The sequence below is a fragment of the Mustela lutreola genome, chromosome 15, assembly GCF_030435805.1.
Source record: "Mustela lutreola isolate mMusLut2 chromosome 15, mMusLut2.pri, whole genome shotgun sequence".
NCBI lineage: Eukaryota > Metazoa > Chordata > Mammalia > Carnivora > Mustelidae > Mustela > Mustela lutreola.
In genome coordinates, this window is record NC_081304.1 from 34,162,424 (window position 1) to 34,731,277 (window position 568,854).

Genomic DNA, 568,854 nt, shown 5'->3' on the forward strand with positions numbered 1-568,854 from the left:
ACTTTAAATGCAAAGTTTTATTCCACTAAACTCTTGTTTCCCATTAATTGGGGTAACCCCATCTTCTTTAGATTCCATAATATTTTATCTACACCCATTTTAGGCATTTTTAAACCCAACTTACAGTTATTTAACATATTATTTAACATATCTTACTGTCTGAGAATTAATAAGCTTCTTCAGATTCAGATCTATTTTTTTTAACATTTTATTTATTTATTTGACACACAGAGATCACAAGTAGGCAGAGAGGCAGGAAGAGAGAGAGGGGGAAGCAGGCACCCTGCCGAGCAGAGAACCCGATGCGGGGCTTGATTCCAGGACCCTGAGATCATGACCTGAGCTGAAGGCAGAGACTTAACCCACTAAGCCACCCAGGCACCCCCAGATCTATTTCTGATGCACTGTTGCATATTGCCTTGTCATAGCACCTATCTCAGAACGCTGCTTATAGTAAATATCAATAGGTGTTAATTGAATGAATGAGCAGATGAATGGATGTCAAAGCTAGTGGTAGAAATGGTAGGAAGATATTACCTTCCTCAATGTTACTATTAAATCCCTTACATACATGTAAGTCCTGTATGGTAGAAATAAGAGATTCTAGAATAATATTCCTATTTTATTGGCTCATTACCTCTTTTGAATTCCTGTGAACCTTTTCTTGGGGGAAGGGAACAATAAAATTGCAAACCGGTTTATATCTGGGTAGGAATAATTATCCTGTGAGATCAAAGTCCTGTCTGGAACTTTTTAGCAGGAGGAGAAGGTTCAGAGAACTGCGCTTGTCTCCTCTCTCAACATTGGCTGCTATTCTGAGAAAAATCATTTGCTTAGTAAGAAAGGAATGCTCAGCATTTTGCAAAAGCAATTTTCTCTACTTCCCTATCTTCCTTGCTGATGCTTTAATAGAGGGAATAAATGTGAAGCAGGAAGGATGTTTCTTTTCTTTCATTCTTTCTCTTTCTCTCTCTCTCTTTCTTTTTATCTCTCTCTCTCTTTCTTTCAGGGGTGAGGGAGGGGCAGAGGGAGAGAATCTTAAGCTGCCTCACACCCACCCTGGAGCCTCACGTGGGGCTTGACCTCTAGGGGCTCAATCTCACTTTTTTTTTTGTTTTTAAGATTCTATTTATTTATTTGTGAGCAAGAGAGATAGTGAGAGAGCAAGAGAGAGAGAGCATGAGCAGGGAAGAGAGAGAAGCAGGCTCCCTGGCAAGCAGGGAGCCTGATGTGGGGCTTGATCCCAGGATCCTGGGGTCATGACCTGAGCCAAAGGCAGACTCTTAACCGACTGAGCCACCCAGATGCCCCTCAATCTCTCTTTAGATAAGCCTCTCTTAATTAGCTCAGGCCTCTTCACTTCCTGCCTGGATTTCCATAATGCCCCCAACAAGTATCCTGGCATCTTACTTCTAAAAAAAAAATCTTAGCTTGGTACTATCATGTTTAAATTTCTTCAATGGTGGGGTGCCTATGGTGGGTTAAAGCCTCTGCCTTCAGCTCAGGTCATGATCCCAGGACCCTGGGATCAAGGCTCGCCCTGGGTTCTTGGCTCAGCGGGGAGTCTGCTTCCCTTCTCTCTCTGCCTGCCTGTGCATTCACTCAGCTTTTTAAAAAAAATTGAATTAAGTACAACATGAAACCATTAACATGACCTTAAGAAAATCAGTATTGTCCCCAGGCTCAAGACCATTCACTCACAGCTTAATTGGTCCTTAACTCGCAGCTTTTGTAGATGTGTGTTATCCAACACAGTAGTGACTAACCTTGTGTTGCTATTGGGCACTTGAAATGTGGCTTGTGTGAAATGAAATATACTGTAAGTAAAAATACAAACAGGGATTTTGAAAAGTTTGGTTAAAAGAAAAAAGACAAGGGGTGCCTGGGTGGCTCAGTGGGTTAAAGCCTCTGCCTTCAGCTCAGGTCATGATCCCAGGGTCCTGGTATCAAGCCCCTCATTGGGCTCTCTGCTCACTGGGGAGCCTGCTTCTTCCTCTCTCTCTTCCTGCCTCTCTGCCTACTCTCTCTCTCTGTCAAATAAATAAAATATTAAAAAAAAAAGAATAAAAAATAAAACTATCTCAATTTTTAAAAAAGATTTATTTATTTGAGAGAGAGACAGAACTCAAGAGTGTATGCAAGTAGGGGGAGGCACCCAGGGAGAGAGAGAATCCCAAGCAGACCTCGGGCTGAGCATAGAGCCCGATGGAGTGCTTGATTCCACAACCCCAAGATAATGACCTGAGTCAAAACCAAGAGTCGGGTGCTCAACCGACAGCCACCCAGGGACCCCATTTCAATAATTTTTTATATTGATTACATGTGAAATAATAATATTTCTGTTATATTGGGATAAATAAATAATTAAAATTAATTTCACCTATTTCTTTTTTATCTTTTTTAATGTGGCTACCAAAAATTTTTTAATTACTTCTTTAGCTAATGTTATATTTCCACTGGATAGCTCTGTTCTAGACCCTGTGATTTTTCAGAACAGGTGGGGAACATTAGTCCTAAGGTCAAACTTTGGTCTTTCCTGGACTATCTCTGCTTAGATAATGTAACTGTCACCCTTGCTGGAGGCCAGGCACATCCACTATCCATTCAGAACGGAGTCCTTAAAAGGGTAGAGGAGTTAAAAAACAATTTTAAATGTAGATCATTGAACAAACAAATGTAGTTTCAGAGAGTCAAAGACAACAGGTGATTATTGTCCAAGGCAATGTCTAACATTCACCTTAATGTTCCTGATTGGCTCTCCTATTTTACTTAGATGATCTCTTTTAATTGCTACAACTCTAACATTTAGGTGCTAATTTTGCACATGCATTTTACTAATGAGTAATTGGAAGTTAGGGAGTTAGCAGGCAGTGGTGTGGAGTTTTGATCTTAGTTGGTCCCACTATCCAATTGCCATATCTAGCAAGATTATGTGCTCCTTGTATATCCTATGCCTTGTCTATGCATGACTGGACACGTATACTAGATAGTAAGTAAAATGTGTATATACTATAACTTCAGCTGTGTGGGGATATATTTATGGAAATATATATTATTTATACATATAAATATATTACATATATTATATATAGTTACAGTATATATTATATATAATTTATAAATTATATGAATATATGTTATATGAATATATTCATGTAATATATATGGAAAAGTCTGGAAAGAAAAAAATCAGAATGTTAAGAGATGGTTGATTATGAATGATGACATGGGCATTTTTTTTTTTAAGATTTTATTTATTTATTTGACAGAGAGAGAGAAAAATCACAAGTAGGCAGAGAGGCAGGCAGAGAGAGAAGGGAAAGCAGGATCCCCGCTGAGCAGAGAGCCCGATGCAGGGCTCATTCCCAGGACCCTGGGATCATGACCAGAGGGGAAGTCAGAGGCTTTAGCCCACTTAGCCACCCAGGCGCCCTGACATGGGCATTTTTAAAATAATGTGCATTTAAATGTTTTTCCTCTTTACACTTTATTGCATCTTCCAAATAGAAGATACTTTTTTTGTATCTTTTTTTTTGACAATGTGTGGATACTGTTTTAATTTCCATTACTTTTAAAATTGCACAAAATAACGTTTTAAGGGAAGGTAAGTGATTACTGACATGTTCTCTGCATGCTAACATTGATCTTTTCTCCCTGTGATGTTTCCATTCCTCTCACGTTTGGTGTCCTTTTCCTCCACTTCCTTCTCCATTCTCTCAGTTTCTCTCTTTTGCTTTTTCACCTCTCTCTTTCTGTCTTGCTCCTTTCATGATCTTCTCTGAGATGTTTTCCCCCTGGGTCTTCTTCTCTTGTCTCCTATCTCTCTCTTCTTTTTGAGAAGACTGATAGTCTAAAGAAAGGTCAAATGTTACTTTGCACCTGGTAGGTTTCAGGAGATTCTAGCTGCCTCTGGAAGTCCTGAGGAAGGTGCTCAAGTTGGGGGCTGAGTAGTGGAGGGCAAGACTTCTAAAGAGGAGGGATATGTTTTAGATATAAGGTGGGGGAGGGTATTTCAGAGTGACAGAAGCAGTGGGAACAAAGGTCTGAGGATTCTATCAGGGAAAGAAAGATGAGGAGAGGGGTTCTTACCTTATGGGGTCTGAGGATTGCTGTCTCCTGGTGCTGGCTCTCAGAAAGGATATGGACTTCAACTGATTTGAGCTCCTGGATTAAATTAGTCTTGGTTGTATAACTGACTTTGATATGTGGCCTTTGGATCTGAATTGGGCTTAATAAGATTTAACTGCTTCAAAGGGCTTTGTAAGAATTCATTTTATCCTTCAAATCTGATTTCAAATGCTACCTACTTTAAGACACCTTTTCTGATTTTGGTGCTCCTCCTGCAGAGCTCTTATTGTGCCCTAGTTGATACATACCTTATTCAAGCAATTACCTCCATTGTATTTTATCTTATTCTGTTGGAAGTGTTTCCTTTATTGCCTCTCTTCAGGAATCATGAGGGACAGGCAGGTATCTTATTCATATTTGTATCCCAGGCCTACCAAAGACCAGGAACACACTCAGTTGAGCACGCAGGTGCTCAATAATGATTTTTGAAAGTATTTTAATAGCTAACATTAATAAGCACTATGGCAAGCCCTATGGATATTTGAAATGAATGAATGAAATGAATGTTTCATTCATCCCAGACACTTTAGGAGAAAAGTACTTTTATTATCCTCATTTTACAATAAGAAAACAGAGAGAATTAATTTCATTTTGGACTAAATTTTACTTTGAAACCAATGAAACAGTGGCAGAACTTTTTCTACAGGCTTTGGGCTTCAAGATTTGGGCTCTTAATCATCATGGATGAATGAATGGGTGGATGAGGAATGCTTTTCATTCCATGGCTGAAGAGCTGACCTGGAAGAGTCCATCATTTATATTACAAAGGCAATTATGATGCCAAGTTATCATAAATCCTAACTCACTAATGTTTCTAACTTTTAAAAGACCTTTACTTTTACCTCTCTCCTTTCTTCCCTTACCTCCTTACCTTCCTGCGGTCTCTCTCTCCTCTCCAAAACTCTCAGGGAAAATGTTTGAACTCATATACTGAAGTGCAATCTAGTGTTTTATAGGAAAGGGAAGTAACATTTGGTTCCCACTTCTTACCATTCGTTCATTTGCAAATTTACAAATACCCAACACCTACTGTGTGCTAGTAAGCTTTTTTTTTAAGCACTAGAGATATAGCTGTAAGCAAAACAAGCTTCTGATTCTCAGGGAGATTACACTAGTGGCACTTTACATACACTGGTTCAATTCCTCACAATAATGTTATGAGGTAAGGAAGACAGCAATGATAGATAACTCTTAGCAATGCATATCTGTGTCAGGCACTGGGCTACGTGCTTTATTTGTATTAACTCAGTTATCACAACACTCCTATGAGATGGGATTATGTTTCCCCCATTTTACAAATGAGGAAATTGTGACACAGAACTGACGCAGTCAAGGTTTGAACCCGAGCAAGTGTGGCTCTAACTCCTAGGCTTGTAACCATAAGGCTATATTGTTTCTCATCCATTTCTTTCTTAATCTCACAACTTTTAAATGTTCAAGTTCTGTCTCAGATCGTCTGACTCCCAAGCTCAGGGGTTTGCGAGTGAAAATGCCTCGGAATTTTTGCAACACTTTCTCTTCCGACGAAATCAAACTGATTTCCACGTAATTCTTCTCCGATTTCTGATGTGAACCCTCTTGCACTGTAAATTCACTGGCAAGGAGAACGGGCCTGGGACGGGGTCATCTTACACTGGCTGGGGCACCCAGCAGATGGCGCTATCTTAGTAGCCGCCAGCTGGCTGTCCGGTCCCCAGGGCTCACCGCCTCCGCCGAAAGCTTCCCGGCCCTCTCTCACTCCCCTCTCTCTCCTCCTCCCCACGGAGCCCGGGCCCACGTGACCTCAAGGCGGCCAATGGGCGAGCAGAGAGGGCGAGCTGGTCCCTGTGGCCGCCATTAAAGCGAAGGGAAAACCCGTGAATTCGGATTAAAGGGGGAAAAACACCGCCCGCTGGGCCCACAAAATGGGGGAGACTACGGCGTCTAGGCGGTGAGGCCGCAGTAGAGCAGACGTTAGGCCAGCTTGGCCCAGGGACGACACGAAGACATAGCCAGAGAATGGTCTGAGCCCGCAGACGCCGCCACCACCTCCGCCACTGAGGAGATTCTGGGCTTAAGGACATCGCCGCTGCCGGGCCGGGGGCCTGGGCTTCTCTCCCGGTTCTTGCCCTTCCTGCCCCTCTGCGGGCGCTTCTCGCCCGGGAGAACCCTCCAGGGCTTGGGCTCTGCCCTCTCGGACTCGATTTTAATTATTTATTGTGTAATTTATTTTTTTTTCTTGTGGAAGGGGCACATATCTCCTCTGTCGCCCGGAGAGGGACGAGCGTCCGCGGGCTCCGCGGCGGCCGCAGTCCGGCCCGCGGGGCAAGCGCGGCGCGGCCCTCCCGCCGGCCCTGGGCCCCGGGCGGCTAGGTGCCGGCCGGGCGGCGGGGGCTGCTCGCGGCGGCGGGGGGGTGGGTGGGGAGGGCGGGCGGCCCGGCGGCCTCCTCTTCCACCGCTCCCCCAACCACCACCCCCCCGCCCTCCCCGGTGTCTGTGTTTCTCTCTCTGGTCGGAGGCGGCGGTAATGGCGGATGGTGGGTTGTGGCGCCGGCGGCGGCTGCTGTGAGGGACGATGAGTTCCTCCTTCGTGCCGAACGGGGCCAGCCTGGAAGATTGTCACTGTAACCTCTTCTGCCTGGTGAGTGCAGGGGCCGCGGGCGGGGGCCGCGGCGAGCGGGGCGGTGGGGGAGGGGGCCGCGAGGTGCGCCCTTGGGCCGTGGGGGAGGGGGTCCGGGTCTGATCCAGATGCCGGAGTCCCTAGGCTAGGCCCAGCCCGAGCCGGCGCGGCGGCCGAGCTTCACACCAACCCGGTGAAACACGTTCGTTCACCCACCATCCTAGACTCTGGTTAAGGAGTGCAGGCTTTTTTTTTTTTTTTTTTTTCTTGTTTCCGACTCTTCCTCACCGTAGTGGTGTCTTCAACTTGTGCTCCAATCTGGCAGGACAGTCACATTTTCCTCTGTGTTTCTTGCTTAACTATTGCTTTTCTCCTAATTGACCATGTATCCCTTCTTAACACTTTCCATTATTGCCGGTTCTCCCAGTACCTTTATGCCTCACTCTGGTAATTTGGTTTCCTCCAATAAACAGGACACTGGGACTTATGTACTAAAAATCTCTTCGTTTTACATTTTCTAATGAGTCGAACTAACGGAAGATTAGTTTCTCCCTTAGATGAGTTAAGATCTCTCTCTGAAAATCAGTAGATACAATTTCATAGGTTTTCTCTTTAAACTTTGAGGACAGTTTGCCATTTTGACAATTTCTAGCCATCTTGATTTTATTAGAACATTATGTTTGTGTGAGTGAAACGGGCTAATGGAGGTTCTCAGGTTTTGCACTAACTTTTATTATTATCATTACTTTTTCGTATTTGTTTTGCTTGCATTTTTAGAGTGCTTTGAGCAGACTGTTCCTCGTTTTATTGAAAACTCTAGGGAAGCTGGATGCAGGAATGACAATTGTATAGGTTGGCCCAGTTCTGGGAACCGCTACAGTTAAGACTTTGAAAACTACCAACTGTTGCAAATATTTAGTCCTCTGTTGGACAGTAGCTTAGCTCCGTTCATGATTTAAAGTTTCAGTGACTTTCTTTTTTCATTTTTTGTGTGGTAGGAGAAATACTAAGAGAGTATGTGATAGGTAAGTGAACTGAGTGGGCGGAGCACAACTAGTTGGCAAGTGTAAACTGCCAGTCATGTATCAGCAGTTTCATTTTTGGCACCTTATGCTTTGCACCTCAAAGTTAAAGAATAATTGAATTTCTTCTCTTGAATTTCTTTCACCGTGCCAAATTGGGATTTTTTAATGCCATCTCTTAGAAAATGTTTTCTTGTATAGTGTCCATTAATCAGCATCTCTTCGGATGCAGTAAAACATAACAGTAGGTTTTACATTTGTCTTCTTAGACTCTGTCTATTTTTAGAACTTTTAAGATCAAGTTCTTTGAAAGTAGATTAGTACAAATCTGACAGTTCTTTGTGAGCACCTATTTCACTTTTCTTAAAAGGGATATGTGAAGAACTAACAATTTTTTCGGTTATAGTTCACATTTCTTTTCATTAGAGCCATCACCTCTATACACATGAAATGATGAGTTTTTTCTTTTTTTTTTTTTTTTAAGATTTTATTTATTTGACAGATCACAAGTAGTAAGAGAGGCAGGCGCAGAGAGGAGGGGAAAGCAGGCTCCCTGCAGAGCAGAGAGCCCTATATGGGGCTCCATCCCAGGACCCTGAGATCATGACCCTAGCCGAAGGCAGAGGCTTAATCCAGTGAGCCACCCAGGTGCCCCGGAATGATGAGTCTTTAAAAATTAGTTTTCTGTTACACGTTTGACACCAGGGAATAAATATGACCAGTTGGAACAGAACTTAGAGGAAATGTTTACGAAGTGCGCTGTATTAAAGTACATGTTTATATTTAATATTGTAAAGTTTCTTTTACTTATTTATTTAATTTTATTTTTTCTTTGGGACACATTTATTGCTATTCAGTGACATGTCAGTGTTAATGTTTTGGCTGTTGAATGATCAAAGAATCTTTGTCAGCTGCTTTAATATCTTAAACATATGTTGAAAAATTGTAATGTCTCAATGAAATAAGGAGCTTAAAGAGAAAGTATTATTGACTTTGAATATGCGGTAATAATCATGCTTTCTTTTCTTTAGGCTGACTTGACGGGAATTAAATGGAAAAGATATGTATGGCAAGGCCCAACTTCTGCCCCTATTCTGTTTCCGGTGACAGAGGAAGACCCCATTTTGAGCAGTTTTAGTCGCTGCCTTAAGGCAGATGTACTTGGTGTTTGGCGGCGAGATCAAAGACCTGGAAGAAGAGAATTGTGGATATTTTGGTGGGGTGAAGACCCCAATTTTGCTGACCTTATTCACCATGACTTGTCAGGTGAAAGCAACTTATCCTTTTTTTTTTTTTTAAGATTTTATTTATTTATTTGACAGAGAGAGCTCAAGTAGGGGGAGCAGCAGGCAGGGGGAGAAGTAGGTTCCCTGCCAAGCAAGGAGCCCAATGCAAAGCTTGATCCCAAGACTTTGGGATCATGACCTGAGCTGCAGGCAGGCAGAAGCTTAATGGACTGAGTCACCCAGGCGTCCCACAACTTATCATTTCTAACTAATGATCTATAGCAACATTATATACTCTTCCTAAAAATCATTTATATTACAAATTACGATTTTGTTTCTGTGAAACACTGTTAGGTGTTAAGCCATATAAAATTTTAGCTTACTGCTACATTTCACTGTGGTTGTTTTATTTTATGTAAATTTATCCATTTTATGGCAGGGTTTAGCCTTGAATAATTGTTTTTTTCACCACCCAGCTTCCTTGTGAATTTCTTGCAGACAGGGAAGGCATGTTATCTAAGAAAAATGGAATGGGAGAGCATAAAGTTCCTAACAAAGTCATTTGCAGATACCTGTAATTCACCATTTGAGTCCATTCTGCCACTGCTCGCTCTCCTATGAATATGCAGTTGTAGGAGTATCTAGAAATGTAACTTTTTCATGTGTTTTTTCAAGTTATATATTTTGTTGTTAATTGTGGTTGTATTAACATATGAAAGCATATGTTAATTTTGTTATTTTTTGAGAGTGATTCTTTTAGATATTGTTCCTTCAAAGACTGACTAAAATGAGACTAGTGCCAACTTGTTCAGCTTTTATAGGACATGGAATCATACTCTGTAAAGTTACACAGAAATAATTTTATTATGAACCTATCAGTAGGACTACTTAGGACCAAACACTACTTTAGAAAGGAGACTATCTCTTCATATAGTCAGTGAAGTTTGTGCTTGCTTTAGACTCTTAAGAGTCAATGTTAACTGAATCTCAGGATAGGAATGTAAATTATTAGTTATTTGCTACAAGGTACCATGGACTTCAGCAAGGTGTTTGGTAATGATTCTTGCTTGACAGGTAAATTTTGGATTTTTAGATAACTAAAAAAAAAGCATTCTTATTTGAAATTGAGTACTCTGAAGTTTTTGTTATTGTCCATTTGACTTATAAAACCTATTTTATTTTTGGATATAATGTAATCCAGATGACTGTTAAGACATTAAGAACACTAATGTTTCTGTAGAAATGTATGTGTTACATTTGTTTTGATAGTTCCTTTTACCTTCTAACGAACAAAGCCTTTGGTGCTAATCTTTATTTTTGAGAGTGATTATAATTCTTTTCTGATAAATGCTTTTAAGCTTTTCTGGCTTTCTGAAGATGATCTCTGCTGGAGATATTAGTCCTTCCTTCTGAATATGGTCTGAGTATGCAGTGTAGTTCTAAATATGTACCATGATGTCTTCACATATGTATGTGTATGTATATGTGTATGCACACACACACGTGTCAGGATATGAAATTTCTCTATTAAAACTTGCAGGCTTCCTTTTTCCTTCCATTGACTTTGGTATGGTGGAATTACTTTATTCTTTATTTTAAGTGGTCATAAAGACCTTAACTAAAATGTTTGGAGACTATTTTAATGTTATTGATAAATTATGCGCTATATAAACTAGTTGATAAACTGTATACTCTGAACTGTAATGCTGACTTGGGGATTTCAATATTGATAAAGTTGGCAGAGCATTTGAACAGACCATTTTCCCCCCAGATTTCATGTAATACATTTTGTAGAATCAAAGATAATTTTAGCAGATGTGTAGTATTTAGTTTTACTGTAGTAGGACTGTTCTTTTCAAAGCCTATTAAAATTAAAATGTGAACTCTCTTGATATATATTAAAACACTATGTGGATTTTCCCTCCTAAATAATGAATTAAATATGTTTTCTCCTAAAACTGGGCTACAGTTTAAAAAATTGCTTCTGTGGTTTAACTTTGCTTTTTTTTGCACAATTTTTAAAAATGGTAATACCTGTAGTTTAAAATACTGATCCTGAATGTGAATGAATATGATTTTGGAAGATTAAGTTTTAATTGTTAGATTTTGCTGAATGCCATTGAATGATAACTTTAAAAACTTAATCAGAGTGAAAGAATTGAAATAGCAAAACAAAATATATTAGGAGTAGTATATATAATCGTAATTACCATTCCAAAGCCTGTTCTATACTGTTTTAAACAATGTGTATAGTAAAACATAGTAATGTTTTAGCTTTTTTCCTCCCTAACTTGTCATTTACTTCAGAATGTTGTTACTTATATCAGACCTATTTTAAAGAATAATAAGGTCTTTTCAGATGGAGTATATTTGTCTCGCCCTTTTCTTTGCTCCAGGGATACCGTCTGCCTCCCTTTTGGGATAATTAGTTTGCCTCTGTCTCTCTAGCTAACCCCTTTTTCATTTCTTCCCATCTGTGGCACTCTGTTCCCTTCTTTTAAGCTCCCCTGAGAAGAGAGCAGCTGGACAGTAGGGGTGGCATCAGCTGCAGGAGGCAGTCCTGAGTTCCAAGTGGAGGTGTAGCACTGAGGAAAGGGGAACCGGAAGGACCCAGGTGGTAACTAAAAAGCTGGTTAATTTAGTTTAAGCTTGCTTTTTGCAGGCACAGGCAGTGCTCTTCTGTTTGGTTCAGCATCTACTGCATCTGGTTACTGAAATGTTTGTGATTATGGTATTATTTCCCTTCTTGATGAGGGAAAGAGGGAAGGCATTCTATTTTGCAAAGATTAGAATTCTGTTTTTCTTATTAACTGAAATATCCAGTAATAAAAGTACAGAATTGCTTTTGCTCAGCCCCTTTTTTTCTTTCATGTCCCCCATAGTGTATTTTAAAAAATAAACTTTTAATTTTAAAATAGTTTTAGATTTATATAGAATTTGTGAAGATAGTATAGTGAGTTCCTGTATAACCCTCACCCAGCTTCTTTTATTGTTACTACCATGTATTATGTACATTTTGCACAACTAATGAACCAATATTGATATGCTGTTATTAACTAAAGCCTGTACTTTATTTGGGTTTCCTTTATTTTTACCCAGAGTTCTTTTTCTATCCTATGTTCTCATCCAGCATACTACATTTAGTTGTGGTGTCTCCTTAGGCTATTCCAGATAGTGATATTTTCTCACACTTGCCTTGTTTTGATGATCCTTGATAGTTCTGAAGAGTCTAAACAGGTTCCGTAGTGCATTTTAAATTTTGCCTTTCTGAATATAATGTGGCACGCATTTCGGTCATTTTCATTTCAAGTGTAGGTGAGGTATAGAAATAATGTAATCTTAACCTTATTGCTAATTGGTGAAAATCTGTTAAGAGCAAACCAAATCTAATTTGATACATACTTTAAACCCCCTGTAACTTGTTTTGTAGCAATAGTAGTCAGTACTGTTTAGTAATTTGCAAAGACCTAACGATTTTTGGGTTAGAAGTTTTGTTAACTAGTGATAGCTTAACTTAAAAATCTCTTTAGGGGAGAGATTTGTTCAGAACATCCCTTGAATCCCAAAGCCAGAAATTTCTTTTCTTTCTTTTTTCTTTTTTTTTTTTTTAACTTTTTGCTTTGCTTTCTCTAAGAGAATGGTTAGTTGAATCAATATTATGTTTTGTAGAAGAAGGATTAGGGAACAGAACTCTCTGATTATAGCTTTTAAAATTTTATTTATTTATGCATATTTTTTAATTTAAAATTTGTAGCAGACCTCATTTAGTGGTTATATGATAGAGGTATAAAATCAGTGTTGGGAAAATTTTAACTTAATTCCTCTGGTCATAACTCTCTGTATAATAGATAGGACTGATTGGTTCTTTTAAGTGTAGTACTAGTTTTCATCAAAGCAAGATTGTTTTATTACCATTAATGTGTCCCTGAACGAGAAGAGTTTTCGGGTATTTTTCTTTTGTGTCTTAACCTTTTTGGAATTTTATTGCTGTCATAATTGGCTTTTAGTCCTCCCCATAAGACAAAAATAAAAACAAAAACTACTCCCTCTCATGAGGTTGCATCTTAAAAAAAAAAAAAAACAAATTATAGCAAGCTAGACTGTGATGAGACTCTTTGAGAAAACTGATACCTTGAGAACTAAAAAAAAACAGACTCAGGCAGGGCTAAAAATATTTGTTATTTTTTCTGGCTCCTGTGGTGTATATATGGGATTTTAGTAACTTGTCCAAATACTTGCATTATACCAGAATTTCATCATAATACTTTTAAACTAAATGGGCCATTGGTTGCTCTTAGAATTTAATTTTAGATTCTTTTATTGAGGATGTTAATTATAGTGGAATTTTAACCTTAAGTGGCAGCTTTAAGAGGATTGAGAAACAGATAAATAGCAGCCAAGTATAGGAATCTAGTGTCAGCCAAATTAAAAAAAAATTGTTATGTGCCCCAGCTGGCCTAAAGGGAGTTAATTCATTTCTATCTTCTGTTCCCGTAGTTTACTTGTGACCCAACTTTTTTTATTATCTAGTCTTCTAGGGACAGTTTTGCTTGTCATATTTCTTCTATGTACTGCCCATTTTGAGCAAAAACATATACCTTTTAAATTTTCAAATCAAAGATAATTATTTTATCAACATATATTCAGGGGATTTTTAAACCAGAGGTTTTCAGGTTTTGCCAGAGATCAGTGGTGCTGCCACCTTAACGCTCTGAGTAATATTTGTTGAATGAATGGCTTTGAAAGAGCAATTATTATTTAAGACAAACACTGATTTAGATATTTAAACATTTCTCTTTATTCTCTGAGGAAATTCATGGTATTTTCTATAATTTTTGAACCATTCATTATTCATTAGTATATGTTGTGTTTTAAAAGCTTGGCAGAATTATTTAGGAAAAGATACATTTTTTACTGGTTTATTACTGTGGAGATATTTAAAGATGTCAGTTCTGAGAAAAATGTTGAATATGAGTACTGGGTGTATCAGCTTTTTTGTTTTTTCATTTTTTTTTTCACTCAGAATTATTTTGTTGACCTATCACATAGTTTGTGTCATCACTATAATCTGTATCCTTAGGAAGATTTTTACGGTAATCAAATTTAGCATTTGAACTTTTGTATTGTTTGCTTCAAATATTTTGTAAAAAATTTTCAAGTAATGACGACGAAGAGTTCTGATGCTAAGAGTTCTAATGGAAAAGTACTATGAACAAAATTGAATCTATTATCTTTGGGGATACAGAGACAAGAGGAGAAAAACATTTATTTAAATGCATTAAGTAGTTAAGTAGACTTTTTCCATTAGGCTGTGGTTGATTAATTTCAAAAGAGCTAGGTAAAGATTTGCCATGTGTTCCATCTATTCTGTTCTCTGTTATAATACTGGTGTTGAAATTTAGGGACTGGTTTTAATTAGTGTAAGAGGTGCATATCACTTTGGGGTGTGTTGATTGTACCATTTCACTTTTCATATCTGAATACACATGTAGAGAAGTACTTTTGCTATGCTTATTATAACATCAGGATATTAGAAGCTTGGCTGAGGTAGGCTCTTATTTCTAGGTGACCTCCCCAGGCCCCACACACACCAAGAACAAAACAAAAAAATCTTCAGGCTTTTCGTTGAACATTATTAGGACTTATTTCCTCAGCAGTGAAATATGGAATTGTTGCTTAGTGTAATAGTTGCTTAGTTACTTGCTATAGGTGAAGATAACAGATATTTGTTGGCTTAGAAAACCCTAACAGGTGGTCCCTTCTTCGTTTTATGCATAACTCCCATTTAGTGTTAATGAAAATTGTGTTTGAGGGTATAATGTAAAATGAGGATTAAGTTAACCTAAATTTCTCTAGATAAAAGCATTAAATTCACCTGATTCCTTAGATCAATTTTAGAGCGGTGAGGGAGAAATGCTTGAATATTAGTACTGACTGAATTTTTAAATTATATTTAGTATTCTTAAACTTTCAGGTTTAGCTGAGATAGACTTTTAAAATAAAGATCTTCAGAATTTAATGTAAAAAATGTATGTAAGTTATAGTATTACAGACTTCTGTTATTCCAAAGACTTTTTTATTTACTCTTTCTGGGAAGAAGATTCATTCTCAAGTTCTGAATGAATAATTTTTACTCAAAGTTTATAGCAACTGAACAAATTTGATATGTAATGGTAACACCTCTGTGTCTTGGATATTTGTGGCTTTAAAATTTAAAACTAGTTAAAAATATTTTGGCAAAGGTTTCTTGTGTAGGACAAATGTTATAACCATTATGCTTCTCAGAAGGTAAGGAGTTTCAAGGTAAAGAGCAATAAAAATAAAGTATACTTAATAGATTACAAAGAAGTGAAGAACTGGGAGATATTCCCAGCGTAACTGGAAATTAAAAGCATGTGTATTTTTTATCATAAATCACAATTTGAGGTGAAACTCTTAATGTGACTAATTTTGAAATGACAGAATGATTAGGCTGAAAGCAGATTAAGATTTTTTTTCTTAGTAACTCACAAATATACTTATGATCTAGACCCTGAAATAATTAAAGTGAAGTCACTATGTGCCATGTCCCTTTTCTAGCCTACTGTTCTCTTTAATAAAGTGAAACTTAAGTTTTGGCTTTATATGGACATATATAAGGTTGTCTACAATATAATAGAATATAAAACCCTTTTCTCTTTAATATTAATGATTTAAAATTATTCCAGCCCTCAAATATTGTCACTTTTTGAAGTTTACATCATTTTTTTAAAAGCTTACCTTTTTGGAAAAACAATTAGTTGACTTGAAAGACTTGCCTAATTTAGGAAACAATTTCAAGAACAACATAAAATCAACATTAACCTTTGTAGTTGCACCAATTTCTAGTGCAGTTAAAGTCCACTGTCACTATGCTTTTTAGTCAGTCTACCCATTTGTTGTGTAGATTATGACTATAAACCATGTGTCCCTCTTAATACATGCTTCTGCCTTTATTCAGAAGCATCATAGTTTATTATTATTCTTTGGGCATAGTGGAGACATTTTTAGTGTTGAATTAAGAAAGATTTTATCATTTATTTTTTACTTATATTGAAAGATGACCTGTATTTATAAAATTTTATATATTTTTATTTATAAAATTTATAAAAATTTTGTAAAATGTTTATGAAGGTGTATAGGAATGATATAAATTATATTTGAAATAATAAAAGCTCAAATATCACTTGTAGCAAGATTCATTGGATGGTTTGTTAAAGATGTGAAATGGATAGAGAATAAATTTTTTTGAATTACATCTAGATTTAATTGAGCAATAACTATGTTAACGTTTTTTTGTTTAGTTGAAGTGGTTAATAGATGGGCTGGCAAAATTGAGGCTGTGTAGTTAGTAGGGTAGTTATAACTTTGTATTGAAAGTTCTATTTTTTTTTTTCTAAAGATTTTATTTATTTGAGAGAGAGAGAATGACCAGGGGGAAGGGCAGAGGGAGAAGCGGACTCTTCACTGGGCAGGGAGCCTGATGTGGGACTCCATTCCAGGACCCTGGGATTGTGACCCGAATTGAAGGTAGATGCTTAACGACTGAGCCACCCAGGTGCACCAAGACTTAAATTTTGAATACAACGTCTGGGGCGCCTGGTTGGCTCATTCGGTTAAGTGCCTGCCTTTGGCTCAGGTCATGATCCTGGTGTCCTGGGATGGAGTCCTGGGTCTGGCTTCCTGCTCAGCGGGAGACTGCTTCCCCCTTTCCCTCTGCTGCACCCCCTGTTTGTGCTCTCTCTTTATGTCAAATAAGTAAATAAAATCCTTTAAAAAATGTAAGTCTTTATATTTTAAAATTTCTTCAAGTGGGGATCCTATATTGAATAGTAATCATGGGACTCATCATTGGTTGAAATGAGACCTAAGGTGGCCAATAATGCATCCATTGTTGGGCTCTGTGCCACAAGCTTCTTTTTATTCATCACTTATTTTTATAGTTGAGTCATGGATTAGAATGCTGATGGACCTAAAATGTTTTGAGTTAATTACTAACTGGCTAGGTTTTTTTGGCAGGCTGAATGACTGGAGGAATTAGGACAAAGTAACTATCAAGTGAGCCAACTTAGAAATTGGCATCTTAGGTAGAGTACCTAATGTTTCCCAGCTTAATACAGATGTTCTTTGCATTGATACAGAAACCAAAGCAGTATGTTTGCAGTATATCATTGACTTTTTACGTGGTAGGAAAATAGTTTTCAGGTACTTTAATGGAATACATGACACTTACTCCTTATGGACACTTACTCCACTGTGTTTTGCTCCTTATGGAGTAACTTTGAAACCTGATATTTTAAAGTCTAGGGATACATTGAAGTAGTGGTAGCTCAGTATTCTGAGGTTTAGTAGGGCTTATGTAGTAGGATTTATGGATTTAAACCATAACACTTATTTAGCTCTGAGTAGATATAGTGCCACTACTTTACTTTTTGTTTCTTTCATGTCTCTTGTAGAAGAGGAAGATGGAGTGTGGGAGAATGGACTTTCCTATGAATGTCGTACTCTGCTGTTTAAAGCAGTTCACAATCTGTTGGAACGGTGTTTAATGAACCGGAACTTTGTACGCATTGGCAAATGGTTTGTAAAGCCTTATGAAAAAGATGAAAAACCTATAAATAAAAGGTAAGCTATCTTATGTAAACTCTTAACATTTTTTGGGTTTGTTAATTTTTATAGCTTTATAGAAAATGTAGACTAAAACAAGCTGTCGTATAGACATATGCAGGAGGTTAACTTCAGCAGAGTACTGTAAGTATTCAATTGTCCTTGACAGCTTCATCCTTTCTTTTAGGCATTTTAAGAATTCTCTTGAAGTGGGAATAGGCTGTGTGTCTAATGACCTAAATTTTGGTTTTGGATGATAGAAAAAATGTGGAATGAAAGCAGAGGCTTAAGCAACGAAGTGTACTTTTTTAGTAGTAGTGCAAATATATTTATAGTACTGTTAAAATTAATGCTAATACTTATTAAAGATAGTGATCTGTAGTTGTGTTTTGGATTGAGTTAACCCTCTCATTCCCAAACCTCTAATTTTGCTTTAATTAAAGTAATTTTATTTTATTTATTTATTTATTTTTTTAAAAGATTTTATTTATTTATTTGACAGAGAGAAATCACAAGTAGTCGGAGAGGCAGGCAGAGAGAGAGAGAGAGGGTAGCAGGCTCCCTGCTGAGCAGAGAGCCCGATGCGGGACTCGATCCCAGGACCCTGAGATCATGACCTGAGCTGAAGGCAGCGGCTTAACCCACTGAGCCACCCAGGCGCCCCAAATTAAAGTAATTTTAAAAATTTGTGTTTTTCTATATAAGACATATTTACTCTTGGAGTGTAATTTTCTTGAACATTGAGTTAAGCAAATTTATGACACTAATTTGTAGAAGAGTTGCAGATAGAGACACAGAAGACTTTAAGATAATTTCTTTTCCTGTGTAGTTAAAAGCTTTAGGTTGCTGGAATGCCTGGGTGGCTCAGTCGGTTAAGCTACTGCCTTTGGCTCAGGTCATGATCCCAGGGTCCTGGGATCAAGTTCCTCATGGGCTCCTTGCTGGGCAGGGAGCCTGCTTCTCTCGCTGCCTCTGCCTGCCACTCTACCTGCTTGTGTGTGCGCCCTCGCTCTCTTGCTCTCTCTCTGACAAATAAATGAAATCTTAAAAAATAAACCAAAACTTTAGATTGGTACCATTCTGTTTTATTTATTTATTTATTTATTTAAGGTTTTATTTATTTACTAATTTGGGGCGGGGGAGAGAATGTGTGAGAGGGGGGAGGGGCAGAGGGAGAAGGAGACAGAGAATCCCAGGCCAACTCCCCACCAAAAGCACAGCCTGACTCAGGGCTCTGTCCCATGACCCTGCGATCATGATTCAAGCCAGAATCAAGGATTGGATGCTCAGCCAACTGAGACACCCAGGCTCCCCAGTTCTCTTTGATTTAAATATGATACAAGATATATAGTCTCTTAGAAGATTTGTTTTTAAGCACTAGTTAAATTAGTGAGGCTTCAAGAAAGATGAAACCATAAGATGGGATGTGAGAGAAAAGGCAGTTTTTTAGTTTTCCCTGCAAGATGTGAGGATATGGAGGAAACATTTGGTTATGTTGTATCTTTTGTTTGTTTGTTTGTTTTTTAAATTTTATTTGTCAGAGATATCACAAGTAGTCAGAGAGGCAGGCAGAGAGAGAGGGGGAAGCAGGCTCCTTGCTGAGCAGAGAGGGCCTCCATCCCAGGACCCTGGATCATGACCCGAGCTGAAAGCAGAGGCTTAACCCACTGAGCCATCCAGGCATCCCTATGTTGTATCATTGTTGAGATGCCATCTTTTATGTCACTTTTTAAAGTAATTTTTTGAAAAGATTTTTGTTTGAGATAGGGAGCACATGGCGGTTGGGTAGAGGCTGGGGAGGGAGGGGCAGATGGACAGGGAGAACCAGACTCCTGTCTGAGCGGGGAGCCCAGTGTTAGATTCGATTCCAGGATCCTGGGATCATGACCTGAGCTAAAGGCAGGTGCTTAACCTGCTGAGCCACCCAGGTGTCCCCATCTTTTATGTCTTATGTACACACTGTTTTCATTGTGTATGAGTCTTTTTTCAAACTTCTCTTTTTAGTTTTAAACATTTTTTTTTTCAAATTTTATTTATTTGATAGAGAGAGACAGTGAGAGAGGGAACACAAGCAGGGGGAGTAGGAGAGGGAGAAGCAGGCTTCCCACTGAGCAGGGAGCCTGATGACCCTGGGATATGACCTGAGCTGAAGGCAGATGCTTAAAGACTGAGCCACCCAGGTGCCCCTCTTTTTAGTTTTAGTAGGATGGATGAGTAGATAAGCCTGGACAAATCAAGGCTCTTTCATTTTCTTTCTTTTTGAAAATGAACATAAATCTTTATTGTCAACAAAACTATTGTACAAGTTAGGAACGAATTCAGTTGCAAAAGAGAGAACACCTAACTACTTGGCTTATGTAAGAATTGATTTTTCTTGGTAGCAAGGAGTCTGGAGATAGGTAGCCCAATACTGGTGGGTCTGTTCAATAATGTCATCAAGGACTGATATCTCGGAATTTTCTGTGATGTATCTTTAGCCTTTAGCTTTCATCCACTTGGTCCCCAAGGAGTGTTGCCTTTCTGGATTTCACTCACGATGCAATGAGATAGGAAGAGGAAGGGAGAAAGCAAGAAAGGGTGACCCTTGGATCAGAAAATAGGTTCTTTCCTGGAGACTTTAGCTGACCTATCTTTGGCTATACCAACCAAGAGAAACAAATAATTTTTATGTGGGAGGGAGCATTGCCTCTCTGAACAAAATAAGGCTTCTGGTTTGTAAGAAGAAATAGAGAAGAGACATTAAGTAGGCAATAAGAAGAAGGGGAAATAAATGTCAGGTTGGTAATTAGCGGTATTCACCATATACATTAATACAGTTTTAAGAAGTCAAGCAGATAACTGAGATTTAAAATGATGAAAAGCTGCCATCTGAGCACCAAATACTAGATATGCTCTTCAGAGGCATTCCCTTTTAATTCTTTTAACTTAATTTACCTATTTAAAAATTTAAAAGTAGGGCTTCTGGGTGGCTCAGCTTGTTAAGTGACTGTCTTCAGCTCAGGTCATGATCCTGGAGTCCCAGGATCGAGTCCTGCATCAGGCTCCCAGCTCCATGGGGAATCCATGTCTCCCTCTGATCTTCTCTCCTCTCATGCTCTCTCTCTCTCTCTCAAATAAATAAATAGTCTTTTTTTTTTTTTTTAAGATTTTATTTATTTATTTGACAGAGAGAAATCACAAGTAGATGGAGAGGCAGGCAGAAGAGAGAGAGGGAAGCAGGCTCCCTGCTGAGCAGAGAGCCCGATGTGGGACTCGATCTCAGGACTCTGAGATCATGACCTGAGCCGAAGGCAGTGGCTTAACCCACTGAGCCACCCAGGCGCCCTCAAATAAATAAATAGTCTTAAAAAAAATAAAATTTAAAAGTAAATAACATGCTGATTCTTGAGTTTTTAATTATTTCAGTTATTTAGTATTAAACTATTGACTTTTTTTTTTTAAAGATTTTATTTATTTATTTGACAGAGAGAGATCACAAGTAGGCAGAGAGGCAGGCAGAGAGAGAGAGAGGAGGAAGCAGGCTCCCTGCTGAGCAGGGAGCCCGATGCGGGACTCGATCCCAGGGCCCTGAGATCATGACCTGAGCTGAAGGCAGCGGCTTAACCCACTGAGCCACCCAGGCGCCCTAAACTATTGACTTTATTAAAAAAGATTTTATTTATTAGAGAGAGAGAGAGAATGCAAGCAGGGGGAGAGGGATAGGGAGAGAGAGAATCTCAAGCAGACGCTGTGCTGAGTGTGGAGCCCAAGCGCGTGGAGCCCAACGTGGGCTCTGTCCCATGACCTTGACATCGTGACTTGAGCTGAAATCAAGAGTCAGACACTTAACCAGCTGAGCTACCAAGGTGCCCCTAAATGTATTGACTTTGATGGTTTAACTAGTTTACATTTCCCCCTCCATGCCAACCACTTGTATATACTCCACTTCCTTTGTTTCTTATCTTGCCAATAAGTTTATAAGAGTTGGTAAAAACAATACCTGTTGTTTATACTATGATTATGTAAATACTATTTGTAGCCAAGCCATATAGTGTATTAGAATTATGTTCCATTTCCTCTATATCTTTTTGTTTTCTTCAGTGTTAGGATTATCTTTTTTCTTTTCACTGAATTATCTGTCTCAGATGTTGGTGAACTACCACTCCACAGGGTAAATATAGCCTGCCATGTGTTTTTGTAAATAAAATCTTACTGTAACACAGCCATTTTCATTAATTTATAGATTATTTTATGCCTGCTTTCATACTACAGCAGAGTTGAATAGATGTGATAGGACAGATGGACCCATAAAGCCTAAAATCGTTAGCCTATAATATTTACTCTCTGGGTCTGCAGATGAAGTTTGTTGACCTCTGATCTAAGTACCTATTGGTGATTCCTTCCTAGAGGATCTACCAGAAAGAAAATCTCGCCTCTCTACCTTTAAGGAGTTGTGTAATCTATTGGTTTCTTTTTTCTTTTCTCTCTTCTTAATTAATATCTCTGAGCCCTTCATTCTTCTGTTCCAATTTGGACTGGTTGTTTTATGTATAGGCTTGTCTCACAGCAGTCATCTTGGGAATTCCCTTTGCCTCTCTTTGTTAGATTCCTTATTTCCTAGATCTTATAGATCTCATGTTTGCTCTTTTGGGAGGGGGGCGTCTTACTATTTTGGTAGTGCTCATCCACCAGTAGTTTCCTGAGAAGGGAATACATGACAAGTAATATTTTGGGATCCTGAATATACGAATTACCCCCTTTTCTACTCTTGAGGCTTCTGGGCACTAAAATGGCTGGAAATTCTATTTGTTGTGAGTAGCTATGAAGTGGCAGGCTTTAGTAGATTGATTGGTCAAGGACCAAGCCATTTTATTGGGTGCCTGTTGCCCAACTGTCTGTCTATATGTGTTCTTCCTCTCTTAAAGTTCATCATTTTTCCCAGAGGAGTCCTTCAGGATCCTAACTAGGGAATATAAGCTTGGTTGTCAACATTTAGGGAGCCTACTAGGTAAAGCAGGCTTGTATATTTATATTAGGGAAACACTATACTTCTATGGTATTTAGATTTTCCCTTAATTCTTCTTGTAAATACATAATTTCAGCTGTATTTGATATCTCTTAAGTGTCGAGTTCCTGTTTCATCCAATTTAAAGTAAACGTCTAACTTTTCTACTGATAGGGAATAATGTAAAGAACCTGTCTGCAGGATAGAGAAGTGGATCTAGGAGTCTGACTTAAGAACTTACTCAGGAACTTTCATTCCTTTTGCTTTGGTTGCACCATGCATCCATTTTCAGAAATCTACCAGTATCTTCACTTTTGTGCCTTTCTGGGATTTTGTGGGTTTGATTCAGTTTGCATTTTGGTTTTTTCTCCCTTTGGCTTTATCTACTAAGATAGTTATTATTTTTGCCTTTCTTATTAGCTCCCCAAATTTTGTGGCCGGTATTTGTCTGCTACCTTCACTTGTACCATTCTCTTTTTGATCTTTTGCTGTCTATCTGGAAGGTGTTTCACAGAGAAGTAGAGGTAAATGAATGTGTTCAATGTGCCATGTAAGATACTGGAAGTATCTTTATTTCTCTCCATGAAGGAAGCTTTCTTTTTTCTTTTTTCTTTTTTTTTTTTTTAAGATCTTATTTATTTATTTGACAGAGATCACAAGTAGGCAGAGAGGTAGGCATAGAGAGAGAGAGGAGGAAGCTGGCTCCCTGCTGAGCAGAGAGCAAGATGCAGGGCTCCATCTCAGGACCCTGAGATCAAGACCTGAGCCGAAAGCAGAGGCTTTAACCCACTGAGCCACCCAGGCGCCCTGAAAGAAGCTTTCTTAATGGGCTTTTACTAATAGAACATGGAACTTTTCATATTGGGGATTTCCACGAATCCAGTAGATTCTACTTGTTATTTACTTAGCGTAATTAAACACTAGTGTGTTCCTGTGGGCTGACCCATTTAGAAGGGGAACTAAATTCAAGCTGTGTTTTATTAGAGGCGTGGTACCAGAAATAGTGTATGCTCTTCTGAGTTACTCTTGGAGGATCGTTGTGCTACAAAACTGATTTTATCCAGGACAGATAAATGCTGTTCTCAAATCTTTTTTCATAGGAACTGCCCTCCTACCTCCCCTCCCTTTAGAGAAGCAAGTAGAAAAATCAAGCAGATAAGCCTCTCAACTGCCTTTTTTTTTTTTTTTTAAGATTTTATTTATTTATTTGACAGAGAGAGATCACAAGTAGGCAGAGAGTCAAGCGGAGAGAGAGAAAGAGAGAGATGAGGAAGCAGGCTCCCTGCCGAGCAGAGAGCCTGATTCTCGACTCAATCGCAGGACCCTGGGATCATGACCTGAGCCAAAGGCGGAAGCTTCAAACCACTGAGCCACCCAGGCGCCCCTCTCTCAACTGCTTTTTGTTGTTGTTGTTAAGATTTTATTTATTTATTTGACAGAAATCACAAGTAGGCAGAGAGGCAGGCAGAGAGAGAGGAGGAAGCAGGCTCCCCGCTGAGCAGAGAGCCCGATGTGGGACTCGATCCCAGGACCCTGAGATCATGACCTGAGCCGAAGGCAGCGGCTTAACCCACTGAGCCACCCAGGCGCCCCTCAACTGCTTTTAATTATGGTTTGGGACTACATACTTTTCCATTGAATTCAGTGGAATGACAATAGGCATGTAGATAATGACTGGATTATAAATTACATTTCTGTCCCATTATGAGGTGAAACCATTAAGGGCCATATATACTATTTTTGTTTACTGATCCAGTCATTTTCTGTTGAACTTGCATAAGCTTTTTTTTTTTTTTTTCTTTTTTTTTTAATTTTAAAGACAGCATATGGGAGTAAGGGAAGGGTAAGAGAGAATCTTAAGCAGGCCCTAGGAGCCTGATACAGGGCTCCATCTCACAACCCTGACTGAGATCGTGACCTGAATCCAAATGAAGAGTCAGATGCTTAATTGATTGAGCCACCCAGATGCCCCAAGAACTTGTTTAAACATTCTTTTTTTTTTAAAGATTTTATTTATTTATTTGACAGAGATCACAAGTAGGCAGAGAGAGAGGCAGAGAGAGAGAGGAGGAAGCAGGCTCCCTGCTGAGCAGAGAGCCTGACGCAGGGCTCAATCCCAGGACCCTGAGATCATGACCTGAGCCGAAGGCAGCAGCTTAACCCACTGAGCCACCCAGGCGACCCTTGTTTAAACATTCTTAAAAAGAATTAATACAGTTGTCTGGGGCAGTGGGTGATTCAGTAGTTAAGCAACCAACTCTTGATTTCAACTCAGGTCATGATCTCAAGGTTAGGAGATTGGCCGCTAAGATTCCACATTAGGCCTCCGTGCCCAGTGGGGAGTCTGAGATTCTCTCTCTCTTCCTTTGCTCCACCCCCCACTCATGGGCTCTCTTGTGCACGCTCAGTAAATAAATAAGTAAATAAATCTTAAAAAAATAAAATTGTCAAGGAAGGAAGTTGGTATTGTGAACTGGTTTCATTTGAACAAAGGAGAAAATATTTCTGACCTTTTTTTTTCTTCTTCCTTCCTTTATCCCCCTTAAATATAGATCATCATCTAATAATGTGGGTTTCAGTGTAGCTAGTTGTCTGATTAACAGTTTTCAGGAACTGAGAGGAAATGGAGTTAAATCTAGTGGTATACCTAGGTTAGATGTAAAGAACCCTTCAACTGTATAGGTAATTAACCACAGAAATTTAAGAAGTTATTACGGTAATTAACACTTAAGAAATTTAAAAGAATTGATTTTAAGTCTGCGATCTTCAGGTATTATTAGAAGAATGACCAGTGTTTTGTCTTAACAGTTTATAGATGTTTTCCTGCAATGTAGGAAACTAAATCAGCTGCAGTTGCTGTGTTTGCTAGTGAAGCCACAGGTAAATGGCTGTAATAAGTACCAATGACTTACTGTAGGTTTTAAGTATTATCTCAGTAAAAAGACATTAAAAACTTGTGATGTTTGAGTGTACATTGGGGTAAGATTATTTTGAAGAAGAACCCAAGTTTGTGCTTGGCCGGCTTTTTGTCATTTAAATTTATTATAGCAGTTTAGCTGAATGGCCAGTTAAGTTTGTTTATTTAGTAAGAGTTTTAAATGCTTATAGGAAGGTACACAGAGTAGAAAGATATTAATAAGGATTTTTTTAAGACTGCTGGTTTATGTCTTCCAGTATGAATTTACATAGGAGGTGTGTTAATTAAGTGGCAGTTGAGATTGTATAGGAAAGTTAGTAGAGGACATTTAATATATAATTTTACTCTGTTCCCTCAACTACAGATATAGCCATATAGTTAATTTCTGTGGAAAAAAATGTATTGTTCCTTTGGTAAATCTGCTTTGAGTTCTTACTCTACTGTTTAGCCTCAATTTTATTTATTTTTATTATTTTTTTAAATTTTATTTATTTATTTAACAGACAGCGATCACAAGTAGGCAGAGAGGCAGACAGAGAGAGAAAAAGGGAAGCAGGCTCCCCGCTGGGCAGAGAGCCTGATTGGGGGCTTGATCCCAGGACCCTGGGATCATGACCTGAGCTGAAGGCAGAGGCTTTAACCCACTGAGCCACCCAGGCACCCCTAGCCTCAATTTTAAAAGACAGTTTAGGATACCTGTATATCATGTATATATCTGTGTGTATAATCACATGTGTATGCAAATAGGAAAGAATAAATTTTGCTGAATATAACAAAGGAGATTGGATCAAATGTCTGGTTCTGTATTTTTTTTTTTTTTTTTTTTAAGATTTTATTTATTAGGGGTGCCTGGGTGGCTTAGTGGGTTAAAGCCTCTACCTTTGGCTCAGGTCATGATCCCAGGGTTCTGGGATCGAGCCCTGCATCGGGCTCTCTGCTGAGCAGGGAGCCTGCTTCCTCCTCTCTCTCTGCCTGCCTCTCTGCCTACTTGTGATCTCTGTCTGTCAAATAAATAAATAATCTTAAAAAAAAAAAAGATTTTATTTATTAGAGAGTGTGTGTATGTGAGAGAGAGAGAGAGAGAGAGATAATGTGTGAGAGGAGAGGAGAGAGAATCTCAAGCAGACTTGCCCTGAACGTGGAGCCCCATATGTGGCTTGATCCCATGACCCTGAGATTATGACCTGAGCCAGAATTGGGCATTGGATGCTTAACTGACTAAGCCATCCAGGTGCCTCAGGTTCTGTATGTTCTGTGCCCTTATTTTGGGTTCTGGAGTTAAGGGTTAAGTGTTAGCAAAGAGTTTGGCCCACAGGAAGAGATTTTGGTCTTGAGGGATGTGGGTGGTAAAGTTCACAGGAAGGAGAGGAGTAATTCCTAAGTATTTATAGAGTTAATTGTAACTAGAATATTAGTGCAAAATAAGGACATTTAATCCTTGCCTATTTAGTAATTTTTATTTATTTATTTAAAAGATTTTATTTATTTGACAGATCACAAGTAGGCAGAGAAGTAGGCAGAGAGAGAGGGGAAGCAGGCTCCCTGCTGAGCAGAGAGCCTGATGACCTGAGCCGAAGGCAGAGGCTTAACCCACTGAGCCACCCAAGCACCCCTATTTATTTTGTTTTTAAGCTCTTGTTTGTTTGACAGAGAAACTACAAGAGAGGGAACACAGGCAGGGGGAGAGGTAGAGGGAGAAGCAGGCTTTCCTCCAAGCAAGGAGCCCAATGGGGGGGCTCGAGTCCAGGTGCTGGGATCATGGCCTGAGCCGAAGGTGGACGCTTTAACAACTGAGTCACCCAAGCACCCTTTTTAAAAAAAATTTTTATTTTAATTTTAAAGACGCTTTAGAACTGTGCTGTTCAGGATAGTAGCCACTATTTAAATTTCGATTACTTAAAGAAATAAAATTACATTTCAGTTTCTTAGTTTCACTGTTTACATTTCAAGTTCTCCTGGACTAGTGGCTGTTGTATGGGGTAATGTAGATGTAGAGTATTTCCTTCATAGCCGAAAGTTCTTTTGGATAGTGTTACAGCAGAACCTTTACCCTTATTTTTAAAATAATACTTTAGGAACTTTACTAAAGAAGTTGGTCAAGGTTTTTTTTTTTTTTTTTTAAAGATTTTATTTATTTATCAGAGAGAGTGGGAGAGAGCGAGCACAGGCAGACAGAATGGCAGGCAGAGGCAGAGGGAGAAGTAGGCTCCCTGCTGAGCAAGGAGCCCAACGTGGGACTCGATCTCAGGACGCTGGGATCATGTCCCGAGCCGAAGGCAGCTGCCTAACCAACTGAGCCACCCAGGCGTCCCAAGGTTGTTTTTGTTTTTAAGGCACTAGATGAAAGACTATACTTAAATTTCACCCATAGAACTGTGTTTATCTTTCACTACACCTTTGGCTTTTACATAGTTCTTTTATCTCTGATATTTTAATTAAATGTGAGCAATACAAGAGCAATTTAAGTTTCCTCTAGTTACATTATGAACCATTTTTATATAGCTTTAGGATTTCCTTTGGTTGGGTCACTTAATACCTCTGAAAACTTGAACTTCTAGGGAAGCTAAGAGCAATCATTATGTTTTCTAAGGACTCATTTTCTTTCTTCTTGCCTTCTAAGGTAGCAGTGTACTGTAGAAATACAATGTGAATCACATATGTAATTTAAATCTTCTAGTAGGCACATTAAAAAAGGTAAGACAAAACCCAGCTGAGATAAATATATTTAGCTCAGTATCTAAAATATTTTAGCATGTAATTAATTATGCAAAGATATTAGTGAGATATTTTACTTTTTTTAAATAAGTTTTTTAAGTTTAGTGTATATTGTATACTTAGAGTACATCTCCATTTGGATTGCCCGCATTTTATGTGCTCAGTAGTCATATATATATTGGCTGTTGCATTAACAGCATATTCTAGGGCTTCAAGCCCAACTGAGCTTGATATAATATTTATTGGTAAAATACGTTTTCTAACCAGGGCATCTGGGTAGCTTAGTTGATTAAGTATCTGCCTTTGGCTCAGGTCATGATCTCAGGGTCCTGGGATTGAGCCCTGCTCTCCCTCTCCACCACCACTACCCTGCTTGTGCTCTCATGCGTGCGCTCTCTTTCTCTGTCAAATAAATAAATAAAATCTTAAAAAAAACAACAACGATTTTCTAACTGGTCTTCAAGTCCTCTTGGAATTGTATGCTAATATTCTAAAAGATTTTATTCATCCATTTATTTTAGTGAGTGAGAGCGTGAGTGTGCAGTCACTGGGAAGGTCAGAGGGGGAGGGGAGAGAGAGAGAATCTTAAGCAGACTCTATAACCATGAGGAGCCCAGTGTCAGGCTTTATCCTATGACCCTGAGACCACCACTGGAGCTGAAACTAAGAGTCAGATGCTCAACTGACTTGAGTCACACACGCACCCTGTATGCTAAATTTTGAGTGTGATCTAGGCTCTAAAAGATATGGGAAACCTTCACCTTGTCTCAGGGTTCCCACTATTTGCCCAGTTGGGCATAGTTGCTGTCTTTTTTTTGCCTCTCTGCAGCCTATGTTGGTTTGTTGTTAATGTCTTAACAAGATTATTATGCATCCTATTTTCTGAAACCTCAAGTGATGATATAATAATACTTATGAACCATGACATTTCTCTGATGCTTGAGTCATGAGGATTTGCATGATCAGTTGTCTACATTCTCATGCTTTCCAGAAACATTTATGAGAAAAATTAAGTGCTAAAGCTTCTTTCTTTTTTTCCTCTCTGTTAAGCTTTTCTTACTGTCATTTCTTACATCATTTTTGCCATAGACTCCTATAAAATTTGTCCTTTTGAACTATTGGTTTTAGATATGAATAATAATAGGGAAGTTTTGTTTCTGAAGGGGAGAAGGTAGTGAGAAACCTTCGCTTAAGCAGAACTGGGCAGGCTCTGTTTAGAATTAGGGCTTAACATTAACTCATTTCTTACAACTTTGTACATCCAGTTTTACAGTTGGTAAATCTAAAGCACAGAGAGGCTAAGTCATTTATCCAAGGTTATATAGCTTGCTAATAATGTTGGAGTAGGATTATAGGGCATGAAAAATGAAACAGATTTTGGACCCTGTAGACCAACTGTACCTTCTCTTCCTACATCTTTTTTTTTTTTTTAAAGATTATAATTTTTTGAGAGAGAGAAAGGGAGTATGCATGCCCACACATGACTGGGGGAAGGGGCACGGGAGGGGCAAAAAGTAGGCTTCCCCCAGAGCAGAAAGCCCAGTCTCTGACCAGGGCCTGGGATGATGACCTGAGCCAAAGGCCGATGCTTACCCAACTGAACCACTAGGTGTCCTCTGCCTACATCTTTTTAAAGTGATAGAAAGTAGTAAAACAGAATTCTTAAAAAGTTTCTTATATTGGGGAAATACAGAAATATAAAGAGTACTTGCAGAATACTTAAAGCCTGTAAGCCAGAATATCATTGCTTTTTAAGGATTCTTTACTGTGTAGTTTAATATGTTCACTCAGTGAGCAGAAGTATATCCAAAATTCACAGATGAGGTGTTCTTCTGGATTTTAATAAAGGTCTCTTATTCATGGAGATATGTTCAGAATACCTAATGGTGAAGTTAATAACTATAAATTTAAAAAATAAAAATGTTATGAGAGGTACAGAAATATAGATGAATGCAGTAGTAAAACTTGTTGGGATGTGGAATACTGTTGAGATTCAAAAATACTGTTACCTTTTTAAAAATTTTGGAGTAGAAGCCTAAGCTTTGGAATTTTAAAGAGATCTCCAGGTGATTGTGATAAAAAAGTGGTTCAGAAACTATTGAAATTAATGGGATCATATACCATTTTTCATTATGTTCAGTGGCATTAAGTATATTCACCTTGTTGTCCAGCTATCACCACTATATACAGAACCTTTTTTTATCATCCCACATTGAAAATCTGTCCATTTAAGAACTCCTTATTTTTCCTTTCTTTCAGCTGCTGGTAACCACTATTCTACCTTGTGTCTGAATTTGTTTTTTTACTTTATATAACTGGAGTTAACATAGTATTTGTCCTTTTGTGTCTGGCTTGTTTCATTTAGCATAATGTTCTAAGGTTCTCATTCTTGTTACAGTACACACCGCAATTTCAATTCTTTTTTTCATTTTTGGGGGTGGGGAGGGGCAGAGGGAGAGGGAAAGAGAATGCCAAGCAGGTTCCACACCCAGCACAGAGCCCTGGCATGGAGCCTGACACAGTACTCTCTATCTCACAACTCCAAGATCATGACCTGAGCTGAAATCAAGAGTTGGACACCTAAGCAACTGACCTATCTAGAGGACCCATAATTTCATTTCTTTTTAAGGGTGAATAATATTCCATTGTATTTTTATATCACATCTTGTTTATATATTCATTGGTCAGTAGATGATTGGGTTTTTCCATTCTTTGTTATGAATAATGCTGTTTTATATATTGATGTGCGAATTTCTTTCAGATCCCTGCTTTTTGTTCTTTCGGGAATATATCTAGAAGTGGAATTGTTGGATCATATAGTAACTCTGTGTTTGATTTTTTATTTTCTTTTTTAAGGAATTGCCATACTTCTTCATAGTAGCTGCACTATTTTACATTCCCACTAGGAGGGTTCCAGCTTTTCCACATCTTCACCAACACTTGTTTTCTAAAATGTTTTATTTAATATTAGTCAATCCTATGGGTTGAAATGGTATATCATAGTTACGATTTGCATTTCCTTACTGATCAGTGTTGAGCATCTTTTCATGTGCTTGGTGGTCATTTGTATATCTTCTTTGGAGAAATATGTGTTTAAGTCCTTTGTCCATTTTGATTCGGATGACTACAGTTTTTGTTTTGTTTTTGAGAGAGAAAATGCTCTAGCAGCGTTTGGTGATTGAGGGAGAGGGAGAGAGAATCTTAAGCAGGTTCAACACCTAACATAGAGCCTGAGACAGGGATCTCATGACACTGAGATCTTGACCTGTGCTGAAACAAAGAATCACACACTGAACCAACCAAGCCAGGCAGGGGCTCCAGGAAGACTAGGGTTTTAAGTCAGCATTGTCTTTAGTTTTATGATTTAAGACAAGGCCTGTAACTTCTTTGTGCCTTGAGTTCCCTAACAGCAAAATGGGATATCATCTTTCTGTATCTACCTAACAGAAGTACTAAAAATAAATTAGATATGGCCCCTGCTCAAGCAATATACATATTAAACCTCTGTATGCATAATTGGGTTCTTACAAAACCCCTTAGAGATATACTTTTCGCTTTACGTCAGCCGAATTTTTCTGATTTAAAAGTTATGATGGCACTTATTTGTGGAACATAAGGAATAGCATGGAGGACATTAGGAGACAGAAGGGGAAAATGAAGAGGGGAAATCAGAGTTGGAGATGTACCATGAGAGACTATGGACTTGGGGAATCAAACTAAGGGTTTTAGAGGGAGGGGGGTATGGAGAAATGGGGGGATGGGTAGGCTGGGTGAAAGGTGTTAAGGGAGGGCACGTATTGCATGGAACACTGGGTGTCATGCAAAGATTGAGTCATGGAACACTATGTAAAAAACTTATGATGTACTGTATGATGACTAACATAATAAAAAATATTAAAAAACATTTTAGTATACAGTAAAAAAAATAATAAAACAGATGTTACTATGGTCAAATACTCATCGGACATATGGAAAGGCTATATTGGACCTTCATCTTAATGGGCCACAGTGTTATATATACCAGATTATATTTATTTTCCTAAATAATATTTCCTAAATAATATTTACTAACTAATATACTTTAAAATATATTTTCCAAATTATAATCTTTTTACGAAAATTTTTAGTCACATTATTTGCTTTTTATGTCATGGCAAAAATCTATTTTGAATATCCTTTTTAATTCTCGTTTAATATTTTACATATGAAATGAAACAGTTGGAAACTGTATTTTTAAGAACTATACTTCACTGATTAAAAGCAGTAAATATGAAGATACAAGATTCAGGTTTCCTAGCCTCTTTGTCTTAAAGATAAAGAACATGAGACTGTTTTAGGTGGTTGCTTATACTTGCAAATGTTCTTGGAAATATTTGCAATTCAGATTTTAAAATCTATTCAGTTACCGAATAAGCACACAGCACTCATAATCATTTTTATAGAATACTTGATCCCTAAAACCAAGTTAAAATTTCTCTGTGTAATAGATTATTCTTACGGAGTGACTTTTTAATAAATGTTTTCTTTTGACATAAGTATTTTTAGTTAGTAATTCCCCTTTAAACTCTGAATTTTCCCCTTTATTGAGAAATATTTGTCTTCTGAAGTTTCCTACCATTATAATGGTAAGAAATACATAGTCATTCTGACCAGCTGAATATGAATTTTTCTTAACTTTTTTTCCAGAATTTACTACCTTCTTTTTGTTGTTCAGAGAAAGAAATGCTTTGAAAATTGATTTCTGCTTGTTTTATGTCAATACATAAAATGGGCTTATCCCTCCCAGAAATTAAACATTAGTGGTTTGCTAAGGCAAAAGTACTATTTAGGAATTATATATTTATATGCTCTATTACTCAACCTTAACAATTACAGAAGAACTGTGTCAGAAAAGAGGACATTCAAAAAAAGATAAGTACAAATATGACTATGCATTTCCACATAAAGTAACAAAACTTTTGCATATATGCTTGTTTACTTTAGATGCCTTCTTTGAGAAAAATCTATGGAGGCTTAGGAGTAATATTTGAAAATCCTGATGTTTCAGCTGGTACATGTATTTTTAACAAAGGGTATTAGAATCACACTCTTGATTTTTTTTTTCCCTTGAAGCTGTTATATATAGGCCATAACATCACTTTGTTGAGAAATAGTATTATTTTCTAGCCTACAGGCTGACTGTATTCTCTCTAAATTATGCTTATAAACCAGGTTTTTTTCTTAGTTCATCTCTTTTTCTTTATAGTACCTATCAAATATAACTGGTAATAATCAAATTATATTTTGACTTGATCTTTGTTCTCCAACTCTGTAAATTCATTAGGCACATTTTCTGCTTTCTAGATTATTTCAGGAAACTTTTTTTTTTGTTTTTCTTATAAAGATGTTATTTATTAGAGAGAGTATGAGCTGGGGAAGGGGCAGAAGGAGAGGGAGAAGCAGACTCCTAGCCAAGCAGGGAACCCAGTGCAGGGTTTGATCCCAGGATTCTGGGATCACGACCTGAGCCGGAGGAAGACGCTTAACCTACTGAGCCATCTAGGAGCCCCTTCAGGCAACTGTTCTATGATGTATTTCTCCATTATATAACAGGGGTCACAATATAATAATTTCCTCATCACTTTTTAGTGTCTTATGTTCCTTGCTATCAATCATCAGGTCCCCAAACCAGTGCCACATACTTAGATTTTTGTCATGGTAGATCTTTTTTTGCCATTTTCCATATTGGCCACTATTGTGTAACAAAGTCCTGCCAAAACATGGAGGCTTAACACAGCAGTTATATATTCTCATTAATGTATCTGCTGGTCAGCTGGGGGTTAGCTAATTTAGTCCACATTGTAAACTGTAGGTGAGTAAAGGTCTATTTCATATGATTCTTGTGGCAATGAAAGAAGCATTGGAAGGCAATCCAGATTGTATAAGTTTTAAGCTTCTGCTTGGCCAAAGCAAGTCACAAAGCAAGCCTGAGTCAAGGTTGGGGAAATATATTTCACCTCTAATGGGAGAAACTGCAGAGTTACACCTAAGAGCCTTAATGAAGAGAGGGTGAGCAAAACGGAATTACAAAGCTACAGTAATCAAACAGTATGGTACAAACATACAGATCAGGTAGGCCAATGGAGTAGAAAGTCCAGAAATTAGTGTGGAAGAAAATGTTTGCAAATTATATATCTGATAAGGGGTAATATCTAGCATGTGCAAATAACTACAACTCAACAACAAAGTCAAGTAGCCCAATTTAAAATTGGGTGAAAGACTTGAAAAGATTTCTTCAGCGATTATAGGGATGGTCAATAGCATATAAAAAGATGGTCAATATCACTAATCAGAGAAATGCAAGTCATATCTGTTAGGATGGCTACTATCAAAAAAAAAAAAGAAAGCTAACAAGTATTAGGATAGAGAAATTGGAACCCTTATTCATTGTTGATGGGATTGTTAAATGATACAACCACTGTGGAATACATTTATGGAGGTTCCTCAAAAAGTTAAAAATAGAACTACCATATAATCCAGCAGTCCTGCTTCTAAGAGAATTGAAAGGATCCTTTTTGTTTTCGTTTTTGAGTTTTTTTTTTTTTTTTTTTTTTTTTTTTTTAAAGATTTTATTTATTCATTTGACAGAGAGAGATCACAGGTAGGCAGAGAGGCTGGCAGAGAGAGAGAGAGAGAGGGAAGCATGACAGAGAGAGATCACAGGTAGGCAGAGAGGCTGGCAGAGAGAGAGAGAGAGAGAGGGAAGCAGGCTCCCCGCCGAGCAGAGAGCCCGATGCGGGACTCGATCCCAGGACCCTGAGATCATGACCTGAGCCGAAGGCAGCGGCTTAACCCACTGAGCCACCCAGGCGCCCCTCGTTTTTGAGTTTTTATTTAAATTCTAGTTAGTTAACATATAGTGTAATACTATTTTCAGAAGTGTACTTTAGTGTTTCATCACATTAACACTCAGTACTTATCACAAGTGCCCTCCTTAATACCCATCACCCACTTAGCCTATCCCCCTCCTCACCACCCCTACAGCAATCTTCAGTTTGTTCTCTGTAGTTAAGAGTCTGTTTTATGGTTTGCCTCTCTACCACACACCCCTTTAATATGTTCTGCTTTTTAAACTCCCCATGTGACCGAAATTGTGGGTATTTGTCTTTCCCTGACTTATTAGCATAATATACTCTAGCTCCATCCACCTCGTTGCAAAGGGCAAGATTTCATTCAGTTTTATGGCTGAGTAATAGATTCCATTGTGTATGTATATTACAACTTTATCCATTCACAGTTGATGGATTTTGGGCTCTTTTCATAATTGGCTATTATTGATAATGCTGCTGTAAACATCAGGTTGTGTGTATCCCTTTGAATCAGTTTTTGTATTTTTTTTTGTCCTTTGGCTAAATACCTAGGAGTATGTTTGCTGGGTCATAGGATAGCTGAATTTCTAACTTTTTGAGGAACCTCTATGCTGTTTTCCAGAGTGGCTGTATCAGTTTCCATTCCTACCAATAGTGTAAGAAACTTCCCCTTTCTCGGCATCCTCACCAGCACCCGTTGTTTCTTGTGTTGTTACTTTTAGCCATTCTGACTGGTGTGAGGTGGCATCCCACTGTAGTTTTGTTTCTATTTCCCTGATGTTTAGTGATGTTGAGCATCTTTTCCTGTGTCTGTTAGCCATCTAGATGTCTTCTTTGGAAAAGTTTGTTCTTGTTTGTTTTCTGCCCATTTCTTAACTGGATTGTTTGTTTTTTGGGTGTTCAGTTTGATTAGTTAAACAATGTGAAGGGGCACCTGGGTGGCTCAGTGGGTTCTGCCTTCAGCCCAGGTCATGATCTCAGGGTCCTGGGATCGAGCTGCTCGTTGGGCTCTCTGTTCGGCAGGAAGCTTGCTTCGCCCTCTCTCTCTGCCTGCCTCTCTGCCTACTTGTGATCTCTCTGTCAAATAAATAAATAAAACCTTAAAAAAAATCAATTTCATAAAAAAAATCAGTTTCAAAACAATGTGAATATACTTAACATTACTGAACAATACACTTAAAAATGATTAAGATGGTAAATTTTATGTTGTGTTTTTTACCATGGTTAAAGAAATGAGAAAGAAGGGGGTGAAGAATTGGAACCAATAACTCCCATTTTCTACCAATATTAAAGTTATAATTCTTTTTATTAAGGAATTTACAACTTGGCAGGGAAGTTCAATTAGTTAAATAAATAAGTGTGATGATAAATATTAGGGTAAACATAGAGTATTATGGGAGCACGGAGATAAAGTGTTAAAGTGGAGTGCCTGGCTGGTTTAAGCATCTAACTCTTGATTTTGGCTCTCAGAAGTTCTGAGATCAAGCCTGGGAAGGACTTCTCACTCAGTGGGGAGTCAGCTTGAAAGATTCTTTCTCCCTCTGCCCCCTCCTCACATTCCCTTGGGCTCTCCCTCTCTCTAAAATAAATAAATCTTAAAAAAAAAAAAAAAAAAGGGCGCCTGGGTGGCTCAGTGGGTTAAGCCGCTGCCTTCGGCTCAGGTCATGATCTCAGGGTCCTGAGATCGAGTCCCGCATCAGGCTCTCTGCTCAGCAGGAGCCTGCTTCCCTCTCTCTCTCTCTCTCTGCCTGCCTCTCCATCTACTTGTGATTTCTCTCTGTCAAATAAATAAATAAAATCTTAAAAAAAAAAAAAAAAAGGAGTGTTGAAGAATGCTTAAGAAGTGGGGAGGAATTTGTAGTAAACAAAAGAAGTTCTTGGACTAAGTACCTCTGCCTGGAAAGATTAGCAAGGATCAGATAACAAAGGGTCTAAAGTGCTATACTATGGAATTTTCGTTGTTTTTTGTGGGCGTTGGGCAACTGTTGATTTTGAGCCACCAGTTACATGATCAGAATTAATTTTTAAAAAGATGCCTGTCGGGGCACCTGGGTGGCTCAGTGGGTTAAAGCCTCTGCTTTCGACTCGGGTCATGATCTCCGGTCATGATCTCGGGGTCCTGGGATAGAGCCCCGCATTGGGCTCTCTGCTCAGCGGGGAGCCTGCTTCCTCCTCTCTGTGCCTGCCTCTCTGTCTACTGACGGGTAGATCTCTGTCTGTCAAATAAATAAATAGAATCTTTAAAAAAAAAAAAAAAAAGGATGCCTGTCAGCAGTGAAAAGCGAGAAGATAAATTAGAGATTTTAGTAGTTATTCAGAGCTTAAAAAGACAACTGACGAATCATGGATATTTAAGAACTAGAATCAGGAGTTTAGGGAAAAAAGAGTTGAGGATAATTCACTTTTCTAGCTTTGGACAACTATATAGATAAAGACTTGATAAGAAAAGCAATGTTTGATTAGAAAGAAGTTGCTCAGATACAGATTGTATCCTACAGTATTTAGTGTGTACCTACTATGTGTCAAGGATCTATTCTAAAATCTGTGGATACAAACTTGAATAAAGAAGACACATTCCTCCTCCAATAGAGCTTACATTCTGGGACAGCTATAAGAAAAAAGTTAATTAAAATTTTAGATTATGATTATTTAGCCCAAGGAAACCTATCCCAGAATAGGAGTTAAAGGACAGTTTAAAGTAGGGTGATTGGTAAAAACAGCATCTACAAGGTATCTGAATAAAAAACCTAATGAAAGTGAACGTAGATATGTGGAGTGTTTCAGATTGAATAACAGTAGGTATAAAGGTCTGATGTGTTTAAGGAATTGCAGAGAGGCCAGTTGAAAAGGAAAAATAATAAAAGAAGACTTACTAGTAAGAGATGAGGTTGGAGAAGAAATAGGTATCTGGGGTAGACTGATGTAATGTACCATGAGACATAAGGATAACTTTTGTATTGTTTTCCACTTAAGAATCAAAGTTTGTTATCATTATCTAGGTCTTGTTGAGACAGTCTCATAGATCCTGTACCTGGTTTTTAAATAGCACTAAACATAACAGTAATTGTGTATTTAGTATAGTGCCATGTGCTTAGTCATAAAATACTTGTTGAATAAAGGAATAATACTTGCTTTCATCTGGTGGCTTAGTATATAGTTCATTTAGATTTGAATATAATACTAAGTTTAATGCAGAGTTCGTTTGAATTGTGTACATGTTCTGCTTTAAGCATTTGGAGTTAGGTTAACCTATGTGTTTGGTACTTTTTTCCCCTTGTTTTACAGTATGGGTGCCTTACCATTGCTGGAAAGCAAAGATAAAATTGTCTTTATTTTAAATAGGTATTAGAAATGGTCTGCTTTTTGATGGACAGGTCTCAAAGTTACTAGTTAAGTCTCTATGATTATTTTAGATTTTACTTTATACCTAAGCAAATATCTGTAGGCTTTGTAATTATTCAACCAATAGCTGTTCCATTAGGATTGGTCTTTGATAAATATCAAGTTTAATATATAATTGAATAAATTTAATAAATAATTAAAATAATTTTATTTCATATTTAAAAAGTATTTGGCTTTATCATTTATGGTTCAGTAAACCTGAAAGTAAAGAATCTATTGGCTAAATGCAGGGTGGTATCTTAGATTGGATCCTGAAACCGAAAAATGGTCAAGTGGAAAATCTAGTGAAATCCAAATACGGACTGGAATTAATGTACCAGTGTTAATTACGTGTTTGACGAATGTAGCATTGTTATGTATGATGTTTAACTTCAGAGGAAACTGGGTTGGGTAGAGGATATATGGGAACTGTCTATGATACCTTTGCAACTTTTCTGTAAATTTAAAGTTATTCCAAAAATAAGTTTTTTAATTTTTATTTATTTATTTTTAAGGATTTTATGTATTTATTTGAGGGAGAGAGAGAAAGAGATCACAAATAGTCAGAGGCAGGTGGGAGCAGGCTCCCCGCTGAGCAGAGAGCCTGATGTGGGGCTTGATCCCGGAACCCTAAGATCATGACCTGAGCCGAAGGCAGAGGCTTAACCCACTGAGCCACCCAGGCGCCCCAATAAGTTTATTTAAAAAAAAAGGGCAACAAAATATGCTGGGGTGGGGAAAGATATAGCAAGCATTGATTAAGTAATTCATAATTTTTATAAAAAATTATATATGCATTTATTTGAGATGGAGAAACAGAGACTCCATGCTGAGTGGAGAGCCCCAAGCAGGGCTTAATCCCAGGATTCTGAGATCATGACCTGAACCGAAGGCAGATGTTTAACCAACACTGAGCCACCCAGGCACCCCAAGATTCATAATTTTTAAAAATTTAAAAATAATACACTTAAAGCAGTATAGAATAGTACAAATTTCGAAAACCAAAAGATCCCTGCTTGGGGCGCCTGAGTGGCTCAGTGGGTTAGGCCGCTGCCTTCAGCTCAGGTCATGATCTCAGGGTCCTGGGATCGAGTCCCGCATCAGGCTCTCTGCTCAGCAGAGAGCCTGCTTCCTCCTCTCTCTCTCTCTGCCTGCCTCTCTGCCTACTTGTGATCTCTCTCTGTCAAATAAATAAATAAAAAAAATCTTAAAAAAAAAAAAAAAAAGATCCCTGCTTAATTACTTTAGTCTCATTCCCTAGAAGTAACCAGGTTTAGTTTTCCGTCTTTGTGTTTTAACTTTTTTGCTTACTACTTCCAGTGGTTATTGCCATAATTACAGAGGTGCTTATACCTCTAGACCTTGATCTATCAACTTTAGACAATATCTACTGATTCTTTACCATGAAAGATAAGATTGGTTATTAGTGATAGTATTGTCAGTTTTTCTTTTGGTTATCTTTTTAACTTGGGAGATAGCTTAAATTTCAGTTTCTTAATATTTCTATCAACTTCAGACAATCTGTTGGCTTCCTGATATATATAGAGTGAAGAAATTCTCAGCTCTGCAGTACTCTTCACCTCTTTCTGACATTTTATTTTCCCACTTTTGTTAGCTATAGTATTACTTTTACTGTAACTTATTTTTTTGTGCCCTTGACTTGTCCAGAAATAATTCAAGAGGGCTTATAGATAGATAACAGCAGTATTTTGGCTTATTAATGGTTATGTTTTAAAGAACTGGTTCTTTAAGACAAATTATTTTTTTTCCCCTTAAGATTTTATTTATTTATTTATTTATTTATTAAAGATTTTTATTTATTTGTCAGAGACAGAGAGTGAGCGAGCACAGGCAGACAGAATGGCAGGCAGAGGCAGAGGGAGAAGCAGGCTCCCTGCCGAGCAAGGAGCCCGATGTGGGACTCACTCCCAGGACCCTGGGATCATGACCTGAGCCGAAGGCAGCTGCTTAACCAACTGAGCCACCCAGGTGTCCCAAGATTTTATTTATTTATTTGGCACAGAGAGAGACTGTGTGCACAAGCAGGGGGAGAGGCAGGCAGAGGGAAAAGGAAAAGCCGACTCCCCACTGAGCAAGGAGCCTGATAAGAGGCTTGATCCCAGGACCTTGGGATCTTGACCCAAGCCAAAGGCAGATGCTTAACCAACTGTACCACCCAAGTACCCCAGGACAAATTCTTAAAATAAATATGTGGAGAAGAAATAAGAGAAGTGGATTCTTCTTAGTGTACAGTCTTCTCTTCTGGGCCATTCGACCTGTCTATATTTTATTCTGAGGATCTTTGTACTTTCCTACTGGGAGCTTTTATATTCTCAGCCATATCTAAGTTTCCTAAGATGTTCTGCTTTGAATATAGCTTGGATTCTAGGATGCCTTCAATTGTAAGATCCTTCATTGCTTTAAAATAACTTAGTATTAGAGGTGAGAGGAGGGCAGTCCGTTAAATGCTTGACTGATTGAATGTAGCCCAATTTCAGAAATAATAAAATGAGAAAATATAGTTGCATTTAATTTTTTAATTATAAGGGAAAATAAACATAAACATTAGGTCATCCTTAATTCAGTTGCATACCTAGATTTTTTTATATATTTTGGTGGATATATTATAAGAGTATATGTGGGTATACCTAACTTGTTTACTGGTTCCTCTATTTGCAGCTTTTTCTACTATAAACAGTGCTGTGAAGAACATTTCTTAAAACTAAATCTTTGCTTATATCTGTGACTTTTTTATTTCTTTCAGATGATGAAGTAGAATTTCTCGGTTAAAGAGATGTGTATTTTTGTAGTATAACTTTTTAATAAAGAAAAGCAAGTTAACTTACATTTGGCTATTAATCATCACTAAAATAAAACTTTTTCTTCTTTATTAGTGAACACTTGTCCTGCTCTTTCACCTTTTTCTTGCATGGAGATAGCAATGTTTGTACCAGTGTGGAAATTAACCAACATCAACCAGTATACCTTCTTAGTGAAGAGCATATCACCCTTGCTCAACAGTCTAATAGCCCATTTCAAGGTAGATTATTTTACTATCTTAGATATTTGATCTCTTATTGTTTCAAAAAACTGTTACTGCAATTGGTAATTTTAAATTTTGGTATTAATGAGATTTCCCTGTTCTTTAGCCTAGCAATTATTCTGATGTAGTTTATTTTCTTTTTCCTTGTTAGAGTTTTAAGTCAATGAAATAAGCTTTTTAATACAAATATTATTTTTAAAAATTCATGTACATGAATGATAACATATTTTAAAATGCTCTTTTATATAGCACTTAGCAGATATATATTTTTATGCTTTCAAGATCATCTTTTGTGTTGAGTCATGTAAGCCATTTTTAACATTGGTACATGGGGATTTTGATATTTACATGAAATTGCTGATTGGTTTTTAGACTGACAGTATGCTCTTGTTTTAATTCTAACCCTAGTATTTGCTTTTTAAAAATTTACATGGCAGTGCATAATGAAAGTACTTAGATTTATAGACACATGCACACATACAGCTTTTCCTTACTGGAAATCAAGAGAAGTTGAAGGATATACGTAACACCCCAACTCATATTGAAATTCTAACCTTGTGAGATATTTTGGGTGAACAAAATTTTTAAGATTTTATAATAAATATTGTGCTTTATCTTCACAGTAGTGAAGTATAATAATTTTTTCTCTAAAATGACTGTTAATGTCAGTTTCCTCTTATTTTTTAGAATGCATAATTACTTGTCAAACTATTCATTGTGCTTTTACCTGTTGTACCAGTCTTTAGTTACCTACTTGATGTCTCTTTTGGGTTTCTAGTAATCTTAAGCCCATTTGGACTAAATGGCACTCTCACAGGACAAGCATTCAAGATGTCTGATTCAGCTACCAAAAAATTGATTGGTGAATGGAAACAGTTCTATCCTATCTCATCTTGCTTAAAGGAGATGTCTGAAGAAAAACAGGAAGATATGGATTGGGAAGATGATTCTTTAGCTGCAGTAGAAGTTCTTGTTGGTATGGATTCTGAGTATTAAATTTAAGGGGAAAGTATGTGACCGAACGTTGGTTAGATTTTGTTGAATTATAATTCCAATACCTTAGTGCCTTTCAGCATTAAACATTTATTTCTTTGTTTTCTCCTCACATTACATAAGGGCTGCAGTATGACTGTGGTTTGGCTCCTCATATCTTGTCATTCTATAACCTAGGTTCAGTGATTACCCACTCTCAGGGACTTGCTGTTCTTAAAGACCAGAGGAATAATAAGTACTGAGTATAACTATGTAAGTGTATTTAAAGCTTCTGTTAGGATATAATGTATGTTACATCTGCTTACATTGCATTAGACAGAACTAGTCACTTTGTCATTCGAAAGTCATTGGGGCAAGGAAGTAGATTTCACCTAGAGGTAAGCGTGCTAAAGATGGGAAGAAGATAACTGTGAATGAGTAACATTTGGAAGCCGGAAAGTTGACCACCAGTGTCGTGTAGTATTTTAACATTTGGTAAAACTTGCCTCTGATAACTTTTAGAAGGTAGAAGATACACTTAAGAACTCATGGATTTGATCTGCTTTGCCCAGGTCAGCTCTTTTCATATTGGCTCTTCTATATGGTTTTTTCATTCAGGGACCCAGATTAACAAGGTAAACTATATTTGGGACATGTGCATCTCGAGGGAAAGGACAGGAATAAGAGAGGCTGGACTAATCTTGCAAGCACATTTAAAGCTCCTGTTGGGATCTGGTGTATATCACATGCAGGTCACACAGGCAAGCCTAACAATGGAGTGAATAGGTGTTCTCCATATTAGAGAGATTGGGGAGGTGTGGGGAATGTATAATTGAGCAGATAATTAGCATTAGAATCTGCAGCAGTGTTTAATGGAATCATGACAAGGTCAGATATATGAAGATTGCCTTTTTCACATTTTTTTTTTTTTAAATAAAAAGAATACCAGTATTGAATTTTAATAAATACATTACTACCAGGGTAGTTGTGACAAAACCAGAAAAAAACCCAAACATATATTAAGCTTTCATAAAAAGACATATAAAGAAGAAAGCAGAAAATGTTCCTTAATTCTGGTGTCCCGACTACCTTTTTTAAACTTAAAAATAATTTAAAAATATACATTATAGTTTGTCAGCTTTACAAATAAAGATTTAAAAGTAATATACACTCATGGTTAGAAAATCCAAAAATGAAAAGAGAAAGCTGCTTGCTTCTCAGTCTCTCACTGAAGGTAACCATTAAAGGTATTAACAGCTTCTCGTAGTTTCTTCCAAAAAACCTTATGCCAAAAGGAGCATGTATTTATAAAAATTACATTAAGAGGGCGCCTGGGTGGCTCAGTGGGTTAAAACCTCTGCCTTAGGCTTAGGTCATGATGCCAGGGTCCTGGGATCACCTGCATCAGGCTCTTTGCTCAGCAGGGAGCCTGCTTCCCTTCCTTTCTCTCTGCCTGCCTCTTTGCCTACTTGTGATCTCTGTCTGTCAAATAAATAAATAAAAATCTTTTAAAAAAATACATAAAGTTTATTTAATTAAACAAATAAAATCATATAAACTTTTCCATTACAGTACTTTTGAGTGAAACTAATCCTACTATAGTCTCAATGGTAATTTATTTTCCTGTCCATTATTTTTTCCTTTTAGCTGGTGTCCGAATGATCTACCCAGCATGCTTTGTTCTAGTCCCTCAGTCAGACATTCCTACTCCTAGCTCTGTGGGATCCTCTCACTGTTCAGCTTCTTGCTTGGGTGTCCACCAAGTGCCTGCTTCCACAAGAGATCCTGCTATATCTTCAGTTACTCTTACACCACCTACATCTCCTGAGGAAGTCCAAACAGGTATTGTATTAATCTGTGTCATTAACACTAGTTCTAAATCTGTTGTTTTGAATATGTCAGCACTTAAAAAGTAATTTTGAAATAATTTCAGACTACGGAAGGGTTTCCATGTAAAATACAAAGAACTCCCTCATCCAGATTTCCAAACTGTTAGCATTGGTTCCATCACCCTCTCTAGATGTATACATTTATTATCATTGGTCTTTTTCTGAACCATTTGAGAACAAGCTGCAGATGCAATGCCCCATTATGCCCACTGACTCAGTGTTTTTCCCAAATTTAAGAACACTCTCCTGTATAACTACCATTTAATCCTCAAAGTCAGGAAGTCAGCATTGATAGAACACTACCACCAAGTTTACATCCCCTGTTTGGATTTTTTGCTTTCTGTATATATATTTTTTAAGATCTTATTCATTTATTTGACAGAGATCACAAGTAGGCATAGAGGCAGGCAGAGAGGATGGGGGAAGTAGGTTCCCTGCTGAGCAGAGAGCCCCATGCAGGGCTTGATCCCAGGACCCTGGGATCATGACCTGAGCTGAAGGCAGAGCCTTTAACCCACTGAGCCACCCAGGCACCCATGCTTTCTGTATTTTAAGTAAAGTAATATGCTTTTTGCTTCAAAATATATGGAGACAAATCAGATAGCTGTGGAATACACTGCATAACAAATTAACAAGAAAAAAAAAACCCAAGCCCAAACCCAAATAATGTTACTTTAAATGTACTTTTATTCTCCTATAGCCTGTTCTTTTTTGTTTATTTTCAGTTGATCCTCAGTCTGCCCAGAAGTGGGTTAAATTTTCTTCAGTGTCTGATGGCTTCAACTCTGATAGTACTAACCACCACGGTGGGAAAATACCCAGAAAATTAGCAAATCATGTGGTGGATAGAGTTTGGCAAGAATGCAATATGAACAGAGCACAGAACAAGTACGTGTTTTCATTTTCAAGTTTAAAATATTGCATGTTGGTAGTTATTTGCACATAGATATTTAAAGTATAGAGTCATTTGTATGACTTTAAAAGTCTGACTTTTGAACTTCAGTTTTAATGCTTAATTCGTGGTTATAGAAAACCTTATGATTTCTAAAGAATTTATAATTTCAAATCTTAGGAGGAAATATTCAGCTTCATCAGGTGGTCTGTCTGAAGAAGAGATACCTGATAAAATAGCATCCTGGGATTTTGTTGAAGCCACACAAAGAACAAACTGCAGCTGTTTGAGGTAGTTTTGCTTTTTTTTTTTTTTTTTTTTTTTTTTTAAATTTTTTTTCCCTGTTGATGAATATCTATATACGTGGGTATGATAGTAGCTTATGCTGTTGAAAAGTTAGGTCTCACTTCGAGCTAACTTACCTAAGCACAATTTGTGAGGATTTTTTTTTTCAAAAGAAAATTTGAGGGAAAAAAAATTCAGTGACTTGGAGCTGATTATAGAAGTATATACAAATGTGTGCCATAGTCTTTACACAGTTACCAGAGCTGAACTGTGAAGGCTTGGTTTTACAGCTAAATAAAAGAGAATTTTATACCAGAGTATATAGTATATGTAGTATCTGTAAGGTAAAAGACACATAAGTCTCTTGAGAAAAGAGTTCATACATGGCATTGTGCCTGAGAAATTTCTTCCATAGGTTCTCATAAAAAAGGTGATAGATGATATACTAGAAGAAAATTTCTGCAGTCCCCCCCCTCCCAAAGATTTTATTTAAGACAAACCATGAGAGACTGGACTCTGAGAAACGAACTGAGGGTTTTGGAGGGAAGGAGGATAGGGGGTTGGGTGAGCCTCATGGTAGGTATAAAGGAGGGCATGTATTGCATGGAGCACTGGATGTGGTACATAAAGTAATAAAGAAAAAAGTGTCAGAAAATATGGAAAAAAAAAAAACCCCATCAAGTAGTCAATAGTCAATAATTTTTTAAATAAAAAATAGCTATCTACCCTCAAAAAGAAAAAAAAAAAGATTTTATGTATGTATTAGAGAGTGAGAGAGGGAACACAAACAGAGGAAGTGGAAGAGGGAGAAGCAGGCTTTCTGCCAAGCGGGGAGCCTGATTTGAGGCTTGATCCCAGGACCCTATGATCATGACCTGAGCTGAAGGCAGACGCTTAACGACTGAGCCACCCAGGTGCCCCTTGCAATCCTTTTTATAGTAAATTTGGTATTAGGTTTTGCCCAGCAATTTCTTGTAACATCCTTTTGGGCAAAGTCTAGGGAAATGTTGAAATAAGATTCAGAAGGAACGATTCTACAAGGGATTGAAGCTGCACTGTAAAAATGCAAACTTTCTCATAGCCTATATTGGTTAAAGATTAGTAGAAGAATGGATGAACTTGGAATTTTTTGGGCAATTGTATTTCTGTATTGGAGACTTTGAGATTTGGTTATCAGAGGCATTTGGATTATATTGCCTAGATTTTATTATTTTACTCTAAAATGAAAGGTAGATCATATGCTTTTGCAGTCTTGTAAATAAATAATAGCACTGACATCCCTTATAGAACTTGTGAGCTAGTAGTTGGTTATTCTTTTGTCACAGATGTGAGCCAAAGGAGTGGAGTGCATGTAGGTTAGGGCCAAGGCTTTTTTTATATTAGCTTTGTTTGATTGAATACAGTGATAGAGAGGCACCAGGGTGGCTCAGTTAGTCGGCTATCTTTGGCTCAGGTCATGATCCCAGGGTCTGGGATTGAGCCTCTCGTTGGGCTCCCTGTTCAGCTTGGGTGGAGTAAGGGAGGTCTGTTTCTTCCTCTTTCTCTGCCTCTACCCCTGCCTGTGCACGCGCGCTTTCTCTCTCTCTCTCTCTCTCTCTCAAATAAATAAAATTCTTAAAAAAAAAAAAAAAGAAAGAAAAGAAAATTGTGACAGACTCTCAAGTGTTCTGGTTTGTTTTTGTGTAGGTTAAATGTACTTACATAGATTCTTTGCATTAGAGACTGTAATTTTTTGAAGTCTGACAACTGTGTTAAAAACTCGTCTGTTGCTGATAGATTGGAATAAAAATTTGAATAGATTAGCCCTTGTTTAATAGTTTAACACCATAGCCATTTGGACAGAGGTGACCCAAACCTAATCTTCAAATGTAGAGCTCCATGACGTTATTTGAGACCAGAGATCAGCAGCTATGATTAATTGGCCAAATTTGGCTCACTGCTTGTTTTTCTATGTCCTGTGAGCTGAGAATGACTTTTACATTTTTAAATAGTTGGAAAAAATGAAAAAAGAATATTTTGTGACATGTGAAGCTTGCATGAAATTCAAATTTTAATGTCCATAAAGATTTATTGGAACAGAGTCACATCTGTTCATTTACATGTGAACTGTGGCTGCTTTCACAGAGTTGAGTAGTAGTGGCACAGACTGCATGGTCTCAGGAGCCTAAAATATTTACCATCTGGTCCTTTGCAGAAAAAGTTTACCAGTTCCTAGTCTAAGATCAGTAGAATGCTTAAATGAAATTGGGCTTTTCTTTCCATATTGGCATTTTTATCAAGCAGCTCTTCTTTAGTTCCTAACCTAGATTTTGTTTTGTTCTTTTTGAAAGATGCAAGTTTTAAGTACATTGTTTTAAAATAGTTTTGTTTATTTTTAAGATTTTTTTTTTTTTAGTTTTAAAAGTGTTATTTTTAAGATTTTTATTAGAGGATGAGCAAGGGGGAATGGCAGAGGGGGAGAGAAGATTCCCCACTGAGCAGGGAGCCTGATGTGGGGCTCGATCCCAGGACCTTGTGATCATGACCTGAGCCAAAGGCAGACATTTAACTGACTGAGCCACTCAGGAACCCCTAAAATGGTTTTAGAGAAAGACCCTCAAAGTGCATCTTGGTAAACATAAGTTTAAGTTTAAATTCTTGGTTTCTAAGCTGAACTTTTATTTTTCAAAACTTACTGTATCTCATATTTCCAGAAATTCCTCCCAGGTATAGAGAGATTTGATATAATGAAATTTTGTATAATCTATACATGTGACTGACTTTGGTATATTTGCTTCTCTAGGAAATAACAGTGTTTCTAATCATTTACTCCCCCCCCCCCGCCGTTACTACATTTTGTACCTCTAATTCCTCCTCCACTTCCCTCAAATCAGGTTCTCTTAATTCTTAAATAAGGCTTAAAATAGATGTTGAGCCAGCAGTGTATCATCTGCTGCCATAGAACATAGGAAGTAGGGCACACATTTGATAACTTGACTGTGCTAGTCAGCCAGTTTGCTGTCAAATCTATCCTGCCTTTTCCCTGCTTTGTTCTGTGTTGCAAGGGATCACATTTCCTAGGCTCCTTTGCTTTCTACATGTGTTTGTTGTTGCTGCCACTCCCCAACTTTATTGAGATATCATTGATAAATAACATTGTGTGAGTTTAAAATGTACAACATGATTATTTGACTAGACCAGCCTGCTTTCTGGATTTGGCAATGGTAGGTGCTAATGGAAGATTGGTTGATGAGATGAGTTAAAGAAGCCAGCGTATTTCGCTACCCCTTTTTTTGAGCCAGTTCCACCAGCAGTTCTCTGTCCTATTAGTGACCCCTTCTTTTGTGGTCCAGTTTACCACTAAAGACATCCCACTGTGGTTCTAACACCATCCCAAGCTTCTTTGATCTGGTGATACTGTTTCGTTTTACTACCCTTTTAGTTCAAGAAGTCACAGAAGCTCTCTGCTGTTGGTAATCTGTGAGTTGCCTCATTTTCCTCTTTTTTTGGTAACGGATTCCCTGTAGTAGATTTCCTCTTGGTAAGACACAGGACTGGACCCTGAACAACATGTTGATTTCTCTTAGAAATCAATTTGAAGAAAAAAAATGCATAGTTATATAAGCATTTTGAATGAGTATGTAATGTATGATTTGAAGATTTAAATTATACAAATAGAGCTAAAGTTACCCTTGACTACTCTCCATCTTTTTCCAAATGCTGCTACTTTTCCATAGAATTGACTACTGGCCAATTAGATATTATATTTGCATAGTTTTTCTGTAATTCTGTGTATGTCTTTTTCCTCTCAACACAAAAATATGATATGGGTGTATTTGACAGCTTATTTTTTTTCATTTAATGTGCCTCAGATCTTTCCATTCTAGTTACTTGTAGATCTGCCATATTATTGTTAAAAACTTCTTGGTATTCCACTGAATGAAGTACCATAGTGTATATAATCATTCTGGGTTTGATGGACAAATAGGTTGTTTCCAAAAGTTTTTGTTTGTGTTTACTTTTATTTTATTTTATTTTTAAAGATTTTTTAAAATTTATTTGATAGAGATCACAGGTAGAGAGAGAGGCAGGCAGAGAGAGAGGGGGAAGCAGGCTCCCTCCCGAGCAGAGAGCCCAATGTGGGGCTCGATCCCAGGACCCTGAGATCATGACCTGAGCCGAAGGCTTTAACCACTGAGCCACCCAGGCGCCCCTGTTTGTGTTTACTTTAAAAAAAAAACAATATTTCTAGGACTGTCAATTATTTATCAGACTTTTTATGAACACTTATTCTATGATAGATGTCCTAAGCTCAGTTACAGTCATGAATATGGCACCTGCTATTATGCATCCTATACAGTAATGGGGTAGATAATTATTTAAAATAAGAATTTTTAACCTTTAGATTTTTAAGAGTGATGAGTGCTAAGAGGAAAAAAATTAGGTGGGTGATGTGATACAGAGTTGTGTGAGGAGGGCTATTAAATACTTGCAAATTCAAAAAGATCCTACCAACTTTATTCCCACTTTTTATATAAGAAGTGCTGGTTTTTGTTATGCTTTCACTGGTCTGAGAACAGTACTTAAAATTAATTTTTTGCTAGTAGAGTAAATGAAAAGCATAAAATTGTTTTAATTTGCTTTTTTCAGTTATTAATGAGATTAAATATTGCATATTTATTGAAATTAAGCTTTAGTGTGATAGAGTGTTCTTAAGAAAATTAGCACTACGCAAGCTATATAAATAGAAAGTGGTACAATAAATTTCAGATAAAATATTAAAATATTAGGAACTTTATGAGTACGAAAACAAATCTAAAGGAATCTTTCTGTTGGATTTTGCTTTAAAAACACAATTTCTTTTTTGGGGCAGTTCCCCAAATTAGTTGAGTTCTTTTATGAAATTCACTTGTTTTTTATAAAGGAGACTAGCCCTCCCCCCCCCCCCCCCCGTCGATCTATCTATTTATTTATTTAAAAAGATTTTTTTTTATTTATTTGAGAGAGAGAGACAGTGAGAGAGTGCATGAACGAGGAGAAGGTCAGAGGGAGAAGCAGACTCCCCGTGGAGCTGGAAGCCTGATGTGGGACTCGATCCCGGGACTCCGGGATCATGACCCGAGCCGAAGGCAGTTGTCCAACCAGCTGAGCCACCCAGGCATCCCTTCCCCTTAAGATTTATTTATTTTTAGACAGGGAAAGAGAGAAGAGCGGGGGGCCTGACATGAGGTTTGATCTTGGGAGCCTGAGATTATGACCTGAGCTGAAACCAAAAGTTGGAAACTCAACCGACTGAGCCACCCAGGTTCCTCTAGAGGAGACTAGCTTTAAGGAAAGTGTTCATACTGTGTATTGTGTAAGATTGATAAATCTACAGACCTGGACCCCTGAAACAAATAATACATGTTAATAATAATAAAAAAAGGAAAGTGTTCATATAGAAGAAAGGGGCTGTGATTTAATGTTACCAAAATTTTAGAGAGCCACTGCTCTTAGTATATATACCAAATTAATAGTTTCTTGTTCTTATAAAAGGGTAAATGGATCTATGGCTGTGTACTTTTCACATCCCTTATATACTTGGAAAATAACCTAACAGTTCCCCTGAGACTGTTAGAGATACTGTATTTCCTTAGTGCCTTGCATAACTTGACTAATCTTAACTTTTGGTCACATCACTCCTTTATACTCTTAAAAATTATTGAGGATCCCAAAGTGCTTTTATTTTTGTTGGTTACATCTGTTTACATCTATTTTAATGAAATTTTACTTATTTCTTTAATTTTTTTCTAAAGATTTTATTTTATTTGACAGAGAGAAAGAGAGAACAGGTAGGGGGAGCAGCAGGCAGAGGGAAAAGGAGAAGCAGGTTCCCTACTGAGCAAGGAGCTGGGTGTGGGACTTCATCCCAGGACCTGGGATCATGATCTGAGCCAGAGGCAGACGCTTAACCCGACTGAGCCACCCAGGTGCCCCATATTTTAGTTAAATTTTAAAGTTTTATTTAATTTATTAAAAATACCCCAATAAACCCAGTACATATTAACATGAATAAGAGACTTGAATAGAAATCAATTGTGGGGGGTGCCTGGGTGGCTCAGTGGGTTAAGCCGCTGCCTTCGGCTCGGGTCATGATCTCAGGGTCCTGGGATCGAGTCCCGCATCGGGCTCTCTGCTCGGCAGAGAGCCTGCTTCCTCCCCTCTCTCTCTGCCTGCCTCTCTGCCTACTTGTGATCTCTCTCTGTCAAGTAAATAAATAAAATCTTTAAAAAAAAAAAAAAGAAATCAATTGTGGGGACGCCTGGGTTGCTCAGTGTATTAGAGCCTCTGCCTTCGGCTCAGGTCATGATCTCAGGGTCCTGGGATCGAGCCCCGCATTGGGCTCTCTGCTCGGGAGGGAGCCTGCTTCCTCCTCTCTCTCTGCCTACTTGTGATCTCTGTCTGTCAAATAAATAAATAAAATCTTAAAAAGAAAAAAAAAAAGAAATCAGTTGTGTTTTCCGAAGCAAACAAAACTAAAGAGTGACATTGTTGTACAGTTCTGCATATCTCTTCAGTATTGAGCTTAATATAAGATACCCAGATTGTGATCTCCTTTCTGCAATCAGTCTTTTTTGTATGTTGTCTTAGTTGAAGTATGTGAAGAAAATCCAGCCTCACATAGCTATGCAATTGGAAGAGGGGAAGAGTTTATTTTATTTTATTTTATTATTATTATTTTTAAGATTTTTATTTATTTATTTGACAGAGAGAAATCACAAGTAGATGGAGAGGCAGAGAGAGAGAGAGGGAAGCGGGCTCCCTGCTGAGCAGAGAGCCCGATGCGGGACTCGATCCCAGGACCCTGAGATCATGACCCGAGCCGAAGGCAGCGGCCCAACCTACTGAGCCACCCAGGCGTCCTAAGTGTGTCATTTAATTTCTTCCTTTATCCCTTGCATTTCTCTAAATGGAAGTTAGTTGTAGAGCTGTGCTGTCCAGTTTTAGCTATGTTAATAACCACTAGTGGCTATTTAAAGTATTTGGGTTTAAATACACTTAAAAATTCAGTTTCTCAGTTGAACTAGTCACATATCAGATCCTCACTAGCCAAATAGAACATTTTCATTATTAAAACAGGAAGTTTTGTTGGACAGTGCTGTTCTAGAGGCTTAATGAATTCATGTTCAATTTTTAGAAATTTTTAAATTTTATTTTTATTTTTATTTTTTTAAGATTTTTTATTTGTGGGGCGCCTGGGTGGCTCAGTGGGTTAAGCTGCTGCTTTCGGCTCAGGTCATGATCTCAGAGTCCTGGGATCAAGCCCCGCATCTGGCTCTCTGCTCCGCAGGGAGCCTGCTTCCTCCTCTCTCTCTGCCTGCCTCTCTGCCTGCTTGTGATCTCCGTCTGTCAAATAAATAAATAAAATCTTTAAAAAAAAAAAAAAAAAAAAAAAAAAAAAAAAAGATTTTTTATTTGTTTATTTGACAGACAGAGATCACAGTAGACAGAGGCAGGCAGAGAGAGAGAGGGAAGCAGGCTCCCTGCTGAGCAGAAAGCCCGATATGGGACTCGATCCCAGGACCCTGAGATCATGACCTGAGCCGAAGGCAGCGGCTTAACCCACTGAGCCACCCAGGCGCCCTTAAATTTTATTTTTGAGAGAGCAAATGTGTGAGCTGTGGGTTGGGGGAGAGAGAAAGGATCTGAAGCGGGCTCCACGCCCAGCACACACACCCTGACACTGGGCTCAGTCTCAGGACCCTGAGATCTTGACCTGAGCTAAAATCAAGAGTCAGATGCTCAACCCACTGAGGCACCGAGGCACACCTCAGGCTCAAAATATTTGAGGAGAATACTTCGTAAGTAGTGCTGTGTTGTTTTGTATTGTGTCACATCAAAAGAAAAATGTCTGTTCCCTTTTTTTTTTTTAAAGATTTTATTTATTTATTTGACAGAGAGAGATCACAAGTAGGCAGAGAGTCAGGCAGCGAGAGAGGAGGAAGCAGGCTTCCCGCTGAGCAGAGAACTCGACGTGGGGCTCGATCCTAGGACTCCAGGATCATGACCCAAGCTGAAGACAGAGGCTTTAACCCACTGAGCAACCCAGGCGCCCCTGTTTGTTCACTCTTAATAATTAGTTGAGATTGAGGAGGTGATGATCAGCTTTGACCCCTCATTGTAAAGTTCACCATTTTTACTATGAATAATCTCTTTTTTCTTACTACTTTGGCTAAAACTTTCAATAGTTACTGAATAGAAATATTGAATTAATATTTTTGCTTTGTTCCCACTTGTAGGGATAAATTTTTCACTTTTATCATTAAGTATGATATTAGTTGTTTTTCATAGATGTCTTTTATCAGATTAAGTTTTAGTCTGCATTTTGAACCTTCTTATAGTGAATTATGTGTTGAATTTTGCCATTTGTTTTTCTGTACTTACAGAGATAACTATATGGTTTTCTCTTTTATTCTGTTAATATGATGAATAATACTGATTTCTGTTGAATGTTCTACCTTCTATTCCTGGGACAGCTATCATTTGGTCATGATGTATTATACTTTTATAAATTACTGGATTACTAATATTTTGTTAATGATTTACATCTATATTGTTTACATCTATATGATTTCCTTTTCTTATAATGTCTTTGATTTTTTGTTAACAGGTTAATTTGGGTTTTTAATTGTGTCTTTTTGACATAATTCTTATTTTCTTTGATAACTTTCATGCTTTTTTCCCCTTATGCATATAATTATGTCCTAGACTCTGTACAGAGGAGTGTTCAGCATGTTCCCTGAATAGAGAGGGTTCTTCAAAAAAGCACCTACAATTGCTTTTTCATACTTTTTGGTTATCTCTGACACAACAAAACAAAATCTAATGAATACTGAATGCTTTTACTTTATATTTCTCCACATATTTTGCTTAATTTCTTAGTTTAAAAAATACATTATATACATGATTGTCAGTTGAGTTTAGAAATCTCAAGGTGCACAGTATTTTTACTACACTTAAATCTTAAACTCTGAACAAAATTGCTAGGTTTTTAGGTATATAGTTTTAAGTTTTTCAGTTTCAGAATTCCTTCACATTATGAGGAAAATAAATCTTTCAGTCAGTTTCTTTTCTAGTTAGCTGATTCTTTACTTTGTAGTGGTAAGACTTGGGAGAAAGAAGGTAGGTGCCATGTGCGGTCCATCAAACTGTTGCAGTGCTATCCAGAATGATTTAACTTCATTTTTGTAGAATAAGTTTTTTGGCTGTTTGCTATAGGATTGTAGATGATGTTTGAGCTCAGCCAATCCATTGATTTATAACAGTTATTCTGAAATATCAGGTACATTCATGAATGAATGAATTTCAGATCTTTCTATACTTTTTTATCTTAAAATAACTAGAATTTTATCTCTGTGTATTCACATACTGAAATATTTAGGTTGTGCGAGGCTCCTGGGTGGTTCAGTTGGTTAAGCATCTGCCTTCAGCTCAAGTCATGATCCCAGGGTCCTGGGATCAGGCTCTGCATCGGGCTCCCTGCTTAGCAGGGAGCCTGCTTCTCCCTCTCCCTCTGCCTGCATCTCCCCCTGCTTGTGCTCTCTTGCTTTCTCTGACAAATAAATAAATAAAATCTTTAAATAAAATAAAATCTTTAGGTTATGTAAGGTAAATCATCTTTGTTATCTGATCACATAGTTATTAAATGAGAAGATAATTGACTCTGACGAATATTTCTGAAGTTCGTAGCTTCAGGTTGCTGAACAAAGTATTTTTTCCATGTAAATTCAAATCATTTACTTTTAGATTTATATGTAAGAAAACAACTACATGAATTTTCTTATAGTGTTAACTTGTTTACTTTGATGTAATAGCTATACTGTAACCATTCTTCTAACTTTTTAGGCACAAAAATCTCAAACCAAGAAATCCTGGACAACAAGGACAGGCACCGTCTTTAAGTCAGCAACAACAAGTACTTCCTAAGCACAAGACCAATGAAAAACAAGAAAAGAGTGAAAAACCACAGAAACGCCCCTTGACTCCTTTTCACCATCGTGTATCTGTTAGTGATGATGTTGGCATGGATACAGATTCAGCTAGCCAAAGACTTGTGATCTCCGCTCCAGACAGTCAAGTGAGATTTTCAAATATCCGAACTAATGATGTAGCAAAGACTCCTCAGATGCATGGCACCGAAATGGCAAATTCACCTCAGCCACCTCCACTTAGTCCTCACCCATGTGACGTGGTCGATGAAGGAGTGACTAAAACACCTTCAACTCCTCAAAGTCAGCATTTTTATCAAATGCCAACACCAGATCCCTTGGTTCCTTCTAAACCAATGGAAGATAGGATAGACAGTTTATCCCAGTCTTTCTCAGCTCAGTTCCAGGAAGCTGTAGAACCTACAGTGTATGTTGGTACAGCAGTAAACTTGGAAGAAGATGAAGCTAATATAGCCTGGAAATATTACAAGGTCCCAAAGAAAAAAGATGTAGAGTTTTTACCACCTCAGCTTCCAAGTGATAAATTCAAGGATGATCCAGTTGGACCTTTTGGACAGGAAAGTGTAACTTCAGTTACAGAGTATGTATTTTTTTAATAGTTGCTATTTATAATTTAAGGGTAGAAATGATGTAAGTTCTTGATACTAGGACTCCAGAATTGGTTTCAGGATTGGATTTATAATAATAATCCTTTAAGTATTAGTTTTGCATAACTTCTTTAGTGTGTTTTTTTCCTCAGGGAACCTCTTTATTGTGAAATATTAGTCACAAAAAAAGTGGAGAAAATAGTAGCTCTTATCTATCTACCAACTTTGCAGTTTTGCATATAATTAGAACTCCTGTGTACAATTTTTCTTCCTCCATTTTTGCTTCCAGTGTCTTAAATTTGGTATTTATATCATTTCTATAGATGTTTTTATACATGTAATTCTAGTTAGTTCATTTTAATTGCTTTATAGTATTTCTTTGTTATGAATAATACATAATTTATCTGCTTTCTTAAAGATGGACATGTTATTTTCAGTGTTTTTCCAGTTACATAGGATGTAGCAGTAAGCTTTTTTGTACATATTTCCTTAAGTATTTGTATAAGATTTCTCCAGGGAATACATTTAAATATGGAATTACTGGGCCTTGGGGTCGTTGCCAGGTTGGCTCTCCACCTATACCAGTTTACATCCTCATCAACCAGCAGAGTATGACAGTGGTATTTTCCTCAGTGTTTGGTATTATAAGACTTTTAATTTGGCTAATCTTCTATATACAGAATGGCATCTTATTGTCTTAATATGTGTTTTCCAGATTCCTAATAAGATGAAGCATCATTTAAAATGTTCACTGGACATTTAGATTTCGTCCCTTGTGAACTGTATAGTCTACTTTTCTTTCATTTTCCCCCCCAATTCTTTGCATGTTCTGGCTATTAATCTTATAGTAGTTAATATTTGTTACAGATATCTTCCTCCATTCTGTGGATTGTCTTTGTCCACTTTCTCTGTGACATACTTGGGGTGGGAAGCTTTTTTGGGTTTCCCTTTACTATGTTACCCTGATTACATTTATATTCTATTCCATAAATCTTTTGCACTTTTATCTATAAATTTTTCTAAAAGGTGCAAATCAACCAACAAAACATTATTTTCATTAAAAATGTCTGTCTTCTTACCAGAGCAAGACCAGATAGTATGCAAAGGTTATTGTCAGCAAAAGTATTTAAGGTCTTGATATTAGCTTAGAATTTTAAAATTTCAGAAGAATATGTGCAGGTATAGTGAAACTTTATTGTCTTTATTGGGCATTTGCAATGAGCTCGATCAGTTTGAATTCTTTTTTTGTCCTTCTGGGAAGTTCTTATCTCCCACCCCCCCATTCTCTATGGAACCTCTGTAATTCATATGTTGGATTTCTGTATTTTCTCTCATTACCCATGTATTTTTTTTTCCTTTGTATTCTAAGAGGATTCCTCAAATTTCTTCTAATGCTTTCTTGAAGCCTTAATATTTGTTGCCTGTTTTATTTCTAAACTTTTTAAAAAATAGCATCCCCTTATTTAATGTTCTATAATTTTTTCTTTAGAATTACTTTATTTTTCTTTTTTTAATAATTACTTCTTCATACACTTATTTTTTTCTTTTTTGAGAGAGATGTACTGAGAGGGTGGAGGGGAAAGGAAAAGAGAGAATCTGAAGCAGGTTCCTTGCCCAGCATGGAACCCAAGCCCAGTGTTTGCTCGGGGTGGGGGGGAGCTCATTCCCTCAATCCTGACATTATGACCCGAGTTGAAATCAAGAGTCAGATGCTTAACTGACTCAGCCATCTGTGCCTCTCTTCATACATTTTAGAATGAAGGAATAGGGGAGCTGATTGGCAGTCCTTACTCACTTAGTAAATAATTTAGTATATTCTTTATATTAATTCTGTATACTGCTTTATGATAACTCTGTTGGGGATGGTTCGGAGGGGAGGCCTGGTACCTAAATTCCAGAATAAGAAGATTGCAGATCTTGGGTCTTCATCAGGTAGCTTATTCATTTTTCTTAGACAAGGAACTCTTACTCTTCCATTTTTAGCTCTTATTTTTCAATTCTGTCTGGAGATACAGGTCCAAATTTTCTCTCTCTCTCTCACTCTATTTATTTATTTATTTACTTATTTTTTAAAGAGTTTGGCTCTCCTGTTGTTTATATAGGTTGCCTATAGCCCCCTCTTGCATATTCTAGGCCATGACCTTTCTCTTGCTGTGTTTCATTGATTTTGAGCTTCCCTGAGACTAAGTAAAATGTGTAGCGCATTTGTAGCCTCAGCCTATCTCATTTTCCTTACTGTTAAAGGTTTATTCTCTTTTTATATTCTTTATTTTAGTGAACAAACCTGTGCGCCTTATCTAGCTCTTTGAATCTTAAAGATACTCTGGTATTTTTTTTTTTAATTAAAATTAATCTGGATTTGAAACTTAGGGACTTCAGGATACCCTTATGATCATGGAAGAAACCTAGCTTATTAGTTAGGAGATCTCATGAAAGCAAATGATGTCTTGGACACAAATCTCAAAAGATCTGAGTACTGGAGGTATTCTAAAAGTCCTCAATTCTTGTCTGGAACTACTGATGATCTTTCTGTTCTGTACTTCTCTACATACATAGTAGAGTGATCATTTTAAGTTAAATGTTATGTTACTCATTTGCTTAAAACCTTTGAGTAGTTTTCCTTTACATTTAGAATAAAATCCAAACTTCTTCCTTATCTGAAAGATTCTGTCCAGTTCCTGCTAGTTCTTCACTCTTATTTACTAACTCTCCTATTTGCTTCTTGATTTCATGACATCAACTTTCTTGCTATTCCTCAGAACGTCAACCTCATTCCTAATGACCTTTAAAATTGTATTACAGATGGGAAGACAGTTCACCTCTTCTTATTTAGCCCTGTTGAAAAGTTACCTTCTCAGGAGGTATTTTCTTGACTATTATCTAAACTCCCCAAATCACTGCCTATCTTGTACACTGCTTTTTTTTTTTTTTTAAAGATTTTATTTATTTATCAGAGAGAGAGGGGGGGAGAGAGTGAGCACAGGCAGACAGAATGGCAGGCAGAGGGAGAAGCAGGCTCCCTGCCGAGCAAGGAGCCCGATGTGGAACTCGATCCCAGGACGCTGGGATCATGACCTGAGCCGAAGGCAGCAGCTTAATCAACTGAGCCACCCAGGCATCCCTCTTGTACACTGCTTTTTAAAAATTTTTTGTATTTTCTTTTATTTATTTTATTTTTTATTTTTTCTTTATATAGGTCATCTGAAATTACATTATGTATTTGTTAATGATCTTTTCATTAAAATGTAACCTATATGAGGGCAAGGACTCTCTGTCTTGTTTACCGCTGTATTTCTCTAGCATACACACACACATATACATGCCTAGAACAATTCTAGGTCCATAGTAGACATTCAGCAAATGTTGGGATAAATGAAACAATGGTATGGCCCTAGGGTTACTGATTTTAGAACTTGTTTTCTTTCTAGATTTTATTTTCTTATTTAATGTATATAGAATGTAGCATTGTGAATATTTTTACCTTTACAAACTTACAGGGTGAGTTTTTATGGGCACATCATATTCATAAGATCCAAGAGTCCTAGCCATAACTTTAAGTAAGTGTATTAGCTGCTTGTGTGTGTGAGTGAACATCAAGTGAAATGAAATGAAGGTCTCTTCATTTAATCTTAGAATCTGTTTAATCTTAGAATCTGTTCTGATAATATTTGACATTTTTCTCACTGAATAAGAATGAGAAGGAAGAAGCATAATGTAGAAAGGTAGCATGCAGAGTAGAATGGTGCTGGGTCATGATTATGTAAATTAAGGAAATGACCTGCTTCTGTCTGTTCCTGGTCACCATTTTTTCTACTTCATAAAAAGAAAGGAAAAGAATGAATAAAAGGTGTGTGTGTTTTTTTTTTTTCTTTTTAATTCTGTGTCTCATTTAAGTATTGTTTTGGTTTTACTAGTTACTAAATGTGTGTTGTGTCACAATTTACTTTTAGATGAATCCTTTTTATTGTTATAGTAGATTAGAATATGAAAAATACTAGGGCGCCTGGGTGGCTCAGTGGGTTAAGCTGCTGCCTTCAGCTCAGGTCATGATCTCAGGGTCCTGGGATCGAGTCCCGCATCGGACTCTCTGCTCAGCAGGAAGCCTGCTACCCTCTCTCTCTCTCTCTGCCTGCCTCTCTGCCTACTTGTGATCTCTGTCTGTCAAATAAATAAAATCTTAAAAAAAAAAATAAGAAAAATACCACAGAAAAGTAAGCCCTCAGCTTAGCTGCTTGAAACATGAACTAAAACATTTATGGAATATAATTGTTCTGTATTTGATAGGTTAGAAGTTTTTTGATTTTATTCCTTACTTTTGTAGTTTATTGTTCTATGGCTGTAGTTCTCAGCTGGGGCAATTTCTTATTTCCCCACTCATACCTTCAGGTGACATGGGTTTGCTAAATATCCTACCGTATATATAGCACAGTCCCCAACAAGAAAGCCCAGAATGTTAATAGTGTTGAAGTGCTTTAATATCATGAATCATTTTTAACAGGAATTTGAACTCTAGGATAGATTACTAAATTAGGCCAAACCTGTTTACTGATTAGTTTTACTAGGGAGATTCTCCCATACTATTTTATTATCCAGTAAAATATCTGGCATGGGCTTTAGTGTTAGCATTATGCTAAAGCAGAAGTTTCGGTTTTTTGATTTGTTTGCTTGTTTGTTTCCATATGTTAAAAGGATCTTGTTTGGGTAATTTAGTGATTCTGGTCCAGCTATTAATGCAACTTGAGATAGGAAGCCATGAGGATCATCTGTCAGATGATATTCCCTGTCATTAAAATAAGTTCTGTGAATTAATATTCTCTCAGTGGCATTTAAACAACCTTAAGTTTTTAAAAGAACCATTGCATAGCTTTAAATATAGGATCTTTTCAGGGCGCCTGGGTGCCTCAGTGGGTTAAAGCCTCTGCCTTCCGCTCAGGTCATGATCCCAGGGTTCTGGGATAGAGCCCTGCATCAGGCTCTCTGCTTAGCAGGGAGCCTGCTTCCTCCTCTCTCTCTCTGCCTGCCTCTCTGCCTACTTGTGATCTCTATCTGTCAAATAAATTTTAAAAATCTTAAAAAAAAAGATTTTTCTAGTCAGAGTAATCCATTCAGAAGTCTAGATTTTTATATAAATAAATTTTTGAATTCTTCCTAGACATTGTAAATTTCTAATCTTTTTCCATACTCTTGAGTTTTGAAAGCGTGTTTAAATATATGGCAGTTAGTTAGGGGGCTGTTGTAACTCTTATGTTCTTTCACCCTTTTTAAAAGATCATACTTCTCAAAGATATATTTTATCAGTTTGAATAAAACTGAAGTTTCTCTAATATGCAAAATGCTATGAGGCACTGTTGGAGTGTAAAATAAATTTGGTTCTGGCCCTAAATGAAATTATAATCTAATGGAAAATAAGGTTAAATTCTCTGATAGAAGTATACATAAAATATATTAGGGATGGAGAACCAGAGTAAATAATTTCATTCCATTTATGAAGATCCAGAAGCTTTATGTAGTTTGGTATGGCTAGATTATCTGTCATAGATTATCTGTCATGATGAGTCAGGAGTTGTGAAAGGTGGGGTAGGGCTATATAATGGAATAACAAAATATTGTTTATAAGCTTATATATTAATGTATTATCCTTGAGATGATAGGGGCACTGGTGGAAGCTTTTTTGAGGTAGATAAAATAACAGGTTTGGAAGATAGGATTTTAGAAATACTATCCAAGTAGCATTATTGAAAGACTGTTTAGATGAAGAAAGATGTATGAAAGGACATCAGTTTGGACATCTTGAATAGCTCAGATACAAGGTAATTGAGGGCCAAAGGAAAATTAGAAGGAGATCATTAGAGATGTATGGATTTTGTGGATGTAGAGTAGGCTGAAGAACTTTACAGCCCATTGAATAGTAAAGTAGGAGAGTAATAGAAGTGTTAAAGACCAGCCTATTTATTTTATGAGGGAAAAAGGAAAAGCAGATCTGAATGCTGCTTTCCTACTTTTTTACTTTGGACTAAATCTTAAGCTTAATTGTTATAATTTTTTTAAAGCGAAAGAAGCTGTTAATCTCTTGTTATCTTGAAGGAGAGGGATTGGGAAATTTTTATGTCTCCGTTATGCCTTTGTGTAGAATATGACGTTTAACTGTGTGCTTGTAATACATATACGTTGTAAATTTGTGAATTCAGTTTTAGGAGCCTGCTTAAAGATTCAGTCAGGCAGTTGTCAAGTGTTTCAAGCTTAGAAGAAAAACTTGTATTAACCCAGTTGGAGTAATATAGAGGCATAGAGGGGGAAGAATGTATCAGTGGAAATTTAAAAAGAAACTTTTTAAATGAAAATTGACTTTGACAGGTGTGTGTCTTTTTAGAAAGTGATTAAGGAGGAACTTGGATGTTTGTTTTATTTATGTTAAGTGAAAACTCGATTTCTGTTTGGTGTAAGTTAAGTTTTCCATTGATTGCTGTTAAAAGGTGGCATTGTGCTTCCATAATAGGTGAATAAACAAAAGAAAGCAATACTGTTGGTTTTTCTAATTAATTTTAGGTGGTGTCGGCTGAGAGTAATAGAATCCATCATTTTTAAATACCTTCCCGGTGTGCAGCAGTTGATGCCAGATTTTTCAGCAACTACTTTAAAGCAAAATTCCTTTTTATTTATTTTATTTTATTTAAAAAAAAATATTTTACTTATTTATTTGACAGAGAGAGATCACAAGCAGGCAGAGAGGCAGGCAGAGAGAAAGGGAAGCAGGCATGCTTCCCATGCGGGGCTCCAATCCTAGAACCTTGGGAACATGACCTGAGCCGAAGGCAGAGGCTTTAACCTGTTGAGCCACCCAGGTGCCCCCAAAATTCCTTTTTAAATGTCTTAGTAATTGTTCAAGGAGAAAGGTGGGGTTGCACATAGCATATCCTACATACATGATATACACATCTCTGACTATCCTCTTTTTGCTTCTAGTTATTTTTAGTTTCTCTATTAGTTAATGATAGCATCTATTTTAGAATAGTGGCTTTTAAGACCTTGTAAGTTTTAAAGATAGAGTTTTTCTGCAAAGAAACATGACAGTTTTTAATATCATTTTTCAAGGACTTAGCACTTAATTCTAGTATTATTTGTAATTGCTTAAAATGGTCTTCCATTCTGAATCTCAGAGGGAAACATTTCTAAACCCTGAGCAAGGAAGAACTATGCTTGAGCGTGTTTGTATCATGTTTTGTTTGGTAGTAAGGACACATACATCAGGGTATTTTAACCATAGCATTCATCAATAGAACTAGCTCCTATGTTGTATTAGTGATATAGCCAGTTTTTATTGTATATATTAAATGGTTTATAGAGTGTGTTATTTGACTTTTTTTTTTAAAGATTTTATTTATTTATTGAACAGAGATCACAAGTAGGCAGAGAGGCAGGCAGAGAGAGAGAGAGGGAGAGAGGAAGAAGCAGGCTCCCCGCCGAGCAGAGAGCCCGATGTGGGGCTCGATCCCAGGACCCTGGGACCATGACCTGAACCGAAGGCAGAGGCCTTAACCCACTGAGCCATTCAGGTGCCCCTGTTATTTGACTTTTAAAAGTTAGTTTTAGTTATTTTGTTTCATGGAAGTCTATGATGAAATAAACTTTTGATTTACTGTATTCTAAATCTTTTAAGTAAATCTTATTTGATAATACAATGAAGCTTTACTTATGACAGCAAGCTTGACTCAGTTTAAGGATTGATTCTGAAGATTGGAGATATTAGAAAAGGTACAATTAAAGAAAATAGGGGATTTTAAAATATTTATTGAATTCATTTATTCCTTAACATCTCCTTCTGTAGTTTATCTTCTTTTATAAATGTCAATCTTAAATATTGTCATATCTTGTCTGGAAAGAATTTTATTGAATAAAGGCTTAAAAGCATGTGCTACTCTAAGGTATGTTAAATTCTCTACAGTTGTATTTCAGGAGGGGCATGTGGGTGGTTCAGTTGAGTGTCCTGACTCTTGATTTTGGCTCAGGTCATGATCTCTCAGGTGGTGAGATCAAGCCCCTTGTCAGGCTCCATGGTCAGTGGGGAGTCTGCTGGAGATTCTGTTCATCTCCCTCTGCCCTTCCCTCTACTCATGTGCACAGGCATTCTCTCTGTCTCTCTCTCTCAAATAAATCTTACGTAATTATTTTTAGGATGGAATGTTACTGTTGTCATAGTAAAAGAAAAGACATAAAATTAATGAATAATATAAAAGTAATTTCAATTTGCTTTGGGCTTTGCAAAGCTTCCTGTTCATGGCTGTACCTAATCCTCTTCCAGCTGGTCTGTATTTAGCTTTATATTTGATTGAAACTATCTCTGTAGTTAACCATTTGGCTATATGTCACTTTCTTTTAGAAAAGGAGAGGTGTTATTCCTGTTTCACAAAAGTATGTATATACTATATAATTGGATAGTGATGAAGTGACTGACTTTAATTTGGCATCTTTTAAAAATCATAATTTTTTCTATTCTTAATTATTTTTAAATATAGAAGGATGTGTAATGTAAATAATTTATATTTTAATATTTGTTGTGACTTGGTACTCTTGATACTACTAACTACATTTAAATTCTTTGCATATCTCAATGTCTGTGATAACCGTTCAATAAAATAACAAGTTGTCTTTAGGCATTGCATTTGCTTTACTCATTTTTATTCTTCATAGAGCCCTCTGCAGTAGGATTGGTCCTTTTAATGTTACTGCACACTAATTTGACTACCTATGTAAACAGTGTGGCAGTTTTTCTGCTTCTGCTAGAGGACAACTTAATATGAAAAACAGAGTTGTGTTATTCAGCCCTTCACAGAGTAGTGGTGTCTTTCAGGTTGGTGGTGGAGAGGGGTAGGGGTATTGAGATTTTACACTTACACCCTATGAATAGTTAATTTGAATATATGTACTTAAAATCTGTCTAGCCCAACTTTGCTATATATTATCTTAGCAAACCATTTTTTTCTGCATAGTTTGCACATCAAAGAGAACATACCTTTCATTTCCTATCTTATAATGTTAAATGTAAGTTTTAAATAAGAAAATCTATGTCAAAGTAGATGGAAAAACTATTTTCACAGTATTTATGTTAAAATCTAATAGTTCTAAAAATAGTTATTTAGGGTCTAACATGGTAAGGTATAAAGCTACTCTTAAGAAATGTTCATTTATGGAACAGTACTATTCTAAAAATTGTGTTTTTTTTTTTTTTTTTTTAAGATTTTATTTATTTATTTGAGATGGAGACAGCGTAGGAGCAGAGGTAGGGGCAAAGGGAGAGGGCGAAGCAGGCTCCCCAACAAGCAGGAAGACCAACACACAGGATCATGACCTGAGCTAAAGGCAGACACTTATCAGACCGAGCCACCCAGGCACCCTGTCCTAACAATTAATTGTAAAACATATCCCTGTTGACTAGATAGCACCATGTTCTCATGGAAGAAAGTCTTTGTAGACTTGGGATTTTAGTTTTGGGGATAAATCTAGAGCATATTAGGAATAAAAATGACATGTATGATATTTGATAGAAGGTTTAGAAAATACCCAGTTACCTTTTTTATGGCTTCTCTTTCAACCTTAGTTTACAGAGTATTGAGTGCTTCTAGTGCTGGGCATTGGTGAATAGATTTAAAAATATATCCCTCTCATTCCAGGATTTTCTGAACTAGCATATGCTTTCATCATTCCCAGATCTTCGATCTCTTAGGATTTTTTCGTGTTAAATTGTTGGACAGGTAAAGTGGTAGCCGTACCACTTTCTGATGAATAAAGATGGCTTGTTTCAAAGTATAGGATTTAGGATTATTAGTGCAACCCCCAAATCTCTATCCTATATGGCTTTTAGATTTGACATATTCATTTAGGAAATACTTACTGAGTTACTTTAACATGCCAGGTGCTGTTCTAGGCATTTGGGATATTTCAGTGAATAAAGACAAGATCCTCATCATTTAGGGACTTATATTCTACTGAGAGTGACGGTCAGCTATGAACATAAGCAAGTTCAGAAGTATGTTAAGAGATAACTGCTAAGGAAAAATAGAGCAGGGCAAGGGGGTTCAGTGTTGAGGTAGTTGGGCATTTTGCAATTTTAAATAAGGACTCATACATAGGGTGACATTTAAACAAAAACTTTTAGGAAGTAAGGGAGATGGCCATGCTGATATTTCGAGAAAGGATGCTCCAAACAAAGGGAACAGTCAGCAGTGTATCAGGCCTCTTTGAGGTATATCAAGAAAGTTCTTGGAAGCAGAGTGAGAGGAAGGATAACAGAAGGAGAAGTTGAGAGAGGAAAAGAGAAAGATCATGGGAAGCTGTGGTAGGATATTATAAGGACTTTAGTTTTTATTCAGAATAAAATAGTCCTACAGGATTTTGACCATGGTCTGACTAGAAGCTTAGCTGCTGCTTTCTGGCAGCATGGGAAACTCAGCTTTACAGACAACAGAGAACATGAATTTGGGAGTCAAAAAGTGTCTTACACAAACCAAAATCAAATCATTTAGTATTCATACTCACCAAGCACCCCAGTCTTCAGAGATGGAAAAGTTCTGATGCTTTCCAGGATTCTGGTGTGCAAATCAGCTTGTTGTGGCTTCTTGACTCTTATCCTTAGATTTCAGCTTTCTCTGATCTGTCAGTTTCTACTAGTTTGTCTTTCAAGCTTCACTGTTGTTTCCTCTCTTGTTCTGTTGTTCTTTGTCATTTTATTGGATATTTATTGGAGAATATAAAGAAACATACGTTTATTACTCACCGTGTGAAACCATAACGCTGGCAATATAAAAATAAATTTTTCAACGTGGTCAGAAAAAAAAAGAACTTGTGCTGAAACTTGCTATTATAAAACCTCTTGTCTGAATTAATAATAGTTATAACTTTATTTTTGGAAAACACAGACTAGGTCTTTAAAATATTTTGTAACTATCCACTCATGCAGTGGGAAGATGATAATCACTTTCATTGTATAAATGTATAAATTGTATAAACTTGTCTCACCATATAGTCCACATTTTGAGAGTTCCTGTCTTGGAGCAGTTGCAATTTAAGAGTCCCTTTCAGTGAATGGATTTGGACACGTTAATGCATTTGAGGATTTGGGAAAAAAGTGGATTACCAAAAGAGAATATTTTGGTGAAAGAACATAGCAAGAAGAGGCTTAGATTTTAGCTTCATTTCTTTATTGCTAAATTTGAAGGTTTAATAAATCATACAACCTTTCTGTGCTCCGGTTTCTTCATTTATATAATGAAGGATTGCAGGTTAGATGGTCTCTAAATAATCCTAAAAACCTTATGATTCTTAAGTCATATTGAAATTTTTTAATGATTTTCTGAAAAATAAATACTAATTTTCTAATTTTGTTTTTTTATGCAGGTTAATGGTGCAATGTAAGAAACCTTTAAAAGTTTCTGATGAATTAGTACAGCAATATCAAATTAAAAATCAGTATCTTTCAGCAATAGCATCTGATGCAGAGCAAGAATCTAAAATCGATCCATACGCATTTGTTGAAGGAGATGAGGAATTCCTTTTTCCTGATAAGAAAGAAAGACAAAATAGTGAGAGAGAAGCTGTAAAAAAACACAAGGTGAGTAAAAGAAATCAGAGTACACCAAAGGGTCACTGATGATTTGTAACACTGCATATAGAACCACACTTCTCATTATTGTCTTTTAAAATAGAACAGATTTATCATTGTAACTTAGGAAAACTTATTTACTTTTTTTTAAAGAGATAGAGCAAGAAAGACCAGGGTGAGGGGAGGGCAGAGAGGGAGAGAGAGAGAAAATCTTTTTTTTTTTTTTTTTTTTAAGATTTTATTTATTTATTAGAGAGTAGGAACAGGGAGGGGGTGCAGAGGGAGAGGAAGATGCAAACTCCCTGCTGAGCAGGGAAGCCTGACACAGGGCTCAGTCCCAGGATCCTGAGATCATGACCTGAGCTGAAGTCAGACGTTTAACCAACTGAGCCACCCAGGCGCCCTGAAAGAGAATCTTAAGCAGGCTCCATGCCCAGTGAAGAGCCCAACATGGGGCTCAAGCTCATGACCCTGGGATCATGACCTGAGCCGAGTCAGATGAGATGTCAGAGTCAGATGCTTAACTGACTGAGCACCCATGTGCCCCAGGAAGATACTTTTTTTTTTAATAGGTGCATCAGGCATATTATACAAAATTTAAGAGCTTGTGTGGACTTTATAGCTGGTCTCTCATAATGAAAAGATTCTTACTGTTTAAGAGTTTTTGGATTAGAGAAAGCACATTAACTTCTGCGATATTGAAATCAGGGCATTTAAGTAGATAAACTATTTTGATACTGAATTAAAATATGCTATAGGTAAATTGCCAGTTTTCAAAAATACAATAAAATACACAATGCCTAGTTTATAAAATACGTGATATTTTTTAATGTGAGTTAAGAACTTATAGTAAAGTAATGTATGTTGTGTAGGATATAGAAGTATTTATTAAGTATTTATTAAAATTTTAAAAAACCAAATATTAGAGGATCTATTAAGCACAAGATCATGCTGTTAAGAATTTTGCCTTAAGGGGCGCCTGGGTGGCTCAGCGGGTTGGGCCGCTGCCTTCAGCTCGGGTCATGATCTCAGGGTCCTGAGATCGAGCCCCACATCGGGCTCTCTGCTCAGCAGGGAGCCTGCTTCCTCCTTTCTCTCTCTCTGTCTGCCTCTCTGCCTACTTGTGATCTCTCTGTGTCAAATAAATAAATAAAATCTTAAAAAAATAAATAAATAAATAAATAAAAAAAGAATTTTGCCTTAAAAACAAAATGTAGACATTAAAAGCTATAAAATTGTGAAAAGGATCCAATAATAAGTGTAATACAAAGAATTCATTTCCCAAAGTTTTTAGCCTTACTGTGTGGCCAGTACTTGAAAATTTGTCCTTTTGTGAATATGAGAACAGTAGTAGCTGGGAAGGCTATAGGTGCTGTAGAAAGAATGTGGACTTTGGAAATTGAGAGATTTATGTTGGAATCCCAGCTCCACTATATATTTACTTATCGGATATATTTATTTATCAGATATATTTCCTGGGTTATCTTTAACACTACTTTTTGCCTGTAAGTTGAGCATGGTACTTATTTATCATATAGGTTAGTTGTGGGAATTAGTATGTCTGTAGAACACCTGGCAGGTTGCTTGACATGATACGTAGTTTACTCAGTACTTGGAAGATTTTGTTATTTTAAATTACATATTTTAATCTAATATGTACTACTGTTTGCAGGGAGAAGATGGGCCATCTAGTGTAACAGTTTTATCACATGAGGAAGATGCTATGTCATTATTTAGTCCCTCTATCAAGCAAGGTAAAACTTCTATTTCCTAATAAAAATATTGCATTGCAGGATTATTACTACAAACTAATTTGATATTATTAGACTTCTGTTGTTCCTTTTTGTGTAATTCATAGGTTTCATAGAGAGCTACCTATCTTAAAATGATGGCTTTATTGTTTATTTTGTACTGGGAGAAGCAAGTTGAGGTGGTAAAAATCCTTTGTTTTCCATTGTTGGAACTTTGCTTTCTCACAAATAAAAATAGTTCTCATCTGTAAAGTGAGATTTCAGATCTGAAAACTTGGAAATTAGGCTTGACTATAATTTTATTGTCCTTTTCTCTCAAATTAGGAGAACTGTTGCTGAAATTACTAATTTAACAAATAATTTTCAAGCAGGTGTTACATGTAGGCACAGTTCTTGACTCTTTGAAAGTATCTGACTAGTTTTGTTTTGCTTGGAATAGGCATACAACAGCACGTTCTTTTATAAGTTCTATTTAACTTTTGATGAAGGCAAAAGAAGTTGTCCTTTGGTAGGTTTTTTTAGGGACAAAGTTTTGTTTTAATATTTGAAATAGCGTCAGGCTCTCAGAATAAGGAAAAAATGGTCTTTAATGAAGTAAATTCAGTTGATAATTTTGAGTAGCTTGATAGGTTAACAGTTTGGGTTCTTTGAGCTATTTACCTACCCTTGGATGTAGAGAATATATAATTGCTATCTTGTACTTTCTCACAATATGGACCATATACTGCATTCTGCATCATCTTTTGAGGTGGAGATTGCAAATCTTGGTTTTTAATAAGTATCCTAGATGATTTTTTTTACACCAAATTTCAGAATTACTGTTCTAGTGAATTTTTAGAACTGACATGCAGAGGCACTTGGAAAATGGCTTTTATATTTCTGAAAATGAGGGCTATTTCAAGTCATTTGATACTCCAAGGATGCTTCAGAAGGTTATATATCAAACTACAAGTTTGTTTTTTGTATGTGGGAATGTAAGAGGAGTTTAACTTCCATTGGTATTTGTACTTTTTTTTAAAGTAATCATATATTTTTCCCCCTGCAGATGGTGGGGGGAAAAGGGAAAAGAGAAATAAAATTCTAGAACTAAAAGGAAGCTTAACCAAAAGATAATATTTATCGAGTATTTAAAAATACTAAAGTATTTTAGCTACATCCTTTCATGTTTAGTTCTTGCCATTACTAAGGTACAGAGAGGTTAGGTAACTTGCTTAGGTTCATTCTATTAGTGTGAGTTGGGGATTCAAATTAATAATAGTCCATCTGACTCAAGAGCCAGAGCATTTAGTCATCATACTATGCTTGTTTTACATTTCAGGAAGATAGAAAAATAAGAATGTGTGTGTGTGTCTGCTATAGTTCTAAGACTGTATATCTTTTTATTTGATATATAAAATTAGAGTACTTAGCTGTGTTATGGATTACATAGCGTTTGGTGAGCTTCCTGGAGAAGTCAGTACTGTTATGTTTGCAACTTTATTTCTATAAAACATTTTTTTAGATTTCAGCAAATCACATTTTTTTACTGCATAATACTCTTACAAGTTTAAAGTTAGATGTCTAGTTTAAATTAATAATATATTTATTTGGTCAGTTGTAGAATTTTTTATTTTGTTTTTCTGATTGACATATATAGATGCTCCACGCCCTACTAGTCATGCCCGTCCTCCATCAACCAGTTTGATTTATGACTCAGACCTGGCTGTCTCTTACACTGACCTTGATAATCTCTTCAATTCTGATGAAGATGAACTAACAGTGAGTATTCTGTTAATGGTTAAGGTTATAATTTCTTTTCCTTGATCTTATATAGACATACTTTTCAGAAGTGATGTGTGACTTGAATAGTACGTTTTAGCCCTGAAAAATAGGAAATATTTTGTAATCAAATTTTATTAATTGGTTTCTTTTTTTAAACTTATATTTGAGCAAACTTGCATAGCGTCACATATAAACTGTAAAGGTTTTTTCTTAATTTTCTTATATTTGAGGGACGTGTGATTAAGCTTAATTTCTACCATATATTCTTTTTCTGCAGTCTTTAGGAAGCAGAATTATTTTCCTGTTCTTTGATCTCTCATTTGAGAAATGACCCTGGAATTGACTCATGCATAAAATAATAACATTATAATTATGTGCCTTGTCAATTTATTAAGGAATACTACTCCTTTGAATATGTTTGACATTCTAGCCATTATTATAAGACAGCTATATACTATAATAATGAAAGAGGTAGAAAAAGAAATATTTAACTTTGAACATCCATTTGCAGAGGAAGATGATTATAAAAGAAAGCTTAAAATGAGATTTGCTAGAATGTCAAGTCTCTAGCAAATTAATGAACTGAGTGCTGCATTATTATAAAAAGAATTCCATTTTCATCTGCAAAAGGTAGCTTAGAAACTTCTATATTACATTTGGTCATTCTTGTTCTATATATTATGTACTTTTAATCCTCTCTATGACACACACATACACACTACATATGTATATTTATGTATATATGTATATGCACATATATGCACATTTGGTATCTTCATTTAAGTGACCTAAGGTAGATATAGCTATACATAAACTTAAGTTCTATATCCCTGAATACTTGTGTAATTTGATGCTTTCTCTGTGTTACCATTCATGTATCATCTGTGGCTCTTGTGAGGTAAAAAGGTTGTAATTAGAACTCAGTCTATATATCTATGACAAAGTGGCTAACAAAAGGCTTGGAACCAAGATGTCAGGTCTGAAAACATTGGTGACTGATTGGAAATGGTAAAACAACTTGTTCAATGTATTAAAACTAATTTTTAGTTAGGTATCCTGTTACTTATCATATGAGATCTTTCTGAAGTTTGTGCTTTGTTTTACATGTTGTAACATTTTTTAAGGGCAAGGAAATTATTAAACAAGATAAAAGTATAAATTAGATTGCAGAGGGGTGATTTATATAGGAAACATCATTGTGTTTTATTTAAGGGGACAAATGCTTTATGGGTATCTTTTACTAAGAAGCAGTTTGGATATTATAGATCCTTATTGCAGATTACCTTTTCTTTCTTTCTTTTATTTTTTATTATTTTAATAGGCTTTAAGTGGTAGGTTATTTTTGCTTCTGTGTGTTCTGAAAGTATTGGTTCTGTGTTTTGGAGGAACTTTTCCCTCTGTTAATTTGTAGGATTATCAAATAAACAGAGAAATTAATCTCGATTCATTGATTGCCTAAAAAGTGTTCTACATCTTTAAGCATTGTTTCTAATAATTAATATTTGGCTCTGGCACAACCAGAATAATATATTTGATGAATAAGGTTGACTTTTAAGTTATATCTTAATGATTACCATCTTGAATCACATTGGCCTTAAAATTTTAGGTAAATAATGTGTTTTTGTTTTTGTTAATAGCCCGGATCTAAAAAGCCAGCAAATGGAACAGATGATAAATCAAGCAGTAAGGAATCAAAGACAGGAAATCTGGACCCATTATCTTGCATAAGTAAGCTTCCCAAATCTCCAGATAAGTTTGCAAATTTTTAATCTGAATAAAATTCCCACCCCTTTCTTTTAAACACAGATTTACTTCTTTTTAGTCTTATGTTAAAGTGTGTGTTTTATTAAATATAGGCACTGCAGATCTTCATAAAATGTATCCTACACCACCATCGTTGGAACAACATATTATGGGATTTTCCCCAATGAATATGAGTAATAAAGAATATGGTAGTATGGATATAACACCTGGAGGAACTGTTCTAGAAGGAAATAGTTCTAGTATAGGAACACAGTTCAAAATTGAGGTTGATGAAGGATTCTGTAGCCCAAAACCTTCTGAAATTAAAGTAAGTATTTTATTTTTCTAGAAAAATAATTGAATTCCTATATATTTTGTATATAGGGGAAGGGAGAGGGGGAGGCTGGGGAGGAGCAGAAGGAGAGGGAGAGAGGTTCTTAAACAGGCTCCACACTCAGCTGAAGTGGGGCTCTGTCTTGCAACCCTGAGAGAGTGACTTGGGCTGAAGTCAAAAGTCAGAGACACCCAAGCAACTGAGTCACCCAGGTGCCCTTCCAGTATTTTCTTATAGATTCAGTATATTGCTATATTAAAAAATCTGTTCATGGTGAATCCTGTTTTGTGGTTGATAGATTTAAAGACTAAATAGTGATTACACTATTAAGAATGCATTTAAGAACACTTGGGCTGCTTCCATAATTTGGCTATTGTAAATAATGGTGCTATAAACATAGGGGTGCATGAATCCCTTTGAATTAGTGTTTTGTAATTTTTAAAAAAGATTTTATTTATTTATTTGGCAGAGCACAAGCAGGGGGAGTAGCAGGCAGAGCAAGGTGAAAAATCACTGCTGAGCAGGGGGCCCAACTTGGGGCTCCATTCTAGGACTGTGGGCTGAACTAAAGGCAGCTACCTAACAAACTGAGCCACTCAGGCACTCCACGTACCTTTTGAGTAGATATCTGGTAGTGTGATTATTGAATTGTAGGATAGTTCTATTTTTAACTTATTTAGGAATCTTCACTGTTTTCCACAATGACTTCACCAGTTTGCATTGCTACCAGCAGTGCAAGAGGGTTCCTTTATCTCCATCAACACCTATTGTTTTTTTTGTGTATTTTTAAAAAAATATTTGATTTATTTGACAGCATAAGTAGAGGGGAGGAGCAGGCAGAGGGCGAGGGAGAAGTAGGCTCCCCACTAAGCAGGGAGTCCAACATGGGGGGCTTGATCCCAGGATTCTGGGAATATGACCTGAGCTGAAGACAGATGCCCAACTGACTGAGCCACTCAGGCTCTCCACTTGTGTTTTTTATTTTAACCATTCTTACAAGTGTGAGGTGATCTTACTATAGTTTGTTTGTTTAGTTTCTTTTTAAGGTAAACTCTGTGCCAAACACAGGGCTCAAACTTAAAATCCTGAGATCAAGAGTTGCATGTTCTACCACCTGAGCCAGGCAGGCACCCCTCTCATTGTAGTTTTGATTTGCATAACCCTGATGATGAGTGATGTTGAGCAGATGAATGGATAAAGGTGTATGTGTACACACACACACACACACACACACACACACGAATATTATTCAGCCATAAAAAAGAATGAAATCTTGCCAGTTTTAATGACATGGATGGAGCTAGAGAATGTCAGACAGAAAAAGACAAATGCCATATGCTTTTACTTATATGTGGAATTTAAGAAACAAAGGGGAAATGAGAAAAGAAAAAAAAAAGACAAACTAAGAAACACTTGACGATAAAGAATATTCTGATGGTTACCAGAGGGGAAGTTGGTAGGGGGATGGATGAAATAGCTGATGGGGATTAAGGAGTGCCCTTGCGATGAGCACTGGGTGACGTACGGTATTGTTCAATCACTAGTGTACACTTGAAACTAATACAGCACTGTTAATTAACTGGAATTAGAATGAACGCATTTAAGAACAGAATTATATTGGGTACCTGGCTGGCTCTGTTAGTGGAACGTATGACTCTTGGTCTCAGGGTTCTGAGTTGAAGACCTACTTTGGTCATGGAGCCTACTTTAAAAAACAAAGAATTTTATTTGTATTTTATTATTTTGCTTAAAGAGGCGGGGTAAAAGGGCTGGAGTTAGTTTTCATTTTTCCCCTGGAAGATAAGTTGCTCAAAGTCATGGTCTTTGTATTATAGGATTTTTCTTATGTCTATAAGCCTGAAAATTGTCAAGTTCTGGTGGGATGTTCCATGTTTGCACCTCTAAAAAGTCTACCAAGTCAATGTTTGCCTCCTATCAAATTGCCTGAAGAATGTATTTACCGTCAGAGTTGGACTGTGGGAAAATTAGAATTGCTTCCTTCAGGGCCTGCGGTGCCATTCATCAAAGAAGGGTATGATTTTGATTTATGTTACTGGTATAGTGTTAGGTGTGCTTACCTAGCTTTAATTTTTTTCATAGAAGTACCTGCTTTGCTAGTACTTAGAAAAAAGATACTGGTTTTTGAAAATTCTAAAAATTGTTTTTTGATCAATAAATTATAATGGTGTTACTTGCATGTGGGTTAACTGTTGGAAAACTTAAGACCATTATGCTTTGATTATTTGTCGTCATTTGGAGGGGTTGTCTTCAGAAGTACCCTTTATTTTGTTCTAAAATACTAAATTCCATTTGTTTATTTGCCATATCACACACTTTTAATATTTCAGTATTCTGGAATTGCGATGTATTATACTCGGTAACCTCTTAAAATTGCCTTTGTTCTTATTGTATGTAAACATCTCTAAAATCAGGATTTTTTTTTTAAATAGTAACATCTTAGGATCAATGAAATTTGATTATTTGTAGTATAAGAAATATAGATAGTAAATGTGGATGTCTAGGTGTGGATAAATGTAAATATATTTTACTTGCAATTTTGGAACTAGTTGGTTAGTCCACGGTCTAGTCACTAGAGTGGATATTATAACCAGAAATATGTTTTAGTTATACTTGTAGTTTTTGCACTAATTGTGTTTTCATACTTTTCAGTGTTACTGAAAAATGCTGGGACATTTTTAGTTCTGTTTCATATTGTTAATATGTTCCTTTATATATGTGTTTAATTTTCTTTTACCTCGGTGACACTAGTGATGGAAGTACTATTGATCAAGAATATGGTCCTGCTTATACACCTCAGACTCATACTTCTTTTGGGATGCCTCCTAGCAGTGCACCTCCTAGTAACAGTGGAGCAGGAATTCTTCCTTCTCCGTCTACGCCTAGGTTTCCGACTCCAAGGACTCCAAGGACTCCAAGGACTCCCCGAGCTGGTGGACCTGCTAGTGCTCAAGGTTCTGTCAAATATGAAAATTCAGACTTGTATTCACCAGCTTCTACCCCCTCCACATGCAGACCCCTTAATTCTGTTGAACCTGCAACTGTTCCCTCCATCCCTGAAGCACACAGTCTCTATGTAAACCTCATTCTTTCAGAATCAGTTATGAATTTGTTCAAAGACTGTAACTTTGATAGTTGCTGTATCTGTGTCTGCAACATGAATATCAAGGGTGCCGATGTTGGAGTTTACATTCCAGATCCAATGCAGGAAGCACAGTATAGGTGTACCTGCGGCTTCAGTGCTGTCATGAACAGAAAATTTGGAAACAATTCAGGATTATTTCTTGAAGATGAACTAGATATCATAGGACGCAACACAGAATGTGGCAAAGAAGCAGAAAAACGTTTTGAAGCTCTCAGGGCTACTTCTGCTGAACACGTTAATGGAGGACTAAAGGAATCTGAAAAATTCCCTGATGAGTTGATATTATTGCTACAAGATCAGTGCACTAATTTATTTTCACCCTTTGGAGCAGCAGACCAAGACCCTTTTCCCAGGATTGGTGTAATTAGTAATTGGGTACGTGTTGAAGAACGGGACTGTTGCAATGACTGCTACCTTGCATTGGAACATGGGCGTCAGTTCATGGATAACATGTCAGGAGGAAAAGTTGATGAAGCACTTGTGAAAAGTTCATGCTTACACCCCTGGTCCAAAAGAAATGGTAAGCATCCTAATGGAATAATTTTTCTGTTTATCTTCTTTTAGTTGCAAGACTGCTTTTCTTTCTTAGGAAAAAGTGTTAAAGGCATTTTTCCATGTAGCTAATAGAGACATTGAAATTTGGACTTAAAATTCCTCTAAGAATGACATTTTTTAGAGGGAGAGTTCCCTAGCAGTTTAGTTTGATTTCACCAATAAAAGTATGGTTATTGTAAATCTGTAATTAGCGTACTTACGTAGGAGTATAAAAGGCACTTTGCAGATGTTAATTAGCAGAAAATTGCTAGTTGTCTGCTTTATTCAACATTCTTTCACTCATTAAATATTTACTGAGCACCTGATATGTGTGCCACACAGTGTTCCTTTATAAAGTACAGCATTAAATGAAGCAAACATACTTCCTGCCCTTTTTGAGCCTGTAATTTATGAGAGAAGACATTAAAAAAAAGTAATTATATAATGTTAGATAGTAACAATTGCTTTGAAGAAAAAGGTGAAAGAAGTAGAATAAAAGAGTGTACTATTTTAAATGTATGGTTAGAGAAGATATTACGGAGGCACTTGAGCAAAAACTGCAGAAAGTAGGAAAATGGAGCTAGGTGGCTAACCAAGGGAAGAGTGTTTCAGACAGTGCAAAAACCCTGAGGGGGTATTGTGGTTAATGTGTTAAGAAGACTCTGTTGCTGGAATGAACTGAGTGATGGGAGATTGGTCAGACATGATATCTGAGAGCTGGCCAAATACCAAATGTAGGGATGTTAAGGACCATGCAAGACTTTTATTGTTTATTCTAAGACTGATGGGAAGCTATCAGGTTTTTTTTTTTTAAGATTTCATTCATTTAGGGCACCTGGGTGGCTCAGTGGGTTAAGCCGCTGCCTTCGGCTCAGGTCATGATCTCAGGGTTCTGGGATCGAGTCCCGCATCAGGCTCTCTGCTCGGCGGGGAGCCTGCTTCCCTCTGTCTCTCTCTGCCTGCCTCTCCATCTACTTGTGATTTCTTTCTGTCAAATAAATAAATAAATAAAATCTTAAAAAAAAAAAAAAAGATTTCATTCATTTATTTGACAGATAGCGATCACAAGTAGGCAGAGAGGTAGGCAGAGAGGCAGGCAGAGAGAGAGAGAGAGAGGGAAGCAGGCTCCCTGCTGAGCAGAGAGCCCGATGTGGGACTCCATCCCAGGACCCTGAGATCATGACCTGAGCCGAAGGCAGCGGCTTAATCCACTGAGCCGCCCAGGAAGCTATCAGTTTTTTTTTTTTTTTTTTTTTAAGATTTTATTTATTTATCTGACAGAGAGATCACAAGTAGGCAGAGAGGCAGGCAGAGACAGAGGAAGAAGCAGGCTCCCCGCTGAGCAGAGAGCCCAATGTGGGGCTCGATCCCAGGACTGTGGGATCATGACCTGAGCCGAAGCCAGAGGCTTAACCCGCTGAGCCACCCAGGTGCCCCAGAAGCTATCAGTTTTGAACAAAGTTCTGAAGCACCTGTTCTGAACAAAGAAATAATATGGTCTAGTTATGTTAATTTTTTTAAAAGATCACTGGCTGTTGTGTTGTGGATGGTGAAGGTAAGAATAGAAGCAGATAGAATAGTTAGGAGGCAATTGCAGTAGTCCAGGTGAAAGATGATGGTAATTTAGAGAAGATTGGAAGCAATAGAGATATGAGTAGTGGGTTCTAGGTATTTTGGGGAAATAGAACCTACAGGATTCATACAAGAAAAGATGAGGCATCACAAGCAGCTTGAGCTTGAATTGATGGTTCCATTTTTAAAAGAGGGAAACTTTGGGGAAGGAGGTCAAGTGTGCAATTAGAGATAACAGTTTTAAATTCAGAGGAGTGGTTGGGGTTGTAGAATAAAATTTTCTTGTGTAAGTTATCAGTGTTAAAACCTATGGAGCTAGATCAAACAACCAAGAGAGTGACTAGAGAGAAGTCTAAGGATGGAACTGATGTTTAGAGGTGGAGAAGAAAGGGAGGATCCAGGATAGGAAAACAAGGAGGTGGGAGGAAAACCAAGAGAGTATGGTGTCCTGGAAGCCAAGTATAGGAATTGTTTGAAGGAGAGAATGGTCTCAATGCCAAATAATGTTACACAGATACAATGTCAGATACTTGTATAGAGTTCTGAAGATCTAATGTGTTAATCCATATTAAGTGCTTAGTGCAGTGCTTGGAACATAGTACTGAACTAATATAAGCTGCTGTTAATACTAAAATAATCAATTAGATATTTTTCTTTCAGGCACAACCAACCTAACACTTTCTAAAAGATGTCTCAATATACCACTAACTTTTCTAACTTCTGGTTATTATACAGAAAAATAGCCTCCTTCAAAATGTGGTTTTGGGTAGGGATCTTTTCTAAGGTGCTATGTTCCATATAATAACTTTTTGTTGGTCCATGTGTCATTCACTAATTCGGTAATTTTTTTGACACATATGCAGAACAATGTGCTTGGTAGTCTAGGCGATATGAAGATACCTAACCCTTAAATTGCTTATGCAGTACTCAGGGAACCGAAACGATAATGCAGGGTTGAAAGAAGTAAAAACACCCTAAATACCCATTGATGGGAGAATGGATAAATGATTTTGATAGTACAGATAGAATGTTGCATAGTTCTAGACATAAATAAAACTATATAGAACAAACAGGTGAATCTTAATATTGAGAGGAAGGAGAGTGGAAACAAGTCCTAGAAGATTATATATGGCAAGTTACCTTTTTGTAAAGTTTTAAAACAAGCAAAACTAAATATTTTTTAGATGCACATGAAATTCAGGGCAGTGGTTAATTTTTAAAAGCTGAAGAAGGATGGTTAGGATAGGGAGAAGCACTAGTAAGATTGTTGTGGTGGTTTTCTAGTTCTTGGGCTGTGAGATCATAGTTGTTCATAATACTATTATGAAAGAAAATTTGTGATGTGGGAGGGCAGTACATGGACCAATGGTTACTATTTTGTTCATCATATAGTTTGATGATTCATGGAACTCCTTATACTTAAAGACCCAGTTAAAAAAGAAAACAGTATAAATAAATGCCGTAGATGTTAAAAAAAAAAAAAAAAGGGCAAGATTGTTTTCAGTGATAGGTGGTAGCTAAGAACATGTGCTGTGGAGGCAGACGGCTTGAGTTTGAAATACAGCTTTATCACTATATACTATGACATTGGCCAAGTTACTTAATCTCTCTGTGCCTCAATTTTCTTAAATTGTGTCAGTAATAATATTTACCCCAGAGAGTGTTGAAACAATCAGTGTTCAGTGCAACAGAGAGAGTGGTGCCTGGCACCAAGTAAGAACTCAAATATTAGCAAGTTGGTAATAGTAAGAGCAGAAGCAATTGCATTAGTGGTACTCTTTTTCTGTTATTTGTTTTTAAAAACCAACTCATCTTGAAAGTTCTCATCACAAGAAAAATAGTACGTAACTGTGTGCCATGATGGATGTTGACTGGACTTAGTGTGGTCATCATTTTGCAATATATACAAATACTGAGTCATTGTGCACCTGAAACTAATGTTATGCTGGTTTTATCTCGATAAAAAATGAACCAACTTATGCTAGTTGTACCTCAAAAAAAGGACCAACTTCTCTGCCAAATAGAAGACATTGAGCCTCAGCATTTTCTGTGTAACAGTAAACACTGATGTAAACAGGAAACTTTACAGCCATAAGGATAAATTTCATCGTAACAACTTGTATTAAAATAATTCAAAACAGGGTGCCTGGGTGGGCTCAGTTGGTTAAGCAACTGCCTTTGGCTCAGGTCACGGTCCCGGAGTCCTGGGGATCAAGTTCCACATCTGGCTCCCTGCTCAGCATAACATTAGTTTCAGGCTACTTCACCATGCTCCTGTCCTCTCTCACTATCTCTGTCTTGCTCTCTCCAATAAATAAATAAAATCTTAAAAAAAAAAAAACAACAATTCAAGAGGTGCCTGGGTGGCTCAGTGGGTTAAAGCATCTGCCTTTGGCTGAGGTCATGATATCAGGGTCCTGGCATTGAGCCCCGCATCTGGCTCTCTGCTCAGCGGGGAGCCTGCTTCCTCCTCTCTCTCTCTCTCTCTCTCTCTGCCTACTCCTTATCTCTCTGTCAAATAAATAGATAAAATCTTTTTAAAAAAATTTATTTATTTATTTGAGAGAGAATGAGAAAGAGAGAGAGCATGAGAGGGGAAAGGGTCAGCAGGGAGAAGCAGACTCCCCGCTGAGCAGGCAGCCCAGTGTAGGACTCAGTCCTAGTACTCTAGGATCATGACCTGAGCCTAAGGCAGTTGCTTAACCAACTGAGCCACCCAGGTGCCCAATATGGCAGTTTCTTAAAAGGAGACAGCAGTGAAGTTTGCCACATTGATTCTTTCATGAACAATTTCTCCGTAGTATGAGGTGCTGTTTGGTAGCATTTTACCCACAGTGGAACTTCTTTCAAAATTGGAGTCAATTCTTTCACATTCTCCTTCTGCTTTATCAACTAAGTTTATAGATATTTTGAATCCTTTGTGGTCATTTCAGCAATTTACAGTGTCTTCACTGGAAGTAGATTTCATCTCAGGAATAAGAAGCAACTTATCATCCATTAAAGTTTTATCATGAGATTGAAGCAATTCGGTCACATCTATTTCCAGTTCTAGTTCTTTCACTATTTCTACCACATTTCCACTGAAATCTTGAATCCCTCAAAATTATCCTTAAGGGTTACAGTCAGCTCCTTCCAAATTTCTGTTACTATTGATATTTTGACCTCTTCCCATGAATCACAAATGTTCCTAAATGGCATCTAGACTAGTGAATCACTTCCAGAAGCTTTTCAATTTACTTTGCTCAAATCCATCAAAGGAATCACTATCTATGGCAGCTACAGCTTTATGAAATGTATTTCTTAAATAGTAAGACTTGAAAGTTGAAATTGCTCCTTGATCCATGGGATGCAGAATGGGTTAGCAGGCATGAAAATAACATTAATGTCATTTTACATCACCATCAAAGCTCAGGGATGACCAATGAGCGGTCATATTTTAAGGAGATTGGTCACGTTTAGGATGGTATGGCCATTGACTGAGCAGTCATATTTTGAAAGGAATTTTTTTTTTTCTGAGCAGTAAATCTCAGCAGTGGACTTAACATATTCAGTAAATCATGTTGTAAACAGATGTGCTGTCATCTAGGCTTTGCTGTTTTATTTATAGAGTAGGGGCAGAGTAAATTTAGCATAATTCTTAAGGGCCTTAGGATTTTGAAAATGGTAAATGAGAATTGGCTTCACCATAATGTCACCAGGTGCATTAGTCCCTAACAAGAGAGATAACACGTCCTTTGAAGCTTTGGTGCTACGCATCAGCTTCTCTTTAGCTGTGAAAACCCCTGGATGATATCTTCTTCCAATAGAATGTTGTTTCAGGGGCACCTGGGTGGCTCAGTGGGTTAAAGCCTCTGCCTTCCGCTCGGGTCGTATCCCAGGGTCCTGGGATAGAGCCCCACATCGGGCTCTCTGCTCAGCAGGGAGCCTGCTTCCACCTCTCTCTCTGCCTGCCTCTCTGCCTACTTGTGATCTCTGTCTGTCAAATAAATAAATAAAATCTTTAAAAAAAAAAAAAAGAATGTTGTTTCATTTCCATTGAAAAGTCTCTTATTTAGTGTAGCTATCTTCATTAATGATTTTAGCTTAATCTTCTGGATAACTTGCTGCAGCTTCTACATCAGCACTTACTGCTTCACTTTGCACTTTGATGTTACAGAGATGTTTTCTTTGCCTAAACATCATGAGCCAGCCTCTGCTAGCTTAAGATTTTTCTTCTGCAGTTTCCTTACTTGTCTCAGCCCTCACAGAATTGAAAAAAGGTCTTGCTTTGGATTAGGTTTTGCCTTAAGAAAATGTTCCGTTCTGTCCAGACCATTAAAACGTTCTCCATATGAGCAGACAGGCTGTTTCACTTATCATTCATGTGTTCACTAGAGTTGCACTTCTAATTTTCTTTGAAAACCTATCCTTTGCATTCACAACTTGACTATTTGGTATACGGGGTCTAGCTTTCAGCCTTGTGGGCTTTTAACATACCCTCCTCACTAAGTTAATTATTTTTAGCTTTTGATTTAAAGTACAACTCTTCATTCACTTAAACACTTAGAGACCCCAGCAAGGTTTTTATTTGGTCTAATTTCAATATTGTTGTATCTTGGAGAATAAAGAGGCCCAAGGAGAGGGAGAGAGACATGGGGAATAGCCAGTTATGGAGCAGTCAGAACAGACACAGAACAACATTTATTAAGTATGCCATCTTACATGAACATGGTTCGTGGTGCCCCCCAAAATTTACAATAGTGCCATCAAAGATCACTAGTGGTTGCAGAGCATCATAACAAATATAATAATAATGAGGGACTTTGAAATACTGAATTACCAAAATGTGACACAGTGATATTAGAAAAATGTTACTAATGGACCTGCTTATTGCAGGGTTGCCACAAACTATCAGCCTGTAAAAAATAAAAAGCAGTATTTTGAAACAGAATAGAGCAAAGTATGCCTGTATTCACAGAGTTGTGTAGCCATCACCACAGTCAATTTTAGAGCATTTTCATCACCATGAAAAGAAACACCATGCCTCTCAGAGGTCACTCCCTATCCCCCCCCCCATTCCGGTCAACTACATTCTCTCCAGATAGATTTTTTTTTTAACATTTCACATTAATAGAATCATACACCATATGGTCTTTTATGATTGGCTTCTTTTAGTTAGCATTCTCAAAGTTCATCCATGTAGCATGCATTAGTACTTAATTGCTTTTTATTGGCAAATAATAATCTATTGTATTGGGTATACCACACTTTATTCATTAATCTTTTGATGGACATTTCAGTTGTTTCTGCATTTTGGCTGTTATGAAAAATGCTGGTGTGCATTTGTTTACAAGTTTTCACATGAACATATATTTTCATTACTCATGGGTAGACTTGGTGGGCTATAGAACTCTGATTTACCTTTTGAGGAATTGGCATACTGTTTTCGAAAGCAGCTGTACCATTTTATATTCCCACCAGCCATGTGTGAGGGTTCTGCTTTCTCCACATCTTCATTAACACTTGTCCTATTGTCTTTTTGATTATAGTCATCATAGTATGAAGTGTCCGCTCATTGTGGTTGATTTGCATTTCCCTAATGGCTTTTCATGTGCTTATTGTCCATTTGTCTTTTCAGAACCTTTGTCCCATTTTTTTTTTTTTTTTAAATGGGGTGTGCTTTTTTTTTTTTTTTTTTTTTTTAAAGATTTTATTTATTTATTTGACAGAGAGAAATCACAAGTAGATGGAGAGGCAGGCAGAGAGAGAGAGAGAGAGGGAAGCAGGCTCCCTGCTGAGCAGAGAGCCCGATGTGGGACTCGATCCCAGGACCCTGAGATCATGACCTGAGCCGAAGGCAGCGGCTTAACCCACTGAGCCACCCAGGCGCCCATTTGTCCCATTTTTTAATTAGACTTTTTTGTTTTCATCATTGAGTTGTAGGTATGATTTGCAAATATTTTCTCCTATTCTCTGGGTTGTCTTTTCACTTTCTTGATGGTATCCTTTAAAGCAGAAAAGTTTTTAATTTTAATCAAGTTCAGCACTCTTGTTGCTTGTGCTTTTGGTGTCATATCTTAAAAGGCTTTTCCTGGGGCGCCTGGGTGGCTCAGTGGGTTAAAGTCTCTGCCTTTGACTTGGGTCATGGTCTTGGGGTCCTGGGATCGAGCCCCACTCACTGTTTGGCGGGGGGCCTGCTTCCTCCTCTCTCTCTGCCTCTCTGCCTAATAAAAAGGGTTTTCCTAACCTTAAGGAAGTCATGACTATTTACTCCTGTGCTTTTTCTGGGAGTTTTATAGTTCTAGCACTCTTCAGGTGTATAATCCAGTCTGAATTAACTTTTGTATTAGGTGTGAGAAAGGGGTCCAGCTTTATTCTTCTGCATGTGGATATCCAGCTGTCTTAGAACCATTGTTAAAAAAATTATTTTTCCTCATTAAATTGTCTTTACACCCTGTAAAATAATAATTGACTATAAATGTGAGATTTCTCGATGTTCAGTTCTGTTCTACTGATCTATATGTCTGTGCTTCATGATGATGATTTTAAAAATATTTACAACCTTTTAATCATTGCTTTCCACCCAGTTTTCAGCTTCATAGAGACATGGTACCTGTTGCTGTATACAGTTATAATTCTTTTCCATGTCAGTCTTCCCCACAAGATAATAAGATCCTTCAAGATATGAATAAGAATTTATTTACGCAATATTCCCCACAGCTAGAACAATTCCTGGCCTGTGGGAGGTCTTCAATAAATATATTTCTAAAGAAATGAAAAAGTATTTAAGACTCTTTCTGAGTTAAAATCAAAATACAAATTCCTGAGCTAAACCCATGCCAGAATTTCTCATGGTAGCTCTGCATAAATGTCCTTAAAAAGTTCCCATGTGATTATGATAAATAACCTTACCCAACAGCAACTTTTTCTGGACTCTGTTTTATGTGAATATTCAGATATGAATACACATAATTGTATTTTTTTAAAGATTTTCTTTATTTATTTGACAGACATCACAAGTAGATAGAGAGGCAGGCAGAGAGAGAGGAGGAAGCAGGCTACCCACTGAGCAGAGAACCCAATATGGAGCTTGATCCCAGGACTCGGATTATGACGTGAGCCGAAGGCAGAGGCTTTAACCCACTGAGCCACCCAGGCGCCCCCCACATAATTGTATTTTTAAAAAAAAAATTTTTTTTATAAACATATATTTTTATCCCCAGGGGTACAGGTCTATGAATTGCCAGATTCACACACTTCACAGCACTCACCAAAGCACATACCCTCCCCAATGTCCATAACCACACCCCACTTCTCCCAACCCCCCTCCCCCCAGCAGCCCTCAGTTTGTTTTGTGAGATTAAGAGTCACTTATGGTTTGTCTCCCTCCCAATCCCATTTTGTTTCATTTATTCTTCTCCTACCCCCTTAACCCTCCATATTGCATCACACTTCCTCATATCAGGGAGATCATATGATAGTTGTCTTTCTCCGCTTGACTTATTTCGTTAAGCATGATACCCTCTAGTTCCATCCACATTGTCGCAAAAGGCAAGATTTCATTTCTTTTGATGGCTGCATGGTATTCCATTGTGTATATATACGACATCTTCTCTATCCATTCATCTGTGGATGGACATCTAGGTTCTTTACATAGTTTGGCTATTGTAGACATTGCTGCTATAAACATTTGGGTGCACGTGCTCCTTTGGACCACTACATTTGTATCTTTAGGGTAAATACCCAATAGTGCAATTGCTGGGTCATAGGGCAGTTCTATTTTCAACATTTTGAGGAACCTCCATGCTGTTTTCCAGAGTGGCTGCACCAGCTTGCATTCCCACCAACAGTGTAGGAGGGTTCCCCTTTCTCTGCATCCTTGCCAGCATGTCATTACCTGACTTGTTAATTTTAGCCATTCTGACTGGTGTGAGGTGATATCTCATTGTGGTTTTGATTTGTATTGCCCTGATGCCAAGTGATATGGAGCACTTTCTCATGTGTCTGTTGGCCATCTGGATGTCTTCTTTGCAGAAATGTCTGTTCATGTCCTCTGCCCATTTTTTGATTGGATTATTTGTTCTTTGGGTGTTGAGTTTGCTAAGTTCTTTATAGATTTTGGACACTAGTCCTTTATCTGATATGTCGTTTGCAAATATTGTCCCCCATTCTGTCAGTTGTCTTTTGATTTTGTTAACTGTTTCCTTTGCTGTGCAAAAGCTTTTGATCTTGATGAAATCCCAATAGTTCATTTTTGCCCTTGCTTCCCTTGCCTTTGGCGATGTTCCTAGGAAGATGATGCTGCGGCTGAGGTCGAAGAGGTTGCTGCCTGTGTTCTCCTCAAGGATTTTGATGGATTCCTTTCTCACATTGAGGTCCTTCATCCATTTTGAGTCTATTTTCGTATGTGGTGTAAGGAAATGGTCCAATTTCATTTTTCTGCATGTGGCTGTCCAATTTTCCCAACACCATTTATTGAAGAGGCTGTCTTTTTTCCATTGGACATTCTTTCCTGCTTTGTCGAAGATTAGTTGACTGTAGAGTTGAGGGTCTATTTCTGGGCTCTCTATTGTGTTCCATTGATCTATGTGTCTGTTTTTGTGCCAGTACCATGCTGTCTTGATGATGACAGCTTTGTAATAGAGTTTGAAGCCTGGAATTGAGATGCCACCAACTTTGGCTTTCTTTTTCAATATTCCTTTGGCTATTTGAGGTCTTTTCTGGTTCCATATAAATTTTAGGATTATTTGTTCCATTTCTTTGAAAAAGATGGATGGTACTTTGATAGGAATTGCATTAAGTGTGTAGATTGCTTTAGGTAGCATAGACATTTTCACAATATATATTCTTCCAATCTAGGAGCATGGAACATTTTTCCATTTCTTTGTGTCTTCCTCAGTTTCTTTTATGAGTACTTTAGAGTTTCACATAATTGTATTTTATACTATTTGTGTAAAATATCTTCTATAGATAGTTTTATAACTTGCTTTGATTTACCAGTCCATTTCAGATAGCTCTGTTGTTAACTTAGTGACTACATACTCTATTATGTATGAGGTAGGTTACATTTTTTTAAGAGGGAGAATGGGGGAGGGGCAAAGGAGAGGGGTAGAATTTTTTTTTTAAAGATTTTATTTACTTCTTGAGAGAGAGAGAGAGAAGGGGCAGAGGGAGAAGGAAAAACAGACTCTCCACTGAGCAGGGAGCCCACTGTGGGGCTCTGTCCCAGGACTACAAGATCATGACCTAAGCTGAAGGCAGACACTTAACCAGCTGAGCCACCCAGGTGCCTGGGAAAGATGGAATCTTAAGCGGGCTCCACCCCCCAGTGCAGAACCCAATTGTGGGGCTTGATCTCAGAGCCCTGAGATCATGACCTACATTGAAATCAAGAGTAGGATCTCAAACAACTGAGCCCTGCAGGTGACCAACCCTATAGTAGGTTATTTAAATGTAATAGTGATTAAGTAGTATAGCTAAAATTAAATCACTTAAAATTCTGTACACTATTTAGATCTAGGGAATGAAAGGCAGAAATAATAAATTAGGCAGTATTAATGAATTAAAGTTGAGTGATTTAGGGCCATCTGGGTGGCACAGTCAGTTAGCTTTCTGCCTTTCGCTCAGGTCATGATCCCAAGGTCCTGGGATTGAGTGCCTTGGTCAGATTCCCTGCTCAGCAGGGGAGTCTGCTTCTCCCTCTCCGTCTCCTGGTGGTGTGTTCTCTCTCTCTCTCTTGCTCAGTCTCTCAAATTAATAAGTAAAATCATTTTTAAAACAATTGAATGATTTGGGGCGCCTGGGTGGCTCAGTGGGTTAAGCCGCTGCCTTCGGCTCAGGTCATGATCTCAGGGTCCTGGGATCGAGTCCCGCATCGGGCTCTCTGCTTGGCGGGGAGCCTGCTTCCCTCTCTCTCTCTCTCTCTGCCTGCCTCTCCATCTGCTTGTGATTTCTCTCTGTCAAATAAATAAATAAAATCTTTAAAAAAAAAATTGAATGATTTAAGGTACAAGTGCTCAAACATGTTGAATGGTACAACTGAATGTACTGGGAGCCCGGAATAATTATATTAGTAACATATAGTGATTTTTTTCTTTTTTAAAGCCATTTGACATTTAGGAGTAGCATCTTTCATACCCATTCTGATAGTTGGTCAGAAATGCAGGTCATGGGGCGCCTGGGTGGCTCAGTGGATTAAGCCGCTGCCTTCGGCTCAGGTCATGATCTCAGGGTCCTGGGATCGAGTCCCGCATCGGGCTCTCTGCTCAGTGGGGAGCCTGCTTCCTCCTCTCTCTGTCTGCCTCTCTGCCTACTTGTGATCTCTCTCTGTCAAATAAATAAATAAAATCTTTAAAAAAAAAAAAAAAAAAAAAAAAAAAAGAAATGCAGGTCATAGTAATAAAATCTATAAATCTGGTTTATGAAGTATCTATGGATATTATAACACCTTTTCTAGCGTGAGCAAGTTTATGTTATGTACAAGTACTGTATTTCAGAATTGTTATAGTCTCTTTTACCCAAATTAAACCTTAATCAGTAATTAAAAACCAGTCTTATCTATCCGATCATTTTATCATAGTGGTGGTCAGTAAGGTGCAGTTTATAACTCACTTCAGTGTGAGGTAGAGTTCTTTCTGGGAAAATACCTACAAGCACCAAAAACAACGATAACAAATGCAAAAAAAGGAACAAATTTATTTGATTAATTTAATTGGTTATTGAGGTAATGAGTGACATTATGTCCTAGGTAAGTATCTAAAGGAACCATTTCTACAGATCATTTGAAATTGAACCTAATAGAGTTCTCTGCACAGGCAGATGCTTAATCTTGATGATTGAAGTTGAACTTTCATGTATTTTATAAATTTTATTTCTTTATGTTGGCAATAGCAATTCTTACCTTTTTTTTTTTTTTTTTTAAATGGTTGTAGATGTGAGTATGCAGTGCTCGCAGGATATACTTCGAATGCTCCTATCTCTTCAGCCAGTTCTTCAGGATGCTATTCAGAAAAAAAGAACAGTAAGGCCTTGGGGAGTTCAAGGTCCTCTCACTTGGCAACAGTTTCATAAAATGGCTGGCCGAGGCTCTTATGGTAAGTAATTTATTGTAATGTGAATTGACTGATTTTATATCAGCCCTTCATTTTGTGCCCAACTTAGAATAAGCACATTTGTCTTCCTTAAATATTTTTGTGGCATATGCTTGACTTAAGGCCAGTATGGTCAGTCTTAGCCTTCATTACTTGAACATTTCCAACATTCAACTTACTAGGTTCTCCAGCCTCTCTTTAGATAGAACAGCTTCACTTAGATCTATTTTTACAGATTAGATTGACCAGTAAGATTTTATTTGAAGAACGAATCATACCGCTAAAATTTTTTAAATGAATGAACACTACTTTCATTGTAAATAACCATTTTACAAAGTTGAATGAAGAATGGGGCAAAAAGAAGGGGATAATACTAGTGATGAAAGACCCCATTAAAAAAAAGTTTGTTGGTTTTAAGAGTAGCAAAGGAATACTCTAAATATGGTACACAGTAGAGGGGTGCCTGACTGGCTCAGCCACTGGAGCATGTGGCTCTTGATCTCAGGGTTGTGAGTTTAAGCTTCATATTGGGTATAGAGATTACTTAAATAAGAAATCTTTAAAATATATGTATATGGTACACAGATTTATGGTCATCAGTCCAGGCAAAGAACATTCAAAATACTTGAACTATCTGTTGAAGATTGTCTCTGAAAGGTGGGAGCTTTCAAAAATGTATTTGTGGAGGGGCGCCTGGATGGCTCAGTGGGTTAAAGCCTCTGTCTTCCGTTCAGGTCATGATCCCCGGGTCCTTGGATGGAGCCCCACATCCGGCTCTCTGTTCAGCAGGGAGCCTGCTTCCTCTTCTCTCTCTCTGCCTGCATCTCTGCCTGCTTGTGATCTCTGTTAAATAAATAAATAATATCTTTAAAAAAATATATATTATATATATATATATATTTGGGAGGTGCTTGGGTGGCTCAGTCAGTTAAGCATCTGCCTTCAGGTCATGTCGTGATTCCAGGGTTCTCCGATTGAGCCCTGCGATTGGGCTGCTTGCTGAGCAGGGAGCTGTTTCTCTCTCTCTCCCCTCTGCTTGTGCTCCCTCTCTCGTTCTCCCCCCCCCTGCAAAAAAAAAAAGAAAATATATATATGTAATAATAGTTTTTTTTTAAATAATAGTTTTTTGACTTTCATGTATGGTTTTAGAATGCATTAAGTACAGAGGTAGTAGATTTGCTCATATTTTCATTGTCCTTCTTTTATTAACGGGTAAATAATGATCATTAAAAGCTTGACATTTAGTGAAAAATGCAGGTTAATTATATTTTTACATTCTTTTAAAAACCAAATAGTGTACACACACACGCATGCACATGCACAGTTCTGCACCTTACTGACCAGTACATACAGAGCTATCTTTCTTTATTTTTAACGGGATCCTGTGGTATTATTTTACCAGTCTGCTGTTTATGGACATACATATTGTTTCTGTCATTGCCATCACAACTGTTTTTCTGTAATGCACAAGTTTCTGGCTTAAAGATTGTGTTATAAAGATTGTGTGTTTTGTTGTTGTTGTTTAATGTTGCCAAATTACTCTCTGTATACCAATTTAAACTCCTCCAGCAAAATGCCTGTTCTGCAAACCCTTGCTGAGTAGATGGGTGAAAATGGTGGTTTTATTATAGCTTGAGAAATAACATAGTACAGACCCTAAAAGTAGGTTTCCTGGTCTCTAATCCCATGTCTATCATTTCTTAAGTGATTCTGGACAAGTTGCTTAACTTTTTCATTCCAGTTTTCTAAAATGAGGTTAATATTAGTATCTGCCTTCTGTGGTTTTGTGGGGGTTAAATGAGTTAATATGTGTAAAGTTAGCATGTGTAAAGATCTTTCAACAGTGTCTAGCACATAGTAAATGTTATAATTTTTCACCATTAATTATTTTAAATTGCTTTCTCTTAATGAGATTGAGCAGTCTTTTATATATAAGGTATTTCTATTTCTATAAACTTAGTTCATATCCTTTACCCATTTTTCTGTTAGGTTGCTGATTATTTTCTTAGGGATTTATATGTTCCCTTTATATGGTAAGGAATTTAACTTTTTGTCATATGCATTACAGATCTTTTTTCCAATTTGTTGTTAATTATTTGGCTCTTTTATAATGTTCTTTTTTGCCAAATTTTAAAATTTATATAGTCAGATTGATCAGCTTTTAGATGGACAGGTTTTATGTTATGCATAGAAAGGCTTTCCCCAGTCCAAATTTATAAAAAATATAATTCCCCTCCCATGTTTTCTATTGTACTTCTAACTTTTCATCTGAATTAATTTTTCTTAAAATTAAATGATGGTATAGGTCATATGTTTCCTAAAGACCATTTAGCAAATTCCTAACTGTGGAAAAGTCTCAGACATTGATTGGCTTTAGATATTTTTGTCTTTGATCAAATATTTTTGCTAATGATTTCAGTAACTTTGACTTTTAAATAAAAGGAAGACATATGACTGCTTTAAAATATTTTCTTAAAATATGCTTTTCTTATTTAGGAACTGATGAGTCCCCAGAACCACTGCCAATCCCTACGTTTTTGTTGGGTTATGATTATGATTTTCTGGTGCTTTCTCCATTTGCCCTCCCTTATTGGGAGAGACTTATGCTGGAACCCTATGGATCTCAAAGAGATATAGCCTATGTTGTATTATGTCCAGAAAATGAAGCCTTGTTAAATGGAGCCAAAAGCTTTTTTAGAGACCTCACTGCAATATATGAGGTAGGTGTTTAAAAAGAGGTAGCATTCTGGGGAGGAGTCTGCTTCTCCCTCTTCCTCTGCCCCTCCCGCTGTCTCTTGAGCACGTGAGTATGCTCTTGCTCTCTCTTAAATAAATTAAAAACTTAAAAAAAAAATAAAAAGAAGTAGCATTTTAAAACCATAATTTGTATACTTACATACAAATACTGGGCAGTTCAGTTGATTGGACAGAGACATAATGATGTGAAACTAGTCATGTAGTTCTCATGCTAGCCAATTATATTCTTTACAGCATTTGACACCTGGACTGTTTGTTAGATGGGTGTACTTTGGTTACAGTAGAAATTGCTGTATTGGGGAAAAACCATTGAGGACATATATATGTCATTTCAGATTATCTTTTTTTTTTTTTAAATTTAAATAAAGGGTTGCATTATTAAGTAGCCAGGAAAGAAATTACATTTATAAAAATTCTGGACATGATTCTCTAGGAACTCAGGTGCTGACACTAGGCCTCACTTTCATAAAGTAAAGCTGTGCTTGAGTTCTCTATGAGCTATATCATTCTAAAATTATTGACTGATCTTTTAAATTTTTAGCTGATGTTATAATTTTGATGTTGTATCTATCACTGAGTGCAGTGATTACAGATTTTAAGTGCTTCAGGACATAAAGTCTTAACTTCATTATATTTTCCTTTCCCCGTAAATGCTTAAAAATCCAGTCTTTAAAATTTAATTTCTTCTACAGCCTGAGTTGTTAATTTGTGCTGGTTTAGCTCCTTATAAATATTCTACTTAATTACAAGGTATTTGCCCTGTAGATTTGGGAAATAAATATTTCCTAAAGAGTGTTACTTAGAACTACTAGTTCTGCAAAATCTCTCCAGAAAAAATTCCATAGTTAAACAGGCTTGGGGAAACATGTCTTACATTACTAAGAGATTCGCTATTCATACTGGATTATTAAAGCCTTTGAAAGGTTTTTTTTTCTTTTTTTTTTTGGTTCCTTTTTTTTCAAGCCTTTGAAAGTCTTAACAATGAAGAAATCCTCTGTCTAAGGGTGCCTAGCTGGCTCAGTTGGTGGAACTTTTGACTCTTGATCTCAGGGTTGTGAAGTCAAGCCCCACCTTGGGTGTGGAGCCTACTTTAAAAAAAAAAAAAAAGAAAGAAAAAAGAAATCCTCTGTCTAAATTTTCTTGATTTAGTATTACAAACTTATTTGATATCAGGCTTCTTGTAATAAACATCAGTGGCCCACAGAATTAGTGAGCTAACAAATACATACTATATTCATAGAACAATTTTTATTTTGTTTTGACTTGAATATATGTGCATATTTTTGCTCACTTAGATCTGAATTCTCTAAGTTTTCATTGTTCATACCACATGGTCCTTGTGCCATTATTATTTAGGTGTTGTATTTCATTGGAGATAGTTTAATTTTGAAAAAAAATTTTTAATGGATTTCTAATGTATAAAAGAAAAAGATGTACCATTTCATGTGATATTTTTATCTCAAATGTTAATTATAAATTGTAAGGCTTAGTTTAAGTAGCTTAAATGCCTGGGACACCTGTCTGACTCAGTTGGTATAGCATGCGACTCTTGATCTCGGGGTTGTGAGTTCAAGTCCCATATTGGGTATAGAGATTACTTAGAAATACAGCTTTTAAAAAATAAATAACTTAAGTGCTTATTTTATAATGCATACTCAGATACTATAATAAATTCACTAATTCTCCTTTCTGTATGTATATCTGTAGTCCTGTCGATTAGGTCAACACAGACCTATTTCTCGACTGTTGACAGATGGAATCATGAAAGTTGGATCTACTGCATCAAAGAAACTATCAGAAAAGTTGGTAGCAGAATGGTTTTCTCAGGCAGCTGATGGTAACAATGAGGCATTTTCTAAACTCAAGCTTTATGCACAAGTCTGCAGATATGACCTAGGTATTGAATTTGTATTTTTTTTAATTAAAACCAGTGGTTGCAAAATATGGCCTAGTTTATCTGCTGTTTTTGTAAATAAAATTTTATTGGAACCCAGCCCTGCTCACTTATTTACATATTCTGTGTGGCTGCTTTTGAGCTATATGATTAGAGCTGAATAGTTGAGACAGACTGTGTGACCCACAAAACCTAAAATATTTACTGTCTGACGGTTGACAGGAGAAGTTTGCTGATCATAAAATAGGGATCCCATCAGGTAAGAAGAAATTGTAGGTATAAACAATTATACTTCTGTGGGATCTGATGAATCTGTGTTTTTAATTAAGCTTATTCACTTTAAAATTTTTGATTTCTTAATGGTTTAGAGATGAAATAACTTGTAGTTACTTCTGCAACATTAAGAAACAGTTCTTTGTTGGAACTAAGAAAATGACAACTATTTAAGACTTGCTTTTAACACCCTTGAATTAACATTGAATTAAATATTGATGGACTTTAGTAGACTTAATCCAAAGAAACACAGAACCAAAATATTGACCCTCCTTAGGCATCTCTATAATATGAACCCCATGATAACATTTTTCATTTTTTATCTAGTTAGCTCTCAGTTTAGGCAATATTTATTCAAGTTGTGATTTAGGAACCTTTGAATTGTTTAATAAAAATTTGCTAGATATTATTTTCAATCATTTAATGATGTCTAGTAAATATAATTTTGTTATACTTTAATGGGACCTGTTTATTTTGTATGAAAATGCTGTTTACTTTTTCAGTTCCATTTAAAATTTGTTTCTTCAGTTTCTGGGCAAAATAAGAAGCTTGTATCTGCTACATTGTTAGCATGCAACTAAGGGAGGGTAAAAGCATTACCTAGATTATTATTCATATAGTAGAATAAGAAAAGAGCCAATCTTAATAAAGAATTAAATATCCTGCCTGTTTTTGTTATCTTTAGGTCCTTATCTTGCTTCCCAGCCTTTGGACAGCTCTCTACTTTCCCAACCAAATTTAGTTGCCCCTACAAGTCAGTCTTTGATTACTCCACCTCAGATGACAAGTACTGGAAATGCTAATACTCCATCTGCCACCCTAGCATCTGCAGCAAGTAGTACTATGACAATGACATCAGGGGTTACCATGTCTTCTTCGGTTGCCACAGCTAATTCAACTTTGACCACAACTTCAACTTCATCTTCATCATCCTCCAACTTGAATAGTGGAGTATCATCAAATAAACTACCTTCATTTCCACCCTTTGGCAGTATAAACAGTAGTGCTACAGGATCTATGTCTACACAAGCAAGTACAGTTCAGAGTGGCCAGCTAGGAGGGCAACAGTCATCAGCTCTACAAACAGCTGGGATTTCTGGAGAATCATCTTCACTTCCCACTCAGCCTCATCCAGATGTGTCTGAAAGGTACCTTTGAATATACTATTCTTTGCAAAAATGTAAATATATTATGGTTCTTTCTGTCTGAGGTAATCCTCGTGAATGAACATGGAGAGTTTTTTGATCTTATCCTTGAAAATTTTTAGTTTTTGTTTTATAATTAATTATTTTAGTTTTTGTAAAATTGATTATTTTATCTTTATAATGTAGACTCTTCATAAAGTCTTAGCATAGAATCCTAAAATCTCATCGTGGTTATTAAGACCTTGAAAACCATTTAGTTCAACTATGTTGTGATGTTTGAATATGTTCTGTGACATGACTGTTAAGTAAATTTTCCTTTGCAAATCACTACCTTGATTTAGAAGTCACTACTGAACCAGTCTGTTCAGAGCTTATTAAGAACCATACAGAGATTTGAATCTTAGCTCTGCTGTTTACTGGCTATGTGACTTTAGGAATGTTGTCTGACTTTCTGAGCATGTTATCTGTAAAATGGAAGCAGTAGGACCATAATGTACACTAAATGCTCTATACAATGTTTTCAAACACGTATGATGATTGCAGCTCTTTATTCCTTTTATGATGAAGGTATTGAGTAAGCTTCCTTTTTGATTTATAGGTTAGGTTAACATGAGCTTGTTAATATCTTTCAGCTACCCAGATGCATTTTGCTCAAAGTTAAACTTATTTATGTGAGTAAAAACAAACTATTTACCCAGATTGATGCATTCATCTTTAACATCTAAATAGATTTGGAGTTTAAGAAAATCATATCACCATCCAGGAATGAAGCTTGTGCATTATTAAAGTTATGAAGTGTGAAATGAATATGTATAGGCTATTAATGTAATAGATATTGACTAAGTCTGAAAACCTGGTTTCTTTCTGGACTAGCTCTGCCTTGTGATTTAGCAGCTGATAACCTATCTTTGTCTCAGTTTTATTACTTAAGCACTAAGCTTTCTAGTGTTTCTGGATATTCTGTGGTTTTAGAAATTCTATCCCCCTTTTTAATACAAGCCCTCTTAATGTAAGGGTATTTGTTACTTACAAATTACTTACTATTCTATTTGGAGAGAAAGAGATAACACCCCCCACCAGAAAAAGAGGGGAGGTTATTAAGAACCTGCTTTTTGATACTACCTCAGAAACTAATGGTACAACTTTTTTCCTAACTCTGTATTTCTACCTTAAATTTTAGCACAATGGATCGGGATAAAGTGGGTATCCCCACAGATGGTGATTCACATGCAATCACTTATCCACCTGCAATTGTTGTTTATATAATTGATCCTTTTACCTATGAAAATAAAGATGAGAGCACTAATTCTTCTAATGTATGGACTTTGGGGCTACTTCGATGCTTTCTGGAAATGGTCCAGACTCTTCCTCCTCATATTAAAAATACTGTTTCTGTACAGGTAAGAATGATCACTTTTGCAAATTAAATTTATATAAAACAGTTTGATGTAGACAGAAGTTTCAGAAATACTATTTAGTATCAAAGTTGGTTTTTATTTTTTTTAAAGCCAGGTTCTATTATATTTCACTTTAAGAGATATGATAATAGAATCTTAAGGGATTTTATAAAAGATAAACATAGGGGTGCCTAGGTGGCTCAGTCATTAAGTGTCTGTCTTTGGCTCAGGCCATGATCCCAGGGTCCTGGGATCAAGCCCCACATTGGGCTCCCTGCTTCTCCCTCTCCCACCGCCCTCTGCTTATGTTCCTCTCTCCTCTCTCAGTCTGTCTCTGTGTCAAATAAATAAATAAAATCTTAAAAAAAAAAAAAAAAACTTAACAATCATACCACAATAATAACGAAGATAGAAAGATTGCATTTAAGTACATTAAATATTTCTCTTGTGTAATTTTTATAAACCAGTTTTTAAATTCATAAGCTTAAATAGAAGACCAGAGCATGGATCTATATAAACTAGAGTTCTAAATAAGATAGATTGCAAGTAAAAGTAGAAATTAATGATTTTAGGGTGCTAGGGTGGGTCAGTTGGTTAAGCTTGTGACTCTTGATCTTAGCTCATGTCTTGATCTCAGGGTCATGAGTTTAAGCCCTGCATTGGTCCGGGCTGGGAAGCTCAGTTGGTTAAGTGCCTTATTCTTGATTGCAAGAGTTCAGATTATGATCTCAGGATCCTGGGATTGAGCTCCTTGTCGGGCTCTGTGCTCAGTAGGGCATCTTCCTGAGGATTCTCTCTCCCTCCGCCCTTCCTGCCACTCACACGTGCTCTTGCGCACTCTCAAAATCAACAACTCTTTTTTAAAAATAAAAAAAAGAAAAAAATTAATGATATTAACTTGCTTGCAGAGATTCTGAATTATTTCTTTACAGACGCTAGTAGGACTAATCAATGGCAATATTAATTAAGTGCCATGTAGAAATTTAAAAGGTTTTTACATAAACTGTTAGTAAAATTATTAAAAACCTATATAATAAGAAAATTCTTTAGAATATAGTTTTAATTACATTTAAATTTTATAGTAAACGTTTTTAGAGTTTTAGACCTATGATTCTTTTTATTTTTAGTTTTGGAAGTTTAACCTTTGTAATATTTGCCTATAATTCTTAGATTGTTCCTTGTCAGTACCTGTTGCAACCTGTGAAACACGAAGATAGACAAATCTATACCCAGCATTTAAAATCCCTGGCTTTTTCGGCCTTCACCCAGTGTCGGAGACCACTTCCAACATCAACCAACGTGAAAACATTGACTGGCTTTGGTCCAGGGTTAGCCATGGAAACTGCTCTTAAGAGTCCTGATGTAAGTGTGTTTTCTATGACTAGTTATTGACCTACTATACATTTTATGATTTTATACAGAACTAAGTGCAGTTCTCTGTTTAGTAGTTCTCATTTTCCAATTATCTTACAATTGGGTAGAGATAATATATCACATTTTCAATAAAATATTTTTTTATGGGGGGCGCCTGGGTGGGTGGCTCAGTGGGTTAAGCCGCTGGCTTCGGCTCGGGTCATGATCTCAGGGTCCTGGGATCGAGTCCTGTGTGGGGCTCTCTGCTCAGCGGGGAGCCTGCTTCCTCCTCTCTCTCTCTCTGCCTGCCTCTCTGACTACTTGTGATTTCTCTCTGTCAAATAAATAAATAAAATCTTTAAAAAATATATATTTTTTTATGATTGTGTAGTACCATAGTACCTTAATTTTTTATTTTACAGAGACCAGAGTGTATTCGACTTTATACACCTCCTTTTATTCTGGCTCCAGTGAAGGATAAACAGACAGAGCTAGGAGAAACATTTGGAGAAGCTGGACAGAAATACAATGTTCTTTTCGTGGGCTACTGTTTATCACATGATCAAAGATGGATTCTTGCATCTTGTACAGATCTATATGGAGAACTTTTAGAAACTTGTATCATTAACATCGATGTCCCAAATAGGTACCTCTGTTTCCTTAAGTGTATCACTGTATCATCCATTTAAAGAAATTCTCTAACACACACAATGTTTCATTTTTAATGAATAGAAAACTGTTTGGAGGGTCATGTACATTAAGTTTTGAGATTGTGGGTGTTTTTCATTTTTTGGGGTGGTGAATATATTGTATGATTAGAATTAGAAATAATTGGGAGTGATCTTTGTTACACAGACAAAAGAGATTAAAGTCTCAATTCTATGTAATGAAGTCTGAGGCAATAATTTCAGCCTAAGAAATTTTAAAGAATGGAATGAGAGAGCCCTCTTCATTTAAAAAAGAGCGTCCTATAGCATTTACTTCTCTCAAGTGCCATCTGAAGTACAGTCCCGAATTAATTGAGTTAACCTCCTTTACTAAAATTGTTGACTGAAAATGTTCCTTTTAAATGTTGGAATATTTTCTGAAAATGGTGGCCTTGTTTTTAGAATTCTTCTTAGTGGTAATTAGCTGTCATACTTATTTATGAGGGCTGTTATAGATCACAACAGGTAAACCTCATATTAACTTACAACCTATAACTTACATTAACTTATAACTTAAAATCTAATAGACATTTCTAGTAACATGTTCCAAGGGTAGTGAAACTGAAAGGCAAGTTCATGAAGTAATGTTCAATTTTGAGGTTTGGTTCCAGCCCTTATTTTTTTTTTTATTATATAAAGATCAGTTTCTTTAAGTTCAGAAGTTAATTATATGCAGAAATGTTTAATGAATATTAGGTTATAGTGGTGCTGAAGAATATATAAACATTAATTTTATTTTATTGGTTATAAAGATTTATTGACCATTTTTAATAAACCTTTAAGAAATACTTCATACCTTATTTCCTTGAAACAATTTTGATTTTTTAAAATGCTCATTAAGTGAATTTTGGAAATATTATGCTTATCTATGAAGGATGAGAAAGAGTAGAGAACGAATAAATCACCTTTCCAATACAAAAACAGTACTGATATTTTACTCAAAGTAGAAGTAAGGTAATAGTTAAAAGGTCCAACTCCACAGAGTTGTGGTGACCTGGGTTCAAATCCCAATTCTACTTACTGGGTATGTGATCTTGAGAAAATCAGGTTAGCTAGCTGAGCTTCAGCTTGCTTCTCTGTAAAACTGGTTGAATAATTTTATCTGCCTCATAGGGTTTGTTAGGCTGAAATGAGGTATTACATGTAAATTGACTGGGCATAATGATTTCTATATATTAAGTACTCAGTAAATCATAGTCACCATTACTCAGCCACAGAGTGCTTAGGTCATGTACTTGCCTAATAAAGCACATGCATGCAGAAAACACAGCAGTGTTGTTTGGTCTGAGAAGTATAGTATTTTGTTTAATATTCTTCAATTCAAAGTATAGAGCAAGGGTTGGCACACCATAGCCTGTGGGCCAAATCTGGCTAAACAAATTTAAGTATTATGTGTAGCTGCCTTCATGCTATAGAGTAGAATTTTTGTCACAACAGAATCTTGATGGCCTGGAAAGTTTACTGTATTGGCCCTTTAGGGAAAAAGTTTGCCAGTCTCTGGTGTAGAACAGTGTTTATGATGAATTTTGGTGGTTCATGGACAGTTTCTTTTTAAGTTTAGAATCTGTTTTAGTGTGTTTTATGAAAAACAAAAGTAGCATGCAAAACCTATGGTTTTATGTATATTCTTGCTTAGGACTTAAATAAAAAGTGTCAAGCATTAAAATTAAGGGGCTAGTTTTGCACCAAATTTGAGCTCTTTTAAAATGTTCTCATATGAATTTTAAAATACACAATTATCTATTTACTTACATCAGGGCTCGTCGGAAAAAAGGATCTGCTAGGAGGTTTGGTCTACAGAAGCTTTGGGAATGGTGCTTAGGACTTGTACAAATGAGTTCATTACCGTGGCGAGTTGTAATTGGCCGCTTAGGAAGGATTGGTCATGGAGAACTGAAAGGTAAAGTTGTGCTTTGTCAAATACTTCAACTTCTGTTTTATGTTAATTAATACACTATCATACTACATCTAGATATATATGTACTGAATAAAATGCAGAGGTTATAAAAACTAGTTTTTTTGTCTTAAAAGAGTAATCACATATGTCTAGGTCACAAATGGCCTAATTCCAAGTTTAAAAGGACATTTTACTATATTTTGACTTTAATACCAGTATTATTACTACTGTTCTTATTTGTCTTCCATTTTTCCTCTTTCTGCTTATTATTCAGCTCATCCCCTGTTTAACAGATACTAATTGATGTTGATACACATTAAAGTTAGGGGGATAAAGGATATTGAGTAACAGCAGCAAGAAGAGATTTTTGGCTTGATTACTCCTATTATGAGGAATTCATTAACTTTAAAAGGACTGTGTTTTAACTTTGGTTTTAGAGGGCTTAACAGTGCTGTTAATTTTGATTTTTTTTTTTTTTTAACTGTTGATACCCACAGATTGGAGCAGCTTGCTGAGTCGTCGAAACTTGCAATCTCTAAGTAAAAGGCTCAAAGACATGTGTAGAATGTGTGGTATATCTGCTGCAGACTCTCCCAGCATTCTCAGTGCTTGTTTGGTAGCAATGGAACCCCAAGGCTCTTTTGTTATTATGCCAGGTAGCTATCCTTAGTTTATGTCAGATTTATTTCTTCATGTGCTTGTGTTTCTAGTATTATGTAAAGTTGATTCTTTTTTTATTGGAAGAAAAAATAAATTATCTTTATTTTCAGATTCTGTGTCAACTGGTTCCGTATTTGGAAGAAGCACCACTCTAAACATGCAGACATCTCAGCTAAGTACCCCACAGGATACATCATGTACTCATATACTTGTGTTCCCTACTTCTGCTTCTGTGCAAGTAGCTTCAGCTACTTATACCACTGAAAATTTGGACTTAGCTTTTAATCCCAACAATGGTAGGTGAATTGTTCTTTAAAGGTTTGCAAATATAAAATAAGTCTTGATGCTTGTGGCTGATTTTAGGCTGAAGAGTGCCTCCCCAATCCTATCCTTGTCCGGTAAATGTTTCTGAAACCTATGAATGTTAACCTTAGATGACCAAAAAAGACTTTGCATATGTGATTAAGTTAAAGATTTTGAGATGGAGAGGTTATCCTGGGTTATGCAGGTGGGCACTAAATGCAATCACATGTATCCTTATAAAGGGAAGTAAAGGGAAATTTGAAGATGCACAAAAGAGGAGAAAGTCACATGATGGAAATGGAGGGAAGAAAAGTCAGAGAAATGATGCTGTGCTGCTGACTTTGAAGATGGAGGAAGGGACCATGAGCCAAGGAATGCAAGGAATGTAGTGCTAAATGCTGGAAAAGAGAAGAAAACAGATTTCCCCTGGAGCCTCCAGAAAGAACATAGGCCTTCTGGTTCCCGATTTTGACCTAATGACCAGTACTTTGATTTCAGCCCAGTAAAACTGATTTTGGACTTTTGGACCCCAGAACTGTAAGAGAATGAAGGTGTGTTGTTTTGAGTCAGTAAGTTTGTGATAACTGGTTAAAAAGACAACAGGAAACTAATACAACCATTCTTTTACCTTACTGATATTGGAACTAGTGCTGTGAATTATCTCATAAATATTTACTTATTTTAAAAGGCAACAATTGATCATAAAATGCACAGGTTTTTGTCTGTGCTGCTTGCTACCTGTGCATAGACCATAGACTTGGCAGCACATTTTATATTCCTTTCTAAATTGATTTGCCAGATTTATATAAACTGCCATAGTAGGAAATAATTGTTACAGATAAATTTACAGATTACATTTTATTAGAAGAGAAAATAAATGGTATTCCATTGTTGCTCTGAGGTACCTTAGAAAATGGCACATCTCTAAAGTCACAAGTAGGGGGCACCTGGGTGGCTCAGTCATTTGAGCGTCCCTCTCAATTTCAGCTCACATCGTGATCTCAGGATCCTGGGATCCAGCCCCATGTCAGGCTCTCTGCTCAGCACGGAGTCTGTTTGAGTTACTGTCCCTCTGCACTCCCCCCACTCTCTCTGTCAAATAAATAAATCTCAAAAAAAAAAAAAAACCTATAAGGAATATTTATTTTCTTCTTTCAGTGTGTTACACAATAACTTGAATATATTTTACATAATAATTAGACTATTGTGCATAGTTCCACTTTAAGTACATTTTCATTTCTAGCATATTACGTTTGTTTTGTATTCATTTGCTGTTGCTGCTGTAGCAAATTGATGCATACTTAGTAGCTTTAAACATCACATGTTTATTATGTTACAGTTCTGGAGATCAGAAGTTTAAAATCAGTCTTAACTGGGCTAAAGTCAGTGTGTCTGCAAGGTTGGTTCTTTCTGGAAGCTCTAAGGGAGAATCTGTTTCTCTGCCTTTGCTAACTTCTAGAGACCACCTGCACCTCTTGCTCATGGACCATTCTTCCATCCTCAGCAGCAGCAGTGTAGCATCATCACATCTCCATCACTGACTCTAACCCTACTGCCTCCCTCTTATTAGGACCCCTGTGATTACATTGGACCCACCTGGATAATCCAGAATAATCTCCCCATCTCAAGATCCTTAGCTTGATCACATCTGCAGAGTTCTTTATGGTAACATATTCACACATTCCTGGGATTAGGATGTGGACATCTTGGGGGGGAGGGCATTATTCACACTACCACATGCTTGTTTACAATGTATAATTGTTTATATGGCTCCTAAAACAGTACCTGGCACATGGTAGACATTCAGTAGATGTTAATTAAATTAACCCATTTTGGTTAAAATTCATTAATTTATTTTAACCCTCCTACGTGACCGCGGGATGTGAAAAATGGAGGATTTATTTATTTTTCTTTCTCTATGTAGATGGAGCAGATGGAATGGGTATCTTTGATTTGTTAGACACAGGAGATGATCTTGATCCTGATATCATTAATATTCTTCCTGCATCTCCAACGGGGTCTCCTGTACATTCTCCAGGATCTCATTACCCCCATGGAGGTGATGCTGGCAAGGTAACCCTGTTACAAAAGTTTAGTCTGTCATTCATTAACTTATTAATGGGTTGATACATGAGCTAAAACACTATTTTTCCCTTGGAAATTAGCAAGAAGTGAGATTAATAGTACATTCTTACACTTCTGTCATACAGATGTATTATTTTGAATTATGCATTATAAAGAGAGTCTCTCAAGGTTCTTCTGTCCCTGACTTTGTTTTCTAGACTACTTGGCTTTAGTACTACTTTTGTAATTTTCCTGCCACTTTATCGTACCTTCTAATCAGGTAGAGCATCAGGTTATCTGCAAATTAGTATATGCTGTAAGAGCTGCCCTTCATATCAGGGCTTTTTTGGAGGAACGTAATAGAGATACTGATTATCGGGGCACCTGGGTGGCTCTGTGGGTTAAGCCTCTGCCTTCGGCTCAGGTCATGATCTCGGAGTCCTGGGATCCAGCCCCACATCAGGCTCTCTGCTCAGGAGGGAACCTGCTTCTCCCTCTCTCTCTGCCTGCCTCTCTGCCTACTTGTGATCTCTAAAGAAAAAAATACTGATTTTCTCCTAAGAACAGAGGAAACACTGACCATCTTCCTTCTTTTCTCTATGTTAATTTTCAACATTTGGGAAGCAGGTTGTCTTGTCCTTCTATTTGAACTCAAAACTAATGGGGCTTCATTTGAATAACATTTTTATTTGAGTGAAATTATATATAGTGGTTATTTGATTGTTATAGAATGCACATGTTTAGAATCTGCCCTTTTATAATAAGGATCTTTCTCCAGTTTTACCTTAGATCCTTTCCTTCCCCTCTTTTTTTAAACCTGGACAGAAGTGAGATTATTATAGTGCCTGTTGTGTCAGCTGGTAAAGTATGCAACTCTTGATTTGGGGGTTTTAAATTTGAGCCCCACGTTGGGTGTAGAGATTACATAAAAATTTAAAAACCCACAAAAACTTGGGGAAAAAAATGAGATTATTGAAAAAAATATGTATATAGAATAGCACCAGTAATCTCACTACTTTAATAAAATTGTTTTTTACTTTTAGCAGATTACTTTCCTTTCACATGTATTTATATTCTAACTTTTCAGTACATATAAATTGAAGTATAATGAGCTTTTTAACGTTCTCCCGTAATTGTTTTATCATTCCCAAAATGTTGGATATTTAAGTATCTTATTTTTTTGTTACAGATAATGTTGCAGTGAACATTTCCTTGCATATCATTTTCTTCTTTTTATTTATTTCCTTAACGCAAATGCCAAGAAATACATGAACTAATCTAAAGGATATGAGCATCACTTGATAGTCATCCATCCCTTCCTGTTGCCATAGTGCTTTCCAAAACATTAGTAACTGCATTTTATAGTGTTAGATGAACAAAGCTAAATTTAATTTACCTATTGGATTGAGGTGTGGTGATCAGGAATTAGATGAGGGAATAATTAGGAAGTAAGTTAGGAATTTCATTGAACATTTTGTATTTTCAGTTGGCTGGAAAGGTTTAAACACACATACTAAACATGGGCTCAGCATCATAATACAAACTTACTAAATAGTTCGTATATTTATTTCCTCATATAACTCTTAAAACTCATTCTTTTAATATTGTTACTAATTATGATCTTCTCAGTACATAGCAATTGATTTTTTTCAATATCCTTTAGTATTTTTTTTAAGTTGATGTCATAAGATAGACTGCCATAAATCATTCTGTATATCTAGTGCCAACGTGTATCAAATGAATTAATATACTTTTAATTTTCTCTCTTTAAGGGTCAGGGTACTGATCGGCTACTTTCAACAGAATCTCATGATGAAGTAACTAATATTCTTCAGCAACCGTTGGCCCTTGGTTACTTTGTATCAACTGCCAAAGCAGGTCCATTACCTGACTGGTTCTGGTCAGCATGTCCTCAAGCACAATATCAGTGTCCCCTTTTTCTTAAGGTATTTCCATTTCTATGCCACTTCCTAAATAATGCTGATTGATGCCTTAGTTCCAAAGAAATATAGAGGTGTCTAAGGTCTTATTAAATGAATTGTGAAATATGACAAGATCACAAAGAAGTTATCTAATTATGAAACAGCTCTACTAAGTTCGAACTTTTAATTTATCTTTTCGTATTTCTGGGACCCTTGCTGTTAATATTTGCAGCTGCACATATGAAGTATAGAGCTGGGTGAACCTTATATTACTTTTAATCTAACCTTTTCATTTTCTAGGTGAGCATATTAAAGTTCAGAAAAACTTATTTGTCCAAAGTCATAAATTGGTAGTAGACCCAGAATTATAGTCTGTGTCCTTTCATGATTATACTATTATTCTTTGAATTACATCATACCGCTATTATGCCACAGTATTTTGGGGATTAAAAGATTCATAATTCTCTAAGAATATATTTGATATTAGGTCCATTTACTATCTCTTTAAAATTTCTTTCTAGCTTTGTGTAAATTGCTATGTTAAAACTATTAAGTGGTTTCCAAGTGCTAAGATTCTGAGACCCATACTGACTTATTTATCAAAACAAGGTCATTGGCAAGTGACGTAATGAGGTTGAGATACATTGTAAAGGGGTAAAATGAGATGTGAAAGCCCTATCCAGGATGTTACTTCTGTAGCTTACTACTATTCCAAAATAGGAAATTCAGATCTGATTCACTTTTTCTTACATACATGCACCAGAAGTTGACTTTTATTCCAGAAGTCATGCTAATCTCAATTCTTGTCAATTGATTTTTTACTCTTAGGGTAAAAGCTGGATACTATGCTTTATTTGGGGGATTATATTCTAGTGGGTACCTGAACGAATAGGCTTGCCCTCTCTTAAGCCTATTGCTATCTTGATACCCCTGGCCCACATACCATTGAGTCCGTGACATTTGAGTCTAAGCACTGAACTTCTGTAGCACATTCATAAAGAATACAACAGCTCTTGATCTGAATTGACTATTGATGCAGTAATATATTTAGGGAGTGTCAGCCAGGGTAATAAAAGTTTGGACATATATGACTTTTCTTTCCCTTCCAATATATATATACAGTAGTCTATACAGATCTCATTACAAGAACATATTCCCAAGAGTGTTTCTGCAAAATAGTCTTTGGTGTTTCTAAAAAACAAAGGGTTCTTTGGTCCTTTGGGAAATGTTGCACATGCTTTCTTCCCCCCTTTTGTTGTTATAATACATGTATGCACATTAAAGTCTTTGAAAAAAACAGCAGTAAATAACATTGTATACCTACTATTTCCCAAACTTACTTTAATACACAAAAAAGCAATTGTGTAACACCAGTTCATAATTCATGACCTTAGTGTTTCACAGAACAATTTTTTAGGAAACACCACTTTACAAAAAGTCCAAGGGACTATCCAGATTCTTTTCTACTCAATATTTATTTGCAGAGAGGATAGTGTAAAGTGGGCATTCACCCTCAGATACAGTGTAACAAGATTAGGACTTCTGGTCTGAATTACCAGGTAAGGCATAATTTACCGTAATTTTGTTCACCTTTTGTTTTCATACATTCCATTTTATTTCCTATACCATAGGCAATAAAATCACCTGATGTGTTTTTCTTTACTTGGAAAAATAATGGTTTGTAACCTAGATGATTAAAAATATCTTTTTTTCATAGAAATTAAATAGTAATTTCTAGTACTGACTATTCATCTAATCTGTAGTGATCTGCCATATGAGACTTCTTCTTATGACTTATAAATCAAGAGTTTATGGGCATTTAAAAAATATCTATCTTTGGTTATATTCTTGAATATATAACACAAGAATATAAATATATATATAAATATATATAATTGCTATTGTAGAGGAGAAATCACCTAAATATGAAATAGTACCTTTTACAGTATACAGATCTCTAAAAGAGTTTCTCCATCTCTCATAGTTTTTTTTTAAACACTTTATATATATTGACTCAGTAAACAAAAAATGATTCACTTTAATTGAAATTCCTTTTTTCTACTCTTCATTGTCATACTGAAATGGGTGTGACAGTTGTCACCAAGCCTCCAGTATGAAATTGCATGGGCAAAAGAAGGCATTCTATGCACTGTACTAGAGTGCTCACAATTCCACCATAGGTAGGTTTGTTTAAAATTATAGATTTGTAAGCAGTATATTTGCATATGCTTACTCCTCGTATATTTTTCAGTGCTAGATCTTCATGTCTGTGTATAGTCTAAAGTTCTAAGTAACGTGTAAACAGACTATTCAGGTTTATCAGCTTAGGGCTTCTTTAAACATTTACACATCTAGGCATGTTACACTCAGAAAATAGATGACTTTTAAAATACCTTTTAAATAAGTTTTTTAAGGATTATTATGTGGTCTCAAAAGCAGTAGAGCTTATGAAAATAAAGTAAGATTGAATATAAGTTATGCACTCAAAAATTAATTCTATAATAAGTTGGTTAATCAAGAAGAACAGCTTTATAGTGGTGCCCATTCATTACATAGGTCTAAAATGTATTTCATCAAGGACGAGACCTTGGAAAAATAAGGTAAAACCAACAACTTTTCCATTTGGCTGACTGATTTCCTGTTTTTTTAGGCCTCTTTGCACCTCCACGTGCCTTCAGTGCAATCTGATGAGCTGCTTCACAGTAAACACTCCCACCCACTTGACTCAAATCAGACTTCAGATGTCCTCAGGTATAACTCTTTTTTACCATTAAAGGTTCTCCATTGCATCTTTGAAAGAATATAATGTTGATTCTCATGTAGTTTTCTCATATTTGGCAATAATTTACAGTTTTGTACCCTTGGATCTCTAGATGAAGTACATCATTCAGAATGAGTGCTTTTCTTCCTAGCATGTGTAATCTACTTTTGAGAGTACTTTTTATGAAAATTAGTTAATCTTTAATCTCCCCTAGAACTCTTTATTCTATACCTTCCACCATTTTTTAAAGTGGCTTTGAATCTTAGATGCCATAACTGGGAACTGCTTCCAAAATCTACAGTGAAAATAAATACATGACTTATACTTTTCAGGTTTGTTTTGGAACAGTACAATGCACTCTCCTGGCTAACCTGTGACCCTGCAATCCAGGACAGACGCTCATGTCTCCCAATTCATTTTGTGGTGCTGAATCAGTTATATAACTTTATCATGAATATGCTGTGATCTTCATTCAGTGGAACTGTACAAGAAAAAAACAAGGAAAATATTTCGCTGCAAGATTAAGTTACAGTTATCTTCTCAGTGAAAGTCATCTGTGATGGGGTCTAATTCTTATTACTTCAACAAATATTGTTTTGACTTGGGGGGAGGGGCTATAACCCTGCTATTTTTCACTGACTATACTGAACTCTTTAGGATGATGACTGATCATACAAAACGTATTATAACATTTTCGTAGCAAAATTAACCTTTTTTTTCCAGTCACAGTATTTGTGAAAAGTAATGAGCCATAGTACCCAGTCATGTTAAATGAATATTAAAAGCATGGAGAGGAAACATGAGGAACAATGAATTTCAACATATGGCTTCAGAACATCAAGATGTTCTTGTATTGGATTATAGTATCTAGTATTCAAAAATGCCTGCATCTCTTATTTATTGTAAGTTTTTAAATGTATAAATTGTCTTATATTTCTTAACCTCTTTTATAAAAATTTTCCTAGAAGGTTTATACTGCCTTCTTGCTTTAAAGCAATTGGTCTAAAATATATGTAATCGTCTTAATTAAAAAGTTGCAGTAGGGTTGCTTTTAGAGTATTATTTTTTTGTAAGGGGGTGGGTGGGACGGACAGTAAATTTGTATTGTCTCGATGTACAGTTTAATGGGGATAGAGGGGGAATAATGTCCATACCATTGTGTGTGGAGGATTTACAGCTAAGCTGTAGTTGCAGAGTACATGTACAGTAATGAAGTTCACTGTGTTTATAAATTAAAAAGGTACCAGGTCTTACAGCATTTTATATATCACACCTTTACAGAATAACATGATGGCAATATACAAGTGATATTGTTGGGTGGTTTAACTTAGAATAAAATGAGAATTCTTCAGTTATATTTTGTACTATGGTTTAGGGCTATGACTAATATTTCAGGCCATTTCCAGTGAAAGAAACTTAGTTTTACAAGAAAAACATTTGCTACTGAATGCTTAAACTAATTTTGGTGTTTAATGTTACATGCTTAAATGTTTTTTTTTTTTTTTCCAGTTTTGACAGTGGCACATCTAGGCATGGGAATATTATTAATTATGAAAATTATCTTCAGGATCTGCTATAAGGTTGAAATTTAGCCCAGCTCTAGGCATTTTACAAATTATTTTAAGAACAGTCACTCTGATTGTTTGACTTTTTTTGTTTTTTTTAAATTAAAGATTGGGAATGTGTGTGAGAGTTGCATATGTATGGGTGTGTGTGTGTGTGTGTGCATCAAACTGTGGTGTAAATAGATTCTCAGTGAATTCTGGTATTCAGACTCTATTCCACTAGTTAAAGAACCATTTTCTAAACTTAACCTGTTTCTTTTGCCTTTTTTATTTATTTAATTTTCTTGGTTTGGAGATGGCAGTCCCAAACACCAGAGTCTGTACTTTTCTGTAACACAGCTCAGATTAAGGCAGGGCATATGCCAAGGAGGTTCTCACCTCCCTAAAGAAGGGACTTGAATTTTAGGGACTTTAATTCACCCCTTCCTTCAGTACAGCTTTCCCCCTTCTTGTTTGCACATGCCAAGAAAAATGCTTTTATGCAGGCTTTACCCCGTTAAAACGTTATTTCTACAGTGCTGCTCACAAGAGAGTCCAAGTTAGCCTCCTACCTGTGTTGCTGACTTGAATTCACAGTCACCAAGTCTACCTATCTTTCTTGGAAGCAGTCTAGCAAAATTCCGAATTTATACATTCACTAATTCTTCACAAAGACAAAATCAGTTGTATTTACAAAACTGTAATTCGGTATGTTTTATTTTGTTTTTACTGAAACTTGTTTTGTAAATACTATATGCTTAGCTTAAATATCACTTTCTTATGAACAGTATAACTTCTTCAAATTGTGTATATTAAAACATTAGCAAGTCTTGTTTTTTCTATAATGAACACAACTGGTGACAAAGGTTTTCAATCACTTCTTCAAAATTACAATGCAATTCCAGTGGTCAGCATTTTTGAAATTAAAATTTGAAGATCACATCTCTGCATTCATTTTTAAATTATGCTAGCACACTACAGATTATGTTGGCATGTTTTGTTCTGTACTTAAACTTGTCTGAGATTTGAGGGAAAAGATGTTTATTTGGAATTTCTATAAAAAGTATCATTTTTTATATACTTAGCTCAGTAGTGACTTTTAAAAATAAGAGCTATATTCTCAGTTGTTTAATATCACTAGCTTATAGTAACCACACCTCAGTTTGAAAACAGATTTTTAAAAATTATTCCCTGACAGTTTCTTTTATATGGAGCCATAAGGAAGAAACCCAGTATACAATTACTTCTTAACTGGGAATCAGGGAGTAGTTCCCAAATATACAGGATTTACTGATAAGAATTTTTTTTCTTCCCTTCACATACAAGTTCACATTTAAATAGAACATTATTAAATAGCCATTAGAAAAGGTCAGGAGACTTGTTTCAGAAAAAAATTAAGCCTTTTATGCAGGATGATGGATCTGACTTACTAATGTACTGTCACAGACAAGTATGGGTAGTTTTTTTGTTTGTTTAAATGGTAAAGCAAAATAATACATACTTTATACCAGTTGATCACCAACACCTTGACTTCTTTGTTACAGTGCTAATGTGTTTTTTGTGCAGTTATCCATTACCAAGCAGGGTGGAAGTTCAGTATTTTGGCATTTAAAAAGATTAGTTATATAATGTCTGCTTCCAGCCAGTGAGAAACATCTAGCCATACTTTCTTATGCAAGCCATTCAGTTATCAGGACTGTGAATTAACACTGTATGAATAAATTTCTGTACACCTTATTGTTTGGCCAGAAGGCCACCAAGTGTACTTATATGTAATCCTTAAATTTTAAAGTAGCTGTAATTTTTAAATCTTTCTAAACTTTTCTTAAACCACTAAAATTAAGCTCTTACTACTTAGTCAACTATCCTCAGCTGTATTCGTACTCAATTGTCAGTATGGCACAGATTACTGTATTAAAATATTCTTTTCGTCTTCATATTTACCTTCTGAGGTAATTTTTTAACTTAATGTGTTACTACAAAGATTTGCAGATCTTTAATCAAGCACTATGTTAATACTGTAATATCAAAATACTATGTTGCGTTATTTAAAATGTTCAAATTGAATACATTAAAAGGAAGTTTTTAAATGCTGTTGCATCATATAATTTGCTACTCATCCACTATGGCATCACATATCAGTCTATTAATACATTTAATGTTGCATGAGTAATGTTTTGGTCTGGGTTTCCTCTTAAGATTTTAGTTTGTCTAAATTAAGGAAAAATGTTTTTGACATACTTCTCCCCCCCCCCAATCAGCTAGAAATCTTAACCTTCTGGTTTTTCTTGGTGTTTTAATGGGCCCAAGAACTGTGGTTTAAATTTTCATATGTTTTCTCTTTTGTGGAGTATGAATTAAAAACTGGATTTGGGACCTAAAATACTCCTCAGGTTGATGTATTCATGAAGTTTTAAAATAGCTTTAGTTTTTCAAAGTAAACTGGATTTGTGGACCTTAAAGTTACTGAGTTTAAACTACAAATTGTAATGTCATTACTGGACATGTCAGCATCAACTCTCTCAAAATAGCTTGGTCACTTTATGAAGGGGCGTTTTAAAGTTGTTGTTTAGCAGTGACATTTAATATGGTCCAATTTTTTTTTTTTTTAATGTGACAAAAAAAAAGAATAAGGAACAAACACTATTGCTGCCGAATGCCATAACACTGAGTTGTACAAATTGTGATTGAGGAAATGAAAAGGTTTATACTTTTTAAAAAAAAAAAAAAACAACAAAACTTCAAATGGAATAAATTATTCATGAAGCCTTCATTGTGGTGTCTCATTCTGTTAAAAATATTTCCATCTTAAACTTAGTAAAAATTAATAGTACTTTTTTCATTGTAAGTGGAAAGGGATAACCTAGAAATTAATGGACTTTTAATTTCTCTATCTGAAGTATTTTATTTAAAAGGAGATTTTAACTATATCAATGATTAATATACAAGAAAATTATATGTACATACATTTTTCTTTTAGACTGATCAGTTTGGTATCAGTTTTCTAGTCTAAACAAGTTACTTTCAAATATTTAAAGCTTAGTTCAGTCCTATTTGTTCATATAAATGTTTTGAAACATAATATAGGGGTTCAGATATGAACAATCCATTAAAAATACTTTGTATAGGCACCCATTTTAAATATTTTTGTACAAACTTAAGCTGAGTAAGGACAAACCCCCAAATTATCGTGTTCATTTTGAAATAGTTTCTGCCAGCAAAAGTTTTAAAATAGGGCTTTAAAAGGAGGTGTATGTTGTTGGAACTTGTACCTTACTAAATTATTCTACATCTCACAGTTCATATTACCTGTAATTTTTTTCATGGTAGATTAAAATCCTTTATGGCTGCTGCTTGATCTAAATACTAAAAAAAGTCTTGGGGATGCCTGGGTGGCTCAGTTGGTTAAGCAACTGCCTTTGGCTCAGGTCATGATCCCAGGGTCCTAGGATCGAGCCCCACATCGGGCTCCTTGCTCAGTGTGGAGGCTGCTACTCCCTCTCCCTGCTACTCTGCCTACTTGTGCGCTCTCTCTCTCTCTCTCTCTGTGTCAAATAAATAAATAAAATAAAACAATACCAAAAGTCTTACCTATACCCTGCTTTCTTTTCACAAACCTCAAAATGGGCTTCTTTCATATGTTTTCCTCCCAGTCTCTTAGGCATATGAGTTCTTTGAAACCCCTATGGTTATTTTTGCCTTAAGGCTTTCCAACTTTCCAAATACACCCTTTATGTTCTGTAGAAGGCTCAAATGCAGAATGATTAAGGCATGCCAGAGGAAAAAAATGCGTAAAGTCTATAACAGGACTTTTAAAACATGCTTCTAGAGGCGCCTGGATGGCTCATTTGGTTGAGTCTGCCTTCAGGTCAGGTCATGATCTTGGGGTCCTGGGATCGAATCCCACAGAGATGCTTGGTGGGGATCCTGCTTCTCATTCTCACTCTCCCTCAAATGAATAAAATCCTAAGGGGAAAAAAAATGCTTTTAGCAAGATCAAGGACGGAAAAAAATGCAAAGAACATGTATTTAATACTTTTTATCTTCCTTCTAAAGGGAGAAACTAAAAACCAGCTTGAAGGGTCCTTAAGCACTAAAATGTAAAATAACTTGACTATGATGAAATTAAAATCTGAGATAGTTAACTGACCAAAAAGGACTTAAAGGTGCCAGGTCCAAGAAAGTTACATCCTTGGTACTAAAAGAATTTGTAGATAATGATTTCAGAAATGCTGTAGAAAACTGGAAGATGCCAGAGGAGTGGAAACCTACAGCTTACCCGTGTTTTAGTTTTAAAGTTAGAAACTACAGACAAATTTAGTTGAAAAAAAAGATTAGAAAACAGCATAGTTTCAGCACTCTTTGTTTAACAGACTATCTGCTGTACACTAGTCATGAGATATAAATCTTTGAACTTTAGCTCTAGTCTACTGACAAACATACTTGTGTGTGTATGTGTATATATATATATATATAATTATTACCATAGGCCTACTGTAATATAATAATGCAGTGCATATACAAGAAAGAGTAGAATAGTTGAAATCAATCTCTACATTTTATTTTGACAGCATTAGCAAACAATACAGAGATGCATATTTAGGTTATTTAATAAGGTTTCATGGTATCATTACACTGAAATCATTAATCTAAACCAGTATTCAGTACCATACTGTGCCAAAGGCGAAGAAATAAAATACAGTTCCTGCCCTCCAGGTACTTCTATTCTGGTAGGAGGGAAGAGGGGTTTTTGTTCTTGTTTTTTGTTTGGTTGTGTGTTTCGTGTTTTTAGGAGAGACAAGTTCAAACAAGACAGTGCAATATGTGATGTACTATGATGGAAGGGAGCAAAGGGTGTCTTGGGAACATTGATAAAGGGATACTTTAATGAAGAGATAGGTGGTTTGTCAAGAAAAGATTTGGAAACAAAGTGACACTTAAAGGATACATAGGTATTATATAAAGAGAATAAAGGAATTTCAGACAGAAGGAACCAGTTGAGAGGGCGGGGAGAGGGCCAGCCCATGAATACCATGAAGGATTTGGGAAACAAGCAGTTCCAACAGACTAAAACAGGTGCTTATGAGAGATAGATGAGATAGATAATGCAGGAGTCCAAGCCAGAATTAAGTCAGACCATGAAAAGCTCTTAATTTGAGTGCAACCTTAGGGAAAGTGAACTTTATCCCAAAGCAGGGAAGTGTTTTAGTAGTTGAGATGATTGATAATTAATTGAACAATCATCCAAAAAGGCTTGATTAATGGAGCTGTATCAACCTGGAGGGTTGTCTCCAATCTTGTGCTATAGAATCTTGGCTGGACCTAATTCTATTCAATATTCATGAAATTAATGAAGATATGATCTGCATAGCCAAGGCAGACAGCCAGTGTAAAAGAAGAGTCCAAAAGATCTCAAAGGAGAAAACAATAGAAGGAATCTTAACAATATAAAACAGGACACTATTGAGGATAATTTTATACCATGTTGGGACGCTTGCCTGGCTCAGTTAAGCATCTGCCTTCAGCTCAGGTTATGATCCTTGGGATCAAATTCCACATCTGGCTCCTTGCTCAGCGGGAAGCCTGCTTCCCCCTCAGCCTCCTGCTCCTCCTGCATGTGCACTCTCTCTCTCCCTGCCCCCCCACACCATGACAAATAAATAAATAAAACCTTAGGAAAGTCCTATGTTGAGAAATCTGTAACTATATGACTCCTGAGGTCATTTTATTTTGATATTCTATGATTATATTTCCAAAGAATATTGGTCTTTAAATACAGAGGTCTTCTAATTTCTTGAAGCTCATTTCCCTGGCAGTAATCTACACCTAGTATATCTGAAACATCACTGTTTTTCTTTCTGTTTCTCCTTTTCTTTCTCTCCTTAGTCTTACTGAAAAATAGTTTAAAAAAGTGGAAAAGAGTAAAGTAAGCCATTCAGAGGACAGTATTTACCTCACTTAGGAAGGAGTCGCTATTTTGACCTGAAGCATGTTTCACCATATCTAAACACCAGTAATTGTTAAGACATAATTTTATGTACCACTAAAACATAAAAAATGCTAAGTAAATTACACTACTGATTTTGAGACATCCCAATGTCAGAGGCTTATTGGTAGCTCAGTTGGTTAAGCATCTGACTCTTGATTTTGGCTCAGGCCATGATCTCAAAAGTTGTGAGATCGAGCTCCACCATGGACTTTGCATGGACATGAAGCCTGCTTAAGATTCTCCCTCTCTCCCTCTGCCACTTTGTCCCACTTGTATGTATGCTTTCTCTCTCAAATATTTTTTAAAAAGACATTCCAATTTCATAAATGTTAAAAAGTAAAAAAATGGGGCACCTGAGTAGCTCTGTCAGTTAAGTGTCTGAGTGTCTTAATTTTGGCTCAGGTCACGATCTCACACTCTTGAGATCTTGAGATCAAGCCCGACAAGGAGCTCTGAGCTCAATGCAGAGTATGCTTGAGGATTCTCTTTATACCTCTCCCCCACCCTTCCTCCCATTTTCTCTCTCTCAAAAAAATAAAAAATTAAAAAAGATAAAATCTGAAAAATTGTAACAGTTGATGAAATATATCTTTTTGTGAGTAGAAATGGTAATAAGCTCAGTACCACATTAATCTTAAAAGGGGATTATTTCCTCAAGCATTTTATATCACAAAGAGTACACCATAAGATAAGCTACTCCTTCACTAATCAAAAAGTTTGTGGTTTATAAGCACATATACGTTCTTAATCTGTCTAAATACCACAGCTGCAAAATCTTTAAAAATTTATTTTAGTATAGTTTGGGAATAAGTGTCAGAGGAAGCAGATCTAAAACTCAGAAGTTCATGAGTAGTGGTATATAGGTATCTACAACGGAATACTATGCGGCCATCAAAATATGAAATCTTGCCATTTGCAATGATGTAGATGGAACTAGAGGGTATTATGCTAAGCAAAATAAGTCAATCAGAGAAAGGCAATTATATGATCTTAATCTCAGGAAACAAACTGAAGGTTGCTGGAGGGGAGGTGGGTGGGAGGGATGGGGTGACTGGGTGATGGACATTGGAGAGGGTATGTACTATGGGGAGTGCTGTGAATTATGTAAGACTGATGATTCACAGAGCTGTACCCCTGAAGTCAATAATACATTATATGTTAATAAGAAAAAGTTCATGAGTAAATCTTTTTTCCCTAAATTCTATATGATGGTCAAAATTACTTCACTGGCAAACACTGCAATGTAGATTTGAAAGACTGACTATGTGGATGTAAATGGGGAGAGGCCTGGAGCCTGGGATGACTTCCAGGTTTCTGGCTGGAGCAATTCTGGGTAGTGGGTGATACTCACTGAGGTAAGAATTGGAAGAGAAGAATGGGATGCCTGGGTGGCTTAGTGAGTTAAGCAGTTAAGCATCTGCCTTTGGCTCAGGTCATGATTCCAAGGGTCCTGGGATTGAGTCCTGCATCATGTTCCTTGCTCAGGGAGGAGCCTGCTTCTTCCTCTGCCTCTGCCACTCCCCCTGCTTGTATGCTCTCTCTTTTTAAAAAAAAAAAAAAAAAAAAAAAAAGATTTATTTTAGAGATCACAAGTAGGCAGAGAGAGAGGGGAAGCAGGCTCCCTGCTGAGCAGAGAGCCTGATATGGGGCTCGATCCCAGGACCCTGAGATCATGACCTGAGCTGAAGGCAGAGGCTTAACCCACTGAGCCATCCAGGCACCCCCCGGACAAATCTTTAAAAAAAACTGGAAGGGAAAGAAAGGGGACTTAGTGTCAGCACTCATCACCTTTATACTCCAGCTATCTTATTTGGGCTGGGTGTGTTCTGCTCTTTTCTTCTTTTCTTTTTCTTTCTTTTTTTTTTAAAGATTTTATGTATTTATTTGAGAGAGAGAGTATGAGAAGGGGAAAGGTCAGGGGGAGAACCAGATTTCTGAGCGGGGAGCCCTATACAGAACATCTTCCCGTGATTCTGGAATCATTACCTGAGTTGAAGGAAGACGCTTAACTGACTGAGCCACCCAGGCACCCTTTTCTCCTTTTTTAAAATTCAGATTCAATTAATTAACATATAATGTATTACTAGCTTTAGAGGTAGAGGTCAGTGATTTATCAGTCTTTTTAAAAAATATGATTAGCCTTCCCTTTATATATATTATTATACTTTTTCTCATTTTTTAAAATTTAAATTCATTTAATTAACAAATAATGTATTTTTTATTTCAGAGGTAGAGGTCAGTGATTCATCAGTCTTATATATAATACCCAGTGCCCTTCTTAATGTCCATCACCCAGTTACCCAATCCCCACCACCCCCACCTCGCTGGCCAACAATGCTGTTTTCTTCCTATGATTAAGAGTCTCTTATGGTTTGTCTCCCTCTCTGATTTCTTCTTGCTTTATTTTGTCCTCTCTTCCCCTGTGATCCCCTTTTATGTCTTAAATTCTGAGTGATGATAATTGTCTTTTTCTGTTTGGCTTATTTTGCTTAGCATAATACCCTTTAGTTCCATCTACATCATTGCAAATGGTAAGATTTCACTTCTTTTTGATGGCTGAGTAGTGTTCCTGTGTGTGTGTGTGTGTGTGTTTCTATATACAGACACACTACATCTTTATCTATTCATCTGATGAATAGATGATGGACATCTGGGCTCTTTCCAGAGTTTGGCTGTTATACACATCAGGTACAGTGCCCCTTTGGATCACTACATTTATATCTTTGGGGTAAATACTCAGTAGTGCAATTGCTAGGTCATGGGATAGTTCCATTTTCAACTCTTTGGGGAATCTCCATACTGTTTTCTAGAGTGGCTGCACCAGCTTGCATTCCCACCAAAACAGTGTAAGAGTGTTCCTTTTCTCTGCATCCTTGCCAATATCTGTCGTTCCTGACCTGCTAATTTTAACCATTCTGACTGATATGAGGTGGTATCTCATTGTGGTTTTGATTTGCATTTCCCTGATGCCAAGTGATGTGGAGCTTTTATTCATGTGTCTGTTAGCCATTTGGATGTCTTCTTTGCAGAAATGTCTGTTCATGTCTTCTGCCCATTTCTTGATTGGATTGTTTGTTCTTTGGATGTTGAGTTTGATAAGTTCCCACAGATCTTGGATACTAGCTATTTCTCTATGTCATTTGTAAATATCTTCTCCAATTCTGTCAGTCATCTTTTGGTTTTGTCAACTGTTTCCTTTGCTGTGCAAAAGCTTTTGATCTTGATGAAATCCCAATAGTTCACTGGGATGAAATCCCAGTCATTCATTTTTGCTTTTGTTTCCCTTGCCTTTAGAAATGTGTCTAGCAAAAAGTTGCAGCTGAGGTCACAGAATTTGCTGCCTGTGCTCTCCTTCAGAATTTGATGGATTCCTCTTATATTTAGGTCTTTCAACCATTTTGAGTCAATTGTGTATGTTGTACGGAAATGGTCCAGTTTCATTCTTCTGTTTGTGGCTAAAAGGGTTCTATTCCTGACTGTAAGGGTGGTTCAACATCTGCAAACCAATCAATGTCATACACTACATAAATAAAGGAAGGACACGAATGATATGATCCTCTCAACAGATGCACAAAAAGCATTTGACAAAGTACAGCATCTTTCTTGATTAAAACTCTTCACAGTGTAGGGATAGAGGGAATATACCTCAATATCATAAAAGCCATCTATGAAAAGCCCACAGTGAATATCATTCTCAATGGGGAAAAATTGAGAGCTTCCCCCTTAAGGTCAGAAACATGGCAAGGACGTCCACTATCACCACTGCTGTTCAACATAGTACTCGAAGTCATAGACTCAGAAATCAGACAACAAAAAGAAAAGGTATCCGAATCGGCAAAGAAGTCAAACTCTCACTCTTTGCAGATGATATACTTCATGTGGAAAACCCCCAAATTACTAAAACTCATACAGGAATTCAGCAACGTGGCAGGATACAAAATCAATGCACAGAAATCAGCTGCATTTCTATGCACTAACAATGAAACAGAAATTAAGGAGTCAATCCCATTTACAATTGCACCAAAACCCACAAGATATCTAGGAATAAACCTAACCAAAGAGGAAAAGGATCTATACTCAGAAAACTATAGAACACTCATGAAAGAAATTGAGAAGACACAAAGAAATGGAAAAATGTTCCATGTTCATGGACTAGAAGAACAAATATTGTTAAAATGTTTATGCAACCTAGAGCAATCTATACATTCAAAGCAATCTCTCCCAAAATACCATCAACTTTTTTCCAGAGCTGGAACAAATAATCCTAAAATTTGTATGGAACTAGAAAAGACCAAAGGAGTGTTTGAAAAAGAAAACCAATACTGGTGATATCACAGTCCTAGACTTCAAGCTCTATTACAAAGCTGTAATCATCAGGACAGTATGGTATTGGCACAAAAACAGACACATAGATCAATGGAACAGAACAGAGAGCCCAGAAATGGATCCTCAACTCTATGGTCAACTAATCTTCGACAAAGCAGATAAGAATATCCAATGAAAAAAAGACAGTCTCTTCAACAAATGGTGTTGGGAAAATCAATCTGCGTTGTCTTAGACTGAAATGGATCTGCACGTTGTTTCTCCATTACTGATCACAAGATAATAAACAACCAGAGTTGGAAGAAATAGTGTAGCTACATCTATTACAATACCAACTTCTATGTTCCAAGGAGCTACTCATTCCATAACTAGAAGCCTGTACCTCCCACTCCCCCTTACCCATTTTTCCCATTCCCCAACCCCTGACCCTAAAGTACAGAACAGTGAAATTAAGATGTTTAACTTCTGACCAGGAGGGTGTGAGGTCAATAGCGGAAGCAAGCTCAGGAAAAGATTAATTTTAAATTCACCTGTAAATCCTAGGATTCTAGAACTTTGGCGCTAGGAGGGCAGAGGCAGAGATGGAGAGAAGAGTACAGTCTGATTCCATTGGTGTTCCGGTCAAAGAATAGTGGAAACAACTTTAACATTTCTTTTACATACGTTACTTCATTCAGGTGCCGCAAAAATCCTATGACGATGAAGCTGCAGCTCGGGAGGGCTTAAGGACGTAATCGAAAAGGACGCTTTAGAGAAGACACTGGAAGCACTGGACTAAATTAAATCTCCGTGTGTAGAGTGGTGTGGTTAGGCTGGGCAACAGCGGGGAGGAAGGGGTGGGGCCGCGCACGCGCACCGTCGCATCAACGCCGACGTCTCTGGGTTTCCTTTCGCAGCCAGCGGTCCTCTCAGTTCAGTACGGTGGCCGAGGGGAGCCAGACGCTGGGGATGAATGAAGGTGCTGGATGAAGGTTGAAACAGCTCCCTCCGCTTTCCCTTCCCTTCAGTCCGGATTCTTTCTTTGTGCTTGTGCGGTGTCCCCATACAGCCTATCGCACTGCCGACCCCACTGATCCCGGCGTCTGGGTTTTTGGTTCCTGGGACGACTCAGGGCACAGCTAGGGTTGGCGAATCGGGATTATCGCCTAGGCCCAACTTCGGATCGCGCTCTTGATTTCTACAGCGTCCCGCCTCTAGGGCGCGGAATCCGTGTTGGGTCCCGGGAGGTTGGAGGGCAAATCTGAAAGGTATGACAGAGCTTCCGCCTCTCAGGCCTTAGCGCGTTCCCCGGTTCTTGTCGGTCACTGGCCTCACATTTCTCTGCCAGAGCGACTGGTTGGTTCTCGTTACGCTGAGGGCGAGACCTGTGAGCATACACAGGTCTTGGTGCCTCTGCTCCCTCAGCCCGCCCTTCTTTGAAAAGGGCAGCTCCTCTTGCTTAAAAACTAAGTAACTTTTCTGCTCAGGGCTCCGTTAACCCACGATTTGGTTAGTCTGTGGGTTTTAGAGGGGATAGCTTTGGCCACCTACTCCCTGCCTTTTGGGGGTGGGGGGACGAGGGGGAGGAAGTCTTCTGATGACTAGTGAAGACAGAGAAGTGTCCAAGTGGAACTCTTTCTCCCATAGCGAATTGCATCTCCATAGCTGTTTTTCTGCCCATGCAACACAAGGGACATTAGGATAGTGTTATGATCTCCAGAACGTTGCATCTGGCATTGCTTTTGGCTAATGAGATTTAGCTTCCATTGAGTTGTGGAGGGTGGGAAAGAGAAGCCTAACAGTTCTTTCCATTTGTTGAGTAGGCGTAAGAAACTAAAGAGGTGCGGAAGAGGAACGTTCTTTAGTACTCATTTTTATTTGCATTGTGGTGCTCAGACGGTGGATGCAGTGGAGAAAGTCTTGGACTGAGATTTAACAGATGAGCGTTCAGCCTTGGATTTTGCCACTAGCTAGTCATCACTATATGCCTGTTACTTAATCTCTCTGGGCTTCATATTTCTTCTTTGCAAAATAAGTATTAGAACAGAAGATCCCTAGGGCTGGAGGAACTATTAATGTACTCCGTTTTCTTTCTCACTTTTTAGGTGGGAGTAAAAACATAGGGAGCCTTTAATTGTGCCAGAAACATAGCCAGCATGGGAACCTATTAAAGAAAGACCACATTTCTCAGGGTTTTTAAAGAGGGCCATTCATACATGCAGGAGTTATACCTACTTTCCTGTTTTTGTTATTATTATTATTTTTTAATCATTAGGATCGACAGTGATAATGGCTGAATGTACAAGTCTTCAGTTTGTCAGCCCTTTTGCTTTCGAGGCAATGCAGAAGGTGGATGTTGTTCGGTTGGCATCTTTAAGTGATCCGGAATTAAGACTTCTCCTGCCCTGCTTGGTGCGGATGGCACTCTGTGCTCCTGCTGACCAGAGCCAAAGCTGGGCTCAGGATAAAAAACTGATCCTTCGTCTTCTCTCTGGAGTGGAAGCTGTCAATTCCATTGTTGCCTTGTTGTCTGTGGATTTTCATGCTTTAGAACAGGATGCCAGCAAGGAACAGCAGCTTAGGTAATGTTGTGCTATATGATATGTGGGTTGGGATTTACTTAGATTTGTCAAAGAAGAGGGAATCAAATATTTCTTTGGAGCTTTTAGGACTTTTTATTGGATGTATTCTCCCAGAAAAGATTGAGAATCTAAACTTTGGAGAGCATTTTACCTAGTTCTTTTCTATTTATAGCTAAAATTCTAGAATCTTTTGAATTCTGTATTCTAAAATGTGTAGAGAAGTTTGGCTACATATACTGTTGCTTTCATGCTAAACTGATTAGATCATTTACTCAACGGAAGTGGGAGGGTAAGTTCCCCTAGAATAAAAGTATTTATTGGAGTCACCCAGGAGGCTTTTTGAGCTTAACATTGATTTCCCCAAATTCTGGGCATTTGTTTGGTTCTTCCCCACCCATTGTGAATCCAATATCGAGCCACTGTTGTTCATCGAAGTAGCTGTCAACTATTAGTTGGAGTCTTTATATAAGTTGTGAATCCCTGAAATAGGCAAACTAAATAGTATTTCAGAAATATTACATTCATGAAATGTATGAAAAGAATTAATACATTCTCTTGTAGATTATTTCAACTAAAGATAATTTTATATTATTTCTGTCAGTGTTCTCATGATTGTTGTTTTACACATGTGTACCTTATTAGGCATAAACTTGGAGGAGGCAGTGGTGAGAGCATCCTGGTATCACAGCTTCAGCATGGATTGACTTTGGAGTTTGAACACAGTGATTCACCTCGTCGATTGCGTCTTGTGCTTAGTGAACTGTTGGCAATTATGAACAAGGTGCATTTATTTTAATCACACATCAGAATATGCATGATTTGATGTCTACACACAGAAAGTAGAAACGGGGGATGCCTGGATGGCTCATTCGGTTAAGTGTCTGCCTTCAGCTCAGGTCATGATCCCAGAGTTCTGGGGTTGAGTTCATCATGGGGCTCCTTGCTCAGCAGGGAGCCTGTTTTTTCTCTGCCTGCCCCTCCCCCTGCTTGTCCTCTCTCTCTCTCTGACAAATAAATAAGTGAAATCTTAAAAAGAAAAAAAAGAAAGTAGAAACAGCCTAGAAAACAGCCAACTTGCATCCTCTTTCACACATATTTCTATTTGTTTTGAAAGTGTTTTCCTTTTAAAGGTTTAAAAGGATATTAAATGCCTACCTTTCTTTCTCTACTATTTTCTTTTCTTTTTTTTCTTTGTAAATATTTTATTTATTTATTTGAGAATGAGAGGGAGAGAACATGAGAGGGAGAAGGTCAGGAGGAAAAGCAGACTCCCTGCTGGGCAGGGAGCCCGATGAGGGCCTGGATCCTGAACTCCACGATCATCACCTGAGCCTAAGGCCGTCACTTAACCAACTGAGCCACCCAGGTGCCCTCTTTCTCTACCACTTTCTCTCACTTATACCGACTCTGTATTTTCTACTGTAGAGATTTTTTTCTCTATGGACGCCATACAATGACTTCTTGATACCTAGAAGGGTACATAGCTCAAGACTTCTACAAATTACTAAATTTGATAATATCCTTATAGGATATGATTTTCTTCATAAAATATTATAAAATGTACCTGAAAAATTTAAGTGATTCCTTTAGACACTGAATGAGCACTCATTATCTCACACAATAGTGAATAGGAAATATCAAAGCTGAATTGGATGTAGGATTGTTGGCTAGCCTTACTCACTAGATGGCTGAATTGCTTCTATACTACAGAAAGCTATTCAACTTTTCATGTCAGCAAAATGATAGATTACTTAGTTCATGGACCTTTGGGTAATTATGATTAATCAAAACTCTGAATTTAAATTTGTGCATGTCAGGGGACTACTATAAAAAGAGTTAAGATGGATCTTCATATTAAGATGGCTTATATATTAAGCCCAGAGTTTCAGAGGCAAAAGTTTATTTTTTTACTTATTTACTGTTATTTACTGTTAGAATTTCAAGGTCAGTTCCTTTTAATAATAACGTTTAGTTTTATAAACTGTGGACCAAACAACTCTAAATTCTGTTTCCAAAGAAAATACTGGTGATGGTGGCAGGGGTACAGTTAGTTAGTTTTAGATAGTCTTTCAGATACATTAGAAATCTTTATTTTTAAAATTTTTTTCTTAAAATTTATTTGTTTCTTTAATTCCAGTATATCTGTTACAAATCTTTTAAAAAATGTTTTTCTATTACAAACAGTTATTTCTTTCTATTCTTTTCTACTGTACTATGGGCTTAATTTCAATCAGTATTTTTCCAGCATCATTTTCTTAATATCTAATTTATAGATCTAGTAAAGTAAGAAAGGAAAAAGACGTTTCTCCTCTGGGAGGTTTCCATTATTTCAGTTCAGAACTCTTCAGGAAATGGGAAGTGTGATGAAACTACTGTAGGAGATTTTTAAACATTTAGTAGGTACTTATATTGATCTACATTTTTATTTTTTGTTTTTCCTACAGTTAATTTGCTATTGAACATACTTTATATTTGTTATACTGCTTTAAGGTTACCATTTCTTGTCTTATTTTTTTTTTTTTGAGCTATAACTTTTGTAGGTAGCATTTCTAGTTCATTTGTTTGGCTTGTCATACCTTTAATTCCAGATGTCTCCAAATATTTATATAGAAATACATTATTGAGCCCCATATTGCCGTATCTGAATATTAATTAATGTCACAGTGATTAAAATGGCTCAAATTCATCAAATATTGCATATTCTGCTGCAGTATATTAATGACATATTTAGAAACGTGGTCTGTAAACTCAATAAATAATTATAAAAGTACTAAAGGATTTAATACATTATCTGAAATTAATAGAATTCATTATTTCTTTTTTTTCTTTTTCTTTTTTAAGGTGTCTGAGTCCAGTGGAGAATTTTTTTTTAAGTCATCTGAGCTATTTGAGAGTCCAGTCTATTTGGAGGAAGCCGCAGATGTACTTTGTATTTTACAAGCAGGTACAATAATGACTGCTAAGATACATTATGTTCGTAGTTTCTTATTAAATGGTACCGTGTAACTTCTTAACTTGGAAATTGTGTTATTTTATATAAACATTTTTTTTAAAGATTTTATTTATTTATTTGACAGAAATCACAAGTAGACAGAGAGGCAGGCAGAGAGAGAGAGGGAAGCAGGTTCCCTGCTGAGCAGAGAGCCCGATGCAGGACTCGATCCCAGGACCCTGAGATCATGACCTGAGCCGAAGGCAGCGACTTAACCCACTGAGCCACCCAGGCGCCCCATAAACATTTTATATATTTAATAACAATGCACCTTAAAATGTTAAGACAAAAGTGGCTAGCAGTAGAATAGTGATTAAGTAAATTATATTATTTCCACAGTATAGCATGTTATACAGTCATTAAGTAGTGTATTTGAAGGAATTTAATAATCTGTTAGAAAATGGTCATAATCGGGACGCCTGGGTGGCTCAGTTGGTTAAGCAGCTGCCTTCGGCTCAGGTCATGATCCCAGCGTCCTAGGATCGAGTCCCACATCGGGCTCCTTGCTCAGCAGGAAGCCTGCCTCTCCCTCTGCCTCTGACTGTCATTCTATCTGCCTGTGCTCGCTCTCTCCCCCTCTCTCTCTCTGATAAATAAATAAAATCTTAAAAAAAAAATGTCATAATCTATAAGTGAAAAAAGCAAGGGGTAAATGATAAGTAGACTATAATCCCAATTATCTTTTTTTTTTTTAAAGATTTTATTTATTTATTTGACACACAGAGATCACAAGTAGTCAGAGCAGCAGACAGAGAGAAGGGGGAAGCAGGCTCCACATGATGTGGGGCTTGATCCCAGGACCCCTGAGATCATGACCTGAGCCGAAGGCAGAGACTTTAACCCACTGAGCAACCCAGGTGCCCCTATAATCCCAATTATCTTAAACTTAAGATAATACTTGTGGGGGGATTGAAATATTTCAAATTACTAACTTTGAATGATTGGATTAGAAAGATAGAGGACATAAAAAAGCCAAGATTTTCATGAAAATCCCTCTTGCCCAGCACCGTCCAGTTTAGCAGTGGCAGTGATACATGTTGGGCTTTCCAGTATAGTAGCTACTAGCCACATGTGGTTACGAATTACTTGAAATGTGGCTACCGGGACTGAACTATTTTTAATTTTATTTAATTTGGATTAATTAATTAATTAATTTTGGGGAAGGATTTTATTTTTAAGTTATCTCTACACCCAGGGTAGGGCTTGAATTTGAATTTATAACCCTGAGATCAGGAGTTTCCTGCTATATCCACTGTGCCAGCCAGGCACCCCATTAACTTAAATTTTAATAGCCACATGTGGCTGGTGGCTATCCTCCTGGACCGTTCAGCTCTAGACTATGAAAAGAAAGTACCTTAATTGCTTTCAAATCACATTTGTGAAATGCCAAAAAATGCTTATGTGTAATATGATGAAATATCACTCCTTGATAGTAACATTGACTTTGTTCTCTTGTAGAGCTCCCTTCCCTGCTTCCTATAGTGGATGTAGCTGAAGCCTTGCTACATGTTAGAAATGGTGCTTGGTTCTTATGTCTGTTGGTGGCCAATGTTCCTGATAGTTTTAATGAAGGTAAATGTAATTTTAAAATAGGCTATTGAAGAGATTTGCTTGTGTAGTTACAGGAACTGAAATTTTGAGCTAAGAAGAAATATGTATGTGCTTTTTTTTTTTTTTTTTTTTTTGAGATTTTATTTATTTATTTGACAGAGAGAGAGAGGCTTAACCCACTGAGCCACTCAGGAGCCCCTATATTTATGTGCTTTTATTTGAGATTTTCTCTTTGGAAAGTTTATTAGTGAAATATTATTGTAGAAATACTGAGTTGAGAAGATTTCAAGGTTGTTTTTAGATGACAAATTTAAGTACATTAAGTGAACAACAAAATAATTTTTTGTCACTAGTCACAGTAAAAAATACTAAAGAACTAGAAGCTGTAATTCTATGCTCATGGACCAAAGGGAAGAAGACATATTATCTGTGAAACATCCAGTGTGCAGTGCAAGTAACATGTAATTCGAAATAGCAGCCATTAAACCCTTTGTGTTTTAGCCTTATTTCTGTCAGTTTGCAGAAAAGTAGAAATTGAGAAAAATCAACTGAAATTTTCACCTCTATTTCAAATGACTACTGATTGATTGAAGATTGTTGTTTGGGTCTGTGTGGTATAAAAATAAAAACATTTATTGAGCAAGGTTGTGAATTAGGAGCCAAAGAGGAAAAAGCAGTGGATTTCTAGCTTTGTCACTCACTTTTTGTGTCATCTTGATCAAGATATGAATCATGTATAAGATGAGGTATCACTAATAACATTTCCCTTACATTTCTGAGAGATTTATTAAATATCACAAGATAAGTAAAAGTCCTTTGTAAAAACTGTGCTATTGCTGGTTTTCTGTCAACATATTTTACTAGTTACTGAGAGAGGAGTGCTGATGTCTCCAAACATAACTGTGGCTTTGTCTGTTCCTCTTTTCATTTTGTCAGTTATGCTTCATTAATTTTGAAGCTGTGATTGGGTCCATGTACATTTAGGATTATTATATCTTCATGATGAGTTGAGCCTTTTTCTTTTTCAATATGATATATGCTTCATTATCCCTGGTAATGTATCTTCTTTTGATACCCACTTAATTGAGAGAGCCATAGCAGCTTACAATTAGTATTTGCATGATATATATCCATCTTTTTGAAAAATCTCTATCTTTAAGTGGGTTTCTTGTAGACAAGTATAGGTAAATCTTGTTTTTTTGTAAAAAATTTAGTTATAGTTTCTCCTTTTTAATTGGAGAGTTTAGACTGTTTACATAGATCATTTAATGTGATTATTTTGGTAGTTAGACTTAAGTGTATCATCTTGCAGTTGTTTTCTGTTTGTTTCCTTTTTCCTTTTTCCCTTTTACTTTCTTCCTTTGGATTGAAATTTTTAGGATTCCATTTTATCTCTACTACTGTCATATTAGCTATATGTTTTTGCTTAATCTTTTTCTTCACATTTTTATTTCTCAATTTATTGTTGTCAGGTTTAAAGTATGCATCTTTGGGGGACCTGCGTGGCTTAGTCAGTTAAGCGTCTGACTTTTTTTTTAAAGACTGTTTATTTATTTGAGAGAGAGAGAGTATAAGTGGGGGGGAAGAGCAGAGGGAGAGGGACAAGCAGGCTTTGTGCTGAGTGTACACCCCAGGGCAGGTCTTGATCTCACAACCCTGAGATCATGACCTGAGATGAAATCAAGAGCTGGTCGCTCAACTGACTGAGCCACCCAGGCGCCCCAAGCTACCAACTCTTGATCTCAGAATCATGAGTTTAAGCCTTGTGTCGGGCTCCACAGAGTCTATTTAAGAAAAAACAATTAAACTACAACGATAAAAATAAAGTATACATCTTTAACTTATGGCAGTCTACTTTCAATGATTCTATACCTCTTCACATATAATGTAATATACTTCTCTATTTTCCTCTCCTGTCCTTTGTGCTACTTTAAAATTTTAGAGTGAGAGTGTGACTTGGGGGAGAAGGGGAGAGGGAGAGGGAAAGAGAGAACCCTAAGCAGGTGTCATGCTTAATAAGAAGCCTGATCTGGGGTTCAGTGTCATGACCCTGAGATCATGACCTGAGCTGAAATCAGGTCTGACGCTTTATAGACTGAGCCACCCAAGTGTCCCACTTCATTCTTTTGGGGTTCCACATTTCCATCTGATATAATTTTCCTTTAGCTTCAAATACTTTCTTTAACATGTCTTGTAGTTCAGGTTTGCTGGTAACAAATTTTTCCAGCTTTTTAAATTTATTTGTTTTTATTTTTAATATTTTATTTTCTTAAGTAATCTCTACACCCAGTGTGGGCCTCAACCTTAACCTGGAAATCAAGAGTCACACACTCTTACCTACTGAGCCAGCCAGGCGCCACTTTCTGTTTGTTTTTGTTTGTTTGTTTGTTTTAAATCTGAAAAAACAAACAAACACACAAACCTGGTTTTGTCTTCATTCTTAAAAGATATTTTTCGGGGCACCTGGGTGGCTCAGTGGTTTAAAGCCTCTGCCTTCAGCTCAGGTCATGATCTCAGGGTCCTGGGATCAAGCCCCGCATGGGGCTCTCTGCTCAGCAGGGAGCTTGCTCCCCCTTCCCCATCTCTGCCTGCCTCTCTGTCTACTTGTGATCTCTGTCTGTCAAATAAATAAATAAATAAATAAATCTTAAAAAAAAAAAAAAAGATATTTTTCACTGGGTATAAAATATTAGGGTGACATTTTCTTTTAGCTCTTTAAAGATGTCATTCTGTTGTCTGTGGTAGTTTTGATTTCTGTTCCTCTGTACATAATGTTTGGGTTTTTTTTTGCAGGCTGCTTTTATTTATTTTTCCTTTCTGGCTACTTTAAAGATTTTCTCTTTTCTACTGGTTTTCAGAAATTTGATTATGATGGGTTTTGATATGATCTTCTTTGTGTTTATCCTGCTTGAGCTTCTGTGATTATAGTTTTCATCAAATTTGAAAAAATGTCTTCAAATATATTTTTGTCTTCCATTTTCTTTTTCTTTGAGACTATAGTCAAGTAGTCAATTATATTTGACTACTTGATGTTGCCCCACAGCTCACTGTTCCTTTTTTGTCTCTTTTCATTCTGTGCTTTATTTTGACTAGTTTCTATAGCTCTGCTTTCAAATTCCCTGATCATTTTCTTCTGTAGTGTCTGTGACACATAAATGATTAATTAAAAGGCTGAAGAAATTGTTTCTAACATCTTACTCGAAAGCTTAAAGTAATAGCGGATATTAAATGTTCAGTTTGCAGGGGTCTGATTAAAAATGGAGAACGGCAAGATGAAGAAAGTCTTGGAGGAAGGCGCAGGACAGATGCCCTACGCTTCTTATGTAAAATGAATCCTTCTCAGGCCCTCAAAGTTCGAGGGATGGTGGTAGGAGATTTTATTATTTTTATGAGACAAAAGCCTTTGTATTATGATCAGGAACTTTCTCAAGGTAGTTTTAGAATCTTGTAGAAATTTGAAATTATAATTGTATATTGGTTATATTATTATAATTATTATTACCATTCTCTCTGGGTTTTTATGTTTTGGATATGTCTTCTTCTAAACTTCAGAAGCTTTAAAACATCTAAACACTTAAGTGTCCTGGCCCTTTTCCTTATGATACTCAGTTCAGTTTGTTTTCTTCACTATGTTAGGTGGAAGAATGTCACTTGCCAGGGCTTGGAGTGGCTTTGACATTGGATCACACTAAAAATGAAGCTAGTGAAGATGGAGTGAGTGACTTGGTTTGTTTTGTTAGTGGTTTGCTTCTTGGAACAAATGCGAAAGTCCGGACTTGGTTTGGAACTTTTATCCGAAATGGACAGCAGGTGAGGGTTTAAAGATCTTCTAGGCTAAGAATCAGGTTATTTTGGCAACTAATAAAAGAGGAAGAAACACTTGTAGAATGAGGTCATTAGACCAGTGATTCTCAACACTTTTAGTCTCAGGAACTCCTGACATTTTAAATCCTAGAGGGCACTAAAGAGCTTTTGTTTATGTGCTTTTATCTGTTGATATTTACCATATTACAAATGAAAACTTTGAAATATTTACTTAATTCATTTATTTTAAATTTTTTATTTTTATTTTTATTTTTTTAAAGATTTTATTTATTTATTTGACAGACAGAGATCACAAGTAGGCAGAGAGGCAGGCAGAGAGAGAGAGAGAGAGGAGGAAGCAGGCTCCCTGTGGAGCAGAGAGCCAGATGCTGGACTCGATCCTAGGACCCTGAGATCATGACCTGAGCCGAAGGCAGAGGCTTAACCCACTGAGCCACCCAGGCGCCCCTTAATTTTTTTTATTTTTAAAGATTTTATTTATTTGAGAGAGAGTGAGTGAGAAGGAGCAGGGGGAGAGGAGAGGGGTGAGAGGCAGAGGGAGAGGAGAAGTAGCCTCTCTGCTGAGCAGAGAGCCTGACATGGGGCTCAACCCCAGGACTCTGGGTTCATGACCTGTGCCAGGGGCAGATGCTTAACTAACTGAACCACCCAGGTGCCCCTACTGAATTCATTTGAAAATAACAATAATAACCGTATTAAATATGAACATATTTTTAATGAAAAATGAACATATTTTCCAAAAATTTAGCGAGAAGAGTACATTTTTGCATTTCTCTTTAATGTCTGGTTCAATAGAACCTTTGAAAAACTACATTGTATGCTTGTGAGAAAATGAGAGTTGACCTCTGGACCCTCTGGGAAAGAATTTTGGGAATCACTAGTGTTCTGGGTTAGATTCATCATCAAAATAAGTTATTATAGTCTGTAATTTTAATATGTATTTTTTATTGTAGTAAAATATACATAACATGAAATTTACCGTTTTAATCCTTTGTAAGTTTTGCCACCATCATCACTGTTCATTTTCAGAACTTTTTCATCATCTTAAAAAGAAGCCCTACCCATTAAACAATTCTCTTTCCTCCTTTCTTCCAGCCTCTGGTAACTTTTTTCTACTTTCTATCACTATGAATTTGACTGTTCTAGTTAGCTCAGATAAGTGGAATCACACAGCAGTTCTGTTACTGAGTTTGGCTTGTTTTAGTTATCATAATGTTTTCAAAGTCCATGCATGTTGTAGTATATGTTTTCAAGGTTGAATAATATTCATCGTATGTATATACCACATGTTAATTTGTTTATTCATCTATTGATGAATATATATTATATTTTGCAACAGCTTTTAAGTTACAAAATTTTTACTTTTTCAAAGAACATTTCTGGTGGAGCGGTGGTTTCTGTGTGGCTCAGTCGGCTTCGGCTTAGGTCATGATCTCAGGGTCCTGGGGTTGAGCCGACTGAGCCACCTATGTGCCCCTCAAGCTTTGCTTTTTAAGGGAAGTGAACACTGTTGTGTACTTAATATATGTCAGGTGCTGTGTTAAGCACTTTGGGATGTTCATCTTGTTTGTAAGTGTCCTTTGTGTGCAGTAAATTTCTTATTTGAACCTAATGCTATTAAAGCAGGTTTATCATATTTTAGTTAGAGACACTCTAAAAATAATTAACATTTGCCTAGTTCTTTACAGTTTAGAACTGCTTTCATATGTGTGATCTTTGTTCATTTGTCTATTTAAAAGATATTGAGTGCTTGCTGTATATCAGGCACAGTGGTAGGCCCTGCCAAGTAACGGATGACTAAAACATTATCCTTGCCTGAAGAACTGTGAGGGTGATAGTCTTCTAAACTCCTAATTACAACAGCCTTGGGAGTTAAATATTATTAATAAAATATTTACTTCCTTGTCACTAAAAAAATAGGGTTTGGGGCACGTGGCTGGATTAAAGCCTCTGCCTTTGACTCGGATCATGATTCCAGGGTCTTGGGATCGAGCCCTGCATTGGGCTCTCTGTTCGGCAGGGAGCCTGCTTTTCTTCCTCTCTCTCTGCCTGCCTCTCTGCCTACTTGTGATCTCTGTCAAATAAATAAATAAAAATCTTAAAAAAAAAAAATTTAAAAATGGGGTTCAGAGAGGTAAGCATACATAATCAATGGCAGAGCTATTGTTTAAACCCAAGGTGTTGTGTCTCTGTATCACAGATGACTATATCACAGATGACTCCTTTAGTCATTATGTATTTGCAATAACCATTTAAGTGAAATTTTACAGTTCAGATTGTCATTAATTTAGTGTTTTCTTTAAAGCCAATCCATAGTAAGGTGAGTAGAGTATTCTTCAAAGTGAATTTTGAGTTTGCTCATTTGGTTAAAACAAGATTCTGCAGTTCTGACAGCCTTTTCAAATAGGTCAGTTTTAAATGTTTAATGGGGGGAGCTTTGTTTGAGCATCCTTTTGACTTAGTAAGTGCTCCATGGTTCCTTCCTTTTGTGGTCCATATTTTTTACAGAGAAAAAGAGAGACCAGTAGTTCTGTCCTTTGGCAAATGAGAAGGCAGCTTCTTCTGGAGTTGATGGGCATTCTCCCCACAGTAAGAAGTACCCGCATTGTGGAAGAAGCTGATGTGGAGATGGAGCCCAATGTGTCTGTGTATTCGGGGCTGAAAGAAGAGCATGTTGTGAAAGCCAGTGCGCTCTTACGTCTGTACTGTGCTTTGATGGGGATCGCTGGACTCAAGTATTCAATAATTTGATATTTTATCTTTTTATCATTTTACTTTCTTGTTTCTATTCCCAAGAAAGTGAGCCAAAGGCCTTTTAACTGAGGATTTGGGTTTTCTGCTGGGCTTAGGTAGTGGGCTGGCCTATATCAAGAACAAAGTCCCAAGGCAAAAACATTCCCAGGTGGGATGTATCCATCTATTTTTGTCTGATTGTAAATAGAATTATGTGAATATGGGAGGGCCAGAGCAGTTTAAGAAAACGCGTGACTTTACCACAGCTCGACAGGACTAGAGTGAATGATCTGTGAGTGATACTTGACCAAGTCCATGCACCTAGTTGAAGTAAATCTCTCCTGTCCTTTCACAGCTGAGATCACGGATTATTTAAAATTGACATGTTGTGATTATTAAGCACAAGGTTCACTGTAGTCACTGCATTACATTCTTTTGAATAATTTCCTCAACCACTATGCATACAGTCCTCACTTTGTGTGTCTCTGATAAGTTTGAATTTCACTAACCTGGACTTGGTATTGGCTTAGTTATTAACACTACTCCCTTGGTATTGGCTTAGTTATTAACACTACTCCCTCAACAACTAATGTATCAGTTATCATGATACATTGACCAAATAATCGCATGAAGTACAAACTTTGCAAGAGCTTTTCAAGCCACAGATCATTCTATAAATAATAGATGCACCTCATTTCTTTTAAAGTTGTTGGTGACTGGTCACTGCCAATCTATTAGTCAGTTGGTGAAGAGGCAGGAAAGTGCAGAGTTGTACTGTTGCCTTATCTCAGGGATAAACCCTTGTGTCATTAACAGAAATAATTGAAAGAAGGAATTGACCAAGAAGGATGAATGTGTAGCAAAGAAACAAGGGTGGTAACACTGGAAGTGCTGTTTGAACCAAACATAAATGTAGTAGCCGATCTTAACGATGTCAGCACTGTTGCCATTTGAGAAACCCAAGATAATGTAGCTGAAGAACTTAGTGAAGGTGCCCTTGTCAACCTGATTGAGGAAAGTCATTGTGGAGAAAAGGATGAAGTCCCAGAGGAGGTGAAGCTGCCAAAAATCTTCGGATATCTGCCAAATATCTCTCAGATATTTCATGACAGAACCTAACAAAGGATAAAATATTGGAATCAGAGCCGAGCTTAGAAAGGGGGATGACAGTTCTTCAAGGCTTAAGAAAGAGGTTCACTCCACATTATAAGATATATAATGAGAAGAAGGCAAGGGCTTTTCAAACTATTCGTGACAAGTTTTTTACAAAGAAAACACTTTAATTTCCAATGTTTGTAATATTTTCAATTATAGAGCACTATATAAATATTTGCTATTTTTTTCACCTCCCTATGCATTATGACTGACAGAAAGTTTTTAATGTTTTGGCAAACTTTAAAGGTTAACTTTTAACTTTTTTTTTTTAACTTTTAACTTTTAACAGTTAACTTTCCCCATTGATTATTTCAATCACGATGCGTAGTTTCAGCTTGCGTGCTTATTTTTGTATTCTCCTGCTACTGTGCCAAGTGAGGATTGCGTGTGTTTGTGTCTGAGGAAAAGCACTGGTGGTAAGCGCAGCAGTGTTGCTTTTACCGACTGAAGATTGTAAAGGTTTTATAAATAGGAAGGTATCATTATAAAGCTCAGAATTTCTATCTGAAAAGTCCAACTCTTGGGGAATCCCCTTTTCTTCCTTCTTCTCTCAACTACGAAAAGTAAAACTTAATAATCTATCCCTTTTTTTAGACCAACTGAGGAAGAAGCTGAGCAGTTGCTGCAGTTGATGACCAGCCGTCCTCCTGCTACACCAGCTGGGGTTCGCTTTGTTTCGCTTTCCTTTTGTATGCTGCTGGCCTTTTCTACACTTGTCAGGTACCTTCCTATAAAGCTTGCTCTGTTTTCTGAAGGTCTGCTTTTGCTTATTTATGAAAATGCACATGTAGCATTAATCGGGAGCTTACTAGAAAAATGGACGGTGCTATCACCTTTTAGGAAATGGCGTGGTAGCATCTACTGGATGCCAGTTAAAGGAGTCATACTAGTTCTTCAAGATTTGGGAAAGCAAATAGCAGCCCCTGTACCCTTGCATCCTGTTTCCCCTTCCCTTGAGGCAACTTCTTTCAACTTCCTTCAGATCTTTTAGCCGATGCTTTTGGTTTTTTCACTTCCGCATTTTTAAATAACGTGTTTGATTTGCTGTATTTTTGACTTTTCAGTTTTAGGAGTAATTGTGGATTTCCTACAATGAAAGATGAGGAATTAGTTGTGTCTTTCTCGTCTCCCCGCCCCCCCACGACCCTGCGCATCTCCATATCCTTCCCATCTCCCCACTGTCCCAGTACAGTTATATTGCAAATTTGCTTTGAAAAATATATAGTTGTTCATATTGCCTCTATTGGGAGTTTAGCCATGTAACAGATGATAATTTTTCTTCTGTAAAACTTGCTTTTGTCTTAATAATTATCCCATGTTTTGTTTGTCTGTTTTTCATTTGCTCTTTGTTCTGAGTATTTAACGTTAATGCAACTTCAATATCTGCCAATCTGACCCCCCCTTCAAGATCTTCAGACTCCTTATTCTGTCAACTTTATTTTCTTAAGGAAGCTCTCCTGACTCTCTGAACTGGTTACTTCTACATCTGGTACACAGCTCTCATCCTGGAATTGCTCTTCGCTATTTTCAGGACTTGCTCTACATCTCCTTTCTTGGATCTCCTGCTTCCTGCATTTTCCATCTCTCTCTCTCTCTTTTTTAAGATTTCATTTTAATTTATTAATTTTTAAAAAAAAATATTTTATTTATTTATTTGACAGACAGAGATCACAAGTAGGTAGAGAGGCAGGCAGAGAGAGAGAGAGGAGGAAGCAGGCTCCCTGCTGAGCAGAGAGCCCGATGCGGGACTCAATCCCAGGACCCTGAGATCATGACCTGAGCCGAAGACAGTGGCTTAACCCACTGAGCCACCCAGGTGCCCTAATTTATTAGTTTTTTAAAAAGATTTTACTTACATATTTATTTGAGAGAGAGAATGAGAGTGAGACCACAAGCAGGAGGACTGTCAGAGGGAGAGGGAGAAGCAGGCTTCCTGCTGAGCAGAGAGCCTGATGTGGATTTGATTCAGGACCCTGAGACCATGACCTGAGTTGAAGGTAGAAGCTTAATCGAACAAGCCACCCAGGCACCCCAGGATTTTATTTTATTCTTTTTTGGATTTTATTTTTTAAAGTAATCTGTACACCTGATGTGGGCTTGAATTTATAATCCCAAGATCAAGAGTTGCATGCTCTACTGACTGAGCCAGCCAGGCACTGCAACATATGTCTGTTTTTTAAATTGCTTTCTCATTTTGCTTCTTTAGCATGGGTATGTGGGAGGTCAGTTATTTTGAGACTGGGTGTTTCTGAAAATGTCTTTATTCTACTTTAGCACTTGATTGACAGTTTCATAGGGTTTAGAATTTGGGGTTGGAATAAATTTCCTTTGAGAATTTTGAAAATCTTGCTGCATTGTCTTCTGACTTCTAGTGTTGCTGTTGAGAAATCTGATGACATTCTGATTCTTGGTTGTTTGTTTTGTGTTTTTTTTTTTTTGTGCAGCCTGTTTTTTGTTTTTGTTTTTGCTTTTTTTTTTTTTAATATGGAGACATGAAGGATTAACTTTTTGTTAATTTTTGTAAATTTTTGGATGGTATACCTGCTTTTATCTATTGTGGTAGATATTCAGTAAACCCTTTCAACCCGAGAACTCATGTGCTTCAGTTCTAGGAAATTTTCTTAAACTTATTTGTTGTCAGTGTTCCACATGACTTTTTTTCCTATCCCAAACCTTCTTTTATTTAGATATTGGACTTCCTGAAATGACTATCTTATTTTCCTTATCTTTGTCTTGTTCTACTTTTTAAAAAACAGCTCAGTTGAGAGACCATTTAATACCATAAAATTTGCCCATTTTAAAGTATACAATTCAACAGTTTTAAGTATATTTATAAAGTTGTACAAACATTACCACAATCTAATTTGGGAACATTTTTATCACTTTAAAACGATACTGCTTATTCTACCTTCGAAGGATTTGTTTTCAACTTCCAATCCTTTGTCATTTTTGATATCTAAGAGCTTTTTTTTTTTTGTTTTCTGGTTATTTCTTCTAAATGGTAGCTCTTGCTTCATGGTGCCAATTTCTCTGATATTAATCATAATGATTGAAGAGGTTTTATTAGTACTGTTGTTTTCTCTAAGGGTTTTTTTCCCTGCTTTTTTGGGTCTCTATTTTTCAAGTTAGAAACTTTTTTTCAGGGCTTTGATCATTCTAGATTGTTATATTTAAGAGTAGGAGGGGTGCCTGGATGGCTCAGTGTTTTGAGTGTCTGGGTTTTGATTTCTGCTCAGGTCATGATCTCAGGGTTGTGAGATGGAGCTCCTTGGGGAGCTCCCTCTCTCTTTCTCTCTCTCAAATAAATATTTTTTTTTTTTAAAGGTTTTATTTATTTATTTGTAAGAGAGAGAGAGAGTGAGAGCAAGCACAGGCAGACAGAGTGGAAGGCAGAGTCAGAGGGAGAAGCAGGCTCCCTGCGGAGCAAGGAGCCCGATGTGGGACTCAATCCCAGGATGCTGGGATCATGACCTGAGCCGAAGGCAGCCGCTTAACCAACTGAGCCACCCAGGCGTCCCTCAAATAAATATTTTTTAAAGAGTAAGAAACTAAAAAGCAAATTGAGTCTTTTTATGCATTGGAGGCTCTTTGAGAAACTATTGGGCTTATCAGATTCTTAGAGAAGACTTTTGCCTTACCTGGAGAATAAAGAAACCCATAAGCAAAGTTAAGGGTTGGGAGATCTGAGTCTGCAGTATGATCACTCACTTAATTCTACTTTTAGAATGGTGTCGCAAATATTCCTGGTTGATCCTCAGTTCAGAGACACCCTCTTTCACCATCTCCAGAGCACAAATCTCCCATCTTCTTTCTGCTGGGGGGTGGGAATTCATCTAATGTGTGGAATGGAGGAGGTGATCTGGAGGTCTGCTACCTATATAGACTGTTGATCTTTCTAGTTAAGTCAGTATTTACTCTCCCTCCCAGAACTCCCTGGAACTGTCAGTTCCTGACAGAATCTTTGGGGATTCTGTGGTGTAAAGTGGATTGGCTTTTCCCTCCTGCTAGTCTAGTATTCTGCTTTCTTGGGTCTGCTGAATTAGTTACCACTTTTCTCTATGTGCTCTTGCTTCCAGTATTTTGTGCTGTTCCTCAGCATCATCTTATGCATTTATGCATTTTTAGGAAAATCCCTTTAATGTAGTTTAGAGTTTTAGTAGGGTGTGAAAATAGGTAATAAAATGAAGTGCTCTCTTTTCTCTTTACCTGAAGTGATTGCTAAAATTGTAATCTTCATTGCATCTAGAAGGGTGGGTATTTCTATCTGTATTTTTGGATAGCAGAGTTGAAGTTCAGAAGGATCATTTAAATTTCTTGTTTGAGATCACATTACCAGTCATTAATAGAGGTAGGATTCCTTCTGAGCTCTCCCATGGCCTAAAGGCTGTTACCTTTCTACTATATAATGCTGTCTTTTATTAGTGGAATGGTTTTGGTATCGTTGAGAATGATCTTTTAAATTTTCTTAGCTTGGGATAGCAGGCTTTTTAGTTGCTTTTTGTTTTACTCATTTACACTGCAGTGAAGTAGAAGAAAATCAAAAATTATTTTCACAAGTCAAAGTTGACTTGTATCTTTCAAGATAAGTCTAGGAATTCCCTATTAAAACATTGTTGGTAAATTTTTATAATCATTTTTTATGTTTCATGAACCCGTGGCTCTTTTTCCTTTTTCTTCGAATAGTAATCACTTATTTCTCTTTAATTTTGAGTTCTGCTCAAAAATGTTTCTATAAATTAAATTTTATTTTCCTTGTTACTTCTTTAGTACTCAGTTTGAGACTTATTGATGAGTGTCTTAACTCTTATATGAAATATTAGCTGTTAATATAGTTCTTCTACCATTTTAATCCCAGAAGGTCTTTGCTTTTCTAAAAAAATAAGAGGAAGTTCACTCTCTCCAAGTTGCAGATGCAGTAATTAAGCCTTTGAAAGAGTTTGTTCACATTTATAAAAGCAAAGGGTCTTATTCTTCATCTCTGAAACCACTTCATACTTCAATGACAGTTAATGGCCATTTCAACAAGCAATTAACTTGAATTGATTATTTCAAAATAGGGAAGGAAAAAGTAATTTCTGCTAAAAATAATTCCAGAATGTTTTCTCATTCTTATGCTAGTATATCTGGTTTAAGCCAGTGACTTTCTTGTATGTTTTATATAGTACACCTGAACAGGAGCAGCTAATGGTAGTGTGGCTAAGTTGGATGATAAAAGAAGAAGCTTATTTTGAAAGGTAAGATGACTTCATTTGTTGCAGTTAGTAAGTGTTTCTTATCTTCTCTTTGGAAATTCATATTTTCTTTTTTGTTTCAACAGTACTTCTGGCGTCTCTGCTTCTTTTGGGGAGATGTTGTTATTGGTTGCTATGTACTTTCACAGCAACCAACTTAGTGCTATCATTGACTTGGTCTGTTCCACTTTGGGGATGAAGGTAATTTTCTTTTATCTTCTTTCTAAGGAAGAGAGTTCTAAGATGGGTGGTTTTTTTTTTTTTTTTTGGTAGTGTATAGTACTTTTTTTTGTTTGTTTTATAAATATACATTTTAAATTTTGTTTTATTTTATTTTCATTTTATTTCTTTCAGTGTTCCAAAATTCATTGTTTATGTACCACACTCAGTGCTCCATTCAGTACATGCCCTCCATAATGCCCACCACCAGGCTTACCCATCCCTCCACCTCCTTCCCCTCCGAAACCCTCAGTTTGTTTCTTGGAGTCCACAGTACATTTTGTTTCCATTTTGAAGTAATTTTAGTTTAATAGTTTGAAATTTTGCCAGGAGCTCTTAGAAAAAAATGTATATTATGAAAACATTTATTTACAAGAATAGAAAGTTGAGAAACCCCAAAATATAGAAAGCTTGGAGAACACAAAAGAAAGGAAGAAAATTATTTCATTGTTCAAGATATCAACTATACTACTGTTAACATTTTTCTGTCTGTTCTTTCTTTACATTGATATATATATATATATATTTTTTAAAGATTTATTTATTTATTTGACAGACAGAGATCACAAGTAGGCAGAGAGGCAGACAGAGAGAGAGGAGGAAGCAGGCTCCCTGCTGAGCAGAGAGCCTGATATGGGGCTGGATCCCAGGACCCTGGGATCCTGACCTGAGCCGAAAGCAGAGGCTTTAACCCACTGAGCCACCCAGTTGCCCCGATATATATATTTTGTAATTTAAAGAACTTAACTAATATGTGATGACATTTCCTCATATCAATAAATGTCATTTTTTTTTTTTTTTAAAGATTTTTGTTTATTTGAGAAAGCCCGAGAGAGAGAGAGTATAAGCAGGGTGAGGGGCAGAGGGAGAAACAGACTCCCCACTGAGAAGGGAGCTCAATTAAATGTTCTAATTCAATACAATGTCTCATTGACTGTATCTTGGTTCATCTTATGTACCAATCATGACTTTCTTAATGGATCCTTTCTTTTTGCCATGTAGATTTTCCAGTTTCTGAATGGTGCTTAGATGGTTATCCTTATTTACATAAATACATACAGGAGCACTCACATGTTTATCTTTAAACAGTTTTTTTTTTTTTAAGAAATTTCTACACCCAACGTGGGCCTTGAACTCAGGACCCCAAGATCAAGAGTTGCGTTCTCTACCAACTGAGCTAGGCAGGCATCCCCTTTAAACAGTTTTTGGATTAGCTCCTTAGGAATAATTCTAGCAGTCAAAATATGATGATGTTAAGGTGTTTAATGAGGATTGCCAGATTACCTTTAAGGAAGATTATACCAGTTTAACTGTTCCCATTAGTGTATGAGAGTGCTAGCTAACTGGACACTCACTACTACTGGGCATTACCATTCTTTTTTTTTTAACCATTCTTTTTAATCTTTACAATTTTGATTGATCAAAGATGGTCTCACTTATTTTGCTCTTCATCCATTACTAGTGGAACTATAGTTTTAATTATTCTGTCTTAGTTATAGTTTATAGTGGTTGCTTTTGGGGGGGTAGTTTTAAAAATCTCTGTTTTGGAGCACCTGGGTGGCACAGTGGGTAGAGCCGCTGCCTTTGGCTCAGGTCATGATCTCAGGGTCCTGGGCTCGAGTCCCGCATTGGGCTCTCTGCTCGGCAGGGAGCCTGCTTCCTCCTCTCTCTCTCTGTCTGCCTCTCCGTCTACTTGTGATCTCTATCAAATAAATAAATAAAATCTTTAAAAAAAAATAAATAAAAATCTCTGGGCTGATTTCTTTTTTTTTTTTTTTTTAAGATTTTTAATTTATTTATTTGAGAGAGAGAGAGAGAGAGCATGAGCAGGGAAAGAATAGAGGGAGAGGGAGACGTAGACTTCCTGCTGCGCAAGGAACCCAGTGTGGGGCTTGATCCCAGAAAACCGGATCATGTCTTGAGCCAAAGGCAGATACTTAACTGACTGAGCTATCTAGGTGCCCCTTGGCTGGTTCATTTCTTTTGGGCAGAAGCTTATCAATGTCCTAATTTTCCTATAGGGATTTTTATTGATTTATTTTTCCTCTTACTGATCAAATGGCATATACATGATATGCCATTATGCCTTGTATACCATGTTTCATTGATTTCAAGGCATGTATTTTATCTAGTATTGAAATGGGGCTTTATTTTATAGTTGACTTGTAATATAATATGGTAGTATTCCCTCCCCTCACTTTTTTTCTTGAAAAGTTACTTTTTTTTTCTTAAAGATTTTATTTATTTGAGAGAGAGAGTATAAGCAAGGGAAGCAGCAGACTTCCCACTGAGCAGGGACTTGTGGGGCCTGATCTCAGGAGCCTGAGATCATGACCTGAGCTGAAGGCAGCCACTTAACCAACTGAGCCACCCAGGTGCCTCTTGAAATGTTACTATTAAATCAGCATATCTGATAGTCCATAGTGTCTTTAAAGTGAGAAGTACAATATGTTGCAATTATTCTTCTCAGTCTTTTTGGCCATATGGAAATTATTTTTGTGAGTGTGTATAGAATATATAGTATTTCCTTTTTGGTTCCTACTTTGCTGTTACACTTAGAAATGTTTATCTTAAAAAAAAAGTTGGGGGGGAACCTTGGCTGGCTCAGTTGGTAGAGTATATGACTGGATCTTGGGGTGGTAAATTTGAGCCCCACTTTGGGCATAGAGATTACTTAAAAAAAATTTTTTTTTAAAGATTTTATTTATTTATTTGATAGAGACACAGTGAGAGAGGGAACACAAGCAAGGGGAGTGTGAGAGGGAGAAGCAGGCTTCCCACTGAGCAGGGAGCCCGGTATGCGGCTCGATCCCAGGACCCCAGGATCATGACCTGAACTGAAGGCAGATGCTTAATGGCTGAGCCACCCAGGCGCCCCCACAAAATTTTTTTTAATGCAAAAAAATGTTTCTCTTTCTTCAGGTTTAAAGAAATACTTACCTATATTTTCTTCTAACGTTTTTGTGGCTTCATGTTTCACATTTAAGTCTTTAGTACACTCAAGTTCATTTTGGGTATGGTATCATGTGTACGGATATATAGAGATATATATAAACATGCGTATACATGTTTATTTATTTACTCCCCAGAAAGGTAGATATTTCACCGTCATTTATTGAATAATCCACTTCTTGCCATTGACTTGAAAGGCTGATGGTAATATTTACTAAGTAATTTTGTATGTTGATTCAGTGTCTGAGGAAAAACACTCTGATGTTGGGTTTGAGAAGCCACTTTTGAAATAGAGTATTTGAACATTAATTTTACATATCACAGCCATGTTAGAGAATACATATATCAGAGAAAAGCGTGCTTCATGTATTTTTACTTGCTGTTAGAATTTTTTTGGTTGTTTTAGATTGTGATTAAGCCAAGCTCCTTGAGTAGGATGAAGACTATCTTCACACAGGAAATTTTTACTGAGCAGGTACTTCTTTTCACTTTATTCTTAGGTATTTCTTTAACTTTCTTTTACAACATTCTTTGGGGGGAAAACTTGTTTATCTCAGCTTAAGAGAATGCTATGGTCTTGTTCTATTCCATTTTAGTTTCCAATGATAGTTAATTTAATCTTCATTTTTTATTAAATTTTTTTTTCAAAGATTTTCTTTACTTATCTGAGGGAGAGAGAGAGAGAGGGCCTAAGTGTGGGGAGTGGGCAGAAGGAGAGGGACAAAGAGACTCTCTGCAGAGCAGGAAGCCAGATATGGAGGCGGGGGGGTCGGGGGTGATCCCAGGACCCTGAGATCGTGAACTGACCCCAAGACAGATCCTTAACTGATGGAGCCACTCAGGCACCTCAGTTTATCTTTTAAAATTTCTATAAAGAATCATCCCATTTACTTATTACATACAAAAGCATGCTTTAAATTTATATGTTTTGGAGATGTTGAATAAATGCTTAAGAATATGGTCTTTGGTATTGGTAGGATCTCACATGGGGTAATCATTTGGGTTTGTGAGGAGAAAAATAAAACTTGTTTAAAATTTTAGACTGTAACATTCATTTTTACATAAATTATAAGCTGGGGTCTAAATTCTTTATTTAAAAAAAAAATTTTTTTTTATTACGCTGGGCATGGAACCTATTTGGGGGCTGGAACTCATGACCTGGAGATCAAGACTTGAGCTGAGGTCAAGAGTGCTTAACTGATGCTTAACTGACAGCCACTCAGGCACCCCTGAATTCTTTATTGTTATATTTACATGTTCTTATTTTGCCTTAGCACTTTTGTCCATATGTAAACCTGAGGATATTTTATTTTTTCAGCAAAAGAGACAATTCTGAAATTGAAAACTAATTCCCAGATTAGTCAGTTTAAACTTGGGGTTACAAAAAGCATATATATTTCTGAAAAAATGAGATATTTGAGAATGCTCATAGATGCATAAGTATTGCTTCTTTTAGGATGATATTCTCATCCCTATACCAGACTTTCCTTTCTTCCCTCAATACACATACACTCCCACAAAACAGACATAAATAGTGCATAGGAGACTCAAGTTATTTTTTATGTTTTTATTTGAACTCACTGGACTTTAGGGAGGGTCTTTGAAAACAATGAGAATAACAATAAAAATCCCTGTTTATATTTATGTGATCATTTATATCATATATAGAGAATTTATGTCACATATAAAGAACTGATACTTCATAATTCACATATGTTTTTCAAACATTTTTCAATTTTTTCCCCTCACAAAAACTTTTTGAGGCAGGTGAGACTGTACTGTACCATTTTATAGGTGGGTATAAGGACTGTATTGTCCCGTTTTATAGATGTGAAAATAGGCTGGAAGATAAAGTGACTTATCTGAAGTCACTGAGCCCAGATTTTAGAATTCCAAATTTTGTGTGTTTTTACCTTACTACATTACTGTCAACATACCTATGTTTAAAAACAAATTTAAAAAATTAGAGTGTTTTACAAGTCCCTAAATGTATGCTGCCTTATCATCTAGAAATAATTAAATCTTGTAACAATTAGTTTTTCTCATTCATTTCTAGGGACCACATTTGTATTAAGTATTGACACTCTCCCTGCTAATCCTCTCTCTTACAGAATAGTTTTACATTTGCTTCTGTCATATGTATTAATACTATTTTTCCCTTTTAGGTTGTCACAGCTCATGCTGTTCGGGTCCCTGTCACCAGCAACCTGAGTGCCAACATTACTGGATTTTTGCCTATTCATTGTATTTACCAGCTTCTCAGGAGTCGTTCCTTTACCAAGCACAAAGTGTCAATAAAAGTATGATCTTAAATTTATATAACAAGCAACAACCCAAGTTTATTTATTTATTTTTTTCTAGCTCTTTTCCAGTTTATAGACTCCTACTGTGGGTTTTGTGTTTATGAAGTATGTCTAATTACTAATCATTTATATGTAGTACTAGTATAATTTCAGATTTTTTTAAAACAATATAACTCTTAAGTTATTGACAAAATGTACAGTATTACTAATCCATTTAAAATTTCGATAATATCATGTGGCTATTTCTTTAAAACTTGGTAAAAAATTGCCATTTTCTTTCTTTTTTTTTATGATTTTATTTATTTATTTGACACAGAGAGAGAAATAGCGAGAGAGGGAATATAAGCAGTGGGAGTAGGAGAGGGAGAAGCAGACTTCCTGCTATACAGGAGCCCGATATGGGGCTTGATCCCAGGACTTCTGGATCATGATCTGAGCCAAAGGCAGACGCTTAATGATTGAGCCACCCAGGCACCCAAAATGGTCATTTTCTATACTTTGGTTTTGTTCACCAAACTGAGAAAGTTCATTATCAGCCATGACCAGCATTTGTACTTTTGTCACAAGGACAGCTAACACCTAATATACATATTTGGACATATTTTCCATTAATTATAGTTGGCTATGTCAAACAGTTAAAAGGCCTTCTAAAGAGACAGATAAGTCCCAAGAAGGTAAAGAGATCTGAGCCTTTTCTAGAGGCTCTTCTATTTATAAAGAATAATCAACAATATATGTATTGATATATCACCTTTAACTATCCTTGTTTTCATGATTTAGTGGAGTTATTTTCTAGGTAGATTGTATCTTCTACTTCTTTATGTTTTTAGCACATGAAATAGATTAAGAGTCTGAACACACCCAATGTATTCACATGTCCTCTGTCCATGTGTAGTTAAATGATGGTCTCCTGTAAGTGGTTGCCAAGGCCACTTTTTTTTTTTTTTTTTAAGATTTTATTTATTTATTTGATAGACAGAGATCACAAGTAGGCAGTGAGGCAGGCAGAGAGAGAGGAGGAAGCAGGCTCCCTGCTGAGCAGAGAGCCCGATGTGGGGCTCGATTCCAGGACCCTGGGATCATGACCTGAGCTGAAGGCAGAGCCTTTAAGCCACTGAGCCACCCAGGTGGCTCCAAGGCCACTTTCTTAATCTACCTCAGGATTTGCTGTGAAGAACTATCCCTCTCCCTCAATTCCTCTGTGCTGTGGGGTCTTCTACAACACAGATAGTGCTCAAAATACAGATATAGTAGGGACTTAAAATATTTTTCTTGCTACTTAAAAACTAATACATTAAAAACCTCAAATCCAAATTCAAAACCCAAATTCCTCATTATAGATTTATCTTCCACTGGACAATAGTCTTGATTAGGATATAAAAGTAATTCATATTTTTAGATCAAAGACAGTTGTGAAACTGGGTAATTTATTTGTAGCTGCTAGAAGTTAATAGTTTCACTGATTCATAAATCATGTAAATTGTGTGTTCTTAATAAAGTTTGCTTTTTCTTATTGCCGTAAGTGATTTACTGCCTATAACCTTCTTTTTTAGGACTGGATCTATAGGCAGCTGTGTGAAACCTCTACTCCGCTTCATCCTCAATTACTTCCTCTGATTGATGTGTACATAAATTCCATACTTACTCCTGCATCTAAATCTAATCCAGAAGCCACAAATCAGCCAGTTACAGAACAGGAGATCCTCAGTATTTTCCAAGGAGTCATTGGGGTAACATAGTAGTTCTCGTACATTGATTAGCTGATTTTTCTTTTATTCTTCTGACTTGTTCCATATTTTTCCTTGGATTATTAGAGGACTTCTAGGTGGTTCCGACTTTGAAATGGAATTACATTTCTTCAGATCACTTATGAAATTACAAGTATGCTATTAGTTCCAAATAGTTTGTTGAAGAGGTACTTTCTGAGGAAATCTTCGAAAGAGCTCCATTTTAAAGTCTAAAGAGTGCCCTGGAGAGTTGTGCCTAACAAAGGAGTATGTGACACCTCAACATGGTCAATAGAGGTTTATTTAGCTTCCCAGGAATCTAAGATCTAGTTAGATTCAAATGGGAAATTTGAAGAAAATCTTTTTTCTCCATCTTTTAAGAGAGAAAAAGTAGTTGTATTTTTCACAAATGTATTCAAATGCACACTGTTTTTTTAGGAGTTATTTTCTTTCTGGTAATTCCAGGTAATATTTGAGACTTCTGTAAACCTTTTTCAGAAGCAGCTTGATGGATTCGCTGAAGTCCGTTTTATAATCGTGAAGACTGTTCGGCATGTTGCCTTTGCTCTCCCATGCCACCTTAAATTGAAACTTCAAGTTGTCTCTTTGAGTTTAATGCAAATATAGCAATGTTTCTCCTGTTTTAGCTGAGCTTGGGAACAGTAACTGAATAGTCTATTTAAAATGCTTTTACCATCAAGAAAGCACTCATGAAATTTAACAGTATCTTACGTGTTTATAATCTCACTTCCAGGCTGATAGCATCCGCCTTAACCAACGTTTTAGCATCACAGCACAGCTCTTGGTGCTTTACTATGTATTGTCTTATGAGGAAGCTCTGCTAGCAAACACAAAGACTTTAGGTAAGTTGTACTTATACATAGGGGAGTGTTTCTAGTGCTAGTTCATTTTATTTGTTTACATTTTGTTACTTTCCAAGCTGTCATGTGAGAAAATAAGGTCAAATATTCTAACAGGCTCCAGTACCATTCTGTAGTCTTTGTAGCATGGGTACTGTGTACTCTGATGCGTAAATACATGTGTAGATGGGTACATAACCACCCTTTAAGTCTCATCCCTCTTTTTAGCAGCCTAAATTAATAACTGAATTGTCTGTATTTTATTAATTTTAAGGACCTTAACTAAGTGCTGATAAATTAAGAGATGAACCTAAAGGAAATATAACGGAAAATTTATTTTTTTTGCTTGATTTCAGTCTTAGCCCTGCCTTCCTTCCATTAGGTGAAGAATAGCAATCTAATCAAAAACAGAAAAAAATAACAGAAGAGTTTCATTTTGCCATTAAAATTATCATTGAACTGGGCTTTCAAATTTAACTACTTTCTATAGTATCAGAAGATCAGATTTAACCTAGACGATTTTCAGTATAAAGCAGTGTGTTTTTCTATATTTGAAAAAAAAAATTCACTTGTTTTTTAGGGTAGTTAGTTAAAAAACAAGGTAGGAGCCACTGGGTGGCTCAGTCAGTTAAGCTTCTGCCTTCGGCTCAAGTCACGTTCTCAGGGTCCTGGGATAATGCCCCGCCTTGGGCTTCCTGCTCAGCTTTGTGCTGGGGAGTCTGCTTCTCCCTCTCCCTGTGCCCACTGCTGCTCCTCCTTGTGTGTGTGCTTTCTCCCTCTCTGACAAATAAATAAAATTAAAAAAAAATATATGATGGAGATGAGACAGAGAAAGATAGTGTTGATCGGCAGCTACCTTTACTCTGTGGGATATAAGAATCCACTGAAGGTTTTTGACCATGAGGTTTTTTTTTTTTTTTAAGTAATCGCTACACCCAATGTGGGGCTCAAACTCACAACCCTGAGAGCAAGAGTTGCATGCTCCGCAAACTGAGCCAGCCAGGCACCCCTAAGATGGACTTGATTTTTTTAAAAAGGAATTGTTGGGGCACCTGGGTGGTACAGTGGGTTGAAACCTCTGCCTTTGCCTCAGGTCATGATCCCAGGGTCCTGGGATCGAGCCCTGCATCGGGCTCTCTGCTCAGCGGGGAGCCTGCTTCCTCCTCTCTCTCTGCCTGCCTCACTGCCTACTTGTGATCTCTGTCAAATAAATAAATAAAATCTTAAAAAAAAAGAATTGTTTTCTAGTTGAAGTTAGAAGTTGTGAGAGAAAGGAGTTAAATTCATATTGCCCAGCTTCCTTTAAAAAGAGTCAGTGCGATGATATATAATTAAATTAAGACTGTTGGAGTCACGAAGCTTTAAGCCATATGGTCATGACTGAATTTAGTTTTCCTAATTAGATTTGGGAGAGTCTTGAGTTACTTATCAGGGTTTTTGTTTAATTTTGTTTTGTTTGATTTTGTGTTTTAGTGTAGGGCACTCCTGCAGATGGCTTCACTCACTTAGGACTTTTCTCCTCAATGGTTTCAATTTGGAGGCATTTTCCAGATCTTGCCCTTAGATATGTTCTTGCTCTTACTATGTATCCATTATTTCTTCATTTTTTGTGAAGCATATTCACAGATTAAGTGAGTTAGAAGTAACCTAATGTTGTTTTTGTTCCATTTAGGTCGAAGGTTAAGATTTCTATTGTTTATTACACTGTTCTTAATTTACACTTTGTATCTTTGACTGACAGCTGCCATGCAAAGAAAGCCCAAATCATACTCGTCATCTTTAATGGATCAGATTCCTATCAAATTCCTTATTCGACAGGCTCAAGGGCTGCAGCAGGAGTTGGGAGGTATTTTGTTTTTCTTGCTTTTTACTGCTAATGATTATTGTTAAAAAAATACCTTTCTGTTGGGGTGCCTGGGTGGCTCAGTGGGTTAAAGCCTCTGCCTTCGGCTCAGGTCATGATCCCAGGGTCCTGGGATAGAGCCCCATGTTGGGCTCTCTGCTCAGCAGGGAGCCTGCTTCCCTTCCTCTCTCTCTGCCTGCCTCTCTACTTACCTGTGATCTCTGTCTGTCAAATAAATAAATAAAATCTTAAAAAAAAAACAACAAAAAAAACCCTTACTGTTTACAGTGTTATGAAGTATAATATGTGCTCGGTGGTAAAAACAAAAAACAAAAAAAAGACAATTCAGGAGTGAAATTCCTCTTTACCTTCCTCACTATCTTACTACTTGCATTCCTCCTTCCCCAAAACCAAGTTTTATTTTGGTATGTAATTTTAGACATTTTTTCTATAAGTTTTACGATATGAAATTGCAGGTATCCAACCTTTTTGACCTGCAAAAATAGTTTCATATAGTTGAAGCTAATAGATAAACACATGAATAAAAAATTATTTTTTTAAACTATGAATGACATTATACCCTATCTCTTTTGAGAGTTTTTTTTTTCTCTTGGACTCTTGGAAATCTTTTATGCCAATACATGTAGATCTACCTTATTGCTTTTATTTCCTCCAAAATATTCCACATCTTGGAATTACTGTTTTTTTCTATAAAATTGTCAGATATATAGTAATATTTTTTGAAAAAAAATTGTTTTTTGATTTAACACCTCTTTTTTATAATGTTTGAATATGGGTTTCTTGTTTCTTTCTTTTTTTTTTTTTTTTTTTAAAGATTTATTTATTTGTCAGAGAGAGAGCGAGCGAGAGCGAGCACAGGCAGACACAGTGGAAGGCAGAGTCAGAGGGAGAAGCAGGCTCCCTGCGGAGCAAGGAGCCCGATGTGGGACTCGATCCCAGGACGCTGGGATCATGACCTGAGCCGAAGGCAGCTGCCCAACCAACTGAGCCACCCAGGCGTCCCTCTTGTTTGTTTCTATGAAGTTGGAGTTTTCTTTTTCTTTGTTTGTTATGGTTGATTTCAAGCAGGAACAAAGATAACCTTATTTGGTCACCTTTAACCAGATATGTGCATTTATTTACTTATATCTTTGCATAAACTAATGTTATATTTGGCAACGTTGGGTGACTAAAATTTTATTGAAGAGATTATGAAGTGTAGATTAATTTTCACTTGGTAAGCAGTCATTTTGTGACTGTTTTGAGATACTCTTAACTATATGTGTAGTTGTGCATTTAGATATTTAAATGTTTAATACTACTTTTGATTGTTGCAGCATTTTTTCAGATAGAAATATTAATTTTAATCAGTTTCTATGACAAAGGAAGTGGATACTTTCCCTACTGGGACTAAGTGGTATGATTTTATCTAAGTTGCATAATAAGGAGATAATTGGATGAAAAGAACTTTTATTACAACTAATACTTTTACTACTGCTCTTAACTCTGGTGAGGATGATAATAATAATATAGTAAAAACAATATTTATTAGGTATGTATGTACCAAACACTTAACACAGTGTATACTTCATGTATCTATTCATATATACTTCATGTATATATTCATATACTTCATATATCTAAATAGACATTTTTTATAGAATCATTTATCACTAAAAGTAATAGTCATGAATAGCCAAATTGCACTATAAGCAAAAGGTTAGAAAGAATGCTTTGATTTAGTAAAAGGAAGTTTCCCATTTCTTTTGATCTTCCTTCACTTTCTTGAAGGAAGACAAACGCACTGTCTTGTAGGTATCATCCATACTGCTTTGGTGGGCTGACATACTTAGCTGTGTCTTTCAGTCTGTTTCCTTACAGTAGAGTGGAGACAATATTGCTTACCTTGAAGGGACATTAGGGAGAAATGAAAAAATGTACATAAACTGCCCAAGATCTTTTAGGCATTCCAGGTGGGCAACTTTGATTTTACCTATCTGCAACAGTGATTCTGAAGTGGGTTGGAAAAGAGCATGTGTCATGTGTTTTTCTGTAGAAGCCTACCAGAAGTTTTGAATAAGGCCTTTCTCGGACCATATACGATCTCCCCCAAATGGACATTCTTTTCTCCCTTTTTTCTTTCCTCCCCAGTCAACTTGAACTACTGCAATGTCAAATGTTTCCTGATGGGAGACTTTTATGTTGGGATAGGGTGGAAGGAAGAAAGGCTGAGAACTTTTGATAAAACTCGTAGCTTTCAACTTTTTGTGTATCAGATCACTTGGGGATCTTTATTTAAGCAGATTCTCTGACTGAATTATGCAACAGAAATTCTCAAACAGTAGTACATGCACAAGATGTGCACATTTCTTTGGTTTGCCAAAAATGAAAGGGACAAAAGAGAGGGGAGTGAGGAGAGAAGTTTGAGTATTTGAGAGTGAAGAATCCAGTTGACTTCTTATAAATTTTCAAGGGCTACATTCTGCTTTACTACGTCTCCTTGCAACTAATTACCCACATTTATGCATTGTGGATGATTGGATCTGTGAAGAAGAAATCACGGGGACTGATGCCCTGTTAAGGCGAATGTTACTGACTAATAATGCCAAAAACCACTCTCCGAAACAACTTCAAGAAGGTACAGTAAATTGGATACTCCTTTTATCCCTCTACTAGGACAAAGAGATGTTAGGCTCCTTGAAATCTTAAAATCATGCAGAATTTTCCTGGCTGTGAAACAATGTTTGGCCCATATATTTTAAGTAATTTTTGAGTTGGGGAGGAGCAGAGGGAGAGGGACAAGCAGACTATGCACTGAGCATGGAGCCCTACTTGGTACTTGATCTCAAGAACCTGAGATCATGACCTGAGTGGAAATCAACAGTTGGACATTTTAACTGACTTATGCACCCAGGCACCTCAGGCATTTTAACCTTTTATTTCTGACGTGCTTGTGTCTTTTTTCTCATAGTTTCTATGTTAACATCAACTAAACAGGTCATGTGGTTTTAGGAAGGTCCTAAACTGCTCAGGAATAAATGCTATGGAATAGAGCAGTGTACTTGTCGTTAATGGATAATATTCAAGCACTGTCGAATAGAAATATGATACGAGCCACACTCGTATCATATTTTAAACTTTCTACAGTCACACTAAAAAAGTAAAACAGGAAAAGGTAGTTTTTTTTTAATAATTATTTTATTTAACCCAATATATCAATATATTATCATTTTATCATATATCAATATAAAAATAGTAATGAGATATTTTACTGTTTTTCCATAGAAAGTCTTTGCAATCTGGTCTACATTTTATACTCACAGTACATGTCAGTTTGCACTAGCTACATTTTTTAAGTGTTCAGTAGCCAGATGTGGTTAGTGACTATTCTATTGAAAAGTACAGTTCTTGGGGCACCTGGGTGGCTCAGTGGGTTAAAGCCTCTGCCTTCGGCTCAGGTCATGATCTCAGGTTCCTGGGATTGAGCCCTACATCGGGCTCTCTGCTCAGCAGGGAGTCTGCTTCCTCCTCACTCTCTGCTTGCCTCTCTGCCTACTTGTGATCTCTGTCTGTCAAATAAATAAATAAAATCTTTAAAAATAAAAAAAAGAAAAGTACAGTTCTAGAAATTTTTGACTATCAGCAGTGTGCTGTATACTAACATCCTGTAAAAGGGGCCATCCAGTTGGAAAATATAAAAAAAATTTGAATGTTACTACTAAAAGCTATACTTGGGTATATTTTCATGTTTCAGCCAGTTTGTAAAATTAGTCTGAATCACCAAGGAAATGACATTTGTCTTTGGGTCATTAATGTGTTTTTTAAAATGGGATTTTTATAACTTTTATCTTTATGATTATTTCTATCTTTATAATATATGTATACTTAACATGAATTTTTCTTAGCTCCTTATTTTAAGTGTAGCCAAAACTTGTGGCCAGGATTCAAAGTTTTACCCTTTTTCAGCAACAGTGTTTCCTTGATTTATGTGGTGTGTAGGAAAGTATTACCAAATTACTATTTGGTAAGCTGTATAGAATTTAGATCATGACTGCTAAGTTTTCCTTTTAGCATTTTCAGCTGTCCCAGTAAGTCACACACAAGTGATGCAGATTCTAGAACACTTGACTCTACTCTCTGCCAGTGAACTTATACCTTATGCAGAAGTATTAACATCCAATATGAACCAGCTGTTGAATTCAGGGGTTCCACGACGAATTCTTCAAACCGTCAATAAACTGTGGATGGTTCTTAATACTGTGATGCCTAGAAGGTAAGTTCAGTGTATTGTTTCCTATAATAAATAAGCATATAGCAGTGATTGTATACAATAACCTAAACTTAAATGTTGAAAAAATTGTTATCTGACAATATAAGTCCATTCTGAAGACCATTAATTTAAGAGCTATTATAATTTTAAGGAAAAGAATAAACTTTATTTTAAGAAACAGAGAAAACTTAAAGTATTTCCAATTTGAGAAAGTTTTTTAAAAATGAGTTCTCACATATAGTCATTTGTGGCTAATTGTGATTTAGATCACCATGTGTCTTGCAATCCTTAGCATGGCTTCAAATTTTACTGCACATTAAAATCACCTGGAGAGCTTTTGAAACGCCTCATCTGAGAGCTGTAACCCATGCTAATTAAATCAGAATGTTTGTTGGTAGGAGTTAGCCATTAGTTTTTTTTTTTTTTAAGGATTTCCCTAGTGATTCTAGCACACATGAAGTTTAGAGAACACTGGGTTAATTGTTTTGCCTTTAGGAAGATGTGTCTCTCCTGTTCCATATGTTGCATCAAAAACACCTGTTCTTAATAGGTGATGAGGATTAAGGAGTACACCTGTGATGGGCACAGGGTGTTGTTTATAGGTGGTGATTCACTAAATTGTACACCTGAAGCCAATATTACATAGTATATTAACTGGAATTTAAATAAAACAACAAAAAAACCCCCCTTAAACAGAAAAACAAAACAAACAAAAAACACCTAGTCTGTGCTTTAAAAAAAAAAAACCAGAATACTGGGCCGGACTTACCTGAGATTTTGATTCAATAGTTCTGGAAATATTTATGCTTTTTATTTTATTTTTCAATTTTTTAAAAAGATTTTGTTTATTTGAGAGACAGAGAGCTGCACAAGCAGGGGAGGGGGAAGGGACAGAGGGAGAGGGAGAAGCAGACTTCCCACTGAGCAGGAAGCCCAACGTGGGGCTTGATCCCAGGACCCTGGGATCATGACCTGAGCTGAGGGCAGATGCTTAACAGACTGAGCCACCCAGGTGTCCCACATTTATGCTTTTTAAATTTAATTTTATTTATATCAGATAAATAAATGCATATAACTTAAGAACTTAAATAGTATATTCCTTTCCATTTTAAGATTGTTGCTCCCCATAGATAGCCATTTTCATTTCGTTAGCCTTTTTATTCTGGCATGTATATCCCCCATCTATCTCAATAACATACTTAAAATTAGTATGATTTCTTGGCTTTACCATTTAGAAATTATCTGTGACTTTCCACTATACAAGATGAAGAGTTAGTCCTCTTACTTCTTTCCTCCCCTATGAGTCCCTCTTCCTTCAACACTCACTTTCTCCCTTCCTTCATTTTCCCTGACAGGGTAATACCAAAAGTTTTGGTTAAATCAGTATTCATTGTGCCTCTTATGACTACATCAGTGTGATTTTTATAGTTGACATATGCAGTATTCTTTGATTACAGTTTCTTTCTTATACAGTTGCCTTTCTTCATACCTCATCCACAAACCCTGACTTAACACTTCCCTTTTTCAATTACTTGGGTTTTTTGTCTTGTTTTTGTATTCTTTTTTTTTTTTTTTTTAAATCAATAACTGATTTAACCCTAAACTCCATTATTGAGAGAACGTTTACTTTATAATTGTTATAACATATCAGATAATGTAACAGTAACATTTTTTTCTTGCAAACATTCCTTTTATAGCTTTCCATTGTCATGTTTTAATTTGCGACATGCACAGTAGCCATCCTGGGATTGGTTTTGTCTCTCTTTGTTGAATTCCATGTTTTTCTCTGTGTTGGTGTAGTTCCTCATTTCAGTGAGTGGAACTCACATTCAAGTTGCTTCCTGAGAAAGGGTGTTCAGGAAACTCATTTATCATTCTGCTGAATGAATTGAGCTCCCTTGTTGCTATTAATCTAGTGATATATCAATTCCCACTCCTTTGTATGTGACCATTGTTTTTTCTCTTTTAAAATGGAGGTTTTTCCCCTTTCACTACTTTCTGGAATTTTATGATGATGTATTTTGGTGTTTTTTTTTGTTTCTTTTTTTTGTTTGTTTTTTGTTTTTTTTTTAAATTCATAATGTTGGGTTCTTGGGTCGTTTTTTAGTCTAGGGACCAATGCCTTCATTTCTAAGGACATTTATATTTTTTTCCTTCAGTGGTTTCTTTCCCTTGTTTTTTATAATTTTTTGTAATTTTGGTTTTCAGCCTCTTTTTTTTTTTTTTTTAAGATTTTATTTATTTATTTGACAGACAGATCACAAGTAGGCAGAGAGTCAGGCAGAGAGAGAGAGAGAGAGAGGAGGAAGAAGGCTCCCCATTGAGCAGAAAGCCCAATGCGGGGCTCAATCCCAGGACCCTGGAATCATGACCTGAGCCGAAGGCAGAGGCTTTAACCCACTGAGCCACCCCGGTGCCCCTTAAGCCTCTTATTTTAAAACCACTGATTTTGCAGTTTTTTCCTATTCTTTTTAAAATTTGTCTTTTGAATATACTTTGAGTATTTTCTCAATGTTATCTTCTGATCTTTCTTTTGAATTTTAAAAATGTGTTATATTCTTAATCTCTAAGAACTCTTTCTTACCTGAATATTCTTAGTTTTCTATTTTATTTTATTTTCAGTGGGCTCCATGCCCATATGGAACCCAACATGGAACTTGAATTCATGACCTTGAGATCAAGAGCCAGACACTTAACTGACTGAGCTACCCAAGTGTCCCTTGCCTTAATATTTTCGAAGGTCTCCTATTCTTGTTTCATATCTGCAATATCCTATCCTTTAAGAATATTAATTATAAGCTTTAAAATTTTCATCCCTACATTCTCTGTTTCTTTGAAGTTTCTTTCTGTTTGCATATTTTAATCTTTTTCAAACGAGAGGCTTTCCTTAAATGTCTGATGACTCTTGGCTTTCTACTCATATTTAAGAGTGGGCAAGCTCTTTGTGCCAGATGGGGCTGATGGACTCCTGGGCTTCATTGTAAGAGATCAGGTGCCCTTCTTATTGCCATATCCCTTAGTAATTCTGATGTGCAGTCAGGTTAGTAATCACTTTTAGAGTTTATGATGTCTAATCTCAAAGTGGCATCTCACATTGAGATTTTATGATGATACAGAACCGTGGCTTATTTATGGGGCCAGATACAGTTTCAAAGTGCTAAGGTGTTAATTCATACTTTTATTTTTTATGCCATGATTATTCCATTACAACTGAGAATTTTTGAAACTACTTTGTGTTTACTGTTTATCTTCATTTGTTTTAGAGACATCCAAATAAGTTAGATTACTATAGTTCTTAATTTTTTCAAGTTAATTCCCACCTGTTTAATTTTTACTGAATATATCCTTCTAAGTTGGACTGGATGGCTGCAGGTTTCAATATAATATAGTTGTTTTTGAATATGTGTTTATTTTCTCATCAGGCTGTGGGTAATGACAGTTAATGCACTTCAGCCTTCAATAAAGTTTGTACGACAACAAAAGTATACTCAGAATGACCTGATGATAGATCCTCTCATTGTCCTAAGATGTGATCAGAGGGTACACAGGTATGTGTCATTTGAGTTTCATTTTTATTCTGGAGTTGTACTTCAGAGCGTCTAAAAGAAATTGAAGAAATTCAGTTTAAACGTCTATCTTAGTGTTCTTGTGGGTGACTAGCGGTGTACTCTATGAGGTTCTTTTTTTTTTTTTTTTTTAAATTTTATTTATTCACTTGACAGACAGAGATCACAAGTAGGCAGAGAAGCAGGCAGAGAGAGGAGGAGGCAGGCTCCCTGCTGAGCAGAGAGTCTGATGCAGGGCTCGATCCCAGGACCCTGGAATCATGACCCAAGCTAAAGGCAGAGGCTTCAACCCACTGAGCCACCCAGGTGCCCCTATGAGATTCTTTTTATTTTTGTTTTGTCTATATTCAAGAACTATTCAGTTTAATATTTAACATGTGATTAGTAAAATCTAGCCTTGTTGCTAGCATTTTTGAAAAAGGCTTCTAAAATTTACTTATTATGAACTATTATATGGTTTAATGCATTATATGCATTAAAACTGAAATAAGACAAATGAAAAGTTAAATTATATGGTCATATGCAGATAAATCATTCAGTAAGTGGATGCTATTAAAAATTCAGGAAAGTGGGACCTGAGTAGTACTTTAAAGGATAGAAATGGGTTTTAGATGAACAGAGACTATAATGATGGGGGTAAGGGGTTAAGGAAGGCATTGTCGGGGGTGGGGGGAAAGGAACAGTGTGAGCAAAAGTATAGAAGCACAAATGAAAAAGGGGTAATTTGGAGGGGTAATTTGTTGAGAGGAGCACACTTTAGAATTGGAATGTCAAGTTAGGGGTCAGACTATGGAGGGCCTTGAATGTTAGGCTAAAGAGGTCATTTAGGCGGTAACTTAAGAAGAGAAACTTTGCATTAGATGGCTTAGAGGAGAAAGAAATTGGAGTTAAAGAAGACTTAACTAGGATACACACTCTGTATGTTGTCATCTGTCTTCAACCAAAGGGATGACATTCATGAAGTGACAAAATTTGAAAAATCAGCTATGTGTGGTTGGTGAGATCAAGGTCTCATGGGAAATAGGAGTCAGGAGAATGAACAGTTTAAATGACATTAAGTATCTAATAAAATAAAAATAGCAGTAAATAACACTTCCAGAAAAGAGAAACTTTTAAAACAATTTATCAGTGTTAAAAATCCATTTATGTAAGTAACCTTTCACCTGAATTGCCTCTAGTTATTCAGGAAGTTGTTAAATTTTACTGTCATAGCCTGGATTTTCTTTTACCTTGCGACCTTTTCCCCACGTTAATAGATATTCTGATATTAACTGGTTACATAGTATTCCATACAGATATGCAATGCTTAACCCAGTCCCTGTTGTTGGGCATTTGTTTATTTCTATTTTTTGTTATTATCAATAGTACTGTGGTGACTATTCTATGTACTGAGTATTTCCTTAGAGCAGATTCTTTTTTTAAATTTATTTATTGAAGTAATCTCTATGCTCAACACGGGGATTGAACTCAGGACCCCAAGATCAAGAGTGGCAACTGAGCCAACCAGGTGCCCCAGAGCAGATTCTTAAAAATGGAATTATGGGTCATGCTCATTAAGACTTATGATTCATATTTTGATTCATATTCATATTTTTATTCTGCCATGCAGAAAGGCTGAAGTGTTTGATATTGTACTTCACTACTTTGTATAATACTTTACAATTATTAAATTGGCTAGGTGAAAACTTGTCTCTAATTTTATTTATTTATTTATTTAAAAAATATTTTATTTATTTATTTGACAGAGAGAGAGATCACAAGTAGGTAGAGAGGCAGACAGAGAGAGACCGGGAAGAAGGTTCCCCGCTGAGCAGAGAGCCCGATGCGGGCCTTGATCCCAGGACCCTGAGACCATGACCTAAGCCAAAGGTAGAGGCTTAACCCATTGAGCCACCCAGGAGCCCCTTGTTTCTGATTTTAATTTGTATTATAGATTGAATATTTTAATATGCTTTTTGGCTATTGATCTCTCTTCTTTATATTTTAGTCTAGTTTTTTTTTTTTAAGATTTTATTTATTTATTTGACAGACAGAGGTCACAAATAGGCAGAGAGGCAGGCAGAGAGAGAGGAAGGGAAACAGGCTCCCCACTGAGCAGAGAGCCCAATGCGGGGCTCGATCCCAGGACCCTGAGACCATGACCTGAGCCGAAGACAGAGGCTTAACCCACTGAGCCACCCAGACAACCCTTAGTCTAGTTTTCTATTGAAATGCTTATCTTTTTTGATTTGCAAACAGTTCTTTATGAAGGAAATTGGTTCTTTATATGTATATTGCAGATTTTTCCTTTGTTCTGTTTTGCCTTTTAATTTTGTTAATTTTTTAAAATTTAGTTTTTTTACCAAGTGATCATCCACATCATTTTTAAAAATAACAATATAAAAATATGTACACATACAGAAATATATAATGTTTAGGATTTGCTTTGAACTAACCCTTTGGTGGTGATGGGAAAGTGGATGGGGGTGCAGAAGAAATGATTGACCATGTGTCAATAACTGTTGAAGGTAGATGATAATTTCTTGGAGATTCATTATCATATTTCCTTTGTCATGTATGTATGAAACTTTTCATTGTATACATTAGTAAGTGAACAAACAAGAAGATCAACAGTAAGAAAAAGGTGTACAATGTAAAGTCTTGTTCGCTCTCATGTCTACCATGTTGCTATGGCTAAACCAAAATTGTTCTTTGACTTCTTGATCAATCCCTGTTTCATCTCCAGAGGAAATACTAGTGTGTATGTAGCTTTACTTTCTATGTATTTACAAATTTATAAGTAAGAATACTACTTCTTTCAGTGGTTTAAAAAAAATAAGTATTATTACATTGTAGGCATTATTTTGTTCTTTTAAAAAAAAAAGCTGGTATTGTTCACATGTTCTCCATATTAATATGCATTGGTCTAACTTATTTGTTTTCACTGCCGCATTGTAATCCATATGTAAATTATGAGGCTTGTCCTCCAGAATCTCTGATTCAGAATTTTGGAGTGGAGCTTGAGATTTTTGGAGACATTGCCATAGTTTTTTAATAGTGACGCATATTTTTTTCACTATAAATACATAGATGTTTACTGTACTAAATTTGGGCATTTCAGAAAAACTATTGATATACTGATGAACATTTAAGCTGTTTCCATTGTTACAATGTTATAAACATACCTATACTGCCTGTTAATGCACTCATGCTAGTTCCTTCTGTGATAAACTGAGATGTGGCATTATCAGGTTATTCTAAGGGCTTGCTTTTTTTTTTTTTTTAAGATTTTATTTATTAGAGAGTGTGCGCGCACACGCAGGCACAAGTTGGGGGAGGGGCAGAGCACAATAGACTCCCTGCTGAGCGCAGAGTGCAATGGGGGCTGGAACCCAGGACCCTGAGTGACCTGAATCAAAGGCAGGTGCTTAAATGACTGAACCACCCAGTTGCTCCAGGGCTTGGCTTTTTACATTTTAGTGGTTACTAATTTATAATTTTTTTTCCTCTTTTATATTTCTTATATTTCTTCTTCTTTTTTTTTTTTTAATTTTTAAAATTTATTTGACAGACAGAGATCACAAGTAGGCAGAGAGACAGGCGTAGAGAGAGGAAGGGAAGCAGGCTCCTGGCCAAGCAGAGAGCCCGATGTGGGGCTTGATCTCTGGATCCTGGGATCATGACCTGAGCCAAAGGCAGAGGCTTTAACCCAATGAGCCACCCAGGCGCCCCTTATATATATATATATATATTTTTTTTTTAAAGATTTTATTTATTCATCAGAGAGAGAGAGAGGGAGCGAGAGCGAGCACAAGCAGACAGAGAGGCAGGCAGAGGCAGAGGGAGAAGCAGGCTCCCTGCCGAGCAAGGAGCCCGATGTGGGACTCGATCCCAGGACGCTGGGATCATGACCTGAGCCGAAGGCAGCTGCTCAACCAACTGAGCCACCCAGGCGCCCCTAGGCGCCCCTTATATTTGTTCTTATCTCACTTAATCTGTAACAACTTTTGAGGTATGAATAACTGCTCCTTTTATAGAAGAAGAAACCAAGATTTCGTAAATAACTTATCCCGGGTCAAGTGGATGAAGTACTTTTGGAATAGCAAGTTGTCTTGCTCCAAAGAAGAAACAGGAGTAGAAAGAATAAATAAATATTCTGTTCTAGTCTCCTTATTCTTTTTTTTTTTTTAAAGATTTTATTTATTTATTTGACAGAGAGAGATCACAAGTAGGCAGGGAGGCAGGCAGAGAGACAGGAGGAAGCAGGCTCCCCGCTGCGCAGAGAGCCCGATGCGGGGCTCGATCCCAGGACTCTGAGATCATGACCTGAGCTGAAGGCAGAGGATTTAACCCATTGAGCCACCCAGGCGCCCCTAGTCTCCTTATTCTTATCAATAATAGAATATTTCTTTTTTGGACAGCTGCTTTGTAGGTTCCTATTTAAGAGATTTACTCTTAATGCCATTTTTTGCAAAAAAGGAATCTTTTCTCTAGGGCATACATTATATTTGGTCTTAGCTGATAAGATGAAATAGATAATATTTAATATATATTCAATATCCGGTATAATCTTGAGAATAAGACAAACATATTAAACTTTTCTAGAGGATAGGACAAATATATTAAACTTTTCTAGAGGATAAGACAAACCTATTAAACTTTTATTTTTAGAAAAAATATTTCAGTGGAAGAGTGTTACTGTTCTTTTTAGGTTTCTCAGGTACTGCTTTTCAGGACTGATTGATCATATTCTGACTAATATAAATTTATATTCTTTCTTATGTATTTTTCTTCTTTCTGTGGTAGGTGCCCCCCACTGATGGATATTACTCTACACATGTTGAATGGATATCTTCTTGCATCCAAAGCCTACCTTAGTGCTCATCTGAAGGAAACTGCAGAACAAGATAGGCCTTCCCAGAATAATACAATAGGTTTAGTTGGGCAAACTGATGGCCCAGAAGTTACCAGAGAGGAATTGAAAAATGCTTTACTGGCTGCTCAGGTAATGAAATTTAGTCAAGGAAAGCATGAGTTTCCCTGTTAATATAATTAGTTAAATAAACAGCAGATGATTGTTGTTTATGTACAATAGTGACATATTGCACATTTCTTTCATTACAGAATGTATTATAATGCTGGTTCCTTTGCTTCTGAAGATCAGATGGACTTTATTACTAAAATTAGGAATAATCTTCATGATATTAGTTTAATAGCCATTTAAATGAGATTTATACTTTAACAAAATAAGGTTTTCGAAACCAAATGGTGGAGACAAACAGAACAAGAAATATATATGTAATAAAATGTCAGGTACTGGTAAAAAAGAGGGGAAAAAGAGGGGAATACAGAATAGGATCTTGGGAGATGTAGGAATTTAAGAGGAAAGAACAGAGGTCCTTTAGTAACTTTTGAAAAAGGCAGGAGATGTGAGAATGATTAAATGTTAAGCAATTGATGTCTTCAAAGTAGAAATGTTTTCTTAATTTGAAATGTAGCTTCTAAAATATTTTCATTGGCTATAAGGGGAATTAGAGTGATAATATATGTCCACAATCTCTTATCTATGATACAGAGATCAAAAATCTTATGAAAACTGAAGCATTTTTTTTGTAATTCAGTTGGCAGAAAGACCTGACCTGATGTGATCTCATTGTGACAAAACTTGACCTGAATTGATATGAAGCTATTTATAACCTTATCCCACTTATTGTGAATGTTGTTTTGCTGCAAAAATGTGAATATGTTTGGCTGCACTGTGTGCTCTCCTCGTCTCTGCTGGAGATGTTATATAATATCACATGAAAAAAAGAGTTCTAAAATAAATCTGGCCCTCAGAATTTCATATAAGGGATTGAAGATCATAATAGCTACCATTTATTTAATGGTTGCTATATGCTGAGTACTATTCTAAGTTCTTTATGTATATTAACTTACTTAACCTTTATAGCCAACCTATGAGGTAGGGAGTATTATCCATTTTTACAAATTAGGACACTGAGACTTAGGGAGGTTAAGTCACTTGCTCAAGGCTGCACATTGATAAGTGGCAGAGCTAGTATTCAAGCCTGGGTAGTCTGGCATCAGAGTCTACAAATAAAAACAACCCCAAACCAAACACCCTTTAACTGAAGATTGAGAATTACAAAATAAAGCTAACCTTATTTTATAATCAAGTTCGTCAAACAGTTCGACAAAGTAATTGTTTTCTTTGATTCCATGCAGTGGCTGTCTTCCAGAGATACATGTCATATATTCATTTTTTTTGTTACATTTTCCTACTAGATAAGAGTCATTATAGTTCTCCTTTAAATGTAGGTGCATCAAGTGGGTCAACCCTCAGGAAATTACTGTTCTTTGAAATGACACTCAAGCTTGTAGACTGAGCAACAACGAGTTGTACAGGGAGAATAGATGGTAAGGTAGAATTTTTCTTTGCAAAACCAGGGCTATAAAGAGCCCATCTTCAAATTAAAAGGGGGGAAAAAAGCTTTAGGAAGTGACATTTAGGCATTAATTATTAACCATCATCTTCAGAAGAATTAATTAATTAGTGAGAAAAATGTGCCAGGTGAGAAAAAGAGGGGAATACAGAATAGGATCTTGGGAGATGTAGGAATTTAAGAGGAAAGAACAGAGGTTCTGGTAGAAGTCATCTTTTGTTTAGGTCCTCTTTTTGATATCACTGAATCAGAATACTCTTCTAGTAGATGATTTTAAACTGCAGTCCATTGATCTTAGTGATATGTGATGACCCTGAAATTATGCATATATTTGTTTACTTGTTAATTTTTATACGGAGAGGGTGTGTAGTTTTCTTCAGAGCCTTAAAAGCATTCACGACCTTAACATGGTGAGAATGACTGCCCTATAGATTGCTCATATATGCTCTTAAAAGTACGTTTGTTTTTTTTTAAAGAAACAATTGTTTTACCACTTTGGTTCACGTGAAAACAAAATTCTCAAAAACTTCTTAAATTCTGTTTTATTTGCTTGCAGGATAGTGCAGCTGTCCAGATTCTCTTGGAGATTTGCTTACCTACTGAAGAAGAGAAAGCAAAGGGTGTCAATCCAGACAGCTTACTAAGAAATGTTCAAAGTGTTATTACTACCAGTGCTTCAAATAAGGGAATCGAGGAAGGAGAAGACAATTTGCTCTGTAACCTTCGAGAAGTTCAGTGCCTTATCTGTTGTCTTTTACACCAGATGTACATTGCTGATCCTAACATTGCTAAACTTGTTCACTTTCAGGTATGTTTCAAAGAATGTTGCTCATATGGTCGACATTGATTTTTGGGGGAGGTAGTGCTTTGATTACTAAATTAATGGGGATCAGTTAGAAATTGGAGATCACACAGATGATCATGGTGCTTTGCAATATGGCCCCAAATTCAGAGTTTTTATATTTCATTTCACTCTAATAAGTTCAAATAATTTATCTCTATTCTGGTGCACCAGAAAGGTGAAATGCCAGGATACATGTAGAGTACTGTAGCTTTCTGAGCAACTTTTACAGAAAGGAAGAAAAAAAATCTCTCTTTGTATTTTTATCTGCATTTGACTTATAGTTTTTTTTTCCTAACTCTTCCCCCCCCTTTCTTGTTGAGATAGGGTTATCCATGTGAACTTTTACCTCTGACCGTCGCAGGTATTCCATCTATGCACATCTGTCTGGATTTCATACCTGAGCTTATTGCACAGCCAGAACTTGAAAAACAGGTAACAAGCATTTGGAGGCTTAGGGAAAATTTTAATCTCCCTCCAGTCTTGCTGGCTATTAAACATTTAAAAAGTTTTAATACTTAAGAATTCTTCAGAAACATGGAACATTTTGATTTTGCATTGCAGATATTTGCTATCCAGTTGCTTTCTCATTTGTGTATCCAGTATGCATTGCCAAAGTCACTCAGTGTGGCTCGCTTAGCTGTGAATGTCATGGGAACTTTGCTAACAGGTGTGTAGCCAACCAACATCAATAACAAAAACTTCTAACATAAAGTAGTACGTATTTTTACTGAATTTAGTAGTACAATGTTTCTGTGCTACTAGTAGTTTAATTTATGCCATCTTTTCAATTCTTTGACGTTTTTTTAAGTAGAAATGTGATTTATAGCATAGAGGAGATGAATAGTTAGGCAAATTTTATCTTTCACTTTGTGAATAATTACATATAGATTTAGGTAAATATAATAAGCTTTCCAGGGTGGACTGGGTGGCTCAGTTGATTGAGCATCCAACTCTTGATGTTGGCTCAGGTTAGGATCTTATGGATTGAGCCTTGCACTGGGCTCTGTGCTCAGTGTAGAGTCTCCTCTGGATTCTCTCCCCCTCTACCCCTTTTCCTGTTCGCAAATGTGCATGTTCTCTCTAAATAAATAAATAAAATCTTAAGGGAAAAAAAGTTTTCCATATTTTACAAATGAAAATCAGATCTGCTTTCTGAACGTCATTAGGTTAGTAGAAGGCAAATTACAATTTATTACAAAGACTTAGAGTTCCAGAAAAATATAATCATGATGTCTAAATAAAAGATAAATATATTAGTTGTTTCCTTAAGTTCTAAAACATGCCCTAATGTTTTAATCACCATCTGTTTTGTAGAGCAAAATGGTATGAAAATAAACTACTTTAAAAGAAATGAACTATAATTCAGTCTTTTTAAATTATGACTTAATTTCATATTTTTTCTTATTGCTCCCATAATACTCTATTCATTTTTCTTTTCATTATATTCACCCCATGTTATTATTTTTAGCAGTCAAGAGCTTTAACTGCCTGAGTTCAATTGCAGCTCCACTACTAACTGGCTATGTAGCTTTGAACAAGATTCTTCTTTTTTTTTTTTTTTAAAAGATTTTATTTCTTCATTTTTATTTGAGTGACACAGAGAGAGAGAGACAGAGAATGAGTGGGAGGGAGAGGGAAGGGGAGAGGGAGAAGCAGACTCCCCACTGAGCGTGGATGCCCCCCCCCCCCGCCCACAATGTGGGGTTCAATTCCAGGACCCAGGGATCATGACCTGAGCTGAAGGCATATGCTTAACCAACTGAGCTACCCCAAGCACCCCTTTGAACAAGTTTCTTAATCTAAGGTTTAAGAGTTTTTCTCCTCTATAAATATTTTCCTCATTTATAAAACTGTGAGAATTAAATAATGCATGTAATGCACTTATCACAGTGCTTGAAAATAAGAATTTGTATGTTGAATGATTGTAAGCTTCCTAAAGGCAGGGATCAGATATATCTTAGAAAATGTAATAATCTCAGCAGAGAGTATGATGCTTAGTATATTCAATAGACCATGTATGTTGAATTTATATCTGTAAAGTAAAAAATTGTTTAACTTCTTTCCAACAGTTTTAACACAGGCTAAGCGGTATGCTTTTTTTATGCCAACTCTGCCAAGTTTGGTTTCCTTTTGTCGAGCATTTCCTCCACTGTATGAGGATATTATGTCTTTGCTGATCCAAATAGGGCAAGTCTGTGCCTCTGATGTTGCCACTCAGACAAGAGACATTGATCCAATTATTACACGTAAGTAGTAACTTATTGTCAAAGTTGTTTTAATATCGCAAACATAAAGGCCAAATTCCTTTCCAGATTCCTTGCCTTAATTTTTTTTTTCCTTATGTTTTTAGGTCTTCAACAAATAAAGGAGAAACCAAGTGGATGGTCTGGTATCTGTAAAGATTTATCTTATAAAAATGCATCTGGGGACACTGGAAGTATGGATCCTGATGTACAGCTTTGTCATTGTATTGAAAGCACAATAATTGAAATAATAAACATGAGTGTTAGTGGAATTTAACAAAAAAAACTAAAACAAAAAAATGAAGCTTTTGCTGCATACACTCAATATGAGTCTGCATCTTACAACTCTAAACTGAATTGGGAACAGTAACATCTTGGAATCATTAAAAGATTCAGTTCAACATGGGTATAGTTTAGAACTCTCTTTAAGAATTATGCTTGCTTATATTTGATTGGCAGTTCTTTGAATCTACTTTGCTGGTATGTTTATACTGTAGCAGCGGAACTTTTTTTTTTCTTTTGTTGGGAGCACATTTAAGAACCTCATTTCTAGAAAGTGAATTTGGCCTTATATTTACTTTTGCAATGAAGAAACAGTGCCATGCCTTTAATTTCTTATAAAGATGAGTCTGTGGGCAGCCCTAGTGTTTAATGTTAGCTAATAACAATGTGACAATGATGCAATGAAGAGAGGGAGAAAAAGGGAAGGGAGAATATAGGAAAAATTAGGAGTTTAAATACCCAGTAGAAACTGTTAAAACTTGCAAGACAAGTAGTAGTAATGCGAGATGGAATTTTGCTTCTCAAGAAATAGTATTGAGAAGGCTTTAAAAAAGGCAAATAGCTTTTTGTAAATGATTTCCATGGAATTACAGATGAGAATTTTAAGATTTTACACGTTTGCTTCAATTTTTACTAAAATGGAGATATGTTTAAAGAGATACTTGAATAATTTGGAATTTTAAGTTACTAATTTAGAATTGTTTACAGAAACATCTTTGTGCAAAGAAGAACCTGAAAGGAGATCTCATTTAGTTTTTTTTTTTTAAGATTTATTTTTATAATGTTTTACTGACTTACCTAATGGTCAGGGGGGGAAATGACATTGGGATCTAATTAAAGTTTAAAGCAGTGAAACACACCAGATTAAAGAGCTCTTGGTGTGCCATCAGGATTATAATTCACATCATAGTTTTAGAAGATCTCTGAGTAAGAAAAAACATACAGTGTTTGGACCTCAGGAAAAGTTAAAAATAGTGTAAAGTACCATGTTGCTGAAGGATTTGGCAGTCCTCCGTTAGTAACTTCCATTGATTAGGTAGATGCATTCAGGTAAACCATAGTCCCATTTATTTTTCTTTAATTAAGAATCCAACATAGAAGTTACTTCTCTTTGTTTTCTGAGATATACCTGAATAATACACTCCTCCCAACCCCTTCTTTTCTCTGCTTTGAAACAGACCTGTTCACCTGTAAAAGAAATTAGGTAGGCTAATAAGGAAGTGTGATTTTTAAGAAATGAAATTTGACTTTGGTCTTCTCACTAGCATATAGGCATATGTCATTTTCCTCCTTTGTAAAATAGGATTACTACTGGCCCTACCTCATAAGGGTATTATACAAGAACTAATTTGTAGCTATTTCAAATCATGAAGTACACAGTATCCTAGATGATAGGATATTTATAACTTTTATCTGATGCTTAATATTCAATGAAGTAATTTTGATGCAAAAATAAAGGCATCCATTTAAAAAGTACCATAAGAATTTTCATATTTTTAAACAAGGCAATTTTATAAGTCTTTTAAGATTAAAAACAACTGCTCCTGTTTTGTTTTATTTAGTTTTTAAACAGAGGCTTTGGAATATTTTGTGTGAGTAGGTAACCTCTAGGAAATCAGAAAAGGGTTGAAATATGTTTTCTAACTAAATGCCGTGCACATTCCTGGATCACTTTTCAAAGACTGGTCAAAACCTGCTGTGTTAAAATAACATACGCTCTTTTTCATCAGATTTGTTGATGATGTAAATAAAATGTGTAAATATATTAGTAAATGTTAATATTCATGTATTTTAAGTTAAGGTTATAAGATTTGTCACAATGTGATTTCTTTTTATTCAAGTGAAAACAGATGTGTGCAGCTATTTTGAATATTGGTTTATAAACATTCATATTCTTTATCAAATGTGCTTGTAGTTTTTTGTGTTTCATTTCACTGCTGCTAACTTGAAAGGGACATTTCAAGGGACTGGTATCCAGAACTGTTTGGCTCCAGTCTCAGCGTGTCCCTTTCCGTTATGCCACATACATCAAATGGCGATACAAGGTAAAGTCACTGGAGAGTCTTAGGAATTAAGGAGAGGAAGATCAGAATAGTTACCCTGGAGCGGTTACTTAAAAGATTAGATATTTTAAAAATTTGTAAATGCAGAATAACAATTTGCCTTTTTGAGGACTTATTTTTATAAATTATCCTTCCACTGTCTTATTAAGTTACATTTTTAGTACTTTCCCTTCATCTTTGCTTATGTACACATATCGTCACATAATGAAATTCATAGTACCCAGCTGGAATCTGCTTATTTTTTTCAATTAATTTTATATGAAATTATTTTTGCAAGTTATTTAATTTTTATAATTATGGTTTATAGCAATTTATTTTTATAATTATTTTATTGGCTTCATGATGATTGAATTCTTTTAACTATCTCCCTATTATTATACTGGGAATTTTTTTTTTCAGTATTATAATAGGCACTGATGTAAATTGAGGTATTATAAGTAAAGGGCAGAATTTATTTTCATGACTAAGTTTTGTCATTTGGCGACAGTGTAGTAAAAGTGAAAGTGAGGCACATCAGTTCCCCTCTTGCCGCTTCCTCCTGCTGCTGCAAACCTCTCTCCTAAACCAGTTCTCTCGAATTTGAGAAAATGTCTCAGGTTTTGCTTTTTTGGACACTAGTATTTTAGCCAAGTTTAGACTATACAGAACTCTTTAAAAAGAGCAGTTCAGAGAGCTCATGATTAACCTAGTTTTGAGGAAATTTAAGTATACTTCTTGAGGAAATTTAAGTATACTTCTTGGCAGAGAAGAATAAACTGGTCTCCGGAGGGACAAAGGTGGGTGAGCCTTTAAATAGAGGAAGAAGTTATCTGGTAGTAGAAGACATCGGAAGCGTTTGTCTGGTTTAATTTGGTATCTGGAAAAGCCTCGAATATTATGAGATCCTGTAAGATGGTTGTCATCGAACCTTTTCGCCTCGTTTGGCTCATTCTGGCAATTGCCGCCTCAAGCTTTTCGTTCGCCTGACTACTTACAAAGTTCTAATTTGAATTGAGTGGCGCTGATGAATGCGCGGAGAAATCCGCGAGGCTTAAAGGTGTGTCTTCTCTGTTGGTCTACAGACTTTAAGAATAGACACTTCGAGTTTCTAAGAAATCCATTAACGGGTTAAATCACCGGTGTCAAAAAGTCAGTTAAGAGCCTTAGGAATTCAGGAAAGAACTCTTTTCCTTTAAAAACACTAAGATTTGGGCGAGTCTTTCCCTCTACTGCGGTTCGCCTTCCGGTGCCGCCAGGTATCTTGGGCCCGTTCTTAATTGCGTAGGCTTCCATTGGGTGCCAGAGTTCTCGCCCCCTGACCTTGCACCAAGATTGGTTGCTGGATTTCTGGTCTTGGCAGATGATTGGTTGTCTGAGCTCGCCCGGCGATTGGATGCCAGGAGTCGAGGGGTGGGAGGCGGGAATTCTTCTAGGGGAAAACGTAGCTGAGGGGACTGATGTGGACTGGAGAGAAAAGCTGAAGCAGCCCGGACCCTGCGACCAGGCCCGGGTAGTAGCAGCCGCCTTAGCAAGAGAGAGAGGCTTGTGACCTTCTTTGCCCGCGCTCCACTGTATTTGCTTGCAGGTATCTGTTTCCCTTTCTCCCGTGAATCGGAGACCAGTCAGCGGTGCGTCAGTTTTCTTCAGGACCGGCAAGTCTGTATCCTGTGTGGGGGCGAGAGCGAAGCCGGCTGGAGCAGTGCGTGCTGCTTTCGCCCAAACTCCTTGCTGGCCGGTTGGTGTTGACTGGATCACCAGGGGCTCTGGGATCTCCACGGGCTGAGTGAGGAGGAAGGGTTGAGGACGAAAAGTTGGGGAGAAGCCAGCCTGCCCACCCCTGTTAGTATAGTCCGGGGCCTCGTGCTAACTCTTGGCGGCAGGGGGCGACGGCGGGAGGCAGGTAATTGTTTTTTGTTTGTTTGTTTGTTTTAAAGGACTTTATTTATTTGACAGAGAGAGACAGCGAGAGAGGGATCACAAGCAGGGGGAGTGGGAGAGGGAGAAGGAAACTTTCCGCGGAGCCGGGAGATCCCAGAACCCTGGGATCTTGACCAGAGCCGAAGAAAAACGCTTATCAACTGAACCACCCAGGCACCCCCAGGCAGATAATTGTGATGTGTTTTTGTTTGCTTTATTCCATTGTTATGGGGGAAGCTACCCCATTTTGAGATCCTTGTTGTTACACCTGGGGCGGGGTATGGATTATTTCGAGGTTATTTCCGAGTAACTAGCCAGCCTTGAGTTGTTGGTTCAGATTAGAGTTGGATTCCACCAAATCTCATTCTCACAGCTTCACAGTTGGATTCTTCACAGAATCCCAAAAATTAGACCTGGAAAATAATTTTCCATTTAAAATATTCCACTTAGAATAACCATAGGCTATGGTTAAGGTTATTACTGGCTTTCTAATCAGTTGCATTGCTATTTCAACAATCACTCCATCCCCACATTGAGTTTACTATTTTTTTTTTTTTTCACATTTGCCAAGTAATACCAGTGTGTATCATTTCCCCTCCTCTCTTCAGTTATTTCTTTAGGATGTGTTTCTGGGAATGAGAAATCTACGGACTCTTTTTTCAGAAAAATGCAGTCATGCACAGAAACTTATGCATGCAACATCAGATCACAGTTTCTGAATTACATCTATGTATCTTGGGTTAAGAAAAGTTGGTTTAGGGGCACTTGGGTGGCTCAGTGGGTTGAAGCTTCTGCCTTCGGCTCAGGTCATGATCTCAGGGTCCTGGGATCGAGCCCTCCATGGGGCTCTCTGCTCAGCAGGGAGCCTGCTTCCCTTCCTCTCTCTCCCTGCCTGCCTCTCTGCCTACTTGTGATCTCTGTCAAATAAATAAAATCTTAAAAAGAAAGAAAGAAAGAAAGAAAGAAAAGTTGGTTTAGAAGGAGGATTAAAGTAGATCGCTTCTGTTTTAGATATTGGAGTTTGCGCACATTATTTTTTATTCTATTATTATTTTTAGAGATTTTATTTATTTATTTATTTGAGAGAGAGAGAGAGAGAGAGAGAAAGAGAAGAGCACAAGCAGGGCGAGCTACAGGCAGAAGGAAAGGCAGGCTCCCTGCTGAGGAAGGAGCCAGACATGGGGCTCCATCCCAGGGCCCTGGGATCATGACCTGAGCTGAAGGTAGACACTTAACGGATTGAACCCCCCAAGCACCCTCTACTTTATTGATAAAGATTTTATTTATTAGACAGCGAGCACTATCGTGGGAGGGCAGGGGAGGCAGAGGAACAGGTAGACTCCCTGCTGAACAGGGAACCCATGCAGGGCTTGATCCCAGGGGTCTGAGATGTTGACCTGAGGCTAAGAGAAGCTTAAGGACTGAACCACCCAGGTGCTATAGGGTGCCTTATATACACATAATGTATAGACATTATCTTATTTAATTCTTAACTCAATGCCTGGCTAATTTTTGTGAAAACCCTATCAGGTGGGTAGTATTATATCCATTTCACAGATGCACAAATTAGTTCTGAGAGGTTAAGTGACTCACACAGAGGAATTCAAATTTAGGTTTGCTTTAGTCCAAAACTCATCTTTCCATTATACCCCACCTGACTTTTAAATAAGAATTATTGGGCACCTACTAAATGCCAAGGCATTGCTTCCCTCCTAACAGTTTTTAAGTTAGGGGTTACTACAGATATAGATCTTAATCTAGAGAAGTGAAGAGACATGATCAAGGTAACACATATGAGTTGTTTTCAGAACCTGGTCTAGAGCTTGTTCTTTCTAACTCCTACTCCACAGCTTTGGCACCCCAGGAATACAAATCCACATTTGTCAGATTTTAAGACATGCTGTCAACCATTGTGATTTATAAGGCTAGGAAATTCTTTTACTTTCCCATTTGTTTTGTTTAAACATTTATTCCAGATTTTATTTTCAGACATCTGTCCTAGTGTTGGGTATCTGGTTTTCTTTGGTATTGTTTCAGTTTTGATTTCATTTCTGTTGCAGTTAGGAATCTGAAGTAAATAGTAAAGCATGATGTCTTCAGTTTGGTCTGAATATACAATTGGTGGGGTGAAGATTACCTTTCCTTATAAAGCATACCCATCACAGCTTGCTATGATGAATTCTGTAAGTATTTTTCAATAGTTATTTTGTCTTTATTAAGATACAGGTGCTTATAATACATAAAACTACATTTGTGTTTTCAGATAGTACATGGATTGAAAATATTTGCCAGTTCATTGAAGAAGATTTAAATTTTGGAAAAATAATACTGATCACGACTAAACTGTATATATACATTGTTACAATGGAGACAAAGGAGAACATTCTGAAAAATATTCTCACCTCAGTTGGAACTTTTGTTTACTTTGCAGAATTAGTGCTTTCTACAAAATACTTGCTATATATATTACACAGAACAGTATATTTCTCACTATAATTTTTTGAGATAGTTTTCATATAGAAAATGAATACACAAACAAGTAAACCAACTTTCCAACTTTGTTAAATCTGAATATTTAAAATTTTTACCGTATTTTTTGAGTTTATACCTTGTTTGTAAGCAATATTTACTTCACATATTTTAAATGTTGCATAATGATGTACTATAACTACCTGCAGAAGTTGACTTTTTTTTGCTTAAATTGTTACGATGTAGGCCTGTTAACTGTTAATCTATTTTACTTGCTGTATAGTATTCTGTTTTATGGATATACGAGAATTTTTTTGCCCATTTTCTTTTGATATACTTTAAAGTTGTTTACATTCTATAGCAATTTAAACAATGCTGCTATGAACTTTCTTATACAGGTTTCCTTGTGTTCTTGTATGAAAAATTTGGACGATATACATAGGACTGGACTTGCTAGAGTTGGGTATCTTCCGTTTTACTAGGAATTGTTAATTTCTGTACAGAGTGGTTGTAACAATTTACACTCTCAAAAGCAGCATCCATTAAGTTTTCATCAAAGATATTCATGTGCTGTTTTCTAATTTTACAGAAATGATTAAAGCACAGATTGCTTTTTTTTTTTTTTTTTTTTTTTCATTTCTTTTTTGCTTGATATCCTTTTAAGGCCATAATAATTTTAGGGAGTGATATAAAGGAATAAAATCTAGGTTTAACTAAATACTGGTTCTTCCTTCTATTGCTGTACTCCTGGAAGTGCAGCCTTACTTCTCATTGTTGTTGTATTTATACTGTTGATGGAGAGAGATTCTAATGAAGTAAACTGTTTATTGACTTTTTTATCATTTTTGTGTCCATAGATTGTCAGAGGATTAAATAGTAAGCAACATTGTTTGTTGGAGAGCCCCACAGGAAGTGGGAAAAGCTTAGCCTTACTTTGTTCTGCTTTGGCATGGCAACAGTCTCTTAGTGGTAAGTTGTTGGTTGGTACTTCAGGTTTCTTAGACCAGAAAAAAATATTTTTTTTAATTTTATTTTATTTATTTATTTATTTATTTTTTAAAGATTTTATTTTATTTGTTTGACAGAGAGAAATCACAGGTAGGTAGAGAGACTGGCAGAGAAAGTGAGGGAAGCAGGCTCCCCGCCGAGCAGAGAGCCCGATGTGGGACTCGATCCCAGGACCCTGAGATCATGACCTGAGCCGAAGGCAGAGGCTTAACCCACTGAGCCACCTAGGCGCCCCTAAAAAAAAATATTTTAATATTTTTTTAATATTTTAAGTATTTTTTTATCCAGACTGACTCAAACCATGTTCTAGCTAGCTAATTTATTTATTTATTTATTCATTTGTTTATTTATATTTTTATTTTTGTAAAGATTTTATTTATTGACAGAGACAGACACAGTGAGAGAGGGAACACAAGCAGGGGGAGTGGAATAGGGAGAAGCAGGCTTCTGGCTGAGCAGGGAGCCTGATGCGGCACCCAGTCCCAGGACTCTGGGATCATTACTCTAGCTGAAGGCAGATGCCTAAGGACTGAGCCAGCCAGATGCTCCTAGTTAGCTAATTTAAGTACAGATTCTTTTTTTTTTTTTTTAATTTTATTTATTTATTTGAGAGGGAGAGAGAGAGATCACAAGTAGGCAGAGAGGCAGGCAGAGAGGGAGAAGCAGGCTCCCCGCCAAGCAGAGTGCCTGATGCGGGCCTGATCCTAGGACACTGAGACATGACCTGGGCCAAAGGCAGAGGCTTAACCCACTTAGCCACCCAGGTGCCCCTCCTTTTTTTTTTTTTTTTTTTTAAATTAACATATAATGTATTACTTGCTTCAGTACAAATAATGTATTGTTTGTATACAAATTGTGTATTCAATACAAATAATGTGTTATTTGATACAGTCTGTGAATCATCACACACTTCACAGTACTCACCATAACACATAACCCTCCCCAATGTCCATAACCCAGCCACCCTATTCTTCCCCCTTCACCCCCCCAGCAACCGTTAGTTTGTTTCCTGAGATTAAGAGTCTCTTATGGTTTGTCTCCCTCCTCGGTCCCATCTTATTTCATTTTTTTCCCTCCCCTCCTTTCCATGACCCACCCCCCCACCCCCGTCATCTCAAATTCCTCATATCAGAGAAATCATATGATAATTGTCTTTCTCTGATTGACTTATTTTGTTTAGCATAATACCCTCTAGTTCCATCCACGTTGTTGCAAATGGCAAGATTTCACCTTTTTGATGGCCACATAATATTCCGTTGTGTGTGTGTGTGTGTGTGTGTGTGTGTGTGTGTGTATACACATCATATCTTTATCCATTCATCTCTTTGTGGACATCTAGGTCATCTAGGTTCTTTCCATAGTTTGGCTACAGATTCTCTTTTAAGATTTTTTTTGTAAGTTGTATATCTTCCTTTTTTTTTTTTTTTTTTAAGATTTTATTTGAGAGAGATTGAGTGAGCAAGAGAGAGCACAATTAGGGGGAGTGGCAGAGAGGGAGAAGCAGAAGATCAAGATGCAGGGCTTGATCTCAGTACCTTGAGATTATAACCTGAGCTGAAGGCAGATACATAACCAACTGAGCCATCCAGTTGCCCCAAGTTACATATCTTCCAAAAGAGTTTCAACTGAGCAAAATATGTTGTTAATTCTAAAACAGTTTTGAACATAATATAGTCCTTTGATGATTCAGAGTCTACATAAGAATCTTGGAATGCTTAGTTATCATTATGAAAATGATTATGATAATTTATATGTAAAAGATGAAAGAGATGGGCCTGTCATGATGCTGTAACATACACAAATAATCCCTTTGAGTAAATCCTTTAATATATTTGCTTATTTGTCCCTTCTGTATAACATTAGACCATAAAATCTCTAAAGAAAACATTCTAGTTGATACTTTTCTACTTGTTTGGATGCCAGATAAGCAAAAGTTTATTGTAATATTGTTTTCATAAATACATTATTTTCTATTACTTTTACTTAATTTGCTAACAACAGCCTAGTAACATTTATTTTATGAAAGTCTTGCTAATATACATAATGAATCTGAAATACAGTATTGGATATATTTTGGTTATGTATTAGATGGATTTGACTTAAAGTAGTAGGAGAATTTAAAATTAAGCACAAGTATACGTAGGTATGTATTTATGTATTTTTATATATGTGTGTGTGTGTGTTTAAAAGGAAACATGCTACTGATAAGACTTAAAAAATAAAAAGTAAAAATTTTATAACTTTTGTTCATTTTGATTGTTAATGATGTTACTCTGTGGGGAAAAATGAGATAATCTGTTAATCTAAAATTTTAATGGGAGACTGAAAATAGAATTAGTAGTATATATGTAGTACAGATGGGAAAATAATGTCAATACTGTTCATAGAAAATAACTTTTCACTTTTTTTAGTATCTATGAATTATGTTTTTGTATATGTGGGCAATTGTTTCTTGGCCTTTTGGCTAAGATCTGGTGTAGTATACATGTAGGCACACAATGTAGACTGCTATTACAATTATGTAATAGCAAAAATGTATTCTGTTTAAGTATTAAAAATTACCTGTTTTATTTGAATGTTGATCTTAAAATAGATTTTGGTACATGTAGTAGAATCGATACATCAGGGGCACCTGGGTGGCTCAGTGGGTTAAGCCTCTGCCTTTGGCTCAGGTCATGATCTCAGGGTCCTGGGATGGAGTTCCACATCAGGCTCTCTGCTTAGTGGGGAGTCTGCTTCCCCCCTCTCTCTGCCTGCCTCTCTGCCTACTTGTGATCTCTCTCTGTGTGTCAAATAGATAAAATCTTAAAAAAAAAAAGAATTGATATATCATGAAACATGTTTCTATTTGAAATAGATAATATAAAATCGAAATTATGTAGGCCTTATGTATTTACATTATTTAATGTATTGAGCTTTATTTCTTCAGGGAAATAGTAGTAATTAAGAATATACTTTAGGTCTTTATTTTAATCTTCCCTGCTTAATATTTTAATAAATCTCAATATAAATACCCAGCTAGTTAATATTATTAATCTTTGACTATTATCAGATTTTTACAAATGATTAAATTGATGTTAACTTCTCTATAAGCATTTCTAGTGTAGGTATTTCTCTCTTGTTGTAATTTGATGCTGGAGACAGGGTGACCAGTTTGCCCAGATCTGCCAGGTACTTTTCCAGTTTTAGCAATGACAATCTTGTATCTTAGGAAACTTCCCAATCTTGGGCAAATTGGGTGGTTTCTCATCCTAGTTGCAGTTTTTTAAATGTTTTTTAAATGAGAACTATTACAACTTGGGTTCTTTCATTTTTTTTTTTTTTTTTTAGGGAAGCCAGTGGATGAAAGCTTAAGTAAAAAACCTGAAGTACCATCATCATGTTGTTGTGCATGCCATTCAAAGAATTTTACAAACATTGACTTGAACGAAGGAACTTCACATCATTTCAACAGTCCAAGTACACCACCTTCTGAAAGAAATGACACTTCATCAACTTATCAAGGTAGTTTATATTTTTGCCTGGCTCTGTTGGTATATGTAGTCGTCTTAATTATTGCTGTTGTGAGACTTAACTAAGATACATTTGCTTAGCATAATTGACTATGTATCTCCACCTAATTTCTCTGGAATTATTTTTAGGTAACACATATGATAGATAGCCTTGTACTATTTTATTCTTGGATTGACTTTTAATTTATGCAGACATTTTGCTAGCTTAAATTTTTGTTTTGCTAGCTTTTTTTTTCTTTTTATATACATAGTTTTTGTAATTGGAGTATAATTGACACACTGTATTAATATATTAGTTTCAGGTGTACAACATAGTGATTCAGCAAGTCTAGGTGTTATTCTGTGCCCATCACAAGTGTGTCTACCATCCATTGCCTTATGTCATTACAGTGCCATTGACTATATTCCTGTGCTGTACCTTTTATCCCTGTGACTTATTCATTCTGTAACTGGAAGCCTGTATCTTCCATTTCTCTCTGGCAACCATAGTTTGTTCTCTGTGATTATGGATCTGTTTCTGCTTTTTTTGTTGTTTATTCATTTGTTTTTTAGATTCCCCACATAAGTGAAATCATGTGGTATTTTTCTTTCATCTGTCTGGCTTATTTCATTAGCATAATACTCTCTAGGTCCGTCCATGTTGTCACAAATGCCAAATTTCATCCTTTTTTATGGCTGAGTAGAGAATCAGGTATGTTTTAAATATGATCCTTAAACAGTTCATACTAGATTTAAGATAAGTGTACTAAGAATATCACAAGATTATTAATTTTTAAAAATATTTCTTTGGCGTTGAGTATATGGAAAGGATTAACCATTCTTTATCTAAGCCAAAAACCTAGGAGACATCCTATACATCTTGTTCTTCCTTATTTCTCCATGAAAACCTCTTATCTCCATTGATAGCTCCCTAATCCAAAGTGCCATCTCGTGGTTAGAGCACGTAAAAACTTCTTTTCCTGCTTTTATGTCATCCTTTATTCACTGGCAGGAAGAAAGGAGGTTGCCATAACTGACTTAAGTCTAAAGGGCATCCACTTCTCTTTTTTGTGTTTTTTAAGATTTTATTTAAGGGCGCCTGGGTGGCTCAGTGGGTTAAAGCCTCTGCCTTCAGCTCAGGTCATGATCCCAGGGTCCTGGGATCGAGCCCTGCATTGGGCTCTCTGCTTAGCGGGGAGCCTACTTCCCCCTCTCTCTTTGCTTGCCTCTCTGCCTACTTGTGATTTCTGTCTGTCAAATAAATAAATAAAATCTTTAAAAAAAAAAAAAAAGATTTTATTTATTTATTTATCTCAAGCAAACTCCTGAGGAGAACGGAGCCCCACATAGGACACTGTCTCATAACCCTGAGATCACAACCTGAGCCGAAATCAAGAATCAGGCACTTAACCCACCACCATCTAGGTGCCGTAAATAGTATCCACTTCTAAAACAAAGGATGGAGTTATCTTCCTCTAAAACATATGACCATATATGGAGGAGGGTAGATACTTGAATTAAAATATGATTCTGTTACGAATGAGGAAGAAGTGGTTGAATACATGATGGAGAATTGACCAATAGTGTTGTCTATACTGTTTCGACCCTTAGCAGTTTTGGCTTTTCTTTCCATTCCTTAAGAGGATCATGCTTTCGCCTACCTCAGAGACTTTGCTTATGTTAGTTAGTATTTATTCTGAGGAAAGTCCCATCTTCCCTTTGTTATCCTGAATTTCCTTTAGGTCTCAGCTTAAATATCATTTCCTTGAAGGAGCCATACTGACCTTTCTGTCAGACTAGATTTGGTTTCCCTATTCTGTCTTCTCATCGTGCACCTCTCCTTCATAGCACTTGTCACAGTTTGTATTATCTGTATTTCTGTGTACATCATTTGTCAAGCTCTGCTTCCCATAGCAGACTATATTTTGAGGTCAGGGACCATGTCAGTTTGCTTATCATTGTTTTTTTTTTTTAAATTAATTTTATTAACATATAATGTATTATTTGCCCCAGGGGTAAAGGTCTGTGAATTGTGTTTACGCATTTCACAGCACTCATCATAGCACATACCCTCCCAATGTTCATAACCCAACCACCCCCTTTCTATTATCGTTGTATTTTTAGTACCTAACAGAGTGCCTGACATGTGGTAGGGGCTAGATAAATATTTGTTGTATGAATGAATGGAATTGATTTTGAGATAATTATAGAAATTCTGGTTTAGGTTTATATACAACCTGTTTTTTAAGATTTTATTTATTTATTTGAGAAAGAGTGAGCACAAGCAGGGGGAGCAGCAGAGGGAGAGGGAGAAGGAGAAGCAGGCTCCCAGCTGAGCAGGGACCCCAATGGGGTCCCGATCCCAGGGCCCTGGGATCATGACCTGAGCCAAAGTCAGATGCTTAACCTACTGAGCCACCCAGGTGCCCCTACAACCTGTATTTTTTTTTAAACAAACATTGAAATATACTTGACATAACTATATATTTCAATGGTACACTTTGGTAATTTTTGATATAGGCGTACCTCCTTTAAAGCGTCAAGGTAGTGAACATGTCCATAACTTTCAAATGCCCATTTGTTATTCCTCTTTCCCAAGCTTCCATGACTCACTTTTTCCCAACAACCACTGATTTGCTCTCCGTCATTGTAGATTGGTTTGCATTTTTAAAGTTTATTTAAATGGAATCTTAGTTTGTATGCTTACTTGTCTAGCTTTTCACTTAGCATAATTCTTTTGAAATTTGTCCATGTTGCATGTATCAACAATTTGTTCCTTTTTATTACTGAGTAATATTCTATTGTATGAACTTACTATAAATTGTTTATCCAGTCACCTGTTGATGGATATTTGAGTTGTTTCTAGTTTTAAGCTATTACGTATAAAGCTATTGTGAATATTTCTGTATAAGTCTTTGTTATAGACATGTGCTTTCATTTTTTTGAAGGTAAATACTAGAAGTGACTAGATCACTTATGTTTAACTTCGTAAGAAACTTCCAAGCTGTTTCCCAAAGTGTTTTTACCATTTTAAATTCCCACTAGCAGTGGCTGGGAGTTCTCATTTCTTTACATCCTTGTTAATACTTTGTATGGTCAGTCTTTTTTTACTATTCTAAGAGGTATGTGGTGGTATCTCATTGTGGTTTTTAATATGCATTTCCCTAATCACTTAGCACAGTTGGGGATCTTTTCAGGTGCTTATTAGCCATCTGTATCTTTGATGAAATGACTGTTCAGATCTTCTTTTTTTTTTTTTTTTTTTTTATTAAGTTTTGAGAGTTCTTTATATATTTCAAGTACAAAATTTTTTTTTAAATCAAATCTGGTTTTAGCTTTTACTTTTAGTTTGAGATATTTCAAATTAATTTTGTAGATCATGTGAGGTATAGATCCAAGTTCATTTATTTTGCATTTGGATATATAATTGTTTGGCATCATTTATTGAAAAAACTGTTTTATCCACTACCTTGTGCCTTTGTAAAAAATCAGTTGTCAATATATGCTCAATGTGACTGTGAGTTAAAGTTGCTTAGAATATTTTCTCGAAGACTCAGGTGTGGTCAGGGTTGTATTCTGATACTCTGTATTTTTAAGTAAGTTCTTTAATATGAAATAACCTAAATACAGAAAAGTGTGTGGATTTTAAGTGTATAAGCTTGATGAATTTTCACAAAGTAAACAGTCCTGTAACTACCACCTAGATAAAAAACATGGGACATAACCTACACTGTAGAGGCCCTCCCTAATTGCTGTCCTCCTTTCTGTCACCATTGATGATTTTTACCTCTTTATAGGAATGTAATTATATGTGTACTCTTGCACATTGTACTGCCTGTCTGTTTTCGCTTAACATTGTATTTCTATGATTCATTGGTGGTGTTTTTATATAGTTTTTATATATTACTAATACAGCATTATTAATTTGTTGTACAACTGTTAGATATTTGAGTGGTTTTTGTTTTTGGTTATTAATGCTGTTATGAACATTCTTGTTCACTCTAGTGCAAATGGATATTTTTTTATTAGACTTATACCTAGAAATGGAATTGCTGGTCATAGTGTGTGCTTATGTTCTGCTATAATAGATATTGCTAATAATTCCAAAGTGGTTGAACCAGTTTATTTACCCTGCTGCCCTACATCTAGCAGTATTTGGAAATTACATTTTTCAACATACCTGTTAACACTTAATATTTCCAGTTTAAAATTTTAGCTGTTGTGGTGCATCTGTGGTGTTCGCCTGAGTTTTAATTGGCATTTCTCTGGTGACTGATGAGGTTGAGCATCTCTTTATATGTTTACTGATAGTTTGAATATCCCCTTTAGTGAATTGCCTGTTATTTGTTTGCCCATTTTTCTATTGGTTTGTTTCTTTACTGATTTCTATGAGGTGTTTTTTTTTTTAAATATATTCTAGATAAAAAAAAATATATATATATTCTAGATAGATGTTATTTCTTTATAACTTTATATTTTAAAGACTTTGGTAAACTTCCTGCAGACTTCCCTGCTATAAAGAACAAGAAGATAAGCCTTTTTGTATGCATATAATGTGATTAAAAAAAAATGAATTGGGGTTAATCTTATTTGGCACATGGCAATTCAGTTTTTCTAGAACTAAATTATTGTTTTGGGTGGGCCCATACAAATTTAATGGGCCCATACAAATTCCCCCCTTGATATATTTGGGGCAGAGTTTCTCAACAATGACACTATCATATTTGAAAGGGATAGTTCTTTGTTATGGGGGCTGTCCCGTCCCCCATAACAAGCATAAGCATTGTGGGATGTTTAGCAGTGTCTCCTAGGCCTCAACCCACTAGATCTCAGTAGTATTCCCACCTTTTGTGACAACCGGGAATGTCTATTCCCAATGTCCCTTGGAGTGGGACTTGGGATGTTACAAGTGCCTAACAGTGCCCCAGTTGAGAACCAAGATCTAGATTCATTCTGTGGGTATTTTACAAGTTTGACCAAAAATTGCAGAGCTCAAAATTACAAAAATCTTTTCTAAAATATATATGGAAATACAAAGGACTAAGACATTCTTCAAGAATCAGGTCAAGGTGAGAGGAATTGATCTATGAGATATCCTGATTTTTTATATATAAAGCTATCATAATTGAAACAGTTTAGTATTAGCACAATGTTAGACCAGTGGAAAACAATAGAGAACCCAAATTCAGTTCCACATGTATCTAGAAACTTGATTTTTAAAGATTTTATTTATTTATTTGACAGAGAGATCACAAGTAAGCAGAGAGACAGGCAGGGCAGGGCCGTGGGGAGCAGGCTTCCCGCCAAGCAGGGAGCCTGCCTGATTTGGGGCTTGATCTCAGGGCCCTGAGACCATGACCTGAGACAAAGGCAGAGGCTCAACCCACTGAGCCACCCAGGTGTCCCAAAACTTGATTATTTATAGAACTACATCTAGGGGTGCCTGGGTGACTCAGTTGGTTAAGTGTCTGGCTCTTGATCCCAGCTCAGGTCTTAATCTCAGGGTTGTGTGTTTAAGCCCGACATTGGGCTCCAAGCTGGGTGTGGAGATTACTTAAAAAAAAAAAAAAAAAAAAAAGTATGTTTACAGAGCAGAGGACTAAGAGGGACTTTTTAAAATAGGCGGTACTTAGATATCCATATGAAAAAATTTACATTTGAGTCCTACTTTATGCCATAAAGAAAAATACATTCCAGGTAGATGAAAGATTTAGGTATGAAAGGCCTTTGTTTTTCCAAACAAATTTCAGGATTGTTTGTTCTAGTTCTGTGAGAAATGCTGTTGGTATTTTGATAGGGATTGCATTAAATCTATAGATTGCTCTCAAGAGTTCTGGCATTTTAACAATATTCGTTCTTCCAGCCCATGGGCATGGAATTGGAATGTCTTTCCATTTCTTTGAGTCATCTTGAATTTCTTTCATCAGCGTTTTATAGTTTTCAGGGTATAAGTCTTTCACCTCTTTGGTTAAGTTTATTCCTAGGTATTTTATTTTATTTTTTTTGGTGCTGTTGTAAATGGGATCATTAATTTCCCTTTCTGCTGCTTCATTATAAATCTGTAAGAATTTCTGTACTTTCTGTGCTTAGATTTATGTACATTGATTTTGTATGCAGCAAATTTATTGAATTCATTTATCAGCTTTAGTAATTTTTTGGTGGTCTTAAGGGTTTATATATAGTTTCTTATATAGGGTTTCTTATAGTGTTATGTCATCTGCAATTAGGGAAAGTTTTACTTCTTCCTTACCAGTTTGGATGCCTTTTATTTCTTTAGTTTGTCTAATTGCTGTGGCTAGGACTTCCAGTATTATGTTGATTAAAGTGATGAGAGTGGACATCCTTGCCTTATTCCTGAACTTAAGGGAATCCTCAGGTTTTCACCACTGAATGTAATGTTGGTTGTGGGTTTTTCATAAAAAGTCTTTATTATGTTGAGATGTGTTCCCTTAGACCTGCATTGCAGAGGGTTTTCATGAATGGATGTTGTACTTTGTCAAATGCTTTTTTTGCATCTGTTGAAATGATACGTGGCTTTTATTCTTTCTCTTATTGATGTGACATAGAACTTTCATTGTTTTGCTTCAATAGCCAAAACAATCTTGAAAAAGAAAAACAAAACTAGGGTTCTTGGATAGCTCAGTCATTAAGCATCTGCCTTTGGCTCAGGTCATGATCTCCGGGTCCTGGGATCGAGCCCCAAATTGGTCTCCCTGCTCAGGGGGAAGCCTGCTTCTCCCTCTCCCACTATCCCCTGCTTGTGTTCCCTGTTTAGCTGTGTCTCTCTGTCAAATAAATAAATAAATCTTAAAAAAAAAACCACCAAAAAAAACTAGAGGTACCACATTTCCACAATTCAAGTTACAGTACAAAGCAGTAGTAATTAAAGTAGTATGATACTAGCAAAAAATAGACACACAGATCAATAGAATAGAACAGAAAATCTAGAAATAAACCCACAGTTACATGGTCAGTCAATCTTCGTCAAAGGAGGAATGAGTATACAATGGGAAATGGAGTCTGTTCAACAAATGGTGTTAGGAAAACTGGACAGGCACATGGAAAAGAATGAAGCTGGATCACTTTCTTTCACCATATACAAAAATAAACTCAAAATGGATCAAAGACTTAAATGTAAGTCCTGAAACCATAAAAATCTTTGAAGAGCGCACAGGCAATAATTTCTGACATTGGCTATAGCAACGTTTTTCTAGATACGTCTTCTAAAGCAAGGGAAGTAAAAGCAAAAACAAATTACTGGTACTACATCAAAATAAAAAGCTTCTGTGCAGCAAAGAAAGCAACCAACAAAACTAGAAGGCAACCTACTGAATGGGAAAAGATATTTGCAAATGAAATATCTGAAAAGGGTTAGTATCCAAAATGTGTGAAGAATTGATACAACTCAACACCCCAAAAAGGAATAATCCAATTAAAAAATGGATAGACAAAATGCTCAAATATGAGCAGACATTTCTCCAAAGAAGATATACAGATGGCCAATACACGAGAACAGATGGTCAGCATCACTTATCATCAAGGAAATGCAAATTAAAACCACAATTAGATATCACTCATACCTGTTAGAATGGCTAAAATAAAAAACACAAGAAAACTAGTGTTGGTAAGGATGTGGAGATAAAGGAACTTTCTTGCATTGTTGGTTGCAAGGCAAACTGGTGCAAACACATAGAAAATATTATGGAAGTTCCTCCAAAAATTAAACATCAAACTACCCCAGGGCATGTGGGTGGCTCAGTTAGGTGTCTGACTTCAGCTCTGGTTATGATCTCGTCCTGGGAATGAGCCTCGTATTTGGCTCCCCCGCTCAGTGGGGTCTGCTTGTCCTTCTCCCTCTGCTCCCTTTCCCCCTGCTTTTGCTCTCTTTCTCTCTGTCAAATAAATAAAATCTTTAAAAACAAAGGAATAAAAAATAGAACTACCCTATAATCTAGGAATTGCACTACTGGGTATTTATCCCCCAAAATACAAAAACACTAATTCAAAGGGATACGTGCACCCTTATAATAGCCAAACTATAACAGCAACCCAAGTATCCATTGATAGATGAATAGATAAGGAAGATGTGGTATATGTGTGTGTGTATATATATACATATATATATGTGTGTGTGTGTGTAGTATCCCATCATATACATATGATGGAATATTATTCAATCATTTAAAGAATGAAATGTTGTCATTTCCAACAATATAGAACTAGAGAGTATAATATTAGACCAGTCAGAGAAAGACAAATAATGTATGATTTCACTCATTTGTGGAATTTGAGAAACAAAACAAATGACCAAGGGGAAGAAAATAGAGACAAACCAAGAAAAAGACTCTTAACTATAGAGAACAAACTAACGGTTACCAGAGGGGAAGAGGGGTGGGGGTGGGGGGGTAGGAAAATAGGATAGGGATAAAAGAGTACACTTATTATGATGAAAAAAAAAAAAGATAAAAAGAAAAAAGTCATCCGGAAGGATTCAAGCTGAAAGATAAATAGTTATTACTTCAGAGAGGAAGAATAAGAAATGAGCAAGTGGGAAGGGAGGAAGGGAAGTGGATGGCATTTTACTGTTTCTTATTTATACTTTTAATTTGCTTACATCTTTCACAGTGGGCTTACATTAGTTGATAACTTTTTAAAACTTCAAGATATTGGGTACCTGTCTGGCTCAGTAAGCAGAGCATGGAACTCTTGGTCTCAGGGTCATGAGTTTAAGCTCTGTGTTGGACATAGAGCTTACTTTAAAAAAAAAAAAAAAAAAAGTTAAAAAGGGACACCTGGCTGGGTTAGTGAGTAGAGCATGAAATTCTTAATCTCTGGGTTTGAATTCCAACCCTGTGTTTGGTGTAGGAATTATTTAAAAATAAAATCTTAAAAAAAAAAAAAGACAAATCAAAACTTAAAGGTATTGGATTATGTTGGAAACCAATTTGGAATCAATTCCATTGTTTATCTTGGGGGCACTTACTCTATTTTTCTATGTATCAGTTTCCCCAACTGTAAAATAATACTTGTTACTTCATGGGATGGTAGAAGGAGCTGATCTATGTAAAACTTTAAGCCCAGTGTCTGATACTAATAAAATGGAATTGTATAGCACCCCCCCCAAAAGACCTAGGTGTGAAAGACAAGACCATTAAGATTTTAGAATATAGTGGTGTTAATTTATTTAGAGGATTCAAGAATGTGAGTGGTGGGTGGGGGGTAGAGAGAATTCTTTTTTTAAAGTTTTTATTTATGAGAGAGATCTCTCGCCTGCCCATGAGTGGGGGGAGGGGCAGATAGAGAGGAAGAAGCAGACTCCCGCTGACCATGGAGCTGGTTGTGGGACTCTATCCCAGGACCCTGGGACCATGACCTGAGCCGAAGATAGTCGCTTAACCCACTGAACCACCCAGGCACCCCTGAGAGAGAGAATCTTGAGTGGGCACCATGCCCAGCACAGAGCCTACACAGGGCTTATCCCATGACCTTAGCCAAAATCAGGAGTCCATCACCCAGCTGACTGAGTCACCCAGGTGCCCCTAGAATAAGTGGTATTTAAACTGTGTTCCTAAGAGTCATAGGAAAAAATATGGCCTGCTGGGGGGATAGGACAATGAGTCAGGGAAGTTCTAGGTCTTTTATTCTATTTTGAAAATTTTAAGCAACATTTCTTTAAAAAATATAGTCCTCTCAGAAAAAGCTTGAAAATCAGTGCTGTGTAGCGTAGATTTACTTGTGGTTTTACAGACTCAGACTTGGTTTTTGAAAATAATATTGGACTTGCTTTTAGGGCTTTCTCCCCTAATAGTCTGTAAATCTTTTAAGGCCTGAGGCTGTTTCTTTTTCATTGTTTTCCATGGTGTCTGAAATTGTATGGACTCCATAAAATAAATGCTCGTTAAATGAATTCAAGCCCTGGGAGTGGAGGGAATGTATAGAGAAGAGCTGAGAGGAAGGAAGGTACTTATAATAACACTCACATTTAGGGAAAAGGAGAAACCAATGTATAGGAACAGTTAAGAAAAGTGTTACAGAAATTAAGGAAAAAGGAATTGTGTTTGCGGTATTTTAAGAAGATAGTGTTAAGTTTGGCTGTATTCCTAGAAGTTAGACTGATGGATTTTGGAGTCAGACAGGAGGAATCAGTTATATCCAGGCTCTGCCTCTTACTAGCTGTATCATATTGGGCATATTAACTTGACTTCTTAAAAACCTAGTGTTTACATCTATTAAGTGGGTTAATATTTGGTGATTAAGAGGTCATTGATGATCTTCAGAGTAGTGGCATTAAAGGACAGATTATAAGAGCTTGATTCTACTGTATTTTCAAGCCTAAAGAACATGTAAAAGCTTAATGGGGAAGAAACATTGAGAAACTGTAAAGAAAGATTTTTATATAAATGAAATACATATTCCTGTGAGACACTTATAGTTGTATTTTTTAAACCACATTATTGGGAGTCATTTACAAAAACATAAACCTGTTAAAGCAGAATTGGACTTTGCTATTGAAAGCCTATTTCTCAAATGTTGTATCTTTTTTAAGTAAACTCATTTGTAAAGAAATGCTTTTAAGCATGTTGAACTTTTCATGTTTTAAATATGTTAATGAAATTTTGAGAAGTCATAACATCTTGACTCATATTTTTCCTAGAAAACTGCCTAATTGTAAGTTTTTTTGTTAATTTTTATGACTTTTTCTATAAGATTCTCCTGAAAAAACTACGCTGGCTGCAAAACTATCTGCCAAGAAACAGGCATCCATAAAAAGAGATGAAAATGATGATTTTCAAGTAGAGAAGAAAAGAATTCGACCCTTAGAAACTACACAGCAGGTAAACCGTTTATTGGCAGTGAAATGATACTGTTATCACTGCACATGGGAGTCAAATATCAGTCAAGTTTTCAGTGGCACTTGCAGAATTTACTTGAATTGTATCATGGACATAAATTAAATGGTAAATTATTGTAATTTTATTTTATGTAGTTATTTATTACAAAGGAGTTTGTTATTATAGTAGGTTATTCATTATAACATGTCTTTAAAGTGAAACGGCATGGTACTTTTCTATATATGAGGAATTTGATGGTAAAATATGAACTTAATGCATGCACTGGTAATGTAGATACTTTGTACTTTTTAACTCTGTTGTTTTTACCTAATGATTGCATTTTCTTTTGCCCAAAATATCTTTTATATGAATATTTATGTTATGAATATTTTTGTTATTGATAGTTTTAATATAATGACAAGGTTTACTCTTACTTGTTGAGTTTTAATATCAATACATTATAAAATGTTTATTTCTAAAAATTACTGAAAGACCTGAATTACTAGATATTTTATAAGAAATGTGTTTTTCGGGGTGCCTGGGTGGCACAGTGGGTTAAGCCTCTGCCTTCAGCTCAGGTCATGAGCTCAGAGTCCTGGGATCGAGCCCCGCATTGGACTCTCTGCTTAGCAGGGAGCCTGCTTACCCCCCTCTCTCTGCCTGCCTCTGTGCCTACTTGTGATCTCTCTCTCTCTCTCTGTCAAATAAATAAATAAATAAATAAAATCTTAAAAAAAAAAAAAAGATGTGTTTTTCATACAGGACTACAGTATTTTGTGGCATAGAGTTCATGGCAGTGAGGTATGGAGGTAGGCTGGGACTTTGATAGACTTAGTTATAAATAAAGAGATTATTATAATTATCATATCCTTTATAGATAATTAATATTTCTAATTGAATATACTCAAAAACTGCACTCTTCTGTAGTGTATCTATTCTACATATAATCTTTATTAATTTCCATAGTTAAGCCTTGATTTTAATTTAGTTTAATTTTTTTTGTTAAAGATTTTATTTATTTATTTGACACAGAGAGAGAGATCACAAGTAGGCAGAGAGGCAGGCAGAGAGAGAGGGGGAAGCAGACTCTGTTGGAGCCTCAACAGGAAGCAGGCTTGTTGAGCAGAGAGCCCTATGTGGGGCTCCATCCCAGGACCCTGAGATCATGACCTGAGCCAAAAGCAGAGGCTTAACCCACTGAGCCACCCAGGTGCCCCAAACCTTGATTTTAGAAATAGAATGAGTTAGTTTATTTTTGGAAAAGTACTGGCTACAAATGAAGTATGAATCCGTGTATATTTTCTTCTCCAAGATGTAAACACAGAATTGGATATTGTGAGAAAGGGGTCAACATATAACATTTATTCTCTGACTTAATTGACTCTCGTTTCTTTTTTTTGGTAGGAATGGGATTATCAATAGAAATGCTCCCCCCCTTCATAATTTAAGTAAATAAGTTTTTGACAAGTAGTAAAAGGCATAAACAGTTTGGAAAAAAAAAAAAAAACAGTGGGATTTATAGAAGAAATTTAGTCAAATACAATTTGAATTATGAAATATTTAGTAAGTAATGGTAACATTAATCAAATAATTTATTTTGTCATGTAGGAAATCTTGACTATTTACATTTAAAATTTTTATTCTGAAATTTTTCAATTTATATATATTTTTAAAGAATTACTTACATGAGAGAGAGTGAGGGGGAAGGGAAAGAGAATCCCAAGCAGGCTCACATGGAGCCCCACATAGGGCTCTATCCTGCAACCCTGAGATCATGACCTAAACCAAAACCAAGAGTTGGACGGACACTCAATCAACTGAGCCCCTCCGCTGCCCTGAGTTTTTACAATTTAGAATGAAGCTTTATTTTTATTTGCTTTTACCTTCCACTTAGATATGTAATTGAACTTTGCTATAATACTACATTTGATATCCATATGGTAGGACTATCATTTTATCATATGAAAGATCATTTTATAATACTGTAGTTTTGACACATGACTAATTAAAGCCATTTTAGTTAGGATTTGAGAGTTATAAGGTGCTTATTTGTATTTTTAAAAAATTATTTGTAAATAAATAAAATCTTAAAAAAAAATTATTTGATTATTGCCAGTTAGAAATAGTCATCTTTTTTTTTAATGCTAAAAACATACCAAAAACTGTTTTGACCTTTAAAAATAACTGGCCTGCTCACATTTTTGTTACATTTAACTTCATTTTGGTTCTGTGTTTACAGATTAGAAAGCGTCATTGTTTTGAAAAGGAGGTACATCATTTGGATGCAAAAGTTGCTTCAGGCAAGACTACAAAACTCAATTCTCCATTAGGAAAGATAAATTCCTTTTCTCCACAAAATGTATGTATTTATGCCACTGTTCAGTTTAAAGAAGGAAAATGTGGAATTTGCTAAACTCATTTAAAAAAAAAGTAATCGAATAATGCAAAGTATAGTAGAAAATAATTCAGAAGTCCTCTAAGTACTATCATATCTCTACTACTAATATGTGAGGTGAGAAAAGCTATTTTCTTGGAGCCCCCATTTCCTCATTTATAAAATGAAAGAATTGGACTAGAAAATCCGAAAGGTTTTTTTCCTCTTGTATATTCTAAAGTTGTGGACTTTACTTTCCGATAATTTTTCTCATTCTCCTTAGAGCAGATCATTTTCAAGGAGTAGTCCAGGGAACTCTAAAGATTACTGTTGTTTTTTTCTCAGGCATATAATATTAGTAATAATAGGATGTTATTTGCCTTTTTGAAAACTGTCTTGACATTTGCATTGATGGTGCAAAAGCAACAATGGATAAAATTGTCAGTACCTTACCGTAATCAAGATAGTGGTACCATGCTGTTTCAATAGTAGTTTTCTTCACCGTCATTAGTATACAGTTAAAAAAAAGACAGTTACACTTAAGAATGTCCTTGATGAAGTAGTAAAAGTTACTAAGACCTTAGGCTTTTTTAACATTCTGTGTGAACAGAACAGCTAAAAAGACCTTAAGCCTTTTTATTTTTTTATTTTTATTTTTATTTTATTTTATTTTTTTTTCGAAAGATTTTATTTATTTATCAGAGAGAGAGAAGGGGAGAGAGCGAGCACAGGCAGACAGAATGGCAGGCAGAGGCAGAGGGAAAAGCAGGCTCCCCGCTGAGCAAGGAGCCCGATGTGGGACTCGATCCCAGGACGCTGGGACCATGACCTGAGCCGAAGGCAGCTGCTTAACCAACTTAGCCACCCAGGCGTCCCGACCTTAACCCTTTTTAACATTCTGTGTGAAGAAGTGAGTAGTACTCTAAATGTTTTGCATATAGGAGTAGGATGATTATCTTGAGGAAAAACACTTGTAGCATAGTTTGGATTGTTAGCTGAACCTAGCTATTTTTTTTCATGGAACATCATTTTTACTTGGAAGAGTGAAAGACAGATGAATGATGGTAATTTCTTTTTCTTTCTTTCTTTTTTTTTTCTTTGAATGATGGTAATTCTTGAAATAAACAAAGTCTGATAAAATTTAAGTGAAAATCAGTATTTTGAAGAACTGTATATTCCACTCTGAGCTTGGCAGTTTTATGATACTTATAGACTTTCCTCATGATAGTGGTGGTGACAGTATAGAATGTGACTTTTTTGATATTATATAATGAAATATGTTAATTTTTATAAGATCTGTAAAATTGGGGTATCAAATATCTTCTGAATGGCCTGTACAAGATACGATACTATAAAATAAGGCCTGGGAAAGATCCATCCCAAAGATAGACCAATGGATCTTTTTTTTGCCCAAATCCCCCTATCCCCAGGCATCCTTAAGCTTTTTTTTCAGTTACTATAGATAGTTTTCATTTCCATAGTTTTATATAGATGGAATCATGCTTGTTTATTTTTTCTAATTATTAAACATCTCTTCCTTTTTTTTTTTTTTAGATTTTATTTTTTTATTTATTTGATAGAAAGAAAGATCACAGGTAGGCAGAGAGGCAGGCAGAGAGAGAGAGGGGGAAGCAGGCTCCCCGCTGAGCAGAGAGCCCGATGCGGGGCTTGATCCCAGGACCCTGAGATCATGACCTGAGCCGAAAGCAGAGGCTTAACCCACTGAGCCACCCAGGTGCCCCCATGCTTGGTTTTTTTTAATTAAATTTAAGATGTTGTGAATTTTACCTGCTGGGTGTTGAATGTTATTACGTATATATATTTTTAAAGATTTTTCTTTATGTGAGAGGGAGAGTGAGTGAGAGAGAGAGAGAGCGAGCAAGCAGGAGCTGGGGGAGTGGCAGAGGGAGAGGGAGAAGCAGATTCCCTGCTGAGCAGGAAGCCCGATTCAGAGTTTGACCCCAGGACCCCAGGATCATGATTTTTTTTTTTTTTAAGATTTATCTATTTATTTATTTGACAGAGATCACAAGTAGGCAGAAAGGCAGGCAGAGAGAGAGGGGGAAGCATGTTCCCTGCTGAGCAGAGAGCCAGACGTGGGGCTCGATCCCAGGACCCTGGGATCATGACCTGAGCCAAAGGCAGAGGCTTTAACCTGCTGAGCCACCCAGGCGCCCCCAGGATCATGATTTGAGCTCAAGGCAGACACTTAACTGACTGAATCACCCAAGTGTCCCGGATGTTATTATATTTCTATAAATGCTCTAATTTTGTTATTTTTTAAAAAAATTATGTTCTGTTATGCTAGTCACCATATAGTACATATTAGTTTTTGTTGTTGCATTCCATGATTCATTGCTTGCATATAACACCCAGTGTTCCATGTAATTACTTGGAATCAACTTGATCTTTTTGGGTCTGCTTTTAGGATTTGTCAGGTGGGACCTGAGCAGAATTTAGTCATAGTTTACCTCAACAGAGGCTAGCTCCTTCAGGGTCCTCTACCTAATGCTCTATGAATTGTTAGGTTTTTCCGGTCTGGCTGGTGGGAACAGGCACTATTCCATGCCCTGTGTGAATGCCTCATCATTTTGGGTGGTTCTTTCCACTGTCTTGGTTTGTTTACTCTCTCACATATGTTGATCAATACTATGCTAGATACCTGAGAGGTCCCTTTACAGATCTCTGGAAATCATTCTTTGTGCAGCTCTCTCTACTTCAGTATTATGAACTTGAGTCTTCTCTGACTTCCTGGACTAAAGAGCAATGTCTCTTCAGCTCAGGTTTGCTGGGCTAAATCTGGGTTCCCCTTCCCTAGGGCAGACTAGAAATTCTCTCAAGACAGTAAGCCTAGGCAATCATAGGGCCTATCTCATTTATTTCCTACCTCTCTGAGATCACTCTTTCTTACCTGATATCCTGTATCTTAAAACTATTGCTTCATATATTCTGTCTATACTTTTGATTTTTCTGGTAGGAATGAACAAACTCATTGATTATGGGAAAAATTCCAGAAGTCTTTAGATGGCATGTAAGTCTTCCTGTTTATCTGTATAGTGATAAGACCTTTATAAACGTATTGTTTTCTTTTGCCCTTTCTGCTCCTCCCTTTTTTTTTTTTTTTTTTTTTAATTAACTTCTGCTAATTCTTCAGAAAGCCTTCCTCGATATCCCCAATTTGGGGTTAGATTCCCATCTGAAATGTTCCTTGTACTTCTAGAATTTTAACACTTATCCCTATTATCTTCTCTGCAAGGTTCTAAGTTCTATTAAGGAAATACCAGGTTCTGTAGTGTATTGAGACCTCCTTGAAGGCTGTGACTGGTTTCTTTTTTTTTTTTTAAAGATTTTATTTATTTGACAGACAGAGATCACAAGTAGGCAGAGAGGCAGGCAGAGGGAGAGGGGGAAGCAGGCTCCTCGCTGAGCAGAGAGCCCGACATGGGGCTCAATCCCAGGACCTTGGGATCATGACCTGAGCTGAAAGCAGAGGCTTTAACCCACTGAGCCACCCAGGTGCCCCGTGTTTTATTCATCTTTATGTTTTAAGCACCTAGCTTTGTGCTAGGAACCTAGTAAAGGCTGGGTGAATGAAAACTATATTCCCTGCCCTTGAATAGTCTTCATTTAAATTCTTAAAAATGCAGAGTGGGGGGAAAGTTGTTGGTTATCTTTACAGAAGGCTTATAGTTGAAGTCATCTCAGGAGCTTTTACTATTTAACTGTCAATAATAATATATGCTATGTATTTGCCTCTGCCTATGTTTTCTCCCTCATTTTCTTTAACATTGCCTTATTTTCATAGCTCTTAGTATTTCCTTATCTACCTGTTTATTATCGATCTGCTCTGTTAGAATATAATGTCAGTCTTTTTCATGTGTATCTTTAGTACTTAAAATAGCATATAGTGTGTATTAGTTGTCCAATAAATATTTATTAGTAGAATATTCTTGAATTCTTACAATGGCATAGGCAGGTAATATTGTTATTCTTATTTTACAGATAAGAATACTCTGAGAAGTAAGTAATTTGGTTAAGGTCACAAATCAGGCAAATATTAGAGCTAAATCTTATGTAAGCAGTATGATGCTCTGGCAAATGCTTTAATCACTTTATTATACATTCTCTCTAAAATGCCTCTTAGAAATCCTGGAGTCATCAAAGCAGGATTCTCATACCAACATAAAGGGAAGAAATATCATGTAGAAGCTTTAAGAATAAAGAAATCAAGCATAGGATAAGATGTGATTAATAATAGCTAAAATAAGGGGCGCCTGGGTGGCTCAGTGGGTTAAAGCCTCTGCTTTCGGCTCAGGTCATGGTCTCAGGGTCCTTGGATTGAGCCCCGCATCGGGCTTTCTGCTCATCAGGAAGCCTGCTTCCTCCTCTCTCTCTCTCTGCCTGCCTCTCTGCCTACTTGTGATCTGTCTGTTAAATAAATAAATAAAATCTTTTAAAAAAAATAGCTAAAATAAGAGAAGTGGATTTTTTAAAAAAAATGAGACCAAATAAAATTAATTAATTATATACACACACACACACACACACACACACATACATACATACATACATACATGGAGAGAGAGAGAGAGCATGCATGCAAGCCAGTGTGTAGCGGGAGAGATGGGGGAAGAGGGAGAGACAATCTTAAGCAGGCTTCATGCCCAGTGTGGGGCCCAACCTGGGACTTGACCTCATGACTGTGGTATTATAACCGAGCCAAAATAAAGAGACGCTTAACTGACTGAGCCAACCAGGTGCACCTAGAGAAGTGGATTTTTAAATTTTGTTTTGTTTTTATTGGTTAAGAGAATGAACTTAAATCATACTGCCTGGGTTTTAATCACAGCTCTGCTTTTTACTACCTGTGTAACCTTGATGAAGTTTTTAAACTATTGCTACTTCAGTTTCCCTGTTTGTTAAATGGGGATAGTAATAGTACCTAAAAATATTTATAAATATTTATAATATTTATAAAGTGATTAAATACACTTGGCATATTTTAGGGCTTATTAAGTGGTAAGTGGTAGTCGAAGTAGTAACAGTAGTGATCGTAGTAGCAGCAAATGGTTACATAGTTGTATGTTGGTAATAAATATATAATATTAATAATTTAATTAGTATATGTAGTTATCTTTGAATGCTGCTAAAATGTATTATATAGAATTGATTGATACTAATTTTGAGGAATTAGGTTTATAATTAAGTAACAAGTTCTTTTAATATCTGTTAAGGATGTCTATGGCTGCACCTGCTTTAGAGTCTAGACCAATTATAGACAGAGTTCCTGGCTAGGTACCTTAATTTTAAGCCAAGTGCTTTGATTGATTTCTCCTTCTGGTTATATTCTACGTTAATGATTTATTATGGTCCTCCTTTTGGTAAGGTGTAATTGTATTTATACTTGTATATCCATATCTTTTTTATCAGTTATATTTTTAAGCCAGAATTTATGTTTTGTTTCCTTGGCTATTGGTGGTATAATTATATTGCTGTAGAAATGCAATATTTGTTATAGGTGGGTGATTTATTATTTATAATATTAAAAGTATGGGTTTCTGATAATTTAAGTTTGAAGACTGTTAAACTAAATTTCTCAATTCAACCTAGTAACTCAAATGATAACATTTCAGTAGTGTGAGATAGAACTTTTGTTTGTAAAAAGATGTAAGTGGTATATGCCATACTAATTCAACATATATAAAGTACTGCAATGATAGAGAAACCATGTGGTTGAGCGCTAATAATTGTTCCTTTTTTTGTAGTCTATAGTCAAAAACATGAATATAAAATTTTAAGTACTTTCTGAATAGTTAGGGAAAAACTCACAAATACTTCGGTAACATGATCTATATTTTCAGTGTTATTTTTTTCTTCCATACAAAATTATTCTAATTTTTTTGTAACCAGTTAAAATAGAAACTTTATTAGTACAAAATATAAGATTGTAGTTAATATTTTCATTTTTTTGGTAAATTGGTAAATTGTTAACCTACAGATTTGTGTATGTGTTTTATTTTATTTTATTTATTTATTTTAGAGAGAGAGCATGCTTGTGAGAGCAGGGGGATGGGTAGGGGGCATAGGGAGAGAATCCCAAGCAGACTCTAAGCTGAGCATGGAGCCTGATGTGGAACTGGATCTCATGAACTCTGAGATCATGACCTGACTCAAAACTGAGAGTTGGACACTTAAATGAGTGAGCACCCAGGTGCCCCAGTGTAGAGTTGTGTGTTTTGACTGTCATCTTTTTTTTTTTTTTTTAAAGATTTTATTTATTTATTTGACAGAGAGAGATCACAAGTAAGCAGAGAGGCAGGCAAAGAGAGAGAGGAGGAAGCAGGCTCCCTGCTGAGCAGACAGCCCGATGCGGGACTCGATCCCAGTACCCTGAGACCATGACCTGAGCCGAAGGCAGCAGCTTAACCCACTGAGCCACCCAGGCACCCTTGACTGTCATCTTAATTTTAAAAGTAGATGGTAGCATTTTTAGTGTAAATCTCGTGGACGTTTAGCATTAGATAATATCTCTAGTTTTTCAAAGAATGTGGACTGATCATTTCCATCGATGTAAGAAAGAATAATGGGGATATGAGTAGAGGTAATTTACTTAAAGAAAGGAATCTTTGTAGAGGTATTGTTTAGAAACTTACTTTGCTACTGGTATAACGTACCAGTTTTCCCCTTTCTCTCTTTTTTTCCTTTTGAATAGAGGTGTAACTGACATTTTCAAGTGTATCCTAATGATTGAAATGATCACCTTTTATAGTTACAAACTTTTTTTTTATGATGAGAGCTTTCAAGATTTACTCTCTTAGCAACTTTCAAATATAAAATATAGTGTTAACTGGTCACTATGGGTACATTACATCTTTATGACTTACTTTATAACTGAAAGTTTGTGCCTTTCACTCCCTTCACCCACTTCTCCCACCTCACCCCCCTGCCTCTGGCAACTACCAGTCTGTTCTCTATGAACTTTTTTGTGTACATTTTTTTTTTTTTTTTTTAGGTTTTACGTATAAGCAAGATCATGCCATATTTATCTTTCTCTGTCAGACTTACTCACTTACGGTAACGTCTTTGAAGTCTTTTTTTCACATTGTTGCAAATGTCAAGATCTCATTCTTATTTATGACTGAATAATTATTCCATTGTGTATATATACTTTTTTTTTATCCATTTGTCACTGAGGTTGTTTCCGTATCTCAGCTATTATTTTATTTTATTACTTGAGAGGGAAAGAGTGTATGAGCAGGGGGAGGGAGAAAGAGACAAGCCGTCTCTCCGCTAAGCAGAGAGCCTGATGCAAGCAAGCCTCCATCCCAGGACCCTGACATCATGACCTAAGCCAGAGTCAGATGCTTAACTCACCAAACCACCCAGGCACCCCTCTGTAACTCAGCTATTGTAAATAATGCTGCAGTGAACACAGGGGTACATAATCTTTTTTTTTTTTTTTTTTTCCAGAGGGAGAGGGAGAAAGAGAATCCTAAGCAGGCTCCATGCCCAGCACAGAGCCCAATGTGGGACTCAATCTCATGATCCTGAGATCATGACTTGAGGTGAAATCAAGAGTCAGATGCTTAACTGACTGAGTTACCTAGATTCCCCCATATATCTTTTTGAGTGTTTTTATTTTCTTTGGATCAGTGCCCATACATGGAATTGCTGGGTCATATATGGTGGTTATATTTTTAATTTTTTAGTAACACCCATACCATTTTCTATAGTGGCTGCATTGATTTACATTCCCACCAACAGTGCACAAGGGTTCCCTTTGCTGTACATCCTCACCAAAGTGTGTTATTTCTTATCTTTTTGATAATAGTCATTCTAACAGCTTGTGAGATGAGAGCTCATTGTGGTTTTGATTTGCATTTACCTGATGATTAATGATGTTGAGTATCTTTATATACCTTTTGCCCATCTGTATGTCTTCTTTAGAAAAATGTCTATTTAGATCTTCTGCCCAGTGTGGGGTTTGAACTCATGACCATGGGATCAAGAGTTGGGTTGTCTGTTGACTGGGCCAGCCAGGTGTCCCTCTTCTGCCCGTTCTTAAATTGGATTGGTTGGTTTTTCTGCTATTGAGTTATATGAGTTCTTGATATATTTCGGATACTAGCCCCTTATCAGACATGGGATTTGCAAATGATTCTTCCTATTCAGTAGGTTGCTTTTTTATTTTGCTGATGGTTTCCTTTACTGGCAGAAGTCTTTTAGTTTGATATAGTTACACTTGTTTATTTTTGACTTGTTGTTTTTGATTTTGGTCAGACTTAAAAAATCATTGCCAAGACCTGACATAGGAACTTACCACCTATGTTTTCTTCTAAGAGTTTTGTGATTTTGGGTCTTATGTTCAAGTCTTTAATCTATTTTTTTTTTTTAAAGATTTTATTTATTTATTTGTCAGAGAGAGAGACAGGAAGCACAGGCAGACAGAGTGGCAGGCAGAGTCAGAGGGAGAATCAGGCTCCCTGCGGAGCAAGGAGCCCGATGTAGGACTCGATCCCAGGACGCTGGGACCATGACCTGAGCCGAAGGCAGCCGCTCAACCAACTGAGCCACCCAGGCGTCCCAAGTCTTTAATCTATTTTAAGTTAATATTTGAGTGGAGTATATGATGATGGTTAAGTTTTTTCTTTTGCATATTGCTGTTCTTTCCCCATTGTATAACACTTCTTAATATTTGCTGAGTGGCTTATTATAAATCACAAAAGTGTTTTCTGTCAATTTTGGAATATGTGATTTCATAAGGAAGTGGAAGGAAAATATATAGTTTCGTAAGATTTAATACTGTATAGCAGCTTCTGAAATTAATTTATCACCAAAACCTTAGATTAAGTAATGTTTAAAGTGCAGCCATATTTTAGATCTTTTCTTAGTTGATATATCGCTTGCATCACATTTGGTAGATCGGTAGATCACATTTTAATCAAGATAAACCAAACATCTTGAATAAGATAAATTGAGAGACTTGGGCAAGTAACATTTTTTTCAGGATCTGTTCCTTCAAATCTGAGGGAAAAGAAGGTGGGACTAGATTTAATATACCTTATATCGCTTTTAGCTCTAACACTTCTAAATTCTAAGGCTGCTTTCTCTATTTTGGTTCTTTTTTTTTTTTTAAGATCCTGTCTGTTTAGTTGACACAGGTAGAGAGAGAGAGAGGGAGCATAGCAGTGAGGGCTAGGGTGGGTAGCGCAAACAGAAAGACAGAAAAACAGGTCCCTGCTGAGCAAGGAGCCTGATGCAGGGCTTGATCCCAGGTCCCTGGGATCATGACTTGAGCTGAAAGCAGCCTCTTAATACACTGAGACATCCTGTTTTGGTTTTGGTTTTGGTTCTTATAAGATGATATAGAGAAGACAGAAATTATTTTTGGGAGAATATTTATTTGGATTCATAAATTAATGGTTTAGTTCTCTTACCCTTACAAAAATGTAAATGTTGCAGTCTTTATACATTTAAAATCTGTTTTGGTTCTTATAAGATGATATAGGGAAGACAGAATTTATTTTTGAGAGAATATTTATTTGAATTCATAAATTAATGGTTTAGTTCTCTTACTCCTACAAAAATGTAAATGTTGCAGTCTTTATACATTTAGAATCCATAGTTTTTTTCTCTTGAAAAACTTTCCTTCATAAAGGCATGATAAAAAATAATTAACGATTTCTCTTTTCCTCTGAATTCAACATTAAACTTTTTAAGTTTAAAGTTTAAGTTTTTCTTTATAATTTTCATAGTTTCCATTGAAATAATTTAGTTTCCAGCCTATCGATTGGAGATTCGATAGTTGTCTTTTTACCATCCTATCATCTCAAGTGTCCTTGCTGTCTCTTCAAGTCAGGAAATCGTGTCAATACCTCCTCTTTACATAATTATCTTCCAATGTCCACTGCTATTCTCTTTCCTTACATTTTAGATTCTCTCTTTTTTTTTTTTTAAAGATTTTATTTATTTATTTGACAGAGAGAAATTACAAGTACACTGAGAGGCAGGCAGAGAGAGAGAGAGAGAAGGAAGCAGGCTCCCTGCTGAGCAGAGAGCCTGATGCGGGACTCGATCCCAGGACCCTGAGATCATGACCTGAGCCGAAGGCAGTGGCTTAACCCACTGAGCCACCCAGGCGCCCCTAGATTCTCTGTTTTACTGATAATTCAAACATTAAAGGTCTAGTAAGGCATTAGTCTCCAGGTCGAAATATAGTTAAGAGAAACATTATTTTTTTAATAGTATTACCACTCTGATTTTACTTCGTTCCACCATGCATAATCATTTTCTCCATAATTTATTTCCATTCTCTTTACTCTTTTATTAAATCTTCACAACAGCTGAGGTATTGCTATAGACTCATTCTTGTGCTTATACCTGATTTTTATTTATTCATTAAATCAATGCTAACATCAACTGTATACTTTTCTAAAAGCAGTTATATTTTTTGATTTAGTACAGCAGTAGCATTCGTTATTTTTGCCTAGTGTGTAGAGGAGATGTGGGTCCAGTAGAGTGCGCTGTTGACCTTCGATAAAGTGTTGATGTTGGGCAAACCTTGGGGGTTTTTTCTCCTTTTTCTTCTTACATGCCCCTGTCTTTTCTTTCTTTTCTGTCTTTTCCGCTCTCTCTTCCCCTTTCTTCGTCTCCCTCACATCAATATTTAAGATGTTCTCTAGGATCTCCAGAGAAAATGACTAGTTTTCTCTGAAATTATTTTACAAGTCATTTTCTAACAGTTTAATTTACTTTTATTTAATATTACTCTTTACATAGTGATATGATGCTTACTGTGTGTCAGAAACTCTTCTAAACATTCTAGAAATATTAGTTCATCTGGTAGAAACAGGTTCTTATGAGTTAACACCTATTGCAAGTTCTTTTAACTTTTCTGTGGATTTGACAGTTTTCCAAATAAAACAAAGGAATTTAACTCACTCCTTATAATAGCCCTTTAGAAAGGTATAAATATTTCCCCCAATGACATATGTGGAAATTGAGGCACAAGAATTTAAGTGGCTTGTTCATGTCACAGTTGTTGAGTAGAGGCTAGTTTAAAACCCAGGCAGTCTGGCCCTAGAATTGATTCTCTCAACCACCTCACTATTCTGCCCGTGAATAAACTCTTCCAGATGACCTTGGGTGAAAGTTCTTTTTTGCACTTTTACAGGCCATATTATATTCAGTACCATATAGATAATTAATTTAAGATTCATTCCTCTTTTAGTCTTTCTCTCAGCACCCTGTTATTTTCTTTACAATGCTTACCAAATTTTATAATTATATACTTATTTGTAGATTTAACTGTTTTGTTTGCCTCTGTCAGGCTGTCCATAAGGACAAGTGTTACGTGTCTCTCTTGCTACCTTTTTAATAACCAGCATCTGGCATAGGACCTGAACCTAGTAGGTACGGACATATTTAAAAATTGAATGAAAAAATGGCCAAAGTTGAGAAAAATGCAGGATTTCCTATTGTAGCTTACAACTTTTACTCAGATCCATATACTAAAGGAGGTGTAATAGTACTGTGAAATAGAGAAGACTTAAAGCAGGTTTAAAATTTTTTTTCTTTTGCAGTACATTTTGGAAGTCGTTTTTTATGTAGTGACACACAAAATATCAAACAATGATTTCAGGGGTTAAGCGGTAAATTGGTGCTTAATATAAACAAAATTAGAAACACTTTTTGATTTCTGTAGCTGCTATAGGAACAAGTTATTAGATAATATTACCAGCCAATTGAAGTATAGTTTATTAAAGGCAGGAAAAATTTTTTTTTTTTTTAAAGATTTTATTTAAAATATTTGTAAGAGAGAGAGAGTGAGAGTGAGCACAGGCAGACAGAGTGGAAGGCAGAGTCAGAGGGAGAAGCAGGCTCCCTGCGGAGCAAGGAGCCCCATGTGGGACTCGATCCCAGGATGCTGGGATCATGACCTGAGCCGAAGGCAGCTGCTTAACCAACTGAGCCACCCAGGCGTCCCAAAGGAAGGAAAATTTTTTTAAAAATTTTTATTTATTTATTTGACAGACCGAGATCACAGGTAGGCAGAGAGGCAGGCAGAGAGAGAGGAGGAAGCAGGCTCCCGATGTGGCTCGATCCCAGGACCCTGGGATCATGACCCGAGCTGAAGGCAGAGGCTTTCATGGACTGAGCCACCCAGGAGCCCCAAATCAGGAAAATTTTTGAAGCCTGTTACATGCCAGACACTTAAACAGTAACCTATATTTCTTAAAGGGTTAATAATGATATGATGATAGCTTTTTAGATTATATACTTGTGCCAGACAATTTATATGTTTTCTTATTTAATCCTTGTATCAACACTGTGAAGAAAATTGAGTAGACTTTAGACTCATTTTACAGGTAAGAAAATTGAAGCCCAAAGATATTAGATTATTTGACTATGATCTTACTACAAGTAAATGGTGGAACCACGATTTGAGCCTAGCTCTATAATTGAGTGCATATAGATTCATGGATTATAAATGGGGAGAAAGGAGAGAAAAGGAATGGCTGGGAAATTTTTTTTTCTTGTTGGCCAGTGAGGAAAAAACCAAATCACTATGCAAGAGAAAGTAGATTTTATTATTCAGTATGTCTGGCATTAAATAACTACTTTTATTTTATTTTATTTATATTTTTAATATTACTTTTAAGTAGTTAATCTGTAGTTGAGGAAAGATTAAATTATCTTAAACATTTTGTGTATTTTATCTACTAAAGAGTTATAAACTAAAATTTAAAAATTATGAGTAATATACATTATTCAAAAAACATTTAATAGTGTTTTAAACCATTACAGAGTAAAAATTAAAATATTCTCCTTTAAACATTATTCCCATCTCCCTTTCTTCTTCCCAGAAGTAAACAAGATGAGCACTTTCATGAGAATCTTTCTGGATCCTTTTGTAGAAATTTGCAACAGTTATTTTTCATAGTTCAGTATAGTTTAAAAAAGTTTTGTGGTTTTTTTTTTTAACACTTAACCCTTTTATTTATATTTTTTACCTTAGTATATGTATGAGTTCAGGGTCTAATTGTACACCTTCCCAAGTAGATGATCAGTCATCCCAGTGTCAATTAAAGAATAATTTTTCCTGATTTGAAGTTTTGCTATTTTCATACAGTGAGTGCTTATATAGATTTGGATTGGTTCCTAGACTGTTTATCTCTTTAAATTTTTAATATTTTCAAAGTATGTATAGTCAGAATCAAAGAGTTCTACGTGACTTTGAACAAAAATCAGTAGACCTTTACTTTAGTTCCATTCTCTAGTTTCTATTATCTGAAGTCAATTTTTAATCACTTTACTTATTTATTTTGGTATTTATTCAAGAATAACATATACATACTGCTTTGCTCTTGAATTTTTGGTTTTAGATACCTTCTCTTGCTTTCCTAGTATCCTATTTTTTCTTTATTTCTTTTTTTTTTTTTTTAAGATTTTATTTATTTACTTGACAGAGAGAGACACAGTGAGAGAGGAAACACAAGCAGGGATAGTGGGAGAAGGAGAAGCAGGCTTTCTGTTGAGCAGAGAGCCCGATCCGGGGTTCAATCCCAGGATCCTGGGATCATGACCTGAGCCAAAGGCAGACGCTTAATGACTGAGCCACCCAGGCGCACCCCCCTTCCCAGTATCCTTTCTAATTGTCCCATTACTTCTCTGCCTTAAACCTCATAACATTTGGTGTTTACGTTATTGTAATTACATAAATATCATTAAAAACAGAGCCAAACATTCTACTATGATTATGTTCTTTCCCCAAACCAGGTTTTATTCATTTCTTTAGTTTTCTTTCTTTCTTTTAGATTTTCTTTTTTTGTTTTATTTTTATTTTCTAAAAAGATCTTATTTATTTATTTGACAGAGAGAGAAAGAGAGAGCATAAGTAGGGGGGAGGGGCAGAGGGAAAGGGAAAAGCAGGCTTCCCGTTGAACAAGGAACCCAATGTGGGCCTTGATCCCAGGATGCTGGGATCATGACCTAAGCCAAAGGCAGATGCTTAACCAACTGAGCCACCCAGGTGCCCCTCTTTATTTTTTTTTAGAGAGAGAGAGAGAGCACACGTGTGTTGGGGAAGGGGCAGAAGGAGAGAGAATAACTTAAGCGAACTCCGTGCTGAGTGAAGAGCCTGCCACCTCGGGGCTCAGTCTCAGGACCCTGAGATGATGACCTGAGCCGAAGTCAGGAGTCCTAAGCTCAACCAAATGAGCCATCCAGGCACTGCTGTTTAGTTTCCTATGTCACTGTAACTATGCTCAAACTTAGCTAGAATGCAAAATCTTTCAGGCAGGCTCCACACCCAGCAAAGAGCCTGATGCAGAGCTTGATCCCACAACACCAAGATGATCATGACCTGAGCTGAAGTCAGGAGTTGGATGTTCAACCGACTGAGCCACCTAGGCGACGCTGACATTGAATTTTTTTGGATGCAAAGGCATTATCTATTTCTTAGTGAAAATTTGGAAAACACCAAAATGTATACTTATGTTATTAATATTAATCTTTAATTCAACTATTTTCCTTACTATCAACCCTGATATTTTGCTTGCTATCCACTGTTCTTTTTTTTTTTTTTTTTAAAGATTTTATTTACTTATTTGACAGACAGAGATCACAAGTAGGCAGAGAGGCAGGCAGAGAGAGGGGAAAGCAGGCTCCCTGCTGAGCAGAGAACCTGATGTGGGGCTCAATCTCAGGACCCTGAGACCATGACCTGAGCCGAATACAGACACTTTAACCCACTGAGCCACCCAGGCACTGTTCTTAACACACACACACACACACACACACACAATTAGTTACCCATTTCTATCTAAGAAACCAACGATTTATTTAGCTTACTATTCTGGGGATCAGCAATTTAGGCTGTGCTCAGCTGGGCATTTCTTCTGCTGATCTCAGCTGTGCCACGCATGTGTCTATGGTTGGCTGCAGGTCAGCTGCAGGACAACATAGTGGCAGTGTTTCATGGGCTTGGTTGGTAATGGGCTGGGACTGGTGGGTATTTCTCATTATCTGATCCTGACATATATATATATATATATCTATATATATATATATATCTTATCTGTCATGACTGAGGGTTCAGGTAGCAGCAGGAGAGCAAACCCCAATGTGCAAATACCATGTGAGCCTCTGATTGTGTCACATTTGCTAATGTCTTAGTCACCAAAGCAAGTCACATGGCCAAACCCAGATTCACGTGGTAGAGTTCACTTCTTGGTGGGAAGACCTACAAAGTGACATTGCAAAGGGTCTTACATATAGAGATGGGAAGAATTTGTGGCTATTTTTGTTGTATAACATATATGTATAAAACATATATATAGGAGCGCCTGGGTGGCACAGTTGTTAAGTGTCTGCCTTTGGCTCAATTCATGATCCCAAAGTCCTGGGATCGAGCCCTACATTAGGCTCCCTACTCAGCAGGAAGCCTGCTTCTCCCTCTTCCACCCACCCCCCCCCCGCTTGTGTTCCCTCTCTCGCTGTGTCTTTCACTGTCAAATAAGTAAAATCTTTAAAAAAAAAAAAATATATATATATATATGTAATATGTATTATGCATATACTGCATTTTTATATTTATTTTTTAAAGATTTTATCCATTTATTTGACAGAGAGGGAGATCACAAGTAGGCAGAGAGGCACACTGAGAGGGGGGAGGGGGAAGCAGGCTCCCCACTGAGCAGAGAGCCCAATGTGAGGCTCAGTCCCAGGAATCTGAGATCATGACCTGAGCCGAAGGCAGAGGCTTTAACCCACTGAGCCACCCAGGCGCCCCTATACTGCATTTTTAATTTTTGTTAAAAATTTGGGTTATAGTATATATATATATATAGCTTTTACTTTTTACCTAATATATCATGGTCATAGAAAAGGCTTTTAAAAATCCAAATCATAACTGGTCTGTTTTGATGCATACTTTTTTGATGCAACATTTTGCATCAAATTTGCATCAAATTTTTGCAGGAATTGGCAAACTGTAAATAATAAGCTGAATATTGCCTGCTGCTTGTTTTTTATTAATTTTGGGGAACATAGTTTACATTCATTTACATATTGTCTGTGACTGCTTTTTTTGGTGCAGTGTTAGAGCTGAGAAGTTCGACAGTGGGTGCCTGGGTGGCTCAGTGGGTTAAGCCACTGCCTTCGGTTGGCTCAGGTCATGATCTCAGGGTCCTGGGATCGAGCCCCACATCGGGCTCTCTGCTCAGCGGGGAGCCTGCTTCCCTCTCTCTCTCTCTCTGCTTGCCTCTCTGTCTACTTGTGATCTCTGTCTGTCAAATAAACAAATAAAATCTTTAAAAAAAAAAAAAAAGTTCGACAGTGATCATACGGCTCACAAAACCTAAAATATTTAATCTCTGACCCTTCAGAGATTATTTACTAACCCTTGTCCTATGCTACTTTAATCTTGGTAAGTGAGGTCAGAAGTTAGTGGGGTTAGTTTGAATTTCTTGCTTTAACTGCAGATTTACCTAAGGACAGGATTGTAGAATCGATTAGTAATTACTTGAGTGAATTTCCTTCAGCTCCAGTAATTGTGATTTTTTTTGAATGTTTATAGAAAACCTAATAGTGACCTCTGCAGTAGAAATACAAAGGAAAAATCTCAAAAATTTCAAATCTTTTTTATCATGTTGTTTGAACTTCATGAATGTTGTAGAAGGATGGACAATTATTTTTCTTGATATGTATAAATACCTAATGAAATATGTACACCAATCCAGCCTACATGTGTACATATTTAGTGACAATAGGGTCGACAATTGCCATACAGAAATTTTTCACTCATGGATAGTGGGTATAGAAAGATTACTTTAGAACATTGCTTTGTTAATTGACATATTTTCTGGCCAGTTGATTGATTTGTTTGTTTATTTTAGCTTTTTTAAGATTCAACATAGCCACAATATTATCCAAAAATTGGAAGTACAATACAAATATATATTTTATCCCCTGGAACTATTTGAGAGTAAAGTGATGACCTGATACTCCATCACTCTGGAATACTTATTTCTCTTTTTCTTATAAATGAAGACATTCTACTGTATAACTACAGTAAAACCATAAAAATAAGGAAATTAAAACTAAGTCATTTCAGTTATCTAATACTCAGAACCGGCTCAGATTTTGTCAGTTATCTCAATAAAGCTTTTATAAGCAGTTCAGAATCATGTGTTGCATTAATGGTCATTTTGCTTTCTTCAGTCTGGAATAGTTCCTGAGTCTTTCCTTGACTTTCATGACCTTGATACGTAAGAAGATCATAGCCTTTGTAGAATGTGTTTCAATTTTGGGTTTTATCATAATTAGGTGAAGGTTATATATCTTTGGGAGAAATGCCACCGAAGCAATGCTTCCCATTCTACCATTCTACCCACTGCATTCTGTGAGGTGGCAAATAGTTTCATTTTGTTTTATTAATGATGATTACCTTGATAATTTGATTAATACGATGACTGGTAGGCATCACTGTAAAGTTTTTCTTTTTATAATTAAAGAGGAGAGGAATTAATAATTGTGGAGAGAAACTCTGAAACTTTATAAATAACATTTCCTCACTAAACATTCACTTTATTCATTTTATACTTTTATGGACTCATGATTTCCCATTTTATTCAGTGGATGATAATCCATTACATGATTTATTTAGATATTCAAGTGGGAGTTTACTTAAGTTGCTTGTGTATTTCTGACACATGTCTTCATTCTTGGAGCATTTCCTTACTTTCTGGCACAAGATGTTCCAGGCTTATATTATCTTTTCTCTGCTCCAGTACTGGATTCAGCCATTTTTCCAGGGAGCCCTGGTTCCTTTTGGCAAATAATATTTAGAAGCCAAGTTTTGAGTGTTAGTTTTGTTCATTGCCATTGGGATTGCTGTTCAAGGCCCTTTCAGCAGGCAGAGCTAGGAATTATATGTGTGTGTGTGTGCGCACAAATATACACACATATGTATTTATATTTATACTTTTTCTATCTGTATGTTGAAAATTATGTGTTCCTATCCATACATCCAATTCCATTTCAACACCGGAGGGTTCATTCTAAGTTTTTTACTTTTTATTTTTTTAACTGAAAAACCTTGTTCCCAGTTCTTCAAAAACTTAAATGAAATTACCATGTGTTCCAACAATTTCATTTCTTGGTATATATCCAAAAGAATTGAGAGCAGATACTGAAACATATACTTGTACACCAATATTCATAGCAGCATTATTCATAATAGCCAAATAGTAGAAACAACCTAAGTGTCCTTTGAGAGATGAATGGATAAACAAATGTGGTATATACATACTATGGAATATTTAACCTTAAAAAGGAGGGAAATTCTGACATGTACTGCCATGCAGATGAACCCTGAAGAGATTATGCTAAGAGAAATAAGACAGACATGAAAGAACAAATACTGTATGATTTGACTTTGAATTTTCTTTTCCAGTTATGTGTTTTTATTATAGAAATAGAATTCTTTTTTGTGTATTGACCATGTAAACTGCAACTTTGCTAAATGACTTTTTGGTTCTAGTTGATGTTGGGAATTTTGTGGGACTTTGTAAATACACAGAATTGTACATTTACATTCTCTAGTAAACATTTTACTTTTTTTTTTTTTTTAAAGATTTTATTTATTTATTTGACAGAGAAATCACAAGTAGATGGAGAGGCAGGCAGAGAGAGAGGAGGAAGCCTTCATATCTTGGGGGGAAAGCATTCATTCACTCTTTCACCATTAAATATGACATTTGTTATCAGTCTTTTTTTTTTATTAAAGTATTTTATTTGAGAGAGAGTAATCACAACTAGGCAGTGAGGCAGACAGAGAGGCAGAGAGGAGGAAGCAGGCTCCCTGCGGAGCAGAGAGCCTGATGCGGAGCTCGATCCCAGGACCCCGGGATCATGACCTGAGCTGAAGGTAGAGGCTTTAACCCACTGAGCCACCCAGGCGCCCCTGTTATCAGTCTTTTGTATATGTCTTTTATCAGATTAAGAATTTTTTTAAAAAATATTTTATTTATTCATTTAACAGAGAGAGAGAGATCACAAGCAGGCAGAGAGAGAGAGAGGGAAGCAGGCTTCCCGCTGAGTGGAGTGCCCGATGCGGGGCTCGATCCCAGGACCCTGAGATCATGACCTGAGCTGAAGGCAGAGGCTTAACCCACTGAGCCACCCAGGTGCCCCAAGAAATTTTTTTTTTTTTAATTCCTAGGTTGCTGAAAGTTTTTATAAGGAGTGGATATTGAATTTTCTCTTTTAAATTTTATTGCATCTCTTGGTAGGATCGTAAGATTTTCTTCCTATATCCTGTTTATATGGTGAATTACAGTGATTGGGTTTTGGTTGTGGACTCAAACTCACATTCTTGGGGGTAAAACTGACTTGGTCATTGTATAAGACCCTTTTTATATATTGCTGGATTTGATTTGCTAGATTTGCCAAGGCTTTTTGTGCATGCAAGTTGGATATTAGTCTGTAATTTTATTTTTTATAATGGCTTTGGTTTTGATATCAAGGTAATGTTAGCCTTATAAAATGAGCTGGGAATTACTGGTATTACTTCTTCCTTAAATTTTTGATAGACTCTACCAGTGAGGTCTTCTGGACCTTGCATCTTATTTTTGGAAAGGGTTTCACTTACATGTTTAAATCTTTCTTTTAATTTTTTAAAAAATTTATTTTAGAGAGCAGAGAGGGAAGAGGAGTTGGGGGTGGGAGAAGGGGCAGAGGAAGAAGGGGAGAGAATCCTAAGCAGGCTCCACACTAAGTGTGGCGCCGCCCCATGCAGGGCTAGATCTCATGCCCCTGAGATCATGACCTCAGCTGAAATCAAGAGTCAGACACTTAGCTGATTGAACCACCCAGGTGCCCCTACACATTTAATTCTTATAATAAATATGGGGTTATTCAGACTTTCTCTTGCTTTTTGAATTGGTAATTAGTATTTCTCAAGAAATTTGTCCATTCAAGTTTTTGAATTTATTGGCATAATGCTCAAAATATTCTCTTTTAAAAAATGTTTGCAGGATCTGTAGTAATGTCTCTTCCTTTCTGATATTCATAATTTGTTTCTCTTATGATCAATGTAGGCAGAGGTTTATAAGTTTTATTATCTCTAAAAAACAACTTTGTCTTTTCCATTTTCTGTAAAGTTTTTCTGTTTTCTACTCGGTTGATTTCTGCTTTTATCTTTATTTCCTTTGTTTCACTTTGGATTTAATTTGCTTTTTTTCTAATTTCTTCAGGTTTAAGCTTAGATAATTGAGTTTGGACCTTTTTTCCCCCCATTCTCCAACAGCAATTGAAAGTTATACATTTCCCTGTAAGCACTACTTTATCTGTATCACACAGATTTTGATGTTAGGTTACTTTTTTTTCCTAATTTTTTTGTGATTTCTTCTCTGACCCAAGATTTATTTACAATTCTAAATAAACCTACTAAGTAGGTGTTTTTTCCATAGATATTTTTCTCTTACTGACTTCTAGTTTAGTTTTGTGGGGTTAGAGAACATATTCTATGTGATTGCAGTTCTTACAGTTTCAATCATCTGTTGGTAAATGCTCTGAGTTCTTGGTGAGAATATGTATTCATTTATAGACTACTGCTCATTTATTCCATATAGTCATCTATAAATGGCAGGTCAGTTTGGTGATTATGTTGTTTATGTCTTTTGTATTACTGATTTTTTTTTTTTTTAGTCTATTTATAAATTAGAGAAAAGTGCTGAAGGCCTTATAATCATGGATTTGGGCTGCTTTCAATTCTGTCAATTTTTACTTCTTAGATTTTAAGTTTTGTTATTAGGAGTATACACATTTAAGATTATGTCTTCCTGATGATTTAACCCATCTGTCATTAGGAAAATCTGTTCTAAAATCTACTTTGTTTATTATTAATATAAGCACTCTAGCTTTTGATGCTTAGTGTTTGCATAGTATTTTTTCATCCTTTTACTTTTAACCCATATGTCTTTACATTTAAAGGATATGTAAATACATAAATGGACTTCTTTTGCATAGTTGAATCTTCCTTTTTTTTTTTTTTTCCCAATTTGACAACCTTTGTCTTTTAATTGGAATGTTTACATGATTTACATTTAATGTAATTATCACTATGGTTGCTGTATGTTTTCTATTTGCCCCATCTGTTTTTTTTCTTCTCTTTCTTTCTGCTCTCTTTTTGATTAATTGGACATGTTTTAGGGTTCTGTCTTTGCTTTCTTGACTATATCTCTTTTGGGGTTACTCTCAGGTTTATAATTTATAGCTCAAATTTGTCACTGTACTTTAAAATTTTTACTTCACATATAATGTGTAAAAACCTTCTACCACTATACTTTCATTTCCACCCTCATCTTTTGTGCAACTTTTGTTCTATATTTTACTGGATACACACAGTATTTTTTAATTAATTATTTTTATTAACATACAATGTATTATTTGCCCCAGGTGTACAGGTCTGTGAATCATCAGGCTTACACACTTCATAGCACTCACCATATCACATAGCATCCCCAATGTCCATAATCCAACCACCCTCTCCATAACCCCTTCCACACAGTATTTTATTACTTTTTTCAAATCATCTGTTATATTTTTAAAATATTTATTTATTAATTTGAGAGAGAGAGAACACAAGCAGGAGAGGCAAAGGGAGAGGGAGAATCTCAGGCAGACTCCAAGTTGAACACAGAGCCTTACAGAGGGCTCGATCTCACAACTCTGAGATCATAACCTGAGCTAAAACCAGGAGGTGAATGTTTAACAGACTGTGTCACCCAGGCATCTCAGTTATATTTTTAGAATTTTAGTATTTTTATTGAGATTTTATTTTTGTAGGGCAATTTAAAGATCACAGCAAAATTGAAGAGAAAGTACAGAGATTTCCCATATATTCCCTACCCCTACCTACATGCATAGCCACCCCATTATCAACATCCCTCAACGGAATGGTACATTTATCACAATTAATGAAACTACATCAGCACATCCTAATCACCGAAAGTCCATAGTCTATATTACAATTCACTCTTAGTGTTGTATATACAATGGGTTTGGAGAAATGTATAACATTTATGCATCATTAAGAGTTCATACTGAGCATTTTTACTACCTTAACAATCTTTTGTGCTCCACCTATTCATCATTTCCTATCTTCTCTGAAAACTCCTGCAACCCCGATCTTTTTCCTATCTCCATAGTTTTACCTTTCCCAGAATGTTATGTATAGTTGGGAGTCAAATGAATGTAGCCCTTGGTTTGGCATCTTCTTAGTAATAATGCTTTTAAGGTTTCTCTGTTTTTTCCTGGCTTGATAGCTCATTTCTTGGAATGCTGAATAAATACTCCATTGTCTGGATGTCCCACAGTCTGCTTATTTGTTCACTTGCTGAAGGGTTGGTTGCTCCCAAGTTTTGTATGAATAAAGTGGCTATAAAGATCTTTCTGCAGGTTTTTGTGTGGACATGTGTTCAGCTCCTTCAGGTAATTACCAGGGAGTATGATGGCTGAATCTTACAGTAAGAGTATGTTTAGTTTTGTAAGAAATTTCCAAATTGTCTTCCATTATGGCTATACCGTTTTGTATTTCACTGACAATAAATGAGAGGACATGTCGCTCCATGTTCTTATCAGCATTTGGTGTTGTCAGTGTTCTGGATTTGGCCATTCTAATTATGTGTGTAGTGGTATCTCATTTTAATTTGCATTTCCCTGATATATGATATCAAGCATCTCTTCATATGCTTATTTTCCATTGTATATTTTCTTTGGTGAAGTGTCTAATGAGGTCTAGGTTAGGGATGCCTGGGTGTCTCAGCTGGTTAAGCATCTGTCTTCCATCTCAGGTTATGATCTCAGGGTCCTGGCATTTGGATTTAGCCCCTCATCAAGCTCCCTGCTCAATGGGGAGTCTGCTTCTCCTCCCCCATTGCCTTGTTCCACTGCTCATGCTGTGTCTCTCACAAATAAAGAAATAAAATCTTAAAAAAAAAAATAAAAGACTGGGGCACCTGGGTGGCTCAGTGGGTTAAAGCCTCTGCCTTCAGCTCGGGTCATGATCCCAGGGTCCTGGGATCGAGTCCTGCATCTGGATCTCTGCTTGGCGGGGGGCCTGCTTCCCTCTCTCTCTCTCTGCCTACCTCTCTGCCTACTTGTGATCTCTGTCTGTCAAATAAATAAATAAAATCTTTAACAACAACAAAAAAAAAGGCTAAAAAACCTCATTTTTAATTGGGTTGTTTGCTTTTTTCTTCTTAAGTTTTAAGAGTTCTTTGTGTATTTTGGATAATAGTTTGATTTTTTTTTTAAGATTTTATTTATTTATTTGACAGAAATCACAAGTAAACAGAGGGGCAGGCAGAGAGAGTGGGGGAAGCAGGCTCCCTGCTGAGCAGAGAGCCGGATGCGGGGCTCGATCCCAGGACCCTGAGACCATGACCTGAGCCGAAGGCAGAGGCTTAACCCACTGAGCCACCCAGGTGCCCTGGATAATAGTTTTTTATCAGATGTATCTTTTGCAAATATTTCTTCTAGTCCAGTTTATCAGTTATTTCTTTCATGGATACATATATATATATATATGTATATGTACATATATATAATATTTTAGCATTCTAAAAGTATTTATGTATATATATATTATAAAGGTAAGTTGCACTTAATATACATAACACACAAGAATACATGTTACCACTCTTGCAAATAAGTTATGAGTAAGGTTGAATATCTTTTCAAATATCTGGTTATTCCTTTTGTCACTTAGGTTTTTCGTCTTTTTCTTACTACTTTACAGGGTTCTTCAGTATTAAATTAGACCTTTATGTTGTGAATTGCAAAAATTTCTTTTTTTTCTTTCCTAGTTTGTTATTGTCTTTTGATCTTTTTAAAAAGACTTTACTTATTTGACAGAGAGAGACACAGTGAGAGAGGGAATGTAAGCGGGGGAGTGGGAGAGGAAGAAGCAGACTTTCCACAGAGCAGGGAGCCCGATGCGGGGTCCTGGGATCATGACCTATTCTGAAGGCAGATGCTTAACGACTGCGCCACCCAGGCACCCCATCTTTTGACTTTTTATTTATTTATTTATTTTTTAAAGTTTTTTATTTATTTATTTGACAGAGATTACAAGTAGGCAGAGAGGCAGGCAGAGAGAGCGGAGGAGGTAGGCTCCCTGCTGAGCAGGGAGCCCAATGCGGGGCTCGATCCCAGGACCCTGGGATCATGATCCGAGCCGAAGGCAGAGGCTTTAACCCACTGAGCCACCCAGGTGCCCCTCTTTTGACTTTTTATAATGATTTTTATCATGCGGGAAATTTTTATTTTATGTATTTGAATTTGTCAGTCTTTTATGGCCTCTGGGTTTTGGTCATACTTTCTTACTCAGGTGATTTAAGCATTTTTAAGTTGTTATATTTAAATCTGAAATTTATTCTGGTGAGTAGTAATGAGATATGAATATGTAACCTTTTTTTCCCCCCTTGGATTACTACCCCATTATTCCAACATCAATTACTGATAGTTCTTGTCCCTACTAATTTGAGATGCAATTTTTATGACTTTATGATATTCTAGATTCCTTAATGTATCTGGTTCTACTTCTGGACTTTCTATTTTCTTTTCCATCAATATACAGTTTCAATTATTGTACTCATTAATATTTTATGTGTCTAGTTCCTCCTTATTACCTATTTATTTGTTTAGTGTTTATTTTTACATATATATTTTAGAATTAGACTAGCTAAAAAAATAAATTCTTGACGTATTTTATAGATTATTTGGAAGAGAGTTGAATTCTTTATGATGTCTTACTATTTAAGACAACATTCTGCTTCCGTTTTCTTTGGTTTTTTTTTGTTTTTTTTTTTCCTAATTTTCTTCAATACTGTTTAAAGTTCTCTTAACTTTTTTTTTCAGGTTTAATGAAGTATAATTGATAAGTAAAATTCTAAGATACTTAAAGTATAAATCATGATGATTTGATATATGTATAGGTTGTAAAGGGATTCACTCCATCTAATTAGTAAATCCTGGTAACACTTCAGTATATTTTTAAGTTGATTCCTGGGGAATTTGTCTTTTATTTATATATAATGGGGATTTTGTTCTTCAGTTACATTTTCTAATTTGATATGGTTTTATAAGATTACTGATTTCTCTCTTTCTTTTTACTAAACTACATTTACATTTACATTTTTTTTTTACCAAGCCACATTAATGAATTCTTTTATTTTAATACTTCCAATTAATTTTCTCTAGTTTTCCAAGTATATAATCATATTTTCTGTAAATAGTGACTATTTTATCTTCTTTGCAATTTTATATAATATTTCCAATTTAAATGTAATAATAGTAAGATAGAAGAATCATACTTATTGTCCAGAATAGGACACTTTTGAGAATGAAGGTAATGGGGGGCATTATTAAGAATTAAGTTGAAGCAACAGATATAAACTGAGATTGTCCTAGGCACATTGGGAAATAATGGTAATCATTGTCTTCTTTGAAATATTAATGGGAATGCTTCTAGGTTTTCTTCATAAAGCATGACAGTGGCTTTTGAAAATTATATATGTCATATCTGTAAATCTATAAATATATTAAATTATACAAGTTATATATTTATATGTAGATTATATAGTTGACTAATATATTAATTTTACATATAATTTTTTTGTCATGGTTGAGAAGAATCATTTTGTTCCTATTTTACTCAGATTTTTCATCAAGAATGAATATTAAACTATGGATATGAATATGATTTTTCACATTTTATTTTTTAATATGGTAACTACATTAAAAGATCCTAATACTGAATTATCCTTTTGTTCTTGGCTTTTTGGTTGTGTGTGTGTGCACACATGTAGAAGAATCCTATTTCCTATTAACATTTAGAATTCATTGTTACAATATTCATATGTGAATGGTCTTGATCTCTTCATATTTTTGGTTAGAAAAAGTATATCCAGATTTGCTTTAGGATCAATGTACTTGTTTTATAAAAGGAATTTGTAGGGACACCTGGGTGGCTCAGTCAGTTATGTGTCAGCCTTTGGCTCAGGTCGTCATCCCAGGGTCCTGGGATTGAGTCCCGCATCGGGCTCTCTGCTCTGCAGGGAGCCTGCTTCCCTCTCACTCTCTCTGCCTGTCTCTCTGCCTACTTGTGATCTCTCTCCCAAATAAATAAATAAAATCTTTAAAAAAAATTAAAAAGAAAAAAGAGATACATTGATCCCAGTTTGTCTGACCACTGACCATTTGACCATTTAGTTAGACTGGTGATTACCAGGTCTCCATGATAAAGGCACGTTTTTCTTTTGCAGTTAATAAGTAATCTGTGGGGTGATATTTGGAGGCAGTGTGACTATCTTGTTCCCCAACAACTTTTTGCTCAGTGATTTTACCATCCATTTGGGTAGCTTTCAGGAATCAATTATTACATAGGAGTTACAAGATGGTGATTTTAGAAACTCTTTCATTCTGTTTACATACAATTTTTAGCTGGTATTCTTTAAGAAAGAGCTTTTCCTTTTCCCCTCATCATCTTTGATTCTTTGTTTTCTTTTCTTTATTTGTTATAAACACCAGGTATGTCTCCTGAAGCTGGCCCACGTGACTTACTATACTTTGAGACTTGTTGCTATAGGCACTCCTGTGTAAAGGGCTGTTAAACCAAGAGAATTTTTGCTTTATGGCAGTTTGGTCATTTTTTTTATCATGAGATTATTCTTAAAATAAGAACTTTAATAGACTATAATTGTTATAAATTTAGGTAAAAAATTATACCACTTTGGATCTTTTTTTGATTAATTCTACTGAAACATAAGCTTTTCAGAAACTGGGGCAACTGTGTTAAGGAATTCCCATTTACACCAGGCAAGAAAGTAAACAGTAAGTGGAGAGTAGGGTAACAAACACTTACGGTATCAAAAAACAACCGTGAAAAGGATCTGTCTTAATGTGCTAGCCCATTGCAGTTTAACATATTGCTTACAACCTTCACAATAGAATTTGAGTGACTTCAGTTACACATTCCAGGAGACTGGCAGTCTGTTACAATCAGAGTCTGAACTTTAGAGCAGGCTAATTTACAGCGATGGGATGAAGAAAGTTGTGGATTTATATTACACACTCTCACCTGACACTGTATCTGATCCCTTACCTGCTGATTGACATCTTGAATGAGCTCTTTGAAGCAAGTTCCAGCTTAATTAAAACGTTTGCTTGGTTAGCAGTGATCTGTGAAAGCCTGTGATAAATATTGAATCAGGTTCACCTGCTGGTTGCTGTGAGTGGATAAACAGCTGCTTTGTGCAGTTTAATCATGAAACTGGCAGTAGAGTACTACTGTTTGAATTTTTTAAAAAGAATAGTTGAGAAGGTATAGCTATGTCACTTTTGCTATCTAACTAGAGTGTGTGCTTATGTGAGATTTTGCACAACAGGCATTCAGTACCTGTTTAGATGGCTTGGACAACAGCAATTGGTTGATAAAGATTAACAATAAACCCTCTTTTTTATGTCTCAAAGATCATAGTATAATTCTACCTTCATTGGCTTTTTACCACTAGCTTTTTGTGTGCATGGCATTCTGAAATTAAAAAGGGTAATATTTTGGTTTTTTGCCAAGTTAAATGGTAGATGAAAATGAACTTACTAAGGCTTTGTTTTGATGTGTAAGTTCATGAGTTCCAACTTTTCCATAAATTTATTATGTATTTTATAACAACTTGAGGAACTCTTTTAGTTTTTTTTTTTTTTAAATCTGTGAAATAGAGTTAGAAATAAGCAGTGGCAATAAACTGGGTGTTTTAGAATTATGTTAAAATTAGGTAATTAACAAACATAAAAGATAAATGAATTTACAAGCATTGGAGGAACCTTTGTAAAATTGCCTTCTTTGGACTATCAGCTTGTTTATTCCTTTACCAAATAAATGTGTCTGGCCAAGTTGGTTGTAATGAAAATGCTGTTTCCATTTGATTTTCATTATGAAATCAGATGTACATTCTGGAAGAAAGCCCTCACCCAGTAAGTCACAGTCTTCTTGAATACCTGAGGAAAGTTTGGACTGACTTTCTAGAAATGCACACAAAATTGTGTTTGTAGTTTCTGGGTGATCTCAAACCCTCTCTTCTGTAACAGTTCATGGATCCTAAATTAAAAACTTATTTCTTAATAAATGAGGTTGAAATATTTTGGTCAAGAGGTATTAAGATGAAAACTATTCTGTGTTAATAAGCAGCTGAGGAAGAACCAGAAGGGACTGTATTTGCTGTGCTCGATTTCTTTTGAATATTTAGCATTTTTCAGGTATATTGTCCATTACAATTCTTAGCTCTTAGTAGATTATTTACTACAGTGAGGGTTCCTAATTCTGTACGTAAAGTTTTATAGTTTCATTCCTATCATCAGTTTGTTTGGAATTTTAGGGGCAGAAAAAAATTTAAGTTATACTCGGTCTGCTCAACCTTGTTTTTTTTGATGTTTATCTACTTTGATACATGTTTTTTAAAATAAAAACTTTTTTTCATTACATCTTCATTACAGATAATATTCTATTGTTTAAAAAACCCCACAATTTATTTATCCATTCTTTTTTTGATACACTTAGCTTGTTTTCCTCACTATTTAAACAATGCTGCAAAGAATATCGCTATTGTATCTGTTTAATGTGCAAGAGTTTCTCTACTATTTATACTTAACAATGTCATGCTGGGTCAGAGTGCCTATGTATCTTTGATTCACTAGATCACCAGTTTGCTCTACAAAGTGGATGTGCTACTTTATATTTGGGTCAGCAGTGTGTGAGAGTTGCTTCAAATCTTCTCGAACACCCTATCTGATGGATGGGAAATGGAATCGAATTACGGTTTTAATTTGCATTTTCCTAATTAGTAATGAGGTTAACATTAAACTATATATCTTTTCTGATGTTTATTGACCTTTCACCTTTTGTCTTCTGTGATTCTTTTGTTCTTGATCATCTTTTGGATTTGTCTTTTAAAATGAATTTTTGGAATTTTTCATATGTTACAGATACTGGACCTTGGTTATATGCAGAGCAGATACTCTTTCTTAGTCTGTGCTGCCTTTTTCTTTTCTTTTCTTTTCTTTTTTTAATAAAGGGAAGTGCAGTTTTAAATAGAAATTTTACACCCTAATGAGATTGTGTCTTCAGTCATTGTGTTTTTGGCGTATTGTTTAAGAAATCCTTTCCCACATTGGGATCATAAAGATATTTTCCTGTACAGAGTCAGAGACCTTCTTTACTACAAAACACAAAATATTTACTCTTTGGCCCTTTACAGAAAAAGTTTGTTGATGTATGCTTTAAGGAGTCTCTTAATTGAGAGGTGTTTCCCGCCCCCCCCTCCTTGAGGAACATAATGTAAATCCTGTTAGAAAATATTTGACTTAAAGTCAACTAATAAATTAAAATGGTTTTTTTTTAATCTGAATTTTATGCCTTACCCTTAGGAATATTTTATAATTGCATTTGGTAAATAATGCAATTGAGTACTAACTTTAAACAATTCTGTAATTCATGATTGAAACTGGTAGTGATAAGCTCGAAAACCTGTGCTTTGTAGAACAATTAAAGAATGAAGCATTGTCAGTGAGATGAGGTAACCCCTGTCATTATCTTCTAGTTGGCTTGATATATCAGGAATTCTAATATTTCTTGAATGAATGAGATAGAACATATAACGTGTTTAGCACAGGGACAGCCTTAATAAATGTTTATTATTATCAATAATGAATATATCAGGATATGTATTTGTTGCGTACAACTATAAAGTGGCCCAAATATTAGCATAACAAGATGATTTTTCTTTTTGGCCTTGAAAATAACAGGTTGCCCTGTACTTTTTCCTTTACAAGCTAACGTTTTTATTTTGAAGTAACTTTTTGATATGTGAAGAACTTCAAATTAGGACATCAATTATGCATTTATTGGATAACAACAGTGTTGTATATGTACAGTACTTGGCTTGGTGACATAAGTCACGGTCCATCAATTAAAAAATTTTAAGTTATAGTCATATGCAAAATACCATGTTTAATGAATGAGTTATATAAAGAAATATAAGACATAGTTTATGTCCTCAAGGAATTTACAGTGTGGTTGAAAGACAATACAGATATGGAAAGTTTCAGAAAAGTATGTAATTATTTTATGGACCTAGTTTTCCCTTTATTTCCTACAAAACTTTTTAGTCTTTTTTCCTCTCTTTTATATACTTATTTTTTGCATCAATATACCCTTTTATGTCTGTGCTTAAAATCTAATTCATAGCCTTCTTTTAGAAGGTTACCTTATTTTTGAATTAGCAAAATAACTTCTCTGAAAATACAATAGTTCATAGCTTTCTTTTATTATTTTCCATTTCTAAAATGTATTTAGTCACTGTGCTCATTTTTATTTTTCAACTATTTAACTATAGTTTTTTTTTTTTTAAAGTTTGTTTATTTATTTAACAGAGATCACAAGTAGGCAGAGAGGTGGGCAGAGAGCCCGATGCAGGACTTGATCCCAGGACTCTGGGCTCATGACCTAAGCCGAAGGCAGAGGCTTTAACCGACTTAGCTACCCACGTGCCCAACCATAGTTATTTCTCTCTCTATATATATATTTTAAAGATTTTATTTATTTATTTGACAGACAGAGATTACAAGTAGGCAGAGGCACGCAGGGAGAGAGGGGGAGGCAGGCTCCCTGCTGAGCAAAGAGCCTGATTCGGGACTCGCTCCCAGGACCCTGAGGTTGTGACCTGAGCCGAAGGCAGAGGCTTTAACCCACTGAGCCACCCAGGTGACCCTCTTAATATATTTTTTAATGGTTTTATTTATTTAAGAGAGAGTACAAGCGGGGTGAGGGACAGAGGGAGAAGCAGACTCCCTGCTGAGCAGGGAGCCCAATGCAGGGCTCAATTCCCAGACTTCAGGATCATGATCTGAACTGAAGGCAGATGCTTAACTAACTGAGCCATCTAGGTGCCCCTAGGCATAGAAGTGTTTTTTTTTTTGGTTTTTTTTTTTTTTAAGATTTTATTTATTTGTCAGAGAGAGTGAGCGAGAGCGAGCACAGGCAGACAGAGTGGAAGGCAGAGTCAGAGGGAGAAGCAGGCTCCCTGCGGAGCAAGGAGCCCGATGTGGGACTCGATCCCAGGACGCTGGGATCATGACCTGAGCCGAAGGCAGCTGCCCAACCAACTGAGCCACCCAGGCGTCCCGGCATAGAAGTTTCTATGTTGTTTTTGTGGGGAAAGGTTGGGGAAATTTATGAAACTTAAGACCTTGAAATTATATCTTCTTACTTGAACTTACAGCTTTGTGAAAGTGACAAGGACTCAGAATTTGGTCTTTCAAGATCAAATCTTATCATCTTTCTTCATTCTTTAAAAAAAAATTAGATATAGGGGCGCCTGGGTGGCTCAGTGGGTTAAGCCGCTGCCTTCGGCTCAGGTCATGATCTCAGAGTCCTGGGATCGAGTCCCGCATCGGGCTCTCTGCTGAGCAGAGAGCCTGCTTCCCTCTCTCTCTCTCTTCCTGCCTCTCCATCTACTTGTGATTTCTCTCTGTCAAATAAATAAATAATATCTTAAAAAAAAATTAGATATATATTTCTATATTGTAGGACAAGAGAGAGAATAGAAATTGTTAGACATGAAGGAAATTTTCTGAAATCCATGATTACTGACCCTCTAAGAACAGTTTTGACTATCATAGATTTGAAATGTATTTTTTTTTTAAGATTTTATTTATTTATTTGACAGACAGAGATCACAAGTAGGCAGAGAGGCAGAGAGAGAGAGAGGAGGAAGCAGGCTCCCCGCTGAGCAGAGAGCCCGATGTGGGACTCGATCCCGGGACCCCGAGATCATGACCCGAGCCGAAGGCAACGGCTCAACCCACTGAGCCACCCAGGCGCCCTGAAATGTATTTTTTTAAAAGATTTTATTTATTTATTTGACAGACGGAGATCACAAGTAGGAAGAGAAGCAGGCAGAGAGAGAGGAGGAAGTAGGGTCCCTGCTGAGCAGAGAGCCTGATGCAGGGCTCGATCCCAGAACCCTGGGATCATGACCTGAGCCGAAGGCAGAGGCTTTAACCTGCTGAGCCACCCAGGTGCCCCTGAAATGTATTTTTAAACAATTGACTCCTACATGTGGAAAAAATATAGCTGTCACACCCACATGCATCTCTTGCATTTCTTCATAGGTGTATGTAGGCTCCATGCCCAACGTGGGGCTTGAACTCATGACCCTGAGATCAAGAGTCACTTGCTCCACTGATTGAGCCAGCCATGTGCCCCTGTAGTTTTGTTTGTTTATTTGTTTTTTTTTTTTACTCCTTAAGTAATAATGGAATTTTGGTGTTATTTGGGTTGGGTTTTCTTGTCTTTTGTTGAAGTAAAAGGACTCTAGACAGTTTCTAACTATAGGAGAAGAAGCCATCTCTTAAAGTACTGCTCTGCCACTTTCAGGTCTTATAGGTTTTAGATTATAGGTTATAGATTTTAGATTATAGATTATAGGTTTTAGGGAGCCTATATGTTTTATCTTTCTTGACATTCAGATATGTCGGATGAAAATGAATACTTTTTAATTTATTCTCCTCTTCCTCATGCAATCTCTATAAAATCAAAGGTCAAAAGCAAAAGGAAAATATATCTTTGAAAGATAAACCTAATAGCTTGTTAGCAGGAGAAATACTTAATTAAAGGTACAAAATTATTTAATTTTGTTCATTTATTGTTTAAAGACGGCTAGGTCAAAGTGTTTTAGAGAGTCCATTAAGTGTTAGCCTATTAATTGGATTGGAGGATATTAGGACTTCTGTCTTGGCTGTTTTCAGTATTCTTTCTCTAGTTTTCTTTCAGAATTGAAAATAAGTGATTTTTTTTGTTTTGTTTTTTAAAGATTTCATTTATTAACTTGACAGACAGAGATCACAAGTAGGCAGAGAGGCAGGCAGAGAGAGAGATCCTGATGCAGGGCTCGACTCCAGGACCCTGGGATCATGACCAGAGCCGAAGGCAGAGACTTTAACCCACTGAGCTGTCCAGGCGCCCCTGAAAATAAGTGATTTTGGTGCAAATAATTCCAAATGTCTTTTTGAAGCCTCTCTTCTCTTGCCACATTCAGTTTTTTTCTATATTAAGTGATTGTACCAAATCCTTTAAATAGAACTTCAGTAGACAATCGCACCTGAAGAAATAATTTTTTAATATTGCAAAGGAAAAAGAATCAACGTTCTTTCTTAATTTCCATCTTCTACAATACTTGCCTAAACAACCACTAGAAAACCATGTTCTTAGAAGATATAATTGCTTCAGACCACTGTAAGACATAATGAACAAAAACATGTTTGATATAGAATTAACCATAGCTTATAGTTTTATCAGTTATGGAATGAAAACCAGATTTAAAGTACCTAAATAAAGCTGCTATAATGGGAAAAGTTTTCTGAAATTAGTTCTCGATCTTTTATTTTTGTTAGTTATAGCTACTATCATAACATTTTAAGATAGGGAGATCCTTTTTTAAAATTACTAATGCCAAATTCATCCCTTTTAAAAAGTAAAAAAAAAAAAAGTTTTAATATAAAACAGCATTATAAAACTGTATAATAGCATCCCTTTTTATTTGAAAAAAGTTATATAGGAGATATATATGTATGAGGGTCTGTAGGTTATATATTACATTATTTGTCATAGGTGGTTGACTCATTTTGTTTATTTCAATATTGTTTGGACTTTTGGTTAGAAAAAAGTGGAATTAAAGTGAAAGGTTTAGATGGTAAAGCTTTAAGTGGAATTGATGTTCAAAGTGTTTCATCAAAAGGGAGGTTTTTGAAGCCTTGAGAGAAGACCACTTTATTAGATTACTTTTATGCTTGGATATGATATATCCATATAGTATATAGCATTCCAATATTCAACTTAATATTCAGTATTTAATTTATCATATCATAGGGAAGAGAAATAGTATAATTGAGTGAAAAGATTAAAGGTATTGAAAAGTAAACTAATTCTGCTACCTAGAGTTATTTTACCTCATTTACTAGGTTAATTAATTAATGTGATCATTGCAAAGGCCAAAAAAATTGAGTCAGAAATATCATGATATAATTTGCATTCCATTTTCTGTATGACCATAAATTGTTAAATATTGCAACATATGTAACATAAACCACATGTCAGCTGTTTCCTGCCTCGCTGTTGACAAGAGCTCCATTCATAACTCTTCTTTTTATCCTTTCAGTGAATAAGTAATTATTCAATATAGAAGGCAGGATATTTGGAACTGGCTATTTAATGTGGCAGCACTCTGTAATGAAATCTGCTGCTACTGGCAACTTGAGAGGGGAATGTAACAATTCCAGCATGACTGTAACTTTATCTGCTTTGACTGACTGTTTATTTGGCACATCAGTGAACCTTTTATCCCAGTGAGTGACAGCTCCAGAAGGGTCACATTTACATCCATTCTATCATGTATTGTAATATTTAATGGCGGACAAGGTTGAGCGAGACTGGGAGTAATTTGAACTTGCTTTTCCACCGAGTTGAGGCTAAAAGACAGCTTGATCCCCAGTGTTGTGGTGTAACATGCTATGACTTAGCATTTGTTTATGAAGGCTACTCTTACTGATTATAATTAAAAAAAAAGTCTTCAGTTAAATGGTGTATTTGTTCAGTTGAACAAATTCTCTTAAGCTACTGTGCTATTTAGCTTTTTTTCCCCATCAGTGACCCCTTCAGTAACTATTTCACAGTATTTCTCTTAAATGAGACTGCATTTTGTCTCATTTGTATAGTAATTGAGATTGAGGAGAGAGTAGTTATTAAGAACTCATGGTTCTAATGGATAGCATTAAATAGAATAGTCTTAAGAACTCATGGTTCTAATGTATAGCATTAGATTTTTTATTTTATTTTTGAGTTGGGAAACAGAAGAGGAAAATCAGGTAAATTACAGACTATGTTCCTGCTGTTCCATATGTTGTGTTTAAGGAGACATTTATCTAATTATTTTAATTATGGAACTGAATTATGAGTAAAATTGTTCAGAAAAAGCTGTCATGAAAAATTATACTGATGGATTTGAATTCCATGACAGGTAATCAAATTTCAGATGTACTTGTTCCAGACAAACAACCTGCCTTTATTAATACATATTAATAATTTGCATCCATTTGCATCCCTATGGTAGATAATATTTTTCTTATATTTAATGATATTTTAGATTTGACTTGATATTTCTATTTTTTGCAAGCTATATTTAAAATGCTCTTTAAAATGTTGGTACAGAATATTTGAATGGGCTATGCTGTGAACAAAAATAACATTATCAACTCTAAACTGTAGTATTACGAGTTTACTTGAAGCCTAAGCAAAAATGAAAATTGTCCTCCATTGTATCTTATTTTTATAATTAGAATTAAAACCTCTTAGAACATTTAGAATTTGAGTGTCGGAATGATATGTTAGAAAGCCATGCAAATGTGGAAACATTGTTTATAACTTTGAAGAGTGCAAGAAAACCAATTTGAAATGGAATTTGTATTTTTTTTTCTTTAATGGCAAGTTTTAGATGATGTAATATCTTGACATTTCTCTTAGGTAGTTGTGTTTTATTACTTATAGGTTCTGATTTTGTGAGAGGTTTAATAACATTTTTTGTGGCATGCCAGACATAAATTGTTTTTTCTTTCCTTTGTTACAGACCCCTGGTCACTGTTCCAGGTGTTGTTGTTCTACTAAACAAGGAAGCAGTCAAGATTCCTCAAATGCCACTAAGAAGGATCATGGGGGGAAATCCAAGATACCCAAAATATATTTTGGGACACGCACACACAAACAGATAGCTCAGATTACTAGAGAACTCCGGAGGACCGCGTACTCAGGGGTCCCAATGACTATTCTCTCCAGCAGGGATCATACTTGTGTCCATCCTGAAGTAATAGGTAACTTCAACAGAAATGAAAAGTGCATGGAATTGCTGGATGGAAAAAATGTGAGTAAAGTTATTTTGTTTTAGAGAAAAAAATAAGGCTGAAAAGATTCAATTTGCTCAATTTTCTACACATTCATTTTCTGTTTTAAATGTGTATTTCCTGTGATAGTCAGAAATACAGAAATCAAATTAATTGCTAGTATTGCTATTTTTTGAAAAGTAACTTTACCATAAAATCTTTCTACATCAAAAACTGATGACGTACTGTATAGTGACTAATATAACATAATAAAAAAAAGAAAATCGTAAGTTTAAAATGACAGGTTTTGGTTTGAAAGCTTTGGGATATTTAATTCCTTGAAATTAATTCCCATTTTAGTCAGATACCTTCTTACCTCATTGAAATCCCACTACCAAAAATAGTCAGATATGGATGATGTCATAGGAGGAGATAAAGTATTTAAATAAGTTAGTCAAATTTGATCTAATTAATATATTTTATATATTTTAAAACTTAATTAAAAGATAGTTTATTTAGGGTCTCTTTCTGAGTAAATTTTTAAAAGCTTTTTAGTTAAATGAGAAATATAATTATTATCCTATCTTGTAATTTTGATTAGTATAAACTTCTCTTTCAAAAAAAGTTATATGAAATTATTAACTTTAAAGATATGTCATTGGTGGTTTTAAAGTATTCCAGGGAAATCTTGAATATGAATTTGGTCAAGGTAGAAATTGAGAAGTCTTTCTTAGTAAATACACAATTTTTTTGATGGTATTAGTTTGGTAGTCTGTACAGTTTAATAACTTGTTTAGTCTGAAACTGGCTACAAGTCTGGAATACACTCAGAATTTATTCATGAATAATAAATTGATAGTCTATGAAATGATCAGTGACAAATTAATATATTTTGAAAGTTCTTTCACTAGTATTTTGTCGAACAGAGTTGGTTCTAGAGTTGGTTCTCATGGTCTCAAAAGACCATGAGCCATAGCCCCTAGAGTTTCATTTAATTGGTATATCACTTTGTACCCATGTAATGTGAATAAGTTATTTTGTATTATGCATTTCTTTCTCCTTGGTTATAAATACTTGAAGATACCTGCTTTTAGTTATTTGTCTGGACCTAATTCTGCCTCAGAATGCTTAGCTCATAGCCAAACACGAACACTCTTTTTCTTGTTCTCAAGTCCTTCGGGTAATTTGGTATTGTAATGATGGCCAATTACAAAGTCACTGTAGGTGTCTGTGTTTACTATGGCTGAATTACCAAAGTGAAATGATAAATAGATAACTGGCAGTTTGGGTAAAAAGGAGTTTGAAGTGTGATAACACTTCAATTGACAGTCTCCCCTCAGGATTGTGTTACACTGCTAAAATGGATGAGCCATTCTGGTTTTGCTATCATTCTTCACAGGAGTGTCGTTCTAAGTGCCCTTAAAGTGTAAACTTTCTGATTTTTTGGCTTGATCCAAAGGCACATGTGTTTTTGTTCACTGTTTCTTTTACGAAAGTGCTCCTGTACGGGAAAAGCAATGCATTTATTTGCTGAAAGTTAATTTTTGTTTCAATTAAGAAAAAATAATTAACTAGCACCAGAAATAATTCTACAAAATTATTTTAGGTATGGAAAAATATGTTTTTTGTGAAGATGAGATTTAATGGTTAATAATCAGGCTCTCATTATTTTAATGTTGGGTCACATTTTATAGATGTGTCCATATGTACATATGTATAGAAGAAGAATAAATGAAATACATCAAAATGTTACTAGTACATTCTTTCTGTTATAGAATTATAGATAATTTAGTAGAATTTTTGTACTCCTTTGTATCTTCTAGATATTTTATAGTGAACACTCTTTATAGTTTCCCCTAAGACATTCCTCTCTCCCTTTCTCCTTTCTTCCTTTTTTTTACTTACTTATATTTGATTAAGTAATACAGTCTCATGGCTCAAACTGAAAATATACAGAATTGTTTATAGAGAAAAATCTCTCTCACTGCTGTCCTCAAGTCACTTAAGTATCATCTTTGAAAGCAACCAGTGATACCATTGTTCTTTTGTATCTTTCAAGAAATATTTTTGCCTAATATCACTTTATAATCAAAGCAAAGGCAAAACAAGCATAATTAAAAACTTTTTCAGGTTAATTTGGGGTATCTAGAGCTATACTGATCTGGAGCTCTGTCTGAGTCAACTAATAGAGTTTCTTTAAAATGGTTGTGATTATGGATACAGTATAATTTCTCTCCTGTAAAATATTTGTGGTTTTAATGATGTTCTGAAAAAACTGAGATAAACTTGTTTTATTCTTTTGTTCCAGCATTGATTCACATTTCAGTAATGCCTGTTTATTTTTAGGGCAAATCCTGCTATTTTTATCATGGTGTACATAAAATTAGTGATCAAAACACATTACAAACTCTTCAAGGGATGTGCAAAGCCTGGGATATAGAAGAACTTGTCAGCTTGGGGAAAAAACTAAAGGCATGTCCGTATTACACAGCACGAGAACTAATAGAAGATGCTCACATAATATTTTGTCCTTACAACTATCTTCTAGATGCACAAATAAGGGAAAGTGTGAGTAACTGTGTGAAAATTAGAACTTTTCTCCTATGTATTGGAATATGAATGATCAATGTGAAAGCTTTTAGATGTTTTACTTTTTACTTTATTTTTTTTTTGCTTTATATTTAATTTATGTAAATGTATAAGCAGATTAGAGTACTGAAAACATATACTGAAATGTATTAAAAACTGAATTTTAGATCTTAACATTTTAATGTCTAAAGTAATTAATACTTTTGAAGATCTAGTAATTTATACTTTTAAAGAGCTAGTACTGAGTGGGATTCTTTTTTTTTTTTTTAATATTTTGTTTATTTATTTGACAGAGAGAGAGAGAGAATAAGTAGGCAGAGTGGCAGATGGAGGGAGAGGGAGAAGCAGGCTCTCTGTTGAGCAGGGAGCCTGAAGCGGGGCTCAAGCCCAGGACCCTAGGATCATGACCTGAGCCAAAGGCAGCTACTTTAACCAACTGAGCCACCCAGGTGCCCCACAGAATGGGATTCTGATGGGGTTTTTTAGCCTATAATAATGACATTTTGGGCTTGACAGTGTTTTGTTGTGGTCATTTATCTTGTGCACTGTAGGATGCTAAGCAGCATCTGGTTTTATCCACTAGACACTGGTAGCACCCTTAACAGCTGTCACAATAAAAAATGTCTCCAGACGTTGCCAAATATAACCTGGGGACAAAATTACTTCTAGTTGAGACCCAGTAATAAGTATCATTCCTTCTATTTATGAATGGTCAGAATTATTTTAAAACATTCATCTGAAAAATCTATAGTTTGAAGAACTTTGTGGGGAGAATATGTATACTATGCAAATTATGCTTTGTGAGATTTTAAGAAATGAAGTTTGGATATCGTATCTGTGTTTATTTGCACGGTTCTTCTTAGAACTATCCAGTTGTTGTAGCATAAGAGAAAAAGTGAATTACTTTGGGGAAGCCTGGGTGGCTCATTCTGTTAGGCATCTGACTCTTTTTTGTTTTCTTTTAAAGATTTTATTTATTTATCTGACAGACAGAGATCACAAGTAGCAGAGAGAGAGGAAGGGAAGCAGGCTCCCTGCTGAGCAGAGATCCCAATGCAGGGCTCTATCCCAGGACCCTGGGATCATGACCTGAGCTGAAGGTTTAACCCACTGAACCACCCAGGTACCCTAGGCATCTGACTCTTGATCTCCGCTCAGGTCTTGAGTTTGGGCCCCACTTTGGGTTCCCCACTGGGCATGAAGCTTTCTTTAAAAAAAAAAAAAAAGAATAATTTCATATATTCACCTGTTATTCTTCTCTCTAGATCTGACTGCACAGCTCTCATTAGCTTTCTATTTAAACTTAATTGGCATTATTGTGTTTAATATTCCTGCTGTCCTCTTATTTGGTTTCCTCTTGGCTAGTCCCCTTTCATTTGAGCCACTATACATATCAATGCCAGGTCAGTCTTCCTAATATTACATTCATTACATCGTTCTTCTGCTTGAAAATATATTGCACTCTTGGCTCATGAGTTAAAGTCCATATCTCTTATTTTACTTAATTTTTAAAAATTTTTAAAAAATTGATTTCAATTAATAAACCTATAGTGTATTATTAGTTTCAGAGGTAGGTTTCATTGATTCATCAGTCTTATGTAATACCCAGTGCTTGTTACATCATGTGCTGTCCTTAAGGTCCATCAACCAGTTATCCCATCCCCCCAATTCCCTGCCCTCCAGCAACCCTCAGTTTGTTTCCCATGACTAAAGAGTCTCTTACGGTTTGTCTCCCTTCATCTTGTTTTATTTTTCCCTCCCTTCCCACATGATCCTCTGTTTGGTCTCTTAAATTCCATGTATGAATGAGATCATATGATAATTGTCTTTCTCTGATTGACTTATTTTGCTTAGCATAATACCCTCTAGTTCCATCGTGTCATTGCAGATGGCAAGATTTCATTCTTTTTGATGGCTGAGTAGTATTCCATTTTACACACACACACACACACACACACACACACCCCACATCTTTATCCATTCATCTATTGATTCAAGTCCTTTTCTCTTAAGCTTTCTCTCATGATCCTCAATAGTCTGGCTTGAATCTGCCATCCACTACAAACTCCCAACTTGGACCCTTCAAAAATTACCTCATAGTCCCCTGAGGATACCTTGTTCCTAACTCTATCTCTGCTTTTGATGATGCCTGTATTGAAATGCCTGACTTCCTTTGCTATCCAAATCCAAATTCTACTCACTATTTATTTATTTACTTATTTATGGGAGAGAGGGGTGGAGGACAGTAGGAGAGGAAGAGAGAATCTTAAGCAGGCTCCATGCCCAGTCGGGAGCCTGATGTGGGGCTTGATCTCACAAGCCTGGGTTCATGACCTTAGCTGAAATGAAGAGTTGGACACTTAACCAGCTAAGCCACCCAGGCACCCCTTAACTCATCTTTTGAACCCCAATATATTTCTTATTCTTCCATGGTTCTTTTTCAGTCATTGTCAACTCTATGTATTTTTTCCTCAGAATAACTCACTGGCAATTACTTTGTAACATTTCTTCATATAAGCCAGGACTCTTTCAATTGCAAATGACAGAAACCCAGCTTCAATAGAGCTTAAAGAAAAAAATACTTGACGAATTTCATTGTGAAGTCTTTATTTTCAGGCTGTTTCTTTCCAATGGGAACAAAGATAACCTCAAGCAGCTACCTAACCTGGAAAAAAAGACCATGATCTTAAATTTACTACCCAGATTTCTCTGATTGGCCTACATTGAAACTCATTTCCATTCTTGAACCTGTGACTGTAGAGGGATGGAATACTTTATTTAATTGACAAACCTGGGTTCTGAGTCTGTGTTGTGAGAGTGGTGATGTCCCTTGATTAACAGTTCTATCCACGTCACATGTAGCTGGGGAAGAATAATTCTCAAAATGAAGGGATGTAGGAACAACATAAATGAAATAGATACATGCTGTATTTTATTTTGAGAGTCTTTTGAATCCTGTATAATTATTTTAGTTTTAAAGTTTTTTTGTTTGCACCCCCATTTTTTTGTTGTTGATTTCTGAACATTTATTTTGAATACATTTATCTTTTTTTTTTTTTTTTAAAGATTTTATTTATTTGACAGACAGCGATCACAAGTAGACAGAGAGGTGGGCAGAGAAAGAGGAGGAAGCAGGCTCCCCGCTGAGCAGAGAGCCCGATGCGGGGCTTGATCCCAGAACCCTGGAATCATGACCTGAGCCAAAGGCAGAGGCCTTAACCCACTGAGCCACCCAGGCGCCCCTGAATACATTTATCTTATTAATTTTTAATAATTTTTCAGATTATCATCTTGGATTTTTAGGTAGATGATCATGTCACCTTGTTTGCCCCCATTTAACATTATGCTGGAGATTGTATAGTGTGATTTTTATACACTTTGATGTGGCCAGCTATACCTTAATCCAGCCAGACTCACTTAAAAGGTATTTTGGTTGATAGGTTTGCAAAATATTTTGAGAGTGAAAAATGAGAAACTGTAATGTTGAGCTGATGTTTGTTAGCTTTAGTGTTTTAAAAGTTTTAAGACCTAGAATCAGTTACTTATATAATTAGCCTTGCCATTTTGCCTGTAGTATGAAATTTTAAATGAAAATATCTTGCCTACTGCTGTTAAGTCCATTTTCCTGAATGTTTTACAGGAAATTTTTTTTGTCTTACAGATGGATATCAATCTCAAAGAACAGATTGTCATTTTAGATGAAGCTCATAACATTGAAGAGTGTGCTCGGGAATCAGCAAGTTACAGTGTAACAGAAGTTCAGCTTCGGTTTGCTAGAGATGAACTAGATAGTATGGTCAACAATAATATAAGGAAGAAAGACCATGAACCCCTACGAGCTGTGTGCTATAGCCTAATTAAGTAAGAACATTTTCTTAACAGTGTCATTTTTGCTGCCTTTGTATTAAAAACATGCTTTATTATGCCACAATATTTTAATTAGTAAATTTTGATCAGGCAACTTGGGAAATGGATTATTCCTTGTCTGTTAAACTTTTAGAAATAGGCCAGTCCAAACTTCTCTCTTGTTCAAAGAATACAATAAACATTCAATTTTTAAATTGATAATTGTGAATCTTATTTCTAATTTAAGAGAATAATTTAACAGCCCCATGTATGATGTATATAGGACATTGGACTAAACATAAACTGAAGGGAATTTTAAGTAACATATTTAAAAGTTTTGGATTATAGCTTTAATTTATTGCTTTATCTTTCAGTTTGAGTAGGACTCTGGTTTGATGAGTTTCAGTTAACCAAGATCTCAATACTTTACTAGATTTAGTAATAGTTTTAATAAAGTTTACATTGAATTCCATTTTATTAGACATTAGGTTGTTGATCTAGAATCTCTTTATCTTAGATCTTGATCCTACGACCTATTCCACTTACTACAGTATTTTTCTGTTCTTTCCATTTTCTTAAAAATTTTTTGAATGTTATATAGTCACATGTTTGAACATAAAAGGTATACAAATTTATGTTGTAAAAACTCCTTTCCACCCCATCTTCTTAGTTCCTCTCTTCCTGAACAAGTGTATCATTCGGTGTGTATTTACAAGCAAATTTCATGCATATATGAGCCAATATAGATATTTTTCCCTATTCCTCCTTTTTACCCAATGATGGCATATTGTACTTTCATTTTTTTGTCTTCTCCATTTTTTTCTGTAATATTTATTTTAGAGAGAGTGTGTTTATAGGTGAGGGGAAGAGCAGAAGGATGGGGAGAGAGAGAAAATCTCTAGCAGACTCCCTGCTGAGCATATATAATCTCACAATCCTGAGATTATGACCTAAGCCAAAATCAAGAGTCTGATGCAACTGACTTAGCCACCCAGACACCCCATTGTCATCTTTATTTTAAGCATAAAAATGTTATTTTTAAAGCCATTTTATTGAAGTATGATTGACATACACAAAGCTGTAAATATTTAATGTATATACAGCTTGATGAGTTTGCAGGGAGCCTGATGTGGGGCTCAATCCCAGGACCCTGGATTATGACCTGAGCTGAAGGCAGACACTTAATGACTGAGCCACTTTGGTGCCCATCCAGTGTAGTTTTTACTTATATTTCTCTTAATATGATTGGTATTAAGCATTTTTTAAAAAATGATTTATTTGTTTTGGAGAGAGAGAGACCAGGTTGGAGGGTAAGGAGAGGCAGAAAGAAAGGGAGACAGGTCCCAGGCAGATTCAGCACTGAGCATAGAGCCAATCGTAGGGGTCAATCTCACAACCCTGAGATCACTACCTGAGCCAAAACCAAGAGAAGGACACTTGACCTACTGGGCCACCCAAGCACCCCAATATTAAGTATTTTTAAAGGCCATTTATATTTCCTTTTCTGTCGATTGTTGACATCTCTGTCCTTTTTTGGTTTTGTTATGGTTCGTATTGATTTGTAGAAGCTCTTTGCATATTAACCCTTTGCCTATCTATTATAGAAGTTGCAAATACATTCCCCTTATTTTGCCATGGGATACATCTTTCCTTGTGGTATTTTTGTCATGTAGCAGTTTGTCATTTTTATTTCACAGTAGAATTTGTGGAAAGAGTTGCCTATAGTTGTTAATTCTATTTTCTCACTTCCTAATCTTTCCTCAGTTGGGTTGTCTGCAGAATTCTACTAAAACTGTTCTTATCAAGGTCACCAGTTATCCCTATGTTCCAATCCAAAGGTTAATTTTCTGTTATCTTACTCAGCCTTTCAGCAGTGTCATTTGGGTATTCATCTCCATGAATAGTGGTTTTGGCTTAACTTCTGTGAAACAATGGAAAATATATGCACATTGCTCTCTGTCCCCACTTTCTGATACAGAAGTTCTAAAACCTTTGTAATTTCCTAAGTGATACGAGTACTAAGAGCATGTTTGACTCCAGTTCCTGACAGAACTCCTAAATCCTTTGGGATTTCCTGGGTGCTAGGACTGTCTTTTTTTCTAATGAGGTGGTGTTTGGTGGGCTTCTGGGTGGGGGGTGTTCACTAGAAACACTAAACCATGATTAGTAGCTTAGAACTTTCAGCCCCATTTCCCTCTGGAAAGGGGAGAGGGGGTGCAGATTGAGTTGATAATAGATCATGCCTATGTGATAAAGCCAGGTTTCAGAGAGCTTCCAGATTGGTGAACACATTTATGTTCTTGGAGCATCCTACCTTTCGAGGTATAGAAGCTTCTGTGCTCAGACCCTTCCAGACCTTTCTCCATTTATCTCTTCATCTGGCTCTTTATCTGTATCCTTTATTATATTAAAAACTGGTAAACAGGTATTTCCTGGAGTTCTGAGGATTGTTCTAGTAAATGATCAAATCTGAGGAGGTGTCCTGGGAACCTCTGATTTATAATTGCTTGGTCAGAAGCACAGAGGACAACTGGGACTTGAACGCTGACATCAGAGGTGAAGAGGCGGGGAGGGCAGTCTTTTGATACTGAATGCTTTGCCTGTAGAGTCTGTGCTAACTCCAGTAAGTGTCAGCATTGAATTGAATCCTAGGACACCCAGCTAGTGTTTTGGAGAATTGCTTAGTGTAAGAAAAAAAAAAAAAACCCACTTAAATTTAGTGACCAAATATGTCAGAAGTGAAGTAGTGAGACAAGAGGAGACATAGAGGAGTACTTTTTCCTAGACAGCCGCTATGAGACCTTCTGGTTTTACTCTTCCTCACAGTTCATTTTTTCTCAATTTCTTTTGATAGTTCTTATTCTGTTTGATGTCTAAATGTTGAAGTGCCTCAGGACTTGGTCCTGAGATCTCATTTCTTCTCTATCTCTGTACTTTGCCTTAATTATATAACTGAGTACCATAGTAGTACTAGTAAGGCCTCAATCTGTGCCTCACCCAATCAGTAATAAATCTAGATTCTAGTCTGTCTCTGGAATGCTATTTTCATATATCCAACTGTACTTTATAATCTGTTTGGATTTTAATTTCAACTTTACAAAACAAACTCCTTCCCTTCCCTTACCTATTCCCCCCAAATGCCCAGTCTTCTTATCTAAGCAAACAGTACCAGCCAGTTCCTCAAATAAAAAATGTTACCCTTAATTACCCTCACCTAAAAAATGTTACCCTCACCTCATCCAACTCATCATTAAATTTAATAAATGCCACCTGAACAATATATCCCAAATCCTTCAATCTCATAGTTATTATCCTAGAATCATCTCTTAACCAGAATTCTGAAAGAATGCATGGGGCTCTCTGCTCAGCAAGGGAATCTGCTTCACACCCCCTCCCCCAACCCCCCGCCTGCCTCTCTGCCTACTTGTGATCTCTGTCTGTCAAATAATAAATAAAATCTTAAAAAAATATATGTAACAGCTTAATTTTTTTATTAGATTGTTTTATATTTCCTTTATGCACATTTGGGATCAGCTTCTATACCTGGTTTTCAGTTGAAGAGATAAAGTAAAGAGGTGTGAATCTAAAAAAACACAGCTGGGAAATCACATGCATGTTTCTCTTTTCTGAATAAAACATTTTAACTGTGCACGTGTTTATTATGCAATATGAAATATGCATGCATTTTAAAAGATGTCTTAATTCACATTTGTATCCCAAGAGTTTCAAGGAATATGATCAATGTATCACAGTTCTTTGTTTTGTTGAAATAGTGCATGTAAGGATGATATTAGTTGGTGGAATTGTTTTATTTTACTTAATTAATTTGGGAATTATTTTATTTCAGTTGGTTAGAAGCAAACACTGAACATCTTGTGGAAAGGGATTATGAATCATCATGTAAAATATGGAGTGGAAGTGAAATGCTCTTAAATTTACACAAAATGGGCATTACCACTGCTACTTTTCCAATATTGCAGGTAAGATTTTTTTTCTACCTGTGACCTTTATTTAGTGCATTAGAGATGGTTTAACAGTGAATAAGTTAATCTAGACTTAAAAAACTGTAATTTAACTATTTTGAAATTATATTTTATTATGTTTGTTAATCTTTAACAGTGTAAATTTTGGATTAAAAAATAGCATTACTTAGTTTGAAAGAAATAAGACTTAAAAGAATGAATTGCTTTGTTCAAATCCAAAGAAGTCAATATTTTTAAGTTCTAAAATTATTTTGTCAGGTGTTTTTTTTTTTTTTAATTAACATATAATGTATTATTAGCCCCAGGGGTACAGGTCTGTGAATCACCAGTTTTACACACTTCACAGCACTCACCATAACACATACCTTCCCCAATGTCCATAACCCAACCACCCTCTCCCTCTCCCGCTCCCTCTGGCAACCCTGAGTTTGTATTGGGAGATCAAGAGTCTCTTATGGTTTGTCTCCCTCCCCATCCCACCTTGTTTCATTTTTTTCCTTCCCTACCCCCCGAAACCCCCACTTTGCCTGGCAACTTTCTTGTATCAGGGAGATCATATGATAATTGTCTTTTCCGATCGACTTATTTCACTCAGCATAATACCCTCTAGTTCCATCCATGTCATTGCAAATGTCAAGATTTCATTACTTTTGATGGTGGCATAGTGTTCCATTGTATATATATACTACATCTTCTTTATCTACTCATCTGTTGGTGGACATCTAGGTTCTTTCCATAGTTTGGCTATTGTGGACATTGCTGCTATAAACGTTCGGGTGCACATGCCCCTTTGGGTCACTACATTTGTATCTTTAGGATATATACCCAGTAGAGCAATTGCTGGGTTGTAGGGTAACTATGTTCAACTTTTTGAGGAACCTCCACGCTGTTTTCCAGAGTGGCTGCACCAGCTTGCACTCCCACCAACAGTGTAGGAGGGTTCCCCTTTCCCCGCATCCTCACCAGCATCTGTTGTTTCCTGACTAGTTAATTTAGCCATTTTGACTGGCGTGAGGTGGTATCTCATTGTGGTTTTGATTTGTATTTCCCTGATGCGAGTGATGTGGAACACTTTTTCATGTGTCTTTTGGCCATTTGGATGTCTTCTCTGCAGAAATTTCCGTTCATGTCCTCTGCCCATTTCTTGATTGGATTACTTGTTTGGGTGTGGAGTTTGATAAGTTATAGATTTTGGATACTAGCCCTTTATTTGATATGTCGTTTGCAAATATCTTCTCCCACTCTGTCAGTTGTCTTTAGTTTTGTTGACTGTTTCCTTTGCTGTGCAAAAGCTTTTGATCTTGATGAAGTCCCAATAGTTCATTTTTGCCCTTACTTCCCTAGCCTTTGGTGATGTTTCTAGGAAGAAGTTGCTGTGGCTGAGGTCGAAGAAGTTGCTGCCTATGTTATCCTCAAGGATCTTGATGGATTCCTTTCTCACATTGAGGTCTTTCATCCATTTTGAATCTATTTTTGTGTGTGGTGTAAGGAAATGGTCCAGTTTCATTTTTCTGCATGTGGCTGTCCAATTTTCCCAACACCATTTTTTTTTTTAAAGAAACCAGTCACCTCTCAACTGGATTTCTCTTTTTTTTTTTTTTTTAAAGATTTTATTTATTTATTGGACAGAGAGAGATCACAAGTAGGCAGAGAGGCAGGCAGAGAGAGAGGAAGGGAAACAGGCTCCCCGCTAAGCAGAGAGCCAGATGTGGGGCTTGATCCCAGGACCCTGGAATCATGACCTGAGCAGAAGGCAGAGGCTTTAACCCACTGAGCCACCCAGGCGCCCCCCCAACACCATTTTTTGAAGAGACTGTCTTTTCTCCATTGGACATTCTTTCCTGCTTTGTCAAAGATGAGTTGACCACAGAGTTCAGGGTGTATTTCTGGGCTCTCTATTCTGTTCCAGTTATCTAGGTGTCAGTTTTTGTACCAGTACCACACTGTCTTGATGATGACAGCTTTGTAATAGAGCTTGAAGTCTGAAATTGTGATGCCACCACCTTTGGCTTTCTTTTTCAACATTCCTCTGGATATTCGGGGTCTTTTCTGGTTCCATATAAATTTTAGGATTATTTGTTCCATTTCTTTGAAAAAAATGGATGGTATTTTGATAGGGATTGCATTAAACGTGTAGATTGCTTTAGACAGCATAGACATTTTCACAATATTTGTTCTTCCAATCCATGAGCATGGAACATTTTTCCATTTCTTTGTGTCTTTGTCAGTTTCTTTCATGAGCACTTTATAGCTTTCAGAGTACAGATTCTTTGCCTCTTTGGTTAGGTTTATTCCTAGGTATCTTATGGTATGGAGTGCAATTGTAAATGGGATTGACTCCTTAATTTCTCTTTCTTCTGTCTTGCTGTTGGTGTAGAGAAATGCAACTGATTTCTGTGCATTGATTTTATATCCTGACACTTTACTGAATTCCTGTACAAGTTCTAGCAGATTTGGAGTGGAGCCTTTTGGGTTTTCCACATAAAGTATCCTATCATCTGCAAAGAGTGATAGTTTGACTTCTTTGCCAATTTGGATGCCTTTAATTTCTTTTTGTTGTCTGATTGCTGAGGCTGGGACTTCTAGTACTATGTTGAATAGCAGTGGTGATAATGGACATCACTGCCGTGTTCCTGACCTTAGAGGAGAAGCTCTTAGTTCTTCTCCATTGAGAATGATACTCGTTGTGGGTTATTCATAGATGATGTTGATGATATTGAGGTAGGTACCCTCTATCCCTACACTTTGAAGAGTTTTGACAAGAAAGGGTGCTGTACTTGGTCAAATGCTTTTTCAGCATCTTTTGAGAGTATCATATGGTTCTTGTTCTTTCTTTTATTAATGCATTGTATCACATTGATTGATTTGCGGATGTTGAACCAACCTTGCAGCCCTGGAACAAATCCCACTTCGTCGTGGTGAATAATCCTCTTAATGTACTGTTGGATCCTATTGGCTAGTGTTTTGGTGAGAATTTTTGCATCTGTGTTCATCAAGGATATTGGTCTGTAATTCTCTTTTTTGAATGGGCCTTTGACTGGTTTTGGGATCAAGGGAATGCTGGTCTAATAAAGTGAGTTTGGAAGTTTTTCTTCTATTTCTATTTTTTGGAAGTTTCAGGAGAATAGGAATTAATTCTTCTTTAAATGCTTGATAAAATTCTCTAGGAAACCGTCTGGCCCTGGGCTCTTGTTTCTTGGGAGATTTTTGATGACTGCTTCAATCTCCTTACTGGTTATGGATCTGTTCAGGTTTTCTATTTCTTCCTAGTTCAATTTTGGTAGTTATAGATCTCTAGGAATGCATCCATTTCTTCCAGATTGTCAAATTTGCTGGTGTATAGTTGATCATAATATGTTCTTTTAATTGTTTGTATATCTTTGGTGTTGATTGTGATCGCTCCTCTTTCATTCATTATTTTATTTATTTGGATCATTTCTCTTTTCTGTTTGATAAGTCTAACCAGGGGTTTATCCATCTTAATTCTTTCAAAGAACTAGCTCCTAGTTATGTTGATTTGTTCTACTGTCTTTTTGGTTTCTATTTCATTGATTTCACTCTGATCTTTATTATTTCTCTTCTCCTGCTGGGTTTAGGCTTCCTTTGCTGTTCTTTCTCCAGCTCCTGTAGATGTTTGGTTTGGTTTTGTACTTGAGACCTTTCTTGTTTATTTTATTTTATTTTATTTTATTTATTTGACAGAGAGAGATCACAAGTAAGCAGAGAGGCAGGCAGAGAGAGGAGGAAGCAGGCTCCTGGCTGAGCAGAGAGCCTGATGCTGGGCTCGATCCCAGGACCCTGGGATCATGACCTGAGCCGAAGGCAGAGGCCTTAACCCACTGAGCCACCCAGGCACCCCTACCTTTCTTGTTTCTTGAGAAAGGTTTGTATTGCTGTATATTTTCTCTCAGAACTGCCTTTGCTGTGTCCCACAGATTTTGAACAGTTGTGTTTTCATTTTCATTTGTTTCCATGCATTTTTTCAATTCTTCTTTAATTTTCTGGTCGACCCATTCATTCTTTAGTAGGATACTCTCTAGCCTCCATGTATTTGTGTTCTTTCCAACTTTTCTCTTGTGATTGAGTCCTAGCTTCAGAACATTGTGGTCTGAATATATGCAGGGAATGATCCCAATCTTTTGGTACCAGTTGAGACCTGATTTGTGACCCAGGATGTGATCTACTTTGGAGAATGTTTTATGTGCACTAGAGAAGAATGTGTATTCTGTTGCTTTGGGATGAAATGTTCTGAATATATCTGTGATGTCCATCTTGTCCAGTGTGTTACTTAAGGCCTTTATTTTCTTGTTGATTTTTGCCTGGACGAACTGTCCATTTCAGTGAGGGGAGTGTTAAAGTCCCCTACTATTGTATTCTTGTCGATGTGTTTCTTTGATTTTTGTTATTAATTGGTTTATGTAGTTGGCTGCTCCCATGTTAGGGACATAGATAATTAAAATTGTTAGGTCTTCTTGTTGGACAGACCCTTTGAGTATGATATAGTACCCTTCCTCATCTCTTATTACAGTCTTTGGATTATAATCTAATTTATCTGATGTAAGGATTGCCACCCCAGCTTTTTTTTGATGTCCATTAGCATGGTAAATTGTTTTCCACCCCTCACTTTAAATCTGGTCTGTCTTCGGGTCTAACATGAGTTTCTTGTAGACAGCATATTGAAGGGCTTTGGTTTTTTATCCATTCTGATACCCTATGTCTTTTGATTAGGGCATTTAACTCATTTACATTCAGGGTAACTATTGAGATATGAATTTATTGCCATTGTATTGCCTGTAAGGTGACTGTTACTGTATGTTGTCTCTGTTCCTTTCTGGTTTACTGCTTTTAGGCTCTCTCTTTGCTTAGAGGACCCTTTTCAATATTTCCTGTAGGGCTGGTTTGGTGTTCGCAAATTCTTTTAGTTTTTATTTGGCCTGGAAACTTTTTATATCTCCTTCCATTTTCAATGATAGCCTAGCTGGATATAGTATTCTTTGCTGCATGTTTTTTTCATTTAATGCTTTGAATATATCATGCCAGTTCTTTCTGGCCTGCCAGGTCTCAGTGGATAAGTCTGCTGCCAATCTAACATTTTTACCATTGTATATTACAGACTTCTTGTCCTGGGCTGCTTTAAGGATTTTCTCTTTGTCGCTAAGACTTGTAAGTTTTACTATAAGATGATGGGATGTGGGCCTATTTTTATTGATTTTGAGGGGGACTCTCTGCACCTCCTGGATTTTGATGCTTGTTCCCTTTGCCACATTAGGGAAATTCTCTACAATAATTTGCTCCAATATACCTTCTGCCCCCTCTCTCTTTATCTTCTTCTGGAATCCCAATTACTCTAATATTGTTTCATCTTATAGTATCACTTATCTCTTGAATTCTCCCCTTGTGGTCCAGTAGTTTTTTGTCTCTCTTTTGCTCAACTTCTTTATTCTTCATCATTTGATATTCTATATCACTAATTCTCTCTTCTGCCTCATTTATCCTAGCAGTAAGAGCCTCCATTTTTTATTGCACCTCATTAATAGCTTTTTTTTATTTCAGCTTGGTTAGATACTAGTTCTTTTATTTCTCCAGAAAGGGCTTTTATTTCTCCAGACAGGGTTTCTCTAGTATCTTCCATGCCTTTTTCGAGCCCAGCTAGCACCCTGAGAATCATCATTCTGAACTCTTTTTTTTTTTTTTTTTTACATTTTAATTTTTTGACAGAGAGAGAGAAATCACAAGTAGGCAGAGAGGTAGGCAGAGAGAGAGAGGGGGGAGAAAGCAGAGAGCCCGATGTGGGACTCGATCCCAGCACCCTGGGATCATGACCTGAGCAGAAGGCAGAGGCTTTAACCCACTGAGCCACCCAGGCACCCCTGAACTCTTTTGATATGACATATTACCAACATATTACCAACGTCCATATTGATTAGGTCCCTAGTCTATACTGATTAGGTACTGCCTCTTGTTTTTTTCTTTGTGGTGAGTTTATCCGCCTTGTCATTTTATTCAGATAAGAATATATGAACGAGAAAATAAAATACTAAAAGGGTGCCAAAGACCCCAGAAAATATGCTAATCAAATCAGAAGAGACCCCAAATCAGGGAGAGAAGCAAAGGGTTTAAAAGAAGTTAAAAAAAAAAATAAACAAAAAAATATAGACTAGGGACTAGAATAGAGCCATCCATTTGATTTTGGGTGTATTTTGGTCTCAGAAGAATCTACCTACTACAAATTTAAAGAAAAAAAAAAAAAATATATATATATATATATACACACACACACACACACACACATACACAAACAAAAATAAGGATAAACACGATGAAGGGAGGGAATATGACTATAAAGATGAAAATTTAAAAAATTCTAAAAAAAGGAGTTGATAAGATAAGTTAGTTGGGAAAAGAAAGAAAAAGAACATGGGGAGAATTTGCTTAGGCAGGAGACTAGAACAAAGCCCTGTGCTAGATTTAGGGTATATTTTGATCTATTAGAAAAAGTTGTATCGCGGGCGCCTGGGTGGCTCAGTGGGTTACGCCGCTGCCTTCGGCTCAGGTCATGATCTCAGGGTCCTGGGATCGAGTCCCGCATCGGGCTCTCTGCTCAGCAGGGAGCCTGCTTCCTCCTCTCTCTCTCTGCCTGCCTCTCTGCCTACTTGTGTTCTCTCTCTGTCAGATAAATAAATAAAAATCTTTAAAAAAAAGAAAAGAAAAAGAAAAAGTTGTATCCCAAAAAACCCCTATATGTATACAAAAAATAAAGTTAGATACAACAAAGGATAAAACATGACTATAACAATGAAGATTTTAAAAGTTTTTTTTAGGGGCACCTGGGTGGCTCAGTGGTTTAAGCCTCTGCCTTCAGCTCAGGTCATGATTCCAGGGTCTTGGGATCAAGTCTCGCATCTGGCTCTCTGATCAGCAGGTAGTCTGCTTCCCCCTTTCTCTCTCTCTGCTTACATCTCTGCCTACTTGTGATCTCTGTCTGTCAAGTAAATAAATAAAATTAAAAAAAAAAAGATGTTGAAAAACACATATTGAGCTTTTTTTTTTTTTTTTTTTTTTTAAAGATTTTATCTATTTGACAGAGAGAAATCACAAGCAGGCAGAGAGGCAGGCAGAGAGAGAGTGGGGAGGAAGTAGGCTCCCTGTGGAGCAGAGAGCCTGACGCAGGCTCGATCCCAGGACCCTGCGCCCACAACCCAAGTCGAAGGCAGAGGCTTTAACCCACTGAGTCACCCAGGCACCCCACCTATTGAGCATTTTTTAAAAAGTTTTTTTTAGAAAGGTTTCGTTAAGATAAACTAGTTTTAAAAAGTTAAAAGATGAAAGAGGAAAAAAATTAGAATAAGAAATAAAACTTTAAAATTTAATTAACTTTGCAAGACTAATCAATCATGGGGAGAAAGCCATGCATTCCATGCTTTGCTTTCCCCTCCTCTAGAATTCCGCTGTTCTTCTTGATCACTGAGCTTGGTCTTGGCTGGATGTTCTTGCTGATCTTCTCGGGTAGGGGCCTGTTGTAGTGATTCTCAAGTGTGTTTGCCCAAGAAGAAATTACGCCACCCTTGCCAGGGGCCAGGCTAAGTAATCTGCTCTGGTTCACTCTCAGGAGCTATTGTTCCCTGATTGCTTTCCGTAGAGCTCTGGAGGATAGGAATGAAATTGGTGGCCTCCCAATCTCCACCTGGAGGAGCGGAGAGCTCAGGGCCCCACTCCTCAGTGCGCCCTCCAAGAAAAGCGCTCAATCACTCCTGTCTTCCTGGTTTCTGGCCACGCTCCGAGCTCACACGGCCTGTGACCAAGCATTTCTGCCTCTGACACACAGCCCCATTTGGAGTCTCCAAACCCAGCAGATTCCTCTTGCTCTGCTCTTCCAGGGGTCTCCCCAGATCTGCTACTTGTGGGGTCTCTGCTCAAAGAGCAGTGGTCTGACTGTGCCACAGTTTACAGTTTAAGGTAACCCAGAGCTGAGATCTCATTCCTCGCTTCCGTCTCTGTAGCCGGCTTTCCTGCTCTAATACCTGTGAGCTCTGCTACACTCTGACACCCCCGATCCTTCTGTGACCCCGCAGGACCTGAGACCACACTGTACCCGCAAGGGCTTCACTCCTGCTTAGCCACTGGAGCAATGTCCCTCAGTGGAGCAGACTTTAAAAGTTTGGATTTTGTGCTTTGTTGCTCCACTGCTTGCCAGGAGCGAGCTCCTCCCCTTGCGGTCTATCTTCCTATTACTTTGGATTCACTTCTTTGCACTTCCTACCTTTCAAAAAGTGGCTGATTTTCTGTTTCTAGAATTGCTGCTCTTCTCTTTGATCTCGTGTTGGATTTGTAGGTGTTCAGAATGGTTTGATAATTATCTAGCTGAACTGCTACCTGATGTTATCTCAGTCTGCTGCTCCTCCACCATCTTGACTCCTCCCTAATAATCCTTTTAATGTGCTGTTGGACCTATTAGCTAGTATGTTGGTGAACATTTGGCATCCATGTTCATCAGGAATATTGGTCTGTAATTCTCCTTTCTGTTCGGGTCTTTGGTTTTGGGTTCAAGGTAATGCTAGCCTCATAAAATGAGTTTGGAAGTTTTCTATCCAATTCTATTTTTTTTTTTTTTATTTGTCAGATAGATCTGATTAATTTTAAAGATTTTATTTATTTATCAGATAGAGATCACAAGTAGGCAGAGAGTCAGGCAGAGAGAGAGGGGGAAGCAGGCTCACTGCTGAGCAGAGAGCCCAATGCGGGGCTCGATCCCAGGACCCTGAGATCATGACTTGAGCCAAAGGCAGAGGCTTTAACCCACTGAGCCACCCAGGTTCCCCGAGGGTTCCTTTTTTTAATACATCCTTGCCAATATTTGGAATTGTCTGGGTTTTGAATACCAGCCATTCTAATAGATGTGTGGTAGCATCTTACATTTTTTCATTTACAATTCCCTACTGACATTTAATATAGAACATGTTTTTCACTTGCTCTTTTGCCATCTATACATCTGTTTGGTGAGATGCCTCTTCAAATTTTTTGCCTAGTTTTCATTTGGGTTCTTTATCTTCCTGTTGTTGAGTTTTAACTGTTTTGTGTATATTTGGTATACAAGTCCTTCATCAGATACATGTTTGCAGATATATTCTTCCAGTCTGTGGTTTGTCTTTTCATTCTGTTAACAGTGTCTTTTATGGAACATAAGTTTTTCGTCTTAATAAATTTCAGCTTACCAATTTTTTCTTAGATGGATCATGCTTTAGATGTGTCTAAAAAATCACCATCAGGGACGCCTGGGTGGCTCAGTTGGTTAAGTGACTGCCTTCCCCTCAGGTTATGATCCCAGTGTCCTGGGACTTAGTCCCATATCAGCCTCCTTACTCGGCAGGGAGCCTGCTTCTCCCTCTGCCTCTGCCTGCCATTCTGCCTGCCTGTGCTCACTCGCTCTCTCTTTCTCTAAAGAAAAAAATAAAATCTTTAAAAAAAAAAAAAAAAAAAAACTCACCACCAAACCTGAAGTCATTCAGATTTTCTTCTAAAGGTTTTAGAGCTCTCATTTTACATTTAGGTCTGTGATTCGTTTTTAGTTAATTTTTGTGAAGGATAGAAGGTCTGTATCTAGATTGATTTCTTTGCATGTAGATGTCCAATTATTCTATCAGCATTTGTTGAAAAGATCATCATTCTCCATTGGATTGTCTTTGCTTCTTTGTTAAAGACCAGTTGACTGTACTCTTGTGGGTCCATTTTTAAACTCTTTATTCTTTTTCATTGTTTGATTTGTCTGTTCCTTTACTAATACCACACTATCTTGATTACTATGGATTTATAGTTAGTCTTGAAGTTGGGTAGTATCAGTTCTCTGCCTTTCTTTAGTATTGTGTTATGCTGATTTATTTCTTTCCAAATAAACTTTAGATTCAGTTTGTCAATATCCACAAAGTAACTTTCTGGAATTTTGATTGAGATTGCATTAAATCTATAGATCAAACTAGGAAGAACTAACAACTGAACAATATTGAGTCTTCCTATCTATGAACAGAGAGTATCTTTCTATTTGTTTTGGATCTTTGATTTCTTTTATCAGTTTTGTAATTTTTCTCATCTGGACTTAAAGAGGTTTTTGAACCAAAACAGGTAGGAACTGTGGCTGCCATGATCATTTTGGGCATATGAGTATTGAAAATGTATTTTAATCAGATTATATTTAGAATTTTTGCCCTACATTTTTAAAATGCAATGTGGTATTATAAGTATTGTCCATATTATGACATCTTTCCATGATTTTTTGCATAACCTTTGCATTTTAAATGTTCATATCATTAGTAAAATGGATAAATTACGAGGTGTTCACATTGTGGAATACTAGACAGCAATGTAAAAAATGAACCACCATTCATATAAATGAGTCTTACAGATATAATGTTGAGTAAAAGAAACCAGACACAGAAGAATATAAATGGTATGATTTCATTTTTCTGAAATTTAATTAGAGACAAACATAATTACTAGTAGAAGTCAAAACACTGATTACTACTGTGCAGGGGTAAGGGACAGTTTGGGTTGAGAAAGGGCAAAAGGGAACCATCTAGGATTCAAGGAATGTTTTGTGTCCTGAGTGAGTGTTAGTTACATGGGTGTGTGTGTGTGTGTGTTTAGTGAGCTGTATACTTAAGACTAGTGCTATATATATATATATATATAATAATTTAATTAAAATGTACAAATAAATACACATCAAAGGAAAAAACTTGGAAAATACAAAAGGCGCGAAGGAAAGAAAACTCATAAACTTAAGGATGATCATTAGTAACGTTTGGATTTATATCCAGCTGTCTTATTTTATGCATATATTTACCTGACACAAATTGATTTCTATGATGCTTATTTCTTTGTAGACTTTTTTCATTTAATGGTATATTATGAGTACTGTTTTTTTTTTTTTTTTAAGGTTTATTTATTTCAAAGAGAAAGCACATGTGTGAATTGTAAGGAGGGGCAGAGGGAGAGGGAGAGAATTTCAAGCTGACTCCCCACTGATCATGGAGCCTCTCGGGAGCTTGATCTCAGGGCCCTGAGATCATGACCCAAGCTGAAATCAAGAGTGGAATTTTTGACTAAGTTACCCAGGTGCCCTTATGAGTACTGTTTTAACAGAGATCTTTCACATGATTTTTATTTTTTTTTAATATTTATTAGAAATGAAAAAATTATTAGAATGGGGGCTGGGGGTAGGTGGGGGGAAAGCAGAGGGAGAAAGAATCTTAAGCAGATTCTGCACTGAGCGACTGCCATCTCACAGCCCTGAGATCCCCACCTGAGCCAAAACCAAGAGTTGGAGGCTTAAACGACTGAGTCACCCAGGTGCCCCTTTCACGTGATTTTTAATTGGAGTATAGGATTTTTGTGAGTGTACATATTTTTTTTTTTAAGATCTTATTTTTTTTTAAAGATTTTATTTATTTATTTGACAGAGATCACAAATAAGCAGAGACTCAGGCAGAGGGAGAGGAGGGAAGCAGGCTCCCTGCTGAGCAGAGAGCCCGATGTGGGACTCGATCCCAGGACCCTGAGATCATGACCTGAGCTGAAGGCAGCGGCTCAAAGCACTGAGCCACCCAGGCGCCCTTAAGATCTTATTTATTTATTTGAGAGAGAGACAGAGCAGGGGATAGAGGGAGAAGCAGGCTCCCCGGCTGAGCAGGGAGCCCAACTTGATCCCAGGGCCTGAGCTGAAGGTAGTCACTTAACCAATTAAGCCACCCAGGCACTTCGTGAGTGCATATATTCTAAATTACTTGATTAATCTGGCATTTGAAATGTAAGTTGTTACCAGCTTTCCCAGAATAAGAAAAAATTTTGTTATAAACATCCTTGAAAATATATCTTTTTTTTTAAAAGACTTTATTTATTTATTTAACAGATAGAGATTACAAGTAGGCAGAGGCAGACCACCCAAGTGCCCCGAAGTTATATCTTTTATATCTTTTTATATGTCGCTGTTTCCTTTATATATTGTAAATACTAATTCTTTGTTGCTTATTGCATGTATATTCTTGTGTCTGTGTTTTCTTTATTTATGGAGTATTTTTCTAAAAGTTGTTTTTATTTTAGTGCATGTAATATCAGTATTTTTTCTTTTATGAATTATATTTGAATTTAGTTTAAGCAGTCTTTTCTTATCATGTGCTACATTTTCTTAAAGCATTATTTTTTCTTAATATAATCAATGAAGGATTCCTTTTTGTTTATATTGTGAATTGAAAAGCCATTTTATTTCCATATGGATAATTTTCTCAGCCTCATTTACTAAATAGTTCATCCATTTCTTTCTGATTTGTAGTGACACTTCTGCTACATATCTGATTTTCATTTATTTGTATTTCTGGACTTTGTTCTATGATCTAAACTCATATTTGTTAATTACTCTGGCATTAGAAAAATGTTGGTATCGGGATGCCCGGGTGACTCAGTTGGTTGGACATCTGCCTTCGGTTTGGGTCATGATCCCAGAGTCCTTGGGTCAAGTACTGAATCAGGCTCCCTGCTAAGCTTCTGCCTCTGCCTGCTGTTCTCCCTGCTGTGTTCACTCTCTTGTTCTCTCTCTCTCTCTGACAAATAAGTAAATAAAATCTTTAAAAAAAAAACGTTGATATCTGGTAGTATCTCCTCACTTTGTTCTTTTCCTTTGGGATAAATAAATTTTAGAATTAACTTGCAAATTTCCATGAAAATTTCTATTGGAATTTTGGTTAGAATTTCACTGAATTTAGAAAGAATTATTTATTTATAGTACAAGAGTTTTCCCATTCACAAACATGATGTATAAAGTTCTTCATTTATTATGTCCTGTATCTCAGTAAAATTTTGTTATTTCATTTTTAAAAGTCTTAGGTGTTTTGGATAGGTTTATTCCTAACTATATTAAAGTTTCTTTTCTTTTTCAAATGATGTATTAAAAAACTGAATTTTCTAATTATTGCTGTATAAAAATGGTTGTGGATATTTATTTATTTATATTGCAGCCAACCACTTCACTCAACTATCTTTCAGATTTGTCTATGGATTCTTAAATCTTCTATGTAATGATACTGTCTATAAGTAATGATTATTTTCTTTCTTCCCAACTCCATCACATTCTATTTATTTCTTTGTTGGCTTAAACTTCCAGTGCATTGTTTATCACAAGCAATGAAACAGGCATCCTGGTCTTATTGCTTTTTAAAAGAGACTAGGTTATTAGCGTTACATCATTTAGTAATATATCTACTGTATTTTTTTTAAGATTATATATTCATTTGAGAGAGAGATCACAAGTAGGCAGGGAGACAGGCAGAGAGAGGAGGGGAAGCAGGCTCCCTGCTGAGCAGAGAGCCCGATGCAGGACTCAATCCCAGGACCCCGAGAGCATGACCTGAGCCAAAGGCAGAAGCTTAACCCACTGAGCCACCCAGATGCCCCTACTGTATTGTTTTAAAATTCCTTATTTTAATTTTTTTACAGTTTGATTGAAATATAATTCACATGCCATAAAATATACCCTTTAAAATAGATAATTCAGTAGTTTTTAGTCACAAAACTATGCAACAGTCACTGCTATCTGACTTCAGAACATTAAAGCTTAAGAGCCACATGAAAACAAATGAGCCAGTTAGTATACATTTTGTATGTAGCATGTATTGTTTCCTTGAGTCATTTAAAAATTTTTTCTTGTCATGTAGTCATATTATTCTCATCATTGGTTTACTACCTGGAGGTAATTCAGGCATTTACATGTATATCAAATCTTTTAAGCTCTTCTTGAAGAAACTATTTGATACATTTTTATTTAGTCCTTTTTTACTGTTTTTTTTTTTCTGTGTTTGATTTGTTTTTATGTTTTTATTTATTTATTTATTTTTTAAAAAGATTTTATTTATTTATTCGACAGAGAGAGATCACAAGCAGGCAGAGAGGCAGGCAGAGAGAGAGAGGAGGAAGCAGGCTCCCTGCTGAGCAGAGAGTCCGATGCGGGGCTCGATCCCAGGACCCTGAGATCATGACCCGAGCCGAAGGCTGCGGCTTAACCCACTGAGCCACCCAGGCACCCCTGTTTTTATGTTTTTAAAAGTAAATTCTATGCTCAGCATAGGACTCAAACTCACAACCTTGAGATCAAAAGTTGCATGATAAACTAAGTGAGCCAGCCAGGCATGCCTAGTTCATTACTTTTGAAGGGCACTAAATAATATACTGATTGCCTAAAGAAGTAATGAAGCTCCTAAATGTATTACTTACTGTTAAAGTGTCTTTGACTTTGAAGAGAATTTGGGAATAGATGGCAATCTATTTATCTATCTATTATTTTTAACAAGTGATAATTTATTAAAAAGGTTGATTTAAGCATAAACACTTAAAAAAAGTAAGTTAAAAGTAAATGTTATATAAGAAAGCACATATAATTATGGGTTAGCCATAATATATATAATCACAATTTTGTTAAAAATAAATATGACTTAATAAAAAGTTATGATATAACTATATTGATGAGAATGTACAAGTAAAATGTATGTTTGGTGGTATAGAGACTTAAAGAGGTACTTTTGTATAGAGTGCCAATTGAGGGAATACGTGGGAACTTAAAACATACTGTTTTGCATGTTTGCCTAAAATTTCAATGTATACTTCATTTGAGTTTTATGGTTTTCAGAAGTTTGTTTTCCTCTTCCCATTTCCTGCAATGTACTTAATAATGGTAATTTTTTATAGGGACATTTTTCTGCTGTCCTTCAAAAAGAAGAAAAAGTCTTACCAATTCATGGTAAAGAGGAGGCAAGAGTAGTACCGATTATTAGTGCATCAACTCAAATAATGCTCAAAGGACTTTTTATGGTGTTTGACTATCTTTTTAGGCAAAATAGCAGGTTAGTAAATATATATGACTTGTATTTTCCCTTCTAAAAATATTAGTTTTATTGGGTGCCAACATGTGTTTAGGTTGTGTGAGTACCTAGGTTCATTGTAAAGAAGTGGTATAAATATTGTTCTTATTTGTTGGTACAGACTTTGATCAATTGAAATTAGTTTTTATAGATAAAAATGAGTATTGAAATAAAAAAGTAGGTAATATTTTAAATACATTTTTTAGTTAATGCAGTATTAAATTTATAATTGTGCATGACTGAACTTAAATATTTAAGTTTTAAGGATAGTTTTAAATACATTTCTTCAGTGTCAGAAAGTCTCTTATTGTGTAAAGCCTCTATTTCTCCTCACTCAATCCTTCATTGAATTATAGTACTATCTGGTTCCAATTTTTTATGGTAAAATATACATAACATAAAATTTACTATTGTGACAATTTTAAGTGTACATTTTAGCAGCATTAGGTGTATTCACATGGTTGTGCAACCATCACCACGATCCATTCCCAGAACTTTATCAGGAACTCTATACCCATGAAATAATGTTTCCCATTTCCCTCTTCCCACAATCTCTGGTAACCTCTCTTCTTTTCTCTCCATGGATATGCCCCTTTTAGGTATCTCCTACAAAGTGGAATCATATAATTGTTCTTTTGCATCTGGCTTATTTAACTTAGTATAATGTTTTTAAGATTCATCCACGTTGTAATATATATCAGAATGCCGTTCCTTCTTATGGCTGTATATTGTCAGATTCCATTGTATGTATATACCATAGTTTGTTTATCCCTTGTTATGTTGATGGGCATTTGGATTATTTTCACCTTTTGTCTATTGTGAATAATGGTATAGTGAATATTGATGTACAAGTATGTTTGAGTCCCTGCTTTCAATTTTTCCAGGTAAATACCTAGCAGTGGAATTTCAGGATCATATGATAATTCTGTTTAACTTTTTGAGGAATCAGCATACTATTTTCTATAGCAACTGGACATTTAGATTCCCATACTATGCACAGCATTTCTAATTGCTTGACATACTTGTCAAATAAACTTCTTGTTTCTGGCTTTTGGAATAATAGCCATCCTAATAGGTATAAAGTAGTAGCTTTTAGTTTTGATTTACTCTACCCTCTACTAATGGCTAATGTTGTTGAGCATCTTTTCATATTCTTATTGTCCATTTACCTGTCTTCACTAGAATAATGTCTATTCATGTACTATGCCCATTTTTGAATTGGGTTGTTTTTTGTTGTTGATGAGTAGTAAAAGTTACCTGTATATTCTACATATTAATCCATATCAGATATGTTTTACACATATATTCCATTCTGTGTGTCCTTAGATGCACAAACGTTTTTTAATTTTGATGAAGTCCAGTTTATTTTTTCTTTTGTTGCTTGTGCTTTTGGTATATATGGCCAAATCTGGTATCATTAAGATTCTCCCCTATGTTCTCTTCTTCTTCTTCTTCTTCTTTTTTTTTTTTTAAGATTTTATTTATTTATTTGACAGAGAGAGTGAGAGAGCACAAGCAGGGGAGCAGCAGAGGGAGAGAGAGAAGCAGGCTCCCCGCTGATAAGGGGCTCAATCCCAGGACACTGGGATCATGAACTGAGAAGAAGGCAGATGCTTAATTGACTGAGCCACCCACGCACACCACCCCCCATGTTTTCTTCTAAATGTTTTATAGTTTTTAGCTCCCAGTACTTTTATAAAATTCTCTCCAAGGATTGTAGGGTCCCTGACTTGAACTTTGAGATCTGATGTCTCTTAACAGTCACTATTATTGTGAAGGCATGGTAGAAAAAACTGTATTTTAATCTGTTTAAGCTGAAGTGTGCATAGCCTTTTCTTGAAAGAAATATTAAGTTGGATGGGATCACAGAGATCAATACCTTCATTAAAGGTTAATGAAGACTGAAACCCATATTATAAAGGAACTTAAAATTTATAACTTGTTTCCTAAACTTTTAAAACTTTGAGTAAAAATTCTTTCAATGTTCTCATGTAATGAAAAAGTAATAAAGTGTAATCCACTGTTTAGTTTCTTTAAGGATAACTGTTATCTATTTCGTGACTGATAATGTAACACAGAGTGCAAAGAGCTCTAGACTAGGATTTCGGAGACCTGGATTTTAATTCTGGTTTTCCCTTGATTTATGTATTGTTTGAACATGGGGGTGGTAAATGCTAAGGGATGGATGTTTAGATAATATCTAAGCTCTAAGAGGAAGTGGACTGTAAGTTTTAATGGCTCATTTTCTATCAGAATTACTGAATTTAATTAGCGGTGGAGTTGTTGGTGGGGAAGGTGTTATCTTTGAGTGGGAAAATACCAGGACTTTCAATTTGGTTTTAATTCAGTCAGTTTTTATATTTATGTAGCTGGGACATTATGTGTTTCATAAAGTTTTGCCATCTAATTACCATTTTATTTTCATCCAGATTTGCAGATGATTATAAAGTTGCTATTCAACAGACTTATTCTTGGATAAATCAGATTGATACTTCAGATAAAAATGGATTCTTTGCTCTGGCAAAAAATAAGAAACGTTCAAGACAGAAAACTGCAATTCATGTGCTAAACTTTTGGTGCTTAAATCCAGCTGTGGTAAGCCTATCATGTTGTAAATGAAAATTCTCTCATTTTGCTCAATGTTTTACACTTGTAAAGATGATTTTATGTATCTAATATTGTTTCTTTTTAGGCCTTTTCAGATATTAATGGCAAAGTTTGGACAATTGTTTTGACATCTGGGACATTATCACCAATGAAATCCTTTTCTTCGGAACTTGGTGTTACATTTACTATCCAGCTAGAGGCCAATCATGTCATTAATAACTCACAGGTTAGTATGTTTTTTGAAGCCTCTTGGTCTTTTTGCTGCAATATAATTTTATATAAAGAAAATTAGAAGGTACCTGAAATACTAACATAACCTGATAGAACAAAAGAAAAATCTATCAGCTATTTGATAATGCCAACAGAAGGAAATATTGATAAATAGCTTTCCTTCAGTTCAGTGATTAAAAATAGACACTTTTGATGGAAAGATTATATTGCAGTTTCTTCATTTAAGTATGCTTTAGGTTTTTAAAAATGAGAATTAAAACAAAAAAATTTAATGTGTTTGCCATAGTTCCTATTGCATAATTATTTGTTCATGTGTTTCTTTTTTCCAACAGACAGTGGTATATCCTTATTCTTTTTATGTCCCCAGTCCTCCAGTGCACCTAGATTAATACCGAACAATAGTGTTTGGCGCATATATATATATATATATATGGCAAGTACTCAGCATATGTTTGAATATCTGAAATGAATTAAAAGTACTCTCATGAGTCCTATAACTTAAGATTTTAATGTTTTATAACAATACCATGTAAATGTGATTTAATTTCCTAGGAACATATGAATTGTTATTTGTCAATCTACCTTCTGCTTCTTCTTATGAAGTAATTTTATGATGCTACATACTTAGCATCTGCGCACCTAACACATTTCTAGTTCTTTATAAAGTTGTTGTTTTTTTTTTCTTTTTAAAAATTTTACTTATTTATTGGAGAGGGAAAGAGCATGAGTGGGGGAAGGGGGAGAGCACAGAGCCTGATGCTGGGCTTGATTCCAGGACCCTGAGGTCATGACTTGAGCTGAAGTCAGATGCTCAACTGACTGAGCCACCCAGATGTCCCATAAAGCTGTTGTTTTCAACCAAGGTGTATGTGTAGGGACATTTTTAGTTTTCACAATTACTTGTGAGGAACTAATAATATTTAGTAGGTTGGAACCTTGAATGTTAAGCTCCTATATAACCAAGAATTGTGCTTTCTGTAGTGACAGACTGCTCCTGTTTAGAGACATTGCTACAAACAATAGTGAAGAAAAAATATATGTTCCACATTTTTTTTTCCACATCCTCAACAACATTTATTTCTTATCTTTTTATTTGCCATTCGGAGTGGTGCAAGATATATCTCATTGCACATTGTTGTTGTTGTTGTTGTTTTCCTTTTGAAGGCGTGTGTGTGTGTGTGTGTATACACACTTTTAAGTTCCACATTTTTTTTTAAAGATTTTATTAATTTATTTGGCAGACAGAGATCACAAGTAGGCAGAGAGGCAGGCAGAGAGAGAGGAAGGGAAGCAGACTCCCTGCTGAGCAGAGAGCCCGATGCGGGGGCTTGATTCCAGGACCCTGAGATCATGACCTGAGCCAAAGGCAGAGGCTTTAACCCACTGAGCCACCCAGGTGCCCCACGTTCCACAGTTTTAAAAGATTTTTTTTTTAAATTCCAGTTAATAAGCAGTGTTATATTAGTTTCAGGTGTACAATTTAGTGATTCAGCTCTTACATAGAATACCCAGTGCTCATAACAAGTGCTCTCTATGTTCTGTAGTTTTAAGTTGCCTTTTTTAGAGGTCCAAATAAATATGGGAAGTCATTAATAAAATGAACATATATTTTCTCATAAGACTATTGTTATAGGCTTTATGTTCCCAATCTAGTACACAAAAGCACATTTAACCTATTATGTCAAGGGGTCATAATAAGAAAAATGCTAATTATTCAGTTGAATTCTATTATAATATTTCCCCCAACTTTAAAAATTTGTATTTTATTGTGAAGTGTGTTGTTATCTTTTTAATATCTGTGAGTTCTGCCGTCATGTTCTCCTTATTCCCTACCTGATATTGTCAATTTGTATTTTCTGGTTTTACTTTTTTTAAAAAATCAGTGTCAGTTTGAGTTTATCACTTTTATTAATCTTTTTAAAGAATAAACTCTTAGCTTTTTTGATTTTTTCTATTTTATTTTATTTTTAAAGATTTTATTTATTCACTTGACAGACAGAGATCACAAGTAGGCAGAGAGGCAGGCAGAGAGGAGGAAGCAGGCTCCCCACTTGAGCAGAGAGCCCGACATGGGGCTCAATCCCAGGACCCTGAGATCATGACCTGAGCTGAAGGCAGAAGCTTTAACCCACTGAGCCACGCAGGCGCCTCGAGTTCTTCTATTTTAAAATATATCTTTATTTTATTTTATTTTTATTTTTTTTTTAGAGAGGGCAGGAAGGAGCAGAGGGAGAGGAAGAGAATCCCAGGCAGGCCTCATACCCAATGCGTCCTATGTGGGGCTTGCCTTGGGGATTCTTTCCCTTTTACTCTCTCTGCCTCTCTGCCTCTCTCTCTCTCTCTCCCCCTCTCCCTGCCTCACAAATAAATAAATAAATAAATAAATCGTTAATTAAAGAACAAGTATATAATCCTACAAAGCCACAATACCATGATCATACCCAAGAAATGTAATATTGGTGCAATAGTGTCCATATTTATATTTCTTGAGTTATTTCCAAAATGTATTTATACTTTATTTTTATTCTTGATCCAGGATCCAATTGAGTATTACATTTTACACTTGACTTTAATATCTCTAGTCTTTAAAACTGTTTTTGGACTTTTTTTATCTTTGTTTATCTTTCATGACATTTTTATAGAATTCAAGTTAGCAGTTATCTTGAGGAATGTCTTATAATCTGGATTTGAAGATTTTATTTTTTATTTGAAGATTTTTTTTTTTCATGTGCTAAACTTTTGGTGCTTAAATCCAGCATAAGTAGGCAGAGTGGCAGGCAGAGGGAGAGGGAGAAGCAGGATCCCCCCTGAGCAGGGAGGCCCGATGTGGGGCTCTATCCCAGGACTCTGGGATCATGACCTGAGCCAAAGGCAGAAGCTTAACTTACTGAGCCACCCAGGCACCCCTTTTATAATCTGGATGTTATGATCGTTTCTCCTTGATAAGATTCAGGTTAGGGGCTCCTGAGTGGTTCAATCATTAAGCATCTGCCCTCTGCTCAGGTCACAGTTAGGCTCTCTGCTCTGGAGCCTGCTTCTCCCTTTCCCTCTGCCTGCTGCTCCCCCTGCTGTGCTTTCTCTCTGTGGTCAAATAAATAAAATAAAATCTTAAAAAAAAAAAAAAAGATTCAAGTTAAGCAGTTTGGTATCATTAGTATATAGGTGATATTGTTACTTCCCCTTGCCTCATGTCAAGAAACAGTATCAGTTTGTCTTATTACAAGTTAATCATTTAGTTAAAAGTTGGTTAAACTGGTGTCCCTCAGATGTCACCCTGCAAAATATACCTCAGTCTTATACATCATTTGAAAATATAGGACTATTACATTTTTCAACAATCTGAAGCCTTTATTGTCTTTAGATTACTAATAAGTTTTTTCTTTTTCTTAGTCAAATTAAGTATACAAAAGCTAGGTCTATATGAACGTAGAACAATTGCAAATAACTAAAATTTGGTGGGTCTGATATTTTAAGACTATAGATCTTTGGGGCGCCTGGGTGGCTCAGTGGGTTAGGCCGCTGCCTTCGGCTCAGGTCATGATCTCAGGGTCCTGGGATCGAGTCCCGCATCGGGCTCTCTGCTCAGCAGGGAGCCTGCTTCCTTCTCTCTCTCTCTCTGCCTGCCTCTCAGTGTACTTGTAATTTCTCTCTGTCAAATAAATAAATAAAATCTTTAAAAAAAAAAAAAAAAAAAAAAAAGACTATAGATCTTTGAGCATCAATGAGTTTATAAATTTGTTAAGTATATTAATACTGAATGTACGTAGCTCTTGTCATAGTTGAGTCTTAGAGGTTTACCTACAGCAGATTGTACATCTTGTAAGAGTTTAGAATCATTTCTGATTTACTCATTTCATTTGTTCACATCCCACAAAATTTTCTTACATGCTTAGTTTTGTAAAGCTATTGAGGAAGTGGATAAGTGAAAGTTTTTGCTTTTATTGTAAGTGGTAAGTGGTCTGCTTAAAGTAAAATTTCTATAAATTATATATAAATTATATATATATATATTTATATATATATATAAATAATTAATGGTAATTGAAAAACAGCAACATTTTAAAAATAAATTTCCTCTAAACTTGTTGCTTGATTTTCTTTTGACATACATAAAATTAAAGCTCTCAACTAAATGCTAATTTACGTAGTTTAGGCATGACCCTAATATGACATATTTATATTCTAGGTTTGGGTGGGCACCATTGGGTCGGGCCCCAAGGGTCGGAATCTCTGTGCTACCTTCCAGCACACAGAAACATTTGAGTTCCAGGATGAAGTGGGAGAACTTTTGTTATCTGTGTGTCATACTGTGCACCAAGGAATTTTGTGTTTCTTGCCATCTTACAAGGTAAGGCAACATTTATTTTTTCTTTTGCCTTTAAAAAATCACATGGAATTACCATGATAAGCTTTCAGAGTTCAGAAGCAACAGAAGAATTAGTTTTCTAAGCATCATATATAATTTTACTTATTTATTAAGATATTGCTTGCTCAATCACTGTTTTACTTGAAATTCTAAGATTAAAAGTCTTCAAGCAAGGTTAGTTGTATAAGGACAGTTCATGTGTACATTATTTTTATTTTAGGGACAGCTTGATTTTTTCATAGCTTAAGGAAAGCATTCTTCACTTTCATAAATTATACTTTTTTTTTTAAGATTTTATTTATTTATTTGACAGAGAGAGATCACAGGTAGGCAGAGGCAGGCAGAGAGAGAGGAAGGGAAGCAGACTCCCCAGTGAGCAGAGAACCCGATGCAGGGCTTGATCTCAGGACCCTAGGACCACGACCCGAGCTGAAGGCTTTAACCCACTGTGCCATCCAGGCACCCCATAAATGATACTTTTGAATGTTTCATTAATCTGAATCTAAAGTCAGACTTCCTTTGTTACTCATGTTTTTTACTTCATGTATTTGGCTAGATATTTTTCTAGCTTTTAAAGTCATTCTGATTTTTAATAATATTTTCTTGTGTAAAATTTAGTTCTATAGTGTATTTTAGTCCTAATATTCAAAGCATTAAAACCACATATAATTCCTGAGAGTAAAAGACTTTATCAAGTGACCCTTAAAGATGGTGATATTAGGAGTATGGCCTGAGGGAGGTACTTAAGCCATGAGGTCAGAATTCTTATGAATAGGATTAATATTTATAAAAGAGGATCTGAGAGAAACCTTGTCCCTTCCACCATGTGAGGACATAGAGAACAGGTGCCAGCTATTAACCAGGAAGTGGGCCCTCACCAAATTTGACGCTGGTGCCTTGATCTTGGATTTTCCAGCCTCTAGGACTGTACATGATAAATTTCTTATGTTTAAAAGCTATCCACCTTAAGGTATTTTGTTATAGCAGCCTGAAGGAGACTAAGACACATACTTTGTTAAACAGAGACAGTAAATTAGTCTTCCTGTAGATAAATTGAAGGAATTGCTTTCAGAAGAAATTGAATCAAATAGGGTTTTTTTTTTTTTACAAGAACGTCCAAAAATAAAGTGGATATAAACATCTTCAAAATTCTTAATAGAAAGCAATGTTTATCCCAGAGTCTGAACATTTATTACACCAAACGGCTATGTTAAGGAAAGCTAAAAAGCTTTGGAACTAGAGAAGAGTAAAATCTCGGTAACAATCCCAGAAAGTGAGCCAGAAATGCCCAGTTGAATAAATGAAAGATTTCATATTCTAGGCTTCAAAGGCATTGTAAGAATGATTCTTTATATGCTAGGAGGTAGTTTGGTATCTTTTGTTTGTTTGTTTCTATTTTTTGTGTATATAGAGGAAAACCAAATCTGATATAAAGTTATTAAAATTGACAATAATATAATTGCCATTGAAAAAGGTACAGTGAAAAAACAGACTGTTGAATAATGAACTATATCTTTTAGTATCTTTTATTATTTTCTCAAATAATAAAATTTTCATTAGCCAATTTCAATAGTTTAAAAATATATTCTAATTCTTAATATATTTAGGTGAAATATATCACTTGGTAGGAGAAAAGTAACTACTCTAAATATAAAAGTAATGTTACCTCCTAAATTTAATTTTTGGAATAGATTTAGCACAGTATTAATTTTATAGTTTCTGAAATTGAGGATTATTGGATGACTACAGAGCCTAACATTTAAGTATACTTTTTAGCAGATTTATCAATTGGCTTAACAAATTGATTATTTTTCTGCTTCTACCTTTTCAACAAAAAACGATGGGAAGATACAGAAAATAAGCTTTCAAAAAGTATTTTGTTTTGGTTTTAGTTTGTTTCTTTTATTAATAGTGGGATTGATAGTTCTCTGGGGGTTTTGCTTATTTGTTTTCTAATTTATTATCCTTGTACCATATATATCTTTTTTATTGATTTGTATCAACTTTTAATAGATCACATGGATATTAATTCTCTATAAAACATATAAAAAATTCTCCAGTTTTTCATTTTTGAATTATTATAATTTCTTTATTTAAGCTTTAAAAGTTTAATTTGTTGCCCAAGTAATTCTTATACATAATTAAGTAATAAAAAAATGATTATAATGAAAAACAGCAGTCCCCTTCCTCACTTCTCACTTTTCAGTCCTACACCTCAGAGGCTTCTCAAATCTTTGACCTATTCCTCTAATATATTGTTATTTATTTTTTAAAAATTGTGGTGAAACATGCATAACATACAATATATCATTTTAACCGTTCTGTGAGTATACAGTTTAGTGCCGTTAAATATATTTGCAATTTATGCAACCATAAACACTGTTCGTTTCTACTACTTTTGCATCATCCTAAAAAGGAATTCTCTAACTATGAAATAGTAGCTCCTTAGATCCCCTCCCTGCAGTTCCTTGTAATCTCTATTCTACTTTCTGTCTGTAAGAATTTTTCTGTCATAGGTACCTCATGTAAATGGAATTATATAATATTTGCCCTTTTGTAACTGGCTTATTTCTCTTTAATATAATATTTTCAAGGTTTGTCCATGTTATAATATATATCAAGGTTTTATTTTTTATAGATGAATAATATTCCACTGTATGTACCACATTTTGTTTATCCATTCATTTCTCAATGGTGACTTGGGTTGTTTCCACCTTTTGGCTAATGTGAATAATGCTGCTATGAGCATTAGCATACAGATACCTGTTTGTGCCCTTGGCTTTCAATTCTTTGGGATATATACTTAGAAATGGTATTGCTGTATCATATGGTAATTCTGTATAACTTTTTGAGGAACCAACATGCTGTTTTCCACAGCAACTGTACAATTTTAGATTTAGAAAACAACACTGCATAAAGATTTCCATTTTTCCACATCCTTGCCAACATTTGTCGTCTTCTGTTTTTTTTGGTTCATAGCCATCTAATGGGTATGAAGTGGTATTTCCTTGTGGTTTTGATTTGCATCTCCCTAATGATTAGTGATGTTTGTTGTGTTTATTATCCATTTGTGTATCTTCTTTGGAGAAATGTCCATTCAAGTACTTTCCTCATATTTGAATCAGGTTTTTGTTGTTTCTGTTGTTGAGTTTTAGGGGTTCTTTATTCGTTCTATATATTAATGTCTTATCAGAGATATGCTTTATAAATATTATCGTCATTCTTTGTCTTTTCACTCTGTTGGTAGTGTTCTTTGATGAATAAAAGTTTTAAATTGTGAAATTTTGATCAAGTTTAATTGTCTGTTTTTCTTTTGTTATCTCAGCTTTTGGTGTCATAACCAAAAAATTATTGCTAAATCCAATATCATGAAGATTTCCCCCTATGTTTTCTCTAAGTGCTCAATACTTTAGCTGTTACATTTAGATATTTTAACCATTTTGAGGTAATTTTTTTAAAAGATTTTATTTATTTATGTATTTATTTTAGAGAGTGAGAGAACACAGGGAGGAGCAGATGCAGAGGGACAAGCAGACTCTGTGCTGAGTGTAGAGCCAGACATAGGGCTTGATCCCGCCATCCTGAGATCACCAACTGAGCTGAAACCAAGAGCTGGATGCTCAATTAACTGAGCCACCCAGGCACCACAAGATAATTTATATATATAATGTGAGCTACGGGTCCACTTCTTCTTCTTCTTTTTTTTTTGCATGTGGATACCGGGTTTTTCCAGCGACATTTGTTGAAAAGATTCTCTTTTCTCCATTGAAGTATCTTGGTATCCTTTTTGAGAACCCATTAACCACATATGCAAGGACTTAAGTGTGGACTTCCTATTCTTTTTCCTTGATCTATAAATCTATCCTCATGCCATTATTGTTTCAAATACTTCAACTTTGCAGTAAGTTTTAAAATCAGGAAGTGTAGATCCTCTAATATTATTCTTTTTCAAGATTGTTTTGGCTATTTGGAGTTCCTCAGGATTCCTAGTGCATTTTAGGATTGATATTTTTTCTTTTTCTGCGAAAGAATGCTGTTGGGATTTTGATAGGGGTTGCATTGAATCTATATTTTGTTTTGGTGGTATTACTAATAATATTATTAATTCTTCCAATCCATGGACATGGGGTGTCTTTCCATTTATTTATGTCTTCTTTAATTGTTTTCAGCAATGTTTAGTAGTTTCAGGGTGCAACTCTTTAACCTTGGTTAAATTTATTTCTGAGTATTTTTTTTATGCTGTTGCAAATGGATTGTTTCCTTAACTTCCTTTTCCAGTTGTTCATTGCTGCTGTATGGAAAGAGAACTGATTTTTCTGCATTGATTTTTGTATCCTGAAACTTGCCTGAATTCATTTGCTTTATATGCTTTATATTTGGTGGGTTTGGGGATGGGAAATCTTTCGCTTTCTATTTATAAGATCATATCTTCTGCAAACAGAGATCATTTTAGTTCTTCCTTTACAATTTGGATATCTTTTACAATTTGGATATCTTTTATTTCCTTTTTCTTTCCTGATTATTCTGCCTAGATCTTAAACTACTATGTTAAATAGAAGGGCTACAAACCGTCATCCCTGACTTGTTCTATTGAGTGTGATGTTAGCTGTGGGTTTTTCATATATTACTTTATAATGTTGAAATAGAGGCTGCCTTGATGTCTTAGGCATGTGGTTCTCTCAACCACATGGCAACTTCTTCAAAGCCAACAAGGGTGTCTCTTTTCAGAATAGCAATCATCTTTTAAGGATTTTACCTGATCAAGTCAGGTCCGCCCAGGTTAATCTTCCTTTTGATTAACTCAAAACTAGTTGAGGTGGATTTTAGTCACATCTGCAAAGTCCTTCTACCTTTGCTACATAATATAACCTAATCATGAAGTGAAATCTTCTTATTCACATTTATCTCACTCAGAGTGAAGGGGAGAAGTTTATACAGAGTGTGTACAGAGGGCAGAAGTCTTGGAAGCTATCTTAGACTTCTTCCTACACAGGGGTAAATCATCAGGGTAAGAAAAGAGTTAAGAAGAGCCATTAGGATCAGGATTTGCTTCTTTGGCATATGCAGAGAAGATTGAGTAAAGTAAAATGAGATTTGTGAAATGCAGTCAGGTAGCAAAGGCATCATGACTGGCACATAATAAGTTCTCCATAGATGCTTGTTCAGTGAACACATAAATGGATGGATATTAATTCTCCTTGGTCCAAGTCTTCCTTATTGTGTCTAAAATCTGAGATATTTTAGAACTACAGGCTAACATCTCTGATTTGTACCATAGATCAATACATTCTAATCCCTGCATATTTATTTCTGTATTGAGAAGGAACTTTTAATATTCTTTTTTTTTAAATTTTTTATTTTTTATAAACATATTTTTATCCCCAGGGGTACAGGTCTGTGAATCACCAGGTTTACACACTTCACAGCACTCACCAAAGCACATACCCTCCCCAGTGTCCATACCCTACCCCCCTTCTCCCAACCCCCTTCCCCCCAGCAACCCTCAGTTTGTTTTGTGAGATTAAGAGTCACTTATGGTTTGTCTCCCTCCCAATCCCATCTTGTTTCATTGATTCTTCTCCTACCCACTTAAGCCCCCATGTTGCATCACCACTTCCTCATATCAGGGAGATCATATGATAGTTGCCTTTCTCTGCTTGACTTATTTCGCTAAGCATGATACGCTCTAGTTCCATCCATGTTGTCGCAAATGGCAAGATTGCATTTCTTTTGATGGCTGCATAGTATTCCATTGTGTATATATACCACATCTTCTTGATCCACTCATCTGTTGATGGACATCTAGGTTCTTTCCATAGTCTGGCTATTGTGAACATTGCTGCTATAAACATTCGGGTGCACGTGCCCCTTTGGATCACTACGTTTGTATCTTTAGGGTAAATACCCAGTAGTGCAATTGCTGGGTCATAGGGCAGTTCTATTTTCAACATTTTGAGGAACCTCCATGCTGTTTTCCAGAGTGGCTGCACCAGCTTGCATTCCCACCAACAGTGTAGGAGGGTTCCCCTTTCTCCGCATCCTCGCCAGCATCTGTCATTTCCTGATTTGTTGATTTTAGCCATTCTGACTGGTGTGAGGTGATATCTCATTGTGGTTTTGATTTGTAATTCCCTGATGCCGAGTGATTTGGAGCACTTTTTCATGTGTCTGTTGGCCATCTGGATGTCTTCTTTGCAGAAATGTCTGTTCATGTCCTCTGCCCATTTCTTGATTGGATTATTTGTTAACTTTTAATATTCTTAATTAAATTTTTAAAAATACCAAAATTATTTACATTGAGAAACTTGTTTATATTACAGTTAAGATCTTTCTGGGAAATTTAGTAATGTTATTCACATTTATTTTTATCTACTGGATCCACTGAGGAAATAATTACTGAATGTGTACTTCATGCCAAGGACTGCAAAGCCCTGTTGAAGATTCAGAGATGAACAAGAGCTATCGTTCTTTTATCCCTTCCAGATGATTTCAGTTTTGGTAGCAGTATCAAATATGTTATGTACAAATCTCTATGGTATTTGACAAAATCTTTAATCATTTAGAAGATAAAAGTGATAAGGAATTAAGAGCAAGAAAAAACCACATTTGATTGAATGAATCAGTGATGCTTTTCTAGAGGAGATGCTACTTCAGTGGGTGTTAAAAAAAGGTGGGTAGATTTGCAGTGGTGGATATGGTAGTGGAGATCGTATTTTAGACTGAGGGGATCATATTAGCAAAGTCATAGAAAAAGGTTTTTTTAGTTTTATGTTTTTAATTTCTTTCTATAGAAAATATTTTTATAATCATGAGTTCAGGTTACCTGTGTGAAAGAACTTTAGCTTAATGACTAAAGAACTAAAGAACTCAGTTTAGTGACTGAGCTACCAGTCACCCCGGTCTTTCTCATTTTTAAGCTATATTGCATTTAGTCTGAAGGAGAAACCAAATTATTCCATTTAAACTTTTTTTTTTCCTTGTTTAGATGCTTGAAGTTTCTATAGATTATGGATTTGCCTTATTTTAAGTAATCAACTGAGCTTTTTTAAAGAACATTTCTTCCACAATGTTAAGTAGAAAGAATCTTCATGGTGTTGAGGCCTTTGGGGTTCTTTGAGGTTAGGTGTAATTCTTAAGAATTTTTTGTTTTGGAGTGCCTGGGTGGCTAAGTTAGTTAAGTGTCTGCCTTCGGCTCAGGTCATAATCTTAGTGTCCTGGGACTGAGTCCTACTTCCAGCTCCCTGCTCAGCCGGGAGTCTGGTTCTCCCTGTCTTCTGCTCATTTTCTCTCTCTCTCTCTCTCAAAAATAAATAAAATCTTTACTAAAAAATAAAAATTTCTCTTTTTAATTAAACAATATTCATTCTTTTGTTCATTCTTTCGTCGATTTTTTTTTTTTTTTTACTTAACAAACATTTATTGGGCACATACTATATTCTGAGTAGACAACTCAAATTACTTGGCCAAGGTCATATGTTTAATTAATGAAAGCACGTGCCTTAGGACTCTTGATTTTCTGGCCCAGTTCTATCTTCATAATAGCTAGCATTCTAGAGTTTGATATATGATATATAGTTGATCTGATAATTATTAATTTGGTCTGTTTTTATTTAGAATAATATACAGGTTTATATGAATACCTATATATTTGTATATCAGTATTTATATTTGCTTTTCACATTTAGCTTTGTTTGTGAGGTAAACTATTATCCTTGGAAGGTAGACATAAGAGCTACTAGGAAGAGGTATGCTGAAAAGTGGCTTCTAATGAGTTAGTGATCAAATGTTCTGAAAAATAGGAGATCATTTGGAAAGTAGCTACTTAAATAACCAGCTTTTTGCTTTATTTGTGTGTGTGTGTGTGTGTGTGTGCATGCAAATAGTCATTCATGCCATTTCTCTATAAGTAATATGTGTGTGTTTGTGTCATATCTGGCTTCAAAGGACCTTTATAAAAATATATCGATTATAATTTTTTAAGTGAAACATCTAGGGAGAATAAGAGCAGGGAAGTTAAGTTTAATTAGAGTCAGGATAGCTGGATAGATTTCTAGCTCAAAGAGGCAAGGGTCAAGCAGTAAATCTAGAAGTTGCATTCAAACTGCTCGTGTATCCCCCACTTTCTAACTTTGATTCTAAACTATATTTTCCATGGCTGAGAGCATAGATATAGAAAGCATTTTGGTGAAATGACAGGCAAATTGGTTAAGTTTAACTCATGATTAATTTACTTTACAATATCCATATTAAAGCAATTTATTTGAATTTAATATGAGATAGAAAAACTTGGAGGCCCCAGGCATTTGTCTTCGTTACAATCTTTAATATCCATCTATAGTCAATCTTCGTAATAATAACCAATGGATTTTTCTTTTTGGCTGACAGTTTCAGATTGGCAGCTTTTGAATTTAGATGATTTGGGTGTTGACAGGTAGGAATCGCCTTGATGCAATGGTAGCCTCCAAATATTGCCTATTAGGCAGGCTCTCCCAATGGTAATAGGACAGAGAAGCTTACAGCCCACATTAAAATAATTAAATCACATAGTTTATTAAATAAATTTAAAACCACAACAAGAAGCAAGGGGATAGAGTTGAGGGTTAGTTAATACATTTAGGATAGAGTACAAATGGGGCACCTGGGTGGCTCGGATTGTTAAGCATCTGCCTTTGGCTTAGGTCATAATACCAGGGTCTTGGGACCAAGTCCTGCATCAGGCTCTCTGCTCAGTGCAGAGTCTGCTTCTCCCTTTGCCTCTCATGAATAAATAAATAAAATCTTAGAAAAAAAAAAAAGTGAGAATACAAGTGTTTGGAAGGACTACATTACCTAAATCCTGGGTTATATAGTGTTTGTATGTCTCTGCTGTTTCAGTTTTCCTTACAGATGGCATGGTTACAAAGACTAAAAATGAGGTTTGAGTAAGGTGCCATAATAATGGAAAGTGCTCAAAGCTAATGCTCACGCTTATTTTATTAGGGAAAGTAGGGGTGGAGTACACTTTACCATAGTTGTAGTCACCAATCAGCCTGCTGGGCAACCATGTATACATTTACTTTTCTTGGGCAGAAGATATGTGGGGCCAGGATGGGTGTCAAGAATGGATGGCTGAATTAAGCGTTCTTGAATACTGAGTGTTTCATATGCCTCAGATATATTTAATATATTTTGAATATTTAGTGTCTACTTGATCCATCCTTCCCTTTCCATCTGTTTTCATATACATATGCTATGCTTATTTGTTTAATGTGTTTTATGGGTTTCCAGCTTCTATCTAGGGCTTGAACATCTTGTGAATTTCGCCCATCCATTTGGTTTCTTGCTTTTTGTATTAGAGTTGAATATTCTCAAGTAATACAACAAATGCAAACTATAGATGTGACTTTTTTCAGTCTCTTGATTTCAATTTTAAGGTGCCAGATACCCAAGGGTTACTATATTTTAAAACTCTTTTGAAAGACATGGCAGTTTCTACAGGACATGGTGAATGAATGGTTAGAATTCATATCAGTGCATTGGTATTTGCTTTGGAACAAAGGGCTATTTCTGAATTTTTTGAGGTAAAATTTGCCTCACTTGCCCGGGTTAGATTAACATTAGCTTAAAGATGGTATAACTAGAAAGTCATGGTATCATGACAGATTTTGATGTGAAAAATATCAAGGAAAAGATTGAACAGATAGAGCAGCTCAATGTAGCAAAGTTTGTACGTCATATAATCTTTTTCTTTCTTTTTAATAGATTTTATTTTTTTAAAGTAGTTCACAGCAAAACTGAGTGGAGAGTGCAGAGAACTCCTATTTCCACACTTGCATAGCCTCCAATGTTATTAACATCCCTCAGCAGTGTGGTACATTTATCATACTTGATGAATTTATATTGACATTCATGCAAAGTTCATAGTGTATATTAGTGTGTTCTTGGTATTATACATTTTATGAGTTTTTATAAATATATAATATGTATCTACTATTATAATATGCGTAGTAGTTTCATTGCCTTAAAAATCCTTTGTTCCACCTGTTCATTCCTCCCTCCCTCAATCCTTAGCAACCACTGATCTCTTTGTCTTTATACTTTTGCCTTTTCAAGACTGTTCTATAGTTGGATTCATTCATACATAATATGTAGCCTATTTCACTTACTAATATGCATTTAAGTTTCCTCCATGTCTTCGCATGCCTTGCTACCTCATTTCATTTTGGCATTTAATACTATTTATTGCCTGGATGTACCAGTTTATTTATCCATTTACCTATTGAAGGACATCTTGGTTGCTTTCATGTTTTTGGCAATTATGAAGAAAGCTGCTGTAAACATCAGTGTGCAGGTATTTGTATGCATAAATACCAAGGAGTACAATTGCTAAATTATATTTACTTTTGTAAGAAATGATCAGATTATCTTTCAAAGTGGCTGTACCATTTCTTGTTCACACCATACCCTTGTCTGCATTTGGTGTTGTCAGTGTTTTGGATTTTGGCCATTCTTACAGGAGTGTAGTGGTATCTTGTTTTGATGTGTCCTAAGATGTGAGTGTCTTTTCATAAGTTTATTGGCCATCTGTATTTTTTCTTTGGTGAAATGATTGTTCCAGTCTTTGACCCATTTTTTTTTTTTAAAGATTTCATTTATTTATTTGACAGACAGAGATCACAAGTAGGCAGAGAGGCAGGCAGAGAGAGAGAGAGAGAGAGAGAGAGAAGCAGGCTTCCTGCGGAGCAGGGAGCCCGATGCGGGGCTCGATCCCAGGACCCTGAGATCATGACCCGAGCCGAAGGCAGCAGCCCAAACCACTGAGCCACCCAGGCGCCCCTGACCCATTTTTTAAATTGGGTTATTTTCATATTACTGAATTTTACTAGTTCTTTGTGTGTTTTGGATGGTAGTCATTTATCAGTTGTGTCTTTTGCAAATATTTTCTTCCACTTTGTGGCTGTCTTCACATTCATTTATTAAATGTTATAATATTTCCACTATCAGTCTTAGTTTGATCCTCTCTCTAAACTCAGTTATCATTAAGTGGCCTTTCTCCCTCTAGTCTTTCATTCATCAGTTTTTCTCCAAACTGATCATGTTACTCTCTTGTTTAACCCTCAGTATACCAACAAAAGTAGTTACATCTTTTTTATTTATTATTATTATTATTACATTTAGTTTAAAATATTATTACTACTTTTGGTTTTGGTGGGAGCTTTAGTACAGCTATATTTAAGACAATTCACAGTATGTATTTGTGTCTGTTATAGTTTTATATAGTGAGAACGAGGTCAACTTCATATATTTATCTGGTTTTTTTTCTTCTGCAGATTATACACAAGGGAAGGAGGCTTCTTAGTTTTATACCCACTTTTCTGGATGTGCTCTCCTTTGATGTTTCATATATACATATAAGTCATTGTAGGAATAATTTATAGAAGAATAAAGGAATAGTTAAAAATTATTAGGGACTTTAACAAGAGTATAGACATAAAAAAATCTCTTTGTTACAAATAAATTTTGGTGTACAAATACAATGTCATATGTCTTTTCAGAACAATGAGATGGGAAGGGACGGTCAGTGTTGTCACAAAATATTGTATGATGAAGTCCTTCCTGCTGAGTAATTAACTTGTTGAGAATACCATGATTCCTTCTTGTCCTCAGATATATGTTGACCACTCATTAATTCTTGAATTTGAGAACTTTTATCTAGGATATTGTTATCTGAAGAGTCAAAGAGATTTAACTTACACCATCCAACTTCATCATTGTCAATATAGTTGTAGTGCTGCTCTCTGTCTCTTCATTTATCTTTTACTCATCTAGTAATTATGAAACATCTTCCTTTGTTAATTTCTTTCTTTTTGCCATTTTGGGCAGAAAATGAAAATTTTTTGGTTCTCAGCAGTGTTCAATAAAAGCTAAAAACAGACTATGAATATGGTCCTCAATTTTCCTTTATACCTTCGGAAAAGATGATATAATACTTTGAGCAACACAGTAAGAAAAAAGAATGACAGTTTATTTATTATTACATCATCCTACATAATGCCATCATTAATCTATTTTCTTATTCTAGTTTTTTTAACATTACTAGGAATAATTGGCGAGTAATAATGGGTAGTGATGGGTAATTTGCAGGATAATGAAATAGCTGAATGTTTCAAGATGTAGGAAAAATAATATCAGTAAGATCCCGTAATATATCCTAGTATTATAAAATAGTTCAGTTAACCTGTACAGTAATTACAAGATACAATGTTGTTGTTTTAAGTAAATTTTCTTTTGGTAGTCCTCTGAGAGAAAATAGTGATGAAATTATTTGAAATTTATTATCTTACAAATACTTAGAAATGTTGAGAAATGAAAAATGAGCCCATTGGACCATAATAGTATACCAGGGGTCAAAAACCTTTAGTAATTCCCTGTTTTCTGAAAGATAGAGCCCCAAATCCTTTGCATTATCTAGAAGCCTTGGCTGTTTTTCAGCCTTACTCCTCCACTCCCTCATACTGTATATATTAGAAGTGCCTTCAGCTGCCATGCATTTTCATACCTACATATATGTAGTAGGCAGAATTCTAAAATAGTCCCCTAAGTTTCCTGGCTTCAAATTGGCACACTTCTTCTCCCATTTATTCAATGAAATACTCACCTAGGTACTGCTACCTAGGCTGTGAAATCAGTAGGCCTTAAGATAGGGAGAGTTATATAGATGGCCCTTATCTAATCACACAAACCTTCAGAAAACAGTTTTCTGGAGCTGGTTGCAGACGGGGAAGTCAGACACGATCTAGCCTGAAAGCAAATATTCATGTTGTAAACTGATTGGTGGAAGGAGTGGAGCATGTGGCAAGGTATTACAGGTGGCCTCTAGTTGCTGAGAGACATCCTTTCCCAGAAGTAGCAGGAAAACGGGAGCAGTAGTCTTACAGCCAGTAGGAAATGAATTCTGCCAACAACCAGTGACCTTGGAAGAAAACCCAAGTTTCAGATGAGAACTTCAACCCTGGCAGACACCTTAATTTTAACCTCATGAGACCCTAGCAAGAATCTGATTGTACTGTACTTGGACAACTTCTCCTCCTCTTCCTTCTCCTTCTTTTTCTTCCTCTTCCTCTTCTTCTTTTAAGATTGTCTTTATTTATTTGATAGAGAAAGAGCATACAAACAGAGGGAGAGGGAGAAGCAGACTCCCCACTGAGCAGGGAACCCGATGCAGGGATCGATCCCTGGACCCTGGGGTTGACCTGAGCCGAAGGCAGGCGCTCAACCAACTTAGCCACCCAGATGCCCCACTAGACTTCTAATCTACAGAATCTGAGATTTAAAAAATGATGGTGTTTTTATGCTACAACATGAATGAAGCTGGAAGATATTTTGCCAAGTAAAATAAGGCAGTCCCAAAAAGACAAATACTGTATGATTTCCTTTACATAAGGTATCTAGAGTAGTCAAATTTATAGAGACAGAAAGTAGAAAAGTAGTTGCCAGGGACTGGGGGAGGAAGGGGAAGTGGGGAATAAGGAGTTGTTTAAGGGGTATATTTTCAGTTTTGCAAGGTAAGTAGAATTTTGGAGATTGGTTATACAATAATGTGAATGTACTTAACACTACTGAACTATATTCTTAAAAATGGTTTAGTTGGTGGGACGCCTGGGTGGCTCAGTGGGTTGAGCAGCTGCCTTCGGCTCAGGTCATGATCCCGGCGTCCTGGGATCGAGTCCCACATCGGGCTCCTTGCTCGGCAGGGAGCCTGCTTCTCCCTCTGCCTCTGCCTGCCTCTCTGTCTGCCTGTGCTCTCTCTCTCTCTCTCCCTCTATCTCTGACAAATAGATAGATAAAATCTTTAAAAAAAAAAAATGGTTTAGTTGGTAAATTTTATGTTATATATGTTTTACTGCAATTTAAAGAATTATTTTAAAAAGTGGGTATTATTTTAGATCACTAAGTTTGTGAGTAATTTGTTATGCAGCAGTCATGTTCATAGTTTGTGCCTGCTTGAAATCCACTCTCTGACTTTTTTATTATCCAGAGACCTTATGCTCTATAGCCACCTCAGAGTTTTACTCTATTAAGCCATCCTTAACCCTCAGGCAAAGTTAGTCACTTTCCTCTGCTTAGCCACATATACCTATAATAGCATTTACACACTATATTTTAAGAATGGCATGGGGGGATGGTTCTACACTAGATTTTGAGGTAGAGTTTTTTTCCTAGAGCATTTCATCTTCAGGTTTTACAGCAACAGGTTTACAGCAGATTCAGGTTGGTAGTATCTGAAAGCACTTAGTAGTGGTTGCTTCTTCTTTTTCTTTCTTTCTTCTTTTAAAGATTCTATTTATTTATTTGTCAGAGAGAGACAGAGAGAGAACACAAGCACAGGGAGAGGCAAGCAGAGGGGGAAGCAGGCTTCCCGCTGAGTAAGGAGCCTGACGCAGGACTTGATCCCAGAACTCTGGGATCGAACGCAACCCCAGCGGAAGACAGACGCTTAGCCCACTGAGCCACCCAGGTGTCCTGTGGTGGTTGCTTCTTATCAATAAATGACCCTGTAAATAAACATATCAGTATCAGTAGTGCAGCTCTAACATTTTCAGAATCCTCACTCTTAACAAATTTATGAAAGGGAATACTCCTTGTCACAGAGGACTGTAGGACCTTTCATTTCCATTTAGATAACCAACAACTACATGTAATCTTACTTACTTTCACTTAGGACAGTATTTCTCCATATTCTTCCCAGTGCATTACTCATTGCATCTATATTGATTGAAAGTTTGATTCTGAAATCCAAGCCAGTCTCTTGAGGTGAAGATGCTGAGTCAGATATTACCAAGTATCTAGCGTTTCAAAAGATATTTATATTTTTGGTTTTCTCATATTTTACATTTGAATATAGCAAGAATTAAGGATATGCCTGTTTTTACTATAATTTTCAAAAGTTGTAAAAATCACTACTACTTTTATTTTTCTTTTTTATTACTGTTTAAAAGGAACTGTACTTTATTCCTAACATGTGCCACCTATAGGTAGGTACATATCGAGTGACTACAAGAAAATAAATACTTCTTTAATATCAGTACCTCATGAAGTGAATAGTGAAGAATCATCTTCAGATGGAAAATATATGACAGGTTTTACCTATGAAATAAATTATGTGAAAAAGATTACAAAAGATGGTAGTCTGTTTAGGCAAGCCTATTAAAAGCATTAAGACTTGAGTACTGGCTATTAAAGTGAGTAAATGGCAATATTATAAAGTTAAACACATGCCAAAAAACATTTTCCAGAGGACCGGGATTGTAACAATACCATTAATGAGGGCAAGGAGGTCTTAATGCAATTTGCACTTTCTAAAGTTTCAAAAAGAGGCTTTGAGTTCGAGCATTATTAATGTACTGAACATCTGGAACTGTGTAAAAGCTATAGACATTGAGCAAATGCAGAATTTCCCCACTAGGTTGCATTCTAACTTATTGCCTCCCTAGTGAGATATGGTTGTAAGAAGTTTGAAAAAATAAAATAATGATATCCAGATAAAGCATAAACATTCCAAAATGTCTTTTAATTTTTGAGATCTGACTAAAAAAAAAGTATCTGATCTTACAAATCCAAATGATTTAAACTTCAATTAATAGATTAAATCATCTATATATTACTGTATATGAGCTAGTTTCTCTGTATGTGGATAGTGTATGCTCCCTATGAGCTAAGTAAACTATTTTATCACAGTTTTACCTCACATTTTTCATGTACATAAATCTTAAAACTTGAGAGATTTCTCTGTGTTAATGTACTTTCCTCTAAGTTTTTTTGCTTTTTAGGTGCCTAGTTGGGATACTTAAGAGAATTTAAAAAACAACTGAGTTATGTGTGTCTTTAGTTATCTGCATGATTTCTCCGACAGGGGGGAGCAGTAATTAAGATGTATAAATGTGTAATTTGAGTGTCATCTGCGATGAGAATGGACAAGCTATATATCTGAGTATTCTGTTATCTAAAACTGAAAATTTGCTATAGACCATTTTCACCAAAATAATCCATATGTTTCTGTTATAGAGCTACAGCCCAAATTGGCATATATAATCTTCAACAGAAGGCTTTTAGGATACTTTTTTAAAAACCTCCACTGAAGAGATTAAAATAAGCACATTGTGTTCTGTGAAAATATTGTCTCACAATTACCAGATTCTCCCAGTGTTCCTTGTACTTCTTTACCTGAATTAAAGTCTGTGTATAATTGGAAGATATGTTATTTCTTCATTAACTCTGTCAGGTTATGACTGTGTTTTCTCTGTAGTAACTCAGGTTTGCTATCCTATTTACTCTCCATGCTCTTTCTAAATCTTTACCTTCATTTTTTTCCTGAAGGAAGGGGAGGGGGTAAGAGAGAGAGAAAAGAAAACCTCACCAACAGAAGTTCTAGTGTCTGAACTATGTCTTTTAATTGATATATATCATCCTTTCCCCTTCATCTTTATTGACATCTTATAAATCACTTGAATATTCTTTTTTTTTAGGATTTTTGGTACTAGTTGTACAAGATTTCCCCCCCTTCTTACTCTGCTCTCTAACCTTCCATTATTTTGGCCCTTCCTTTTTCATTCATTTATTAAATTCATTCAGCGAATATTTATTGAGTACTTTTTATGTGTCAGGTACCATTTTATGTACCGGACAATCAGCAATGCGAAATAGAAATCATTGCCCTGGGGTTCCTGGGTAACTTAGTTGGTTAAGTGTCTGCCTTTGGCTCAGGTCACAATCTCAGTGTCCTGGGATCTAGCCCTGCATCGTTGGGCATCCTGCTCAACAGGGAGTCTGTTTTTCACTCTCTCTTTCTCCCTTTGCCCCTCCCCCATGCTCATTCACTTTCTCTCAAAAATAAAATCTTAAAAAAAAAATTATTGTTCTTACAGAAGTTATATTCCAGAGGTATAAGACAGAAAATAAACCAGACCAATAAAAAGATATATTAGATGGTGTCATGGACTGGATGTTTGGGTCAATCCCTCTAACCCCCACCCCCAAATTCATATATTGAATCCCTAACCCCTTGTATTTGGAGATGGGGTGTCTAAGGAAGTTATTAGGTTAAATGAGTTAAGAGTCTGGGGCCCTGACCCAATAATATTAGTGTCCTTATAAGAAGAGATACAAGAAATCTTGCTGTCTTCTCTGCAATGTGTTCACAGAGGAAAAGTGGTGTTGTGACTCAGTGAGATGTCTGTCTACAAGCCTAGACTAGAGCCTCACCAGGAACTTTGTCAGCTAGCACCTTAATGATGAACCTCCCAGCATCCAGAACTGTGAGAAAGAAGTTTCTTTTTTTCTTTCTTTTTTTAGATTTTATTTATTTACTTGACACAGAGAGAAAGTACAGCCAGGAGAAGTACAGCAGAGGAAGGGAAAAGCAGGTTCTCCACTGAGCAGGGAGCTGATGTGGGCTCAGTCCCAGGACCCCAGAATCATGACCCGAGCTGAAAGCAAACACTTAATCAGCTGAGCCACCCAGGTGCCCAAGAAGTAAATGTCTAAGCCACCCTGTCTGTGGTGTATTTTTCTCCCAGATTTATTGAGATATTATTGACATAATATGTAAATGTGGTGATTTGTTTCCACCTATCTATTGCAGAGTGATTATGTGGTCTTTTCTTATAGTAGCCTGAATGGACTAGTATGGATAATGGTAAGTGCTATGTAGAAAAATAGTGTGAAGAAGGGGGAGATGAGACTCCTAGAGGAGTGGGAAAAAGTGGTTTAGAATTTTAACTGGATGGTTCTGGTTGGCCTGTCAGAGGTGATACCGAGTTAAGGCCTAGAAGGAGAGGAAGCAAACAATTGTGATCTGGAGGAAGAATGTTTAGACAGAGGGAACCTTAAAGTAGAGAGTGGTTTGATGAACAAGAAGGCTGCTGTGGCTAAAGCAGAGTTGGGGTGAGGTGAGAAGAGTAGTAGGATGAGGTCAGAGAAATAGCTACAATAAAGTCATGCCACAGTAAGGATTTAGGTTTTATTCTAAATGCAATAGGAAGCCATTGGAATAGGCTTTAGACTTAATTTTTAAAGGATTATACTGGCTGCTGTATAGAAAAATGGACTGTAGAGAGCATAGGAAGAAGCAAGGGGACTGTGTAGTAGTCTACTGTAACTTACATGATGGATTGTGGCTTGGACCACTGTGGTAGCAGTATTTGAAGTCTAGATATGATTGAAAGTGGGTTGGCAGGATTTGTTGATGAATTGAATGTGCAGTGTGATAGGGAGTAAGGTTTCCTTTCTGGGCTTCTTTATCTGTACTGTACTGCTTGTTAATCACTTCTGTGTTCATTCTTCAAGTTACATCTGTTGTCTTGGTTTCCCAATTTCGCATTCAGTTCAATTCTCCTCTAAGTGCCACACTCTAAAGAAAAAACTTGTATGCCTCCTCTCAGTAATTTGCCACACTACACCTTCACTTCTGACACCAGATGTGTGGTTGTCTTATAATTTAACTCAATTCTGACATTGTCTGCCTAGAGATAGAGCCTCAGGTCCCACAGGTTAAAGTTCAATCCTACAAGATTGCCCCCACTCTGACACCAATCTCAGGTCCAGTTTTGTTTACCTGTGTTTCCTATTGGCTGTAAATTGGAGGTACCACCACCCCCTCCTCAGGTTTGATTAATTTGCTTGAGTGGTTCACAGAACTCAGAGAAACATTTACTAGGTTTACCAGTTTATTATAAAGAATACAGATGAATAGCCAGATGAAAAAGTATTAGGTGAGATCAAGAAAGGTCTGAAGCACAGGAGCCTTGGTTCCCATGAAACTGGAATATACCACCCTGCATCATGTGGATGCATTCACCAGCCTAGAAGCTCTCTGAACCCTATCTTTTGGGGTTTATGCAGGCTTTATTAATATAAGAATGGTTGATTAAATGATTCATCACTGGCAAGTGATTTAACTTCTAGCCCCTTCCTGGAGGTTAAGGTCACAGGCTGAAAGTACCAACCCTCTAATCACATGGTTGGTTCCCCCTGGCAACCAGCCACCATCCTTAGGTTACCTGGGGGCTGTCCAAAAGTCACCTAATTAATATATACTTAGGTGTGGTTGAAGAGGCTTATTATGAATAAATAATTTTCACCTTTACAGCTCTGGAGCTATTTCAGGAACTGGAACAAAAGATGCCCCTATAGCTCTGACTGCTCAGAAAATTCCAAGGATTTTAAGAGCTGTGTACCAGGAAAAGGGATAAAGACCAAATATATGTTTCTTATAAATCTCAAAATCACACATATCCATATACTGAACTGCCAGATAAACATATCAATATCCGTATCTCAAAGGCAACAAACTTACGATCTTTCCTTTCAGTCTTTCCTCCCAAGCTTTTCCAGTGTTACCATTATGAGTGAATGGTAGGTACCACAATCTATATTTGGACTAATCATGGAATTGGGGTCATCTATAAACCTTTTCCCCCATTCCCTGCCATATCTAATCTTACATTTCATTTTAAATTTTAAATGTTCATTTTAAATCTTAAATACTTTTATTTTTATTCATTTTAAATTTGATTTAAAATTTTAAGTATTTTTATAATTTGCTCACTTTTCTTTACAATATAATTTTCAAAAAGGTAAATATAAAGTAAAAAACCTATCAAAGAATTTATTCAGTTTATTTTGATTAATGAGGAAATGAGTATGATGTTAGACTGATTCAGAGAGCATTTAGGGAACTTATAAGCCATTTAATAAAGGACTACTACTCGAGTACAGCAAACTGCATTTCCCTATATAATCCTTGACTGGGCCTTTGCCTGCATACAAAGTATATAACACTAATGTACATATCTTAAATAATAAAGTTGACATTGACATATCCACCACCAATTTAAGAAATAGAACTTTACTCTTACATTAGAAGAACCCACATACCCCTTCACAATTATATCCTTCCATCTTAAAAGATAATAGTTTTGCATTTTTTTTTAAAGATTTTATTTATTTATTTGACAGAGATCACAAGTAGGCAGAGAGGCAGGTAGAGAGAGAGAGGAGAAAGCAGGCCCCCCGCTGAGCCGAGAGCCCGATGCGGGGCTCGATTCCAGGACCCTGAAATCATGATCTGAGCCGAAGGCAGCGGCTTAACCCACTGAGCCACCCAGGCACCCTAGTTTTGCATTTTTAAAATAGTATATATACGTGTGCATGTACACATGCTTAAATAATACAGTTTTTGAACTTCATATGAATGAAATCATTATGTTATTTAGTGTGTGTGTGTGTGTGTGAGAGAGAGAGAGAGAGAGAGAGAGAGAAATAAGAGAGAGCAGAGGAAAAGGAAGAGAGAAAATCTCAAGCAGACTCCCTGTTGAGCATAGAGCTAGATGTGGGGCCCGAGATCATGACCTGAGCCAAAATTAAGAGCCACCCAAGTGCCCCAGTAATTTGCTTTTTTTTTTTTTTAATTTTTTATTTTTTATAAACATATATTTTTATCCCCAGGGGTACAGGTCTGTGAATCACCAGGTTTACACACTTCACAGCACTCACCAAAGCACATACCCTCCCCAATGTCCATAATCCCACCCCCTTCTCCCAAACCCCCTCCCCCCAGCAACCCTCAGTTTGTTTTGTGAGATTAAGAGTCACTTATGGTTTGTCTCCCTCCCAATCCCATCTTGTTTCATTGATTCTTCTCCTACCCACTTAAGCCCCCATGTTGCATCACCACTTCCTCCTATCAGGGAGATCATATGATAGTTGTCTTTCTCTGCTTGACTTATTTCACTAAGCATGATACGCTCTAGTTCCATCCATGTTGTCGCAAATGGCAAGATTTCATTTCTTTTGATGGCTGCATAGTATTCCATTGTGTATATATACCACATCTTCTTGATCCATTCATCTGTTTTTGGACATCTAGGTTCTTTCCATAGTTTGGCTATTGTGGACACTGCTGCTATAAACATTCGGGTGCACGTGCCCCTTTGGATCACTACGTTTGTATCTTTAGGGTAAATACCCAATAGTGCAATTGCTGGATCACAGACACATAGATCAATGGAACAGAATAGAGAGCCCAGAAATAGACCCTCAACTCTACAGTCAACTAATCTTCGACAAAGCAGGAAAGAATGTCCAATGGAAAAAAGACAGCCTCTTCAATAAATGGTGCTGGGAAAATTGGACAGCCACATGCAGAAAAATGAAACTGGACCATTTCCTTACACCACACACGAAAATAGACTCAAAATGGATGAAGGACCTCAATGTGAGAAAGGAATCCATCAAAATCTTTGAGGAGAACACAGGCAGCAACCTCTTCGACCTCTGCCGCAGCAACATCTTCCTAGGAACAACGCCAAAGGCAAGGGAAGCAAGGGCAAAAATGAACTATTGGGATTTCATCAAGATCAAAAGCTTTTGCACAGCAAAGGAAACAGTTAACAAAATCAAAAGACAACTGACAGAATGGGGGAAGATATTTGCAAACAACATATCAGATAAAGGACTAGTGTCCAGGATCTATAAAGAACTTAGCAAACTCAACACCCAAAGAACAAATAATCCAATCAAGAAATGGGCAGAGGACATGAACAGACATTTCTGCAAAGAAGACATCCAGATGGCCAACAGACACATGAAAAAGTGCTCCAAATCACTCGGCATCAGGGAAATACAAATCAAAACCACAATGAGATATCACCTCACACCAGTCAGAATGGCTAAAATCAACAAGTCAGGAAATGACAGATGCTGGCGAGGATGCGGAAAAAGGGGAACCCTCCTACACTGTTGGTGGGAATGCAAGCTGGTGCAGCCACTCTGGAAAACAGCATGTAGGTTCCTCAAAATGTTGAAAAAAGTAATTTGCTTTTTAAACTCCGCATCTATAGATTTATGTTCATCCTTGTTGATGCAAGTGTTACTAATTTACACTATAGTATTTGTTTTTGTGCGTGTGTGGGGTTTTTTTCAGTTTTTAAAATAGTAGTAAAAAACAACATAAAGTTTGCTGCTTAACCATTTTTGATGTATACAATTCCATGTCATTAAGTACATTTACAATATTATACAACTGCCACTATATCCAAAATGTTTTCATCCCAAATCTAGAAACTCTATCTGTTAAACTGTAGCTCTTCATTTTCTTCTCTCCCAGGCCAGGCAAATCCTACTTAATTACTTCCTTTACAAATTTGTCTGTTCTGGGTATCTCATAAAAAATGGAATCATAGGTGCACCTGGGTGGCTCAGTTGGTTAAGTGTCCACCTTTGGCTCAGGATCCTGGAGTCCTGGGATTGAGCCCCACATCGCGCTCCTTGCTCAGGTTGGGGGCTGGTCTGCTTCTCCTTCTGCCTCTGCCCATTCCCTCTGCTCGAGCTCTCTGAGTCTCTCTTTCAAATAAATAAAATTTTTTAAAAAATCGTATTTGTCCTTTTGCATCTTCCTTATTTAATTTACCATGTTTTCAAGGTTTACCTACATTATAATATGTATCACAATTTCATTCCTTTTTATGGCTGAATATTCCATTGTATGTATATACTACTTTGTTCATCCATTCATCCATTGATGGATGTTTGGGTTGTTTCCACCTTATAGCTATTGTGAATAATGCTGCTATGAACATAGATGTGCAACTCTCTATTTGAGTTTTTGTCTTCACTTCTTTTGGTGATATACTCAGGAGTGGAATTGCTGCATTATATGGTAATTTTATGTTTATAAACTTTTTGAGGAACTACCAAGTTTTCTACAGTGACTGTACCACTTTACATCCCTGCCAGCAATGTACAAAGATAACAATTTCTCTACAGGCTTGCCAACACCTATTTTCTGAGGTTTAGTGTTTGTTGGTTTGTTTTATAGTACCCATCCTAATGGATGTGAGGTGGTATCTCATTGTAGTTCTGATTTGCATTTTCCTAATGATTAGTGAAGTTATGCATCTTTTCATGTGATTATTCATCCTTTGTGTATCTTTGGAGAAATGTCTATTCCAGTTCTTTGCCCATTTTTGAATTGGTTTGTTTTTGAGTTGTAGGAGTTCTTTATATTGTCTGGATATTAATCTCTTATAAATGAATTATAAACATTTTCTCTTATTTGTGAATTATCTTTTCACTTTCTTGATGGTATCCTTCGATGCACAGAAGTTTTTAAATGTAGATGAAGTTCAGTTCCTCTATATTTTTCTTTTGTTACCTACGCTTTTGAAGTCATATCTAAGAAATCATTGTTAGATCCAATATTGGAAGATTTTGCCCTCTGTTTTCATCTAATAGTTTTATAGTTTTAGGTGTTACGTTTAGGTCTTTGGTAATTTTGAGTTAACTTGTAAATTGTGTAAACAAGTCCTAACTTCATCTTTTTTTTTTTTTTTTTTTTAAAGATTTTCTTTATTTGACAGACAGAGGTCACAAATAGGCAGAGAGGCAGGCAGAGAGAGAGGAAGGGAAGCAGGCTCCCCGCTGAGCAGAGAGTGGATGTGGGGCTCGATCCCAGGACCCTGGGATCATGACCTGGGCCGAAGGCAGAGGCTTTAACCCACTGAGCCACCCAGGTGCCCCCTAACTTCATCTTTTTGTATGTGAATATCCAGTTTTCCCAACATCGTTTGTTGAGAAGACTGTCCATTCCCCCTTTGAATGGTCTTAGTATTCTGATTGAAAATTAATTGACAGTAGTCTTAGTATCCTGACTGAAAATTAAAAAAATAAAATAAAATCAATGCAAGGGTTTATTTTTGGACTCTCTTTTCTATTTCATTAGTTTATATATCTGTCCTTAGGCCAGTATCACACCATCTGATTGCTGTTCCTTTGTATTAAGTTTTGAAATTAGGAAATGTGAGTCCTCAAATGTTCCTTTTTTGGTTTGGCTATCCATCTCCTTCTGATTCCATTTGGATTTTAAGATGGGTTTTTCTATTTCTGGAAAAAAGGATTTTGGTAGGTATTGCACTGAATATAAATTATTTGGGGGGTAGTATTGTTATGTTAACAATATTAAGTCCTAAAAGGTTGATATCCAGGATCTGTAATGAACTCCTCAAACTCAACACACATGAAACAGGCAAACATATCAAAAAATGGGCAGAAGATAGGAACAGACACTTCTCCAATGAAGACATACAAATGGCTATCAGACACATGAAAAACGTTCATCATCACTAGCCCTCAGGGAGATTCAAATTAAAACCACATTGAGATATCATCTTACACCAGTTAGAATGGCCAAAATTAACAAAACAAGAAACAACATGTGTTGGAGAGGATGTGGAGAAAGGGGAACCCTCTTCCACTGTTGGTGGGAATGCAAGTTGGTGTAGCCTCTTTGGAGAACAGTGTGGAGATTCCTCAAGAAATTAAAAATAGAACTTCCCTTTGACCCTGCAATTGCACAGCTGGGTATTTACCCCAAAGATACAGATGTAGTGAAAAGAAGGGCCATCTGTACCCCAATGTTTATAGCAGCAATGGCCACGGTTGCCAAACTATGGAAAGAACCAAGATGCCCTTCAATGGACGAATGGATAAGGAAGATGTGGTCCATATACACGATGGAGTATTATGCCTCCATCAGAAAGGATGAATACCCAACTTTTGTAGCAACATGGATGGGACTGGAAGAGATAATGCTGAGTGAAATAAGTCAAGCAGAGAGAGTCAATTATCATATGGTTTCACTTACTTGTGGAGCATAACAAATATCATGGAGGACAAGGGGTGTTAGAGAGGAGAAGGGAGTTGGGGTAAATTGGAAGGGGTGGTGAATCATGAGAGACTATGGACTCTGAAAAACAATCTGAGGGGTTTGAAGTGGCGGGGGAGTGGGTGGTTGGGGTACCAGGTGGTGGGTATTATAGAGGGCACGGATTGCATGGAGCACTGGGTGTGGTGAAAAAATAATGAATACTGTTTTTCTGAAAATAAATAAATTAAAAAAAAACAATATTAAGTTCTCCAATCCATGAACATGGCATGTTTTTTCATTTATTTATGTTTCTTTAGTTTCTTTCAGCAGTGTTCTGTAGTTTTCGGTATACAAGTTTTTCACCCTTTGGTTAAATTTATCCCTAAGTGTTTTTATTCTTTTTGATGCTGTTATGTATGTGCTGCAGAAGTGAGCACTCTTTTTGATACTATTATGAATGGAATTATTTTCTTCATTTCCTTTTATGGTTGTTTACTGTTAGCGTGTAGAAATGAAACCAACTTTTCATGTTGGTTTTATATCATGCAATTTTGCTCATTTCATTTATTAGCTGTAACAGGGCTTTTTTGAAGGGGGGAGTTGATGTGTATTCTTTGGAGTTTTCTAGGTATAAGACCATGTTATCTGTGAACAAAGATAGTTTTATCTTTTTTTCCATTTTGAATACCTTTTCTTTCTTTTTCTCGACTAATTGTTCTGTTTAATTGAAGTAGCAAAGATGGGCATCCTTATTTTGTTTCTGATTTAGGGGGAAAGGTTTGAGTTGTTCACCATTCATTGAGTGTGATGTTTGGTGTGAGCTCTTCATAAAAGACCTTTAATATGTTTAGGAAATTTTCTTCCTTTCCTAGTTTGAGTGTTTTTATCATGAAAGGGTGTTAAATTTTGTCAAATGCTTTTCTACCTCAGTTGAGAAGATCATGGGCCTTTTTTTCCCCTCCATTCTATTATTGTAGTGAATTATATTGATTGATTTTTTAAAAAAATTTTTTTATTTTTTATAAACATATATTTTTATCCCCAGGGGTACAGGTCTGTGAATCGCCAGGTTTACACACTTCACAGCACTCACCAAAGCACATATCCTCCCCAATGTCCATAACCCCACCCCCCTTCTCCCAACCCCTCTCCCCCCAGCAACCCTCAGTTTGTTTTATGAGATTAAGAGTCACTATTGATTGATTTTTATGTGTTAAACAACCCTTGTGTTCCAGGGGTAAATCCCAATTAGTCATGATATATAATACTTGTATTTTATTTTATTTTTATTATTTTTTTTAAAGATTTTTTCTTTATTTATCTGACAGAGATCACAAGTAGGCAGAGAGGCAGGCCGAGAGAGAGGAGGAAGCAGGCTCCCTGCAGCGCAGAGAGCCCGATGTGGGGCTCGATCCCAGGACCCTGGGATCATGACCTGAGCCAAAGGCAGAGGCTTAACCCACTGAGCCACCCAGGTGCCCCATTTTATTTTATTTTTTAAAGATTTTTTAAAATTAACATATAATGTATTATTTGTTTCAGAGGTACAGGTCTGTGCTTCATCAGTCTTACACAATACACAGTGTTCACCATAACACATGCACTCCCCACTGTCCATCACCCAGCCACCCCATCTCTCCCACCCCTATGTACTCCAGCAGCTCTCACCTTGTTTCCTGAGATTAAGAATCTCTTACGGTTTGTCTCCCTCTCTGCTTTCATCTTGTTTTATTTTTTCCTCTCTTCCCTTTTCCCTCTGCCTTGTTTCTCAAATTCCACATATCAGTGAGATCATTTGATAATTCTTTCTCTGATTGACTTATTTTGCTTAGAATAATACCCTCTAGTTCCATCCACATCATTGCAAATAGCAAGATTTCATTTTTGATGGCTGCATAATATTTGATTGTGTATATATGGCTTTTTTAAAGAATTTCAAAATTTCTGTTTATTTGAGAGAGAGAAAATGAGAGCAAAAGCAAGAGCAGGGAGAGGGAGAAACAGATTTCCTACTGAGTAGGGAGCCTGACATGGCGCTCAGTCCCAGGACCCAGGATCATGACCTGAGCTAAGGCAGACACTTAACTGATTGAGCAACCCAGACACCTATATAATACTTTTACTATGTTGCTCAATTTTATTTGCTAGTATTTCTTGAGGATTTTTGCATCAGTATTTATAAGGGATATTTGTAGCTTCGTTTGTCTGCCTTTGGTATCAAAGTAATGCTAGCTTCTAGAATGAGTTTGGAAGTGTTCTATTCAGTTTTTTTGGAGAGTGAGTAGGATTGATATTAATTCTTTATATATATATATACATATATATATATATATATATATATATATATATATATATATGTATATATATATATAAAGAATTCTTCTTTAAATGTTTGGTGGAATTCACCAGTGAAGATAACGGAGTTACAGCTTTTTTTTGTTGGAGGTTTTTGATTATTAGTTCAGTCTCCTTACTTGTTACAGGTTTGTTTAGATTTTCTTTTTCTTCATGATTCAGTATTTATAGATTATGTGTTTCTAAACATTTATTCATTACATCCAGATTATCCAATTTGGTGGTATACAGTTGTTCATAGTATTGTCTAATAATCCTTTTATCTCTGTAAAGTTGGTAATTATATCTCTACTTTCTTTTGTGGCTTTCCTCATTCATTAAGTCTTCTTTTTTTTCCCCCTTAGTCAATCTATCTGTTAATTTTGTTGATCTTCAAAAAACCAACTTTCATTTCTCTATTTTTTTCTATTCTATTTTATTTATTTTTGCTCTTTATTTTTTCTTTCCTTCTGCTAGTTTTTGGTTTAATTTGCTGTTTTTTAGTTTCTTAAGATGTACAGTTAAGATTAACTTAAGCTCTTTTTAACGTATGCATTTATAGTTACAAATATCTTTTGTAACACTGATTTGCTGTTTCATAGTTTTGGTATGTGTGTATTTTTGTTTTCATGTATCTGAAGATATTTTCTAATTTTCTTTGTGATTTCTAGTTTGATCTAGTGGTTGTTTAAGGGTATATTATTCAGTCTCCACATATGTGTGTATTTTTCTAATTTCCCTTCTGTTATTGATTTCTAGTTTCATTTCATGGTTGTCAGAAAAACCACTCAATCCATTTAAAATATATTAAGAATTGTATTGTGGCCTAATTTGTGGTATATTCTAGAGGATATTCCATGTGTACTTAAGAACATGTATTCTACTTTTGTTGGGTTGAGTGTTCTCTATGTGTATCTATTAGGTCAATTTGTTTGTATATATTTTTTAAGATTGATTTATTTATTTTAGAGAGAGTGTGTGCAGTGAGGAGGGGCAGAGGGAGAGGGAGAACAAAAATCCCAAGCAGACTCCCCGCTGAGCACAGAGCCCAATGTGGGACTCATCTCTTGAGCCTGAGGTCATGACCTGAGCTGAATTCAGCTTAACTAATTGAACCACTTAGGCACCCTGATAGTGTTTTTCAAATCCTCTTTTTTATTGAACTTCTGTGTGGTTGTTTTGTTCATTATTGCAATTGGGATATTGAAGTCTCTTACTGTTACTGTAGAACTATTTATTTCTCTATTCTATTCTGTTAGTTTTTGTTTCATACATTTTGGGGCTTTGTTCTTGGGCATTTATCTGTTATAATCACATCTTCATGAGTTGACAATTTTTTCAGTATATAATATCTTTGTCTTTTTTAATAGTTTTTCATTGAAAATTCATTTTTTATGGTTTTGTGTTATTATCTGCACCTTTATTTCAACTTGAAGGACTCTCTTTAACATTTCTTTTAAGGCAGGTCTAGTGGCAATGAACTCCCTCAGTTTTGCTTATTCTAGGGAAGTCTTTATCTCACCTTCATTTTTTACTGAATATCATGTTCTCAGTTGCTGGGTTTTGTTTGTTTGTTTGTTTGTTTCAGCACTTCATATATAGCATTCTACTGGCCTGCAAGATTTCTGCTGAGAAATTCACTCATTGTTTTATGGAGGTTCTTGCTTTGCTTTCAAAATTCTCTTTGTCTCTGACTTTTGATACATTTATTTATAATGTGGTTCAGTGTGACCCTCTTAGATTTCATGCTATTTGGTGTCTTTTGGCTTCTTGAAGCTAAATGTCTGTTCTCCACCTCCACCCCTGATTTGGTAAGGTTTTTGGCTAGTCTTCATTTATTTTTAAAAATATTTTTAAAGCTCTTATTTATTTGACAGAGAGAAAGAGAAAGTACAAGTAGGGAGAGCAGCATGTAGCCTGACATGGGGCTCCATCCCAGGACACTGGGATCATGACCTGAGCCGAAAACAGATTCTTGGCTATTCTTTAAATAAACTTTGTGCCCCCTTCTCACTTTTTTCTCCCACTGGGAGCCCCATATGTATATACTTGTCTGCTTGATGATGTCCTATAAATACCCTAGGCTTTATTCATTCTTTTTCTTTTTTACTTCTCTGGATAATTTTTAATGGCCTGTCTTCAAGTTTGTGGATTCTTTATTTGAGTTAAATCTGCTGTTGAATCTCTTCAGTAAATTTTTCAGTTCATTTGTTATTTTCTTTAGCTCCAAAATTTCTCTTTGATTCTCTCTTATATTTTCTGTCTCTTTTATAAATTCTCATTTTGCTTATGTATCATTTTCCTGAGCTTGTTGAATTCTTTATGATGGTTATTCTAAATTATTTGTCAGGTAATTTATATACCCCCATTTCTTTATAGTTGATTCCTGGAGTTTATTTCATTCCTTTTTATGTACCCATATTGAAAAAAAACAAAACAAAACAGTCTTTCATAGACTGGCTTTGGAGCTACTGATTCTGGGGACCACCAAAACCTTTCCTGTGGATGTGTCTTCTAGACTCCTATGTATAAATTCTGAATTAGAGGCATTTTCCTTTTTTTTTTAAGAGCTTATAAATCACTTGCTCCCTCTGGTTTTTGTCTGTGGTACTACAGGTTCTCTGGAGTGCTATAAGGCATCTAGCTGTCTTTTGTTTTCCTGCAGCTCCCAGACTTTTAGAGTTTGTCAGGTCACATCAACTCTTTGAGTCAGGCGGGACAGGAACCAGTGCCAAGCTGGAATGTTATACAACCTAGTCCACTCTTCTCTTCTACCCAGCCAGGGTAGAGACCACCAAGCTATAATACTACTACTCCTCTGGAGTGGCACCAAGCTACCTACCTCTCTCTTTTGTTCTCAGTGGCCCCCTGGCATTTGGGGATGCTGGGTCTTGTCAGTGCTCTGAGACCAGTGACACAGAAACCACCAGTCCTTCAGGCAGCTTCCTGAAAAAGTACAACATTGGATACATAGTCCAACAGTTTCCTTTCCCTGGAGAAATTGGGAGTTGGGATTTTTCTACCCTTAATTAAAACCTGAGCCAGGGGGCGAGACTATGGGGAGGGAATGCATTCTAGTCTAAACTTTAGCCTTTGTGTTCAGTAGCCCCCATCTCAGCACCCTTTCCTGTCAATACTTAGATTTAGGAAGGACAGAAAACAGTCCTCTGGGTAGCTCCCTCGATAGTCTGTACATTGGATGTATATTTCAGTCTTCTCTCCTTAAGGGAAAAGACAGGAGTTGGAAGTTTTCCCTGAGTCACACCATGCTGAGCTGGGGAGAGGGACTAAGGCAAATGGTGCCACGAATTTTCCTACCTTCTATGTAGCTGGTTTCATACTCATCGAGGGGCAGGAGCCTCTTAACTGTTTTCCAGATTTCTCACAAAAGTAATTGTTCCATGTATCGTTGAATCACTATTTCCATGAGGGCAAGGAGGGTTTGTTGATGCATACTTACTGATTTTTAAAGTGGAGATGTGAGTGGATCATGTGGTAAAATTGGTGTTTTGAAAATACTCTCTGGCTAAAATATAAAGATGTAAGAGTGATAAGAAACAGGAAATCAGTTAGGAGATTATTGGAGTAGTTTTTCAGGAGATTTTAATAGCTTGGACTGGGGTGTTGGCTTTGGATATGGAGAGATAGTTAGAAGACAAAAATTAAGAGGCCTGGTAATAGATTGTACCTGGGCATTGAGGTGGGGAGAGGGAATTGTTAAGGATGACTTAGTGTTCTAGCAAAGGCAACTCAAGGGAATGGCGATATCCTTTATTGAAATAACAAACACTAAAATGTTATAAATTTGGTCTCTTATGAGACATTTCAGATGCCTTTGAGATATCTAACTGGTGAATTTGACTGTGCTTAAAAATGTAGCACATAAAGGAGCAAACTGGGTTGTAGATACAAATTTCGGAGTTTCAGGCCATATTTATTCTGCATCTTTAGGAATGTAATGTTCTCTCATTAGAATGTAAGTGCCATGAAGGCAGGTATCTTTTCTATGATGTTCTCTGCTTTATCCTTAGATTTTTTTCTTTCATGTTTCTGGCACATTGTATGGGCTAAATCTGTTTATTGTTATTTGTTTTATTATCTCCACCCTTCATCCCCACGCCTTGGTATTACTAAAAACATTCAAAAGAAATATATTCTGCTCCATTTTCACAATCATTATGTAATATTTCATACTTAAATAAGAGCGCATATAATATAGATGTGAGTTATAAAGTATATTTATAAATTAATAAAATGCAAACATCAAAACTGCCACCTAAGAACTAAATATTACTGAGTTTAAAGCTATGTGGATGCCCCTTCTCAATCCCATCTCTTTGCCTACCCCCATAGTGTTAGTCAATGTCCTGAAGTTTGTAATTGCCATTCATTTTTTTTAAAAACGGCCTTACCACATACATACATATTCCCTAATACATATATATTCCTAAACACTGTTATTTAATTTTGCTTTTTTTTTTAAATGGCATGGTATTAGATATAATTTTCTGCCATTTGGTTTTTTCACTAATCCATTTATTTTTATTGCTTATCATAATCCATTGTATGACTATGAAATAGTTTATATATTACCTTTAGTAAATATTTTTGTTGTTTCTAGTCTTTTTATGTTCTGCTTTTTAAATAATGCTGTTGTTGACATTTCTGTAGAAATTGATATCTGATTTAAAATTTATACAGAAAAGACCTACCAAATTGTTTTTAAATAATTTTTTTCCATTTTGTTTCCCTCTTGAACCTGGAAATTGTTCCCCCAAAATTGGAAAATATTTTTCCTCTTTCTGTGTAAATCTTTTTTTGTTCTGAAGGCCTTCTGTTACTATTCATTTCCAGTGAATATGTATGATTCCAAGTTTAAAAAATTCATTGATATGTTCTTTACATATATTATTACATATTTGAAAAGAATCACTATTTTCCATTCAGCACCAAATTCCCCACATATTTGAGCAAGGTTGATGATTCTTTGTTTTTGAGAGAGAGCAAGCAGTGAAGGGGCAAATGGAGTGGGAAAGAGAAAATGTTGAACTTCATTCCACGGCCATAAGATCATGAACCGAGCTGAAATCAAGAGTCACACACTTAACTGACCAAGCCACCCAGGCGCCCGTAGAGCAAGGTTGATGATTCTTATAAACTTCAGTCTTCTTTATCCTTACCAATTTTGTCCAGCTCATCTATAAATAGCTAAGAGGGGTACATCGAAATCCTCAGTACTATTTAGCGAATTCGTCAGTTTATCTTTATGTTTCTTGTCAACTTTTCTTTTGTATATTTTGAAGCTATGTTTTAAGTGCATGAAGATTCATGACTGTTACCTCTTTTTAGTGGATGTACTTTTTAAGTATATAGAATATATATCTGTTCTAAAACTTTTTGCTTTGAAGTCTATTTTTTATGACTGTGATACACCTGATTGCTTTTGGTATATGCCTTGCATTTCTTTTCCTATAAATTCATTTTTAAGATTTCTATGTGGTTTAATTTTAAGTGTCTATTGAACAACAACATATAGATGATTATTTCTTTTTCTCTCTCTACCTCTTCCCTCCCTCCCTACCTCTTTTCCTTTTTTTCCCCAAACAATCTAAGTGTCCAGTTTTAATAAACAAGTTAAATTCATTTGTGTTTGCTTTAAGTCTAGGCATACTTGGACTTATTATTTTGTGCTTTCTTTACCTCTTTTCTCCTTTTGTTTGTCTTATTCAATTAATAAGGGTTTTTGTCCTTTCTTCCCATAGTGCTTTAGAAGTTCTGTGTGCCATTTATGTTGTTTTTTCCCAATATAACATCTTTATTGCAATATAATTTACATATAGCTCACTCATTTAAAGTGTAAATTCATGGTTTTTATTTGATTCACAAAGTTCTGCAACTATATTTGAACATTTTCATCACTCCATACGTCTTAGTAATCACTCCCCGTATTCCCCCTAACTTTCCCCCTTCATAGCCCTAGGCAACTTCTAATTTACTTTATGTCCCTATGCATTAGCCTTATCTGGAACTTACATATAAATGGAATTATACAATGTGTGGTCTTTTGTGTCTGACATCTTTTACTTGGTTTAGTTATCCCTTGAAAAGTGCTCTAATCCCCTATGCAGTCAAAAATCTGTGTGTGTAAATTTTGGCTCCCCCAAAACTTAACTACTAATCACCTACTATTGATGAGAAACCTTACTGATAACATAAACAGTTGATTAACACATATTTTGTATGTTGCATATATTATATATTGCATTCTTAACAATAAGTTAGAGAAAATCATAAAGAGGAGAAAATACATACATGGTGCTGTACTATATTGAAAAAAAATCTGTTTATAAGTGGACCCATACAGTTAAAACCTTTGTTGCTCAAGGGTCAACTGTATATTGTTTTTGAGGTTCATCCATGTTATAGCATGTATCAGTACTTGATTTTTATGATCAGATACTCCACTGCATAAATATACCATGTTTTATTTATCCATCAATCAATTGAAAGATATTTGGGTTGTTTCTACTTAGGGATATTATGAATAATGCTACTATGAACATTTATGTACAAGTTTTTGTGTAGCTTTGTTTTCATTTCTCTTGGGTATTATGAATGTAATTGCTGGATCATATGGTAGCTCTATATTTAACATTTTGAAGAACTATCTGACTTCTTCCCAAAGAACCTGCACCATTTTATATTTTCACTGCACTGTATGAGAGTTCCAGTTCTCTGTATTCTTACCATAAAAATAGATAAAACTGAAAAGCAAATTTTTTTTTCCTTTTTCTCTTTTTCTAAATTCTGACCAAGAGCTCTCTTAGTTATGATCAAATTATTTGTCTCTTACCTGCCTCAGCTTTACTTGAATTGCCTAAAATATTTCTCTGAACTTGGCTTGAAATGGTATGGCAGGGGCACCTGGGTGGCTCAGTTGGTTAAGCAAGCAACTCTTGATTTCAGCTCAGGCCTTGCTCTCAGTCATGACTTCAAGCCCTGTGTTGGGCTCCACATTGGCATGGAGCCAATAAATACATACATATATACTGGGCGTGGAGCCTACTTATAAATGAATGAATGGTATGGTATGGAAATTTGGAAAGCCTGATAGGTGTCAAAGTGCATAAAATTTTTCTGGAAAAATAGTCTTAGCTATGATTGGATAATTAATTCTTCCTTTTCAATTAAAGCAAATTTAAATGGTTTCTATTTAGGGAAAAATTTTTGTCCTCGTTTTAAAATTTGCATTAACAATGAAGTTTTTCAGCTCTAATGCACACCTAAAAAAAATATAGCCTGTCTATTAGTGTCCCACCTTTTTCCTTTTTGTCCTCTCCTTATTCTCTGAATTATAATCTTATGTATAAATCTTATATACTAGCAATTCAGTTTTATTTTTTAAAGATTTTACTTATTTATTTGTCAGAGAGAGAGTGCACAAGCAGGGAAGCAGCAGGCAGAGGGAGAAGCAGGTTCCCTGCTGAGCAAGGAGGCCTTTGCGGGACTCTCCCAAGACCCTAGGATCATGACCTGAATGAAGACAGATGCTTAACCAACTGAGCCACACAAGCATCCCAACAATTCAGTTTTTAAAATTTAATAGAATTAAAGAGTTTTAGAGCTAGAAGTTCCTTCAGCTATATCACTGAACTTTAAAGCTTTATTTTGCAGATAATTTTTAAAGACCTATTAATATATGACCGTTTGTTTTATATGTGCCATAAAATTGCCTGAACTGATTGATATAATGCATATTCTACTTTTTAATTGTAATATTCATGATTTATTTATAAATCCTTGGCTGCTTTCATTGTCTACAAGTTTTTGAAGTTCTTAGAATCTAAAAAGTCAGTAGATTGTTTTTTCTTTGTTCATTATAACAAATTTTGAAATTTTGGATGTATCATCCCTGCTTTGAAATTTTTTTAAACTTGTGTTAGACGTTTTCTAAATCATATGCAACTCTTTGATATTCTGAATTCTTTTTTATGTAATGGGAATGTTTTTGGGGGTAAGTTTATATTGAACCAATTTCTTTGTTCTTTCTGAAACTTGCCTTCTTAAATAGATTTTATGGAATATATTTTGGAATGACCAACTTAGTGATCTTCAAGTAAAGTGAGAGGTAACCATCCAGATTTTATTTTTTATTTTTTTAAAAAAATATTTTATTTATTTATTTGACAGTGAGAGATCACAAATAGGCAGAGAGGCGGGCAGAGAGAGAGAGGAAGGGAAGCAGGCTACCTGCTGAGCAGAAAGCCCGATGTGGAGCTTGATCCCAGGACCCTGAGATCATGACCTGAACCGAAGGCAGTGGCTTAACCCACCGAGCCACCCAGGCGCCCCTCCATCCAGATTTTAAATGTTAAAAATATATTGTACTGGCAGTTATTATTTCAAGATCAAGGAATCAAAGATGAAAGGCTGTTTTCAGATGACAGAAAACAGTATATCATTGGATTAAGTTGCATTAAGTATCAACAATTATGCAAATTCATGTCACATTTTACTGGTTTTATATCCTTAGGATGTTTATATCTTCTTCTAAACTGCCTATTCAGTAGAGAAATTTAAAGAGATTAATATATTATTCTGAACATTATCAAATTTATAATAAGTCTTATCTTTGCATTGAAGTCTCAGTTTGACTCTCCCGCATACACTGTAGCCCTGAATACTGTTACAAGGTTTTCATACTTCCTAGCACTGATGAGAGACTAATTCAAAAACAGTGCATATTCAAAAAGCAAATTTTAATGGTCAACCCTTGAGTCACTCAAAGTAAGATAGACTTTTAGATTTAATGACTGCCCTACTTTTTTCTTTTTTAACCTAATGACATGGTGTTACAGAGAATTTTTCTTCTTATTAATCAGGGTACCTTGACCACCGTATAATACACAATGAGGTTTTTTACCAGTTAGTGATTTTCTTAGTCTGTTCCAGTTGCTATAATAAATTACCACAGACTTTGTAGTTTATAAACAACAAAAATTTATTTCTCACAGTGCTAGAGGCTGGGAGACCCAAGATCAGGTTGGATGACAGCCCTCTTCCTGTTTGGTAGGCAGGGTCTTCTGGCTGTGTCTCATATGGTGGGGATGCCTTTTATAAGAGCACTCATTTCATTCATGAGAGCTCCATGCTCATGACCTAATCACCTTCCAAAGGGCCTATTCATAATACTATCGTCTTTGGGGATTGGGGAGTTCAACGTATGTGTTTTGAGGGAACATAAACATTTATACCATAGTAGTGATAAAAATTTTTATCTTATGATCTTGCTAAATTTAATTCTGAAAATAGATAAGGGTGATGGGGTGCCTGGGTTGTTCCGTCGTTTAAATGTGGGACTCTTGATTTCTCCTCAGGTCACCATCTTAGGGTCCTGGGATCAGCCCCTGTCAGGCTCTGAGCTCAGCAGGGAGTCTGCTTCTCTCCTTCTCCTTCTCTCTCTGCCTTTTGCCTGCCCATGTGCATGTTTTCTCTCTCTCTCTCTCAAATAAATAAAATCTTTATAAAAAAACAAAATCGATAAGGGTGAAATTCTGAGGAAGTAAACCATCTTATAAAATTTAGTTTCTGTTTTCTAGAAAATTTGTGGTAATTCCCTGTTGCTTTCCTACTTTATAATAATTGGTCCATACTGCATGGAACTCTGCATAGAACAAGTGGGTAAAACAGATCAGTTTAAATCATAATAATTTTTAGTACTGGCTTTTGTCTTTTTATTTCAGCTCTTATGTTTATTGTTAACTTCTACTTCCTTTGCATTTACCATTTGATTTTCTTGCTTCTTAAAAAGAATGCTTCAATGTAGTGTGTGTGTGTGTGTGTGTGTGTGTATACATACATACAATGGAATACTATGCAGCCATCAAAAGAAATGAAATCTTGCCATTTGCCATGATGTGGATGGAACTAGAGGGTATTATTCTTAGTGAAATAAGTCAATTGGAGAAAGACAACTGTCATATGATCTCCCTGATATGAGGAAGTGGAGATGCAATGTGGGGGGTTTGGGCGGTAGGAAAAGAATAAATGAAACAAGATGATATCGGGAGGGAGACAAACCATAAGATACTCTTAATCTTGCAGAATAAACTGAGGGTTGCTATCGGGAGGGGGCTCGGGAGAGGGTGGTGGGGTATGAACATTGGGGGGCGGGTGTGCTGTGGTGAGTGCTGTCAAGTGTGTAAACCTGGCGATTCACAGACCTGTACCCCTGGGGCTAAAAATACATTATATGTTTATAAAAAAAATAAGTAAAAATAAAAAATAAAAAAAGAATGTTTCATTTAATTTCATGTTTTTAAAACAAATACATCTTAAACTATAAGTATATATCTAACTATTGCCTTTACTGAATCCCATATTTTGAATTGTGGGTGCTTTTCTTATCATTAATATCTGAAGGTTTCCGGAATTCTCTGTTTTTTCTCTTTTAACTATATGGTGTTTGTCTTTTCTAGCTTTTTTTTTTTTAATATTTTATTTATTTATTTGACAGAGATCACAAGTAGGCAGAGGCAGGCGAGAGAGAGAGAGAGAGAGAGAGGAGGAAGCAGGCTCCCCACAGAGCAGAGAGACAGATGCGGGGCTCCATCCCAGGACCTCAGGATCATGACCTGAGCTGAAGGCAGAGGCTTTAACCCACTGAGCCACCCAGGCGCCCCTGTTTTTTCTAGCTTTATTGAGATTAGTGGACATATAATCCATGTGTTCTTTAAGAACACATGTTCAGTTTGTTTACTGGGTTTTTTTTTTTTTTTTTACCCCACTAACTCTATATTGTTTTTTAATCTAAAGTTACATTGTTACTAGACTCTGTGGTTAATCTGATATTCTTTGAAATTTATTGGAAATTGTTTTATAATATAGCACATGGTTATCTTTATAAATGTGCTCTTGTGCTTGTATATTTTCTACTTGTTAGCAACCTGAGTCTGTTTATATATTTATTGGATTCTGTTTAATCGGTGATGATCAAATTTTTAAATGGCTTAACTACCTATGGACTAGGTAAAATAATCTTAAAGAATCTGTTAGGTGTCTGACTTTTGATCTCAGCTCAGGTCTTGATCTCAGGGTTGTGAGTTCAAGCCCTGCATTGGGTTCCTCTCTGGGCATGGAGCCTCCTTAAAAAAAAAAAAAAAAAAAAAAGTAAGGAAGCTTTAGGTGGGGATATTAAGGAATTTCACTTTGGGTTTAAAGAGATAACTTAAGGGACGCCTGGGTGGCTCAGTTGGTTAAGCAGCTGCCTTCGGCTCGGGTCATGATCCCAGCCTCCTGGGATCGAGTCCCACATGGGGATCCTTGCTCAGCAGGGAGCCTGCTTCTCCCTCTGCCTCTGCCTGCCATTCTGTCTGCCTGTGCTCACTCCCTCTGTAAAATAAATAAATAAAATCTTTAAAAAAAAATAGAGATAACTTAAAATTTATCAACTTTGACAGAAGTCATTTTTTTCTGCTTTTGAAATCCCAAGATAGCAATCATAGAAGTAGTAGTAGCAAAAGCAGCAACAGCAGCAGTAATTTAGTAGTAATAGAAATGGTGGCAGTTAACTTTTACGGAGCTCTTACTATCTGCCAGGCATCATCATTCAGAGCTATCTAAATTAGTTAATGAATTTAGCCCAATAACGACTCTATGACATATTCTTGTTTTTCTCATTTTATAGATGAGAAAAGTAAAATGAAGAAAGGTTAATTTGCTTACCATAGTCACATTGTTGTCACATTCTCTTTCAACAAACCAAGGTAAGTTTGTTCATTTGGACACAAAACAAGTTCATTTTTTTCTTTCTCCTTTTCAGTTATTAGAAAAGTTAAAAGAACGTTGGCTCTACACTGGTTTATGGCATAATCTAGAGTTGGTGAAGACAGTCATTGTAGAACCTCAGGGAGGAGAAAAAACTGATTTTGATGAATTACTGCAGGTGTACTATGATGCAATCAAGTGCAAAGGCGAAAAAGGTAAATGGAAATTATTTGATGGTCAATGAAACAGTATTTTTATCATAAAGTAAGAAGTTGATGCTGTCAGAATTTTGTTATCTTTTTTTTATGAATTGCACTTAATAGAAAAATTATACTTTATAACCTGGTTGAGAAGAAAATAAGGTGAAAAGATTCTGTTATTTGGAGCTGTTCTCCTATGAATATTTTCATTTGGAGATGCCAGTTCAACTTTAAGAAACAGCGTATATTTAGGTAAAGAAGACATTTAGTATAGTCTTCCTTACACTACCTAAAATGTTTTGTGAAAGAGGGTGGACAGAGAATGCATAAATATCTTCCTTACTAGCCAGATGAACCCTACACTTTGATGCAAGTAAATGTACTTTATGCTTATATTCTATTACATAAAATGAATTTGAGATTTCAAAACATAGCTGAAGGCTCCATTTCAAATTTAGCAAATGTCCATTAAAAAGTTTGACAGGAAGAGCTAATAGTAATAACTTATGAACAGTGTACCATCTTAAAGATGCTACAACATAATTGTTAATATTGTCAGCGTGATGATATTACACACAATGTTCTTTAGGTTTTAAATGTTTTCCAATATAATATTAGATTCAATGTGATATATAGTACAAACTAGAGTTCTTTAAATCATTCTGAAAACTTTACATTCTCGTGGTAAAAGTAGTGATTGCAATTTCACTATTTTAAAGATAAAACAATGCCTGATTGCTTAGTTCATCTGCAAGTTAATAATACTCTGATGTGGCTTTTCTGTGTATGTTATCTGGGAATACACAGTTTGTAGATTTATTTGGTACCAGAAATGTAATTTTGTGTCCATTTTAAAACTTTATTTCATCATGGTTTTTTATTTGATTCTTTTAAAGTTGCTATTATTACTTAATTAGATCTTTTCAAAATGACAACAAGCAGCTTTGGGGAATTTTGGGTGTGCTTTTTAAAACTTTATTTTTTGTTGCTTAAGATGGAGCCCTCTTGGTAGCAGTTTGTCGTGGTAAAGTGAGCGAGGGTCTGGATTTCTCAGATGACAATGCCCGTGCTGTCATAACAATAGGGATTCCTTTTCCAAACGTGAAAGATCTACAGGTAGGCCAGCAAACCTTAAGTTTTGTGTATCACAGAAATTGTTGATTTTAAGTTTTTATTTAAGTTCCATTTAGTTAATGTACAGTGTAATATTAGTTTTAGGTGCTGAAGTTCTTGAATATTATGTAAAGTTAATTGTATTTTTTTGTGTGTGTGTGTATCCTCAGATATTTTAATGCTCTGGTGACTCAGAATGAGTGAGAAAAGTTTAGTAGACATGGATTTATTTTATTTTTTTTAAACCTTTAGTAATTTATCATTTGATTTATTTTTAATCTTTTTTAAAAGATTTTATTTATTTGACAGAGAGAGAGAGGTAACACAAGTAGGGGGAGTGGGAGAGGGAGTAGCAGGCTTCCTGCTGAGCAGGGAACCTGACGTGGGGGTCAATCACAGGACCTGGGATCACGACCTGAGCTGAAGGCAGATGCTTAAGACTGAGCCACCCAGGTGCCCAGATTTATTTTATTTTTAACTTACATTATCTTTTGCTCAATAAGAGTGATTTTCAAAGTGATCCAACCCAGGAGTATCAATCAGTATCACCCGGGAACTGGATAGAAATACACATTTTCTAGCTCCATCCAGACCAACTGAATCAGAAGCTGTGGAGGTGGAGCCCAGCAATTTGTGTTTTATAAAGCTCTTAGTCATAGACTTACAAGGGTCCTCCAGAGAATTCTAGAATTCTAGGACTCTTTCTTTATTTCCCTTCTCTCAGTACCATACACTGCCCTGCTAATTTCAGTGATTTAGCTGCTCCAAAATCTGACATCTTGCACCGCAGCTTGGCAGGACAACCATACTCTGCTTGTACTTCAGTGTTCTAGATACAATTGTCAGGAAATTATATGTAGGAAAACAGCTGAGAATCATGGAGTTCACCTAACGGATTTCCCTAATCTCTGAGATTATGGTTTTATGCAATGGGAGGGACATTCCCAAACCAGTTCTTCTATCTTGGCCAAAACAGGAGTTTTGCTTCATTATCACTAATTGTTTACTAAACATATTTGAAAAATTATCTGTAGCAATAATTTGAAGCCTAAGGTGATGTTATTTTCCATCAGCAAGGATTTTCTTTTATTTCCTACTGGAATTTGAAGGTGCCAGCAATCTGAGACCAAGACTTAAGGTTTTCTGGCCATTTAGCTGACTAGAATGAGTATAATTTATATCCTTCCTCCTAGGATACAACCCGTTAGGGTCTCATACCAAAGCAAGAATTCTTTCCCCGGACAGTTATCTTATTTATTGTTAATACTTTAGTAGACACTGTGAATTATATAATATTGACAGTAATAAATAGTATTTCTCTGGTTAGCTCCTACACTTCCCTAAGCTCTAGATCTCTTCAAAATTTCTGAAAGTCCTCAGGAGGTATCTAATCCTTTCAGGGTGTACTGACTTTGGTGGCTTCCACTACCTTTCTTCAGCCACTAGGGCTTCCATTGTGAGTGCTGATGACCATGCCCAGGGCTTCTGTTCTGAAATGATTAATACTGCTTCTCACTATAGCTACTGATGAAATAGTTGACATCTACTCAAGAAAACTGTATTGTTTTCTTTCTTTCTTTGCGGCTTTTGTTGCCACATTCCATTGAAGCTGAGGGCTGCTGATGGCACTGCTACTGTCGGTGTTACTGTCTCTCTTTGATGTCTTATCATTTTCCCTGGGTCCTGTATCATTGCATTAATGCTCTTTTGTTAGAGTGGAGAAAATCCCTTTCCCTTCTTTGTACCACACATTCTCCCAATGTCTTAAATATATTTATAGTTTCCCTAAAACTAGCTCCTTCAATTTATGCTTATATCTTCTCTTTTTCTTGGACCTATATAGGAGTCCTTGAGGACCCCAGAAGGAGATAACTTTTTGGCTAATAATATGTTGTACTAAATATTATACTCACAAAATAGCAAGGCCTGAAAAGAATCATTCACATAAAACTCATAATAGTGATTACACCTGAGAAGAGAAAGAAATGGTATTGGAGTGGTTATCAAATGGGACTTTAACTTTTTCTATAATATTTGTTTTAGTAGAAAAGAAGTTTTAAGAGAATGTGGTGAGAATAAAGATATTTACTATGTCATTCTTTGAAAAAAATTAAATTTAAATAAAATGTTACTTGTGAAGAAAAAAATTACATTTACCTTCTACTTTCTCTGCCCTCACTCCCAGCAACTGTGATTATGGGAATTGTTATTGCACTAGTGTTGTGATCGTAATTCTCTCTTTCCTCAGAATTAGTTCTTCTCAGGCACCTTCTCATACCATCATAGAAAAAATTCAGAGATGACCTGCTCTGACATTCCTCAGTAATGGTCTTGCTTGTCACAGTTCTGCTTATCTGAATTGTATGTAAAACAGCAGAACAACAGAAGCTCCAATGAGATCTGGGTGCAGAGGAGGAGGGTAGTTCTAAAGAAGTTTCCCTTGTGGTTCGTGAGACGGGTGAGTAGAGTAGACCCAAAAGTAGCCCAAACTGCAGGGACAAGGGACAGATAAAGAGGAAAATTCTTCATTGGCAATATCAGATGTAAGAGAAGTATATTTCCTGTTGCCTTATGTCTAGATCAACTCTTCCTGTGAAACAAACAATTGTAAAACATAGTGGATTAAAACAATAATCATTTATTATGAATCACATATCTGTTGGTGGGGAGTAGTAGCTGGGTGGTAGATGATCTGAGCTGGGCCTGAGTAAGCCCCTCTGCCGATTTCTACTGGGCTTAGTCACCGTGCTATAGTTTCACCAATGTAGGTTTGGCCCAGTTGGGTCAGCTCTTCTCTGCATGTATCCCATCCTTTGTGTACCAGCAGACTAGCCAGAACATGTTACCATGTTTTATACTTTCGCAGAGATATAAGAGGGCAGGCTTGATTGAGCAAGTACTTTCTGAACACCTACTTATATCATATCTACTAACCTATTGCCCAAAGCATGTCATATGCCTAAGTCCAAAGTCAGGAGCAATAGGAGAGGTGTGGGTATTTTCTATGAAATGTGGAACAGGACTTAGAGGCAAGACTCTAAAAAGGAGTTTTGCCTTTTTTTCATAACTAAAGGATATTTGCAAGGTATCCATTCGAAAGACTGTGTTTAGAAGCTTTTAAGAGTATAGGTATATAATTTTATAATAATCAGGAAGGCCTTTTATCATTTGGAAATTACTAGAATATAGCCATCAATATCTGAAATACCTGAATATCTGAAATAAATCAGAGTACTATTATGGCTGTTTTCTTAAGATTCATAAATGATACAATAAATTATTGAAAGTATTTATTTGGAATAAAAAAGAAAAATAGAAATAAAATTTATAAATATGCTATATTTATTTATATATTAATTTATGAATGTAAATTAACATAGAAATAGAAAAGTTTGATAATTAAGTCCACTTTATTTTTTTGTTTTTGCCTGTGCTTTTGCTGTCATATTTAGGAAACTATTGCCAAATCCAGGCCATGCAGATTTGAACATTTTCTTCGAAAACTTTCATAGTTGGAGCTCTGAAATTTAGATATTTGGTTCAATTTTGAGTAAATTTTTGTATATGATATAAAATAAGGGTCTAATTTCCTTGTATCTGAAATGAGTCTCTTGTTCACACCGTATAGTTCGATCATGTTTTTTTAATTCATTTAGCCAAATTCTGCCTTTCAGCTGTAGAGTTTAAACTATTTACAAAGTAGTTACTGATAAGGAGGGACTTGGTTCTACTGTTCAGCAGTTTTCTGTGCTTTGTGTTCTTCAGTTGCTTCATTATTACCCTGTTTTGTATCTAGTTGTTTTTCCTTTCTTTCTTTCTCTTTCTTTCTTTCTTTTTTTTTAAGATTTTTTTTATTTATTTGACAGACAGAGATCACAAGTAGGCAGAGAGGCAGGCAGAGAGAGAGGGGGAAGCAGGCTCTCTGCTGAGCGTAGAGCCTGGTGCCGGGCTTGATCCCAGCACCCTGAAATCATGACCTGAGCCAAAGGCAGAGGCTTTAACCCACTGAGCCACCCAGGCATCTCTCTAGTTGTTTTTTCATTGAGTACTATTTTGATCCCCTTTGACCCCCATTTTTTAGTTATTTTCTTAATGTTTACTGGAGATTACAAGTAATATCCTTAATCTCTGTCCTTCTCTTCTTTTATTTTACTGTCTGGATTGCAATTTTTATACATTGTATGCCTGTTAACATAATTTATAATTATTGTTTTATACATTTACCTTTTAAATCATGTAGGAAAAAAACGAATTACAAACTAAAAGTATAATAATACTGGCTTTATATTTACCTACATAGTGCTCTTTACCAGTGTCCTTTATTACTTCCTAAAGCATATACTATACTCCCCTCCTCATATTTCAGTGCTTATAAATATGGTTTATAATGTGTTATATGATGTACGTCAAGGATTAGGATAATTTCTTTGTGTTTCTATAATTAAAATAATGCCTTGCAATGTAGTAGGTATTCAATAAATGTTGATTTTTTAAAATAAAAGTGTTGATTTAATTAATGACTAAATGTAAACCTATTAACGTAATATTGCCATACTCTTGTTTTCTGTAAAATGAGATGAAGGACTAAATGATTTCTGTAAATGGCTCTTCCAAAACTGGAACAGTTCTTCAGATTACTGGACTACAAATTAGGATTTGATAGTTTGTTTGTTTTTTTAATGTTAATACTTAGTCTGTCATACGAAAATAAGTAGAAGTTATTTATATTGAAAACCTTAAATATCCTAGCTTTTGGAAATAAAGCAACCTATTTCTACATTGTTTTCTCTTTTGTTTCATTTGAATTCATATTTGAAGGTTAAGATCAGTGTCAGAGTTAGAAAACTGATCTGAATGGGGGAAAGAGCAATGACATTAATTTTATGATACTAAAAGTTTTTTTTTTCTTAAATTTGAGACACAGATTATGGAAGTAAAAAATTAGTACAGTTTAAAATACTGACTTAAGACTCTTATAGTCTCAATTGCAGAGTTTGGCTTTTAGAGAAGCAGGAAAATGTATGTTAGAGCCAAAAATATGACTTCTTTGGCTGTGACCAGGATTTCCTCTTCCCACCTTGGGGACTAGAAAGTAGAGGTAGGAAAATTTCATTTTGGAGCCAAGTGTGACTTGTTTAGTTCAAGTCATAATTTATTGCACACACCTCAGGGACCTGAAAATAAAGAAACCCACTATGAAATGTTGATAATGGGCCACTCTGAAGGGCAAGCATTAAGCTAACTTTCCCAGTGAGGATTTTTTTTCATTTCCACCTTTCCCAGATGCTTCTGATCATTCTATAAGGACATACTTAATCGTGTAATAGTTAAAAAGAAAACTTTCTGTGCACTAAACCATAGTATTTGAAAGAGAAGAAAATGAAGCAAGACCTTTATGTGATTAGATGTTGGTGAAAAAATATAACTAAAAGTTGTTTTCTTTTAATGCAATTAAGTCACAGTATAACAAGGCTCCCATTTAATGGATATCTAAAGCAAATCCTTTGACCAATTAGTATGATCTAATAACTACAAAAGCCTTCAACTTTATAATTCAGGCATATACATCTCAAATTGGCATGGTTATAATTTATGAAACATTATAAGGTACAATATTTAGATTTTAAAATTGCATCTTATTTATATTCCCTACCATAGTTTGGTAGTATATAGAAATATTTTCTTTTCATGAGTGTTGTACCTTTACTCTCCTGTGGAAAATTCATAAAAATGACAAATAGCTAAAAATTTTTGTACTTTAAAGATGCTCAGGTGGTATGTTAGATTTTTATAACTGGTTTCATAAAATTTGATGATAATATTCAATAACAAGTGCTCTTACAATGATTAAAATAACTTAAGATAATAAATTTTATTTTTTGTGTTAATTTTCTTTATTAATATAGTATAGAGGGTGATCTGGTTATCTTAGTATTGACGTACAATAACTACTATTTTTTTGTTGTTTAGGAAATTTCTCTTAGCTTTGAAGGTACTGAGCTATTTGAGTTTATTTAATCAATTTTGGAAAATTACATTCATGATTGAAAAATGCAAGCATGTTAAATTATGTTATTGACTTAAAACACATACATATAAATTTATAGTCTTCTCATGCATTCTTGATGTTTTATAAATTTCAGGGAAGGGCTGTTATCTTTGCTTACCCCAGAAGATAACAACATTAATAAAATAGAATGCACATCAAACCACATTCAGCCAGTGTTTTTAAGTGTCAAAATATTATTAGATGATAGCCATATATGAATTCTTAAATCTGACATTTCTTTTTAAGGAGAATGTTGATTTTTCATTATTCTTATTTTTACAGCAGTGTGTATATTCATCAGTAGATAAATGAAGGCAGAATGTAGGGGCTATAGTATATCAAGACAAACTTGATTTCAGAAACCATTCTTAGTAATTTTAAGTAGACTTATATATTCCTTTTGTATCACTTTCATTATTGTGTTGATGATCTTGAGTATTGTAGCATTTATTCATTCATTCATTCATTCATTCATATAATAAGCTTTTACTAAGAGCCTAACTTGTACTAAATATAGTAGGTACAAAATTGAACATGATGCTATCTCTACACTACTGAAGTCTGTAATTTAGTAAAGGACCTTAATGTGTAACAGAATGTTTTGGTGAGATTGAATCTGGGTATTCAGATGCTTAGAGAAAGTGAAATTAAGCAACACTTTTCACCTGTCATCCAGATATCCATTTACTTTGATTTGCCTAAAATAGATGAAGGAGGCATCTCTTATCTACAAAGAGATGGAAACATAAAAACATTTTATAAGATGGATTGGCCTCATCAAAGGCCAGATTACAAGACTATTCAGATTTTTAAGACTATTCAGGATAATGAAACAACCATCTTTTGAATAAATGCCTCAAGGACCAAATACTTTAATAGACTGATGACACAGTGATCCACTACACAGGTTATAGTCCCTTGTGTCATGGAATTTACAGTTTAGCAAGGAAGAGTGACATAGAAGTAATAAACAGTTGTTTACAGTTGTGATAAAGGCTGTAAGAAAAAGTCACAAAACTATGAGAATTTATAACAGGATCCTGACCTGGTCTTTGGGGGTAAAGAAAGACTTCCTGAGGAAGTGCTATTTAAGCTGACATGGGAAAGAAGGCTAGGAGTTATATAGGTGAGCAGAATGGTTAAGAATATTCTCAACAGAGACCCCCTGGGGATAAAAATATATTATGTTTATAACAAATTAAAAAAAATTTAAAAATAAAAGAATATTCTCAACAGAGAGAGTAGACTATGCTAAGACCCTAACAGTATGAAAGAAGATAAGCAGTTTCTAGGAATTGAAAGAAACTAAGTTAGAAAGTGAGTTGGAGAGAATGGCATGTGAATAGAGGCTGGGAGAGGTATTAAGGAGCCAAATCATTTAGGACCCTGTATGCCATTTTAAAGATTTGAGACTATTCTAAGCCAAGGGAAATTCTAAGCTATCCTGTGGGAAACCAGATCCGGGAATAGAGCCTGAGGTCAGAGTGTGGTTGAGTTCTAGTTATAGTGTAGCATCTGATACAGAAACCCACCTGGATCTAGCTCCGATAATAACATGTGGTTACCCAGGGGAAATGGCTGTATATATAAACTTAAGGGGCTGTAATACTAAACTCCCAACATTTAGGAGTCCAGCAACTTGCTGTTGGAAGCACTTAGGCCAAAGCACAGATATGGAAGAAAAACCATGTCACCTCTGAAGGTCTAGAATGAGTTGTTACTTAAAACATTTTTTTTTCCTCCTCAGTACACTATTTTCCCCCAGCTTTTTAAACAAAGGATAGTTTGGCCAAAGTATTATTAAAGTAGGTTGTAAGTTTATCTTGAAATAATAAAATTAAAATCTAGTTTTAAATCTAATTATGCCATCTAGGTTGACAATTTGTAATTTGCCTTGAACAGTGAAAGCGGAGATAACCAAACCTTTGTTCTCATCCCTTCTGAGAAACGGACATAAAAACACTAAAATAAATGGCTGAGGTATTTTTAATTCTTAAATTTAAAAAAATTCCCATATTTCTTAAAGGAATGTTTTGGGATCAGGAGAGGAAACATTTAAAAATCACAAGATTTTAAGCAAGTTTCATGAACCTTTTTCCTTCTTTTTCTCCCAGTAGTCATGTCATTCTCTTTCCATGGTGGTGGGGGGGAGCCATGCCTAACTATGACTACAAATAAAACCTTTGGATATTTAATTACAAAAAAAAACTTTTGGTTTATGAAAATTTTTAAAATTATTTTCTTGCGTTCATCTTGTTTTAGGCAAAAATAAGAACTTTATTGACCTTTGTATTTTACTTTTGTTCCCATAGTAGATTCAAGGCTTTAAAAGTGAAATGATCACCCTGGGGATTCATAAGGTTGATTGACATATAACTTCTGTTGTCCCAGAGCATAATCAGGAGCACTACCTCAAGGGAGGTGGTGGAATTGATTTTTAACTTCTCTGAAAATAACTTTGTTTTTTTCTCCAGATAGAATTTTTTAAAAAAGATTTTATTTATTTGACAGAGAGAGATAACAAGTAGGCAGAGAGGCAGGCGGGTGGGGGCGGGGGTGTGGGGGGGAGCAGACTCCCTGCTGAGCAGAGAGCTGGATGTGGGGCTCGATCCCAGGACCCTGAGATCATGACCTGAGCTGAAGGCAGAGGCTTAACCCACTGAGCCACCCACGTGCCCCCAGAGTAGAATTTTTTTATAGTGAATTTTACCCTTTTTATTTATATTTACTTAGTCAAATCCCCTTAAAGTCTACAGGGTACAGATATGTAGGTGGGCCTCAGGTGAGTATGTAACTTGATATTTCTCCAGCTATAAAGCCTTAGGGTCTCAGATAACATAAACTGTAGTAGACAGCACTGTTTATTTAGTGTGTTTACATGTCAGTCTTACCTATAATTCTTTTTTTTTTTTTTTTTAAGATTTTATTTATTTACTTGACAGAGAGAGAGAGATCACAAGTAGGCAGACAGGCAGGCAGAGAGGGGGAAGCAGGCTCCCTGCTGAGGAGAGAGCCTGATGCAGGACTAGAGCCTGATGTGGGGCTCAATCCCAGGCCCCTCTGCATTTTTTAAAATTATTTTTTACCAAGTTGAAAAAATTGAAGAAAGCTTTTACAAAGGCATAATTTATACAAAATAGAGTATGTAGTTTATTATATTAACAGGTTCTTGGATTCTTCCCCACTCCCAGCCCCTGCTTCTTAGAGGCTGTGACTTTCACTTTTTTTTAAGCTATTTTATCTGGTATTTACTGCCATATTTATCTTTATTTAATCAATTTTAAATCTGTTTACTTCCTGTATGAGATAAAAATTTTAGCTCACTATACCTTTCCTTCTTTTTCTTCCTAATGTAGTTATATCACATTTCAAAAATTAAACCCATAATCAGTATTCAAATCATGATCAGGGTGCCTGGGTAGCTCAGTCAGTTAAGTGTTTGCCTTCAGCTCAGGTCATGATTCCAGAATCCTGGGATTGAGCCCCGAGTCTGGTTCCTGCTCAAGGGGAAGACTCCTTCTCCCTCTCCCCCCAGGTCGTACTCTCTGTCGCTATCTCTGTCTCTCTCTCTCTTTCTCTCTCTCTCAAAAGAATAAATAAAATCTTCAAAAAAAAAATTAAATCATGACTGTGAAAATATTGTTCACTGTGGTCAAATGATTTCCTTCCTTGAACTTTTAATCTTCCCATTAATAATGCCCTCTGCTCTATTTTCCTTTTTAAAAGATCCCCCCCTTTTTTAAAAAAAAAATCTATTTATTTATTTATTTATTAGGAGAACACGGGGTGGGGACAGAAGGACAGAAGGAAAGGGAGAAGCAGACTTCCTGCTGAGCTGGGAAACCTTTGTGGGGCTCTATTCCAGGACCCTGGGATCAAGACCTGAGCCCAAGGCAGACACTTAACCAACCGAGCCACCAGGTACCCCTCCTTTTTAAAAGACCTATAATCTTCTGTCACCCTTCAGTGAATCTTTATAGCACCTCTCAATACAATTATCCTATCCACCTGTCAGATAATAGGTCAGTTCTTTTTTTTTTTTTTTAACCCCTGAAGACATTGCTTCTTGAGCCTCTTGACCTTCTACTTCAATCAGGACCAAATTTTTCTTTAGCCCACTTAACTGTCAAAATTCTGAGATTTCCCTTTACTGTCATCCTAGGAATTTGATTTGCCTGTCTTCTGTGTTGGATCCCCAGTTTTCTGGGTCTCAGATCTTCCTCCTGTTTCTTGTTTACTGTTTTATCTTCATAGTACACATCCTCCAGCAGTTTACCTATACATTCATTTCCTGAACTTTTTTGGACTCCTCTTGGCCAAACTGGCTTAGCTCTGTGGGTACTTTGGTTTGAACTTTCACCTCTCTGCTTAGTCATAAACCATTTGTCCATCTGCTTTTCACATTCATGTATTGGGTTTTGAGGTTGCAAATTTCTCTTAGTTTAAATGAAGATGAAGATTGTGTTTTTCTTATTTGTCTTTTAAGTTTGGGGCAGGTTTTGAGAGGCAAGGAAAGAGGAAATGTCTTTTTTCCTTTCTGAAACTAGAAGTCTTCATAACTTTCTAAGATGAAGTATGAGATTTTAAAATGTTATGTTTCTATATGTCTTATTGCCACACTCACACATTCACATTTAAGAAGCTCTAAATCAAATATTCCTAACAAAAATATTGTAAAGATAGGAAGTAATAACTTTTAAATCAAGCATATACTTACTATTTAAAAGATAAATTTGGACATAATAAAAATCTAGATGGAGAAAGTATCAGAATTCATTTATTGGGCTGTGGAGATAATAAATAGTTTTAAATATATTTCAGTATTTTTCAGTACTTATGTAATCTTTTTGTTATGTGCACACTTTCTCTTGACCATGTTTGTTTTTAAATGTCACAGTGTTTAATCATGTGAAATTTGAGACATGTGAAAATTGAGTCTGAGCCTTCTCTGACTGTGATTACTATCTATTTTCTATGCCTGCCATTGCCACCAAACTTTTATGTAACACTCCCAACCCCACCCCAAAGTGCTTAGTGTTGCATTTTCTAACATCCACAAGCCTCCTGCGTGAGAGATCTTGCCTTCTTCCAGAGTTATACGAGAGTATGTACAGGTCTCTGCCACTTGCTAAATGCAGTACTATTCATTCCCCTTAAAAAAGTCTCTTGAGGGGCGCCTGTGTCGCTCAGTTGGTTCAACGACTGCCCTCAGCTCAAGTTGTGATCCTGGAGTCCCAGGAGCAAGTTCTACATCGGACTCCCTGTTCTTCAGTGAGTCTGCTTCTCCTTCTGACCTTCCCCCGCCTCTCATGCTGACTCTCTCCCTACCCTCCTCTCTCATTCTCACTCACAAATAAATAAATAAATAAATAAATAAATCTTTGAAAAAAGTCTCTTGATATTAGCTCATTCCTTTAAGAGCCTGGGATTCCAGTTATAGCCCCACATTGCTTTCTTGGTATGCAATATTTCATTGTGCTTACTGTTACTGCTAGAAGGGTTTATTTATAGTTATTCTGCTCTCCTATGTGACTTTAACAAGGGAAGCTCTGGATTATCAGATATGTGAATGAGATACTATTCAGACTAATAAAGAACCTGTCATGTACTCATTCTGTAGATTACACCACTAATGTGTTTTATATAGTTCACATACAGCTAATGGGTTGCACAGTGATAAAAAAAATTATGAAGGATATTAAAAAGTGCTAATTTGTCAGAAAATTTAAGATCATTTGCAGAAATTATTTATCAAAAATTATGTGTCAAAACTGAATACTGTTCTTTGTCCTGCCAATGTATGTATTTTTATTGATATTAATGAAAAAAAGTAGCCATTCACAAACTGAAGAAGCTTACTTTATGTTACCTAAAACAATGTGCCTTTATATTGAATAGAATCAGTTAAGCGCCTTCATAGGAAGTTGATCCAGTTGTTAAAACCCTGATTTGAGGTGAACAACCTAAGAGATTGCCTATATTGGCTAGATGGCCCGCATTGTCTCTGTCAGTCCTGTGGTTTTCATATGCATGAAACAATATAGTATGACAAAATGTAAAGCCCACCCAAACCTACTTTGGGTTTTAGAAACATGGGATAGGTAGTGACTCCAGCCCACTTACCTCTGCTATATGATACTTTACTGTTTTGTGCTAATTGTCACTTATTTCTTCAACATCTGTGTGAGGTAAGGTTGGCAGAAATTATTTTCTTCCACTTACAAAGGAAGAAACTGAGAAAGGAAACTAAATTGAGGGAGTCTTGGTGACTTGCCCAAGGTCAAACAACTAGTTAGTGTCAAAGCCTTGAATCCAAGCTGTGTACTTTTACCTCCCTCCGTCAAAACGTACTATAGCATGAATATATATGTGTGTGTGTATATACACACACACATATATATAATTTATATTTATAAATATAAATCTTTATCTGGAGATGATAATTGAAGCATTTTCAGGTTTACCCAGATAATATTTTGTTATGGGTAGCCTAATTCAATTGCCATAAGGCTTACTATTCTTTTTAAAAAAATGTTTAACTTTGCCCTTTATAGAATAAGCATATTCGATTTAAGGTATCTAGCATGTCTTAAAGTAGTGTCTTTTTTTTCTTTTAATAGAAAAATATTAATTTCTGCTTTTTTTTCTGAACTCATTTTCTTATCTTGATAAATTATTTTCTTAAAAACTCCAAAGATCTAATACTCCATACTGACAGAATGTTTTTGCATTATTACCTAAAGCATTTATTTAGGATTTTATTTTTAAGATTTTATTTACTTAAGAGAGAGAGTGTGTATGAGCAGGGGGAGGGGCTGAAGAAAAGGGAGAAGCAGAATGCCTACTGAGCAGAGAGCCAATGTGGGGCTCCATCCCAGGATCCTGGGATCATGACCTGAGCCAAAGGCAGATGCTTAACAGACTGAGTCACCCAGGCACCCTCAGTATTATTTAAATGTTACTGAGTTATCAATAAACTATTCTGGATAGTAGCTAAATTATTATAACCAATTAAGGTTAAAATATGTTGAATATACTGAGAATAAGAAATGCCATGTTTGATGAAAATATTTTTTTTCTTATATTTGAAATTTCTAGGCTATTTTTTTTTTTCAGCAATGACAATTTATAACAGAGTTTATTACAGATTTTCTCTGTAGGAAATATGTTACCCAAAGCAGCCTTAAAACATATATGAAATAAATTATGTTACTGTTACTATGTCTGTTACTATGTCCTGATTATTATTTCTGGTAGATTATTGTGGTCAGTTCCTAATGTAACAAGAAAAGTAAGTAATAATTGAAAACCATCTCGTGTGTGTGTGTGTATGTGTGTGTGTGTGTGTGTGTGTGTGTGTTTTGTTTTAAACTTTAAAAGGGAGCCTGGCTTCTTAAGTCTTGGCAGAAACCCATTTTTCCCCATTTAAGAAAATATATATACTATATTTGGTTAACTTGGTGTTTAGAAATCTTGAAAATATGCCAGATGAAATAAAACCAGCTATATTCCTTTTATCTGGCTAAATTATTTTACATGCAAGATCTTATGCTAGTTTAGAACTTTAACCATTGGAATTTATATTGTGATACTCTGATAAAAGTGTTTATACTGTGATGATAAAGAACAGTAAATGTCTCTAATGTAGTCTCTGTCTTCCAGATTTGGCTTGCTGTAAATGTTTATGTTTTAGATTCTATACCTTGGTGAAAGATAAAACTATTCTTCTTGAGTGTTTGCTAGACAAATGTGCTTATTTTTCTGAAGCAAAGTTTTAAAATATTTTTAATAAATAAGTTTAGCTGAGTATATGTTCTTAGTCTTGTTTTAAAGCTTGAACTTCTGTTCTAAAGCTTACATATAAGGGGAAAATGTACATTTTGTCTACATTGATTGCTTTTAGAAAGGCATTTATTACTAAAATCATAACACAGATTTGTATGATTTGGGATAAATTCCCGTCTTTCGTATGAGGCAGTAAAATGAGGAGATACGTTTATAGTTCTAGCTCATATTTATCATACCACTTATTTCTTCAGAAGCTGCTTATAAAAGGCTACTTTTGTACAGGCTACTAATGGTCAACACTGTTGGGTTTGACTAAATTGAAGAAATAATCTAATATTCAAAACTGTGAGTTAAATTTCTTGTTGACATATAAGTATAATCCTTGTGGTTATTTTAATATATACTGTGCCCATTACTAGTGTACTACCTATACTGTCTCCAATAAAACTGAGTTATTGAAGGACTTAAAGAACTTACTGTTTGATCTCAAGTATATTATAAAGTAATAGTAAAATCAGAATCCAAAACCATATAACTTCTGCTTGAAAGCGATATGGGTATTTTTACATAATTCTGTTAAGTACCACCTCAGTCTTGATTTATCTATCTTTGGTGTTTAGGATCTCATCTTTCCTTATGTCAGGTTAGCTTTTGATGCAGAAGCATCAAATTTAGTTGTCTAGAAACTATGATATTAAGAGTGTTTTTTCATTTTGTGTGAACTTGAACTCATTATGAAAAAAAATGTTTTGTGGGGCACCTGGGTGGCTCAGTGGGTTAAAGCCTCTGCCTTAGGCTCCGGTCATGATCCCAGGGTCCTGGGTTGAGCCCCGCATTGTCGGGCTCTCTGCTTAGCAGGGAGCCTGTTTCTCTCTGCCTGCCTCTCTGCCTACTTGTGATCTCTGTCAAATAAATAAATAAAATCCTTAAAAAAAATGTTTTGTGAATCAGTGTAGCAACTGAACCAATGGGTTGCAAACACAAGCCGCTAAGAGTTAAACAGATTATTTAAATGAGTGAACTAGTTGAGGGTTGGCAAATAGCTCAAATTATTTTAAGCTACAGTAAGGAGGCCACAGAAAATACAACTTTGGGCCCTCAGTTTGCAACCTTTGATAAAATAGTTTGATTTCTCTCTGTTGTTCACACATCCCTCCAAAATTACACATACTCTAATTTATGGGGGTGGGGACCAAGTGGTTTGAACTCCTTCTAGAGTATACAATTAAATATGGCTTTCTATTTTGGGAAAGCCTTGTAAAATGTATTTGAAAAGTAATGTTAACTGGTCTACAAGATCATTTTTCCAAACCACACTTGAGCTTAGTTTATGGTGTTTACTTTCTGTCAAAACTCAGAAAAAACATTCACAGTTAACTTCCATAATATAAAACGTCTGTCTCATGAGGCACTAAAGAAAGATTGGTCAACAGGTATAATGTTGTTAGACTGTATTGCTAATGTGAATGTGGACATGACCTCCCAAATAGATCAAAGACTAATCTCTTTGACAGTTACAAGATGGCAGAGCTTGCCTTGGGCCTTTTGCTGCTGCACATTGAAACTGTTTGTTTGGAAAACATGCCTGAGGGATGAGAATGTGTTTATAAGGATGAGCAGGTAAAAGTAAAAGGTTGTCTTTTGACATTTCAACTAATCCCTTCCAGCCTTTGGTTTGCTTAACATTTAGGCTATTTGCTGGCAGGAGAAACTGGCTTTTTCACTTATGCTTTATGTCATTTTAAATTGGGCATTGATTTTTGTGCCTGATAATCCCTCAGTGTATGATGAAATAGATTCTGATGTCATTAAAATGATGTATACTTTTATTCCTTCTTTTTCTAAACCCTTAGTTTTGCTTTACCTAACTAAATATGTTCCCCCAAGACAACTTTTACTTTTTATTAATTTTTAAAAGTTGGTTTCTTTATATAATAAAAAATATTTTAATGTTAACCGGTATGTATATTTACTTTTTAATTTTTTTTTCTTTTCATCTAAAAAAATTTTCCTAGGTAAAATACTGGCTCTATTTACAATTTACATTATAAAAAGTATTTGAGAATTTATAAGAAATTGAATTCATGTTGTCGTACATAAAAATTAGTTCGTTTTAATGAAAACTAAAAGACCCAGAAGAGATAATTTTGTTTATTTCATCTAATAGTTACTACATTATCTCTACTTCATTTATAACTAATAAATCCTAGAACAACTGTTACCGTAGGTGGAGTGATTATTTCAAAGTATTTGTCTGAAACAGGGTGTAGGAAAACTTGAAAACTCTTAAGCTGTTGTGACTGACAAAAGATAGATGCTACAGTTTGGTGGGGATTGGAGGGTATAGAACATAGGATATATTCTATAGAATACAGAGGGGAATATGGAGGATATAAAATATAGAAAAACAACTTACATTTTGAGAGATAGGTAGGAAATGTTTATTTTTCCCAGTGGATAGAATTTTTAAAGCATATTCTCTTTTAATCTCTACATATTATAATATTTATCTCCAAATTATGAGAAATTTTTACATGCTATTATCTAATATTTCCTATGATGCCATATTATTTATTGTATATATTTTTAAAGTATAGCCTTAAAGGAAAGTTTATTTTATTTGTATTCTAGTTATAAATTTAATACAAAAATTTGACAGATTATTTTGAGGGGATATAAAATGTAGTTTATTTCCTATCAACTTGAAAGTTACTTGTCAGGAGTGTACTCTTCTGATTCCTCATCTAATACTTGTTCTTTTATTTAAAAAGGTTCATAGTATTAAAAAGGTTTGTAGTATTATAGACTGTATTGAAGAGATTTTGAGTAGTTTTAAAACTTCTTAAAACTAATTTTTTAAACAAAAGCAAAAATAAACGTTTGGGACTTAATCAAAAGCTTCTGCACAGCAAAGGAAACAGTCAAAAAAACAAAGAGGCAACCCACGGAATGGGAGAAGATACTTGCAAATGACAGTACAGACCAAAAGGTTGATATCCAGGATCTATAATGAACTCCTCAAACTCAACACACATGAAACAGGCAAACATATCAAAAAATGGGCAGAAGATAGGAACAGACACTTCTCCAATGAAGACATACAAATGGCTATCAGACACATGAAAAACGTTCATCATCACTAGCCCTCAGGGAGATTCAAATTAAAACCACATTGAGATATCAACTTACACCAGTTAGAATGGCCAAAATTAACAAAACAGGAAACAACATGTGTTGGAGAGGATGTGGAGAAAGGGGAACCCTCTTCCACTGTTGGTGGGAATGCAAGTTGGTGTAGCCTCTTTGGAGAACAGTGTGGAGATTCCTCAAGAAATTAAAAATAGAACTTCCCTTTGACCCTGCAATTGCACAGCTGGGTATTTACCCCAAAGATACAGATGTAGTGAAAAGAAGGGCCATCTGTACCCCAGTGTTTATAGCAGCAATGGCTACGGTCTCCAGACTGTGGAAAGAACCAAGATGCCCTTCAACGGACGAATGGAGTTGAGTTTGAGTGGTCCATATACACGATGGAGTATTCTGCCTCCATCAGAAGGGATGAATACCCAACTTTTGTAGCAACATGGACGGGACTGGAAGAGATTATGCTGAGTGAAATAAGTCAAGCAGAGAGAGTCAACTATCATATGGTTTCACTTACTTGTGGAACATAACAAATATCATGGAGGACAAGGGGTGTTAGAGAGGAGAAGGGAGTTGGGGTAAATTGGAAGGGGTGGTGAATCATGAGAGACTATGGACTCTGAAAAACAACTGAGGGGTTTGAAGTGGCAGGCTGGTGGGAGGTTGGGGTAACAGGTGGTGGGTATTATAGAGGGCACAGATTGCATGGAGCACTGGGTGTGGTGAAAAAATAATGAATACTGTTTTTCTGAAAATAAATAATTTAAAAATAATTTTTAATTTATCTTGAATTCCAGGATTTTTCCAAGAAAGTAACACTTTATATCTTTGATCAGGCATATACTACAAAAAATATACTATTATATATAATATAAAATATACTTCTTCAGGAATAGTGCATAGGAGATCTTTAAAAGTTGACTAAATGAAAAGAGCAATGCCTACTCTTTTACATTAGATAACTGGTTCCTAGGTATTATAGTCAATTTCTGTGGGCTTCCAATACTAGCAGATTGTTATAGGTGGTTAAATTGTTGTTGTTGTATTTGAGAACCATTTTAAATTTTATTTTAATTAGATTTTCTTACCCATTCCATTTCTAATTAGGAAAAGTAAGCCACAACAGAATTGACTTACCTAAGATCACTCATAGGAGATATGTAGTGTTTTGACTCTTGAGTTTTCACTCATGACCCCCAGATCAAGAGTCAGATGGATGCTCTACCAACCAAGCCAGCCAGGTGCCCCAGAAATGATCAAGAATTAAGCCAAATGTATCTTCTTCCTTAAACATAATCCTTTTCTTGTTTTCTCTCGGTGGATTATTAGATTGCTTCTCTCTGGTGGCTGGAAATTTTGTCGAATCTTTTTTGACTTTTCTATCTTTGGTAAGCCCTATATCTACTTTGTTACTGGTGTTCTGTAGCTCCACAATGTGTTACAAACCTGGACCTCTTTTCCATTCCCTTTGCCTTTCCAGGTAAGGTTCTCATTACTTTTGCACCAAATTCATATCGTGTCTTCATGTCTCAATTCTTCTTACTTCTATACACTGTAATCAAAGTAAATACTTTAAAACTTAAATTTACTTGATGGCCATTTGTACTCCTATTCTTTTGTTCCTTACAAAATCTTGCTAGGCAGAACATATTTTTAAGTCACCTTTTTTTTTTAAGATTTTTTTTTTTTTTTAGAGAGAGCATGTGAACATGAGCAGGGGGAGGGACAGAGGGAAAGGGAGAGAGAGAATCTCAAACAGACTGCCCACTCTTGGAGCCCAACACAGGGCTCAGTCTCACTATCCTGAGATCATGACTTGAGTCAAAATCAGGAGTCAGGCACTTAAATGACTGAACCACCCAGGAGCCCCTAACTTATCTTTGTACTGCCTATCACAGATGCTTTGTACTAAGTGAAACTGTAAATATTAGTCTAAATTCAGTGTTTCTTTAAACTACCAGAAGCTTCTTTCTCCCATTATATCAATTTTTCCATTTTGTGTTATATATATATATATATATATTTTTTTTTTTAAGATTTAATTATTTATTTGACAGAGATTACAAGTAGGCAGGGGGGGGGAAGCAGGCTCCCCGCTGAGCAGAGAGCCCGACGTCGGACTCAATCCCAGGACCCTGAGATCATGACCTGAGCTGAAGGCAGAGGCTTAACCCACTCAGCCATGCAGGCACCCCTAAGTGTTCTATTTTTGATGTTTCTCCAGCATTCTTTTTTATTTAGGTTCTGTTTTTGTTTTGTTTTTTAAGCTTTGTTGAGCCATAATTGACTCTATAACATTCTTGAAAACTGCCTAAAAATAACCCCTTTTGGGGTGCCTGGGTGGCTCATTTGGATGGCTGTCAAACTCTTGGATGCCCAGCACAGACCTGCTTAAGATTTTTTCTCTCTCTCCCTTTGTTCCTCCCATGCTCTTTCTCTCTCTTTCTCTCTCGCTCAAAAAACAAGCCAAAACAACATCAAAAAAAAAAAAAAAAAAACCCAGCTCTGTTAATTGACTTAGTGTATAAAAATATAAAGTCATAATGTGTAATTTCCTTTTACTCAGAACTTGCATCTTTTTAGAGGAGAGCTTTTACAGGAAAAAGCTCATTATCTTACATATTTAAATAGGTCATTATGAATTGTGTATACCATACACTCTGACTTTGTATAAAAGTAATCCACTTTCAGGATGATGTAAATTTAACAATTTTTATGAACACCAGATGAAGGCTAGGTGTGGTATCTTTTGGTGTGATACTGCTTTTAATAGGAATGTAGTTTTATGTCCTCTAATTAACTGTGAATCTCTTTGACAAGAGAGATAATTATACTATCAAGTTCAGTTGACTAGATAGCAGAATTCATTGTGATTTCTTTCGAGCAAAGAAGTTCAACACAGTTTCTGTGTGTTAGTACTTTGTGTTAGTACCTAAATAGAAAAATGAATGTAGATTCAGTCACTTGGAAAAGTAAAAGATTCTTGACGTTCTGTAATAATGGAGCCTTTGAGGCAGTAAATATTGTCTCAAATGCATTAGTACTGTTTAGCTCTGAACTTTAAGTTTGTTTAGATCATCACTGAGTGCTTTCATATGCTTTGATTCTTTCACACCTATGTTTTTGGTGTGCATGAAGTTATTTTGCTCTAGTTGATGTTTTTCATGGGTTCTGTGGATCTGTTTTAAGACTTAACAGTTCTTCCATCTTCTCCCTAATGCTGTTAAACCCATCCAATGGATTTTTATTTCAGTTACTGTATTTTTCAGGTGTAGAATTTACATTTGGGTCTTTTTTTATAGTTTTTGCTTCCCTACTGAGATTCCCTAAAGTTTATGCATTAAACTATGTTTCCAAGTTATTTAAATATATCTGTAACAGCTACAAGAAAGTCTTGGCTAATTCTAACAGCAGGGCCCTTGCTAGATTGGTTTCTGTTGACTGTCTTTTTTTTTTTTCTTTAATTATGGATCACACTTTTTAGTAATTTTTATTGTGCACTAGATATTGTAGATGGTACATTACAGAGATTCTGGACTCCATTATTCTCTGAAAAAAATACTGATTTTTGTTTTTTGTAGGTAGTTCAGTTAGTAGCTGATCATCTTGAATTTGTATGAGCATGACTTGACAGTTTTTTAGGGGAGATATGGGAAAAGCTCAAAGAATATAGTCTTTGAAATTTCTCCCCTGTGGTTTGTGTCAGTATTTTGGTTTTAAGTCTTTTTGGGGGTTCTTTTAGAATTGGCATTGGTCTAAATTGTAGTCCTTTTTAAAAATTTGATACCTGGTTCTGTGTGGGTGTGATTTTCATTTACAAAATATATTTTGGTTTAATTTCCATGTCAAAATGTTTAAATCTGTCTTTTAGTAATCCAATATTTATATCAGAATAAATTAATATAACATTTAACTAATCCACTTGATAGGTTGTTGTTTGTCTTTAATGCAGAGATGCACTGAATATGCTTTTTTTTTTTTTTAAGATTTTATTTATTTATTTGGCAGACAGAGATCACAAGTAGGCAGAGAGAGACAGAGAAGCAGGCTCCCTGCCGAGCAGAGAGCCCTATGTGGAGCTCGATCCCAAGACCCTGGGATCACGACCTGAGCCGAAGGCAGAGGCTTTAACTCACTGAGCCACCCAGGTGCCCCCTTATACATATTATTCTATTAGTATTTGTAGGAAAATATAAATACTTTCAGTAAATATTTGTCAGTATTCTGCAGATAAAAGCAATGGAATTATTAAATTTGCATTTCTTCATTTACTAGTAAAGTTAAGCATCTTTTCATGTGGGTTACCAGCCAGTTATCATTCATCTAGTTCTATAAAAGATACCTCTTGGATTTTGATGGGGGATTGCATTGAATCTGTAGATCACTTTGGGTAGTAAGGACATCTTAACAATGCTAATTATTCTAGTGCATAAGCACAGGATCTTTCCATTTATTTGTGTTTCTTCAGTTTCTTTCACCAGGGCCTTACAGTTTTAAGTGTAAAGATCTTTTGTGTCTTTTGCTTAATTTATCCCAAAGTATTTTATTCGTTTTGATGCTATTGTAAATAAGACTGTTTTCCTAATTTCTTTTTTTCTTTTTATTTTTGGGGTAGTTTATTGTTAGTGTATGGAAATACAACTGATTTTTTATGTTAGTTTTATATCCTCCAACTCTGCTAAATTTGATTAGTGCTGACAGTGTTTCGGTAGAGTCTATAGGGTTTTCTACATATGCAAACAAAGATAGTTTTACTTCTTCCTTTCTGATTTGGATACCTTTTATTTCTTACATAATTGTTCTGGCTAGGACTTTTCATTACTTTGTTGAATAGAAATGGTTAGAGTGGACACCTCTGTCCTGTTCCTGATACTAGAAGAAAAGTTTTCTGGGCGCCTGGGTGGCTCAGTGGGTTGGGCCGCTGCCTTCAGCTTAGGTCGTGATCTCGGGGTCCTGGGATCGAGTCCCGCATCGGGCTCTCTGCTCAGCGGGGAGCCTGCTTCCTCCTCTCTCTCTCTCTGCCTGCCTCTCTGCCTACTTGTAATTTCTCTCTGTCAAATAAATAAATAAAATCTTTAAAAAAAAAAAAAGCAAAAGAAAAGTTTTCAACTCTCCACCACTGAGTATGATATTAACTGTGGCCTTTATATATGGCCTTTATTATGTTGAGCTACATTCCTTTTATATTTGATTCCTTTTATATTTGATCATGAAAGGATGTTGAATCTTCTCAGATGCTTTTTTTGCATCTATTGAGATGATTATAAGGTTTTTATTCTCCCTTCTATTAGTGTGGTGTATATTTGTTGACTGTATAGTTAAACCAGTCTTGCATCCCACTTGTTCATGTGTTTCTCTTATTGTGCTGTTGAATTGTTTGCTGATATTTTGTTGAGGATTTTTGTAACAATGTTTATCATATAGGGGTATAGGCCTATCTATAATTTTCTCTTATTGTAGCATCCTATTCTGGCTTTGGTATGTGAGTAGTGCTAACCTCTTAAAATGATTTTGGAAGTTTTCCCTTCTCTTCAGTATTTTGGAAACATTTAAGAAGGAACATTGTTAATTCTATCTTGCATGCTCAATAGAATTAATCGGTGAAGCCAACCAGCCCTGGGATTGTTTTTGTTCAGATTTTTGATTGCTGCTTCATTTTTCTTGTTACAGATCTGTTCAGATTTTTTATCTCTTAATGATTTAAACTTCATAGGTTGTATATTTGTAGGAATTTACCCAGGCATATAATTGTTCACAGTGGTCTCTTATGATCCTCTGTATTTCTGTAGTATCAGATGTAATGTACTCTCATTTATCATTTTTTGACCCTTTCTTTTGCTTAGTTAGCAAAAAAAAATTATCAGTTTTATGTTTAAAAGAAAACATCTTAGGGCGCCTGGGTGGCTCAGTTGGTTGGACGACTGCCTTCGGCTCAGGTCATGATCCTGGAGTCCCGGGATCGAGTCCCACATCAGGCTCCCAGCTCCATGGGGAGTCTGCTTCTCCCTCTGACCTTCTCCTCGCTCATGTTCTCTCTCACTGTCTCTCTCTCAAATAAATAAATAAAATCTTTAAAAAAAAAAAAAAAAAGAAAACATCTTAGTTTCAATGATTTTTTTCCATTGTTTTCTAGCCTTAATTATATTTTTGCTCTCATCTTAGTTTCCTTCCTTAAGCTTAGTTTAAGTTTAGTTTGTTCTTTTTCTAGTTTCTTAAAATGGAAAGCTATGTTGTTTATCTGAGATCTTTTGTTTTTTTCTTGTTATAGATGTTTATCACTATAAACTTTTCTTTTAGAACTACTTTTGCTGCATCTTATATTTTTGGTTTGTTGTGTTTCCCTTTTCATTTGTATCAAGATACTTTTTGGGGTGCCTGGGAGGCTCAGTGGGTTAAGCCTCTGCCTTCTGCTCAGGTCATGATCTCAGGGTCCTGGGATTGAGCCCCGCCTTGTTGGGCTGTCTGCTTCTCCCCTCCCCGCCCCCACCCGCCTGCCTCTCTGCCTGCTTGTGATCTCTGTCAAATAAATAAATAATATCTTAAAAAAAAAAAAAGATACCTTTTGAGTTCTCTTCTGGTTTCTTCTGATCCATTGATTATTCAGTTGTGTTATTTATTTCCACATATTTGTGAATATTCCAGTTTTCCTTATGTTATTGATTTCTAATTTCATACCATTGTTGGAAAAGATGCATTATATGATTTCAATCTTCTTAAATTTCTTAAAACATATTTTGTGGCCAACATATAATCCATCCTGGAGAATATTCCATGTGCACTTGAGAAGAATGTGTATTCTGCTGGCATAGATCTAAACCCAAATCATAACAATATTTACATTAAGTGTGAATGGTCTAAACACCCCAATTAAAAAACAGAGATTATCAGTCTGAATAAACATTAAAAAATAACCTCTGATGTATGTTTCAACATGAATGAATTCCAAAATCATTATGCTAAATGAAAAAGACAAATGATAACATACTGTGTAATAGCATTTACAAGGAATTCTAGAAAAGGCTAAACAGAGAGCAGATTATTGGTTGACAACATTAGCAGGAAAGGAGAGTCTGAAAAGGAATAGAAAGGAGATTTAGTGGGTGCTGAAAATATATCATGGTTATGGTGGTGGTTACATGACAAAACATTTGTCAAGATTTATCTATATATACATTGAAAATGTGTGAATTTTATTCTATGTAAATTACTTCTCAATAAAACTTTTGACTTAATCAAACAGCTAATTAGTTGCATGGAGGAATTCAGGAAAAATAAGTATGAATAGACATGTTTTCTTTTTTCAAATTTTCACTTATTTTTTAAAGATTTAATTATTCGTCAGAGAAAGAGAGAGAGCAGAATCAGGGGGAGTGGCAGCAGAGGGAGAAACAGGCTCCCCACTGAGCAGGAAGACTATTGTGGGACTTGATCCCAGAACTCTGGGATTATGACCTGATCTGAAGGCAGACTCTTAATCAACTGAGCCACCCAGGCATCCCTGAATAGACGTATTTTAAAGGAATAAAATTTAGTACTGATATACTGAAAAGAAATCTTTCTAACTTAATAAAGTGATGTTCAGAATATTAGGAATTAATATGATTTTTTAAATGAGCCTTGATTTATTTACTATATTTTTAATATTTTTAAAATTATTAGGTTGAACTAAAGCGACAATACAATGATCAGCACTCAAAATTGAGAGGTCTTTTACCTGGTCGTCAGTGGTATGAAATTCAAGCATATAGGGCCTTAAACCAGGCCCTAGGTAGGTAAGTGAAATTTAACATAATATTACTGTAACATTATCTGTGGTCTGGGCTACAGAAAAGATAGTTTTGTTGCTCCTTAGAATAAATTTGATAGCATTTTCTTTTACTAGAACCTTAGGAACTGATATATTTTTAATGATAGCTGTCACAAGTGAAAGCTGAAAAAAATCAGTGGAATAAATGAAACCCTAAAACATCAAAATTTGCTAAAGTTCAAAGAAGATTTATGATTGATCAAGGAATGTCACACAGAAGAGGTACTTAGTAAATGTTTATAGAAGTTCACAACCAAACAGTAAAAATTTTATCCTGTGAACATCAAAAATTAGATAATGATTTTATTCATATAAAGCAAACCATTCAAGAGAAGTTAAAAGAAACCATGCTTTTGGGGGCACCTGGGTGGCTCAGTTCGTTGAAGATCTGACTCTTGGTTTCAGCTCAGGTCATGAACTCAGGGTTGTGAGGTCAAGCCCTACTTAAGGCTCTGTGCTCAGTGAGAAGTCAGTTTGAGATTCTCCCCCACCATAATCTCTCTCCCTATGCACACACTCTCTCTCTTACTCTCAAATAAATAAATAAATATTTTAAAAAATAAATTTTTTTGAAAAGTTTGAAAAGCTGAAGTATTAATGCCACTAATAATAACATTTAGTTATAATATTTATTTTCCTAAGGATTCTGGCCCATTAAGATTTGTCTTTTGTGGAATTAGTTATTGAATCACCATTTTTAAACATAATTTTCATGTTGTAGATCATAGCATTTAATTTATAAAACCTGAATCCTTAGACTTTTAATAATCTAATATTTTATATTCTCTATTCATGAAATTGTAATTAGTTAAGACCATGTAATAATTTTTTCCTGTGAGGCTGTAAGGTACTCATATAATCAAAATAAAAGAACACAGGTTAAGAATAAATTCATGAAAACATGACCATTTGACATATTTTCAATTCAGCCAGAAGACCCATACCTAACTGTAATCTGACCTAACCAAATCCAGAATTTAAATTTTTCTCATGTCTTTTTTACTCACATTAGCCTATTTACACATAAACATATTAGATCACATTTGAGTTCAGATTTACAGATAGCTAATGACATAGGACTACAACAGCTGGATTTAAGTCCCAGAACACATCACCCACTCCCTTCCCCATCATTTAAAAATGATATTCTGCAGGTGTTTCCCTTCAAATTGAATGATTCTGTTCTATGGTTAATCTACTGATATGTTAAGCTGCTGCCCTTATCTGCCTAGAAATTTCATTGGTACTTGGCATCAAGTAGCACTATAAATTGTTCTTTTTTTAAAAAAAAGATTTTTTTTATTTATTTATTTGACACAGAGAGAGAGATCACAAGTAGGCAGAGAGGCAGGCATAGAGAGAGAGGGAAGCAGGCTCCCTGCTGAGCGGAGAGCCAGACTCGGGACTCTATCCCAGGACCCTGAGATCATGACCCGAGCTGAAGGCAGAGGCTTAACCCACGGAGCCACCCAGGCACTTTATAAATTTTTCTTGAAGCATTTCACTGCTTACTTGGTGCCTCCCTATTGATGACCTATTTTGTGTTCTTGTTTTTTTATTTTAATATTCAGCAGATAGTTTCTAGGGGAGCCTGAATATTATTTAAAATTCTTAACTTTTAGTCACTGTACTTAATTTCAGGACAGAAAATATTCTTAAGATTTTATTTATTTATTTGACATAGAAAGAGAGAGAGAGCACAAGCAGGGGTAATGGCAGACAGAGGGAGAGCAAGAAGCAGGCTCCCCGCTGGACAGGGAGACCTGAGCAGGGAGCCCAATGTGGGAGTCAGTCCCGGGACCCTGGGATCATGACTTGAGCCAAAGGCAGACACTTACCCAACGAAGCCACCCAGGCATCCCAAAGCAAAAATATATTTATATCCTACTTTGTCATTTACAAACATTTTCTACATATATTAAACAGATTGTAAAAGATGGAATTACTTATCTAACAGCATGTAACTACTAAATGGGCCTTTTTATCTTGACCCCACGTACTTTCAAAACTTCAAGACCTGCTTTTTCATCATTAGACCCTACCATTATCCCCTAAAGCTCTCACTGTTAAACATGAAACATCTTACTGTTAAACATACCATATCCTTTTACTACTTTCTTGCTTTGGCATACAAGCTATCAGACAATTAATTTGGCAAGTTTACCAATCAAAACCTAGTCGAAGGTCATGTCCTTTATGAAGATTTCTTTTTCCTATTCCAACTACTTATTTACTCCTTAGGAGACCTATAGTAATTTATACATTCTCTCTCTTACACATATATCTCATTGTATTGTAATAACGTGTTTATATGTCTGTCTCCTTCCCTAAACATGTATTTTACATTCTCAGCAACCAATTATACCTCAGCTTGGGGCTTGGATGCTCAGTAAATACTTGTTGAATTCATGAAAAATGGTGGTGAGTTTGATGCTTTCACCACTATACCATGTTAGTCAGAGAGCATCTAGAGCTTCAAAACATAGTTTTCTAGAATTTCATAAAAAACGTGTTTGTAACATTTGATATATAATACTGTAGTTTTCATATTTTATTATTAATTTGAAAACTGATAGCCCAACTGTCATTGTATTGATTTTCAGGGAAACAGTATCAACAAGTAGCAACTTTTTATTTCAAAGAAATACTCATTTAAAAATTAGAAATCAAGTTTTACATCACTTGATAAAACTCATAATATGTATTGAATGACCTAAAAGGTACTTATAATCAGGCACTCTTCTTACAAGGGATAAGTCTAGAAGGTCTAAACTAAGCAGAAACAAATTGAGGTTTTGGGTTTTTTTTTTTTTTTTAATTTTTTTTTTAAGCCCACATGTGACTGTTAGAGTATTTGAAGTAATATAAGTCCATGAAATGTAATAACAGCCTTTGGGAATGTACCAGATGGTTTTGTGACCAGGTTACAACTGCACTATGAGTTTCCTAACAGGTCTGCTTTACTGAAAGTATAATCTTTGTCTCAAGTGGACATAATTCATTTGAACAAGGCAGAATGAAAACAATGGAAAAAAGAAAAGGTGAAATTCTTTTCTCTGAACTGTTTTGATAACTTAAATGCCTTTCTACTATAGAACATTTAAACATAAACCAAAATGGAATAAAAAATAGAGTGGCACCCCAACTTTTCATTAATTTTCAATACTGGTTTATAATATTTGCACTATCCATCTTCCTATCCTGGCTAATTTTGTGGTCTGATGCCTTAGAACCTATGAGTTACTTTAAAATAATATCAACAAAATGTCATATAAAATTTAGATTGTTTTAAATCTCTAGAAAAATCATACATTTGTATTCATCTTCACCCCACTCAAAATTCCATGAAGCTAAAGGAATAAAAATGATAAAATTGCCAAAACTACAAAGTTAAAAAGAATGGGAGAGGGGACACTAACAGCTGAGATGTCAGCAAATTTTGAATACCAGAGAACAGGTGAATGATTGAGTGACTTAGCAGGCAAAAGAAAACTTGTGAAAGCCAACAAAATTCTTCAGATTCAGGCATGGAAAAACAGGACGTTGGGGCATTCTAAAGTATCATTTAAAGTAGGATTATCACAAAAGAATTGACTGCAAGTAACTATAAGTAGACAAGTCCCTCCCCCACTCAAATTTACTCTGGAGAGATTTTATTAGAGAGTTTACATATTCTTCAACTCCAGGCATAGCTAAGGATGTATTAAAGATGGGGGTTAAGGAAAGTCTGTTTATGGAATGTGAGAACTCTACCCCCCTTTTCTTCTCAGCTCTGAATAGGCTTATAATCAATTTTATGTCTCTGAGCCAGGAAAGTACAGTATTCCTATCTAGGGATGTTAATGACCTCGTGAGTAAAGACCTAAAGATACTAAAGATAGTAGCAAAGTGGTCCTGTTCCTACCAAAGTACCTTACTCTGGCAAAGCTTCCCTGTATGTAAGCCACATCTGTGTAGGCTGAGCTATCAACATTTTAAAACTTTACTCTTACATAAGTGTAAAGAGTGATCACCAGATAATCAAAAGAAGTCTGTAATATAAAAAATACAGATCAAAACAACAAAATTATACCAACAAAACAAAAATAGGGTGGAAGAACTTGTAGAAAACAGAAACAGTGCAATAGAACAGAGGTTGATCAAACTTTTTCTGTACAGGGGTGTACAATACTTATTTTAGGGGTTTTGGGCCATGTACAGTCTGTACCCATATTCTTCTTTATTTTTTCTTTAACCCTCTGAAAATGTGATTACCATTCCTACTTTGTAGGCTGTATAAAAACAAGATATGGACCAAATTTCCTGTGTGGGCTTAGTTAGCCAACCCATTATCCATAGAAGGTAAGATACTTCCTCCATGAAATAAGAACAGATTTATTTTAAGAAGTTTTCAGGCATTAACATGATAGCAAATTTTTAAATGTAGAATTGGGCTCAGAAGATAAAATTGAAATTTCCTCAGTCAAAACAAAACAACAAAGAGGGAAAATTTAAAGATCAGTATGCAAGAAGCAACCTCTGATAAAAAGGAGATCTACAGGAAAAGACCAGAGAAAATATAGAAGAAAAAATATGGAAGAACTTAAATAAAATAAAGAAATAATTCAAGAAAAATGCTCAGAATTGAAGGGCATAATTTCCTGGTTAAGGGGGCCCACCCAAGCACCAGTAAAGGGAGAGAAGCTACAAAGCACCTCACTGTGCAGTTTCAAAGTACCTGAGATAAAGAAAAAGCCCTGGAACGTTCCAGAGAGAAGAAAACCAGGTCTCATTACAAAAAATATGGAATCACAATTGAGAGACTCCTTAAAAAGCAACATTATGCTGAGTGAAATAAGTCAAGCAGAGAGAGTCAACTATCACATGGTTTCACTTACTTGTGGAGCATAGCAAATAACATGGAGGACAAGGGAAGATGGAGAGGAGAAGGGAGTTGAGGGAAATTGGAAGGGGAGGTGAACCATGAGAGACTATGGACTCTGAAAAACAATCTGAGGGTTTTGAAGGGGCGGGGAGTGGGAGGTTGGGGGAACCAGGTAGTGGGTATTAGGGAGGGCACGTATTGCATGGAGCACTGGGTGTGGTGCAAAACCAATGAATACTGTTACGCTGAAAAGAAATAAAAAAAATTTTTTTTAAAAAGAAGAAAAGCAACATTAGGAGCTAGAAGACAGTTTTAAATTATCTTCAAATCTTTGACTTACAACTTAAATTCTGTATAATTCAAATGATCGATAAGCTGTAAGATAGAATAAAGCTTTCACTATGCAAAGTATCTAAAATATTAGGGACATCTGGGTGGCTCAGTCAGTTAAGCATCTGCCTTCAGCTCAGGTCATGATCTCAGAGTCCTGGGATCCAGTCCCACATCAGGCTCCTTGCTCAGTGGGGAACTGGCTTCTCCCTCCACTTACCACTCCTTTGTTCATGCTCTCTCTTTCTCTCTTCCCCCCACTTCTCTGACAAATAAATAAATCTTAAAAGGCGGGGGACCTAAAACATTAGCTTCAAATGCACACTTTCTCAGAATGCTACGGGAAGATGTGCTTCATCAAATAAGAGAAAATTCAGACAGAGGAATATCAAGGTTGCAGGAAACGAGTTCTAACCCAGAATAGAGGGAAAAAGAATTCTCAAATTAGAAAGGGAAGCTCTGGGGTGACAACTGTGGCGCAGTCCCATAGTAGTCAACCTAGATTGTTTCTTAGTTGACTGTACTGAGAATTTTTAAAGCTATGGAAAAGTTTGGGAATTAATTAGTCATAGAATACACAGAAAAGCAAAAAAGCAAAGAGTTGTTAACTCTAGGACAGACCAAAAAGTCTTGTACAAGAAAGAAAATGTAAACATCGTGTACAACGTAACACCTATAAATGGTAATCCACTGAATATTGATTACACAAGAATTGTGTTATAACTATCAGGAAAATGAAAAGATGATGAGGTATTAGTGATGTCAGAGAATAAACATCTTCTATAGGAAGAATCAATACATAGTATGTAAAGGTTAAAAATCAAGCAGTAGTAGTACTAAAAGCTATTTAGAAACATGAAGGTAAATGAGTAGAACTATAATTTATTCAAGGGAATTATTTCTGAGGATTGGGAATTGGAGATAGGTGTACATAGGTACAAGAGAAATCTGAGTTTTTTATAAAAATTGTAACTACTGTGCTATTTGATTTTTAAACTATGCTTGTGTTTTAATTAAAAATTAAAATTTGTGAAGTTAAAATTATCTTTTTAAGAATAGTCATGTGGTTGGGTGCCTGGGGGCCTCAGTGTGTTAAAGACTCTGCCTTCGACTTGGGTCATGATCGCGGGGTCCTGAGATCTAGCCCTGAGTTGGGCTCTCTGCTCAGTGGGGAACCTGCTTCCCTTCCTCTCTCTCTGCCTACCTCTCTGCCTAATTGTGATCTCTGTCTGTCAAATAAGTAAATAAAAATCTTAAAAAAAAAAAAAAAAAAGGAGGTTTCAACTCTTGATAAGAGGGAGTAAGCATACTACATACCGTCTTAAAAACCTAGACAGAATGCATGAAACAACTATTTGAGTACTGTGAAAAGTAAATAGTGGCAGACAGATTTGGGAAGACTAGAATTCAAAGTACAAGTGAACTTTCTGGAGTAACTATATTAATTAACTAATTAATATTGGACAAAGTAGAGTTCAGAGCAAGGAGTATTAGTGGAGTATTAAGAATGAAAATTACAGGGATTCCTGGGTGGCTCAGTCAATTAAGCTGCTGCCTTTGGCTCAGGTCATGATCCCAGAGTCCTGGGATCCAGTCCCGTATTGGGCTCCTTGCTCAGAGGGGAGCCTGCTTCTCTCTCTGCATGCTACTCTGCCTGCTTGTGCTCTCTTTCTCTGACAAATAAATAAAATCTTTAAAAATGAAAAGTATAAAGTGACGAAAGGGTCAATTTACCAATAAGATACAACAATCCTTTATGTGTATGCACAGAGCTTTAAAATATATGATGCAATAACATATCTAAACAGAGAAATAGATGAATTCACAAGTATAGTTGAAGATTTTATTTCCTCTCATTAGTAGAAGGAATAGACAGAAAACAAAGACACAGAAGACTTGAACAATGTTATTAACCAGCTGGATTGAATTGATACTATAGTGTACTCCATGCAACAATGTTAGAATAATCATTTTTCCAGGTTCACAAGGAACATTTATCAATATAGACCATATCCTGGATGATAAATTGTATGTTTTTTTAAAAGAATTGAAATCCTAGTGTGTTCTCTGACCAAAATATAAACGTATATTTTTTACAGTAAATGTCTAGTAATTTAAGTTTTTTAATTTTTTTTATTTTTAAATTTAAATTGTAATTAGTTGACATACAATGTCAACTATGTTCAATGTCAATGTCAATATGTTCAATATTGGCTTCAGGAGTAGAGTTCAGAGCGTCATCATTTACAAATAAATTTGCTCATCGTAACAAGTGCCCTCCTTAATACCCATCATCCATCTATCCCATCACCCTCATCCCTCCATCAATACTCACTTTGTTCTCTATACTTAAGAGTCTATTGATTTATTGCCTCATCTCTCTTTTCCTGCCTCCTATATATTCATCCATTTTCTTAAATTCCACATATGAGTGAAATCATATTAAAAACCTACTTCTAGTGGCACCTGGGCAGCACAGTCCAGTTGGGCATTAGACTCTTACGGTGATCTCAGCATCCTCCTGGGTTTGAGCCCTGTGTCCGACTCCACACTCAGCACAGAATCTGCTTAAGACTCTTTCTCCATCTCCCTATGCCCCTTCCCCCTCTCTAAAACTAAGAGATAAATCTTTTTTAAAAAAACTGTACTTATAAATAATCCATAGGTAAAGCAAAAAGTCTTGGGAAAATTCGAAAATATTTTGATCTAATCAAAAATTAAAATATATCTAAATAATTGGGCTGCATCTATAGCAGTGCTCAGTGGGGAATTTCTATAGTTGTTTATTTTCAAAAAGAAGAAAGGTCTCAAATCAATAAACTTCTACCTTAAGTTAGGAAAAGCAAAATAAATATAGAGCAAACAAAAAAAGGAAATAATAAAGATAAGAGTATAAATCAATGAGTTTGAAAACAAAGGAAATCAATGAAACTAAGAATTTAAAAATTGTTTATTTTTTGTAGAAGATTTGTTTATTTGAGAGAGAGAGCAAGCACAAGTTGGAGGGGCAGAGGGAGAAGGAGAGAGAATCTCAAGTAGACTCCCTGCTGAGTGCAAAGCCCAACACAGGGCTTGATCTCACGTCCCTGAAATCATGACCTGAGGTGAAACCAAGAACCTAGATGCTCAACTAACTGCACCATCCAGGTGCCCCTACCCTAAAAAAAATTGATTTTAAAAAGTTAAATAGAGTTGATAAATCTCTAGGTTACTGACAAAAAAAGGGAAGCCACAAACTACTGATCTCTGGAATAAAAGAAATCATATTACTGTATACCCTGCAGATGTTAAAAGACAATACAGACAAAACTATACTATATGCATACATTCAACAACTTAAATGAAATAGACTAATTCCCTCAAACCCACAAAGTACCACTCACTGAAGATGAAAAAGATAAATTGAATAGTCAATTCAATTGACTTTTGGGCTCCCTGCTAAGTGGAGAGTCTGTTTCCTCCTCTTCCTCTGCCCCTCCTCATTCTCTCTCTCCCTCTCTCTCAAATAAATAAATAAAATCTTTGAAAAAAAAAATAGATGTTAGAACCCTTCCCATTTTATGAAGCCAGCACTATCTTACCAAAACTCAATGAGACAATATAAAAAACAAAAAAAGACTACAGACTAATATCTGTCAAAAACATAGGTGAAAGTATTCTTAACAAAATATTAACAAATTGAGTGAGATGTGCAAAAATTATAGATTAAAGACTTCTGAAAATTCTCTAACAAAGGAATGAGAAAACAGGCTAAATAATTAGAATGATTTTTTTCAAAACTGTAAATTAACCAGTTTACAACTTTCCAGGAAACATTTATTGATGAAAATTTGTGGCTCTTCATTAAGAACACAGTGTTGTGGGATTTTCACTTGCCCAATTCCCATTCCCTCTCTTCAAGTTCACAATGGTTTTAAATCATGGTGAAAGCCAATAATCTGCCAGCCACAGGAAGGGCTGGAACTTACTTCTTGAGAATTGTCATTTATGGAAACTGTCTGGTGATTTCCTGGAAGACCCCATTCACAAGGCTATCTTTGCATGACCTGACTAGGAGCTTACCCAGGAAATTAATTGTTTAATTTCACAGCATCCTGAGATGATGACTAAATTTGGGCCAAATAATAAGCTAACTAAACAGCCTAGTGGGAAAAACTGGGAAATGAGATATACATAGGGGGTTTTAAAAGTTCTGACATATTCCTAGACTTTAGTGGGCTATGCCTGTATGTACAATGGTGCCTATGACCACGGTGTACACATGCTCAGGAAAGACCTGAGAAGACCCTAAGTTCTCACCTCTGGTTGACCCTGAGGCTCTGTGGAAGCAGGAAGTGAAGACTATGGCAGAGTTGTTACCTGCCTGGCTGAGGATCGAAAACATGTTGGAAAACATGTGCAACGCCTCTTGGCAAATGAGAGATATATTGGTTAAAAATGTTTAAGGAATCTTTGCCTAGTCATTAACTGGATACTAAGCTGATCTAGCAATAGTAATACATGATAGGACACAGACTTCAAAGAATTACTTTTAGAAAGTCACAACAGCAGCAACAAAAGTCCTTGAGCAGAGGGAAGAATCTGAATTCTACAGTTGCCACATTGTATTATTTAAAATGCACTTTTCTCAACAAAAATTATGACATCTGCAAAGATGGATATTCCATACACATAAGAAAAAACAACGAATAAGAAGTGTTCCTAAGGTAGTGTAGACATTGTAGTTAGTGTATAAAGTTATTTTAAATATAGCCAAAAAACTATGAAAATGATGTCTCGCCAAATAGAATTTTTTCAAAGAAGATAGAATCAATAATAATTTTTTAAAAGAATGTAATGGAAATTCTGGATTTGAAAATTTCAGTAACAAATGAAAAATTCATTAGAGTGACTCAGCAGCAGTTTTGAGCAGGAAGAAGAATCATTTCACTTAAAGGTAAGTCAACTAAGATTATCCAGTGTGAGGAATAGAGAGGGAAAGAATGAAGAATAATGAACATAGCCTCAGGGACTTGTAGGACCCCATCAAGCTACTAATTTACGCATAATGGGAGTCTTGGGCGATGAGAGAGAAATGAACAGAAAGATTAGTTGATTGAAGAAATAAAGGCTGGAAGCTTCTCAAAAATTTTTTTAAATTTTATTTATTTATTTGACAGAGAGAGATCACAAGTAGGCAGAGGCAGGCAGAGAGAGAGGAGGAAGCAATCTCCCCACTGAGCTGAAAGCCCGATGTGGGGCGTGATCCCGGGACCCTGGGATCATGACCTGAGCTGAAGGCAGAGGCTTTAACCCACTGAGCCACCCAGGCGCCCCTGGAAGCTTCCCAAATTTGATGAAAAACATTAATCTGCACATCTAAGAAAAACCAGCAGATTTGAAGTAATTTAAAATCAAAGGTATGTAGACATGTCATAAACTTCTAAAAGACAAAGAGAATCTAGAAAACAGCAAGAGAAAAACAACTCTTTGTAAGACATCCTCAATAATTTTAGCATATTTCTGAAAACTATGGAGAGCAGAAGGCAATATTTAAGAAGGACTGACATATTTAAAGAAATATGTCAGAAATATTTAAAGAAAAAGACTGTCAACAAAGTGTATTATATTTAACAAAACTGTCCTTCAAAAAAGGACAAAGTAAGATATTCCCAAATAAACAAAAACTGAAAGGATTAATGTCCAGAAAACGTGTCCTACCAGAAATACTACAAGGGATCCTTTTCAGGTTGAAATGAAAAAACATTACGCAGTCACATATCCATATGAAGGAATAAAGAGTATCCATAAAGGTAATTTCATAGATAAATATAAAAAAACAATATAAATGTATAGTATACTCTTTTTATCTTATTGGATATTTAAAACAGCTTGCATAAAGCTATCATTTTAAATATGCAGTGATAGGCATTGTCTTGCGGGTTCCCTAAACTATCACAGGTTCAGTAATTCACTAGGAGGAGGAATACATTCATCATACAGTTGTATGTACATAGAGGATTTATTACACTGAAAGAATATGAAGCAAAATCAGCAAAAAGAATAGGCACATGGGCAATGTCTAGGGGAAATCAGGCAAAATCTTCCAAGGCTTCTCTCTAAGTGAAGTCATATGGAACGCACTTAATTTCCCAGCAATGATTGTGGTAAAACGTGTGAGATATTGCCAATTAGGGAAGCTCATTAAAGACTCAGGACCTGGTAGGTTTTTTTGTTTGTTTTTTTAAATATTTTATTTATTTGACAGAGATCACAAGTAGGCAGAGAGGCAGGCAGAGAGAGAGAGAGAAAGAGAGGAGGATCAGGCTCCCTGCCTAGCAGAGAGCCTGATGCAGGACTTGATCCCAGGACCCTGAGATTATGACCCGAGCTGAAAGCAGAGGCTTAACCCACTGGGCCACCCAGGCGCCCTCGGTGTTTTTATTTGTGGCTGTTCAGATAGCTTCTGCCTAGTACTTCCTCAATGTGCAACCTCTTGGAAACAAAGCAAGTGCTCAACATAAACCAGTATTGGCACAAACATTTTAAACACAGGGAGCATCTTTTATCAGTCAATGTTTGGAACCCTCCTGAAATCTAAGTTCCTAAACACCAAAATCTACCTTGTATGCAGGCCTCTGTGGGGATAAGCAGTTTGGCATGGTGTTGCCTCTTTTCTGTACAGGCATACATATAAAGAGGTAATTTATATTACATTAGTAACACAAAGATGAGGGGGGAGGAACAGAATTAGGAACAACATTTTTGTATACTGTTGAAATTAAATGGGTATTAATCCATATAAGATTGTTGTAAGTTAAAGTGTTAAAGCAGCCACAAAGAAAATAACTCAAAATAATAAGAAATGAGAAGAAATTAACATGATACATAAAAATATCTATTGTGCACATGGGGTGCCATAGTGGCTCAGCCGGCTAAGCATCTGACTCGATTTCAGCCCACGTCATGATCCCAAGATCCTGGGATTGAGCCCCATGTCAGGCTCTGTGCTCAGTGTGGAGTCTGCTTGAGGACTCTTCCTGCCCCCCAATAAATAAATAAAACTTTATTTTTTAAAAATATTTATTTATTTATTTTAGAGAGAGAGAACACAAACAGGAAGGGTTGGGAGAAGGGGAAAGTATCCCAAGCAGACTGCTGAGGGCGGAACCTGACATGGGGCTCCATCTCACAACCCCGATTTTGAAAAAACATATGACCCATCTATATTCTGCTTATAAGAGAAACACTGTAGTTAAGCACACAGACACACACACACATAGATTAAGGTACACAGATGGGAAAAGACTTAATATGCTAACAGTAAACAAGCAAACTAGTCAATTATACAGACACCAGACAAAATAGACTTTAAGACAAAAATTGTTAATAGAGACAATAAATATTCCTTTTATTTATTTATTTATTTGACACAGAGAGAGAGAGATATCACAAGTAGGCAGAGAGGCAGGCAGGGAGAGCGGGAAACAAGGCTACCCGCTGAGCAGAGAGCCCGATATGGGGCTCGATCCCAGGACCCTGAGATCATGACCTGAGCCGAAGGCAGAGGTTTTAACCCAAATATTCCTTTTTTAAAAAGATTTTATTTATTTGTCAGAGAGAGAGAGAAGGAAAGAGAGAGTGAGTGGCAGGCAGAGGGGAAACATGTACCCCACTGAGCAAGGAGCCAGATGCAGGACCTTGGGATCACGACCTGAGCCAAAGGTAGATGCTTAACCAACTGATCCACCTAGGCATCCTGAGACAATAAATATTCTATAATAAACTTTCACTTCATCAAGAATATGTAACATTGGGGCGCCTGGGTGGCTCAGTGGGTCAGGCTCTCTGCTCAGCAGTGAGTCTGCCCCCACCACCCCACTGCCTGCCTCTCTGCCTACTTGTAATCTTTGTCAAATAAACAAATAAAATCTTAAAAAAAAAAGTAACATTTAGCTGTGTAACATATACACATATATGCAACTAACAAAAGGACCCTAAATTATATGTAGCAAAAACTGTCAGAAATAGACAATTCAGCAGTTAACTAGTTGGATACTTTGTTACCCTAGTTTCATAATAGAACAATGATAAAATCAATAAAATGTGAGTCTTCAACACTATAACCCAACAGTTATAAACCTAACATATCTATTACACTCCACCCTCCTAAGGTACATGTGGCATATTCTTCAGGATAGACTATATGTTAGTTTACAAAATCAGTCTTCAATAAATTTTAAATGGCTAAAATGGTAGAAAATATCTTTTCTGATCTCAGTGGAATAAAACTGGAAATCTATAACAGACGAAAAAATGGGAAATTCCTAAGTTTGTGGAAATTAAAGAGCATATTCTTAACCAGTGGATCCAAGAAGAAGTCATAAGAGAAACTAGAAAAAACCTTGTGATGAGTGAAAATGAAAACACAGTGTACCAAAATTTTTAAGATACAATGAAAACATTGCTCATAAAGAAGTTTATAGTTGTAAATGCCCATATATGTATGTGTGTGAGCGTGTGTGTGTGTGTGTGTATGTATATATATATATATATATATATATATATATATATATATGTAAAATTTTTTTAAGGAAAAATATGAAATCAGTAATCTAACCTCTTACCCTCAGGAATTGGAAAAAGAAGTGCAAGCCAAGCCCTAGGCAAGTAGATCAAAGGGATAACAGATACTAGAGTGGAAATAAAAGAGAGAGAATAGAATATTCAGCAGAAAAAAATAAGGATAGCAGAAGTTAGTTCTTTAAGAAGATAAGGAAAATTGACAACCTTTAAATAGACTGACCAAGAGAAAATACCAAAGGGAACTTAAATTACTAAATTTAGGAATGAAGAGGGGATGTTGCTACCAACCTGATAGAAATATAAAGCATTATAAGAGAATGCCTTGAACAATTGCATGACAGCAAATTACATAAATTAGGATGGACAAATTCATAGAAAAATACAAGCTACTGAAACTAACACAACAAGAAAAAGATCTGAATATATCTATAAAAAGTAAAGAGATAGAAGAATTAGTAATCAGAAAATTTCCCACAAAGAAAAGCTCAGGACTAAATGTCTTCACTGGTGAGTTCTAGCAAATGTTAAAAGAAGAGTTAATACCAGTCCTTTACAAACTTAAGAAAAATAGAAGGGCAAGCATGTATCATCATATTCTATGAGGCCAGTATTGCCTGTTACCAAAACCAATCAAAGACATCACAAGAAAGGAAAACTACGTGGCATATCTCTTATGGGTGTAGATGCAAAAATCCTCAACAGAAAAGCAGAAAATTGAATCCAGCAACTTACTAAAAGATTATACACAAAGACAATCCCACACAAGTGGGGTTATCCTGGGATTGCAAGGTTGGTTCAACATCCAACCAATTTTGTTGGTCCAACTCAAATCAATCAATGTAATATGCCGTATTAGTAGAATAAAATACAAAAACCACACAATCTCAAGAGGAGAAAAAAGCATTTGACAATATCTAATATGTTTTCATGATAAAACACTCAAGATAGTAGAAATAGAAGGGTATCTCTTACAAACTTACAGTGAACATCTTAATGGTTTAAGACTGAAACTTTGCCCTGATGTGTTTGATAACAAGATAAGGATGTCCACTCTCACCACTTGTATTCAGTATTATATTAGAGGTTCTACATGGAGCAATTAGTCAAGGGGGGAAAAAAAAGTATTTGGATTGGAAAAGAAATAATCTTAAAATTTGCAAATGACATGGTATTCTACATGGAAATACTGTATCCATAAAATATAACTGTTAGAGCTAGTAAACAAGTACAGTAAGTTACAAGAAATATTCAGTATACAAAAATCAATCACTTTGTATACAGAGGGAATAAACATTCCAAAAATGAAATTAAGAGGTTCCATTTACATAATGTAATAGTATTATATGGTGACAAAAAGTAGCTACATTTGGCATAAGCATAGTATAACATATAGACTTGTTAAATTACTATGTTGTAAACCTGAAACTAATGTAAAGCTGTGTAGCAACTATATTTCAATAAAAATAAATTTAAAATTTTTCATTTGCAATAGCATCAAGAAGAATAAGTTACTTAGGAGTAATTTTAACAAAAGAAATGCAAGATTTATACACTAAAAGCTATAAAACATTGTTGAAAGAAAATTTTAAATAAATGGAAGAGTTCCAGGGACTGGAAGATTTATTAAGATAATGTTTCCGCAAACTGATCTGCAGAGATTTAGTGCAATCCCAAAATACCAGCCCGATTTCTTGCAGGAATTGAGAAACTGATCCTATAATTCACATGGAAATTGAAAGAAACTAAGAATAGGTACCTGGGTGGCTCAGCAGGTTAAAGCCTCTGCCTTTGGCTCGGGTCATGATCCCAGGAGAGGATCCCAGGATCACATGATCCCAGAGAGCCCCGCATCGGGCTCTCTGCTCAGCAGTGAGCCTGCTTCCCCCTCTCTCTCTGTCAAATAAATAAATAAAATCTTTTTTTAAAATTTTATTTATTTATTTGTTAGAGAGAGAGAGAGAGGAGTGAGAGCGAGCACAGGCAGACAGAGTGGCAGGCAGAGGCAGAGGGAGAAGCAGGCTCCCTGCTGAGCAAGGAGCCCAATGTGGGACTTGATCCAAGGAGGCTAAGCCTAAGGCAGTCACTTAACCAACTGAGCCACCCAGGTGTCCCAATAAATAAAATCTTTTAATAAATAGATAGATAGATAAAAATTTTTAAAAAGAAAGAAACTAAGAATAGTCATAAGAATCTTGAAAAAGAACAAAATTGGAGAACTGGCAGTTCTCAACTTCAAACTTATTGCAATGCTACAATAATCGAGACTGTGTTGTACTGGCATTATATAGACATACAGAAAACAGGAGTAGAATCGAAGGTCCAGAAACAAACCCCCATATCTCAGTGAGTTGGTTTTTTACAAAAGTGTCAAGACAGAAGGAGGAGAAGCTGGCAGAGGAGTAGGAGAACTCTAGGTTTGTCTTGTCTCATAAACACAACTAGATAACTACCAAGTCATCTTAAATACCCCATAAATCAACCTGAACACTGACAAAACAAACTCCACAACTAAAGGGAGAGAAGAGGCCACACTGAAAAAGGTATATTGTGATCCTTGCTGTTCCCTGTGTAAGGTAAGCTCTTGCTCCAGGGCCTTTGCACTTGAATTTCTCTCAGCTAGAACACTTCCCCTTCCACATATATACACAGTTCATTCCCTTCCTGTGATTCAATTGATGTTTTCTCACTGCTCAATATCACTGTGTTTAAAATTTAGCACTCCCTACCAACATTCCCTGTTCTCTTTCCCTTTTTATTTTTTTCCTTAATACTTAGTAGGGTCTCATATACTATACAATTTTCTTACTTCCTGCCATGGACTGAATTGTGCCCCCCTCAACTTCATATGTCGAAACCCTAATCTACAATATAATGCTATTTGGAGATGAGCCCTTTGGAAGATAATTAGGTTTAGATGAGGTCATACAGGTGGGGCCCTCATGATGGGATTGGTGCCCTTATAAGAAGAGATACCAGATAACTTGGTCATCTCTCTCTTCCTCTCCTTCTTCTGACCCCCACCCATGTGAGGACACAGTGAGATGGCTGGCATCTGCAAGCCAGGAGGAGAGCCTTACTGGGGAACTAAATCAGTTCACACCTCTTTCTTGTACTTTCCAGCCTCAAAAAATGTGAGGACAAAATTCCTATTGTTTAAGCAACCTCCCACCCCCAAAAATGTGCCAAGACAATTTAATAGGGAAAAAAATCTTTTTAATGGTGTTGGGATAACTGGATATCCACATGCAAAAGAATGAAGGTAATCAATCCCCTTCTTCACACCATATACAAAAGTTAATTCAAAATGGGTCAAAGACTAACAAGGCGTATATCTTCTTGTCTTGGACTAGGCAGTGGTTTCTTAAATCTGACATCAATAGCACAACTAAAAAAATTAGATAAATTGGGCTTTGTCAAAGTTAAAACTTTTGTTCTTCGAAGAACACTACTAAAAAATGGAAAAGAATTCGTGCACGGGAGGAAATATTTGCAAAAAGTGTGTCTGATAAGGGTTTAGTATCCAGAATATATAAAGAACTCTTATAAGTCAACCATAAGAAGACAAACCATGCAGTTTAAAAGTGGACCAATAATTTGAATAAGCATTGCTCCAAGAGAGATACACAAGTGGCCAGAGTGTGCACATGAAAAGATGCCCAGTATCACCATTTATTAGAAAAATGCAAATTAAAGCCACAGTAAAATGATACTTCAGACTTCTTAGAGTACATATAATGAAAAAGATGGATAATAACAAGGGTTGGTGGGGGTATGGAGAAATAGGAAGTCTCACACAAAGCTTATAGAAATGTTTAATTGTGCAAGTGCTCCAGGAAAAAAGTGCATGGCAGCTCCTCAAAAAGTTAAACATTGAATTCTTTACAACCCATCAATTCCACTTCTAGTTGGTTGGATTCATATGAGAATTTGTACCCAAATGTTCATAGTGGCATTATTCATAATACTCAAAAGGTGGAAACAGCCCAAATGCCCATTAACTTATGAATGGATAAATATGATGAATATTATTCAGCTGTAAAAAGGAATGAAGTACTGATACACAGTAGAAGTAGCCTTGAAAGCATCGTGCTAAATGAAAGAAGCCAGACACAATATGCCATATGTTGCATAATTCCAGTTATATGAAATTTCCAAAATAGGCAAATTAAAGAGACAGCAAATGTATTCATGATTGCCAGAGAATAAGGGGAATAGTTGGATAATTGGGAGTGACTAGTGGACACTGGGATTCTTTTGGTAACATAAAAATATGTGATGGATAGTGTACAATTTGGTGATTTTTAGTACATTTACAAAGTTGTGCAACCTACACGACTTTGTAAATGTACTAAAAATCACCAAATTGTACACTTTTTTAAAATTTATTTTTATTTATTTTCAGCATAACAGTATTCGTTATTTCTGTACCACACCTAGTGCTCCATGCAATCCGTGCCCTCTCTAATACCCACCACCTGGTTCCCCCAACCTCCCACCTCCCCACCAGTTAAAACCCCTCAGATTGTTTTTCAGAGTCCATAGTCTCTCATGGTTCACCTCCCCTTCCAATTTCTCCCAACTCCCTTCTCCTAACTCCCCATGTCCACCACGCTATTTGTTATGCTCCACAAATAAGTGAAACCATATGATAATTGATTCTCTCTGCTTGACTTATTTCACTCAGCATAATCTCCTCCAGTCCTGTCCATGTTGCTACAAAAGTTGGGTATTCATCCTTTCTGATGGAGGCATAATACCCCATATGTACACTTTTTTTTTTAATACTTTTTTAAGATTTATTTATTATTTTAGAGAAAGAGCATGGGGAGGAGGGGCAGAAGGAGAGGGAGGTCTCAAGAGAGAAGATCCCAGGCAGATTTCCCACTGAGTACAGAGCCTGTTGCAGGGCTCAATCTCACGACCCTGAGATTATGACCTGAGCTGAAATCAAGAGTCGGACACTTAATCAACTGAGCTACCCAGGCACCCCTTGAATAATTTTTAAAATTAAAAAATATTTTAGCAAACCAAATCCAATAATCCACAAAAAGAATAATGCACCATAACAACATAGGGGATCTTAGGAGTGAAGGAGGGAGAAAGACTCTCAAGCAGACTTCACACTGAGGGTAGGGCCTGGTGTGGTGTTCGATCTCACAACCCTGAGATCACGAGCTAAGATGAAACCAAGAGCCAGACGCTTAAATCAACTGTTACACCCAGCCACTCTGTTGGCTTTTTTTTTCAAAGTCATTTTTATTTGATTATTCTCCCCCCCTTTTTTTTTTAATAGGTGTATTCGACACAAAAATGATTGGGGAGCTCTTATTCTAGTGGATGATCGCTTCAGGAGTAATCCCAGTCGATATATATCTGGTAAGAGTTGCAGCTGGGCTTAGAGTAAGAATTAATAACAATCTTTGGTATTTAATAACTGCGAGTTTTAAAGAAAAATTTTGGACAGGATTTGAATTATTAGATCAAATATGGAAAAATTCATATTGATGGGAAATCTAGCATTTAATACTTATCTATTTTAAAAAATCTTTATAGAGGAGTTGGTTAACATATACTAACATATCAGTTAGTATCATTTAATTTCATAGAATGTGGGATTTAATTAAGTAACAGAATAATAATTTATTTAGCATTATCAGGGAAAAGGCTATTCGCAGGAATTTTCCAAAAAATAAATTTTTACATTTAAGCACGTAAGCACATTTCCTTTGGCTGCTTAGGATTCTTTATCCTTTCATTCTAGATTATACTGAAGTTTGTTGATTGTTTAGAAATGCTTCAGCTGTTCTACAGTTCATGTTAGTCAGAGCGAGTATTTTCTAAAAGGAAAAAAAGTACCACTGTAGGCCTCAAGATGAAGTAGATGGTCATTTTTTCCCCACTCAGATGAACACATATTATATGCCTATAGTTTTTATCCAGCAGTCACACCATCTCTTTAGAGTCAATACCAGGAATCGATCTGTTATTAAAGAACTGTTGGAAATACTTGCATCTTTATTATCTTTAGAGCTAAGAAGTTCATACCATACTATGATAAAGAGATACAAAATTTTAAGTTTCTTTCAGATTAGCTACCTGTGGGTATGGACTCTTTCTATTTCAGAGCCTAATATTTGGCTTGGTATTAAAATATATCCACCTGGATTAAAGCACTCTTTTCTCCCCTTTCCATGTAAAGCAAGCCATTGAGCTTAGGTCCAGACATGTAACTAAAAGCAAAATGTTAAGTGCTATGTTTAGTCAGCAGGTGGAGCTCAGATTCTTTGAGTTTTCAAAAGCAACCTGACATTTTACACAAAAAAGCTTTCTTTGATTACAGAAAGTTCCAAACATGAAAGAAATGACTATAATACTAAAATTCTTCAATTTTAGAAAGTTTCATGTTTAATCAGTATAATTATTTTCCCCAAGCAAACAAAAATAACTTTAAGGGAAATGCTTATTCAAAATGTTCTTCTAGGCACACCTGGCTGTTCAGTAGACAGAACATACGATTCTTGATCTTGGGGTTGTAACTTCAAGCCCCATGTTGGGTGTAGAGATCACTTAAAAATAAAATCTTCAAAAAATTAAGATGTTCTTCTTGTCAACTGTACTTCAACTAAAAAAATGCAAAATTTGAAAACAAGTTTGTTTTTATTTTAAAATCTTGAAGTTAAATTTTTCCCTGATGGTTCAGATTTGCTGAGAGATTTTTTTTTTTTTAGGATTTTATTTTTAAGTAGTCTCCACACCCAACGTGGAGCTAGAACTTACAACCCCAAGATCAAGTCATATGCCCCTACTGAGCCAGTCAGGCGCCCCTGAGAGATTTTTTAAATTAAGAATTTTTCATTATTTCTATATGATTTTTACTCATTTTTTCTGAGATTCATAAAAATGTGAACTCTTCTTATCTAGACAATAATAGCACAACGACATACAAATTCCTTTTGAAGGCAGTCTTTGTTTAAATTCAATTTGTATTAACTAAAGAACTCAATTCAACTTACATTAAATATATAAAAGCTCCATTAAAATAAAAGCAAAGGAATGTATTTGAAATGAATGTATCGTGACTTAAAGCCCTATCTTATTTTTCTTTTAACTTAAAATACAGTAGTGACTTTTTAAACTACTTCAGAAGATGATGATAATTTTAGTAACACCAGAAGAGAATATTTATTTTCATCTAAAAGTCCAGATACCTGATTTTGAATTTCATTCTGAAATGAAACAAAACACCTTATACTTTCAACATGGTTCAGGGTTGTACAGTTTTCACATGTTACAGGTCAGATCACATCCGTTATAACTTGATTATTTATATAATAAAAAAATAAATTTTCAAACAGGACACAGTTTGTCCCTAATAACATTGTTATTCCTTTCATTCCTAGGATAGTTTAAGACATATTTGGAATTGAGGGAAAAGGGCAACAAAAAAACCTATGGGACTGGCATCTTGAATTTATTTTCATGGAAGAAATCAAAGTTGGAATGAAAGACTATGTTATTTACAACTTCTAATTTTCCTAAAATTAAAATGTAAGCAATATTTGTGGGGAATTATGATGAAATTAAAATTTGCCTTATTTCCCCAGTTATTCTAAACTGATGATAATATATTTCTCTCTTTCCAGTCTACTCCCACTGCCTCTTCCCTCCCTCCAGTTGATAATCAGTGTATATAAAGAAAAATGTTACTCATACATGAGCATAGTGTACATGTGAAGTTGTTTAGGCAGGAAAAATATTGAGAATCATTCTATATACCCTAGATTCATGTGGATTACTTCATTAGAAAAATTATCTAAGTGTATTCTTAATATGTAATATCTTCCTTGGGTTTACTTTTTTCCTTAGGACTTTCTAAATGGGTACGGCAGCAGATTCAGCACCATTCAACTTTTGAGAGTGCACTGGAGTCCTTGGCTGAATTTTCCAAAAAACACCAAAAGGTCATTGATGTATCCAGAGAGGACAGAAAGTTTATACAGGACAATGAGTCTACACTTGAAGTGACCTGTTTGAAGGACAGTAGTTTAATTTACTTATCAGAAGTGACAAGTCCTCTAGCACCAGAAAATCCTAGGAAAGATGAAGCAAAAGCACGTGTCCATGAACACCAGCGTCATAAAATAACTAAAAGTCCATCTCTACCAAGAGGCATCATCTCTAGAAAGGAAGGAGGTTTGAAAAGTTTTGCCTATTTACATTTGATAGAGAAGTCTTTTGTTATATCTAGTGAAAAGATAGAAATGATATTTAATTTACTATAGATTAATTTCCTTAAACATATTGGTCTGAAATAGGTATTATCATAAAATAATGAAATAGTGTGGTATATTGGGATGGGAACACACTTTTAACAAGAGACCTAAGCATAGCTCTGCTTTCAGCTCAGCTCATGATCTCAGGGTCCTGGGATCGAGCCCCAGATTAGGCTCTCTGCTCAGCAGGGAGCCTGCTTTCCCCTCTCTCTCTGCCTGCTTCTCTGCCTATTTGTGATCTCTGTCAAATAAATAAATAAAATCTTTAAAAAAAAAAAAATAAAAAAAGAGAGAGAGAGACCTAAGCATGTTTTCCATTTACCAGGTTTGCCACTACCTAGCTTTGTGACAATGAGCAAGTCACTTAACTTTCTTGAATCTTAATAGAAAAAAGGAATCTCTGTATACCTGTCCCTCAAGCTGGACTGTAACGATCTAATACGATGATAAATATCATAGCATGGTAAAATACTGTATAAATGGTACATGTTTTCCTAAAGGCTATATCAAAAGTTGGTCTAATCTATAGATACTTCTCTTACGTGAATTTCTTAGTTTAGGGGAGTGAGAGTCATATATTCTAAATTATAATTTTTTTTTTTTTTAATATGTAAGAGGGGTGCCTGGGTAGCTCAGTTGGTTGAACATCCAACTCTTGATTTTGGCTCAGGTCATGATCTCAGAATCATGAGATCCAGCCCCACTTAGGGCTCTATGCTCAGCAAGGAGTCTCCTTGAGATTCTCTCTCCCTCCCTCTGCCCTTCCCCCCTCTTGTGTGTGCACTCTCTCTCAAGTAAGTAAATAAATAAATCTTCTATATATATATATATATATATATATATATATATATATATAAGAATTTAATAGTCTATGTCAGAGATTAGCAAACTGTGGCTTATGTACCAAATTTGGCCATCTGTTTTTTGTGAATCAAGTTTAATGGCACATAGTCACATCCATTCAGTTATATATAGTACACAAGAGCAGAGTTTAGTCATAGTATGTTTTTGCACTCAAACAGCATAATTGAGTACATACATACATACCTCAGAGATATTGTGAGTTTGGTTCTAGACCACCACAATAAAGCAAATATCACAATAAAGCAATTCAAATGAATTTTTTGGTTTCATAGTACATATAAAAGTTGTGTTTACATTATATTGTAGTCTCTTAAGTGTGTAATAACATCATGTCTTAAAAAATAATGTATAATATAAAATACCCCAATTTAAAAATATTTTGTTGCAAAAAAAAATACACTAACCACCTGAGGTTTCAACATATCATAATCTTTTTGCTGGTGGAAGGTCATGCCTCATAGTTAATGGCTGCTAACTGATCAGGGTGGTGTTTGCTGAAGGCTAGGGTAGATGTCAAAATCTCTTAAAAAGACCCCAGTGAAGTTTGCCACATCAATTGACTCTTCCTTTAAAGAATGATCTCTCTATAGCTTGAAACTATTTTATTCAAAAGTAGAACTTCTTTCAAAATGGAGCCAGTCCTCTCAAATGCTGCTGCTACTTTATGAACTGTTTATGTAATATTCTAAATTCTTTGTAGTCATTTCAACAATTTTCAGAGCATCTTCACTGGGAGTAGATTTTATCTCAAGAAACCACTTTCTTTGCTCATGTATAAGAAGCAGTTCCTCTTCCATTGAAGTTGTTTTATGAGATGGCAGAAATTCAATCACATTTTCAAGCTTCCCTACTAATTCTCTTGCTGTTTCTACTGCATCTCTACTCAAGTCTTGAATCACTCAAAGTCACTCTCCGGGTGGCTTCCAAACTCCTCTTAATGTTAATATTTTGACCTCTTCCCATGAATCATGAGTGTTCTTACTGGCATTGGGAATGGTGAATCCTCTCCAGAAGGTTTTCAAAAAATTTTTTTGCCTAGATTCATCAAAGGAATCCTATCTGTGGCATTTGTTGCCTTACAAAAATGTATTCTCTCTCTTTCTTTTTAAAGATTTATTTATTTATTTTAAAGAGAGAACATGAGCAGGAGGAGCAGAGGGAGAAAGGGAGACTCCCAAGCAGATTCTGTGTTGAGCACAGAGCCCAGTGTAGCGCTTGATCTCTTGACCCTGAGATTATGAGCTGAGCTGAAACCAAGAGTCAGACACTTAAACTGACTGTGCCACCCAGGTGCCCCCCCAAAATATATTTCTTAAATAATAAAACTTGAAAGTCAGAATTACTCTTTGGTCTGTTTTAGTTTCAACATGTCTTCCTCGCTAACCATATCATTTCTAACTTTTGATTTTAAGTGAGATACAAAAATAAATAAAGTGAGAGAAGTGTGACTCTTCCTTTCACTTTGACACTTAGAGGCCATTGTAGGATTATTAATTGGCCTGATTGTAATATTGTTGTGTCTCAGGAAATAGGGAGGCCTGAGGAAAGGGCAGGAATTGGGGGAACAGCTGGTCAGTGGACCAGTCAGCATACACACATTTGTCTGTTAAGTTCACTACTTTAAATGGATGTGATTTACAATGCCCCCAAATAATTACAATAGTAACATCAAAGATCACTGATCACAGATGACCATAACAAATAAAATAATAATGAAAACTCTGAAATACTGCAAGAATTACCAAAATGTGATACAGAGATATGAAGTAAGCAAATGCTTTTAGAAAAATGTTGCTTGTAGGCTTGCTTGATTCAGGGTTGCCACAAACTCAATCTGTAAAAGTTGCAGTATTTGCAATCTGCAGTAAAGCAAAGTGCAATAAAAGGAGGTATACCAGTAGTGGCAACAGGTAACAATATGAGCCACAAAGCCTAAAATTTTACTGTCAGCCCAGTTGTAGACAAAGTTTGCCATACTGTCATCTATATCATTGGGTATCATTTTAATTATTTTAACTAATAAGTGATAGTTTAATATATCAAGTATTAAATAATTACTTTGTAGTATCTGGTAGTTTAAAAAAAAATGCCATAGTGAATTCAAGGCCAGAAGACTGGTAATCAGGAAACATAAGTTTTAGTTTGGGCCTGAGTACTAACCAGTTTTATAACTTTAAACAAATAATTTAGTGTTTGTGGTTGCCAGTGTCCTTTAGGGAATTAATCTAGGTTAGTTTTTCCCAGTCCTTGGTTAGTGGATTTTCAAGGCAGATTTTTATAGCGTGTTTCCTTCGTTACTCAGCCTTCTTCCTATTCCTTTTACGCCTCCTTTCTTCATTCACTTCTGAGGTCCCTGGTGTGGAATTTGATAGTTTACCAGACAGCATTATAACTTGGGCTCAGAATCACTGGAGCTTAGGATTCCTTTCAGAGTTCACATTTTGTGCTTTCTGTTCTAAGATGGAAGTCTTGCTACTATTGGTTGTGGGCTTTAAGTTTTGATCCAATACAGTTATGTCAGTATTTTTAATAAAAATTATGTTAATGTAATAATTATGTTTGTTAGGAGCAGAAAATTAACACTCTTAAATTTTTGTAGATGATCCTGTATTATTTGAAGAGACTCCCCAGGCAGTGAAAGCAGAAAATACTGTGATTTCCAGATCTACAAGCCCAACCTTCAACAAACAGACAAAGAGAGCTAGCTGGTCTAGCTTTAATTCTTTGGGATATTACCTTACTGATGAAATTATAGCTGCAGCTCCTAAGTTCAGGTTACCAGAAGACTCTGCCTCTAGTGTTTCTGCTTTTGAAACCGAAAAGGGATGTGAAACAGTTTTTCCACTCACTGATAAATGTGAGTCCTCAGCTCTGATGGTAAATGCATCATTTGGACCATGCCCTCAGTCAGAAATCACTATTTCATCAATAAAGATTGATTCTAATCTTCTTAAAAGAAATGATTCCAAACAGCTGTTCTGCCGTGAAGAAGCCCTGGATCTGGACCCTGAATTGTCTCCAGTTGGTGAAGAAGCTAAATTTTCCACCTCACATAGAGCTTCTGAAACAGAAGCAGAGGATGAATCTATCTATTTTTCACCTGAGCTTTATGATCCTATGGATACAAATGAAGAAAAGAATGAACTAGTTGAAAGTGATAGAGACAATAGATTGGCTAATCATTCAAATTGCATTTTAGTTGAGGATCTTTTTGAAATTAAAACTATGAAAGGAGTGGATTCAGTCCAAGAAATGAAAGCTGAGGATTGCACAGACACAAAGTTGAATTGACTCATGCATATCACAGAAAGTAAAATCCGTAACATTGGTAATAATGTAAAAACAACTCATAAACAAATTGGAACGGAGAAAACTTGTGAAACAGATATAAAGAAATTTAAACAGTCTCCTTCCAAAAATAAAGGTGTGTTCCATGGTGTTAGGTAGTAATACTTAACTGTAACGCTATAAAAATATGTTGTCATGCTTATATTAAATGCTAACATAAATGACAATTTCTACTTTAGATAAATGGTATAGGGTTTTTTTTTATTTTAAAAATATCTTTCACTTTCTTTGGTATTAGAGGTTTTTTAGAAGTCTTTCTTTATGTTCAGAATGTAAATTTTATTGTTTCTGAGTTTTGATAAAGTGATTCATACAAAATATTTTCCTTTAACAAGTTTTCTTTACCTATATACAATTTAAAGTTAATCTGAAAGATACGTAGTTTCCTTTAAATTTCACATAAATATTTGTATTTTGTAGTTCTTTTCATTTATTTTCATACTGATACATAAAAATGAATAGCAGTCTAACCAGTCACACTTTAGGCATGTTTCACTATATATTTACCTCAAATAAATATATAATTTTTAGAAATCAAAGTTTTCTTCAAGAGTTTATTCTTGTATTAAACTGCCTACTTGTAAGTAATTAAGAATTAAGAAGATAACTGATTTTTTTACATTGTTTTACATTTTTCTGTTTTTGATGAACCAAAGTCAAGCACATGTTAAGCAAATTATGTAAAGTTACAAAATGCCAAATGAATGACTCCAAATTTTCAATTATAATTAGTTTCATCATCATTGTGGAAAAAAGTGACATGTCCTTGCATGAAAGCTATAATTATAAAACTATCAGGATAGAAAACTTCATATATAAATTTTATAAGTAGGGGCGCCTGGGTGGCTCAGTGGGTGAAGCCTCTGGTCATGATCTCAAGGTCCTGAGATCAAGCCCCACATGGGGCTCTCTGCTCGGCAGGGAGCCTGCTTTCCCCTCTCTCTCTGCCTGTCTCTCTGACTACTTGTGATCTCTCTCTCTCTCTGTTAAATAAATAAATAAAATATTTTTGTAAATAAATAAATAAATAAATTTTATAAGTTAAACCCGAACATGTAACTGCAGCCAAAAAACGTTCTTATTGCTCACTAATTTTTTGTTAATTTTGACTCTTTTTATGTATTTTTGAATGAAGCTATATTTCTGATCAAGTAATTATAGAAGATGCACTTCACTATCATCTTTCCAAAAATATATTTACTCGTCTTTTTCTAAGAAACATTATTATTCATTGGATATTTATTTAGCTTTGTGTGGGTGATTTGAATTGAAATTTTATGAGTTGTCAAGTTGTGGATATGGTTTATTATTTTCAATTTGAAATTTCCAGAAATCAAGTATTTTATATATTCATTTTGATAAATGAATTATTATATATAATATTTACTTTTATTTTGAAGGTGTTTAGATTGAACACAACATTGGATAGTACAACTGTAAGAATAGTTCAAAGAAATTTAAATTGATAATTTACCAGTTCAAGAATTCATCTATAGATTAGGATATATTAGATCTCTAGTATTACATATTTTCTTTGAGTAATAAGTTACAAACACTAGAATGGAAGATAATTTCTAAATTGTTTTGAAAGGGTGAAACCATTTATCCTTTCTGGTTTAGTTCCTAATCCACAGATAAGGGTAGTGGGGTAGTAGAAAGAATACCAGGTGGAAAACAAGAGACTTGTGCTTTATTCCTATGCTAAGTTACATTGGCAATCATCCTGCCTTTGAGAAATTAGTTTCATTTGTGAAATGTGGCATTTAGTACTATAAAAATCACTTAAATCCCTTTCAGCTTTAAAAACCCATAGTTTAAAGAAATATATATTGATATTATATTTTGAGTCAATTTTCATTTGCTTTTGTTCCAGAATGCTTTAAATAAGGTAAACCATTTTGTAGAAAAGGTGAAATTGACACTCACCTCCCTTTAAGGAATAACTGTTATGAATATGCTGCTTAGTAATTTGAGAAGCAAGATATTTATTTTTAACAGTGCTGCAATGAAAACATTTTTTGACCCTTAAAATTGCCTTTAGAATTGGTAAATGACATGAGAAAAATTAAGCACAATATATTTTAGTCATAACCTTGGTGTATTATCCAAATAAACCTCAAATCTATTCTCTACAAAATCTCATTTTCTCAGGCTAAAAATTTCCATTAACTGAGAATGTACATAGAGATGTGACACTAGTATTTAGTGATTCCAAAAGGTATTTCAAAAATTTAGTGCAATGATCTCACTATTGAAACAGGTATAGAGTTTCCAAAAATAGCAACATGACCAGGATAGTATTGCAAGAATTAAAGTACCAGCCTTTATGGGACACCTGTGTGGCTCAGTCAGTTAAGAGTCCAACTTTGATTTCCCTCCAGGTCATGATTTTCAGGGTTGTGGGATCAAGCCCCAAGTCGGGCTCAGCTTGGAGTCTGCTTGTCTCTCTCAGTTCCTCCATTTGTGTATACTCTCATAAATAAATAATAAATAATAAACTTACAAAATCTTTCAAAGATTTTTTTTTAATTAAGTACCAGCCTTGGGGCACATGAATGTTTCAATTGGTTAAGTGTCTGACTCTCGATTTCAGCTCAGGTCGTGAGATTTAGCCCCACATCGGGCCCTGCATTCAGCAAGGAGTCTGCTTGGGATTCTCTCCCTGTCCCTCTGCCCCTGCCCCCCTCTTTCAGTCTCTCTTAAATAAATAAATAAATCTTTGAATAATGAAGCACCAGTCTTTAATAATAAAGTAGAAGGTAGAACATTTTTATTAGTAGTAATGTACTTTTAAAAGAGATGTTTTGGAGCCCAAGTTAAAACAGGTGAAAACATTTAAAGACTTTTTTACTTATTTGAGAGAGCGAGAGCACATGGGTTGGGGTGAGGGCAAAGTGAGAAGGGGAGAGATCCTCAAGCAGACTCTTCACTGAGGGTGGAGCCCAATTTGGGACTCCTTCCCATGACCCAAGGTGAAATCAAGAGTCCACCACCCAATCCACTAAGCCACACAGGCACCCCTAAAACATGAAATTAAAAGAGTATTTTGTACATGGTAGACCCTCAAATATTAGGTAGCAGGTCAATTATATATCTGAAGTACACATACCCTGCTTTATGTGAAGATTATGGTGATAGATGCTAGATAGAATGAGAGAGGGGGAGATAAACTGACAGTAAAGAATTGTTATATAATAGGAAAGAAAAATTACTTGACTAGTTTATTTCTTAAGGCTTTGGAGATATGTAAGTTTAGAAATTGTTTATCAGGTAATTTGCCTTACCCATTCAACGGATATGAAATAATTATACCAAATTTATTTAAGGCCTGAAAGTATATAAAGCATACCAGCCAGGAACCAGGAAAACTTCCAGTTGGAGAAAGAGCTTTACTGATGGAATAAAGGTACAACATAAAGAGTAGATGTTTCATGACTTGATTTTTGAAATTTAGATAAGTCATTTAAAACTTTTTATAATTGTATCAGAAATTAATGACAGTTACTATGCTGCTACTCTGCACTTAGTACATGATTTTTACTTTGCTACCGTAAGTTCACATGAGGCTTTGTTTTTATTCTTACTCATGATCTTTGTATCTTTAAAGACTTTTCCACAATTTTTCTGCAGTGGCTTTGTCATATTTTTCTGCAGTAAAATACATTGCAAATATTTAATTCTTTAGGATTGCTTGTAAGACTGGAATCAAAGTGCCTCTTGTAAAATCACTTGAAGGACTGGTTATTGTAGTTATTTAATCTCTAATTGATGGCATTTTTTGTGTGTGTTTGATTACCACACAATTGTTCTTGTTGGTACCTCAGATTTGTCAATGAGCTGCATAAGATTTTACTTTAATTTTTATGAATTCTTGATAGTTTCTTACCATGTAGAAAAATGCAGTCAATCCTTTGTAAATAGAAAGGCAGTATTAATACTGGACTTTTTCATAATAAAAAATAAATTTAAGACCTCATCAGACAATGAATGTCTTAACCTAAAACAGTAACATGAAGTATATGCATAGCTATTAAATGTACAATAAAGACCATCACTTCAGGAAATGGAAATTTAGACAGATGACCTAGGCTTATGATTCTCTAGGCTTAAGTGATTTTCATGTCTACCCCCCCAAAAAAGAATTTTGTTTCTTAAAGCTTTCATTTGATAGAACATTAGCTGCCCAGCTTCCTGTACTCTACAATGGAGCCTTGTTATAATGTCCATGGGATCTGAGCCAGTGGATCACCTTATTGGTGAAACCACCTTATAATGAAGTGCTTTCAGTAACTAAACTCTTGGACAAGGTCCAAAACAACCCATCTTCTACCAAATTCCAGTCTGTAATAAACAAGCTTCAATGTATTGAAAGAAAAATAAAAGCTACATGAAACTTAGAATTCCCAGAAATCAACCTTTGAAAATCTAATGGTAAATACTGATTAAAAAGAGTATTTTTTAACAAGGCATAATCAGGTATTTATTTTAGTGCTTTTTTATAATAAATTTGTATTTTTTTTCTTCATCTTCCTTTTTGAAGCAATGTATATGATTTTGATGCTCTTACAGTTTTCCCCCAAATTCTGTCATTTTACATTAGTATTTATAAAACTCATTTGGCTCTTTGCTATTATAAAGTACTAAATTGTACAAGTGACATATCATTTATTTAAACTGCTAGATGCCATCATCTCTTATTTATGATTCATATATAGTTGAAAGACTTAAAGATGTAAAATATTGATTGTTATTTTGAATCAAGTATGGTCTTGGTATATTTTACCTTTTTTTCAAACTAGTGTTATGGTATTTATATTTAAATATTAACATTCTTTCAAAAATTGATCTCTTTCATCTTGTAAAAGGACCCATGTAACCTGCCTTGTCAGTCAGAACTTTACTATATTGCATGTGGAGCTGAATTATTACCTAAAGTAGGAGGTAGGAAATATAAAAAATTTTTTGTGCCATCCTTAATATAGGCCTACTTAAAATTATAATAAAGTAAATTGATATATTCATATTTCCATATTTTAGCCTTTAAAGTTGCTTGCAATATACATGAAGTTTGTTACCCTTAGACTTGGAAACATGTTCCAGTTCCACTTGTTGACTTTGGGCAAGTTACTTAAGTTCTCTGAACTTCCATGTTTTTAATCTTAAAATAGAGATAAATAATAATTTCATTTGGGTTTTCCACATATAGTATCATATCATCTGCGAAGAGTGATAATTTGACTTCTTCTTTGCCGATTTGGATGCCTTTAATTTCCTTTTGTTGTCTGATTGCTGAGGCTAGGACCTCTAGTACGATGTTGAATAGCAGTGGTGATAATGGACATCCCTGCCGTGTTCCTGACCTTAGCGGAAAAGCTTTCAGTTTTTCTCCATTGAGAATGATATTTGCGGTGGGTTTTTCATAGATGGCTTTGATGATATTGAGGTATGTGCCCTCTATCCCTACACTTTGAAGAGTTTTGATCAGGAAGGGATGTTGTACTTTGTCAAATGCTTTTTCAGCATCTATTGAGAGTATCATATGGTTCTTGTTCTTTCTTTTATTGATGTGTTGTATCACATTGACTGATTTGCGGATGTTGAACCAACCTTGCAGCCCTGGAATAAATCCCACTTGGTCGTGGTGAATAATCTTTTTAATGTACTGTTGAATCCTATTGGCTAGTATTTTGTTGAGTATTTTCGCATCTGTGTTCATCAAGGATAAAGACTCCACTCCAAAACTGCTAGAACTTATACAGGAATTCAGTAAAGTGTCAGGATATAAAATCAATGCACAGAAATCAGTTGCATTTCTCTACACCAACAGCAAGACAGAAGAAAGAGATATTAAGGAGTCAATCCCATTTACAATTGCATCCAAAACCATAAGATACCTAGGAATAAACCTAACCAAAGAGACACAGAATCTATACTCAGAAAACTATAAAGTACTCATGAAAGAAATTGAGGAAGACACAAAGAAATGGAAAAATGTTCCATGCTCCTGGATTGGAAGAATAAATATTGTGAAAATGTCTATGATACCTAAAGCAATCTACACATTTAATGCAATTCCTATCAAAGTACCATCCATCTTTTTCAAAGAAATGGAACAAATAATGCTAAAATTTATATGGAACCAGAAAAGACCTCGAATAGCCAAAGGGATATTGAAAAAGAAAGCCAACGTTGGTGGCATCACAATTCCGGACTTCAAGCTCTATTACAAAGCTGTCATCCTCAAGACAGCGTGGTACTGGCACAAAAACAGACACATAGATCAATGGAACAGAATAGAGAGCCCAGAAATAGACCCTCAACTCTATGGTCAACTAATCTTCGACAAAGCAGGAAAGAATGTCCAATGGAAAAAAGACAGCCTCTTCAATAAATGGTGCTGGGAAAATTGGACAGACACATGCAGAAAAATGAAATTGGACCATTTCCTTACACCACACACAAAAATAGACTCAAAATGGATGAAGGACCTCAATGTACTAAAGGAATCCATCAAAATCCTTGAGGAGAACACGGGCAGCAACCTCTTCGACCTCTGCCGCAGCAACATCTTCCTAGGAACAACGCAAAAGGCAAGGGAAGCAAGGGAAAAAATGAACTACTGGGATTTCATCAAGATCAAAAGCTTTTGCACAGCAAAGGAAACAGTTAACAAAATCAAAAGACAACTGACAGAATGGGAGAAGATATTTGCAAACGACATATCAGATAAAGGACTAGTGTCCAGAATCTATAAAGAACTTAGCAAACTCAACACCCAAAGAACAAATAATCCAATCAAGAAATGGGCAGAGGACATGAACAGACATTTCTGCAAAGAAGACATCCAGATGGCCAACAGACACATGAAAAAGTGCTCCATATCACTCGGCATCAGGGAAATACAAATCAAAACCACAATGAGATATCACCTCACACCAGTCAGAATGGCTAAAATCAACAAGTCAGGAAATGACAGATGCTGGCGAGGATGCGGAGAAAGGGGAACCCTCCTACACTGTTGGTGGGAATGCAAGCTGGTGCAGCCACTCTGGAAAACAGCATGGAGGTTCCTCAAAATGTTGAAAATAGAACTGCCCTATGACCCAGCAATTGCACTATTGGGTATTTACCCTAAAGATACAAATGTAGTGATCCAAAGGGGCACATGCACCCGAATGTTTATAGCAGCAATGTCCACAATAGCCAAACTATGGAAAGAACCTAGATGTCCATCAACAGATGAATGGATCAAGAAGATGTGGTATATATACACAATGGAATACTATGCAGCCATCAAAAGAAATGAAATCTTGCCATTTGCAACAACATGGATGGAACTAGAGCGTATCATGCTTAGCGAAATAAGTCAAGCAGAGAAAGACAACTATCATATGATCTCCCTGATATGAGGAAGTGGTGATGCAACATGGAGGCTTAATGGGTAGAAGAAGAATAAATGAAACAAGATGGGATTGGGAGGGAGACAAACCATAAGTGACTCTTAATCTCACAAAACAAACGGAGGGTTGCCGGGGGGAGGGGGTTTGGGAGAAGGGGGTGGGATTATGGACATTGGGGAGGGCATGTGATTTGGTGAGTGCTGTGAAGTGTGTAAACCTGGTGATTCACAGACCTGTACCCCTGGGGATAAAAATATATGTTTATAAAAAATAAAAAAATTAAAAAAAAATAATAATAATTTCATAAGAAATGGATCAAACAGGGGCGCCTGGGTGGCTCAGTGGGTTAAAGCCTCTGCCTTCGGCTCAGTCATGATCCCAGAGTCCTGGGATCGAGCCCCACATCAGGCTTTCTGCTCGGCAGGGAGCCTGCTTCCTCCTCTTTCTCTGCCTGCCTCTCTGCCTACTTGTGATCTCTGTAAAATAAATAAATAAAATCTTTAAAAAAATAAATCAAACATTATGAGTATCAAATGCGGTAGAATGCATAAAAGCTTTTAAAATTAAAAAAAAAATTTTTTTAGTGTTCCAAAATTCATTGTTTATGCACCACACCCAGTGCTCCATGCAATATGTGCCCTCCATAATACCCACCACCAGGCTCACCCAAACTCCCCCTCCCCCTCCCTTCCAAATCCTCAGTTTGTGTCCCAGAGGCCACAGTCTCTCGTGGTTTGTCTCCCACTCCGATTTCCCCCATCTCACTTCTCTCCATCCCACAATGTCCTCCATGTTATTCCTTATGCTCCACAAGTAAGTGAAACCATGTGATAATTGACTCTCTCTGCTTGACTTATTTCACTCAGCATAATCTCTTCCAGTTTCGTCCATGTTGATACAAAAGTTGGCTATTCATCCTTTATGATGGAGACATAATACCGCATTGTATATATGAACCATATCTTCTTCATCCATTTGTCCGTTGAAGGACATCTTGGTTCTTTCCACAGTTTGGCGACTGTCCATTGCGACTATGACCATTGGGGTACAGGTGGCCCTTCTTTTCACTACATCTGTATCTTTGGTAAATACCCAGTAGTGCAATTGCAGGGTCATAGGATAACTCTATTTTTAATTTCTTAAGGAATCTCCACACTGATTTCCAAAGTGGCTGCACCAACTTGCATTCCCATCCAACAGTGTAAGAGGGTTCGCCTTTCTCCACATCCTCTCCAACACTTGTTTCCTGTCTTGTTAATTTTGGCCATTCTAACTGGTATAATGTGGTATCTTGATGTGGTTTTGATTTGAATCTCCCTATTGCTTATCACGATGAACATTTTTTCATGTCTGCTAGCCATTTGTATGTATTCTTTGGAGAAGTGTCTGTTCATGTCTTCCGCCCATTTTTTGACATGATTATCTGTTTTGTATGTGTTGAGTGAGGAGTTCTTTGTGATCTTGAATATCAGCTCTTTGTCTGTGTCATATGTGAATATTTTCTCCATTTTGTGGGTTGCCTCTTTGTTTTGTTGACTGTTTTCTTTGCTGTGCAGAATCTTTTGATCTTGATGAAGTCCCAAAAGTTCATTTTTGCTTTTATTTCCTTTGCCTTTGGAGAGATGTCTTGAAATAAGTTGCTGTGGCTGATATCGAAGAGGTTACTGCCTATGTTCTCCTCTCCTCTAGGATTTTGATAAATTCCTGCCTCACATTGAGGTCTTTTATCCATTTCAAGTTTATCTTTGTGTATGGTGTAAGAGAATGGTCAAGTTTTATTCTTCCACACATAGCTGTCCAATTTTCCCAGCACCATTTATTGAACAGAATGTCTTCTTTCCAATGTATATTTTTTCCTGCTTTGTAGAAGATTATTTGACCATGGAGTTGAGAGTCCATATCTGGGCTTTCTACTCGGTTCCACTGGTCTATGTCTTTGTTTTTGTGCCAGTACTATGCTGTCTTGGTGATCACAGCTTTGTAGTAAAGTTTGAAATCAGACAATGTGATGCCCCCAGTTTTCTTTTTCTTTTTCAGCATTTCCTTAGCAATTTAGGGTCTCTTTTGGTTCCATACAAATTTTAGGGTTGTTTGTTCCAGCTCTTTGAAAAATGCCAGTGGAATTTTGTTCGGAATGGCATTAAAAGTATAGATTGCTCTACACAGTATAGACATTTTAACAATGTTTATTCTTCTGATCCATGAGCTTGGAATCCTCTTCTTTCTTTTTGTGTCTTCTTCAATTTCTTTCATGAGTGTTTTGTAGTTTCTGGACCACAGATATCTTACCTCTTTGGTCAGGTTTATTCCCAGGTATCTTATGGTTCTTGGTGCTATAGGAAATGGAATCAATTCTCTAATTCCCCTTTCTATATTTTCATTGTTAGTGTATAAGAAAGCAACTGGTTTCTGTACATTGATTTTGTATCCTGCCACATTACTGAATTGCTATATGAGTTCTTGTAGTTTGGGGGTGGAGTCTTTTGGGTTTTGCATATAAAGTATCATGTCATCTGTGAAGAGAGAAAGTTTGACTTCTTCATTGCCAATTTGTATGCCTTTTATTTCTTTTTGTTGTCTGATTGCTGTTTCTAGGACTTCTAGTACTATGTTGAACAAGAGTGGCATGAGTGGGCATCCTTGCTGTGTTCCTCTCAAAGGGAAGGCTGTCAGCTTTTCCCCATTGAGGATGATATTTGCTGTGGGTTTTTCATAGATAGATTTTATGAAGTTGAGGAATGTTCCCTCTATCCCTTTACTTTGAATCATTTTAATAAGGAACGGATGCTGTATCTTGTCATATGAAAAGCTTTTTTTTTTTTTTTTCCTTTTTTAATCAGGCAAGGAGAAAGATAACAGAATTTGGGGTCACAAGAATAAGTTCGAATTTTGGCCCTGTTATTTACTGAGTGGAATTTGTTGATCTTCAGCTTTATCTTCTGGGGGGAAAAGTGAGCATTATCTATGCAAGAAAATTGTGAGAATTATGCAGAATGTGAAAATGCTTTATAAATTCTGAAGCACTGTTCAAATGTTCGTTGTTAGGGAACCAAAATAATACAGTATTATGGTCATCTCAAATTATACCTTCAAAAGGACTAATAACCCTTAGAATTTGGACCATATACTCAAAACCACTTTGAGCTTCTTTCAAAGGAAACTCAGTGCAGTTATTCTTTTACTGGCAAGACATATATCATGATAGTTTACTTTCCATTTTTACATTTCATTTTTATGTCTTAAAATGTGTGTACATTGCAAACAGAAAAAGTTATCAGAGGAACACCAAAATCCATAAATCCCATTGAGAACATTCTATGAAAGATTCATAGGAAAGGGAATTTTCTTTTTGTATATGTTATTTACTGCTGTACTCCCAACATCAAATTTTTGATTAAATGTATGCACCATTTTGCTAATAATGTATTTATTTCTCTCAGGACTTTATCATATGATACTTGACTCTCATAAATGCCTATTTCATTTGACTAATTTCTAGAGTCTAGTGACCTTTCTCTTTCTAAATGTTTATTCTTATTCCTTTAACAGCAATAAATCTTTCACATCTTCTCTTTTTCTTCAATTGTGGGCCAGGGATTGTCTTTACTCTTTCTTTTTTTATTTTGAAGGGTGTACTTTTAACAACTTTATCTACAAGGGATGCTGGACTTTTGCACATTCTATTGCGCTGTCCATAAACAGTATTATTCTGACACAATTGGATTCTAAAACATTAATTAAATTTCATATTAACTAATTGGTTAGCCAAAATATCAGCTACTTTGTAAACATTTTATTACCACCCCATGATAAAAATTAATTATTCCCTATATGATATTTATTGCATGATGTTGCAAGTAATTATGTAGAAGTGTGTCTCTCTGGCACACTGTGACTGCCCAAGATTAAGGATGATTTCCCATATTACCTAGCACTTGTTCATTCACTCACTTATCTAGTATATTTTGAGAGCCTGCTTTGCATTAAGAGCTATTCTGTGCTGTAGGGATACCAAAGATGAGTAAGACAAGGATCATATCTTCAAGGAATTCATAGCCTAATTAGCATACAGAAAATACTTACTATAGAGTGCGGTAAGAGCTGTAATAGAGGCAAAGCACACAGCAGTTTTGAGTATATACATAGTGGTAAGTATAATAATGATTCTAGTTAGAGGATCTGTAAGTTAACAGCAGAATTTTTTTAACACAGGAAATACCATCTGACAGATTTTCTTTCATTTCTTAATGGAAAAGTACTTACAATTTTGAAATACATTCTTGAGGAAATTCAGAATATGCTATTTTTCTTGATAATCCCATCTTCAGATCTCTTGGCCTCTCTACTCAGGATTATTGAGTGTTGACTTACTTAAAGGAAACAGCAAGAACATAGCAACTAAATCTTATGTAGTATTTTTATTGTATAGCATGTAGTCTGTCATAGAGCTTTCACAACCATTAGTTCATCTGGTTCTCAAAATAGTCTGCCAAAGTAAGCAACACATTTAAAAATGAGGAAAATGAAACTGACATCACAGTCAAGGTCATGATGCTCTTTCTACTGCTTTGTTGGAGTTTTGTACTCTCATATTTATTTTAGTATACTTTTATTTCCAAAAATCTCTTTATGAAAAGTATATTCTTAGAATTCTGAGCATAGACTTCATTATCTAACTTTTTTTCTAAGGGAGTGCTTTCCAGAATCATCTTAACATTTCTATAATATTAAACAAAAATACATAACATCCACTAAAAAGTATAAGCTCCTTGAGGGCAGAAATAGTCCTAGAGCATAGTATACTGCTTGACACATTGGAGGGGCTTAGTAAACATTTTTTCATAAGAAGAAAGAATCTTTTTAAAACGACCCAAAAACCTTAACATTGCCTTAGGTAACTTAGCCAACTCGTGATGCTAGAATCAAAACTTGTACACAGGTGTCATAAGTTCTAATTCTAGATTCTTAACACCTTACCAACTTACCTTATACGAAAGCCTCAGTTTCCTGACGACTGTTCTTGTGATTTCACTTCCATTTCATCCACTCACTTCCATTGACTATACCATAAAACTTTCTTACTCATGATACCTTGAACTCTGTCCTTCTCTCTACTTCTCTGATCTTCTGTGCTCCAGCTTTTACTCCATTCCTCCTTGTATACTTACTCCCTTGGTTTTCTCCCAGTTTATCAATCTCCTGCACTCTTAGCTTTCCTTTTTTTTTTTTTTAAATCTTATAATTCTTTTTATTTCTGAAAGTCAATATTAATATCCCTGTTTCCTATCATTATTATTAACATACAATGTGTCATTTGCTTTAGGTGTACAGGTTTGTGAATCATCAGTCTTACATAATTCACAGCACTCACCGTGGCACATAAAATCCCCAAAGTCCATTACCCAGGCACCCAATCCCTCCCCTCCACCCCCCAGCAACCCTCAGTTTGTTTCCTGAGATTAAGAGTCTCTTATGCTTTGTCTCCCTCCCTGGTCCCAACTTGTTTCATTTTTTTCCCTCCCTGCCCCCACAATCCCCTGCCCTGCCTCTCAAATTCCTCATATCAGGGAGATCATATGATAATTGTCTTTCTCTGATTGACTTATTTCGCTCAGCATAATATCCTCTAGTTCCATTCACATCATTGCAAATGGTCAAGATTTCACTTTTTTTGATGGCTGCATAGTATTCAATTTGTGTGTGTGTGTGTGTGTGTGTGTGTGTGTGTATACACAAATATATCACATCTTCTTTATCCATTCATCTGTAGATGGACATCTAGGCTCTTTCTACAGATTGGCTATTGACACTGCTACTATAAACATAAAGGTGCACGTGTCCCTTTGGATCACTACATTTGTATCTTTAGGGTAAATACCCAGTAGTGCAATTGCTGGGTCATACGGTAGCTCTATTTTCAAATTTTTGAGGAACTTCCATACTGTTTTCCAGAGTGGCTGCACCAGCTTGCATTCCCACCAACAGTATGAGAGCGTTTCCCTTCCTTTACATCCTCACCAACACCTGTCCTTTCTGATTGCTTAATTTTAACCATTCTGACTGATATGAGGTGATATCTCACTTTGGTTTTGATTTCTATCTCCCTGATGCTGAGTGAAGTGGAGCACTTTTTCATGTCTGTTAGCCATCTGCTTGTCTTCTTTGCAGAAATGTCTGTTCATGTCTAATGCCCATTTCTTGATTGGATTATTTGTTCTTTGCATGTTGAGTTTGACAAGTTCTTTATAGATTTTGGATAGTAGCCCTTTATCTGATATGTCATTTGCAAATATCTTCTCCCATTCTGTCAGTTATCTTTTGGTTTTGTTGACTGTTTCCTTTGCTGTGCAAAAGCTTTTGATCTTGATGAAGTCCCAATGGTTCATTTTTGTCCTTGCTTCCCTTGCCTTTGGCGATATTTCTAGGAAAAAGTTGTTGCGGCTGAGGTCGAAGAGGTAGCTGCCTGTGTTCTTCTCAAGGATTTTGATGGATTCCTGTCTCACACTGAGGTTTCTCATCCATTTTGAGCCTACTTTTGTGTATGGTGAAAGGAAATGGTCCAGTTTCACTCTTCCACGTGTGGCTGTCCAATTTTCCCAACACCATTTGTTGAAGAGACTGTCCCCCCCCCCCCCGTGGGACATTCTTTCCTGCTTTGTCAAAGATGAATTGACCATAGAGTTGAGGGTCTACTTCTGGCCTCTATTCTGTTCCATTCATCTAGGTGTCTGTTTTCGTGCCAGTACCATACTGTCTTGATGATGACAGCTTTGTAATAGAGCTTGAAGTCTGAAATTGTAATGTCACCGCCTTTGGCTTTCTTTTTCAACATTCGTCTGGCTATTCAGGGTCTTTTCATATTCCATATAAATTATAGGATTATTTGTTCCACTTCTTTGAAAAAAGTTGATGGTATTTTGATAAGGATTGCATTAAATGTGTAGATTGCTCTAGGAAGCATGGACATTTTCACAATATTTGTTCTTCTAATCCATGGGTATGGAACGTTTTTGCATTTCTTTTTGTCTTCCTTAATTTCTTTCATGAACACTTTATAGTTTTCTGAGTACAATTCTTTGCCTCTTTGGTTGGGTTTATTCCTAGGTATCTTATGGTTTGGGTGCAATTGTAAATGGGATTGACTCCTTAATTTCTCTATCTTCTGTCTTGTTGTTGGTGTATAGAAATGCAACTGATTTCTGTGCATTGATTTAATATCCTCACAGTTTACAGAATTCCTGAATGTGTTCTAGCAGTTTTGGAGTGGAGTCTTTTGGGTTTTCCACATGAAGTATCATATCATCTGCAAAGAGTGAGAATTTGACTTCTTCTTTGCTGATTTGAATGCCTTTTTATTTCTTTTTGTTGTGTGATTGCTGAGACTAAGACTTCTGGTACTATGTTGAATAGCAGTGATGAGAGTGGATAGCCCTGCTGTGTTCCTGACCTAAGGGGAAAAGCTCTCAGTCTTTCCCCATTCAGAATGATATTCACTGTGGGGTTTTCAAAGATGGTTTTGATGATATTGAGGTAGATACCCTCTATCCCTACACTGTGAAGAGTTTTGATTAAGAAAGGATGCTGTACTTGGTCAAATGCTTTTTTTGCATCTATTGAGAATATTATATGGTTCTTGTTCTTTCTTTTATTAATGTCTTGTAACACATTAATTTGCAGATGTTAAACCAATCTGCAGCCCAGTCATAAATCCTACTTGGTCGTGGTGAATGAACCTTTTAATGTACTGTCGGAACCTATTGGCCAGTATTTTGGTGAGCATTTTTGCATCCATGTTCATCAGGAATATTGGTCTGTAATTCTCCTTTTTGATGGGGTCTTTGTCTGGTTTTGGGATCAAGGGAATACTGCCCTCATAAAGTGAGTTTGGTAGTTTTCCTTCCATTTCTATTTTTTTGGAACAGTTTCAGGAGAATAGGTATTAATTCTTCTTTAAATGTTTGGTAGACTTCCCCTGGGAAGCCATCTGGCCCTCGGCTCCTGTTTGTTGGGAGATTTTTGATGACTGCTTCAGCTCCTTATGGATCTGTTCAGTTTTTCTATTTCTTCCTGGTTCAGTTTGGGTAGTTTATATGGAGCTAGGAATGCATCTATTTCTTCCAGATTGTCAGATTTGCTGGTGTATAGTTGCTTGTAATATATTCTTATAATTGTTTATATTTCTTTGGTATTGATTTTGATGTGTCCTCTTTAATTCATGATTTTATTTATTTGGGTCCTTTCTCTTTTCTTTTTGATAAGTCTGGCCAGGGGTTTATCAATCTTATTAATTCTTTCAATGAACCAGCTCCTAGTTTTGTTGACCTTTTCTACTGTTTGTTTTTTTTTTTTCTATTTCATTGATTTCTGCTCTGATCTTTATTATTTCTCTTCTGCTGGGTTTAGGCTTTCTTTGCTATTCTTTCTGCAGCTCCTGTAGGTGTAGGGCTCGGTTTTGTTCTTGAGACCTTTCTTGTTTCTTGAGAAAGTCTTGTATTGGTATATACTTTCCTCTCAGAACTGCCTTTGATGTATTGCAAAGATTTTGAACAAGTGTGGTTTTTTTTTTTTTATTTGTTTCCATGAATTTTTAAAAAAATTCCTTTTTAATTTCCTGGTTGACCCATTCATTCTTTAGTAGGATGCTCTTATGCCTCCATGTATTTGAGTTCTTTCCAACCTTCCTCTTGTGGTTGAATCCTAGCTTCAGAGCATTGTGGTCTGAAAATATGCAGGGAATGATCCCAATCTTTTGGCACTGGTTGAGACATGATTTGTGACCCAGGATGTGGTCTCTTCTGGAGAATGTTCCATGTGCAGTAGAGAAGAGTGTGTATTCTGTTGCTATGAGATGGAATGTTCTGAATGTATCCATGAAATCCGTCTGGTCCAGTATATTATTTAAAGCCCTCATTTCCTTTTTTTTTTTTTTTTTTTTAAGATTTTATTTATTTATTTGACAGACAGAGATCACAAGTAGGCAGAGAGGCAGGTAGAGAGAGAGAGGAAAGCAGGCTCCCTGCTGAGCAGAGAGCCCAATGTGGGGCTCGATCCCAGGACCCTGAGACCATGACCTGAGCCAAAGTCAGAGGCCTTAACCCACTGAGCCACCCAGGTGCCCCCCTCATTTCCTTCTTGATCTTTTGCTTAAATGATCTGTCCATTTCAGTGAGGGGGTGTTAAAGTCCCCTAATATTATTGTATTATTGTCAATGTGTTTCTTTGATTTAGTTATTAATTGGTTTATATAATTGGCTGCTCCTATGTTAGGGCATAAATATTTAAAGTTGTTAGATCTTCTTGTTGGGCAGACCCTTTAGTGTTCTTCCTCATCTCTTATTATAGTCTTTGGCTCAAAAGGTAATTTATCCGATAGAAGGATTGCCATCCCCGCTTTCTTTTGTTTTCTACCCCCTCACCTTAAATCGAGGTGTCTTTGGATCTAAAATGAGTTTCTTGCAGACTGCATATAGACGGTTCTTGGTTTTTGTTTGCTTGTTTTTATCCATTCTGATACCCTGTGCCTTTTGATTGGGGCATTTAGCCCATTTATATTCAGGGTAACTATTGAACGATATGAATTTAGTGTCAGTATATTGCCTATAAGGTGACTGTTACTGTAAATTATCTCTGTTCCTTTCTGGTCTGTTACTTTTAAGCTCTCTCTTTGTTTAGAGGACCCCTTTCAATATTTCCTGTAGGACTGGTTTGATGTTTGCAAATTCTTTCAGTTTTTGTTTATCCTGGAAGTTTTTTATATCTCCTATTTTCAATGACAGCCTATCTGGATATAGTATTCTTGGCTGCATATTTTTCTCATTTAGTACTCTGAATATTTCATGCTAGTCCTTTCTGGCCTGCCAGGTCTCTGTGAATAAGTCTGCTGCCAATCTAATATTTCTACTGTTGTATATTATAGACCTCTTGTCCCAAGCTGCTTTCAGGATTTTCTCTTTGTCACTGAAACTTGTAAGTTTTACTATTAGATGATGGATATGGACCTATTTTATTGATTTTGAGAAAGATTCTCTGTGCATCCTGGATTTTGATGCTTGGTCCCTTCACCAAATTAGGGAAATTCTTTGCTATAAGTTGCTCCAATATACTTTCTGTCCCTTCTCTCTCTTTCTTCTTCTTCTGGGATCCTAATTACTCTAATATTGCTTCATCTTATGGTATCACTTATCTCTCGAATTCTTCCCTCATTGTCCAGTAGTTGTTTATCTCTCTTTTTCTCAGCTTCTTTATTTTCCATCATTTGGTCTTTTGTATCACTAATTCTCTCTTCTGCCTCATTTTTTCCTAGCTGTAAGAGCCTCCATTTTTTATTGTACCTCATTAATAGCTTTTTTTATTTCAACTTGGTTATATTTTAGTTATTTCTCCAGAAATTGATTTTATTTCTCCAGAAAGGAATTCTCTAGTATCCTCCATGCTTTTTTCAAGCCCAGCTAGCACATTGATATTGTTAGTCTGATCTCCAGTTCTGACATCTTACTCATGTCCATATTGATTAGGTCCCTAGATGTTGGTACTGCCTCTTGTTCTTTCTTTTGAGGTGAGTTTTTATGCCTTGTCATTTTATCCAGATAAGAATAGATAAATGAGAGAACAAAATACTAAAGGTGTAGCAACGACCCCGGAAAAATATACACTATTACATTGGAAGAGACCTGAAACTGGGAGAGAAGAAAGAAAAAGGAGAAAAAGGAAAAAATATATATTATATATGTATGTGTGTATGTGTGTGTGTCAGAATGGTGAATAGAAGAGAGCCACACACTTGATTTTGGGTGTATTTTGGTCTGTTATAAGAAACTGCCTCCCAAAATTTTAAAGAAAGAAAAAAGAAATATATATCTATATATATAGATAGATAAATATATAGATATACACACACATACACACACACACAAGGATAAACACGGTAAAGGGATGGAATATGACCATAAAGATGAAAATTTAAAAAGATTCTAAAAAAAAAGAATTGATAAGATAAGAAGATGGTTGAAAGAGAAAAAAAGAAAGAGGAAAGAATGTGATCAGGCTGGAGATAGAACAAGGACACGTACTAGATTTAGGGTATAGTTTGATATGTTAGAAGAAACTGTATCCCAAAATATTAAAGAAAGAAATACCTGTATGTATACAAAAAAATAAGGCTAAATATAATGAAGAAATAGAGTATGACAATAAAAATGAAAATTAAAAATTTCTTATAAGGTATTGATAAGATAAAATTGTTTAAAAAAACGTTAAAATAGGAAAGAGGAAACATTTTAAAAAATAGAATAAGAAAAAAAATAAAATTAAAAATTTTTAACTTTTAAAGTCTAAAGAATCATGGGGGAAAAGCCATGAATTCTATGTGCTGTATTCTCATAGCTCTGAAGTTTTGCAGTTCTCATTGATTGGTGAATTTGGTCTTGGCTAGATGTTCTTGTTCTTCTGGGGGAGAGGCCTGTTGCAGTTATTCTCAAATGTCTTTGCCCAAGGCAAAATTGAACCACCCTTGCCATGGGCCAGGCTAAGTAATCTGCTCCGGTTTGCTCTTGGGAGCTTTTGTTCCCTAAATGCTTTCTGTAAAGCTTTGGGGGATGGGAATGAAGATGGCGACCTCCAAATCTCCAGCCCGTAAGAGCTGAGAGCTTGGGGCCCCACTCCTCAGTGAGCCCTCAGAGAAAAGCAGTCTGTCAGTCCCATCTCCATGGTCTCCAGCTGCGCTCCAAGCTCACCCAGCCTGTGACCGTTCATTTCTATCTGGCGCACAGCCCTGTTTAGGAGTCTCCAAACCCAGGATATTCCTGCAGCACACTCCTGTGCCATTCCTCCCAGAAGAGGAAGGAGGGAGTCTCCCCAGATCTGTCACTTGTGGGTTCTCTGCTCGAAGAGCAGTGGCCTGACTGTGCCTTGGATCATGGCTTAAATTAACCCCAAGCTGAAAGCCCCTTCCTCAGCTCTGTCTCTGTAGCCGGCTTGCCTGCTCTGTCTGCCACACTCCGACAGCCCTGGTGTTTTTGTGACCCTAAAGTTCCTGAGACCACACTGTCCCAGCAAAAGCTCCACCCACCTCCCACCTCTCCCCTGCTTAGCCTCTGGAATGAAATCCCTCAGTGGGGCAGACTTCTAAAAGTTCTGATTTTGTGCTCGACTGTTCTACCACTTGCTGGGAGCCACCCCCTCTCCCCTGCAGTCTGTCTTCCCATGTATCACCTCAGATTCACTTATCCACACATCCTATCTATCCTACCTTCCAGAAAGTGGTCACTTTTCTGTTCCTAAAATTGCTGCTCTTCTTCTCTTCAATCTCCTGTTGAGTTTGTAGGTGTTCAGAATGATTTGATAAGTATCTAGCTAAACTCCTGGGACCCAATGATATTTAGGTCTCCTACTTCTCTGCCATCTTGCTCCTCCCCCTCCAGCTTCCTTCCTTCTAAGTTTGGACTTCATAGTCACTGTAACTATTCTCTTGCTCAGGTCCTGAACTCCTGTCAACCTTTGTCATTCTGCTATCTTAGTCCTGCAAAATCATAAATCTAATTTAATGTCACAGTCTATCTTCCCTATTTGTACATCTGGGAAGTTGAGTACTACTTAAAAATTTTGTATAGTAGTGTGGATTGGTGCCACTGCAGTATAATGGCTTCCAGTCTTAATTGGATTCCCAATACTGCTTTTCAGGTTGTATGTTTTCCCTGATTAGTTTTCCATCTCTTCCCTCACCTGGCAGCAACTGGACTAAACTTACATGTTACTTCTTAGCCCAATTCCCTTCCCATTTGGTATGCTTCCTCTGAATAATCTTATCCTCTCTTCAGCTGTGTGCTGATGATGCTTGACCCATCATCTAGCTACATACTCAACATGTTGGGTGTTCCATAGTATCTCAAATTCAATTTGTACAAAATAATTCTTTCCTGAACTTGCTCTTCTCTGTTTTAGCTGGTGGCACCATCATTCATGTACTTCTCTAAATCTTAAACTATCAAGTCATCCAAGTTTTAGAGTTGAGCAATATTGCTCAACTTTCCATCTTTACTGTGATTGCATTAAGACCTTCATAATCTTTTCTAACCTAGTGTAATTGTTCTTAACTAGTCACTTTGCCACCTGTCTTACTCCTAAAGTCCACTTTACACTTTGTTGCCACTTAACCGATTAAAAATACCAATCTGACCTTTTCATTCACTTCTTTAAAACCCCTCTGAGGGGGCGCCTGTGTGGCTCAGTGGGTTAAGGCTTCTGCCTCTGGCTTGGGTCCTGGTATCAGGGTCCTGGAATTGAACCCCGCATCCGGCTCTCTGCTCAGTGGGGAGTCTGTCTCCTTCCTCTCTCTGCCTGCCTCTCTGCCTGCTTGTAATCCTTTCTCTGTCTAGTAACTAAATAAAAATATTAAAAAATAAAAATAAAAAATAAAACCTTTCTATGTACAGGACCAAGTCAAAACTCTATATGAAAATATACCAGACTTTTTATGATCTGGTCTTTGCTAGTGTTTCCAGCCTTATCTCCTGCCACCCTTTGTTGACATTATACTTAAGAATAGTTTTAAAAACAGACCATGCTGTTTCAGATCCATTGCTTTTGCTAATGCTCTTTCACTTGTGCAGTGTTCCCTTCCTCTTCTTTACCTGGCAAACTCCTACTCATCCTGAGAGATTTAGCTAAGGCATTATTTCTCTGAAAACACTGTGTCTTCCCAGCTGCATTAAATGTACTTCTAATTTTCTTGTCCCCCCCAGGGCCTACCTTCAACATAGTATTTTTAACACTATGTTGTTTATTTTCACTCCTGTCTCTGTACCAGACTGTATAAGCTTATACAGCATAAGACCTTATTTGTCCTTGTAACTCTTGCATCTGGTACATGCTTTAAAACCACCCAATTTATGACACTGTTCCGTTCCTTAAGCCAAACTGAATCATGCTATTTTAAGATAGGCTACTTTTATTTAGGTGCTGCATTGATTTGTTTATTATATTGTTGATTACTGTTTTAGTATTTTAGAGTAGGCCAGAACTTTAGAAATCATATACTTCCCTTACATTAAACATGAGGTAACTGAGGTCCAGAGAGATTTAGTACCTAGACCAATGTTGATAGCAACACAACACACTGTGTGTTTTTAATGTAATTTAGAACAAATTAACTTGATTTAGACTTGCTTTTCAAGGCATTCTTAGAGAAAGTACAAGGTTAGATAACCGAAAACTAACTTTAAAATACTAATTAAGAAGCCACTTGATCACATTCTTTATGATTACATATAACTATAGAGTTTATTATGAAAAGAAATATATGTTGGTGGTAATATATTTTAATGATAATATACTTTTGTTTATTGCTACCACTATGTGCAATAATTCTCCATTGAGTTGTCTTCTGATTGACTAAACTTATACACCACACCTTAATAAATTATCACAACCAGCAGTATATTTTTAGGAAATTAATATAATTGTTAGTGTGATATGACTTTCCTAAATCTTTTTTACCTTATTTTATTCTTAGGAATTTTTTATAAAACTGTTTCTAAAAATACTATGCTGATAAAAATCCAAGTTGCATAAAAAACTAAAATCCAAACATTTCCTGAATGTTAAGTTAAATTGCACACACAGTGCCTGGGTGGCTCAGTCTCTTGAATATCTGACTCTTGGTTTTTAACTCAGGTCATGATCTCAGGGTCATGGGATCAAGCCCGTGTCAGGCTCTGCACTCAGTGGGGAGTCTGCTTAGAGTTTCTCTCCCTCTCGCCTCTCCCCACCCCACCTCCACCTCTCTCTCCAAAATAAAATAAGTCTTTTTAAAAAATTGCACAAAATCCCTTTGCCATTGCTTAACTGAGAATGCAGATCAGAAGAAAATTTATGTCACTGGTGACAGTGCTGCCCTTAATAATTTAAAAGCCACATCAATGGTTTATCAGACTTCAGGGACGAATTTAGGTGAACTCACTTAATTGCTACATAGCATCCTTGTCACTTTCTAAAGCCTTCAAATGTAAATAAGACACCTTTTTCATGCTCATGTAAAATCTGAAATGAAAAGCAATTTTTAAACTTTTTAAATATGATCCAGTCTCTTAAGAATTGCAAAGGAAGAAAAAAAATAATCTCAGATTCTGCTTAAAACATAGAAAGTAAGAAATGTCACATTGTGGCAGATAGGCATTGCTCTATTTGTGTCTGATAATGAATTTTTAAAAAATATTCCCAAGACAAGGGGAGACGGAGAGGAGAAGGGAGTTGAGGGAAATTGGAAGGGGAGGTGAACCATGAGAGACTATGGACTCTGAAAAACAATCTGAGGGTTTTGAAGGGGCGGGGGTTGGGAGGTTGGGGGGACCAGGTGGTGGGTATTAGGGAGGGTACAGATTGCGTGGAGCACTGGGCGCAGTGCAAAAACAATGAATACTGTTATGCTCAAAAGAAAGAAAAAATTAAAAAAATATATTCCCAAGATACACATAATCCAGATTTCATACTTTGGCAGGCTCCACCTGGGGAAAGGATGGTTGCTTCCATGGGTTACAGGAAGCAGCCTATAGGATGTAGTGACTCATAGAAGCAACCTACAGGATAAAGGGGGATGGGTTCTACCAGCTGTTCCTAAAAAACAATGGGATGGGTGCTCATATACAAACAAGTGACCCATAAGCCTTTTTCCTTTGCAGAAGTATGTCTTAGGTTGCCTGCTAGCCTTTTTCAATTGCCCAGCCACTTTCAATGCTGCTCATCATATTCATTTTTATTCTAATATCCACTTCTAATGTTACATAGAAGGGACTAGGTCACACATTATGATTTACCTCAGGTCCTGCCCTCACCCAGAAATAATCTTAAACTCCTCTTTTCCTAGAAACATTATGGCTGAGGAGAAACAGATTAGTTGTATTCTAAAATGCTTATTTTAACATCAATTACTTACCCACTTTCAACATCAGTGGATTCATCTAAATTCTTTCTACCCATTTAAAATCTGAGAGTAACAAGTTCTATGATAATATGCATTCCTTCAATACTTAAATATAAAAGACACAACTATAACTTGGGATTTTCCCTGCTTCTACCCTCTCAGAGGTGGACCATTTATGACAAGTCTGAATGTTTACTTTGGTTACAAATGTCTGCAGAAACATATGGTCAGATCATATGGTTCTAATAATGTTCCCTTTAGTACTTTGCAGCTTTGACCAATTTCAATATTTTTTCTGGAATTGGAAATTCTTTCTTGTGGGAATGTACTCATTTATCAAAAAACGAATATGTGGTTGTTAAGAACTTTTTGGCTTAGTGCAATATGAAGGACTGTAAGAATTTTTTTGAGAACTACAACTTTGTATAGATTCATAGTCTTATTATACAAATTCTTCAGATTTCAACTGTGTACCCTTGAGCTTGAAGTAAAATGCTATGTTGTTAATTTTTTTTTTTTTTTGAGCTGCATCATTCAATATCTTCTCATTCTGAGTTTCCACTCCTCTCTATAGTGATTTCCAGCACAAATGTAATTCAGTCCCAAAAAGAGTTTGGGACAAATGGTGTATGGGAGGTTCTCTCTGGGTCTATTTTCTTCTCTTTGGTGTAACTGAGAACCTTTGTTGTATAGTACCATTGATTCTTACAGAAGGTAGTGAGAGTTCACTCAACACCAAGAGGAGCTCTTCCTTCCTCTATGAAAACTTGGAGGTTTACTCACTTTGTGCAAAAGGCAGTCTGACATAAAGAAGATTGCCCTTGCTTATTTGAGATTTGCTTAGTGATTTCTTGGATTGTTTGGCTAAAGAATATGGAGAAATTTTTGTCCTGAAACCAGATGTGTAGCAGTGACTTATTACTATTATTATAAATATACTGTTTAAAAAGAACACTACTCACACAGATTTATTACAATGTGGAGGAAGCGTGAGAAAAATTACTTTGCTATTTTTTTATTTTAATTTTATTTATTTATTTATTTGACACAGAGGGATCACAAGTAGGCAGAGAGCAGGCAGAGAGAGAGGGGAAAACAGGCTCCCCACTGAATGGAGAGCCCAATATGGGGCTCAATCCCAGGACACTGAGATCATGACCTGAGCTGAAGACAGAGGCTTAACCCACTGAGCCACCCAGGTGTTTCTACTTTGCTATTTCTAATTGCTAAAGAAATATTTGCATTAAAAGTTTTTTCTTTTAAAATAGCCTTCTCTTAGACTATGAATCATCATGTAATTTCTGTTACAGGCTCTATTATGGGAAAAATTACATTCTTACATATTTATATAATAATCAAATTTCTGTTTTAAAGCTCACTGGTTTGAAAATTTTGACAGGTACTATTTCTTTTTTTTTTTTTTTTTTCCTGGTTCTTTTTTTTTTTTTTTTTTTAATTTTTTATTTTTTATAAACATATATTTTTATCCCCAGGGGTACAGGTCTGTGAATCACCACGTTTACACACTTCACAGCACTCACCAAAGCACATGCCCTCCCCAATGTCCATAATCCCAACCCCTTCTCCCAAACCCCCTCCCCCCGGCAACCCTCAGTTTGTTTCGTGAGATTAAGAGTCACTTATGGTTTGTCTCCCTCCCAATCCCATCTTGTTTCATTTATTCTTCTTCTACCCACTTAAGCCTCCATGTTGCATCACCACTTCCTCATATCAGGGAGATCATATGATAGTTGTCTTTCTCTGCTTGACTTATTTCGCTAAGCATGATACGCTCTAGTTCCATCCATGTTGTTGCAAATGGCAAGATTTCATTTCTTTTGATGGCTGCATAGTATTCCATTGTGTATATATACCACATCTTCTTGATCCATTCATCTGTTGATGGACACCTAGGTTCTTTCCATAGTTTGGCTATTGTGGACATTGCTGCTATAAACATTCGGGTGCATGTGTCTCTTTGGATCACTACATTTGTATCTTTAGGGTAAATACCCAATAGTGCAATTGCTGGGTCATAGGGCAGTTCTATTTTCAACATTTTGAGGAACCTCCATGCTGTTTTCCAGAGTGGCTGCACCAGCTTGCATTCCCACCAACAGTGTAGGAGGGTTCCCCTTTCTCCGCATCCTCGCCAGCATCTGTCATTTCCTGATTTGTTGATTTTAGCCATTCTGACTGGTGTGAGGTGATATCTCATTGTGGTTTTGATTTGTATTTCCCTGATGCCGAGTGATATGGAACACTTTTTCATGTGTCTGTTCGCCATCTGGATGTCTTCCTTGCAGAAATGTCTGTTCATGTCTTCTGCCCATTTCTTGATTGGATTATTTGTTCTTTGGGTGTTGAGTTTGCTAAGTTCTTTATAGATTCTGGACACTAGTCCTTTATCTGATATGTCGTTTGCAAATATCTTCTCCCATTCTGTCAGTTGTCTTTTGATTTTGTTAACTGTTTCCTTTGCTGTGCAAAAGCTTTTGATCTTGATGAAATCCCAGTAGTTCATTTTTTCCCTTGCTTCCCTTGCCTTTTGCGTTGTTCCTAGGAAGATGTTGCTGCGGCAGAGGTCGAAGAGGTTGCTGCCCGTGTTCTCCTCAAGGATTTTGATGGATTCCTTTAGTACATTGAGATCCTTCATCCATTTTGAGTCTATTTTCGTGTGTGGTGTAAGGAAATGGTCCAATTTCATTTTTCTGCATGTGGCTGTCCAATTTTCCCAGCACCATTTATTGAAAAAGCTGTCTTTTTTCCATTGGACATTCTTTCCTGCTTTGTCGAAGATTAGTTGACCATAGATTTGAGGGTCTGTTTCTGGGCTCTCTATTCTGTTCCATTGATCTATGTGTCTGTTTTTGTGCCAGTACCATGCTGTCTTGATGATGACAGCTTTGTAATAGAGCTTGAAGTCCGGAATTGTGATGCCACCAACGTTGGCTTTCTTTTTCAATATCCCTTTGGCTATTCGAGGTCTTTTCTGGTTCCATATAAATTTTAGCATTATTTGTTCCATTTCTTTGAAAAAGATGGATGGTACTTTGATAGGAATTGCATTAAATGTGTAGATTGCTTTAGGTATCATAGACATTTTCACAATATTTATTCTTCCAATCCAGGAGCATGGAACATTTTTCCATTTCTTTGTGTCTTCCTCAATTTCTTTCATGAGTACTTTATAGTTTTCTGAGTATAGATTCTGTGTCTCTTTGGTTAGGTTTATTCCTAGGTATCTTATGGTTTTGGATGCAATTGTAAATGGGATTGACTCCTTAATATCTCTTTCTTCTGTCTTGCTGTTGGTGTAGAGAAATGCAACTGATTTCTGTGCATTGATTTTATATCCTGACACTTTACTGAATTCCTGTATAAGTTCTAGCAGTTTTGGAGTGGAGTCTTTTGGGTTTTCCACATATAGTATCATATCATCTGCGAAGAGTGATAATTTGACTTCTTCTTTGCCGATTTGGATGCCTTTAATTTCCTTTTGTTGTCTGATTGCTGAGGCTAGGACCTCTAGTACGATGTTGAATAGCAGTGGTGATAATGGACATCCCTGCCGTGTTCCTGACCTTAGCGGAAAAGCTTTCAGTTTTTCTCCATTGAGAATGATATTTGCGGTGGGTTTTTCATAGATGGCTTTGATGATATTGAGGTATGTGCCCTCTATCCCTACACTTTGAAGAGTTTTGATCAGGAAGGGATGTTGTACTTTGTCAAATGCTTTTTCAGCATCTATTGAGAGTATCATATGGTTCTTGTTCTTTCTTTTATTGATGTGTTGTATCACATTGACTGATTTGCGGATGTTGAACCAACCTTGCAGCCCTGGAATAAATCCCACTTGGTCGTGGTGAATAATCTTTTTAATGTACTGTTGAATCCTATTGGCTAGTATTTTGTTGAGTATTTTCGCATCTGTGTTCATCAAGGATATCGGTCTATAGCTCTCTTTTTTGGTGGGATCCTTGTCTGGTTTTGGGATCAAGGTGATGCTGGCCTCATAAAATGAGTTTGGAAGTTTTCCTTCCATTTCTATTTTTTGGAACAGTTTCAGGAGACTAGGAATTAGTTCTTCTTTAAATGTTTGGTAGAATTCCCCCGGGAAGCCGTCTGGCCCTGGGCTTTTGTTTGTTTGGAGATTTTTAATGACTGTTTCAATCTCCTTACTGGTTATGGGTCTGTTCAGGCTTTCTATTTCTTCCTGGTTCAGTTGTGGTAGTTTATATGTTTCTAGGAATGCATCCATTTCTTCCAGATTGTCAAATTTATTGCCGTAGAGTTGCTCATAGTATGTTCTTATAATAGTTTGTATTTCTTTGGTGTTAGTTGTGATCTCTCCTCTTTCATTCATGATTTTATTTATTTGGGTCCTTTCTCTTTTCTTTTTGATAAGTCGGGCCAGGGGTTTATCAATTTTATTAATTCTTTCAAAGAGCCAGCTCCTAGTTTCGTTGATTTGTTCTATTGTTTTTTTTGTTTCTATTTCATTGATTTCTGCTCTGATCTTTATGATTTCTCTTCTCCTGCTGGGCTTAGGGTTTCTTTCTTGTTCTTTCTCCAGCTCCTTTAGGTGTAGGGTTAGGTTGTGTACCTGAGACCTTTCTTGTTTCTTGAGAAAGGCTTGTACCGCTATATATTTTCCTCTCAGGACTGCCTTTGTTGTGTCCCACAGATTTTGAACCGTTGTATTTTCATTATCATTTGTTTCCATGATTTTTTTCAATTCTTCTTTAATTTCCCGGTTGACCCATTCATTCTTTAGAAGGATACTGTTTAGTCTCCATGTATTTGGGTTCTTTCCAAACTTCCTTTTGTGGTTGAGTTCTAACTTTAGTGCATTGTGGTCTGAAAATATGCAGGGAATGATCCCAATCTTTTGATACCGGTTGAGTCCTGATTTAGGACAGAGGATGTGATCTATTCTGGAGAATGTTCCATGTGCACTAGAGAAGAATGTGTATTCTGTTGCTTTGGGATGAAATATTCTGAATATATCTGTGATGTCCATCTGGTCCAGTGTGTCATTTAAGGCCTTTATTTCCTTGCTGATCTTTTGCTTGGATGACCTGTCCATTTCAGTGAGGGGAGTGTTAAAGTCCCCTACTGTTATTGTATTGTTGTTGATGTGTTTCTTTGATTTTGTTATTAATTGGTTTATATAGTTGGCTGCTCCCACGTTGGGGGCATAGATATTTAAAATTGTTAAATCTTCTTGTTGGACAGACCCTTTGAGTATGATATAGTGTCCTTCCTCATCTCTTATTATAGTCTTTGGCTTAAAATCTAATTGATCTGATATAAGGATTGCCACTCCTGCTTTCTTCTGATGTCCATTAGCATGGTAAATTCTTTTCCATCCCCTCACTTTAAATCTGGAGGTGTCTTCGGGCTTAAAATGTGTTTCTTGGAGGCAACATATAGCTGGGTTTTGTTTTTTTATCCATTCTGATACCCTGTGTCTTTTGACAGGGGCATTTAGCCCATTCACATTCAGGGTAACTATTGAGAGATATGAATTTAGTGCCATTGTATTGCCTGTAAGGTGACTGTTACTGTATATGGTCTCTGTTCCTTTCTGATCTACCACTTGTAGGCTCTCTCTTTGCTTAGAGGACCCCTTTCAATATTTCCTGTAGAGCTGGTTTAGTATTTGCAAATTCTTTCAGTTGTTGTTTGTCCTGGAAGCTTTTAATCTCTCCTTCTATTTTCAATGATAGCCTAGCTGGATATAGTATTCTTGGCTGCATGTTTTTCTCGTTTAGTGCTCTGAAAATATCATGCCAGCTCTTTCTGGCCTGCCAGGTCTCTGTGGATAAGTCAGCTGCCAATCTAATATTTTTACCATTGTATGTTACAGACTTCTTTTCCCGGGCTGCTTTCAGGATTTTCTCTTTGTCATTGAGACTTGTAAATTTTACTATTAGGTGACGGGGTGTGGGCCTATTCTTATTGATTTTGAGGGGCATTCTCTGAACCTCCTGAATTTTGATGCTCGTTCCCTTTGCCATATTGGGGAAATTCTCCCCAATAATTCTCTCCAGTATACCTTCTGCTCCCCTCTCACTTTCTTCTTCTTCTGGAATCCCAATTATTCTAATGTTGTTTTGTCTTATGGTGTCACTTATCTCTCGAATTCTCCCCTCGTGGTCCAGTAGCTGTTTGTCCCTCTTTTGCTCAGCTTCTTTATTCTCTGTCATTTGGTCTTCTATATCACTAATTCTTTCTTCTGCCTCATTTATCCTAGCAGTTAGAGCCTCCATTTTTGATTGCACCTCATTAATAGCTTTTTTGATTTCACCTTGGTTAGATTTTAGTTCTTTTATTTCTCCAGAAAGGGCTTTTATATCTCTCGAGAGGGTTTCTCTAATATCTTCCATGCCTTTTTCGAGCCCGGCTAGAACCTTGAGAATTGTCATTCTGAACTCTAGATCTGACATATTACTGATGTCTGTATTGATTAGGTCCCTAGCCTTCGGTACTGCCTCTTGTTCTTTTTTTTGTGTTGAATTTTTACGTCTTGTCATTTTGTCCAGATAAGAGTAAATGAAGGGGCAAGTAAAATACTAAAAGGGTGGCAACAACCCCAGGAAAATATGCTTTAACCAAATTAGAAGAGATCCAAAATCGTGAGTGGGGAGAAAGGGGATAAAAAGAGGTTCAAAAAGGAAGAAAGAAAAAAGAAAAAAAAAAAAGAAAAGAAAAGAATATTTTTTAAAAAAGAAAACACCTAAGAAAAATGTAATATATATATATATATATATATATATATATATATATATATATTAGATAAACTAGTAAAAAATCGTTAAAAAAGAAAAAGGTAACAGTTAAAAAAAAATTTTACCCGAAGGCGAGAAAAAAAAAAAATGAAAAAGAAAAAATTAAATTAACTGCAAGACTAAAACAAATCACAGGAAAAAAGCCATGAGTTCCGTGCTTGGCTTTCTCCTCCTCTGGAATTCTGCTGCTCTCCTTGGTATTGAAACCGCACTCCTTGGTAGGTCAACTTGGTCTCGGCTGGATTTCTTGTTGATCTTCTGGGGGAGGGGCCTGTTGTAGTGATTCTCAAGTGTCTTTGCCCCAGGCGGAATTACACCTCCCTTACCCGGGGCCGGGGTGAGTAATCCGCTCGGGTTTGCTTTCAGGAGCTTTTGTTCCCTGAGCGCTTTCTGTAGAGTTCCAGAGGACGGGAATACAAATGGCGGCCTCCTGGTCTCCGGCCCGGAGGAGCCGAGAGCCCAGGGCCCCACTCCTCAGTGCGCCCTCAGAGAACAGCGCCCAGTTACTCCCGTCTGCCTGACCTCCGGCCGCGCTCCGAGCTCACCGAGCCTGCGACCGGTTCAAGGTAACACGGAGCTGCGAGCTTACTGTCGGCTCTGTCTCTGTAGCCGGCTTTCCCGTTCCAATACCCGCAAGCTCTGCGACACTCAGACACCCCCGATCCTTCTGTGACCCTGCGGGACCTGAGGCCACGCTGACCCCGCGTGGGCTTCGCCCCGGTTTAGCCTCTGGAGCGATGTCCCTCAGCGGAACAGACTTTTAAAAGTCCTGATTTTGTGCGCGGTTGCTCCGCCGCTTGCCGGGAGCCGGCCCTTCCCCCCGGGGTCTATCTTCCCGTCGCTTTGGATTCACTTCTCCGCCGGTCCTACCTTTCAGAAAGTGGTTGTTTTTCTGTTTCCAGAATTGCTGTTCTTCTTCTCTTCGATCTGCTGATGGATTTTCAGGTGTTTGCAATCTTTAGATAAGCTATCTAGCTGATCTCCGGCTAGCTGAAGCAGTCTCAGCTTGCTACTTCTCCGCCATCTTGACTCCTCCCCTGACAGGTACTATTTCAAATTTAATTAACGTGGACAGATTTTCTTATTGTAGAATATGGAGATTTGGTAATATTTTCAATTATACATAATGAAAAAACAAAGAAATATACTTTTCTCTTGAACAATTTTGATTTTTAGGAAGGCACTAAGCCTAATGGACTGGAGCATGAATTTGAGGTTATGATATTTTATTTATTTACTTATAAATAATTTTTTTTTAGAGAGAGAGAGAAAGATAAGGGGATTGTGGGAAGAGCACAGAGAGAATCTCAAGCAGGATCCATGCCTAGTAAGGAGCCTAGCACAGGGCTTGATCTCATAACCCTGAGATCATGACCTGGGTAAAATTAAGAGTCAGCCCAACCAACTAAGCCACCCAGGCACCCCAGGGTTAGCATATTTTAAATCCTCACCTACTGCCTTCTAACTTTTGCTTATATTCTCTGAAACTTAATTTTCTCATCTGTAAAATGAGGACAATTATACTTACCTCATAGGGATGTTATGAGAATAAACTTAATTAATGAATTTACCTAAAGGCAATAGAAAATGTAGGCTAGTACTCTTTTTTAAAACTTATTTTTGTGACTCTTCTATGTTAAACTAAAGAGGGTAAAAGTTAAGATTTTATATTTTCCTTTACATTAAACTAATGGTTTTCAAATCTTTATCCATTCTTGACACCCACTCTACCTTCTATTAGATCTTTATAAGTGAAATTGAGATGTTCAATCTGGTGGTTTAGGGTTTTTGAAAGGCCTCTTTTTATTTTTTGTAGGCATGGAGACAGGTTTATCTTTAAATGTCATCTGGAATACGAAAGAATGTTCTTTAACCAACTACTTATGGCGTAGGAATTGTATAACCAGTCTCTATTCCCAGGTCTTTTAATTGGTGCTGAAAAAAGTGATCCTGGAAACATTGCTGAATCAAGGGTAAGTTTTTATACATTCGTTCTTGAAATGTAATATTGAGCTGCTTATGTATAATGGTATTTCATATATCTTCATCATAAGTATTGCTATGTTGCAGAGAAATATGATTAATAAGGCCTATTCTCTCTTTTAATAAAAAATATAAAATATGATATACTATTAAAGATGAACTATTTCTAGATATAATACTTCAGTAAATTTGGCATTAAACCATAAGTATTGAAGCCCAAACTAAAAAGCCATTTAAATATGGCCACACAGAAAAATTAGACACATTATACTTCCATATTGCAATGAAATTACACTTTAAAAACTTGCATTGTTAAAGCAATTATGTCTTATCTCTTTGTGTGTTTTTTTTTTTAATCTGCTCACTGAAGCCTAATCAGGATTAAATATACCGGAGACAAAGACATGACCCAAAGATTAGCCTTGTAAAATAAGGATCGGATTTCCAAGTCAATGTAAACTCCTGGTGTATATCCCTAAACCAAGGAGAATCAAAGTTATAATAGTAAAGCAAACAATTTGGTTATAAATACAATTTTATCAAAGGATAGAATGACTTTCAACACATATGCTCTATGAATAAGACTAGGTATGTTCTTAAAGAACTATGAATTACATTACTTTAAAAAACATCAAATCTTAGGTAACTAAATGTAGTAAGATTTTTAAAATGTCTTCTTAGTGTAATACAGTGTGGCGGGTAAGAATGTGAACTCTGCAATGCGATCAGTTGGATATCAAATTCTACTATTCTGCCTCTTTATTGGCTCCGTGACCTAGAGCAAGTTACTTAACTTTTCTTTTACTTTTCTACAAAACTAGGGAAATAATACCTAAGCAATAGGGTTGTTATAAGGATTAAATGAGTTAATTCCTATAAACTACTTAGAATACTAACTAGCATGATGTAAGAACTCATGCAACAAACATGATGATGCTATATTATTAATATTTATATCACTTTAAAAAATCTCTAGTCATTAAAAATACAAAATCATGCATTATTCCAACATTAAATAATATAGTTAGAGGTTAGAATATTTATCCACTTTAGTGTTTAAATTGTGTGATGATGGTTAGGCATAGGAACAATTTAAACTGTAATATTCCTGTTTTAACATTATGAAATAGTATCATAGTCCCTCAGCAACAAGACATGCTCTACTGCTGTGGGTTTTATAAGGTGAGTTTCAATACACATTCAGACGAAATGCCATTTATAAGCATACAGTTAATTGAATGCTCACAGGAAGAGCATAGTTAAGTACTATTCCTTTGTGGACTGGTGAATTATGCCTTACAATTAATACTTCTCTGTGGGAAAAAAATAGAGCTTGTCTTTCTTCCAAGGAAGGTGAAATTGGCAGTATGGGAACATTGAAAAGTTCTGGCAGGGTTATATATTTTGTTTTTGAAAATTTACTCTTCCCAACTGGAAGTGTAATAAGGATTTTGCAACAAGATTTTGTTCCATTGTCTTACCTGATAAGAAATTTAGACAGGACAGTAAGCATAACCTTATTTTGGTTAGGGCCACTGGGCATTAACTTTCAAATATGACTTGCTCTTTTTTGGTTATCCCCATATCATAGCTATCCACATTACACTCTTGTGTTAGTGAGTTATACCACTTATTATCAATTATGTTGAAATTATATCACTTATTATCATGTATGTTAACTTAACATCACTATTACCTGTGTTACTGAGAGATAATTTGCTTTCTATTCTCTCGTTCAGTCTTACCTAATAGTAGCACATTAGATATTTTTTAACTTGTTTTAATATAGTAACTCTTTTTAAATAAATATTGGAGATATTTGGGGATCTAAAATCTGAAATGATTGTATATACAAATGTACTGTGTGCAAATGAAGGATTAGTGCTACTGATTCTGACTTTACTGAAGTTGGTTGTTTTAAGTATTGTTGACAGTCTTGTTGATGGAAATGAGATTTGCTCAAGAGATGTTAACATTTTAACCTAGTTTTATCATATGTAACTTAAAAGCTATGGAAGATATGTTTTTTAATATTTCATTACCGCCCAGAGTAAACAAACTCCATTTTCTCTAATTTGTTGTGTTCTTAACATCTCCCTCTTCCCTTTTATCTTCAAAACATCCATTGAATAATGTTAGTTTTAAAAATTTTCTGTAGGCTTATTTTTTCTTATTGTTTTATTTCTCTCATTTATGCCTATTTGTAACCCTTCTCTCTTTTCTTGTTTTTTTTTTTTTTGCTACTATTTATACTAAATTAGAATTTTCATACTAGAGTGCCCTAAATGACTGCATCAGTAAAAATCACATTACTCCATAAAAATACTTTATTTGTTTTAGATGATATAACACTTTTAATTCAATAGAAAAAATAGTAGGAATGTTTTCACATTTTACACATGTAGTTTGATGAAGGACCTACATGTATATGGCTTGAAGCCTTTCTTTCAGTGGAAGCAGTACTAGAAAAGCATGAGTAAATCAATGACAAGGAAGAGAATCTAGGAAAAAGGAGGAGTGGGGAAAGGAAATAAAAATATTATAGCAAGCACTTGATCCTATTTGGCAACTATTGTAAGAGAACATTGTGTCAATCCAAAACATTCAATTTCTCCTTAGTTAAGACAACACTTCTTTCTAAGAACTAGACATACTGTGAGATTATTATGTCACTGTCATAGCAATAACATTAAAGCAGGATGAAGGATGAAGAAGAACCTAAAAATCTCAGGTTGCATCCAAAGATCAGCAAGAGTAATGGTTCAATAGGGAATTGATTAAAAAAAACAAACAGACAAACAAACAAACAAAAACCCAACAACAAAAAGCTGCTCTCTTTCAGATCTCCTGGTTTGGTTAGTATGTGTATGTAAATGAAAGAAAAGAGTTCTAAATAAATGATGTTTAAGTGTTCTTTTTAATAATCCATTCTTTATTCATAGTTCATTAAAGCTTTTGAAATTTTGTTCTTATTATTCTTTGAATTTATCTTTGAAAACATATAGATTCTTTAGAAGATATCTTAATACAAGTAAGAAACTTTGCACACTCATAGTGATCATTAGTGAAAGGACTAAGCAACTATACTTTATTATAGTTGATCATCTAAGTTTTCAGTAATTTTTTCAAATAATTGCCTAATTCAGTTCTATTAGGAATTTTCTTCAATGAGTTAATTTTCTACCTCTTTGTTATTATAGAAATCTTTTTATGCTGATCTTAAACTTGTGTAGTAACCCCGTAATTTCAAAATACTCATTTTAAATATATTTTTTTCTTTATTGAGAGAGGGAAGAAAGCACATATGGAGTGTGGAAGAGGACAGGGGGAGAGTGCAGAGCCCATTGTGGGGCTTGACCTCAAGACCTTGAGATCATGATCTGAGCTGAAATCAAGAGTTGGACACTTAACCAACTGAGCCACCTAGATGCCTCAGTCATTTTAAATCTTAACGAGTATATAACTCTATGTTTAAGAATATAACTCCTGATATTTTGTAAAACAGTATATACTTTTGATAAGGCCATAATAACTTCTAAGGAGGAAAAATTGAAATAACTAATATTCAAGATAATTTTCACTTCTATCTTTATTTTTAAAGAATGTTTTAAAGTATTTAGAGGATACTTGGAATATCAATTTCTCTTACAAGATGAAAAAGTCCATTGAAATCTAGGAAATGTTTACAACCTATAGGAAGAAAATCATAAAACTTATCTGGAAGGTGTTAAGCAGTGATTTTCAAATGGAGGGAAGTGTATCAACTTCTACTCCAAAGATTTCCTACATAATTAGAGTTACTATTGATGGAAGTGTGGATGCATGTAAATGACATTGAGGCTGAAAAGAAGTTTGAGAGTGAAAGCTTTAAATAGATACTGTATCATAGGATTAGGAAAATAAATATTGTAAAGATATTAGTTCTTTATTACTTAAGACATAGAATTAACTGATTTGAATATGGCTAATGAAGTGATCTCACCTTAAGGGATGTTAAAAACATACATCACACTTATAAATAATTAAAATAATTTAGGAGATCAATGTCTGGAATGGTAGTATGAGGATCTTTGTAACTCACTTTTCCACCAAAACTATAAAACAACTAACAACTATTTCACTAACCAAAGACACAGAATGAACTGAAAACAAAACATCTATCCAAGGGAAACTATTATACCTCAGTAAGACAACAATGTTAATGACTTCTTCCTAACTCTGTGATACCATACCCATTCAAAGCTATAAGTTTCACAGCCAGTAGAGAGGCACTCAGTTAAAAGGTAACACCACTACTCAAAAAAAATTAAAAGTAGAATTGTTATATAATACAGCAATTCCAATTCTGGGTATTGTATTGAAAGCAAGGTCTCAAAAAGATAGTTGTACACTCGTTAATCATAGGAGCATTATTGACAATAGCCAAGAGGTTGTATCAACCTAAATGTCCATCAGTGGATGAAAAGATAAAGAAAATGTGGCAGACACATACAAAGGGATCTTTTTTTAAAAAAGTTTTTTAAACCAACATATAATGTATTATTAGCCCCAGGGGTACAGGTCTGTGAATCATCAGACGTACACACTTCACAGCACTTACCATAGCACATACCCTCCCCAATGTCCATAACCCAACCACCCTCTCCCTACCCCCTTCCCCTGGAAACCCTCAGTTTGTTTTGTGAGTTTAAGAGTCTCCTATGGTTTGTCTCCCTCCCGATCCCATTTTTTTTTCATTTTTCCTTCCTTAACCCCCCCCCCCCCCACTTTGCCTCTCAACTTCCTCATATCAGGGAGATCATATGATAATTGTCTTTCTCTGGTTGACTAATTTCACTCAGCATAATACCCTCTAGTTCCATCCACGTTGTTGCAAATGGCAAGATTTCATTTCTTTTGATGGCTTCATAGTATTGCATTGAATATATCTACCACATCTTCTTTAACCATTCATCTGTGGATGGACATCTAATTTCTTTCCATAGTTTGGCTATTGTGGACATTGCTGCTATAAACATTGGGGTGCACGTGCCCCTTTGGATCACTATATTTGTTATCTTTAGGGTAAATACTCAGTAGTGCAATTGCTGGGTTGTAGGGTAGCTCTATTTTCAACTTTTTGAGGAACATCCATGCTGTTTTCCAGAGTGGTTGCACCAGCTTGCATTCCCACCAACAGTGTAGGAGGGTTCCCCTTTCTCTACATCCTCGCCAGCATCTTCGTTTCCTGACTTGTTAATTTTAGCCATTCTGACTGGTGTGAGGTGGTATCTCATTGTGGTTTTGATTTGTATTTCCCTGATGCCGAGTGATGTGGAGCACTTTTTCATGCAGCTGTTAGCCATCTGGATGTCTTCTTTGCAGAAATGTCTTTTCATGTCTAATGCCCATTTCTTGATTGGATTATTTGTTCTTTGCGTGTTGAGTTTGACAAGTTCTTTATAGATTTTGGATAGTAGCCCTTTATCTGATATGTCATTTGCAAATATCTTCTCCCATTCTGTCAGTTATCTTTTGGTTTTGTTGACTGTTTCCTTTGCTGTGCAAAAGCTTTTGATCTTGATGAAGTCCCAATGGTTCATTTTTGTCCTTGCTTCCCTTGCCTTTGGCGATGTTTCTAGGAAAAAGTTGTTGCGGCTGAGGTCGAAGAGGTAGCTGCCTGTGTTCTTCTCAAGGATTTTGATGGATTCCTGTCTCACACTGAGGTTTTTCATCCATTTTGAGTCTACTTTTGTGTGTGGTGAAAGGAAATGGTCCAGTTTCACTCTTCCGCGTGTGGCTGTCCAATTTTCCCAACACCATTTGTTGAAGAGACTGGTCCCCCCCCCCCCCCCGTGGGACATTCTTTCCTGCTTTGTCAAAGATGAATTGACCATAGAGTTGAGGGTCTACTTCTGGCCTCTATTCTGTTCCATTCATCTAGGTGTCTGTTTTCGTGCCAGTACCATACTGTCTTGATGATGACAGCTTTGTAATAGAGCTTGAAGTCTGAAATTCTAATGTCACCACCTTTGGCTTTCTTTTTCAACATTCATCTGGATATTTGGGGTATTTTCTGGTTCCATATAAATTTTAGGAATATTTGTTCAATTTTTTGGGAAAAAAAAATGGATGGTATTTTGTTAGGGATTGCATTAAATGTGTAAATTGCCTTAGGTAGCATAGACATTTTCACAATATTTGTTCTTCCAATTCATGAGCATGGAAACTTTTGCATTTCTTTGTGTCGTCCTCAATTTCTTTCATGAACATTTTATAGTTTTCTGAGTACAGATTCTTTGCCTCTTTGCTTAGATTTATTCCTAGGCACCTTATGGTTTTAGGTGAAATTGTAAATGAGATTGACTCCTTAATTTCTCTTTCTTCTGTCTTGCTAGTGGTGTATAGAAATGCTACCAATTTCTGTGCATTGATTTTATATCCTGACACTTTACTGAATTCCTGTTTAAGTTCTAGCAGATTTGGAGTGGTATCTTTTGGGTTTTCTATATGAAGTATCTTATCATCTTCAAAGAGTGATAGTTTGACTTCTTCTTTGCTGATTTGGATGCTTTTAATTTCTTTTTGTTTTCTGATTGCTGAAGCTAGGACTTCTAGTACTATGTTGAATGCCATTAATGAGAATGGAGAGCCCTGCCATATTCCTGACCTAAGGGGAAAAGCTCTCAGTCTTTCCCCATTGAGAATGATATTCGTTGTGGGTTTTTCATGGATGGCTTTGAGGTAGGTACCCTCTACCCCTACACTGTGAAGAGTTTTGATCAAGAAAGGATGCTCTACTTTGTCAAATGCTTTTTAAGCATCCATTGAGAGTATCATATGGTTCTTGTTCTTTCTTTTATTAGTGTATTGTATCACATTGATTGATGTGTGGATGTTGAACCAACCTTACAGCCCTGGAATAAATTCCACTTGGTCATGGTGAATAATCCTTTTAATGTACTGTTGGATCCTATTGACTAGTATTTTGGTGAGAATTTTCACATCTGTGCTCATCAAGGATATTGGTCTGTAATTCTCTTTTTTAATGGGATCTTTGTCTTGTTTGGGATCAAGGTAATGCTGGCCTCCTAAAATGAATTTGGAAGTTTTCCTTCCATTTCTATGTTTTGGAACAGTTTCAGGAGAATAGGTATTAATTCTTCTTTAAATGTGTGGTAGAATTCCCCTGGGAAGCCATCTGGCTCCGGGCTCTTGTTTGTTGGGAGATTTTTGATGACTGCTTCAATCTCCTTACTGGCTATGGGTCTGTTCAGGTTTTCTATTTCTTCCTGTTTCAGTTTGGGTATTTTATAGGTCTCTAGTAATGCAAATATTTTTTCCAGATTGTCAAATTTGCTGGTGTGTAGTTGCTCATAATATGTTCTTATAATTATATGTTCTTATATATTCTTATAATTGTTTGTATTTCTTTGGTGTTGGTTGTGATCTCTCATCTTTCATTCATGACTTTATTTATTTGGGTCCTGTCACTTTTCTTTTTGATAAGTCTGGCCAGGGGCTTATCAGTCTTACTAATTCTTTCAAAGAAATATCTCTTAGTTTCATTGATTTGTTCTATTGTTTTTTTGGTTTCTATTTCATTGATTTCTACTCTGATTATTATTTCTCTTCTCCTGCTGGGTTTAGGCTTTCTTTGCTGTTCTTTCTGCAGCTCCTGTAGGTGTAAGGTTCAGTTGTGTACTTGAGAATTTTCTTGTTTCTTGTGAAAGACTTGTATTGCTATATACTCAAAAAGTTAAAAAAAATTTTTTTAAAATATGCTTATTTCTAAATGCTACCAATAAGCATGTGGACATCAAAGTTAAAAAATACAGTGTGATTTATAATAGCTCAAAAAATGAAATACTTAAGTGTAACTCTAACAAAATATGTATTAGATTTGTATGCTGAAAATTATGCAGCACTGAAGAAAGCAAAGATCCAAAATAAGCAGGGTGTGCCTGGTTGGCTCAATCAGTTAAGCATCCACCTCTTGGTTTTGGCTTAGGTCATGATCTCAGTGTCTTAGGATTGAGCCCTACATAAGGCTCCATGTTGGGCACAGAGTCTGCTGAAGGTTCCCTCCCTTTTCCACTGCCCCTCCCCCTGCTCATTCTCTCTATATTTCTAATATGTGTGTGTGTGTGTGTGTATGACATAAAATAGGGCACCTGGGTGGCTCAGTGGATTAAAGCCTCTGCCTTCAGCTCAAGTCATGATCTCTCAGGATCCTGGGATTGAGCCCCACATTGGGCTCTCTGCTCTGCTGGGAGCCTACTTCTTCCTCTCTCTCTCTCTGCCTGCCTCTCTGCCTACTTATGATCTCTGAAATAAATAAATAAAATCTTTTTAAAAAACATAAAATAAACAGAGAAGGAGGGGCATCTGGGTGGCTCAGTCATTTGAGCAACTCGCACTTGAGGGTCTGCACTCAGTGGGGAGTCTGCTTAAGATTCTCTCCCTCTCTCCTTCTTTCCCTCTCTCCCTCTTCCCCCTTGCTTTCTCTAAATTAAATGAATAAATCTTTTTAAAAATATGAAAGAAAATAAACAGAGATATGTTATGTGTTCATTCTAAGAGTTTAGATGTCATTTCTCCTCCCCAAATTGATATACCATTTATGTAATAACTGTCAAAATCCCAGTGAAGGCTTTGTAGATATAGACAATATTATTCTAAAATTTATATGGGAAGGCCAAAGTACTAAGATAGCTAAAAAACATTTTGAAAAAAATAATAATAAAGTGGAAGGGATCAGTCTACCTGATTGCAAGACTTTTTATATACTTGTTGTAATCAAGACTATGTGTTTTTTTTTAGGAGGGATAGAAACATTGATTAATGGGATAGAATAGTGAACTCATAAATAGATCCTCACAATATCCCCAGCTAAATTTTGACAAAGATACAAAAGAAATTCGATGGAGGACAGATTGACTTTTCAATAAGCAGTGCTAGATCAATTGGACATCCACAGGCAAAATAAAATGAACCTCAACAAGAACCTCATATCTTACACAAAATTTAACTCAGAACTGGTCAAGAATTTAAATGTAAAATGTGAAACTATTGAACTTTTAGGAAAAAATAATAGGAGGAAATCTTTGGAACCAGGTTAAGAAAAAGAGTTTTTAAACTTGATCCCAAAAGCATGATTCATAAAAAGGAAACATTAATAAATTAAACTTATTCAGAATTAAAAACTTCTGCTCCAAAAAGACCCTCATAGGATGAAAATTCAAACTACAGAGTGGGAGAAAATATCTGAAACCACATTTCTGACAAAGGACTTCTTTGAAGAATTCTCAAAACTAAACAGTAAAAAGCAAACAACCTAATTAGGGTATGGGCAGAAGATATGAAGAGACCTTTTGCCAAGGAAGTTATGCGAATAACAAAGAATTACATAGAAAAAGGTTTGACATTATTAACCAATAGGGAAATGCAGTTAACCATACTGAGATCACTACATACATATCAGAATGACTAAAATTTAAAAATTGTGACAACACCAAGTGATGGTGAGATTGTAAAGAACCTGTATCATTCATACACTATTGTGGGAATGTAAAATAGTACAGTCATGCTCACAATTTGGAAGTTTCTTTAAAAACTAAGAATGCACATTCACCAAGAGAACCACTTTCTGAATCTGAAAATACAGCTTAACAAATGTATTCATTCATTTATTTATTTATAGGTTTTAGTTATTTAACAGAGAGAGAGAGAGAGATCATGAGCAGGGCGAGGGATAGAGGGAGAAGACTCTCCACTCTGCAGGGAACCTCATGCAGGACTTGATCCCAGGATCCTGGGATCATGACCTGAGCCAAAGGCAGACACTTAACCACCTGAGCCACCCAGGTATCCAACAAATTTAAAAGAATAGAAATCATACATTGTCAGCTCTGAGAACACAATTGAGTCAAACTAGAAATCAATAACAGAAAGATAACTGGAAAATCCCAAGGTACATGAAGATTAAACAACACATTTCTTAATAACAAATGGGTTAAAGAAAAAAATCTCAAGAGAAATTTGAAAATATTTTGAACTAAATGAAAATGAAAGCACAACTTATCAAGATTTGTGGATGCAGCAACATCAACGCCTAGAAGAAATTTATAGCAATGAATGCATATGTAAGAAGAAAGATTTAAAATTGAAAATCTAAGTCTCCACCTTAGGAAACTAGAAAAAAGAAGAGCAAATTAAATCCAAAGTAAGCAGAAGGAAAATAATAATAATTCAGAGCAAAAATCAATGAAATTGTAAACAAGATATAATAGAAAAAATTCAATGAAACACAAAGGTGCTTCTTTGGAAAGATAAAAAATCAACTAGCCTCTAGCCAGTTTAAGCAAAAAAAGGACAAAAATTACTGATGTCAGAAATGAAAGAGGGAATATAACTGCAGATCCTGTGTACTTTAAAGGATAACAAAGAAATAACATAAACAACAAATATTAGTGGTCTAGATGAAATAGACCAATTTCTTGAAGGACATAATTTGACAAAACTCCACTCAAAGAAAATCTGTATAGGCTTATATCTATTAAAGAAATTGAATCCATAATTAATAATCTTCTGAAACAGAAAGAACCCAGCCCAAGTGGGTTCACTGATTATTTCTACTGAACATTTAAGGAAGAAATTATACTAATTCTCTACAATCTCTTCAGAGGATAAAGTAGAGGGAATACTGCCTAACTCATTGTATGAGGCCAGAATTACCCTAATCCCAAAACCACACAAAGACATTAGAAGAAAACTACAGAACAATATCTCTCTTGAACATGGATGTAAAAATTCTTAGTAAATATTATAAAATCAAATCCAAAAACGTATAAAAGAATTATACATCACCACCAAGTGGGATTTATCCCAACCAGCCAAAGCTAACTGAATATTCAAAAATCATTTAATGTAATCCATCACATCAATAGGCTAAAAAAGAAAAATCGCATGATCATATCAATAGATGCAGAAAAAGAAGTTCACAAATTCAACAGTCAACATGATAAAAACTCTCAGTAAACTACAAATTGAGGAGGACGTCCTCAACTTGATAAAGAATATCTACAAAAAACCAAAGCTAACATTATACTTAATGGTGAGAAACTCAGAGGTTTCCCACTAAGATCAGGTACAAAGCAAGATGTCCCCTCTCATCACTCCTTCTCAACACTGTACAGGAAACCCTAATAAGACAAGAAAAGGAAATAAAAGGTAGTCAGTATGGGAAGGAAAAAATAAATCTGTCTTTGTTCAATGATGACATAACGATGTATGTAGAAAATCCAAAAAAACCCCACATCAACCAAAACACATCCCCACCCCAGAACTAGTAAGTGATTATAGCAATACTGCAGGATATGAGATTAATGCACAAAAGTCAGTTGCTGTCCTATATACCAGCGACGAACAAGTAGAATTTGAAATTAAAAACACAAAACCAGGGCATCTGGGTGGCTCAGTGGGTTAAGCCTCTGCCTTTGGCTCAGATCATGATCTCAGGATCCTGGGATCGAGCCCCACATTGGGCTCTCTGCTCAGCAGGGAGCCTGCTTCCTTCTCTCTCTCTACCTGCCTCTCTACCTACTTGTGATCTCTGTCTGTCAAATAAATAAATAAAATTAAAAACAAAAACAAAAACATAAAACCACTTACACTAGTCAAAAGAACTAATGAAATACTTAGGTATAAAGCTAACAAAGTAGGTACAAGATGTAGACAAGGAAACTGCAAAACTCTGAAGAATGAAATAAGAGAAGAACTAAATAAATGTAAAGCTACACCATATTTATGGTTATATTATCAAGATGTCAGTTCTTTCCAACTTGATCTATAGACTCGATGTAGTCCCAATCAAAATCCAAGCAAGTTATTTTGTGGATGTCAACAAACTGGTTTGAAAGTTTATATGAAGAGGCAAAGGTCCAGAATAGCCAACACAATATTGAAAGAGAAGAACAATATTGGAGGACTGACTCTACATAACATCAAGACATAAAAAAAAAAAAAGCTACAATAATTAAGACAGTGTGGTATTGACAAATCATAGCTAAATAGATTGACAGAACAGAACAGAGTACAGAAAGAGACCCGCATTAATACAGTCAACTGATATTTGGCAAAGGAACAAAAGCAGTATGACAGAGCAAAGATAGTAGCCTTTCTTGAAGACACTGTACAGGAAACCCTAATAAGACAAGAAAAGGAAATAAAAGGTATGACAACTGCATGCAAAAAAAGTGAATCTAGACTTAAACCTTTCATAAAACTTTACTCAGAAAGACTGCAGACCTAATGTAAAACACAAAAGTATAAAACTCATTGTAAGATAACATATGCTCATGTAAGATAACATATGAGAAAACCTTGGTGACATTGGCTAAGGTGATAACTTTTTAGATACAGTAAATAAAGTCTTACTTTTAAAGTTGATGTATAAACTAAGGATCCTCCCTATTGCCATATAACAGCAATTCACTCCTAGGTATTTATCCCAGGGAAATGAAAGTTGTGTTGCCTCAGAAATCCATACACAAATGTTTATAGCAGCACTATTCATAACAGCTAAAAGATGAAAACAACCCAGATGTTCTTCAACAGGTTAGTAAAGAAACTGTACTTTATACACAATGAAATTCTAAACAGCAATAAAAGATATGAGTTATTGATACACAGAACAACCTGGATGTATCTCCATAGAATTATGCTAAGTTTAAAAAACCAATCTCAACAGATTACATGCTGTATGATTCCATTTTTATAAAATTCTTGAAATGCAAAATTATTCAAATGGTGAGCAGATTAGTGGTTACCAAAGATTAAGGAGGAAATGCAAGTGAGAGTGAAGTGGGTGTGGCTATTATAAAGCAGGAGAGATCCTTGTCATGATGCAAATGTTGCATATTGACTCTTTCAATATCAGCATTCTTGTTGCAATATTGTGCTTTTATTTTGCAAGATATTATATGTTTGGAAACTGGGCAACAGGTCATGGGATCACTGTATTATATCTTACAATTGCATATCATTCTACAGCTATCTCAAAATGAGTTTAATTTTTAAAATGAAGGAGAGGGATGCCTAGGAGGTTCAGTCAGTTAAGCATCGAACTCTTGATTTTGTCTCAGGTCGTGATCTCAGGGTCGTGGGATCAAGCCCCTTGTCTGGCTCCATATTCAGCAAGGAGTAGTTGGAGATTCTCTCTCTCTCTCTCTCTCCCTCTGCCCCTCCCCCCACTCATACACTCATTTTCTCTCTCAAATAAAAAATAAATCTTTTTTTTAAAAGAATTTATTTATTTATTTGACAGACAGAGATCACAAGTAGGCAGAGAGGCAGGCAGAGAGAGGAGGAAGCAGGCTCCCTGCCAAGCAGAGAGCCTGGTGGGGCACTTGATCCCAGGACCCTGAGATCATGACCCGAGCTGAAGGCAGAGGCCAACCCACTGAGCCACCCAGGTGCCCAAAAAAATAAATCTTTTTTAAAATTAAGGAGAAATTCTGATACTCTCAGATAAACAAAAACAGATTATATATTACTAGCAAACTTGTTATATAAGAAATGCTAACTGGAGTCCTTCAGGCTAAATGAAAAAACAAAAACAAAAACACAACAACAGATGGTAACTTGAATACTCATGAAGAAATATAGAGCACTGGTAAAAGTAATTTCAGAAATAAATAGAAGACAGCAAAGGGACGCCTGGGTGGCTCAGTTGGTTAAGTGGCTGCCTTCGGCTCAGGTCATGATTCCAGCGTCCTGGGATTGAGTCCCACATTGGGCTCCTTGCTCAGCAGGAAGTCTGCTTTTCCCTCTGCCTCTACCTGCCACTCTTTCTGCCTGTGCTCACTCTCTCTGACAAATAAATAAAATCTTTAAAAAAAAAAAAAAAGAAGACAGCATAAATGTATGTTTGTTTATAATCCTTTCCTTTTACCTCTTTTCAATGACAACTAAGTATAACAATAATTATAAAAACTACTGATGAATTCATATTAAAGACATAAATTGTGTGGCAACAATTGTACAAGTGACAGGATGGAGATGTTGGAAGAAACTTGGTATATAACATTGAAATTAAGATAATATTAATCTGAATAGATTGTTTCAAGTTAAGTTGCTAATTATAATCCCCAGAGCATCCATTAAGGAAATAATTTTTAAAATGTAGGAAGAGACACAAGAGTTAAAAGAGTACACTACAAAATATTTAACACAAAAGAAGTCAATCTCCTCTTCTTATAAGGACACCAGTTATATTAGAGTATGTCTTACACCAGTGATCTTATTTTAACTTGTTTTTGCTTTTGTTTTTGTGACCCTATATTCAAATGTAGTTAGCAGAGGTTTGGGCTCCAATATATGAATTTTGGGGGGAGACAATTCAGCCCATAATACTGATCTATATAATTTTCTTTTTTTCTGAGGAATTTCTTCTAACATTTCTTGCAAAACATGGAAGTTGCCTATGGGTAAAAAAAAGTCCCTCAAATTCCATTTTTGCTTGTCTGAGAATGTATGTCTCCTTCATTTTTGAAGTTTAACTTAGCTGGAAATAGAATTTTAGGTTGTTTTTTTTCTTTCAATGCTTTAAGTATTTTATTTTTTTTTTTTACAATATTTTATTTATTTATTTGATACAGAGAGAGAGATCACAAGTAAGCAAAGGGTCAGGCAGAGAGAGGGGGGAAGCAGACTCCCTTCTGAGCAGAGAGAGCCTGATGCGGGGCTCCATCCCAGCACCCTGGAATTAGGACCTGATCTGAAGGCAGAGGCTTAACCCACTGAGCCACCCAGGTGCCCCAACACTTTAAGTATTTTACTCCACTATTTTTTTTTTTCTTGCTTGCATGTTTTCTGAAGAGAAGTTTAATGTAATTATTATCCTTGCTCCTCTGTGGTAAAATGTTTTTTCCTCTGGCTTCTTTCAAAATTTTCTTTGTCTTTGATTTTCTGAAGTTTGAATGTGATACACGTTGGTGTAGATTTTGTGGTATTTATTATCAGTGGTTTATGAACTTCATGGTTCTGTGTTTTGATGTTTCTCATTAGTTTTGGGAAATTGTCAGTCATTATTGTTTCAGGTATTCCTTTTGTTCCTTTCTCTTTTATACTTCTGGTATTATTATTATACATGTTATACTTCTTGTAATTTTAATTTTACATTTCTTAGATATTCTGTTCTCTATCATTATATTTTCTCTTTGCATTTCAATTTGGAAGTTTCTAAGATTTTTATTTATTTATTTGTCAGAGAAAGAGAGAAAGCAAACACAAACAGAGGGAGTGCCAGGCAGAGGGAGAAGCAGGCTCTCCCCTGAGCAGGGAGCCCCATGGGGGACTTGATCCCAGGATGCTGGGATCATGACCTGAGCCAAAGGTATTTACTTAATGGACTGAACCACCCAGGTGTCCCTCAATTTGGAAGTTCTAAATTGACACTTCTTCAAGCCCACTGATTTTTCTTGAGAGCGTATCAATCTATTGATGAGCCCATCAAGGCATTCTTTATTTCTGTTACAGTGTTCTTAATTTCTAGCATTTCCTTTTGATTCTTCCTTACAATTTTCATTTCTCTGCTTACATTGTCTATCATTGTCTAGACATTCTTGTATGCTGTCCACTTTTCCATTAGAGCCTTTAACATATTTATTATATGTTTTAAGTTTTCCGTATGGTAATTTCAACATCTCTGCCATGTCTGAGTGCTTCTGATGCTCTGTCTCTTCAAACTGTTTGTTTGTTTTGGTCTTTTAATATAACTAGTAATTTTTTTTGAAAACTACTTCATAAGTAGTATTCTATTCTTCCATCAAGAAGCATATGTATAACTCTTTTGATGATGTTAACAGTCACTGATGTTCAATATCTAGAGCTATTAATTCATTAAGGATTGCAAAATAGTGATGTTCCATTTCTCTCATTCTATATTATATTATTATATAGAGTACTTTTAGGATGAGGAACTTCTTATCTGCTATATGGTTACTCAGAGGTAGAGTTTTGTTATTGTTGTTTTATTTACTTGACAGAGAGAGACACAGTGACAGAGGGAGCACAAGCAGAGGGAGTGGGAGAGGGAGAAGCAGGCTTCCCATTGAGCAGGTAGCCCAATGTGGGGCTCAATCCCAGCAGTCTGGGATCATGACCTGAGCTAAAGGCAGATACCTAAGGACTGAGCCACCTAGGTGCCCCCAGAGGTAGAGTGTATTTTTTTTTTTTATTTAAAAAAATTTTTTTTAAAAGAGAGAGATAACAAGTAGGCAGAGAGGCAGGCAGAGAGAGAGTAAGGGAAGCAGGCTCTCCACTGAGGAGAGAGCCCGATGTGGGGCTCAATTCCAGGACCCTGGGGTCAGGACCTGAGCCAAAGGCAGAGGCTTTAACCCACTGAACCACCCAGGTGCCCCCAGAGGTAGAGTTTAAATAGGAAATTCAGGCTAAGTACTTGCTAGCTTTTTTTTTTTTTTAACCATAATTAATATGATGAGTTAGCTCATTAGAATCCAATGGCAATGTTTTTTGGATGATTTTTAAATTATATTATAAGCTCAGAAACCTGAAAATGCTGACATATTTCAATTCCTTTCTTATTTTAAAAATAGAATAATAACTCAAATTTCATTTATATGCTGGTTAATAGAACCAATTTTAAGAGATATTACAGTTTGGCTTGGAAGACAAAATGCAGACCAAAGACTTAGATAGGCACTTCACAAAAAAGGTATTCAAATGACCAATAAATACATGAACATATGTTCAACCTTATTAGTTATCAGGGAAATGCAAATTTAAACAATAACACTACCTAATATGCCTAAAAGAATGGCTAAAATGAAGACAGAAAATGCTAAGATTGGAGAAATTATAGAACATTGCTAATGAGAATGTGAATTGGTATAACCATTTGGAAAACTGATTCACGGTATCTAATAAAATTGAATATATTTACATTCTAAGTCCCAGCAATATTCCTGGATATATGCTCAACAGAAATGCATACATATGTTCACCAAAAGACATGTGTAAGATTGTTCGTAGCAGCATAATTCATTATACCTATAAAATGATGACCATAGGATAAATAAATAATCCAAAATCTACCATATATATATGTGTAATAGTATATTTGCACAAAAAGGATGAATGAGCTATAACTGCTCAAAAACATGTTTGCAAGAATCTTGCAAACATTATGTTGAGAGAAAAAGCTAGATTAAGTTCAAAAAAAAACAAGCCAAACTAATACATGATATTTAAAATTGGGTTAGTGGTCTGGCAGGGAGGGATCTAATGACTAGAAGGGCTTCTAGGATGCCATTTCTTGATGTTTAGTTTTAAAAATCTTTTTCTGGTTAACGTATGTGCTCACTTTGTGAAAATTCAGTAGCCTCTTTATTTATGTACTTTTCTGTGTATATGTTATTCTTCAATAAATCATTTTAAAAATACAACTTGTGATATTCTCATCTAACCTCTATTATACATTATTTTAAAAAGATTTTTATTTATTAATTTGACAGAGAGAGATCACAAGTAGGCAGAGAGGCAGGCAGAGAGAGAGAGGAAGAAGTAGGCTCCCTGCCAAGCAGAGAGCCCAATGTGAGACTCAATCCCAGGACCCTGAGATCATGACCTGAGTGGAAGATAGACGCCTAACCCACTAAGCCACCCAGGTGCCCCATCTATTGTACATTATTAATTAGGATGTATTTAGATATGAAACAGTTATTAAACCCCACTGGATCAAAGACATTTTCAGAATATAAGTATTATTAAAAGAGAATCCCTTCATAAAATGTCATTGGTAGGGGCACCTGGGTGGCTCAGTGGGTTAAGCCTCTGCCTTTGGCTCGGGTCATGATCCCAGGGTGTGGGATCGAGCCCCGCATTGGGCTCTCTGCTCGGCGGGGAGCCTGCTTCCTCCTCTTTCTCTGCCTGCCTCCCTGCCTACTTGTGATCTCTGTCTGTCAAATAAATAAATAAAATCTTTTTAAAAAAATGTCATTGGTAGAAAAACTTAAGCAGTGTAACTGCTAAATCTCCTACAGCATGATTTTTATAATGTTTTCAGTGTTTGGGGATCAAACCAAATTGATTTAAAACATCTCTTGGGGTGCATGGGTGGCTCTGTGGGTTAAAGCCTCTGGCTTCAGCTCTAGTCATGATCCTAGGGTCCTGAGATCAAGCCCCACATCAGGCTCTCTGCTCAGTGGGGAGCCTGCTTCCCCCACCTCTCTCTGCCTGCCTCTCTGCCTACTTGTGATCTCTGTCAGATAAATAAATAAAATCTTCTTTTAAAAATCCCTAAACAATTAAATACATATAACTCATATAGATGTTTGGTCTATTTTCCAGATTTTGTGTAGATTTTTTAGGGGAGTCCATGTTAACACATTTGATAAACTTTTATCTTAATGCGCCTTTCTGGAATACCAGTCTGATCTCAATTCGAGCAAAGCCTTAGTTGATGTTTGCTGGTGGTTGAGGTGGCTTGGTCATTTTCCCAGCCCGTATATTTATTATTGAATGTTAATCAGATTCATTATTAAAGATTTCATCTGCCACACAAATAAGTAATTGGCTATGTCTGAGTGGCCACCTTTTGTCTTTAGCAGATTGCTTAAAACTGCATTAAACATCATTAGACCAAAATGATGACCATTTGTCCTTTACTTGTTTTCTAACAGATTGGATCTTATTATTATGCAAACACACTACAAAGAACAGTCTTAGAAAAAGCTCATATGAATTATTCTAAGTTCATAAAAGCTTTTATATTGAAGGATGCATGAAATTATTACTAATTATGTTAAACTATTTCCTTTTGTATGTATTATAGGGCACTGTTTAGAATCCATGGGTTAAAAATTATACAAAAGTGAGAAGTTTGTAAGCATTGCTTTCTACCTTAATGTATTTTATCATCCTCTTTTATTAATGAAATGATACAGAAGAAAAAAGATTAAATATATTATTTAACTTTACATGTTAGTTTTCTCTTAAATGAGTCCATGAGATAGAATAAGCAGAAAATAATCATGAATTAATAATTATTAATAATTATAATTATTAATTAATTATTAAACAATATAATTATAAATCCACATTTCCCCTACAACATATTTTTCTTAAAATCATATTTGCCAGGGCACCTGGGTGGTTCAGCGGGCTAAAGCCTCTGCCTTCGGCTCAGGTCATGGTCCCAGGGTCCTGGGATGGAGCCCCACATCAGGCTGTCTGCTCTGCCAGGAGCCTGCTTCCTCCTCTTTCTCTGCCTGCCTCTCTGCCAACTTGTGATCTCTGTCTGTCAAATAAATAAATAAAATCTTTAAAAAAATAATATATGCCAACCCACAGAACTTTATTTGTAAGTCATCATCTATTTTGATCCCCCCAAAGAATTATATGTAATGCTATCTTTCTTGTTCAATTTCTATTATTGTTGTGACTAAATAAATTCATTGGCTCTGAAATGCATGAAATTGGCTGTCATCTGAGATCTGACAATTTCATAATTGGTTTAAGCAGAGTGTACTTCTTACTGACCTTAAAATATCTTTGGCAATATTTCTGCTCCTGGAGCTGACTTGACCACAAATGAAATTATTTCAGCCTTAGGAATGAAATCCTAACCCACTAAGGGTTCAGGTGGACTTAGCTTTATAATCTGGTTTAAAAGTTTTGAGTAGATGGAGCCCTCGCGTGCCACCTTCCTTTCTCTTCCTCCACGCTACCTGTGGAGGTGGCAGCTGTGTGTTACAGGGCAATGTTGCTGCCCTCAGACGTCTGGTGAAGCCCGAGATCATTAAAGAAAGGACCAAAAAGTTCATCAGGCACCAGTCAGACCAATATGTCAAAATTAAGCGCAACTGCCAGAAACCCAGAGGCATTGACAATAGGATGCACAGATGATTAGAGGGCCAGATCTTGATGCCCAGTATTGGTTAGGGTAGCAACAAGAAATCAAATCATATTCCCCAGGGGCTTCCAGAAGTTCCTAGTCCACAATGTCAAGGAGCTTGAAGTGCTGCTGATGTGCAACAAATCTTACCGTGGAGAGATTGCTCACATTGTCTCCTCAAAGAACCACAAAGCCCTTGTGGAAAGAGCAGCCCAGCTGGACATCAGAGTCACCAAACCCAATACCAGGCTGCACAGCAAAGAAAATGAATGATCAGCTTGTGCACATTATAGTTATATCAAAACCATAAAAGCACAAAAAATTTTTTTGAGTAAATTGAATTGTATGGTTTTCCTTCATATTTCCTGACCAGTTTTAGGGAAGAGTATTTATTATTTTCTGTTTCATCAAGGAACTGAATCCTCTCAAATTCATACATTGCAAATTATATTAGGAATGGATTATGGTCAAGAACTTTATAAATAAAGCAATTAATACTAATTAATAAAAATGTTTCTGTATATCTACTTAAGAGTGAAAATAATTCACTTTTTAAAAAAGATTTTATTTATTTGACAGAGAGATCACAAGTAGGCAGAGAGGCAGGCAGAGAGAGGGGGGTACATGATGTACATGGTGTTTTGATATTTGATATTTGATACATTGTAAAGTGATTACCACATTAACCAAATTAATATATCCATCAGCTCACATAGTGACCTTTTTTTGGTATGTGGTGAGAGAAAACATCTATATTAGCAAAGTTTAAGTATACAGTACATTATTATTAGCTATAGTCACTATGTTGAACACTAAGTCTCTAGAACTTATTCATCTTATAATTGAAAGCTTGTACCCTTTGACCAATATCTCTCCATTTCTCCTGCCCCTTGTGAGAACCATTTTACCCTCTGGTTCAATGAGTTAGGCTTTTTTAGATTCCACAAATAAGTGAGGTCATGTAGTATTTGTCCTTTGTGTCTGACTTACTTTACTTAGCTTAATATCTTCAGGGTTCATTCATGTGGTTACAAATGGCAAGATTTCTTTTTTTTAAAAGGCTGAATATTATTCCATTATATATTTTTCTTTTTCTATTCATCCATTGACAACCCTTAAGTAGTTTTAATATCTTGGCTATTATGAATAATGCTGCAGTGAACATAGGGATACATATATCTTTTCAAGTTAGAGTTCATTTTCTTCAGATAAATACCCAGAAGTGGAATTGCTAGGTCATATGATAGTTCTATTTTGTATTTTTTGGAGAAAACTCCATATTGTTTTCCATAATGGCTATACCAATACACATTACCACTATAGTGTACAAGGATTCTTTTCTCCACACTCTCACCAACACTTGTTATCTCTTGTTGTTTTGTTTGTTTGTTTTGATAATAGCCATGCTAACAAATGTGAAGTGATACTTCAATGTTCTTTTGCATTTTCTTGATGATTAGTTATGTTGAACATTTTTTATATACCCATTGGGCATTTGTATGGCTTTGGAAAATGGCTATGCAGGTTCTCTGCTCATTTTGAATCAGGTTGTTTGGGTTTCTGGTTGTATGAGTTGCTTATATACTTTGGATATTACCCCCTTATCAGATAAATGCTTTCCAAATATTGTCTCCCATTCCATTGGTTATCTCTTCACTCTGATGACTGTTTCCTTTGTTATGCAGAAACTTCCTGTTTTTGGTGTCATATCCAAAAAATTATTGCCAAGATTAATGTCAAGGGAGCTTTCCCACATGTATTTTTTAAAATAAATCTGCCCTCTTCAAGATTTATGTATTTCTTTGAGGGGGAGAGAGAGAGAGAGAGAGAGAGAGCGCACAAGCAAGGGGAGGAACATATGGAAAAGGAGAGGGAGAGACTCTCAGGCAGACTCCTTGCTGAGCTTGTAGCTGGAGGTGGGGTTTAATCCAATGACAACTGAGATCATGACCTGAGCCGAAATCAAGAGTCTGACACCCAACCACCTGAGCCATCCAGGTTCCCCCTGGACCCCTTGTATTCTTCTAGGAGTCTTATAGTTTCAGGTCATCCATTTAAGTCTTTAATCCATTTTTGAGTTGATTTTTGTATATGGTGTAAAATAAGGATTTAATTTCATTCTTTTGCATGTAGGTATCCAGTTTACCACCACCTTTTTCTGAAGAGATTATCCTTTCCCCATCGTGTATTCTTGGTTCTTTTGTTGAGGAATTAGTTGAACATATATGCATGGGTTTATTTCTGTGATCTTTATTGTTTCATTTGCCAGTACTATACTGTTTTGATTGCCATAGTTTAAAATAGGGAAGAGTGATGCAACCAGAAGAACATCTACTTTATCATTTCTCATTATTACTTTGGCTATTTGGGGTCTTCGGTGGTTCTATACAAATTTTAGGATTGCTTTTTCTGTTTCTGTAAGAAATGCCATTGGATTTTATAAGGATTGCATTAAATTTGTAGATCACTTATGTAATATGGATACTTTAACAATAATAATTTTTCCAATTCAAATACACAGATATTATCTTTCCATTTACTTGTATCTCCTTCATTTTCTTTCGTCTTTCTTTAAGTTTCAGTGTGAAGATCTTTACTTCCTTGGTTAAATTTTTTCTTAGTATTTTACCTTTTTTATGATATTATAAATGGGATTATTAATTTCTTTTTTGGGGGAGCAGATAGTTTATTGTTCATGTGTAGAAATACAACTGATCTTAGTATGTTGATTCTGTGTCCTGTAACTTTACTTAATTTATCAGTTCTAACAGTTTTTAGGTGGAGTCCTTAGGGTTTTTTTTTTTCTAATATATAGAAATCATACATCTAGATATATACATCTAATATATAGATCATACATCCATGAACAGAGACAATCTCATTATTCCTTTCTGATTTGGATGCCTTCTATTTCTTTTTCTTGCCTAACCGTTCTGGCTAGGATTTCTAGTCTTATGTTGAATAGTGGAGGTGAGAGTCATCATCATTGTCTTTTTCCTGATCTAGAGGAAAACTTTCAGCTTTTCACCATTGATAATAATATTAGCTGTGAACAAATCATATACAGCCTTTATTATGTTGAGCTGCATTCCTTCTATATCTTAAAATGTATTGAGAGTTTTTATCATAAACAGTTGTTGAATTTTGTCAAACACTTTTTCTGCGTCTATTGAGATGATCATATAAGTTTTTTCCTTCCTTCCATTAATGTGGTATGTCACCTTGATTGATTTGTGTATGTTTCTTGCATCTTAGGGATAACTATCACTTGATCATGTTGTACGATCTTTGTAATGTGCTGGCAAATTCAGTTTGCTAGTATCTTTTGAGGATTTCTTTATTCTTCAGATATGTTGGTCTATAATTTTTTTGTAGTGTCCTTGTCTGGCTTTGTTACCAGGGTAATACTGGCTTCATAAAATGAGTTTGAAGTGTTCTCTCCTCTTCAACTTTTTGGAAGTGTTTGAGAAGAATTGATATTAGTTCTTTAAATTTAATTAGATTCCACTCATGAAGTTATCTAGACCTCGGCTTTTCTTTGTTTGGAGGTTTTTGATCATTACTTTAGTCTTCTAACTTATTATTGGCCTATTCTTTCATATTTTCTTTTTCTTTATGATTCTTGGTTGATTCTTTTTCTTTATGATTCTAGGTTGTATGTTTCCAGGAATTTATCCATTTCTTCTAGGTTACCCAATTTTTTAGTATATAATTGTTTATATTGGTTTTTATGATCCTTCATATTTCTTTGGTATCAGTAGTAATGTCCCTACTTTCATTTCTGATTTTATTTTATTTTTTATTTTTATTTTATTATGTTATGTAAGTCACATACACTGTACCATTAGTTTTTGATGTAGTGTTCCATGATTCGTTGTTTGTGTATAACATTCAGTGCTCCATGCAATACATGCCTTCCTTAATACCCATTACCAGGCTAATGCATCCTCCCATGCCCCCTCCCCTCAGCAGCCCTCAGTTTGTTTCCTGTAGTCCATAGTCCCTCATGGTTCATTGCCCCTCTGATTCCCACCCCTTCACCTTTTACTCTTCCTTCTTCTAATGTCCTCTATGTTATTCCTTACGTTCCCTATATCAGTGAAACCAAGTGAAAATGGTCTTTCTCTGCTTTACTTATTTCACCTAGCATAATCTCTGACTTTATTTATTTGAATCCTTTCTCTTTTTTCTTAGGCTAGCTTAAGATTTGTCAATTTCATTTGTCTTTTAAAACAATCAACTATTAGGGGTGCCTGGGTGGCTCAGTGGGTTAAATCCTCTGCCTTCAGCTCAGGTCATGATCCCAGGGTCCTGGGATGGAGCCCCGAATCAGGCTCTCTGCTCAGTGGGGAGCCTGCTTCCTCCTCTCTCTCTGCCTGCCTCACTGACTACTTGTAATCTCTGTTTGTCAAATAAATAAATAAAATCTTTTTAAAAATCAACTATGTAAAAAAATCAGCTATTAGTTTCATTGGTCTTTTGTTTTTCTAGTCCTTATCTCATTTTTCTCTGCTCTGATCCCTGTTATTTCCTTCCTTCTGCTAACTTTGAGTTGAGTTTGTTCTTCTTTTTCTAGTTCCTTGAGGTGTGAAATTAAGTTGTTTAGAGATCATTTTTCTTTTTTAAAGTAGGGTGCTTATTACTATAAATTTCCTTCTAATAAATGCTTTTACTGTGTCCCCAGTGTTCTGTTGTATTATGTTCATAAGTCTCAAGATTTTTTTTTTTTTTATTTCCCTTTTGATCTCTTCTTTGACTTGCTGATTGTTCAGCAGTGTGGTCAATTTTCACATATTTGTGAATTTTCCAGTTTTTTACCTGTTATTTATTTTTAATTTCCTATTGTTTGTGTCAGTAAAAATACTGATTTCAATTTTCCTAAATGTTAAGATTTGTTTTGTGACCTTATATATGATTTATCCTGGAGATTATCCTGTGCACCTGAGAAGAATGTGTATGCTATTGCTGTTGAATGGATTGTTCTGTTAGGTCCATTTGAAGTATAGTTTAAGTCCTGTGTTTCCTTATCAACTTTTATCTGGATGACCTATATTTTATTGAAAGTAGGGTACTAAAGTCTCCTACTATTATTGTATTGTCTATTTCTGCATATCTGTTAATATTTATATATTTAGGTAGTCTGATGTTGGGTGCACATATATTTATAACTGTTGTATCCTCTTGATGAATTCACCATTTTATCTTCATCTCTTATGACAGTTTTTGGCTTAAGGTTTATTCTGTCTCATTTAAATATGGCTACATCTGGGGCGCCTGGGTGGCTCAGTGGGTTAAGCCGCTGCCTTCGGCTCAGGTCATGATCTCAGGGTCCTGGGATCGAGGCCCACATCGGGCTCTCTGCTCAGCGGGGAGTCTGCTTCTCTCTCTCTCTCTTTGCCTGCCTCTCCATCTACTTGTGATTTCTCTCTGTCAAATAAATAAATAAAATCTTTAAAAAAAAATATGGCTACATCTGATCTATTTTTGCTTTCCATTTGTATGGAATATCTCTTTACATTTTTTAACTTTCAACATACATGTATCTTTAAAGCTGAAGTGAATTTCATGTAGACAGCATGGAGCTGGGTCTTGCTTTTTAATCCATTCAGTCACTCTGTGTATTTTGTTTGGAGGATTTAACCCATTTACATTTAAAGTACTTTTTGATGGGTAAAGCTTACTGTGGCCATTTCATCATTAATTGTTTCCTGGCAGCTTTTGTAGTTCCTTTTTTCTTCAATTGCTATTTTTCTTTTTGATTGATGGTTATCCTTAGTGTGGTACTCTTTTGATTCCTTTATATTTTGTGTGTTTACTATAGACTTTTGCCTTGTGATTTCCATGAGGCTTACCTAAAACACATTTTAGTTATCACAGTGTATTTTAAGGTGGTAGCAACTCAAAATCAATTGCAAAGAAAAGCACTATACTTTTTCTACTCCCTTATGTTTCATTTTTAATGCCACAGTTTACTAATTTTTATATTGTGTATCCATTAACAAATTATTTTGGCTAGAGTTATTTTTAATACTTTTGTCTTTTAACTTTTATACCAGAGTTGAAAGTGATTAACTCACCACTATTCTGGTTTAGAGTATTCTAAATTTGACAATATTAATACATATATTTTCTTATTGCACTTTGCAGATTTTGCATTTTTTATGAATTGAAGGTTTGTGGGAAACTGGTATTAAGCAAGTCTATGGGGACTATCCTTTCCAACAGCATTTTCTCACTTTGTATCCTTGTGTCACATTTTGGTAATTCTCATAATATTTCAAACTTTTCACTATTATTAGTTTGTTATTTTGATCTGTGGTCAGTGATTGTAGTTCACTGAAAGCTCAGATGATGGTTAGCATTTTTTTTCAATAAAGTTTTTAAAAATTAAGGTATGTACATTGCCTTTTTATATAATGCTATTACACACTCAATATACTACAGTATAGTGTAAGCATAACTTTTATATGAACTGGGAAACCAAAAACCTTATTTGGATTATTTTATTGCAATATTCACTTTATGGTGGTGGTCTGGAACTGAACCCTCGATATCTCCAAGGTATATCTGTATCTCCCTTTATTTTTTTTTTCTAAATATTTTATTTGTTTATTTGAGAGAGAGGGAAAGGGCATGTAAGAGAGAGCATGAAAGGTGAGGAGGGGCAGAGGGAGAGGGAGAAGGAGACTTCCCACTGAGCAGGGAGCCCAGCACAGGGCTTGATTCCAGGACCCATGAGATCATGACCTGAGCCAAAGACAGATTCAACCTACTGAGCCACCTAAATGCCCCTTACCTTCCTTTACCAGTGAGTTCTATACTTTTATATGTGTTCATATTAGTAATTAGCATCCTTTTGTTTCAACTTGGAGAATTCCCTGTAGCATTTCTTGTGAGGTAGGTCTAATGGTGATGAACTTCCTCAGCTTTTTTGGGAGAGTTTTAGCTCCTTCATTTCTAAGAGACAGATTTGCCAAGTGAGTTATTCTTGGTTGGCAACTTTTTTTTTCTTTTAGCACTTTGAATATCCCACTCTCTCCTGGTCTTCAAGGTTTCTGCTGAGAAGTCTTATGGGGGTTCCCTGGTATATTATGAGTCACTTTCGTTTTGCTGCTTTAATAATTCTTTGTCTTTAATTTCTGGCAGTTTGATTATTATGTGCCTTGGTGATTTCTTCTTTGGTTTAAACCTGTTTGGGGATCTTTTACTCTCATGTACCTGGATGTCATAAAGCTCCCCAAATTTGGGAAGTTTTCATCCATTATTTCTTTAAATAAGCATTCTGCACCCTTCTCTTCCTTCTGAGACTCTCATAACACATACATTAGTGTTTTGGGTTTTTTTGATGGTGTCCTCTAAATCCCATAGACTTTCTTTATCCATTTTCATTGTTTTTTCTCTCTGACTAGAATCTTTCAAATGATTCATCTTTCTATTCATGATTCTTTCGTCTACTGCTGACAATCTCTATTGCATTTTTTATTTCATTTAAAAAATTTTTCATCTACAAAATTTCTCTCTCATTGGTTTTTGTGATTTCTTTCTTTTTATTAAACTTCTCATTTTGTTATTAGACTTCTCATTTTTTTCTGATTATGTTGTATTGTTTTTGTTATCTTGTTTGCTGATCTTCCTTAAACCAGTGATTTTTATTTCTTTATAATGTAATTCATAGATCTCCCTATCTTTGAGTAGGTTACTGAAAAATTGTGTCATGTTCGAATGGATAACCACTTTGGTGGTGTCATGTTTCTTTGTTTTGTATGTGTGTGTGTTCTATGAAGTCTTGTGTTGCTGTATTCACATTTGAAGAAGTAGTGACCTCCTTTAGTCTTTATTAACTAACTGGCTTTGGGTGAGAAATGCTTTCACTACTCAGCCTGGTTAGTAATTCTGAGGCTCTCTTCAGCAGTTTCTATGGCTGTGTCTATTTGACACCTTTTGGGGTGAATTGGAATTCTTAAGATTATATGCCTTCTCTTGATTTCTGCAAAGCCAGCGAAATGCTGAGATTCTTCCATTTGTTTTTCCTAGGATGGTACCCTGAAATGTTGAAATTTGCATACCTTCTCCCAAACTCATAAAGTCAAGTTGGATGTTTGTGTGTGCTTTCAAGTTGTCTGCAGTGGCTTCCATATATCCACAGGAGCATGCATTATGATATGTCCATGATGGGGGAGATGCATAGCTTGTAAAGGGAGTCTATGGGATAGTTGTGGGGGTTCTTTAGGCAACGAGGCATCCCAAGTGGCTTTCTTTTTATTTCTTTTTATTTTTTTATTTCTTTTCAGCGTAACAGAATTCATTGTTCATGCACCACACCCAGCACTCCATGCAATACGTGCCTTCCATAATACCCACCAACTAGCCCCCCCAACCTCCCACCCCACGTCCCTTCAAAACCTTCAGATTGTTTTTCAGAGTCCATAGTCTCTCATGGTTCATATCCCCTTCCAATTTCCCCCAACTCCCTTCTCCTCTCTACCTCCCTATGTCCTCCATGTTATTTGTTATGCTCCACAAATAAGTGAAACCATATGATAATTGACTCTCTCTGCTTGACTTATTTCACTCAGCATTATCTCTTCCATTCCCATCCATGTTGCTACAAAAGTTGGGTATTCATCCTTTCTGATGGAGGAATAATACTCCATAGTGTATATGGACAACATCTTTCTTATCCATTCGTCCGTTGAAGGGCATCTTGGTTCTTTCCACAGTTGGCAACTGTGGCCATTGCAGCTATAAACATTGGGGTACAGATGGCCCTTCTTTTCACTAGATCTGTATCTATGGGGTAAATACCCAGTGGCACAATTGCAGGGTCAAAGGGAATCTCTATTTTTAATTTCTTAAGGAATCTCGACACTGTTCTCCAAAGTGGCTGCACCAACTTGCATTACCACTACAGTTTTAGAGGGTTCCCCTTTCTCCACATCCTCTCCAACACACGTTGTTTCCTGTCTTGCTAATTTTGGCCATTCTAACTGGTGTAAGGTGGTATCTCAATGTGCTTTTAATTTGAATCTCCCTGATGGCTGGTGATGATGAACATTTTTTCATGTGTCTGATAGCCATTTGTATGTCTTCATTGGAGAAGAGTCTGTTCATGTCTTCTGCCCATTTTTTGGACATGATTATCTGTTTTGTGTGTGTTGAGTTTGAGAAGTTCTTTATAGATCCTGGCTATCAGCCTTTTGTCTGTACTGTCATTTGCGAATATCTTCTCCCATTCCCTGGGTTGCCTCTTTGTTTTGTTGACTGTTTCCTTTGCTGTGCAGAAGCTTTTGATCTTAATGAAGTCCCCAAAATTCATTTTTGCTTTTGTTTCCTTTGTCTTTGGAGACATATCTTGAAAGAAGTTGCTGTGGCTGATATCGAAGAGGTTACTGCCTATGTTCTCCTCTATGATTCTGCTGGATTCCTGTCTCACATTGAGGTCTTTTATCCATTTCGAGTATATCTTTGGGTACAGTGTAAGAGGATGGTCAAGTTTCATTCTTCTACATATAGCTATATGTATATATATCTTCTACATATAGTCCAATTTTCCCAGCACCATTTATTGAAGAGACTTTTTTCCAACGTATATTTTTTTCCTGCTTTGTCAAAGATTATTTGACCACAGAGTTGAGGGTCCATATCTGGGCTTTCTACTCTGTTCCACTGGTCTATGTGTCTGTTTTTATGCCAGTGCCATGCTGTCTTGGTGATCACAGTTTTGTAAGTAAAGCTTGAAATCAGGCATCGTGATGCCCCCAGTTTTGTTTTTCTTTTTCAACATTTCCTTAGAAATTTGGGATCTCTTCTGATTCCATTCAAATTTTAGGATTATTTGCTCCAGCTCTTTGATAAATACCGGTGGAATTTCGACCAGAATGGCATTAAAAGTATAGATTGCTCTAGGCAGTATAGACATTTTAACAATGTTTATTCTTCCGATCCAAGAGCATGGAATGGTATTCCATCTTTTTGTGTCTTCTTCAATTTCTTTCATGAGTGTTCTGTAGTTCCTTGAGTACAGATCCTTTACCTCTTTGGTTAGGTTTATTCCCAGGTATCTTGTGGTTCTTGGTGCTATAGTAAATGGAATTGATTCTCTAATTTCCCTTTCTGTATTTTCATTGTCAGTGTATAAGAAAGCAACTGATTTCTGTACATTGACTTTGTATCCTGCCACATTACTGAATTGCTGTATGGGTTCTAGTAGTTTGGGGATGGAGTCTTTGGGGTTTTCCATATAAAGTATCATGTCATCTTCGAAAAGAGAGAGCTTTACTTCTTTGCCAAATTTGAATACATTTTATTTCTCTTTGTTGTTTGATTGCTATTGCTAAGACTTCTGATACTATGTTGAACAAGAGTGCTGAGAGTGGGCAGCCTTGTCGGGTTCCTGATCTCAAAGGGAATGCTGTCAGCTTTTTCCCATTGAGGATGATATTCACTTTGGGTTTTTCATAGATAGATTTTATGAAGTTCAGGATGTTCCCTCTATCCCTATACTTTGAAGCGTTTTAATCAGGAACGGATGCTGGATTTTGTCAAATGCTTTTTCTGCATCTCTTCTCTTATTGATGTGTTCTATGACACTGATTGATTTGTGAATGCTGAACCATCCTTGTAAGCCAGGGATGAATCCCACCTGGTCGTGGTGGATAATCTTTTTAATGTGCTGTTGGATCCTGTTTGCTAGGCTCTTGATGAGAATCTTAGCATCCATATTCATCATAATCATCAGGGATATCGGTCTGAAACTCTCCTTCTTGGTGGGGTCTTTGCCTGCTTTGGGGATCAGAGTAATGCTGGCTTCATAAAAAGAGTCTGGAAGTTTTCCTTCTGCTTCAATTTTTTGAAGCAGCATCAGGAAAATAGGTGTCATATCTTCTTTGAAAGTTGGGTAGAATTCCCCAGGGAATCCATCAGGTCCTGGGCTCAAGACCAACAAGCCTTGCCCGTCTTGGAAACTCTTTATCTCTCCATCCATTTCGAATGTCAGTCTTGCTGGATAAAGTATTCTTGGCTGCATGTTCTTCTCATTTAGTGCCCTGACTACAGCTTGCCAGTCCTTTCTGGCTTGCCAGGTTTCTGTGGACAGGTCTGACATCATTCTGATGGACTTTCCTCTGTACGTAAGGAGCTTCTTTGTCCTAGCTGCTTTCAAGATATACTATCTACCATTATGATTCCTCATTCTTACTATCAGGTGTCTTGAGGTCTTTCTAGATTCTATAATCTTGGGGGGAGACCGTTCTGCCTCTAGTACATGAACGCTGGTTCCATTCACAAGATTGGGAAAATTTTCATGGAGAATTTGTTCAACTATATCTTCTAGTCTTCTTTCTTTCTCCTCCCCCTCAAGGATTCCAAAAACTCTGACATTGGGATGTTTCATGGCATCATTTTATTTCCCTAATTCTGTTTCATGGCTTCTAAGCTGTTTGTTCCAGGCTTCCTCTTGATCCTTTCTCTCTGTTTGTCCCCCAGATCACTAATTCTATCTTCTGTCTCAGTTACCGAAACTTTTAGAGAATTTAGATTAGATTGGAACTTATTGAGAACATTGTGAACATCATCCCTGGTGGCTTTCAGTTATTCTCTAATCAATTCCATTTGGTCATCCATGGCTTTCTCCAGCCTAGCTATTGCCTGGATAATTGTTAGCCTGAATTCCCTTTCCAACATATTGTCTATGTTGACAGCGATTAGCTCTGTTGCAGAAGGCCCCGCCTCTGGATTTTTCTTCTGTTGGGCAGTCCTCCTTCTAGTCATTTTGGTGAGAGATGGCTGAATGGATGTAGCTGAATGTTGACCATGGTGCAGGCAAGGTGCACCCTGGAAAGCTTCTGAGAAATCAAGAGTCCCCACCCAACCGAAAGAAATAAGAAAGAGAGAAAAAAGAAAAATAGAAAGAGAAAGAGAAAGAGAGAGAGAGAGAGACAAGAAAAAAAAGAAAGATAAAATAAAAAAGAAGGCCCAGCCCAAAGAGGCCCCAAGGTAAGATTTATGAAGTATACAAATAAGAACAGACAAACAAAAAGACTGATAAAAGTGGATGACAAGAAAAAAAAATATATATATATATGAAAGCAAAACAAACAAACAAAAAACCTTGTCAAAAAGAACCCCAAGTATAAGATTTATACACTACCAGGACAAACACAAATACACAGAAACACTGGTGGAAGAAAAAGATGGGAGAGTGGCTATAAATTCTCAGTGTGGGCAAGGAAGGTTATTTTGATTCTTCCTGGTTGTATCTTGACATCTTTGTTAAAGGACTCAACTTTCCCAAGATAAAGGGGGATTAAAAATTGGTTTACCTATAAGGGTAGCATTGATGGGGAAAGGGGATTACCCTGAAGCTTAACTCTATATGAATATTAAAAAATAAAAATTAAAAAAAGAATAAACTAAACTAAAATTAAATTAAATTAAAAAAATTAAAAAATAGAAAAGCAAAAGAAAAACCGGTACATGCATCAAAAAGTTTGGGTTAAAAGTTTATGATGGAATTTGATGTACTGGACATCTCACTGTGATGGTAAATAGGTTAAAAAATTATCTATAAAAAAAAAAGAACCAGAATAGTGGGAACAAATAAAAAATAAGAGTTGTATCTATGAAGTAGTGGTGGTTCTCTTGTCTTTTTTTTTTTTTTTTCCTTTTTTTTTTTCCTGGTTGGATTTCTGGGGGAGGGGTCTGCCACGTGGATTTTCAGGCAGTGTTCCCTGAGTTACATCCTCCCACCCCCATCAAGGGCGTGGGCTCTGAGGAAACTGGTTTTTCAGGCTTTCATTCCCTGGAGGGTTTTTTGTTTGTTTTCTCTTGCCTTGACAGCTTTTGATGGTTTTTGGAGGTTTAGAGGAAAGCAAACTGCACCCAGACCTCCCTCTCAGAGAAAAGCTCCAGAGCACATAAATTCCCCCTTGGTCGCTGGCAGAGCACGTTCCCAGTCGCAGTGCCTGGGGACACGGGAACTCCTGCTTGTACCCAAAACCAGCCACAGCGGGGCTGTCTGGGCAGCTCCAGACTGCCAAAGAGGTCCCAAGCAGCCATAGTGCACTGAGATATTCCCACTGGCCCCGGCTGGGAGTGCTCAGACTTTCTGGGTCGAGAGTGCCAGGCTGGCCCCTCCAGACTCTGGTTGCGTGGCCTGCATGCATGGAGAGCGCAAAAGGTTGTGGTTCTGCCAGCTGGAGCCTACAGGCACCTCTCTAAGTGGGAGGTGTGGTAAGCGACTCAGACTCTGATAGCACAGTGCAAAAGGCTGTGGTTCTGCTGGCTGATGAAGCTCCCAGTGGTGAGCCACCACCCAGGCGCTCTCAGGTGTGCTCGGGGCTCAGGGACCAAGACTTTATTTCTTTGCCACACCTTCTCTGGCTCAGCACCAGGGATGGCTGTCCTGGGGACTTAAGTCTCTGTCCCCAACTTAAGTCCGGGGACTTAAGTCTCTGTCCCCAACCGCCCCGATTCCCACAATTTCCCCCCACGATCCATTGCTCTTTTTGAGTGCTTTCAACCAGACTCCAAGTTAATGCTGGTCCCCAGTCACAGGGCACTCTTGTATTAGGGTATTACTTTCCAATTGGTCGCTTCTGGTGGCTCCCTCCCCCTTTTGTTTATCTTCCAATATCAGTCTGATGTTCCCACTCTGCTTTACCTTCCCACTGGCGTCTTTTGCCCCTGTAGAGATCCAGACGTGTATAATTCTAATCTCACCTGATTTCATGGGTGATCAGAGTTCTTTGGTAGGTAATCAGCTCACTTTAGGGTACAGGTTGAAACGGCACCTCCTCCTACTTCCCCGCCATCTTGTCCTCCTCCCCAAGTGGCTTTCTGATGGAGGGCACAAACATTTTGATAGGATCCACTGCCCTTTGTTGAATTCCAAATACTGGTTACTCTGAGTCCTCCCTCTGTTCCCTGCCCTTAGCCTATTCTAGTCATTCAGCTGTGCCTATTACGTCAGTATTCTGAGTAGGGTAAGAAGTGACCTCTGAGGAGCAATCTGTATGACTAGGAAAACAAAGTAGTCACTCACCTTGTTCTCACTTTCCCCCATGGAAGAAATTGCAGGCTAAGTGGGTCTTTCTTGGCCCTGAGCTATACCACCTTGAGGGAGGTATGATATGATTAAAGTGAAGCTATTCTTCTTACCCTCTTCAATGCATCTGTTCTTAGATTTTTTTTTCCTGCAGTGATGTGCTTAAACATCTTCATTGGACTTCTAGCCTCCTATGAAGTTACTCTCATCCATGAGCACTTGTCAAAATTCATGCTTTTGTGGGGAGATGATGGTACTTTACTGAAGCCTTTCCTCCAAAATTCACTTTGTAGTGAAATATTTAGATAGTACCTGAACTCAAACTTTTTTTACAACACTGTGGAGCAGAGCTGGCTTGTAGAATAGTGTTAGTGTAAATGGATTTCTTTACTGAAGTGACAAAAGAACTCATTATGAAATGATAAATTGTATAATATTAAATTCAATGACATACCATCAATTTATAAAAGATAAATATTAGTTGATATAGTCTAAATAAGACTGCTCCAACAAAGATGATCAATTGACCAGTTGATTTTGAAGGCTAAAATTTTTATGTAAGTTATTCCTTAACTCTAAAATACTCCTTTCCATCTATTCTGACTATCTTGCTTTTCCAAGTTAGGACTCATCTGCTCTGTAGAGCCTTCCCTTACCCCTGTAGCAACATTCATCCCTCACTTTTCTGACAATGCTTCCTATTTTATGCATTTAACCACTTAATTATTTATAAACTTTTTCTGTTCAATTTGTATAGCTTTTCTATTCCTCTTGAGATATGTTCTTCAGAGATAGTCTAGCATATATGGATGGATGGTTAGACAGATAGATACTTGATAAATTTTATTTGAAATGAATTATATGTTTATCCCTTCAACATCTCTTTTCCCCCTTCACCTAAATTAGCCATACCTCTGTTCACTCCTATTGTTCCTAGTGCTACTATTTTTTTCTCCCTTTTAAGATAATTTTTAAGTATAAATATCCTATTAAGTATAGATGGAAATGTGTGTGTATATATATATATATATATATATATATAGTGTAGACAATGTATTCATATACCTTGAATTGATCTTAATACTCAATATTATAATTTTGTCAAAAGGTAAAGACTCATATAACACTTAGCAGATAGTCAGTTATCATTAACAGACACTGATATCCTACTGTTATTTTTTTTGAAGATTTTTACTTATTTATTTGAGAGAGAGTGTACAGGAGCAGGGGGGAGGAGCAGAGGAAGAGGGACAAGCAAACTTCATGCTGAGCATGGAGCCCAACACGGGGCTCAATCTCATAACCCTGACATCATGACCTGAGCTGAAATCAAGAGTCAGATGCTTAACTGACTGAGCCACCCAGGTGTCCACAGAGACTGATTTTTTAAATTTAATTTTCAGTGGGCTGGGCTCTTTATTCCCCTTATTTCAAAATTGAATTAATAAATTCTGCTCTAACTTACCTCATAGAGATGTTGTATTTATATATGTGTTTGTTTTATATATATGTATGATCTGTGTATTTCACACATATGTATGTGTGTATTTCATAATCAAGTAAAATCAGTGTGCTTTGAGGCCAGAGCTGTATATTTCAAGCAAATATAGTATATGTGTTCAAGTTATAGATAATTCAGAAGTAGCTTATTTGGCACTTATTTATCTACAGGAGAGAATTTCTTTTTTTAATCTTTTCTAAGTTGATGAATAATAAATATACAGTGTTATATTAGTTTCAGGTGTGCAATGTAATGATTAAACAATTCTCTACATTACTCAGTGGTCATCATAATAATCCCCTTTATCAGGGTGCCTGGGTGGCTCAGCAGGTTAAGTCTCTGCCTTCAGCTTGGGTCATGATCTCAGGGTCCTGGGATTGAGCCCCACATCGGGCTTTCTGCTCAGCAGGGAGCTTGCTTCCCCCCTCTCTCTCTGCCTGCTGCTCTGCCTGCTTGTGATCTCTCTCTCTCTCTCTGTCAAATAAATAAATAAAATCTAAAAAAAAAAAAAAAAAAGATAATCTCCTTTATCTATTTCACCCATCTCTCGACCCGTCTCCCATCTAGCAACATTTGTTCTCTATATTCAAGAGTCTGCTATTTTGTTTGTCTTTTTTTTTCTTTGTTCATTTGTTTTATTTCTTAAAATACACATAAGAGTGAAATCATATGGTATTTGCCTTTTTCTGTCTGACTTATTTCACTTAGCATTATACCTTCTAGTTCCATTCTTTTTTTTGCAAATGGCAAGATCTTATTCTTTTATCGCTCAATATTATTCCATTTTATATATACTGCATCTTATTTATGCATTTGTCTATGGATGAGTACCTAGTTGCTTTTATATCTTGGCTATTGTAAATAATACTGCAAGGCAACCTATTAAGTGGAGGAATATATTAAAAATGATGTATTCAATATTCAAAATATATACAGAACTTATAGAACTCAACACCAAAAAGACCAAACAAAACAAATAAATAATTTGACTTAAAAAAGGGTAGAGGAGGGAGACCTGGATGTCTCAGTTGGTTAAGCATCCAACTTTTGCTCAGGTTATGATCCCGGGGTTCTTGGATTGAGTTCTGTATCCAGCTCCTTGCTCAGGGGGAACCTGCTTCTCCCTCTGCCTGCTGCTACCCTTGCTTGTGTGGGCTCACTCATTCTTTCCCTCTGTCTCTCACCAATAAATAAATAAAATCTTTTTAAAAAATAGGCAGAGGATCTGAATAGACATTTTTCTAAAGAAGACCTAAAAATGGCCTACAAACACATGAAAAGGTGATCAGCAAATTAAAATCAGATATCACCTTACATCTGTCAGAATGGCAAAATAAGATAAGAAATAATACATGTTGGCAAAGATGTGGGAAAAAAAGGATTCTTTGTGCACTGTTCATAGGAATGCAAATTTGTGTGGCCACTGTGGAAAACAGGATAGGCATTCCTTTAAAACAGAGGGGTGCCTGGGGGGTGCCCGGGGGGCTCAGTGGGTTAAAGCCTCTGCCTTCCGCTCAGGTCATGACCCCAGGGTCTTGGAATTCTGCCCTGCATCGGGCTCTCTGCTCAGCGGGGAACCTGCTTCCCTTCCTTTCTCTCTTCCTGCCTCTCTGCCTACTTGTAGCCTCTATTAAATAAATAAGTGAAATTAAAAAAAAAAAAAAAACAGAGGGGTTTCTGGATAGCTCAGTTGGTTAAGCATCTGCTTTTGTCTCTGGTCATGATCTCAGGGTCCTGGGATTGAGCCCCATGTTGGGTTCACTGCTTGGTGGAGAGCCTGCTTCTTTCTTTCCCTCTGCTGCCTCCCCTGCTTGTGTGCATGCTCTCTCTCTCTATTAAATAAGGAAATCTTAAAAAATTTTAAAAATAGAGTTGCCACATGATTCAGTAATTTCAGTACTTGGTATGTATCCAAAGAAAGCAAAAACACAACTCAAAAACACTAACACTAACCCCTATGTTCATTGTAGCATTATTTATAATAACCAAGATATGGAAGAAGTAGAGAGTTTCTTTGCAAAGCACTGTTTCTCAAATTTGCTAAAGGTACTCTGATGAGAGTCAAATTAATATCTCTTCCAGGGCACTAAAATTCATGAGAAGCAAAGATCTAGTTAGAGTATAAGAGAAAGGAAAAACTTAATTATAGACAGCATCTAACAACCTAAGCAACCATCATGCATTTGAATATGAATTACACTAGGCATAAACAAATTAATCAGGAATTCAGCAGAATGTAGAAAATAAGGCAGTTAAGCTAAAATATGTGCCTTTTGCTCAATATTAGATTTAACTAAATGTGATTGCCAACACTTGGCATTTTTTACCTACAAAAACATCAATTTCTTACAGTTCAGCCTAATAGTGTTAAGGTATTGAATTATATGGCAAGATTCCTATCAAAACCTGTTTTCTTAATAACAGTGAAGCAGAGGAGCAGGTTAAATGACTTGTCCAATGAGACAGTCAAGACTATATGCTCAAATTTTATTTGTTTTTTTTTCTAGCTAAATACTACATAACAACCCATTACATTTTTTTTCCATCATTGGCATATTGTTTTATTCTTTATATTAAATCATCTCAGAATTCAGTAGGCCTTAATTTTGCTCTATATTTGCACCACTTAGTTAATACTTTTGGGGAATAGGCATTAGAAAAAATCCTGGATGAAGAATTAAAATAAAAATCCAAATACTAGTCACAGATTTTCCACTGTAATTCCCTTAAAGTCCCTTAAAACCTTGATAAGAACAGTATGTGAAAGACTAATTCCTTTACCTAAGATTTCTGTGAATCTGGAGGGGTATTGGTATGTTTTCTTCTTTATTATAAGTCTAAGCTTATGCTTCTGTTGAATTTATTCATTTATAGATTATTTGCTCTTCCTCCACATGCTGTCCTTATCTTACAACATACTGACTTAGATATAGAATTGACCCTCTTCATAAATATTTTTTTAAAGAAAGGAGGATGAGAAAGAGGGAGAAAAAAGAGAAGGAAGGAGAAAAAAAGAACAAAGAAAAAGAACCACCTTATTTAAGGCATTTATTTATATAAGAGGTTTAATGGCGTTTTGGCGAGAGGGGGAGATTTAAGTTGAAAGAATGTGGGGCCCCTGGGTGGCTCAGTGGTTAAGCTTCCGCTTTTGGCTCAGGTCATGATCCTAGGGTCCTGGGATCAAACCCCACATCCTACTTTCTGCTCAGCGGGAAGCCTGCTTCTCCCTCTCCCACTCTCCCTGCTTGTGTTCCCTCTCTCACTGTGTCTCTCTGTCATATAAATAAATAAAATCTTTTAAAAAATAAAATAAAATAAATGGAAAGAATGTATACATCAAATTGTATACTCTTGGAAGTGCCCAGGTGGCTCAGTGGGTTAAGTGTTTGACTCTTCATCTCAGGGTTGTGAGTTCAAGCCCCATGTTGGAATTCATGCTTGGTATGGAGCCTACTTTAAAAAAAAAAATTGCACACTCTTTAAAGATGCTTCAGAGGCCCTAGAGTTTGCTGACAATCCATCTCCTTATCTCTTCTATTTATTTTTCTGTGCTATCCTTATCCATGAATTCCTGGTCATTTCTAATGTAGAACAACTTAGCTTTCTCTTGTTTTCTTGTCTTCAGCTACTTATGTTCTCAGAATCTCCTATTTTTTTTTCCCAGTGTCATATCAAAGTTTCTTTCTAATATAAAAGTGTTGATTCCTCAATAGAAAAGAAATTTTTCTGTTTACTATAAAGATTTTTGTCACCCTGCTATAACAGGGTGAATTTGGTTAAAAATTATATTTACATTCTCTAAAATCTAATTTTTTGCTCAGAAAGTTGGAGGTGTTTTACTTGATTTGCCTGTATCTCAAAGTAATAAGCATCAAATGGGTTATACATATATGAAAGTGTCATATAAACTTTTATACACATTTAAGAACTTTCATGTTGGAGAGGGCATGGTGAAAATAACACTAGACATCAGTTGGAATGAATATGTGCTTACATTGTGCATGATTTAATTTATTCCTTTAATAATGTTGAATAGTCATTACTGCCAATTTTACATATGAAGAAACTGATACACAGAAATGCCAAGTAATTTGAAATGCCAGATAGTTTTAAGGTAGGAGAATCAGGATTTAAGCCCAAGTTTAATTGCCTACAAAACTTGTGGATATATTTGTTTTTCTTTATATCTCACATCCAAATCTGAGTTACTAGTGTGTGTACATTTAATTTATTAGAATTTCAGTGTTTTTATTTGTAAGTCAGAAATAATACCTGTGTTGCCTACCTCACAAGGATTTTCAAGAATCAAATGAAACATTTTGAAAATCTGAAGAATTGACTAAATTTAGCTAGTATTTCCTTATTGAGAAGTGGATGCAAACAAAGTAAAAGTACAAACACATACTTAAGTAAAGAATATTTAAATTCAAATGAAGATAATTGAAATTTTGTTGAGGGCAAAAAATTCAGGAGCTAAGGACTTCAGTCTTTGATTCAATAGAATGACTTGGCAGAATGGCATCAGAGTTCTCTGACCATAGGATTATGCCCCTACACATACATTCCACATGTTTCTTTTATTAGAAACAAAAGAAATCATAATTTAAAATCATAATATAAGATTTAGTCAAGAATTTCAGTTCTAGCCAATGTTCTAGAGTTAGCACAGATTCAACTCAGTGTCTTAAATTATCTATATTAATGATCCTTAGTCTTTTATAAATATAAGAAATGTTAAGTATAGTCTACTTACTAAATCAGTATAGTCTGCTTACTAAATATACTATAAATATATAAAAAATATTTAAATCACAAATTTTAGAAGGTCTTAAGTACCAGCATTTATCTACTCAAGAGTCCTATTTTTTGAAACCCTACAACAATTAAATAAGATTTTGCTACACTTGTTTCTTCTTGAAATCATTTAAATTTTTGGCCTTTTAAGAAACTCAGAACATTTCCAGTTTTTGAGATGTATCTCTCTCATTGTGTAGGTACTGACAACTGAAACTAAAAGATTAAAATCATTGATATAACAAATGTTTAAAAATGTTAATGTTTAAAAATACACACTGTATACTCCAAACAAAAATAGTATAATTTCAGCCAAAATTCAAAATTCTAGCAAGGCCCTTTAAATTTTAAAATTTTTATGATTATATATAATTCGTTTGAGATATCCAAATAGATGAGTATTAAACAAATTTTGTAAACACAACGTATATGTGATTTGTCTTTGTTCATTATACTATGACTAAAAGGCTTCATAATAGTGTGTATATATTTTTCATCAGCTAAGGTAAACATTGTTGTATTTTGGGTTACAATTTAACTTTGACCATTATAAATTAATCTATAAATAAATTTCACATGAAGTTGATGAATTTTGCCATATAACATTACCTTTTAAGTTATGGTATAATACAATCATTAAGTTGGAAATCTCATTTAGTTTTAGAAATTTGTCATGTGGTACTTAAAAGGCCACATGCAGCTTGCAAGGCTGTTTTAAACAGGGGCTCCTGGGTGGCTCAGTCAGTTGAGTGTCAGACTCTTGATTTCGGCTTAGGTCATGATCTCCTAGTCATGGGATCTCCATGCTGTGCACAGAGTCTGCCTGTCTCACTCTTCCTCCTCTCCCTGGTTGCCCAATCTTTCTCTTTCTCTCTAAAATAAATAAATAAAATCTTAAAAAAGAAAAGACAACTTTAAACAAATATTTTTTGCATACCATTATTTTGCAAATTAATGTGTCTCTGCCTTCCTTCAAGACTGTGTACTCCTAAGCAAGGAATCAGGATATATTTAAAACCTGTAAGAGTAGCTCTAAAATTAGGAATTAAAGATTAGATTGTTAAATAATCTAATAAAGATTCATTGAAGTGGAATTATATTTTATGTAGATTTTTCTGCCATTGACTCTTCTCAGGAGTATCAAAATATAAATCACTTCTTTGTTATTGGCATATTATTTGGCTTTGCAGAACATGAATGCAAAACATCAACCAACAGAAAAAAAAATCAAAGAATTGTTTTCAACATTGTATGATTTATATAAATTATATAATTGAGTTATTTGATTTCTCTGTAGTCATTTGTTTTAATTAATTCATTAATTATTTTAGAGAAGGAGAGGGGGTGTTTTGTGAGGGCAGAGCTGGAGAGGGGTAGGGAGAATCTTAAGCAGGCTGCATGCCCAGCACGGAGCCCAACACAAAGCTCAATCTCAGGACCCTAATATGATCTGAGCTGAAATCAAGAGTCTGATGTGTAACTGATTGAGCCACCCAGGGGCCCCTGTAGTGAGTTTTTTTAAATATCAAGAGCATTAAATAAGGTTTTAGAATTTTTAAAGTTACAAATAGATTTATCCCAAGGATGTTGGTTACATAGTTTATTACAAAAATGAATAGCTTTCAGCAATAGTTTTAATGCTTTACTAGGTAAAATTTAATTTGTTAACATATACTAATATATTTTTAAAAACTTACAGCATAGGAAAGGAAATCATCAGAGAAATAAAAAGGCAACGTGGGGCACCTGGGTGGCTCAGTGGGTTAAGCCTCTGCCTTCAGCTCAGGTCATGATCCCAGGGTCCTGGGATCAAGCCCCACATCGGGCTCTCTGCTCAGCAGGGAGCCTGCTTCCCCTCTCTCTCTGCCTGCCTCTCTGCCTACTTGTGATCTCTCTCTCTGTCAAACAAATAAATAAAATCTTAAAAAAAAAAAAAACCAACAACCTGAACTTATGGACATAGGGAACAGATTGTTCCCAGAGGTAGGTAATGGGGTGGGTGTGTGTAAAATGGGTGAAGGTGGTCAAAGGTACAAATCTCCATTTATAAAACAAGTACGTAAACGCCCTTTTAAAAATTTATTTATTTATTTATTTTGACAGAGATCACAAGTGGCAGAGAGGCAGGCAGAGAGAGAAGGGGAAGCAGGCTCCCCACTGAGCAGGGAGCCCGATGTGGGGCCCTATTTATTTAATTTAACTAAAATTTTAAAGAAGAATTAACATCAAGTTTACATAGTCCCTTCAAGAAAATAGGAGGAAACACTTTTCATTTCATTTTATGGAATTAATATTACCTCAATACCCAGACCAGACAAAGTCAGTACAAAAAACAAAACAACAACAACAACTACACACCAGTATCTCTCATGCACGTAAATGCAAAAATCTTTAACAAAATATTATCAAGTCAAACCTAACATTTTATGAAAGAACTGTGCTCTATGCCGAGGTATGCAAAGTTGTGTCAATATCTGAAAATTAGTGTAATCCACCATGTTAATGGTCTAAAAGAAAAAAAAAAAAACACCATATGGTCATATCAATTGTTGCATTGAAAGCATTTGACAAAATACAATACCCATTCATGATTAAAAGTTCTCAGTAAACTTCCTCAACTTCACAAAGAACATCTACAAAAACCCTACAGTTACTATCATATGTAATACTGAGAAACTGGAGATGCTTTTCCTACTAAGATCAGGAGATAGATAAGGATGTCCTCTCTTCCTTCCCCCATTCAAATTCATACTGGACATCCTGGCTATACAACAAGATTTAAAAAAAAAAAAAAAAGGAAATATGTGCAGATTGGAAAGGAAGAAATGAAACTGTCTTTATTATCTAATTATATGGTTATCTATGTAGAAAATCCCAAGAATTGAAAAAATGCCCAAGAACTAATTGAGTATAGCAAAGTTGAAGGATTCACAGTTAATATATAATGGTCAGTTGCTTTCCTATACCAGCAATGTACAATTAGAATTTAAAATTTTAAAAATACTATTTTTAGTAATACCAAAAAAGTGAATTTCTTAGGTACAAATCTAATAAAATATGTACAGAATCTATATGCTGAAAACTATAAAACTCTGATAAAAGAAATAAAAAGGATCTAAATTAAGGGGAAGATATTTCATGTTCATGGTCAGAAAGACTCAATATTGTTAAGGTGTCAATTCTTCTCAAACCTAATCAACAGATTCAATGCAATTCCAATCAATATCCCAACAAGCTACTTTGTAGATATCAACAAATTGATTCTAAAGTTTTTATGGAAAATACAATGTTTAAAGTCACTTTATAAATAGGCTTACTGTATAATTACAATATCCAGACAGGGGAGAATAGGCATTATAGATCAATGCAACAAAATAGAGAATCCAGAAATGGATCCACATAAATATGCTCAACTGATTTCTAACAAAGATGGAAAAGCAGTTCAGTGAAGGAAAGATAGCCTCTTCAACAAATGGTACTGGAAGCAAAAACAAAACAAAACAAAATAAGAAATAACCCAAACCTTGACCCAATTACAAAAATTAACTCAAAATTGATCATGAACATAAACATAAAGTATATAATGTAAAAGATAAATATAAAGTGTAAAGATATAAAATTTTTTAGGAAACAACATAGAAAAGAATTTTGGATACAAAGCTAAATAAATAGAAGCACTATTCATAGAGAAAAAGTTGATAAATTGTTCCTCTAAACTTGATTTCAATAAAAATTTAAAACTTTTGGCCTTTGAAAGCCCATATGAAGAGGATGAAAAGATGAGCTACAGACTGGGAAAAAATATTTGAAAATCAAATATTACAAAAGATTGATATAAAAATAAATAAAGTAGCCTCAAAACTCAATAGTAAGGGGGTGCCTCCATGGCTCAGTCGATTAGCGATGGACTCTTGATTTCAGTTCAGGCCATGATCTCAGGGTTCTAAGATTGAGACTTGTGTTGGGTTCTGTGCTGGGCATGGAGCCTGCTTAAGATTCCCTCTCTTCCCCTCCATAGGCCCTACCCCCCAAAACAAACACCTCAACAGTAAACAAACAAACAAACAAACAAAAAACTAATCAGAAAATAAGAAGAAAACATTGAAGAGACATATATCCAAAGATGATATACAGTTAAGAAATAAGCACGTGAAGAAGTGCTTAACACTAACCATTAGGGAAATGAAATTAACACCATGATGATATATCCCATGTCTATCAAAATGACTAAAAAATTAGTGACAATACCAAATACTGGAAAGAATGCAGAGAAATGGATGCTACTACACATTGCTGGGGAGAATATAAAATGTTACAGTCACTCTGGCAAATATTTTGGCAATGTCTTAATAAACTAAATATACAGATGCACTCCTGGGCGCTCATCTCAGAGAAATAATAATGTAGGTCCCACAAAAACCAATATATGATAGGGTTGTGACAGCTTTATTTGTAAATACAAAAAGCTAGAAAACAAAATCTTCTGCAATAGGTAATGATTAAACCATAGTACAGCTCAGCAATAAAAATGAAGGTGCTATTGATACATACACAATTTGAGTACACAATTCAGTGGCATATGCTGAGTCAAATCAAATTTCAAAAATTGCATACCATGTGATTCCATTTATATAACATTTTTGAAATGACAAAATTGTATAAATGGAAAGCAATAAGAAATTTCCAGAAGTTAGAGAAGGTGGCAGAGAGGGAATTGGATGTGTCTTTAAAGAAGTATCTTTGGGGTGCCTGAGTGGCTAAGGCAGTTAAGTGTCTGCCTTCAGCTCAGGTCATGATCCCAGAGCTCAGGGATCAAGCCCCACATTGGGCTTTCTGCTCAGTGGGGAGCCTGCTTCTCCCTTTCCCACTCCCCCTGCTTGTGCTCCGTCTCTCACTCACTCTCTCTGTCAAATAAATAAGTAAAATCTTTTTAAAAAATAAATAAAGAGGTATCTTTTTTTTGAATGCTACTGTTTTATTTTATTTTATTTTGGTTTTTTTTTCAGTGTGTCAAGATTCATTGTTTATGCACCACACCCAGTGCTCCATGCAGTATATTCCCTCCTTAATACCCACCACCAGTCTAACCCATCCCCCCAATACCCTCCCTTTCCAAAACCCTCAGTCTGTTTCTCAGAGCCCATAATATCTCATGTTTTGTCTCCCCTCCAATTTATCCCAATTCACTTTTCCTTTTCTTCTCCTAATGTCCTCCATGTTATTCCTTATGCTCCACAAGTAAGTGAAATCATATGATAGTTGACTTTCTCTGCTTGGCTAATTTCACTCAGCATAATCTCCTCCAGTCCTGTCCATGTTGATACAAAAGTTGGCTATTCATCCTTTCTGATGGAGGCATAATACTGCGTTGTATATATGGACCATATCTTCTTTATCCATTTATCTGTTGAAGGGCATCTTGGTTCTTTCCACAGTTTGGTGACTGTGGCAATTGATGCTATAAACAATGGGCTACAGATGGCCCTTCTTTTCACTACATCTATATCTTTGGGGTAAATACCCAGTAGTGCAATTGCAGGGTCATAGGGTAGCTCTATTTTTAATTTCTTAAGCAATCTCCATGCTGTTTTCCAAAGTGGCTGCACCACTTGCATTCTCACCAAGAATGTAACAAGGTTTCCCTTTCTTCACATCCTCTCCAACACACATTATTTACTGTCTTCTTAATTTTGGCCATTCTAACTGGTGTAAGGTGATATCTCAATGAGGTTTTGATTTGAATCTTCCTGATGGCTAGTGATGATGAACATTTTTCCTGTGTCTGTTAGCCATTTGTATGTCTTCATTGGAGAAGTGTCTGTTCATGTCTTCTGCCCATTTTTTGACATGATTATCTGTTATGTGTGTGTTGAGTTTGAGAAGTTCTTTATAGATCCTGGCTATCAGCCTTTTGTCTGTACTGTCATTTGCGAATATCTTCTCCCATTCCCTGGGTTGCCTCTTTGTTTTGTTGACTGTTTCCTTTGCTGTGCAGAAGCTTTTGATCTTGATGAAGTCCCAAAAGTTCATTTTCACTTTTCTTTTCTTTGCCTTTGGAGACATGTCTTGAAAGAACTTGCTGTGTCTTATGTCAAAGAGGTAAAGGATCTGTGCTTGAGGAACTACAGAACACTCATGAAAGAAATTGAGGAAGACACAAAAAGATGGAAAAACATTCAAGGCTCATAGATTGGAAAAATAAACATTGTTAAAATATCTATACTGCCCAGAGCAATCTATACTTTCAGTGCCATCCCGATCAAAATTCCACTGGCATTTTTCAAAGTGCTGGAACAAACAATAATAAGATTCACATTGAACCAGAAAAGACCCTGAATCGCTAAGGAAATGTTGAAAAGGAAAAACAAAACTGGGGACATCTCGATGCCTGATTTCTTTTTTTTTTTTTTTTTAAGATTTTATTTATTTATTTGACAGGCAGAGATCACAGGAGAGAAGGATATATGAAATATATATGAAATCAAGATTTATGAAATCAAGATTTCTTTTTTTTTTCCTTTTCTTTTTTTTTTTTTAATATTTATTTACTTGATAGGGAGAGATCACAAGCAGGCAGAGAGGCAGGCAGAGAGAGAGAGGAGGAAGCAGGCTCCCCGCTGAGCAGAGAGCCCAATGCGGGACTCGATCCCAGGACCCTGGGATCATGACCTGAGCCGAAAGCAGAGGCTTTAACCCACTGAGCCACCCAGGCACCCCTCGATGCCTGATTTCAAGCTTTACTACAAAGCTGTGATCACCAAGACAGCATGGTACTGGCACAAAAACAGACACATAAACCAATGGAATACAGTACAGATTTCAGATATGGACCCTCAACTCTATGGTCAAATAATCTTGACAAAGCAGGAAAAAATATCCAGTAGAAAAAGGACAGTTTCTTCACTAAATGGTGCTGGGAAAATAGGACAGCTATGTATAAAAGAATGAAACTCAACCATTCTCTTACATCACAAAGATAAACTCGAAATGGATGAAAGACCTCAATGTGAGGAAGGATCTATCAAAATCCTATAGGAGAACATAGGCAGTAACTTCTTTGACATTGGACACACCAACTTCTTTTAAAGAGATATCTTGAGGGAGATCTTTGCAGTGGTGGAAGAGTTCTTTTAATTTTGTGGTAGTTTTATGATTATGTGCAATAAAAAGACATAGAACTATACACACATACTAGTTTCAATTTTCTGGTTTTGATATTGTACTGTAAATGTGTCAGATGTATGTCAGACCATTTCAGTAAAGCAAATAGCACAATTTTTCGACTTCTCAATGCATTTAAAATTATGTTTACACTATACTGTAGTCTATTAAGTGTGCAGTAGCATTATGTCTAAAAAGACAATATATATACCTTAACTTTAAAATATTTCATTGCTAAAAAATATTAAGCATCATCTGAGTTTTCAGCAAGTCATAATCATTGATCATAGGTCACCATAACAAATATAATATTAATGAAAAATTTGGAAATATTGCAAGAATTGCCAAAATGTGGCACAGAGACATGAATTGAGCAAATGCTATTGGAAAAATGGTGCTGATAGACTTACTTGATGCAGGGTTCCCACAAACCTTCAATTTGTTAAACAAACAAACAAACACATTATTGGGGGAGGAGACAAGATGGCAGAGAAGTAGGAGGCACTGTTTCAACCTGTCCCCTAAAGTGAGCTGATCACCTAACAAAGAATTCTGATCACCCATGAAGTCAGTCTGAGATTAGGATTATACACTTCTGGATCTCTACGGGGGCAGAAGACACCAGTGGACAGGTAAAGCAGAGTGGGAACATTGGACTGATATTGGAAGATAAACAAAAGGAGGAGGGAGCCACCAGAAGTGGCCCATTGGAAAGTAATACCCCAATACAAGAGTACCCTGTGATTGGGGACCAGCATTAACTTGGAATCTGAAAACACTCAAAAAGAGCAAAAGATCTTAAGGGGAAATTGGTGGAATTGGGTGGTTAGGGACAGGGACTTAAGCCCATGGACCCAGGACAGCCACCATTGGTGGGGAACCAGAGAATGCAGCGAAGAAGCAGGTCTTGGTCCCTGAGCTGCAGGCATGCCTGAGAGTGTCTGGGTGGTGGCGCCCATGAGGGAGTCTGGTGTGGACGCCAGCTGGCGCTCTCTAGAACCACAGCCTTTTGTGTTCTGCATGTGCTGTGTGTCCAGGGTCTGAGGGGCACTCCACACCCTCCCCTGAGAGAGGCCCATGCAGGTGCTAGCCGGTGCTCTCTAGGACCCAGAGATTCTGAACAGTCTCAGCCCAGGCCAGCATGAAAATCTCAGTGTGCTATCTCTGGTTGGGAGCTCTGTGGAGGTCCAGACCTGCCCAGACAGCTATGGCTAGTATCCCTCGTGGTTTGGGGTACAAGCAGGAGTTCCTGTGACCCCAGAAACCATGACTGGGGATGTGCTCTGCCAGTGGCAGAGGGGAAATTTATGTGCTCTGGAGCCCCCAGAGGGGAACAGACTGAGACTTCTCTCTGAGATGGGGTCTGGGTGCAGTTTGCTTTCCTCTAAGCCTCCAAAGAACTGCCAAAAGCCACCAAGGGGAGAAAAAACAAACCAACAAACAAACCAAAAAACCTCCAGAGAATAAAAGCCTGAAAAACTGGTTTCCTCAGAGGGCAGCACCTTGATGGGGGTAGGAGGGCTCAACTCTAGTAAGACTCCTTGAAAAACCATGCATCAGGCCCCTCCACCAGAAAGCCAGCCAGCCAAAAAAACAAAATGAAACAAAACAAAACAAAAAAACAAAAACCCAAAAAACAAAAAAACAAGAGGACAACCACCACTACTTTATAGATACAAGTTTTTAAAAAAATTCATTCCCACTATTCTGGGTCTTTTCATTTTTTTAATATAACTTTTAAATCTATTTACCATCACAATGAGATGTTCAGTACATCAAATTCCATAATAACCTTTTAACCTGAACTTTTTTGATACATATACCTGTGTTTTTCTTTTGCTTTTCTATTTTTTATTTTTATTTTATTTTTTTAATATTCATATAGAGATAAGCTTCAAGGTAATCCCCTTTCCCCAATCAATGCTACTCCTATATGTAAACTAGTTTTAATCCCCCTTTATCTCAGGTAAGTTGAATCCTTTAACAAAGATATCAAGATACATCCAGGAAGAATCAAAATCACCTTCCTCATCCACACTGAAAATTTATAACCACCCTCCCATCTTTTTCTTCTGTCAGCATTTCTGTGTTTTTGTTTTTGTATTTGTATTTGTTATGTATTTGTTCTGGTAGTATATAAATCTTATACTTGGGGTTCATTTTGACTGTGTTCTTTTTTTTTATTTCTTATTTTTTTTCTCTTGTCATCTACTTTTGTCAGTCTTTTTGTTTGTTTGTTTTTGTTTGTATACCTTATAAATCTTACCTTTGGGACCCATTCAGGCTGGGCCTTCTCTTTTATTTTTTCCTCTTTTTTTTTTTTTTTTCCTGTCTCTCTCTCTCTCTCTCTTTTTTTTGGTGAGGACTCTCAATCGCTCAGAAGTGTTGCAGAGTGCACCTTAACCTGTTCCAGACTACACCTTGCCTGCACCACAGTTGATACATTCAGCTACACATCCGTTCAGCCATCTCTTACCAAAATGGCTAGGAGGAGGAATGCCCAACAGAGGAAATATTCAGAGACTGTGCCCTCTCCTTCAGAGCTATTGGATATGGACATAAACAGTATGTTTGAAAGGGAATTCAGGCTAACAATTATCCAGGCAATAGCTAGGCTGGAGAAAGCCTTTGATGACAAAATGGAATTGATTAGGGAAGAAGTGAAAGCCACCAGGGCTGATGTTAACAATGGTCTCAGTGAGTTCCAATTTAATCTAAATTCTCTAAAAGCTAGGGTTAACTGAGGCAGAAGATAGAATTAGTGATCTGGAGGACAAACAGATAGAGAGAACGGATCAGGAGGAAGCCTGGAACAAACAGCTTAGAAGCCATGAAAACAGAATTAGGGAAATAAATGACACCATGAAATGTTCCAATGTCAGAATTATTGGAATCCCTGAGGGGGAGGAGAAAGAAAGAAGACTAGAAGATATAGTTGAAGAAATTCTCCATAAAAATTTTCCCAATCTGGCAAATGGAACCAGTGTTCATGTCCTAGAGCAGAAAGGTCTCCCCCCAAGATCATAGAATCTAGAAAGACCTTGAGACACCTGATTGTGAAAATGATGAACCATAATTTTAGACAGGAGCTCTTGAAAGCAGCTAGGGGCAAGAGATTCCTTACATACAGAGGAAATCCCATCAGAATAATGTCAGACCTGTCCACAGAAACCTGGCGAGCTAGAAAGGGCTGGCAAGGTGTACTCAAGGCACTAAATGAGAAAAACATACAGCCAAGAATACTTTATCCAGCAAAACTGACATTCAAAATGGATGGAGAGAGAAAGAGCTTCCAAGACCAGCAAGGTTTAAAAGAGTATGTGACCACCAAGCTAGCACTGCAAGAAATATTAAGGGGGGGTTCTATAAAAGAGGAAAAAAACCCCAAAATATCATTGAACAGAAATATATGGAGACAATCTATAGAAACAAAGACTTCACAGGTAACACGATATCAATAGAAATGTATCTCTCAATAATCACTCTAAACGTGAATGGCCTAAATGTGCCCATAAAATGGCACAGGGTTGCAGATTGGATAAAATAACAGGACCCATCCATATGTTGTCTACAAGAGACCATTTTGAACCCAAGGATACATCCAGACTGAAACTGAAGGGATGGAGAAGCATCTTTCACGCCAATGGGCCTCAAAGGAAGGCTGGTGCAGCAATTTTCATATCAGATAAATTAGATTTTAAACTGAAGATTGTAGTTAGAGATACAGAAGGACACTACATAATTCTTAAAGGGACTATCCACAAAGAAGATCTAACAGTTGTAAATATTTATGCCCCCAATATGGGACCAGCCAATTACATAAGATAACTGTCAATCAAGATAAATATTCATATTGATATGAATATTAATATTAATACTAATAGTAGGAGATCTTAACATGCCACTCTCAGTAATAGATCATCCAAGCAGAAAATCAATAAAGAAACAAGAGCATTGAATGACACATTGGACCAGATGGACCTCATAGATATATATAGAACATTCCACCCTAAAACAACAGAATACACATTCTTCTCAAGTGCACATGGAACCTTCTCCAGAATAGACCACATACTGGGTCACAAATCAGGGCTCAACTGATACCAAAAGACTGAGATTATTCTCTGCATATTCTCAGATCACAATACTTTGACACTGGAGCTCAGCCACAAGGAAAAGTTTGGAAGGAACTCAAACACCTGGAAGCTAAAGACCCCCTTGCTTAAGAATGCTTGGATCAACCAGGAAATCAAAGAAGAACTTAAACAATTCATGGAAACCAATAAATGAAGACACTTCAGCCCAAAACTTATGGGATACAACAAAGGCAGTCCTATGGAGGAAATACAGAGCCATCTAAGCCTCTCTCAAAAAAACTGAAAAATCCAGAATATACCAGCTGTCTCTACACCTTAAGGAACTGGAGGATCAATAACAAATTAAGCCAACTCCACACACAAGAAAGGAAATAATCAAGATTAGACCAGAGATCAAGGAGCTAGAAACTAGAGATAGAGTAAAACGCCTCAATGAAACTAGAAGCTGGTTTTTGGAAAGAATCAAAAGATCAATAAACCACTGACCAAAATAATCCAAAAGAAAAGAGAGAAGACCCAAATTAATAAAATTATGAATGAAAAGGGAGAGATCACAACTAACACCAAGGAAATAGAAACAATCATCAGAAGTTATTATCAACAGTTACATGCCAATAAGTTAAGCAACCTAGATGATATGGATGCATTCCTGGAAAACTATAAACTTCCAAAATTGAACCAGGAAGAAATTGACAACCTGAATAGACCAATAGCTAGTAATGAGATTGAAGCAGTGATCAAAAACCTCCCAAAAAACAAGAGCCCAGGATCTGATGGATTCCCTGGGGAATTCCACCCAACTTTCAAAGAAGAAATGATACCTATTCTCCTGAAGCTGTTTCAAAAAATTGAAGCAGAAGGAAAACTTCCAGACTCTTTTTATGAAGCCAGCATTACTCTGATCCCCAAACCAGGCAAAGACCCCACCAAGAAGGAGAGTTTCAGACCGATATCCCTGATGAATATGATGAATATGGATGCTAAGATTCTCACCAAGAGCCTAGCAAACAGGGTCCAACAGCACATTAAAAAGATTATCCACCATGACCAGGTGGGATTCATCCCTGGCCAACAAGGATGGTTCAGCATTCACAAATCAATCAATGTGTTAGAACACATCAATAAGAGAAGAGAGAAGAACCACATGGTCCTCTCAATTGATGCAGAAAAAGCATTTGACAAAATCCAGCATCCGTTCCTGATTAAAACGCTTCAAAGTATAGGGATAGAGGGAACATCCTGAACTTCATAAAATCTATCTATGAAAAACCCAAAGTGAATATCATCCTCAATGGGAAAAAGCTGACAGCATTCCCTTTGAGATCAGGAACCCAACAAGGCTGCCCACTCTCACCACTCTTGTTCAACATAGTATCAGAAGTCTTAGCAATAGCAATCAAACAACAAAGAGAAATAAAATGTATTCAAATTTGGCAAAGAAGTAAAGCTCTCTCTTTTCGAAGATGACATGATACTTTATATGGAAAACCCCAAAGACTCCATCCCCAAACTACTAGAACCCATACAGCAATTCAGTAATGTGGCAGGATACAAAGTCGGTGTACAGAAATCAGTTGCTTTCTTATACACTGACAATGAAAATACAGAAAGGGAAATTAGAGAATCAATTCCATTTACTATAGCACCAAGAACCACAAGATATCTGGGAATAAACCTAACCAAAGAGGTAAAGGATCTGTACTCAAGGAACTACAGAACACTCATGAAAGAAATTGAAGAAGACACAAAAAGATGGAATACCATTCCATGCTCTTGGATCGGAAGAATAAACATTGTTAAAATGTCTATACTGCCTAGAGCAATCTATACTTTTAATGCCATTCTGGTTGAAATTCCACCGGTATTTTTCAAAGAGCTGGAGCAAATAATCCTAAAATTTGAATGGAATCAGAAGAGATCCCAAATTTCTAAGGAAATGTTGAAAAAGAAAAACAAAACTGGGGGCATCACGATGCCTGATTTCAAGCTTTACTACAAAACTGTGATCACCAAGACAGCATGGCACTGGAATAAAAACAGACACATAGACCAGTGGAACAGAGTAGAAAGCCCAGATATGGACCCTCAACTCTGTGGTCAAATAATCTTCAACAAAGCAGGAAAAAATATACGTTGGAAAAAAGTCTCTTCAATAAATGGTGCTGGGAAAATTGGACTATATGTAGAAGATATATATACATATAGCTATATGTAGAAGAATGAAACTTGACCATCCTCTTACACTGTACCCAAAGATATACTCGAAATGGATAAAAGACCTCAATGTGAGACAGGAATCCAGCAGAATCATAGAGGAGAACATAGGCAGTAACCTCTTCGATATCAGCCACAGCAACTTCTTTCAAGATATGTCTCCAAAGACAAAGGAAACAAAAGCAAAAATGAATTTTGGGGACTTCATTAAGATCAAAAGCTTCTGCACAGCAAAGGAAACAGTCAACAAAACAAAGAGGCAACCCAGGGAATGGGAGAAGATATTCGCAAATGACAGTACAGACAAAAGGCTGATAGCCAGGATCTATAAAGAACTTCTCAAACTCAACACACACAAAACAGATAAACATGTCCAAAAAATAGGCAGAACCATAAACAGACATGAACAGAACATGAACAGACACTTTTCCAATGAAGACATACAAATGGCTAACAGACACATGAAAAAATGTTCATCATCACTAGCCATCAGGGAGATTCAAATCAAAACCTCATTGAGATATCACCTTACACCAGTTAGAATGGCCAAAATTAAGAAGACAGTAAATAATGTGTGTTGGAGAGGATGTGGAGAAAGGGAAACCTTGTTACATTCTTGGTGAAAATGCAAGTTGGTGCAGCCACTTCGGAAAACAGCATGGAGATTGCTTAAGAAATTAAAAATAGAGCTACCCTATGACCCTGCAATTGCACTACTGGGTATTTACCCCAGAGATTCAGATGTAGTGAAAAGAAGGGCCATCTGTAGCCCATTGTTTATAGCATCAATTGCCACAGTCACCAAACTGTGGAAAGAACCAAGATGCCCTTCAACAGATGAATGGATAAAATGCAATGCAGTATTATGCCTCCATCAGAAAGGATGAATAGCTAACTTTAGTATCAGTATGGATAGGACTAGAAGAGATTATGGTGAGTGAGATAAGTCAAGCAGAGAGAGTCAGTTTTCATATGGTTTCACTTATTTGTGGAGCATAACAAATAACATGGAGGACATGGGGAGATGGAGAGGAGAAGGGAGTTGGGGGAAATTGGAGGGGGAGATGAACCAGGAGAGACTATGGACTCTGAAAAATGATCTGAGGGCTTTATAGGGGTCGGGAGGTTGGAGGCTGGGTGAGCCTGGTGGTGGGTATTATGGAGGGCACATATTGCATGGAACACTGGATGTGATACATAAAAAATGAATTCTGGTACACTGAAAAGAAATTTTTAAAAAACACATTATTTCTGAAGAGCAGTAAAGCAAAGCACAATAAAATGAGGCGGCATGTAATGCAATCCCTTCTATTGATAGACTAAAAAGAAAAATCACATGATCATATCAATAGATGCAGGAAAAGCATTTCACAAAACCCAATACCCATTTATAATAAAAACTCCTTAGACTAGGAATAAGAGGAAACTTCTTCAACCGATTAAGAATATTTTTGAAAAACTTCAGTTAATATCCTTACTTTATGGTGACTTTATTCTCACCATACTTTATGGTGAGAAACTCAGAGGTTTCCCACTAAGATCAGGTACAAAGCAAGGTTGTACCCTCTCATCACTCCTTTTTAACACTGTACAGAAAATTCTAGCTAATGCAATAAGACAAGAAAAAGAAATAAAAGGGAGTCAGAATGGGAAAGAAAAAATAAATCTGTCTTTGTTCAGCAATGACATGACAATGTATGTAGAAAATACAAAAAAACCCACATCAACCAAAACACACCCCCACCCCAGAACTAGTAAGTGATTATAACAAGATTGCAGGATAGGAGATTAATGCACAAAAGTCAGTTGCTGTCCTACATACCAGCAATGAACAAGTAGAATTTTAAATTAAAAACACAAAACCACTTACACTAGTCAAAAGAACTAATGAAATACTTGGGTATAAAGCTAGCAAGGTAGGTACAAGATGTAGACAAGGAAACTACAAAACTCTGAAGAATGAAATAAAAGAAGAACTAAATAAATGGAAAGCTACTCCATATTTATGGTTATATTATCAAGAAGTCAGTTCTTTCCAACTTGATCTATAGACTCGATGTAGTTCCAATCAAAATCCAAGCAAGTTATTTTGTGGATGTCAACAAACTGGTTTGAAAGTTTATATGAAGAGGCAAAAGGTCCAGAATAGCCAACACAATATTGAAAGAGAAGAACAATATTGGAGGACAGACACTACCCAACATCAAGACTTACTGGAAAGCAACAGTAATCAAGACAGTGTGGTATTGACAAATCATAGCTAAATAGATTGATGGAGCAGAATAAAGAGTCCAGAAAGAGACCCCCATTAATACAGTCAACTGATATTTGGCAAAGGAGCAAAAACAGTATGACAGAGCAAAGATAGTGTCTTCAAAAATCTCTGCTGGAACATCTAGACATCCACATGCAAAAAAATGAATCTAGACTTAAACCTTTCATAAGACTTTACTCAGAAAGACTGCAGACCTAATGTAAAACACAAAAGTATAAAACTCATGAAAGATAACATGTGAGAAAACCTAGGTGACCTTGGCTAAGTTGATAACTTTTTAGATATAACACCAAAGGCATGATTCATGAAGTAAATAATTGATAAGCTAGACTTCATAAAAATTAAAAAATGTTCTGTGTGGGGCATCTGAGTGGAGTAGTTAGTTAAGTGTCTCTTGATTTCAGCTCAGATCATGATATCAGGGTTGTGAGATCAAGCCTCATGTCAGGCTCCATGCTCAGTGGGGTCTGCTTGAGATTCTTTCTCTCCCTCTCCCTGTACCCACCCCTACTCTTTGTCTCTCTCACTCTTACTCTCAAATAATAAATAAATCTTTTTTTTAAAAAACTGTTCTGTGAAAGACAATGTCAAAAGAATGAGAAAACAGACCGTAGTCTGGGAGAAAATGTTTGCAAAATACATATTTGATAAAGAATTTTTACCCAAAATATACAAAGAATTATTTAAACTGAAAAACTTAATTAAAAAATGGACCACAGACCTTGATAGACACATCACCACAGATGATATACAGGTGGAAAATAAGCATATGAAAAGAATTTCCACCTCCTATGTCCTCAGGGAAATGAGTATTAAAACAACAACAAGATATCACCACACACCTATTATAATGAACAAAATCTGTAACACTGACAACAGCAAATGCTGGCAAAGATGTGGAGCAACAGGAACTGATGCATTGCTGGTGGAATGCACAATGGTATTGCCACTTTTGAAGATGGTTTGGTAGTTTTTTACAAAACTAATCATACTCTTAGTAATGTACTAAGTCATACTTAGTAACATACTCACACAATCCAGGAATTTCAGTGCTTGGTGTTTACTCAAAAGTTGAACACTTTTATTCTCATAAAAACTTACACATAGTTGTTTATAACAGCTTCATTCATAATTGCCAAAACCTGGTAGCAATATAGATGTGCTTCAGTAGATAAACTGATACACAAATAAACTTTGGTACATCCAGCTATGGAATATTATTGAACACTGAAAAGAAATGAGCTAACAAGCCATGAAAAATTGAGAAGTCTTAAATACATATTACTTAACATAATATTTAATAATACATAATACTTAATACTTACACACATAATTCGTACATAATACATATATAATACATACATATATAATACATTATACATTATACATATAATACATTATAAATACATACATAAAACTTAATACATAATACTTAAATACATATTACTAAGTGAAAGAAGTCAATATGATTACATACTATATGGTTCCAACAATATGACATTCTATTAAAACTATGTAGATGGTAAAAAGATCAATAGTTGCCCAGGTCTGGGGATAGGAGGGAGAGGATGAATGGGCAGAAGATAGAATTTTTAGGGTAATAAATACTATATGATATTATAATGATGTATACATGTCATTATGCATTTTTACAACACCAAGAGTGGACCATAATGTCAACTACAGACTTTAGGTGATCTTGATGTGACATTGTAGATTCATCAAATATAACAAATGTACCACTCTGTTGGGGTATGTTTTTAATGAAGGAGGCTATGCATGTGTGGGGTAGGGGATATATAGGAAATCTCTGCATCTTCCTTGAAATTTTGCCATGAATCTGAAACTATTATTAAAAACACTCTTTAACAAGTTTAATAAAACACTCTTTAACTACAGCCAGAAGTATACTTAAATTTGGTGAAAGATTAAATACTTTTTCCTAAGATCAGGAACAAAAGGATATCTGCCCTCACCGCTTCCATTCAACATTGCACTAAAGGCTCTCTAGTCAATGCAATGGGGGATGGGGGAAGTAGAGCATATAGATTGTAAGGAAAAAGTTAAACTGTTTTTATTCATAAACAACATGCAACCTATGCAGAAAATCATAAAATATCTATAAAAAACCACCAGAACTAAGAAGTGTGTTTAAGATCTCATGAATCAAAATCAATGTACAAAAATAAATTAGATTTTTATGCAGCAATGTTTCTTTTAGTGTTTATCTGTTGGTCATGAAGTCTTTTAATATTTAGTTATCTGTAAATACTCTTTCACATACATTTTTGAAGGGTATTTTCAATGGGTATAGAATTCTAGGTTGGAGTTATTTTCCTTAACCACTTTGAAAATAATCTATTGTCTTCTGACTTCCATTATTTTCATTGAAATATCAGGTGTCTTTTTTTCTCTATGTCTAAGATTTTCTTTTTGTCTTTTGTTTTCAGCACTTTTATTATGATGCTCCTAGTTTTCCTTTTATTTATTGCTCCTGGGGTATTAGTATTTCTTGAATATGTGGCCTGCTATCTTTTGTGAGTTTTAGAAAATTCTCAGGCATTATCTCTTCAAATATTTCTTCTGTCTTACTCTCCTCCACTACTCTTTGGCTCCAGGAAAGTTTCAGAACTTTTGTACCCAACTTATTACATGTTCTCTGAAAGAAATTAAAGTACCCTCATCTTTCTGTGTTAATATTTTTAGGCTATCATGCTGTAATTTTGTTGCATATCAATAAAAATAATTTTTTTTACTTAAGATGAGTACTAAAGCTTCTGAATACCTTTCAAAAGAATAATCATAATCTTTCTTTCTTTGATTTATGCCTTCTTGTGAATTAAATGGATGTGGCTTTTAAAAAGGAGCATCAATCTCAAATACTGTTTTGATACTTACACTGTATTTTATAAGCATTAACTTCTATTCACCCACAGTTATGGAAAAAGTCTGTATCCTTCATTTATTACTACCAGCTAGGGATATATGATTGTGGATGCATATTTCTGTTTCAGCTTTTGTTTGAGCAGCTTCCAAAACATCATCCTATAGGTTTTTAGAATCTGTGCCAAGTTCAGCTCAGATTAAGTTTCTTTGTTAGAATTGCTTTTTAAAGCATCTGGATCAGAAATCATATACTTCTGCTGCATAGCAAAAGAACATTTGGAAATCATCAGGGCATCATAATAGAAGATGATAGTATTGTATGTTCTTTCTCAGAGTAGGTAAAGACTACAACAAAAAATAATTTTATTAAGAATTTAGAAAATGCTGTTTTGATATTGCTAAAACATGTAGAGCAGGGGATGGCTGGCTTCAAAAATAATGTCATTCTACACATTATTATTCCTAAAACCATCATAGAATATTTCTAGGTAAAACAGAGATTTCTGCTTTTTACCTATTTTCAATGGTGTACACACAGGCACACACACAAATATGTTAAAAAAGCATGCAGTGTTAAAAATTTTTTGTTTAATGTGATAATTTTATTTTTGTTTCTTCCCTAAATTTGAAACAGAGACCTAAATTATTCCTCATATCCTTTTAAAAAACAGCACCCATTTTGTTAGGCTTGGTTTAGATTTCATTAGATGACAGTAATCACTTTGCTCTCCTAAAGAGAAAGATCCATTTTTTTATTAAAAAAAAAAAAAAGAAAGAAACACAAAACTCCAAGAAAAGCCTTCAATTTTTAATATAGTACATTGTGTTATTTTCGTAAATGGGAAGGAGTTTCAAAAATAGTCTCAGAACTTTTGTACCTATGAAGTAAACTTAAATCTATGGTTTTTAGGCTCTCTAATGTTTCCAAAATGATTGATGGATTTTGGAGAGATCATTTGATTATTCCATATATAGCCATGAGAGGGTACATTTAGGTTGTGGTTTAGAAATCCAAATGATTTAGTGGATAAGCTCCAGACTGTGGAACCAGAAGAAAAGAGTTCTTTTTCTGGTTGGAGTGTGACCTTTGTCATGTTTACCTCTGCTATTCTCAAATTTAGAAATAACGTTCTCTTCTATGTTCACTTCCAAAGATAGTGAGAAATCATCAAGGTACATCACAACCTAATTTTACTTTCTCATAGTTATATATGGGGTTATCAAATGATCTCTCCAGATCTCATTAATCATGAAATTATGATTAGTATGACCATTTTTGTACCAATTTAAATATTATAGTTCTTACTTTTATGAATCATATAACCTTCGTATTGATAGCACTATTTTTCAAAATCTAGCCTAATATATGTCTTTATTTTCTTCCTCTCATTAGCCAAGGAAGATAGTAGAAGAAAGGCGGACACATTCTTTAGAGAGTAAGGAAATACAATTTTGCTTCTTTATAGTCTACCTTATCTGCACCTTAAAGACATAGCTAAAATGTGATGTCTGAAATATATGTAGCAATGAAGTTTTTATTGATTGATATAAATAGAGATGGCTTTGTTCAGCTGAATACTGCTGGTAGGAGTTACTGGCGTATGTAATACATTATCTTATTACACTCATTTTATGGAAGCTGATCCTGATGGGACAGTGGAAGGAGAGCTTTCTCTAGCTTTCTGGAAAAGCAATTAATCCTACTGCTTATGTAGCAACCATGTCTTGGATCACATTGGTGTACTGGCACCCTTTCTCCTTTTATTAAAACAAAAATGCAGCTGCTGACCAGAAGTGCAGCTCTACAAGTGGGGCTTTCATCGTATTGGTAAGAGATTCATATCCAGGGTTGACATCATTTCAGTTATAGCTTTTTCATTATTAAATTTTGGAATTTCAAGTTTGTTTATTAAAGATTTAAAGCTATAGGTTAAATCACCAAATTGAAATCCACTTATTTTTCTATCCTTTGATAAGTGGATAAGGTGTGCTAGAAAATGTATTTTTCAGATTTCACCACCAGATGAATTATTTTAATTGTGAAATACATGGTATCATAAGGAAATTGATAATTTTCCCCAAATCTTTCTGTTCTGAAACATTTCTATTTTATATGTAACTGTCCACATTCCTCAGTTTGTAAGTAAATTTAGTAAGTAAGTTTAACAAATAATTTAAAGTTATTGACTATTAACTGTTGGTAAAAATAGTGGCCAGGACTTTTACTTAGCCCTTGTGGCAACTTTACTGTATACTTCATCTGTTTCTCATCAGTATTGAAAATTGATAATTCTTTAAAACATGTTGCATTCACTAATGCTAGCAAAGATTTTCAACTCAGTATAGTCTTGCATATAAGGGCTCTCTTAATTTGTAATCCAGTCTTTTTCGAGGCAGTTCATCTTTTACTGCAAAACCAAAAATTAGCAGAATACTTTTATCTAGGGTTTAATGTAAATTATATTTTAAATATCAGAAGCAGTATTATATAGTTAACAGACACTTTTACGAAGACATTTATGAAACTGAAAGTTCCAACTGCAGTATATTTTATGTTTGTAAATTTCTAATGCTTTGGATTTAGAAATAATAGACCCAATCAGTCTATTGGGTTTCAATTTTGACCTCTGTGAAATCCATTTTACCAAAGACCATTGAATATATGTAAAATGGCTTCTATTCTCATGCCCTGTGCATTGTGCATATATATTAGTAGGTAATAGTTGTTTTTTAGAAATTGTTGTTATTGGGGACCTGAATGGCTCAGAGTTAAGCATCTGCCTTTGGCTCAGGTCATGATCCCAGGGTCCTGGGATTGAGTCCTGCATCAGGCTTCCTGCTCAGCAGAGAACTTGCTCTCCTCACTATACCTGACACTCCTCCTGCTTGTGCTCTCCCTCTCTTTCTCTGTCAAATAAATAAATAAAATCATTTAAAAAATAAAATTGTTATTTATTTGTTTTTCTATTTAAGATGAAAATAACAGAACAAATAATTGGAATAATGGCTGACACATCACTCTGACATGTATTCTTTAAAAACTTTTTTAAATTGGTTACATACTGCAGGAGACAGGGCAGGAAAATCCAAAAGTTCACAGTTCTTAAGATAAAAATATGTGTTGCTGTGTTCCAACATCAATTCTCTGATACCAATTCGGTGTTCTACTATTCAATTCAATTATGATACCAACTACCCAAGTTAGAGTCAAATTCCACACATTTAAGACAAAGTTCGACAGCCCTCACATCAGATCCCAAATGCAAGTTTTGGGTGTCACCAAACACCCACATTTCTGTCTGGTCTACTACAAATTCATCCAGGGCCTCACACAACCTCTTCAGGTTTGATAATTCTAGAATGACTCACAGAATTCAGATAAGTGTTACATTTATAATTGCCACTTTATTATAAAGGATACAAGGGAATAGTCAGATGAAGATATATACAGAACAAGGTTTGGAATGGTCCAGAGTACAGAGTTCTGTCTCTGTGGAATCATGCTATGTGCCACCAGCATGTCAATATGTTCACAAACCAAGAAGCTCCCCTGAGCCTGTGTGTCCAGATGGTTGCATTACATAGACATAATAAATCAAATCACAGAACACTGTGATTGATTTCTCTAGACTACCTCCTTTCCCTGAAGGTTGGACTGGCCCAAAGTTCCGACACTCTAATCATGTGTTCATTTTTTGGTTATAACCCTCATTCTGAAGCTGTTTGGGGCCCTGTCTTGAGTCACCTCATTAGCATGATGAAGACACTCCCATCACTCAGGAAATCTGAAAGGTTTTTTGAAGCTCTGTGCCATGAATAAGGCCAGATAAAGATTTAATTATACCATGGTTGTCTATTATAATGGTTATAATTATAAATACTTGTTATGAGATAAAACATAAAGAGATATTTAGAAAGAGAATTCTGATGTAGAGCTCATTAATAAATTAACGATAGGCACATTGGATATGTCTCTTGTGGGAGTTGAAGGTTTTTAAATGTCTACATCTACAATTAAGCTAGGTTTAAAGACTGGACCGTTTTATTACATCATATACAAAAATAAACTTAAAATGTATTAAATACCTAAATATGAGATATGAAACCATAAAACTCCTAGAAGACAACATAGGCAATAATTAATTTTACATTAGCTATAGCAACATTTTTCTAGATGTGTCTCCTCGGGCAAGAGAAACAAACATATGCTCAGCAAAGGTAAACATCAACAAAATGAAAAGGCAACCTACTGAATGGGAGAAGATATTCACAAATGATGTATCTGATAAGGGGATAATATCCAAAACATATGAAGAATTTATATAACTCAAGAGTGAAAAAACAAATAAATAACCTGATTAAAATAGGTAGAGAATCTGAACAGACATTTCTCCAAAGAAAACACACAGATGGCCAACAGACACATTAAAAAGATTCTCAATATCACTCATCATGAGGGAAATGCAAATCAAAACCACAATGAAATACCATCTTCTACCTGTCAGAATGGCAAGAATCAAAAAGACAAGAATAACAAATATTGGTGAGGATGTGGAGAAAAAGGAACCTTCATGCACGGTTGATGGAAATGTAAATTGGTACAGCCCACTGTGGAAAACAGTATGGAGTTTCCTCAAAAAATTAGAAATAGAAATACCATGTGATCCAGTAATTCAACATCTGGGTATTTATCCAAAGAACACAAAATCATTAATTCAAAAAGATACATGCACCTGTATGTTTACGTCAGCATTATTTACAATAGCCAAGATATGGAAGCAATCCAAGTCCATCCATAGATGAATCGATATAGATGTGGTATATACATACAATGGAATATTACTCATACATAAAAAAGAATGAAATCTTACCATTTCCGACAATATAGATGAAACTAGAGGGTAATATGCTAAGTGAAATAAGTCAAACAGAGAAAGACAAATAACCATATGATTTCACTTGTATGTGGAATCTAAAACACACACACACACACACACACACGAATAAACAAAAAGCAGAAACAGAGAATAAATACAGAGAATAAACCAATGGTTGCCAGAGGGGTGAGGAGATAGTAGATGAGCTAAACAGAAGAAGAGGAGTGGGAGATTCAGGCTTCCATTTGTGGAATGAATAAGTCATAGCAATAAAAGACATAGCCTAGGAGATATGGTATATCAATGATACTGTAACAGCATTGTCTGGTGACATAAGGTAGCTCCACCTACAGTGAGCATAGCATGACATATAGATTTGTCCAATCACTATGTTGTTTACCTTAAATTAATGTAACACTGTGTGTCAGCTATACTTCAATTAAAAAAAGAAAAGAAATGAAAACATGATTTAAAAAATATTTTTTAAATATCCGTAATAACTGGTTACTTATTTGATACGGAATCATGAAAATAATGTTCTGATTCCTGTTTTACATTTTAAAAAGGCTTAAACTTCACAAAATAAATGCCAAACACCAGGGTACTTGAAATATGCACTTTCTACTCATTGAAAACTGGTTTTATTTATCATGAGCAAGTTGTATTTATGATACCCATGTCACGGCAAATTGCAAAAACAAAGATTAAGTTATTTTTTCAGCCATACATAATTAGTGCCAGAAACTGAAATCTGAATACTGATTTTCCATAGCCTGTGCTTAGTATGCTTATCCGTAATATAATTCAATTACTAAAACACAATTTTGTATGAAGTATTTGATAATATAATAATGATTTCATTGGATATATCACATACCACATCTTATTTTTACTTTTGTTAATATCACTTCCAATTGACACAATAGATTTCCTTATGAAAAATGAATGAATGACATTATTCAAATCTCATAGAAACTGGGAAAACATGCTTTTTTTATTTTTTAAAAGGGTAGGAATTGAATTTAGGTTTTCTACTAAGTTCTAGGTCTCTATTGATTACCATATTAAATGTACACTTTTCTTGTAAAAAATCATAAGTCACAAAAAAAGATATGAGGATTTATAATCTATGCATAGCTAGATTATAGAGTATTGAAGCTAAGATTGCTAACACCACCATAAGAAGAAATCAAGAATGATTTTTTAATTTATTTATTTTTAATTTTATTTTTTTTAAATTTTTAATTTATTTTCAGTGTAACAGTATTCATTGTTTTTGCACCACACCTAGTACTCCATACAATCCGTGCCCTCCCTAATACCCACCACCTGGTTCTCCCAACCTCCCACCCCAAGAATGATTTTTTAAATATATTCTTTTATCAGTATCAACCATCACTTTCTTCCAATGGAACTGGCAAATGCAGCAAAACACACAATTTTCAAGAAATTAATAAAATTAAATATTTTGAGTAGCAAATATAACATTTGAGTGAAATTATTGTTGTATTATGGGATACTGTAGACCAGCCATTAGAAGAGAGAACCATTGATTTTAGTAGGATAAAACAATTTAAGATAACCTAAAAAACAAATCTTTATTAGTTTTCTAGATTTCTTTTGAAGCAATAAGATGGGAACAAAGTATACTCTTTATTTATGTATCAAACCCTAATCATTAATTACCTGAAATAACAATGTATTTTTAGTATATAATTTTTGTAAGAATGTTACATAGTTGGTATTGTGTGTATGTGTGTGTGTGTGTGTGTGTGTGTGTGTGTGTGTCTGGAAAGTATATGTATATATTCTGGCAGTGGGAAGAAAAAGAAAAATAAAAGTACTTAGGAGTAATAAATAGAATGAAGGAAAAATGAGACTCAGAATAAGAAGTAAGTGGAAAAGGTAGCCAGCCTTACCTAATAGTATTTATTGGACTTTGGGGGTAAAAAAATACATCTAGATTTTTAAAACAGACAAACATTGCTAGAATTTTACAATCAAGTATTTATTGAGTACATATTATATGCTTAAACTATGCTGATAAAGGGAATGAAAGGGAAGTTTAAGACAAGGTCCCGGCTTTCAAAGAATGTAAAATCCAGCAGGAGTGACTAATCTAACATGCAAGACAACTAGAGAAGTAGATTACAGATATTGGTGTGGCTTCTCAAAGGAGGTAGAATTTGCAAGTTTTAGACAAAAAGCATGTGTATTCCTTTCTAAAGTTTTATACAATTATTCCTGAAATCAGGGCTTCTTTTCTTTTCTTTTTAAGATTTTATTTATTTGACAGAGAGATAAAGAGCACAAGTAGGCACAGTGGCTGGCAGAGGGAGAGGGAGAAGTAGGATCTCTGCTGAGCAGGTGGCCTGATGCTGGGCTTGATCGCAGGCCCCTGAGATCATGACTTCAGTCGAAGGCAGACACTTAACTGACCTGCGCCACCCAGGCACCCCAGGTCTTCTTTGTTTTCATTAAGAAATTGTAGCTTCTTTGCTAAAAAGTATGGTTACCACAATTCCCCTACATAAAAGCAGGTTTATTTTAATATTATAACCATTTTATGTTTTTCTAGAATGTACCTGCTAAAGATTTAAAGCCATGTTTTTGCAACACTTCCTATTTCTGCTCTAAGAGCCAGTCATATAAAGGTAAGCTGATATTTTGATCCAAACCCTGATATGAGGCTGGAAGTTCTCTTTCCTCTTTTGCCACTCCCCTTTGTACATTAGATAAAGAAAAAATATTAACAGAAAGTACCATAGAAACACAAATAATCAATGAAGATAAAATTGTGAGAAACAAGTTTTTCACTTTACTCCAGTATTATTAAAATTATTTCAGAAAACATTACTATTTGATATTAAGACTTCAAAATTAATATATATGTGGTGAATATCATTATCATAATTGTATAGATCAAGATTGTTTTACAGTAAGAGAAGTCATTTGTGGTCAGTGGGGTATAAAATGTGGCTTTAGATGCCCAAGTGTTATGAAATTAAATTTATGTCAGTCTCTTTTTGCTTTCTTTTCTGTGGGCTAATCATGAATCTACTATGTCACTTGAGTTTGCTTAACAGCTTGTGTTGATGAAAAGATACTGGTCTTAATATATAGTAAGGGTGGTTATAATAAACCTAGTACAATATGCTGAAAATTTTTATGAGTCAGTTCATAATGTACATGTGAACCTGTCAAAAAAAAAATCAATACCTTAGTGAAGGATAAAGTTGAGGTGAAGTGGCTGAGATCAGACTTTTTAGATTATTCTACCGTTTGCTTTAAAGCTTTTTGAAAGTAGTTATTTTAGAATTATATGTAGATTGCATTTGCATATTTCTAGCTAGCTATTTTGCCTCATTAGATTAGTAAACAAATGAATGATACTTTACTGGGAAATTTCCCAATCTGGATGTTAAGAAAAATTGGATATGATGATATTAATTTGCTGTTAACTAATGTTATACAACATTGTTAAATGACAGTCCATCTGTCAAATTAACATCATGACATCCTACTTGTTATTTTAATATGTTATAATGATGAAATGTGTTTTTTAGATATGTTTTACATTTGCACTAAGTAATGGAAAGTACAATATATTATGTGCCTGTGCCCTGAGGAGAGATTTTAACAAAAATAATTGAAGGTAATAAATCTTAGCCGCTTTTCCTCTGTGTTGCCCCTACCCCAGTATACCTTTTATATTATTATATCTCCTATACATAGCAAGCTTTCTAGATAGTAACAAAGTTTGAGCACTATTGTGTGTTTTATAGAATAAAACCCACAATTCCTGCCAAAAAATTTACTTTGCCCTGAAATGTTGCTTTAATAAACACTCTCTATGATCGCTTTTATGATGATTTGATCCCCTTGACCAAGATTAAAATGCATTCTTGAATGATGTTGCTATTGAACAAAAGACAAGTTTTTCAAATAATTAGGAACATCTACAGGCTAATAAATCTCCCCTACAGTTTTAATTTGATTGTATACCTGGTAGGTGTTTTTGCTTAAGAAAGTGTGTATGGGGGGATATGCATGATTTATAATGTGTTTGGATTTTTGTTTAAATTGTCATGGGCAGCAATGATAAAATTTGGTGCAAAGAAGTAATGCAATTCATATTTGATAATATTGTCTTTAATCATGCCTTGATCTCGCCAATATTCCCTAATGCAATTTTTAAAAAAAATTTGAGATGGCCAGTTTTGAGACACATTATTTTAATAACTGGTGTTCCTCATAGTGCTTTGTTTTCATCTGTAAATATATAGCACAGATGATTATACACTATCTTTTCAAAAATGGTTACAGGGTTTTGTAGCTTTTATATAACATTATCCAGAGTGTTTTCAGTGTATTTAAATGTGACAATATATTGTGAAAAGCAAATTTTAAAATTATATAAATGGAATACTTTTCAACAAGAAATAATGATGTGAATGAAAACTAATCCAATATATATGAACGTAGCCCAGGCTTGCCATATTGGTTTATCCATTAATTTTCTTAGCCCAGGTGTTTGTTTAGTGGGAAGTCATCTCATGAAGTGATGATAGATGTATTTTACTCAGAGCTAGTTACACAAGTCCAACATTTTATACTTTTCATGCTCAAAACTGCTAAGGAACCTTTGCTTATAAAAGTTTAAAAATCACAATTGGAGAAAATTGTTCATGATCTTTCAATAGAAGAAACGCTTTCTCAAAGCTTTCAATGAACAAAATAGGACATTTTAAAACCTAGGTAGGAATGAATTTTATTCACAATGTTATAAAATTCTTTTTTAAATAGCATTAGAACAGATTTTTTCTAAAATGGAAAAAACTTTACTAATTTTTCATACTTAAAAAAAAGACAATATATTTTTGTTGTAAAAATCAACAATACAAAAGTCTCCAAACTAGAAATTCTACCCAATCTTACCTCTCAGAGAAAATCATTGTTAGTACTTTGCTGTATGTCTTTTCAGGATTAAAAAAAAAAATAGTTTTAAAATTGTCTTATACTTACACATAGTACTTTGCAAACTGCCTTTTTTCACTTACTATATTATGGATAACTTTTCATGTCAATACATATAGATCTTGATAATTTTTAATGACACATAGTATTCTGCTTGTAGTTAACTCCCTATAGGTAAATAACAGTTTATTTAATGAATCTCTCTAGTGATGGTCATTTAGGTTGTTTCCAGTTCAGAGCTTTTATAAACATTACATTTGTTTAATGATTTCCTTGGAATAAATTCTAAAAATTCAAATTATTGGATTAAGTATTTAGATGTTTTAAAGTTTTATATGTCTTGTCTAGTTGTTTTCTGAGAGAGTTATGCTGATCACTATACAAATTTACAGTGCCACCAACAGTATATGACAGTATCCACACCTTCGCCTACTCTGCGTATAATCCATGTTTCTAATATTGTTAATTGGATATGACGGAGTAGCACATCTTATTTACCAACAAGTCTAGGTTTTTTTCATTTGCAAAGTACTAGAAAATACTTGTGTATTGTGTTTTTTTCCCCATTTTTCTATCTCTTCTTATTTATTGGTAAGAGAGTTTTAGTGAAGATATTAATCCTTTGTGATGGAGTGTCTGGGTGGCTCAGTTAAGTGTCTGCTTTGGGCTCAGGTCATGATCTCAGGGTCCTGGGACAGAGCCCCACGTGGGGCTATTTGCTCAGCGGGGAGCCTGCTTCTCCCTCTCTCCCTGCCCCTCCCCCTTGCTTATGTTCTCTTTTTCTCTCTCTCTCAAATAAATAAGCAAAATCTTCTATAAAATACTAATCCTTTCTGTATTATATGTTAAAATGTATTTTTAAATTTTGTGTTTTGTGTCAATATGTGGTCAATTATGTGGTTAATTTTATTAGTTTTTTTACTGATAGTTTCTAGCTTTAGTGCGTGCTAAAGAAGGTCTTCCTTACCCAGATTATGATATCTTTTATTTTCTTCCAGTGCTTCAATAATTCTGTTCCACTTATTTCTTTTTTATTCATTTTGAATAGATATGCAGTTAACATACAATAAATTGTACATATTTAAAATAAAAAACTTGACAAGTTTTTGTATATTTATAACCCATGAAACCACCAACCCAAGATGATGTGCATACTCAGCACCTCAAAAGGTGTTCCATGCTTCTTTGTATTTCCTTCCTCCCATTTCTTTTTCCCTACCCCTCAACAACCACTGATTAGCTTTATGTCACTGTAGATGCATTTTCTAGAATTTTCTATGAATGGCATAGTAAATAATAAAACAGTAAAGTAAAAAATGGTAATAAATAGTAAAAAATAGTAAAGCATGCTTTTTTCCTATGGCTTCTTTAACTTGGCATAATTATTTTGAGATTCATCTGTCATTGCATATAATAATAGTTAATTCCTGGGAGGGGAAAAAAAAACCCCAATGATTAATTCCCTTTTATTGCTGAGTATTATTTCATTATATAACTATGCCAAAATTTGTTTATTTGTTCACATGTTGATGGACATTTGGGTTATTTCATGTTTGGAGCTATTACAAATAAATCTACTGTGAACATTCATGTACAAGTCTTTGTATGGACATTTACTTTCATTTCTCTTGGGTAAATACCTAGGAGTGGAATGTCTAGAGAATATAATCAGTGCATATTTGATTTTTGAAAAACTGCCAAACTGTTTTCCAAAGTGATCGTACCATTTTACCTTCCTACCAACAGTTTTTCCAATTTTTGCCAACACTTCGTGTGGTCAGTCTTTTTAATTTTAGCCATTCCAGTAGGTGTGTAGTGGTATTTTATTAAAACATTAATTTGCGGGGTGCCTGGGTGGCTCAGTGGTTTAAAGCCTCTGCCTTTGGCTCAGGTCATGATTCCAGGGTCCTGGGATCGAACCCCACATCGGGCTCTCTGCTCGGCAGGGAGCCTGCTTCCTCCTCTCTCTCTGCCTGCCTTTTTATTTTCTTAACAGTGATTTTCAAAAAACAGAAGCCTTAAATTTTGATAAAGTCAAATTTGTCCATTTTTCTTTTTCAGATCATGCTTTTGGTATCATATCTAAAAAATCTTTGCCTAACCCCAGGTTACAGAGTTTTTTTTTCTTTCATTTTCTAGATATTTGTATGCTATGATGCATTTTAGGGTAATGCCTATATATGGTGCAAGATATGGATCCAAGATATGGATACATTTGTTTGCATCCAATTGTTTCAGCAACATTTGTTGAAATGAGTATCTTCTCTCCACTGGATTGCCTTTGCATCTTTGTAAAAACTAAGTCATCCATATATGTGTGGATCTATTTCTGAACTCTCTATTCTGTTCCATCTATTTATTTGTCTACTTTTTACAATACAGCACTGTCTTGCAATCAGATAGTGTTAATCCTCTAACTTTTTTTTTCAAAGTTGACGACTATTCAAATTCCTTTGTATTTCCATATAAATGTTAGAATCTCCTTGTCAATTTAAACAAAAAATGTTGGGCGCCTGAGTGGCTTAGTTGGTTAATGCTCTGCCTTCAGCTTGGGTCATGAGCTCAGGGTCCTGGGATTGAGCCCTGCATTGGGCTCTCTACTCAGCAGGGAGCCTGCTTCCCCCCTCTCTCTGCTTGCCTCTCTGCCTACTTGTGATTTCCCTTTCTCTGTCAAATAAATAAAAAAACAAAATCTTAAAAAAAAATGTTCACATGAATTTCGATTAAGATTGTAGTTAGAGGGCACCTGGCTGGCTCAGTTGGTGGAATATATGACTCTTGATCTCAGGGTTGTGAGTTCAAGCTCCATGCTTGGTGTAGAGATTACTTAAAAATAAAACCTAAAAAAAAAAAAAAAAGAACAAGAAGATTGTAATTGGAAGAATTAACATCTTAAATATATTGAATCATCCACATACAAATAAAGTATAGCTTGCCATTATTTGGGTCTTGTTTAATTTCTCTCAACAGTGTTTTGTAGTCTGCATGTATAGGTCTTGCCCATCTTTGGTCACACTTATTCCTAAATATTTTATATTTTTATGCTACTGTTGATTTGAATTTCAATTTCTGAATGTTGTTAGTATGTAAAAATATTATTGATTTTTGTATATTTATTTTGTGTCCTACAACCTAGATGAGCTCATTTATAAGTTCTAGTAGAATCTTGTATAATGCATGAGATATTCTACACAAATGAACATGTTGTCTATGAACACAGACTTCCTTTTCAACTGGAAGCTTTTAAATTCTTCTTGTTTATTGTACTAAATAATGCCTTCCAGTACAAGGAGTACTTGGGTGGCTCAGCTGGTTAAGCATCTGACTCTTGATTTTGGCTCAGGTCATGATCTCAAGGTAGTGAGAACAAGCCCCATGTTGGGCTCCATGCTCAGTGAGGCGTCTGCTTGAGATTTTCTCTCTCTCTGTTTTCCTCTGCTCCTCCCTGTTGCACTCTCTCTGTCTCCAAAATAAATAGATATATCTTTAAAAAATAACAACAACAACAAACACCTCCAGCACAATAATGAATAGACATAGTGAGAAGAAACAAACTTGTCTTGTTATTGATCCTAGGGAGAAAGCATTCAGTCATTCACCATTAAGTATGATGCTCTATATGGATTTTTCTGTAAATGCCTTTTAAGAAGTTGAAGATATTTTCTTGTATTCCCATTTGCTGAGTTTTTATCAGGAATGTTTGCTGGGATTTTATCAAATGCATTTTCTGTATCTTTGAGATGAATCATATGGTTCTTCTTTTATATATATATAAATATATATTATATATAATGTATAAATACATGTATATTCTATATGTGTGTGTGTATATATGTGTGTGTATGTGTGTGTGTGTATATATATATGATGATTCACACTGATTCACTTTTTAATGTTAACCTACCTTGCAATCCTGGAATAAACCCTTCAATTATTTCAATCCTGAAATAAACCCATGAATTGTCCTTTTCATATATTAATAGATTTGGTGTGCAAAAATTTTATTTATAATTTTTACATCTATGTGTGTGAGGGGTATTAGTTCTGTAGTTTTCCTTTCTTGTAATATCTTTGATGGCTTTGGTATCAAGGTAATGCCAAACTCTGAATGGCTGAGAAATATTCTGCACTCTTCACTTTTCTGAAAGTTTTTATAGAATTTGATATTATTTATTCCTTAAGTGTTAGATAAGATTTCCAGTGGAATTTTCTTTGTAGGTTTTTTTTTTTAAACAGTTTCAATTTCTTCAATAGATACAGGGCTACACAGATTATCTATTTCTTCTTGAGTGAGCTTTAGCAGGTTGAGTCAAGGGATTTTTTTTTCCACCTAATTTAAGCTTTCAAATTTATGGACATAAAATTGCTTGTGATAAAAAAAAAATTGCTTGTGATATTCCCTATCATTATTTCAATATATGTAGGATCTATAGCATGTATTCTCTTTTATTGCTAATATTAGTAATTTGTGTCTTCTTTCTGTTTTTTTCCTGATTAGTATGGTTAGAGGTTATCAATTATATTAATATTCATAAAATATCAGCTCTTGGTACAATCTATTTGCTCTCTTTTATTTTATTGATTTCTATTTTGTTATTTATTATTTCTTTCTTTCTTTCTTTTTGCTTACATTGGGCTTAATCTGCCCTTTTTTTCTAGTTTCTTAAGGTGTAAGTTGAGGTCAATTTTTTGAGATCTTTCTTCTTTTCTAATACATAGGCTTTTGGTACTAAAAATTTCTCTCCAGTCAAAATGCTTTTCAATTTGCTTCTGATTTCTTCTTTGGCAAATGCATTATTTAGAAGTATATTTCATAGTTTCCAAATATCTGGGTATTTAAATATTTCTGATTGATTTCTAATTAAATTGCTTTGTGATTATGAACATACTTTACATGACTTAAATGATTTTAAATTTGTTAAGATTTGTTATATGGTCCAGAATATGGTTTATCTTGGTAAATGTTCCATAGTACTTGATAAAAGGGTTCATCCTACTCTTGTTGGTTGTAGTGTCCAAGTTCATTGAAGATTTATTCAAGTTGTGTACCTGTACTGGTTTTCTCTCTACTTGTTCTATAAATGATTGAGAGATTGAAATCTCCCTTTTAAAATGTATTTGTTTATTTATTTATCTATCTTAAATTGGTTCCAGGCGGGGCCCAATGCAGGGCCTTGAACTCATGACCCCAAGATCAAACCTGAGCCGAAATCAAGAGTCAGACACTTAACTGAATGAGTCATCCAGCTGTCCCAGAAGTCTCTCACTCTTTTTTTCTTTATAGATTTATTCATCTATTTTAGAGAGAGAAAGAAAGAATGCAGATGTGTGAGTGAGGGAAGGGGCAGAGGGAAAGAATCTTCAAGGAGACTCCCCACTGAGAGCAGAGCCCAGTATGGGACTCAATCCCACAACCCATGAAATCACAACCTGAACCAAAACCAAGAGTCAGATGCCCAATGGACTGAACTACCCAGGTGCCCCCCTGAAATCTTTTTTTTTTTCCACATTTTATTACATTTTATTTTCGGAAAGCCATCAGTCATTCTAGTTAGTCACATAGATTACATGATCAAGAGATTTAAAACAATGTTAATCATGAAATCCCACTTTCATCTGCAAAAGTCAAGCTATGCTGTTAAACACAACCAAGATAATAAGAACACAAATGTCCCTAAGTCTACTGGATCTTGAGAATTATTCAGCAACACCCACAAGAAAAAGGCAAAACTTTGTCCTCCTGAAAAAGTGTAGCACTTTTTTTTTAGATTTATTTATTTATTTGTTGGACAGACAGAGATCACAAGTAGGCAGAGAGGCAGGCAGAGAGAGAGAGAGAGGAGGAAGCAGGCTCCTGCCAAGCAGAGAGCCTGACACAAGCTCGATCCCAGGACCTGGGATCATGACCTGAGCTGAAGGCAGAGGCTTCAACCCACTGAGCCACCCAGGCACCCCTAAAGTGTAGCACTTTTTAGGAAACCAGGAGAACTTCCAAAAGCCTCAACATTTGTGATTATGTTAATAACCCTTACAAATGTCTTCATAAACTGTGCTGAGTCAGGTAGTGGTCAACAAGTCAAACACACCCCTGTTGCTTTTCATGAGGACATTTGGAGGTCCCAAACTACAACCCCAGAGGCTCTTCCCTTTGTGTTCATACAGTATACATATACATATGAAGAGACTTGCTTTGAGCACTACTTAAAATAGGCACACTTAATACTGAAGTTCATTTTTAACAAAGAATGTCCCGATGTTCAGTCTTTAACTGTGTGCGACAAAGCCAAGATATACCACCAATCCCATAAAAAAAAAAAAGTCGGGGGGATAGTTTTAACACAACATTAATATATGCTAATAAATTTTTCTAGTGAAGACAACAAAGCCCATTCACAACTGAGGGACAGAGGAAAACTCATATTTTAGCCACTGTTACCTCTCAGAAGACAGACCTGGGGGTTCCATGCCCTGCCATGTGGAAAGCTCCCCTTCTTTCCTGCCAGACACCCAGTGGTTGAGACTGCAAAGGTCATTGTGATCACCCTGCATTGAGAATTTCATTGCCTCTGACAGCCCACACGTGGGAGCTTTGTTGTGCCTGCATGGCAGCATGGGAGCCATAAAGGGAGAGGATGAAAGCATTCCCTGTGAGAGGCTGTTAAAAAGAATCCCCTGCCCCAGTCCACCAAAAAAGCACCGATCATAGTATTTAATAACTACATCCAAGGAATCAGAGGGGAAATTACTGGGGCACGCAGAGAATCTAATGTACTCAAGCTGTCACTGCAAAGCTGGTCTTGCGAAAAGCAGAGGAAGCATGTGATCTAGCTCAAATCACACATGCTGTGACCTAGCTCAAATCACACGTGCTGTACCCTTAAATTTTGTCTTTTCAATGGGTCTTCACTGCCAACACAACTGGTCTTCAAAGTCTCTCAGAGCCTCTCTCTTAACCAGGTTACTTGTGCTAGTTTTTTAGTCTTTCCCAACAGGATCCAGGTGAAAAATAGCCTTTGGAATGCAGCAGCAAAGGAAATAAGGAATATTCAGATATGGAAAAGTTAGGAGAAGGCCTCCTGATGTTGATTTAGAGACTAAGAGTCTTGGGGGTGCCTGGGTGGCTCAGTGGGTTAAAGCCTCTGCCTTCGGCTCAGGTCATGATCCCAGGGTCCTGGGACCGAGCCCCACATTGGGCTCTCTGCTCAGCAGGGAGCCTGCTTTCTCCTCTCTCTCTCTGCCTGCCTCTCTGCCTACTTGTGATCTCTGTCAAATAAATAAATAAAATCTTAAAAAAAAAAGATCACTGTGGTTGCAATATGGAGAATGGATTAGATTTGAGGATGACAAAAGCAGAACCATGAAAACGCTTGTAATGGTATGGGTAAGAAATATGGTAGCCTAGAGTAGGGGTGATATCAAAGTAGCTATACAAAAGTGAATCAATTCAAGATCTATTTTAGAAGTAGAATTAACAGAACTGAATAAAATATGTGAGAAAGTGACATTGAAGATATGAGAACCAACTTTGGTTGACTTAAGCAAAAAGGGAAATTAAAAAAAAAATAGGGATATTGAAAAACTCACCAAATTGATTAAAAGGTGAGACAGTTATAATTAGAAATGACTCATAAGACTACCATCATAGGAATGAAAGAAGTCCAACTGATTTGGTCATCTCTTCTTCATATGCCCACTATAGAGAGCAGAGGTGTCAAGGGTGACTCCTTCTCAGACAACAGAACTCTCAGAGTTTAAAAACCTCTAGTTAACCACCCTCAAGGGATAAAATGGTCTAAAGGATAGAAACACAAAAGTTCTCCTTACCCAAGGATCTGAGCTCTTTGCAGGTTTTAAACTTAAAAAAAAAAAAAAAAAATTGTCTATAAATAGGAAAAAAGGCAAATTTGAAAATGATCTGCAGTTCCCAGTGCATATTAATAGGCAAAAAGCCAAGTACTTCCAAACATCTATACTTACAGTCCTCTTTAACCCTCTTAAAGACAGAAAAATTTTCTTTAGTTCTGTTATTAAAACTGTTAAGGGGAGCTGGATAGTTCAGTTGGTTAAGGGCCCACCTTTTGATCTCATCTCAAGCTTGACCTCAGGGTTATGAGTTCAAGCCCCATGTTGGACTCCACACAGAGCATGGAGCTTCTTAAAAAATAAAACAAAACAAACCTATTGACTTCAGTTTCCTAGTGAATTTTAAGTCTAGGCTGTGTTTTCTTCATCTCTTCTATGTCCCATCAAATTCAACATCAAACTTCTTTCCTTCCTATACAAGGTCCTCCCTGCTCCCTTCCTATCCTTCCTTCACTGGGTCAAGTAAGTGATGCTGTGGAAGTTGCAGTTTGAATCACTTAGTATTTCTTAGGGGCACTCCATTGACAGGAGTGACTTTTAGACTTGGAACCTCCCATCTGCAACCAAACAATGTCTACAGATTTATTTACCTTATATTTCACTGAGTGAGCATGAGGGGGAAACAGTAACGGTACTCTAGTCAAAAGCCCAGCTATATTAGGAGTTCTAGAGAACAAATTCCATATGGAAATTCCTAGAGTCTTTAGAAAATTGGAATTGGTCTTTGTGGTGATTTTATCTCTGATCCTCTTTGAAGAAATAGCAATACACATGAAGATGATCCTAGTTAAATGGAAACCACTCTACTAAGTAGGAATCCTTTGACAAACGTCTTATGGATGGAACTAATGCAAAAAGATGTATCCTTTGTATTTTAAAGACTATAGTTCTTTTTAATCCCCTATCACACAGTCACCTGTTAATAAAACACTTGGAAACCATTGCAGATGCTTTCTTAAGATTGCAGCTTCTCTTTCCTACCTATAAGTGGGGTCACCATGCGTTATTTGCCCTGTTCCCTTAACTAAATCTATTCTTGTCCCTAATCTTGTCTTAATCTGTCTGTTACTTTAATGAGTTCCAGTCTAATTTAATTCCATTGTGAATCCCATTCTTTGTGCATTTTGTTGTTGTTTTGCAATTACCTTTTTCTGATCCCCGCCATTTGACCATGCCACTTGCTTAATCTTACTGCAACTCCAATTTGTCTGCATAAAGAAACAAATGTGGTGTCTATTAGTATTTGTAGGCAGGTCTAAAACAGAATCCTATACTGGTAACTGATAACTTCCAAATGGTTTTGAAGGTCATCATTACAATTAAATCAATTAACAGGGTTTTTTAAAAAGATTTTATTTATTTATTTGACAGGGAGAGATCACAAGTAGGCAGAGAGGCAGGCAGAGAGAGAGGAGGAAGCAGGCTCCCTGCTGAGCAGAGAGCCCGATGCGGGACTTGATCCCAGGACCCTGAGATCATGACCTGAGCCGAAGGCAGCGGCTTAACCACTGAGCCACCCAGGCGCCCAATTAACAGTTTTTAAAGAATGTAATGATTGAAAAGTCATATGCTAGGCAATGGGGAGAAGGAGAATACCAATAAATTTCATGGTTCTTGCCCTCAAATAGCTTACTGTCTGGTGAAGGAGAGGGAAATATAAACAATTAAGTTTAACATGAGCTTAAATAGGAAAATAAGTGCAAGAAACATACGGTTGTACAGGAGTGCCCAGATGAGAATAGGGAAGATTTCACAAAGGAGTTGGAATAAAAATATATTAATAAGATCAAACATTTATAGAGTATCGTGAACTAGGTACTATTCTAAGAGCTTTACATACACAGTTGGCCCTTGAACAACATGGGTTTGAACAGTGTGAGTCTGCTGATACATGGATATTTTTCTATACACATATTATAGTACTGTAAATGATTTTTTCTTTCTTGTGATTTTCTTAATAATATTTTCTTTTCTCTAGCTTACTTTATTATAAGGATACAGTATATAATACATGTAGCATATAAAATATGTGTTAATTGACTGTTATTGGTAAGTCTCCCAGTCAACAATAAGCTATTAGTAGTTAAGTTTTTGGGGAGTCAAAAGTTATATGCAGATTTTCAACTTTGCAGAGGGTCAGCACCCCTAACCTTCATGTTCAAGAGTGAACTGTGTTAATTCCTTTTTAAGGATATAGGTAAGATTTTAATATATAACTATAGGCAGAAGAGCATAAGGCAAAGCACAAAAATCTAACTCATAAGTTTTCTTATCTGTAAGAAAGAAAGTTGAGATTAATATCTCTAATGCCTTTTTTGGGTTACCTTTGTAAGCTACAAACAGAAAGCAGCCTCAAATCCTTAGGTCATGGCAACAAAAGCAGAAGTTCAGTATCTCATCACAAAATGCAAGAGCAAGCATTCTCTCCATTTATACATGTATGGAAGCCAAAACATTTAGATAACTTGTCTAATGTTACATGAGGAATTAGTATCGAACAATGGATTAAATTTAATTCAGCTAATATATTTGATCATATGCAATTAGAATAACCTTTCACGTAGCTAAATAAGCAGGAAGTAGAATATATAGCTCTTTTAATTTTAGTTCATTCCAAACTACTGTATCCTGCCTATAACCAAGCATGCTGTCATTGTAAGACCAGAGCCTTCCATTTATAGTGCTGTGGATCACTGAGGTATAGAAATTAAAGCTGGTTACTATAGACATCTCTTTGGGACCACTTATGTGAAATAAATAATAGGGTTAAATTAAAAAAAATTAAATCCAAAAAGCCTTCCCAGAAGTTATCTATTAGGTACATTTTCCATTTTGAATTCTGGTGGATGGGAGCCAATCAGTGGGTGAAGCCAGCACCACATACTGCAATATACTCAACACTTAAATGCTTCGTATTTGAACCTTTCATATTTTTGGTTGGGTAGAAAGCAGTAGCTTGCAAGCCAAGTGAGAATAATGAGAAGACAGAAAATTTTTGCATGTAAAAACAGCAATTTTAATAAGATACTATAATCACATGACACTTTGATACCTATCCCCAGGTTTTTTTTTTTTTCCCCAAAGATCCCATTTATTTATTTGTGAGAAAGCATATTTGTACAATTTGGGTAGGGGCAGAAGGAGAGAGAGAAGCAGACTACCTGTTGAGCAGGGAGCCCAACACAGAGCTTGACCCCAGGACCCAGATATCATGACCTGAGCCAAAGGCAGATGCTTAACTGACTGAGCCACCTAGGCAGCCCCTACCCAGTTTTTGAGTGCATGGGAAGAAAATAATGTACTTCTCTTTGATGGCTTTGGAGATGTGTATATATATTTCCCTTTTATGTTTGTTTTTAAATATTCAGATTTAAGCAGTTTAGTAAGGAGAGACAATATTAATGCATACTTACAGTAGCTAAAGAGCCAATTCAGAAACCCATAATATATTATTCTAATTTATAAATTAGAATGGCTAGAAGCCCAATGTGGCATCTTTCTATGTTGCTTTGCAGTTTGTTCACTCTGGGAAAGTGATGTATTCATAATATCCTTGGATGCATGATAAATTGAGAAAAATTGTCTTCTGGTGAGATTCTGATTTCAGTGTAATCATTCTTGTGAAAGGGAAAAGCTTCATATCTGCAGTCATTTTACAGACCAAGCAAGTTACTAAGACAGAAACTGTCATTTTCTTAGAGACCCAGAAGGTCTCAAAAGAAAAGAAAGCAAGGGAAATAGAAAAAAGTGTCTCTTATTTCTTTGGATGCCAGAGGGCCCCTTTCCAGTCCTTGTTTATATTCTTCCTCACTTGTTACATTGAAAGGAAAAATTTGATACTATTGGAAAACAAAATCCTCAAGACCTTCATAAGTTTGAACTTTATAAACTGAGGAGGAGATTTCGGAGCAAAGACAGGAATTTTAATAAAGGAAAACAGAATACCAAACCAGGAATCTGAAAATCGAGGAAATTCTCAGTGTTGACGAAAGGTATGGATATGGAGATTTAAGGAACTAAAGGAACTGCTTTCCCATGGAGAGTCTTAGAGATTTTTAGAAGCATTCTTTCCCTGGCATTCATGCTGAATCCAATTCTATTTTTTTCCTGTTCTTGAAATTCTTGGCAGACCATCTCATTTGGCAATTGGGACTAATTACATTCTCTTGTTCACTGCAATTAGAAAACTTTGTTTCATTTTGAAACACAAAATTTATGTTTATCCAGAATTACTATATTCCACTATGAACCCATTTGCTGTCATTAAGTTTAAATCAAAATATATCTATGAGTTATATAATTTTAGTTCAAATAGAAATTCCATGACTAAAATTTACTTCTCAAAAGATGATGATGTCAGTTAGTTTTCAGCAACTAGAATTTAAGAAATAGAAAAATCACTAGATCTGGCTGGCTGTAGCTTACAAAATGCTTGGGGGTTTACATTCAATCATTTCTAGTTTCTATATTCTTTTAAACTCCTACCCCCACTGCTTCCTGATCATCCCCTGGAACTCAAGTAGAAACTCTTGTAACTAAGCTCTGTGTAACCAACATAATATTAATGGGTACTCATCCATTAACTCTATAAACAAAACATACTGACTGATGACCACAGCACACTGATAGCATTTAGGTAATTTGCCACTGCCCAGTTTACGCATAGATTTTTGTTCTCATTAGAGTGATAGACTTACCAAGAACCACTTGTGTTTATTTAACCTATTTATGCTAGATATACTTGTTATTATAATTACATAATTTAAGTGATTATTTTATAAACCATTACATAACTTTTATTTGAAATATAAATAAAGAAAATGGTTGTTTCTACTAAAATGAAGTTGAGTGAGTTGGAAACATTAAAAAAAGGAAAATGTCTTTGAATTTTTTCTATTGGGGGGCATCTGGGTGGTTCAGTCAGTTAAATATTCGACTCTTGTTTCTGGCTCAGGTCGTGATCTCAGGATCATGGGATCAGGCCCTCCATTGGGCTCAGTACTGGGTGAGGAGCCTGCTTAAGATTCTCTTTCTCCCTGGGGCACCTGGGTGGCTCAGTGGGTTAAGCATCTGCCTTCAGCTCAGGTCGTGATCTCAGGGTCCTGGGATCAAGCCCTGCATCAGGTTCCTTGCTCAGTGGCAGGGCGGCTGCTTCTCTCTGCCTGCTGCTAGTGCTTTCTCTCTCTCTGTCTCTGTCTCTCTCTCTCCCTCTTTCTCTCTCAAGTAAATAAATAAAATCTTAAGAAAAAAGATTGTCTCTCTCATTCTCCCTCTTCCCCTTTCCTGTCCCTTGCACGCTCTCTCTCTCAAAAAAAAAAAAAAAAAAAAGAAAAGAAAAGAAAAGAAAAAAAGAATTTCCATTGGACTAGGGTAAAAAGGTAGAGATTGGGGGGAAATCATAAGTATCTAGCATTCTGCACTTAGATTGCTTCATGAGCACTTTTTCCACTTTTTAAAATTGTGGTAGAATATATATAACATAATATTTACCATCTCTTTTTTCATTCTTTCAAGATTTTATTTCATTTCCAGTTAGTTAATATATAGTGTAGAATTAGTTTCAAGGGTAAAATTTAGTGATTCATCACTTGAATACAATACCCAATCATTATGTCAACTGCCTTTCTTCATGCTCATCACCCATTTACACCATGCCCCACCTACCACCCCTCCAGCAAACCTCAGTTTGTTCTCTATAGTTAAGAGTCCTAATGGTTTGCCTCCCTCTCAGTTTCTTTTTTAAATTTTTAATTTTTTATAAACATATAATATATTTTTATCCCCAGGAGTACAGGTCTGTGAATCGCCAGGTTTACACACTTCACAGCACTCACCAAAGCACATATCCTCCCCAATGTCCATAACCCCACCCCCCTTCTCCCAACCTCCCTCCCCCCAGCAACCCTCAGTTTGTTTTGTGAGATTAAGAGTCACTTATGGTTTGTCTCCCTCCCAATCCCATCTTGTTTCATTGATTCTTCTCCTACCCCCTTAAGCCCCATTGCATCACCACTTCCTCATATCAGGGAGATCATATGATAGTTGTCTTTCTCCGCTTGACTTACTTTGCTAAGCATGATACACTCTAGTTCCATCCACGTTGTCGCAAATGGCAAGATTGCATTTCTTTTGATGGCTGCATAGTATTCCATTGTGTATATATACCACATCTTCTTGATCCACTCGTCTGTTGATGGACATCTAGGTTCTTTCCATAGTTTGGCTATTGTGGACATTGCTGCTATAAACATTTGGGTGCACGTGCCCCTTCGGATCACTATGTTTGTATCTTTAGGGTAAATACACAGTAGTGCAATTGCTGAGTCATAGGGCAGTTCTATTTTCAACATTTTGAGGAACCTCCATGCTGTTTTCCAGAGTGGTTGCACCAGCTTGCATTCCCAACAATAGTGTAGGAGGGTTCCCCTTTCTCTGCATCCTCGCCAGCATCTGTCATTTCCTGACTTGTTAATTTTAGCCATTCTGACTGGTGTGAGGTGATATCTCATTGTGGTTTTGATTTGTATTTCCCTGAGGCCGAGTGATATGGAGCACTTTTTCATGTGTCTGTTGGCCATCTGGATGTCTTTTTTGCAGAAATATCTGTTCATGTCCTCTGCCCATTTTTTGATTGAATTATTTGTTCTTTGGGTGTTGAGTTTGCTAAGTTCTTTATAGATTCTGGACACTAGTCCTTTATCCGATATATCGTTTGCTAATATCTTCTCCCAACTGTCAGTTGTCTTTTGGTTTTGTTAACTGTTTCCTTTGCTGTGCAAAAGCTTTTGATCTTGATAAAATCTCAATAGTTCATTTTTGCCCTTGCTTCCCTTGCCTTTGGCAATGTTCCTAGGAAGATGTTGCTGCGGTTGAGGTTAAAGACGCTGCTGCCTGTGTTCTCCTCAAGGATTTTGATGGATTCCTTTCTCACATTGAGGTCCTTCATCCATTTTGAGTCTATTTTCGTGTGTGGTATAAGGATATGGTCCAATTTCATTTTTCTGCATGTGGCTGTCCAATTTTCCCAACACCATTTATTGAAGAAGCTGTCTTTTTTCCATTGGACATTCTTTCCTGCTTTGTCGAAGATGAGTTGACCATAGAGTTGAGGGTCTATTTCTGGCTTTCTATTCTGTTACATTGATCTGTGTGTCTGTTTTTGTGCCAATACCATGCTGTCTTGATGATGACAGATTTGTAATAGAGCTTGAAGTCCGGAATTGTGATGCCACCAACTTTGGCTTTCTTTTTCAATATTCCGTTGGCTATTCAAGGTCTTTTCTGGTTCCATATAAATTTTAGGATTATTTGTTCCATTTCTTTGAAAAAGATGGATGATACTTTGATAGGAATTGCATTAAATGTGTAGATTGCTTTAGGTATCATAGACATTTTCACAATATTTATTCTTCCAATCCAGGAGCATGGAACATTTTTCCATTTCTTTGTGTCTTCCTCAATTTCTTTCATGAGTACTTTATAGTTTTCTGAGTATAGATTCTGTGCCTCTTTGGTTAGGTTTATTCCTAGGTATCTTATGGTTTTGGGTATAATTGTAAATGGGATTGACTCCTTAATTTCTCTTTCTTCTGTCTTGTTGTTGGTGTAGAGAAATGCAACTGATTTCTGTGCATTGATTTTATATCCTGACACTTTACTGAATTCCTGTACAAGTTCTAGCAGTTTTGAAGTGGAGTCTTTTGGGTTTTCCACATATAGTATCATATCATCTGCGAAGAGTGATAGTTTGACTTCTTTGCTGATTTGGATGCCTTTAATTTCCTTTTGTTGTCTGATTGCTGAGGCTAGGACTTCTAGTACTATGTTGAATAGCAGTGGTGATAATGGACATCCCTGCCATGTTCCTGACCTTAGCGGAAAAGCTTTGAGTTTTTCTCCATTGAGAATGATATTTGCGGTGGGTTTTTCATAAATGGCTTTGATAATACTGAGGTATGTGCCCTCTATCCCTACACTTTGAAGAGTTTTGATCAGGAAGGGATGCTGTACTTTGTCAAATGCTTTTTCAGCATCTATTGAGAGTATCATATGGTTCTTGTTCTTTCTTTTATTGATGTGCTGTATCACATTGATTGATTTGCGGATATTGAACCAACCTTGCAGCCCTGGAATAAATCCCACTTGGTCGTGGTGAATAATCCTTTTAATGTACTGTTGAATACTATTGGCTAGTATTTTGGTGAAAATTTTCGCATCTGTGTTCATCAAGGATATTGGTCTATAGCTCTCTTTTTTGATAGGACACATGTCTGGTTTTGGGATCAAGGTGATGCTGGCCTCATAAAATGAGTTTGGAAGTTTTCCTTCCATTTCTATTTTTTGGAACAGTTTCAGGAGAATAAGAATTAGTTCTTCTTTAAATGTTTGGTAGAATTCCCCCAGGAAGCCATCTGGCCCTGGGCTTTTGTTTGTTTGGAGATTTTTAATGACTGTTTCAATCTCCTTACTGGTTATGGGTCTGTTCAGGCTTTCTACTTCTTCCTGGTTCAGTTGTGGTAGTTTATATGTTTCTAGGAATGCATCTATTTCTTCCAGATTGTCAAATTTGTTGGCGTAGAGTTGCTCATAGTATGTTCTTATAATTGTTTGTATTTCTTTGGTGTTAGTTGTGATCTCTCCTCTTTCATTCATGATTTTATTTATTTGGGTCCTTTCTCTTTTCTTTTTGATAAGTCTGGCCAGGGGTTTATCAATTTTATTAATTCTTTCAAAGAACCAGCTCCTAATTTCGTTGATTTGTTCTTTTTTTTTTTTTTTTTTTTTTGGTTCCTATTTCATTGATTTCTGCCCTGATCTTTATGATTTCTCTTCTCCTACTGGGTTTAGGGTTTCTTTCTTGTTCTTTCTCCAGCTCCATTAGATGTAGGGTTAGGTTGTGTACCTGAGACCGCTATATATTTTCCTCTTAGGACTTCCTTTGTTGTGTCCCACAGATTTTGAACCGTTGTGTTTTCATAATCATTTGTTTCCATGATTTTTTTTTTCAATTCTTCTTTCATTTCCTGGTTGACCCATTCATTCTTTAGAAGGATGCTGTTTAGTCTCCATGTATTTGGGTTCTTTCCAAACTTCCTCTTGTGGTTGAGTTCTAGCTTCAGAGCATTGTGGTCTGAAAATATGCAGGGAATGATCCCAATCTTTTGATACCAGTTGAGTCCTGATTTAGGACCAAGGAGGTGATCTATTCTGGAGAATGTTCCATGTGCACTAGAGAAGAATGTGTATTCTGTTGCTTTGGGATGAATGTTCTGAATATATCTGTGATGTCCATCTGGTCCAGTGTGTCATTTAAGGCCTTTATTTCCTTGTTTATCTTTTGCTTGGATGATCTCTCCATTTCAGTGAGGAGAGTGTTAAAGTCCCCTACTGTTATTGTATTATTGTTGATGTGTTTCTTTGATTTTGTTATTAATTGGTTTATATAGTTGGCTGCTCCCACGTTGGAGCATAGACATTTAAAATTGTTAGATATTCTTATTGGACAGACCCTTTGAGTATGATATAGTGTCCTTCCTCATCTCTTATTATAGTCTTTGGCTTAAAATCTAATTGATCTGATATAAGGATTGCCACTCCTGCTTTCTTGTGATGTCCATTAGCATGGTAAATTCTTTTCCACCCCCTCACTTTAAATCTGGAGGTGTCTTCGGGCTTAAAATGAGTTTCTTGTAGGCAACATATAGATTTTTTTTTTTTTATCCATTCTGATACCCTGTGTCTTTTGATTGGGGCATTTAGCCCATTATCATTCAGGGTAACTATTGAGAGATATGAATTTAGTGCCATTGTATTGCCTGTAAGGTGACTGTTACTGTATATTGTCTCTGTTCCTTTCTGATCTACCACTTATAGGCTCTCTCTTTGCTTAGAGGACCACTTTCAATATTTCCTGTAGAGCTGGTTTGGTGTTTGCAAAGTCTTTCAATTTTTGTTTGTCCTAGAAGCTTTTAATCTCTCCTTCTATTTTCAATGATAGCCTAGCTGGATATAGTATTCTTGGCTGCATGTTTTTCTCGTTTAGTGCTCTGAATATATCATGCCAGCTCTTTCTGGCCTGCCAGATCTCTGTGGATAAGTCTGCTGCCAATCTAATATTTTTACCATTGTATGTTACAGACTTCTTTTCCTGGACTGCTTTCAGGATTTTCTCTTTGTCACTAAGACTTGTAAATTTTACTATTAGGTGACGGGGTGTGGGCCTATTCTTATTGATTTTGAGGGGCGTTCTCTGCACCTCCTGAATTTTGATGCTTGTTCCCTTTGCCATATTGGGGAAATTCTCCCCAATAATTTTCTCCAGTATACCTTCTGCTCCCCTCTCTCTTTCTTCTTCTTCTGGAATCCGAATTATTCTAATGTTCTTTCGTCTTATGGTGTCACTTATCTTTCGAATTCTCCCCTCGTGGTCCAGTAGCTGTTTGTCCCTCTTTTGCTCAGCTTCTTTATTCTCTGTCATTTGGTCTTCTATATCACTAATTCTTTCTTCTGCCTCATTTATCCTAGCAGTGAGAGCCTCCATTTTTTATTGCACCTCATTAATAGCTTTTTTTATTTCAACTTGGTTAGATTTCAGTTCTTTTATTTCTCCAGAAAGGGCTTTTATATTTCCCGAGAGGGTTTCTCTAATATCTTCCATGCCTTTTTCGAGCCCGGCTAGAACCTTGAGAATTGTCATTCTGAACTCTAGATCTCACATATTACCAATGTCTGTATTGATTAAGTCCCTAGCCTTCGGTACTGCCTCTTGTTCTCTTTTTTTTGTGGTTAATTTTTCCGCCTTGTCATTTTGTCCAGATAAGAGTATATGAAGGAGCAAGTAAAATACTAAAAGGGTGGCAACAACCCCAGGAAAATATGCTTTAACCAAATCAGAAGAGATCCCAAATCGTGAGGGGGGAGAAAGGGGATAAAAAGAGGTTCATAAAGAAAGAAAGAAGAAGAAAAAGAAAGAAAGAAAGAAAAGAATTTAAAAAAGAAAATGAATAAAGAAAAGTATAAAAAGAAAAAATATATATATATTAGATAAACTAGTTAAAAAATGTTTAAAAAGAAAAGGGTAAAAGTTTAAAAAAATTTAGCAGAAGAAGAGAAAAAAAAAAGAAAAAGAAAAAAAAATTAAATTAACTGCAAGACTGAAGAATCATAGGGAGAAAGCCATGAGTTCCGTGCTTTGCTTTCTCCTCCTCTGGAATTCTGCTGCTCTCCTTGGTATTGAAACTGCTCTTGTTGGTAGGTGAACTTTGTCTTGGCTGGATTTCTTGTTGATCTTCTGAGGGAGGAGCCTGTTGTAGTGATTCTCAAGTGTCTTTGCCCCATGAGGAATTGCACCGCCCTTACCAGGGGCCGGGCTGAGTAATCCGCTCGGGTTTGTGTTCAGGAGCTTTTGTTCCCTGAGTGCTTTCCGTAGAGTTCTGGAGGACGGAATACAAATGGCGGCCTCCTGGTCTCTGACCTGGAGGAGCCGAGAGCCCAGGGCCCCGCTCCTCAGTGCACCCTCAGAGAACAGTGCCCAGTAACTCCTGTCTGCCTGACCTCTGGCCATGCTCTGAGCTCACAGAGCCTGCAACCAGTTCAAGGTAACCCCAAGCTGTGAGCTCACTGATGGCTCTGTCTCGTGGCCAGCTTCCTTGTTCTAATACCTGTAAGCTCTGTGACACTCAGACACCCCCAATCCTTCTGTGACCCTGCGGGACCTGAGGCCACGCTGACCCCGCGTGGGCTTCACCCCGGTTTAGCCTCTGGAGCAATGTCCCTCAGCGGAACAGACTTTTAAAAGTCCTGATTTTGTGTTCTGTTGCTCCGCCACTTGCTGGGAACTGGCCCCTCCCCCCCAGGGTCTATCTTCCCGTCACTTTGGATTCACTTCTCCACCAGTCCTACCTTTCAGAAAGTGGTTGTTTTTCTGTTTCTAGAATTGCTGTTGTTCTTCTCTTCGATCTGCCAATGGATTTGCAGGTGTTTGCAATCTTTAGATAAGCTATCTAGCTGATCTCCTGCTAGCTGAAGTAGTCTCAGCCTGCTACTTCTCTGCCATCTTGACTCCTCCCGCCCTCTCAGTTTTTTATCTTATTTTTATTTTTCCTTCCTTTCCCCTATATTCATCTGTTTTGTTTCTTAAATTCCATATATGAGTGAAATCATGTTATTTGTCTTTCTCTGAGTTATCTTGCCTAGTATAGTACTCTCTAGTTCCATCCATGTTGTTGCAAATGGCAAGATTTCATTCTTTTCGATGGCCGAGAAATATTCTATTGGGTGTGTGTGTGTGTGTGTGTGTGTATGTATATATCACATCTTTTTTATCCACTCATCAGTTGATGGACATTGGGCTTTTTCCACACTTTGGCTATTGCAGACAGTGCTGCTATGAACACTGGGGTTCATGTGTCCCTTCAAATCACTATTTTTGTATCCTTTAGGTAAATACCTAGTATTGCAATTGCTGGGTCATATGGTAGTTCTATTTTTAACTTTTGGGGGAACCTCTATACTGTTTTCCAGAGTGGCTACACCTTGTGCATTTACACCAATGGTGTAGAGGGTTCCCTTTCTTGGCATCCTTGTCAACACCTATTGTTTCCTTATTGTTAATTTTAGTCATTCTGACAGGAGTGAAGTGGCTCTCACTTCTCTTAGTGGTTTTGATTTGTATTTCCCTGATGCCAAGTGATGTGGAGGGTTTTTTCATGTATCTGTTAGCCATTTGTATGTCTTCTTTGGAGAAATGTCTATTCATGTCTTCTGCCCATTTCTTGATTGGATTGTTTATTCTTTGAGTGTTGAGTTTGATAAGTTCTTTATAGATTTTGGATACTAGCCCTTTATCTGATGTGTCATTTGCAAATATCTTCTCCCATTCTATAGGTTGCCTTTTATTTTTTTGGTTGTTTCCTTTGCTGTGCATAAGCTTTCTATCTTGATGAAGTCCCCATAGTTCGTTTTTGCTTTTGTTTCCCTTGCTTCTGGAGATGTGTCTAGTAAGAAGGTGCCATGGCCATGGTCAAGGAGGTTGCTGCCTGTGTTCTTCTCTAGGATTTTGATGGTTTCCTATCTCACATTGAGGTCTTTCATCTATTTTGAATCTATTTGTGTATGGTGTGAGAAAGTTGTCCAGTTTCAGTCTTCTGCATAACATTTACCATATTAAACATTTTAAGCATATAGTTAAGTGGTATTAAATATACTCTTGTGCTGTCATCACTACCATCTACATTGAGAACAGAAATTCTATACCCATTAAACAATAAATCCCTATTTTCTCTGCCCCAGCCCCTGGCAACCACCATTCTGCTTTCTGTCTTTATGATTTTGACTAAGCATGAATCTAAGTGAAATCACACAGTATTTTGGCTTTTTAAAAATTTTTAATTTTTTTTTTGTGTGTGTGAGTGGCTCGTTTTACTTAGTATAATGTCTTCAAAATTCATCTGTGTTGGGGACACCTGGGTGACTCTGTTGGTTAAGCAACTGCCTCCAGCTCAGGTCATGGGGTTGAGTCCTACATAGGGCTCTTCACTTAGCAGGGGGCCTGCTTCTCCTTCTGCCTATAGCTCCCCCTGCTTGTGTGCTCTCTTTCTCTCTGGCAAATAAATAAATAAAATCTTTAAGAAAAATTCATCCATGTTGTAATGTATATTACTTTTGAAGTGTGAATAATATTCCATTGTATGTATATACAACTTTTACTTATCTATTCATCTGCCAATAGACAGATGCCAATAGACAGTGTTGCTTCTGCATTTTAGCTATTGGGAATAATGCTGCTATAAATTTGGGTATACATATATCTCTTTGAGACACTGCTTTCAATTCTCTATACCCAGGAGTGGAATTGTTAGAACACATGATAATTCTTTTTTTAAAAAATTTATTTATTTATTTGACAGACAGAGATCACAAGTAGGCAGAGAGGCAGGCAGAGAGAGGGAGAAGCAGGCGCCCTACTGAGCAGAGAGCCTGATGCAGAGCTCGATTCCAGGACCCTGGTATCATGACCTGAGTTGAAGGCAGAGGCTTTATCCTACTGAACCACCCAGGTGCCTCAACATATAATAATTCTATTTTTACTTTTTGAAGAACTGTTTTCCATGGTAGCTGTACCGTATTACATTCCCAACAGTGCACAAGGGTTCCAATTTCTCAACATCCTCAATAGCACTTGCAATTTTCTGGTTTTTTAATTAGCCATCCTAATGGATGTAGGTGGTATCTCATTGTAGTTTTGATTTTTGATTTGCATTTCCTTAATGACTAGAGATGTTGAGCACCTTTTCATGTGCTATATGGCCATTTATATCTTCTTTGGAGAAATGTCTATTCAAGACCCTTACCAAGTTTTGAATTGGACTGTTTGTTGTTGTAGTTGTTATCATTAGTTCTTATATATTCTTGATGTTATCAGATATTTGTAAATATCTTCTCCCATTCTGTGAGTTGCCTTTTTACTCTGTCGATACTCTGTCTCCTTTTTTTAAAAACAGTTTTATTTAAAAAAAATTAAAGTTTTTTTAATCCAGTTAATTAATGTAGTGTTATTTTCTGTTACTTTCTGCTGAATTCAATTGTTCTAACTTTTTTTTGTGAAATCTTTAGGGTTTTCTACTTATAAGATCATATCATTTGAGAATAGAGATCATTTTACTTTTTTCAAAGTAAATTACAATTTGAATGTCTTTTTATTTCTTTTTTTCTTTCCTTCTTTCTTCTTTTGGGGAGGTCTAATTGCTCTGGCTATAACTGCTAGTACTGTCTTGAATAAAAGTGGTAAAGTGGGCATCTTTGCCTTATTTCTGATCTTAGAGAAAAAGATTTCAGTCTTTTACCATTAATTATGATATTCACTGTGGATTTTTAATGTATGGCTTTTACTATATATTGAGGTAGTTCTTCCACTCCTAGTTTGTTGAGTGTTTTTTTTTTTTTTTTTTTTTTTTTTTTTAAAGATTTTATTTATTTGACAGAGAGAAATCACAAGTAGGTAGAGAGGCAGGCAGAGAGAGAGAGGAGGAAGCAGGCTCCCCGCCGAGCAGAGAGCCCGATGCGGGACTCGATCCCAGGACCCTGAGATCATGACCTGAGCCGAAGGCAGCGGCTTAACCACTGAGCCACCCAGGCGCCCCTGTTGAGTGTTTTTTTAATCATGAAAGTGTGTTGGTTTTTGTCAAATGCTCTCTCTGCATCAATTGAGATGTTCTTGTATATCTTTTTCTGTTATCATGATATATTACATTGATCAGTTTTCACATATTGAAACATTCTTGCACTTTGGAAATAAATCCTACTGAATAAAAGATTCAGTATTTAATCCTTTGAATACACTGTTGAATCCAGTTTTCTACCATTTTGTTGAGGATTTTTGCAAAAATATTCATAAAGGATTTGGGTCTATAATTCTCTCTTGTTTTGTAGTGTCTTTGCCCGGCTTTGGTATGAGGGGAAAGCTGGCCTCAAAGCATAAGTTAGGGAATGTTTCTTCTTTTATTTCTGTCATTTTGGAAAGTTTGAGAAGTATTGGTGTTAATTCTTTTTTTTTTTTTTTAAGATTTTATTTATGTATTTGAGAGAGAGAGTGAGTGAGAGAGGGGTGGGGAGGAGCAAAAGAAGAGAAGAGAAGAAAAGCAGACTCCCCTCCTGGGCAGGGAGACTGACACGGGCTTTAATCCTGGATCCTGGAATGATGACCTGCCCCAGAGGCAGATGCTTAACTGACTAAGCCACCCAGGTGCTTCAGATGTTAGTTCTTATTTAAATATTTTGTAGAATTCACCAGTGAGGCCATCAGGTCCATTGCTTTTCTGTTGGGAGATTTTTGATTACTGATTCAGTCTTCTAACTAGATACAGGTCTATTCAGATTTTCTATTTTTCATTATTTAGTCTTAGTAGGTTTTGTGTTTCTGGGAATTTGTCCATTTTATATAGATTAGATTATCCAGTTAGTTCGTATGCATAGTACTCCCTTATAATCCTTTTTATTTCTGTAGAATCGGTAGTAATGTCCCTACTTTCATTTCTGATTTTCAGAATTTGAATCTTCTCTCTGTTTTTCTTAATCCATTTAGCTAATTGTTTATCAAATTTGTTGATCTTTTGTAAAAACCAACCTTTTATTTCATTGATTTTCTCTATTTTTAAAAAATTCTTGTTTTTTTTTTTTTTTTTTTTTTTTTTTTTTTTTTTTAACCTCTGCTGTTATCTTTATTATTTCCTTCCTTTGGCTAGTTTCAATTGTTTGGGTTTCATTTGTTCTTCCTTTTTCTAGATCCTTAAGTTGTAGAGTTTGGTGTTGATTTGGGATTTTTTTTTTTTTTTATTTTTTCTTTTAGCACTGTGAATGATCATCCCAAGGCCTTCTGGCCTCCAAAGTTTCTGGTGAGAGATCTGCTGATAATCCAATGAAGATTTCTTGTATGTGATGAGTCACTTTACTTTTTCTGCTTTCAAGATTCTCTCTTATTAGTCCTTGTATTTCCAAATTTTAGTTATAAGGTGTCTTTTTGTGGGTCTCTTACTTTGAATTCTTGTTTATTTTTATGTCTTTCATCAAATTTGGGAAGTTTTTAACCATTATCCAAATACTTTACCATTTTCTTTCTCTCTTCTCTTTCTGGGACTCTCACAATGCATATGTTGGTCCACTTGATTGTATCCCACAGGTCATTTAGAGTCTGTTCATTTTTCTTCAGTTTTTTAGTTTCTGTTCCTCAGATTCAATTAATTTCCATCGTCCTATCTTTAAGTTTACTGCTTCTTTATTTTGGTGGCTCAAATCTTCCTTTAAATCCCCCTAGTGAATTTTTCATTTCAGTTATTGTACTTTTCAGCTCCAGAATTTCTTTTTAGTTTCTTTCTAAGTTTTCTATCTCTCTATTTGATATTTCCATTTCACAGAGTGCTTTCTTTTTCCACATCTTGTTTTAGTTTTTTGAGCATTTTTAAGACATTTGTTTTAAAATTTGTCTGGTAGATCCTCCATCAGGTCTTTTTTTCAGAGACCCTTTCACTTAACTTATTTTTTTAACCATAAGTTGAATGGATCATTCTTTCATATTTCTTTGTATACTTGTGTTTGTTCTTGTTGTTGTTGTTGAAAACTGGACATTTGACACTAATAATGTGGTAATTCTGGAGATCAGATTCTTCTCCTTCCATAGGATTTTCCGAGTTTCGTTGTTGATTATTATTGTTGTTATTTTATTTTTGTAGGTGTCTCCATGCTAAGGATCAGCCTGAGGTATAAACTTAAGGTCTTTTCAGGTCTTTTCTTAGCCTGCATCTTTCCCTAGGCATACACGGTGACTTTCTAATTACCCTTATATATGCAGTTGCTTTTGAATATCCTAGTCTTTAATGTCTGGCTTCCAAAAGGGGAAAGATAAAAATGAAGGGGGAATAATACTGTGCTAGCCTTTTAAATCCCCTGGAAATGATTTCAGCTGAAGGGGTGGAGCTTGTTGGGGAAGTACAACAACAACAATGGCCACCTGCCTCTTTGTACCTCTGAGTTTAAAACCTAGTAATTAACAATCAGAACACAGATCCTTGATATTTTGTGGACAAAGTCCTTTTTTGCTACCTTGTATCCTGCAAGCTGGATTGCAGGCTGCCCATGTAATGCATGAAGAAGTAGGGCAGAAGCTTTTGATTTTGATGAAGAATTCATCAAAATCAAAAGCTTCTGCACAGCAAAGGAAACAGTCAAAAAAAACAAAGAGGCAACCCACGGAATGGGAGAAGTATTTGCAAATGACAGTACAGACAAAAGGTTGATATCCAGGATCTATAATGAACTCCTCAAACTCAACACACATGAAACAGGCAAACATATCAAAAAATGGAAAGAAGATATGAACAGACACTTCTCCAATCAAAACATACAAATGGCGATCAGACACATGAAAAAATGTTCATCATCACTAGCCCTCATGGAGATTCAAATTAAAACCACATTGAGATATCATCTTACACCAGTTAGAATGGCCAAAATTAACAAAACAGGAAACAACATGTGTTGGAGAGGATGTGGAGAAAGGGGAACCCTCTTCCACTGTTGGTGGGAATGCAAGTTGGTGCAGCTTCTTTGGAGAACAGTGTGGAGATTCCTCAAGAAATTAAAAACAGAACTTCCTTATGACCCTGCAATTGCCCTGCTGGGTATTTACCCCAAAGATACAGATGTAGTGAAAAGAAGGGCCATCTGTACCCCAATGTTTATAGCAGCAATGGCCACGGTCGCCAAACTATGGAAAGAACCAAGATGCCCTTCAACGGACGAATGGATGAGGAAGATGTGGTCCATATACACTATGGAGTATTATGCCTCCATCAGAAAGGATGAATGCCCAACTTTTGTAGCAACATGGACAGGAGATCATGCTGAGTGAAATCAATCAAGCAGAGAGAGTCAATTATCATATGGTTTCACTTACTTGTGGAGCATTAACAAATATCATGGAGGACAAGGGGTGTTAGAGAAGAGAAGGGAGTGGGGTAAATTGGAAGGGGAGCTGAATCATGAGAGACTATGGACTCTGAAAAACAATCTGAGGGGTTTGAAGTGGCGGGGGGGGGTGGGAGGTTGGGTTACCAGGTGGTGGGTATTATAGAGGGCACGGATTGCATGGTACACTGGGTGTGGTGAAAAAATAATGAATACTGTTTTCTGAAAATAAATAAATTAATAATAATAATACATACATACATACATACATACATACAAAAAAAAAGAAGTAGGGCAGATGGATACTAATTTACTAAAAGCTGAAATTGATCAAAATTAAACAAAATTTACCATTCATGCCTTCCCCTGGAGGTTGCAAGCCTCAGTAGACTCCAGAGTTCCAAATTAGTTCTATCAGATTCTGCCAGGGCAATTGTTATCTAGATAGGAATATAGATTCCTTGTGCTTCCTACTCTACCATCTTCTTAGAAATTCTCTCCTTGAGGACCTTTAAGTCCTTGATTTACTTTAAATAAACCAAAACAAGGAACCATAGACAATGCACTTATGTATATGGTCTATGCAAGAAAACTGATGCTGATTCCAATAAACATATTCTAATAATAGAACATATTCAAAGAAATTCAATAAAATAAAAAAAGTTTTAGACCTTATATCAAAAGATTGGAAAATAAATGCATGCAAACAGATACATGTTTTAGGTTAAAATAAATGTTAAAGAATGTAATTTTTGCTCATGATTCCCCAATTTAATCTTTTTCAGGGAACTACCTATTGGCCAAATCCCAGGTCCCTCTTACAATTTATTAAATAAGTGGTTTTCCACTGTGCTGTGGATCATCTGTAACTTATCCTCTAAATCCAGCCTTACTTCAATTCCAAACTTCCTTGACTTCTTGGCAACATTTGACACTGTTGACATCTCTTTTTTAAATGCTCACTTTTTTGGTCTCCATGGAACCACACTCTCCTGATCTTTTCCTTTCCTTTCTATTGTGTTCCTCAGTTTCTTTTGTGGGCATCTCCTCTTCTGCACAGTTCAGAAATATTGGTATATCTCAGGGGTCTTTCCCAGCCTTGTGCTCTTTTCACTCCATATACTCACTTTAAATGATCTGATTAATTTCTATGCCGATGATTTACAAATCTGTAATTCCAAGCTCGGTCTTTGTTCTGACACACACACTTATGTGTCCAAATACCTACTTAACAATCTTATTTGGATACCCCTCCGGCACCTCAAACATAGCATATCTAAAAGTGAACTAATTACCTCTTCTCTACTGATTAATTAGAGAATCTTCTCCAGTGTCCCCTGCTCAATGAGTAGCACCATCACATACATAATTTCTAGACCAATGTGATAGTCACGTTCTTAACTTTTCCCTTTCCTTATCTGTGATATCTAATAAACCTTCAGTTCCTGTTGTTGTTTTTACCTCTTGAGCATTTCTCAAATCCATGTACTTCTCTCCATCTCTACTATGATCATTCCCTCCTAATTTTTGCAATAACCAACCAAATGGTCTCCTTACCTCCAGTATCTCTTCTCACCAATCCATTCTGCCACCAGATTTGCATATTCATTCTTCAGTATACGTACAACTCTGAACTCCGCCATATGGTTTATTAGACCTTGCATGTTCTGATGTCTGCCAGTCTTCTCTTACTATTCTCCCAAACGTAATTAACCATACTGAATTTCAGTTCCTGTAACATCATGCATCCTTACCCCCAGACTTTTCCATGTTATTGTCTCTACTTGAAACACTCCTACATATCTTTCAAATCTCAGCATTAAAGTCATTTTCTCAGGAGAGTTAATCCTGGTCCCTAGATTAACTTAGATCTCCCTAAAATATGTTCCCATTACACCATTCTTTATGCAATTGCTTATTCAATCTTTGTCTTCCTGACTAGATGAAGAATACTTGCTCTGTCTGTCCTATTCACTGCTGGATCCACAGCCCAGTGGCTATCACATAGTAGGTACTCAATAAATACTTTTTGGATGAATGAATGAAAAAACACATTGGCAATAGTTAGAACTCAGTAACTATTGAATGAAATGGTCTTAAAAAGAAAAAAAAAAACTACATTTTTTTATGCGGAGGAGAGTTGTTCTCAACAAGCTCATTGCCATGGCAGATGTTATTCAGGCATCTGGAATTCTGGAATTCTTTTCGGGATTGCCTTCAGAACATGCAATATATTTCCCCATAATACCCTAGATAGTGGCAGATATTCATCCTTCAGGTTGGATTTTATTTTGGAAGCAGCAAGATCACTTAAAGCCAAGATGGGTAATCAAGCAGGGTAATACTATCAGAGGTAAAAAAAAAAAAAAAATTATGTGTGACTGTAAATTAATGAGTCTGACTTTTTCATATGGCTCATAAACAGGGTCATAAGGTACTTCTAGAAGAGAAGTTTCAAAAATATTTTGAGCAAAGGCAGGATTGTTAGAATGTTTGTATAGCTTCCCAAGGGAACTTCTTTGTGGGGAACACGGCTCATTTAGATATATACAGTCAGGAATGTTTTGTTTTGTTTCCTTTAGGCACAATTTCTACATACATGTAAGCTTGACTCAAAGCTTCAGGGAGAGAATGATATAGTAGATAGCAGATATGTGAAGTAAATTTTACTCATCATCATCATTATTGTGAACATTTAATAATGTGCACGGCACTTACAAAGTAATCATCATCATAATTTGACCACATATCAAGATAAAGTAAAGTTGTGTTAGCCCACCAACCTAAATACCACCCCCAACAAAAAGTGTTATGAAATACAGAATAATCCTTTGCCAACTAATATGGCTCTCAAGAGTACCAACTACAGTGATATTAGGTTGGCTCAGCTTATTGAAGTTAATGAGTGATTTCATCTGCTACAGATGATGCCTTCAGACTTTGTTCAGACTACTCAAAAATAGGTATTATTGGTCATGAGGGAAATCATGGGCAAGAACAGATCTACAGAAATAAATATATCTTCCCTATTAACAGCAACAATAATAGATCTTATTTAGATTCCCCATTATGTGCCATGAATTATGCTCAGCACTTAATATGCAAGTATTATTTTTTCATTTCAGAACCCAAAGCTAAGAGAGGTTAATTAACTTGCCCATCATTAAACATATAGCAACTGGAAGATTTAGATGAGAACTAATGGTCTACATAATTTCAAAGCACAAGTTCTTTCCACTTTACTCAAAGTACATAATGGACTAAAACCAGGCCTTCACCATATGCAAAGATTGCACATTTGAAATACCAGCTCTATTGATTTGATTTTTTTTTTTTTTTTTTTTTTTTTTTTTTTTGGTGGATCATCTTCTCATAAGTGTCTTAACTCTTCTGGCAGTTCCACTTTCTTCAAAATTAGCATTAAGAATTTTCTATTGATCTTTCTCTCCACTTTTTACTATAATATTGAGTGTATTCTGGCTGTCTTCTCAGCTGTCCTTATGCCTCACTCCTAACTTCATTGCCCAAAAAGTTGTTACTGAAGCTCAGATCCTGACTGTGGAGACCTGCCCCATGGAAACCAACTTTGCATGACCTTTGCCTCCTATAAAATGGTAATGGACAAATCCTTCTCTGTGGGGAGTTTTTCTTGCCACTTGATATTGAATCTTTAGGGGGAAGGTAATGGGAGATGGTTGATGGAACGTTTAGAGTTACCAAATCTGATATCCATACCTTGTCCAAGTACAGCATCCAATTTGGATTTGGACCTTGCTACTAGATTCTGTCAGTATCCCAGGGAATGCATTGACTGTCATAACATTTTTGTCACATCTCGATGCTGATTGTGCCATTATGTAGATGGAATCAAATTCAGTTACCACTTTTAACTTGATGCTCTTGATGAGGGTCTTAAAGGAAAGCATGATTTGTCTTGAGTAGGTAGGTTGACAGATTATTTTTGTCTTCTAGTTTAATATTAGCAAGAAGACTATGATGCAAGAGCCTTTAGTCCCCAGTGACAGGGAAACATCCAACTAAAGAAAATTGGAAAGGAATTAGTAAAACTGTGTCATAAAAATCACCATTACTTTCATATATGTTTATATCAAACTATAAATCAATATCTTTCTACCTATTTACAACCTAGCATACTTTAACCCCACCTCACTGTGTTTCTTCTCTTGTCTATATTCCTGATTGATTTCATGGTGTTTATTTTAAGGTCAGTAGAGTCATTTCCATCTCCTCGTAATATTTTAACTCTTCATCTGTCTTTCATCCTCTACCTTGATTTAATTATTTATTATAAGTATTTCTTAAGTCACATTTGTTCAGAGAACTCTTTTCTGGGCCTAAAAATGATACCAAACTCTCTAAGTCGTGCTCTGTATTCTAAAAAAGCCTTTAGATTGTAATAGGAAGATTAAAAAAATGAAGGAAAATCTTTTACCTAAGAGAAATATTTTAAAGGATATAAGAAACAATCAGAAAATATACAATGGAAAGGATTAAAAGGGGTCTTAAAAATGCTATTCTAGCAGGTCTCTCCATCCATGTGTTTGTCTTACATCTTGCTCAGAGCAGCCTACACTATTATTAGTCTGCTAATACTAATTTTCCAGGGGTTCTGGAAAATAGTTTAGTAGCAGGAATTACTCCCCCAAAATATACTAAGAAACTAAATCACTGTAAGACTTGTAGAAAGCCTGACAATTATAGGAATAATATTTAGATGTCCTGACTCCTAGTTAATTCTTTGCTAAAAATAAATTGATTGCTAGGGAGATTTGGCTACACGTTCCTTTGTTATCTTTTAGCATTCATTATTGGTAGATGTTAGAATACTAAAACATATGTTCATATATGTCATCTGTGAGTATACATAATTCTTCCTTCTGCAAAACGTTTGTGTAGAACGTAAACTCCAAAATACGATAATTAGTGGTAACAGAGTCAAAGGTTTCCAAGGAGGAAATCAAAGAAGAAAAATAGGCACAAAATGTTGAAGAAAACTAGCAATAATTTTCATAATTGTTCCACTCTAAATCAGTGCCTTTCAAACTTCTAAAACCATGATTCACATGATTTTAAAATAAATGCATTTTTATCATAAGACTCAAAAGTTGTTATCCTCACTATGTGTAATGCACCTTTGATGCAATTTTTATTTCATTTCTTAAAAATCTGGTTAGGATATAATAAGTGGATCAACGTCCATAGTTTAAAAATCACTGCTTTAAATTGTCCACTGCTATAAAGAAGAAGAAGGAGGAAGAAGAGTTCGTGATGACATAGACTAGTCCAAGTGAAGTTTAGTAAGAGATATTTAGCATGATCCTTTTTTTCCCCCTCACTGACAAATATGTACATTTTAAAGACTTCAAAAGAAGGAAGTCATATGTGCCCAACATTGCATACTTTTAAGATGCCAAAGAATTTTTTAACTTAGAGTGCTTGTTCTTATTTCGGAGTAATAGTCCAAGCAAAGATGTGAATGTGTTTTTTTAAATCAACTAGTGTGAATTTTAAATAGCAGCTTTCTGCTTTCATAAATCATTTGTATCAAATTCATCGGTTGTTCTTCATATGGTATATCACAAGTGGGTTGCAGCTGGCTTCTTTACAAACTGGAATTTGGATTCTATTAACAGGTCCAGTGAAAGATTCTTCTCCAGTATCTGGGCTTTTTCATTGCTACACACACTGAACATGGCTTTTGCACTACTACTTCAAACTCCTTCAATTAGAAATTGCAAGATAGCTGTCATCAAACTCATGTAATGTGGATCAGCCAGACATCTGGCAGAATTTGTATGTGCAACAGACTAAATACCTACAATGTTTTCTCATCTTAAAGCAAAAACATTGCTTTTATAGCTAATGGAACATCAGAAGTGTTTCCATTATCCTGGTTTAAAAATACACGTACAACAAAGCAAGTGTCGCAATAAAATGCATGTTCTTTAAAAAAAAAATTGCTATTAGGAAGTATATTAAATAGCTTTATTTGCACCAAAGTGAAACTTTGCAATTATTTGATTTGAAATGAAATATAAAAATGAAATATAAAAATCACAAGAAATTGGGAGCATTTGAATAAGTAAAATAGTTGCTAAGCATAATGAATTTTGCTTTTTGGAAAGCCCATTTAAATTTCACTCTACTTCTAAGCAGTAGTGTGTCATATAGTCGAAAATGCACTAAAGAGTATAAAAGGCCTGGGATTTGGTCTTAGTGCAGTCATTAGCTAATAGTGTAACTTTGGGTGATCCACTTAACCTTTCTGAGACTCATTTTCCTAATTTTAAAAATGAAGATATTAAATCACATGGTTTCTAAATTCCATAATATCATAGAGATAGAGAAGCTTGAGATAGTTATCTATTATATAAATGTCAACAAACAGGAATTATCCACTCCTTCCTTTCCACATTAATTCGTGAGCATCTCTCATCATGTAGGTAGGAAGTAAAAACCTTTGCTTAAATGCAAGAGAGTTTAATAAACCTTTAAAAATAATCTCTGACCCCACTTAGAAACTAACCGACTAGAGGTTGCTAGAAGTCTGTTCTGGTTATACAGGCAAACTTGTAATCACTATAATAAAAGAATAAATCATATAAGAAAACGCATTAGCAAAAACTGAAGAGAGTAATCAGATAAAACATTGTGTGCATCCAACCATATCATTGAGAATAGACAATGAGTTTTTCTATGATTGAATTGAACAAAAATTATTCTAACTTATGAATACTAGAGCTACCAGAGAGAGAAAGTGGTGACCATCTGGAGTAAGAAGTTTCTTCTTCATGTAATCACAGTGATGACATCATTCACAAGTGGCAGAACATAATAAAGCATTTATCTTTCATTCCACAAGGTGGTGGTTTCATGTATAAACTATTTGGGATAAGGTTTTTTATTCTGAATCTAATGATGTGCTTTTTAAACAGTTTTCTTATTTTTGTCTTGTTAGTACATCATTTAGAATCCTGCCTCTGGGTCTAACAAATTGCCTCATGCCAATGTAAATACATGTACTTTTCCCCCAAATTGATAACATATGCCAAGCTTTTCTGTACTGCCCTCAATAAACACACTTCTAGGGGCATTCTTGACCCTGATCCCAAAGAGAACTCCAAATGCGTTCCCTCTCAGCCAGAAGATCAGCTTCCTTGTGCTTTTTACCCTATAGTTATGGCCTTAAAAATTAAATATACTTTAGAAACATAATATGGTCCTTTATCTATAAATATTTGTATGTATTATATGGCTGAATGAGGTTTGTGAAATAACATTAGAAGGTATTTTAAAACAAAAGTTGAAGAGTTGTTGGCAATAAATTTTGCCAACTTTAACTTAAGAACCTACTTAGAGCCTTCCAGATACCTCAGATTCTGCCATTTCCTCCCTCCATAATGACATCTTCAACCAAACCCTTCTCAGATGAGTCCGAGATTAGTTTCAAGGAGTCCAGGCTAAAGGTGTTTGAAGGCTGATTCTTTATGTTTGCCTCCTGCAGCTCTGTTTCAGATACATCTGTAAAATGAGCATCAGTGGTAAGGTACAGGCTTGTGCATAAACTGCAGTGTATATTTAGAGTACATTGACCATTTATCCGTGCATTCATTCATTCATCCTCTCACTCATTTTTCAAATATTTATTAAGTGCTTTCTTTGTTCCAGGCATGTGTTAAGCATTGAGGGTACAAAATAAAATAAACTCTCTTAAAAGTAATAATATAGGAATGATAGCATTAAACCTAATATTCAGCAAGGCAAATGAGATTTAATAACTTTTTATGCTAAATATCTTCATTTCTAATAATTTCCTCTATTTTTTCTATTATCAATTTAAAATTATTGTTTCACTTATCTTCTGCTTTTCTGTCTTTGATATAGTTTAAGCTAAGAGTTCTTTATAGTTTAAACACTACATCTTATCAGAAAAAAAATTAAACATTTTAGGAGAGTGTAGGGGCATCTGGGTGGCTCAGTCAATTAAGCATCTGCCTTCAGCTCAGGTCATGATTCCAGGGCCCTGGGATCAAGCCCCAGGTTGGAGTCCCTGCTCAGCAGGGAATCAGCTTCTCCCACAGCCCCTCATCCCCATTCATGTTCTCTCTCTGAAATAAGTAAATAAAACCTTTAAAATAATAAACATTTTAGGAGAGTTTAGTGGCACCTAACTGTTATGCCACTTTAATTTTTGCCTTAAAATAATTTTAGATTCTTTAGATTTCTAGGACTTAGAGTCCCAGAAAAATGGAGGCAAGTGGTCTCCACCAGCAGGTTTATGGGGATTGGAACTTGAATGTTATTTATTTAGAGAAGATTATAATAAGTATGAGCTAAGGGATCAGGAGCTCATATAAGTATGAGCTAAAGTAAATATGATTATTAATAGGACACATAATAGAAGGTTTAACTGTGTATACATCAGAACTGAGTTGTTGCTTTCCACCCTGGGAAGGACTGGTTGTGTTCTTGAAGGGTGTTCTGACTCAAATGTATGGCAAAGCCAGTGATCAAATGCTTTCCTAACTAGAGATTAGTTCAGGTGTTTACTTTTAACAGTCTTTCTACTTAGCGCATAAAAAATGGCATGTGAAGATGAAAAACTTTCTATATACTGAGAGAAAATGTTGCCACTAAATGGTAAAGTAATTCTTATTCAAACTAAAAAATGTCTTTTTTCTTTCACTCAAATTGAGTCATCAGAACATTCAGTAGTACACTTAAGCCAATAAAAGAAAGAATAAAATATTCAGAAGTAAAACATGTCCATACTTACACAGTTTCAAGTTAGAAATGGTTGGTTAATTATCTTATTAAGCTGCCATCCACTACAGTATTTAATGCTTTCTATTTCTGAGCACTGCACAAATATTAACAAATTGATTCCATCACACTCTAAAGTTTGCTAGTGTTGTTACTGCGATTTCTAAGGCAAAGGCAGAAGAGACCATTTTAGAGTGTACTTTGAGCTAGAGGAATGACAGCATATTCAAACACCTATAAGTAAGTTAGTCTTGTTTGGGAAGCAAGGTATGCACTTCTGGAACAACTAGGAAATACTGAGAATTGGACATGATTATGTGCCAAAATAGACAGTAAGTGCTATAGATCTGAATAGAGAGGTAAAAAACCAGATCTATGATGAGTCTTAGAGCAAAAGCTATTTTACTTCTCAGGAACAGAAAGTATTCATATTACCATGATTTTGTCTTTACACCCTGACTTCTTCAGTAGCTACTTTGAGATTAGAGAAGGTAATTGCCCCTTCTCAGCTAATTCTGAAAACATATGGAGTGTACTATCATTACACATATCAGCATTTAACATGGGGGCCACCCTGCTTGTCAAATTTTCCCCAAACAAGAGGCAATAAAAACTAGCCATTCCTCAGGAGCAGATCTTCAAAATTAGAAAAGTGACTGGAAATTTGAAGGGGGAAAAAAAAAAGGTGGGGCTGTTTTTTACGTGAGCTCTCCCCACGACCCCCTACTGCCTTTTAAAAAATAAATTAACTCATCATGAGATTTCCAAATGCATTCTTTTAACATATGGTCAGAGTGTAAACATACTGGATTTATTTCAGGGGAAGAAGTAACCTGATTGATTCAAACAGTACCTCAGAATTTATTCAGTAATGTCAAGAGTCACAACTTCTTTTTATCACTTTGGATTCACAAAATTGCATCAGAGGAAGATATATGCTTGAGTGTGATTGCTCCCAGACATGCATTTTTCCTCCATGAGGGACCTGAAATAATACCAAAAGCCAGCTTGTATTCATGTGGGTTTTAGTGGCACTCATCCGGAATGATTTCCCACTGAACGTTATGTCAAACTTGTGAAACAATAAGGTTATATCCTGACACCAGTAATTTTCTCTCTGGCATCTAAAATTCAGATCCTTCTGTTGGTAAAACTCCTCTCCAAATTTAATGAGCTATCTTGTATTACTTTTTGCAAGGTGAGGGTAAGAGTGCTGAGCGGGCCAGTATAGGAATGAACATGTGAAAAAATCAGAAGAAAGTGAGAAATTGCTTAATGATAGAGGAGTTCTAATACCAGATGTAATGGTATGCTTACCCTTTGAAATGAACAATCCAAAAGTCAAAACACAGTTAAATTGAACGTAGAGAAAGTATACACTGGAATGAAATCAGTACTGCCAGGATTAAGTCTATATTCCTTTTCATTAGGAAGTGTCCCTCCCATGCACACATGTCACCATACTAATAGGCAGCAGGAGACACTGTTGTACGTTTTCTTCCCACCATCAGAGGCCTGAGGATGAAATCAAGATCATCTGCTTATGAATATGGGGGGAAGAACCCATTTTCACTGCAAGGCTTTAATGTGATGTTGATGGTAAGCGACATGATCACTGAAAACAGATGCCATATGGAGTCTCATTGATTGATGTGCAAATCTTTGACAGCAGAAACCCAGGTTGTCAGTTTGCCTTCATGGCTGTCTTACTGAGATTGAGTCAGGAAAGGATCCTCTTCATTTAAAATGTTGGGACATGAATCACTCTGACAGAGAAAAGTTCCTTCTGTCTGGCCTTGTGATTCTCAAGTGTAGGCAACATGGGGACTTCTTCTAAAGGTGAAACTCAGGAATTTCAAAATCCCCTTTAACAAATCCTCTTCTTTAAATGAAGAATATTTTTGCTGAAATAGTTCACTAGACAGTTTTCTTGTTTAAAGCGAGGGTGATTGACACCCTTAAGGTGCTGGCTACCCTTCGACAAGCACGTGTGACAACTTTGGTTAACTTTGGTTAACGGGATTTTGTGAAATGAGGAATCATGGCCCCTCATGCTTTTGTGTGAGTTTGTATGCTGCCGTACTACAAAGAAAACACACATTTTACCATGTGCAGTAAAAGAAGGACTGCCTTGAATTAGGAAACCTCTCCGGAAGCAGCCAGAGGAGCCTCTCCACCTGAACTCAGTTTGGGAGGCTTATGCACTTTGTTTTTAATTGGTGCAGTCTGATCAAGCAAACCAAAACAAGGAAGTATTTATAAGCTCAAGAGGGAATGGTATTCCTTAGAATCTCAAAGAGCTATATATTTTTTAGATATTAATCATATGTGATGCTGTAAAGAAAAGCAGTTGGCACCGACATGAGAAATGTTGGCATTAGATAATATGTGTAGTGGAAAGGCATCTGAACCCAAAGCCTGTAAATACTTTCTTCCAATGGTAGATCCTAATTATATTTTCTGTATTGCTTTTTGATTGGTTGGCTCATTTTATGTTTGTTTTAATAACATCTATTAACAATTTTTCTACTACAAAAGCAGTACATATTTTTTTATTAAAACACTGGATAATATAAGAAAAAGCACTCATATTTTTATTACTTTAAGACAACCAATATATTTTTCTATGTACAGGATTTTATTTTTAAAAAATGTTTAAAGACTTCATTTATTTGAGAGGGCATAAGTGGGGGGAGAGGGGCAAAGGGAGGGGGGAAGCAGACTGCCCGATGAGCAGGGAGCCCAATGTGGGGATGAATCCTAGGACCCAGAGATCATGACCTGAGCCAAAGGCAGATACTTAACCAACTGAGCCACCCAGGTGCCCTCTACAGGCGTTTATTTTTTAAAACATGTACTGCATATAAAATTTTGTATTCTGATTTTTATATATTTATTTATTTATTTAAAGATTTTATTTATTTATTTGACAGACAGAGATCACAAGTAGGCAGAGAGGCAGGCAGAGAGAGAGAGAGAGAGGAGGAAGCAGGCTGGCTCCCTGCTGAGCAGAGATCCTGATTCAGGGCCCGATCCCAGGACCCTGAGATCATGACCTGAGCCAAAGGCAGAGGCTTAACACACTGAGCCAGCCAGGTGCCCCTGTATTCTGATTTTTAAACTTAACATTCTATCACATAATTTTTGTATATAAATTTCATCTAAATTTTCTTTTATTAGCTGCAATGATGATCATCAGATAAATTTGCTATGTTGTTCTTGACCATTCCTTCATTGATACTTACCATTTCTTATCTTTATAAGTAAGGTTGCAATTAACATTACTCTTCAAAGTTGTATCTTTGGATCTTAGTTTAAATTTATATAATTGGTTCCCAGGTATAGAATTATTAGGTTAAACTATAAAAACGTTTTAAAGGCTTTGGTTGTTTCAATTTACATGCTCTTAAGCCGAATGTGATAGTATTCATTTCTTGGCTCATTTAGATGGCTGATTATTGAAACTCTCTTGGGCTTTCATGAGGCCCAATGGAGTTTGGAAATAGATGTGATTGCTGTTTGACTCTCCTTAGCCACCCTTAAGCTCTGGAGGTTCAATTTTCTTCATTAATGAGATGAATTATAAAATATTTCACAAAACCATTGTGTGAAAAAGACAGTAAAATAAATGGAAAATATCTCATAATTTTAGAATATTTATTAAGTACCTGCTGTGTGTGGGATTATTCTACATATGAATATGTTTTTTCAACTGAGAACCTAGCATATTTTAATTTTCCCTAGACAACAGTAGTCTAGCAAAGGGAAGGATGAAAACCTTTGGTTAAAGAATCCATTCTCATTTTTACTCTTTTACTAAGTTGCTATGTGACCTTGTATAAATTACTTAACTCTTTGGGTCTCTATTTCTTCATCAAGGAGTGCAGCGGATTTAACCAGATTATCTCTAAACTGCTTATGGGTCTAAGATTCTTTGATGTTATCAAAAGTCATTTTTCCAGAAAAGAATGACCCTTCTAACCACTCGTCCTTTCAAAATCCAAGTGGAGAGTGCCTGCAATATTTATTTCCAGAAACTCTCAGAGAGTTCAAATATATATGGCTGTACTGGGTAACTTTCATGTTTCTATTCAGATTTACTTTAAAGAAATATCATGATGAGAGCATAACCTTTGCTTGATCCTTTTGTGAGTTAAACAAAAACAGATGAAAGTTATAACAAAGAATCCTTTAAAAATATAAGTATACTACAGAATGTGCCAAATTATGCTCTAAGCTTTGTAGTGTAATGGTCACTTTTTCAGTTGGAATTTCATACAAGTCTTTGAGATTATAATTTGGTGCTCATTACTATAACACAGAAGACATCCTACACTAAACAGAGAGCATCATCTTATCTGGGCTACAGTGAACATTTATCTTTTTATTAGTGAACACTAATCTTTATCTTTTTATACAGTGAACACTGACCTTGTTTATTTCATTTTGTATACTCTTAAATATAGTGCTAACAAGGAAAAAATCACATTTTGTTTGCTAGCAGGATTTTGTCATGGAAATTTGCATTTTTTAAAATAACAGCTTTATTATGATATAATTGACAATTTTAAAGTATATAATTCAGTGGTGTTTAGTATGTTCACAGAGTTGTACCAACACCACAGGTGTGTTTTAAAAACTAAATTGTGTAGACAATACACTAATTGCTTGCTTCTATTTATTAGATTTGGTATCATATATATATATATTTTTTCACTCAAGACCTTGTTTAGTTGCAAGAATTTAAACTATTCAGAGTTAATAAATAATTTGGCTGTGTTATAGCACATTTTCAGTTTAATGTGAAATCTACGCATCTACCCAATCCTACGTGGAAATCTTTGTTTACAGAATATAGAAAAATTTAAAGTGCATATGTTTGATGGTTTTGCAATACAATTAAAATCCATGAGAGGCTGAGAACAGTTCATGTGTTTCTGAATTTATTTTAGATATTTAAAGTCATTTAAAAAAATTTTGCCTCCCTTTGTTGACTTAGAATTCTTATGGAAGATTAAATATCACACCTCAAGAAAAAACATCTAAAAAAACATCTGAAGGTGATAGAGGGGTAATAGTTGTCTTTTCTCCTCAAGCCATGAAAAAAAAATGCTTGTATTTTGAGAAATCATAGGTATGATTTAAAGTGTAAATAATAATAATATTTTATCTCTAGCATTTCATAAGATTGATCTTGAAAGAGTTAACTAGATGTTTCTACTTAAGCCTTTGCAATAAACTTGCTAGTAATCTCTTCTTAACTGTTTTATAAACAAGCTGAGTAACTTACTATTACAATGAGTTTTTAGTAACTTGACTACTGAAGCTATAAAAACCATTGTAAATTTAGATAAAACCTTTTTTGTTTAACATTCCAATCTAAATCCTTCAGTATAGATCTCATTTTTTTTTCCCTGTCCATCTCTTGGGAATTGCAAGGGTTGTCATAAATTATTTTCTCACTGTTCAGTTTGAGAAATCGGTGCCCATTTTCAAATAGAAGTTTATTTTATTTTATTCTTTATCCAGTATAATTAACATACAAAGTTGTATTTGTTTCAGGTGTACAGTATAACAATCAGATGGAAATTTTGAAGTAAACTTCTCAGTAGTGAGGTAAAAAAAAGAGAGGCCTAACATTCTTGCTAGAACCTCAATACAGACCTTTATAAGAACATCTTCTCAGGGCGCCTGGGTGGCTCAGTTGTTAAGCATCTGCCTTTGGCTCAGGTCTTGATCCCAGGGACCTGGGACTGAGACCTGCATCGGGCTCCCTGCTCTGTGGGGAGCCTGTTTCTCCCTCTTCCATTCCCCCTGTTTGTGTTCCCTCTCTTGTTTTGTCTCTCTCTCTGTCAAATAAATAAATAAAATCTTAAAAAAAAAAATCTTCTCTAAGTGTTCATACCTTGAAATGACCTTGAATAAGTCGTTTACCCTTATATGGCTTATTTTCTCATCTGCCAAATGGCAGTAAAGAGTGGTCTAATTGTGTGTTTGAACATGATAACCTAAAGTAATTGTATTACATCAAATAGTGGTATATACGTTGTGTCCCTCAGAAAGACATCAACAAACTAATATTTTTAATATAACCTATAAATTTTCTGTGATATCCTTATCTACTTTCGAGAAACCAGTTGAACTCTTTTTTTTTTTTAATTTTTTATTTTTTATAAACATATATTTTTATCCCCAGGGGTACAGGTCTGTGAATCACCAGGTTTACACACTTCACGGCACTCACCAAAGCACATACCCTCCCCAATGTCCATAACCCCACCCCCCTTCTCCCAACCCCCCTCCCCCCAGCAACCCTCAGTTTGTTTTGTGAGATTAAGAGTCACTTATGGCTTGTCTCCCTCCCAATCCCATCTTGTTTCACTGATTCTTCTCCTACCCATTTAAGCCCCCATGTTGCACTCTTAATCTAAAATATATAGATGGGACACCTGGGTGGCTCAGTCAGTAGAACATCTGAATCTTGATTTGGGCTCAGGTCACGAGGTCAGTGTCATGAGATTGAGCCCCACAGTGGGCGCCATGCTCAGTAGGCAGTCTGCTTGAGATTCTCTCTCTTCCTATCCCTCTGCCCCTCACCCTGTGCTCATGCACGCGCTTTCTCTCTTTCATAAATAAATAAATTTTTAAAACATTAAAATATACAGAAATATTTATCAAGGTAGTAACTCATATCATATCATAATAACTCATTATGACATTTCAGAGAGATTATAAGCATTGATTTTTGTTATTTTGCCTTTAAGTGAGCATTGAGATATATGAGAAACAAGCCTAGCTTGAGGAAAATAAGTTGACTCATAATTAGACTTAAAAATTCAGAAAAAAAATGTGGGACATTTAGCAGAAATCAAATAATTAGCTGAGAAAAAAAACTAACTTGGAAACAAGTTTGAGACTGGAAATAGTGGGCACAATTTTCTCTTTTGTAAAATTGGTTATTTTGGGGAACATTCTGTGTTTTATAAATGTGATTTATATATTAGAGGCAACATTGCTTTTTAGGGAAAAAATACTGATGCCCTCTGCTGTCATCTTAAGTTCCTTCTGTTTGCTGTCAAAACAGGAAGGAAAGGGGGAAACCGAAGCAAAGTAGTCAGGGAGCAAAACTGGGAAATTCTGGTATCTGCACTGCCATGGACTGAATCACATGCCTCTATCTGACTGCTTTATAACTTCACCCCAAAGTGGATTCCATCATTATTAGAGACAAACATAATTCTTTTTAAAAGATTTTGTAGTGACAGAAATGTGTGCCTTTGAAATTCAGAAAAACTAATATGAAATGAAAGTATCATCTGTTTGAGATTTCTCCTGGAATGAAACTAAAATGGGTTCATTTGGTAATTAGAGGAAACCTCAGCCAAAAATTCTTTTGGAACAAATGAGTACCTCCTTCCTCAATGAAGCCGCCTAAAATGTTATTTAAAGTATATGCCGACTGGACAGACCTGGAATTGTTATTTTTCACAATTAATTGAAGCATTTGGAAAATTCTGGCTGTAGATGGCAGCATCGCACTAATGCATCCGTTCTAAAGCCTCTCACAGAATTTGTAAGATGCTAAAAGCTCTCTGGTGCTTAGAGGACTACAGCTCACTCACTAAAAACTAGCCACCTTTCCCCCCCCCCCCCCCTCTGAGGGTGAAAACTTGCCTTGCCTTTGCATGCATCCACCTCTAAATTTACTACATTCAGACTTATTCCCAAAGTCTTTGAGCATATTCCTTTAGTTGTGGAATTTGGAAAACAAAATGAATGGTATTTTTTTTAGAGTGTCTGAAAATACCAATTGTAGGGCCTTTGAAAACACAGATTTGTCAGCATTTCACATTAATGGGTCTTTTATTTGTTTGTTTTTCTTCCTGATTTATAGACAGCACCCCATTATAGAGGCAATATATCTTAATTTAAATAACTTTCAAGTTATTTATGACTAGCAATGACTTTGAGGCTGGGGTGTTTTACTTTGTTTTATTTTTGTTAACAGTTTCATTCCGGTGCTAGTGATAACAGTAGAGCCTAAAATAAAAGTTTTACAGAGTTCTCTGTATGATTGGAATAATCTACTGAATTACATGAAAGACCTAAATCTTTCTTGAAAATTTTTCATTTATAGCTATATTCTAACTTAAACGTTTAACAAAAGGTAATGATGACAATTCGTTATGTCACAGATATTATCTAAGGTTCTCTTATTTCACTTAACTCTTGTTATAAACACACATTATTTTTATTTTGCACATGAAGCAAGGGCAAAGAGATTCAGTGACTTGCCCAAGATTTCACCACTAATAATGGTGGAACCAGGCTATAATGCAGGGTTTTTTAAATTCTAAGATCAGTTCATTCAAAGTGATGATAGCTGCTTCTCCAAGGAGAAAAATAGTCTAGTAAGCAGGACATGAAAGATTTAAGACAGAAAAATAGGAATAATTTGTAAGCATTTGGAATAGGTAGTAGGTGATTTTTAAAATTTGGGGTTTTATCTTCATTCAATAAATATCCTTTAAATGTCTAGCATGTACCGGGCACTTGGGTGGCTCAGTGGGTTAAGCCCCTGCCTTCAGCTCAGGTTATGATCTCAGGGGTCCTGGGATTGAGTCCCGAATCGGGCTCTCTGCTCGGCAGGGAGCCTGCTTCCCTCCCTCTCTCTCTCTCTCTCTGCCTGCCTCTCTGCCTACTTGTGACAAATAAATAAATAAACAAATAAAATCTTTAAAAATAAATAAATAAATGTCTGGCAGACCAAGACCTGGAAAGGAACCAAGGAAACCTTAACATAATCTATAATATATAGTTCTTGCCCTTCTATAGTGTGTGTGTGTGGGGGGGGAACCAAGACACAAATAGATAATTATAACACAGTGATTTTGATCTTTGCATTTAGTCTGTTGTAATATATGTTAATATGAGAACATAGAGAAGGCAAATCTTACCTGGGGTGGAGGGCAAAAGAGCCTTCCTGAAATAACTGACATTTCAGTTGAGTCTTATAGGCTAGAATAACCAATTGGAAGGAATAGAAGAAGACATTACAAACAGAATGGCAGCATAAGCCAAAGACAGCATAGTGTGCACCTTAAATAATATCTAATACTGAAGTGAAGATTTTGCATTTTTTATAGGGGGGAGAGGGAGAGAAACTTAATCTTAGGCTTGATCTCACAACCCTGAGATCATGACCTGAGCTGAAACCAAGAGCCACCGGATACTTAACCAACTGAACCATCCAGGTGCCTATGAAGTGAAAATTTTAGAAAATAGTTTTGTTGAGTTCAAAGAGAAGAGTTAAGGTCACTATTTTCTCATCAGCCCTTAACTGTATTATAAAACTATGTTAACTATATTATAAAACCCTTAAAAATATTGTAATTATACCAAATCTTAGGGACACTTAGATGACAATCTCAACCGTCAAAAATATAACTCAGAACCTGGAAGGGGAAGGAAAATAAGAAAACTGATATTTATTGAGGCACCTGGTTGGCTCAGTCAGTTGCCTTTAGTTCAGGTCATGATCCCAGGGTCCTGGGATCAAGCCCCGCATGAGGCCCCTTGCTTAGCAGGGAGCCTGCTTCTTCGTCTCCCTCTGCCTGCTTCTCCCCCTGCTTTTGCTCTCTCTCTCATTCTCTTTCTCTGTCAGATAAATAAACAAAATCTTAAAAAAAAAAAAAAAAAAGGAGGGGTGCCTGGGTGGCTCAGTTAATAAGCATCTGCCATCAGCTTGGGTCATGATCCCAGGGTGTCTGGGATCGAGCCCACATTGGGCTCCCTGCTTGGTGGGAAGCCTGCTTCTCCTTCTCCCACTCCCCCTACTTGTGTTCCCTCTCTCACTGTGTCTTTCTGTCAAATAAATAAATAAAATCTTAAAAAAATAAAAATAAAAAAAATTTTTAAAAGGAATACTGACATTTACTGAATAGCACTCATGTCATCCCAATACTGGACATTAATTCTGTGATATTAATAGTAATGTGTCTGTTTTATGACAAGGCTTAAAAATATTAAGGAAGTTTCCCACAGCAAGCTAGGGAATGGTAGAGCCAGAATTGGGGTTCTGATGACTCTAAAGACTTTGCTCTTTTTTTATGCTTTTGTAGAAGAGGGAAAATATTTTTTTCTTCCTACCCTTCCAAGATCTGGACTGAAACCCCATAGCAAAAGACAGATTAACATAAGAAAAGCATACAAATTTACTCTACTTAATATAAGTTTTATGTGACACAGAAGCCTTTGTAAGGAAATGAAGACCCAAAGAAGTGATTAAACCTGAATGATTTATGCCAGGTGTGACGAAGAGTGGAAAATTATGAGAAAATGTGATAAGACAAAGAGTGTGAGTTCAGAGTAGTAAAGGGGGAGAAACAAGGTCTGATGGTCAACCTCTTGGTGTACCTGCCTTTGGAGATAAGGATGTTCCTTTCCTTCAGGTATAGAGAGGGCACCTCTCACATGAGGGTTATGATCTGCTTTAGGGGAAAGTCAGAAAGTTTTTTCTGCACATGCTTTGCCTCAAATTCCTTAAGTTTAAAATATGCAATGTCAAGTTTATTTTGGGGTTATATGCATATTTTGGGGTAGCATGTTTTGAACACCATCTTTCTTTCCTCAGAGTAGCTAAAAGTTAAGTATCACAAAATCTATACCCTATGATTTCCTTATGAACTTTACTCATAAGAAAGCTCCTCAAACTCTGACTCAGGTGGTTTACTTTCATAAATCACAAATCCATTCCAATTGTCCACTCCCTATCATCTCATACACAGATTAAAAAGTAGCTTCCTGAAGTGCCTAGATGCCTCGGTGGTTTAAGCATTCAGCTCGTGATTTTGGCTCAGGTCATGATCTCATGGATCTTGAGATTGAGCCCTGACTCCAGCTCTGTGCTCAGTGGGGAGCCTTCCTGAGAGCGTCTCCCTTTGCCCCTCACCAAACTCGTGTACATGCATGCACTCTAGCTCTCTCTCTAAAATAAATAAATCGGGGCGCCTGGGTGGCTCAGTGGGTTAAGCCGCTGCCTTCAGCTCAGGTCATGATCTCAGGGTCCTGGGATCGAGTCCCGCATCAGGCTCCCTGCTGAGAGCAGGGAGCCTGCTTCCCTTCCTCTCTCTCTGCCTGCTTCTCTGCCTACTTGTGATCTCTCTGTGTCAAATAAATAAATAAAATCTTAATAAATAAATAAAATAAATCAATCTTTTTTTAAAAAATGGACTTCCAGGGTGCCTGGGTGGCTCAGTGGGTTAAGCCTCTGCCTTCGGCTCAGGTCATGATTTCAGGGTCCTGGGATCGAGTCCCACATCGGGCTCTCTGCTGTCTGCTCTGCTTCTCCCTCTCTCTCTCTGCCTGCCTCTCTGCCTACTTGTGATCTCTGTCTGTCAAATAAATAAATAAAATCTTAAAAAAAAAAAAAAAAAAAGAACTTCCTAACTCTCTCTGCCTCAGTCTTACTACCAGCACCACACTCCATACTACTTAAGTTGTTTTTCTAAAACAGAACTAGTCCTATCACTTATGCAAACAAAAACCTTTACTGCCTTCCAATTGCCTTCACAAAGTTTAAAGTCCTTAGCATAGTATTCAAGGCTTTTTACTTGGCCCTGTGTTTTCCCATCTGTAGGCCTGTTTCTTTCCTTCTTTCTGCCCTTTCTCCCCTCCCTCTCCTTCTCTCTTTTTTCCCTTCCCCTTTTCTCTCTCCCTCTCTGTCTTCCCCCACCTCTCTCTCATCTTCCCCCCTGTCCCCTGCTCTCTCCCTCGTCCTCTCCTTTTTACCATGACTCTAGTCACAGTGAAATATGTATTGTTCCCTGAACATAGTATGTTCTCTTCCCCTAAAATTTACTTCCTGTCCTTTTCTAGATGATAAGATGTGACAAAAATCCAATTTGTCTTTCAAGATACAGTTTAAATGTCATGAACCATGTGAAATCTTACCCTATCTCCTGGGGTTAAATTATTACTTCCTACTTCAGACTCCCACAACTCTATTCTTACCTTTAAGTGCCTTTTGCAAGTGCCCGTTGTAAGTTAATTTTACAATGAACTCTATACATATATGCTTGTTAAATTGTGAGCATGCTCGTACTCATCTTAGAACATGATAGTCAGGGGTGCCTGGGTGGCTCAGTTGTTAGGCACCTGCCTTTGGCTCAGGTCATGACCCCAGAGTCCTGGGATCGAGCCCCGCATCGGGCTCCCTGCTCAGAGGGCTCCCCATTCGCTGGGAAGCCTGCTTCTCCCTCTCTTATTTCCCCTGCTTGTGTTCCCTCTCTTGCTGTGTCTCTGTCCAATAAATATATATATATTTTTAAATCAACATGAGAGCCATAACTCTTCCTCAAAAAACTGAAATAATGGATATTCAGAATGTTTATTGGATACATTAAGCTCAGTTCTCTGAATTCACAGAGGCATTAAAAATAACGAATTAGGAAGAGAAAGATGAGATTATAAGTTCTGATAGGTATTCTGATTATAGCAAAAAAAAAAAAAAAGAAAAAAAAGAAAAATGACAGCTCTGAGCAAGGGGAAGAGAGAAAACCACATAAAACATAGATAACTAAAAATACCAATCTGAACTTATTTGCTGTGGAGTTGAACATTCAATTTATTTCAGTGTGTCCTGAGGTGGCACACAGGTGGCACTGTGTGTACCACACAGTACATTTTAATTTATACTAAGAATAGTGATCCTGTATCATTTTGAAAGCACTTACGATTTGTTCTGTATGGTGTGCTTAAGAAAGCACAATGGCATAAGGATAGACGTATAGATCAGTGAAACAGAATTGAGAGTTCAGAAATAAACGTGTGTGTCTCTGGCCAACTGATTTTTTGACAAGAGTGCTAAGATTATTCAATGAGGGAAAAATAATCTCTTCAACAGATAGTGCTGGGACAACTGGATAGCCAACATGCAACCCCAGGAGACAACATACAAAAGAATGAAGTTGGGTTCTGATTTCATATAGAGAAATTAACTCAAAACGGATCAAAGACCTACATGTAAGCACTAAATCTATAAAACTTTTAGAAGAAAACATAGGTGTCAATCTTTATGACCTTAGGTTTGGCAATGGATTCTTAGATATGACACCCAAAATACAGGCAACTAAATAAAGAATAGATAAATTGGGCTCCTTCGAAGTTTAAAACTTTGTACATTAAAGGACATTATCAAGAAAATGAAAAGACATCTTGGCAAATGGGAGAAAATATTTGAAAATCATTTATCTGATAAGAGTCTAGTATCCAGAGTATATAAAGAACTCCTACAACTCCAAAAAAGAACAAACAACCCAATTAAAAAATGGGCAAAAGTCTGGAAAAGAAAATGGCTAAAACCTCATGAAAAGATGCTCAAAGTCATTTGCCACTAGGGAAATATAAAGCTAGACCACAAAGAGCTAACATTTCACACACACTAGGATGGCTATATTTTAAAAAAAGAAGAAAAAGAAAAAGAAAAACTGTTGGATATGGAGAAGAGGCTGATGAGCCCAACGCAGGACTCGATCCCTGGACCCTGAGATCATGACCTGAGCCGAAGGCAGAGACTTAACCCACTGAGCCACCCACGTGCCCCAGCAGTGCATTTTGCCTTTTTATTCAACATTTTAAATATTGTAAAATTTGTTATGTAATTTAAGACATTAAAAGGGCTGTCACAGATTGTCCCTCCCTTTAGCGTCCTACTATCTCCAGTGAAGCCTCTTTAACTATTTCATTAGTCAAAAATTCTAATGAATCAAAAAAAAAAATTCTAATGAATCAAAGACAACTAACATAAAAGATATGATATAAAAGACAATTCTGTTGTCCAAAAAGATAGTCTTACTATGTTCTATGTGTTTTTCTGTCACTTCTGAGATTTCAGAATTTAAGCTCTAAGACATAAAGCATTCAAAGAAAATCATAATTAGAAGGTATGGGAAGAACCCAAGAATGTTGGGTACTTACGTTTCAATTTCTGGAGAACACTGGCCATACATATAATCCAACAATTCGATAAAAATTAATACTATTGAGAAACACAAGTGCATTGAAAATATTCAAATAATTTGGAAATAAAACTATGTGCCTAACCATATAAAGTCATAGTATGGGCTGGATTGTAACTGCATTTAATAATACACATAGCACTGTATGTCTGTTTGTTTATTTATTTATTTATTTATTTTCAGTGTGACAGTATTCATTGTTTTTGCACCACACCCAGTGCTCCATGCAATCCGTGCCCTCTCTAATACCCACCACCTGGTTCCCCCAACCTCCCACCCCCCGCCCCTTCAAAACCCTCAGATTGTCTGTATCTTTAGATCAGAACATGAAACATAGTCTCAGACCAATACTTAACCTTCAACATATTTGCTTTGAGAATCTAATTTTATTAGGGGGTTAACTTGGTGTTTAATGGTTTTATATGTTCTTCAGGTATCTCTACACCTCACCTCAGTCTCATAACTTACATACATGACAAATGCAAACTTTCCATTGACCCAGAAAAGACATGTGTTCTGGTACAGAGTATAATTATAAGTCCCTGATCTTCTCCTCCCCTCTCTCACTCTGCCCCCTCTTTTTGTGTTCTCATTGTCAAATACAAGAACTCAAGGATGGACCAGAGATTTGGCTCCAATTAGTATCCTCTGGCACCTGAGCCATTAGGTTGACAATTCATTTATATGTCTTTGTGGTTAACTCATGATCTCATTCAATAACAGTATCTTTCTGGGTGGTATTTTTTGTTGTTGATCTTTATGCTTAAATATGGGTTCTTATTTTTCTCTGTGAATCATTGTGTCAACATAGGTGTAGTTTGGTTAGGTAAATACAGAGGAGATAAATAAACTAAATCTGAACCTATAGAAACGTTCTCTTCTCAGTGCTTATAGTAATGACTTGCACATTTGTAATATTTCTTTCTGGCTTCTTTTCATGGGAGGTATTGAGTCTGGTAGTTAAAAAAAAAAAAAAAAGTGGAGATAAACAGGGAACGCTTCCCACTAAGAGTTCAAGACATGTAAAACAGAAGTTGGCCTTTGAGTAACAAAAATGTATATAAAACACTTAAAAGAAAACAAGTACCTTATAGTTCTCAGGTAGAATTAGTCAGTATAATTTTGTAATACCTTCCAAAGTGTAATACCTTCCAAAGTGTAATACCTTCCAAATGAGACCAGTGTTAATCAGCATGCAGCTTCTTGTCTTAGAGATTAACACATTTAAAAACCAGGTGGGTAAGTCAAGTTCAGTATTAATCTAGGGTGCCTGAAACTTCTCTTAGCTTTAAACTATCCCACCCTCTAGCTCTATAGAAAGATAAGTGTTTGTTAAGGAGCTTTTCTTTCTTTCTTTTTTTGCTTCATTTTTATTGTTAGTTTTTATAGAGATAATAGTTCCTAGTAATAATTGTTTCCAGTGAAAAGAAGTTCAAGGAAGATTGAAAATATATTTGAATGAGCTCAAACAATTTGCAATTTAAATAGAGTGCAGGATTCTCTTACTCATAGGTAATATTGTTTAATCTTTGTTAACATACTAGGTATAAGATCAATGATTTCTGCCTGATAATACCTTGCACTTTAAAGTGTATTTAGTGTTTACTATCTGGTTTTAATGTGGTGGAGTCATAATACATAAAAGAGAATATTCACCAGGCCCATCTTTTGGGGTTACACCCATTAACACAAAAGTTGTAATGTTTTCCAAAATGCCTTCATTTAATTACCAGTTATGCTGAACTTTTCACAAGTTGAATCAATGGTGAGTCACGTAAACTAAAATCCACCAATAGGTAAAGTAAAATCCACCAATGTTACAATAGAACAAAAGAGATGGGAAAAAGAAGTTTCAGCCTCTAGACAAAAGTAGAATTTTCAAAAGATACAAAGAAATAACCTTTTGTCAACTTCCATCCTATAGAAGAGCTGTAAGAAAAATACTAAAGAGTCTAGTACCATGTAAACATTAATAGAAACTAATATTTCAGCAGGTGTGCCTGTTGCTTTTTAAATGGAACTCAGTAATCCTTTGATCATGTCTCTGAAAAGGTTTTCTTCCCCAGATATGTTGCAACTTTTCTTAAAGGTATAGTTTTCCTTTCTGGAAATGTCTTGATATCATTATTACTTTTTGTTTAAAAACATTCCCTAAAGTAATAATTTGGAAAATAATTATTGACCATTCGAAAAATACTTGTTTTGCTTTTAGAATTTCTATTTAGACAAATTTACTAAATTCTGTTATTAACCATGTCATTAACTGATACTAGGTTTTATTATAATCAGAATTTACTTTTCCTTACAGTCTAGTTAAAGGAGTGACTTTAGCATATTTATATAGTATGTGTAAGATTAAAGATATACATGACACCAAAATAATAGGCAGGTAAACCGTCAACAATTAGATAAGTCATATTAAAAACTATAAACTTAGTGATACAGTAATGTGTTTTGGAGGTATCACCATTGCAAGATGTTTTTAGCAGTTTCACTTTTTTCCAAGTTCTGCCAATACCCTATAGATACAGGACAAACTTCTCTATCTCTGCTGCTAATACTCCAATTCAAATCTGCATCATATCCTTCCTCCAAGAGAGGCTTCCTGCCTCTCTCTAATCTTATCTTCTCCTAAATCTGTCATCTATATTGCCCCCAGAACAATCTACTTGTTCTACTTGTCCTGCTTGAAAGTTGAGTATTTCTTTATTATGCATGTAAGACCTCTGGCCTCTCACTGTCCAATCTTATCTTCTGCATCTCTCCATTTAAAAATTTATGCTCTAGTAATACTGGATTTTTTTTATTGTTACATATACACATCTGTTATTTCATATTTTTTGGTGCCTTTTTTTTTTTTCCACTATGTTCCCTCCTACCCAGATTGTACTTCCCATGAATCTTTGCTTGGCTAATTCTTACTCATCTTGTAAGAACCCAATTCAGGCATCATTTTCTCCTGAAGTCCTAGGTTGAACTAAAAAGTCTTTTTCTTGTGATCCCATAATGATCTCTGCAAATTTCTACTTAGTATATTATATTGAAATCATTTATGTCTATATGGAAGATCTGCCTTACTTTTTTTTTATGTCATTAGTGCCTAATACTAACTTAATGCATACATTGTGTGTTTTCTGAAATAAACATATGATAGTTTATAACAGTAGGTGGAGTTTTTTCCTTGTTTATATCTTTATTAATTTTTAGTTAATTGCCTTTGAGCAAGTCACTTGCCTCTTTAAAACAGTTTTTTCATCTTTAAAATGGAGATGACAATTGCTAATATTTATTAAACACCTGCTGTTATTTTTCTAAGTACCTTGCATGCACTTTTCTAAGTACTTGACGAAAGTGCTTAAGGTAGATATTATTACCATCTCTACTTTACAGATAAGAAAACTCAAGCATTAGAAAAAAATTTAACCATTTTGCATAGTTAATAAATGGGTAAGCTGGGTTTCCATCCTAAGCAGTCTGATTCCAGAATCCATTCTTTAAAAAATTATATAATGCGGCAATGTTAAGAGCAAGGTTATTGGGAAGACGAAATGAGATGCTAGTGAGAACATTCTGTAAAGCACATAGTATTAGGCAAATAATAATTACTACTACCACTTTTGGAGCCCTAGTATGTATCCCACCGAGTGTAAAGGAATTTGCATATTTTATTAACATTATAATTAATTGTATTGAAATATAATTATAATTAATACTACTAAAAATTGATTGGATCCTAGGTACTATTGTAATCTCCCCTAAAGATGATTAAGGCAAAAAAAGATTGTATGACAGTAGGTAGTAGAGCCTGAATTCAAGGGTACTGGTCTGAATTTGTAGCCACCATGCTTAACCACCATGCTGTGCTGCCTCTCACATAGTAATGTAAAATGTGTGTTCCCTACCCATGAATTTTGTTACATAAATCTTCCCACTTACATTGTATGTATCTGAAACTATATGTTTTACCCAAAGTGAATTTATTCCATTTGGAACCAAAAGGAGGTGTCACAAAGCAAAGTGTGTGCTCATGCAAGTGAGGGCTTTCAGGTTTGGCACCTATAAATAACCTGCTTGCTTCCTTAATATAGGCATGTGTTTAAAGATAGAATCCCACATATACTAACACGTAGGTTGTAATTGGTAGAGGAAATCAATGAAAAATTCAATTGTGATTTAGGAATGGAAGTATCCAGTTCATTATTATCTAATTTATTACTTCTTAAATAAAAAAATTCCAACACTATATCCTCTTCTGAAGAATTACAGCTTATGAAATAGTCAGAGACATTTTTAAAACCCCTAAATCGGAATCCACTGCTCAGTGGAAATAGAGAGATATGAGCTCCAAACACCCTGATTTTGGTGGGGTTAGGTGAGAAAACAGAGTGATTTCATTTTAGTGCTGGTTTTTAACATTTAATTTCCTTTTATAAAAGTAGTTTGACCATTGTGGAACATGGGAAATATAAAAAGACTGGGGGGTGGGAAAAGCCCAGGTTTCTTTCCCATCTCTCCAGAACCATCTTCTCCAAAGGATCCCCAGACCAGACCACCTGCTTTAGCATTACTCAGCTATATTCAGATGGAGACATACCAGAGGTAGAGGCTTCTGTCTTCTAACAGCAAAAATGCAAAGTGAATCTCCTGCTTGAGAGACCTGAAGGATAATGTTGTCCCTAGGAACCATATACTTGGCATAATATGGCATGTTTACCTAACAGCCTGCTATGTGCCTAATATGTGAAGTTCCCTTTCATGGCTGTTTGTTTCTGTTGGACTGTATGTGTTAAAAATAATATAAGGTCAAATTCCATAGAAAAGCATGGTTTTGATTGAATTTCCAGTCTCAAACTCTGGACCTAAGCCAGTAGAATCTGGGAATGTGGCAAGGATATAGTATGTCTTACATTGCAACACTCAAAAGTGACTACTTAGGTTGATTAACTAGTACTAAGGATAGGTTTGGAAAGATACTTCAACCAGACTAATTAGCAAGCAGTTAGATGTGACAGAAAAGTGAGTTAAATATATGCCACCTTTCTGGTAGGGGGTTCAAAGAATGCACTGGTAGAAGATGGAAATAAGTAAGATGTATGCTGGAGCCATATAGAAAGAAAAGTTAGCTCCATTGCATGACTCATGCTGTTTAAAAATAGAACTGATAGCTCTTAAACACGATTTGAGTTAGACTAAGAGCTTGACCCCGAAATATATGTATTTAGCTATATAATTTTTGATGCAATTTATTATAGGTAATGTTGCCTTTAAGCTCATTTTAAGGTTCAAATTAAGATATGAAATCTTAAAAAAAAAAACAAAACCCCTATGATGTCCCCAAAACTATATTAGTCTAAATTTAAACCTGAATGGATCGGTTTCTTATCTTTTTCATTTCCTTTGCAAAATACCCAGTAAAACACGTGTATTTATGTTGACACTTTTTGGAATTAACAGTGGAATGAAACAGAATGAATGACCTGCCCAAGAATACCACCTTTAAAAAAGTGGATTGTGATTTTAGATGGTGGCTTCTCTTATATGGTTCAAACAATTAAAACTTTAACCATTACTTGGTCACCCTCATACTCCATTTTCTTCTCTTGGATTTTGGTTCTCACATTTCTATTCTGAAACACTTTCTTCAGTCATCTGCCTGGAATGCCTTTCTTGCCTTTTTAGCTTAATGAAATCCTATTCATCTTTCAAGAAATATTATCTCCTGTAGAAATTCTCCATTTCTTACCCTTCATTCTTCCCGAACAAAATTATTCCCCCTGCTCTATGGTTCTGGTACTACTTCTATTCCCATACTTGAAATATCCTATTACAGTTAGTATGTATATGTCATTCTCCCAAACTTATTTGTAAGGCCCTTGAGGGTAGAAACTATTTTATTTATCCTAGAACTTCTACTCTTCTTGAGCAAGAAATTAACATGAAGTCTTACACACTGTCAGCATTTAATGTTTTCTAAACCAAGGGATATTCAAAGCAGGAATTCTACTTTAAGTGCTGGGAAGGTAGATGGGGTACTCGGAAGCATTCTTCCAAACATTCTTTGTTATTGAACTAGGCTTCTTATTTGCCCATATTCTCCACAATGTAAATACGCATTTCCCTCTTAAATCTGCAAATCTGTTTACCAATTGTTCTCCTTATGAGATTGAAAATGTTACTTTGGATCTATTTATTTATGCATAAATTATGTGTTGACCACCCACTGTGGCATTGCTGATATTTTTATCCACATTAACTCCTCATTTTTCTCAAATGCTGATAAGCAATAATGTCCACTACAACCATTGTTTGTGTAGCATTTCATAGCTTACAAAATACTTTCATGGCCATCATTTCATTAAGTTTTCCAAAATGTATGAACTGGATAGTATGATCTCAGCGTTTGAGACTTTTCTTAGATTTGCAGCTACCTTCATGAAAGAATGTTTTTGTTTAACCACATCTAATTATAACATTTAAGAACTGAAGGGACCTTAATGATCAAATCCTGATATTTCCTCTTACAGATAAGTAAAATGATTATTGGACCGGTGAAGTGACTTCTCTGTCACAGATTCTTAATAAGTGGCATAACCTAAATTGTAATAGAATCTGTCTTCTGAGTCCTAGTTCAATGTTCTAGCCACAAACTACATTACCTCTAGGTAAAAAATTTAAGTACATCACCCTCATTTTTGAGAAATTCTATCTGTTCACTTTTGAGAAGTGTCATTTCTGACAGTCTTTGTAAATCTCTCTCTCATCATAGTCTTCCTGGATTTCTACTCTCTTCCTCCTGCTACTATTGGAAGTGGAACTTATGCATACCTACACCACCACATACAAAAAATATTTCTACGCAATTTTATCTCTCTAGTAGATTTTATCTGCAGATTTAAAAATCTCCTAGCTTTTTGGCCTTTAGTTGTTTTCAATGTTCAGATAGTTGGGTAGTTTTAGAGCATTTACTCAAAGTTCTGCTGAGAGGCTTGAGGAATGTGAGATCCCTGGGCACCATTGCCTCGTATTCCTCCATTGCTGAGAACTTAGAGTTTTAAATTGGAATAATTCTTAGAGATACTTGGTCCAATTCCATTGTTTTCCGGATGAGGAAAATGACTGTGGTGAAAAGAAATGTCCTTAAAGTTATATAGCCTGAATTCGAGTCCAGGGTTCTAACCATGGCCTTTCTACTACTTGTAGTGCTTGTTGAATGTAAATAAGGTCACTGAACAAGGACAAGGGCATCGGCTGAGTACTGAGAAGGGAAAGCAAGGAGTTTGTGCCGACAAGGGCCCCAAATTTGATCATCCTAAACTGACTAAGAATGTAAACATTTTGAAGATTCTGTTACAGTTCTGTAAAAATTGACCTTAATTTGCAGCTAAACCTGGAGAAGTCTTCTGAGGGGCCTAGTAAACCTTATCTTCCTATTCCAATTAATCAAATTTTTAGAAGTGTAACCATTTAAAAAAATATTTTGTATATTTATTTGAGAGAGAGAGAGAAAAAAAGCAAGAGACAGAGCTCAGAGTTCAGAGGGAGAGACAGAGGCAGAGGGAGAAGCAGACTCCTGGTTGAGCAGGGAGCCCGACCTGGGGCTCGATTCCAGAACCCCAGGATCTCATGACCTGAGCTGAAGGCAGACACTTAACCAACTGACCCCCTACCCCCAGTGCCCCTCATTTTTTTTTTTTTCTTAAGAAAATGATCTTCATGGGTGGCTCAGTTGGTTAAGTATCTGCCTTCGGCTCAGGTCATGATCCCGAGGTCCTGGGATCAAACCCCGAGTCAGGCTTCCTGCTCAGCTGGGAGTCTGCTTCTCCTTCACTGTCTTCCCCTACTCATGAGCACTGTTTTTCTCTCTCTCAAATAAATAAATAAAATCTTAAAAGAAAGAAAATTATTTTCATGTGACAATTTCCTAAAATTTTATGCCATTTTATCTTTAAATATAAGCTCCATTATCCTTTTCATGGCCCATTTTAGGGGAATACTGATAGTGGCATGACTGAAACTGGCTGAGCTTAAACATAGCATGAGAACCCTTTATAATTTATTAACAAGATTTGAGCATAGAGGCTGATTTTTTGTAAGATTGGGTTCTGTGAGACAGAGTCTTTTGCATTGATTTAGGATACCCAAATTCAGACTGAAACTTTCCAGACTTGAGAGTGTTCACATTTTTGTAGCTTAATTGTAAATCTTCTTTCATTTAGAAGATTTAAAGACAGGCTAAAGACCTAAATCTTTTCAGTCACCTTCCTAACTAGGAAAAAGCCTCTAGATGAGCCTTATTATGTTTTTTTTTTTCCCCCTAATGGATTAGAACAAACAGTTTGATACTGTTCAAATAGAACAAATACCATCACACGAAAAACAACTTTTTCCTCCAAGAGTTAAAAGTAAAATTAGGTGTCATTATAGAGCATTTGGAAGATGTTTGAAAGGAGTCTAGCCCAAGCAGGCCAAACCGCTCCACTGGAATGGGCAGCAAATCAAAACCAGAGTGGTAGGCTTGTTGTTCCCCTATTTGTTTGGCTTCATTCTGCTTGATTATTTTGGCAAAGCTAAGCTGAAACGGCAATGCTCTGAAGTTCTGTAAATTTAAGCTTTTAATTAGGTAAAAGACTCTTTTGCAGCTCTTGTTGAGTGCTCATTTTGTGCTTGGAATGCTTTATTCCATACTTTGGTATGTTTTGAAAAGAGTTGTGGTACTCTGCTGACTCCCTTCAGTAGCCATGAAAACCCTCCATGGATTCTTTCCGAGTTTTATCTGCTGAGGTGTTGTTCTGTAGGTGCCTAGTGCATTTGAATATCTCTGGAATTTTCTTTCCATTTGCGATGTTAAAAGAAAGCTGAATTCTGCTTGCAGATTTCCTGCTTAAAATTATTTTTAAATTTAAGAAAAATGTGCCTGTAAATGATAGGTTTTTCTCAGAAGAGAGTATTTTCTACCTTTACTTTTTCACAATATTTTCTCAAATGTTTAACTGATTTGCACATGTTTTTATATCTGTGGTTTTAAGTAAAAAAATGAAACGCAGGAGAAAAAGCATTGTCAAATGATGGTACAACACCATGGCTATGTGGTTTTCTTTTAAGAAAAAATTTTGTAGTCTTTAAATTAATATTTTTCATTTAGATAAAAAAAGTCTTTAAATAATAACTCATATGCTAGGGTATTAGAGTCTGTCTTATAAAGAATAATTTAAACAATCTAAAGCTCATAAGGGAAATCTTGATCAAAATCAAATAGGTTAAGTATGTGTGTAGAAACATCAGTCACTGTTAATGTTTTTTGTACAGGGAAAATCTCTAAATTGGCTTCCTTCTGAAATAGGAAATATATTGCCTACGAATTAATAGCTACAATTGGAGGAGAGTCTATTTATTTTCAATTAAAATCCAGTCTTCTTCTTACCTAAAATATAATACATATCTCCATTATAGAAAAAACAGCCCTTATGAAAACGAATCCCAAAAGTATGTGTGTCAATATTCAAATGTCAACAATGCCTACAGAAAAAAATTGCTACCCACTGACAATCTTGCCACACTTACTCTTCTTGTGAAACAGGTGTCTGAACTGATTTGGGAGCTTTGGTTTTATTTTTGTCAGTGTTTAATTTCCTACCATGCAGACGCACTTTGTGTTAAGGGATTTATGTGATTAAGTGGCAAAATAACAAACAAGGTTGTCTGGTGCTCATCTTCCCTCTTTAGTCGACTAATCACCTTTGGATTCTGGGCTCTGTCAGTGAGTGTGTCCCTTACACAAGTAAGCCCCATTTATCAGGCTAAACAGTTGATCTGCACATGACCACCTTAGCTGGAGGTGAAGTCCAGGATAAAACTTAGTTTCAATTTAGGAAGACATTTTATCGTCCTGGGTTTGGAGATGGTTTCCTTGATTAGAGTTAAGGATCTTTCCCCCTGGCTATGTTGACAGCGCAGTCCTTCCCATGCACTTCAGCTTAAGTATGTAAGTCAATATTCACTGTGGCCAAGATTTTAAAGCATCGAGGGAGGTAAACTAGTCAAGACCATATCTTCTCATAGCAGTGAGGTGACTTAGAATTCAGAATCATTTTCTTAGAAGCAAAAAGTTCACAGAGAAGGCTTGAGGCTTAGACAAAACCATTCTGACACCAGTACTATAGTTTGCATATGTCTCACTTGCCCTTGACTTGACACACAACTTGAGGGATTTGAGGTGATTAATAGCTTGCTCTTTCTATCTCTCTCTCCAAGGTGATGATTACTGCCCTGCAGGTACTATCATCCTAGTGTATTAGTGGTAATAATGACTGGGATTTATGTAATACCGTCTTAAGGAAGATTGCAAAGTATTTGATGCTTATTATCTCCTGCCATTGTGTTACCAGCCAGAATTGTTATTTAGAGCATTCTGGTGCAGAAACTGAAGCCCCGTATTTAGAGGATTTGTCCCTGGGACCCACTCACAGGGCAGTGGCATAAACAAGGTTTAGTTCCTTGATTTCCTGATTGTTAATCCACTATTCCTTCATCCAGATTACTACTCCCTCTTCATTTTTCAAATAGTGTGGGAGCCATTAGCTTTCCCATTCCACCCCAAGCATAGAAAACAACAAAAATGTCCTGGCAATGTGAAAATACATTTATGCACTAGCTTGAATTTGCATTACAGCATATGGTCCTCTGCATATGGTTTGAGATGTCTTTTAACAAAAAAAGTTCGTGAGAGGATGACCTAACTCTGAGTCATCAAAGGTGAGGCATGGGAACTGTTGCATTTTGTTTGCACAGACTGCCCAAATGTACATGGGTCATGTGGTGAGTGTGATTCGGTGGTGGTGGAGGTGGTGTGAGACTCCTTTGTATTAGGGTCTTTGCACTTACACAGGATTCTTTCCCTTATCAGGCCTATACCAAACCACATATTCACATGCGACTATAGGAGTTAACTAAACTCTTTTGTAATTCTATTGAATTCCCTGTACAAAATGGATTATGCCTTTGGTGTTTTACATGTACAACCAAACCCTCTAAAACCCAATTCCTTTGGTCAGTACCAACCCAAACTTGCCTGCCTTTCTTATGGTAAAATCACAACGTGAAGAAGAGAAAAATTTGGCTTGAAAAATATATTGTTGATAAAGGACCCCACTTGGTCATATTTTAAAACACAGATAACTCTTACTTTGAAGTAATTATTTGAAGTGTTCTTTTTAAAAAGAAGGGGAAGGAAGAGAAGAAAAAGAGATATATTGAGCCTTAATTTTGTGTCAGTCTCTGTCATATATGTTTTCACAAATTCTATCTCAAACCTCATAAAACCTGCAAGATAATTATTTTCTCCCATTTTAAGAGAAGAGAAAATTGAGAGGTTAAATGATTTGAACGAGTTACTTAGTAATACACTAATAAATGACAGAGCCCAAATTTAAGCTCTGGTGTATCTGATGGTTATCCAAAATATATCTGGAGAGGCCCTTGGGTTAGTTTAAATGTTATCAACGAATATCATGGAAATAATGGAACTAAGTCTCTCTGAAAGGGAAAACTTACTATATAGAGAGAGCCATATGCATGCAGATATTAAATATAAACAGAAAATAAATATTTTCCAACCTGATAGCTTGTGGCGTTGAGAAAATCTTCTCACAAAACCCCATCTTAAAAAATAATTGCACCATTTTAAAATCTTCTGAGATAATTGTGAGGAAATCTAAGGGAAAATGTGTGTTGTAGGCTCAATGGCTTGGCAGAATCAAGTATCTTTTGGATTCAGACTTTGTAGGGGAGTAAACTGCAGGAGAATCTTTAGAGCTTTTAGTCAACATTTCAGCAACTGGGTAGATTAAAAGAAAAACTACCTGAAAAGAACAATATTTTTATTGACTATTTTGCATTTCTAGGCACTAATCATTTTATATGGACCTCTTCTCTTTAGAGGTAGGGGATGGATGTCAGAAACACTCTCTCCCTTTTCTAAATTAGAAAATAAATTACTATTAGATTATAGATTACTTTCAACTCTTAGCATCAATGGATTTAAACTGTGTAAACATTACATTTGTTTGTAATCGTGCCTCAGAAAAGCCTCAGAAAAACTCCAGTAATCAAACCCAATACTGACTCATAGGCCAGAAGACAGCACTAGGATAGGGGACACCTGAAGGTGAAGTAGCTCCAGGAGGTGAGACCTAGATTTAAGCTTATAAGCATTCCTGCATAAACTTTAGTGACTATCTGCGTGCTTCTGAAGATTTCTGAACTTTGGGCAGGCTGTAGATTGCACATGCCTGGTTGATGTTTTTCTGAATGTTTCATCCTAACATTGAAGCCATTCATATTCTCAACAGTAGAGGTCCTCAGTACCATAGTTCTTCAACTAAGATGCTGAAAATTTTTCCCACTCTTGAATTATTTGATTTTATGATTGCTTGTGGAACTTGAATCATTTTATATGTACAATTGTCTACTTTTGTGTCATTAATACACAAAAACATTTTATTCCTAATCGTCTTAGATTGGCTTAAATTTTCACTGTCTTTTGTAACAGCTGAAATAATTTGTCAAACATTATTCAGATGGGTGGAGGGATGGGTAAAATAGGTGATGGGCATTAAAGAGTATACTTATTGGGATTCCTGGGTGGCTTAGTTAGTTAAGCATCTGCCTTTGGCTCAGGTCATGATCTCAGGGTCCTAGGATTGAACTCCACATCAGGCTCCCTGTTCAAAAGGGAGTCTGCTTCTCCCTCTCTTTCCTGGTCCTGCTCTCTCTCTCTCTCATTCTTTCTCTCAAATAACATAAAATAAAATCTTTTAAAAAAATAAAGAGTACATGAATCATGATGAGCACTGATTGATGTATAGAATTGTTGAATCACTATATTGTACACCAGGAACTAATATAACCCTGTTCATTAACTATACTGGAATTAAAATTTAAAACTTTAAAAAAATGAGTCATTCAACAGTGGGATATTTGAAAAAATATGTAAACGATTTTCTTGAAATTCTGAAATAAAAAGACTGAGAAGCTGTTTAGAGGATTTTAAAAGTTTTTGAGATGAAGGACAACAACGATTTGTTAGGAAGACTACAGGGTCAGTTCTGGTTTTCTAAAAACTGCCAATTTATTTACTTGTCTATTGTATTTAGAACTATGGGTCTATAAGCTTTGGGAGGGGTTATTTTTTGGCCCTGTCTCAGGAATTTGTATTTTTATTTATCTTTATTAGGATCTTCTGCTATAAATACAATCAATAAGAACATTCCTATTTACCCCTCTTTTTAACCAAAATCTGACATTATGCTTAACCCCTCCCCATTCATTACTTTTCATAGCTAAGCAATCACTAAATGTCCTCAATTCCACCTTCTATATATTGCTTGTGCCATTTCCCAACTCTTTAGCCCCCACAGTCCTCTGTCAGGCCCTAACTTGGCTATTACAACCATCTTCTAATTAATCTAGTTCCAGTCTCTCCTCTTTCTAAACCATTCCTTGCATATTTATGAAACCACCTTTCTGAAATGCCATTTTCCTCCTGAATACTTTCAGTGGTTTGTCATCAGTCCTCAATAAAGCCCAAATTTTCTTAGCGTCACCTGCAAATTCTTTTATTATTTCGTCCCTAACTACCTTCTCAGCTTTATTACTTCCTTCTCTCTTCACCACAGCCCCAAACGCATGCGCCAGTCATCCCCGGAACTATTTAGAGCTCTTCAAACGCATCACAGTGTTTCAAATTTTCTGCTTTTACATGCTGTCGTTTGCTCAAGTATTACCATTTTTTTTCTTTTATTCCTTTTTTTTCTTTTTTAAAGATTTAATTTACTTATTCTTTTACTCCTTGTTTGCGTGACAAATACCTAACTCTACCTTTAAGATCCAGGCCAAGTGTATTCCACTTTGTAAAACCTTTCCCGAACCTCAGGCAGGGTTAGCCACTACCTTCTTGTGCCAGTACTCCACTGTATATATTCTTCCATTAACACTCTCCACATAGTGTGTTAGTTACTTCTGCTAGACCAGTAGTTCTGGTGGGGAGGGTAAGGAGGGTGCCATGTAGCAATGTTTGGAGACATTTTTTATGGTCACGCAGGGGAGGGGGAACGCTACTGGCATCTAGTAATTAGAAGCCGGAGATGCGGGACGCCTGGGTGGCTCAGTTGGTTAAGCAGCTGCCTTCAGCTCAGGTCATGATCCCAGCGTCCTGGGATCGAGTCCCACATCGGGCTCCTTGCTCCGCAGGGAGCCTGCTTCTCCCTCTGACTCTGCCTTCCACTCTGTCTGCCTATGCTCGCTCTCGCTCACTCTCTCTCTGACAAATAAATAAATAAAAAAAATCTAAAAAAAAAAAAAAAAAAAAAAAAAAAGAAGCCGGAGATGCTGCTACACATTATATAATGCCCAGGACAGCCTCCCACAACAAAGAGTTACCCAGTCAAAAAGTCAGTAATACCAAGGTTGAGAAACTCTCCCAGACTGCTGTAAACTTGTATCTTTTTTCTTTTTTTTTTTCAACTCTGGATCCTTATAACGTAGAACAATGTCGGGCAAAAAATAAGCACTAAATAAATACCGGTTCAATGAGTGCAAAATTTCATAGGATTCTCTGAAAGGAATCCATCCAAAGATAGAAAAACAAGATTCTTTGAGAAAATAGCCAAATATAGCCAAATCCAATCCCATTCAAAGATATAATTTGAAATTCACTTTAAAATTCCTTTAGTAATGCATAGTGAGGTTGGCTTTAAAATCATGATCTGGTTATGTGCCTACTTCTCCTCCCAAAAAGTCACAAAATGTAAGAAAATATACATTAAAAATAAGAAACAGTTCATTATCAGTTCATTTTGAAGAATCTCTGAGAGAACACAGAGGGTAAAAGGAAGGAAATAATCAAAGAAATAAGAGGAAAATGTTTCCTAGTTTCTGAAAGTCTTCATATTGAAAGGGCCTAATCAAAATTCCAAGGATAGAGAGATTAAAAAAAAAATCTACAAAGGAATAGATATCAATTTGGCATTAAATGCTTTATTACTAAGGCTGAATGCCAAAAGATAATAAAACAATATCTTGATATATTAAGGGAAAATTATTTTAAAGCTAAAAGTCTTATTCCCAGTTAACATTTAAATGAGGGGTGGTGTGGGTGGCAAAATGAAGACATTTTCAGGTACGTTAAGACTTGGAAGCTTATCGGGGCGCCTGGGTGGCTCAGTGGGTTAAGCCTCTGCCTTCGGCTCAGGTCATGATCCCAGGGTCCTGGGATCAAGCCCACATCGGGCTCTCTGCTCTGCAGGGAGCCTGCTTCCTCCTCTCTCTCTGCCTGCCTCTCTGCCTACTTGTGATCTCCGTCAGATAAATAAAGAAAAAATCTTAAAAAAAAAAAAAAAGACTTGGAAGCTTATCATCCACAAACCTCTTAAGAGAATTACTAAGTGATGTAACTCAAATCCTCCTTCCTGAAAGGAATTTATAGAAATATGAATGATCAACAAAGCAACAAAACCTACAGTATTTCTAATAGTGTTCATAAATAATGAAAAATTATTAACAACAACCTAGAACTAAAATACCAGATCATTTCAGCATGAGCAACAGGAGGAACAAGAGGAAAGGACAGGGGAGTGAATGAATGCTTACTAAGACTCTGGCGTTGTTGGGGTAAGAGCTGTGTTGATAAGTAGACTAACTGATAGGAAAAAAAAATGATGGAAAATTTAAAAAATCAATCTAAAAAATGTAAGAGTAACCATAAGAAAAATATATAGATTCCAAGACAGAAAAGGGAAAAAGAGAACGAAATCAATCCAACAAAAGGCAATACAGAAGAAAAAAAAAACAAAAAGAAATCACAGTAAATAGACAGTATAAAATAAGGCAACAGGGTGGTCTAAATAAACCAGTAATCACAATTAATGTCAATAGATTAAATTCTCCCATTAAAAGATAGAAAATCCAATTGAACTTTGCAAAAATCCTGCCATATGCTATTTACAAGTAACATATATATTATAAAATGATAAGTTAAAAATTAAAAAATGGAGAAATATATCCCATATAAATGCTAACAGAAAGTGGATGTAGTAATTTGAATTTCAGACAAAATATTACTTTCAGTTTAAAAAGTGAAAAACAGGGGCACCTGGGTGGCTTAGTTACAAAAGCATCTGACTCCTGGTTTTGGCTTAAGTCATGATCTTAGGGTCATGATATTGAACCCTGTGTTGGGCTCTAGGCATGGCCCAGTCTGCTTGGGATTCTTTGCCTCTCCCTCTCCCTCCCCGTCTTCCCCTCTTCCCTTCCCCCCCCCACCAGGTACACACCCTCTCTCTCTCAAATAAATAAATAAATAAAATCATTTTAAAAAGTGAAAAACAACAAAAGGGACAGAGAAGGATTTTTTAAATATTTATAAAAAATACAGGAGCACCTGGGTGGCTCAGTGGGTTAAGCTGCTGCCTTTGGCTCAGGTCATGATCCCAGGATCCTGGGATCGAGCCCCGCATTGGGCTCTCTGCTCAGCAGGGAGCCTGCTTCCCCTCTCTCTCTGTCTGCCTCTCTGCCTACTTGTGATCTCTGTCTGTCAAATAAATAAATAAAATCTTAAAAAAAAAGAAAAAGAACAATCCACCAAGAAGACATAAGAATTTTAAACTTTTATCTACTAAACACATAGTTTTGAAATATATAATACTAAATAAAAATTGATAGAAATACAAGGAGAAATTGAAATCCAGAATTAGAGTGGAAAATTCTAATAGCCCACTCTCAGAAATCAGATAATCAAGTACCCCCCGCTCCCCCCATACAGAGTTAAGAAATAGAGGATTTAAATTACAGAATTAAGCAAGCCTGTTATAAATGACACATATAGAACATTATATCCAGCAAAGACATAGTGCACCTATTTTCAAACAGCCATGGGTGATTCTTAGAATTTAGCCATTTTTTAAGCTACAAAGGAAATTTTAACAAATACCAGAATAGCAAAAATCTTATATTCTATAACTTTCTGGTGACAATGCAATAAAAATAATGATAAAGAATTAATACTTAAAGGATTCCTCCCACCCAAATTTCTCTGCATGGAAAAAATTAAACATCCTTAGTACTATTGTATCAATCACAGACTATTTAGAAATGGAAACCAGTAAACACATAACATTATCAAAATCTAAAGGATTCTGACAAAGTGACATTTGAAGGAAGTTTCAAAGCTTTTACTGCATTTATTAGAAAATATAAACATTGGGACACATGGATGACTTAGTCAGTTAAGCGTCCAGATTCTTGATTTTGTTTCAGGTCATGGTCTCAGGGTCTTGAGATCAAGCCTTGCATTTGGCTCCAAACTGAGCTTGGAGTCTGCTTAAGATTCTCTCCCTCCTAGAGTCCTGGGTTTAAACCCCGCGTCTCCCTCTTCTGCTCCCCCTGCTTGTGTGTTCTCTCTCTCTCTGTCAAATAAATAAATAAAATCTTAGAAGAAAAAAAGATTCTCTCTCCCTCATCCTTTGCCTCCCCCCAACCACTTGTGTCCTTTTTCTCTCTCTTAAAAAAAAAAAAAAAAAAAAAAAAGATAAAAGATGAATTAATTAAGCATTCAGCTATGAGAACTAGGGAAAAAAACACACTAAGATAAACCCTAAATGGAGGAAATAAGTAATCGAGATGAAAGCAGAAATTAAAAGCAAGATAAAACTAGTAGACCCAATTAATAAAACCAAAAATTAGAGGTTTTTTTTTTTAAGACTAATAAAATACATACAAAACTTCAGCAAATCTAATTACCAATAAAAGAAAGCACTGATGAGGATATTGGAAAAGTTGTACTTACATACCAAAACTTTGAAAATCTAAATTCAATGGGGGGGATCCTGGGTGGCTCAGTCAGCTAGGCATCTGCCTTCGGCTCAAGTCATGATGTTAGGGTCTTAGGATGGAGCCCCGCATTGGGCTCCCTGCTCAGCAGAGCACCTGCTTCTCCCTTTCCCTCTGACCCTGCCCCCCACACTTCCTCTTTCTCTATCTCTCTCAAATAAAACCTTTTAAAAAATCAAAATTCAATGGAAAATTTCTAGAAAAGTGTAACTTAGTAAAATCTATTCCACAAGGTAAACAGTTTAATGTACTAAAAATAAGAGAAATTTTAAAAGTGGGAAGAAGTTGGGGTACCTGGATGGTCCAGTCGCTTAAGTCCCTGACTTTGGCTCAGGTCATGATCTCAGGGTCCTAGATTGAGCCCCACACTGGGCTGTGTGCTTACAGCCAGGAGTAAGCTTATCTCTCTGCCCCTCGCCCCTGCTCACGCTCTCTCCCTCTCAAATAAATAGATAAAATCTAAAAAAAAAAAAAAAAAGTGGAAGAGGTCTTCCTCTGAGAAAACATCAAGCCTAGTTTTTGTTTTTAACAGATGAATTCTATCAAGCTTAAGGTATAACTGTTTCTTTTGTTAGCTAAAATACTCCAGAACATAAAGAATGAACTAAAGCTTTCTAATTCAGCCTCCAAGCTTGAAACCAAATCTAGACAAGGGCAGCATGCATTTAGATATAGAAATAGACCAATGTCATTTGTAAAAGATTCAAAAATTTAAATAATATAATGCACAAATCAAGTCCAGTGATGTATTAAAAGATAAATGCATTACGTCCAATTAGGATTTATCTCAGGAATGCAGAGATGACTTAATAGTCTATAAGTTATCAGATTAACAGAGGAAAAATCAGTAATGTCAACAGTCTCCAGTTCAAAAAAGAACATTTAATGTAACTCACCTCTATTCTTCATTAAACACACAAAAAAAGCAACACACAAGTTAAGCAAATTTTAAATTTCCTGGGCTGTGTGTTTTTAAATTTTAAGGAAATTTAAAATTTGCTTAACTTGACAAAGTTTATCTGTCCAAAATCTATAGCAAACATGTAAACATTCCCTTCAAAATCTGGAACAAGATAGGATGCCTACTATAACTACTTCTTAGTGATACTGAAAGCCAATGCAATATGAAAAGGGAAAGAAATTAGAATTATAAATATTGGAAACAAAGACAATAGTGTCATGGTTTTCGGACCACATGACAGTCTGCTTAGAAAAATCAACAGCTCTAAAAACTATTAAGAAAATTTAGCAAAGTAGCTAACTAAAGATCAATATAGAAAAATCAATGGATTTTTTAAAAAAGATTTTTATTTATTTATTTGACAGAGATCACAGGTAGACAGAGAGGCAGGCAGACAGAGAGAAGGAAGCAGGCTCCCTGTTGAGCAGAGAGCCCGATGTGGGACTCGATCCCAGGACCCTGGAATCACGACCTGAGCTGAAGGCAGAGGCTTTAACCCACTGAGCCACCCAGGTGCCCCTCAATGGATTTTTTAATATCCCAGCAATTATGTGAAATAGATAAATTCCTAGGAATAAACCTAACAAGAAATCTGAAGGACCTATATTAACTACTAAACTTCAATAAACGCCATAAAAGGAGATTCAGTGGAGATAAATACCATGTTCTTGCATTGGCAGACCCAACATTGTAAAGATGTCAGTTCTTCTCAAGTTGCCCATAAGTTTAATGCAATCCTAATCAAAATCCTAGTAAGTTTTTTTCATGGAACTTGACAAGCTGATTCTCAATTGGGTACTGAAGAGAAGCTGAATGAGACTGTAGAGAACTACTTGATACTGAATAATGGAAGGGGAATGGCCCTTCCAGATACACTAGAAACTTATGACAATTAACACATTGTGGCACTGGTACAAGAATAAGCAATTGGGTTAATGGAACAAATGTAGTGCTCAGAAGCAGATACATTCACATGAATAAACTTAATTTATGCAAACAATGGTATTTTAAATGAGTGAGAAAATACTGTTGGGGTAATTAATTGTCAATTTAGAAAAATAAAACAAAATCATATCACGATCTCACATCAAAATCATAATTCTAAATAGATTAGAAAGCCAAATATAAAAAATAAGTATCGGGAAAAATATAAAAGAATATTTTAAATTTGGTCTATAGAAGTCTTTCCGAAGCATTATGAAAAATCTAGAATCCATAAAATAGATTGGCAGTCAGTAAATAATTTATACAACTGAAAACACATAAAGTTTTTTTAAAATGACATGTTTATAAACTTTTATAAAAACCTAGGTACTGTAGGGGCGCCTGGGTGGCTCAGCTGGTTAAGCATCTGCCTTTAGCTCAGGTCATGATCTCAGGGTCCTGGGATCAAAACCTATGTTGGGTTCTGCCCCTGGGCTCTGCACTCAGTAGGGAGTCTGCTTGAGAGTCTCTTTCACGCCCTCTCCCTCTGCCCCTCCTCCCTTGCTTGTGCACCTTATCTCTGTTTCGCAAATGAATAGATAAAATCTTTAAAAAAAATAAATATATTAAAAAACCCTTTTGAACTGTATACTCACCATATGTAAATTATACCTCGATTTTTAAATTTTTTATTTAAAAAATTTAAATTTATGTTTTTAAAGATTTTATTTATTTGACAGATAGCCCAAGCAGGGAGAGCAGCAGAGGGAGAGGAAGAAGTAGGTTCCCTGGTAAGCAGGGAGCTAGATGCAGGACTCGACCCCAGGACCCTGAGATCATGACCTGAGCTAAAGTCAGACATTTAACCCACTGAGCCACCCAGGTGCCTCTTCCTCAAATTTGTTTTTTTAACCTTCCTCAGTTTTCTTTAAAAAGGAAAGGAAAAACTGTCAGGGAGGAAAATAATCATGACATCAGTAGTAAATAAATATTACAAATTATTATAAATAAATAAACATTCAAAATATAAAGAATACTACAAAGCAATGAAAGGAATTATAAACCAAGAGTGAAAAGAGCAATTGACAGAAGTAAAAAGGACCTAGTAACATCTGGCAAGATGTTCAGATGCACTAGTAATCAGGAAAAGGCCAACATAAGCAACAGTGGATGCCACTTTTGCTCATCTGACTGCCCCAAACAAAAAGATAGGTGATATCCACAGTTAATGAATGAAACCAATAGCCACTCACGTGAATCACTGAGAACTCCAGAGCTTGAGAGGTGCAATTATTCTCACAATGTATCACTTGCTTTTTTTTTTTTTTTTAAGATTTTATTTATTTATTTGACAGACAGAGATCACTAGTAGGCAGAGAGGCAGGCAGAGAGAGAGAGAAGGAAGCAGGCTCCCTGCTGAGCAGAGAGCCCGATGCGGGACTCGATCCCAAGACCCTGAGATCATGACCTGAGCCGAAGGCAGCGGCTTAACCCACTGAGCCACCCAGGCGCCCCGTATCACTTGCTTTTGATCCTAGATAAATATTTGCACTATATATATATATATGTAAGATATATATATTTATATGTAAGATATAAATATGTAGAAAAATGGTCACGAGGGATATAGGAAACCAGCAATAGTAGTTACCACCTAGAAAGGAAATAGAATTGGGGATAGGGATGGGAAGGAAGAATAATTTTCAGTATTATGCTAATACTTACATTTTTTTAATTTCATGAGAATATATTTCTTGTATAGACAATTTAAAATTTACATCAGTGAGATGACATTCTTATAACAAAAGCAATACATGTTTATGGTAGAAAACTTAAAAATTCAGAGAAGGAAAATAGGAGAATAAAATAGCCTGTAACCCAGGAATAACCACTATTAACATTTTGATGCATAACCTGTAAATTTTTTTTATTCACATATATGCATATTTCTTCAGACTACATTCCTAAATTGCTGGAGGTTTAGATGCTGGATCAGATATAATACACATTTTGTAGGCCTTTGAAATGTATTTCCCCAAGTCTTTCAGAAACTACTATTTAATGCCCCCCAGCAGTGCACAAGAGTAACAGGGTCCAGGGCCCTAACCAACACTGGATATTGTAATTTTTTAAAATATAAATTTGATAAGTAAAGTCTGACGTTTTGTGTTTACTCCTTGATTACTAATAAAGTTTAGTATTAGTGATATTAACCCTTTGATAGTATGTTGCAAATATACATAAACTTTTCAGCCCCCAAGCCATAAACAGAGATTACATTTGATTGCCTTTAGAGCTCTCAGTAATATTTGTTGTTTAAACATGGTATTAAGCATGTATTATGTAGTGTGTGTGTGTGTGTGTGATTGTGTGTGAGAGAGAGAGAGAGATACATGACTCTACATAGAAAAATAACATCACGTCTTGGCTTGTGATTGACCACACGGTCCCTCATCGAAAAATTAATTTATTTCAATGTTTCTAAAAATCAAAATGTTTTCTGAAAAACTACATTCTTTGGGAAAGCTTTCTTCATGAGAGATTAAAATCTGTCTTAGACTTTTACATGGATTAAGTTTTAAATTAGCATAGAAGAATAACAAAATGAATCAATTTGATCAAAGAAAAAGTGTCACTAATTATTTAAACAAGACACTTACAACAGGGATTTAAAGGCAAAGAAGCGGATTTCCCTTGCATGTGGATCAAATCAGAAGTATCCCATAATTGACTCTTTACAAGACCCTGCTTCAGTATAATGGACTAGATATTAAAGCTCTAAGTATTTAAAGCTAGTTTCCGTCTTTCTCTAAATGGAGGCCCGCCACTAAGAGCTATTTTACAAGTCTGACACATTAGCTGCATCACGGGGAAATACACTGGCTCTGCTTCTAGGGTCCGGAATTTCAAGTGCTTTCAATAGTTAAATGGTGTGAAATGGGTAACATTGAAACTGTGAGAAGCAATGAGTGCCTAAAAAATAAAATCCAGATGGGAAGTTGATGAAAAGGGATATAGATACTGTAATGGTTCTTTCAATGAATTAATTCTAAAAAGAACACATGCATATTTTGTGTGTATTTGTTTTAGCTAACTTATTTGTGCACATTTTGGGGGGGAAAACCCTGTAATTTTTCCCATTCTATTATTGAACGTTTTTTGGAAACAAAGGAGCTTTTGTAAACTATGGCTGTCAGATCAAACACAGGAGTAGAGTAAGAAGAGTCATATAAGGAGTATTTTATAACTTTCTTAGAGCAGTAAAGTCAAAAGGGTCAAGTCAAGACCACAGCTCTTCCTTACACTGTAATTTTAAACTAACTAACTTTTTCATACTTTGGTATTCTCACTAGGGAATGGAGGTTTTGGTACTTACCATTATAGTACATTATTCAGGGAAACATAGTGTGCTTTAAAGTGTCAAAGGTGTTTTGGTCTCACAGCATCTTTAACTGTTCACATACATAATAACTCCGAAGAAGCATTACAGGGTCATGAAAAGGGTTTTAATATTTGACTAGATGTGGATTCAAATCCCATATTTGCCACTTAGTAAATGCATGATGTGGATCCAATTCTTAATCTCTCCGAGCCTCCCTGTCCTCAGTTATAAAACAGGAATAGTAGTCATATTATTAAGGATGTTAAAGGAATCACACCATTCAGTGTCTGAAAAGCCTGAAGCAGAGTGGCTAACTGGGAAGCCCTCAAATTCATAGCCATTAGTATTCATAGTAAAAGCTTGTGTTTGAATTAATTTTCCTATAATTTTTCTTCCCAATAATCAAAATAAAGACTAATTAGTACCAAAAACAGGTCCTATTCTGATACACAAATATGGCTACTCTTTCTCTTGCACAGAATACAGAATATTGGAAAAATATATATTTGCTTCTACCATCCAATATAATAAACGGAATCAAACCAAAGCAATACCCTCAGAGTGTTGTTTTTTTTTTAAGGTTCTAGCTTCATATCTGACCAACACAACTGCAAGAACCCAACAGCTCCGAGGCACTGCAGTGTACCATTAGAGTGAGAGTCACACTGGCCAGTGAAGGGGGAGAGCTTTGTTTGGCAGGAACTAACTTTCATACGTGAAAGGTGCTGGAGGAGTCAGGATAGGGATCTGGCTCTGACTCTAGTTAAAGCTCTCCATATTTTCATTACCTACTGCATTTTTATGGTTGAGACCTTGGCTATAGGAAACTCGAGATTGAATAGATGCCTCAAAATACACATCTGAGCCCAGCATTTCGCCTTAAATAACAGTCAAGTTGCCTGCAGATGGATTTTTTGAAATGGGGCATAGAAAAGGTTTTAAAAAAAAAGTCAGGCATCAAGCAGCCTCACAAATCATTTTTACGTGGCTTCCTGGACCTTTGTCTTTAACAAATCCTTTAAGGGGGGATTGACTCATTTGTGTATTTCTTCAAAGGAAGGATTTTGCAGGTAGCTCTTCATGAGGCCTGCCACCTTCTGGGATTTGGGAGAAAGAGAGTTTTAAAAGAGTAGAGATGTTTACTCTTGAGAAGTCATTGTTTTGTCCCTGCAGCCATTAGCTCACTCACTAAACTGCTGGCAATCTCTGGAGTAAAGTATGTGTCTGTGGAGGCCTGTGGTCCTCAAACTACAGACTGGAGATCCCAGGACTGAGCTGGAGACAAGAGTTCAGAATCTCATTAGCATGATTATTAAATGGACATGGGTACCATGTCAACCTAGGAGCTTCTTTTATAAATACAAATTTTGTTGTAGGTCTGTTTTGAAAGCAAAACCAGTTAAACAGGGTGAAATTATTTTTTGTCCCTTCATGTTGGGTTTTTGAAATAAAATCATATATGTAATTTAGATGGCGTGTGCCTCTAACTAAGTTAAAACATAAGCAAATCTACTTAGCCAAAAACCCAAATTTATTCTCATTTTATTAGGCAGGTGGTGTACATATTAGGTGATTTCCCTCTCGGGTTTTACATTTATTTCATGTGTTTTTCTCCAAAGAACAGGAGTTATTCTGTCAAAAGTGGGGAGGTGAAACCTCGGTTAAGGGGATACTGCAAATTCTACCCTTTCAGCAGAAGTAATTTATAGTTTCATAATATTCCAGAGTTTCTCTTTGTCTTTTCCATGATAATTTACGACCAAGGTATTTTCTGTTTCCCTTACTTCTTGCTACAAGCCTGAACAAATAAACTATGTGCATATCGGGTCTGTTTCCCCATGCTCATTTCCATTATTTTTTTCTTTCCTTGACCTCAGGTGACATAAACTGGATTCTGCAATGCATTATTTTAATCCAGAAGGTGCGTAATGTGAAACTTAACTAGTGGGAATGAGCTTTTGTGTTATTTTGTCTAAAATTATTCTTTAGAGCAATCCAATGTTGAAATCCAATATTTGGAATATAGAAAAAATGTTTTGGCTGCCTAGAGAATATATATAACTTATATATTTTATTTTTGGTATACAGTTATATATATATAATACTTGGTATACTCTGTGTGTGGGTGTGTGTGTAAAATCTTGTGTATACCTAAAGTATGACTTTTTCAGGCATTTGCCTTGAGTTTTTATAAAGTTTATTATGAAACTATATTACATATTTATCACATATATATTACATGTATAAAACTGTAAAAAAAAATAATACAGCAAACACTCTCTACTCACTGACTAACTTAAGAAATGAAACATTAATAATAAAATTGAAGCCCTTTGTGTGTTCCCCTCTCCAGTTGCATCTTCCTTCCTATTCCCTAAATGAGGAAATCTGATGTTTATCATTTGCAGGCATTTCTGCATATTTTTACTATATATGTATGTATTCCTAAACAATTTACAAGAGTAATACTCATTTTAAAGACTTTATATAAATGTCATACTGTGTATTCTTGTAAAACTTGCTTTTTTCCCCTCAACATTTTGCATGTAAGATACACTCCCATAGCTCTGACTCGTTAATTTTCACTGATGTATGGTATGTAAATTGCATGGTTATACTACAACGTATTTATACATTTCCCGTCAATAGATATTTAGCTTGTTTAGTATTGTTTGCTGTTATCAACATTGCTACTACGAACATACTTGCGCATACCTTTCTGTGCCTACATGCAAGAGTTGTTCTAGAGCATATCTTAAAAGTAAACAGATATTCACTTTTTCTATTTATTGCCAATTTACTCAACAAAGTGGTAAATCAAATTATACTCCCACCAGCAGGTTCCGCTTCACTATTTCACCAACACTAAACATTATAAAGCGTTTTAATTATTGTTAATCTGATGGGGGTGAAATACCTCATTTCTTTGATTACTTAATGAGGTTTAATATCTATTTCTTTATTGGCTTTTCATTTTTCATCTTCTGTGCAATATAAGCTTATGTCTTTTGTCCTTTTGGGGGGCAAGGGTATTACTTGTCTTTTTCATACAGATTTGTAGAAATTCTTTTTTTTTTCAAGATTTTATTTATTTGTTTGAAAGAGAGAGAGCATGAGTGGGGAGAGGGCACAGGGAGAGGGAAAAGCAGACTCCTCACTGAGCAGGGAGCCCAACATGGGGCTGGATCCCAAGAACCCCACAAATTCTTTATATACCCTGAGCATTTATCCTTTGTTGGTTCTATGTATTACCAGTATATTTTTCTAGTGTGTTTCCTTTCTTTTCAACTTTTTTTTTATGATGTCATTTGATAAACTGAAGTTTTAATATTTAAAATAGTCAAACTTTTCATTCTTTATGGTTTGTGTTTATTGTGTCTTAATTACTGTAGCTTTATAATAAATCTTGATTTTTGGTGGGACAACCCCCCCCATTTTTCTTCATGACTATGTCCTTGGTTGGAAGGGTGCTTATTCCTGGCTTTTTTAATAGTGTAACTTTATTTTGAATATCTATTTCTAGCCATCTGATAATTTCCACAAATAAGCTGAATATAACTTCCCTGATTCTGCTCCTCCTTTAAGTCCATCTCCATCCCAACCTTTCTTTTGCCTTCTCTGATTTTCAGAAAAGTGTGAAAAATTATGGTTATCCTTATGCAGATTACCAAATAAATGATCAGTTGTTCTATAAAGAACCATGATTGGGGGGCGCCTGGGTGGCTCAGTGGTTTAAGCCTCTGCCTTCAGCTCGGGTCATGATCTCAAGGTCCTGGGATCGAGCCCCACGTCAGGCTCCCTGCTCAGCGGGGAGCCTGCTTCTCCCTCTCTCTCTGCCTGCCTCTCTGCCTACTTGTGATCTCTCTCTGTCTATCAAATAATAAAATAAATAAAAATCTTTTAAAAAAAAAAAAAAAAAAAAGAACCATGATTGGGGCGCCTGGGTGGCTCAGTGGGTTAAGCCGCTGCCTTCGGCTCAGGTCATGATCTCAGGGTCCTGGGATCGAGTCCCGCATCGGGCTCTCTGCTCAGCAGGGAGCCTGCTTCCTCCTCTCTCTCTCTCTGCCTGCCTCTCTGCCTACTTGTGATCTCTCTCTGTCAAATAAATAAATAAAATCTTTAAAAAAAAAAAAAAAAAAAGAACCATGATTCATGGCCCCTGGGTGGTTCAGTTGATTAAGCATCCACGTCTTGATTTCAACTCAGGTCATGATCTTAGGGTCATGAGATCAAACCCCATGTCAGGCTCTGTGCTCAGTAGGGAGTCTGCTGGAGATTCTCTCTCCTTCTCCCATCCCCCATTGCTCTCTCTCTCTTTCTCATAAATAAATAAATCTTTAAAAAAAAAAAAAGAACCAAGTGGTGCCTGGGTGGCTCAGTGGGTTAAAGCCTCTGTTTTCGGCTCAGGTCATGTCCCAGGGTCCTGGGATCGAGCCCCATATCAGGCTCTCTGCTCAGCAGTGAGCCTGCACCACCCCCACCCCCACTCTGCCTGCCTCTCTGCCTACTTGTGATCTCTCTCTGTCAAAGAAAGAAAGAAAGAAAGACTCACCCATCTTTAGTTTGGGGCAATTAAAAAAAAAAAAAAAGAAGAACCAAGATTTATAAACTTGTTTTTAATGACCTAGCTTTGAAAGTCATATAGCATCATTTTTTAATATATATTTTTTATTTCTTTTCAGTGTACCAAAATTCATTGTTTATTCACCACACCCATGCTCCATGCAATATGATTCATAAACTTTAAATACGATTTAAAACTTTTTATTCTAAAAGGAATCAAATAAATTATTGATTAAAACCCCACCATAGGGTGCCTGGGTGGCTCAGTGGGTTAAGCCGCTGCCTTCGGCTCAGGTCATGATCTCAGGGTCCTGGGATCGAGTCCCGCATCGGGCTCTCTGCTCGGCGGGGAGCCTGCTTCTCTCTCTCTCTGCCTGCCTCTCCATCTACTTGTGATTTCTCTCTGTCAAATAAATAAATAAAATCTTTAAAAAAAAAAAAAAACCCCACCATAAATGGTATGAAGATGAGAAAAATTTAGACTAAATAAAATTTGTCTAAACAATAGGAAACTAACTCGTGATCAAGTTCAAAGGATATATGCTATAGGTTCAGGTAGTTCTTCCTCTTATATATACCTTATTCAACCTCTCTAAACTTTGGTGTCCTAATTTGTAAAATTATCTCACAAGATTTTTGTAAGCATGAAATGTTAAGGATCCTGCATAATGTCTGAAAGATGGTAGATACTTGACATTATTCTCTCCATAGCCTCAACCTAAATCTTCCCCATAATGGTAAGCATAATGTTATGGGAAGAGGTAATGCCTTAGCTAAAACCTGAAAAATATGTAGTAGTTAATAGTAGGGAAGGACCTTTAGGGTTGCCAGCTTCAGCAAATAAAAATACAGGATGCCCTATAAAATTTGAATTTCAGTTAAGTAACAAATAATTAGTATAAGTATGTCCCAAATATTGCATGGGATTTAAATTTAATTGGGTGTCTTGTATTTTATCTGGCGGCCCTACTTCCTTTTCCAGGTCTCAGTTTTCTCATAAGTAAGATGAAGTTTCAGGCTAAATTACTATATGTCTACTCTTGAAATGATACTGGGCTATGATGGTAAAATGAGAAAAATCAGCAATATATAGCATGTTTGGGGACATGTATTGATATAAAGTTGTAAACTGTTCTGTGTTGAGAAGGCCCACCATTTATTTTGAGGTTATTCTTCTACCACATGAATTCATAGCTTCGATGTCTACCATCTTCAACCCTACTTCTGATTCCATTATTCCAAATTCTGTTACTTTTTTCTTTAGAACCCAAAGTTTCTTCTCCCTCTAATACCAGCAAGTTATCAAACTTTCTGGTCTCAGAGTGCTATAATATCTCCTCTTTTCATAAAATGACAGGTGTTGCTTCTCTAGTGTCCTTTTCTGGGATAAATTTATGGTTAATCCTTAAAATTGTTTTAAAATCTAACTTGTAAAAAATTTTACTTGTATGTAAAATCCAGACTATCAGGAATCACTCCACTAGATGATGTCCAAGTTTCTTCCCAACATTAACATTCTGTGGACTTTGCCATAGTCATGAGGGGCATACAGATTCTTTCCCCACAACACCCTATGTGACTCTAACACAATTTCTTTTCTAAGCCACATTTTCCTCAATATGCAATAAAAAAAAAAAAAAAAAAAAGCTCTCACTCTCCTCTGCACTGTTACTGGAGAGTGAATGAAGTCATGTCTGGAAAGTGCTCCGAGCTCTTAAGAAAAGTACCTAGAAGGGGAGAGAGGTGCCATTACTCTGTATTGGGAGTAATAGTTGATTTTTTAGGATGAACTGAAAAGCTGAGAATATGTTTAAAGTATTGTTTTTTATTTGCACATCTTTAGTTTGATCCTTAACAACATGTTTGCTAGGATTCCAGAAATTTTGTGATCTTAGTTCAGTAATGACATTTTACATCCTTCCCAGGACTTTAAGTACCCTTTAAGGAATGCATGGTTAATGTAGTAGAGAGAAAAATTTTAAATCACACTGTATCTCAGAGCCAAAAAGTCCAGCCTTATTATTGGCTTTCAATACTGACCTTAAACAAGCATGACTTGTTTTTCTAGAAACACCTGTCAACTTAAAAATAGAAAAAAGGACAAAGCCAGAATTCTTAAGGTTCACTGAATAGCTAAGTCAGACATCATTTCTATTCTTCCAAAGGTTGTGATTATTTGTTTTTCCACACAATTTCTTAGACTATCTATGCTAAATCTGATGCATCATGGGCAGAGAATTCTTGATCCAAAGCCCCAGAGATTACCTGACTTGATTATTCCCACATACTCTGTATTCTCAACCAAAATAGACTTCTTTTTAAAGAGAATCCAATTTCCAATGGGCTTAACCTAGAAAAATAGCAGAAAGCTAATAAAAGCTAGGAGGCTGGTCCAAGGAAAGCATTGTGGCTGCTACACATTTGGAGGCCTGGTCTGGTGGAGAAATTTGGAGTAGCTGCCAGTTCCTCTAGTGAATTTGCTGTTCTCTGAGATGTGGGATGGGGCACCTGGTAGACTCCTGGCAAATCTTATCCAGGAACAAATTTTTCTTGACTTCTTTCCTGTATTGCCAAGACTCGGAGTAATTGAGATACTAGAGTTGCTAACAGAGTCTTGGGAAAGAAAGAAAGAAAGATATGAAGATAAATTCTTCTCCAAGTTCTTCCTACTCATTCCTTATCACTCAAATTCATATTTTGGCAAATTCATATTTTGTGGTGCATCGGAGAATCAAAGTTCTTTAGGAAAGCATATTTTAAATGCCCAGAATAATGTCTGCCACTCCCCTATCCATTTTCTGCCATAGTATCCCACACCAGGAGTTTTTACTTATTTTACCAAGGAAATGTAACCTACAATCACTATTCAAAGTTGAGTTGATTATTCTTTTACCAGTAGCTGGATAATCTCAACAAGCATCAGCTGGGCAATGACCTTTCCTTTTCTCCCCATACTTATAAAATCTCTGAGTACAGTGCTCTAAGTTCTATGTCTCTAAGATCCATGTATCTACATATATTAAATGTATTATCTTCTAGTGTAAGATCTGACTAGGAATTTCTTCTTTCTCTCCTCCTGGGTTTCAAAATCAACCTTGTTTTCCTCATTCTCAGCTAGATTGACTGAACACAAGAAGCTCATACAAATTTGGCTGTCAAAGCTATTAAAGTGAGGGAGTCCCCCCCGAGACAAAGGACATAGTATGTCCCAATACTTCTCTGAGTTCCAAGCTTTTTGACTGCTTCTCTATATCTTAGAAAAACTGATGGCACCCTCTCTAGACAAGAAGTTGTACCTCATCGGTAAGTGTAAAGTGAACAATTATGAAGCATCATGACCTCCAAGCAGAAAATAGTAAATATCGCTATGTATAGAAATCTATTGAGGCATGGATTGATGCCACCGTGATATGTCTCATTTCTAGAGCATTATACACATGAGATCCTAACATTAATTAGTGTCTTGGGAAGGCAAAGGCCAAACAGAAAAGTTTTTATGTTAAATGAATTGAACCTATTGGGTTATGATGGGCTTCAATGACTGAGAAAGACAAATGATTCCAAACCAGCTCTTAAGACAGGTTCATAGAACTTCCCTCTCTGATGCCAAGATGAATGTACTAGATCACTCCCCTGGACCATAGAAAAAATTGATAACTATCATTATCTAAAAACATAACAAAATTCATTTGTTGAAGGCCTATCATGTACCAGTAAGTATGCACATGTCATTCTCCCTTTTTTTAAGATTTTATTTATTTATTTGACAGAAAGAGATCACAAATAGGCAGAGAGGCAGGCAGAGGGAGGGGGTAAGCAGGCTCCCTGCTGAGCAGAGAGTCAGATGTGGGGCTCGATCCCAGGACTCTGAAACCATGACCTGAGCCAAGGAAAAACCCACTGAGCCACCCAGGCTCCCCTGCTTTGGGTTTTTATAGATGCTTTTCATTAGAGTGAAGTACCTGCTTTATATTCCTAGCCTGTTGAGTGGGGTTTTTTTTAATCGTGAATGTTTGTTGAATTTTGTCAAATGCTTGTCTCTGTCCATTGAGATGGTTATGAGGTTATGTTTTGTACTCTCTTAATATGGTGCACCACATTAATTGATTTTTAAATGTTAAACCAATCTTGTATTCCTGGAATAAACCCCATTGCTCATAGTATGTAATTCTTTTTATAAGTTGCTGGATTCAGTTTACTAGTATTTTGTTGAGAATTTCTGTGTTCATTTTCATAACAAGTATTGCTCTATAGTTTTCTTCTCTTATCTTCATCTGGTTGTAGTATCAGGCTAATAATGGTCTTATACAATGATTTGGAAAGTGTTTCCTCCTCTTCTGTTTTTTTGGAAGGGTTGGTGAAGAATTGATATTAATTCTAATTTATATGTCTGGTAGAATTCACTTGAGAAGAGATTTGGTCCTGGGTTTTTCCTCTGTGGGTAGGTTTCTTTTTCTTTCTTTCTTTTCTTTTCTTTCTTTCTTTCTTTTTTTTTTTTTTTTACTAATTCAATCTCTTATAACAGATCTACTCAGTTCATCTATTTATTCTTGTGTCAGTTTTGATAATTCTTGTGTTTTTAAGAATTTGTCCATTTCATTTAGATAATCTAATTTAGGGGCATATAATTCCTAGTTTATTGTAGTTCTTTATAATTCTTTTTATTTATTTATTTATTTGATGCAATGTCTTCTCTTTATTTCAGATTCTAGTAATTTGAGTATTCTCTCTTTTCCTTTGGTCAATCTAACTAAAGTTTTGTTAGTTTTGTCGAACTTTTCAAAGAGCCAGTTTTTTGATTCATTAATTTTCTCTATTGTTTTCCTATTCTTTCTTTCATTAATTTTGTTGTAATCTTTATTATCTTTCTTCTGCTTGCTTTGGGTTTAGTTTTTCTCTCCTTTTCCCTGTAAGGTGGAAAGTTAGGTTATTTATTTGAGATCTTTCTTTTTTAAAAAAATATAGGCATTTAAAGCTACAAAGTACCCTCTATGTATTGCTTTAGCTGCATCTCCTAAGTTTAGTATGTAGTGTCTTCATTTTCATTCATCTCAAAATTTCCTTTTTTTGAGTTCTTTGATCCATTGGTTATTAAGGAGTGAGTCAATTTCCCCATATTTGTGAGTTGCCCAAATTTCTTTGTGTGATTGATTTCTAATTTCATTTCATCATGATAGGAGAAGATACTTTGTATTATTTCTTTCTTTTTAAATCTATTGAAGTTTCTGTCTTATCGTCTACCATATGGCCTATCTCGGTCCTCTTAAGCTGAGGATGAAGAGTCATGGAGAATCCAAATACAATAGAAGAAGCACCATCCAACTGAATTTTAACTCCAGGTTTTTCTACTTACCAACAATATGGACTTAGAAGTCCATTTTTTTCTCTGGTATTTAGTGTCCACATTTGCATAGAGAGGACCACTTAGACTAGAGCACTTCTAAGACCATAGGGATGATTTTAAACTCCAGTTCTTTTACTAGCTTGAATAAATCCTTTAATCTGTCTGAAGCAGTTTCCTTATTTCTAAAATGGGGAGAGTAAATCTCAATTTGCAGAGTTGTCATAAGAATGACATGTGCAGGGTACCTGGGTGGCTCAGTGGGTTAAAGCCTCTGCCTTTGGCTCAGGTCAGGATCCCAGGACCCTGGGATTGAGCCCTGCATCGGGTTCTCTGCTCAGCAGGAAGCCTGCTTCCTCCTTCACTCTCTGCCTACCTCTCTGCTACTTGTGATCTCTGTCTGTCAAATAAATAAATAAAATCTTAAAAAAAAAAAAAAGCAAAAACCAAAGCTAACATCCATACTTAATGGTAGAAAGCTTTCCCTCTTAGATCAGAACAAGGCAGAATTGCCTACTCTTGCCACTTCTATTCAACATTGTACTGGTAATTCTAGCCAGAACAATTAGACAAGAAAAATAAATTAAAACATCCAGGTTAGAAAGGAAGAAGTAAATCTGTTTGCTAATGGCATGATCTGTGTAGAAAATTCTGAGGAATCCACTAAAAACTATTAGAACTAATAGACAAGTTCAGCAAGGTTTCAAGACATGTAATCAATATACAAAAATCAATTGTATGTATAATTGTATATGTAATTTACATATGATATAAAGAATCAGTTGTGTTTCTATATTTTTGCAATGAATAATTCAAAAATAAAATTTTTAAAAATTACATTTACAATAACACCAAAAAGAATAAAACTTAGGAATTAATTTACAAAAGAAATATAAAACATATACTCTGGAAACTATAAAAATTTCTGAAAGAAACTAAAGGTGATCTTAAATAAATGAAAAAAATTGCATGTTCATGAGCCAGAAGATATATAATTAAGATGGCAATATTCCCCAAGTTGATCTAAGATTTGATCTCTATCAATTTGATCTCTATCAGAATCTCAGCTGGCTACTTGATAAAATTTATGTGAAAACTTCAACCTTGAAAAAGAACAAAGTTGAAGGACTCACACTTCCCATTGCAAAACTTACTACAAAGCAACGATAATCAAGATAGTGTGATACTGGCATAAGGATACCCATGGAAGAGAACTGAAAGTCCAAAAATAAACTCATGTGTCTATGTACAAGAGTGTCAAGACCATTCAGTGGAAAGAATTAGACGATTCAGCAATTGGTTCTGGGACAACTGAATGATAGCCACATGCAGAAGAATGACATTGGACCCTTACCTGATATAATATACAAAATTAACTAAAAATGGATCAAAGACCCAAATATGATAGCTAAATGTATACAACTCTTAAGAGAAAACATAGGGGTAAATCTGCATGACTTTGAGTTTGGCAATGGATTCTTAGATATGGCACCAAAAGCACAAGCTACCAAAGAAAAAAATAGATAAATTGGATTTTATCAAAATTAAAAAAAAAAATCTTTGGGTCTCAAAGGACAATCAAGAAAATGAAAAGCCAACCCACAGAATGGAAGAATATACTTGCAATCATATTTCTGATAAGGGAATTGTATTTAGAATATAAAAAGAACTCTTACAACTCAATTATGGAAAGATAAATAACCCAATTCTAAAAGTGGACCAAAGATTTGAATAGACATTTCCACAAAGAAGATACACAAATGTCCAATAAGCACATGAAAAGATGCTCAAATGCTAATCAAAACCACAACGAGATGCCAGGTCATATCAACTAGGATGGCTATAATCAAAAAAGTCAGAAAATAGCAAGTGTTGGTTTGGTGTGTCATAGAGAAACCAGAGCCCTCACACACTGCTGATGGAATGTAATATGGTGCATCAGTTTTGGCAAACTGTCTGGAAGTCCCGCAAACCATATGTTACCAGATGACCCAGCAATTCTACTTCTAGATATATACCCAAGAGAAATGAAAACATATGTTTTCAAAGAAACCAGTCACAAGAGACCATATATTGTATGACTGCTTTTATGAAATGTCCACAAGAGGCAAATCTATAGAGATAAAAGATGATTAGTAGTTGCTTAGGGCTAGAGTATGTGGGAAATATGGGAGCAAAAATTAATGGATACAGGGTTTATTTTTGATGTGATGAAAATGTTTTAAATTGATTATGGTAATGGTTGACTACTCTGTGAATATACTAAAAAATCATTGAGTTATACACTTTAAATAGGTGAATTATACGGTATGTGAATTATATCTTAATAAAGATGTATCAGTGGCAGAGAATATTATACAGTATTTATTTACTCAAATAAAAATTTTCCAAAAGTTTAAAAATGAATAAAGAAAAAAATGAAAAAGAAGAAGCTTAAAAAAAAAAAAAGCTAAATGAAGTACAAATCTGAAAGTTTACAAAATTAAGGCTGGCTAGAATCAAATCACCTACCACGTTTTCATCTCATGTATTGGAATCTTTATATATCTCACAAGGGTTTCCAGTCAGTTTCAAGTCCTGTATATTTTCACACTTCTTTTAAAATTTTTGACCAAGAGGTAAAGATTTAGTTAGTGATATCAATGAAAAAAGAGGGAGAATCCCTTCTCAATTGGTTGGGGGGAGGGCCGTGAAAAGGGTGATTAAAATCCACAAAGATTTGAGAGCTTGCTGTATGTTTTGTACTAGGCTTTGTAGAGAAAACAAAGATGAATATGTTCACATGGATGTTATAGACTCTAGGAGAAATTTGACTAAGTGACCAAGCTATTTGGGCGTGAGAGACAAGAGGGAGGAGAGAATATCTACCTTGAAGTTTTCTGGGAAGTTTGCATGTTTCACAAGTGTAACAAATTGAAAAATACTAGTCTGGACTGGATATGGTTCACTACACTGTGATAGATGATCCTTTTTCATTTCTCTGATCGGTTTGGTCTAAACTTTTAGAGTTCGGACCCTCTAACAAATGCAAAAGTCTGTCAGCATTATGTGTTTTCTCCCTTCCTCCCCCGCTTTTTTAAATTCATCAACTCATCTCGTGTTGATCTCTCCACATCTAAGTGGAGGGCTCAAAGCAGAGTTCTTCTTGACCTTACTGATATCCTGCCCTATCTCCTAGGACAATCATAGTTTACCCGTTGGAGCCCTAAATTGACCACTTGTTACACACACAAGGTTTCTGTTGCTTTTTCTTTTTTTTAATAGAGCCAGTAATGTTCTGGATGACTCTGTGGTTAACTCTGGTCTGACCCTGCACCTTAGTGGTTTTATTAGCTGTGTGTTTGGCTCTGAGATCCTCTCTCTAGCTATTGTCGTTATTGAGACTATTTGTGTCTCCAGTGAATCTCTCCTAAATCCCCTGCTGTTATCTGGCTTGGGTATGTGTGTCTAAGAAGTGAGTGCATTCTTGTCTGAAGTATGTCCTGACTGTCTCTGATAGCAGCCATTTCTGTCCTAACTTTACTGGGTACTCAGATTGATATGATTAAGACTAATGAGACTTACTCTCAGTCAAGGACCTACTCAAGGATAAACTTGTAAATCCAATGAATTCTGAAAATGACTAGTAACTACTTACCTTTCAACCTTTAGAGGATTTGAGGGATGATTTATAACTACTCCTTTTCCATCCAACAACATCATTAGAAAGATGTTGTGAGAGATACTGCTGTGCAGCCCACAGATTCTCACTCACAAAAAATGTGCCTTTATTAACAATGGTTCATAAAATATATTTATATGTTTGTACAAACTCTACCAATGAATGGTGATTCAATAAAGTCATTGCCACAAAGGCAGGACAACACACACCCCAACTGAAAAGTGTATAGTTCTCATGATTACTATGACAACATTTTTCCTGAATTGGATTTTCTTCAAAATGTCACTGAGGTAACTATATCAGATCATCTACAAGAAATACAGACATGAAAATTACGATATTGCATGAAGAATAAGGAAAAGGTGGGAAAAGTATAAGGCTCTGGATTACATAGCAGCTCCTTTGTTATTGTGTATCTGGTCATTCTGGAGAGCTAAGTCTTCCAGAGAACGGGGTGCTTGTACACTTTTCCACTAGTTTAACCAATATGATTTCCTTGAATTTTTCCACAGTTTTAAAGTCATCTTCTTTGGGGGCGCCTGGGTGGCTCAGCCAGTTAAGCGTCCAACTCCTGATTTCATCTCAGGTCATGATCTCAGGATTGTGGGACTGAGCCCTGAGTGGTTGGGCTCTGTGCTCAGCTTGGAGTCTGCTTGTCCCTCCCCCTCCCCCTTTGCTCCTCCTCCTACTTCAGCTCACACTCTTTCTAAAATAGATAAATCTCAAGAAATATAGATTGATACTATTTTTAATTTGAATGATTTTAATGACTCAGAGCCATGCCTATGAATGTGGCGGCAACATGAGATGGGAAAAGCACAGGCTCTGAAAAAGACCTGCGTTTGAATACTGACTGGTTCCTCCTCTTCATAGCTACATGACCTTGGGGGACATTTCTTAGTAGTTTTTGAGCTCCAATTTCTCATCCATAAAATGGAAATGGTAGAATCAACCTGAACAGTGATGGGGCGCCTGGGTGTCTCAGTTGGTTAAACATCTGACTCTTGATCTCAGCTCGGGTCTTGGTTTCAGCTCAGGGTGGTAAGTTCAAGCCCCACATTGGGCTCAGCGCTGGGCCTAGGGCCTGCTTCAAAACCCCAAAAAACCAGAAGAGTGATGATTTGGTAATTAAGTGATATAATGCAATGGTTTCTCGGTGTTTTTCACCCCAAAATTCTTTTTACAAATGAAATCTTGGCCAGAGCTGTGTCATGAACAAGTGAAAGTAGAAATGTTCTGAGTTTTTAAAATCGTGTCAGAGACCAACACTTAGTAGATACTGTTTAAATGATAGCCATTTAGTTATTAAGATCACTTAATATGAAGCTTTTATTCATGTTTATGGTTTTATACTATGTCAGCTTTTATTTTTATTTTTTAAGTTTTTATTTATTTATTTGACAGAGAGAGACACAGCGAGAGAGGAAAACACAAGCAGCGGGACTGGGAGAGGGAGAAGCAGGCTTCCTGCCAAGCAGGGAGCAGGAGCAGGGAGCCCGATGCGGGGGTTGATCCCAGGACTTGGGGATCATGACCTGAGATGAAGGCAGATGTTTAATGACTGAGCCACCCAGGCACCCCTTCTATATCTGCTTTTAAAGTTTTCTGTCTTGCCATCAAGCTGTCTGTCATCTGTCTCTTCTCACTGTCATCATCGTACTTTCTCACAAAACCTCTTCTCCCATCTTTTAATTTGCTACTTCTTTCTGATCAGCTCTGGACTTAGAACCCAGACAACTGTAACTTAGAATTATGTGTAAAATAACAGTGACCAAGTTCTGCGAGAAGGTTGTAGACTGCTTATGTGAGTACAATACATTATCACATACTTCGGGCCTGTACTTTGTAACACAACCCCTGGTTATTCAGAGACATTTTCAGAAAATAGTGTGGTCCAGTAGAAGGAATATGAGTTTGAAAGTTAGACCTACAATCTGCATCTTAACTCCTCTACTTGTTAATTGTGTGACCATTGGCAAGTTACTTGATCTCTCTGAACCTCAGATTTATTATCTTTAAAATACAAAGAATAAAACCTGTATCATAGAATTATGATTAAATGAAGAAAGTATATAATGGAGCCCTAGATACCTAGTAGATGGTATATAAAGTTTCGTTCTCTTTCTTTGCTTTGCCTTTCATTTTCCTTTCTTCCTGATTTTTCACTGTGTTTTTGGATAGATTAAATTGCTGACTGGCTCAGGTGCAGTATATGGTCTAATGGCATAGATTTTGGGATATGTTAGGAATGGAGTGGTGGGGAGACTATAGAAGACTGAGACCATGAGAAGCTGTGACACAGAGGATGGCTATAATTTCCCACCTATAAAAGAAAAAGGGAAAGGCGCCTAGGTGACTCAGTCAATTAAGTGTCTGCCTTTGGCTCAGGTCATGATCCCAGGGTCCCAGGATGGAGCCCCACACTGGGCTTCCTGCTGGGCAGGGAGCCTGCTCTCCCACTCCCTCTGCCGCTCCCCCTTCTTATGCTCTCTCTCTCTCTCTCAGATAAGTAAATAAAATCTTGTGGTGCCTGGGTGGCTCAGTGGGTTAGGCCGCTGCCTTCGGCTCGGGTCATGATCTCGGGGTCCTGGGATCGAGTCCCGCATCGGGCTCTCTGCTGGCGGGGAGCCTGCTTCCTCCTCTCTCTCTCTCTCTCTGCCTGCCTCTCTGCCTGCTTGTGATCTCTGTCTGTCAAGTAAAATAAATAAAATCTTTAAAAAGATAAATAAATAAATAAAATCTTTTTTTAAAAAAGGAAGAAAGAAAAAGGGAAGAAAAATACCAGGATGTTAAGGCAATTCTGTGAAGGCCATTGCGCAGTCAGCAATGCAAATTAGCATCCCGGATGCAGTTGCAAGTGTGGAGCCTCCTTATTCAGGCACTAGTCTGAGCTGTCTACCTTGCCTGTTCGTTTTTCACATAAAATCTTGACTTCAGCTGTGAGCTGGAATCCAGTTCATTCAAGTGTCATCAACAGTTAAATGGTTTTGTGCGTCTGAACTCAAGACTTCATAAAGACTTTTATAAGTTTCTTTTGATAATAACTACATGTTATAGAATGAACCATATTTTATCAAATAGTTAATTTAAACATAAATCTATAAATACAACTATAGGAATAAAGAACTCGGCTTTGACATGAAGCACTGGGGAGATAGATGACTTTCTCCTGGTCCTGTTAACACTGTTCTTCTTACACTGTGTGTCCTGTCTATCCTGTCTATAGGGCACTGTTGGCCCATATTCTGTGTCCCACACTGTCTCACAGTCATCCCTGTCCACCTAGTCCAAATGCTTTTAACCAAACACAGAGAATTTTCAGCTTTTCTGTCTGCAATTGCTCAAAGTTTAGTCTTTAATTATAGGCCTTTTGAACTATATTTCCACAGCACTAGCAAAACTGTTCCACATCTGCTCCTGAACAGAACCATTTAAAGCTATAACATATGAAGGTTCATTTTCTTTTACTGTGCACCCTGCAAAATGCAAGCCACAACCATCTACTCTTTATCTTGTACAGCTTTGATATCTCTTGCTCTCACTTACTTGTTTGTGTTCTCTCCCTTTCTCTTGCTCTGTTCCTTTTTTTTTTTAAAGAAAGAGAACAGTTTCCAGGTTGGTAACAATCTGAAAAGTCTTCTCCACTGTACAGAAAAAAACGATAGTTCTTATAGCACACCATTTCCTCTCTGGTTGTAGTGAACTAGATTTGTGTATGTTTAATTATTTCAGGCTCATATAAAAGCACATTTTACCAAGTTGTGAAAAATTTCCTGGCAGTTCCCTTTGATTTTATATTGTTTTACTCTACTGTTTGCTAATTAAAGTCTGATCATGGAGTGAAAGATTTTTAAGACAGTTTTTGAGGAAAAGAAAATAACTAAAACCAAAGTTGGAGAAAGTGTGAAAGAAAGAGGAATTAAGTTAGTTCCACTTAGTTCCATTTAAAAACATGCCATGGGGAGCCTGGATGGTTCAGTGGGTTTGGAGTCTGTCCTTGGCTTGGATTATGATCCGAGGGTCCCGGGATTGAGCCCCACGTTGGGCTCCCTGCTCAGTGGGAAGCCTGCTTTTCCCTCTCCCTCTGCCAGATGCTCTGACTGCTTATGCTCTCTCTCTCTTTCTCTCTCTGTTTAATAAATAAATAAAAAAAAATCTTTTTTAAAAAACATGCTAGAATTAAAATAAATGGAATTAACATATTCCATTTTAAAACATTTGAGCCTTGATTGTACCAATCCCAAAGTATTTTCTGGGGTTCTCTCTTAAAAAAAAAATGGGATATGCTTTCTTTAGATAGTGAGTGTTCTAAAAGGTGTAATGTCAACCTTTTAGAGTAAGATCCCATAAGGTGGGGGCACCTGCATGGCTCAGTCAGTTAAGTGACTGACTCTTGGCTTTGGCTCAGGTCATGATCTCAGGGTCATGATCTCAGGGTGGTGAGATCAAGGCCCACATCAGTCTCTACACTCAGCATGGAGTCTGCTTGTTTCTCTCCCTCTGCTCCTCCTCCTGGCTCATGCTCACATTCTCTTTCCTTCTCAAATAATAAATAAACAAACAATAATATCTTAAAAAACAAACAAACAAAAAAGGAGCCCACTGGGTGATGATGACTCCACCATCAGCCATTCCTTCTAGTTCCATGAAATCCAGGGAACGTTGAAAGGAGTACCAAACTTAGTATCAGGATATGGTTCGAGCCCTAGTTTTTCACTTTTTAGCTTTTTGGTCATGGCCAAGTACTTAATCTCTCTGAACGTCAGTCTGTAAAATGGAAGTTCTAATTAAATTATGAGACCATAAATGTAAAGCACATCGAATTTTATTTTAATTTCTATCTTATCTCCTTTGGTTCACTCATGTGCAGGCCTTCCAGAGTCAGTCCTCTTTGTTCCTGATCCTGCCTCTTGATTCCGTTGTATCCTAGTGTCAGGCACGTGGTTATATTACCTCACTGAATCTTGAAAACAATCCTGTGAGGTTGGTACCATGTGGATTTGAATCCAGGCATTCTGACAAAAGTCTGCGTACTTGAAATCATGCTGATTTGAGGTAACTTTCAGGTAGCTGTCAATACCTATCACTCTTGCTGCCATGAAGGAAGAAGTCTCTGGTAGAGGTTTTCTTTCAGGAAGATGCACCAGCCAAAAGCCACTGATAAATCCGGGTTGGGGTGGGGGGATCCTGGATACCTCAGGAATGGTGGCCTTTTGCATCATGGGAAGGATTCCCAGGAAGGTGGTGGCCTGCCATAGGACAGGAGCTCAATGTAGTACCTCTCAGGGTCACTTGGGAGACGTTAGACTAAGAGGCCTTGTAGCTCTGAGATGCACCACAGAGCTCTGAAAATAGGAAGCCTTCCACAGGCTGGCCTCGGCAGTCAGTCCAGACATCACCCTGAACATCTCCAGATGGGCCTGTATCTAAGCTGCCTTTCCTAGCTGGGCTAGGGGAAGGCTTGGTGAGATCTGAAAGGAGAAAAAGAGGCCCCAAAGTAAGGAAAGCTGGACAGGAAGTTTCCCAGCACAGAAGAGGACAGGAGCGGCAAGAGGATAGCATCACCCCCACCAGCACTCGACGTTCTGCGAAGTGCAAAAATTGTGTCAGCATTTCCATTTTAAACCCCTCATTTCATAGGCTTACAGCTCAGGTCATAAAAATTCACTCCGGGCTGAAGTTTGGCATCCAGTCTCTTAGCTGTTCTTAAGCAGTGTGCCCCAAAATAGAGATGTTTCTAGTTTCAGACATTTGGGGGACTGCTACAAACATGCCCCCAAAACTTCATCGGGTAAAAATGGGCTTCTAAGCTGTTGATCTACAGTGCGTCAAAAGCTTGCCTCTATAAACCTATAGGAAACATGTTTTGAAAAAGTAGTATCATTCCACCGCAAATATGGATTCCCTACACGCTGAGCTGGAGAAGCGGATGTCAGAATCTGCTGCTATTATTACTGCGTGCTTGGAGTAACACGTCAGGTACCTTTCACTGCCGCTCATCACCAGAGCTATTCTCACCCCAAAAGCCATTTGAATTTCCAACCATTGTAGAAGTCTGGAGTCAGCAATTGATTCAGATTTTTACAGGTTATTGGACTTTGACCAACATGTATTTAAGCCTTAATTACACTTTCCTTACAAGTTTAGTATGAACAGAAAAGATAATATATGTCAATACAGCCTGATGTAAAATAGACCCACCTTTATCGGTAGCAACTGATTGGCATTTTGGAGATGAGAAGGTATCTATGGTAGTCATTAGTGAAAAGTCCTTTAACCTCTTGACTGTGAGGTTTCCACCTATTCTCCTTTTCCCCTAATACCCCTCACTGGCCTCCTAAGCTATACAGACATTCAAAATAGTAGACAAATTGAAACATAAATTCCCAAGAGAAGACTCCCAATGTTTTAGAAATCAGACAAATGACAAGGAGCTAATAATTATACCAGAATGATGGGGGTGCCTGAGAGCTATGCAAACTCGAATCAGATAACTTAGCTCAGGTAAGTAATACTCAGCCAGCTTGGGGCGTTATAACAGCCTGACCTGAGGGAATTTTGAAGAGACTGATCTCCTCAAGTGTTAGGACTTCAGCAGTTAACAAAGAAGAGGAATAACCATAATTTCAACATATGCCCTAGCTGAAGGAACGGCAGAGCAGGAGCCAGGCAGCCACCATTTTGGACCTCCGCATCGCTGGGCAAGAGGTTGCCCCTAATTCTCAAGTAGTCTGTGACACTTGGGGTGTCAACGCTTATCTTAGGGGTAGAAAGGTAATGTCTGGCTATGGCACCTGGTTTGGGAGCAAACAGAGGAATCCATGGCTCTGAGCCCCAATCCTAAGCTTCCCACTTAGTATCTATCTCTGGAAACAAACCTCCAACAACCGAAGGATTTTCAAAAACATCTTCTTCACTAATGGAGGCACTGCTGAAAGGTCCATGGAGCTTTTGGGGGTCAGTTAAACCTGAAGGTTAGCTTTTATTTTTAAATGTCAAAAGTAAACTGCAGATCTACCAACAGTTAACAGTTTTACCTACTTCTGTCTAATCCTTTTATCCACTGCACATTTCATTCCAAAGGGAGTCATTAAGGTAAAGTAAAAATGATGAATACTGAGTACAGAGGGGAAAGTAGTGAGGTCCTATTAAAACTAATGCATTTCTAAGCCTTCAACGCTATTTCTTTCTTCATATTGTTAAGTTATGGACTCAAAGGAATGCATTTTATATATATATTAAGATAAACACTTTTGTACCCAAACACAGGCTAAGAAAAAGAACACCATCCATACCACCAAAGACTTCTATGTGATTCTTCCTCATTTCAAATTCTCTCCCTCCTCCCTGGAGGTTAACCTGTCCTGAATATCATGTTTATCACTCCTTGACTTTCCTTTAGTGTGTGACTCACTTATGGTAGTAAATATTCCTAAACTAACCTGCTCAGTTTTTTGTTTTGAGCTCCGTAAAAATGGTATCATACTGTATGTATTCTTCTGCAACTTACTTCTTTCATTCAGCATGCTTGCAATATTCACTCATGTTGATCTACATGGCAAAATTCATTTTCACTGCTGTATAATATTCCATTATCTGACTATACTGGAATTTATTTAACCATTGTCCTCTTGAGAGACATTTGGGTTGATTCCAGGGCTTTGCTATTGCAGACAATTCTGCTTCAAACATTATTGTACCTGCCCCTTGGGGAACATAGCAAGAATTTCTCTAGGGATTTATTTCTTCTGAGTCATGGAGTTTATACATCCTCAGCATCCCAAATCATGCCAAACTGTTTTCCAAATGGTTGTACATTGTACACAATAGCCAGCAGTGTGTATTTCTTCCAGTTGCTCCATAATGTTATCCCTTTGTGATTTTAGTTAGCATTTTCTTTCTTTCTTTTTTTTAAGATTTTATTTATTTATTTGAGAGAGAGAGATCACAAGTAGGCAGAGAGGCGGGTGGGGAGGGGGGAAGCAGGCTCCCTGTTGAGCAGAGAGCCTGATGCGGGGCTCTATCCCAGGACCCTGAGATCATGACCTGGAGGCAGAGGCTTTAACCCACTGAGCCACCCAATGGGTGAGCCACCCTAATTAGCATTTTCTTGATTTCCAATGAGGTTAAGCATCTTTCCATATACTTATCAATCTTATTTATTCTTTTATGAAGTGTTTATTCAAATCTTTCAGCCAGTTTTATTTGGAATTATTTGTCTTTTTCTTGTTAATTTGTAGAAATTCTTTATATACACTATATCTTCGTCACTTGGTATGTTGCACATATATTACTGACTTGACTTTCACTTATTTATGCAGACTTTTGATAAGCAGAATTTTCAATACAGTTTGTTATTACTATCTTTGTTCTTTCTTTGCATAATTGTTTCTCACAGGAGGAAAAATAAGTTGGAATTTGGTTCATCCTTAGTGAGTGGCTCCCCTAGTCCCACTTGGATAGTATTGGTTGGGATGAATCTGGACTTGATTCAGTTTATTTTACACATATTTTTTTCCGAAGCAAGAGTCTGTCTCTAGAGGCCCTCAAAAAGTGTGGGCTTTTGTTGATAACTTTCACCTGTTTCTGGGGGAATTCTGCTTAGCATCAAACAACCATCAGAGTCTCACAGAGATTTTTTTTCCCTGAGAGTACGTAAGAAATTGTAAAAAAGAGTCTTACTTAGGGTTCATGGTAATGTGGTAATAGGGTGATATGGAGCTAACAGACCTGGTATCTAAACCAAGTTCCATTCTTTACCCACTGCCTAAGCTCTCAGACCCTCAAACTTCTTGTTTGTTAAATGAAGATAATTGCACTTGTTTTATTCCCTTGTGAGAATCAATAAGATGATATAGTTCAAGTGCCTGCATGACACACAGCTCTCAACAAATGTTTGTCCCCTTCACCTTAGGAAGTGGGGTCCTTTTGCAGTCAGCCTACTCAGTCCATCTGTGATCTTTGGCCTAAAACTTTTCTTCCACCACTCTCCCCAAGCTTGCATCTGCACATTGGGCATAGGGGAAGACTATAGTAGACAAATAACTGTTGGCCAGGGATTCTGATTTATTTTTTCTCTTCTTTAAATACTCAGGAATATTAGCACCGTGTGCTTAACCATTCCAACTCAACTCACTCACCATGTTCCATATATTTGTCAAATGAAAAGCCAATATTATTTTTGCAAGTACAAAATCTGGGGAGGAATCCTTACAACAAAGTATAATTGGACATATTGATTTTCATTTTGTCAATCACAATGTTTCACTACAAATGCCTCATACACCTTCATTCATATTCTCTTCCCCTCTCTCTCCACTTTCTCTCTCTGCCCCCCCTCTTTCTCACTCTTTCTCATTCTCTCTCTCTCTCTCTCTCTCTCTCTCACACACACACACACACACGCATGTGCACACACACACACAGGCCTCCTTGCTTCCTGCACTGGTATTTCTTAGTTATCATAATCAGCGATGACCCCATTGGTGTCATAAAGTTATGACCCTGGAATGAATCAGGAACCGTTGCAGTGAGGCAGTGAGGTTTTAGTTAAAAGCCTCCAATTCCACCTTTATGGCTCCTCATACCAGAATTTAAGAAGCTTCTAAGGCCTTGATCAGTCTTCCTCAGTTGACCTCACCCTGGCTGCCACCAGGGTTTGTGATCTTGATAAAGAGCATCTATGCTGTTCATTCTTTCTTTAGTCAAATTTATTTTGTAGTCATGCACCCGTTCAGGATCTCAGACACTCTTTGTAAGCCATCCCTTATTTTACAGTCTTTCCTGCTTGATCCATTACACTGGTTCATTTATCACTTTCCATTCTGAATTACTTTAACAAATTCTCTGCTCATTATTTATTTAAGCAACAAACGTTGTGTTAAGTTTCACTTTTAGGGATGTCTGGGTGGCTGAGCTGGTTATGCCTTGGGCTTAGGTCATGATCTTAGGGTCCTGGGATGGAGCCCCATGTCGGGCTTCTTGCTCACCGAGGAGTCTGCTTCTCCCTCTCCCTCTACCTGCCAACCTTCCTGCTTGTGCTCTCTCTCTCCATCAAAAAAAACCAAAAAAAAATCTCTAAAAAAAATTAAAATGAGCTCCTAAATTTACTATTGGAGAAATCACTGTTACAGTTTTCAGTAACTCGTAGCACATTTATCTGTGTGTTATTGGTATGCATGTTGCTTTTATTATATGTGCATTCAGATACTTCTATCTCATTCTACTTTCATTAATATCAAAGCCCTCCTTGGTGTGGTGATTTTTAATGTTGCTATTTTCCTATTCTATACTCCAGTAGTTCTTTGTATATACACCTGTCTTACGGCGTGTATTTTATGGTGCTTTGTATCATGATTTTACTCATGTTAATCTCCTTTCTAAACTGTAAGTATAACCTAAGTGACTGCTTGGGCCCTTTCAGAGGTCACTTTCTTCTGATATCCTTTCTGAAGGCTGTTTTGTTTAAAGAAAATAGTCCTTAATCATCCTCCCTCAACAAAGTGTTGCTACCGGCCACACTGGCCTTGAGGAGGGGTGATATAGGGAAAGCTTCATTTCTTTTTATTGTCCACACCTCTACTTTCCTTCAACACCATTTATGCAAGTCTGTTATGGCTAGTATACTTTTATGAGAGTCACAGAAGGGCTAACACATAGCACAGCAAACAACTTGGAAATGAACATCATTGTCATAGAGTTTCCACGCCATCCACCTTCCAGAAAATCTCTCAGGAAGAAAGGAAATTTCTTCCCTTTGGTTCTAGCTTCCAGGCTATCTTCTTGGGCCCTCTTGTCTCCCTAGACCATCTTCACATCTCTGGACATCTCTGGTCCCACCTCATCTCTTTCACAATGATTCTGTAACTCAAGCCTTCTTCCTTTCTTCCTGGAAATACTCAGCTTTCTCTTTGTTTAGTACATTGAGGCTGTGCCTTTCTCAGCCAAAAAGTTCCATCAAAGTGTTTTCCTTGACCTTGAAAATCAATTTTGCAACTTTCCTGTAAGTAAGAAGGGGCTGCGATGTGTGTGTGTGTTTTAATAGCATTTTTTCCTACCACTACAAATGTGAGGATCTTATTTCACATCATTCATAATGCCTTACACATGAGATTATCTGATTTTGCTCTTCCAACCCTGTTGACCCCCATTTAATAAAAACACCTGCATTTCACCAGTATATATATATATATATATATATATATATATATATATATATATATATTTCACCTTCTCCTATAAGAAGGAGAGGGGAGGAAAAGGAAGGAGATAAAAGTTTTCCTCCTTAGATGACCAGGTGATTGGTAAATCATGAACTTCTGCTTAGGGCACACAGGAAGAGGGGCTTTTTTGTGGGAAAAAGATTTCAATTTTGAACACATCAAGCTTGCAGTATCCATCAGGTAACAATACCCAGAAGGCACTAGGAATACAGATGTTAGTGCTCGGGACAGAAGTGATTTTTCTCTTGATTTGGAAATCATTAGTGTGTAAGGCATTGGTTAAGCTGTAAAAGAAATCACGCAGAATACCAAGGAAAGGAGGAAAACTATGAGAGACCAGATGATAGATCTAGAAGTCAGTGGATAAATGAGGCTCCTAGAAAGGATAGTATAAATGGGGACAGATGCAATAATCAGATGTATTATATAAGAAACGTAAGGATAAAATACCAGAGGATTTCAATAGAAGTCAGGGTCAGGAAAGAAGGCCCACTATCACTACACTTATTTATCATTGTTGTTGACATAAATTCTATCTAATAAAAAGATAGAAAGGAAGGAAAGGAGGGAAGAAGGGGGGATGGTTTATTATTTGCAAATATTATCAGTATTTACAAATAATAAGATTGTGTAACTAAAAAATCTAAGAGAATCAAAGCTACTAGAACAAAGATAGTAATAGTACCCATTTACAAAATAAAAACTGTTTTCCAGGGGCACCTGGGTGGCTCAGTGTGTTAAAGCCTCTGCCTTTAGGTCAGGTCATGATCTCAGGGTCCTGGGATCGAGCCCCGCATCGGGCTCTCTGCTCAGCAGGGAGCCTGCTTCCTCCTCTCTCTCTGCCTGCCTCTCTGCCTACTTGTGATATCTATCTGTCAAATAAATAAATAAAATCTTTAAAAAAAAAACTGTTTTCCTATTACATCTCAGAAACAATCCTTTAGAAAATATAATGGAAATGGAAAAATATTGAAATAAATATCATGCACAATAAAAAGCAAATAAAGACAGGGCTACGTTTGGAAGTGCAGAGGAAAAAAGTTAAAGGGACTTCCTTCTTAGGGCCCATGTTAGGGGTGGTAATTATATCCTACCTTTTTGCTGTTTGTTGCACGTGTGCTAGTCCTGAATCCCCAGTCAAATAGCAAGCTCCTAGACTATCGGACATGTCTTCCCTTCTGCTTCTTAGCTGAAATTTACTAGAAAGGCTTAAACTATCTGATTCATGCTGTTTTTGTGCATTTTTTTTCAAGTTGACGTAAAGTAGAGATTTAACCGGAGAAAACAACCACTTTGTAAACTAATGAAAAAATATCACTATATCAAAATTAGAGTACCTCGCCCACTGAGAACTAATAGTTCCACAACACAAGATTTAGTGTCCACATTCCTGTTCAATTTCCTTGCTTCAACTAAGCACATTTTATAAAAAAGACCTTTTAAAAATGAATCCACTAGAATAACCGTAAGAACCAGCATCCTCAAACAGACTAAGGTCAGGGAAAGTGAAAGCAAATTCTTTCAAACCAGTTTACACTCCCCTGTCATTTCTCTCTCCTCATCTTGCTGGCTGGGGGATTACCTGGTGGTACAACAAGGAAAATACTTAGTACATCTAATTCATAAGGAAGTAAGTCACAACAAAGAAGATAATTAGTACATCTAAGTCAGAGTAAGACAAATACTGTATGATCACACTTACATGTGGAATCTAAAATAAACAAACAAACAAAACTCAGAAAAAGAGATCAGACTTGTTACCAAAGGGAGAAGGTGGGGAGAGAAGGAATTGAAGAAAAGTGGTCAAAAGGTACAAACTTCCAGTTATAAGATAATTAAGTACTAGGGATGAGGTATACAACAATAGCTAAACCTATTGTGGCAATCATTTTACGATATATGTAAATCAAACCATCATGTTATATGCCTAAAACTTATCCAGGGCTATATGTCAATTATTTCTCAATAGATCTGGGAAAAAAAGATCCAGAGGAATCCAGAGTAATATATGAAGAATCATTTGTTAACTTAAGACTTTTTTAAAAATATTTATTTATTTATTTGAGAGAGAGAGAGAGAGTGTGTGAGCGCACAAACAGGGGGAGGGGCAGAGGGAAAGAATCTCAAGCAGACTCCTCACTGAGGGCAGAACCAGACCTGGGGCTCCATCTCATGGCTCTGTGAGATCACCACCTGAGCCAAAATCAAGGGACGCCCAACCAACTGAGCCAATCAGGTGCCCCAAGACTTTTCTAAATCACTTTTCTTTTGTTGTGTGGTTGACTAAGCCTAGATCCCTGCTTTAATTAGAACAGAGTCATTTGAGAAGTAAAAATGCTTAAGAAAATTCAAACAAGTGGGGGTGTAATAGTGTTATATTATGGTTATAATTTGCATTTTCCTGATGACAATTGAAGTCAAACATCTTTTCATAAAAGACTTTTGGTTTGGCAATATTGTGTCCTAGAGAACCTGAAAATGTGCTCCTGCTCAAAAACCTTTTGAAAGATAAAGTATAAGTAACTTTCTGCTAAGAGAGTAGATCTTAAAAGTTCTCATCACAAGAAAAAAAAAATTGTAACTATGTGTGGTGGTGGATGGTAATTAAACTTCTTGTGGTCATCATTTCACAAGACAGTTCCTTGAACAACATGGCTGTGAACTGCATGGTCCACTTTTACACAGATATTTTTATAGTACAGTGATGTATTTTCTCTTCCTTATGATTTTCTCAGTAACATTTTCTTTTCTCTAGCTTACTTTATTTTTTTAAATCTTAAATTCAGTAGAGTTAACATACAGTGTTATATTAGTTTCAGGTAGACAATATAGTGGTTCAACTGTTCCATACATTCCTCAGTGCTCATCACGAGTGTACTCTTAATCCTCTCCTACTATTCCACCCATCCCCCAGCCCACCTCCCCTCTAGCAACCACCAGTTTCTTCTTCACAGTTAGAGCATACTTTATTTGTACGAATATAGTATATAATACGTATAACATACAAAACATGTCAATCAGCGGTTTACTTCATCAGTAAGGTTTCCATCAACAGTAGGCTATGAGTAGTTAAGTTTGGGGAGAGCCCCAAGTTATAGCCAAAAGTTTCAACTACATGGAAGTTAATATTCCTAACCCCCAAATTGTTCCAGATTCAACTGTATATATGTATATCCAATCATTATGTTGTATACCTAAAACTAATATAATGTTATATGACCATTATATCTCAATTAAAAAAAATAAAAACAGAACAGGGGCACCTGGGTGGCTCAGTCGGTTGAACATCTGACTCCTGATCTCAGCCCAGGTCTTGATCTCAGGGTCACAGGCTCAAGCCCCATGTTGAGCTCTACACTGGATATGGAGCTTACTTAAAAATAAAAAACAAAAAAATAAAAATAAAAAATAAAAAAACAAAGAAACAAAGCAATTTTCATTTAAGTGTGTAACTGAATCTTAGGAAAGTAAGAAAAATCCTTAAAGATGAAAAATGTAGGAAGACTGAAGACAGAGTTGCAAATCAAAGCTGATGCTAGGACTGCCTGGAGATAAAGACTATCTTATTAAACCCAGGGGACTGAATTTTGTTTTTCTCTTTTCAGTTGGTTATGGAGTGTCTTTTTTTTTTTTTTTAAGATTTTATTTTTTTGACACAGAGAGACACAGCGAGAGAGGAAACACAAGCAGGGAGAGTAGGAGAGGGAGAACAGGCTTCCCAGAGAGCAGGGAGCTCTCAGAGGGGATGGATCCTAGGACCCTTGGATCATGACCTAAGCCAAAGGCAGACGTTTAATGACTGAGCCACCCAGGTGCCCCTGGAGTGTCTTTTCTAAGTTAACTTTTTTAAGTAAACTTTTATGAAGTATGACATGCATAAACCATAATTGTATTCTTCGATTAATTTTAGCAGCACGAACACACGCATGTAAGGAGCGCTCACACCAAGAGACAGACTTCTCTGCCATCACTCCAGTAGCCTCCTTTGTGTCCCATTTAATCACTACTCGTGGCCTCAAGGGAAATCCTACCTTCTAACAGCATCAAATTAGTTTTGCCTGTTCTGACTTTGTATAATGAAAACACACAGTAAGAACTCATCTGAGTCTGGCTTTTTTTTTTTTTTTTTTTTGCTTCACATTATGTTTGTAAGATTTATCTATGCTTTTGCATTAAGTTGTAATTCCCTCATTCTCATTGCTGTATATGAGTCCAGTGTATGAATATATTGCAGTTTATCCTTTCTACTGCAGATGGACATTTGGGTTGCTTTCACTTTTGAGTTACAATGAATAGTGCTACTGTTAACATGCTATACCTACCTTTTTGTTAACATCTGCACATATTTCTTTTCCATATATACCTAAGAAGGGAATTGCTTGGCCATAGGGTACATTCCTGCATTCCTCCTAACCATAATTGTAGGATGCTGACAATTCAGTAGATACTGCCAAATAATTTTCCGAAGTAGTTGTACCAATTTACATTTCTACCACCTGTATGTGAAAGTTCCACAAACACTCGGTATTGTTTGTCTTTTTCATTTTGGCCATTCTGTTGGGAGTATAATAGTATAATAGTATTGTTTTATGGTCATAATTTACTTTTTCCCAGTCACTATTGAAGTTGAGCACTTTTTCACATGTTTCTTAGAAATTTGGATATCCTCTTTTGCAAAGAACCTGCATAAGTCTTTTGCCCATTTATTTTTTCAAATTGTCTGCCTTTTTCTTATTAACTTATAGGAGCTTTTTAAATATTCTGGACTTGAGTCCACATATATCCAAAGATTTTTTTTTTTCTATTCTATTTCTATTCATTTTTTATTTCTATTCTATTTTTTTCTATTCTTGCATTTGGCTTTTCATTGTCTTTTGATGACCATAAGTTTTTTTTTTTTTTACTTTTTTTTAAAGATTTTATTTATTTATTTGACAGACAGAGATCACAAGTAGGTAGAGAGGCAGGAAGATAGAGAGGGAGAAGCAGGCTCCCTGCTGGGCAGAGAGTCCGGTGTGGGACTCGATCCCAGGACCCTGAGATCATGACCTGAGCCAAAGGCAGAGACTTAACCCACTGAGCCACCCAGGCATCCTGACCATAAGTTTTTAATTCAATATAGACCAGTCTATCAGTTCCTTCCATTATGGTTAGTGCTTTTTGTGTCTTCTTTAAGAAATCTTTGCATAGCCCAAGGTCATGAAGACATTCCTCTTTGTTTTCTTTTAATATTTTATTTCATATTTAGATCACAATCCACCTGGAATTTATTTTTTCTGTATGGTGAGTCAGGGGTCAAACTTCCCTTTGTTTCAGATGGATATCTAATTGACACAGGACCCTCCTTTTCTACTGCACTGTCATGTTTCTCATAACTCGGGTACTATAGGGGCACCTCGGTGGCTCAGTCAGTTAAGCATCTGACTCTTGGTTTCAGCTCAGGTAATGATCTCACAGTTGGTGAGATTAAGCGCCCTGTGTTGGGCTTTGTGCTCAGCAGAGAGTCTGCTTGAGATTCTCTTCCTCAGCCCCTCCCATCACTCACACACTTGCTTTTTCTCTCTCTCAAATAAATAAACTTGGGGAAAAAAAATAATTCAGGTGCCATATATGTGTGGGTGTATTTCTGGACTTTGTGTGCTATTCCATTGGTCTATCATCTATCTTTGCACTAGTACCATACTGGTAATAACAGTAAGATAAAGACTGGTGTAGGATGAATTTTTACAAAATTGCAAAAAAGGGTACCTGGGTGGCTCAGTGGGTTACACTTCTGCCTTCAGCTCCAGTCATGATCCCAGGGTCCTGGGATCAAGCCCCACATTGGGCTCTCTGCTCAACAGGGAGCCTGCTTTCACCCTCTCTCTGCCTGCTGCTCTGCCTGCTTGTGACCTCTCTCTCTGTGTCAAATAAATAAACAAAATATTTTTTAAAAAATTACAAAACGATAGAAAATCCTGTTGTGAAACATCAGTAAACTCAGGAAATGTCATATCATTTCAATGACAGTTTCCCTAAGAACCTTAGATAACAGGACAGCCACAAGCAGAAAAATGAAACTGGACAATTTCTTTACACACACACAAAAATAGACTCAAAATGGATGAAAGAACTCAATATGAGAAAGGAATCCATCAAAATCCTTGAGGGGAACATAAGCAGCAACCTCTTCGACCTCAGCCACAGCAACTTCTAGCAACTTCTTCCTAGAAATATCACCAAAGGCAAAGGAAGCAAGGGCAAAAATGAACTATTGGGACTTCATCAAGACAAAAGCTTTTGCAGAGCAAAGGAAACAGTTAACGAAACCAAAAGACAACTGACAGAGTGGGAGAAGATATTTGCAAACGACATATCAGATAAAGGGCTAGTATCCAAAATCTATAAAGAACTTATCAAACTCAACACTCAAAGAACAAATATTCCAATCAAGAAATGGGCAGAGGACATGAACAGACATTTCTGCAAAGAAGACATCCAGATGGCCAACAGACACATGAAAAAGTGCTCCACATCACTCAGCATCAGGGAAATACAAATCAAAACCACAGTGAGATACCACCTCATACCAGTCAGAATGGCTAAAATTAACAAGTCAGGAAATGACAGATGCTGGTGAGGATGCAGAGAAAGGGGAACCCTCCTACACTGTTGATGGGAATGCAAGCTGGTTCAACCACTCTGGAAAACAGCATGGAGGTTCCTCAAAAGTTGAAAATAGAGCTCTGCCGTGACCCAGCATTCACACTACAGGGTATTTACCCTAAAGATACAAATGTTGTGATCCGAAGGGGCATGTGCACCCCAATGTTTATAGCAACAATGTCCACAATAAGCAAACTATGGAAAGAATTTAGATGTCCATCAACAGATGAATGGATAAAGAAGATGTGGTATATACACACAATGGAATACTATGCAGCCATCAAAAGAAATGAAGTCTTACCATTTGCAGCGATGTGGATGGAACTAGAGGGTATTATGCTGAGCGAAATAAGTCAATCAGAGAAAGACAATTATCATATAATCTCCTTGATATGAGGAATTTGAGAGGCTACATGGAGGGTTTGGGGGGTAGGGAAGGAAAAAAATGAAACAAGATGGGATCAGGAGGGAGACAAACCATAAGAGATTCTTAATCTTACAAAACAAACTGAGGGTTCCTGGGGGGGGGAGGATAGGGAGAGAGTGGTTGAGTGGTTATGGACGTTGGGGAGGGTATGTGCTATGGTGAGTGCTGTGAAGTTTGTAAACCTGGCGATTCACAGACCTGTACCCCTGGGGCTAATAATACATTTATGTTAATAAAAAATAATAAATTTTTAAAAATCATCAAATAACTTTTTAAAAGAACCTCAGATAACAAAATTATCACCTAGAGATTATTCTAAAATATGTTTAAGGTACATAAAAAGCAGAGATCACAAAAGAGAAAGCAGTATTTTTTTTTAAAAGACTATATTGACTTAAAAAAAAAAAACCAGAATTTCAAGGAATGTAACACATACTCCTCAAAATTGAGAGTATTCATTGATTCCAACAAGTGGCAAGTCTTAGTTAAATAAATGACAGGTTTTAACTGTGGAAGCATAAACATGACCCCTGGTTATTGTCCCTTCAACTGTAGGCATCAGGCAACCTTCCATCTTTTGTTGTGACCCACTAATGCCAGCAGACATGAAATAAGCAAGAAATGTGCTGAATGGGCTGGGCAACCCTATGGATTCATGTCCAGCGTATAGGTCTGTTTTAAATATTAGGTTGGCATTAAAAAAATATATATTTTTTAAATTTAGTATTTATTTGAGAGAGAGCACACCAGTGGGTGGTGGGGAGGGGATAGAGGGAGAGGGACAAGCAGACTCCCCACTGAGCAGGGAGCCCAGTGCAGGGCTCGATCCCAGGACCCCAGACTCATGACCTCAGCCAAAGGCAGACACTCAACCTACTGAGCCACCCAGGCGCCCATAAATGTGGCATTTTTGTGAAACATCACCAGGAGGATAACGCTAAAAAAAATGACCCAGCAAAACAGAAATTTAAATGAAGCTTTCTGGGTAGCTACACAGTGAGCTTTGGAGGGGGCTTTTGATGCCTCATAAGCGGAACAAGCCCCATCTCGCTGATTCAGGCTTGGGCTGTGTTACAAGCAGCTGACATAATTCTCAATATTTACCAACTTGGAGAGTGGACTCCAAGGTTTTGGACTCCAAAACTCCAGGTTTGGGAGACAGATCTGAATGTAAATTCTGATTGCACCAGTTATTGCTATATCTGGCCCAGAATGGGAATCCAGTCTCTGAGGCCTCCCTTCTCCTACTCCAGAAGGCTGAACAACACCAGGGTCCACACAGCTGGTGCTTTTGCCCATCTGAGTCCTAATGACCCTTAGGAAGTAGGAATGGTAACAATTTACAATCTCTGGCAGGCACAGCACTAGATGCTTTATACATTACTTCATTTCGATCCTCACGATCACCCTGAGATAGACAGAGACACAGATATAGATGATTTCCCCCATTTTATTTGCCCTGAATCCCATGCTAAATTATGCCAGAAATGAGATTTGAACCTATGTATGTTCCTGGTTCTTTCCATAATGCTAAGTGACTTATTTTGAGGCTTTTTACATTCATTTTCTTTCTTTTTTTTTTTTTTTTTTTTTAAGATTTATTTATTTGACAGCGATCACAAGTAGGCAGAGAGGCAGGCAGAGAGAGAAAGAGGAGGAAGCAGGCTCCTCGCCTAGAAGAGAGCTTGATGCGGGGCTCGATCCCAACACCCTGGTATCACGACCTGAGCCAAAGGCAGATGCTTTAACCCACTGAGCCACCCAGACACCCCATTCATTTTCTTTCTGAACAACATATTTTCATAAAACTTTAAACACTGGCCAGTAAGCAAAAGGACTCAGCTGATTTTCTTCTAGGCAGCTTTGTGGTCTTTGTGACAGTCGGGTTTCTGTTGCAGGTCAGGCTGCTCCCCTCCCCTGTGCTTGGCGCACACTCTTCTGTCAACCCCTCATCCAGAGACAGGCTTTATTGAGCTTTCTTGATGCTGCCTTCAAAGCTAGGGTGGCCATCTGAGGGGATGGAAGAAACCAGTAAAAGACGGGATTCTGAGGAGCCATCCCAGGTAGAGCTGTGTTTTCACGCACCCGCGCGTTGGTGGAGCAGCTCTGGTGTAGTGAGGACAGCGAATGAGCACAAGTGAAGTTCAGTTCTCTGTGTAAGCAAGGGGGAGAGCATGTGTCTGAATGTAATTCTGACGGCATCAAGGTCATGTTAGAGCTGGTGGAGCTCTATTTGTCTTAGGAAATCTCGAAAACTTTTATAGGGAATTCGGAAAATATTTTCAGCTGGCAGGAAAGATAAAATCCCTGCTCACAAAGTACAGGCACGGGCCCAGAGACTGAACAGACAGACTGCTGTAAAACCCCCATTTAATAAGGCATTAAAATGCCATCGACCTGGACACATTAAAAAAAGAGAGAGAGAGAGAGAGAGAGAGAGCAATGAAAACAAATACCATTCAAGTAATTAGGATCTTATGCCTGAGGCCCGCCTGGATGCCAAGCAGGGACTTCCCTGCAGGAATCCGCGTGGAGCCCGATCCCAGGAAGGAGGGATCGGCTAAGACAAAGGCAGCTCTGGGCCGGGATTTTTCTCCGCAGTCCCCCTCGACCGCCTGCCCCTGGATGCGGAAGGCGGGACATTGGAAGCGGTCCCCTTCCCCCCGCACCCCACCAGCGGCTGGGAGCACGCTCCTGGCTCCAGCTGCTCGGCCAGCAGCGCCTGGGCTTGTGCCTTCCTGCTCCGCCAAGGACAAGGAGGCATTTGAAGGTCTGCCTTATTGGGTAAATATGCTCCGAATTGGGGTGAGGGCTGGAGAGTGAACATTTGTTTACGAAGGTAGCTGTGAGGGGGAAAAAGCTGTCTTTTCACGAGCTCCTGCAAATACGGAAGCTGCCTCCCGGCTATTTCCTGCCGCCCCGGGCTTCTGAAGAGTGGAAGGCCAGGTGCACAGCCTCCAGCCCGCACACTTCTTCCCCGCCACCCCCAACCCCCAGGTAGTTCCCCAGGGCTCAGCCCTAGAAATGTAAAAAAAACAAAGGACTTGTCCTCTTCTTCTTTCTGGAGTGACCCCGTGTGTGTTTGTGGCACCAGCAGGGTGCAGGGCTGTGTGTCACCGAGCAATGCCTACTAGCAGGTCTCCCGGTAGGAGAGACCCGTTGCATTTTCAATCGCCTCATGCCTCTGGTACAAATTGAGAGGGTCTGGTATTTTTCGCCTTTTCATTCACTTTTTAAAACTTCCCATCTGAATTTATGACACTGATGAGTAACTTTTGTTAAAGAGAAACTTGTTGACTCTGAATATGTTTCTGTTCGATTTCTTCGTCTTCCCGGACCCTTTCCTTTTCTTCCAGTACATTGTAATCGCCAGCAAAATGTGGCAGTGAGAGATGGGAGAAAAGGAGAGAGGAAGAAAGGGACAAGAATGAAAGAAAGACAATTAAAGTCTAAACATTTTCTGGGGTTACTTTGAATCGGACCAGTTGGTTTTGTTTTGCAATACAAAAGAAAAATTCAGGCCTTAGGGCCTAAAACTTTCATTAAGTTCAGCTTTGGTGAGTTCTAATAATACAGAGGTTTATTAAAAGCGTGAAAAATGTCATTGCGGAGGCCTTCCCTGGGCAGCAGCCTCACCTCTTGGGAATGACTCATGCTTCCTCCATGGCTGCCTGAGCTGTAAAGTTGTGGGTAGGATATTTAAGGTCCAGTGAATCTTTCTTGCCATTTTACTGGGATCACGTCCCAATTAGCAATCTTGCCATCCAGGGCGGTAGCCCGACAGCAAACGTGAGAGAAGGGCCGGGCGCTTAGGGCTGTTACAAATGATTAGTCCAAAAGGGTAGCGGTAAAATTTAGAACTTAGTCTCCGGCAGGAGTCTGCAGGAGGAAATGAAGGGATCAACAACATGAGAGGAGCACTGTGGCCGATTGTTCCCGACCACAGCCACAGGCTTTTCTGTGTGTGCTGGAAATTGACCTCGTCCAACGCTGAGGACGCAGGCAGGGCAAAGACACCGATAAGGCAGATGATGATGCTAAATCCTCCACCTCTCAGAGCCAAGGAGATTGCTCCATACCTTGCCAGCTGTTCCCCCTCCTTAGTCTATAAAAAGCGGTGATTTTTTTTTTTTTTTTTTTTCATGAAAATACAGACATGAGCCTGGATGGTACTAAGTGGACCAACAGGAAACATAATAATTGCAATCCCTTTCTTTTCTCACTAAGTATTTTCATGCAGGCCATCTCATTGGGCCCATGAAGCAGGCCTAGGAGGTTGGCGGCACAGAGAGTACTTATCCTTCTTTGTAAAGAGGAAATCAAAGCCAAGAAAGACGGGGGTGGGGGGAGGGAACCTCCAACAAAATAGTGGCAGAGTTGGGACTTTCTTTCAGGAATAGGGTAATTCCCAGCATCCCTGAATATGGCAATGAGCTTTGAATGAAGGAGCAGAAAGCCCAAGCTTCCTGAGGCACCCGTGAAGATAGCTGTATCTCCGCTGGAGGGATACCCTTTCCTAAATGTCCTTGAATGTTGTCCGGAATCCTGGTTGAGTCCCAAACCCCTGGAAGTGTGAGGTGCTCAAGGGGCTGGAAAGACCAGGCGGGGTTCTTCCCAGAATGGCCCTCCGTCTCCCTTTGGCACTCTATACCTAACTGCTCATAGGTTTTGGCGTCTGTTAAAGGAGGCTTAACTGTGAGACAGGAGAAGCAATAAAGTCCTGAAAAGCAATAAAAGGAATTTCCCAGAAAAAAAAAAAAAAAGTCTACATCTTTTCGGCATCTAAAATAAAACCTGTGCAGACTGGCATCCCATGTTGGGGGAGGGGACCAAGTTAATTGAGCTCGGTTTTATCTGTATTGTTGTATTTAGCCTTATCTATAACCTTGGAAGAGAGGGAGCACTTCATTACCCATAATTAACATATAGGGGTATAGAGGCTCACAGAGATTAGGCATACAGCTAATAAGTAAAGGGCTCCAGGACCATTCTCTCTCCACTGCCTTGTTTTGCCTCTCCATTTCTGGGAGGTCACGTAGAGCCCAGACTCTTGCAGGGACTTCTCTAGCACCCCTTAGCCTCCATACTTTTTTATTTATTTATTTTTTTAAGATTTTATTTATTTAAGAGAGAGAGAGAGAGGCAAGAGTATGAGCAGGGGAAAGGGGATGGAGGGAGAGAGAGAAGCAGGTTCCCCACTGAGCAGGAAGCCTGACACAGGGCTCTATCCCAGGACCCTGAGATCATGATCTGAGTCACTCAGGCATCCCTCCATACTTTTTAAAAAATCTCACCTCCCTTCAGCAAAAAGCTTTCAAGCACGTACCCTAATATATTATTTATTTTTTATAAATTTACTTATATAAATTACACATATTTACTACTGTACTAATCTAGACCTTAGATATTTGAAAAGGATGAGATAAATATAGAGAAAGAAGTTTCTGTATTTCCTACCATTATCCTTCTTTGGAGAGAGTCTTGCTATAGATTCAGAGTCCTGGATATAACTAAGAAATTCATGATTGCAGACATTATCCATGGAATTATAGACTTTCAGTGCTACAAGGGTTAAGAGGAGCTGCGCAGAAGAAGGAAAAGGAGGCTCAGAAAGAGGGCGAGTCACACAGCTGGCGAGGGACAAAACGGACCAGAACCTGCATCTTCTGCATCACCCAGTCCCAAGCACTTTTCACTGCTCACCATTGATAATAATATGCCAAAAGCTCATTTTGGGGGTCTTCAGATAATAATATGCCAAAAGCTCATTTTGGAGGTCTTCAGATAATAATATGCCAAAAGCTCAGGTCTTCAGTGTAACTGGCCATAGCTTAATGCCTGAACCTTCAGGACCGAGTTTGGAGTAAATACAGGCCCATCAACTGCCCTGAAGAGACAGCCCTTGGCTTTGAGTCTGGGCCACAGAACATGTGGGCCAGGCCGTCAGCACGTGGGGTCTAAGGGGAGGAAGACTGTGCTGTGCTGTATTTGGTGTTAGTAAAAGCAGCTCACATAGTTTCCATCATTCCTAATGGAACAACGTCATTTTACAGACCCAGCCCTTGCTTCAGCCACCCTAGCTAGGAATTCTTGGTGTAAAGAACAGTGACTCCAGATCGAGTCTCTTCCAGGCCATCCCAAGGAAGAGTTCTGTGACCAGGAGTTGCAAAGGCAAGGAAAAGACACCCAGGCTCTGCCACCCAAGCCAAGAAGCCTTGGGGCCATCCCCCCCCCAACACTTTGAACAGTTGTTTTAGAGTGACCTGGATTATTTACTAAGTCTGCTAGTTGGACCAAGCTGTCCGTCTCATGGATAGGATGAGACCTAATGCAGTGGCCTCCTACCCACCCCCACCTCCCCAACCCCCGCCCGGTGAGGCAGAGGCCAACAAGTTCATGGCCAGCCTATGGGGAGTGGTGGTAGAGGCAATGATAAATCTAAGTGCCACAAATTCTTTACTAAATTATGTTTGGACAAATCTCCAGCTTCCTTAGGCCTTGAATATAAGGAAGTTTCAGATTAGATCATTCTAAGGAACTCGTCTACTCAGGTGGGATGGTGAGGGGCTCATCTGCAGCTGTCCTAGCTCATAGGCACCTGTGTTCTAGGGAGAGAGGTCAAGCTGAGAAGGGATGTAGGACGAAGACGCACCATCCTTTCCTAAGCATATACCCTGTCCTAGGTACTTTATGCAGGGAGTCATGTTTGGGGGCTTCTTATCTGGCTTTGTTGGGGTTATCTCTTTCTAAGGGAGAGACAAGGCCAGTCCTATCTTGGCTTAGGCTGAGTGGTCTCTTATAGAAGGGCTTGGGAGAGGGTACTATTTGGAATCCCTGAAACAGAAAGAGATATAAAGACCTGGAGAGCAGAGGCTGGAAACAACCCCCATCTAATACTCCCAGAGCTCATTTGCCCTGTAACAAGCAATTAGGTGAGACAACAGAGAGTTTTAAGTTTGGGCGTCACACTCTCAATGTAAGCCTGCTGTGCAGGAGGGTGCTCAGACTGCTTGTGAGCTTGGGGGGCCCCAGGCCTGGCCTGTGCGCCTACAGAAATAGCTGCAGGGTGTCCTGCTCTCTCACCACACCCCGGTGGTGGCCAGAGCAAAGCAATCAGGCCATACCAAGCTGAAAGCAGAGTCACCAGTGAAGACAGCTCTCCCTTGCTTGAGCAACCTCTTGTCTTCTGCCTGGGCCATTCCCTGGCTCCAAGTCTGAAGAGCCATCACCTCACAGGCAATGCTTTTGTGCCCTGGAGTGCTGCTTCCCACAGCCCTATGCTCTGCAGCCTCACACTGACAACACTAAACACTGGGCAGCCCAGACCCAGGGATTTGCCGCCATGGCGGACTCTGCCAGCCCCGATGACAGAGCAAGAAAGTATACAGATGTAAGCCAGCTTTAGAAAATAGAATCTGCCTCAATTAGCACGGGTTTGGGAATGTGCAGGTAGGGAACTGAAGCCCAGGTTTCTGACTTGAGCTGGTAGTGCTCAAGTCATTGGCTGGTGGTACCGTTTACCAAAACAGAGACGGCCAAGAGGACATTTGGAAGGCTCCGGTTTGAGCCGGAAGAGTTGGAGATCCTGACATCTAGTAAATGAAACATCCAGGAGACAGTCTCAGGAGAGAGAAAAAGGAGATTAGACCTGAGATTGGTCAGCGTATGTCAGTGAAAGACCTAGGGAGAGTGGCTAGTGAGGATACATGGCTAAAGCCCCAGTCCTGGAACAACAGCTGCATTACAGGCCCAGGCAGAAGAAAAGGTGTCTAAGTAGGAGAGCCCGAGAATCGGAAGGGAAACAAGCCCGGTGAAGAGGCCCAGAGTCAGTCTCTGTCCACGTGACTGGGAGCAGCAACCACTTCCCAGACTTACTATCATAGCATTTGGGCACGATTTCATCGACTCCTTCTTTTATTCCAGGCACTTCTATAATCACAACTTATTTTTCTTTGTTCCTTAGTGAAATCTGTTAATTATAAAAGTAATACATGCTCATGTTAACAAGGCAAATAAAGCAGAGATGTTTGGGGGAAATATCAGAAAAAATTACTCCTTAACCTCTTAGCCCCTATCACACACACACACACTTGCACACACACAAGCACATGTCACAGGTTCACACATCACACACACACACATATATAGACAGATACACAGAACACACACATATCACGCACACATACATGCACACACACAGAGGGGTTTGGGGTTTTTTTGGTTTTTTTGTTTGTTTGTTTGTTTTACATTTCACACAAATGGGAAACCGTATCTATTACTTACAAAATTTTTTTCACACAATAAATACATCATGGAGCTATATATTTATATATTTCATTCCCTTGTTGATTGTTGTTTAATGATCTGTTGTTTGGCTGCAGCAGTGTTTTTTTTATTCCCGAGTATTCTTGAGATCATACTCTATGTTATGATCCTCTTTTGTCACTTAGTATTAAATCAGTTCCCCATGTCATTAAACACATTTTGTAAGTATAATTTCAATGACGACATCATAGTCCTGAATATGAGTATATCATAATTTATTTAACTATAATTTACTTTCTGCCAATTTGGGCTATTAAAAATAATACCATAATGAACATTATAGAACACTAAGCTATGTCTCCACATTTCTGGCTATTTCCTTTAGTATATGAACACTAATCTTAGAGTCTTTGTCCAAGTTACCAAACTGCTTTTCCTAGAAAGACTGTAGCAATCTGTGTTCCCACTGACAGTGATTGAGAGGTGCTCCTCACATCTTTTCTTAAATGTTTATTAATCAGTTAGATAAAAATGGTGTTTTATCACTTTAATTTGCATTTCAGGTATTCGGGAGATTAGCTTTGTTCAAGTTCATTATCCCTTTGCAATTCTTAAATGATGCTGATCACAGGCACCCAGGGCCGTTCATTTCTAAATCAGCCCTTCCTCTTTTGCCACTTGCCTACCTCAGATGCTTCTTTCCCACCCTGGGCTCCAGTGTGGTCCTCTCCTTCCTGGGTCTGCATCCCTTGCCATCAGCTCACAAGCCTCTCATTCCTTCCTTGGTCCCAAAGCTGGTCTCTGTCATAGCTTCCATGCCTGGGGGTGCCCTGGCTCAGCCTACGCCAGTCCCCCTGCCCTGGAGGACCGAACACGAGCCTGAATTTTCAATCAGGCTTCCAGGGCCCAGCATCAGACTGGGGTCAGTGCTGACCTTGGGCAGACATAGCCAGGGCCCTTCCTGCCCTGCCCTGGGCCCAGGGAAACCAGAGGGCCGCTGTTAGGGCCTTACCTGCTGCGACTTTGTACAACTCTGTCTCATCTGTTCCTCTCCCATTTTCCTCCTCTCCCCATTACTCCAACTCAGGCTTTAATTTTCACAAATGATACAATTTGGTGGTTTGGGGTTTCTGCAGGAGAATTTCTGTGATCCTCTGAGCACTGGGACCTGTTTGCCCTTGTTAGAGAAGAGGGACTCTGGATGCTCTGCAGACCCCGTCAGGCTGTGGTAATAAGCAGGGGCTGTTTGAGCGGCAAAGTGTAAACCTGGTCCTTCTTAGTGAGACTTTGCAGAAATCCCACTGGAGATTTTTCTGCCCCTGCCCTGTCTACTTTCCTTCATAATGATAAATGGCTGAAAAGAAAACTATCTAATCTCCAAACTGCTTGCTTTTTTTCCTCCTCTTGCTTCAAGAAGAGAAAGAAGAACACAGTCACATAAAACAGAGTCCTTCATCGCCTGCTTCTCAGGAGACAGTTCCTTCCCTTTTCATCCCAGGCCTGTTTCTGATCTCTGATGGGCTCGCACTGAAAGCTCTGGCCAGCCTCTCTAATCAGCTGCGACAGATGACAGACGCTGCAGTTGCTTGGGTTGCCCATCGAAATTGAATTGATTACCCGGCCCCTTTGCCATTTTGTTCTGCACACAATTGCTTAATAGCTGTCACCTTGGCTTTCAGTTCCAGCCGGCTGCAGGCTGACTGGTTCCCATTACTTGGGATGGCCAGTGCAAGTTCATCACCTTTACAGGATGTCCCTGATTGATTCCGTATGCCTCGGAGACCTGTAATATATTTGCATAGGAGGAAGCATGGCGCTGTTGGGGGACGGGATAGAACTCTCTCGGCTGCGGGAACTGCCAGGTTTCGCTGCAGGGCTCGCCATATTTGAATCATTACCAAGGCTTCTTGTCAGGAGTCTGGCCTCTGCTGACACAGCTGCTAATGAATTTGTAAATTTTTAAAAAATACAAAACAACCCAGCCTGATCTAACCTTTGCTGTCGCCACCTGCTGCCTGGGTGGGGACGGCCAACAGAACCGTGCTTTTCCTGCTGAGTTTGTGCTGGTCTTTTGCAATGACAGCCTCTCCTGTTCCCCTGCCTGCCAAGCAGGAGAACTGGGCTCAGAGGGGAACATCTTTCAAGTGAAATCGTTGCACTGGGAACTACTTCAATTAGACAGCAGGGGGAATGTTAACATGCCCTCCGGCCTTTTAAGTGGGTTTTAATTTTATGTTGTAAGATAAGACACTGCGAGGCCGGGGCTGCTACTTCTCCAGCAGGCTCCATTAGTGGGGCGAGCCGAGGCCTCTTGACCCCCTGAGGCCCAGCCAAGACTGGAAGTTGGTTTGGCTTTTTAACAATTTGTCAGTCTGACCCAGCTTCTCTTTCATTCTCCCTTTTGTTGTGCCAGGCTCTTCTGTTGTTGGAGGGCAGCTGGGTAGCCGAGTTGTAGCTGAGAGCCTAGCCCCCTTTCCCCAAGCGGCCGGGCCTGGGCTAGAGAGGAGAGCCCTGGGTGGGAGCTGCCTGTCCATGGCCTCACAGCTGAATATTCTTCGGGTTTTTTGTTTTTTGTTTTTTTTTTTTTTTCCCCTTCCCAGGCAGAGCACTGTAGAAGCAGACACTTTTCATGTGGCAGGTTTCTGGCCCGATGATGTATGACCTGTTGGCGCTACTGAATGGTGCCCTTTGTTCCAGGGTATCCCATGTGCCCCCTTTTTATTGACTTGTTGATTCAGAGGGGCAGGAAAGTTCCACAAATCCCACTGCAGGCCCTGCTCTCTAGCGGTGCCCAGGTGGGGAAGCCCAAGGACCTCATGCTTCCCAGAAAGCAGGTAGGAAGATAGGGGCTGCCTAGAGGCAGAATATTCCTTAAGAGACAGCATTCTTTACCTTGGACTCAGGCAACTATGTGTCTAGAGAGCCTGGGAACCCACATGTAGCTCCCAGCCCTCTGTCTGGCGTTCTAGAAAGTGTGGGGTATCCCAGAATTCAGTCTTCGCCCAGAAAGAAAAGAGCAGAGCGGTTGTGTACACAGGCACACATACATGCAGACAAAACCCACTTAAAATTAAAATTAAACCCACCCCTTCCCTGAACCCTAAGCCAGGTTCAGATAAGTTTTTCTCTGTGACCAATGAGCCCAAGATGGGAACCAACAGCCAAGGAGAGAAGGAGTTGGCCTCCTTCTGCAGCAAGAAGTTTCCCCAGAGAGCAGCCCTACAGCCACAGGGAAGGACTTGGGGGGGGGGGGGGGGGAGATGACAAAGTCGACTTTTTACCCAGCAGGAAACCTCATCATCCTAAAAAAGATGAGGGCTTAAAGAATACCCTTATCCTTGCTTTCTCTTCTGCTGACTTCCCAGACCAGCCTGCTGTGCAGACAGTGAGTAACAATGAGCAACTTTGGAAAAGGAGCCACAAGGGGAGGGGGCAAGAGGCAGGATTGTAAGGAAGGAGACCCAACACACCTTTCCACACCAGCTTCTCTTCTAATCTAACAGGGTGAAACTAGACTGAATTTCATCTCTCCTTTTCACACTCCATCTTATGGCCAAGCTGTAGGGTATCTGGCGGACGGGTGGGAAGCAGAGGTCTCTGCCAGGTCTTCATTCTGTTCTCTGGGATGCAGCTGGCTGATGAGCTCAGACATCTGACTTCTCCAGGAAACCCCAGGCTCTCGCTTCAACCTG

General features: G+C 36.4%; 3 protein-coding genes, 1 long non-coding RNA gene and 1 pseudogene across 11 annotated transcripts; 4 read left to right on the plus strand and 1 right to left on the minus strand.

Moving 5' to 3' along the window:
• The first annotated feature begins 5,916 nt into the window (after nucleotides 1-5,916).
• MED13 (mediator complex subunit 13) lies at nucleotides 5,917-113,054 on the plus strand. 3 transcript variants are annotated; one of them, XM_059149085.1, is made up of 30 exons: nucleotides 5,918-6,748; nucleotides 8,781-9,015; nucleotides 17,450-17,618; nucleotides 41,340-41,485; nucleotides 42,267-42,464; nucleotides 44,108-44,302; nucleotides 45,075-45,237; nucleotides 45,422-45,532; nucleotides 55,391-56,074; nucleotides 67,473-67,686; nucleotides 69,350-69,431; nucleotides 71,065-71,186; nucleotides 72,827-72,917; nucleotides 73,046-73,260; nucleotides 75,102-75,298; nucleotides 76,036-76,949; nucleotides 89,446-89,607; nucleotides 92,101-92,324; nucleotides 94,069-94,258; nucleotides 95,214-95,676; nucleotides 96,854-97,073; nucleotides 98,241-98,432; nucleotides 98,846-99,069; nucleotides 100,888-101,030; nucleotides 101,525-101,683; nucleotides 101,798-101,983; nucleotides 103,915-104,063; nucleotides 105,827-106,000; nucleotides 108,627-108,727; nucleotides 109,070-113,054. In XM_059149085.1, exons 1-30 carry the CDS (start codon nucleotides 6,683-6,685, stop codon nucleotides 109,200-109,202), a joined length of 6,522 nt encoding a protein of 2,173 aa, XP_059005068.1. In that variant the 5' UTR covers nucleotides 5,918-6,682; the 3' UTR covers nucleotides 109,203-113,054. The 3 variants fall into 3 exon arrangements, 2 of the variants coding, with proteins under 2 accessions (XP_059005069.1, XP_059005068.1); XR_009348049.1 differs by lacking the exons at nucleotides 105,827-106,000; nucleotides 108,627-108,727; nucleotides 109,070-113,054 and adding an exon at nucleotides 103,561-103,655 and having other exon boundaries at nucleotides 5,917-6,748; nucleotides 103,915-103,931; XM_059149086.1 differs by lacking the exons at nucleotides 103,915-104,063; nucleotides 105,827-106,000; nucleotides 108,627-108,727; nucleotides 109,070-113,054 and adding an exon at nucleotides 102,233-103,553 and having other exon boundaries at nucleotides 5,917-6,748.
• On the minus strand, nucleotides 112,829-121,428 carry LOC131816402 (uncharacterized). 3 transcript variants are annotated; one of them, XR_009348050.1, is made up of 3 exons: nucleotides 121,124-121,428; nucleotides 117,622-117,810; nucleotides 112,829-114,247 (listed from the first exon to the last, which is right to left on the minus strand). It is a non-coding gene; the product is annotated as an uncharacterized LOC131816402 (long non-coding RNA). The 3 variants fall into 3 exon arrangements; XR_009348051.1 differs by lacking the exon at nucleotides 117,622-117,810; XR_009348052.1 differs by lacking the exon at nucleotides 112,829-114,247 and having other exon boundaries at nucleotides 114,821-117,810.
• A 26-nt stretch (nucleotides 121,429-121,454) lies between these two features.
• Nucleotides 121,455-170,076, plus strand: INTS2 (integrator complex subunit 2). 4 transcript variants are annotated; one of them, XM_059149088.1, is made up of 25 exons: nucleotides 121,455-121,551; nucleotides 122,848-123,154; nucleotides 123,797-123,935; nucleotides 125,996-126,098; nucleotides 127,605-127,718; nucleotides 130,934-131,064; nucleotides 131,334-131,507; nucleotides 134,031-134,257; nucleotides 136,005-136,130; nucleotides 140,573-140,644; nucleotides 140,728-140,842; nucleotides 144,219-144,287; nucleotides 145,978-146,112; nucleotides 147,669-147,845; nucleotides 148,597-148,705; nucleotides 150,444-150,548; nucleotides 153,019-153,183; nucleotides 154,617-154,818; nucleotides 158,238-158,363; nucleotides 163,167-163,365; nucleotides 165,360-165,611; nucleotides 165,972-166,079; nucleotides 166,209-166,314; nucleotides 167,717-167,893; nucleotides 167,998-170,076. In XM_059149088.1, exons 1-25 carry the CDS (start codon nucleotides 121,542-121,544, stop codon nucleotides 168,165-168,167), a joined length of 3,618 nt encoding a protein of 1,205 aa, XP_059005071.1. In that variant the 5' UTR covers nucleotides 121,455-121,541; the 3' UTR covers nucleotides 168,168-170,076. The 4 variants fall into 4 exon arrangements, with proteins under 4 accessions (XP_059005071.1, XP_059005070.1, XP_059005072.1 ...); XM_059149087.1 differs by having other exon boundaries at nucleotides 121,466-121,564; XM_059149089.1 differs by having other exon boundaries at nucleotides 121,505-121,840.
• Nucleotides 170,077-171,652: 1,576 nt separating this feature from the next.
• On the plus strand, nucleotides 171,653-354,441 carry BRIP1 (BRCA1 interacting helicase 1). The gene is made up of 20 exons (XM_059149018.1): nucleotides 171,653-171,949; nucleotides 174,192-174,314; nucleotides 175,458-175,569; nucleotides 178,939-179,112; nucleotides 189,807-189,934; nucleotides 192,171-192,290; nucleotides 228,050-228,340; nucleotides 230,646-230,867; nucleotides 234,550-234,749; nucleotides 238,582-238,714; nucleotides 253,445-253,599; nucleotides 256,047-256,212; nucleotides 256,310-256,450; nucleotides 260,642-260,803; nucleotides 299,659-299,818; nucleotides 300,798-300,919; nucleotides 325,557-325,669; nucleotides 344,757-344,839; nucleotides 347,330-347,656; nucleotides 351,200-354,441. Exons 2-20 carry the CDS (start codon nucleotides 174,219-174,221, stop codon nucleotides 351,889-351,891), a joined length of 3,597 nt encoding a protein of 1,198 aa, XP_059005001.1. The 5' UTR covers nucleotides 171,653-171,949; nucleotides 174,192-174,218; the 3' UTR covers nucleotides 351,892-354,441.
• A 16,513-nt stretch (nucleotides 354,442-370,954) lies between these two features.
• Nucleotides 370,955-404,211, plus strand: LOC131815619 (large ribosomal subunit protein eL32-like; annotated as a pseudogene).
• The last annotated feature ends 164,643 nt before the right edge of the window (nucleotides 404,212-568,854 follow it).

What these genes read in the sequence shown, in the direction of transcription:
- BRIP1 (XM_059149018.1), top strand. Translation starts at nt 174,219, where the DNA reads ATGATGTCTTCAGTTTGGTCTGAATATACAATTGGTGGGGTGAAGATT. An exon ending in AGCTTGCTATGATGAATTCT is followed by an intron (nt 174,315 to 175,457) that starts GTAAGTATTTTT and finishes TTGTGTCCATAG; the next exon opens with ATTGTCAGAGGATTAAATAG. An exon ending in GTGTGCTATAGCCTAATTAA is followed by an intron (nt 234,750 to 238,581) that starts GTAAGAACATTT and finishes ATTTTATTTCAG; the next exon opens with TTGGTTAGAAGCAAACACTG.
- INTS2 (XM_059149087.1), top strand. An exon ending in AGCACAAAGTGTCAATAAAA is followed by an intron (nt 146,113 to 147,668) that starts GTATGATCTTAA and finishes CTTCTTTTTTAG; the next exon opens with GACTGGATCTATAGGCAGCT. An exon ending in TTTTCCAAGGAGTCATTGGG is followed by an intron (nt 147,846 to 148,596) that starts GTAACATAGTAG and finishes TCTCACTTCCAG; the next exon opens with GCTGATAGCATCCGCCTTAA.
- MED13 (XM_059149085.1), top strand. Translation starts at nt 6,683, where the DNA reads ATGAGTTCCTCCTTCGTGCCGAACGGGGCCAGCCTGGAAGATTGTCAC. An exon ending in AAGCTGTAAAAAAACACAAG is followed by an intron (nt 67,687 to 69,349) that starts GTGAGTAAAAGA and finishes TACTGTTTGCAG; the next exon opens with GGAGAAGATGGGCCATCTAG. An exon ending in CTCTTTTGTTATTATGCCAG is followed by an intron (nt 101,684 to 101,797) that starts GTAGCTATCCTT and finishes CTTTATTTTCAG; the next exon opens with ATTCTGTGTCAACTGGTTCC.